This window comes from Xenopus tropicalis, chromosome 6, assembly GCF_000004195.4.
Source record: "Xenopus tropicalis strain Nigerian chromosome 6, UCB_Xtro_10.0, whole genome shotgun sequence".
In the NCBI taxonomy this organism is placed as follows: domain Eukaryota; kingdom Metazoa; phylum Chordata; class Amphibia; order Anura; family Pipidae; genus Xenopus; species Xenopus tropicalis.
Genome location: NC_030682.2, coordinates 109,144,337 through 109,695,826, shown reverse-complemented (window position 1 = coordinate 109,695,826; position 551,490 = coordinate 109,144,337). Strand labels below are relative to the sequence as shown.

Sequence of the window (551,490 nt, the reverse complement as noted above, 5' to 3'; positions counted from 1 at the left end):
GAGGTAGGAAGTTGTCAGGAATTTTATATAGCTGAGGACTGTACACATCCTCATCCTCGTAGGCTTCCTTGGGGCTGCCCTCACTAATTGCAGTAGGCGCACTGTTAACCCCTGGAGCTCCCTCTGAGGCCTTGCTCCTTTTCTTAAGGACCTCGATATACGGTGGCGGGGCTTTAACTTCAGGACTCTCCCCCATCTTAGGAGTAGCCATAGATGTAGCGGCTACCTCCTCTGTGCCCTGAGACACCTCGTGGGATTCTACTTCGGGTGCGGCCTGGGGGTTGGGGACACTGGAAGTAGTAGGCGACATGGGCGCCACCTCCCTCTCTGGCTCTACTGTCGTGCCCTGGGGCTCTGTACTCACCACCTCGGGCTGATCGACACTTTCACCCCCTGAGGGTACAGACTCTGGAGCCTCGGCTCTCTCTTGGGACACACCAGGCAGTCTCCAAGCGGTGGTGACGTCACTGCCACCCGTACCGCTACCCCTTATGGCTGGGTCCAGCTTGCCGGCATTTAGTTTGGCGATCAACGCCAGTGTGACACTGTGGCCCCGACTCATCCGCTCATCTTTCAGGGGGCCCATCCAGCATTGGTGCCCGCACTGCACACACCGACCCATCGCCTGGTTCAGGGCTAGGTAAGCTTCAGCCCCGCACTCGCCACACAAGGGCACCATTATAGAGTCCCCTGTGGATAGGGTCTTCTCTGCAAAACATCCCAGCCAGACATAACGGCAGCCGGCATCAAAGGCTAGGCCCCTCTCTGGCTTCTCAGGTAAGGAGTTTAGGCTGGCACCCGTGCTCCCGGATTTAGCAGACATATTGCCGATGTCTCTTATGGATACAGAAGTAGCGATGCTTCCTTAAAGCAGGCACACACTTTTCGCTCGTTTCCAAAATGGCCCCCGTGACGTCACTTGCGGAGCCGCACCCCTTTTCCTTGGCGCACTTTTTGCAGGCTCCCGATTGAAACAGGCAGTGTCACGGGGCGGTTACCAAGTACTCAGTCCAACACCTCCCCCTACACGCCTCAAGTCTCGCGTGCTTTCCTATACACTTGGCGCCAAAGCCCCTGCGTTCCACTGGCTGGGAGCCTGTGCCTAGCTCCTTTTCGCGCCAAATCCCCTGGCTGGGATGCGGTTCAGGGTGGCCCAAATTTAGTGCGGACGGAGGGGAGGGTTCACAGTCCACTAGGCCTCAGATGCTTTAGGGCCTTTTCTACTAAGCAGCTCCTGCTCACAAATCTCAGCAGTGCCTCCAAATGTAGCCCACTTTATAAACAGTTGTGGCACTACCTGCTGAATTAATCTGGTTTGGCGCTTCCAGGAGTCCTGAGCCCCGCTGACTATGGGGGAAGCAGGGATTTCTTGGATAATTGGCGTGCCTCCACCCAGGGCTCTGTTATGGGAGAACTACAACTCCCTCCCTGGGACTTGATACTTGGGTGTAGTGCTGCCTGAGACCTCACACAACCTCCTCTGGGTATCCCCTCCCTGGGGTATCCACTTACTGGTATGTAGGTGCTCCTTGAGGCAGACACGATGAACACACAGTTGTGATGAAACAGTTGGTTGTTTATTTAGGCAGGACTAGTGATGAGCGAATTTGTCCCGTTTCGCTTCGCCGAATTATTCGCGAAACGGCGAAAAAATTCGCGAAACGGCGAAAAATTCGCGAAACTAATTTGTCGCGCGGCGTAATTTTTCGCGCGGCGTAATTTTTCGCGCGGCGTAATAAATTTGGCGCCACCGTTTTCATTGCGCGGCGCAATTTTTCGTCGCGAGGCGTAATTTTTCGCGCGGCGTAATTTCTGCGCGCGCGGCGTAATAAATTTGGCGCCACCGTTTTCGTTTCGCGGCGGAATTTTCCGTCGCGCGAAAATAACTGTAAGCGCGCGGCGAAAATTTCGCGGCGCGACGAGCACACAAATTCTACAGGTGGTTTTGTTTGTGGGTTGCACCTTTTTCACTGAGAACAACATCCAAGGGGTTGGTGAGCAGCATGTTGCCCCCGAGCTGATGTAGAGAGAGATATTCTGAGACAATTTGCAATTGGTCTTCATTTTTTTTATTTATGAGGGCCGATTCACTTAAGTGCGTTGAAACGAGCGCTATTTCTAGCATGCGTTAAAAATTTTATCGAGATGCTGTGTGTGTTATTTAAGTCGTGAAGACTATTTTCATGCTATATTGGACGCATCACATCAACGCATCGCGCACAAATAGTCGCCATATGCAAAAAACGCACGCCAATATTAGCCAAACACGGCATTACTTTCGGAAAACTACTGTTCTGAAAATGCCCATTTCCCTGCAAACTGGCGGCTGCATCACTCTGGGGCCAACACAGACTTGAATAAATCCCACTGCAAAGTACATATTTTGTTGCCAAAAGCTCATTTACTGCACTTTTCTATAATTACCGCCTGCCCCAAGTAGGGGTTCATTTTTCGCATAGCCTAATGCGATATTTAGCGCGTCTAAGTGTGAATCATGCGTTAGTATTATTTCTATGTGCAAATTAACGCATGCGGTTCCTGTTATCTGGTTGCTAGTTTCCAAATTACCTTAGCAAACCATGGGCTTGCTAACATAGAGTTTGAATGCTGGGGATTTTGGCTGCCATGGTCAGTGACCCCTTTTTGAAAACTGCAAAGAGTTAAAAGAAGATGGCAAACAATTCAAAAACTGTGAACAAATAAATAATGAAGACCAATTGTAAAGTTGCTTAGTATCACTACAGGGTTATGGGAGATAGCTCTCAGTACAAGTGAGGGAATACAGGGGTAGGGGAGATAGCTCTCAGTACGAGTGAGGGAATACAGGGGTAGGGGAGATAGCTCTCAGTACAAGTGAGGGAATACAGGGTTATGGGAGATAGCTCTCAGTACAAGTGAGGGAATACAGGGGTAGGGGGATAGCTCTCAGTACAAGTGAGGGAATACAGGGGTAGGGGGGATAGCTCTCAGTACAAGTGAGGGAATACAGGGGTAGGGGGGATAGCTCTCAGTACAAGTGAGGGAATACAGGGTTATGGGAGATAGCTCTCCGTACAAGTGAGGGAATACAGGGGTAGGGGAGATAGCTCTCAGTACAAGTGAGGGAATACAGGGGTATGGGAGATAGCTCTCAGTATAAGTGAGGGAATACAGGGATAGGGGGGATAGCTCTCAGTACAAGTGAGGGAATACAGGGGTATGGGAGATAGCTCTCAGTACAAGTGAGGGAATACAGGGGTAGGGGGGATAGCTCTCAGTACAAGTGAGGGAATACAGGGGTAGGGGGGATAGCTCTCAGTACAAGTGAGGGAATACAGGGGTAGGGGGGATAGCTCTCAGTACAAGTGAGGGAATACAGGGGTATGGGAGACAGCTCTCAGTACAAGTGAGGGAATACAGGGGTAGGGGAGATAGCTCTCAGTACAAGTTGATACAGGGACTGGTCCGATTGCCATCTTGGAGTCAGGAAGGAATTGTTTCCCCTCTGCGGCAAATTAGAGAGGCTTCAGATCGGGTTTTTTGCCTTACTCTTAATTAACCAGTTAGGCAGGCTATATATAGGTATTAAGGTTGAACGTGATGGACGTATGTCTTTTTTCAACCTATCTTACTATGTTACTATGTTACTATGCTTATAATTGGCCATTCTACTACATGCTAATAATTAACTTAAATGTGAACCACCCTTTAAGTTAATCTGCCATGTTTTGCTTTGTGGCAAAATTCCCAAACAGGTTGCAAAATTCGCTGAATTGCATTGCAGTCAATGGGAAGACCAATTCCCATGCAGTTTGGCTGAGTATACTGCCTGCTACAACACATGCCCTACATTGTTAGAGAACCTCCTATCCGCTATGCTTCAAGTGTTTTCTCCAAGTGAAAAAAGGCTCCCATTTTGCCAGTTTCTTAAAAACATGTCTGTGATTTTTTACATTACTTCTGGTTGACAGTTAATGGTATCTACTACTGCACTAAAAAAGTACCTAAAAGTACAATCTATATTTTATATGTTACTACTAGCTTACAAACACAGCCACAACTAATAATAAATATGAACAGATACCATCTGGGTGCTTTGTATCCCACATTAACATGAATATACTGTATATTTTTGTGTAAATGTAATGAATCTACTAAAATACTATGTAATGTTACACAACTTCAAGTATCATCTGATCAGTAGTTAAATGAAATAAAATCCAAATGTGAAGTTTGAAAATAAACAAAATTTTTATTTAACAAAATTGCACAACGGTGCACTACATAAAAGCAGGAGGAGGAGGAGGAGGAGAAGGAGGAGGAGGAAGAGGAGGAGAATAGGACAGGATGGCCTCCTGAATCTCCCTCAAGTTCTGCCGCATAAGGGCCACATCCTGCCCCATAAGGGCCATATCCTGCCTCAGAAGGCCATAGTCCTCCCTCATAAGGGCCACCTCTTGGCGGACCTCTTGTAGGAGGTCCAAAAAAATATTTGCCCCCCCTGTTTGGGAGGCAGCATCCCGTGCTCCTGGGGGTGCTTCTGGCGCTGCTGGTGGTGCTGCTGGAGGTGCTGGCTCTGCCTGATCATTGGCAGGCTGGGGATCCTGTGCAGGAGCTGGTGGTGCCTCTGCCTCTGCCCCATTATCAGCCTGCTCCACCTGTAGCCATTCGTCTGTCAATGAAAGAATTACAGTTTGAGAAATACAGCACTTGCTTTTGTACCGAACAAATGATACAGGCTGAGATGTGTCATGTAACTACAGGAAAAACCATTATCTATAAGCATGGAAGGTATGGGGCAGGGCATCTATAAGCATGGCAGGTATGGGGCAGGGCATCTATAAGCATGGCAGGTATGGGGCAGGACATCTATAAGCATGGCAGGTATGGGGCAGGGCATCTATAAGCATGGCAGGTGTAGTGTTCAACAGCAACCCTGTTATAAGATGTTTGTTATGTTTGTTAATGTTTAGTGTATGCAACACTGCTGACATTAGAGGGCGCCCTTTCCCAGCAAACCAGATAGTATCATAGTCACTATGGGATGACAGTCATGTGACCCATTATGGTGTCATAGCCATGTGAGCAGAGCTGGCAGCCTAACAGCTTGTAAAATAAAGCCTATAGCAAAAGCCTCTGTGTATGTGTGGGTCCAAACCTTACAGAAGGTATGGGGCAGGGTATCTATAAGCATGGCAGGTATGGGGCAGGGCCTCTATAAGTATGGCAGGTATGGGGCAGGGTATCTATAAGCATGGCAGGTATGGGGCAGGGCCTCTATAAGTATGGCAGTTATGGGATGGGAAACACCCATTAAGAGATAATCTCTATTTAAATAATCTGCAATTATGGCTATTGTTCCAATCCTAATGTTAAAGTATTTTCACAAACACATTTTGCTCAAAAATAGCAAATTAAATAGAAAACAAGTGAGTGGTAATTTAGAAGAAAATCTTTATATTAATTTTTAAGAAAATCTACCTTCCACTTCTCCCCTCAGCTCTTCCACAAGCTCAGTGTGGCGCCGCTTGATGTCGCTCCACAGACGCTGCAAGACGCGGACACTCAGATTGACCTGGTGATCCCTCCTGAGGCGCCGCCGCAGTCTCCTAACAATGCCCCTGCGGAGGGATTGGATCCCGGGAGTCCCTGCTGGGATATTATCATATCCCTCCCGGTGCAGGAAGCATATAAAATACCGCAGCTGCGCCTCAGTCATGTTACCAGGTCCAGCCATGTCCACGTCTTGCAATGTTTTCCACTCCTACTGGTCACAGGGCAGGGCACCAGGTATTTATACTAGGGACACACCCTATTGACGCGCGCGCCGCGTAACGCGCATGCGCGCGCCGCGTAACGCGCATGCGCGCGCCGCGTAACGCGCATGCGCGCGCCGCGTAACGCGCATGCGCGCAAATTAGCGTGCGAGCGACGAATTCATCGCGCTCCGGGCTTGTCGCGCTCCCGGCTTGTCGCCGCGCACGAATATTTCGTCGCGAAACGTACATTTGTTCGCGCAAGCGTATATTTAGTCGTGTAGGTGTACTTTTGGTCGCGCGCACGAATATTTCGTCGCGAAACGTACATTTGTTCGCGCAAGCGTATATTTAGTCGTGTAGGTGTACTTTTGGTCGCGCGCACGAATATTTCGTCGCGAAACGTACATTTGTTCGCGCAAGCGTATTTTTAGTCGTGTAGGTGTACATTTGGTCGCGTAAGCGTATATTTGGTCGCGAAATTGTACATTTGGTCGCGCAAGCGCATATTTTGTCGCGAAAATGTACATTTGGTCGCGCAAGGTTATATTTTGACGTGCATATGTGAATTTTTACGCACAGGCCTCTAGTTTGACACTTAAGTGACAAATTTGACTATTCTGCTATTGTATTGAATGAGCCTCAGAACCATTATGCTTTTTTGGCTGCACCTCCATTAAATTAATTATAATGAAATGCAAGCCTTCAATACAAGTACATTACAAGTACAACGATGTTTACCTCAGCACAAGTTTAGAAATCAAATGGCAATTATCGCCAGCAGCTGATCTTGGTTCAAACCTTGTGCCTATATACCATCACTGTTTTACCTCAGCACAGGCTTTTGGGATCAGACGGCGCAAATTGCAGCACGGAAAATTCTTGTGCCTACAGACCAACGATGTTTACCTCAGCACAAGTTTAGAATTCAAATGGCAATTATCGCCAGCAGCTGATCTTGCTTCAAACCTTGTGCCTACATACCATCACTGTTTTACCTCAGGACAGGCTTTTGGGATCAGACAGCGCAAATTGCAGCACGGAAAATTCTTGTGCCTACAGACCAACGATGTTTACCTCAGCACAAGTTTAGAATTCAAATGGCAATTATCGCCAGCAGCTGATCTTGGTTCAAACCTTGTGCCTACATACCATCACTGTTTTACCTCAGCACAGGCTTTTGGGATCAGACGGCGCAAATTGCAGCACGGAAAATTCTTGTGCCTACAGACCAACGATGTTTACCTCAGCACAAGTTTAGAATTCAAATGGCAATTATCGCCAGCAGCTGATCTTGCTTCAAACCTTGTGCCTATATACCATCACTGTTTTACCTCAGCACAGGCTTTTGGGATCAGACGGCGCAAATTGCAGCACGGAAAATTCTTGTGCCTACAAACCAACGATGTTTACCTCAGCACAAGTTTAGAATTCAAATGGCAATTATCGCCAGCAGCTGATCTTGGTTCAAACCTTATGCCTATATACCATCACTGTTTAACCTCAGCACAGGCTTTTGGGATCAGACGGCGCAAATTGCAGCACGGAAAATTCTTGTGCCTACAGACCAACGATGTTTACCTCAGCACAAGTTTAGAATTCAAATGGCAATTATCGCCAGCAGCTGATCTTGCTTCAAACCTTGTGCCTACATACCATCACTGTTTTACCTCAGGACAGGCTTTTGGGATCAGACAGCGCAAATTGCAGCACGGAAAATTCTTGTGCCTACAGACCAACGATGTTTACCTCAGCACAAGTTTAGAATTCAAATGGCAATTATCGCCAGCAGCTAATCTTGCTTCAAACCTTGTGCCTACATACCATCACTGTTTTACCTCAGCACAGGCTTTTGGGATCAGACGGTGCAAATTGCAGCACGGAAAATTCTTGTGCCTACAGACCAACGATGTTTACCTCAGCACAAGTTTAGAAATCAAATGGCAATTATCGCCAGCAGCTGATCTTGGTTCAAACCAACCAAGCAGCAGCAGCAGCAGCAGGTTCTTAGAAAACAACAGACCACAAATTAGAAGACATTGGTCCATATTTTAGCAGAAGTCGCAACGGTATAATTAGGAGCCATTTCCGGCCCCATAGTAGATGATATTTGCCAAAGTAGCAACATTGCAAGTAGCCAGTATAGGCCATAATTAGAAGAAATTAGATGATACTGTGGCGGCAGAAGCAGCAGCAGGTTCTTAGAAAACAACAGACCACAAATTAGAAGACATTGGTCCATATTTTAGCAGAAGTCGCAACGGTATAATTAGGAGCCATTTCAGGCCCCATAGTAGATGATATTTTGCCGAAGTAGCAACATTGCAAGTAGCCAGTATAGGCCATAATTAGAAGAAATTAGACAATACTGTGGCAGCAGCAGCAGGTTCTTAGAAAACAACAGACCACAAATTAGAAGACATTGGTCCATATTTTAGCAGAAGTCGCAACGGTATAATTAGGAGCCATTTCAGGCCCCATAGTAGATGATACTTGCAGGCATAGCAACATTGCAAGTAGCCTTGATAGGCCATAATTAGAAGAAATTAGACGATACTGTGGCAGCAGCGGCAGCAGCAGCAGCAGGTTCTTAGAAAACAACAGACCACAAATTAGAAGACATTGGTCCATATTTTAGCAGAAGTCGCAACGGTATAATTAGGAGCCATTTCCGGCCCATAGTAGATGATATTTTGCCAAAGTAGCAACATTGCAAGTAGCCTTGATAGGCCATAATTAGAAGAAATTAGACAATACTGTGGCAGCAGCAGCAGGTTCTTAGAAAACAACAGACCACAAATTAGAAGACATTGGTCCATATTTTAGCAGAAGTCGCAACGGTATAATTAGGAGCCATTTCAGGCCCCATAGTAGATGATACTTGCAGGCATAGCAACATTGCAAGTAGCCTTGATAGGCCATTATTAGAAGAAATTAGATGATACTGTGGCAGCAGCAGCAGCAGCAGGTTATTAGAAAACAACAGACCACAAATTAGAAGACATTGGTCCATATTTTAGCAGAAGTCGCAACGGTATAATTAGGAGCCATTTCAGGCCCCATAGTAGATGATACTTGCAGGCATAGCAACATTGCAAGTAGCCTTGATAGGCCATAATTAGAAGAAATTAGATGATACTGTGCAGCAGCAGCAGCAGCAGGTTATTAGAAAACAACAGACCACAAATTAGAAGACATTGGTCCATATTTTAGCAGAAGTCGCAACGGTATAATTAGGAGCCATTTCCGGCCCCATAGTAGATGATATTTTGCCAAAGTAGCAACATTGCAAGTAGCCAGTATAGGCCATAATTAGAAGAAATTAGACGATACTGTGGCAGCAGCGGCAGCAGCAGGTTCTTAGAAAACAACAGACCACAAATTAGAAGACATTGGTCCATATTTTAGCAGAAGTCGCAACGGTATAATTAGGAGCCATTTCCGGCCCCATAGTAGATGATATTTTGCCAAAGTAGCAACATTGCAAGTAGCCTTGATAGGCCATAATTAGAAGAAATTAGATGATACTGTGGCAGCAGCAGCAGCAGCAGGTTATTAGAAAACAACAGACCACAAATTAGAAGACATTGGTCCATATTTTAGCAGAAGTCGCAACGGTATAATTAGGAGCCATTTCCGGCCCCATAGTAGATGATACTTGCAGGCATAGCAACATTGCAAGTAGCCTTGATAGGCCATAATTAGAAGAAATTAGACGATACTGTGGCAGCAGCGGCAGCAGCAGGTTCTTAGAAAACAACAGACCACAAATTAGAAGACATTGGTCCATATTTTAGCAGAAGTCGCAACGGTATAATTAGGAGCCATTTCTGGCCCCATAGTAGATGATATTTTGCCAAAGTAGCAACATTGCAAGTAGCCAGTATAGGCCATAATTAGAAGAAATTAGACGATACTGTGGCAGCAGCGGCAGCAGCAGGTTCTTAGAAAACAACAGACCACAAATTAGAAGACATTGGTCCATATTTAGCAGAAGTCGCAACGGTATAATTAGGAGCCATTTCCGGCCCCATAGTAGATGATATTTTGCCAAAGTAGCAACATTGCAAGTAGCCAGTATAGGCCATAATTAGAAGAAATTAGACGATACTGTGGCAGCAGCGGCAGCAGCAGGTTCTTAGAAAACAACAGACCACAAATTAGAAGACATTGGTCCATATTTTAGCAGAAGTCGCAACGGTATAATTAGGAGCCATTTCCGGCCCCATAGTAGATGATATTTTGCCAAAGTAGCAACATTGCAAGTAGCCAGTATAGGCCATAATTAGAAGAAATTAGATGATACTGTGGCAGCAGCAGCAGGTTATTAGAAAACAACAGACCACAAATTAGAAAGACATTGGTCCATATTTTAGCAGAAGTCGCAACGGTATAATTAGGAGCCATTTCAGGCCCCATAGTAGATGATACTTGCAGGCATAGCAACATTGCAAGTAGCCTTGATAGGCCATAATTAGAAGAAATTAGACAATACTGTGGCAGCAGCGGGCAGCAGCAGCAGGTTCTTAGAAAACAACAGACCACAAATTAGAAGACATTGGTCCATATTTTAGCAGAAGTCGCAACGGTATAATTAGGAGCCATTTCAGGCCCCATAGTAGATGATACTTGCAGGCATAGCAACATTGCAAGTAGCCTTGATAGGCCATAATTAGAAGAAATTAGACAATACTGTGGCAGCAGCGGCAGCAGCAGCAGGTTCTTAGAAAACAACAGACCACAAATTAGAAGACATTGGTCCATATTTTAGCAGAAGTCGCAACGGTATAATTAGGAGCCATTTCCGGCCCCATAGTAGATGATATTTTGCCAAAGTAGCAACATTGCAAGTAGCCAGTATAGGCCATAATTAGAAGAAATTAGACGATACTGTGGCAGCAGTGGCAGCAGCAGGTTCTTAGAAAACAACAGACCACAAATTAGAAGACATTGGTCCATATTTTAGCAGAAGTCGCAACGGTATAATTAGGAGCCATTTCAGGCCCCATAGTAGATGATATTTTGCCAAAGTAGCAACATTGCAAGTAGCCAGTATAGGCCATAATTAGAAGAAATTAGACAATACTGTGGCAGCAGCAGCAGGTTATTAGAAAACAACAGACCACAAATTAGAAGACATTGGTCCATATTTTAGCAGAAGTCGCAACGGTATAATTAGGAGCCATTTCCGGCCCCATAGTAGATGATATTTTGCCAAAGTAGCAACATTGCAAGTAGCCAGTATAGGCCATAATTAGAAGAAATTAGATGATACTGTGGCAGCAGCAGGTTATTAGAAAACAACAGACCACAAATTAGAAGACATTGGTCCATATTTTAGCAGAAGTCGCAACGGTATAATTAGGAGCCATTTCCAGCCCCAAAGTAGATGATATTTTGTAGGAGTAGCCACAATATAATTAGGAGCCATTTCCAGCCCCAAAGTAGATGATATTTGCAAGAGTAGCCACAATATAATTAGGAGCCGTTTCAGACCCCAAATTAGAAGAAATTAGAATTTAAGAAATAGTAGCAACATTGTAAGGACCCTTGATAGGCCACAAATTAGAATATGATATGAGATGATATAGTGGCAGCAGCAGCAGCAGCAGCAGCAGCAGCAGCAGCAGCTAGATTATTAGGGGAGTATAAGGCAGCAATTGAGAGAGGAGGGTACATCTGGGAGGAGAGGAGGAAGGAGAGGAGGCTAGTCCCTGATGTCAGCAATGGGCACATGGATATCCCCGCTTATCCATGCCTCATTCATTTTAATAAATGATAGCCTATCCACGCTGCCAGTGGATAGGCGTGTCCGCTTCTCCGTGACCACCCCACCTGCGGCACTGAAGACACGCTCTGACAGGACACTGGCAGGGGGGCAAGCCAGCACCTCCAGAGCGTATTGTGCCAGTTCTGGCCACTGGTCGAGCCTCGACACCCAAAAATTCATGGGGTCATCATCAGTGTGCATGGCGTCCTGCACACTCACAGACCCCATGTAGTCAGCCACCATATTCTCCAGCCGTTTTTGGTGGTGACTTTGGGTGCTAACCAGGCCTGCTGCTGCCTGGCGAGGCTCGAAGAAGCTTCTCCACACATCCATTAGATTCCCACCACCTCTAGCTGCGCTGCTGCTGCTGCTAGACTCCTGTCTCTGCTGGATGTGTGGAGTAGTGGAGGCCTGAGTGTCAGGCTGGGGGAAGGCCTCCATCAGCTTGGCGCACAGAGCCCTTTTCAATTGACCCACCCTCCTCTCTCTCTGGCTGGTACAAGGAACTGCGCCATCTTTTCCTTGTACCGTGGGTCAATCATTGTAGCCACCCAGTAATCCTCCCGGTCTTTAATGGCGCAGATCCGGGAATCACTCCGGAGGCATGTCTGCATATGGGCAGCCATGTAGAAGAGGTGTCCCCGACCAACCTCTTCTTGACTGCCCTGGAGATGCAGCAGGTCATCTCCTGCCTCCTCCCCCTGCTCTGTGTCTTCCCAGCCGCGGACAACAGCTGGGGTGGTAGGGTGGCGTGGGCCCTGCTCCCCCTGCTCAGCAGGCACCCAGTCCTCCTCTCCTTCATCCTCCTCATCAGGCATGTCCTCCTCATCATGCCTCGCAGCCCCTTCCACCTGCCTACGGGGCCTGCACTCCTCCTCCTCCTCCTCAGGCACGTCACCCTCCTCTAGCAGGCCATCCAACGTGCGCTTGAGGAGGAAAACCAGGGGTATGATGTCGCTCACACACGCACTGTCCCTGCTAACAAAGAGTGTGGCTTGCTCAAAGGGGGCAAGTACTCGGCAGAGCTGCCTCATCTGCTGCCACTGCTCTGCACTGAAATACCCCAAATTTGCCCCCTGAGTACCCCTGGCACTGTGCTCCAGCAGGTAGTTGCTGACCGCCCAGCGCTGCTCTACGAGGCGCTCCACCATGTGCAGGGTCGAATTCCAGCGCGTCGGCAGGTCACAGATCAGCCGGTGGGGTGGCAAGCTATGTTGCCGCTGCATCCGTGACAAAGACGCGCTGGCGGTGGGGACCTGCGGAAGTGGCCGCATACCCTACGTGCCTTCTCCAGCACAACTCCCAACCCTGTGTAGCTCTTCAGGAAGTGCTGAACCACAAGGTTGAGAACATGTGCGAAGCAAGGCACGTGGGTCAGACGGCCTAGGTGGAGGGCGGCCAGCAGGTTGCGACCATTGTCGCACACAACATTCCCTGCTTGGAGCTGGCGGGAGCGAACCACCGCTGCACCTGAGTCTGGAAGGCGGCATGGAGCTCAGGTGCAGTATGACTCCTCTCTCCAAGGCAGAGGAGTTGCAGCACAGCCTGGCAGCGCTTGTACTGCACTGAAGCGTAACTGCGGGGACGCTTCAGGGGTGGCTCATCCATAGTGGAGGAGGAGGAGGAGGAGGAAGTGGCCGTGTGGGGTTTGCCCTTTACCCCACGGGGAGGCACCTCTAGCCTGAGGGGAGTCCTGCTGCCTGCACCCTCCCCAGCACTCATGAGGGTGACCCAGTGGGCAGTGTATGAAATGTATCGCCCCTGCCCATGCCTGCTGGTCCAGGTGTCTGTGGTGCAGTGCACCCTGCCCCCAACAGCATAGTCGAGGGACAGGGACACATTATCCACCACCTGCTGGTGGAGGGCAGGGACGGCCTTCCTGGCAAAATAATGGCGGCTGGGGATCCGCCAGTTAGGGGCAGCGCAAGCCATCAGCTCTCGGAAGGGGGCTGCGTCAACCAGCTGATAGGGCAGCAGCTGCACTGCCAGAAGCTTTGCCAGGCAGGCATTGAGCCTCTGCACTTGGGGGTGGCTGGAGGAAAGAGGTGCCTTGCGGGCAAGGAACTGGGGGAGGGAGACCTGCCGGGTCAGGGGCTGTGCAGATGGCAATAAGGAGGAGGAGGAGACAGAGGGGGCTGCAGAAGAGGCAGAGCTGCACAGTGGCCGCCTCCTACTGTGAGCCTCAGAATCCTCTTCCCTTGCTACAGGGATTGGGGAGCTAGCACCTGTTCCCTGGGGAATGGGAGGAGGTGGACAGGAAGCACCGCTGCCGCCCGGTGCCCTGCCACTTTGGTGCTGCTCCCACGTCATCCTGTGATGACGTTTCATATGGGAACTTAATGCTGATGTTCCCATATGTGACCCTGTCTGCCCCCTACGTACTTTCTGTCGGCAAAGGTGACAGACTGCTACTGATGGGTCCTGACTCTGGCACGTAAAAAATGCCCACACTGCTGAAGTGCGGGCCACCACCTTGCCTGCTGTGGAGGGCTGGGGACCTGAAGGCTGAAGGTCCCTGCCCATACGCCCAGAACCTGTGGACCCAGGTGCAGTGCTGCCCTGTTGCCTACCCCCCCTAGCAGTGGTTGGTGGGGTCTTCTGCTTCTTTGGGGCCGGCTCTTCCTCAGCATCACTAACAACAACACACAGCTCCCCCTCTGAACTGCTGCTGTTATCCTCCTGAGCCGGCAACCACCTACCTAGACTCTTGGGTCCCTACACTCCAGCTGATGTAATGCTGGGGGAGCCTACTCCCTCTACCACTCCTGGAGGGGCTATTTCTGCCCATTCTAACTGTGCCCTAACTACATAGCACTCCTAGAGTGACCTGACACATGAAAACTCCTAATATACCTATGGGGAGAAACCTCTGCTCTCAGAGGCTCTCCCTTAACTCTGGCCTACAGCACATGGCTGCATTCCCCTTATATGGGCCTATGCACCATCCTGTGGCCATAACCCGAACTGCAGGGATCCTCCCTGTTAACTATCACTACACCAGCTCTACCCACTATCCCATGACCAGCACCACCCAGGGGTCTGCATAAAAAGGGTCTCTATCCTAAGGGCCCAGATTTGGTAAACCCCTACATAAGATTTCAAAGAGGTTGTTTACTGATTACATTTGTTAGTGAGGAGTTTACATGTCCTTGTAAAATTAATTTCCTGCTGTGGTCATTGCTCAAGTTGGCTCTTGTTATAAAGATTCTACTCATCCTTTGTTTATATCCAGGTTTGACCCTTGCCTGTTTGTCTACACTTTATTTACCCTGGTCCTAACTCCAAAGTATGCAGGTTCTCTGTCAGTTCTGCAGCACAGAGGCCTCAAACCAGGGCTAGGAGGGGGTTCCCTTGTTTCCCAGAAGGGTTAGACAACACCAGCTGCCACCCAGGTTTCCAAACAGACTGTAACTTTGCCATGTTTTTTTTAAACTTCTGGTGCTAAATGACGTTGGGGACATAGAACTGCTGGCAATTAAATCAGCCTTGGAAAAATAGAGGCATCGTAATTTTATGATATATTACGATCACAAGAATCTTGAATTCCTTTTATCAGGTAAAAGTCTCACAATACAAGCTCATTGGGCTTTTTATATTTTTAAGATTTAACTTTCTTATCAGCCAGTCATGATTAGCAAATTTGTCCCGTTTCACTTAGCTGAAAAATTCTTGAATCGTTGAAAAGATTCTTTGAGAAACAGGGAAAAATTACCCAAATAACCAAAATGGTGCGCGTCTATAAATAAATGTGTTGCACGTGTAATTTTTTTTACACCATTTTTTTACATGTTTGAGTATCCTAGAACAATCTGTTCTTCTGAAAGAGGAAAAAAAACACAACTTACGATTCATCTACCATGCCTGGATGATGATTTAAACCTGTTATATTTCCATCTACCCAATGCCATAGTTGATGATGGTTCCAACCAAGTAATGACAATAGTGTTGCTAAAAGAATGGGTTCCACAATCCATGGCTGCTAGGCCTGCTATTTTAGCAAAAAATTTGACCAGCACAGCAAGTGTAATGCAAGCGGGGGCTTAGCCCCTGCGTGTTTATTCACGTATATTTGCTGCTATACCTCGAATAAGCACACAGGGGCTAAGCCCCGCTTGCATTACATTCACTGTGCCGGTCAATTTTTTTGCTAGATTGTGTTGAGAGTGCCAACTCCCTAGGCTGTGCACCAAGCTATAAGGATTGGAGGAGGTAAGGATGTGCTGGTGGAACTTTTTTTGTCAACTGCTTCTTTAGCATCCAGATAATGAATAGTCAGCTTTGTATTAGTTAAATATGATACTACCCACTCCAAAAATGTACAAAACTCTGAAAATAACTACATGACAAAGAACAGCCCAAGGCAAGGCACTTAACATAATAAGAGTTACCTAGGAAATGGAAATCCAATCCTAACTGACTTGTATGCTAAATGAGCCTGTACATGACCCAGGCATCATCCACAGCAACCTTACGCTAAACTTACTAACCAATAAAATGCGTGACACAATAGCATCTTGGAATGATACCGGCCACAGCTTTATTAATTTTTAGCAATACAATTCCAAACATCACAATTTAATAGTATACAAGTCATCATTTACATCATTTATAACAAAACATATTAAACATTGTAAATATTACATAACATACAACATCATGATAACTTGAGCCCCTGTCAGTCTGCCCCTCCTTACCTGAAGCACTATCCTCCAGCCGTAAAGCCTCCTAGCCCAGAGGATAGGCCGCCAAACCGTACTTACAAAAGAGACTCCACCTTACCGGGAGCCCCCCGCCATCACCTTTTAGCATTTCCCCTGTAATACTTCTGCAATAATGGCCACCCACCTTAGGGGTTACACCATCCCACCAAGGTAAGCCTCTCTTACCGGCCCAAATATTTACCCGGCAGACTGACAAGGGCCCGCCTAATGCTGTGACAAATACCCTTCTAAAATTTCTTACCCCCAATTTGCCTGTTTACCCTACTAACTAACTATAACTTGTGTACCCCGGCCCTCATTGGCCACACTTGTGACAACTAGAAAAACAACAAACCCCAGACCAGATTACCACCCCCTTTTCTAGGGAGGGCGGGTGGGGAACTTTTCTTTCCTGCTTGCATCCACAAAATGGTTGCAAGTTCACCCTGCCTCACACTAAAGATGGCCACCTACTCCTCCCCCCAGCCTAACCCTTCCCACTCACTTAAACCCACCTATTGGGCTCCGGCATGGGATGGGCCTGGGTCATGCTGCCCCTCCTCCAAGCTGGGCTGTTATCCGTGGCTTACTGGACATTAACCTACATGATCAAAGGTCCCCAACCAAATAAAATTCCCTTTACCGACAGTGTCAGCTTTTGATCTCTCCAGAAGAATTCTCAGTTTATTTTGAATCAGGAAACAGATAGCCAAGATAAACCCCCTGAGTTTTTCTTTCTAGGTGAAACAATTTCACTTACCCTAACTGCTCCATAAAATGCTAAAATAAACAGCAATTTAAACATCAATAATTCATATGAAGAACTGCAAATAACCATTAACTGTTGTATAGGTTTGACTAAAATTGGAATAGTTATAGGCTTCCTCAAGTCTTGTGAAAGCTTCTTATTTGGGAATCCCTTTAGTACTTGTTTAACAATAGATATTTTTGTAACATCTTGTTAAACAGTCTGAAGAAAAATGGAATACCTGCTAAATGTTTTTTGATTGCTGCCACTGAATCATTTCATTTCATCAACACAATAATTCTGTCAAAGTCAGAATATAACTCAGGTAAACTGTGCAACAATGCATCAGCAATCATGTTAAATTGACCAGGAATATGCTTTGCTTTAAACCAGATATTATATTGTAATGATTTTAGCACTATTTGCCTCAGAATTTTTACCACTGGAATTGATTTTGAAGATAAACAATTTATTGCTTGCACTACACCCATATTGTTGCACCTTAATAGAATGCGCTTATTAGCTAGCTGTCTGCCTCAGATTTCTAAAAACTAGAAAGATTTCCAAAAACACCAAATTCTTTGTTAAACCTAGATGTGTCCAAGATTGAGGCCATGCATGTGTACACCAATTACCTGCATAATATATACCAAATCCTAGCGATGTGGCACATTAGTGTTAAATTAAATTGGCTCATTATCTTTAAACTTTCTTGCCAGCATGACCTCCCTTTAAATGACCACAAAAATTGATCTTCCTTTATTTCCAGTGGAACTCTGATGTGCAGATCTGGGGTTTTCAAAACCAGCTGTAAGGGCACTAAGCCTCCTATTAAATATTCTTTAGTGCTGAGCAAATTTTTTTGCCAGGCATTGATTCGCAGCAAATTTCTACATTTCGCCATTGGTGAATTGTTTTGTGAAACTTCAGTGAAAATCTGCAGTGGAAAAATTTGTCACACATCGAACAAAAGTTGTGGTCATGTCAACATACGCGCGGCCTCAGGACAAAAAAGATTTGCACGCCAAACGTGTTTCACTAATGCTCCTTTAATAGGTATTACTGTAGCAAAACTAAGGTAACCAATGAGTGACTGTCACTTTTTTGTCACTTTGGTAGACTCTATGAAAAGCTGCAGTTTATGAATTTTATCAACCGTATCTACCTCTATGCCAAGGTATTGTTTAACTGTTGTTAGCAATACTGTTAATATCTCTTGCTAAAGGTATTCCAAATTTATTAGCTATTAATATAAATGTTTCCAAAAATGTTTTCCACATATTTGTACGTAAGGTCCTATAAACAAAAAAAGATCCAGATAATGAATAGTCAGCTTTGTATTAGTTAAATATGATACTACCCACTCCAAAAATGTAGCAAAACTCTGAAAATAACTACATGGCAAAGAACAGCCCATGGCAAGGCACTTATCATAATAAAAGTTACCTAAGAAATGGAAACCCAGTAGTGATGGCATACCCTATGAATTAGTAAAATACAGAATGCTGACTATATCAGTCTTGGGATATATATAAAGGAATCTCGCACTACACAAGATTTTAGGGTGCACAGTATTTCAAAATTCATAATATAAAGTATAGTGTTAAGGACACGATAAGAGTCAGAAACTGGCACACCTAAAGAAATTAATTAAAATATAACTTTTACTTTAGAATATTTAAAAATTGTGATAAAATTGATAGAAAAGTCAAGAAAAAAAGAATTAAAATATATATCACACACTGTTCGGGTACTATGTCTGTTGATGGCACTCGTAACTTTTTTACAGAGTGTCTATACTATTATGTGCTACACTAGGAAGCGTTTCTGGTTCTAATAGACCTGAAAGGGTGTTTTAAGCTGATACCTTTAAGTGTATCGGTATTGATACATAAGTTTGGAACTTTCGTAACATATGTAGCAAAAACGAGAAGGGATTTTCTATAGTCTCTTATATCGTTTGTTAACAGTAGCAGTTCCCTTTATTAGCTGGAAGAGCTTCGAAAAGAAGTTTGCAATATACCAGTATGATAGACTATGATAGTACTCAGCCGATATGTTTTATATATGCTTATTACCTCCTTTTAATTTTTGGAAATCAGGTAAGTAATATCAAGCTTAGCAGGTAAGTGATGTCAAGACTTAATCAAAACACAGCAAACCAGTATAATAAACTTTATTACTTTCCCATTCATGTGTTGTATGAGTGTTTATTTTCGCATATTTATATTGAATCTGATCAGTTGTGCTTGTAGCTAAACTGATACGATCCCTGCTATCACCTACACGTCAATGCACCCCTGGCTTGATATGTCATAAAACACCCAACGGATTTGAGACTTTTAAAGGTTTTGCCACTGGTTCGAATTGTAGCCAGTTCCAAATAGTCGTATGCTGGGGCAATACTAAGGCTTTCTAAGGAGGCATATCAGCCGTTCTTTATGCAGTCTCACCCTAGAGGTTTATCAGATTGTACCGACTCTTAATTAATCCTTTAAGTTCTAGTATGAGATTTGGTATCAGGTACTTAGAGGCTTATTACCTCACCCCGTCAGAGGCCCAAAAGGGATTCTCACAGACCACACTCAGTGATTCATATTGTATTTCTATTGTAAGTTTTTCTAAACGGCGATTAATATTGTTATCGCTAATAGCTTAGTTACCAGCTTAAGTCACTCTGTTATTTTCTTGCACCTAACAATTTATGGTTGCATTTATATTACAAATTTTACTTGGACGGCAGTTATTATTCCCCAAGTAATTTGCTAATTAGCTGCTTAGATCACACAAGTGCTTATGCTACGAACGACAATTTTTGGCGGAATAACGGCGTTTTGATATTACCACTTAATCGGCGGGTCAAAATAGTACAGGTTACCACATACTTCACTTTTGGCAATATTGCCTTTACTAATTGAGGGATCCTGGGCCTGCCCCTTAAGTTTATTATACTGGTTTGCTGTGTTTTGATTAAGTCTTGACATCACTTACCTGCTAAGCTTGATATTACTTACCTGATTTCCAAAAATTAAAAGGAGGTAATAAGCATATATAAAACATATCGGCTGAGTACTATCATAGTCTTAAGGGGCAGGCCCAGGATCCCTCAATTAGTAAAGGCAATATTGCCAAAAGTGAAGTATGTGGTAACCTGTACTATTTTGACCCGCCGATTAAGTGGTAATATCAAAACGCCGTTATTCCGCCAAAAATTGTTGTTCGTAGCATAAGCACTTGTGTGATCTAAGCAGCTAATTAGCAAATTACTTGGGGAATAATAACTGCCGTCCAAGTAAAATTTGTAATATAAATGCAACCATAAATTGTTAGGTGCAAGAAAATAACAGAGTGACTTAAGCTGGTAACTAAGCTATTAGCGATAACAATATTAATCGCCGTTTAGAAAAACTTACAATAGAAATACAATATGAATCACTGAGTGTGGTCTGTGAGAATCCCTTTTGGGCCTCTGACGGGGTGAGGTAATAAGCCTCTAAGTACCTGATACCAAATCTCATACTAGAACTTAAAGGATTAATTAAGAGTCGGTACAATCTGATAAACCTCTAGGGTGAGACTGCATAAAGAACGGCTGATATGCCTCCTTAGAAAGCCTTAGTATTGCCCCAGCATACGACTATTTGGAACTGGCTACAATTCGAACCAGTGGCAAAACCTTTAAAAGTCTCAAATCCGTTGGGTGTTTTATGACATATCAAGCCAGGGGTGCATTGACGTGTAGGTGATAGCAGGGATCGTATCAGTTTAGCTACAAGCACAACTGATCAGATTCAATATAAATATGCGAAAATAAACACTCATACAACACATGAATGGGAAAGTAATAAAGTTTATTATACTGGTTTGCTGTGTTTTGATTAAGTCTTGACATCACTTACCTGCTAAGCTTGATATTACTTACCTGATTTCCAAAAATTAAAAGGAGGTAATAAGCATATATAAAACATATCGGCTGAGTACTATCATAGTCTATCATACTGGTATATTGCAAACTTCTTTTCGAAGCTCTTCCAGCTAATAAAGGGAACTGCTACTGTTAACAAACGATATAAGAGACTATAGAAAATCCCTTCTCGTTTTTGCTACATATGTTACGAAAGTTCCAAACTTATGTATCAATACCGATACACTTAAAGGTATCAGCTTAAAACACCCTTTCAGGTCTATTAGAACCAGAAACGCTTCCTAGTGTAGCACATAATAGTATAGACACTCTGTAAAAAAGTTACGAGTGCCATCAACAGACATAGTACCCGAACAGTGTGTGATATATATTTTAATTCTCTTTTTCTTGACTTTTCTATCAATTTTATCACAATTTTTAAATATTCTAAAGTAAAAGACTATATCAGTCTTTGCTAGCAAGGAACCTGGACCAATATGCCTCAAAAGGTCTAAGGCTTTATCAAAAGATGTGTAAGATACCGTACAGTCCTTTGGGTCAGTTCCATCGTTTACTGATTAACCTTTTGGATAAGATTAATGGTGAAATCCACCTAAATGACCCTGGCTCCTTTTTAGGAATTAATCTCAATGGTAAAATTCTCATGTTAGGAATTTGCAAAGGGTAATTCTTTATTCAACAATTCTATTCAAACTGATTTCTATATTAGATTTTAGGTATATCCGAAGATATTTTGAGATTATTGGATGGGATCCAGAATCCTATATTAAGGCTGATGCCACACGCGGTGTAGGGCTGATTTTTTCGGCAAGCAGAAAAACGCTTGCCGAAAATTCAGCCCTACGCCTGCTACTTGTGCCTGCACCCGTATGAATGGGGTACGCTTCCATTAATCCGGGTGCAGGCACAAGTAGCAGGCATAGGGCTGAATTTTCAGCAAGCGTTTTTCCGCTTGCCGAAAAAAATCAGCCCTACGCCGCCTGTGGCATCAGCCTAAAGCCCTCAAATATTAACCTGGCCTTCTGTTTGTATAGATTTTTAAGCATGATAGCATTTCTGCTACCTTATCTGATTTTGGAGGTTGTTCCTTAGAACCCAATTTTGTTGTGACTGGGAGAAATCTTTTAATGCAACAAAATGCTGGGTGTTGTCCTAAACACTCTATACATTCATGCTTACATCTGCCTTTGCTTTGAAAGTGACATGGGTTTTCATTATATTCCTAACAGTAGTTGGGCTTTGCCTCGCTGTTTCCCAACTTAGTATTCGGAAATTCGGAAAAGTGTTTTGGGCACTAGAATCCCATCCATAAGCCAATATCCTTTGTGCTCCATGTTAAACACTTAGTAACTGACATTTTCTGGCAGAATTTGTCTTATTAAACGTTGTTACACCACGATAACTCTTGTAAGCATCAAGGATAAGCCTAATATATATAAACAAACCTGGTGATAACTCCGGATATTTACCACATAAAATGTGCCAATTTGAAATGTCCGCACAATGGGTCTACACCTGACTTCTTCTGTATCCAATTTTTGTCTGACTTTATAAATTCCTTAGGATATTTTGCCTTAACATAGACTGTTAAATGCAAAACTAAAGGGGTTGTTTCACAGGAAAAAGCATCTTTGTAAGCAGATTCACCCACACCTGTGTTTTCTGCCTTATGGCGGCACTAGGCGTATCTAATGCTAGGTTAGAAGTAAGTAAATCTTTTAAGCCGTGTATAATAATGTCTGTAGTGCTTGTGACTCCCGGTGTCCCTGTCGCTCCCGTGATCCCAGGGCCGGATTTCTACTTGGGGCACCCCAAGGCCGCCCCCATTCGGCGCCCCCCCACCCCCGCCGCGTAAACGCGAATGCGCATGCGCCTAACTTGCGCATGCGCGAACAACCCCTATCGCTAATGCGCATGCGCAAGCGCCTAACTTAGAACTCCCATACGGAGTAGTGGGGAGATGTCCCCATTGCTCCGTATGGGAGCAAAATGTTAACATTTGCTTGCGGCGGGGCGGCATGCCGCCCCTGTGTATTTGCCGCCCTAGGCCCGGGCCTTTGTGGCCTCGCCACAAATCCGGGCCTGCGTGATCCACTGCCCCTGTCATTCCATCCAGGCCAGCTTGATAAGCAGTATGCTGGGGTTGTTGTGATTCAGCATTTCCTCGGTGGTGAGCTTACTGGATGCAGCTATGTCGGCCAATTTAGCGAACATCCTGAAGGAGGAAAACCTTGCAGCCTGTTCCTGAAAAAGGCAAGTGCCCCTCCATTTACCACTTTATATACACTCTTTGCTTTACCACCTGATGCTGTTTAGCCTATTGTAGCCTTCCTATATATAATGGCACATCTGTGGCTTAACTATTTGAAATTAACTAAAACTTATACTAACAGCTGTCCTTAATGAAACTTAATCCATTTGCTGCTAAGTATGCCTATACCTAGCTATCATGCCAGCTGCTGTTCCATGTTGAGCTAGGGCCCAATGTTGCCCTATTTGTCATTCATTCTGATCTTGGGCCTCAGTCTACCTCAAGATTATTTGCTCCAACGTAGGAGTCAAGCTCTGCCTCTGCCTTCCACCCACAAATAAATGTTCAAACTTAATGCAACAAACATACTTTAGAACAATATCTGTATTGTTTATCCTCCATTGTTCAAGAAAACTGGGCTACCTTACCACCAATCATCACATTGCATAACATTCTGTTACCAATCAAACAAAAAAGTTTTTGCCATCCTGCCTATCTTTCTGGTTTTTCTCTCTGATCTTCAATTACCAACTGATGAAAAGATTTTGAATTTCCTAACCAATAATTTACAAGTTTGTAAAGAATCCATTAAGAATGCACAGCTTAGAATTTAACATTCTAGTACATTTTAGAATAGACAGCCCTATATTTTTTAAAGGAGAAGGAGAGATAAAAGCTAAGTAGCTTTATCAGAAAGGTATATAGTTACATAGTTACATAGGGTTGAAAAAAGACCAGTGTCCATCAAGTTCAACCCATCCAAGTAAACCCAGCACACTTAACCCACACCTACCAATCTATACACTCACATACATAAACTATATATACAACCACTAGTACTAACTGTAGATATTAGTATCACAATAGCCTTGGATATTCTGATTGAGCAAGAACTCATCCAGGCCCCTCTTAAAGGCATTAACAGAATCTGCCATTACCACATCACTAGGAAGGGCATTCCATAACCTCACTGCCCTCACCGTGAAAAACCACCTACGCTGCTTCAAATGGAAGCTCCTTTCCTCTAATCTAAAGGGGTGACCTCTGGTGCGCTGATTGTTTTTATGGGAAAAAAGAACATCCCCCAACTGCCTATAATCCCCTCTAATGTACTTGTACAGAGTAATATGTAAATACAGCCACAAGCACTTACAGTAATGCTGCACTGAGTGCTCTATCAAAAGAAACACAGGATTTCTTGGCTTTATTTTTGTAAACATGATGTTCCAGTGTCTGACTTCCTCTCTCAGAAACAGCTTCCGGGGTCATAGTCTGCGCAGTTCTCTCCTCTCTCCTGCTAAGAACTCCCTCCCTTCTCCCTTAGGAATGTGTGATCTAAGCTATAATGGCTAGAGACTGCAGGCAGGAAGCTAACTAAAATGGCAGCTGCTATCTTAAGCAAACGGAGGAAGCTTCTAAAGCTGTTTACTCAGGCATGTTAATGGTTTCTGCAGAATAAATATATTGTTCTAGGTGGCACTAATGTGGCAAATCTATTGGCAGTAAAATGCCAAAATGACTTTCCTTCTCATTTAAGGGATATTCACAAATAGGCTCATTATTGAATGAAGAACAAAGTGCCAAGCACAAAATGTGGTTGCAAATGCAACATGAGCATAACCTTTTTAATATAAATACAAGTTAGTGACCAGTTTATAAATTGTGCACAAAATGTGTTGCACAATATTTCCCCTGTATTTGTGTTCAAATGCCATTACATCCTTTGTACTGACTTTCAAACATGTCTTAAAAATGTGCAATTCAATATCAGACTAACACACACATTGATTACATCCAGAACTGATAGGATGTGTAAACAGGCACCTCAATAGAAACCAACTGCCACTAACTCTATTTTACACTTGACGAGTCACCATTAGTAAGGGATACACTAATAAGTTACTACTTAAAGCCAATTGAAGGGCTTTACATACCAATAGGACTTGTCTGTTAGCTAAAAGGGATAAAAAAAAGCCATAACCAGAGGGATGTTAATCAGATTCAGTTATACCTTCTCTAATCAGAGCGCTGAGATTTAGAAAACCATTCTTGGCACTGACCCCACGTTGACAATAATATGTGGGTGAAATTATGTTTAGAAGAGCACCCAACCTTAAGGATAAATTGAATTGCAGTCATTTCTTCTCCAGGAACATTACTTACACTAAACTAGGCACATTTGCATGTGGTAAGTGCGAAATACACCCTCACGTTAGAGAATCACAGAATGTAAAGTATAGATTAATTAAACAAGTTTTTGACTGTAACACTAAGGCAGTTGTATATCTGATTATATGTGGCTGGAATAAACTATATGTGGGAGAAACATCTATTGTTCTGGATATTGCCCTTAGTGTCCACTTACTGCTACTGTGGAATTACCAGTAGGTCCAGGATGATAATAAGTCCTGGGTTTCATTCTATCAGTGTGTGCACTTGCAAGTAATTCATCAGAGCAGACAGAAGTGCTTAAGTGGCATTTGCTGTACGTTGCAAAGGCGTATTTAGGGACACAAGTATTTTGTACTTGTGTTTGTAAATGAGCCGTGAAAAGTAACCATAAGAGAGACCATAATTTGTTTTAAGTCCTTTGGCCCTCAACCAATTGTAAAATGACTGCAAATGCATTGGGGGAAAATAATTAGTTGCATGTTTATATTACAGATCCTTTTTTAAAACAACCTTTTGGGATTCTATCTGAATACTTATAAAAAAGGGTATAAAAGGGTTTTACTGTCATTATATTCCTTGGACTTATCGAAGTGATGTTAGACACTGGAACAATTCCCTGCAGCATCTGACTATATACAGTATATACTAGTGGCTAACACACAGAAGTCACTTCTTTGTATTCAGAAGTGTAGGAGGGCAGATACAGGTACAGGAGGCACATGCAAACAGAATACTAAATTTCAGACAAAAAAAATAACCGAGCCCTAATTCTATTCCCTAAATATGATACTTAGTTTATATTTTTCTCCTGAAATGCAAACACTTAGATTATATAAAGACAGCCCCATTAATTTCTCTACAACTAATGAGACCACTGGACTGGAAAAATATTTTGCGGAAGGTACCAATGTCTTGCTAATCATTCTGATAGCCTTGCTAATTATTCTTATAGTCCTAGGCAACAGTATTGTTATATTGGCTTTCATTGTGGACAAGAGACTGCGAAGCCAATCTAACTTCTTTCTTCTTAATCTGGCCATTTGTGATTTTTTAGTAGGTAAGTGATGGAAATAAGTGATGGCGTTAGCTCCATATGTCTGTGTTGCAATATTTGTACAAAATTAACGTTTGTTTCCTTCTTTTTAAATATAACTTAACTATGATTTATATATAATATTTTATATATATATATATATATATATATATATATATAGATTTATATAGATTTATATAAAGAATACTAATTTTATTTAACACTAAAACTACTACATTAAAACTGATTAGATCAAATATCCATTGCAATGTAAATCAATATCAAGTCAATTCAAGTTCTTACTTAATGATATATGCTATAGTTTTACTTCATGCTATACATCTTTTATGAATGGGGTTATTAATTTTTTTGGTCTACATGCTGAGATTTCTTTTGCTTTGTTGTTGTCGGTTGCTTGGGACCATTAAATCATTCTGCTAGGTGCTTTCTCCATCCCTTTGTATATACCATTTTTGTTCTCTGGGAAATGGATGCTTGGAAGATTTCTTTGCAAACTGTGGCTGATTCTTGACTTCACAACATCAGCTGCTTCTGCATTTGGAGTTGTTCTTATCAGCTATGACAGATTTCTATCTGTAACCAAGGCTGTGAGTATTTTTTTATTTTCTGCCTTCCAATACTGTAGGTTACTAAGAATGCCTCCTATTAACTGGGTGCAATGTAGGTTGCAGCTGATTCAAGAGAGGATAATATTGACCAGTTGATCTGACCAGTCTGATTTGGATTTAATACATAGGAAGGTCCCAAAATTACGCTCCGTGTATACAGTAGCTCAGTGCAAAAAGATTTATCCCAGAGCAGCTATACAGGCATACATGTGTACTGTACTTCATTGCTAAGATAGATTCTCCCAGTGCTCTGCACTCTGTCTCCTCCTCCCCTATGCAGGGGCTTTATCAGGCAGTTTGGTTGCCATATAACAAAGGATCCCAGAAAATAAATGTTCAATAAATTTTGAAACAAAAAGGAGGATACAGTGGTAATCTGAAAAAAGCACATCATAGAAAAAAATTATACTTAGAAGTCCACAGGCCCTTTTTCTTGTATTGTTCCAATACATTACTAAATAACATGATTTGAACCCTTTATGCTCTACATTTTGAAGAGGGTAATGTAATAAACAGTTTAAAGCTTGCTGCTTGTGTGATAACCCATTTCCAATCCAAATTGGATTTACTGGTAAGCCCTTTTATTGCATTACTTATTTATCCTATTTAGACACATTATTTATGCTCTATGTGCAGATGTCGCTGACACCAATACAAGGTAATTAATAAAAGGTGTAATTTAGTAACACAGAGCATCCAAACAGATGATTTCTTTTAAAGCAGTGACAGGTGGATTACAAGAGCAGTAGCAAACTATGTACCTTTTTTTTTACATTGCCCCTACATTAATCCACATGTTTCTTTGTACCTTGGGTTCATTGAGGCAATATACAGTATAGTCTGTTTTACTACCCCTTGGGGCTGATTTACTAAGACACGAATTCGAATCCGAATTGGAAAAATTCAGATTGGAAAACGAACATTTTGCGACTTTTTCATATTTTTTGCGATTTTTTCGGCGACTTTACGACTTTTCGGAAATTATCGCGACTTTTTCGTTACCAATACGATTTGCGTGAAAAAACGCAAGTTTTTCGTAGCCATTCCGAAAGTTTCGCAAAATCTGGCGATTTTTTTCGTAGCGTTAAAACTTGCTCGAAAAGTCGCGCTTTTTTCATAGCGTTAAAACTTGCGCGAAAAGTCATGCCTTTTTTCGTAGCGTTAACTTAAAAGGCGCGACGTTTCGCACAAGTTTTAACGCTACGAAAAAATCGCGATTTTGCGCAACTTTCGGATTGGCTACGAAAAACTCGCGTTTTTTCACGCAAACCGTATTGGTAATGAAAAAGTCGCGACAATTTTCCGAAAAAATCGCAAAATACCGATCATTACGAAAAAAACGCAATCGGACGCATTCGGCCAGTTCGTGGGTTAGTAAATGTGCCCCCTAGAGATTGTCAAAAATCTAACCAGGCATCCAATTTCTTTTAACTTGAGGCCCCTGGGCCAGATGTGACCCTCAAAGGATTTTTATTGCCCCCAGCCTGCTCAAAGGCTCCATAGACTTGACTATATGACATCATCAATTTAATTCAATATGACCCTCAAAATGTTTTATGAGAAATAATTGTCCCACTGCATGTAAGTTGGACAGCACTGCTTTAGAGTTTTGTTTTTTTTTATACCTGGCAACATATCCGGAGAACAGGGCAACCAATCAGCAATTAGATTTAAACAGAAAATCAAAGCAAAGCATCTGATTGGCTGCTATGAGCAACATAATGGCAAAACACTGGTAATGTTTTACTCCACTTTTTACACAGCATGATAAATATACCCCAAAATGTCCTAATCTTATCAGTAGCAACATGAATCTCTGGGACTTGCTGCCCACCACACACAACTACAATTGCCAGCCTACTTGATCAGTAATGTATTATTTTATGAACTATTTCTGCCTGCTGATTAGGATGCAATGAGCTTGTTACCTGGCACAGCCACTTCTACATGTATGCTTATGTAATGTTAAAATATAAAACATAATAGTGCATGAGATACATCTGGTGCATGCAGCACTGCATTCAGGCCAGTAGCATAGGGTTACAGATGTGTGTGTAACCCTTTCTTGGCTGTAACAAGCCAACAGCACGGCTAGATAGGCCTTGAGCATGGGGTACACGTGACTCAATCCTTCAGGATGGGCCTTCGCTATGTGGAAGTAACCAAACGGAGCTATGGTGTAGTGCAACTACAACCCACTGTAGCTGTGTGCAGTGCAGAATAACAAATGGGCGCCAGAAGGTTCTTGCAGTTTAACAGTAGAACTGGTTTATTGTCAGAGACAAGTAACTTGCAGGGTTATGCAATATACTCACACACATCAGTTAGCATAGCTTTCTCTGAGGACAGCACAGAGAGGGTGCACACCCGCTCCTCCCAACTCCCCTTGAGCCAGGCAGGATCAGTGCCACCGGTTCAGTTGCTCACTCTGTGGAACAGCCAGCTGGATACCACACTCCTCAGGCCCCACGGCAACTTTGGATCAGGGTTCAATCTACCTGCCTCCTAGGTCTAAACCGTGGCCCTACACTAAGGCAACAGTGCCTGTCTGGAAGGGTACTCCCACAGCTACTTTCCTCTGAGCCAAACTGCTCGTGCTCTCTTCCCTCACTATCTCACTTTCCTAGAAAGTGCTCCACAAAACTTGCTATCTAACTGGTCCTCATTCACGGGGTCCCTGTCCCCGACTTCACCAGAGTGGCTGACACACTCTGGGGCACATGGCTTTACTGGGGGCCTAGTTCCTGTGCCTCCAGCACAGTGCTCCTTCCCCTGTGAACACAGGCAGCCAAAGAGGCAGACCCACCCCCCTGCTAAACACTATATCAGAGTGCCAAGGGAGTGGTCTCCCTGTGAACCAATAATCACACATCTGAACTCAAAACTGATACATGGGTCTTTGCCCAGTAACAGCACAAAACCAGGAAGCTGCAGGGTTTAAAGCCATAGGGACTAGTTAACCCTATGGATCCCTACATGTGTGTCAGGTGGTAACAAATAAGATCCATGTGTTCAGGTAACAGGTCATTTTATAAATCGCCACATTGAAAATACTTTAACCTCATATGGATAGTGATGAGCAAATCTGTTACATTTCGCTTCAGCCGAAAATCTGCAAAACTGCGAAAATGTTGTGCATCAAAAAAAAATGACACGGGCAACAATTCCCCACAAAACCATGTCTGCCAAATGATTCCGCCCATCACTACTGATAGGGCAAAATGTATGGCTAAACACCGCACAGCCTGTCACTTTATTTTAAGAAAAAGTGAGATTTATGTTGCTCTGTGTAAAGCCAATTGCAATGTTAAAACATGGTCCATCTGTAATTTCATGTAGTCTGTAGTTTAACCCTTTTTTTTCTATGAGTAAAATTACTCTAAACCCCCCAGCCCCCAGAATTACTTACCTTTGTCCCAACATTCTCTCTGACCTGGTTCCTCAGTCAGAAGGTATTCTTTATCGTTGCTTCCTTGTGCAGAGTGAAGTCCCACCCCCACTTCCTGTTCAGGTCTCTCATCAAAAAAAAAAAAACAGCTAATGCACAGACTGTCTCCTGCTGCCTCCAGGCATGCACAGAAGGCTCTCCACTCCGACAACCTTGTCGAATTGAAGAGAGAACTGAACAGGAAGTGGGGGCGGGGCTTCACTCTGCACAAGGAAGCAACCAAAAAGAATACCTTCTGACTGAGGAAACAGGTCAGAGAGAATGCTGGGACAAAGGTAAGTAATTCTGGAGGCTGTTTAGAATAATTTTACTAATTGAAAAAAAAAAAGTTTACTTATTCTTTAAAGGGAAAATAGTGAACATTTTTTACCTTTTGAAATGCTCAGTTATTGGGGTCATAGATCTCTAAGGGAATCATAATTGTAAATCATTAACAAAAGCAGGCTGGATATTGGTATATCTAGTAACATATGCTTGTGTGGACATTTTGGTTAAGGGCATTCCTACTGTTTTGCCATTTGTCTTACGATTAACTATCCTGTTCCTGTTTCAAATTTCCTGTCTAAGCTGAGAGCCAGCATGGAGCAATCCAGTCTTGCCTGCCATGTTATAATAAATGTACCAGAAGTTACTGTTACTAAAACATCAGAATCATTTAACCCACTGCTATGCAAGCACTTTATCACAGTATGACTATTGTATATTGCATGAGTATTTAATGTGAGGTTTAGCACAGTTACTGAACACTAGCGATGGGCGAAAAAATTTGCCAGGCATGGATTCATGGTGACTTTTCATGTTTCGCCATTGGCAGATTTTTTGGGTGAAACAGGCGACAAAATTGAAATTTTTGACGTGCGTCATTTTCCCTGTTTTGAGAATCTTTTGAAGGATTCACAACTTTTTCGGCAAATCAAAACGATACAGATTCACTCATCACTACAGAACACTTTCAGGAACACTTTTTCATGAAAGTTTTTAAGAATTTAACACAGACCAGGGCAGATCAATAAGCTTAATTAATCAGGATGAGTTTGGGTGCTTTCATCAGTCAAATAACATTTAGTTCTCTGGGGTGCAGCAGTGTTGAGCTCTAACACCACCTAAATCCTTAATCCGTGAAAGTCAATGAATATTTGAATATTGACTTGAAATAAATGCAATAAATTATAATAATATAATAAATAATCTTAGTTTTTATATATATCCAACTCAATACCCTTATATTTGCTGCTCACCTGCAGCCTAATCAGGCAGCTACTTACAGCTGGCCAAATCAAAATACTAAACTGGGTACGGAATAGAGGACCTAACCAATTAACCCTCCATTCACTCCAGGACTAACTTATCCGGCTTTTCCTAGGCCGTTTCAATGATTAACAGTATTAGCTGCTGCACAACCAGGTATTTTAACCTGGTGCTACTTGTTTACCACCTTTAACACTGGTGGAAAATAAGCCAAACAGTGTTCTTACTGCTTGTATCTATCTATCTATCTATCTATCTATCTATATATATATATATATATATATATATATATATAAACTACTATGATGGAATTAAAAAAACATTCATTATTGGCATGGGTGAGTTAAAAATTATACAAAATATGCATTTGTCACTCTTTGCCCCACATAGCCAAGTAATTATGTACAATGTCATCCCTACTTGTAGTGCCAGTTCACTGACAGTGCTCTTCTTTCATCATTATTATTATTATTAATAACAATAAAACAATAATAATACTATCTTAGTGATATTTACAGTATGTGGAATTGTGCAAATAAACAGGCTGATGTTTCTCACGCAGGTTTTATATCGCACACAACAAAGAAGACACAGTCAGACTGCTCTTAAAATGGTGGTGGCCTGGATATTTTCATTTCTCATCTACGGGCCAGCAATTATTTTTTGGGAGATTCTAACTGGGACATATGAAACTAATGAGTACAGCTGCCGGGCAGGATTCTTTGATGCATGGTATTTTCTTCTCTGTGCATCTTCTTTGGATTTTGCTTTTCCAATGATCAGCATTTCTTTCTTTAATATGAGAATCTACTGGAACATTAAGAAACGAAGTAGGAAAAAAAGGAATTCTTGTCAAATGTCAGAGGAGCAGAAAACCGAAGCCTCCCCCTACATCATAGCAACCCATATTGTTCTATCATGTCCAAAAGGGAAAGAGAAGGTTGATTCTTCTCTAAATAAGACAGTCAATGACTTTGCCAAACAAAGCTTTGAGCCCAGCTCTCAGACAATGTCTGGGCCACCAAACCGAGTCAGTGTTATCAAACTATCTCGGGACAAGAAAGTTGCAAGATCTCTTACAATTTTGGTCTCTGTTTTTGCCCTTTGCTGGGCTCCTTATTCTTTTCTTGTGAGCATTCGTGCTGCCTGTCAAGGTTATTGCATTGACTTTTTCTGGTATAAAGTCACAGCCTGGTTGTTATGGACTAACTCCGCTATTAACCCTGTCCTATATCCAATGTGTCACAAAAGTTTTAGAAAGGCTTTCAACTTAATTTATCAAAAATGTTTCAAATATTAAATGTAAGTTTAAGGAAATGCTATGAACTGTCTAATCACTATCTTTTATATTAATGTTGTAAGGGGAATTAGTTAAAGCACACATAGGTCTGTCTGTGAGCCTTGTGTGTCAGTTATTACATACATCGTATTAGGGAAGACTGTAAGACCCTAAATCCCTATTTAGATCTGTCTGCACCATAATATGTATTAAAAATAGAAATTCTGCATATCTGAGGGAAGTTTCACCAATTTCAGCTTTACTTTTACATCTTGGCTGTTTGGACAGACCATAACACATTCCAAATGAATGAAGCATCAGCAGTTATAGAAGTACCCACCCATTTTTCATTCAGTTCCAGTGTTCAGGTCATTAGCTGAATTAGTGGATCATTACTATATGGATTTTCATATGGACGGTCAAACTGGACAAATATAGAAGCAGTTAGCCAAAGTTTACATTTGTACAATTTACAGTTTTGTCAGCCCTTTCTGTATTAAGCAACTGCAGCTGTTTTAATATACAGTAATTACTATTGCATTCAAAATTAATAATAATGATAAAAAATAATAAATAATAACATAATAACCTTGTACTTAATCTTAACTATGATATAACAAATCCTTATTGGAGGCAGACAATCCTATTGGATTTAAATTATGTTTAAATTATTTTTTAGTAGACTTAAGGCATGGAGATCCAAATTACAGAAAGATCCCTTATCTGGAAAGCCCTGGGTCCCGAGCATTCTGCATAACAGGTCCCATACCTGTACCAACAAAACTCCTATTTAACGTTTTAGGTTTGGCCTATTCTGTCCCTTAGAAAAACATGTGACAATTTGATTGACTGTGCAAGTAAAATTCCAATAAATGTTTTATTATAGACATGGATGAAGTATTGTGTTTTATTGTGTTTTTCATTCCCAAAAATACTTCCATTGGGTTAATTTATAATTGTGTACCAGGATTTGAGGGTACAGAGTGTATATAGTGGAAAGAGGACTAGGAGACCCATACAGGCATGGAGGAAAACTGCTTTTAGATGATTCCCAGATCAGAATTAAATCCAGAAGACAACCATATTGTCAGGAAAAGGAAAGTCATTTTGGCATTTTACTGCCAATAGATTTGCCACATTAGTGCCACCTAGAACACTATATTTATTCTGCGGAAAGCATTGCCATACCTGAGTATGGCCTAAAAGCTTTCTCTGTATATTAAGATTGCAGCTGCCATTTTAGCTTGGTCTTCATAGCTGTTATAGCTCAGATCACACATTCCTAAGGGAGGGGGGAGTGAGATTTATGAATTCTTATGGGAGGGGGGAGCAGGAGAGGGGAGAGAGGAGAGAACTGCGCAGACTCTGGCCCCGGGAATGAAGCATTTTTCTGAGAGAGGAAGTCAGATACCTTGAACATGTTTACAAAAAAGGAGACAAGAAATCCTGTGTTCCTATTGAAAGAGGACTCAGTGCTGTGTTTCTGTGAGTGCTTATGGCTGTATTTACCTTATCAGACCCCAGCTATGCTTGACGGTGGGGACGGTGTTTTGGGGTCATAGGCAGCATTTTTCTTCCTCCAAACACAGCGAGTTGAGTTAATGCCAAAGAGCTCTATTTTGGTCTCATCAGACCACAGCACCTTCTCCCAGTCACTCACAGAATCATTCAGGTGTTCATTGGCAAACTTCAGACGGGCCTGCACATGTGCCTTCTTGAGCAGGAGGGACCTTGCGAGCCCTGCAGGATTTTAATCCATTGCGGTGTAATGTGTTTCCAATGGTTTTCTTGGTGACTGTGGTCCCTGCTAATTTGAGGTCATTAACTAACTCCTCCCGTGTAGTTCTAGGATGCTTTTTCACCTTTCTCAGAATCATTGACACCCCACGAGGTGAGATCTTGCGTGGAACCCCAGAGCGAGGTCGATTGATGGTCATTTTGTGCTCCTTCCATTTTCAAACAATCGCACCAACAGTTGTCACCTTCTCTCCCAGCTTCTTGCTAATGGTTTTGTAGCCCATTCCAGCCTTGCGCAGGTCTACAATTTTGTCTCTGACATCCTTGGACAGCTCTTTGGTCTTTCCCATGTTAAAGAGTTTGGATTCTGCTTGATTGATTGATTCTGTGGACAGGTGTCTTTTATACAGGTGACTAGTTAAGACAGGTGTCCTTAATGAGGTTGACTAATTGAGTAGAAGTGTCTAACCACTCTGTGGGAGCCAGAACTCTTAATGGTTGGTAGGGGTTCAAAAACTTATTTCACTCAATGAAATGCAAATCAGTTGCTATCTTTTATTTAAAGTTATTTTTTCGATTTTCCTTTTGATGTGCTATCTGCCACTGTTAAAATAAACCTACTATTGAAATGATACTGTTCTGAGACTTTTCATTTCTTTGTCATTGGACAAACTTACAAAATCAGTGAGGGGTCAAATAATTATTTCCTCCACTGTAAAAGCCCCCTTAACTGGCCTGCCTCGACCCCTCCCTCACCTCTCCCTTATTGCATACTCTGTAATTTAAAAACTGCCCTTTGATCGCAAACCCCAACCTAAAAATGCAGAGCAGCGCTGCTGGGTATCTGGGCATCATATTCTGTTCAATTGTAGAAGCTTCGGGTCTCACCGCCAACACGGACCCTGCTTGAGCATGCTCAGTTGATGCTGATTTCTAATAGCCCCAACTGCGCATGCTCAAGCAGGGTCCATGTCCTTGTTGAACAGAAGATGGTGCCCATGTACGCAGCTGTGCTGCTCTGCACTTTTAGGTTGGGGTTTGAGACATGGGCAGTTTTTTAAGTTTTAGAGTATGTGATAAAGGAGAAGTGAGGGGTCGATGCAGGCCATTTAAGAGGGCTTTTATAGCTGGGGGTGTAGTTCTCCTTTAAATGCCACTCTACAATGATTTCAATTAATTAACAAAAAGTTTGGCATAATATGAAAGTAATCATGTCACATCTATTTGTCAATTGAGCTATATGTTTTTAAAAAAAATGTGCACTGAAGCCACAGTTTAAACAAATTGGGTTTTACCTTAATATAATAATATTCTTATAAATGACCCCTGTTTTATTTTCCATTTAATTTTTGAATTGAATAGCAATTATAATAGGGGTCATTTAAGAAGTAGAGGGCAAGGTAGGAAGTGAAACTTTGGCTTCAAGTAACCATGTTTTCTGTACTTTTGCACCCTGAGCAAAGGTTTTTGCACTCCAGAATTACATCTACTTTTGCTTACCCCTACCTTAAATGTCATACATGTTGACTCTGATTGTCCATGGTGCCATTACTGAGAGTCAGGACTTCTGTAGTTGCACAGGTTCTGAAAGCAATACATTGATGGCAGGCTAAGCTTCAATGGGAGCACTGCACATTAGCAACCAGTGTGTGAGGCCTCCTTTTGCAGTAAGGCTTGGTTCAAACAAATAGTAAGTAACTGATACAGGACCCAGTACTTAAGCAAACTAAAGGAGAACCCTAGGCTATACATTACTGCTTTTTCAGCAGTATTCACCATGAATAGGGCTTGTGCTGTTATATCATGAGATAAACAAAGCAAAGAGGAAAACGGAAATGCCCCCTGATGGTATCCCTGGGGCCATTCCTCTGGAAGATACTCTACTCTTTGATTCAATTTGTGAGCCATAGAATTCTTGTTTGTAGGTTTAGGGTATGTGATTAAGATCAATGCCTATATATATATATATATATATATGTATAAAATTAATTTAAAGGTAAACATTAGTGATGAGTGAATCTGTGTAAAAATTAGCAAAGCAGTGAAAACGAAACGCAGGTATCACACAACGTTTCTGAAGCAACGGTGCCTTTTTGGATGCAACTGTAAATTTTTCACGGCAAAATTCTGCAGAAGTTTCACTGATGGTGAAATGTGGAATTTCACTGGGAATCCATGCCTGACAAAAAAAATTGCTCATCACTAGTAAACATCTCCTTTAAAGATTGTGCAATTAAGAGTTGCATTTTTATCTGCTTTAATCAAAATTTTTCCAAACAACCAACCATCCATTTGGCCTCCTGCTTCCCTCTTTCCAGACTCTGCAGGAGAGCTAAAGGCACTTAGAACTCTGCAGTATAGGATGCCCACCAATCAGCAGCTAGAAGGACCTGACAGGGAACTGCAGATTATGTTTGCTTGTGTGAACAGAGGACTTTGATTTGCTACCCACTTTTTACTGTGCTTTTGGCTTATTTGAAACAGAGACCCATAAGGAACTATACAAAGCTGTAACAGAAGGGCATTTTTAATTTTAATGATAATTTTTTGCCCAGATAAAAACTTGCGCTAGATGTTATTCATTATTGCCCACAAGACTGGGGGGGGAGCTTGTGACCCCTTTAAAGGAATAGGAAAGTTACAAACACTGGGGGGGTATGGGGGTTGCCAAAGTGTTAGGCAACCCCCAGTGATTGTAATAGCTTACCTGAAATCCCTAAACACCTGAAAAGAGTATCGCTTCATCGCATACACACTGTTCTGTGCAGTTTTCTCCGGGGTGTATGTGACAAAGTGATCCGCTTCCTTCTTCAGTCTTCGTGCATGTGCAGTGGAGTGAAAATCTGAACTTTAACAAATAAGTTGCCTTTTTGCTAAACTGGGCATGCACAGGCTCCAGGACTGCATCAAATTGCATCGTTCACCTGCATTAACCCCTGGCTGGTGTAGTTTTCTCCTAACAGAAGCACCGGCCAGGGGTTTTAGGTAAGCAATTACAATCCCTAGGAGGTGCCTAACATTTGGCACTCCCCGCGCCCAGTGAATTAGCCTTTCTTTTTCCTTTAATCCAACTTACTATTCCGTGCACTTGGTTTTACAGTATTAAATACGTGTACACTAAATAAACTGTGTGCCATTTTATTTTCTGTTGGGTATTTTTAAACAATCTTTTCTGACTTTTTCACGCCATTCATTTCAGAAACATATAAGTTTTTTCCTCCTGTTTTATATGCCCCTTTATGAAAAAACTATTTTTATAGTTTAAATAAGAAAATATAGAATAATTCCACAAATATTCTGTTTCTTTGAAACTGTTATGTTCCCAGTACCTTATAATATAAGCTAACATTGCACCCCATTAATGATTCAAATAAACTTTAACTGAAACAGAAGTAGGCACAATTAATAAGAACAGAAATAAGCGCTATTTATAAGAAGGCTTTACATCAATATGTCTTTTTAATAAATATTTAAACATATATTTATTTTTTAAACATAATGACAGTTGTCATTAATATGATTGTCACTGGCTTCATTATATATATTTAAAAACACACTATGGGGCACATTCATCAAAATACGATTGTTTCTGAATACAAAAAATTCTTATTTTTTCTATGTTTTCATACTGTGCGTATTTTCTGCATTTTTTCCATTCATTTGCACGACTTTGGGACAAAATCTATTGTCGCAACGAGTACGAAAGTTTTGGATTCATTAAAGCTTCGTTATCGTGACTTCCCTTGGGCCAGGTTGGAGCTGCAGAGTGCCATTGAGCCCTATGGGAGACTTTCCTTGGGCCAGGTTGGAGCTGCAGAGTGCCATTGATTCCTATGGGAGGCTTTCCTTGGGCCAGGTTGGAGCTGCAGAGTGCCATTGAGCCCTATGGGAGACTTTCCTTGGGCCAGGTTGGAGCTGCAGAGTGCCATTGAGCCCTATGGGAGGCTCAATGGCAGTTGGCTGCAGAGTGCCATTGAGCCCTATGGGAGACTTTCCTTGGGCCGGGTTGGAGCTGCAGAGTGCCATTGAGCCCTATGGGAGACTTTCCTTGGGCCGGGTTGGAGCTGCAGAGTGCCATTGAGCCCTATGGGAGACTTTCCTTGGGTCGGGTTGGAGCTACAGAGTGCCATTGAGCCCTATGGGAGACTTTCCTTGGGCCAGGTTGGAGCTGCAGAGTGCCATTGAGCCCTATGGGAGACTTTCCTTGGGCCAGGTTGGAGCTGCAGAGTGCCATTGAGCCCTATGGGAGACTTTCCTTGGGCCGGGTTGGAGCTGCAGAGTGCCATTGAGCCCTATGGGAGACTTTCCTTGGGCCAGGTTGGAGCTGCAGAGTGCCATTGAGCCCTATGGGAGGTTTCCAAAATCATGTACAGAAGCATCAAAATCAGAAAGGTTTTCCCGCCGTTTACGATCATTCAGATACGACAATTTTGTGACTTTCGGATCGCCAATATGATATCGTGACTATTACGATTTTTTCGTTAGCATTTTTGTGACATTTCCGATCATCAGAAATTATCGGATCTAATCCGAATTTTACCCATTCGAACTCGTGATGAATCTGCCCCCAAGTATTAATATGTGTGGTAACTACTATAATAATTAAAGTAAGCCATTACATATCACAGACATCATTGAAATAGGTGCCTCCAGTAAACAAACCACAACTAAATTTACCACCTGGCCCACTCCAAGCCAAAACATCTTCTCCAGGGCCTGCTTAGCTGCACTCATACAGTGGAGTACCATTCTGTCCTAAGCAAGACAGTTGATATAAAACTGGAACTGATATTTTAATCCATAACTGATTATTTTTTTAAGACTGACTGCCACTCTTATTCATAACAAATTCCTTGATTTTTTTTACTACAAGAGAACAAGCTTTTCTATAATTTTTATGGCACAAAGGATAAAGGATAGGATTAATTGCTGAATTCATATATAGAATCCATATAGTTATTTCATACCAGTAGGATTTAACACCAAAACCACTGCAAGCAGCACGGATACTGGAAAGAAATGTGTAGGGAGCCCAGCAAATAACAAAGGCACCAACTAAGATTGACAGAGATCTGGCAATTTTTTCATCCCGCGATAGTTTAACTTGGGAAATGTTTCTGTGCTGCAATGTAGCCTCATTGTGGGTAAAGGAGGACGGCTTCCTATAAGGAAAGCAATGCCTGAGAGACACTGTGAGTCTTTTCTCTGTTCCAAGGTTCTCCGTTACATGTAGTTGTGCAGAAAACAGAACACTATTTGTTGAAATGATGTGTAGATTTCCATCATTTTCCTTTCCTTTGGAATTCTGTAACATTGATTTCTGCCTTTTCTTTCTGCCTCGTTTCTTTATACTGCAGTAAATGCTCAAATTAAAGAATGAAATGCTAATCAGGGGAAAAGCAAACTCTACACATGATGTTCCAAATTTAAAATACCAGATGTCATAAAATCCAGGAACACATGTGGTGACAGAAGAATTGCTGTCAATAACATCATTTTTCCAGGAAAGAATGGCAGGGCCATATAGCAGGAATGAAAAAATCCACACAGATGCAATGCTCACAACAGTATGGCTACGTTTGTTTCGCAGAGACCGGTACAAAACCTGCCAAGGATTTATTTCAAAAAGATCAGTTTTTCATTGATTACAGGGTAGGACTTAATGTACATGCATAGTTTAGAACCTTGAGCCCCATGCTTTTTAAAAATTCTGCCTTCTTTTCCTCTTCCAGCCCACCCTTTGGTCATTGCATGTCTCAAGGCTGCACTGTTTCTACTAATCCCTTATATTTGGCTGTAGGACAAGACTCCAAAAGTCTGGACTCAAAACAGTCAAAAAAGTCCCCATTTGACAAGTGGGGAAGGATTAAGCCTGTGGAACCAGTGCTGTGGTCTTGGCAATCTCTCTCCTATTAAAACGAATGTTGGGGAGGACTATGCTCTTTACTGAAGTCAATGCCAAGGTCAGGAGACACTTATCCCAAGAAATGCTACCATGCAGGGAGGTACCAGCCTTCAAAAATTAGACCAGAGGTAAATAGCTAGGATCACCAATGGGGTTTACCTTGATATGGTATAGTGGCTCCCCCTATTTGTTTATTTTAGATAGATGACAAATATCAAATCATTACTGTTTCAGTGGTTTATAAATATAGACGTTGGGCCAGATTCAATTTGATGAGAAAAACTTTTCTCCTAATTCAATTCCAGATATTCTCATAGACTGTAATGGAGTTTTCATGTGAAAAACCATGACATGAGTTTTTTTTCATTGAATTTAAGCTGGTCCATTGTATTGTGCATTTCTCACAGTAGCTATACCTTCTTCTATGAGCCAGATTCAGTTTGATGAGAAAAGCTTATATATCCCAATTCAATTCCAGATTTTCCCATAGAGCCGAATGCAATTGTTTATCACATGGAAATCTGGGCAGTAACCAATAGCTACCAGTGATTAGTTTTATTTTAGCCAACTGTAGATAGTGAAAGTAAAAATCATTGGTTGCCATAGATTACTGTTTAGGTGCAAATTTGCTGAGTATCAATAACTCAAGATGCCTAATTAGCAATCAAGGGGCAAAAAATGCACAAAGCAAAACAAATCTCGAGGCTATGTTTTAAATTATATTTTAATATATCACATCTAACATGTTTTCCCTTTAAGTTCTCCATAGTTGGAGATGTAGGCTTTAAGTTGAAAAACAGAGAATGTTTTCTCTGTTTAAAGGAAAAAGAAAGGTAAAGTCACTTGGGGGTGCCAAAATGTTAGGCACCCCCAAGTGACTTTAACCGCCTACCTTTTACCCCGGGCTGGTGCCGCTGTCAGGAGAAAACAGCACCAGCCCGGGGTAGCTGTCGGCACTTCCTCCTTCCGGCTTCGCTGCGCGCGCATGCGCAGTAGAGTGAAAAGCCGAACTTAAACATTTAAGTCGGCTTTTTCGCTCTACTGTGCATGCCCGGCCACCGGCAGTTTAGGAAGCTGAAGGCGGACGGAGGAAGCGCTGCGCTCCAGGTACCCCGGGCTGGTGCTATTTTCTCCGAACAGGGGCACCAGCCTGGGGTACAAGGTAAGCGATTAAAGTCACTTGGGGGTGCTTAACATTTTGGCACCCCCAAGTGACTTTGCCTTTCCTTCTCCTTTAAAGGGTTTTGCTGTCTGGCCCTGGAAGCTATAGAGTTCTGGAAGGAACAAGTGAACCATTCCAGTAGTCCAGCTTGCCTATTGGAGCTTACTTTTCACAGGAAGGCTGACCTGTGGAAAGGTATTTAATTGTATGGATAGGTGTGTAAAGCTCTCTCACAGCAGGGCACAGAGCAGGAAGGATACCTCTCTGCGTTTTAGGACTCCCAGAGGGGCTGGGGGTGCTTCCTGCCACTGCAAGGAGCAGCGGGAGCCCAAATTTGACTTGACAAGCTACCAAGAGACTGAGCATCTAAGGAGCTGAGAGAAAAGCCAGGAGGCTGAGCAAATCCCCCAGAAGTGTACAGGGGTGACCCCAACATTTGTGTTTTCTTACTGGGAGTCCACAAGGGGCCCAGGTTAGTGAGGGAACTAATCTAATGTGTGAAGGTAGCGCCCAGGCGGCAGGATTTACTTTTATGATTTGTGTTGTGTGCTGAAATGGGCACCCCTATGTAAATAAACTGCCTCAAAGCTAAGAAAGTGTCTGTTGTGGATCCCACTAGTTTACAATACATACAAAGTAAATGTTTTGATATATAAATAGAGAACAATATAGTCTACTTAGGAAATCAAATATACCCAAAATAGGCATACTTACAGCTTTAGTCACAGAAAGATATCTATCGTAGCTGATAAGAACAATATTAAATGATGATGCTGTGCAAACGGTATAATCTATAGTCATCCACAGTTTGCATAGAAATCTACCAGACATCCACTTCCCAGTCAAGAAATATGGTACGTACACGGGGGATGGGAATGCGCCTAAAAAATTAGAGAAGCACAATATAAGCAAACTAAAGGGCCATTTAAATTTGTAGAGTGCCCATAGTGATGAATACAACTTCTGAAAGCCTTGTTATTATGAGTTAAGTTTTCACTACAGCACTAATTTTGGTCAATTACATAAAGCAAAGTGTTTATTTACTTCTGGTTGGTAAAGCATCACTTAAGTTTACACCATTACACATAGTAAGTTGCAATTTTAACAGGACAGCTCACTCCTTACCTAACCTGTGTTGGACTCCGGTATGGCTTGAAGTTGGGCAGCTGGGGGGCAATGTTCCTATCACTTTCAAAAGTCCTGGCTACACTTTGAACTTTGTAATTTGGGTATTTGGCACAAAGAGTGTAGATTACTCCTGTATATATATATATATATATATACTATATACCATATAGTAAGTGACCCAAGTGTCATAGTGCCATTTTTTTATTTGTACATACTACTTTTATGTAAAATATATAATTGGACAGTATTTTTTTTTGTAATAAATTATTGCTTTCTCAGTGGGTTTTATAGAAAACCCAGATGGTCATTTACTATTTCCCCAAACAAGAGTGCTAAAGTGCTAAGGTGCTTCCGGCCTTTACTGCTCTTTCTGGCAGCATTTCTGCCTGGGGTAATGACATTGCACTCATCTTTTACACACTGCCCAGAGGCTCATAAATGACCCCTTACATATCTTTAGAATATAATATTACTATGACTTTCTAACATCTTTAGAATTGGACAGGCTTAAAATTAAAATGATAAAGCTAAAATTGAAATTAGGCAACCAAAAATATAATAAGACATAGACAAGTCATAGACAGACAGTTTCTTTCAAACATTCCCAGTACATAACACATAGCTCACAATCCTCGCTTTCACAGAGAAAGGAATCATATAAAACACTTACCTATTAAAAAATCACAAATGGCCATATTAAGAAGCACAAAGTCACTCTGATTTCTGAGCCGCTTGTCTACTATGAAAGCTAATATGACAAAAGTGTTGCCTAGAACTGTGAGTGAAATGAGACAGGATGTCAGTACAATTACTAAGATAACAATACCCTCTGAAAACTGCATTTCCAAACCGGTGTTTTGCCCAATAAGAGAAAAATCCTCAGCTGTTGAGTTATTAGAGTTCATTCTCTTATATTGATAAAGCCTTAGGCACAAAATCAGTGGGCTGCACAGTTTGTATCGCTCACATAAATCAAAAATCCAGTTCAGTCAGTATATTAAAGGTCTTTAGCATCATCAGTCCAAAGAAATAACACACATTCCACAGACATGAAATATATCCATATAAAATATAAGACACAAATGAAGAGTTCATCTCTAGGCAAGGAGTTTACAGGCAGTAAATAGTAATCCACATATTGTATCTGCTTTTATAAAGGTCAAATAGTCCTGCCCCTGATTATATTTGAGTGAAATTGTGCTTATTTGGAGCACAAGTCATGGCACTAACATGATAAACTGTATGCATTAAATATTCCCAAGGCATAGTAAAGATTTAATTTGATAAATTAGGGCAGAAATGGATCTCATGGGTATCATCCCCTCTGGAAAACAAGTTACAACATGTTTTTCAGAAGTTATAGATGAAGGAATAATCATTTGTTCTTCTCTTTTAAAGAAAATAAAAACCCCCAATATGAATGTTTGAAATTAGAGCTCACTACAGAAAAAAATCACCCACTCTCTGTTCACAGTGATCGTTGAACTCCCTGAATCCCATAGGAATGAATAGATAGTAGGCAAATTCTTCTGTGGTGAGCTCTAATGTCACACTTTTAAATCTGCCCCATAGAGGCTTATTTATTAAAATTCTTATTTGTGAAATGTTTGTATTTACTTCAAAATTGAATAAAATTGAAGTTTTAGAAAACACAAATGTTTGTTTATTTATTAAAAAATCTGAATATAAAAAAACCCAAGTGAGAAAACGAAAAAAAAATTAAATACCTTGTATTCATATTTTACTGATTATTTTTAATGGGTCTACAAGGTTGAAACAATTTGAAAAGCTCGAAAAACTCGAATTGATTAAATGGTTTCAGTTTTGTTTAGGACAGCTCCCATTGGCTTCTACATGGCCTTGCAAGCTTTAGATGACAAACTCTTACATTCGAGTTCTTCACGTTTCTTTCTCTTAGAAACCCCAACATTTAAGTTAAATTCAAGTTTTAAAATCATAATTCAAATTCATGATTTTTAGTGCAAAGAAATCAGTAACATTGATAAATAAGTGTAACATTAGAGATATAAATTACTTAGGGGGATGAATAAGTTTGGACACTCGTTCTTCAGTACTGTGCTCTGCTCCAATCCATGCCCAACTGTCCTGGTTACCTAAACAACACACCTTTTGATAAAAAAGTGTTTTTATTAAAAAAGTTGAAAAAACGGAAAAGCTTGAACACTGTGCAATCACACTCTACCGTTTATTTTTAATGAGTCAAATTACCAATTCATTCCAAAAACTCAAATTGGCAAATATCTTGAAATTTAAAAATTCAGCTCTCATTGACTTTTACATTAGCATGAAACAGTTTTAGATGACACATTTTTTAATTTGAGTTTTTTGACCTTAATAAATGTCAAAATATTGATTTGAATTTTTTCAGATTTGAATTGTGATTTTTATAACAAAAATCTTAAATTTCTGTAGTACAGGTATGGGACCTGTTATCCAGAATGCTCGGGACCTGGGGTTTTCCAGATAAGGGATCTTTCCATAATTTGGATCTCCATACTTAAGTCTGCTAAAAATCATTTAAATATTGAATAAACCCAATAGGATTGTTTTGCCTCCATTTAAGTATAAATTATATCTTAGTTGGGATCAAGTACAAGGTACTGTTTTATTATTAAAGAGAAAGAGGAAACCATTTAAAAATATCTGAATTATTTGCTTCTAATGGAGTCTACGCGAGATAGGCTTTCTGTAATTCGGAACTTTCTGGATAATAGGTTTCTGGATAAGGGATCCCATACATGCAACTTGAATTTGGATATTGATAAATCTGACCCTCAGTATATGCTAGGTCACCAGATAGGGCTAGCTATGCATGCACACCTGAACATGGTTGTGTTATCAATGATGTCAGTGGAACTAAAATGGCTGCAACAACTTGAAAAAACAGTGCAGTGTAAGCATCTGTTAGTATGGCAGTTCCCTAGGAGCAGTGGGCCCTATGAATTGTCAATATGTTGTTTCTGAGGCTTTCCATGTCCTTTAATAGGCCACAGATATCAATGTATAACATATGGATGTTATGATTTCAGGTAACACAGCTATTCTGTTGATAAACTGTCCATGACAAGTGTAACTTTTAAATTAATAAAAATTAGTTCAAAGGACATGTAAACCCCACACATAAAAATTTAATCAGTGAACAGCCTCTTTGAAATCTTTCAATACCTGCGATACTGATTGTCCAGAGGTTAATAGTAAGGCTGCAACATCTCCTTCATCACTTAGATTTCCTTCTCCTCAGGAATTTGCTTTGACTTCTGGCTTATGGACATGCTCAGTTGTTCTAAGCTCAGATTACTAAACCCGCCCTCCAGTCTAGCAGCCAGTGAAGAGATGGCACTGCTGGTTCCCATAAGAAACTCAGGACTAGCTGTCTGCTTCAATTTTTTTCTCCTGAGCTCAGCTTTACAATTACAGTGCTCAAACAAAGCGGAACTTTTATTAGAGACAGTTCTGCCTGTGTGAGCCTGTATTCTTGATGAAATGTATGCAGAATAAGGGTCTGTGTGTGTATGCTGTTTGCAGATTTAAATGTATCTGATTATGTATCAGAGGAAAAATGGCCACCAGGTGAAAGCTGCTATTTGCTTTAGGAACATGTGATGGTGCTGGCAAGCGGAGGGGATATATGCAGTACATATATGCCATTTAGGCGGGGGAGATGTGCCCAACTGATATACATTGTAGTCAAATGTAGGCTTTACATGTCCTTTAAAAACAAACCATGATCAACTGTTTAAATACAATATTTAAAACAATATAATTGTTTGCATATGTATACATAAGAACAATTACACTTTTATCCATTTCTATGTTAAACATGTCATGTTCCTTTAATGGAGAAGAAAAAGTTTCAGTCACTGGAAAGGTTCAACCACTTACCTGATACCCTGGGCTGGTGTTCATGTTAGTAGAAAACTGCACTGTCTACCATCACAAAATCACTAGGAAGGACATTCCCCAACCTCACTGCCCTCACCGTGAAAACCACCTACACTGCTTTAAATGAAAATGGCCTTTGGTGCACTGATCATTTTTATGGAAATAATTAACACCCCCTATCTGCCTATAATCCCCTCTAATGTACTTGTACAGAGTAATCATGTCCTCTTGCAAATGCCCTTTTTCCAGAGAAAACAACCCCAACCTCGACAGTCTCACCTCATAGCTTAAATCTTCCATCCCCTTTACCAATTTAGTTGCAGTCTCTGCACTCTCTCCAGTTGAACTGCAAACTCAAGGTGAGGTAAAATTATGTTCTCATCCCTTAGGTCAATGCCCTTTTTTATACAAGACAGCAATATATTTGCTTTAGTAGCCACAGAATGACACTGCCTGGCATTAGACAACTTGTTATCTACAAAAATCTCCAGATCCATTTCAATTAAGGATCCCCCAATACACTACCATTTAATGTATAACTTTAATTTCTAATATTTCTGCCAAAGTAAATAACTTTGCACTTTTCAACAATGAACCTTGCCATTTTGTTGCCCAGTTTTCCTGTTTAGTCAAATCGCTCTGCAAAATGGCAGCATCCTGCATGGAACTTTAGTTTAGTTTTGCACAATTTAGTGTCATCAGCAAACATAGAAACAATACTTTTAATGCCCACCAACAGGTCATTAATTTACAAGTTAAAAAGAAAAGGACCAAGGACAGACCCCTTCAGTACACCACTAACAACACTGGTCCAGTTAGAAAATGATTTATTTACTACCACATTTTATAATCTATCTTTCAGTCAGTTCTCTATCCAATTACAAATATTATGTTCCAGACCAATATCCCTCAATTTTATCTTTTATTTTTCGTGTGTAGATAACATCCACTGCCATCCCAGATTCAAGGTTCCTGCTCATGTCCTCATAAAAGGCAAGCACAAAATGCAACGTTCTTCTTCTATTTCCTGCCCTATGGCAGGCAGTAAGACATGACTTCATAGTGCTGCACTGTGCTGCAAGGTGCAAAACATAAATATATTGAAATGAGGCCCAATATTTATGATTAAACTTATTGCTGTTTGAAATGCACCTGAAAATAACAATGCACTGCAATCATTGTAGTCCAAAGGCTCAGTATACAGTACGTATACTGCACTATGATATCAAGCTAGAGCCTAGAGAGAACTTTGTATCCATAGAATGAGACTCTGTTTTCGTTTTGCTAATAGACTATAGAATTTGTTCTGCGTCTGATTGTCCATGGTAGGCAGGACTTCTGCACAGGTTCTGCAGAAGTTCTAAAAGCAATACATTGATGGCAGTCTAAGCACCAATAGGATCACAGCACAAAAAAAAAACAGTGTATAATGGCTCCCATTGGAGATTTGGTCCAAACACATTGTAAATACTTAAACTGGAGCCTGACAATATACCGCTAAGTACTCAGGGAACAGTTCAGGTTTTGCTGGGCCATTATTTCTTTTTTTCTCAGACTCTCTTTCATCTGGTATGGTGCCAGTGGCTTGAGGGAAAGCTGATGCTGTTTCAATATTTAAAAATAGTTTACGATTTCGAACTGGCAGTTATAGGGGCCTTGGTTTGACATTTGTAGCTGGGAAATTTAAGATCATGTCCTTGCAAATTGCACTGTAAGTAGTAATCAGCATGGTTTTCTGAAAGACAGATCATATCAAACAGTATGTAACCCTTTCTTGGCACAATTCTGCAGAAGTTGGATTACACTCGCTTCTCTGGCCTGTGCTTAGTTCAGAAGAACTTGAATTCTGTTTGCATTATATGTGAAAGATACTGGGGAACTGGGATTTTAGCACAGTGCCTCCACCTAGTGGACACTGAGGAGCACACCACAGGGGGATTCCACTTGGAAAATAATCACACACAGTTTTGTAGCAAAGATAAACTTTATATAACAGTTTCAAAAATTGCAATAACTGTAAAATGCAAACAATAATACCCTGCTCTAGGAAACCCGTGTGGTTTGAACCAACTTCTGGCTCAGTCTCTCCCAGGACACAGTTCCACACTCCACTCCTGGTGGAAATACTCTTACCCAGTTCAGTCTCAGGCAAAGTTCAGTCTCTGGCTACCTGCCCCAAAGTACCTCTCCCTTTGGATAGGCAGTTGCTCCCACATAGCAGGAACTTGAGGAACACCTGTCCTTACACAGGACAACCAGGAGACTCACACGGAGGTAAAGGCAGTCACCAGCAACTAAGCAGACCTCTCTCTTTATAGTCTGGCGCTCGATGCAAAGCAGAGCACAAGTGGCTGGTTACTCACTCCAGCTCTGATTCTCTCTGGCTGGCAGTACGGGAGGGGCTCACTTTATAACTTACTGGCCCCACCCCGGCTCCAAAGCCAGGCACTTCCTTTCTCCCAGAAGAGCCAATTGGGTTTCACTCCAGTCTGTAACTGGGCTGGATGATGTCACAGACAGAAAAGCAGGGGAAAGAATTCTCTGATCTTCTACAAGTACTTCCTTTTTATTATGAGGGATGATTACAGGAAGACACTGCCTTCCTGCTTTAAAGAATTGCTGCTGGTCTGTGCACTCCATTTCAAAGCACAGTGCAGTGCAAGGGCAAAACTTAAATACACCCAAGTCAGGACCCCCATTAGTCACTCCAACTAACTCTCAATCCTCACTACTTGCCACTACTGCAAGTTAAAGTAGCCCTGGGGCCACTTGTATAGCCCCTTTTATCTTTATATTCCTCTGGAAGATGCTCTTCTCTTCTAATCTTCTTTATAAGCTGTTGTACAGTGAGTCTGGTTTGCAGGTTTATGGGTTGTTATTAAAATAAGATAATTTCATTGGGTTCACTGGTTCTACGGGTCATTGTGTTTATTCTCTATTTTGGTGTCCAGCAGTGCACACACATTTTTATATGAGGCAAGCTCAGCTGTCATAGAGCACCAAGCTTTCTTCTTAATATCTTTAAATGTGCCTTTGTGCGCTCCGAGTTGGCCATTGGAGCCATAATGAGCTGGCACTGTTGGCACCTAGCCCACTCCAAGCCAAAACATCTTCTCCAAGGCCTGTTTAGCTGCACTCATACACTGGAGTACCATTCTGTCCTAAGCAAGTTAAATATATATGATTTGACCTGATTATTCAGTCCATAACTGGATGCCTTTAAGACAGACTGCCACTCTTATTCTACAGAAATGTCTTGATTTTTTTTACTACTAGAGTGAAAGCTTTTCTATAATTTTTATGGCACAAAGGATAAAGGATAGGATTAATTGCTGAATTCATATATAGCATCCATAAGGTGATCTCATACCAGTAGGATTCAATGTAATTACCACTGCAAGCAACACGGATACTGGCAAGAAATGTGTAGGGAGCCCAGCAAATGCCAAAGGTACAAACCAAGATTGAAAGAGATCTGGCAATTTTTTCATCCCGGGAAAGATTAACCTGGGAATTGTTTCTGTGCTGCAGTGTAGCCTCATTGTGGGTAAAGGAGGACGGCTTCCTATAGGGAAAGCAATGCCTGAGAGACACTGCAAGTCTTTTCTCTGTTCCAAAGTTTTCCATTACATGTAGTTGTGCAGAAAACAGAACACTATTTGTTGAAATGATGTGTAGATTTCCATCATTTTCCTTTCCTTTGGAATTCTGTAACATTGATTTCTGCCTTTTCTTTCTGCCTCGTTTCTTTATACTGCAGTAAATGCTCAAATTAAAGAATGAAATGCTAATCAGGGGGAGAGCAAAATCTATACATGATGTTCCAAATCTAATATACCAAATTCCAATAAATCCAGGAACACATGTGGTGACAGGATCGCTGCTGTCAATAACATCATTTTTCCAGGAAAGAATGACAGGGCCATATAGAAGGAATGAGAAAACCCACACAGATGCAATGCTCACGACAGTATGGCTACGTTTGTTTTGCAGCGACCGATACAAAACCTGCCAAGATTTATGTTAAAAAAGATCAGCTCTTCCATTAACAACAGGGTAAAACTTCAAGTATATGTAAAGTTTAAAACCCTGAGCCCTATGCTTTTTTAAAAAAAAATCTGCCTTTTTTTCCTCCTCCAGTCCACATTTCTACTGTGTTTGCCAGACAGCAGTTTACTTTCCTGTGTCAAGGCTCCATTGTAACTACTCTTTCCTTATATTTAACTGTGGGATGGGGTTTTAGTAGTTTTGTGAGAGGTTGAATAGACCTGCACTGCTTTGCAGCCATTGGGAGAGTTAAACAAAGAGTGCAGCCTTGGGACAGACAGGAGGCTAGGTCTGATACCCTAATGCAGAGGTCTTCAGCTGTGTGTTTTAAATTTAAATTCTCCCCTCTGGTCATGGTTCACTGGTCAGGGGAGAGTTGTGAGCACACTGGGGTGCAATTGGGTAGTCTTTAACCAAACAGGCTTTCCCTTTTCCTCTAAGCCTGCCGTGACATGTTTGGCACAATTCATATACATATGGTGATCACTAGAAGACATATAACACATTTTGATTTACTTCTATCTGTGAGGATATACCATGTGTAATATTTGGCTATGAATATTTTGTTGCCATGTGTACTCTCTGGTGATATCACTGTAGACATATACCTAGGCATAATTTTATTGAACACTAGTAAAAGTTAAGTTTTAACAGCATCCTGAACTGAGGCAGCTATTTTGACAGTGCAATATAAACTGATTTCTTGGAGGCTTTTTCCGCTTTTCTATATTTACTGTATATTTATAGATCTGTATTCAAATCTATCACAGCTTAACTTCTGACACAGCACATTTAAACTGATCCACATATCAATAACTGAGCAAAAGTCTCATGTCAGTCCCATTAAGGCTAATGCCAGATGAGGCGTAGGGCGCATATTTTCGGCAAGCGGAAAAGCACTTGCTGAAAATACCGCCCTACGCCTCCTATATGTACCTGCACCTGAATGAATGGAATACACTCGGGTGCAGGCACATGTAGCCAAAATATGCCTAAAAACGCAAGACTTTCCAACTCTCATGTTTTTATACGTATTTCCGCTACATGTGCCTGCACCTGAGCGTATTCCTTTCCACAAGTAGGAGGCCTCCACAAGTAGGAGGCCTCCACAAGTAGGAGGCGTAGGGCAGAATTTTCAGCAAGTGTTTTTCTGCTTGCCGAAAATATCCGCCCTACGCCTCGTCTGACATCAGCCTAATGCCCTTGAAGTCATCTGCAATCTAAAGCAAAAGAACCATGCAAATGAGCTCCATACAAAATATTTTATATATATATATATATACTGTATATATGAAAATATACCCTACCTAAAGAATCAAATACGCCAAAAATAGATGATATACTTACAGCTTTGGTCACAGAAAGAAATCTGTCATAGCTGATAAGAACAATATTAAATACTGATGCCGTGCAAACAGTATAATCTACAGTTAGCCACAGTTTGCATAGGAATCTCCCAAACATCCACTTCCCAGTCAAGAAATATTGTAAATACATGGGGGACGTGAAGGCACCTAAAGTATTAGAAAATCACAGATATTAGTAAATCTACTAAATGTGCCATTTAAATTTGTACTGTGCCCATAGTGATAAATACAACTCCTTGTTACTTTGACACTGAGTTTAGTTTTCACTAAAGCACAATTTTGCTTAATTTGGTATCATAAAGTAAAGTGTTTATTTATTTTTGGTTGGCAAAGCATCACTTATGGTTACATCAAGTAAAACGGTTGTGCAAACCCATCGGCAGCAATTATTTAATTCTGAAACAAAGCAAAATTAACAAACTTTAAAATAACAATGTCTGACAATGGTGACTACTGGTAAAAAGCACAATAAAAATGTATTGTTAGGAAGCTACAATGATATAAATATAGTAGTGACACTACTGTAATGTTTTCTATGATGTTTTTGTCTCTGCTTGACAAAGGTTGCAATTAATGACCAAAATGTTGGGGTACCATTACATAAAAATGTTTTTGCACCTTAAAGGAATACTAAACCCCCAGAATGACTACTTAACCAACAGATAATAGGGTTGATTTACTAAAGTGCGATAACGCATATCGCATGTTTTTTTGCGTTAAAAAAAGTATTATCGCATGCGTTGTCGCATATCGCGTGTGTTAATTAGTGTGCAACCACATTGCGTTAATTAGCCCACAGAAATAACACTAACGCATGATTCACAAACACTTTCACGCGCTAAATATCGCATTAGTCTGTGAGAAAATTAACACCTACTTGGGGCAGGCGGTAATTATAAAAAGGTACAGTTCATGAGCTTTTGGCAACACAATATGGACTTTGCAGTGGGATTTATTCAAGTATGTGTTGGCCCTAGAGTGATGCAGCCTCCAGTTTGCAGGGAAATGGTCATTTTCAAAAAAAGTAGTTTTACGAACGTAATGGTGCGTATGGCTAATATGGCGTGCGTGCGATAAGTAGCGTACGTGCGTTAATTAGCGCACACGACAAGTAGCGTTGCGTTAATTAGCGCACGTTACGTCAAATACTGCATGAAAATAGTCTTCGCGACTTAAATAACGCAAACAGCATCGCGTCTAAATTACCGCAAATATCCTTTTAGTGAATCGTGCATTAAGACGCAAAAAATAAGACGCAATAACATTTTTAACACATGCTATAAATAGCGCTCGTTTTATCGCACTTTAGTGAATCAACCCTAATGTATATTATGTTAAGTGACCTATTAAAGATTCTTTTCTTTAAATGACTAATTAACCTTAACATAGAAGACTTGGCTCACTTTTGTGGCAAGTGGGTGGGTAAGTTGAAGCAACAACGTGACTACAAAATAGGGTTTGTAAAATATATAATTGTGCAGTATTATTATTCTTCATCACATGTAACATTAGGGAAGCTAAAATATGAGACTCCGCTAACATAAAATTTCACAAACAAGTTCGAACATTCCCAGTGCATAATTGGCCAGCAAACCTATATTTTTACAAACCAAGGAATGAAATAAAACACTTACCTATTAAAAAATCACAAACAGCCAAATTGAGAAGCACAAACTCAGTCTGATTTCGGAGCCGCTTGTCTACTATAAAAGCTAATATGACAAAAATGTTGCCTAGAACTGTGAGTGAAATGAGACAAGATGTCAGTACAGTTATCAAGATAGCAATACCCTTGGAAAGCTGCATTTCCAAACCGGCGTTCACCCTAATAATAGAAAAATTCCCAGCAGTTGCGTTAAAGTTCATAGTTGATGAAGCCTTTGGCACAAATAAAGCTCCCAAATGCAGAATATTAATATCAGTGGGCTGTTCAGTTTGTATCTCCCACATAAAGCAAACATCCAGTTCAGTCAGTATATTATAGGTCTTTAGCATCATCAGTCCAAAGAGATAATATATATTCTATAGATATGCAGAATATCCATACAAAATATAAGGTACCAATGAAATGGTCATCTCTAGACAATGAGTTTACAGGCAATACATAATCAATATATCTGCTTTTATAAAGGTCAGCTATTATTTATAGAGATAGTTTTACCCCTGGTTATAACTGAGTGAAGTCATGGCACTAACATGATGCACTTTATACATTCAATAATCCCAAGGCATAGTTGAGATTTAATTTGATAAACTAAGGCAGAAATGCATCTCATGGGTATCATCCTTGATGAAAACAAGTTACAACATGTTTTTCATAAGTTATAGCTGAAGGAACAATCATTTGTTCTTATTGTTTTTAAGGACATGGAAACCCACAATGAGGAAGTTTTTTTTAAAATGTGAAATTAGAGCTCACCACAGAAAAATCCACCCACTCTATTCATTATTATGGGATTTTTTTAAGCACATTTATCAAATGGTGAACTCTAACTTTCAACCATTGATAAATATACTTTTAAAATCCCCTAAGAATAGAGAGTGTGCCAATTTTTCTGTGGTGAGCTCTAATTTCATGTTTTGATAAATCTGCCCCTTAGAGGCTCATTTATCAAAATTCGTATTTGTGAAATTTCATATTTTTTTCAAATGCAAATCAAGTCTTAATTTAATAAAGTTAGAATGTTTGTTTATTTGAAAAATTCAAATTGAAAAAAGTGAATACAACCATGGAAAATTCTTGAATATCTTGCATTCGTATTTTACTCATTATTTTTTAAGGGAAAAACTCAAAAAACCTGAACTGAATGAATCATTTTAATTTTGCCTTGGACAACACCCATTGACTTCTACAGTGTATGACATTGTAAGCTTTTAGATGCTAAAGTTTTACATTCAAGTTTTTTAGACCATAATTCATATTCATGATTTTAACACAAAAAAATTTAAATTGCAGTAAAAATCGAAATACAAATAATGGGGTAATAGTGATGAGCGAAATATTTCACCAGGCAGGCGAATTTCTGCATTTCGCCATTGGGTTAAGTATATGCTAGGTCACCAAGAAGCCATGCATGCACATTCCAAACATGGTTGTGTTCAGGGTCGGCCCTGCTTGTGTTATCGATGATGTCAGTGGAACTGAAATGGCTGCCACAACTGGAGAGAACAGCACAGTTTTTTCTAAAAACTTATTTTTGCTAGTGTAAGCATATGACTGGTAAATGTGGCAATTTAATGAGAAACTTGTGACCCATTATTTTTAAAATAATTGATTATATAACTGACTATAATTGATTAATTTACATTTACATTTTTTTATCATTGTCAGCCAATCAGAACAGATCACTATTTTAGTCAGTGAGATTATATATTGAATAAAGTACCCCCTACTGTAAAATATAAGTCATTTTCCATGACCATATAAAAACACGAGGACAAAGGCCTCATATTTTACAACAGGGGGTACTTTATTATAATATACAAGTTTTAGTGAGTCATGTGACAGAAATTACATCACTAAGCTACAATTATAACTGGTGACATCACTAAGCACCGTTTATAAGGATATAATTTACAATTTGGTCCAATAGGGAAATGACAAAACTGTCCATTATAACTGTATAACTTGTGAAACTCTTATAGCAAAATAGACATACAGACAGAGAGAGGAAGTGTGTAAAGATTTGGATGAAGGAAGGGCATAGGTGTAGGCACATTCTGAAAGAACTGTTTCTACCTGATGTCTCTGGGCCTGAAAATCTGAATAAAGTCCTTCATCTCTGGAAAAAAGCCATGGTTGTCTCCATTTACCTGGCTGTGGTAAATAGTAGAATCCATATTTTAGATACTATACATACTTAACAATTTGGACCTGATAATTTATTAACCTGACATCCTGCCAATTTTCCGCAAACCTGTTACCTACTTGTTAGGTTATCTTCTGTGGGAGGTGTAGGAAAGGTTGTTTCTTTATAGGCTTTTCAATCAAATTCTTTAAAAAGGTTATCTTCAAAAACCATACATTTTTTACATTAAAACACACGGGTGCAGATTTAAGAATGCTTGAATCTTCAGGCTCAAGCATTCAGGTATAAAACCATGCAAGAGTTTTAGTACCCAAGATTTTATTTTTTTGTCTGGGAAAAGAAAACTCCAATTGCATGCTATTTGGAACTCTCACATGGTTTTAATACCCAAAGCCTTAAGATTCTTAAATCTGCCCCTTAGATTAATACCATTTTTTAATGCTCTCAGCATGCACACATCACATTTTTAACCATTTTATTGCGCTTTGTGATGTCATGATGCTCTTAGTTCCATATTTCTATTGATTGTTTGTGCCCATAAAATGGTAGTTGCATTGCGAGATTGTTGAACACTGACTTGGCTGTGGTAAATAGTGGAATCCATACTATACATACTCAACAATTTTGACCTGATACTTTATTAACCTGGCATCTTGTGCGATTTTTGTGTTTTTTTTCTACCAGAAATTAACTCACAAATTAAAAAAGCACTAATGTTGATTTATTAATTAGAAAATCCTAATGTAAAAAGCTAAAAGCGAATAAAAATGAGGAAAAAAATATGTTAACCTTAAAATCCTAATTTGTAAAAATTTTTGTGCGGTTACAAATAAAAAAAATACCAAAAACCTTTAAAACCTCATATTAAAAAAGATTGTTACAATTTGGTAGGGACAGCTCCCATTGACTTTCACATAACCTTGCCAGCTTTTTAGATAGCAAAGCATTGTATTTGAATTTTTCATGGTTTTTACACTTTTACAAAAAATTGTGTTTTAGAATTATTAATTAACTGTACTTTGTATTTATTACTATTTTAATAACCCCCTGTTGTATTCATAAACTATTTTACTGTACAGCACTGCATACATAAGTAGCACTTTCTAAATTAAGATATACATACATACATACATTAGCCAATAAAAAGGTATAGGTTAAATAATTTTCTATGAAACATAACAAAGGTGGTTTAAATATATCTTTATTGGCTTTTTCAAAGCTGATTACCTTAATAGTTTGGAATAGAAAGATGTTTTTGCCCATGTTTAATTCTTTAAAAAATGTACTATCCAAAAATGTATGTTTCCTGGGATAAAGAAAATTCTTGATGCTTTTGCCATGCATTAACAGCAGGCAATGTGTTGATTTTGCAGACACTGAAGTTACCAGTTGGTAAAATCTTTGCATATTGGGCATAGAACTGTTTGTAAAACCAGTAGAATTCATATTTAGGATGTTTTATCTCAGTAACTAATGGCATGTTCCCGTTAATGTTATCGCGTCTTAATTTTCGCGACTTTTCGCGTGATTCACTATAAGCTTACTCGCGCTATTTTACGTGCGGTATTTCATGAGATAATCTTGTTGCGATAAATAGCGTGCGCGGTATTTTTCGCATGCACGCTATTTATCGCATGCGCTGATTGTCGCGACATTACGCATGCGACAATTGGCAGCATAAAACTGGCGACATTTTGCCCCAAAAAAACCCAAAAACCAATAAAAATATATATTGGCGTGTATGGCTAACATGGCGTGTGTTCATTTGCGCGACTATTTATATGCGGCTACAAGTGATGAAATGTTTCGCCAGGCATGGATTCGCAGCAAATTTTTGGACGTGCGACGAATTTTTCTGCGGCAAATTTTTTCATGCGTTTCGCAAAACAATCCACCAATGGCAAAACGCATAAAAAAATTTGCCACGCGAAAATTCCACGCACGTCCAAAAATTGACACAGGCTTCAAAAAGTCGCAAGATTACAAAGTCGCGACAAAGAAATCGCCAAAATATACCTAGTAATGTATTTTGTGCGACTAAATATTTAGCAAATTTAGCAAGATTTTAGCAAATCTTTGGAAATATCCCCGAAACGGCAAAAATGTTGCGTGGGCAAAAAAATTGTTTTTTGAAGCCTGTGTCAATTTTTGGACGTGCGTGGAATTTTCGCGTGGTGAATTTTTTTATGCGTTTTGCCATTGGCGGATTGTTTTGTGAAACGCATGAAAAAATTTGCAGTGGAAAATTTCGCCGCACGTCCAAAAATTCGCTGCGAATCCATGTCTGGCAAAACATTTCATCACTTGTAGCCGCATATAAATAGTCACGCAAATGAACGCACACCATGTTAGGCATACACGCCAATACTTTCGTAAAATGACTGTATTAAAAATGACCATTTCCCTGCAAACTGGCGGCTGCGTCACTCTAGGGGAAACACATACTTGAATAAATAACACTGCAAAGTCCATATTTTATTGGCAAAAGCTCATTTACTGTACTTTTCTATAATTATTATACCTAGTAATGTATTTTGTGCGACTAAAGATTTACCTCTATAGTACTGTATATTTTGGCAACAAAATATTCACCGCTATAGTACTGTATAATATCGCAACAAAATATTCACCGCTATAGTACTGTATATTTTGTCGACAACATATTCACCACTATAGTACTGTATAATATCGCGACAAAATATTCACCGCTATAGTACTGTATATTTTGGCGACAACATATTCACCGCTATAGTACTGTATATTTCGTCGACAACATATTCACCACTATAGTACTGTATAATATCGCGACAAAATATTCACCGCTATAGTACTGCATATTAGTAGCGAAATTCCATACATGCCAAGACTTTAGTGAAATTGAGTAAAAAGACACATACTTGAATAAATAACACTGTAAGTCCATATTTTATTGCCAAAAACTCATTTACTGTACTTTTCTATAATTTTTCGCCTGCCTGTAGTAGGTGTTAATTTTCGCATAGCCGAATGCGATATTTAGCGCGCCTAAGTGAAAGTGAATCATGCGATCGTATTCTTTTCAGCGCGGAAATTCCCAAAGCAGTGGCTAGTTTGTTACCCTTAAGGTCATTTAGGGTCACATTTGGGGGTGAATGCTTATTCGCTGTCTAATATGTTTCTAAATTCAAAGAGCCTCAAGTAAACACATGCAACAATTTTTATCCCACCAAGTCACAACATCTTCTCCGGGGCCTGGTTAGCTGCACTCATACATTTGAGTCCCAAATGACTATTCTGCCCCAAACAAAACATAGTTACATAGTCAAGCTGGGTTGAAAAAAGTACATTAAGTTTAAACTCTTCCAAGCGATTCCAAGCGCACATACATAGACCCATACTGACCATACTGATAGACGATTGATATAACATAAAGCTGTTTTTTTTAATCCATTACTGATTTTTTCCTTTGATAACTCCATTCCTATTTTTCTTTTTTGATACTGAACCTGACATTTATATTTTAAAGAAATTCTTGCTTTTTTTTACAATCAGAATGAAAGCTTTTCTATAATGTTTGTGGCACAAAGGATAAAGGATAGGATTAATTGCTGAATTCATATATAGCATCCACATTGTTATTTCATACCAGTAAGAATCAACACAATAACCACTGCAAGCAGCACGGATACTGGCAAGAAATGTGTAGGGAGCCCAGCAAATGACAAAGATACAAACCAAGATTGAAAGAGATCTGGCGATTTTTTTATCCCGGGAAAGATTAACCTGGGAAATGTTTCTGTGCTGCAGTGTAGCCTCATTGTGGGTAAAGGAGGACGGCTTCTTATAGGGAAAACAATGCCTGAGAGACACTGCGAGTCTTTTCTGTGTTCCAAGGTTCTCCGTTACATGAAGTTGTGCAGAAAACACAACACTATTAGTTGAAATGATGTTTAAATTTCCATCATTTTCCTTTCCTGTGGAATTCTGTAACATTGATTTCTGCCTTTTCTTTCTGCCTCGTTTCTTTATACTGCAGTAAATGCTCAAATTAAAAAAGGAAATGCTAATCAGGGGGAGAGCGAAATCTACACATGATGTTCCAAAATTAATGTACCAAACGTCATTAAATCCAACAACACATGTTGGAGCATCACTGCTGTCAATACCATTATTTTTCCAGGAAAGAATGACAGGGCCATATAGAAGGAATGAGAAAATCCACACAGATGCAATGCTCACAAAAGTATGGATGCGTTTGTTTTGCAGCGACCGATACAAAACCTGCCAATGATTTATTTTAAAAAGATCAGCTTTTTCATTGATCACAGGGTAGAACAGCATAATTTAGAACCCTGAGCTCCATGCTTTTCAAAAATTCTGCCTTCTTCTCCTCCTTTATCGGGCGTTTCTACTGAGGTTTCCAGACTGCCACCCTCATTCCTATCACAAGGCTGTACTGTGTCCATCCATGCTCCATATATGACTGTGGGATGGGGACACTGGCTGGCTGGTGAGAGGTCCAATAGACTATTAACTGTTAACAACCTAACAAAGACTTGCATTACTTTGAGTCCAGTGGGAGCATTGACATGGGACAGGCAGAAATCCAACTCTGATACAATAAGTATGTAAGTTTCTTTTTGGACTTAAAATTTCTACCTTTTCGGTCAATTTTACTATGGCCCACAGAGCTCATGACAAAGTCATGAAATACTCATTGAATAAATAAATAGATAGATAGAATGATAGATTTTCCACTTTATACATTAGAAGAGTTATGCCGTTTGAACTATTAAAACTATGCAAAAGATCAGTCGTATTGTCTAATTAAATAATCAATGCAGGGACAGATTTTGGCAGATATTCATAAAGTATGTTTGCAAACACTGGACAGAAATGTCTGCTGCTTCCCCTTCTTGTTATTTTACTAAATAAAAATGACAATTGATTGCTGTTTCACTAGTCTCTAAATATAGACAATGTATTGTAAGTTTGTTATAGCAGCTATAACTTCTACTATGTCTGATGTAGCTGGATTCCAGTTTCTAACACAGCAGAAATACCATATTTACATTTATTTGTTAACATGTAAGGCTAATTTACCAACCCTGGGCAAATTAACACCTGGGCAGTAACTAATAACAACCAGTGATTCATATTTTTAGGCAACTGCAGATAGAACAATAAAAGTCAAAATCAGATTGGTTGCCATAGGTTACTGCCCAGGTGCAAATTTGCCTAGCGTTGCTAAAGGTGGACATACAGGGGCAGATTTCAGCTGCCGAGTCCGGTCCTTCAGACCAATTCGACGGCTTATCTGCCCATGTATGGGCACCCCCGTAAGGCCTATCCGACCAACATCTGGCCTACAATTGACCAGATTCACCATCAGATCAGGGACCGCATCAGCTCATTGATGTGGTCCTCAGTCCGACAGTGCCTTCGCCCACCATTTTAATTTGAGCGGTTCGCTCAAGTGTATGGCTACCTTTACTCAAGATCCCTCATTAGCAATTAAGGGACTTAAAGAACACCCCACCCCTGTGAGCTGACAGAAAGTAAGGCCTGCACAGGAAGTGCTGGGAGAGCAGCATCAGAGGGAAAGGTGTCTGTAAGATCTCAGATATTACTGTGTGTGAAAAGTCAGTGGGGAACCACATTGGCAGAAAAGTGTACACTGTATAGGGTGCGGAAGGAAAGGGAGTCCTTGTCAGGGCTCTGAAGGACAAAGCGTGTTCTTTTCAGGGCACGGAAAGCCAAAGGGAGTCCTCCTCAGAAATAGCCATCTAAGTGGGGATCCGCAGCAGCGATCAATCAATCTGTTATTTTGTGACATTGTAAAGTTGCTCCTGGCTGACAGGCTGTATGTATGCTTATTTAAACTTATTTAAAGGCACAGTGTCCTGCAAATAAACATTTCAATCTTTACTCTGTGTGTGATTGTGAAACAGAGAAGTTCCCAACATGGAATTTTACAGCCCAGTCTGTCCTGACCCTGGGTGGAGGCAGCCAAATTTTAGCGTACCTGCATTCCCATATAGCAGAGACATGGGACTCCTCTAGTGCCAAAAAGATATATATATATATATATATATAAATGAAACCTACCTATGGAAATCAAATATACCAAAAATAGGTGTATACTTACAGCTTTGGTCACAGAAAGATATCTGTCGTAGCTGATAAGAACAATATTAAATACTGATGCCGTGCAAACAGTATAATCTACAGTTAGCCACAGTTTGCATAGAAATCGCCCAAACATCCACTTCCCAGTCAAGAAATATGGTACATACATGGGGGATGTAAATGTGCCTAAAGAATTAGTGAATCACATATATTAGTAGATATAGTAAACATGCCATATAAGTTTATAAATGGCCTATGGGGTGAATAAAATTCCAGAAAGCAGGTGACATAAAATCAGACAAAGGCATCCTTTAAAGCACTTACCAATTAGAAAATCACAAATGGCCAAATTCAGAAGCACAAAGTCACTCTGATTTCTGAGTCGCTTGTCTACTATAAAAGCCACAATGACAAAAGTGTTGCCTACAACTGTGAGCGAAATGAGACAAAATATCAGTACAATTATTAAGATAGCAATACCCTTGGAAAGCTGCATTTCCAAACCTGCGTTCTCTGCAATAAGAGAAAAATTCCCAGCAGTTATTAGAGTTCATCGTTCCCAAATGCAGAATAGTAACATCAGTGGGCTGCTCAATTGTTATCTCTCACATGAATCAAACATTCAGATTGGTCAAAATATTAAAGTCTTTAGCCTCTTTAATTAAAATGGTAATATCCCCCCCAAAAAATATATCTTGTGTTGACATGCAGTGTATCAATGTACAATATAAAATAAAAATGAAGAGTTCCTCTCTAGGTTAGGAGTTTACAGGCAGTAAATAATCGATATATCTGCTTTTATAAAGATCAGTGGCTAATTATAGAGGTAGCCCAGCACTTAATTATAATTAAAAGGAATTGTTCTTATTTGGCTCACATATCACAGCACTTGCATGATACATTGTATACACAAAATAATCCCAAGGCACGGTTAAGCTTTAATTTGATATACCAAGGCAGAAATGCATCTCATGGGTGTCGTCCCTGTTGAACACAAGTTACAACATGTTTTTTGGAAATTAAAACTGATGGGAAAAGAGTTTGTTCCTCTCTGGCAAGGCATGTGAAAATTTAGTGTGACTTTGAGCTTTGCAATGGTATAAATACCTATACGTTTGGGCACTCATTCTTCTGTTCTGTGCCTGCAGCGGTTACTCATGATTTATTAAACTAAATAATAACGTCACTTCCTCTCTCTCTCTATGCTGATAATACTTGGGCTTCGGTTTATTTGCATATGCAGATTGAAGGTTTTATAGCCAGCACATGTACATTATATTCAATAAATATTTCTAAACACCATGATGCACTTGGTCACATGTACCCAACTGTGCCATAAATGGACCCAGAAGGAAACTCCAGCTGCATCTTCTGCTCCAGTTCTTGTCCAGTGTCCATGAAGACATGTCTGTTACTAAAAACGCTTCGAGGCAGAGTTATTAAATTTAAGGTTTTCAAAATTTTTGCATTTGTCAAATTAAAAAGAAATAAAAAGATAAGTAAAATCTCAAGTGTGCTTATTCAAGAAAGAACTTGATCACTTAAAAATGGGAAAGAACAACTTGTATGCAGTGAAATCACATTCTGCCTTTTATTTTCAAAGAGCCTGCCAAATTTTGAATTAGTCACGAAAATTGAAAAAAAAAAAATGAAAATACAATTCCCATTGACTTCTTCATAAACTCAGCAGCTTTTAGATGACACATTTTTAATGCAAGTGTAAGCTTATAGTAAATTAGCCCTTTAATTACCACAAGCTACACCGTATTTTATCCCAGATGAGACTGTATCCTTCAGGGGTGAGCCCCCGCTTGATATGGAGGCCAGGTAAATGTGTGTTGTATTTCTCAATAAATGGGTGCCAGTGGTTGTTAACCTTGAAACCATGAACTGTTTATTTACACAGCCACTTAGGAGTAATTACAGCATAGAATAGGTAGGTAGTAGCATCTCACAGAATAGGCAGTACTTACAAGGAATAGTCACAATAACTCTTTAGCTGCAGGGCACAATGGGTTAACTCCCAGCTTTCCGGTATATGCTTCCAGTGGAACCTGGGTGATCACTATCTAACCCTAGGTCTGTACACTGTTAACCCTACTCTGGGCAGTATTATACCTAGGATTATAATCTCACTACAATTCCTGGTCGGAGCCAAAACGCCCTACAACCCTACAACAAGAGCTGCCTTTTCTTTCTGGACCTACCTATTACCAGATTTAGATTCTCTGCCTGCTGGCTCAGGCAGAGACTTCACAAAATGGCCTCCAGCCTCATGGCTGCTCAGCCTTTTATACCACAGTGCCACCTTATGGCCAAACTGTGGAACTGCACAAGGGGTCATGCTATGACCCAGGAACAAGGAACTTATTTCCCATTACATTAAGGACCCTTCATAGCTGTCCAAATACTAGGGGACCACAGAGTTAGAAAAAGTACAATTTACCAGTTCCCTACACAAGTTTTCAAGTTTTTCTCATATAAATCTCACTTTTTCTTAAGACACACTGGTTTTGCTGGGCAGGGAATATTGCACACTCATAGAACACACATGTTGCATTTTTAGCAATCATATCATCCTTTGTAATATCCAATAACCTTTGTAGTGTTATTGCATTCCTGTTTGCACATTGCTACTGATTAGTCAAAATTGGGATTATGTAATATAAGGCACTAAATTTGCCCAGCAGCAGTAACCTATAGCAACCTGAATTTACTGCCCACCTGTTTAAAAGCAAACATCTTATTGGTTGCTATCGGTTACTGTTCCTGGGCAAACTTAGTGCCTTTTATTACACATAGGGATTGTTTTTTAGTAATGTTATTACATTCTGCATTGATGGGCAATATTTGCAGGATACATAGTTTTGTAGAAAGACCCCTGGCGTTCATTTTAAGGAGGTTTTGGTTTTTTTTTTTAATTTTTCAAAAATTCCAAAAATATATTTTTTTCTGCTGTTGGCATACTCTCAAACTCTTACAGAACACAAAATGCATTCAGATGTAGATATGTTTTCTGGGGTTAGCTTATGGGGACTCTTATGTTTATGACACCTAAAATGCATATAGGGTGCAGGAGCCAAAATGTCATCCATAAAACTCTGCATGTATCATTTTCTAATACCACATACTTGCGTAAGTCTACATATTTTTGTTATGTAACTGTTCAGAAGTCCTGTGGCAGTCATATTTAGGATCTTTGTACATTTAGACATCTTTGTACATACAGATATCTGCAAAATAACATGCTGTAAAACAATACTTATATACTACTTTGCTAATTTTAGCAAAGCTTTACAGTTTGGTGGTTTAGAGTAGAAAGAAAAGTGTCCCCAATTTGTATATGTCTAAATGTGTAATATGTGGTTTGTGGTGAATGTTACTTTGGCTGCTGTTACTGCACATAAAATACGGGTTGGGTATGGGTTGATTCGCAGTAAATGAAAATGACAGCCATGACTATTGATGAGCATGAATTTCATTTATAGTCTTTAAATTCCATATACTCATAGTTAGGATGTTTGAGCTTTGAGGAAATTTTTAAAAATAATAACTATTTTTGTGCTATGTGTGTTATATTTTGGGAGTTTGAACTACCAAATAAAGGTGCTGTATTATATTATACAATCAAAAAGGTGTAGGGCAAAATATTTGCTATGAAACATAACGAAGGGGGTTTACTATATAGTTGTGGGCTTAAGTAGTAATAAATTGGGCCCTTATTGTCTACATTTTTATTTTGAGATGCAAGGAGAAAAGAAGACAATTAAAAGAGCAAGAATTGCATTGGATAATTTTCCACTGGGTAAGGCAATAAAGGCAATATATAGATCAGCACCTGAAGTTGTCATATGACATATTGTAGACCCCTGCATAACACTGCCAGCTTCTGTCATAGGCAGCATGTTTCCCATTCTACTGAGATGGAAAATTGCCACAGCTGTCAAATAGCCTGGTCTGCCATGATCTTACATTCCCAAATATTGATGTTATACTTGTTGACAAAGAGCTTCTCCATATAGATGCAGCCAGCAAGTTTTTACATTTTGTCTCACTATGTCCAGACACCATTTTTAAGTGTTAAATCCTGCCTCTAGATGGTGCTAAAGTGCAAAACACAATAGAAAATGCCATAGACGATGCACCACCTGTTGGCGAAATTTGGTATTTTTTATTTTCCCTTTGTTTACTGAAGAGACATAATGTAACAACAAGGTAAAGGAACTTGGCTGCATCTGCTATGCAGCTACCCCACACTCATATGAATGGATTGAATCAACTATAACACTAATGTTAACAAATATACAATACTTCTAGGTTTTAGATAAATTTTTCTTTTCCATAAATATTCATTCAAGCATATTGGTCCAAGTCAACATAAACTCATAACTTTTTCTTTATTTTAATTTTTATTGGCCAATATTTACAGTGCTAATAACACACAATTTAAGCCTTATGAAGTTATTAAAAAAAAGTCTTACAAAGTAATTACTATTAGTTGTACTCATACATAGTACAGGTATGGGATCTCTTATCCGGAAACCCGTTATCCAGAAAGTTCCATATTACGGAAAGCTCATCTCCCATAGACTCCATTATAAGCAAATAATTCTAGTTTTTAAAAATGATTTACTTTTTCTCTGTAATAATAAAACTGTACCTTGTACTTGATCCCAACTAAAATATAATTAATCCTTATTGGAAGCAAAACAAGCCTATTGGGTTTATTCAATATTTTAATGATTTTTAGCAGACTTAAGTTATGGAGATCCAAATTACGGAAAGATCCCTTATCCGGAAAACCCCAGGTCCTGAGCATTCTGGATAACAAGTCCCATACCTGTATTTTTCTGTAAAAAAGCAAGAAAGCCTATATAAAATTGGAATTGCTTTCAAAATCCATAAGTGAGTACTTCATTTAAAACAGAATGTTATTCTTATTCTTGATGTTGAAGAAATATGAAATATGTAGAGATTTAATCTGACATTTATATATTGAAGAACTTCTTGATTTTTTTTACAATCAGAATAAAAGCTTTTCTAAAGCTTCTATGGCACAAAGGATAAAGAATAGGATTAATTGCTGAATTCATATAAAGCATCCATGTAGTTATGTCATACCAGTAAGAATCAAAACAATAACCACTGCAAGCAGCACGGATACTGGCAAGAAATGTGTAGGGAGCCCAGCAAATAACAAAGGCACCAACTAAGATTGAAAGAGATCTGGCAATCTTTTCATCCCGGGAGAGTTTAACCTGGGAAATGTTTCTGTGCTGCAGTGTAGCCTCATTGTGGGTAAAGGAGGACGGCTTCCTATAGGGAAAGCAATGCATGAGAGACACTGCAAGTCTTTTCTCTGTTCCAAGGTTCTCCATTACATGTAGTTGTGCAGAAACTAGAACACTATTCGTTGCAATGATGTGTAGATTTCCATCATTTTCCTTTTCTTTGGAATTCTGTAACACTGATTTCTGCCTTTTCTTTCTGCCTCGTTTCTTTATACTGCAGTAAATGCTCAAATTAAAGAATGAAATACTAATCAGGGGGAGAGCAAAATCAACGCATGATGTTCCAAAATTAAAATACCAAATTCCAATAAATCCAGGAACACATGTGCTCTCAGCATCACTGCTGTCAATAACATCATTTTTCCAGGAAAGAATGGCAGGGCCATATAGAAGGAATGGGAAAATCCACACAGATGCAATGCTCACAACAATATTGATGCGTTTGTTTTGCAGCGACCGATACAAAACCTGCCAAGGATATATTTTAAAACAATCAGCTTGTACCTTTAATACAGGGTAGAATTTAATGTGTCAGCATAGTTTAGAACCCCCATGCTTTTTAAAAATTCTGCTTTCTTTCCCTCCTCCAGCCCATGTATCTACTGTGTTTTCTAGCCTACTGCCCTCTTTCCTGTCTCAAGGCTGCATTCTATACTTCATATTCGGCTGTGGGGTCGGTCTCCAATAGTTTGGTGAGAGGTTGAATAGGCTAAAGAAACTGTTTACACTAACCTCTCAAAGGCTTTAACAGCTTTGAGTCTAGTGTGAGAGTTAAACAGTCCAATACACTAATGCAGTGGTGTTCAGTAGCCTTTTTGGATTCAAATTTCCACTTTTTTGGCCAATTTGGCCATGGCTCACTTACTCATAACAACATCAGAGTCAATGAGTGTATAGATAATGATAGATAGATAGATAGATAGATAGATGATAGTTAGATAGATGATAGAAACAATAGAAGAATTATTACATTTCAACTATGCAAGAAATCAGTCACATGTATTATTTTGCAATTAAATCTCAATGCAGTAAAAAGCATTTAGCAGATATTCAAAAGTATGTTTACTAACACTGTATAGGAAATTCTGTTACAGGGTGACTATTCCCTTTCCTGTTATTTTACTAAATAAAAATATAAAATGATTACTGCTTCGATGGTCTGTAAATATAAACATTGGATTCTGCTGTGTCCAATATAGCTTGATTCCAGTGTCTAACACAACAGAAGGGCTTAAAAAACAAAGAAAATGAAGTTCCTAGATTATGTTTTATGGACCTATATTTCCATCACAAATGAACTTCAGACACAGCACAGTATTTAGGGGTCATTTAAACTGAGAACATCTCATTAGATGAGCATAAACCTCGTGCTAGTTCCATCTACAAGGAAGCAAAACAAACATGAAAATAAACTAAATACAAAATAAGTTGTATCTTAAATATATGCAGCCCATATTTCTTTTTTAATTACATTAAAGGAGAAGGAAAGTCATTTTGGCATTTTACTGCCAACAGATTTGCCACATAAGTGCCACCTAGAATGCTATATTTATTCTGCAGAAAGCTTTACTATACCTGAGTAAAGAGCCCTAGAATCTTTGCACAGACTCTGGCACCAGGAATTAAGGATTTTATTGAGAGAGGAAGTCAGATACCCTAAGAACATGTTTACAAAAAAGGAGACAAGAAATCATGTGTTTCTTTTAATAGAGGACTCAGAAGGACTGCAGAATTTCTGTGACGCTTTTGGCTGTATTTACATAGACCTTTCTGATAAAGCTTACTTAGTTTTTACCTTTCCTTCTCCTTTAAGGAAAATATAACCAACCTAGTGAAATCAAATATACCCAAAATAGACAGTTTACTTACAGCTTTGGTAACAGCGAGAAATCTGTCATAGCTGATAAGAACAACGTTAAAGGCTGATGCCGTGCAAACAGTATAATCAACAGTTAGCCACAGTCTACATAGAAATCGCCCAAACATCCACTTCCCTGTCAAGTAATATTGTACATACATGGGGTATGTCAATGCGCCTAAAGAATTAGAAAATCACAGATATTAGCAGATCTACTAAACAAGCCATTTACATTTGTAAAGTGCCTATAGTGATGAATTATACTCCTGAAAGCTTTGTTTCCATGACTGGGAGTTTAGTTTGTAATTAAAGAAAAACTAAAGCTTAACTAAAGACATAGGCTAGAAATGTTGTAAATTATGTTTTCTCCTTCTGTACCAGCCCAAGGCAACCACAGCCCTTTATCAGGAAAGATCTGTGCCTCCAAAGATGCCCCAGTAGCTCCCCATCTTCTTTTCTGCTGATTCCCTGCACATGCTCTGTGCTGCTGTCACTTACTGAGTTTAGGGACCGATGCACAATATACTGTATATATAGAATATAAATGTCATAATATATGATATATAATATATATATTAACATAGATGATTACTGCATGGCAGCTCTGAAACCAGTGCTATTAGCATCAGATTTTAATCATCAGCCCGTTAGGATCAGCTTATATGACAGACAAACATCATTTTCTTTGCTAGATAATTTCCGACGACGCCTAAGCTTAGCTTCTCAACAGCTGCTCAGAGCGCACTGAGCATGTGAGTGTCACAGACACTTCTAACAGAAGTGTCCAGTATATCCAGTATGGTCACCCCTGTGACAACTTTAAAGGACTGGATTATTACTACAATAGAGATTGAATTTTTACGCTTGTTCAATAAGTTAATTATATAAGATATGGCATGTCTAGCCATATTAATTTTTAGACTTTAGTTCTTCTTTAAGAACTGGAATAAAACAACGGTACAGGTATGGGACCCATTATCCTGAAACCCATTATCTGGAACGATTCAAATTGCAGGAAGGCCGTCTCTGTAGACTCCATTTTAATCATATAATTCAAATTTTTAAAAATGATTTCTCTTTTCTCTATAATAATTAAACAGTACCTCGTACTGCCAACTAAGATAAACTGTAATTAATCCTTATTGGTGGCAAAACAATCATATCTGGTTTAAGGTATGGAGATCCGAAATACAGTACATTATCTTCTAGCATCTTTACAATTAGGCAAGCTTAAAATTTAAATGAAAAATTTAAATTGAGAAACTAAAATATAAAAGAGACACAGCTGGCATGGAATCTGTCACAGACAAAAAAGTTAATTCCCAACATTCCCAGCACATAATCAGCTCCCAATCCTCTCTTTCACAGACAAAGGAATCATATAAAACACTTACCTATTACAAAATCACAAATGGCCAAATTAAGAAGCACAAAGTCAGTCTGATTTCTGAGTCGCTTGTCTACTATAAAAGCTAATATGACAAAAGTGTTGCCTAGAACTGTGAGTGAAATGAGACAAGATGCCACTGCAGTAATTAAGATAACAATACCCTCGGAAAACTGCATTTCCAAACTTGTGTGTTGCCCAATAAGAGAAAAATCCTCAGCTGTTGTGTTATTAGAGTTCATTGTTTCTTGTATATTGTGATAAAGCCTTAGGCACAAATAAATCTTCCAAATGCAGAATATTTACTTCAGTGGGCTTCTCAACTGATATCCTTGGTATGATCAGCTGAATTGGAAGTATCCAAAGAAATAATATATTTTGCCAAATATAGTTCAAATGAACAGTTCCTCCCTAAACAAGGAGGTTACATGCAGTAAATAATCAGCACATGCCCTTTTATACAGATCAGCTATTATTTATGGTGGTAGCCCTGCCCCTAATTATAACTGAGTGTGGCACTAGCATGATCTACTGTATACACTAAATATTCCCAAGGCATAGTTAATATTTAATTTTATAAATAAAGGCAATAGTGCATCTCATGGGTGTTATTCCTGACAAAAACAAATTATAAGATGTTTTTCAGATATTACAGCTGAAGGAACTATCATTTGTTCCACTCTTGAACTTGAATAACCCAAATATGAAAATAGTGTAAAACTTTGGCAGATGTGGATGATTTTATATTCAGCCAAATCAAAAAATGACATGTATGTATTATGTGCATTAAGATGGTGAAATAACTAGATTGTATCAAAATGCGTAGGAACACACAATCTGAGATGAGAGATTGTTGTGTTTTTGAGTTTGTTGAAACATGGCTACAAAAAACTATTCCAGATTCTGCTATTCAGATAAATGTGTTGTCTACTTTTTGCAGACAGACTGAGTTATGTGGCAAAAGTCGTGGAGCAGGTCTGTGTGTCTTTATTAATCAGCGCTGGTGCACAAATGCTGCCGTTTGCAGTCATTGCTCAGAGATGGTGGAAGTCTTATCAGTAAAATGTAGACTTTTTTATTTGCCAAGGGAAATCTCAGTATTGATTTTACTGCTGTGTATGTGCCCCCCAGTGCAATTGCTGCCCAAACACTAGCTGAACTATATGAGGCTATAAACAATATTCAAACTGTATATCGTGAAGGAGTTCTCATTGTTGCCGATGAGTTTAATCATGTAAATTTAAAGTTGATATTCCGAAGATTTTAACGGTATGTAATTTGCAATGTGAGACTAAAATGCTCTCGATCTCGTTTAATCAAATAAAAAATTATGAAATTAAAGTGTGGCCAGAGGCGTCTACATTGGACTGTTTTGAGTGTACAGACTGGAATATGATTAAGGAAGCTGCTACTAGAATGGTATAATAAATCTAGAGGAATATGCAGTGTCTTTAATGGGTTACATCACTAAATGTATAGATGATGTTACTGTTTCTAAGCTTGTGACTATAACAGCAAATCAGAAGCCGTGGTTAACTGGTGAATAGTGATGAGCGAGTTTTTTTGGCAGGCATGGATTTGCAGAAAATTTCCGCATGTCACCATTAGCGAATTGTTTTGCACAGCTTTTGCGAAAATCCGGTGCCTGGAGCCTGCATTCCTCATCTCTTGTTAGCAAAGCACAGCAAAGGCTCTACTTTCTGCGAAGGCTGAGAAAAGCAAGCCTTCCCCCCTCTATACTTGCTACATTGTAGAGAGTGCACTGACAAATTCTATTATTGTTTGGTGTGAAAATTGTTGTGCTGTAGATCACAAGATGTTGCAAAAGATTGTAAGAATTTAATATAATTTAATTTAATATATTTTTAAATTACCTTGTTTAAGAAAGATATCAAGCAATCTGATCTGAACACATCTGAAGCTATCTCCAATCTGCCAGTTTAATCTCTTTGGTGAGAGAATTCCACACCTTTGCATTTCTTCCTCTGAAGAACCTTTTTCTCATCTGATGATGATGATGATGATGATGATGATGATGATGATGATGATGATGAAACCTAATTTCTCCAAATCCCTATGGATGGCCTTGTGTCTTGTGGTGAATAAGCATCAGAGAGTTTATTTTGTTTCCCTTACATACTTATACAAAGTTATATACAGTATATATATTGCCACTTTAGCACCTCTTTGCTAGTGTAAATGACTCGACCTGACAAGACCAAAAATGTACTGCATAGTCCAGACCAGTCCATGGAGCCAGACCAGTGACTTGTAAATGAGAAGAATTACCCTCTACTCCCATTAATCTTCACCCTTTTAATACATGGCAATACCTTGCTGGCTTTCCTGCTTCTGACTTTCTTACTGCAACTAAGTTTATTATTCCCAAGGCCCCTAGGTCATTCTCTGTAAAGGAATTGCTTTAATCCTATTAAGCATTTAAATGGCTTGCATATTTTTAAACCCCAAATGCATAACCATTGAGTTTTATCTGGCAGATTGGCAGTTTGTCTTGCTCTCCATTCAAGGATGACATATACTGGATGGATTGAAGTGGTCTGCATAGTTTTGTGGCATTGGTTAACACAGATGCATTGCTTCCATTGCACTCCCTATAAAACCTTGTGGCACCTCACTAAAAACCCTACATTGTTTTATTTTCTGATTCTGGTTACTCCCTTCTTCTTAGAATCTTAATGTTTTGGTTCCTCCAAATGTACATCCCCCATTATATGAAAAATATTAACACAGAATTTTTTGGAACACAGGCATTTCTATTATTTCAAAAAGTGAAATCAATAAAAGTTACCAGGACAATTGTACAAAAAAAATGAGCCACGTTGTTTCTTTAATTTCTTTAATTTATTTACATGCTTCACCATACCTGTAATAGTTTCAGCTCCATGAGCTAACCCTGCACCCCTATCAATGAATTTAATTCCACCATAACTCTACTGTAAACAAAAATACAATATTTATAGTGTTCATTTTCCTTTTCAATAAATATTTAGCAGAGCACAAGGTCAATATAATCTCATATTAGTTGTGCAATTACATTTTTCATAAAATTGCCAAAATATTAACCAATTCATTTAGAAAAATAGAAGGTTTTTATCAGCAAATATTTCAAGTGCTAATGCATTATTTAAGCATTATGACAATCATAAAATCCATGCTAAGTCTTACAAAGTAATCACAATAGTTAGTTGTAACATTGGAGTATTTTTCTGTACTGAGCAAGAAAGCCTATATACAATTCATATCCTTTAAGACAGACTGCTGTTCTTATTCTTGAAGTATGCATATAAATATAAATGATTTACATAGTAACATAAATTATAATATAGTAAGTTGCCTTGAAAAAACACACCTGTCCATCAAGTTTAACCTTTTATGCCTATATATAACCTGACTAACTGTTAGTTGATCCATATGAAGGCAAAAAACTTCTGAATCCTCTCTAATTTGTCACAGAGGGGGAAAAATGTCCTTCCTGACTCCAAGATGGCAATCGGACCAGTCCCTGGATCAACTTGTACTAATAGCTATCTCCCATACCCCTGTATTCCCTCACTTGTACTAAGAGCTATCTCCCATAACCCTGTATTCCCTCACTTGCTAAAAAGCCATCCAACTCCTTCTTAAAGCTATATAATGTATCAGCCAGTACAACTGATTCAGGGATAGAATTCCACCAGCTCTCACTGTAAAAAACCCTTTCCAAATATTCAGAAGGAACCTCCTTCTAATCGCAGTGGGTGCCCTTGTGTCCGTTGGAAGGACCTACTGGTAAATAAACATTAGAGAGATTGTTATATGATCCCCTTATATATTTATACATAGTTAGCATATCACCCCTTAAGCGCTCCAGCGTAAACAATCCCAACTTGGCCAGACTTTGAGACTTTCCATACCCTTTACCAGCTTAGTTGCCCTTCTCTGGACCCTCTCTAATTCAATAATGTCTCGTTTGAGCACTGGAGACCAAAACTGAACAGCATATTCTAGATGGGGCCTTACCAGCGCTCTGTAAAGGGGAAGAATAACACCCTCCTCCCGTGAATCTATACCCCTTTTAATACAGCTCCAAACCTTGTTTGCCCTTGCAGATGCTGCCTGGCATTGCTTGCTACAGCCAAGTTTATTATCTACAAGGACTCCAAGGTCCTTCTCCATTATGGATTTGCCTAGTGCAGTCCCATTAAGGGTATAAGTGGCTGCATATTATCTACATTTATCTACATTAAATCTCATCTGCCACTTAGCTGCCCAGATTGCCAGCTTGTCAAGATCCTGCTGCAAAGATGTCACATCCTGGATGGAATTAATTGGGCTGCAGAGTTTTGTGTCATCTGCAAACACTGATACATTACTCATAATACCTTCCCCTAAGTCATTAATGAGCAAGTTAAATAAAAATGGACCCAGTACAGAACCCTGAGGGACCCCACTAAGAACTTTCTAAGCAGAGCATGTACCATTAACAACCACAGTCTGTACCCGATCCAGTAACGAGTTTCCTATTCATGTGCAAACTTCACAACCAACAGACCTTAGTTTACAAAGCAGCCATTTATGTCTGACACGACCTGTCCTTCATAAAACCATGCTGATTACTGCTCATAATGCCTTTCTCCAGAACATAATTTTGAATGTAATCTCTTAACAAGCCTTCAAATAACTTGCCCACCACGGATGTCAAACTTACTGGCCTATAATTGCCAGGCTAAGATTGTAAATATAGGAATTACATCAGCTTTCCTCCTGGTTCATACCAGATGAAAGCAAGTCTGAGAATATCAGAAATAGAGGTCTGGCAAGCATAGCATTGAACTAAGCTCTCTCAGTACCCCATGTGTATTCCATCTGGCCCTGGTGCCTTGTCCACATTAATATTGAGTAACCCTTTAAGTATCCTGCATTAGCCACTGACTAAAATGAGCTGAGCCAACAGTGCAGCTATTGGGCGGGTCTTGGAACTCTAGATGCTCTGTTGTATATTGATTTAGCACATTTGTCTTTTCTGTATCAGTAATAACCATATTGTTACCATAATTCAAAGGAGCCACACTCTCAACCAACATCTTTTTACTATTAATATACTGAAAAAACATTTTAGGGTTAGTCTTACACTCTTCCTCAACGAGCTCCCCATCTTTGCCTAAATTGAGAACAGTAATGATTTAATATCATTTTATATGACAACCATTTCTGTTCTGTGTTTTTAGCAGAAAACCTAATGCCCCCTGTGTATATTTGTTTTTTGCACCAAACATTAAATAAAATAACATTATGGTCGCTATTATCCAGAGGTTCAACCACTTGCACTTTTGCTATTCCTTCTGGGTTGTTAGAGAACACTAAATCCCTTAAATGATGGTTTCTGGTTGGCTCAACAACCTGTGACAAAGTTGTCATGCAACAAGTTTTTAAATTTGTTCCCATTTACTGTCCTGACAGTACTATTGCTCCTGTTAATATCTGGGTAATAAAAATTCCCCGGGAAAGTTTAACCTGGGAGATGTTTCTGTGCTGCAGTGTAGCCTCATTGTGGGTAAAGGAGGACGGCTTCCTATAGGGAAAGCAATGCCCGAGAGACACTGCAAGTCTTTTCTCTGTTCCAAGGTTCTCCATTACATGTAGTTGTGCAGAAACTATAACACTATTTGTTGCAATGATGTTTAGATTTCCATAATTTTCCTTTGCTTTGGAGTTTTCTAAAATTGATTTTTGCCTTTTCTTTTTGTCTTGTTTCCTTATCCTGCAGTAAATGCTCAAATTAAAGAATGAAATGCTAATCAGGGGCAGAGCAAAATCGACACATGATATTCAACTTGAGGTGTCATCATAGCTTAGAACCTTGTACCCTGTAATCTACCTTCTTCCCCATCCCAGCCCATTTTTTCACACTGGTTACCACCCTCTTTCTTGTCACAAGGCCTCATTATGTCTTCTCATACTTCATATTTGGCTGTGGAATAGGGCAGTAATAAACTGAGTTTAGTCGGCGTTGCTCTCAGTTGAGAGTGTAGGATGAATGTAGATTGCGTAGAGATAGATGATAGATAGAAAGATAGATGGATAGATAGATAGATAGATGATAGATAGATAGATAGATAGATAGATTGATAGATAGATAGATAGATGATAGATACAGTAGATAGATGATAGATAGATGATAGATAGAAAGATAGATGGATAGATAGATAGATGATAGATAGATAGAAAGATAGATGGATAGATAGATATATTTATAGATAGATTATAGATAGATAGATAGATAGATGACAGCTACATTTCCACCTCATAAAGCAGAAAATGTATTACTTTTTGAATATGCAAGAGGTCAGTTCCACTGCTCTACTTTACAATTAAATTCCCAATGTACTGTAGAGTAAAGAAAAATAATTAAAGTGTATTTTTACAAAAAAAATATTTCAAAAGATGATTATTTCATCTCTCAAACTAAGCAGTAAAATATTCACAAACAGAGGGTTTACTTACAACTTTGGTCACAGAAGAAATCTGTCGTAGCTGATGAGAACAACATTAAATGATTGACGCGGTGCTAACAGTATACAGGACAGCTAGCAAAGAAATCTGCCAAGTATCCACTTCCCAGTCAAGATATATGGTAGATATAAGGGGGGTGTGAATGCACCTGAAGAATTAGAACATCATAGACATTAGTAAATCTACCAAACATTCTCCTTATATTAGTACCCTTAGTGGTGTATTACCATCCTGAGACAATGTTTGCTGAAAGCCTTGTTTATGTGACTGAGAATAGAACTGGACTGAAACTATGGACCCAAAACTTTGGTTGGATTGGTAGAAAAACAGATCTTTCCATTAGTTTAAAGTAGTGTTTCTTAATATCTATCTAGAAAAACATCTATATTTAAAATAAAATAAACAAATGCAAATATGCTGAGTAACTATAGTTTTAAAAGAATACAGTGTGTATTATTATTTATGCATGTTGCAATACTTAATTTAACAACCAATAAGATGTCACTAGCTCTAGGGACCCTATAACAAGTTCCCCCAGTATCAGGACAGTCAGAGTGCCCTTTGATTTGTCAATACTGCTTTAAAGCATTGTACACATTGAGTGATCTAGAACCTACTTTGCTTTAACCTTATATGGGGTAACCACATTGTTTCATTTTTGCCACAAGACTGCAGATACTACTGTACCATAGGTCCAGCATTAGATAGTGGGAACATACTGTATAATATTAAGGATTTCTAGTTTCTAGTCTGGATAGATTAATATGGAGGGTTCTACACTTAAGGAAGTAGTGAAAGCAAATACCTTCCATTCTATCTAGAAAAACATCTATATTTAAAATAAAATAAACAAATGCAAATATGCTGAGTAACTATAGTTTTAAAAGAATAAAGTGTGTATTATTATTTATGCATGTTGCAATACTTAATTTAACAACCAATAAGATGTCACTAGCTCTAGGGACCCTATAACAAGTTCCCCCAGTATCAGGACAGTCAGAGTGCCCTTTGATTTGTCAATACTGCTTTAAAGCATTGTACACATTGAGTGATCTAGAACCTACTTTGCTTTAACCTTATATGGGGTAACCACATTGTTTCATTTTTGCCACAAGACTGCAGATACTACTGTACCATAGGTCCAGCATTAGATAGTGGGAACATACTGTATAATATTAAGGATTTCTAGTTTCTAGTCTGGATAGATTAATATGGAGGGTTCTACACTTAAGGAAGTAGTGAAAGCAAATACCTTCCATTCTTCATTAAAGGCAAAGGTGTGACATTTTCCAGCCTGAAGATCGCTTAGGGGTGAATAATTATTTGCTGTCTTATATATTCCCATGTGTAAGTATAGTAGCATGATAATACTATGTTTAATATACCTGTAGCTTTCTTATAAGTAATGTTAGGTAGCAAATATACACTGCAGCAGACTGTAGGGAGACATTCGAACGTCCCCTGTTAGTGTATTCATAATCAGCTGATGTGAAGGATTCGTAAAACTTTTTGAAAGCCAAACTAATATATAAGTATCGGACCTGTTTATCAGAATGCTTGGGACCTGGGATTTTCTGGATAAGGGATCATTACATAATGTGGACCTTCATACCATACCTCCAGTCTACTAAAAATCATTTAAACATTAATTAAACCCAATAGGATTGTTTTACCACCAATAAGAATTATTATATTATTATATAGCTTTGTTTGATAAATGGCCTTCCCATAATTTTGAACTTTCTGGATAAAGGATTTCCAGATAACTAATGCCATACCTGTATTAGGGAACTGATTATCCACCATTCGAGAAAAAAATGTCACAAGAAACTACAAACACAAATACACAGTACTTGAATATATTTATTAAAGAAACAAATCAAAAGATTTGCAAGAGAAAGACTGCCAAGTCCCTTCAAATCAATACAGTTAATAATAAGGACCCTGCCTGCAAGAGCTTGCAATCTGTTGAGACAGATTGAAACCCAGCCTATGAAAGTATGTAACAGTGTGCATATGTTTCTGCTGGAAAAATATTTGCTTTAGTTACATAAAGTCCCTGTGTACTGTATTATCTAAATATTTTACACCTTATGAAAAAGATGAATTTATACTTTGCTCCTGTAACACAGTAAGAGTCGTTTATAAACATAATGCAGTGGGCAAAGTGCAATTTTTCAACGTGTGCGTCCATGTTTTTTACCCACAATGTAGGTTTATTTCCCAGAATTGTAGTGTAATTGTAGGTGCATGAGGAGTATAAGCCATCTGACAGTACATGTAAATTATTGGAGCAAAGTCGCTTTTGATAAAGCCTGTTGTCTATATAATGCGGTGTAATCACAAACATTCTTATTTCCCAATAATTACAAAAATTAAACATAAACATGATTGCAATTTTTAGTTAACCAACAAGCGATTTAACCAACATCATTGCAAGAAAAATCATCATCTCACACTATCCTGTTGTGAAGCATATGTTGGGCTGCCATGCTGGGTGCAGTAGCAGCAGGTAGCATTGCAAATCTAAGAAACCTTTTTCTTTTAAAGGATAGACATTGTATTACATAGACTGATTATGCAGAGTCATTTGTTTTCTTCATGCATACGTATTTAACAATATTGAGGAATGCCTTTTGAAAACCTTTGTGGCATAAAGGATAGATAATAGGGTTTATTGCAGAATTAGTCCACAGCAACCAGAATGTTATATCATACCAGTAAATGTGAATGCAGTAACCATGGCAGGCAGCACGTATACTCATTAGGAAAGAGTAAGGAGCCCAACAAATGGCAAAAATACACACCAAAACTGAAAGAGATTTTGCTACTTTTTTGTCCCTGGAAAGATCAGAGACTTGATTGTTTTCCCTATCAGATCTCTTATTATTATGGGAAGATGATTTGATACCAAAGCATTGATTACAGGAAATATTAATTCTCCTCCTGAATGATTTCTTTTGGATGTCTATCTGAGGGGACTGAAGAGTAATATTTGTGGCTATCGTGCACAGTTTTGCCTCTTTTCTACTCTTCTGTGGAGGAAGTGAAATTGAGTTTTGCATTTTCCTTCGACTGCGTTTTTTAATGTTACAATAAATGCTCAGATTGAAAAAGGAAATGCTTATTAGTGGAAGAACAAAATCGAATGCTGATGCTGTAAGAAGATAATACCATGTGTAATAAAATCCAGCTACACAAATGTTTTCTGGAATTTCCTCTGTACTGGGAACAAAATCCCAAAAAATTATTGCTGGTCCATAGAGAAGAAATGACAGTATCCAGACTGCAGCCATCTTTATAACTGTCCGACAGGGCCTGTTCTGTTGTGATCGGTATAATACCTGGTAAAAAAAAGGGAAACAATTGTTTTGTTAATGTTACATAAGGTTAGCACTTAAATTTCTTACTATCTTTTTACCTATTTTAGGTAAGGCACAAGAGTATCCATGGTTAATATGGCATCACACAATGATCTCTGCCACCACCTTAGACAGGACATAACTCAGATATTACTAATAATTGAATTAAAGTCTAGAAAAACAAGTTTTTCTCTGAAGAAAAAAAAAACATCAATGGCATTATAAAATGGGGAAAAAATGTCAATGGCATTATAGAATGGAAAAAAATATCAAAGGCATAATAGAATGGAAAAAAATGTCAATGGCATTATAGAATGAAAAAAAAAATGTCAATGGCAGTATAGAATTTCAAAACACCAGTGGCATTTTTACAATTTTCTTCAAATGTTTACCAGATAAATAAACCCCAGAAAAATGCTCACTGACTAAATTTTACACCATTACATGGGGGTGCAATGCATCCCTGCTTAATTGTTTAAAATTTAGTGGTGAGCACAACTTTCCATTTGTTGTTGTGGTTTATACAGGAGCAATGGCCAGCTCCATGTTGAAGCTCCCACCCTTTCCAGCTACTGCCAGGTGATCCCAATGGGCCAATAAAAGGGCAACCATTTCAGAATTTTAACCTTGAAAGGAAGCAAGTTGCAGGTAAATGTCAGTCCCTTTTTTGAATGTATAATGAAGCCATAGAATTCTTAATGAATCAGATGAAAGTGTGTATAGGACTGGCCAGACTGGGGATGACTTTGACATAGTTGGCCATATATATAAACCAAAAAAGGTACCACACTCATTGCTGATACATGTTTTCTGTCCAGTCAGCGTTGGGGGCAAAGATCACCCTCTTGTGTCCAATGACCAAGTCAGCAACGCATTGTTCCATGTGGGGGTCCCTCCCAATAGCCTGCTTGACCAATATCTAACCAAATATCTGGCACATATCTATCTATCTTCCAGACAGACATTACTTTGGTGTGTTGATGCAGCCACACTATAGGAATTTTCTATACTTCCCCAATGTTTGGCACCCATTCAAAGCAATACTATCCATATATATCTGTAATGTAAAGCTAGGCATACATACATTACCAAAAAAGTGTCTGTGTTTTTTTTCACAAGGTTCTATATCTTACAAATATGTGGTATAATCATATTATTTTATATTATAAACAAAGCATTTAACCAATAAGAAGTAGTTAAAAAGGAGGATCTGATACATACAGCCTGAGTGACAGAGAGAAATCGATCCCAGCTGATAAGGGCAACATTAAATGCTGACGCTGTGCACATGGTGTAATCAACAATCAGCCACAGTTTGCAGAGGAATTTCCCAAGCAGCCACTTTCCTGTCAGCAAGTATGGTACATACAAAGGAATGGCAAATGTGCCTGAAAAAATATCAGAAAGGATTATGAAATCAATCATTATTTATTTTCTAATTCCTTAAGTAATGTAACCTCTATTTCAGCTCAATAGCTGCCTTCCCAGACTAGTAGCAGTAGAACATGGGTTACACTGTACTCTCTTACCCAGAATGGGCCTTCGCTAAGTGGAAGAGGAAGGTGAGGGTGTTGTGCAACTACACCTCACTTGCTGCTATGCATAAAAATGAAAACAGAGGGCGCCAGAGGTTCTTGCAAATAACAAAATGATAAGTGTTTATTGAACATCCACAGGGTTTACTCACAATACAGCTTCAGAGGCCAGTGGTACATGCAACACATACAGAGTGTATATTCAGACTAGCACTCTCCTGCGGACAGACTGGCAGGAATCTCCCTTCACCTCTGCGACACACCCTGTAGTGGATCCCTCAGGGAATTCTCTGTCCTGATTCCCTATTCACTTGGATCTCTACACTACAGGCAATATGGCCTGGGAGAGATATCTCCAGAAAAACTGCAAATCCTATGCAGGAGCTCAGTGCTGTTCATTCTAGCTCAGCCCTAACTGCCTTACACTCCTAGAGTGTACTATAAAGGGAGCTACACCTGCCACTATCTAATGCCTCATTCACGGGGCCCTGTTCCCAGACTTCACTGGGCCTGGGGCCCATGGCCTGGACTCTCAGCACACATCCACCCTGTCCCTAAGGTGGAAGCAAACAAACAGGAAGGTGCCACTCCTCTCCCAACACTATACCAAAGTCAGGCAGGATGTGGTCACCATACCTTCTAACCAATAGCACACATATGTTAATGAACTCACTTAGATCCATTCCCTTCTGCCCAGCAACTAAGGGAACTGAACCTGTAGGGATTTAAAGCCATAGGGACCATTTAACCCTATGGGTCCCTACAGTAATATGAATTATTTTTTGTTTGTTTGTTTGTTTAATTGTATTTTGTCCACCATGCACACTGCCTTTCCCTCACTGCACTCAGAACACAGAGAGATACAGCTGCCCCAAAGACTTCAACACTGCCTTCTTCCCCACCCACCCCTGTCCACTAAATTCCTCATTCAGACAAGCAGATTGGGAGCGGCAGAGGCTGCAATGTGGTAGTAAGGACAGAGGTGGCCTGCGCTCCTTGACATTGTGCTGTGCATCTTGCATCAGATTTTTTTATCCACCATTAGGTACACAGTGCAGTAATTACCCATAGAAGACGTGCCCTGTGGATGAGCACTAATGGGCATGCTCTTACACTTCTGTATGGAGGAATTGTTGTGGTCCAAAGGAAAATGATATCAGTGTCTGTCCCTAGTGCAAGAGAAATAGCTCTGGTTGATCGTTTGCTAATGATGATACTTGAAAGAGAAAAGCATAGCCAAAATATCTGTGATATCTGTTTGATTGGCCAGCACTTTTATATTCAATCTTGCTCCTGGTTGGTAGAAATGCCTTACCAGGACATTGGATTCAATTAGAATAAGAATGGCATTGGACCAAGACCATTTAAAGTAGTAGGTAGCAGAAGCGCCATAGGCAATGAAGACAAAAGTAGACAAAACTAAAGCAATAGAAGACAGGCATCAGTGCTAGCCAAGTTCCACATAGTTGGGCCAAAAGCTACAGGCTGAGGCCAGCACAAATAGCAGGATAAAGGCAATACATATATAGACAGAGGTCAGAAAAGGCAATACACAACAATCAAAGTCCAATATTTAGGTAAGATGGGCAGATGGCAAGCAAGAGACAAAGTCCATTATTCAGGTAATGGTCAGGCCAGTCAGCAAGCAAGGAGCAGGTCAAGGCAGAAAACAGGAAAACAGTGTTAAAGTGGAAAGGTTGCCCCCCACATTTTGAAATGAGCTCATTCAGTTGGGCTTGAGTAGAAAGAGCACATAAACACTATCTGAACTTCTAAAAATTAATTTAAATGTATTTTATGTTTACACAAACATATCTGATTCCACAGAGAGAGAGACTTTAAATTACAGAATGTATCACTTTACAACAGAACAAAGTGAGGGAGGGGGTTGTTTTACATGCTCTGCATAAGGTATCTTGACAAAGATCCAGTCAAAAACCTAATACTATAAGCTGAAAGCTTATAGCTTATAAAGGCTCCTAATTGCCAAATTTTTGCCACATGGTCTTAAGACCAATGCAAGGATATAGGCAATAGCAGAGCAAGGGCTACTAATACAAGCAGTTCACACAGCTTAGAACTAAACTACAAGAGAAATTTGGTAAGAAGGTGTTGGATCAACAGATTGCATCCTACAAAAAACATATAGCTGTATGGGTCAGAATATAATGGGACCAATAGGAAAACCTGATGTGTAAATAATATGGAAGCTCTGCCATTGAAGTGACATGGCTGTTGAAAGAGGAGGCTGCACAATGCATCTGCATCCAACAAGGTAAAATCAGGTGCAAAATGATTTAGGCCAAAAATGAAGAAGAAATGTAAAAATGGTGTATTAATCAGGTTCTATTGTCCATCCACATGAAACAATGCCATCACAGAAAAAAAATCCATTATAGAAGAGATAATTTCACTATTTGATGTCTATTTTTTATGCCAGAATAATGTAATTAATTTACACCACCCCAGACCTGGCATAAACTATGACAAATACAGGCAGCAAAAAAATGTGAAAAGTGGTTTAAAAACTATAAAAATTGGAGGTCAAGCATTTGTTTTTACACTTACCACCTTGCCCCTCCCTCCACATGCGTGCGTGCTAATGTCGCAGTGGGGAGGAAAAAACGAGAACAAGAGGCACACTGGAACAAGCAAGCCCAGATTAGGGGGAGGCAGGAGAGGTACTCCCCCCCATAGTTGCACCCTAGTCAATTGCCTCTTCATCTACCCTTAGTTCTGACCCTGCCCACACATATGTATAATATCATTACACAGCTTTATAAATATGCAGTATTATGCACAGTGTACTGTGGTGTTAATGTTGGGAAATATGATGTGTTTTAGCACTATTTGTTGCACAGCTTTATAAATAAGCCTGTAAATGTTTGCCTATTACTGCTATTGTTTAGATCAAAAGGAAATGAACAATTAAAATCTTGAACTCAATGAATTTAAGGTATCTTTCTGTAAGTGATACATGCCAAATACAGCATTTTAAAATTAACTTACTTTTTTAAATGATCAGTATTTGATGTCAGTGAACATCTTACCTAGAATAAAATCAGCTATGGACAAATTTAGGAGAAAGAAATTGCTCTGGTTTCTGAGTCTCTTTTCCACAAAGAAAGCCAATATAACAAGCGTGTTGCCTCCCACAGTGAGTAAAATAAGTAAAGATATAAGCGCAATGATCAAGATGTTAACGGCATCTGAAAACTGAGTTGTTGAACCTGCAGTATCAAGAGTCAGATTGATCCCACTGTCATTACCCAGTCTGTATATTTGCATTTTTTTAAATATAAACACAGTTTCGCGATTATATTTTTAATGTGATTTAAGGATCCACATATAAAAATAACTCCAAAAATAGATGATTATTAGCAATAAAACTGTGAAATATTTGTTATAACCTGTCTGTACTAACTTCAGTACACTGGTTCTTAGATGGCAGGCTGAGCAATCAGTTCAATACTATATTTAAGTCAAAATTTATAATCCAGTTTTTCTAATTTTAGACAAGTAGTGATGTTTTTTTCTTTCCCCATTGCCTTGTTTTGTCCCTATGTCTCACAAGGACAATTAGTCCAGATTAAAATGATAATTCCCATTGTGCAGTGACACAGCGAGTTCCTTAAGTATCCATGAATAACTTTTATATCATGTATTTGTTTATGTGTAGGGCAGATTCATGTTTAAAAAGTGCAGTTTTTTGTTAAAGAGACACTGACTCACACATGAGCTTTATCATTTTTCTATAAAACTACTTCCTGATGCTTTTACATTACCTATCTGACCACCGATTTTCCCCTATGAGGGGGCTGCCATATTTGTACAGCAGGAGTCCATTAGCATTAGAAGTTATAACAGTCAGGTTTAGGAACTTCTAAGAAAAATTACTTACATAAAATTATGAAAATGGTAAAAATGATCTCCATGACCTATAGATAACTTTAAAGAAGACATATTGGATAAATGGGAAAAACCCTAACCCTGTAGGCAATTATGAATAATATACGGTGCTGGTTTCACTTTGGGCTAAAAATTAATCCTGTCTGTAAAAATGGCCCCTTTATTGGAGCTCCCTATAGATCCTGTCACTTCTCTGTCTGTGTTTGAAATGAGGGGTGGGCATGTCCTAACGGTCCCAGCCAAAAGCACAGTAGGAGGGGGGAGAGCCAATCACAGCCTTGCACTCACACAAGCAAAGACAGGCTTCAGTTCCCTATCAGGTCAGCCTAGCTGCTGATTGGTTCCATGGCGGTGCAAGTGCGTGCCCCTTAGTGCTCATTTGGGAAGGCCCCTCTGCTCCTTGCGTTCTGCACTAAGCTCCAAATAAAGTGCAGCATCAGGATACGCAGCTAGAATTTTGTTCTTTCTTATTAAAATAATCTGCCATATACCTTTATCACCTTGGTCTTTTGGTTATTCACTTTATAGACAGAGACTTTGCAGGTACCAATAACAATGTATCTTTCAAGCCCTCTATTGAATTCCTTTCATAAAGTTTCATACTTACGTCATACCTTGGGTGAGATCCCCTCGACAGTCAATATAGTCTTTGGCATGAGCTTTAGTCAGAAAGTTACATTTTGTTTTAAATTATCCAGGATATCTGTCAATGTGTCGCAAGGTGTGAATGGGGTCACCAGTATGTAGTTGTTTCTAGTTGTTTCCCTCATATGTAATAAAAGGCACTAAGTTTGCCCAGGAGTAGTAACCCATAGCAACCAATACAATGTTTGTTATTAAACAGGTAACCAGTAAATTCTAACTGCTGATTGGTTGCTATGGGTTACTGATCCTGGGCAAATTTAACACCTTATATTACATAACTCTATATACTGTATGTACTAAAGTGAGGCAGTGTAGTAGTGTAATCAACTTAGATGTTTATTCAGAACACATCCCTCCCAATACTCAGTAGTATTGTCTAATACCCACAAATTGGCTATATTTAGGTCCGCCTTGCAGTATGATTTATTTAATATAAAACTCTCAGTCGCCAGAATACTTTCTAGGGGGAGTTGCGACTGAAGCAATTGCAGCCAATGTGAAAAAATTACAGCATGCACACTTCACCATAAACTAGACATAATTAATGTTGCCGTTTTTAAAGTCCAGTCAGCTTAATTTCCAGTGTTTGGCATGAGAGTGACGTGCCTCATATTCTTCTGATGCAAGTGCTCTGCGCCTATTGGCACAGGGCGATGAGGGAAACCCGGAGCAAACGCCTGGTCCGCAAGGTGTTAGTAGCTCCAAGGATTAGGGATGTAGCGAACCTCAAAAAAAAATGTTCGCGAACCCGTTCGCGAACTTTCACCGAAAAGTGCGAACGTTCGCGAACTTTGCGAACCCCATAGACTTCAATGGGAAGGCGAACTTTAAAACCTAGAAAAGCCATTTCTGGCCAGAAAACTGATTTTAAAGTTGATTAAAGAGTGCCACGACCTGGACAGTGGCATGCCGGAGGGGGATCAAGGGTAAAAATGTCTCTCAAAAATACGTTGTTGACACAGCATTGCATTTTGTGCTGTAAAGGGCACAAATCACACTACATTCCTAAACTAGTGTAATAAACTGCTTTAAAACGTCCGGCGTCTACATGCCAATCAAGTCGTGTAAAGGTTACGGCCGGTTTACATGCAAAGACAAAACGCTGCGTTTACTGCAACGAAAAAAACGCAAAAAGCTTTAATGATACCGTCAAGTAAGCGAATAATAGTTTTTACTAGTTGCTTGTCACCTCCAGGTGGGAATATTTCTGTAGTGGTGTGTTTAGCAGTCACCGTGCTTGTGCGCACGTGCATGGTCAGGCAGAGGTAATTCAATGTACAGTGACGTGAACCAAAAACCACTGATTCTGCAGTGTGGGCCCAGTTTTGTCCTACTTTATTGATCACCTGTGGTGACCATAAAAGATACGATTTTGCCGCTGTTGCAGAACCCTGAAAAATCAGGAATGTGTACATTCCTGAAAAATTATGTTTTTTTTTGTCGCAGCCACTGAAGCACAGAGGAGAGGACAGAAAAAATATGTTAGATAAATGTTGAAAAAGTTTGTATTTTTGTTGTCGCAGCCACTGAAGCCCAGAGGACAGAAAAAATATGTTAGATAAATGGTATCACAACAATTCCCATGGCAGAACCTTTAAAAAAATGAAGATAGCGTGCCAAGCACAGAAGACAGAAAAAATATGTTAGATAAATGGTATCACAACCATGCCCCAGACAGAACCTTTAAAAAAACGAAGATTGCGTACCAAGCACAGAAGACAGAAAAAATATGTTAGATAAATGGTATCACAACCATGCCCCAGGCAAAACCTTTCAAAAAACTAAGATAGCATAACAAGCACAGAAGACAGAAAAAATATGTTAGATAAATGGTATCATAACCATGCCCCAGGCAAAACCTTTAAAAAAACTAAGATAGTGTAACAAGCACAGAAGACAGAAAAAATATGTTAGATAAATGGTATCATAACCATGCCCCAGGCAAAACCTTTAAAAAAACTAAGATAGCGTAACAAGCACAGAAGACAGAAAAATTCATGATTTACCTGTCCAAAAAGTTTGGCTTAAAATGAAACCAGTAGGATTTGCACCCTAGTTTGTACGGTGGTGGAGGAGGACGCTAAAGGACAGCTGTGTGTGGTGTCAAGTGGCATGCAGAGGACAGCTGCATGGGCAGTCAGAACAAGTCTTCCGGCGTGCAGTAACCCTCCGAGATCCATGCCTCATTCATTTTAATAAAGGTCAGGTAATCAACACTTTTGTGACCTAGGCGAGTTCTCTTCTCAGTTACAATCCCTCCTGCTGCACTGAAGGTCCTTTCTGAGAGGACACTTGAGGCGGGGCAAGACAACAGGTTTATGGCAAATTGTGACAGCTCTGGCCACAGATCAAGACTGCGCACCCAGTAGTCCAGGGGTTCATCGCTCCTCAGAGTGTAAATATCTGCAGTTAATGCCAGGTAGTCCGCTACCTGCCGGTCGAGGCGTTCTCTGAGGGTGGATCCAGAAGGGTCCTGGCGCTGCCTTGGACTGAAAAAACTTTGCATGTCTGATGTTACAGAGTGGCCAAAGTGCATTGTCCTTGCAGGTGTGCTCGTGGGAGGATTACCGGCACCTCTGCCCCTGGAATGTGGAGTGACATCACCCTTAAAAGCATTGTACAACATGTTTTGCAGGCTGGTTTGGAAATGCAGCATCCTTTCGGACTTATGGTACGTTGGTAACATTTCTGCCACTTTATGCTTGTAACGAGGGTCTAGTAGCATTGCCACCCAGTACAGGTCCTTCTCCTTAAGCCTCTTGATACGGGGGTCCTTCAACAGGCATGACAGCATGAAAGACCCCATTCTCACAAGGTTGGATGCAGAGGTATCCATCTCCCCTTCCTCGTTATCAAGGACTACGTCCTCATCCACCACCGTCTCCTCCCCCCAGCCACGTACAAGACCAGGGCTCCCCAAAAGGTGACCACAAGCCCCCCGGGAAGCCTGCTCCTGTTGGTCTTCCGCCTCCACAAAGCCACCTTCCTCCTCTGACTCCACTTCTGACATCTCTCCCTGCGTTGCAGCAGGTGCCTGGGAACGTTCTTGGGATTCGCCCAGAAATCATGCTCTTGGTCACGCTGGTCTACAGCGTCATCTGTCACTCGTCGCACGGCACGCTCAAGAAAAAAAGCAAAGGGTATTAGGTCGCTGATGGTGCCTTCGGTGTGACTAACCATATTTGTGACCTCGTCAAAAGGGCGCATCAGCCTGCAGGCGTCGCGCATAAGCACCCAGTAACGGGGGAAAAAAATCCCCAGCTCTGCAGATCCAGTCCTACCACCCAGTTCAAATAGGTATTCATTGATGGCTCTTTGTTGTTGCAGCAGACGTTCAAACATCATTAGCATGGAATTCCAGTGAGTCTGGCTGTTGCAAATTAAACACCTGACTGGCAACTTGTGCCACCGCTGAATGTCAGCAAGGCGTGCCATGGCTGTGTAGGAATGTCTGAAATGGCCAGACACCTTCCTGGACTGCCTGAGAATGTCCTGCAATCCTGGGTACTTCGAGACAAACCGTTGGACTATCAAATTTAAAACATGTGCCATGCAGGGCACATGTGTTAAATTGCCCAGTCTCAGTGCTGCCAACAGATTGCTTCCGTTGTCACACACCACTTTTCCGATTTTCAGTTGGTGTGGTGTCAGCCACCGATCGGCCTGTGAGTGCAGAGATGACAGGAGTGCAGATCCGGTATGGTTTCTGCTTTCCAGGCACGTCATGCCCAAGACAGCATGACAACGTCGAATAGCCTATGTGAAGCTGGGGGTGCACAGGTGTGGAGGAGGACACAGCAGCAGAGGAGGAAGAAGCCGAGGAAGAAGCCAAGTTAGAAGACGAGTTAGAAGACAACTTAGAAGACGAGTTAGAGAGCAAAGGGGGAGTAGAGGTGGTGGCAGACCCGCATGCAACCCGTGGCGGTGACACCAAATCCACTGTTGTTGAACCACGCATTCCTTGCTTCCCAGCCATCACCAGGTTCACCCAGTGGGCAGTGTAGGTGACATACCTGCCCTGACCATGCTTGGAGGACCATGTGTCAGTAGTCATATGGACCTTTGCCCCAACACTAAATGACAGAGATGCGGTGACTTGGCTCTGCACATGCTGGTACAGGTGTGGTATTCCCTTCTGTGAAAAAAAATTGCGGCTGGGTACCTTCCACTGCGGTGTCCCAATTGCTACAAATTGGTGGAAAGCCTCAGAGTCCACCAGCTGGTATGGTAAAAGCTGGCGGGCTAAGAGTGCAGACAATCCAGCTGTCAGACGCTGGGCAAGGGGATGACTCGGAGGCATTGGTTTCTTACGCTCAAACATGGCCCTCACAGAAACTTGGCTGGGGGCAGATGAGCAGGAACTGGTGGTCAAGGTGGAAGGCGGAGTGGAGGGTGGTTGAGATGGGTCAAGGACAGCAGAGGTAGAGCAGTAAGATGCTGGAGCAGAAGGAGGGTGGCTTAGAGTTTGGCTGCTGCCTTTGAGGTGTTGCTCCCATAGTGCTTTGTGTTTGGCGTTCATGTGCCTTCGCATAGCAGTTGTACCTAAGTGGGTGTTGGGCTTCCCAAGACTCAGTTTCTGACTGCACTCATTGCAAATTACAGCGCTTTTGTCAGAGGCACACACATTAAAAAAATGCCACACTGCTGAGCCTTTTGATGTGGGCTTTCTAGCAGTAACAGTAGAAGCTGGCGGGTGCGTTGGCTGGCTGCCCACAGGTGCCAATTCATGTTGTTGCCCTACTGTGCCCTGGGAGCTGTCCCTGATTCTTCTAAGTCTTATTCTCCTCCTGCCTCTCTGACTCTCCGTCTCTCCATCTGAACTATCCTCCTCATGCTCTCTTCTTGTGGGCACCCACAAAATATCAATCTCCTCATCATCATTCTCCTCAGATGCATCAATTTCTTCTGACAGCTCACAGAAGACAGCAGCAGCGGGGACCTCATCACACCTTATGTCCATCTCTGTTGTGTTGCCTGCCTGAATTATGATATCTGGTGTAACGTCCTCATCTCCTTCATCTTCTTCTGGCAATAATGGTTGCGCATCACTCAGTTCAACAAACTCATGTGAAAACAACTCCTCTGACAGTGAAGAAGGGGCGACGGTGGTGGAGGAAGTGGTACGTGGGGTGCCCATAGCAGAAGAGGATGAGGATGTTGTGGCAAAGTTAGAAACGGTAGAGGATGGGGTGTGCTGTGTAAGCCAGTCAACTACCTCTTCAGCATTTTTGGAGTTCAGGGTAAGTGCCTTCGGAACACTGGTCGATTTCCTAGGGCCACAGGATATCATAGCAGCACGGCCCCTAGTGCCTCTGCGTGGCGGCCTGCCTTTGCCTGGCATTTTTTTTATTTTTACAAAACAACAACAACTTGGGTGATGTTTCTGGACACGGAACTATTATTGTTATTTTTAGACAGAATGTGCAAAAGCTCACACAGCTAGGTGGCACTTGGTTGAAAAAGACAGTGGCAACAACAAGGCCTGCAATGGCAAAGTATACAGTAGTGGATGTAGTATTGCTGGTGGAAAAATGTCACTCGGGTGATGTTTCTGGACACAGAATTACTATTGTTATTTTTAGACAGAATGTGAAAAAGCTCACACAGCTAGGTGGCACTTGGTTGAAAAAGACAGTGGCAACAACAAGGCCTGCAATGGCAAAGTATACAGTAGTGGATGTAGTATTGCCGGTGGAAAAACGTCACTCGGGTGATGTTTCTGGACACGGAATTACTACCGTTATTTTTAGACAGAATGTGCAAAAGCTCACACAGCTAGGTGGCACTTGGTTGAAAAAGACAGTGGCAACAACAAGGCCTGCAATGGCAAAGTATACAGTAGTAGAATGTCTAAATAAATATCTATATCTAATATCTAATAAGATAAATGGAAAAAAAAATAATAATAAAACAAAAGTGATCTCTGGTTGGTGCTGGGGGTTAACTACTAGGAGCAGCACACCAGTCCCCAACACAGCTAGACTAATAGCACTGGGCTCTATAAATTACAGTAGCAAAGTAAAAAAAGACAAATTTAAAAAAATTATGTTTTTAACGGTGGTTATTGCTTAGTGCACTACTCGGAGCAGCACACCTGTCTCCAACACACACAGACGGAGCTGCAGTACACAATGAAAAGAACAGAAAATAAAAGCAGTCCTTACAAGGACTATTGGGTTACAGCAGATGATCAGCACAGGACAGCTGCCCACAGCAGCTACATACAGAGCAGTAGAAAGTAGATCACTAGTCAGACTCAGCAAAGCTACCTAAACTCTCCCTCAAATCCCTGCACAAATCTCTCCCTATGTGCTGCTAATACAGAGCAGTAGAAAGCAGATCACATTCACTAGTCAGACCCAGCAAAGCTACCTAAATTCTCCCTCAAATCCATGCACAAATCTCTCCCTATGTGCTGCTAATACAGAGCAGTAGAAAGCAGATCACATTCACTAGTCAGACCCAGCAAAGCTACCTAAACTCTCCCTCAAATCCCTGCACAGCTTCTCTCCCTACACTATCTCTTCAAACACACACAGGCAGAATGTAAAATGGCTGCTGGGCTTCGGTTTATATATGGAAGGGAGTGGTCCAGGGGGGGGTTGGTCCAGGAGGGAGAGCTGCCTGATTGGCTGCCATGTATCTGCTGACTCTGGGGTGAGAGGTCAAAATTTGGCACCAGCTAAGGTGAACCCAAATTGCGAACATACGCCGAAAGTTCGCGAACTTCCGCGTTCGCGAACACCCGATGTTCACGCGAATTAGTTCGCCGGCGAACAGTTCGCTACATCTCTACCAAGGATCCTCTTGCAACTGCTCCTTGCACAACTATACAGAAGTGCAAGGAGCACATTGTGACATAGGTCTCTTTAATGAATGTAGTTTTACACAAAACTCACTGTGGGAAAATCAAATACAACTGCTCTTGCGGACATAAATGAGCCCTGCAGAGTATAAAAACAGTGAAAAGAAAAATATTGTGTAGCTCACAAAAAACTTTGTATGCTCACATATTGTCCTGCTCAATTCCACTGACCCTACTGCACAGAAAAGGTGTGCACATAGAAAGCTTGTACAAATAGCCTTCAGATAATTACAGATAATATTCTCTCTTTCATAAATATGCCCCAAATCATGCAAAGTTATTGTTATAGTTGGTATAAATGACTTTCTGTAAAGACTTTTTTACTTCAAATTCTCACCTTAGTGATGAGGACGAATGCTAACTTTTAAGAGCAGTTTTGTTTGTTTTATTCCATTCTCTCTGGGTTGTAAAATTCTTCTTATTTATTTCTTTAATTGCATATCATAAAAGTAATTTACTTACGTTATATACTACCTAAATTGTATTACTTTCTGTTGAATAATATCATTACTAATCAACACAAACTCTTTCTGATTCCAGTCACTACCTTGTTTTCAGAATCTCAAGTATTCTTAGCTATTGATTCCTCCAATATTTCATCTTCCCTTTATGTGAAAAATATTTCTATAGAAATTTAGGGACACAGCCATTTTTCCCATGGAAGCAAAAAAATAATATTTGTTCAGAGCAAGCAGGACAAAGGCACACCAGAATAAAGAAAATTACCACAAACACATTGTTTCTTTAATTTACTATATTCTGAAAAAATGCTTTCCATCTGCAATATTCTCAGTTCATTAACAGTTATATTCCCGTGAATTTATGCTGTAAGCACCCACTGTGAATGAATTCGTGTCTCTTCAAAAGGCATTTAAACATTAATTAAACCCAATAGGATTGTTTTGCCTCCAATAAGTATTAATTCTATCATGGTTAGGACCAAGTATAAGGTACTATTTTATTACTGCAAATAAAAAGGAAACCATTTATAAAAATTACAATTACAGGTATGGGATCCCTTATCCGGAAACCCGTTATCCAGAAAGTTCCGAATTACAGAAAGGTCATCTCCCATAGACTCCAATATAAGCAAATAATTCTGATTTTTAAAAGTGATTCCCTTTTCTCTGTAATAATAAAACAGTACCTTGTACTTGATCCCAACTAAGATATAATTAATCCTTATCAGAGTCAAAACAAGCCTATTGGATTTATTCAATATTTAAATGATATTTAGCAGACTTAAGCATACCCCCCAACTGTCCCGCTTTTCGCGGGACAGTCCCACTTTTTATGGCGCATCCCGCTGTCCCGGATAGTTCCACGAATGTCCCGCATTGCGGGACATTCTTTGAACTATCCAGCACAGCAAGATGCGCTGGCTTCTCCTGCGGCGGCTTCTCCTGCTCGATATGCGGCTCCTTATACAGCGCGACAGGCCCTTTTATAAGAGTGCGCCTCTGGGTACGTGTGACGTCATTACGCACGGGGCGCAACCTTATAAAAGGGCCTGGCACCGCCGCATAAGGAGAGAAGTCATAGACGAAGGCAGAGCACCTATGGGGGTACTGTGTATGGGGGGGCTACTATGTATAGGGGCACTGTTTATGGGGGGGTACTGTGTATGGAGGGGCTACTATGTATAGGGGGGGCTACTATGTATAGGGGCACTGTTTATGGGGGGGCTACTGTGTATAGGGGGCACTGTGTATGGGGGGCTACTGTGTATAGGGGGCACTGTTTATGGGGGGATACTGTGTATGGGGGGCTACTGTGTATAGGGGCACTGTGTATGGGGGGCTACTGTGTATAGGGGGCACTGTTTATGGGGGGTACTGTGTATGGGGGGCTACTGTGTATAGGGGCACTGTTTATGGGGGACTACTGTGTATAGGGGGCACTGTTTATGGGGGGCTACGGTGTATAGGGGGCACTGTGTATGGGGGGCTACTGTGTATAGGGAGCACTGTTTATGGGGGGCTACTGTGTATGGGGGCTACTGTGTATGGGGGTACTGTGTATGGGGGGCTACTGTGTATGAGGACTAAACTGGTACATAGTTATAACTCACTTATAACTGACTGCCTTCTCTCTATATTTGTATTTTAATGTAGGAGTTGTTATATTGTTTTCCTTAGGTAGTACAGTATGAGGGTATAGCACATTTGCGTCTGATCCCGCCATTTTATCTATATAAAAGGAGTATTTGTTTTAAAAATGGGGTGTGGTAATTGGGGCGTGGCCACAAAAGTGGGTGTGGTCGAAAAAATTTGCCGCGCTGCGCGCACCAAGTCTTTTTGTCCCTCTTTTCATTTTTCAAATGTTGGGAGGTATGCTTAAGTTACAGAGATCCAAACTACAGAAAGATCCCTTTCCCGAGCATTCTGGATAACAGGTCCAATACCTGTATTTGCTTATGATGGAGTCTATGGGAGATGGCCTTCCTATAATTCGTAACTGGATGGATAACGGTTTTCTGGATAATGGATCCCATACCTGTACTATTCTGTACTGAGCAAGACAGCGGCTATAAAATTGTAATTGCTTTTATAAACAAAGTGATTATGCAAAGTTTTCACAAAAAAATTACCAACAAATAAAGGGGCAGCCACTGGAACAGATGTCAACCAGCTGTATCATATCCAACATGTCAACAGTAAGGGCCTTGTAAACTCTGAAATTACTGCAAATGTTTTTATACATGGCCATCGGTGTGAAATGGAGATTGACTCAGGAGCTGCATTTACCATAATAAGCTCTGAATTATTTGATAAACTGTTCCCTCACAATCCTCCCACATTATCAAAGCCAGGGTGCACACTCCGTGACTATAACGGGCAGTCTGTTGAGCTTCTTGGAAGTTGTGATGTGAGTGTTCAGTACAACACATTCAGCCTTTTGGGAAGGAACTGGTTCTCTCCATTAAAAATCAGCATCCAAGGCATCCATGTTGTCACTGGGGGATCAGTATTATATGGACATACACCAGGTAAGGAGCAAAAGAGAAACGTTTAAGGTGGTTGAAGTGGATAGACCAGGTGGGGCTCTGAAAGGAACAAAGGAGTCAATCAGGAATGTATGGAGACACATGCAGTCAGGGCAGAAATAGAGTTCTGCAATGCCATAATGTAGTGGTGTAGTTAGGTAAATGTTGGAGAGGCAACATATACCTTTCTCAACACTACACAATTATTGTATGGCTGAGCCAGTGCCGTTTGCTCTGAGAATAAGTAGTAACATAGGGCATAGGTTGTATCTGCTTCTGCTAGCCAAACAATTTAGTTTCTCCATTCTTGCTTAATACAAAACATGCTCTAGAATATCAATACATATAATGAACTATTTCAGGCACGTATGGACTCCTATCCTGTGGTGGATAAAAGTAACATAAACAGAAGAAAATACAAGACAAAAAACAAATGTGTATGGTACAACAGTTAAGCTGTGTGTTGCGTGGTATCTGTTCTTCCATGGTGCATATGGTTGTGGGCTTGTTCCCTGTGCTCACCAACTTATTAACATCCCAGCAGTTGTGTTATTAGAGTTTTCTATATATATATATCTTTCTGGATTAAGTGTAAGGAGACTATGGGGCCCACTTGCTAAACAATTTTGAGGTAATTTCGTATTCTTTTTAACTTTATTTTAACTTATAGAACATTTCGGAATGTATGGGAAAAGTTCTTTAAAATTCCACAAGTTTTTCATGGTTTTCGATAAATTTCCACTCCAGTTTTCCAATTCCAAGACTAAGGGGCTGATTTACTAAGACACGATTTCGAATCCGAATTGGAAAAATTCCGATTGGAAACGAACATTTTGCGACTTTTTCGTATTTTTTGAGATTTTTTCGGCGTCTTTACAATTTTTGCGTAAAAACGCGAGTTTTTCGGCGTCTTTACGAAAGTTGCGCAAAGTCACGATTTTTTCGTAGCGTTAACACTTGCGCGCAAAGTTGCGCCTTTTTCGTAGCGTTAAAACGTAAAAGGCGCGACGTTTCGCGCAAGTTTTAACGCTACGAAAAAATCGCGACTTTGCGCAACTTTCGTAAAGACGCCGAAAAACTCGCGTTTTTACGCAAAAATCGTAAAGACACCGAAAAAAATCGCAAAATTACCGATCATTACGAAAAAAACGCAATCGGACGCATTCGGCCCGTTCGTGGGTTAGTAAATGTGCCCCTAAGGGGCTGATTTACTAAGACACGATTTCGAATCCGAATTGGAAAAATTCCGATTGGAAACGAACATTTTGCGACTTTTTCGTATTTTTTGCGATTTTTTCGGCGTCTTTACGATTTTTGCGTAAAAACGCGACTTTTTCGGCGTCTTTACGAAAGTTGCGCAAAGTCGCGATTTTTCCGTAGCGTTAACACTTGCGCGCAAAGTCGCGCCTTTTTCGTAGCATTAAAACGTAAAAGGCGCGACATTTCGCGCAAGTTTTAACGCTACGAAAAAAATCGCGACTGCGCAACTTTCGTAAAGACGCCGAAAAACTCGCGTTTTTACGCAAAAATCGTAAAGACGCCGAAAAAATCACAAAATTACCGATCGTTATGAAAAAAACGCAATCGGACGCATTCGGCCCGTTCGTGGGTTAGTAAATGTGCCCCTAGGAATTCTTTGAAGGTTTGGTTAAACTTTCCTCTGGACTATCTTTTCTCCAGGTTTGATCTTTCGAGTACCATTGAGTTCTATGGAAGGCTTCCAGAGCCAGACATGGAAGGCATCAAAGCCAGAAAGGTTTTCGTGGCTTAACGAACTTTTTGCCACGAAAATGTTGTGACTTTCGGAACGCAATTGCGATATTTTCGTACGACCGATAAGACATCTTAGAACATCAGCAATTATCATGGTTACTCTGAATTTTTACCATATTGTGATTTCAGCCCAGAAAAACATTGGATTTTAGTAAATGTGCCCCTATGTATCCCCAGGAATTGATATTACTATCAATATTTACAGTCTTAAAAAGTAGGCAATCTTAAAGGGCAACTATCATGAAAATGTAATATAAGCTTCCTCTCATTGAAATAAGAGACTTTCTATATTGCCTGTAAGATGTGTTAGAGCTAACTCACACAACCACTTCCAACACAAACGAAAACACCCCCCCCCAAAAAAATATGAATAAGACCTAACTTCATTCAAAATCTGACTCCAACTCCTGCAAGAAGAGAGAATATAGAAAGACAAACTGCTGAGAGAAGGATACTAAAGAGGAGCTTAATTATTTTAAAAACAGTGCAGAATTTTTTAATTAATTACTTAGAAACTTTCTTATTTCTATGAGATGAAGCTTATATTGAATTTACATTTTATTGTGATATTACCCATTAAAGTAAAACTTAAAATATAAAGAGGTGCAGAAATCTGTCACAGGCAAATACGTTTTGATAATTTTTTTCCTTCCAAACATTCCCACAGTATGCTGATATAGGGCATAAAGCTCACAATCCTTTCTTTCACAGACAAAGGAACCATATAAAACACTTACCTATTAAAAAATCACAAATGGCCAAATTAAGAAGCACAAAGTCAGTCTGATTTCTGAGCCGTTTGTCTACTATAAAAGCTAATATGACAAAAGTGTTGCCTAGAACTGTGAGTGAAATGAGACAAGATGTCAGTGTAGTTATCAAGATAACAAAACCCTTGGAAAGCTGCAATTCCAAACCTGTGTTCTGCACATAAAGAGAAACGTTCCCAGCAGTTGTGTTATTAGAGTTCATAATTTCTTTGTACTAATAAAATATTAACAAATAAAGCTCACAAATGCAGAATATTAACCTCAGTGGCTGCTCAATTGATATCTCTCACATAAATCACACTTCCCGTTCAGTCATCATATTATTGTATTAGACATACAATATATTGATATACATTCTGTAATGCAAATAAACAGTTCATCCCTAGGATGGAAGCTTTAAAGGCAGTTTCATATAAACAATTACTACATCTGCTTTTATAAACGGACATAGAGGAAAATAAGTGGAATTGTGCTTATTTAATGCACTAACAAGACTTATTCCATAAACAAGATAATCCCAAGACAAAGTTGCAATTTAATTTTATTAGCTAATGCAAAAGTGCCTCTCATGAGTGTTTTTCAATAAAAACAAGTTACAATGTGTAATACAGCAGTTGAAGGAACAATAAGTTGTACTATTACATTGTAATATGACACAAGCATCAGTGGATGAAGTAAGGATGTGAGTGTTAATAAATGAACTCATTTACAAGAACAAAATATTGTTAGTAAATCTTACAACATTTTGTTTTATTACTACGCTCAAAATTGAGGGAAGTATATGTAGGGACCCATAGGGTTAAGCTCCCTATGGCTTTACTTCCCTACTTTTCCTTATCTGTACTGTTATAGGACAGAACCCTCTATACTCAGGTTACAGTTTCTTAAGCTATCCTTCTAGAGTTGACCTTTCCCGGAAAACTGTAGGATGCATCACTCTAGGACGATCACAACAAAAATCCGACTGCAAAGTCCATGTTGTCTTGCCAAACGCTCACGAACCACAATGTTTTTTGAGTATCGCCTACTCCAAGTGTTAATATTAGCACAGGTTATCGCAATATTTCACGTGTTTAACGCTTCATATATGTTTGTAAATTATGCGTTAGTATTATTTCTATTAGATAAGTACCGCAATGCGATGGAAATAACGCTTTGCCATAATTGTAATTTTAGCACATGCGATATGAGCAGTAACGCATGAGAAATGACTGATGAATCGGTACTTAATTAAAAAAAATAAAAATATGCGTTAAGCGTTAACGACCTAGTGAATCGGCCCCTTAGAATGCTATTAGCAGTGTAGGAAAATGTACAATGAGGGGCTTGATGTGGCACATGAGCTTACACATTTTGGCCAAAGCATGTTAGGAATATCTTCTTTTTAAATCCAAATCTTAATTTTATAATCAGGTTTAGAAAAATCTCACAAATACTCACCAAAAAAAAATCATCTTTTGCTGTACGGCACTTTGAACTCAGTGCCCCTCCACCCATTACACATAAACTTTTTTTAAATCTTTTTTGATTGCTGTAGTTGAAATTTCTTTTAAAACTTTAAAAAGATTCACAAAACGGCGAAAAATTAGCAAAAGGCATAAAATGACACCCGGCAAAAAATATTGTTTTGCATATTTTTTTACGTGTGCAACTTTTTTTGTCGCAAACCCATACCTGCTGAAAATTTCACTCATCACTATTTATAATTCCATTCCCTAGAATATTTTTTAGATCTTAAGATCACAACTGCAACAGGTACTTTAAAATTTGGGAATCTTAATCCTTTCTAATTTATCAAGATTATATTCTGTTGGGACCCATAGAGTTAATCTGCCCCTATGGCTTTAAACCCTACCACTTCATTATTTCTGCTGTTACTGGGCAAAGACCCATGTATCTAGTTCACCCTTTATCCATGCCTTATTGGTTCATTTGGTTGACCACACCTCTTGCAAACTCATATAGTGTTTAGCAAGGAGGTTTGGCTTCCTCTTTGGCTGCCTCTGTGTGTCAGGAACAGGTCACTGAGCCTGGGATCAGAATAGGTCCCAGTAAAGCCTTATTGCCCTAGAGTCATTACCATTTGCTCTAGAGAAGTCGGGGACAGGGACCCCGTGAATGAGGACCAGTTAGATAGTTACTGTTGTAGAGCACTCTCTAGGAGAGTGAGATAGAGAGGGAAGGAAGCAAGAGAAGTTTTAGCTCCACCAAGGAAAGTAGCTGGAAGTACCCTTCCATACAGGCAATGTTGCCTCAGCAAAGGGCCACGGTTAAGACACAGGAGACAGGCAGTATCTCAACCCTGATTCATGGTAAGCTGTAGGGCTCTTAAAGCTAGAGGTTATCAACCTGAGGTATCTATCCTAACTGCTTCCAAACGGGTGCCAAGCTGACCAGGTGCATTTACCCTGCCCAGACTCCCAAAAGAGGTGGGATAAACCGGTGTGCATCCACTCTTTGCTGTCCTCAGAGTGTGCTATCATTTCACATCTGTATCTGCATTGTGAGTATAACCCTGCTTATCAATTTGTCTCTGACAAAAAAACCTGTGCTGTAGTTCAACTTCAAGAACCTTCTGGCATCCATCTTTGCTAATCTGCACTACCCAGCTACAGTGACAAAAAAACCTGTGCTGTAGTTCAACTACAAGAACCTTCTGGCATCCATCTTTGCTAATCTGCACTACCCAGCTACAGTGAGTTGTAGTCCCACTACACCCCAGCTCTGCAGGTCACTTCCATTTAGCGAAGGCCTATCCTGAAGGATTGAGTCGCATGTAACCCATGCTCTAATAACTATACTAGCCTGGGTTTTACTATTTTATAGCCAAATAGGGGTTACAATTCCTTGAATTTTCCTCCATTAAATTTACTGTATGTAATAAATCGATCAATAGTCCACTTAACATTTTATATCCATTATATCCTCTTTTAAATCTTCCTGTTATACTAAAGCATGTTGATGTGATTAAATTGGGCAACACGAAATTGAGAAATTTAAAAATGTTGGGTGGTATTAATATTGCAGATTTTAGGAGATTTAAACTGGCCTCAATATGAAGATACTTTGCCCGATTTGGCCTAAAATTGGCCAGATCTCGATTGTGCAGGTTTGATTTTCCCTTGTTGATCCCTGATCTGATGGCACTTATGCCCGTCTTTGTAATTCAATCTCTTGGCCCTAGGCCTTCGATACAGGAGACTCTCTTCGTTGGGAATTCATTGCAGACCAATATTTTTTAGTTAAATTCTATATACATCTGTATGTTTATTTTAAAACCTTAATAAAACAACTGAAAAAATATAAAAAAGACTGTGGGACTTTTTTCACTTTTATTGGTTTAAGAAATATACAGTAGACATACTTCCCTCAATTTTCAGTGTAATAATAAACCAAAACGTAGTAAGATTTACTAACAATAATTTTGGTTTGTGTAAATAAGTTCATTTATTTACACTCACATCCATACTTATTCATTGATGCTTGTGTCATATCACAATGTAAAGGTACAACTTATTGTTATTGTACCCATGAGAGGCACTTTTGCATTAGCTGATAAAATTAAATTGCAGCTTTGCCTTGGGATTATCTTGTTTATGCATTAGGTCTTGTTAGTGAATTAAATAAGCACAAGTCCACTTATTTATTTTCAGGGGATGTACTGTATCATAATCAGGGGCAGCACTATGTCGGTTTATAAAAGCAGATGTAGTAATTCTTTATATGAAACTACCTTTAGAGCTTCCATCCTGGGGATGAACTGTTTATTTGCATTACAGAATGTATCAATATATTGTATGTCTAATACAATAATATGATGACTGAACTGGAAGTGTGATTTATGTGAGAGATATCAATTGAGCAGCCACTGAGGTTAAAATTCTGCATTTGTGAGCTTCATTTGTTAATATTTTATTAGTACAAAGAAATTATGAACTCTAATAACACAACTGCTGGGAACGTTTCTCTTTATGTGGAGAACGCCGGTTTGGAAATGCAGGTTTCCGAGGGTTTTGTTATCTTGATAACCGCACTGACATCTTGTCTCATATCACTCACAGTTCTAGGTAACATTTTTGTCATATTTGCTTTTATAGTAGACAAACGGCTCAGAAATCAGACTGACTTTGTGCTTCTTAATTTGGCCATTTGTGATTTTGTAATAGGTAAGTGTTTTATATGATTCCTTTGTTTGTGAAAAATGACTGTAAGCTATTGATGTTCTATAGCAAAATGTAGGAATGTTTGGAAGAAAATTATGAATCAAAATGTACAACTTCTTTGTCTGTGACAGATTAAATGTCAGCTGCATCGCTTTATAGGTTCAATTTGGCTTTACTCATTTTAAATTTTTTTTATAATCTCTTTATTTATTGATTTTTTTCTTTCTTTTGCATTAATCAATAACATTTTCAGTTTCAGTGACATGGGTTACAATATTTTTTGACATAAGGTATTAGTTAGCTTCAGAGTCCATAGATAACAGTCTTTATCCTGAAAGAGAATGGGGTGTCTTGAAGATTATCCAGGGTTCCCAGATTTCGTGATGTTGTTCCAGCGAGTCCGATAGGGTAGCTGCAAGGTAATGCATAGTTTGTATGTATTCTATACGGGATTTTAATTGGGAGATGGATAAGTGTGGGGATAGCCAATTCAAAGCCTCATTTTAAATTTTAAGCTTGCTTAATTCCTAAGATGGTAAATACTCACAGTAATAATAAATTCTGAAGATACATAAGGGATCATATATGGTCACAAGCGCAGTGAGCAAAGTGCAATTTTTTTAACTTGTTTTTCTTATATAATGCAGTGTTTTTCTCAGAATTCCAGTGTCATTGTGGTTGTTACCTTTTGCACGTGTTACCTTTTGTCATAATTTTGTATCAGTTACTAAGCCTAACATACAATAAAGTTAAATAAAGACATATTGAAAAAAAGGTGTTTGATATATACAGTGGCTTGCAAAAGTATTCGGCCCCCTTGAACTTTTCCACATTTTGTCACATTGCAGCCACAAACATGAATCCATTTTATTGGAATTCCACGTGAAAGACCAATACAAAGTGGTGTATACGTGAGAAGTGGAACGAAAATCATACATGATTCCAAATATTTTTTACAAATAAAAAACTGCAAAGTGGGGTGTGCGTAATTATTCAGCCCCATTTGGTCTGAGTGCAGTCAGTTGCCCATAGACATTGCCTGATGAGTGCTAATGACTAAATAGAGTACACCTGTGTGTAATCTAATGTCAGTACAAATACAGCTGCTCTGTGACAGGCTCAGAGGTTGTCTAAGAGAATATTGGGAGCAACAACACCATGAAGTCCAAAGAACACACCAGACAGGTCAGGGATAAAGTTATTGAGAAATTTAAAGCAGGCTTAGGCTACAAAAAGATTTCCAAAGCCTTGAACATCCCACGGAGCACAGTTCAAGCGATCATTCAGAAATGGAAGGAGTATGGCACAACTGTAAACCTACCAAGACAAGGCCGTCCCCCTAAACTCACAGGCCGAACAAGGAGAGCGCTGATCAGAAATGCAGCCAAGAGGCCCTTGGTGACTCTGGACAAGCTGCAGAGATCTACAGCTCAGGTGGGGGAATCTGTCCATAGGACAACTATTAGTCGTGCACTGCACAAAGTTGGCCTTTATGGAAGAGTGGTAAGAAGAAAGCCATTGTTAACAGAAAACCATAAGAAGTCCCGTTTGCAGTTTGCCACAAGCCATGTGGGGGACACAGCAAACATGTGGAAGAAGGTGCTCTGGTCAGATGAGACCAAAATGGAACTATTTGGACAAAATGCAAAACGCTATGTGTGGCGGAAAACTAACACTGCACATCACTCTGAACACACCATCCCCACTGTCACATATGGTGGAGGCAGCATCATGCTCTGGGGGTGCTTCTCTTCAGCAGGGACAGGGAAGCTGGTCAGAGTTGAAGGGAAGATGGATGGAGCCAAATACAGGGCAATCTTGGAAGAAAACCTCTTGGAGTCTGCAAAAGACTTGAGACTGGGGCGGAGGTTCACCTTCCAGCAGGACAACGACCCTAAACATAAAGCTAGGGCAACAATGGAATGGTTTAAAACAAAACATATCCATGTGTTAGAATGGCCCAGTCAAAGTCCAGATCTAAATCCAATGGAGAATCTGTGGCAAGATCTGAAAACTGCTGTTCACAAACGCTGTCCATCTAATCTGACTGAGCTGGAGCTGTTTTGCAAAGAAGAATGGGCAAAGATCTCTAGATGTGCAAAGCTGGTAGAGACATACCCTAAAAGCCTGGCAGCTGTAATTGCAGCAAAAGGTGGTTCTACAAAGTATTGACTCAGGGGGCTGAATAATTACGCACACCCCACTTTGCAGTTATTTATTTGTAAAAAATGTTTGGAATCATGTATGATTTTCGTTCCACTTCTCACGTGTACACCACTTTGTATTGGTCTTTCATGTGGAATTCCAATAAAATTGATTCATGTTTGTGGCTGTAATGTGACAAAATGTGGAAACGTTCAAGGGGGCCGAATACTTTTGCAAGCCACTGTATATATAGTATAAAAAAGACCAGCAACTCCGGGATTTCTTGTGAAAAATCAAAACATATATTCAAAGTAGCACAAACAGCCGACGTAACGTTTCGGTCCCCAATGGGACCTTTCTCAGGGCATCCATGCCTTGTAACACACATCTTTAAATCACCAAAAACTTTATTATGTTAATGCTGCTTAACACTTTATTAGGCTGATGTTACCTAGCACTGAACACTTTACAGCACTTTTCAGCACTTTCACTTTATGGCTTTATGGCTTCAGCCACTTTATGGCAGTACACTGTGAGGTCACTTCCTATTGGTAAACTGGTTTTTGGTGATTTAAAATGTGTGTTACAAGGCATGGATGCCCTGAGAAAGGTTCTGATGGGGACCGAAACGTTACGTCGGCTGTTTATGGCCTTTTTTATACTATTGGAACCCTTTACCGAGCACCCGAGGTATGTTATGTAACAGTGTGCCATCCTTTGTGTATATATATATATATACTATACAATTTTATATTTTACACATGCTATCTTTGTGTTAATGGATATATTAAATTATAGATGATCTTCTATCCATATGATATTAAATAATTTTTTGATGAAACCATACACCCCATGATGGAACAGATGTACATAGTAACATAGTAAGTTAAGCTAAATCTAAAACCTGCCAGTTGATCCAGAGGAAGGTAAAAAAGACCCCATCTGACACCTCTCTAATTTGCCTCAGAGGGGAAAAAAATTCCTTCCTGACTCCAAGATGGCAGACGGACCAGTCCTTGGATCAACTTGTACTAAGAGCTATCTCCCATAACCCTGGGAGCTACCAAATTGTAACCAAATTGGCCAGCAGGTGCATTTACATCTTGTCCTCTATGTTACTACTTATTCTTAGAGCAGAAGACACTGACTTGGCCATATGAGTGTGTAGGCTCGAGGAAGGTTCATGTTGGATCTCCAGCTTTTAATCTAAGAGCGCCACTCCTGCATTTTATATTAAAGTGAGTTTCAGGACTCATTTACTATTGCCCTAGATTCATGGGCAAATATGCTCCCTTTGTTGTTCATTCACAGAGCACTTGTTCTGTTCTGTTACTTTTGCTGGATTAAAAATCTGGCACATGGTGCAGCCCTGTATTTTCAACATCTTTCATTTCTCTGCACCTAACTACATGGTTGTCTCCGTACATTTCTGGTCTTTTTAAAACATTGCATTTGAGTGCAATAGTATTTTGTATTTATTTATATTTTATTATTGTATTGACCACTGTGTGTTCTGTTAATGTATTGTTTTAACGTATAGTGCTGCATATACAAATAGCTCTATCAAAAGAAAAACATACATACATACTTATCTCCCACCATAATAACTTGTATTAATAACAATACAACAATTAAATTGCATTAAAAAAACTATATTTAATAAGTGTTACAATATATTGGACCAAATAGTTTTGGCCGAGTGCTTTAGTGAAACCTATATTCCCAGAAGTATAAACCGGGCTTTCAGTAAACTAAGTCTGAGAAGGTCAGTGGCATAACTACAGAGGAAGCAGACCCCACAGCCATGGGCAAGGGACCATAGTCTTTTTCCTCTGTGGGGGGGGGGGGTTAGGGGGTAGAGGCCTGGGGAATAAAAATTGTTGAAGGGCCTGGGCCCCATAGTTGATGCCACTGAAGAAGATTCATGTATTACAATGGGCACTTAAATAAAAAGTGTGTTTACTAGATTTATTTAACAATTGTCATTCTTTATCTCTTCAGGTGCCTTCATAGGCCCCATAGATGTAACATATTCGTTGATGGGAAAGTGGATGTTTGGGACAGCTGTTTGTAAACTGTGGCTAACTGTAGATTATACTGTTGGCATAGCATCAGTATTTAATGTTGTTCTTATCAGCTATGACAGATATCTTTCTGTGACCAAAGTTGTAAGTATATCATCTGTTTTGCATATAAGTTGTTTCAAGAGCTCATTCAGTTGGGATTATATAGGAAAGGTGCAAAAACACAATGTGAACTTCAGCAATAAATATTTGTTGTTTTTATACTCAAACATACCTGATTCCACAGATAGAAGGAGAACCATGATAACTTGTACAAGCAATTTCACAATATTTCTTAGAGACATAATGCTATGTAACCCCACCCTCACTTGTTTTATTGCAAAGTGATTGATTCTGGCACTTAAAGTCCCTCTAATCAGCAGAGAATATATGCACTACCTTCTGTGTAAAGCAGAGGGACCTCAAGTCCCAGAATCCATCACTTAACAATGGAACAAGGTAAGGGAGGGGTTGCAACAGGAATACACTTAATAGTGTATAATAATAAAAGTGTATTCCTGTTGCAACCCCTCCCTCACCTTGGTTTCCTTTCAATCTGTGAAATCAGGTATGTTTGTGTAGAAAAAAATACATTTATATTTATTTATTGAAGTTCAGATAATGTTTTTACACCTTTTATACATAAGCCCAACTGAATGAGCTTGTTTCCAAAGAGTGGTCTATTTTGCTTTAAGACATGCTTTGCAAACACAGGCAACTCAACATCCAATGGTACAAAAACAGATTGCGCTAGTGCACACTGAGTTCAATAAATTGTCAGGAAAAAAAGTAAATTTCAATGCAATTAACTGTGCAGGGAACATTATTAAATCTTGAAATGCAATTCCTATTCTTATTTGTCCAAATCAAATTTTTGCTCTGCCTAGGAATTTTCTTACACATTGCCATTAGTGTATTGGAGCCCCAGCCAAGTATGAAGGATGAATGGATACAATACAGGGCTGCAGTCTGGCAACCACAGTCTAATGTTGTTTCATCCATCCCATATGGTTGGCTGGGGTAGGGGAAGAAGGCAGATTTTTTTGTTAAAGACTACAGGGCTAGGGGTTTTAAATGATGCTGATACAACAAGTTCTATCCTGTAATCAATGAAACAGCTAATATTGTAAATCCTTGACAGGTTTTGTATCGGTCGCTGCAAAACAAACGTAGCCATACTTTCATATGTATTGCATCTGTCTGGATTTTCTCATTCCTTCTATATGGCCCTGCCATTCTTTCCTGGAAAAATAATGTTATTGACAGCAGTGATGCTGAGAGCACATGTATCGCTGGATTTGATGACGTTTGGTACATTAATTTTGGATCATCGTGTGTAGGTTTTGCTTTTCCCCTGATTAGCATTTCCTTTTTTAATTTGAGCATTTACTGCAGTATAAAGAAACGAGGCAGAAAGAAAAGGCAGAAATCAATGTTACAGAATTCCAAAGAAAAGGAAAATGATGGAAATCTACACATCATTGCAACAAATAGAGTTTTGGTTTCTGCACAACTACATGTAATGGAGAACCTTGGAACACAGAAAAGACTTGCAGTGTCTCTCAGGCATTGCTTTCCCTATAGGAAGCCGTCCTCCTTTACCCACAATGATGCTACACTGCAGCACAGAAACATCTCCCAGGTTAATCTTTCCCGGGATGAAAAAATTGCCAGATCTCTTTCAATCTTAGTTGGTGTTTTTGTTATTTGCTGGGCTCCCTACACATTTCTTTCCAGTATCCGTGCTGCTTGCAGTGGTTATTGTGTTGATTCCTACTGGTATGACATAACTGTATGGATGCTTTATATACATTCTGCAATTAATCCTATCCTTTATCCTTTGTGCCATAAAAGTTTTAGAAAAGCTTTTATTTTGGTTGTAAAAAAAGCAAGTCATGTCTGAAAATATACATTTCAGATTAAAGGAAATTATCACTTATGGATTATGAAAACAAATCCAGTTTCAAATCACCTTTCATATTCAGTACAAAATAGTACCCAGTGTATAATTCCAGCTAACAGAAGTGTTGATTGCTTGGAAAAGTTTAGCGAGAATTATATTACTTGTTTAGTAGGGATACAGATTATTGAATTCATTCATAGGGGTCCAATGTTAGCTTATAGTATAAATACACAGGAAAGTATGGTGAGGCATGTACTAAGAATATTGTAAATGAAAGAACCAATATCTTTTTGTTATCTTTGTTGTGGCTTTGTCCTGTTCATTCTAAATACATTTAGATCGTTGCTGCTGTGGGAAAGATGGCTGTGTTCCTAAATTTCTGTAGAAATATTTTTCATATTAAGGGGGATGTAAAATTGGAGGAACCAATACTTTTAATTATGAAAAGGGGTGAGTGAGTGGAAGCAGAAAGGTTTGTTTGAAAATTATAAAAACAAAACAATTTATGTAGTAAATTGCTTTTATTATTTTTACTAAATTAAATAGTAAGACTTTTATATGGAATAAAACAAATAACAGCACTCTGAGAAGTTAGCAGTCTCCTGTGATAGCAATTCACTGAAGTGATAATGTAAAGAAGTCCCTAAACAGAAAGTCATTCTTGCCAAGTAATAACTTTGCTTGCGCGACAAATTATTTGACGGCTGTTTGTTCAAGCACTTATTCACTTGTTCGCACATTTTAAAGGGTAAGTGGAATTAAGCAAGACAATTAATTATGTATGTATTCTGTGAGCTACGCAATATACAGTATTTGTTTTCATTGTTTTGTGTCTGCAAACATAGCCCCCAGCTTAGAGCAGTGGTCCCCAACCAGTGGCTCGGGGCAACATGTTGCTCCCCAACCCCTTGGATGTTGCTCTCAGTGCCCCCAAACCAGGTAGTTATTTTTGAATTCCTGACCTGGGGGCAAGTTTTGGTTGAATAAAAACAAGATTTACTACCAAATAAAGCCCCCTGTAAGCTGATAGTGTGCATAGAGGCCCCTAATAGCCAATCTTAGCCCTTATTTGGCACCTACATGAACTTTTATGATGTTTGTGTTGCTCTCCAAGTCTTTTTAGATTTGACTGTGGCTCACGAGTAACAAAGGTCGGGGACCCCTGGCTTAGATCATTAAAGGGGTTGGTTGCCTTCAAACAACAGTCTGAATTTTAACAGTCCATGCCAAAAAAAAACATTTTTTGTCAAGAATTATGTAAAGCAAAAAATGACCGATCGGCCACCAGTTTGTTCCAGTAGAGAAAAGAAAGGATTAATGATTTGGCCGGGTCATTAGAACTCAGTTCGGTATCTGTGCAGCACTGAGCCCTAACACCACCTTAAAATAGTAACATTTGAACTATCTGACACATTTATCTGCTGTTAGAAATATGGCAATTCATTAAAACTCTTTTGTGACTGTCAGTTAACGTTTCCTAGTCAATACCATATCAAACTGCTGGGAATTGAAAGCTTTATAATAAAAAAAAATCTTATTGCAAGGGGGAACCTACAGATGCAGCCAGCAAGTTTTCACATTTTTTCTCACCATGTTCAGAGACCATTTTTTAATTGTTAAAGAAAATGCCATAGACCATGTGCCACCATGGCAAATTATGGCTTTTTTTCCCCTGTATTAACTGGAAGAGACATAACGCAACAACATGGTAAAGGAACTTTGATGCATCTAAAATATAGCTCACTTGTGGGAATTAGACAATACTACTGTAAACTGGGATGGAAGTGTTCTAAATAAAAAAAAAGTTAAATGGGCTAGAGTCTACTTTATTAGCTGACATATGGAGGATAAATAATTCTCCTTTAACTAGAAATGACGACATACTGGTGATACTTGACACACATTAGTGCACCTTGAAAGATATCTTGGATAATTCCAAATAATAGTATTGTCAGTAGTGGTAACCCCATCACATGCTACTTTATGGGAGGAATTTAACAGAAGGCTTAAAAGGTATGAGGGCTCATTTACAAACCCAAGCACGGTCTGTAATGTTTAGAAAAAGAAGCCGCAACTGGGGTTTGTGTTACTCAGTGCTGTATTAATGAAGGGAGAGAGGAGGGAGGCACTTAGATGTCCCATTCCCACCTAGCACATTGCATGTCTGCAGCAGCAGGAGGCTCAGTCCGCATAAGGGCGCTGTCCTATCCACCTGCTCTAAGGCAGTCTATTTGAAATTTGTAAATGTTTAAGCTGTATCTGAGTCTAACTCCGATTTTCATCTTTTTTTTCAATCGTTTTAAAAAGACATTTGAGGGTTGATTCACTAAGGTGCGTTAAAACGAGCGCTATTTACAGCATGCGTTAAAAATTTTATTGTGTCTTAATTTTCGCGACTTAACGCACGATTCACTAAAAGGATACTTGCGTTAATTTAGACGCGATGCTGTTTGCGTTATTTAAGTCGCGAAGACTATTTTTGTGAGGTATTCGAGGCAACGCGTGCTAATTCACGCAGCGCGCACAAATTGTCGCCGCGTGCAAAAAACGCACGCCATTTTAGCCATACACGCCATTACTTTCGGAAAATGACCATTTCCCTGCAAACTGGCGGCTGCATGACTCTAGGGCCAACACAGACTTGAATAAATCCCACTGCAAAGTCCATATTGTGTTGCCAAAAGCTCATGAACTGTACTTTTCTATAATTACCGCCTGCCCCAAGTAGGTGTTAATTTTCGCACAGACTAATGCGATATTTAGCGCATCTAAATCATGCGTTAGTATTATTTCTGCACGAGAATTAACGCAATACGTTAAAATTAATGCCTTGCGATCATGCGTTATTTAGCGCATGCAATATGCAACTTAACGCACGCGATAATACTTAAGCAAATCACGTGGTTTTTTTCGCATCAATTTTAAAGCTAAAAAGCATGTGATAGCGATTATCGCACTTTAGTGAATCAACCCTATGATCTTTAAAATGGCAATATTCTCAAAAAGAACCTACACTCTTCCCAACCTATTAGTCTTACTAAGGCAAAATGATATTGAAAATATGGTGCTTTAAAATATGACATATTATTCATGTAAATGTAAAAAACATAAACAAAGATGTTCTAAAAAGGGTTATATGGTAGTTAAATATTGATCACCCAATGTCTAATAAGTCTATGTAATAAAATGTCTGTTCTTAAAAAAGAAAAGTTTCTTGACTTTACAGTGCAAAAAATTTGTCCGTGGAGGTTAATTTGTGATATATTAGTTATTGTTGTTACTTATTCCAGTCACTAGCCTGGCTCCCTGGGTTAGAGAATATACTTACTACTTACTTTGATAAGAGAGAGAAGTAGTTAGATGAGCAGTGGAGGCACCTCTGATAAGAATGAAAGAGGCACTTGCCAGGTAGTAAAACTGTTTCAGGAACTAAGGCTTGGTTGGCTCCTAATCCCTTATAGAGCTGTAACCTCTATTTCAGCTCAATAGCTGCTTTCCCGGACTAGTACCAGTAGAACATGGGTTACACTGTACTCTCTTACCCAGAATGGGCCTTCGCTAAGTGGAAGAGGAAGGTGAGGGTGTTGTGCAACTACACCTCTCTTGCTGCTATGCAGAAAAATGAAAACAGAGGGCACCAGAGGTTCTTGCAAATAACAAAATAATAAGTGTTTATTGAACATCCACAGGGTTTACTCACAATACAGCTTCAGAAGCCAGTGGTACAGGCAACACATACAAAGTGTAATACAGACTGACACTCCCCTGCGGGCAGACTGGCAGGAATCTCACTTCACCTCTGTGACACCCTGTAGTGGATCCCTCAGGGAATTCTCTGTCCTGATTCCCTATTCACTTGGATCCCTACACTACAGGCAATATGGCCTGGGAGAGATATCTCCAAAAAAACTGCAAATCCTATGTAGGAGCTCAGTGCTGCTCATTCTAGCTCAACCCTAACTGCCTTACACTCCTAGGGGCTGATTTACTAAGACACGAATTCGAATCCGAATTGGAAAAATTCCGATTGGAAAACGAACATTTTGCGACTTTTTTGTATTTTTTGCGATTTTTTCGGCGTCTTTACGATTTGCGCGAAAAAACGCGAGTTTTTCGTAGCCATTACGACTTGCGCGAAAAAACGCGAGTTTTTCGTAGCCATTCCGAAAGTTGCGCAAAGTCGCGATTTTTTCGTAGCGTTAAAACTTGCGCGAAAAGTCGCGCCTTTTTCGTAGCGTTAAAACTTAAAAGGCGCGACGTTTCGCGCAAGTTTTAACTCTACGAAAAAATCGTGACTTTTCGCGCAAGTTTTAACGCTACGAAAAAATCGCGACTTTGCGCAACTTTTCTGAATGACTACGAAAAACTCGCGTTTTTTTCGTAAACATCGTATTGGTAACGAAAAAGTCGCAAAATACCGATCATTACGAAAAAAACGCAATCGGACGCATTCGGCCCGTTCGGTGGTTAGTAAATGTGCCCCCTAGAGTGTACTATACAGGGAGCTACACCTGCCACTATCTAATGCCTCATTCCCGGGGCCCTGTTCCCCGACTTCACTCACTGTGCCTGGGCTCTCAGCACACATCCACCCTGTCCCTGAGGTGGAAGCAAACAGGAAGGTGCCACTCCTTTCCCAGCACTATACCAAAGTCAGGCAGGAAGTGGTCCCCCTGCCTTATAACCAATAACATACATGTAAATGAACTCACTTAGATACATTCCCTTCTGCCCAGCAACTAAGGGAACTGAACCTGTAGGGATTTAAATCCATAGGGGCCATTTAACCTTATGGGTCCCTACAGAACAATACCTCTTTGATGTGTGCTTCAAAAGTAAACTGTTCATTTGGTCTTAATTTCTAATTTTGCCTTCCTCCTCTGTCGTCTTCCAGCAATCAAAAACCCATTGCTCTGTGAGGCTACAATTTTATTGTTATTTATTATTTATCTTGCCATTTTGCCCTTTATTATATGACTGCCCTATGGTTACACAGCAGCTTATTTAGATAAACTGCTACTTACTGTTAATTAAGTAGTAATTAATTGAAAACAATATCTGTATTGTATGTATGTATATGTATGTATATCTTTATTTATAAAGCGCTACTTATGTACGCAGCACTGTACAGTAGAATACATTAATACAAACAGGGCGTTAATAAGATAATAATAGATAAATACAAAGTATAACAATAAATACAAGATAAATACAGGTGCAATAAGTTAAGAGTCGAGGACACAAGAGGACCCTGCCCCATAGAGCTTACAATCTATATATCTATTGTACAATGTTGATCCAGCAACTTCGTTGTTACCATATGTCTAGTAAAAATTAGAATCAATTGGACTTGCTTGAAGACGTTTCGCCAGTCATCCAACTGGCTTTCCCAATTCTGAATTCAGAAAGCCAGTGGGATGACTGGTGAAACGTCTTAAAAAAAAAAAAACAAGTCCAGTTGATTTGACTTATTACTACAGATATACTGTGACCTGTATGAATACGAATCTTCACAAACTCTTTGTTACCATGTATGGCTACAGCTCTGCATATCTAGTGTCCATCATACTTTCCTCAATGCCCAATGTTTTTTACTCAACACACAAAATGAATGCGTTAGTTACTACTCCAGAACTCATTCACACCAATGAGCTTAAGAAAGAAGATTCAGAATACGCTCACAGGGAACAATGGAATTTTTCAGCACATATTAGGTGACTCCCTTCATCTTTACTGTCCTTTAGTTCTGTAATGGAGAGATTTTGAATCACTTTGAATTTGAGTTTCCCCATTCTGCTGTCGTATTTATTTAGTAGCACTCTTTACTAATAATAAACTTACAGATATGTTAAAACATTCCTTGGGACTATCTAATGACATAATGTTACACTTTGTGCAATTCTGTCATATGCGAATTATGGAAAGTATTTCTTTTTACTACTTCCTTTGAGGACTGCAGAACTCTCTGTATAAATGAGTCTATATAGATATAGACTCCACTTAATACCAAACTGAATCTAAAACTGAGTGCTGAATTGTGTTAAGTGCAAGTAAGAAGTCTCATTACTCAGTCACACTGTGACTAATGATTTTACATACATAGAGACTAAGAATGCTATTAGGCAGTGTAGGACTCATGTACAATGAGGGGCCTTAATGTGGCACGTGAGCTTACATATTTTGGACAAAGCGTGTTAGTAATATATACATTTTGTAACAATTATTTCTAAAGGCAAACTGTGCATTGACAATAATTGTTTCTTCTTTTTAAATCCAAACCTTTATTTTTATTGTAACCCTTTCTTGACCTGTATATATGCTTAAAACAGGAAACTGGCCCTCCTTTGCAGATATAAGATACTGGGAACTGGGATTTTAGTGCAGTGCCCCCACCTAGTGGACACTGAGGAGCACACCTCAGGGGGATTTCCACTAGGAAAAAATCACACACAGTTTGCAGCAAATATCAACTTTATATAATAATGTGAAAATAAAGTAGCATTAACATGCAAACAGTAATAACCCTGGAGGAAATACCCTTTCCCAGTTCAGTCCTGGCAAAGTCCCTTCCCAAGAGCTCTTTCAGTTTCCCCAGATAGCGCTACCTGCCCCAAAGTACCTCTCCCTTTGGAATAGGCAGTTGCTTCCACGTAGCAGGCCACAAAATACACCTGTCCTCACAAAGGGGGCACACACAGGAGACACAATACCTTCCCCCAGTTGGATCACTCCTTGGAATCCGCAGGGTTAAGGCATCTGACCACAGTGTAGCAGATTTCTCTTTACAGGGATCCTTGCTGCTAAGGGACACCCTGAGGATACAGATATTGGGCCAGGCTACTCTCCACAGGGAGGCCGTGCTGGTTGGTGGTCCTTACCTTCCCCACCCTCGACTGAGGTGGGCTATACAGGAGGAGGAGGGTAAGGATAACCTCTATTACATCTACTTTTTAATACTTCAATGGACCCCCTTGTCTGAAATACATTTCAAGGCATCAACATTCAGGGTAAATCATTAAAAACCTGTTTGCAGATGATTTGCTTCTTACAGTTCAAAATTCCACACATCGAATCAAGAAAATATTTATTTGCATTATTATTAGAATAATATTTCAGGATATATTGTCAATTAAAATACAATGGAAGTTTTAGATATTTATGATTAGTGATGAGCGAATCTGTCCCATTTCGTTTTGCTGGAAAATTTGAGAAACTTTAAAAAGATGCATGAAACGGCGAAAAATTGGCGGACTGCATAAAATGACACAAGTTCAAAAATTTTGTTGCGTGCATCAAAAAAATGCCCCACGCAACAATTTTTTGATGCACCTTTTTTTACCCACAAATCCATGCCTGCCAAAAATTTTGCTTTTTATGATTCCATTCCCTAGAATATTTTTTTAGATCTTAAGATCACACCTGCAACAGGTACTTTAAAATTTGGGAATCTTAATCCTTTCTAATTTTTCAAGATCAAATTCCATGAATTTTACCCCATAAAATTTACAGAGACTGTATGGAATAAATAAATCAATAGTCCACTTTTCCCGGGATCTTCCTAAAGTTTTCTTTATTGAAGTTGAGAAATTTAAAAATGTTGGGTGGTCTTATATTGCAGATTTTAGGAGATTTAGGGGCGTGTTTAGTAAGATTGGAGATAAATATCTCTGGTGATGTTGCCCATAGCAACCTATCAGCAATAAGATTTGGATAGTCACCTACAAGTTAGAAATCAAAGCAAAGACCTAATTGGTTGCTACAGGCAACATCACCAGTGATATTTATCTCCATTCTTAGTAAACATACCCCTTAATCTGGCCTCAGTATGCAGATACTTTAGGTGGCCATATGCAGGCAGATTTTAGCTGCCTATTCAGACCTTTTGCTGGCACATAAGGGTGCCAGTTGAGGTTAAAAATGATTTAAGGATATGGGACCAATTTCTTTTAGATTTTAATGGTCGTACCTACTGGCAAGGTGACTTTCGGGACAGCACAGCGCTGCAATTGTATACAGATGCAGCAGCCTCTGCTGGTTTTGGTGCAGTTTTGAATAATCAGTGGTGTGCGGATTGTTGGCCCGCTAGTTGGGTTGAGCAAGGTCTTACAAAAAATTTAGTTCTTCTTGAGTTTTTTCCATACTGGTTATCTTTGAGATTTGGGGTGAACAATTGGCCAATCAAAGAATATTGTGGAATTGTGATAATTTGGGAGTGGTCAGGGTCATTAATAACCTTTCCTCTGACTCTCCGCCAGTTTTGTGCTTACTGAGGCAAGTTGTTTTTAGAGCACTAAAGTGGAACATATGGGTTAAAGCTAAGCATATCCCTGGTAAATTGAACTTTGTCGCCGATGCACTGTCTCGGTTCCAGTTTCACAGGCTTTGGGAACTGAACAGCAACCTGGACCATCAGGGGACTGCCTGTCCTGGTTATTTATGGGACCTTGCGCTGCCAGAGTTCAGCAATGGTTGAGTTGTTCAATAGCGGAAAAAAATTGGCAGTCCTATATACGCAGTTGGAGTGACTGGATGGCATTCAGGGATTACATTCATCAGGAATTTGGATTGGAGGATGATCAAATCATTTTATGGTATGTGCTTGAACAAGGACAGGCTCAGCAATCGGCTGGAGCCATACAAAAACGGTTGTCAGGAATTTCATTTTGGTTGAAATTGTTTAATAAGAGGGATGTTACAAAATCCTTTCTGGTAAAACAAATTGTTAAGGGTATTGGCAGGGTCAGAAGACCTGCTGATGGCAGAAAACCAATTACTCTTTTGATACTAAGTCAGTTAGTCGCCGCATTGCCACAAGTATGTTATTCTGTATATGAGCAAGTTCTTTTTAGGGCAGTGTTTGTTTTCTCCTTTTTTGCAGCATTGAGAGTAAACGAGGTTGTTTCTAGTAGCAAAAGGGTGCCAGGTGGTCTGTTTTTAGATGATGTTAAGGTTGTTAAGGAAAAACTTAGGCTCTTGATTAGAAAGTCAAAAACCGACCAGTCAGGTAAGGGCACAATTATTTGGTTAGGTAAGAGCATGGTGGATATTATATGCCCATTACAAGCTTTTGAAGCCTTTTTAGCAGTTAGGTCATCTTGTCAAGGTCCGCTTTTTATACATGCTGATGACACTTATCTTACCAAGTATCAGTTTTCCAAAGTCTTGTATGATTGCATTAGTTTTATTGGTTTATCTCCTGCTGAGTTTAAAACTCATTCATTTCGGATTGGTGCGGCTACCCAAGCATCCATTCTTGGATTTAGCGATGTTTCTATTCAGAAACTGGGTAGGTGGACTTCTAAGTGTTTTCAGCGTTATGTAAGGCCAACGTTAGTTGATCTATAATTTCTATTCTTTTTCAGTCTCTCCACCACTCATTTGGTTGATCGGTCATTCTTTTCTTCACTGGGCAAAGAACAGCGCACAGTTTCGTAACTACTCCGTTAATTTGGGTTTGAATAATGTTAAAATCATTTGGATGGGTATTCGGGGTTTGAAGTGGGTTGATTTGGTTCCTATTACTTTACAGATGAAAGCTAGGTGGGGTTTCCCAGCAGTTATTGTTATCCACTTGGGCGGTAACGACATAGGTAAGTGCCGAACTATTGACCTAATAAGGGTTATGAGACGGGATTTAGCACAAATTCATTTTATGTTTCCTCATACTGTCTTAGTTTGGTCTGAGGTTATACCAAGATTGCTATGGTTGCAGGAAGGATACCTACGGCCACTTGAGAAGTGCCGCAGGAAGGTAAATTTTGCCTTGGCAAAGTTTGCGAAGACACTTAATTTTTTGGTTTATAGGCACCACGAGTTGGAGAATGGTGGGGAAGGCCTGTATGAAGAGGACAGGATACATTTGTCTGATATTGGTTTGGACATATTTAACATGGGTATTCAGGATGCGCTTGAGAAGGCATTGTTTTTGTGGAGTAGGGCCAAGGCCAATGTAATGGTTTAATTGGCCTTGACGTGGAGGGAATTTTGCATGGTTACAAGGCGGCCTGCTGTGTGTATTGGTTATCAGGGGCTGGCTGTTTCAATGGATGGTTAAATACGGTAACAATTGAATAGTTATATTAATTGTTGCGATACATTTAAATCAGTAAAGCTGCTGCGGCCTTTTATCCCCACCATATAAGTTTGTGTGGTCTCCATTAATTGTGTGGTCTCCATTTATTGTTTATTATAAGGTTCTGTCTACGCTTCCCATGGAACCTGTAGGCTATAAGCAGGCAGGGTCATGGGAAAGTGACAGACAACAGTGGGTTAACATTAAAGTTCAGTACAGTGTCATGTGGGGGAGGGTGAGCTTAGTGTAAGGGCACGCTATTTACAGTATTTTTATTGGTTGTTAAGTTGGGTCAGGTGGTAGCAACGGGAAAAGCCCGGGAAAGGAAGGGGTATAAAAAGAGAATTCCTGTGGGATACCTGGCATTCTGCGTGGGACAGCCTTGTGAAGAGCTGGAGAGGTGTCCTGCCCACCCACCCACCCTATCCTATCATTGTTAATTTTGCTTAAATGTTTAATATATAAAAAAAAAAAAAAAAAAAAGGGTATTGTCGCAGCTATGGTTATTTTATTTGAAATTTGAGTGTGGAGGGAATTTTGCATGGTTACAAGGCGGCCTGCTGTGTGTATTGGTTATCAGGGGCTGGCTGTTTCAATGGATGGTTTAATACGGTAACAATTGAATAGTTATATTAATTGTTGCGATACATTTAAATCAATAAAGCTGCTGCGGCCTTTTATCCCCACCATATAAGTTTGTGTGGTCTCCATTAATTGTGTGGTCTCTATTTATTGTTTATTATAAGGTTCTGTCTACGCTTCCCATGGCCCTAGGCCTCCGATACAAGAGACTCTCTTCCTTGGGAATTCATTGCAGACCAATATTTTTTAGTTAGATTCGATATACATCTGTATGTTTATTTTAAAACCTTAATAAAACAACTGAAAAAATATAAAAAAGACTGTGGGACTTATGAATAATTTGTTTTATTTGTTTAAGAAATATACAGTAGACATACTTCCCTCAATTTTCAGTGTAATAATAATCCAAAATGTAGTAAAATTTACTAATAATAGTTTTGTTTAAATGTACAACTTATTGTAACACGTTGTAACTTGTTTTCATTGGAAAACACCCATGAGAGGCACTTTGCTTAGCTGATAAAATTAAATTGCAGCTTTGCCTTGGGATTATCTTGTTTATGCATTAGGTCTTGTTAGTGCATTAAATAAGCACAAGTCCACTTATTCATTTTGAGGGGATGTACTTTATTATAAACAGGGGCAGCACTATGTCCGTTTATAAAAGCAGATGTAGTAATATCAAACGTTTAAAGCTTCTATCCTAGGGATGAACTGTTTATTTGCATTACAGAATGTATATCAATATATTGTATGTCTAATACAATAATACAATAATATGATGACTGAACTGGAAGTGTGATTTATGTGAGAGATATTAATTGAGCAGCCACTGAGGTTAAGATTCTCCATTTGTGAGTTTTATTTGTTTATATCTTATAAGTAGAAAGAAATTATGAACTCTAATAACACAACTGCTGGGAACATTTCTGTTTATGTGGAGAATGCAGGTTTGGAAATGCAGTTTTCCGAGGGTTTTGTTATCTTGATAACCGCACTGACATCTTGTCTCATATCACTCACAGTTCTAGGCAACATTTTTGTCATATTAGCTTTTATAATAGACAAGCGGCTCAGAAATCAGACTGACTTTGTGCTTCTTAATTTGGCCATTTGTGATTTTGTAATAGGTAAGTGTTTTCCTTTGTTTGTGAAAAAAGATTATGAGCACTTGATGTTCTATAGCAAAATGTAGGAATGTTTGGAAGAAAATTATGAATCAAAATGTACAACTTCTTTGTCTGTGACAGATTAAATATCAGCTGCATCAATTTCTAGGTTTAATTTGGCTTTACTCATTTTACATTTTAAGCTTGCCTAATTCCTAAGATTGTAAATATTCACAGTAATAATAAATATGGTCACAAGCGCAGTGAGCAAAGTGCAATTTTTTACCTTGTTTTTCTTACATAATGCAGTGTTTCTCTCAGAATTCCAGCATCGTTGTGGTTGTTACTTTTTGTCATAATTTTGTATCAATTGCTAAGCCAAACCATATGATAAAGTTAAATAAAGAGATATTGAAACTTGCACTGGCATAAATCAGACGCAACTGGGGTAAAGGTTTTCCAAGTAATTTCTGGTATTTGGGATGAGAGTGATGCATGCACTGATTCTTTCGATGCAAGTGCGCTGCATTTATTGACTGGGCAAGAGGGGAACCCTGAAGGTACTGCCTGGTCTGGAGATGGTAGTAGCTCTGGGGTTCTCCTGCATCAATAGGCACAGCAGTTAACAGCAAGGCAGGCTCTAAGCGCAACTGTACAGAAGTGCAAAGAGCACATTTTGACATATGAATGGGGTTTTATGCCAAACTGACTGTGTGGAAAATTGTAGGGATACAGCTGCGGTGGTGGTCATAATGACCCTGTACTCTAGTCTCGTTACACCTAACCCAAAAAAACAAAATTGCATTAAAAATCCTGTAGTTAATTAGTGTTACAATAAGCAAAATACTGGATCAAATAGTTTTGGCTGAGTGCTTTAGTGAAACCTATATTCCCAGAAGTGGAAACCGGGCTTTCAGTAAACTAAATCTGGGAAGGTCAATGGCATAACTAGAGAGGAAGCAGACCCCACAGCCATGGGCAAGGGGCCATTGTCTGCTTTCTCTGTGGGGGGGGGTTAGGGCATAGAGGCTTGGGGAAAAAATGTGTTGAAGGGCCTGGGCCCCATTGTTGATGCCACTGAAGAAAATAAATGGATTACAATGGGCACTTAAATAAAAAGTGTGTTTACTATATTTATTAATAATTGTCATTCTCTGTCTCTTCAGGTGCCTTCATAGGCCCCATAGATGTAACATATTTGTTTACTGGAAAGTGGATGTTTGGGGCAACTGTTTGCAAACTGTGGATGACTGTAGATTATACTGTTTGCACGGCATCAGCATTTAATGTTGTTCTTATCAGCTATGACAGATATCTTTCTGTGACCAAAGCTGTAAGTATATAATCAGTTTTGCATATATGTTGTTTGATTTTCATGGGTGGGTTATATATATGTATATTGGGTTTTATATATTAAAAAAGGTTACTTCTCTATTAGGTAAAAATATATATTTAGTATGTAAGTATTTTGCACAGTACAGGTATGGAATCTGTATAGAATGCTTGGGACCTGGGGTCTTCCGGATATGGGATCTTTCCATAGTTTGGATAACCATGCTTTAAGTTAACTTAAAATCATTTAAACATTAAATAAACCCAATAGGATTGTTTTCCATCCAATAAAGATTAATTATATCTTAGTTATTATATATTAGTTATTACAGAGAAATAGGGAATAATTTCTAAAAATTAGAATCATTTGTTTAAAATGGAGTCTATGGGAGATGGACTTTCTGTCATTTGGAACTTTCTGGATAACGGGTTTCCGGATAACTATATACCTATACCTGTATTTCTCTGTTGCTTCTGTTTAGATCACCTATTGAAGCACTGTCCAGCCCAAGGAATCAAGGGCATTATCAGGACATTAGGTTTACATTCAGTTTAAATGAAAGAAACCCATACTTTGAAGTAAAGCTATGATAGATTTAGATACAGGTCTGGAAAACCAGTGGTAGATGGGATGGTTTTAGCCCTTAGGCCATTAGTAGTTTTTCTTGTGTTTATGGCAATTTGTTTGTGGCAAAGTTTTGCTGCAGTTTTGCTTATTGGTCATTTACCTTGGCCCCCAGATAGAAGTGCTTACTGCTCATTCAAAAGTTACTTCTATTCAAGCTCTGGCTGGGAAAAAATAACTGATACAAGAGGTGAAGAGAGCCCTGCCTAAAAGAGCTTACAATCATCTAACATAATGGCCAGAACTTTATTTCCTGCTTTCAGCAAAACATTTTCTATTTTGCACAGGCTATCCATTTTACCCAGTTTCATTTTTACACTGAAATGTTTTTTTTAAAGTGGGATGGGAAACTGTTGCCTATAAACAGGAATACACTATCATGGTTTCCTTTTAATCTGTTAATCTGTCTGTCAATCACTCTGTCGGGTATATTTGTGTAGAAAAATAATACATTTATGTTTATTTATTGAAGTTCAGATAGTGTTTTTACACCTTTTATACATAAATAATATGAATGAGCTTGTGTCCAAAGAGTGTTCTATTTTGCTTTAAGATATGCTTTGCAAACACAGGCAACTCAACATCCAATGGTACAAAAACAGACTGCACAGTTTGTCATTTGCGCTAGCGCACACTGAGTTTAATAAATTGTCAGTTATTTTGTGCCAACAAAATGACCAATTTTCAGGAAGGTATTAAAAATGTGCAAAGCTGAGGTAAATTTCTATGCAATTAACTGTGTAGGGGACATTATTACATCTTGAAATGCAATTCCTATTCTTATTTGTACATATTTTTGCTCTGTTTAGGAATTTTCTTACATATTGCAATTAGTTTATTGAAACCCCAGTCAAGTATGAATGGATACAATACAGGGCTGCAGTCTGGCAACCACAGTCTAATGTTGGTCCATCTATCCCATAAGGTTGGCTGGGGTAGGGGAAGACGACAGATTTTTTTGTTAAAGACTACAGGGCTAGGGGTTCTAAATGATGCTGATACAACAAGTTCTATCCTGTAATCAATGAAACAGCTAATATTGTAAATCCTTGACAGGTTTTGTATCGGTCGCTGCAAAACAAACGTAGCCATACTTTCATATGTATTGCATCTGTCTGGATTTTCTCATTCCTTCTATATGGCCCTGCCATTCTTTCCTGGAAAAATGATGTTATTGACAGCAGTGATGCTGAGAGCACATGTATCACTGGATTTAATGACGTTTGGTACATTAATCTTGGAATATCATGTGTAGGTTTTGCTTTTCCCCTGATTAGCATTTCCTTTTTTAATTTGAGCATTTACTGCAGTATAAAGAAACGAGGCAGAAAGAAGAGGCAGAAATCAATGTTACAGAATTCCAAAGAAAAGGAAAATGATGGAAATCTACACATCATTGCAACAAATAGTGTTCTGGTTTCTGCACAACTGCATGTAACAGAGAACCTTGGAACAGAGAAAAGACTTGCAGTGTCTCTCAGGCATTGCTTTCCCTATAGGAAGCCGTCCTCCTTTACCCACAATGATGCTACACTGCAGCACAGAAACATTTCCCAGGTTAATCTTTCCCGGGATGAAAAAATTGCCAGATCTCTTTCAGTCTTAGTTGGTATCTTTGTCATTTGCTGGGCTCCCTACACATTTCTTTCCAGTATCCGTGCTGCTTGCAGTGGTTATTGTATTGATTCCTACTGGTATGAAATAACTATACGGATGCTTTATATGAATTCAGCAATTAATCCTATTCTTTATCCTTTGTGCCATAAAAGTTTTAGAAAAGCTTTCATTCTGGTTGTAAAAAAAAGCAAGTCATGCCTGAAAATATACATTTCAGATTAAAGGAAATGATCACTTATGGATTATGAAAACAAATCCAATTATAATGCATGTATGTATATCTTTATTTATAAAGCGCTACTTATGTACGCAGCACTTTACAGTAGAATACATTAATACAAACGGGGTTATTAAAATAATGATAGATAAATACAAAGTACAGTATAACAATAAATACAAATATATACAAGGTACAGTTGCAATAAGAGTCAAAGAGGCAAGAGGATGGAGGTCCCTGGCCCATAGAGCTTACAATCTAGATGGGAGAGTAACTTACAGACACAAATAGGCAAATGTGTAGGTTACAGTGGGTGACACTGCTATTTAAGTGCTAGTGGGCAGATCAGGTGCAAAATATTACAGGTATGGGACCCATTATCCAGAATGCTCGGGACCTGGGGTTTTCCGGATAAGATTTCTTTCCATAATTTGGATCTCCTACCTTAAGTTTACTAAAAAATTATTCAAACATTAATTAAACCCAATAAGGATTAATTATATTAATAATATAATAATTAATCCAATAAGGATTAGTTATATCTTAGATGGGAACAATTACAAGGTACTGTTTTATTATTACATAGAAAAATTAAACCATTTTTTTAAAATGTGAATTATTTGATTAAAATGGAGTCTATGGGAGATGACCTTTCTGTAATTGTGAACTTTCTGGATAATGGGTTTCCAAATAAGGGGTCCAATACCTGTACTCCGGTGTATAAATCCATCTTATAGAAGTGCTGATTACTTGTTTAGTAGGGATACAGATTATTGAATTCATTCATAGGGGTCCAATGTTAGCTTATAGCATAAATACACAGGAAAATAAGAAACTGAGAATTTCAGGTATGGTGAGGCATGTACAATAGTCAATTAAAGAGCCAATGTGTTTGTGGTATCTTTCCTTAAAGGAACAGTAACACCAAAAAATGAAAGTGTATAAAAGTAACTAAAATATAATGTGCTGCTGCCCTGCACTGGTAAAAGTTGTGTGTTTACTTCAAAAAGTCTACTATAATTTATATAAATAAGCTGCTGTGTAGCCATGGGGGCAGCCATTCAAAGGAGAAAAGGCACAGGCACATAGCAGATAACAGATAAAACACTATTGTATTCTACAGAGCTTATCTGTTATCTGCTATGTAACCTGTGCCTTTTCTCCTTTTTTCCAGCTTGAATGGCTGCCCCCGTGGCTACACAGCAGCTTATTATATAAATTATAGTAGTGTTACTGTAGCAAACACACCAGTTTTACCAGTGCAGGGCAACAGTGCATTATATTTTTATTACTTTAAAGCTCTTTCATTTTTTGGTGTTACTGTTCCTTTAATTTGTTGTGGCTTTGGCCTGTTCGTCCTGAATACATTTAGGTCTTTGCTGCTGTGGAAAACATGGAAAAGTGTCCAATGTTAGTTTATAGCATAAATACACAGGAAAGTATGGTAAGGCATGTACTAAGAATATTGTAAATTAAAGAACCATTTTCTTTTTTTTATGTGGCTTTGTCTTGTTTGTTCTAAATACAGATAGATCTTTGCTGCTATACAATATATTTGTTTTCATTGTTTTGTGCGTTAAGATATCTTTGCATTAAGGAAGCTATTAGATGTCAATTTAAATTTGAGAAAACACTATATATTATATGTAGATGATATATTTAAAGATAATGGGGCCGATTCACTAAAGTGCGATAAAACGTGCGCTATTTATAGCGTGCGTTAAAAATTTTATCGCTATTAGCACACTTGCGCTATTTTACGCGCGATACTGCATGTGATATTTTTGTCGCGCTAAATAACGTGCGCAATATTTTTCGTATGCACGCTATTTATCGCAAGCGCTAATTGTCACGACATTATGCACGCGGCAATCGGCAGCATAAAACTGGCGACATTTTGCCCGGGGAGAGCACAGAGTGCTAGAGAGGTGCTGTATAAATGTTTATTTGCAAAAAAAAACCCAAAAACCAATAAAGATATAAGTAAGAAAAAAAAAGAAGTGTTAGAGATAATAAAATAGGGGGGGGGGCATTTAAGAATATTTAGCCAAATACTTAGGGGTCCGTTTGCTAAAGTGGCTTAAATTAAGTGGGAGATTTTAGACACAGAATAAATGGCAAATATGTTATGGGCACTTTATTAAACGGAAACAAATATAATATTGCAATTATTCTGGCAACAAAACATTGGATTGGCAGTTATCCCACTCGCCAGAAAATACGCTACGTACTAATTAACGCAAGTTTTACTATTCAGCAAAATGGGCTAAAGACAAAATTGTTGGCAGAATATTTGCAAAAATTTAACCCATATAGCATATTGATGCTGTTACTGATAAATGTAAGAGTGTAGGGGAAACTACATGAAAGTATAGAATACCATATCAATGAAGGATATATAATTAGACATTACTCAGTTCAAAAGTAGAAAAATAAAAACTTTTATTTTAACAATTAAAGGGAAAAAATTGGGAAAGATAAAACTTAGGGCTTGCTGCCCTTGAGTTCTCGTATGTCTCTCCTCATCTCGTCCATTTCCCCCCGGAGCTGGGCCAGCTCGGCCTTGATGTTATCCAGGTCCTCCTGCATTGATCGGCGTGATGGTCCATCGTCTGCTGGAGAACTTGGTGCCCAGTGCTTGGCCTGGGGGGAGTCCGGGGCCTGGGGGGAAACTGGAGGAGGAATGAAGGGGGGGAGTGTCCGGGGCCTCGGGGGCCATTCATAAACCATCATAAATAACGGGGCCCCTGACAACAACATTTTTTGGGCCCCCCTCCTCCCACGCCCCCAATGGCCCCACCCCCTCTGAACCCTCACATCAATACAAAGGACACACAGACATTGTTAGCCAGGGCCCCCTAAAACATTCGTGGCCCTTCCCCAAATGACTCACACTATGGGCCGCTCCCTGCTGCTTCCCCCCTGCTTTAAACTCATTTATGCATATGTATTTGAAAATAGATGTGTATATATATATATATATATACAATAGGAAGTGCTGGGAAGCTGCACACCATAAGGAACAATAATACCTGGGTGCCTGTGGCAAATCAAAATCTAGACAGGCATGGGGTGACGGCACACACAGGATTTTCACAAGGAGTCACGAAGATGTGAAATAATAGGTTTATTGTGACCAACATTTCAGTTCCTCACTGGCTTGGTTGAACGTGATGGACGTATGTCTTTTTTCAACCCAACTTACTATGTTACTTTCGTCATCCCTGACATTTCTTACATTTGTATTTTTAGTTCAAATTACATGCTAAATCTTTTACTGAACGTATACTGTAAAAGCATAATAAAGTACAATAATTACCTTCCGCTATTTCAGCGATCAGATCTGAATTCCTGTGCTTCAGGTCAGACCATATGCGCTGGAGCAGGCGGAGGTCCTCATCAAGGGCAAACCCGGCGAGCAAACCAGCTTGGAGCTCGCGCAGGATTGCCCTCTTCCTCTTGCGGACCCCTAAGGGCCCCAGCGGTGGGTTGTCATATCCTGAGCGCAGGAAAAATGACACAATATAGCGCCTCTCCCCTGGTAGCAGATCAGAAACCCCAGGCATGATGCTCCTCTCAGTGTGACTGCAGGCTCAATGACACAAAATGGCCCCAAGTCGCACATGTCACGAGATTACAAAATCGCTACAAAATGTCCGCAAGTCGCGAGATTACAAAGTCGCGACAAAGAAATTGCCAATATATACCTAGTAATGTATTTTGTGCGACTAAATATTTACCGCTATAGTACTGCATATTATGGCGACTAAATATTTACCGCTATAGTACTGTATATTATGGCGACTAAATATTTACCGCTATAGTACTTTATATTATGGCGACTAAATATTTACCGCTAAAGTAGCGAAATTCCATACATGCCAAGACTTTAGTAAAATTTGGTAAAAAGACACATACTTGAATAAATAACACTGTAAGTCCATATTTTATTGCCAAAAACTCATTTACTGTACTTTTCTATAATTTATCGCCTGCCTGAAGTGTTAATTTTGGCATAGACCAATGCGATATTAAGCGCGCCTAAGTGTTTGTGAATCATGCGATCGTATTCTTTTCAGCGCGAAAATGAATGCATGTGTTAAAACTAGCGCATGCGGTCGCGCGAAAATTAACGCATGCAATAATACTATGGTGAATCGCGCTAATTTTCGCGTCTATTTTAACGCAAAAAAGCATGCGATAAATTTTATCGCACTTTAGTGAATCAGCCCCAATGAGTTTATTTATGTTCCATGTGTTGAAGTCCCACATAATTTACTACTACTATTATTTATATATTATTATTTATTTCTAACTACTTTTCCCATTCATTGTTCTTCTACTGATATATTATTATGTTGGGTTGAAAACCCCAACATACTGTTCTTCGACTTCTTCCACTTTTTCTTATTCTTCTTCAGCTTCTTCTTATTCTTAGCGCCCCCCATTTTCTAAACGCTACTCCTCCTACAGTTGTAGGGGTACAACACACAAACTCTCCACACTTCTTCGCCCTGTAGCGGAGCAGGTTGCTTGTTCTTTTCTAAGCGATCCCTCCCCCTGTCTTTTTGTGGCGCCGCTCCGAACACCCCAATTGTTCCATTGACTTTGACAGGGAAGTGTTTTAAACTGCTGCCACACTTACAGCTTTGAAGCTACATCCCCCAAACTTGAATACCATAATAATGGGGTCTCCCCAAATGAAACAGCAATATTTGTTGGATGACCCCAAATTGGGAGGGGCCAACAACAGCCAATCAAATTTCACCCCTTGACTTTTATGGGGAAATTGAAACTGCTGCCAATCTTACACTTTTGAGGCTTCAGTCACCAAACTTGAATCACATAGTCATGGGGTCAGCTTGAATGAAAATATGATGATTGTTGGATGCCCAAAAGTGGGCAGAGCTGTGAACAGCCAATTAGATTTTACCTATTGACTTGGCGGAAATTCAACCTGCTGCCATTCTCACAGTAATAACATCAGGTTCCCCAAACTTTGCACAGTTGGTCAATAGGGGACTGCAGTTTTAGTTTTGAAAAGTGGGCAGAGCCACCAACAGCCAATCATATTTCACCTATAGAATTTTATTGGTTTGATGCCAGGGTGAGTCTGGAGTGCAAAGTAAAGTGAATGGTACAGTCCGATCTTTAGTTTCAGGAGGTTATGATACATCATTATCACCCCCCGTCCCCCTTAAAGTGGTACGGTCCAACCCACCCTCAAACAAAATGGTACGGTCCAACCCCCCCAACAAAATGGTACGGTCAGATCCCCCCCACTCCAAAAAATGGTATGGTCTGACCCCCCCTCTCCAACAAAATGGTACGGTCCAACCCCCCTCCAACAAAATGGTATGGTCCACCCCCCCCACTCCAAAAAATGGTATGGTCCAACCCCCCCCTCCAACAAAATGGTACGGTCCAATCCCCCCTCCAACAAAATGGTATGGTACAACTCCCCCTGCAACAAAATGGTATGGCCCGACCCCCCCTCCAACAAAATAGTATGGTCCGACCCCCCCAACAAAAATTAGTATGGTCCAGCCTCCCCTACAAAAAAATGGAATGGTCTGACTCCCCCCTCCAACAAAATGGTATGGTCCGACCCCCGCTTCAAAAAATGGTATGGTCCGAACCCCCCTCCAACAAAATGGTATGGTCCAACTCCCCCATTTCCGAAAAATGGTATGGTCCGACCCCCCTCTCCAACAAAATGGTACGGTCAAATCTTTCCTCCAACAAAATGGTACGGTTCAATCCCCCCTCCAACAAAATGGTATGGTCTGACCCCCCCCCAACAAAATGGTACAGTCCAACCCCCCTACAAAATTTGTTATGGTCCGACCCCCCCGCCTCCAAAATATGTTATGGTCCGACCCCCCTCCAACAAAATGGTATGGCCCAACCCCCCCCTCGCAAAAAAAATGGTATGGTCCGACCCCCCCATCCTACAAAATGGTATGGTCCAACCCCCCCATTTCCAAAAAAATGGCATGGTCCGACCCCCCCTCCAAAAAAATCTTATGGTCCGACCCCCCCAAGAAAATGGTACAGTCCAACCCCCCCTCCAACAAAATGGTACGGTCCGCCCCCCAACTCCAAAAATGGTATGGTCCGACCCCCCCCCTCTCCAACAAATTGGTACGGTCCAATTCCCCCTCCAACAAAATGGTACAGTCCGACCCCCCCTCCAACAAAATGGTATGGTCCGACCCCCCCCAACAAAATGGTACGGTCCACCCCCCCACTCCAAAAAAATGGTATGGTCCGACACTCCTCTCCAACAAAATGGTACGGTCCAATCCCCCCTCCAACAAAATGGTACGGTCTGACCCCCCCCCCTCCGACAAAATGGTACGGTCCGCCCCCCCCCTCCAAAAAAATGGTATGTTCCGACCCCCCCTCCAATAAAGTGGTACGTCCATACCCCCCCGTCCGCCAAAATGGTACGTCCAATCTTTAGTTACAGGGGCTTTCATGAAATCGTATCATTATGTTAGGTTAAAAAAACCAACCTACTGTTCTTCGACTTCAGCTTATTCTTCCGCTTCTTCTTCTTCTTAGCACCCCCCATTTTCTAAACGCTACTCCTCCTACAGTTTTAGGGGTACAACACCCAAACTCTCCACACTTCTTCGCCCTATAGCGGAGCAGGTTGCTTGTGCTTTTCTAAGCGATCCCGCCCCCCATCTTTTTGTGGCGCCGCTCTGAACTCCCCAATTTTCCCATTGACTTTGACAGGGAAGATTTTCAAACTGCTGCCACACTTACAGCTTTATATCTACATCCCCCCAAACTTGAATAACATAATCATGGGGTTACCCCGAATGAAACAGTGATTTTTGTTGGATGACCCCAAAGTGGGAGGGGCCAACAACAGCCAATCAAATTTCACCCATTGACTGAAATTGAAACTGCTGCCAATCTTACAGTTTGAAGCTACACTCCCCAAACTTGAATCAAATACCGTATATACTCGAGTATAAGCCGATCCGAATATAAGCCGAGGTACCTAATTTTACCTAAGAAAACTGGAAAAACTTATTGACTTGAGTATAAGCCTAGGGTGGGAAATGCAGCCGCTACTGCTAAGTTTCAATAATCAAATTATTTAAAAAAAGGACACTCACAAGTGCTTACATGACTACCATATTAATAAACACAAGGTATGGGCTGGAAAATAAGGCGCATCCAACATAAGATAACCACATGCAAGGTTGTACAGGTTAATATCTCAATTTAATTGCTACATTGTTGCACACAGGCACCCGGCACCACACACAACTACACACAGGCACCCGGCACCACACACACAACTACATGCACCCGGTATAACCCACAGTATAGCCACATACCATGCCGGGCACTGCAGGACTACTCGTCACTGCAAAAATATTCCCAGCTTTAATAATTGCACTAAGACACTAATAAGACATAAATGTTACAGGCACAATGGGAAAATGTTTCTCGGATCCTGTTAACAAAGAACAATTATGGCAATGTTTGTTTAGATAAGGAGACCTCAACACACACAAACACCTACTGTATGCTCACTTTTACCTCCATTTATGTTGGAAAAGTTTCTTACACCCTACAGGGTATCATTTAGCTTTCTCTGTTTTGCCATTGTGTCATGGAATGATGAACTAACAAAATTCATTAACCAGAAATGATAAACTTTTGTACTGTCAACTTAGAGAGCAATGTACTACCTCAGGGAAGGTATGGAACCTGATCCATATGAATATACCTGGTAACTTGATCCTGCAAATCTGTGCAGCTGTACAGTGGGCTGGGTCTCATTTACCCAGACTTACATGCCCTTAAAGTTGACAGTTGGTGTAGCCTAGTGATTTTAAGCGCACGTATGCATCCCCGCTCCCCATGTAACAGGCAGGTAAACACATTACATGCATGCTGTCGCACCCCCGCCGCACCGCCTCACCTTCCACGGCCGCAGAACTACTCGTCGCAGTGGCGAATTCGGCGCTTAAGCGCACCGCGAGCACCCCCGTGCATCCTACGAACGAGACACCATGCACACATGGCCTGAGCAGGCATTTCCTCGCTGTCTCGCTGTCAGACAGCGTATGTGCAGAAAGTATGGTTTATTTGAACTTACTTGCGCTCTGAGGAAAGGTGCAGGAACCGGTGTAATACGGTACGTGTGGCTGACAGGCGCACAAACAAGCGAACTAACATACGCGCGTTACAGCGCGCCGGCAGGGTGGACACAAGTGGAGGTAGGTAGGTAGGAGGGAAGGTATACTCGAGTATAAGCCGAGACTTACTTTTTGAGCACATTTTTTGTGCCGAAAAACTCGGCTTATACTCGAGTATATACGGTAGTCATGGGGTCAGCCTGAATGAAAATATGATGATTGTTGGATGCCCAAAAGTGGGCAGAGCTGTGAACAGCCAATCAGATTTTACCTATTGACTTGCTGCCATTCTCACAGTAATAACACCAGGGTCCCCAAACTTTGCAGGGTTAGGCACCAGGTAACAGCAGTTCAAGGTTAGAAAAAGTGGGCAGAGCCACCAACAGCCAATCAAAATGTACGTATTTACTTTTATTGGTTTAATGCCAGAATTCCAAAACTATGTACAGTCAGTCACAGGGTGATTACGTATTCAAGTATGTTTTTTTTAAGTGGGCGGAGCCACAAACAGCCAATCAGATGTAACTATTGACTTTCAATTGGGAAATTCAACCTGCTGCCATTCTCACAGTATTAACCCCAGGGTCCCCAAACTTTTCACATTTGGTCACTAGGGGACTGCAGGTTTAGTTTTGGAAAAGTGGGCGGAGCCACCAACAGCCAATCAGATTTCATCTATTGAATTTTATTGGTTGGATGCCAGGGTTCCCAAACTTTGCACTGGATGACTTCGTAGTCAAGGTTAGAAAATGTGGGCGGGGCCCCAAAAGCCAATCACATTTCTTTCATTGTTTTCAGTGGGGAAATTTTAACTGCAGCCATTCTCACATGTTTAATGTCAGGGTCCCCAAACTTTGCACAGTTTGTCACTGGGTGACTATGTTCCAAGTTTAGAAAAGTGGGTGGGGCCAACAACAGCCAATCAGATTTCACCTATAGACTTCAGATGTTTAAATTTAAACTGCTACCATTCTTTAAATATTAATACTAAGGTCCCCAAACTTTGCAGGGTTAGTCACCAGGTAACTGTGGTTCCGAGTTAGAAAAAGTGGGTGGAGCCACCAATAGCCAATCAGATTTTAACTATTGATTTTCAATGGGGAAATTTAACCTGCTGCCATTCTCACAGTATTAACACCAGGGCCACTAGGGGACTAGATTTTTAGGTTTTAAAAAGTGGGTGGAGCCACCAACAGCCAATCAAACTTCACCTATTGAATTTTTTTTTGTTAAATTTAAAATGCTGCCTTTCTCACACTATTGACGCCAGGGTGCCCACTGTTTGTCACTGGGTGACTTCAACTCAAAGTTAGAAAAAGTGGGCACACTCACCAACCACCAATCACAATTTACCTATTGACTTTTACTGGTTTAAATTTAAACTGCTGCCATTCTTTAACTATTAATCCTAGGGTCCCTAAACTTTGCAGAGTTAGTCCCTGGGTAACTGCATTTCCAGGTTAGAAAAAGGGGGCGGAGCCACCCACCTCCCATCAGATGTCACTCGTTGACTTTCAGTGGGGAAATTTAAATTGCTGCCATTCAGACACTATTAAAACCAGGGACCCCAAACTTTGCACATTGGTTTTTACTATATAACTGTGGTCCAAGGTTAGAAAAAGTGGACGGAGATCAGATCAGATTTCATTCGGTGACTTCACGTTTTTCAACCCAACATGAAGTTTGTTCTCAAACTTCCCTTTCTAGTTACAACTGATCCTTGTTTCAAGCAGGGAAGCAAATAGATATGTTTATTTTTGTTAATTCCTAATATATATTTCTTTATATCTGCAACTAATTTGCTTATATTATTTGTTTTGTTTTGTTTCATCCTGCTATATTTTTTAGTTAAATTCGATATATCTGTATGTTTATTTTAAAACCTTAATAAAAACAATTGGAAAAAAAACAACTGTGGGACTTATAAATGATTTGTTTTAAAACTCATTTTTATTGGTTAAAGAAATATAGAGTAGATATATGTAACACCTATTTGGCTATAATATGGCCAACCCAGGCTAGTAGCGTGCTGTAGAGCATGTGTTACATGCGACCTTAATGCACAGGAGTGGGCCTCCGCTACGTGGGAGGTATATAATGGAGCTGAGGGGTTGTTGAACTACAACTATCTGAAGTAGTGTGGTGTAATAGATGGAAATGGACGCCAGAGGATTCTTATGAATGAACTGGATAATACTTTATTTGTTCAAGACAATGGTATGCAGGGTTATTAATACTCACTCAATAGATGTTACCAGTATGCAGTTATACAATTGATGTAAAATGGATCAATAGCAGAAGTATGATGCTCCCCTGGATATCCCTTCTCATCAAGAGGTTGGGCAGGTAGAACACCAACAGAGTGATAGGTAGGAAAGCTCACCGGCATAGTCCCATGCTCTTTTGGAGGTTAGGGCAAGGCATATTTGCTAACCTATTTCCCTAGCACTTCTGTGTCCCTAATCTAAGGCCAGTAATGCCTGTTAGGAAAACTACTCCTTTGCTATTATCCTTGATGGAGCAAATGGCTGCTCTTTCTATATAATTCTGTCTGTACTCACCACTTCTAGAGGGTGCTATTAAATATGCTGCTATACTGTCTTCTCCTCATTCACAGGGCCCTGTCCCCGACTTAATTTGGATGGAAGTGGCTACTGGGCCGGATCTGTACCCAGGCTCGATGGAGCTCTGCTTCAGGTAGCAGACCAGCAGCCAAAGAGGAAAACACTTCCTTGTGCAAGACACTATATAGTCTGCCAAGGGGAGTGGTTAAATCGGCTAAACCTGTAAGGGATTAACAGAGGAGGAAATAGTGAGGCGTTACAGGTTAAATAGAGCAGCAAACTATGGCTTGTATGAGTTACTGAAGCCTGGGGTTGTGAAAATCCGCTTCAGATGCCTGGACAAGCCGGGTAGAAGCCTGATGTACAGCCCCAGTAAAGTGCCACAAATTGTGTTAGGCTGCACTGTACTGCACAATATTGCCAATCATCATGGATTGCCTGGGTTTGTGGCTGATGACCTAGATGACCCAATTCATCCCATATATTGTGTACAAAATGCAGATGACAGAGGCAATCGAGTACGGGGAGAAATCCGTAGCGTAAGCGTAAGTACCTACAATCTTTACTAGAATAAAAAACAAACACCAAACAACATCTCAAACAATACTCTTTTTATTTCCAGTGAAAATAGTTGCACACTTTTAAAAAAATGCTCATTTATTTTATTGAGCTCAGCAGTAGTGAGTGGCAATATGCAACATTTCTGCATTCACAGTAACTAGGCTTCACTAAGCACTTAAGGTTCATGTCCCTTGGAGCGGGTAACCCCCCTCACAACAAATAGTACAAAGAGAAATGGTTATTTACATAGCTCTAGAATCACATAGGACTAATGTTTGCATCGGTCTTGCATTATCATCAACAATAAACCTCTTTTCCATTTCAGGAGATTGTTGTGGTTCTCTGCGGAGCTGTCTTGCTGACTTAACAACCCACTGACCTCTTGGACGTTGATTGAAAAAAATTATATATTTTTTGCAATCTTCTTAATGATGATCATCATGACATGAAACATACAACTTAATGGTCAACAATGTAATTCTGTTATTTTTGGACATGACAAAGTTCACATGAAGAACCACCCCCAGTTCCAGACCTAAACAAAATATATGAATGCTTTTATTGTGTTGGCTACAATAAGCAATCCCATCACAACCTAGTGACTTTTTGCTACTCATTGTTGCCCAAATGAATCCCTTTCTTCCCATTGTTATCAATAGAATAGTAACGCATGCTCTGACACTAACCCTACTATACTACTGCAACTTGCTACTAACTGGCCTCACTAACTCCCATCCCTCTCCCTTATATTCTGTATTAAACAATGCTTCCACAATGAACCTCCTTCATAAAGGGGCATTAACCATTAACAGGGCATTAAAAATTTTTGGGAATGTTATGGTACTGACCCCCCTATTTGCTGTATAAATTTGTTGTTGTACTCAACAGCCTTGGCTACATAAGTAGCGCAGATAAAGATAGGCGTGTGTGCGTACATACAGAACAGAAAAGTAAAGAAGCAGTAAAGAAGGAAAAAAAAGGAAGGAAAGGCAGTAAGCAAAAAGTAAAAGCAGACTGATGAGAAAAGCAGATGAGCAAGTGTTAAATAGAAATATCTATGTATGATGTGTACCTATATTTGGATTAATCAGAAAGTTTTTTCTTCAGGACACTTTTTATATGTTGGTATCTTTTCTTGCAATGCTGCACGCTTCTTACACATACACCAACACTGTTGACATGGTCAGCTATGTCCTTCTAGTACTTAGTTTTGATGGCAGTAGCAGTTTAGCAGAATATTTGCCAATTATTCTATGGCAAACAATGGCACTAATTTCTCAATACGAGCTTCATTTTGAAATTGCCTGAGTTTCTGATTTCTCAGTCTGTTCTCATGCTCTTTTTTCTTGCTTTGTTTGGGTCAGGAGATCAGAGAATTGTGAGTTCTGGAGTAGTAACTAACACATTCATTTTGTGTGTTGTTAAAAAACATGCATTGAGGAAAGTATGATGGAAGGACACAGACTAGATATGCAGAGCTGTAGCCATACATGGTAACAAAGAGTTTGTGAAGATTATCATTCATCCAGGTCATGGTATATCTGTAGTAATAAATCAAATCAACTGGACTTGCTGTTTTTTTCTTGAAGACATTTCGCCAGTCATCCAACTGGCTTTCTCAGTTCAGAGTTGGGAAAGCCAGCAATTTGCTATATAATACATAAATTGTTTTGTTTTTATAATTTTCAAACAAACCTTTCTGCTTCCACTCACTCACCCCTTTTCAGAATTTCAGATCTAAATGTATTTAGAATGAACAGGACAAAGCCACAACAAAGAAAAGAAAAAGATATTGGTTCTTTAATTTACAATATTCTTAGTACAGGTATAGGATCCCTTATCCGGAAACCCATTATCCAGAAAGCTCCGAATTACGGAAAGCCTGTCTCCCATAGACTCCATTTTAATCAAATAATTCAGAATTTTAAAACTAATTTCCTTTTTCTCTGTAGTAATAAACCAGTATATTGTAATTGATCCTAACTAAGATATAATTAATCCTTATTGGATGCAAAACAATCCTATTGGGTTTATTTAATGGTTTATTGCTTTTTTGGTAGACTTAAGGTATGGAGATCCAAATTACGGAAAGACCCCTTATCCGGAATACCCTTGGTCCTGAGCATTCAGGATAATGGGTCCTATACCTGTACATGCCTCACCATACTTTCCTGTGTATTTATACTATAAGCTAACATTGGACCCCTATGAATGAATTCAATAATCTGTATCCCTACTAAACAAGTATTATAATTCTCGCTAAACTTTTCCAGAAAGGTGATTTGAAACTGGATTTGTTTTCATAATCCATCAGTGATCATTTTCTTTAAGACAGAGTGCCATTCTTGAAAAATATAAAAATGATATATAAATCCTTTTATGGGATTTAATCTGAAATGTATATTTTCAGGCATGACTTGCTTTTTTTTAAAACCATAATGAAAGCTTTTCTAAAACTTTTATGGCACAAAGGATAAAGAATAGGATTAATTGCAGAATGTATATATAGCATTTGTATAGTTATGTCATACCAGTATGATTGAATGCAATAACCACTGCAAGCAGCACGGATACTGGAAAGAAATGTGTAGGGAGCCCAGCAAATAAGAAAGACACCAACTAAGATTGAAAGAGATCTGGCAATTTTTTCATCCCGGGAAAGATTAACCTGGGAGATGTTTCTGTGCTGCAGTGTAGCATCATTGTGGGTAAAGGAGGACGGTTTCCTATAGGGAAAGCAATGCCTGAGAGACACTGCAAGTCTTTTCTCTGTTCCAGGGTTCTCCGTTACATGTAGTTGTGCAGAAACCAAAACACTATTTGTTGCAATGATGTGTAGATTTCCATCATTTTCCTTTCCTTTGGAATTCTGTAACACCGATTTCTGCCTTTTCTTTCTGCTTCGTTTCTTAATACTGCAGTAAATGCTCAAATTAAAAAAGGAAATGCTAATCAGGGGGAGAGCAAAACCTACACATGATGATCCAAAATTAATGTACCAAACGTCCTTAAATCCAGCGATACATGTGCTCTCAGCATCACTGCTGTCAATAACATCATTTTTCCAGGAAAGAATGGCAGGGCCACATAGAAGGAATGAGAAAATCCAGACAGATGCAATACATATGAAAGTATGGCTACGTTTGTTTTGCAGTGACCGATACAAAACCTGCCAAGGATTTAAAATATTAATCTTTTTCTTTGAATGATTACAGGGTACAACTTATTGTATCAGCATCATTTAGAACCCCGGAGTCCTGTAGTTTTTTAAAAAAAAATCTGTCTTCTTCCCCTACCCCAGCCAACCTTATGGAATGGATGGAACAACATTAAACTGTGGTTGCCAGACTGCAGCCCTGTATTGTATCCATTCATCCTTCATACTTGGCTGGGGCTCCAATAAACTAATGGCAATATGTATGAAAATTTCTAAACAGAGCAAAAATTTGCAGAGATAAGAATAAAAATTGCATTTTAAAATTTAACTAGAATGGGAACAAACTTCATGTTGGTTTAAAAAACGTGAAGTCACTGAAATAAATCTGATTGGCGGTTTTTCTAACCTGGAACTGCAGTTACCCAGTGACTAACTCTGCAAAGTTTAGGGACCCTAGGATTAATAGTTAAAGAACGGCAGCAGTTTCAATTTAAACCAATAAAAGTCAATAGGTGAATTGTAATTGGTGGTTGGTGGGTGTGCCCACTTTTTCTAACCTTGAGTCAAAGTCTGTTAGTATCCCAACCAACTTTTCCTATTTTTAAACTGCAGTCCCCCAGTGACCAACTTAGCAAAACTCTGGCGTAAAAATTGTGGGACTGACAGCATTTTACACTTCACCATTGAAAGTAAATAGGTGAAATGTGATTGGCAAATGCCCAGTGACACTAGAATTAATACTTAAATAATGGTATCAGCTTAAATATAAACCAGTTAAATATAATGGGTGGAAACAGATTGGCTGTTGGTGGCTCCGCCCACTTTTTCTAACCTTTAACCTTAGTCCCCCAGTGACCAACTGTGAAAAGACGCTAAACGTGTCAGAATGGCAGCAGTTAAAATTTCCCCACTGAAATCAATTAAAGAAATGTGATTAGCTGCTGGTGGCTCCGCCCTCTTATTCTTACCTTGAATACCTAGTCACCCAGTGACTGACTGAGCAAAGCTTGGGAACCCTGGCATCAATAGTGTGAGAAAGGCAGCAGCTTATATATAAACCAATGAAATTCAATTGGTGAAATCTGGTTGGCTGTTGGTGGCTCCGCCTACTTTTTCTAACCTGTAACCGTAGTCCCACAGTGGCCAACTGTGAAAAGTTCTGGGACACTGGCATTAAACGTGTGAGAATGTCAGCACTTCCCCAGATTTCCCCAGTAAAATCAATTAAATAAAGCTGATTGGTTGTCTGTGGCTCCACTCACTTTTTTCACACTTTGAATTATTGTCACTAAGTGACAAATGACAAACTGCGCAATCTGCTGTTTTTACCACTGGATGTTGAGTTGCCAGTGTTTGCAAAGCAAATCTTCTAGAGAAATAGAAACAAGGTCATTCAGTTGGGCTTATGTATAAAAGGTAGATAAACAATGAACATCTGAATGTCCATAAATAAATATAAATGTATATTTTCTACACAAACATACCCGATTTAACAGATTGAAAGGAAACCATGATAGTTTATTCCTGTTCATAATGAAGAAAAGAGAAAACCAACTCTCTGCACTTAAAAGAAGTAGTTAAAAGAAGTAGATATTCACCTTCACCTAAAGCTGTTCCAATAAAGATCTACTTCTTTTAACGTGTCTGTATCTAAACCTATCATAGCTGTACATCAAAGTACCTTAATTATGGATTCATTTATTTAAACTGATCCACATATCATTAGCTGAATGTAAACCTTATGTCCTATTAATGCCCTTAACCTTTTTACTGCCAACGACATATGGGATACGTCGTGGCAGTAAAAGGGCTTAAATGCCAACGACGTGTCCCATACGTTGTTGCCATTTAAAGGCTGCTCTCTGCAGCGGCGGCATGTGCCCTCCAGGAAGCAGCAGACGCGATCGCATCGCGTCTGCTGCTTCCTGCTTCCCCCCCTAGCGCCGGCCCACTGCAGACTGGAGGAGGCGATAGGGTCTTCAGGACAGGTAAGGTGTTTGGTTTTTTTTTTTTGCATTTACACACTTACACCCACTTACATACATTTATACACACTTACATACATTTACACACACTTAAAACACACAATTTAGCAGTTTTTTTTGTTTTTTGTTTTTTTTCATTTTTCACACTTTTATACACTTATTTACACTCATATACACACTTACACACTGTCACACAACTTTTACACATGTACACACATGTATACACAAACACTTTTTTTTTTGTTTGTTTTTTTTTCATTTTACCACTTTGGTTTTTGTTTCTTTTACCTAAAAACTGTTTATTTTGACAGCGTGACTATTGGATCAGATATTCTGACCACTAATTACACTGTCATGTGACTTATTTTGTTGTTTCACTGGTTTGCACAATTTTTGTGGTTTTATTGCATTTTATCCCTGTATAAGTGTTCCTAATCTGTTTTTAGCGTAGCTTTGCCAGGTGTAACTTTGGTGTACAAAAATAACTTTACCTATTTTGAATTCATCAGAATGTGTACTTTCCAAAAATATATGGTTTTCTGGGGGTCTTTGTATAGTTAGGGGGGTTACTGCACATAATACCCTGACAGGGGGCTCTGTGTGCAAAAGCTGAGCTGGCAGGCGAGAAATCCTTATGCGCTATTTTCGTTTTGGGGTCAGTACATACCGCAGACTTTGGTATATCTATGCATATTGGGCATCAAACTGTTCAGTAGGCCTCAGGTGTTCCTTTTTGGGGTGATTTGCCTTTATCTGATCTTTATCAAGAAATTGTGAGAGATAAATGCGGCAAATTGCAACATTTTTATGCGATTTTCTAAATGTCATATAAATCTGCAAACTTAGGAAAGCTTTACAGCTTGGTACTTTGGAGCAAAAAGAAATGTTTACCCATTATAGATTCGGGGGAATGTGTACTTTCCAAAAATATATGGCTTTCTGGGGTGAGCGTACTTTTTTTGTAGCATTATCCCACATAAAGGATGTAAATGTGTTGATTTTGCAGGAGCTGAAATGATAGATCATATGGGGGTATGTTCCCATTGGGGCCCCTACATGCCACATACTTAGGTAAACCTATACATATTGGGCATCAAACTGTTCAGTGGACCCCTGGCGTTCATATTTAGGGTGTTTTATCTTGGTACCTAACACTATGTGGGAGATAAGATGCTGCAAAGTGGAAGCTTTGAGTGGATTTTTGGAAATGTCATCAAAATTGCTAACTTTATAAAAGCTTGGTACTTTGGAGTAGAAAGACATGGGTACCCATTTTAGATTCGGGGGAATGTGTACTTTCCAAAAATATATGACTTTCTGGGGTGAGCGTACTTTTTACTAGCTTTATCCCACATAAATGATGTAAATGTGTTGATTTTGCTGGAGCTGAAATAACAGAAATGATTAATCATATGGGGGTATGTTCACATTGGGGCCCCTACATGCCACATACTTAGGTAAACCTATACATATTGGGCATCAAACTGTTCAGTGGACCCCTGGCGTTCATATTTAGGGTGTTTTATCTTGGTACCTAATGCTATGTGGGAGATAAGATGCTGCAAAGTGGAAGCTTTGAGTGGATTTTTGGAAATGTCATCAAAATTGCTAACTTTATAAAAGCTTGGTACTTTGGAGTAGAAAGACATGGGTACCCATTTTAGATTCGGGGGAATGTGTACTTTCCAAAAATATATGACTTTCTGGGGTGAGCATACTTTTTACTAGCTTTATCCCACATAAATGATGTAAATGTGTTGATTTTGCTGGAGCTGAAATAACAGAAATGATTAATCATATGGGGGTATGTTCACATTGGGGCCCCTACATGCCACATACTTAGGTAAACCTATACATATTGGGCATCAAACTGTTCAGTGGACCCCTGGCGTTCATATTTAGGGTGTTTTATCTTGGTACCTAACACTATGTGGGAGATAAGATGCTGCAAAGTGGAAGTTTTGAGGGGATTTTTGGAAATGTCATCAAAGTTGCTAACTTAAGAAAAGCTGTGCGGCTTGGTACTTTGGAGTAGAAAGACATGGGTACCCATTTTAGATTTGGGGGGATGTGTAGTTTCCAAAAATATATGACTTTCTGGGGAGAGCATACTTTTTACTAGCTTTATCCCACATATAATGATGTAAATGTGTTGATTTTGCAGGAGCTGAAATGACAGAAATGATAGATCATGAAGCGATTTTTTAAAAAAATAAAAAATTTTGATAAAAACCAATAACTTTAGGAAAGCATTGCGACTTGATAGTTTGGAGTAGACAGACAGTTGTGCCTATTCTGTATTCCCCAGAACCTGTTCTTTCCAAAAATGTACAATTTTCTGGGATAAACCTTCTGTTAGTGGAATTTTTGGCCTTGAAATCTAAAGTATGCAGCTTTCTGGAGCAGTGCTTTGGAAATTTGGTAATGTACTGCTGGGAGTTTTTGACCTATACAAGTGAGAAATCTCCAAAAAAAACTATATATATTTGGTATTGGCACGTACAGGAGACATGGGACTTTCCAAATCAGTTGTATATATTCGTGCATAAAATATTTTTTGTTTCTAGTATGTGTGATTATATTATGGAAAATTTGATTTTTTTGCATTTTTAGACATTTAGAAGCCTATATCTTGTTACAGAATTGGAGTTACACAAAAATTCTACCATATTTTGAAAGCTTAGGTTGTTCTGAAAAAAATGATATATTGTTTTCCTGGGTAAACTAAAAGTCCCCCCGAGGAAAGGCCTTTAAAGTGAAACAGTGCAAATGTTAAAAAACTGTCTGGCAATACAAGTTCCGCTTTGATCAAAACGGCTGGCAGTAAAAGGGTTAATTCCTTGGGCTGGACAGTGTTTCAATAGGTGATCTAAACAGAAGCAACAGAGAAGCACTGTGCAAAATACTTACATACTAAATTTATATTTTTACCTAATAGAGAAGTAGCCTTTTTAATATATAAAACCCAATATACATATACAGTGGAGGAAATAATTACTTGACCCCTCACTGATTTTGTAAGTTTGTCCAATGACAAAGAAATGAAAAGTCTCAGAACAGTATCATTTCAATGGTAGGTTTATTTTAACAGTGGCAGATAGCACATCAAAAGGAAAATCGAAAAAATAACTTTAAATAAAAGATAGCAACTGATTTGCATTTCATTGAGTGAAATAAGTTTTTGAACCCTCTAACAAAAAAAGACTTAATACTTAGTGGAAAACCCCTTGTTTGCAAGCACAGAGGTCAAACGTTTCTTGTAATTGATGACCAAGTTTGCGCACATTTTAGGAGGAATGTTGGTCCACTCCTCTTTGCAGATCATCTCTAAATCCCTAAGGTTTCGAGGCTGTCTCTGTGCAACTCTGAGCTTGAGCTCCCTCCATAGGTTTTCTATTGGATTAAGGTCCGGAGACTGACTAGGCCACTCCATGACCTTAATGTGCTTCTTCTTGAGCCACTCCTTTGTTGCCTTTGCTGTATGTTTTGGGTCATTGTCGTGCTGGAACACCCATCCACGACCCATTTTCAGTTTCCTGGCAGAGGGAAGGAGGTTGTCGTTCAGGATTTCACGATACATGGCTCCGTCCATTTTCCCGTTAATGCGAATAAGTTGTCCTGTGCCCTTAGCAGAAAAACACCCCCAAAGCAAAATGTTTCCACCCCCATGCTTGACGGTGGGGACGGTGTTTTGGGGGTCATAGGCAGCATTTTTCTTCCTCCAAACACAGCGAGTTGAGTTAATGCCAAAGAGCTCTATTTTGGTCCCATCAGACCACAGCACCTTCTCCCAGTCACTCACAGAATCATTCAGGTGTTCATTGGCAAACTTCAGACGGGCCTGCACATGTGCCTTCTTGAGCAGGGGGACCTTGCGAGCCCTGCAGGATTTTAATCCATTGCGGTGTAATGTGTTTCCAATGGTTTTCTTGGTGACTGTGGTCCCTGCTAATTTGAGGTCATCAACTAACTCCTCCCGTGTAGTTCTAGGATGCTTTTTCACCTTTCTCAGAATCATTGACACCCCACGAGGTGAGATCTTGCGTGGAGCCCCAGAGTGAGGTCGATTGATGGTCATTTTGTGCTCCTTCCATTTTCGAACAATCGCACCAACAGTTGTCACCTTCTCTCCCAGCTTCTTGCTAATAGTTTTGTAGCCCATTCCAGCCTTGTGCAGGTCTACAATTTTGTCTCTGACATCCTTGGACAGCTCTTTGGTCTTTCCCATGTTGGAGAGTTTGGAGTCTGCTTGATTGATTGATTCTGTGGACAGGTGTCTTTTATACAGGTGACTAGTTAAGACAGGTGTCCTTAATGAGGTTGACTAATTGAGTAGAAGTGTCTAACCACTCTGTGGGAGCCAGAACTCTTAATGGTTGGTAGGGGTTCAAAAACTTATTTCACTCAATGAAATGCAAATCAGTTGCTATCTTTTATTTAAAGTTATTTTTTCGATTTTCCTTTTGATGTGCTATCTGCCACTGTTAAAATAAACCTACCATTGAAATGATACTGTTCTGAGACTTTTCATTTCTTTGTCATTGGACAAACTTACAAAATCAGTGAGGGGTCAAATAATTATTTCCTCCACTGTATATAACCCACCAATGAAAATCAAACAACATATATGCAAAACTGATTATATACTTACAACTTTGGTCACAGAAAGATATCTGTCATAGCTGATAAGAACAACATTAAATGCAGACGCCGTGTAAACAGTATAATCTACAGTCATCCACAGTTTACAAACAGTTGCCCCAAACATCCACTTTCCAGTCAACAAATACGTTACATCTATGGGACATATGAAGGCACCTGAAGAGATAGAGAATAACAAATATTAATAACCCTAGTAAACACACTTTTTATTTTACTGCCCATTGTAATACATTAATCTTCTTTAGTGACATCATCTATGGGGCCCAGGCCCTTCCACAAAAAGTTTTTCCCAGGTCTCTCCCCTCCAACTGAAATCACAGATGGTCTGCGATGTGAAAAAAATTATGGGTGACTCGCAATTTCACATGTGGCAGGTCACCTATGCCCCCTACAGAGGAAGCAGACTATGTCCCCCTGCCCAGGGCTGTGGGGTCTCCTTCCTCTGTAGTTATGCCACTGACCTTTCACTAAAGCACTCGGTCAAAACAAAATGGTCCAATATTTTGGTTATTGTAATGACAGTTAACTACAGTTTTTTTTAATGCAATTTAATTGTTGTATTATTATCACTACAAGTTATTAGGGCAGGAGATAAGTATGTATGTATATTTTTCTTTAGATGGAGCTATTTGTATATGCAGCACTATGCATTAAAACAATATATTAACAGAACACCCAGTGGTTAATACAATAATAAAATATAAATAAATACAAAATCTTATTGCACACAAATGCAATATGTTAAAGAGACAAAAACGGAGTTTCCTTCCCTATAGAGCTTACTATCTAAGTGTGTGGGTGAATTATAGACACAAAAAGGACAATAATAAGTTCTGCAATTTCAGATATACAGATGGCATTTAACAAGATAGGGGAAGTGGATTTTAGACCAGGTGGGGCTCTGAAAGGAAAAAGAGCGACAGCCAGAACTGTATGGGACCCAGGCACAGTCATATACAGTAGTTAGGTGCAGAGAAATGAAAAGCTTTGAAAAAACAGGGCTGTACCATGTGCCAGAATTTTATCCAGCAAAAGTAACAGAACAGAACCTTTCCACCAGACACAAGTGCTCTGTGAATGAACAGCAAAGGGAGCACATTTGCCCCTGAATCCAGGGAAATAGTAAATGAGCCCTGCAACTCACTTTAATATTCAACACAGTAGTGGTGCTGCTAGATCCAACATGAACCTTCCTTCAGCCTACACACTCATATGGCCAAGTCAGTGTCTTCTGCTCTGAGAATAAATAGTAACATAGAGCACAAAGATGTAAATGCACCTGCTAGCCACATTGTACAATTTGGTTGCTCCATTCTTGTTTGAGACAAAGCATGCTTCCAAGTACAGAATGACTTTAATTAACATCAGTAGGTATCTATGCTTTTCTCCTGAATTATAGTATGCACCAGTGTTAAGGGGGTAGATATGTTGCTGAGAAAAGCAGAGTAGTTAAAGAGGAAAGCAGGAGCAAGCAAGGGAGAACAAAAAGGATAAATGGCATTGTTCAAAAGAATAATAATTAAATAAGGTAATTAGGAAAGTGCATAAGCTGAAATAGAAAAATAATAAAATAGAAGGAAAAAGTGGAGACAGTAAAAGCAGACAAGAAACAGAAAAAAATGGCAAAACAGAAGGGTAAGAGCAAGAGAATGGTGATAAAGATAACTGTGGAGATTAAAAAAAATTGAAGTGAAGGTGGAGAATGAAAGATGCAAAAAAGGGGAAGACACACGAAGGGGAAGAAGATATAGACAGGTTAAGAGAGTAAGGGGCTGAATGTGTTTTTTTCTGGCCTTCAAAGTCATATAATTTTAACATGGTATAAATTCAAATTAAACTTGCTCATTTTTGTAGTTATAAAATGTCACAATAATGCTGTTATAGGTCGTACCAAATTTTGAGTTTCACTTAAACTGGGTAAAATAGAAAACAATGACGGGATTAACTTCCCCTTGAAAATGTGTGATACAGAAAACAATAAGTGCATTAACATAAATCAACAAATCATAAAAAGGTGTGCATGGTTAAAATGATAGAAAACTATTAATCAAAAAAAAAAGAAAGTGCCCCAATTAAAATATAACCTTTATTAATAAGCCAAGGCTAAAAAATCCAAAATTAGAGTGCTGTGACGAACAAAAGAAAATAAAAGCACTTTAAACTTCCGGTAAGCAGAGCTAACTTATTACAATTGCTTGTACCCTGAGGTATCAATAAAAGGTTAATGAAATCACTGGTTGTCTATTTGAATGGTGGAATAATGTGAGTGGTAAATAAAGTGGCCCTAAAGCAAAAATACACTCACCGATAGTGAGTCTGTATACCACTAGTGAACTGAAGCACCTAGTATATATACACTGGTGTGTCTGGGTGGTCATAGGTGGTATTAATAACCAGCACATCACCCACCAGAAGTGAGTCTGTGTATCAGAGGTAAAATAACACCTATTACCAGTTGGCTTTAAATAACCAACAACACATTCACCAGTAGTGAGTCTGTGTAGTAAAGCACCAACTTGCTCACCAGTAGTGAGTCTCTGTATTACAGGTAAATTGAACCCACCTATTAAACAAAATGTCTCCAGCTGGTTTCCCCCAATTCCACCCAAGCTGCAGATAATACTGCACAAATTCCACCCAAACCACCCAATTGGATCTCAGAAATCTACCCCCTCACACAGGTAGTGTCAATGAAGTCCTGCCTAACTGTTTCTGGTTTATTCATAAAGGTTATATTTTATTTGGGGGACTGTATCTCGGATATTTAGGAAGGGGAGTTGCAATATATTTGGTCATACCTTTCTTTCTTTCTTTTTGAAATAGAAAACAATGATGGAATTAACTTCCCCTTGAAACAAACAAAGGAATCATATAAAACACTTACCTATTACAAAATCACAAATGGCCAAATTAAGAAGCACAAAGTCAGTCTGATTTCTGAGCCGCTTGTCTACTATAAAAGCTAATATGACAAAAATGTTGCCTAGAACTGTGAGTGAAATGAGACAAGATGTCAGTGCAGTTGTTAAGATAACAAAACCCTCGGAAAACTGCATTTCCAAACCTGCATTCTCCACGTAAAGAGAAACGTTCCCAGCAGTTGTGTTATTAGAGCTCATAATTTCTTTGTACTAATAAAATATTAACAAATGAAGCTCACAAATGCAGAATATTAACCTCAATTGCTGCTCAATTGATATCTCTCACATAAATCACACTTCCCGTTCAGTCATCATATTATTGTATTATTGTATTAGACATACAATATATTGATACATTCTGTAATGCAAATAAACAGTTCATCCCTAGGATGGAAGCTCTAAAGGTAGTTTCATATAAACAATTACTACATCTGCTTTTATAAACGGACATAGTGCTGCCCCTGATTATAATAAAGTACATCCCCTCAAAATGAATAAGTGGACTTGTGCTTATTTAATTCACTAACAAGACCTAATGCATAAACAAGATAATCCCAAGGCAAAGCTGCAATTTAATTTTATCAGCTAAGCAAAAGTGCCTCTCATGGGTGTTTTCCAATGAAAACAAGTTACAACGTGTTATAACAATATAATCACTTAGATTGTAAGCTCTACGGGGCAGGGACCTCCTTCCTACTGTGTCTCATACCACATGGCACTTTTTCCCTGTGCATTTATATATATATATTTATTGTATTTATTATATCACTTGTCCTCCCTGTGTGTAATTTTGTATTTTGTAAGATTGTACAGCGCTGCGTACCCTTGTGGCGCTTTAAAAATAAAGTTATACATACAATAAGTTGTACCTTTACATTGTGATATGACACAAGCATCAATGGATAAGTATGGATGTGAGTGTAAATAAAGGAACTTATTTACACAAACTAAAATTATTGTTAGTAAATCTTACTACATTTTTTGTTTATTATTACACTGAAAATTGAGGGAAGTATGTCTATTGTATATTTCTTAAACCAATAAAAAAAGAAAAAAAGTCCCACAGTCTTTTTTTTATTTTTTCAGTTGTTTTATTCAGGTTTTAAAATAAACATACAGATGTATATCGAATTTAACTAAAAAATATTGGTCTACAATGAATTCCCAAGGAAGAGAGTCTCCTGTATCGGAGGCCACGGGCCAAGAGATTGAATTACAAAGACGGGCATAAGTGCCATCGGATCAGGGATCAACAAGGGAAAATCAAACCTGCACAATCGAGATCTGGCCAATTTTAGGCCAAATCTCTGTTGGGTAGGCCCATCAAAAAAGCAATCAAAAAAGATTTTAAAAAAGGTTATGTGTAATGGGTAGAGGGGCACTGAATTCAAAGTGCCATACTGCAAAAGATGAATTTCTTTTTGGTGAATATTTGTGAGATTTTTTAAGCCTGATTATAAAATTAAGATTTGGATTTAAAAAGAAGAAACAATTATTGCCAATGCACAGTTTGCCTTTAGAAATAATTGTTACAAAAATTAGATATTCCTAACATGCTTTGGCCAAAATATGTAAGCTCACGTGCCCCATCAAGCCCCTCATTGTACATTGTCCTATTCTGCCTAATAGCATTCTTAGTCTCTATGTTTGTAAAATCATCATTAGTCACAGTGTGACTGAGTAATGAGACCATCTTGCACTTAACACTTAACTCAGCACTCAGTTTTAGATTCAGTTTGGTATTCAGTGCAATCTTTTATGGGTGAAATTTAGATAAATCCAAAAATGATGTATTCTGTACATTCCTAAAAATAGGAGCAGTACTATGAGACCCTGGGTTGCTGCAGGTAGCTGGATTTGGGTAATTATCAGTCAGATACACCACAGGTCTGGCATTAGATAGTGGTTAGGATTGGACCATATACTGTTGGGAACTCCAAGTTAGTTTATATAGACTCATTTATACGGAGAGTTCTGCACTCCTCAAAGGAAGTAGTAAACACAAATACTTTCCATAATTTGCTTACAACAAATGTTACACAAAGTGTAATGTTATGTCATTAGATAGTCCCAAGGAATGTTTCAACATATCTGTAAGTTTATTATTAGTAAAGAGTGCTACTAAATAAATACGGCAGCAGAATGGGGAAGCTCAAATTCAAAGTGAATTAAAATCTCTCCATTACAGAACTAAAGGACAGTAAAGATGAAGGGAGTCACCTAATATGTGCTGAGAAATCCCATTGTTCCCTGTGAGCGTATTCTGAATCTTCTTTCTTAATCTTCATTAGTGTGAATGAGTTCTGGAGTAGTAACTAACGCATTCATTTTGTGTGTTGATTTAAAAACATCGGGCATTGAGGAAAGTATGATGGAAGGACACAGACTATATATGCAGAGCTGTAGCCATACATGGTAACAAAGAGTTTGTGAAGATTCTTATTCATCCAGGTCACAGTATATCTGTATTGGCCCCTTCATCGGGCCTTAGAGCTCCGAAAGCTTGCAATGTATTTTTATTGTTAGCCAATATAGGTATCATTTCCACAATACTCTTGTATTTGTGTTTTTTTTTATTATTTTTGACACTGGCTAACACGGTACTACAGTTTTTGTTTTGCTATATAATACATAAATTGTTTTGTTTTTATAATTTTCAAACAAACCTTTCTGCTTCCACTCACTCACCCCTTTTCATAATTAAAAGTATTGGTTCCTCCAATTTTACATCCCCCTTAATATGAAAAATATTTCTACAGAAATTTAGGAACACAGCCATCTTTCCCACAGCAGCAAAGATCTAAATGTATTTAGAACGAACAGGACTAAGCCACAACAAAGATAACAAAAAGAAATTGGTTCTTTAATTAACAATATTCTTAGTACATGCCTCACCATACTTTACCGTGTATTTTTACTATAAGCTAACATTGGACCCCTATGAATGAATTCTTGCTTTTTTTACAACCATAATGAAAGCTTTTCTAAAACTTTTATGGCACAAAGGATAAAGGATAGGATTAATTGCTGAATTCATATATAGCATCCATACAGTTATGTCATACCAGTATGATTGAATGCAATAACCACTGCAAGCAGCACGGATACTGGCAAGAAATGTGTAGGGAGCCCAGCAAATGACAAAGACACCAACTAAGATTGAAAGAGATCTGGCAATTTTTTCATCCCGGGAAAGATTAACCTGGGAGATGTTTCTGTGCTGCAGTGTAGCCTCATTGTGGGTAAGGGAGGACGGCTTCCTATAGGGAAAGCAATGCCTGAGAGACACTGCGAGTCTTTTCTCTGTTCCAAGGTTCTCCGTTACATGTAGTTGTGCAGAAACCAAAACACTATTTGTTGCAATGATGTGTAGATTTCCATCATTTTCCTTTCCTTTGGAATTCTGTAACATTGATTTCTGCCTTTTATTTCTGCCTCGTTTCTTTATACTGCAGTAAATGCTCAAATTAAAAAAGGAAATGCTAATCAGGGGTAGAGCGAAATCTACACATGATGTTCCAAAATTAATGTACCAAACGTCATTAAATCCAACGATACATGTGCTCTCAGCATCACTGCTGTCAATAACATCATTTTTCCAGGAAAGAATGGCAGGGCCATATAGAAGGAATGAGAAAATCCACACAGATGCAATATATATGAAAGTATGGCTACGTTTGTTTTGCAGCGACCGATACAAAACCTGCCAAGGATTTAAAATATTAATCTGTTTCTTTGAATGATTACAGGGTACTCACCCCTAAGAGTTGGCACTCACAAACTACCACTTGTGATAAAATCCATCAGTTTATTTAAAATCAAAATCAATAGTTAAAAAACAGTGACAAATAATTCATCCAATAGATAAAGTGCATTCACTAATTTACGTAATAAATAGGAGAAGGAATTTACAACATTATTAGCAATAAATAATCAGACAGAAAATCTTTACTAAAAATGGACAAGATACTACTAATAAATTACTCAATTAATTACAATAAGGGTCTAAGTTCATTCTAAATGATTAATTGCAGTTGATAGGTCTCTGAATTAGTTATAATCAAATTCCAAGTGCATTCCGGAGAAGTAAGAGGGGATATACCCAAACGATAGATACTGTATAATGTAAAATACAATGATATTTGTATTTTATTAATGTCCCACCATGTGTGACTATAGCATTCAGTCAAATAGGTAAAGTTTAGAGTACGATCTAGTAAATGTAACTATTAATACAATTGTTAAGTGGTATATAAAGTAAAGAAGAAAAAAAAATGTCTAAACAAAACAAAAATGTGCAGAGATAAGAATATAAATTGCATTTTAAAATTTAACTAGAATGGGAAGTTTGTGAACAAACTTCATGTTGGTTGAAAAACGTGAATTAAATCTGATTGGCTGTTGTTGGCTCCACCCAGTTTTTCTAACCTTGCACCACAGTTAAATAGTAAAAACCACTGTGCAAAGTTTGTGGACCCTGGTTTATTAGTGTCTGAATGGCAGCAATTTAAATTTCCCTGCTGAAAGTCAACGAGTGACATCTGATTGGCCGTTGGTGGCTCCACCCACTTTTTCTAACCTGAAACTGCAGTGACTAACTGCAAAGTTTAGGGACCCTGGGATTAATAGTTAAAGAATGGCAGCAGTTTAAATTTAAACCAGTAAAAGTCAATAGGTGAATTGTAATTGGTGGTGGTGGGTGTGCCCACTTTTTCTAACCCCAAACTGATGACTCAAGGTGACAAACTGTGCAAAGTTTAGGCACCCTGGCATAAATAGTGTGAGAATGACAGCATTTTATATTTAAGACAATGAAATTCAATGGATGAAATCTGATTGGCTGTTAGTGGCCCAATACACCTTTGCTATTTTTTAACTGCAGTCCCCCAGTGACCAACTTTGCAAAACTCAGGCGTAAAAATTGTGGGACTGACAGCATTTTACACTTCACCATTGAAAGCAAATAGGTGAAATGTAATTGGCAAATACCCAGTGACACTAGAATTAATACTTAAATAATGGTATCAGTTTAAATATAAACCAGTAAAATGTAATGTATGGAAACAGATTGGCTGTTGGTGGCTCCGCCCACTTTTTCTAACCTTTAAAGGAAAAGTAACACTTACATTTTTTAAGTAAAAAATCTATTCTACCCTGCTCCAATAATTGCCCTATCCTGCAAACCATTTAGTATTTTGAATGCTTTATTAGAAAATACCTGTTAAAACTTGGCTTCTGGTCATTTGAAATACAGCGATACAGCAAAGGAAGGAGCAGCATTGACTATGCGACGATTGGTTGATCGAGTCTAGCCTTTCTTCTGTATAAGAAGGAGTCAGGCTAGGCTCGATCAATCAATTGTCACATAGTGGATGCTGCTCCTGCGCTGTATCACCTTATTTCAAATGACCGGAAGCCAAGTTTTAGCAGGTATTTTCTAATAAATCATTCAAAATACTAAGTGGTTTGCAGGATAGGGCAATTATTGGTGCAGGGTAGAATAGATTTTTTACTTAAAAATTTTTAGTGTTACTTTTTCTTTAACCGTAGTCCCACAGTGGCCAACTGTGAATAGTTCTGGGACACTTGCATTAAACGTGTGAGAATGGCAGCACTTCCCCAGATTTCCCCAGTAAAATCAATTAAATGAAGCTGATTGGTTGTCTGTGGCTCCACTCACTTTTTTCAGACTTGGAATTATTGTCACTAAGTGACAAATGACAAACTGCGCAATCTGCCATTTTTACCACTGGATGTTGAGTTGCCTGTGTTTGCAAAGCAAATCTTCTAGAGAAATAGACCCCGCTTTTGACACAAGCCCTTTTTAAAGGTCTCTGCACTTAAAAGAAGTAGTTAAAAGAAGTAGATATTCACCTTCACCTAAAGCTGTTCCATTAAAGATCTACTTCTTTTAACGTGTCTGTATCTAAACCTATCATAGCTGTACATCAAAGTACCTTAATTATGGATTCATTTATTTAAACTGACCCTCATATCATTAGCTGAATGTAAACCTTATGTCCTATTAATGCCCTTGATCCCTTGGGCTGGACAGTGTTTCAATAGGTGATCTAAACAGAAGGAACAGAGAAGCACTGTGCAAAATACTTACATACTAAATATATATTTTTACCTAATAGAGAAGTAGCCTTTTTTAATATATAAAACCCAATATACATATATATAACCCACCCATGAAAATCAAACAACATATATGCAAAACTGATTATATACTTACAGCTTTGGTCACAGAAAGATATCTGTCATAGCTGATAAGAACAATATTAAATGCCGATGCCGTGCTAATAGTATAATCTACAGTCATCCACAGTTTACAAACAGCTGCCCCAAACATCCACTTTCCAGCCAACAAATATGTTACATCTATGGGACATATGAAGGCACCTGAAGAGATAGAGAATGACAAATATTATTAAACCTAGTAAACACACATTTTTTTTACTTTGTTTTTATTTTTTTATTTTTATTTATTGTCAGACATATCTGTTAAGACATTCGTTGTGATATATTTGTTTTACATTCATGTCTCGTGAATGACAAAATATTTGAAATATAGAACATTCATAACTTGGTTATAAACTTTTAGCTCATACCTGTTTTCTTTGGGTATTACGAGAGGTAGCTTTTACTGCGAGTAGTTAGCCAACATTCTATTTATTTGTTGGCTCCTGGGGGGTCTGTAGTTTTGTTGTTCGGTTTCTTGGTTTTTTTTTGGTTTTGGAAGTACTGAGATGCTTCAGTTAATAGTGGATGCTCTCTGAGTGTTTCCATATCGTGCCATGTGGTTTGCCTGAACGTATAGACTGTAAGGTATCTGATTGTGGGAGAGGAGATATGTATGCTAGCCATGTGTTGCAGAATTTTGCAGTGTTTTGTTCTTTCCTGGTTGTTGCCTCCAGCCAGTCCATGTAAAAGATATGTTGTTGTTTTTGTTTTACTAATGTTATGGATGTGGTGTCTGGGGTTAACCATTAATGTAATATTGTTTTCCGAGCTGCTGCCGACTGTCTCCCAGCTAGTTGTTTTTCAGGTTTAGTTAGTTGTGTGTAGGGTGTAGTTTTACTAAATAGTGCCCACTCTAAGTTTATTTGAAGGAGTTTTTCCGGTTATCTGTGTCCAATACAAGGACACCTCTTTCCAAAAGACTTGTATTTTAGGGCACGACCATACGTTATGTATTAGTTTTACGTTTGGAGAGCGGCATCTGGTTTGATATATAGTTGATGTAGTTTGTTTTGTATGTTTGTCTTTCCATATTCTGTTGATTGGACTATTTTTGTCCTTGTCAGTCAGTTGTTTCATGATGTATGTCGCATAGTATATTATATGTATACGTAGGTATATGTGTGAGGTTGTGAATGGGTATTTTTTAACCAGGTCAGTTTGGGATATATTTGTGAGGTCCTTTCCTGATAAGTCGTAGATGTTGTGGAGTCCTTCTCTGATCCATTGGAGTAGGATAGGGTTATTTAGGCCTGTAGGGAAGTTTTAATTTCCTAGCCATGTTAAGTATGGAGATATGTTAAGTGATAGTTCATGTTTTCACCTCACTAAATGCCATGCTTTGTGGGTGTCTATGAATAGAGAGTTGTTTTGCTCAGTTTCTGGAGTAAACACACTTTTTATTTTAGTGCCCATTGTAATACATTAATCTTCTTCAGTGACATCAACATCAGGGCCAAGGCCCTTTCACAAAAAGTTTTTCCCAGGTCTCTCCCCTCCAACCGAAACCACAGTTGGTCTGTGATGTAAAAAAAATCATGGGTTACCCACAATTTCACATGACCCCCTGCCCAGGGCTGCGGGGTCTGCTTCCACAGTAGTTATGCCACTGACCTTTCACTAAAGCACTCGGCCAAAACAGTATGGTCAAATATTTTGGTTATTGTAATGACAGTTAACTACAGTTTTTTTAAAGCAATTTAATTGTTGTATTATTATCACTACAAGTTATTAGGGCAGGAGATAAGTATGTATGTATATTTTTCTTTAGATGGAGCTATTTGTATATGCAGCACTATGCATTAAAATAATATATTAACAGAACACCCAGTGGTTTCCTTCCCTATAGAGCTTACAATCAAGGGGGCTGATTTACTAACCCACGAATCCGACCCGAATTGGAAAAGTTCCGACTTGAAAACGAACATTTTTGCGACTTACGCGAAAAATGCGCAACTTTTCGCGTAAGTTTTAACTTTTTACGCAAAAATCGTATTGGTAACGAAAAATTCGTAAAGAATCCGAAAAAATCGCAAAACATACGAAAAAATCGCAAAATACCGATCATTACGAAAAAAACGCAATCGGACTCCATTCGACCCGTTCGTGGGTAAGTAAATCAGCCCCTAAGTGTGTGGGTGAATTATAGACACAAAAAGGACAATAATAAGTGCTGCCTTAGGAGGGCCTTAGGAGGTAGCCTTTAAATTATTTAAACCTGGATTTTAGACCAGGTGGGGCTCTGAAAGGAAAAAGAGCGACAGCCAGAACTGTATGGGACCCAGGCACAGTCATATACAGTAGTTAGGTGCAGAGAAATGAAAAGCTTTGAAAAAACAGGGCTGTACCATGTCCCAGATTTTTATCCAGCAAAAGTAACAGAACAGAACCTTTCCACCAGACATAAGTGCTCTGTGAATGAACAGCAAAGGGTGCAAATTTGCCCATGAATCCAGGGAAATAGTAAATGAGCCCTGCAACTCACTTTAATATTCAACACAGTATTGGTGCTGCTAGATCCAACATGAACCTTCATTGAGCCTACACACTCATATGGCCAAGTCAGTGTCTTCTGCTCTGAGAATAAATAGTAACATAGAGCACAAAGATGTAAATGCACCTGCTAGCCAAATTGTACAATTTGGTTGCTCCATTCTTGTTTGAGACAAAGCATGCTTCAAAGTACAGAATGACTTTAATTAACTTCAGTAGGTATCTATGCTTTTCTCCTGAATTATAGTGCACCAGTGTTAAGGGGGTAGATATGTTGCTGAGAAAAGCAGAGTAGTTAAAGAGGAAAGCAGGAGTAAGCAAGGGAGAACAAAAAGGATAAATGGCATTGTTTAAAAGAATAATAATTAAATAAGGTAATTAGGAAAGTGCATAAGCTGAAATAGAAAAATAATAAAATAGAAGGAAAAAGTGGAGACAGTAAAAGCAGACAAGAAACAGAAAAAAATGGCAAAACAGAAGGGTAAGAGCAAGAGAATGGTGATAAAGATAACTGTGGAGATTAACAAAATTGAAGTGAAGGTGGAGAATGAAAGATGCAAAAAAGGGGAAGACACACGAAGGGGAAGAAGATATAGACAGGTTAAGAGAGTAAGGGGCTGAATGTGTTTTGTATGGCCTTCAAAGTCATATAATTTCAACATGGTATAAATTCAAATTAAACTTGCTCATTGTTGTAGTTATAAAATGTCACAATAATGCTGTTATAGGTCGTATTTAGAGTTTCACGTGAAACTGGGTGAAATAGAAAACAATGATGGGATTAACTTCCCCTTGAAAATGTGTGAAATAGAAAACAATAAGTGCATCAACATAAATCAACAAATCATAAAAAGGTTTGCATGGTCAAAATGATAGAAAACTATTAATCAAAAAGACAGAAAGAAAAGTATGACCAAATATATTGCACCTCCCGTTCCTAAATATCCAAGATACAGTCCCCCAATTAAAATATAACCTTTATTAATAAGCCAAGGCTAAAAAATCCAAAATTAGAGTGCTGTGACGAACAAAAGAAAACAAAAGCACTTTAAACTGCCAGTAAGCAGGGCTAATTTATTACAATTGCTTGTACCCTGAGGTATCACTAAAAGCCTTAATTAAATCGCTGGTTGTCTATTTGAATGGTGGAATAATGTGAGTGGTAAATAAAGTGGCCCTAAAGCAAAAATACATGATGGGTCTGTATACCACTAGTGAAAGGAAGCACCTAGTATATATACACTGGTGTGTCTGGGTGGTCATAGGTGGTATTAATAACCAGCACATCACCCACCAGAAGTGAGTCTGTGTATCAGAGGTAAAATAACATCTATTACCAGAATGTCACTAGTTGGCTTTAAGTAACCAACAACACATTCACCAGTAGTGAGTCTGTGTATTACAGGTAAATTGAACCACCTATTAAACAAAATGTCTTCAGATGGTTTCCCTAAATTCCACCCAAGCTGCAGATAATACTGCACAAATTCCACCCAATTCCACTGGATCTCACAAATCTACCCCCTCACATAGGTTTCACATAGGTGTCAATGAAGTCCTGCCTAACTGTTTCTGTTCTTTTTATAAAGGTTATGTTTTAATTGGGGGACTGTATCTCGGATATTTAGGAAGGGGAGTTGCAATATATTTGGTCATACCTTTCTTTCTTTCTTTTTGAAATAGAAAACAATGATGGAATTAACTTCCCCTTGAAATTGTGTGAAATAGAAAACAATGATGGGATTAACTTCCCCTTATACTGGGTGAAACAGAAAACAATAAGGTGGTTAACTTCCCCTTGAAAATGTGTCAACAACAGGCTGTCATTGACTATTCTATTCCTCTACTATTATAAGCCTCCATAGGACTCAATGGTACTCCTATGAGGCAAAATTTAGAGTCTTTAGAAGAGTTTTTTTTTATCTTCCTCTGGATCAACTCGCAGGTTTTATAAAGATATAAAAGTTCAAACTTGATGGGACTTGATGTGCTTTTTTCAACTTAATTTACAATGTTACTATGTAAGTAATCTGTTCCTTCATGGGGTACTGTATATGGTTGTGGGACTGTGCTTTGTGCCTATGTGTTTATTGTCACCCCTGCTATACAGAATTTGTCAAATTTCACCGGATTGTTACTGATATTAAAAAAGGAAGCATTGCAAAAGCAGAAGGAGCAGAATTCATCAAATATTTATTTAATATCATATGGATAGAAGATCATTTATAATTTAATATATCCATTAGCACAAAGATAGCATTTGTAAAATATGCAAAATGTATATATATATATCACCTTCTATTACCTTCTTTACGGTGTCATTATGACCACTAGCGCAGCTGCATTCCTACAATTTTCCCCACAGTCACTTGTGCATAAAACCCCATTCATGTGTCAACACACGCCCTTTGCACTTCTGTATAGTTGTGCTTAGAGCCTGCCTTCCTGTTACCTGCTGTGCCTATTGATGCAGGAGAACCCCAGAGCTACTACCATCTCCAGACCAGGCAGTACCTTCAGGGGTCCCTTCTTGCCCATGGTCAATAGGTTCAGCGCACTTGCATCAAAAGAATCAATGCATGCATCACTCTCACACCAAATACTAGAAATTAAGCCAATAGGACTTGGAAAACTTTCTCCCTAGTTGCATCTTATGCCAAAGTGCAAACACAATTGTGTTAGTTTTTTTTAATATCTCTTAATTTAACTTTATCATATGTATGGCTTATTAGTTGTTACAAAATTATGACCAAAGGTGACAAGTGACTAGTGTGTTTAATAAGTTGAGTTATACTGAACAAAACTAAACAGTATTAACCACAGCAATGCTGGAATTCTGGGATAAATACTGCATTATGTAAGAAAAACAAAATTGCACTTTGCTCACGGCACTTGTGACCATACAGTATATGATGTCTTATGTCTCTTAAGAATGTATTATTACTGTGCATATTTACCATCTTAGAAATTAGGCAAGCTTAAAATGTAAAATGAGTAAAGCCAAATTAAACCTATAAAGTGATGCAGCTGACATTTAATCTGTCACAGATAAAGAAGTTGTACATTTTGATTCATAATTCTTCCAAACATTCCTACATTTTGCTATAGAACATCAAGAGCTCACAATCTTTTTTTTACAAACAAAGGAAAACACTTACCTATTACAAAATCACAAATGGCCAAATTAAGAAGCACAAAGTCAGTCTGATTTCGGAGCCGCTTGTCTACTATAAAAGCTAATATGACAAAAGTGTTGCCTAGAACTGTGAGTGAAATGAGACAAGATGTCAGTGCAGTTGTTAAGATAACAAAACCCTCCGAAAACTGCATTTGTAAACCTGCATTTTGCCCAATAAGAGAAAAATCCTCAGCAGTTGTGTTATTAGAGTTCATAGTTTCTCTTATACTGATGAAATATCAAAAAACAAATATTAACTGATATTCCACACTTGAATCACACTTCCAGTTCAGTCATAATATTATATTTTTGTACTTAGACATACAATATATTGATATACATTCTGTAATGCAAATATAGAGTTTATCTCTAGGATGGAAGCGTTACAAGCCGATCCCAATAAATTATTATCATTTCTGCTTTTATAAAGATCAGTTATTATTTATGGACATAGTCCTGCCCCTGATAATAATACAGTACATCCCCTCAAAATGAATAGGTGGAATTGTGCTTATGTAATGCACACAGTTGTGGCACTTTTACAAACAAAACTGCATAAACAAGATAACCCCAAGGCATAGGTACAAATAAATAAAAAAAATGGATGTAAAAATGCATCTCATGGGTGTTTTCCCATTCAAACAAGTTACAACATGTTATACAACTACATTTATTGTTACTAAGTCGTTGTACATTTCTGTTTATTTTTGCCCTCAAAAGGGTTATAATTGGCATACGCTGCTTATTACATACAAAAGATTTGCAATAAGCAGTGTATGCCTATAGTAACTCTTACACAAATAAAAATCAATTTTTAAACAAATCCCGCATTGTAAGACAACATTTTCATTAACTTTCGGCCTACTTGGTAATGTATTTCTTCTTTGTGTGGGAAAAGAATAAGCTATAGCAAAAAAGGGAAAGTTGTGCTCACAACTAAATTTTAAACTATTAGGCAGGGGTGCAATGAGGCTGTGACCACAAAATTCAACAACAAGAGGTCCTCTGCACTCACCCATTATCAATATACAGAATATACAGTAGGACATTAAGACATTCTGTGCTTTAAGCTACCAAGGAGGCCCTCCCCTCTAAACAGAGATGACTTTGCCATAGTTGGTCAGCTTAAAGTATATTGGGATATATGGACAAACAATCCCTGCTTTAATGTCTTAATGTCCAATGTATACTGATAATCAGCAAGTGCAGAGGACCTCTTGTTTCTGTCTATGTGAAAAGAATAAGCAGAGCAGATTGCAGGTAAGACCAGGCTCGGACTGGGTGGCCCAGACCCGACCCTTGCGGTGCTCCCCCTGCCCGACCGCTCCTGCCCCGACGCGTTAAGTTTACGCGCTCGGGGAAGGACGTCGGGTGGGGGGGCCCTGCGAGGGGGGTTGGTGGGAGGCTATGGGCGCGGGCCCCGGTGGGCCCTCCACACCCCAGTCCGACCCTGGGAAAGACTGTCTAGGTTAGGGGGCTGTTCAGCTTTAACTTTTAGTATGATGATTAGCTGATGATTAGTAGATATTCTGAGACAAGTTGCAAGTGCTTGTTATTTTCTATTATTTAAGGGTTTTTGAATTCTTTAGCTCTCCAGTCGTAATTTCTGCAGCTATCTGGTTGCTAGGGTCCAAAGTATCTTAACAACTAGGCAGTGAAATAAATGAAAGACTGGAAGGTGAAGAAAGTGAGCCTGAATAGAATGGAAAGTATTAAAATGTAACAATACATTTGTAGCCTCACAGAACAGTTTTAGGTATTGAGGTTAGTGACCTATTTAAAAGCGGAAAGGAAAGAAAAAGAAGAAGGCAAAAAGTCACAACTATAAAAAATGACACCTAATTGAAAAGTTGCTAAGAGCTGGCCATTCTATAACATACTAAGTCAACTTAAAGGTTAACTAACCCTTTATTTATTCTTTGCAAGAATCCATATTTACAGCAATATTATATGGGTATAAAGTTGCACAGTTCCTGGAATGATACTAAATGGAAGCTATCCCTCTCTTAGGGACAGAGTGAAATTAGAGCTCACAGAAGTAAAATTCACCCTCTCCCAAGTCATTCCTGTTGGATTTTCATGAATTTGTGAACTGTTTTTTACCCATTGATAATTATGCATCTAAAAATCCATTGGGAATGAATACAGAGTGGGAGAATTTTACTGTGGTGAGCTCTAATTTTACACTTTTACTGATAAATCTGCCCCTTAGAATTCTCTATTAGACAGAGCAAAGCTGGAGAATAACAGGGGGCTGTGTTCACTGAGTTTAGAAAAGCCACTACAGATATTGGGATTGGCAAGTTACCTGTGAGTGATCTCTGTCCGGGAGGGATAAACTTATGCAGTTTGGGATGAGTAAAGAAAAAAACACTTAAAAACTAGTTAAATATATTTAATTTTCATAAATACCACGTTGATACCCTGCTGTGAATACCTGCTTGAAAGTAAACCTGGTTTTTCTGTCTCTTCTTCTAAAAAGATATTGGCACTTCTGCCATTTGAGTAAATTTCCACAAGCTATGTGTAAGTACAGTTTTATCAATTTACAAACTGTTAGAACCATCTATATAAAGTATATCTTTATTATGTATTATGTGTTAGCACAGCAGGGGTTATGTGAAATGGGGGCAGTGCACCAATCCCCCATGTATAATAAAAGGCACAAATTTGCCCTGCTGCAGTAACCCTAGCGACCAAGATGTTTGCTTTTAAACAGGTGAGCATTAAATGTACCTTCTGATTGGTTGCTATAGGTGACTAGACCTTTGGCAAACTTTTACCTTTTTGTACCTTTTATTACACTTTTATTTAACACCACTTGAGTTCAGGAAATGCTGCAGGAGTTATGTGTAATGGGGGCACTGAATTGAAAGCGTCGGACTGCAAACGATTAATTTCTGAGATTTTTCTAATCTGAATATGAAAATTAGGGTTTGATATTCAGTGGAATCATTTATGGATGATTCGATATTTAGCTAAACTAAAACATTAGTGTCAGCCTGTGTTTGCCATTAGGAAGTCCCAAGGAATGTTTTAATATACCTGTAAGTTTCTTCAGTAATCAGTAATGTATAGCTTTAAATAAATACTGCAGCAGAATGGGGGATCCCAAATCCACTGGAAATGTCTGCATTGCAGCACTAAAGGACAGTAAAGATGTGGGGAGTCTCCTGACATATGCTAAGAAACTCCTCTGTTCCCTGTAAGTGAATTCTTAATCTTCTTAATCTCATTGATTTGAATGAGTTCCGGAGCGGCATAACATCTAAACAAACGCATTCATTTTGTCTATTTCTGTGCTAAAATAGTTATGATAAAACATAGGGCCCAGTTACACTGAGGTAAGTGTCGTACATGGTAACTAAGAAGTTATGATTTAAAAACCACATTTCCATCAAATTCAACCTTTCACTAAAACAAGTCCTACTTAGCTTCTAGCTAATCCGGAAGACAAGGTAAGAAACCATCTGAAGCTGCCTGCAGTTTTCTGATTCCAGTATGGCCATCAGAGCAACTGTACACTGCATTAATACAGTTATTTTACAAAATTCATTGACAACAACTTTGTACTTTTTCATTTACTAAGCAATCTCTTGTAAATGAATTTTTGCTGAAATACCATTTCTGTTCCTTTAGATGAATCTTCATTTCTTCATATGTCAGTGCTGTGGTGACTGGTGAATAAGCCTCGAGAAATGTTATAGTGTCTAGTTATGTGTTTGGGACACATTTGTGGCTGAACAAGGGGCTCAGGTCTCCTGGGTGTGGGAAACTGGAAGCTAAAAGAAACTAATAGAAGCAATGTTATTTTAGAGCTTTCATTACTCTTTCCCCGCATTTCCACAGAATACAAACGTGAAGTCTCCTAGCTGCCCAAATGGCTACTTAAGTTAACTTTTAGTATGTTATAGAAAGGCTAGGTCTGAGCAACTTTTCAACTGGGCTTTATTTTTTCTTTTTTTTATAGTTTTTGAATTATTTGCCTTCTGCTGACACCGGCTTTCAAATGGGGTCACTGACCCCAACATCTAAGAAAAACATTTGCTCTGTGATGCTACTGTGCTATTGTTATTGTCACTTTGTATTACTCATCTTTCTATTCTGACCCTTTCCTGTTCATATTCCAGTCTCTCATTCAAATCAATGCCTGGTAAGTTTGACCCTTGTAACCAGATAGCTGCTGAAATTCAAAACTGGTGAGCTGTTGAATAAAACGCTAAATACCTCAAAAACCACAAATAATAAAAAATGAAAACCAATTGCAAATTGTCTTAGAATATCACTCTCTATATCACGCCAAAATATCATTTAAAGGAGAATGCAAGTCACAATTTAAAAAGCATACTGCCCAATAGTCCTCCTAGTAAAAACGCCACACTTTTGGCTCACCTAATCAAATATTTACTCAGTCACACTTACTTCACATTTTCTAGAACAGGCAGCCATCTCTAAAAATGTATTCTCCCTTCCTTTCCCTCCTTGCTTCATACTGCACATGTTTCATTCCCTCCCCCCCTCCCCTCTGCCAGATCCACTTCTGATTGGCTGGTGGGCATGTGTAGATCAGAATAGGAGACAGGATCAAGTTACACACATGCTCAGAGAATAGGAAGGCTGCCGCTGGCACCTACAGGAAGGGGAGAGAGATTTCAGTGATGTCACTGTAGCCTTCACACTGCTGTAGGCTGCCAGCACCATATCTCAGAGAAGCAAGCAGGGATCTGGGAATTTAGATATGCAGTAAGTACTTAAAAAGAATGCCTTTAGACTTACTTTTAATTTATATTAACCTTTCATTGTCCTTTAAAGGTAAACAACCCATTTAAAAATAGACACATTATTGCACAGGCTTATTAAACCTTGGGCTTCTTTGTGCATACATGTATAACAATATTGAGGAATGCCTTTCGAAAACCTTTGTGGCATAAAGGATAGATAATAGGGTTTATTGCAGAATTAGTCCACAGCAACCAGAATGTTATATCATACCAGTAAATGTGAATGCAGTAACCATGGCAGGCAGCACGTATACTCATTAGGAAAGAGTAAGGAGCCCAACAAATGGCAAAAATACACACCAAAACCGAAAGAGATTTTGCTACTTTTTTGTCCCTGGAAAGATCAGAGACTTGATTGTTTTCAGATCTCTTATTATTATGGGAAGATGATTTGATACCAAAGCATTGATTACAGGAAATCTTAATTCTCCTCCTGAATGATTTCTTTTGGATTTCTATCTGAGGGGACTGAAGAGTAATATTTGTGGCTATCGTGCACAGTTTTGCCTTTTTTCTACTCTTCTGTGGAGGAAGTGAAATTGAGTTTTGTATTTTCCTTCGACTGCGTTTTTTAATGTTACAATAAATGCTCAGATTGAAAAAGGAAATGCTTATTAGAGGGAGGAGGAACCCAAATGCAGATGCTGTAAGAAGATAATACCATGTGTAATAAAATCCAGCTACACAAATGTTTTCTGGAATTTCCTCTGTACTGGGAACAAAATCCCAAAAAATTATTGCTGGTCCATAGAGAAGAAATGACAGTATCCAGACTGCAGCCATCTTTATAACTGTCTGACAGGGCCTGTTCTGTTGCGATCGGTATAACACCTGGTAAAAAAATAAGGGAAACAATTGATTTGTTGCTGTTAGATAAGGATTACACTTAAAGGCCTTGCTTGACCCAAGTACTTTGTGTGAGGCAACTTCGGGCAACTTTGTAAAACGATTTACATTCTCACCAGTAGGAAAGCATTCGAGGAGATTAGTCGCCACTTTTACAAGAGATTAATTGAAGGATGACTAATCTCCTTGTTAACTCATATTACAGGGTGATTAGTGTGAAACAAAATATTTCTCTGTTATTGCTTTATAATAAAAACAAACAAAACAACATCAATAAAACATGCATTTTTTTTTTTTTTAAATGAAAACAAGAAAAATGTATTTTCAGCACAAGTTCTATTATTTTGCTCATGCTGTATAGTGTAAGTGTAAGTGCCCTTTTAAATTGCTTTATTTGTAGTTGTTTTTATCTTTGTTTTATCTTTGTCACCTATTTTTTTTCCTACAGAATGTTCATTTCATTACATACAGTATAATGGTTCAGAAAGTTCAATATTGTTTATTTAAATAAGTTACAATGCAGCCATTTAAGTTTCAGTAGGGCTGTAGCACCCACACTGGCACGAAATATTTTATTTGCAGGTGCTAGCAAAAAAACTAGGGATGCACTGAATCCAGGATTCGGTTTGGGATTCAGCCAAGTTTCAGCCTTTTTGGCAGGATTCAGATACAACCACATCCAAGTGCCTGGCCAAACCAAAGTGCCCATGATTTATCTCCAGCATCTTTAAAATTTTAGTTTTCTTTTTCTTTCTTTGGGATCTTAAAGATACTGTAAATTTTGACCCCTACAGATCTCTAAATTTGATTTTGTTTTTTAGTTATTTTACAAGTGAATTTTACGTAATAATAACCTCTAGCATTTATTGTCTGCTACATTTTATCCTGATACTTATGACCCAACAGGAGGCAGTGACTTGCCCAAGGTAAGTACCAGTCACTGTTCAGCTTTTAGTGGTTGACAATTAGAATGCTGAAAGAAACTGCCATCCGGGATTCTAAAGCAAGGAATACACTTTCTTTATTTATTTTGTATTCTTATTGTATATGTCTCAGTTGCAGGTATTGAAATTGGGGCAGATTATCCTGGAGTTTTCTGGCTTCCACCATAGACTCCATTTTAATCAAATAATTCTGCTTGATCCCAACTAAGATGTAATTAACCTTTATTGGAAGCAGAACAATCCTATTGGGTTTGTTTAATGTTTAAATGATTTTTTAGTAGACAAAGTATGGATATCCAAATTCCCCTATCTGAAAAACTCCAGATGCCGAGCATTCTGATTAACAGGTCCTATACCTGTATATTATATTATATACTGTACATGGTATTTAACCAATAAGAAGAAGGAAAATGGAAGCTGATACCTACAGCCTGAGTAACAGAGAGAAATCGATCCCAGCTGATAAGAGCAACATTAAATGCTGACCAGTGGCGTAGCGTGGGCTTTCGTCGCCTGGGGCCGACCGGAAATTTGCCGCCCCTCTATTTAGTTATTCTTAAAAAAAATAGACAAAATAAAAAAAGCAGCATTAAATTTTTTATTTTTTTTTTATTGAATTTGAAATGCGGTGCGCATGTCATAATTGTCAAAAGTGGATTCAGCTGTGCGTCCGTGGCTGCCCATGGTGGCAGGGCCGCCATCAGAAATCACGGGGCCCCTCCCATCAGTACAGGACACACAGACATAAAAAGTATTAGGGTCACCCTACCACAGTGCCCCCTAACACTATGCTGGCCAGGCCCCCCTAACGCTATTCTGGCCACGGTCCCCCCATACAACTGCCCCATAGACAGTACCCCCATACACAGTGCCCCCAATTGCCCCATACACAGTGCCCCCCACACACATTGCCTCCAATTGCCCATAGAAAGTGCCCCAATTTCCCCATAGACAGTGCCTCCAATTGCCCCATACACAGTGTCCCCATAGACAGCCCCCTCCACACAGTGCCCCCAATTGCCCTTAGACAGTGCCCCCAATAGGAAGTGCCCCCATACACAGTGCCCCAATTTCCCCATACACAGTTCCCCCATAGACAGTACCCCCCAAAGACCTTGCCCCCCCCACAGAAAGTGCCCCCATACACAGTGCCCCAATTGCCCCATACACAGTTCCCCCAATAGAAAGTGCCCCCATAAACAGTGCCCCCAATTGCCCCATACAAAGTGCCCCCAATAGGAAGTGCCCCCATACACAGTGCCCCAATTGCCCCATACACAGTGTCCCCATAGACAATACCCCCCAAAGACCTTGCCCCCCAATAGAAAGTGCCCTCATACACAGAGCCCCAATTGCCCCATACACAGTGCCCCCAATAGGAAGTGCCCCCATACACAATACCCCACAAAGACCTGGCCCCCCCCCATGGAAAGTGCCCCAATTTCCCCATAGACAGTAGCCCCCACACAGTGCCCCCAATTTCCCCCATAGTACATACCCCCAACAGACCATCGGCGGCGGCTCCTTCTCTCTTACAGGCAACAGGCGCTTCTATAAGGTTGCGCCTCGTCGCTGACGTGTGACGTCATACGCACGGGCGCAACCTTATAAAAGCGCCTGTTGCCTGTAAGAGAGAAGGAGCCGCCACCGCCCCTTCTGAGACGCCGCCCGGGGCCATGGCCCCCTCGGCACCCCCCTCGCTACGCCACTGATGCTGACACTGTGCACATGGTGTAATCAACAATCAGCCACAGTTTGCAGAGGAATTTCCCAAGCAGCCACTTTCCTGTCAGCATGTATGGTACATACAAAGGAATGGCAAATGTGCCTGGAAGAGTATCAGAACAGATTATGAAATCAGTTGTCATTTCTTTTATATCAATTGTAGATACAGGAAAACGTCTGCAATGATGAAGTTTTTATTTGACTGTTTATTATATATCAATAGAACCATTGTTTTCTTACAAATATGAAGAGTTTTGAATCCATACCAAGTATACTTTGGTTTCATTAAAGGAAAGGGGATTGTGGTCCAAAAGAAAGTGCCACCATGATCTGTCCCTAGTGCAAGAGCAAGAGCTCAGATTTATAGAGCAATTGCTGCCTAACCATTTAAAGAGGGAAGCATAGTCACAATCTCTTTGACATATCTTTCATTGCCAGCACTTTTACAGTAAAGATTGTACTCATTGTCAAAAATACCTTACTGGGACATTAGATTTAATAGGAAAGTGTTCTGCATATCATACCTGAGATACCCAAGATTGGAACAGGACTATGTGAAGTAGTATGTGGCCATGGGAAACAAAGCTAGAAGTAGAGAACAACTGGTGCCATGGAAAACAGGAATCACTGCTAGTAGAGTTCAGGTGGTTATTGCAAAACCAGAATGGACATAGACAGGATTCGGAAAATAGGTTGGGGTCAGGGATGGCAACAGGCTTATAACAATATAAATATGGACAGGCAGCAAGTAAGAGGCAATAGTTAGTGCAGAAAGGATGAAGTAGCAGGTACCAGAGAACAGGTCAAGAGTGGAAACGGAAAATCATAAATCAGCAGCAGAATTAAAATAATCATTAGAAATACCAGGCTGAACCCAAGCACTAAGAGTAGGAAGAGGCTGGATTATAAAGACTTCTAATTGCTGAATTTCTGCAACCTAGTGTTAACAAGGCTGAGGGAGAAACAGGCAGCTACCAGGGCCATCTCCCAAAACCTCCTGTGGTTCAGTGGGAAAATGCACAGCTAGTTTAGTACAAAGAACAGGGTTCAAGCCCCCTCTATTTACACCAGGATTAACACTCCCTGCACATATGTATAATATCCTTACAGGGCTTTAGAAATATGCAGCATTTTACACTGTTAATGTGGGAATATCTGGTATATTTCAGCGTGGCTTTATAAATATGCCTCTTAAACATTTGCTAACAAAGAACACTTATTATGACCTAAAACAATACACCTTAAATTCATTTTATAAAATCAGCTATGGACAAATTTAGGAGAAAGAAATTGCTCTGGTTTCTGAGTCTCTTTTCCACAAAGAAAGCCAATATAACAAGCGTGTTGCCTCCCACGGTGAGTAAAATAAGTAAAGATATAAGCGCAATGATCAAGATGTTAACGGCATCTGAAAACTGAGTTGTTGAACCTGCAGTATCAAGAGTCAGATTGATCCCACTGGCATTACCCAGTCTGTAAAGCTGCATTTTTTTTTTGTTAAATATAGATAACGTTTTGCAGTTAATATTTTTTAAAAAATGCTTTATGATGTTTTTCACATCGGAAAATAAATAAATGTATCAATAAATTAGTAAATATTATAGATAATATTGTGTGAATTATTTTATCTGGGCTAAACTAAAGGAGCCCTAAGTACACTGATTCTTAAAGGGCTCTGAGCAGTCTGCTTAGCCTATTACATACTATTTTATAGTCTAATTTACAATCTGCTGATGAACTAATTTTAGATCGTAGTTTTTTCCAAGCCTGTTATCTTTTCCCCATTGCCTTATTTATCCTGTGTTTCATATTCAATCTCACATGGTTATTTAGTCCAGGTTAATTTGATAATTTGTGTTGTGTGTTGAGACAGTTGGGCATTTATTAAAATTTGTATATTAAAATTTGTATTTGCGTCATTTTGTTTTTTTTCTACCACAACTAAACTCACTTTTTATAAAATTTATACTCATTTATAAAAAAATTATTAAAAAATCTGAATATAAAAACTCTGAATAAAAATACGAAATGAATACAAATAAGAACACAAAAACCTTGATATGTTTTGGCAATAATTTTTGTGCGATTACAAACAAAGAAATCTGGTAAAAATGTGTTAACCTTTCAAAAAATATTTACACTGCCAAAAAAGTCCAACAAACATTTAAAGGCTTATTTATTAATTTTCAAATTTGTAATTTTTTTTCAATCAGAATAAACTGGAAATTTTACCAAACTTTTGAATATAGGGCGCATGGGCGTCATGGACTAAGCAAGATGCACATGAGCTCCGGCTTGTGTTTGCCTACAACCTGCCCATACGCAACCAGTTTGCAAACTCCGAGAAGCAGGTTCAAAAGATAACCCGCAACCACGTGAAAAAAAAAACCAGAGAAATAGCGGGGACAATGTCGCCTTTTCTCAACAAATACTCGTCCACAGACAAACATGCGGCCTCCCAAGATGGCGGCGAACAAGAAGACGCGCCAATGCAATCTCCAAGACCCCAGCCACCACTTCAGACGGCGACAGTAACAGCCCAATCTACCCAGCGAGGCAAGTAAAAGAACCGGAGAAACAACATATACCAGACACTGCTGACCCAGTTACTGAAGCAGTCCTAACCCAGCATTTAGCCACTTTACGCAACGCACTGACCACTACCATTGCAGATACAGTCCACACTGGTTCCCGAGCTGCCGCCAGAAGCATAGCGCTTAGATAGATCTCATAGAGCCCTAGGAACCCCACAAACCCTATACAAGTATAACTTTACCCCAATGTGGAAACGTTTAACAACGGGGCTTAATACTTGGCATAATTACATCCTTTTGTGGTTTGGTAAAGTAGCAGCAATAAAAATGAACTTGTTGCCTAGGTTACTGTACCTTTTTGAAACTTTGCCAATATCAGAACCAAAAATAGCACTTAAACACTTTCAAAGCAAGTGCCCTAGATTTATGTGGTGGAGGAAGCGACATAGAATATGAATACAAATATTACAAGCAAAACATTCACAAGGAGGTATAGGATTCCCCAATTTTTATAAATACTACCTAGCCTCACACCTTAGACCAGGGGTAGGGAACCTATGGCTCGGGAGCCAGATGTGGCTCTTTTGATGGCTGCATCTGGCTCACTGCCAAATCTTTAATAAAAAAATAACGGGGGCGTGGCCTGCGCTCGCCGGATAGAAGACGTGTTCTAAGCCTTAACACGTCTTATATCTGCCAAGCGCAAACCACGCCCTCCTCAGCATCGCATCCGGCATCCTTGGCACCCACCCTACCCTGCCCCTGCGCTCGGCGGATAGAAGATGTGTTCTAAGCCTTTGAACACGTCTTCTATCCGCCAAGCGCAGGCTACGCCCTCTTCTGCATCGCATCCGCATCCTCGGGACCTACCCTACCTTGCCCCGCAGCATCCGCGGCCAAACATATTGTATGGCTCTCACGGAATTACATTTTAAAATATGTGGTGTTTATGGCTCTCTCAGCCAAAAAGGTTCCTGACCCCTGCCTTAGACAAATAATTTACTGGAACCAAAAAACAGCACATACTAAATGGGCAGAAATTGAGATGCTGCAGTTAGATCCAACACACCCTGCAGCCTTACTATGGACTGAGGTTACGAAATGGGACATAGGACCCTTTTGAGGTCCATAACCTACCTTACCTAACATAACCTAACCCCATTGACACCCTTTCTAAATAACCCAAGGTTTATCTTAGGAATGGAAAAACACTTTATTAAAAATTAGGAACATACTAATGCAGTGCTGTCCAACTTCTGTGGTACCAAGGGACGGAATTTTTCCGGCCTACATGGTGGAGGGACGATAATGGAAGCCAGTTTTTACCACTCCCCTTTTTTAAACCACACCGATGTTATCACATGACCATACCCTTATTAATGGTGGTAGTACAAAACTTGCCATATTCTGCCTATCCTACCCTACCTGTGTGTGCCATTCTCTGCCTGCCTATGCTGCCTGTGTGTGTCATTCTCTGCCTGCCCTATGCTGCCTGTGTGTGCCATACTCTGTCTGCCCTAACCTGCCTGTGTGTGCCGTACTCTGCCTTCCCTACCCTGCCTGTGTGCCATACTCTGCCTGCCTTACCCTGCCTGTGCATGCCATACTCTACCTGCCCTACCCTGCTTGTGTGTGCCATACTCTGTCTGCCCTACCCTGACTGTGTGTGGCATACTCTGCCTGTCCTATACTGTTGTGTGTGCCATACTCTACCTGACCTATGCTGCCAGTCTGTGCCATACTCTGCCTGCCCTACCCTGCCTGTGTGTGCCATACTCTGCCTGCCCTATGCTGCCTGTGTGTGCCATACTCTGCCTGCCCTACCCTGCCTGTGTGTGCCATACTCTGCCTTCCCTACCCTGCCTGTGTGTGGCATACTCTGCCTTCCCTACCCTGCTGTGTGTGCCATACTCTACTTGCCCTATGCTGCCTGTGTGTGCCATACTCTACCTGCCCTACCCTGCCTGTGTGTGCCATACTCTACCTGCACTATGCTGTCTGTGTGTATGGCACACACAGGCAACATAGGGCAGGCATAGTATGGCATACACAGGCAGCATACAGTGGCACAATGCTGGCACTGCTACAGTCTGCACAATAAGTATATATTAAAAAACTTTTTAATTGCAGTACCACCTCAGTATATGTTCTTTTTATAGTGTTATAGGTTTATTTGTGGGTTTCTACTGCTCCTGCAGTCTGTCTGAGGTGTGAACATTGTAGGTGCTTACAGTCTGAGCCTGAGGTGTGAACAATGGAGGGATTAAAAAGTGTGAACAGTACAGGGGATTACATTTTTAAACAATGCAGGGGAATTACAGCCTGTATGTGAGGTGTAAACCACGCAGGAGGGCAGTTAATCTCAGTACTGATACCATTCAAAGCTTACACAAAGGTAAGCCATCAAAGCAGCCAGACAGGTGGGGGGCCACACAAAGGGGGGTCACCAGTTGGACAGCACTGTACTAAGGTATTCCAGATCCAACAATTATTTGATGGGAAAACGCGTAAGTTTATGGATAAGATAGATTTAACACTACCAACTTCAATATGTACTATATGTACTACCAATTACGAAAATATTTTGGCTTCCTGTGTTCGAAGCTGCAAAAATGAGACCTGACAAACTTTGAATACATACAGTATGCTTACGGTCAACAACACAAAAGGGTATGATCTCTACATTATATAACATTCTCATTGATCAGTGCATAGATGACTCACCACACCCCAATATGCAACACTGGGACACAAAACTTGGCACCCATATAACACTAGAACAATGGGAGAAGATTTGGACTTCTAAAACCTCCATATGTACTACCTTAAAGGAGAATGCAAATCAAAATTTAAAAAGCATACTGCCCAATAGTCCTCCTATTGTTTAGTAAAAACGCCACACTTTTGGCTCACCTAATCACATATTTACTCAGTCACACTTACTTCACATTTTCTATCTGTTTTCTTGAACAGGCAGCCATCTTTAAAAAGGTATTCTCCCTTCCTTTCCCTCCTTGCTTCATACTGCACATGTGTTTCATTCCCTCCCCCCCCCCTCCCCTCTGCCAGATCCACTTCTGATTGGCTGGTGGGCATGTGTAGCTCAAAACAGGAGACAGGATCAAGTTACACACATGCTCAGAGAATAGGAAGGCTGCCGCTGGCACCTACAGGAAGGGGAGAGAGATTTCAGTGATGTCACTGGAGTCTTCACACTGCTGTAGGCTGCCAGCACCATATCTCAGAGAAGCAAGCAGGGATCTGGGAATTTAGATATGCAGTAAGTACTTAAAAAGAATACCTTTAGACTTACTTTTAATTTATATTAACCTTTCTGTGTCCTTAAAAGGAAATAGATACTGTACCTTTACATTGATTTTGTAATGTCTTAACCTGTGTTTTGAAAATAAATAAAAACATAGTTTAAAAAAATGTAATATAAAAAACTCGGATGCATCAAATTTGTATTCTACCCATCATTTTTAATGGGTCTTCAAAAGAATTTGAGAAACTCAAATTTGAAAAACCACATAAATTTTGCCTAGAGCAACTTGGATTTGTACATGAAGTTGCAAACTTGTAGATGCCCATGCTTTACATCTGAATTTTTCACATTTTTTTGTGCTAAATAAATATTGAACATTGAAGTTTCTGAAAACCATAGTTTGAATTTGGGAGTTTTTGCACAAAAAATGAAAATGTTGATAAATCACCCCCTTACTGTAGACAATATAAGATTATCTTGCACATCTCACATTTAGTGGGGCATTTACTAAAGCTCAAGAAAATAAATATACTTGCTAAAGATATAGTAATTGTAGTTTATTATACTAAGCTGTGTCATTGTGATTACATTTTAGAAGAAAATGTAAGTTCTTGCAACGTATTGATTCAATAAGAGGAAAGCATTTTTGTTTGTGACATTAGGCCAACAAGGGATTCCAAACAATTGGTCACAGGGGAGACTCTCAGCAAAGACGTTAATGATAACTGGTATATTCATTTTTGTGACATTTTTATTCCTTGTGCGGCAAGCAGTGCTGTGTCTCCCAGGCTTCCAACGCCTATTAGCCAATTTTCTCCCTGTATAAATAGATTGTCTAATGCTAAACTATTGGGGAATTAACAATTTGTAATCCCAGTGAAATCATTTTTCCTCTCAGTCAAAGGGTCCAATAGTTAAATGCAATAGGTCCCCAAGAGAAACATTGTGTTTAAGTGTGGAGTACAGGGAGCAATTCAGAGTATGTCTTATTTCAATGCTGTTGTGACCTTTAATTGCATCATAAACAAATTAACTATAATTACCTCGAGTAAATGACTGTTGTGAGAATACGTATCTTGGGGTTTACAGGAACAATTTTGGAAAAACAATTGGATCATCTCTAAATACATGGTTTATTCCCTGCACGTAAGCCTGTTTGTGGACAATTTGTAATGCTGTGTATCTGTATCAGTCTGTCACCCAGACATGAAACAAAAATGCAGTAATTAATCACCCCATACAAGGTACATGGTTGGGTACCCCTGAAAAAAAACTAGTAATATTACAGTGCATTTCTATCTTGATGTTTATTTTAGGGCCAATCAGTAATTTAGTTTATTGCCATTTATATGTAAGTGAAAAAGAAACTGTAAAATGTTGGCTTATATATGCCAGATAAAGACTTCTGTTTCTGAAATTGTTTTTACTTTCACAAAACTTCAAATTCAAATACCAGTTTCATTATTGATGACAAATATAGCTTTGACTGCAATGGGAACCTGAGCATTTTTTCATCAAGAATACCATTAATGTCTACCAGTTACATAAGATTATGGAAAGTGTGTCTCACCACAGCAAATATCCCAAGATACCTTACAGATCAGTCTACTGATACACACAATATAAACATTGCCATGTGATAAGCAGTGTGTTTCCCTGTCAGGGAAGTGGTAGGGGGCACTAAGAAGGGTGGGCAGAGACTAGGAAAGGACAGGACTGGAGCAAGGAATACAGATGGATCAAGTACAGAACAGGAGCAGTTCAAGAGGCATAGCAAGAGCAGGAACCAAGCTAAAAACAAGCCAAATTGCTTAGTAGAAGGCCAAGAAAAGCAACAGGACCGAGGGGGCAAGCATCAGTGCTCATGTGCATAGTCCAATGCTCAGGCACAGTATGTGACGAGGGTTGGGCTTATATAAGGCAAGGTCATCCCTGACTGACTGATGCAACCCACCAATAAGGATGCTTGGTTGCAATACCTTGGCCTGGGATCCAGGTAAAAAGAAGCATGAGTGGGAAAAGAACACTTTCTGGCTGCTCTCCTGGACTGGAGGTTAGGAAGAGCAGCCTGCAACACACCAAGCTGATTTCTCTGTGTGTCTGCACCCAGGCTGGCACATAACCATTCAGTGCAGACCCAGTGTAGGCCAGCAGATTCTTGGCTTGTGTGTATCTGCAGTCTGAGAATCAGCCCCGCCTGGCATTAGCCTGGCATTAGCCTTACAGTTATAAATATCCTTAATTAATGGGTAGCTGAATTGTGCAGGCAAACATCAGCATACCACAGTCTTCTCCAGAGGCCAAGACCCAATCTTAATGAAAACAAGTTTGTATTCACTTCTCTTCTTCTGTGCCTAACCCCAAATGACCATCATATGTTCTTAATTGTTTCTTAAAGGGCCCACTTATTTTGTTTTTCCTGGTCTGGATGTGCTTTGAACCAGATAAAAAAAACAGTGTACGGTGCACATCACAGAATCAAGGGTGCAGGCCAGCTCTGGCATTACAACCTGCCATAATCCTAAACTTTCTGTGGCTTCCTGACTTGTTTGTCTGAATGAGAAAGGATGGGTAGGGGGGCAAGAGAGGGCATGTCTAATTGCGTCCCCTACCTGCCCCTCATAATTATAGAGCGGAAGAACTTCTAGATTAGTTCTTAATATATGGTTCTTGGTGGACATTAATACTTGAGCACTCAACCTCTGAAAATGACTGAATGAAAAGAAATGGAAGTTTTCTCAGTACTCCTAATTGTATTATGAGACTTAAACTCAAGTTTGGTAAGAGTAGTCACATAAAAGTTTGGAGACCAACTAGTAATTAGCTAACCTTTGTACTGAGTTTGTTCTATGATAAAAGTCTAAATGTTTTTTTATTAATGAAGAAGCAGTTGAAGGGGTCTAGATTTTCAAACCAAGCAATAAGAAACTAATGGAATAGATCAATGAGCCAACTAGAAGAGTAGCATCTACAATGCTAAAACTATCTTTTTATGTGGGCACCCTAGATTTTATGGGCTGGGAATTAAACCTGAGACCTTGCTCCCTGAAGCATCTCTCAACTTGGAAATAATTCCAGTCCCTGCAAAAGCTTTGTTTGAGTTTGACTCTACATGTATCAACCTTGCCCTGTAATTCAAGTTAGATCCTGTTCTGCCTTCTCTGAACTCTACCTGGAATACAAACTACACTGATTTGTTGCTTGCCCTGACCTTGATCTGTTTGATGTTAGGGTGCTGTTACATCTTTAGTCTCTGTATCAAATTCCTGTCTTAAAAATGAAGGAAAGTTATAATGACTAAGGAGTGCCAAATGTTAGGCACCCCCCAGGGATTATGATCACTTAGCTTTTATCCCGGGCTGGTGCTTCTGATAGCAGAAAACTGCCCAGGGTACTTCTGTGCAAGCACCACAGAGCAATATTTGCCTTGTGGGGCCATATCCTAATTCTTTTTTCCCCCAGGATGGTGCACTTGTTTGGGGGAAAAAAAAGCCTTGGTTTAGGGATCTTTCTAAACACCATGTTGACATATTAATAGTATTTTCCAAGGTTCACTTCATCTTCTTAAAAATGTAAATGTATATAAATAAATGAAAGTAGGTTTAAAGGAGACTTGGGAAATAGAAAGCCTTTCTTTGTCCTTTGGGGTGTCTTTGGTTATTAGGATCAAAAGCTTAAGGAAAAAGGCCTTTTGTTCATAGCATAGGTGGTTTTTCACAGTGAGGGCAGTGAGGTTGGGGAATGCCCTTCCTAGTGATGTTGTGATGGCAGATTCTGTTAATGCCTATAAGAGGGGCCTGGATGAGTTCTTGAACAAGCATAGTATCCAAGGCTATTGTGATACTAATATCTACAGTTAGTATTGATATTGGTATATATGGTTTATGTATGTGAGTGTACCTAAGTATGTAACTAAGGACTGGCTGCAGGGAGTAGTGATGAGCGAATCTGTCCTGTTACTCTTTGCTGAATAATTCGCAAAACGGCGAAAAATCCACATAACGTGTTTGTTTGCGTTTTTTTGTCGCAAGGCAAGTAAAAGTGCACTTGGAAGCTTTTGTTTACCGGGTCTAAACCTACTTACCTTGCAATTACAGAAACTTTATGTTTTCCCAGCAGCAAGCTGCTGAGCTGCAACTTTCCTGAAGTGCCAAGAACATAGACACTACTTTCTTTGTCTTTGGCCCTTTAATTGACAATAGACCACTTTTATCAACAACTAGAAGAGTTAGATGCTCTCTATTTGCCCTTGATTACCTATCAATTTTACAAGAAGCCAATATGAGTTACTATATGAAACAGAAGCGCTTGATAGGGGACCGTGCAGTCCTTCACTTCCAGCTTCCCTCATACATGAAGTTTTCTCATTCATGAAAGTAGTGACTGGGACAGACTATAGGAAGTCCAGGACAGCTGAGGAACTAGTCTGACTAATGCTCCAAAGTCAATATCCACAAATTTTGTAAAAACCTCTTCATTTATAAAGATCACTGTGTGTTTCTGCAAAGAAAATTGTGATTTATTTTGATATTTCTAAGTCTGTAATAGTCATCTGTTTGGGCAACCTATATGTGGTACAAGAATGGAATCTATTATGCAGAATGTTTGTGACATTTTGGATATGGGGTCTTTCTGTAATTTGAAGGACTGTGTCTTAAGCCTACTATAAACATTTAATTATTAAAAAAAACAATGTTTTGCCATTAATAAAGGTTTGTTATTGCTTATTTATCAGGTACGAGGATCTGACTACTGTTTATTAGAGAAAAAGCAAATCAGTAAGAATTTCTTTAAATAAACTGTCGAAAGGGCTGTGCCTGCATAGCGGGTTTCCAGATAATATTCCCAATTTCTGTATAAAATTGTTCAGGTGATGTCAGACATTCATACTTAGATTAAACTGTCTTTGTGCACAGAGCTAAATGGGATAACAATTGCTGTAAACTTCAACTTTTGGGCCTATCACTGGAAATTTCGTACAAATTGTGTAGTTTTGTGCTTAAAGACATATTTACTTTCAAAATATATGTGACATTTAGCAGTTATCTTATTGTTAGGCACCTCTGATTGGGCCAAAGAGCCAACCATAAAAATGCTAATGCCCTTTTTAATTTTAGTCTCTACATTTCAGATAGTTGGGTAATCATATACTGTATATATATGGCATATTTAATTACTTAGAAAAACCTATGGCCTTTATGACTTTATGTCTTTGTACTCTAGGGCTAGTAAAAAAATAAATGTTGCAAAGTTCAAATTAATCAAATATTTGCAGATTGGCAGCTTAAAATAATGAAAAAAACATAGTTGCTTTATTTACACCACATAAAATAGCAGTCAGTGGTAGGGATGGGCAAAATAATTCGCCACGCAACAGTAAAATTCAGCGTTTCCTTTGATGCGGGTGTCACTTTCTGTGATGCGCGCATTGGCTTTTGATGCATGTGTAGTGTTCCTTTGACACGCGCGTTAAGAAGCCGATGCACGTGTCATAGAAAGCGACGCCCACATCGAATTTTACTGTCATGCTGTGAATTTTTTCGCTGCACAAATCATTTCGCCCATCTTTCACTGTATCTTTAAATAATATATGATTTTGTGTGATTATCCTACTGTTGTGGGGTCTTTTGTTAAAAACACAGTGAGTTTTGCTAGCAGGGGCCAAAGTGTCAGCCATGAAAATTAGAATGCACTATTCATATTTTGGGGTCTTTAGAAGCCATACTATATAAATACGTGATATCAATTTACTCAGAAGTTATGTGGCTCTTATACTACTTAATTTTCTTTGTGTGCCCAAATCCATGCGGGTTATGAGCTTTTGTGTTTATTTCTGCTGTAAGGAACCTTCATAAATCTATACACTTTTTTATTTTGTGATTGGGGTTTTCCAAATCAGTTGTGTTTTTAAACATAAAATGTCCATGTCTTGTATGGGGTGAAGTCAGATACAATTCAAACAATAAATGTGTTCCATATTTTATTATGTAAATCTAGGAAGGATGGTAAAAATGTATACAGTTAATACACAGCCTATGTTAGTAAGTAAGAAGCATTCATATTTACAGCTGATATAGCACAAACAATATCATTACATTTCATGTGGCGCTGCTGAACATACCCTTTGCCTACAGGTAAGCAGTCCATTATGCAGGGGGGGGGGTTATCTGTGCACTTCTAATTATCTACCCTGCAAGGGCCAAAGATGGAGTAGCTTCAGTTTCCATATTTACCTTTTTTAGCTCAAGAAATAACAAAAAACACAGATTTTTTGTGATTAAAACAATAGACAAAAGGTATGCTCAGCACAAGCCCTATTCTTTGAACTTGTTTTGAAAGGGGGTTACACTGACCCTTTAAGGTTTCTGTGACTTTGACTCTTTGCTTTCATAAGAACTAATCTCATGAAACAGAAAATACTATTCAATATATTAAAGGCACAATAAAGACTTTTATTAAGCATGAGCCCAAATAAATGAGCATAGGTTGAAAATTCACTGTGCATATTTCATTAAAAATGAAACGCTTTTATTTTACTCTTTGCTGATCCTCCACAATTGCTCCTTCAGAGTAAATGTAAGAGGGGAGAAGATTGTGAATCAAATTACTCTTCCCATCTAAACTCCTCCTTATCTGTAAAACAGAGAAACAGACAACACCTTGGAAAAGGGGGGTTTTCATTTACACAGAGCTCATTATTTATCTGTAAATAAGGTCCCCTAGATTCTGTGGGGGGGAGGGAGGTAGCAAGGGTAAAAAGAAAACCTGATTCTTCAGTACACAGTAATTCAGAATGAAAATAAAAAATAGTTTTTTTTTATTAAACATGTTGGCAAAAACATTTTCATAACCAGCCATATTTTCCAGCTCATGTTGAAAATGAAAAAAAGTATTTATTGCTTCTAACAGTAAGTACATTTTGTTTAAGTTGATGTTATTACTCCCAGTTTGGCCCTTCCATGTTTTAGAAGGCATTGTAAAAGTTGCATCAGAAATCTATTTCCATTTTCATAACCTAAGTTAGTCCTCATGTGTAAGAATCTTAGAATTAAGTCTTCATGGCTTTAAGTTTTTATTCTTTATGTATTTATAAAATACTTTGGCAAATGCTTTCCTAAAGCTTTCGTGGCACAAAGGATATAGAAATGGGTTTACTGAGGAATTAATCCAGAGCAGCCAAAATGTGATATCATACCAATAGGAATCAATACAATTATCATGGCAAGCTGCACGGATTGTCATGAGAAGTGAGTAAGGAGCCCAACACATGCCAAAAACACAAACAAGAACTGAGAGGGATTTGGCAATTTTCTTGTCCCGGGAGAGTTTAATAACATGAACATTATACCTCACTGTCTGCTGATCCCTATGCAAAGGCAAAACATTACTGAAAAAACAGCACAAAGATCTCTTGCCCTTTTTATACTGGGGTGTGTTTAAGTCTTTTACTGCTCCATTATGAAAATCATTGCCTGATATGATGTATGGCCTAGCTGGATTTCCATCTAAGTTTGAGTCAATGGGAGATGTGACAATGTGTTGCTTTTTTCTGCTCCGTGACCTAATGTTACAGTAGAGGCTCAAGTTGAAAAAGGAAATGCTTAACAAAGGCAGAAGAAAATCAAATGTCGATGCCCCTAGAAGAAAGTACCAAGCATAAAAGTATCCAGGAAGACAGAGGTCTGTGGGAATGGATTTATCACCATCAACATATTCCCAGAAAATGATAGCTGGGCTGTACAAGAGGGAAGCCAGAATCCAAACTAAAGCCATGTTCAGCACAGTTCGGCCATGCTCCTTTTCAATTGATCGGTGCAAAACCTTGGGGAAAGAAGGACACAAAATATAAGCATCTGTATTACAGGATGTAACATAATATGTGTTTCAAAATTTTGAATCTACTTTATGACAAAATATTTTCTTTATGCATTCAAATAAAATGTTAAAAATATGTAAAGAACCAACACACAGTAACTTTTGTTTAACTGTAACTAAACTACCTTTGCTGAGTCAGTTGCCTGTAATGAATAGTACTTAACATACTGAATTTTCCTGTGATAGAATAGAATACTAAAACATCAAAAGTTTGAATAGAATACTAAAATATCAAAGTCTGAATCATGCACGAATTTAAACTTTGCTCAAATTGTTAGAAATGTATCCAACTAGCTGATAAAATTGGTCATCTTGATTGATTCACACTATACCAATATTGAGCATTGTCCAAGCTTTTATTTTTTATTGTACTTCAGATTATACCAAATAAGAAGTGGTTTGAAATGCAGAAACAGGTTACAGGTAATAATACATTTTCTTTTTTCTAGTTAATGCAATACATTTTGGTACAGGTATAGGACCCATTATCCAGAATGCTCGGGTCCAAGGGTATTCCGCATAAGGGGTCTTTCCGTAATTGGATCTCCATACCTTAAGTCTACTAAAAAATCAATAAAGCATTATTTAAACCCAATAGGATTGTTTTGCATCCAATAAGGATTAATTATATCTTAGTTGGGATCAAGTACAAGGTACTGTTTTATTACTACAGAGAAAAAAGAAATCAGTTTTAAAATTCTGAATTATTTCATTAAAATAGAGTCTATGGGAGACGGGCTTTCTGTAATTTGGAGCTTTCTGGATAACGGGTTTCTGGATAAGGGATCCCATACCTGTACTGATTTTCATGGATTTTCTGAAGATAGATTAACAGTATCTGATGCAACTGAAAACAATAATTGATGAATGATTGAAGGGGTTAAAGGAAATTCTCACAGTAGAGCAATGTGTTAATGTATGTGCTGTATGCTTGCATTATTTTTAAACAGGCATACATTTTAGTGAGAAATACATTAAAAATATTAAATGAAGGATTTACAAACATACTTTCAATAATGGACACTTAATAAAGGAAGAAAGCACAATGGAAAGAAAATGAAAAGAGAATACTCACAGCCATAGTGACAGAGAGAAATCGGTCGTAACTGATCAGGACTACATTGAATGCTGACGCAGTGCACATGAGATTATCAACAATTAGCCACAATTTACAGAGAAATTTCCCAAGTAACCACTTCCCAGTGAACACATATGGAACATAGAAAGGAATACAGAATGCACCTAGGAAAAAATAAAACAAATCTATGAGTCAAAAATGAATAATGAAAAGTTTAGACCTGATGCTCAATTATTATAATTCAGTACGATCATTCTGGAGATACACTAATGGGTTTATTTATCAATTTTCGAGTTTGTGAATTCAAGTTTGTTTGTCAAATGCTTGCTAATTTATTAATAAGGAAAACTGGTTTGAATAAGAAAAAAAACTCCTTTACAGTTTTTTCTACTAATATAATATTTATCTGCTTTATATGATGCAAGCTGTATGGAAAATGTTCTCTAGACACAGGCAGATTCTTACTGCGTTTGCATGAGACAAACAAATTTATAAACATTTATTGATAAAATAATAAATCTTTTTTCTACTGTGGTGCTGCTCATGTTTGAACTGTGCACATTCTAGTGCTCTGACTGGCTACAGTTAACTATGGCATAGCTTTAGCTATGCCTACTACAAAATTGTATGTACACAGAGGCTACAGCAGGTGATTACAGCAGGTGACCATACCCCAATAAATGGACATTATAGCTATCTTTTTATGCACAGCTATGAGACCTGTTATCCAGAATGCTCTGGACCTGGGGTTTTCCAGATATGGGATCTTTCTATTTGGATCAACACATTAATTATATCTTAGGTGTGATTAAATACAATATATTTTTTTATTTTTACATAGAAAAAGGAAACTACCTTTTAAAATCTAAATTATTTAATTAAACTAAGGCCTAAGGGAGATGGCCTTCCTGCAATTTGAAGCTTTCTACATAACGGGTTTCCAGATATCATATCCCATACCTGTTTTTGCGGACTTTTACATTTTCAATACTTGCAAATATGTGTAAGACTAAATTAAATTGCATCATTGTGGATTTCATCTATATCACTACTCATGCAGGTATGTCTCTATAAAAATAATAGATTGACTAATTGACTAGGAATATTAATTGACCAGAAAATGCTACATTAGAATATTTGGTGGGAAAAAACTTATTAGTGAACATTTAGCAGTCCCTAGCTGACCACTATTTAGTTAAATGCTTTTTATATATACAGGTATGGGATCCCTTATCTGGAAACCCGTTATCCAGAAAGTTCCATATTACAGAAAGGCCATCTCCTATAGACTCCATTATAAGCAAAAAAATCTAATATTTAAAAATGATTCCTTTTTTTCTTTGTAATAATAAAACAGTACCTTGTACTTGATCCCAACTAAGATACATGAAGATCCAAATTACAGAAAGATCCCTTATCTGGAAAACCCCAGGTCCGAGCATACTGGATAACAGGTCCCATACCTGTATATATACAGTATATATATATGAGTGTGTGTGTGTGTGTGTGTGTATATATATACATATATATATATATATATATATATATATATATATATATATATACACATATATATATATATATATATATATATAAATAGTATATATGAGGCTGGGATATGTTATTTCAATTTATAAAGTTTTGAGATACTTACCAATAAAGAAGTCACAAATTGCCAGATTAAGAAGAAAGAAATTACTCCGGTTTCTAAGCCTTCTGTCTTCAATGAAAGCTAAAATTACAAGAGTGTTCCCCAGAACTGTGACCAAAATAAGACATGAAATAACAGTCACTAAAATGATCATTGTAATTTGTGGACTCTGTGTGCCCATGACATCGACAAGAGATGTGTTTGTCTGGTTAATGTTTGTGACATTTCCTGAAAGGGAAAATACCAGCTTCATATTTACTTGAACTGTATAGTGAAACATTTTTCTGTGCAAGAAATTTTAGCAATTGAGAAGCATTCACTCTATGTCTACCAAACAGGAATTCAGAAAAATAGTTTACAAAATAGCCCACTGTTCAAAGACTTGCTGAGTGGCCCTTTAAAAAGCCAAAGAAAGCAGTAGGTGAATTGCAGTCTGGGATTGTAACAGGTATGCTAGTGTGTTACATTGCTTAGCTAAATCAATTTATAGGAAAAGCAGAACTGGAGGTGGAGCCAATTCTAGTACTTAATTATTGTTATTATTATAATGCTACAAAATGGATCGCTACATTCAACTGTAAAACAGAAAACCTATGACCATAACCAGCTAAATGTTACTATTTATATACTGTAAATTCTATGTTTTTTGGATTTAGTGTGTGTATATATATCTATATATATCTATATATATATATATATATATATATATATATATATATATATATATATATAAAACATTGCTGGTACAGTAAGAAATCCCAGAGCAATTTCCCAAAAGACATGCTATTCTATTTTAGAAACAGATAGGAAATTGGCAATTCTCATTTCCCTGTACACTTTATAATCTCGTTTAATCAGTTTGAATGCTACAGTTGCACTCATATAAGTATTTAATTGCCTTGTGACTTTAGAGAAGCAATTACAGTATTTTCTATGCAAAGTAATACATTTGACTGTAAGCTAGGTGCACTGTTGGTACTTTTCCACTTCTCCTGACTCTTGTTGGACCATGATAATCACTGGGGGGTAGCAAAATATTAAGCCCCCCCCAGTGATTGTAATCACTTACCTGATACCCTGGGTCGGTGCTCCAGTTAGCAGAAACCTGCCCCAATACCTGTGAGCGAGTGATCCTCTCCCTGCTTGTGTCTTTGCGCCGCTTGTGTAGTAGAGTGAAAGCTGAACTTTAACAAAAAAAACGGCTTTTTTCACTGTACTGCACATGTGTTGGCCCCCGGGATCAAGAAAAAAGGAGGAAGAGGATAATTTATATGCAGGTACCCTGAGGTGGTGCTGTTTTCTGCTGACAGGGGCACCCGGGGTATCAGGTAAGTGATTACAATAACTAGGAGGAGCCTAACAATTTAGCACTCCCCAGTGATTACACCTTTCCTTCTACTATAAGTAAGGGCTGCTTGAAAAAAAAAAAACCCAGATTGCTAAAAACACCTAGTCCTAATAGTGATAGATGTGTCACTGCCCTTACAGGCATGGGACCCCTTATCTAGAAACCAAATTATGGCAAGGCCTTCTCAATTTTAAACAAATATCTAATTTTTAAAAATTATTTTTCTCTGTAGTAATAAAACAGTGCCTTGTACTTGAAAGTAACTAAACTGCATGAATCCACACTGGTGGCAAAACAATCCTATTGGGTTTATTTAATGTTGTATGATAGTATAATCATATATCATATCATTGTATAATGATTTTAAGGTATGGTGATCCAAATTGGGGAATGATCCCTTATCCAGAAAACCCCAGGTCCCAAGCATTCCTGATAATAGAGCCTGTACCTGGAATTTGAAATTAACATGTGTCCTATTTCCAGCCAACATTTTTGATGTCACTGTCATGGTGGTACAGTGGTTACCATAGCATGGCGCGCTGAGGTTCCAGCTTTGATTCAGGACACTGTATGAAAGTTTTCATTGATCCCTTCACTAGACAACTTATAACCCTACAACCTATAAACATAATTGGTCATCTCATATTGTTGTGTATTACTGTAATGTAAAACTTCCCATTCAATGGACATATATGCACTTATCAAGTGGTGCATAATTCCAGTATACTCTTCTCCTTTCTAGAAGGGTTGATTACTTTATAAATATGCTTTTTACATTTGAATGTAGAGCAATACAAATCTGTATAAAAATAAAAAAAATAGGTTTGTGCCAGTCAAATAGGTAGATGGCTAGAGATCTCACAATAAAAAGAAAATACCTTACAGGTTACGAGAATTTGAGCCCTTGAAATACCAGTATGGTAAACATATAGGCACTGGAAGCTTGTGGGTGTACCAATATAGTTACATAGTTACATAGGGTTGAAAAGGGTTGAAAAAAGACCAGTGTCCATCAAGTTCAACCCATCCAAGTAAAACCAGCACACCTAACCCACACCTACCAATCTATACACTCACATACATAAACTATAAATACAACCACTAGTACTAACTGTAGATATTAGTATCACAATAGCCTTGGATATTCTGATTGTTCAAGAACTCATCTAGGCCCCTCTTAAAGGCATTAACAGAATCTGCCATTACCACATCACTAGGAAGGGCATTCCCCAACCTCACTGCCCTCACTGTGAAAAACCACCTACGCTGCTTCAAATGGAAGCTCTGTTCCTCTAATCTATAGGGGTGACCTCTGTTGCGCTGATTGTTTTTATGGGAAAAAAGAACATCCCCCATCTGCCTATAATCCCCTCTAATGTACTTGTACAGAGTAATCATGTCCCCTCGCAAGCGCCTCTTTTCCAGAGAAAACAACCTCGACAGTCTCACCTCATAGTTTAAATCTTCCATCCCCTTAACCAGTTTAGTTGCACGTCTCTGCACTTTCTCCAGCTCATTAATATCCTTCTTAAGGACTGGAGCCCAAAACTGCACTGCATACTCAAGGTGAGGCCTTACCAGGGACCTATAAAGGGGCAAAATTATGTTCTCATCCCTTGAGTCAATATGGCAGACTTCTCTGGTGTATGTAGTGCACAACTACTCTAAAACTATATAAGATTGATTGTAAGTCAAACTGCTCGAAATGACTATGTGCTATTCTACTCTAGGACTTCTAAAACTTCCTCAAATAAGGCTTGAGCTTCAGATCTGGGTTCACAACCACCAGAACCTATTATAGCTTTACAAACAACCAACAGTTGTATATACATATACTCTATTCCCTTTTTTCATATTGTTTGTACTTTTTGGGGATTAAATGGATCTAATTTTTTTTAACTACCTATGGGAAACAATATAACAGAGCTAACAAATGGCTGTTTATCTTGTCTCTAGTTCAGTTTCACACTTTACCCATAAGACTGTATGTCTGCTTGTGGCGGCCAAACAGATTGCATTTCCATTGAAGTCAGTTCCATTGTTCCAATAAAGTCATTAAGGCATAAAGTTTGTACATAGTGCTTTACATTTACTTGCATCTATCAGGCAAGATACTTTAAAGTATAACTCATTTTAAAACCAGCTTGTGGTACAATGTAAGTAGTGGAATTCTAAAATATTTTATTTATTATTATTATTATTAACATTTATTTATAAAGCGCCAACATATTCTGCATCGCTGTACAATAAGTGGGTTACATACACTGGACATGCAGAATAACATATAAAGCAACCAATAACCGATACAAGAGGTGAAGAGGGCCCTGCCCAAAAGAGCTTACAATCTACAAGGAGAAAGGGTTGAGACACAAGGTGTGGGAGTGGGCATGACCAGAGTTGTGAGAGGTGTGGCACAGGGTATTGCTAAACTAGATTAGGGTAAGCTTCTCTGAATAAATGTGTTTTTAGAGATCTCTTGAAGGCAGAGAGATTGGGAGAAAGTCTGACAGTTTGTGGGAGCGAATTCAAGAGAAGGGGGGCAGCCCTTGCAAAGCCTTGAATGCGAGCATGTGAGGAGGGAATGAGAGAGGAGTAGAGGAGCAGGTCAGTAGAGGAGCGTAACAAGCGGGTTGGATGGTACCTAGAGATGAGTTCAGAGATGTAGGGTGGGGCAGTTATGAACTGCTTTAAATGTGAGAGTCATTAGTTTGAATTTTATCCTGGATGGTAGGGGAAGCCAGTGCAGGGATTGGCAGAGTGGCACGGCAGAGGAGGAGCGGTTGGAGAGGTGTATGAGCCTGGCAGCAGTATTCATTATGGACTGGAGAGGGGACAGTCTTTGGAGGGGAAGGCCAATTTATAGGGAGTTACAGTAGTCCAGGCGAGATATTATAAGAGAGTGAATAAGAATTTTGGCAGCATCTTGGGTGATAAATGATCATATTTTGGAGATATTTCTTAGGTGAAAGTGACATGATTTGATAAGTGATTGGATATGAGGAGTGAAGGACAGGGCAGAATCAAGGATAACCCCAAGGCACCGGGCCTGGGAAGATGGGGTGATGGTAGAATTGTTAACCGTTATAGATACCTTGGAAACAATGTGGGCATTGGATGGGGGAAAGAGAACCAGTTCAGTCTTAGAGAGGTTTAGTTTAAGGTAACGTTGGGACATCCAAGTGGAGATAGCGGACAGGCAGGAAGAGACGCGAGTTAGAAGCTCTGGGTTGAGATCAGGAGAGGAAAGATAGATCTGAGTTTGTCAGCATAGAGGTGGTACTGAAAGCCGAAAGAATTGATTAATTTGCCAAGTGAGGAGGTATAGAGAGACAATAGTAAGGGGCCCAGGACAGAGCCTTGAGGAACCACGACAGAAAGAGGCAGGGGAGAAGATGATTCCCCATTGTAAGAGACACTGAAGGATCGATCTGAGAGATAAGATGAAAACCAGGATAAGGCAGTGTCACGAAGGCCAAGAGAGCGGAGAGTCTGGAGGAGAAGAGGGTGATCCACAGTATCAAAAGCAGCAGAGAGATCAAGAAGTATTAGTAGCGAGTAGTGTTTTTTGGCTTTAGTTGGGTTAGAGCAGTTTCGGTGGAGTGTTGTTGTCTAAAACCAGATTGTAGGGGATCCAGGAGGTTATTGTCAGAGAGGAATAGCGTCAGTCGGTTGTATACTAGGCGCTCAAGCAGTTTGGAGATGAATGGGAGCAGAGAGATAGGTCGGAGGTTAGTAGGATTGGAGGGATCAAGGGAGGGTTTTTTCAGAATAGGGGTTACAAGTCCATGTTTCAGTTGGGAGGGAAAGATTCCAGTAGAGAGCGAGAGATTGAATAGATGAGTTAAGATAAGACAGGGGTTGGCATTACGTGGAAGTTTGGTAGGAATGGGATCAAGTGGGCAGGTAGTAAGGTGAGAGAAAGACAACAGTTTTGAGACTTCCTCTTCAGTCACTGGGGAGAAGGAGCCAAGAAGAGACTGGGTAGCATGTAGGGAGGGGGGGGAATGGTTATGGGGATTAAGTTGTGCAATGTCACTTCGGATGGTGTCAATTTTATTTTTAAAGTGCTCTGCAATAGCTTGAGCAGTGACTGAAGCACACGGAGGGGGTGGAGGAGGGGACAGCAGAGAGTTAAAGGTAGAGAAGAGTTGTGCAGGTTTTTTTAGAGAGGGAGTTAATAAGTGCAGTGAAATAGGTTTGTTTAGCTTGGCAGAGGGTGGTGTTGTAGGAGAGCAGAGCAGATTTGTAGCTGCAGAAATCTGACTCTGACCTTGATTTGCGCCAGCGGCGCTCAAGTGTACGTTTTTGGAGGGATTTGGTATGAGCAGTGTGCCAGGGTTGGAGTGCGTTTTGTCTTGGCAGGAGCAAGCTCATTAAGGGCAGTGGCGAGTGTGCTGTAGTAGACAGAGGTAGCCTGATTAGGACAAGAGACAGTTAGGATGTTAGAATGAAGAGAGTCAAAGGAAGAAGAGAGCTGTGACGTGTTTAGGGATTGCAGGTCTCGGTATGTGCATGTTTGGGGGACAGCAGATGGTGTAGAGGGAGTTAGCGAGAGTTGAAATGTGAGCAGATTGTGATCAGAGAGGGGGAAAGGGGAGTTAGTGAAGTTGGAGGTAGAACAACATTTTGTTTCTATTAGAGTGAGAGGGGGAGTCAGAGCAAAGAGATAACCCAAAGGAGGATGTTAGTGAAACTGGGGAGTCCATGGCACTATCATGAATGGGAACCGCTTAACTTGGCTCAGTTCTGACAGGTGGTTCTGTGTTCTGACCAGAGAGGAGTGGGAGCGGTCCAACCATTATTGACTGACATCTAAAGTTCAACCCCCACCTGTTCATCTTTTCTATCTGATAGAAAACCTGGAAAAGACTTTGAAGGTCTAAAAATTCAAACCAATTTACCCTTACATTGCCTGACACCTGTCTCACTCACTAACAATCACCTATAACTTTATAAAAAGTTACAAGTGAGAAAAAAACAAGCACCTGACCAGAATGTAAATACTGACATATATGAACATCTCATAGAATGGAAAATTCTATTAGAAATATGAAGGCACATTTTTTGTCAGTTACATAATATTTTAAATATAATGCCAACTCATTTTTTTAATTCATAAAGTATCTGTATTTTTGTTATCAGCAATGCTAGACTTATAATGGTTGAAGGACATAGTAACGTAGTAAGTTGGGTTGAAAAAAGACATACGTCCATCACGGTTAACCATAATGCCTATAGAGCCTATGATTAAGTACCTCATGGTACGAAACGCGTAAGGCTTCTTGTTTTTACATATGGATCAAATAAAATTTATACTTTTTTTAATGTAAACTTCTTTTTGGCTGCTTTTCTCTATGCTTTGAAAAAATCCGGATTTTCTATTTTTGATATTCCCATAATGCCTATATATCTAAACTGCCTAACTACTAGTTTATCCAGAGGAAGGCAAAAAACCCCATCTGAAACCTCTCTAATTTGCCGCAGAGGGGAAAAAATTCCTTCCTGACTCCAAGATGGCAATCGGACCAGTCCCTGGATCAACTTGTACTAAGAGCTATCTCCCATAACCCTGTATTCCCTCACTTGCTAAGAATCCATCCAGCCCCTTCTTAAAGTTATATAATGATCAGCCAGTACAACTGATTCGGGGAGGGAATTCCACAACTTCACAGCTCTCACAGTAAAAAAATCCTTTCGAATATTTAAATGGAACCTCCCTTCTTCTAAACGGCGTGGGTGCCCTCGTGTCCGTTGGAAGGACCCACTGGTAAATAAAACATTAGAAAGGTTATTATATGATCCCTTATATATTTATACATAGTTATCATGTCACCTCTTAAGCGCCTCTTCTCCAGTGTAAACAGACCCAACTTGGGCAGTCTTTCTTCATAACTGAGACTTTCCATACCCTTTACCAGCTTAGTTGCCCTTCTCTGGACCCTCTCTAACTCAATAATGTCCCGTTTGAGCACTGGAGACCAAAACTGAACAGCATATTCTAGATGGGGCCTTACCAGTGCTCTGTAAAGAGAAAGAATAACCCCCTCCTCCCGTGAATCTATACCCCTTTTAATACAGCTCAAAACCTTGTTTGCCCTTGCAGCTGCTGCCTGGCATTGCTTGCTACAGCCAAGTTTATTATCTACAAGGACTCCAAGGTCCTTCTCCATTATGGATTTGCCTAGTGCAGTCCCATTAAGGGTATACGGGGCTTGCATATTTTTACATCCCAGGTGCATGACCTTACATTTATCCACATTAAATCTCATCTGCCACTTAGCTGCCCAGATTGCCAGTTGGTCAAGATCCTGCTGCAAGGATGTCACATCCTGGATAGAATTGACTGGTCTGCAGAGTTTTGTGTCATCTGCAAACACTGATACATTACTCATAATACCCTCCCCCAAGTCATTTATGAACAAATTAAACAAAAGTGGACCCAGTACAGAACCCTGAGGGACCCCACTGAGGACCTTATTCCAAGTAGAGAATGTACCATTAACAACCACCCTCTGTACCCGATCCTGTAGCCAGTTTTCAATCCATGTGCAAATGACTTTACTAAGACCAATAGACCTTAGCTTAGAAAGCAGTCGTGTGGGGAACGGTATCAAATGCTTTGGCAAAATCCAGATAGATTATATCTACTGCATCCCCACTGTCCAGCTTCTTACTTACCTCATCATAAAAAGCAATTAAATTGGTCTGACATGACCTGTCCTTCATAAAGCCATGCTGATTACTGCTCATAATGGCATTCTCCAGTACATAATTTTGTATGTGATCCCTTAACAAGCTTTCAAATAATTTACTGGCCTATAATTCCCAGGCTGAGATCTTACTCCCTTTTTAAATATAGGAATGACATTCGCCTTCTTCCAATCCCTAGGTACCATACCTGATGAAAGCGAGTCTGAGAATATCAGAAACAAGGGCCACTGCAATTCTGCCCCTAGCTCTCTCAGTACCCGAGGGTGTATTCCATCTGGCCCAGGTGCCTTGTTTACATTTATCGTGTGTAACCCTTTAAGCACCATATCCTGTGCCAACCACTGTGTAGTTGGAGCTGAGGCAACAGTGCAGCTATTGGGTGGGACTTGGCACTCTGGCTCCTCTACTGTATACACAGAAGAAAAGAACTGGTTAAGCACAGGATGTCCTGCTCATTTCACTGAAAAACACACCATGCAAATGGACAATTATTATTAGCTTGGTTAGGTTACCTGTCACCTTTGTCTGTCCTTTAGCCTAAACCTTTTAAATAAAAAGCCAGTCTTTAAAAAAAATCCAGTAATTTTTTTATTTGCATAAAGCAATCCATCTTTCAGTAGCATCTATTAATCAAAAATTAAACAAAATGGCTTAATTTTGTAAGTATAGCCTGTAATGACCATTGCTGATATGAAGGCTTTCCTATATATTCCCACCAAAAATCTTCCACCTTAAAATCAATGTCTGCCTATAAAGAGAGTCTGTTCCTCTAATACACATAACAAAAGAATAGGAGAAACTTTGATAGTGGGTTGACTGTAGACAAAGGGTGTTGGGTTGGTAAATGTAATTAAATAACACTAAGAATAATTAGGTGATACCCAACATATCAATGGTCTGCCTTCTTTTTGCATTCTTTGCCAACTTTTTTGCTCTTTGCAGTTTGCTTAGAAGACTCTTCCTGGAACACAAAAATTAAGATCTGAGAATAAGACATAGATATAGAAAAAAATAGAGAAAGATGCATTTATAAAACGTATGCCGATGTGCTACCTCACCCCAGCACTACAGTACTTGTGTTCCATTAATATGTTTCTTGCACAGTTGTTGATATGTTTGAAGCGATCAGGTCCAAGGAGGATACCTCCATACCAGCGTGAAACCACTACCATGACATCACGTGCATCCAATATCTTGGGTTACAAAAATAAAAAAGTGTGTTATAAAAAATTTTTTTAACATCCTTGTATTCATTTTTTTAATACATGTGAATTACTGTATTTGAATCACACTGAGACTATGGAAGATGGCCTTCCTGTACTTTGGAGCTTTCTGGATTCTAAGTTTTCGGATAACACATCCCATAACTTTAGTATGGGTTTACTTCATCAATGGCTTACATTTTATTTTACCTTAGAAAAGGAAACAGCATGGTATCCCCTGTCCATATTAATATATATATATTAATATAGACAGGGGATATTTATATATGTATATAAACAAGGTTTTCTGTACAGAATAAGCTACACCACTGAACCTTGCTATGGAGAGGGTATTATTTTCTTTCCAATGAGGACGGTAACATTGTAAGGTAACATTGTATAGACATTATAATATCACTAGAGCAGGTAATTTAAGGAAAATGCAGGCATGTGCCACTTGTTCTGTCATTAGAATAATACCTGCATAAGGTGGAGCATTCGTTTTCCTGCTGCTGTTTCACCATCATCCTCACAATCTTGTATAAAAGAATTCTGCTCTTTGATATATATCCTGTGAAAGTGTACCAGGACAATAACGATATAATCACACAGTACAAAAGCAGCAGGACAGTTACAAAGTTCCATATATACTCAGTCAGGCAAGGGAAGGCAAACTACAAATATTAGCAAATAATTTTCTTTTGGATTAAAGGAAGGTTATCCTATACAGTTTTTTAGCGGTGAAAACATAAGAAATGTTCTGTTCAAACCATACATTAATTTTTTGTTTCATTGTAGCCAGTGTGTGGGGAGATAGGGTTATTTTATCTGAAACTATGGAAATAGTGACTATTAGCTCAGAAGATCGAACAGTATGATAACTACCCCAATACCGTTTATATTTTATTGCATGCTTACAGAGAAAGTAATAGCAAACCCTTAATATGCATATGGTATACAGGTATCTGTCATCCACAAAGCTCCGAATAACAGCAAGGGCATCTCCCACAAACTCAATTTTAATTATATAAGTCAAATTTTTTAAAAAGATTTTTTTTTCTGTACTAATACAACAGTATCTTGTATATGATCCCAACTAAGATATAATTAATCCTAATTGGAGGCAAAACAATCCTATTGGGTTTAATTAATTATTTTTCTAGTAGACTTACAATTACTTTATATAAATAGATTGTAGACGGAGCACAGGAACATCCTTCCATTAAAATATCACCTTTATACAGTCCATTAAAACCATTACAGAGTTAAGCGCCTACAGCTTAACACATTTCATGGCTTCTCGTCGCTTCATCAGAAGCTACACAGGTGCCATCACACAGTTGCATTTAAATACACACACCCCCAGCCTGAACATACATGTATTTTAACCCCATAAGTGTCAATTAAGTACTTAAAAAGGATTAAAAACATCACACAAAATATATAATAATAAATGTATATCCATTTTGCAAAAGAAGCCCGAACAGTATGTTGGGTTTTTCAACCCAACATAATAAAACCCCTGGTATTGAACACAAAGCAATCAATAAGATGACAATTGGCTAAATGACAGGGACACTCAGTGGTGTGTAGCAAACGTTCCCTCTGCAGTTGTGTAAGGTGTAATCAGGTTGTGTCATTAGTCCCTGATGGTCAAAGATACAGCAATGCACCTAAGCTAGGGCTCATCAGCTGAATAGGATCTCAAAACTTTTTTTAATTTTCGTTCATTACCTTACATATATATACCAGTCTCTCATTCAAGCCACTGCCTGGTTGCTAGGGTAAATAAGACCCTAGCAACTGGTTAGCTGTTGAAAACCAAACTGTAGGAGTGCAAAACAGAAACCTAAATAAATGAAAAAATGAAATAAATGAAGACCAATTGCAAATTGTCTCAGAATATCTATGTCTACACCAAACAGGCAGATTCAGTACAATAAGTACAACATGACACAGGCAGATGGAAGCAGGAAAACATTGAGGGGGCCTATTTATTATGCTGTGGAACAAACGGTGACAAACTGCATCACTTTGAAAAATAAGGTGCACTTATGCAGCAGTACAATGCTTTTCACTGCTCTAACCAAATCCCCAAAACAACCTACCTTCCTCCCTGCTCCTGACTATGAAGACTTTAAAGAGGTGCCTGCTGGGCAAGCTGACTGCCTCTGCTGCAATTAAAATCAAATCAGTAGGCACCTCTTTGAGGTCATCATAGTTGGAAAGAAAAGGAGTGCTCAAAAAGCAAAAGGGGCGGAGCTTCATGTCACATACCTGTAGTTTAATTTCACTGCAATTAAAGCAGGACATTCTATGTGTATGTGCAACAGACTGCTTTACATACTGATGGTTGTTTCATGTAGAAATGCATAATATTGGTACAGTACTCCCCCACTATTAAAAATACAGTTTCGATAAATGACTGACCTATATGCATAAATATTGTGAGTAGCTGTGGCTATTTTCTTGTTCTCATAAAGCTTATTCAGTATCAGCTTGACCTAAAAAAGTAACAAAAAAACTTCAGTGAGTAATTCAAAGCACTTTTCTGGACACTTTTTCTTATTTAAAAACTACAAGGAATCCTGGATTCATTGGGGGTGGCAATATTAACACTACTGTACAACCCACCCCCTGCAGTGATTCCAGTCAATATGTTTTCCCCCCCAGCTGGTGCTCCTCTTAGGTAAAAATTGCAAAAAATTGATTCAATGGTCAGTGACTAACATATTGGCACCCCCTAGTGATTTCTGGTTTGCTTGTTTTTAAAAAGAACAATAATACACAATACAGTAGTTTTTATGGGCTTAGCATTCAGGTTTTACAGCAAAACATGGGCATAAAGACATAAAAAAACACCAATATTCTTGATGAATATGGATATATAATATCCATATTTAGCTGTGTGATTAACATACATTATACATCTTTGAAGTTGTTAATACTGATTTGTTAACACAGGCTTTTGACATTCAAATTCTCAATCTGTCCTGGGACAGGCATACAATTTGTACAAAAACAGCCCTGCAATGTTAAATGTATTCATTTGCCCAATAGGCAAAGTGAATGACGCCAATAAAAGGATGGGCAAAAATATGTTTACTAAGTAAGTAACCACACTACTTCTCTTGCACTATATATTGTATACTGAAGCTGTAAATACAGTGGCTTGCAAAAGTATTCGGCCCCCTTGAACTTTTCCACATTTTGTCAAATTACACAGCCACAAACATGAATCAATTTTATTGGAATTCCACGTGAAAGACCAATACAAAGTGGTGTACACGTGAGAAGTGGAAGGAAAATCATACCTGATTCCAAACATTTTTTACAAATAAATAACTGCAAAGTGGGGTGTGCGTAATTATTCAGCCCCCTTTGGTCTGAGTGCAGTCAGTTGCCCATAGACACTGCCTGATGAGTGCTAATGACTAAATAGAGTGCCCCTGTGTGTAATCTAATGTCAGTACAAATACAGCTGCTCTGTGACGGCCTCAGAGTTTGTCTAAGAGAATATTGGGAGCAACAACACCATGAAGTCCAAAGAACACACCAGACAGGTCAGGGATAAAGTTATTGAGAAATTTAAAGCAGGCTTAGGCTACAGAAAGATTTCCAAAGCCTTGAACTTCCCACCGAGCACTGTTCAAGCGATCATTCAGAAATAGGAGTATGGCACAACTGTAAACCTACCAAGACAAGGCCGTCCCCCTAAACTCACAGGCCGAACAAGGAGAGCGCTGATCAGAAATGCAGCCAAGAGGCCCATGGTGACTCTGGGGGAGCTGCAGAGATCTACAGCTAAGGTGGGGGAATCTGTCCATAGGACAACTATTAGTCGTGCACTGCACAAAGTTGGCCTTTATGGAAGAGTGGCAAGAAGAAAGCCATTGTTAACAGAAAACCATAAGAAGTCCCGTTTGCAGTTTGCCACAAGCCATGTGGGGGACACAGCAAACATGTGGAAGAAGGTGCTCTGGTCAGATGAGACCAAAATGGAACTTTTTGGCCAAAATGCAAAACACTATGTGTGGCGGAAAACTAACACTGCACATCACTCTGAACACACCATCCCCACTGTCACATATGGTGGTGGCAGCATCATGCTCTGGGGGTGCTTCTCTTCAGCAGGGACAGGGAAGCTGGTCAGAGTTGATGGGAAGATGGATGGAGCCAAATACAGGGCAATCTTGGAAGAAAACCTCTTGGAGTCTGCAAAAGACTTGAGACTGGGGCGGAGGTTCACCTTCCAGCAGGACAACGACCCTAAACATAAAGCCAGGGCAACAATGGAATGGTTTAAAACAAAACATATCCATGTGTTAGAATGGCCCAGTCAAAGTCCAGATCTAAATTCAATGGAGAATCTGTGGCAAGATCTGAAAACTGCTGTTCACAAACGCTGTCCATCTAATCTGACTGAGCTGGAGCTGTTTTGCAAAGAAGAATGGGCAAGGATTTCAGTCTGTAGATGTGCAAAGCTGGTAGAGACATACCCTAAAAGCCTGGTAGCTGTAATTGCAGCAAAAGGGGGTTCTACACAGTATTGACTCAGGGGGCTGAATAATTACGCACACCCCACTTTGCAGTTATTTATTTGTAAAAAATGTTTGGAATCATGTATGATTTTCCTTCCACTTCTCACGTGTACACCACTTTGTATTGGCCTTTCATGTGGAATTCCAATAAAATTGATTCATGTTTGTGGCTGTAATGTGACAAAATGTGGAAAAGTTCAAGGGGGCCAAATACTTTTGCAAGCCACTGTATCCCTATAACAATACTGGAAGCTGCCAATCAACAACAACAGAAGGCATGGCAGATATAGGAAGCAGATACTACTATCATACCTTTATGACTAGACAAACCTGATAAGGGCTGACCACAGGTGCCAAATGGGCCTGAAATGTACTTCTTCTGTCGGTTATTGTTTCTCCATGTATTATTGGAGGTATTTCTTCAACTAGCAAACAAAAAGGAAAATTAAATGTAATTAATGGTACTGCAGCCACAATGCCTTTCTGTTGCAGTGTATTCCTGAAGTCTTGTAGAGTTTTTCTGGCAGTTACTTACAGATGTTAATATAGCATGCTAGTTTCTGAAAAGAAATGTAAGGAGCTAGATGGCCTTGCCTCTATGTCACAAAGGGGAATCAATCAGAAGCAGCTTCTGTTAAGTCACACCATAAACAGTAAATGTGTCAGAATTTTTTCCTAAATTAGAAGGAATAAAGGGAGAAGTTATTATTTCAATTGGAGATATACTGTATATTTAAAGGACAAGGAAAGGCAAAGTCTCTTGGGGGTGCCAAAATTTTAGGCACCCCCAAGTGACTTTAATCGCTTACCTTGTACCCCGGGCTGGTGTTCCTGTTAGGAGAAAACGGCACCAGCCTTCTGCCTTCGTTTTACAACGAATAAATGACTGGCGCATGCGCAGTAGAGTGAAAAGCCGACTTCTCTGTTAAAGTTCAGCTTTTCACTCTACTGCACATGCGCGCGCTAGCAAAGCAGGAAACGCTGCAGGTACCCCGGGCTGGTGATGTTCTCTCTGAGCAGGGGCACCAGCCCGGGGTAAAAGGTAGGTGATTAAAGTCAAGTGCCAAAATGTTAGGCACCCGCAAGTGAATTTGCCTTTCCTTCTCCTTTAATGGATAGCAAATATGTTCAGAAATTGTGAGGCTGGCCCAATAGGAGCATTCCTGCCATGAACAGTTACTTGGATTTACATAAACTTTGACATTTATTTTTCAGAGGTTCAGCTCTGTCAGTGTAGGAGAGTGCAGGAGTACATGCAGAATAGCATGAATCATTCCTGCATCGGGAAGGGCCAGACATTTGAGTGGGGGTGCCTAGCCAAAAGGCCAATTCTAGTAAGATTTAGGGTTTTTAGCTGTCCTGGGTACTCTTGAAGTAATAGTATTATAACTACAAGAGATTATTATATAATATAGTATGGTACTAAACAAGGGTTGGACCAAATAAAGGGACAAGAATCGAGAAACTAAACATCCTGTTATACTGTATTTACTGAGGCACGGCAATACACAGGTTTAACTGTCACATACAGAAATTAGTATAATCATGTACCTCCTGATGAATCATTAAGTCCAAAAAGCATTGAGTTTTTAAATGACTCATTTAGTTCCTCAGCTGGGATTTCACAATCATCATCCACATCGGTTTCCTCTGATGTACTTTTTAAACAGGGTCCTGCTTTCAGAACAGAGTTAAGAAAGTTTTAGAACTATACCTTTAAGAACTCTCACGAGCCGACTTCTGTCCCAAACCCCTAACAGGTGCTGCCAGGTTGGGGTGAAGCACAGAATTAATGACATGGTGTAACCTAACCAGGCCCCCATGCAAAAACATGTTCAATGCCCCCAGCCACTACTGCTATGGAGTACCAACCCTAACCAACCCTCATGTAAATTCATCGTCAGCATTTCAAAAGACTATATTTATGAGAGATATGTGCTCAAAGCATTTTTGCAGGCAGGGCAGATGGTGTGTGCAGAGTGGGAATGTAGTTAGTAACTAGCCTGAAAACCCCTCTTCTTGGGGGGTCCCCCTTGGTTGTGAAGTCAGCTGTATAATAGTTATGGCAATGATGACAATATACAGACAATATAAGAGTAGAATGTGAACATTTACCGAATAAACTCTGCCTTACTATTCCCCCACTTTGCCTTCACTCTCACACCACCATTACACTCACTGCTTCTTTACTTAGCTACACCCTTATGGCTAGATTTCACTTGTGCCCTAAACCAGACTATCCCTTCCTTTCAAAAATGTTTACTGGAGCAATGTATTACTCAGGTTCCAAACAACATAAAAAACATATTTTTGACAAAAAGTATTGTTAGGTAATATGTTTCAATGCGCAGTCCTGTAATAATCAGTCACCTATACCAGCAGTATGAGGGCCCCCTAAACAAAAATCCTGCTTTGAAAGAAATAATTGCACCTCTGCACCCACTTTCTGGCATTTTCCAGTCTGGGCCTGAGGCACTGCATTCACCAGTTAGTGCTCACATGGGCAAACTTCACGTGTGGGTTTCATGTGGACATGTGTGGTTTATCTGCCAGCAGAGGAAGCACCATGTGTGACATTAACCTAGCTGTCTAGTGGGAGATAGTCTCATGTGACAGTATATGGATACACCACATACATGCTCAAAAAGTACCAAACACTTCTCCAGAAGTAATCACTGGAAGGGTGGATTTTCCATTTCATGATCTATAGGCTCTGTCCATCTATAACCAAATGTGTCCCTTCTGTATGGGCTGGCATAGATAGACTGATGGTGGGAATTAATATCTAATGGAACATGAGGATTGCTACAAATGGACAGTGCCTACAGATCATGAAATAGGAAAATGTCAAATACACATTTTTCAAACAGAGATCTTCAGGACAAATATGGACCATTTCATTCCTTTAATTTTGCCTTATATATAATTTGAGGAGAGACCTAACCCCCATTCCTATATGTATGTATTTTTAATGACATTGTGCTCCATCTATTCTCGCTAAAAGGTGAATTTCATGTGGGGGTGTTACTAAAAGCCTCCTTTTTATCATGTGACAGTATTCTTTAAAGGTGAATTAAAATTTAACTAAAGAAATAGAGCAGAAATGTTTCACATTATGTTTTGAGCTTGTGTACCAGCCCAAGGCAACCACAGCCCTTTAGCAGGGAAGATCTGTGGCCCCAAGATGCCCCAGTAGCTCCCCATCTTCTTTTCTGCTGATTCACTGCACATGCTCTGTGCTGCCGTCACTTACCGAGCATGTACTGTACTGTATATATGTACTGTACTGTATTTATGTATATATATATTATATACACACAGTATGTTGACCCCACCCATCCTTTGAAGTACTGGATCATAACTACGATAGAGATGCTGAACCATTAGGCTGGTGCAATAAGTATATATATATATATATATATATATATATATATATATATATATATAAAATATGGCCTTTAAATATCAACACTCTGATAATTGAAATCAAAGGCATATTCAGTGATTATAAAACTATAAGCCTATGATAAGTTCAGTATATAAGACAAACTGTAGAAGGAACTTCAAGCACACCGGACGATGGAGTCTGCTAAAAGACGGTCTTTATTTTTCCATTTAAAATCAAGGTGCCTGACGCGTTTCCTGCATGTGTGCACTTATAGGCATGATCAAGGTGCGTCAGGCACCTTGATTTTAAATGGAAAAATAAAGACCGTCTTTTAGCAGACTCCATCGTCCGGTGTGCTTGAAGTTCCTTCTACAGTTTGTAATCTCCCTTTCAGCTACGGGTTCAGGGCCTTGAGCACCCGGAGCACTTCTGGACCTGGGTGAGCTATTTAAATTTTGACTTGCTGATTCCTTTCTATTGGTTTGGGATTGAATATTTTAGCGACAGGCTCGGGGTTTATGCACCCGAGCCTCTACGATTGACTGGTATGCTTTGTATCATCATCCCAATTTATACTTTATAATTTATTATCCTACTTTGGATTTGATTTATTCTTTGGGCTTATATTCTTTTGGACACATTCAGTATAGAAGACAACCTGGATCCGAAGTCTGTGATTTCCCCAGCAGAAATTCCCTTATTTTTTCCACCCATTGATAAAGGATGTTCTCCCCAAGGTTCTGTCTGCAAGAAACAGCAAAGTATGTTATGACAGCTAGCTACACAAATATGACACAAAAATACTATAAAAACTTCACATAATTCAAATGATCTGATTGTTCAGACTGAAAACAAGTTCCCTTGTGTTTTAATAAAGAGCAATATAAAAGACTTGCATTTTTTCCTTTATTTTTAAAGGGTCAGTATATAGAAGAATGTTTAATTTTAAGTGCACCGCTCTGAAGCAGCAGGATCAGATGTCGGGCATTCCATATGATCTTGCAGGAGCTTCGAACAGAGAGTTATGGTTAGATAACTGGGGCGAACCAGAGACCTTCCTCGCACACCCTTAGCTCTCCAACTCAAATTATGCGCCCGGTGCACACTGCTCCAAAAATCCAAAGTAAAGCATGCTTGATAAAGAGGTAATTTTCGACCCAAAATGTTGCACTACCGCAATAAAGTTTGAATTAAAGGGCTTGTCCCTATTGCAGCTCTGAGTGCCATTGCATTAGTGTTTACTTTAGATAACTGGGGCAACAGAAACAGGCAACTGTATTACACCACATGTATCCAACAACGCAGATGGTAACTATAACAACCTATAGTATCCCTCATTGCATTCTCATGAGATCTCTGAGCATAATACTGCAATGGAACAAGCAAGTGCTTTATAAATACTTGTTATTAAAGGGGACCTGTCACCCAGACATAAAAAGCTGCCTAATAAAAGTCCTTTTCAAATTAAACAAGAAACCCAAATTTGTTTGTGAAGATTCCCCATTCATCCAGGTCATGGTATTTCTGTAGTAATAAATCAGATCACCTGGACTTCCTGTGTTTTTTCTTGAAGACGTTTCACCAATCATCCGACTGGCTTTCTCAATTCAGAATTACTTGTACAAAGATCTTCCTGGAATAAATACCCTGGAATGTTGCTCCAATCAGCATAATCTGTATAATAACCTGCATGGGGTCAGGGATCTCATTTAGATTGGAGCAACATTCCAGGGTATTTATTCCAGGAAGATCTATGTATAAGTCATTCTGAATTGAGAAAGCCGGTTGGATGACTGACAAAACGTCTTCAAAAAATAAACACAGAAAGTCCAGTTGATTTGACTTATTACTACAGAATTACCTGGATGCTTCATGGTTGGTAAAGGGCTCTTAGTCATTACAAAAACAAAAGCATGTTACGTAGTTAAAGTTGGGTTAAATAAAGACCAAAGCCCATCAAGTTCAGCACTTCCAAGCAAACCCCAACATACATACACCCAATCTCAACATCAATACTAACTGATGATTTCAGTATCACAATAGCCTTGAATATTATGCTTGGAAATTATAGTTTTGCAAAATTTACTCGCTAATTACCTGTTTGGTTTATAGCTGGTAAAGGGCTTCTAGTCATTACAAAAACAAAAGCATAGGGCAAGCTATGATCAGATTCATGGAGTAGAAATAACCAAGATACAGGTCTGGGGAAAAAGTGAATTCAGTGATACTATGGGGCTGATTTACTAATCCACGAATCCGAATCCCGAATGGGAAAAAATCAGATTGGAAACGAACATTTTGCGATTTTTTTTTATTTTTTGTGATTTTTTTCGTCGCCGTTACGACTTGCGCGAATTGTCGCGACTTTTTCATAGCCGTTACGACTTGTGCGAATTGTCTCAACTTTTTCGTATTCAGCGCTATTAAACGGCGGGCAAACCTTTGCGATTTTTTCGCGACGGCTACGAAAAAGTCGCGACAATTCGCGCAAGTCGTAACAGCTACGAAAAAGTTGCGTCAATTTACGAAAAAGTCGCGATGGCGACGAAAAAAATCGCAAAATACCGATCATTACAAAAAAATTGCATTCGGACACTTTCGATCCGTTCATGGATTAAAATCGGCCCCTAGGAGACATGACATCCGTCACAGATGGCTTGGTCAAAACCAGATGCAGGTGGAAATAGCAGCTGACTAAGCCTATATATATATTCAAAGGTAAGTCATTAAGCAAATTCTTAAATCCCAAAAGCTAACAAGAAACAAAAATAAACATCATCCAGGAGCGATAAATGAAAAGCGCCAGCTTTATAAATGCCGAATGAATATTACTGCCGACACAAGGGCTTCACAATGTGGGTATGAATAACATAATACTTACAAATAGATTTCTTCCAAGTTGTTGGCCAATGTCAAACGATCTTCTCCCCTAAGCCAAGGGGCACTGAAAGAAAAGTTCAGTGTATTATGTCAAAAATGAAAGTTTCCAGAAAACCTTCCTCCATTACTGATTTTAAGGGAAATATCTTGTTAGTGCAATGTGCTAGTGTTTAGCTGGATATATTTTTTCCACATCCATATAAAAGAAATATTGTACATTTGGAGGAAAACATGAGATTTACTTAAAAATGAGAGAACAAGTCATACAAAACCCTAACTATGTGTTCCAAGCTGCTGATTTACTGGAAGTTCCTGACAAATGGAACATTGTGTGATATGGATCTGCTTGAAAAATGAAGTTAGTGAGCACATTACAAGACATTTTTTTTTTTTTAGAAAATGTCTTTTTCAATCAACTGCAGCAGGTTGGTCATAATAACCTGTAAGAATAAATTCATTATATCAGCAGACTAAAATTATAAAAAAAAAAAGGTAGGGAGGCCAGACCACTTGATAATTCAGGGACACATCTAATAAATGCATGTTGCAGGGCTGATTCCATTTACATTTAACTGCAATCAGCTGGATTTTCTAGACATGCTCCTGAATTTTCAAATGATCCGGTCACCCTACCTTATGGGTCATTTGCAAATGGTAAGTCAGTGTGCAAAGTACAAAAAATGAGCTCAATCTAATTTTAGTTTTCCTTTCTTATTTAAAGAACTGCTATAGATCTCTGCTCCGAGCACATAAATCTGCTTCTGACCCCATGAATGCAGCACTAAATTAGGCAAACAAAAAGTTATATATTAATTTAACTATTACTACATCCTAGTGGAAAAAATCTTAGGAAAGAACTCTGTGGCAGATAAAGTAAAAAAAAAAAAAAAAAGGTATGGCTACAAACACAATACCTAAGTGATATATTAGCCCGGGTGTCCAGACCCCGGGCTCGTCGCTACATGTGTCCACAAGTGATCTGCAACAGTAAGGGACTCACCGCAGTCGATGTGTGGTTCGGGTGCTCCAAGCCCCGGACCCGTAGCCCAAGGGAACTGATCCAATTCCAATCGTATACAGCTTAAAGCACACACCGGATCGCCGTGAGATGTTTAAAAGCTTACAATCTTTATTTGTATCTTTAAAAGCAGAATGCCTTTAAATGCCTAGGCCTAATGCCTAGGCATTCTGCTTTTAAAGATACAAATAAAGATTGTAAGCTTTTAAACATCTCATGGCAATCCGGTGTGTGCTTTAAGCTGTATACGATTGGACATGAATGCAGCACTGCCTGTTTTTGGTAATGTGCAGGGGGAGACAGGTAGACAGTCATTTCACTTCATAAAAGTGCTCTGTGAATCAGCACTAAGGGGCACAATTTTGCACCCCTCAGCGCAATATATAACTAAGTAGCTGGCATTTCCACTTACACCAGCACTATTTCAAAGCTGTTTCCTAGCATGGAAATATCAGAATCCCGCCAGCAATCTGACATAGATCCTATGTGCACAGCCCATGACAAATTTTGATTATAGTTTTACTTAACACCATCACTAAATTTATTTTTGTACCACATGTTATTGTCTGGTCATTTCAAAACTTACTTTAATTGATAAAGAGGAGGAGAGGAAGCTGGATATTCTGCTGGAAGAATAACCTGCAGCAACAACATAACATAAAAGATGAAATGTACATAAAACAGTAAGTTTAAGCCTATAATACATGTATTTCTATGTAAGAATAAAGATTTGGGACACTGCACATAAGAAAAAATAAGAATATAAGAAGTGTGCAATGAAACAGCAGACAAATTGCCTTTATCCAACCAGCACTGTGGTGGTGTTTCATATATTAATCCAATATTTATTTGCAGCAAGATTCTGCATGAGGAATTAGGTGCCCTTTGCCTTGTCTCAAGGGACTCAGTGGCAACTTCAACTATATAATTGCTAGTTTTGGAAAAACAAAGTAGTGGCACCGCCATTGGTAAAGTAGCACCGGGGCCCCAATAATAAGAGGCCCCTTTGAGTACCCTGGCTCAGTCAACTCTATAGACTTCTTTTTTTTACATTTATCTGAGGTGTGTCTGGACCAGAACCTTAAAGAGCAATAAAGGGGTAAGTGCTCCCCACACTTCAAGAACTGTCAATATACTGTACCACTTATGAAAATGTGAGCAACATACAAATAAACATTGGCTGTTTAACAGCGCTGTACCTGTAAGCACAGAGTCCATGTGGGTTTATTTGAAGAGTCAGAGACCGTAATACAAAAAATCCTTTCCGCTTCATCAATTACACACCACTCATCTCCATAGATTGAAGTAAGAGCTTCAACTTCATCGATCTCACAGAAACAAAAAATACAAAATATACTGTTACAATTTGCTGATGTGAGAACAGACAGGCTGCTATCTTTTATGGCCTCAAGAAAGAGTGAAGATGGTTGCTGCCCTATTATTAAAGGTAATTTAAAGTCAGAAATAAAATTAATGTAAAATTGCTGGAAATTAAAGTACATTTTCTGAACAGTTTCTATTCTAAGGCTTTTTAAATATATTAATATTTTTTATACTAGTTTGGGCTTTCCAGTGTTTCCTATAAGATACCACTCTGCATATTAGCAGGGAAGATCTGTGCCCCCAGTAGCTCCCCATCTCCTTTTCTGCTGATTCCCTGCACATGCTCTGTGCTGCTGTCACTTACTGAGCTTAGGGGCCTAATTACTATACAATATTCTGTATACAGAACATTAACTTAACAATACAAGACTGATTGGCAACTATTTTATAGGACAGTCCTATTATTTTGTAGTAAATACTTTCCCAAATCTTAGAGTGAACGTTAAAGCAAAAAAAAGGAAATGGCAGGCCAAGTCTCATGGGAATTTTGATTAGATCTAGGGTGAATGGATCTTTGAATTCTCCATCATGCCAGGGCAGTCACTCAATGTAATTGATTTACCCAAATTGGTGCCTTGCCCAATGCCCATTCCTCCCCTTCTGCAATTCCCTGTCCTCAAAACCTAAATCCTGTCCTGTTCTGATGTTGCTAAAAGTCTTCTGATTGGATGTCAACATCTGCATTTGGTTACAATACAAACCCTACAGGGCAGATTATTTTCCCAGGGTTACTGTTCCTTTAAATCACTCCTTTATGCGCTCTTACTGCATCTTCATGACAAGGGGACTCAATTTGCCCTTCGCCTTCAGCCATCCCTCTGAACCCCATTGTTACATACATTAATAAAACACCAGGAGCCGGAAATGGGTAAAAAGAGGCCACAGCATTTATTTACATTTTATCAAATAAATAGGACCCTGCCAGCCTCACCCCAAGGCAATATTCAAAGCCAGAATTCCATAAGAGATCGCTACTATGCTCTGCTGTTCCTTACTGAAGACTTGAGATCAGCACTATGTCATTATATCCACCACTGAGTATTAGGCTGCCTCTACCTACAGAGAGGATGGCCCCAAACTCTGCTACCAGCAGGAGCTGCATCTCCCACCATGAGAGAAGTTCAGCAGCCCTGCTGCCGGTCCTGAACCTGCAGTGCCTCGATGATAGGAAATCCAAGCAGGCTGTCACCTAGCACAAGCAGTAGTAGCGTCTGTATCAATCAACCCACCGTGCAATCAAAGGAGAGAAGCTCCTTTCTCCCTCTTCTAAAATTTCCTGTGCAGTACTCTGGCATGGTCCTACTGCCACAACGAGCCCAACTGAAAACCTTCAGTTGGGTTCGTCCCCACCATAAATTTATAACTATGTTATAAAACATTTCTTTTTGTATCACACATACTGTACCACAGGATAGAATAAAATTGGCCATTAGCTCTATGGTATAAATATATATAATTTTTTTTTTAAATATCTTATGTATGCAAAATATAAATAAATACTTTCCTTTATTGAAATACCTTTAAATCTATGACCGTGTGCAATTACCAACTTGGCCAGCTATGGATGTATATTTTTGGACACGTTACAGCAAGGCAAAACTTCCCACTAGGATGCCTGGCATATCAGCCCAAATAGTTCTCAGCTAGAGGACTTGATGAGCACAAAAAACAAAACCACTGGAGCATTCTATTGGCCAAGAGACTAAAAATTTGTAGCATTATTTTGCTGCAAATTACCATGTATTCTGCCCATGTGGTAGACTAGGATGCAAACACAGCTTTTCAAAGGCAATCTGATTCCATCCTGGATACCAAACTTGCACTTCTATTAATAACAATGGAGCACAAGTCAACCAACCACTTACCATGCCCTCCAGCTGTACACGCCTAGCTCAGAGATTAAGATCAACCAACCACTTACCAGGCTGCTCCCATAGCTGCCTGTCCTCTCTGTGGAGATCTCCCTCCGGCTGTACTTGCCTAGCTCAGAGGGTAAGGTCATCCAACCACTTTGCCATACTGGTCCAGTAGCTGCCCATCCATACTGTAAAGACCCAGCTCAGAGACCCCAGCTCTGAGGGTAAGGCCAACCAACCACTCTACCATGCTGCTTCCATAGCAGCTCTTCAACACATGTGGAGACCCAGCTCAGAGACCCCAGCTCTGAGGGTAAGGCCAACCCCCACTCCCCCATGCTGCTTCCATAGCAGCCCTTCCACACATGTGGAGACCCAGCTCAGAGACCCAAGCTCTGAGGGTAAGGCCAACCAACCACTCCACCATGCTGCTTCCATAGAAGCCCTTCCACGTTGTGGATGCCCAGCTTCGAGGAAAAGGTCAAACTGCTCCTGTTGCTGCTCCCGTACACTTGCTGTTTCCGTAACTCTACCCCAGCTCTGAGGGTAAGGCCAACCAACCACTCCACCATGCTGCTTCCGTAGCACCTGTTCCACACATGTGGAGACCCAGCTCAGAGATCCCAGCTCCGAGGGTAAGGCCAAACTGCTCCTGTTGCTGCTCCTGTACACTCGCTGCTCCTGTACATACTACCGCAGCTCTGAGGGTAAGGCCAACCAACCACTCCACCATGCTGCTTCCATAGCAGCCCTTCCACGTTGTGGATGCCCAGCTTTGAGGGTAAGGCCAAACTGCTCCTGTTGCTGCTCCCGTACACACTACTGTGCTTTTTTCCACAGCCCATCCCTTTGTGCAGAGACCTCCATCCAACCTTGCAAGCCTAGCTCATAAGGGCCCAGCTCAGGGAAAAGGCTAACCAACCACTTTTTCTTAGGCTTTGATATTATAGTCACTGTAGTGACAACTAGCCACAGAAAGAAATAATAACCTTGTCGAGAATGGGGGCTATTAGTTTCTTGCCTGCTTGTATGCTTACTCCTTGATCGCCCTCCCCCCCAGGTGATCAAATCATATACTGACAATGGGGAACTGATTTCTGCCCAGAAAATTTAAAAAAAATAAGTTCTATGAATTAAAGGCTAGCATTGTGCCAGGAAGCTAAGTGATCAGCTTAAAAATACATATATATATATATATATATATATATATATATATATATATATATATATATATATATATATATATAGAAACAAACAGTTCAAAAAGCAGCACACCAAGAGTTAGGAACGCTACCTGGGTGCCTGAACAGAGAAATAAGTGTATAATAAAGCAGAGAGGAACGGCACTCACAGGCAATTTTTCACACTGGAATCATCACAAGGCATCATAGTCAGTGAGGTTCTTTATTAGTCCAACGTTTCAGTTCCTACAGGAACTTTCATCAGGGACAACAAAATTGCATTGCACATTTGAACGCTATTTAAACTAAAAATGGCGCCAAAAGCAGGTTGCTAAGCAACCACAACCAACAAATAAACGAACAACTTGGTGTGGGAGTAAAACACATATAACATAAAAGAGACAAAACAGTGTAGGGTCTCATGTGCGAGGTACAAACAGCGAGGGAACACAGGAATACATTAGTAAAAATCGGAGCGATCTCCTGAGCGCTATAGTAGTAGCGCTAAAACTTACCCAACACTATGCCAGCGCCAGACCCAGGTACCCCTTGCGAGCCACACACTTTTTGCCGTTGGACCGGGATGTCACTGTGGGAGAGGGGAGCGCTCCCCTTGCCTTACCCAAGTATGCCGCTACCTGTCACAACATGCGATCAGCTTGCAAATAGGTTGCTAGGCAACCCGCCAGTGGTGAGCGGACCCAGGCGGTCCCTATGTTGCGGCGGTACACCAGTTCCAAGGTTCTCGGGGGACAGCAATAGTCGCTTTTATATTCTAGCCCAGGGCAGAACTGAGAAGGCGGTCCCTGTCAGGGGATCAGCCGTCTCTGTATGCCCTATCAAAGGCTGTAAGGATCTCCCCTGGTTCGGACCCCCAAAGGGGGGTGTGTTCAATGGTGTCGCCATTTACATAACTCACATGGGGGTTGGAGCTAGTAACAGAGGCATTACCCTGCGCAGGGTAGTAAGAGACAAAAACAGACAGACAGGCAGGTTGCGGATCCAGGGGTGTAGTAAAATATCCCCACGCGGGGTACCTTAGTTGCTCAGTGATTTGTCCAATAATATAGGGGGCACGCCTGCTACCCACCTAGTGTGTGCTCAGAGGACCACATATATGGCAAAAGTGCGAGAGGAGAAAGGAAGAGCTGTTAATGTACCCATTCCAATATACCCAGCAGGGCTGGAAAAATGTGTGAAACATTGTAACAGATATACGGATAATATGTATATAAGAAATGTAACAGTAAACCATTAGTCTGACAGTGCTGGGAACAGCACCAGCCGCTATAGTGGGAATGCAAAAGATCCAGCAGCAAAACCAACGACTTATGTAGTTCAAATAAAGCATCCCAGGGGTAGTGTCTCATTAAGGCCCCGTGGGGCCACGCAATCAAGTTTATGGATCCAGCGGGATTCACGACGGAGTAGGGCCAAATCTCTGTTACCCCCTCTAGATAGAGGAGGTTGGTAGTCTATGGCCATGCATTTAAAGGTTGGGAGAGTATGTCGCATGAGGAGGAAATGCCGTGCCACGGGTTGGTTAGATTCCCCTTCTTTAATGGCTTTACTGATGGCCGAACGATGGTTTCCAATTCTTTCTCTAAGGGTGGTCACCGTCTTACCCACATAGTATAAGCCACATGGACACGTAATGATATATATTACAAAAGTTGACAGGCAACCAAGTCTTGAGCGTATTTTTAGTCTCTTGCCCGTGTGGGGATGTGGGAAGTCAGCCCCAGTTAATAAGCATCTACAAGTTACACAGTCAGGACATTTATAACATCCAAGTTTCTGCAAAGAAGATAACCAGTTTTTTTGTTTGTTACCTGTACCTTTGAAGTCAGTTTTAACTAACAGGTCCCTTAGGCTGTTATTTCTTCTGTATCCCATCAACGGTTTAGGGGCCTGGTACAGCGACAGGGACTCATCTTGGTTAACCATGGGCCAGTTCCTACGGATGCTGTTGGATAAACTCTGTGAGTTGGAAGAAAAGGTAGTGGTAAAAATCAGTGGAGACGATTCCACATTTTGCTTCTGGGGTTTGTTGAGTAAGGTTTCCTGGTTATGTTCAAGGGCTCTTTCCAGCTGGGTTAGTAGGAGTTTTTCTGCGTACCCACGGTCCAGGAATCTATTAAACATTTCCTGGAGTTGTGTTTTGGCAGTATCCGTCGAGCTGTTATTCCTGATTACACGTAGAAATTGTGAGTATGGGATACCCCTGATGGTAGTAGGAGGATGGTCACTGGATGCATGAAGGATGGAATTGCGGTCAGTGGGTTTCCGAAATAATCTTGTGCCAAGTTTCAATTGGTCTTTAAAAATATTCAGATCTAGGAAATCAATGTTCTCCTTATGGGTATTCATAGTCAGTTTGATTGGACAATCAAGATTATTCAAATATTGGTGAAAAGCCAATAGTGATTCTTCACCTCCGGTCCAGATGAGAAACAAATCGTCTATGTAGCGAAAATACGCTAGAATGGACTTATGTAGGAGCGGAAGTAAGTAGGTAGACTCAAATTGTGCCATATATAGGTTGGCATATGATGGTGCCAAGGCACTGCCCATGGCGGTGCCTGAGATCTGGAGATAGAACTGATCCTCAAAACGAAAAAAATTTCTTGTTAGGGTAAGCTCAAGTAACTGAAACGTTGGACTAATAAAGAACCTCACTGACTATGATGCCTTGTGATGATTCCAGTGTGAAAAATTGCCTGTGAGTGCCGTTCCTCTCTGCTTTATATATATATATACATATATACACACAATAAACCTATGTCTACCCCCCCGCGCAAATGGAAGCTACAGTAAGCAGGCCTCTATGATATAATCTTGGGGTTGCTAATTTTATATAACTGCACAGATATGGTGAAATTGTATCTACCCCCCAATTGCAAGCTGAGTGCCCTGAAACTGCAAGCGACATTGTGCTAAGTGTATGGTATTTTCACAGGCGCTGTGGCTTTCTTATACAAACCTTTTTTAAGAGGGAATGCTTGCCAGTAATTTCCCACCATCCACCTTCATGGCATACCTGGCATGCCAGCCACCAAACCGCTAGGGGTTGGGTGGGCAAGTGTAACCAGGCAGCCAATTGTCAACACTCCTGCGGGACCCATGCCCATCAAGCAACTGCCTCGCTAACAGTCGGCTGCATCCCAGCTAAGCTACAATAGGCAGGCTCAGTTTTTTTATACTTACCATCGGTTTCTGGACTCCTACTAGACATACTAATAGAGGATTATACTACAGTATATGTAGGTTCTGTCTGCAGTAGCAGCAGATTGTCCGCATGACCTGAAATCTGTGACTCAATAAATTAGAGGTAAGGATCCTACTAAAGGCTGCTAAATCGAGAACTATCTATAGAAATACCATGCAATGTACAGACTTCTTAACTCTTTTACTGCCAACGACGTATGGGATACGTCGTGGCAGTAAAAGGGCTTAACTGCCAACGACGTGTCCCATACGTCGTTGGCATTTAAGCGCTACTCTCTGCAGCGAGAGCTTCTATCCATGACAGCCCCCCTGGGCAATGTGCCAGGGGGGCTGTCATGAGGGTCCTGTGAGCCGATGCTCGCAGGACCCTCCAGGAAGTAGCAGACGCGATCGCATCGTGTCTGCTGCTTCCTGCTTCCTCCTTCCCCCCCAGCGCCGGCCCAACTGAAGAGGAGCGATCGGGTCTTCAGGACAGGTAAGGACTTTTTTTTTTATTTTTGCATTTACACACTTATACATACACTTACATACATTTACACACACTTACAGCACACATTTTAGCATTTTTTTTTTAATTTTTCACACTTTTATACACTTATTTACACTCATATACACACTTACACACTATCACACAACTTTTACACATGTACACACATGTATAAACACTTTGGGTTTTTTTTTTGTTTTTTTTTTTTCTTTGTTTTTAGTTTCTTTTACCTAAAAACTGTTTATTTTGACAGCGTGACTATTGGATCAGATATTCTGACCACAAATTACACTGTCATGTGACTTATTTTATTGTTTCACTGATTTGCACAATTTTTGTGGTTTTATCACATTTTATCCCTGTATAAGTGTTCCTGATCTGTTTTTAGCGTAGCTTTGCCAGGTGTAACTTTGGTGTACAAAAATAACTTTACCTATTTTGAATTCATCAGAATGTGTACTTTCCAAAAATATATGGTTTTCTGGGGGTCTCTGTATAGTTAGGGGGGTTACTGCACATAATACACTGTCAGGGGGCTCTGTGTGCAAAAGCTGAGTTGGCAGGCGAGAAATCCTTCTGCCCTATTTTTGTTTTGGGTTCATTACATACCGCAGACTTTGGTATATCTATGCATATTGGGCATCAAACTGTTCAGTAGACCTCTGGTGTTCCTATTTGGGGTGACTTGCCTTTGTACGTGTAGCCCACTTTAGAGAATGTGCTGCTACCTGCTGAGATCTAGTGGCGCTTACAGGGATCCTGAGCCCCGCTTACTATGGGGAACAGATGTTGCTGTACTATTTGGCGTGCCTCCACCCAGGATAGGGATAGCTTGAACTATAACTCCCCTCCTGAGAACTTGATATTGTACTTCTGCTTTGGGGACTCCCAGCACTCCTGGCACCTTGCCCCCTCCCTGGGGTAGTTGCTTACCCGGCAGTGTGGATCCTCCAGATAGTAAGACAATGCACTCTGGTATTATGCCAAACCAAGTGATTTCTTTATTTGCAGAATGAATGACAGATAGGCTTTGCAGGAGTTACAGAACACGTCAGGGAACACTCTTTTCCTTAGGGGACCCTCTCTCCTGGGATACCGTCAATACTCCAGCCAGATGACCCTCTTTTGGGATTCCCTCCGGTACTACACGCCAGAAGCCCCTCTCTAGGGCACTTCCCGGTACTCCCGCCAAGCGGACACCCCCTTGAGACCTCACCCCGGAATATCACCCGGCTATCCCCTGGATTAGGCAAATCACCTATTACTACCACTTGGTTCCCTGACTCCAGCAATCAGTGCTGGGAGATCTTAATCTCATTAAATCTCCTGTAGGGGCCAAGCTGCCCAGCTAAATAGCCTATCTACCACTCCTAGAGCGGTCTATAACCTTTAGCTCACTAACTACTCCTGGCCTGTAGCTGGCCTCTTGCCAGAGGGTCCCAGGCAGGAAGACCTGGCTGCACAGCCTTATATACTGTGTGCACCACCCTGTGGCCATAACCCTGAACTGCAGGGATACTCCCTTTCTTAACACAAAAAACAACTAGGACCACCCTTAGGTGTCCAATTCCCTAAGGCCACCCTCTAGTGCCTGTCAAAGGAGAACCCATCCTAGGGGCCCAATCTTGGAGATCCCTACATTCTCCCCCTTGACGAAAAATGTCACCTCCTGGCTGACATACCATATACCAACATTATACCTTTAACATCCACTTCAACAGCCCCTCCCAGGGTCTGCACAGGTACATTGGGTGACCTAGGAGAAAAAGTTAAACACAATAAACATTTCCCACAGTCTTTGTGTAAGTCCCCAAAAAGAGTCTCTGTCCCTTTAAGAAACTTCACACATACTCAAAAAACTGAAAAGATCAAAGTCTCCACCTCTCCTTGAGGGAGTCCATGTCCCAAGGCAATCAGTGCCCTGGGATACCTTCAACCAACAGGTTGGGCACTTGAATCAGTCCTCAGCTTGACTGACGGACCCTCCTGGGTCAACTTTGGGCCTGGCATCCTCCATGGCCAACACAAAAGAATTCCCCTCTGGGAATTTAAACAGGAGCAGTCCTTGCCTCCCAACCAGCCGGTTGGCTGTGGTGCAGGTAACCCTCACCCACCCCCACAGTCCCTTCTTGGGAAAGCACAAGTCCCTCCTGAGGGGTACACCAAAACGGTAGGTGCTACTTCCCCTTTAAACTCAGTCCCCAACAGGGATTAAGCATGCCCCTTGGGCCCTCACACCATGTAGGTGAATCTCACCTTGACATCCTCATATGATGCATAGTACTTGGGGTGAGGCTTTTCCACTCTGTCTCCATTTGGCAGGGTGACTTCTGTGCTGCAGTACCTGGGCTCAGGATTCTTTCTGTCGCAGCTGTGCATAGTGTGGCGCAAGATAGTGCACCCCCACAACCACTCTTTCTCCAGGGCCCTGACAAACCGCCAGGCTGCCATCCTTTTTGCTTGGGCAGGCTCCAAAATCTGCATACACTCTTTTACACAATACTTCTCTGTGGCTGACTCACGCTGCTCTAAGATGGCCACCGTGATGTCACACTCTCATTCGTGGCTCACAACGCTCTGCGCTGTTCCCAAGATGGCCGCGGTGATGTCACCGGCCGTAGTCACGCCCACTCACTTTGGCGCACTTTTCCAAGGATTCTGTAGGCTGCTCGCTCAAGGGGGCGGCACCCACCAATCACTAAGCACAGCCTCCCCCTCACAAACGTGGGCTTACACATGTGGTCCTGGCTCTGTTTGGCGCCCTTCCCTGCAATCCAATTGGCCCAGAGCCTCTCCTGCTCTATTTGGCGCCAAATATCCCTCGTGGACACGGATCAGGGGGCCCAAAATTTAACCCAGACGGAGGGCAGGCTTCTGTGATCACTCTAGGCCTCACCTCAGTTATTGGCCCTTCCTTCTTTACTGTTTCAGATCTCAGCAGTGCCTCCAAATGTAGCCCACTTTAGAGAATGTGCTGCTACCTGCTGAGATCTAGTGGCGCTTACAGGGATCCTGAGCCCCGCTTACTATGGGGAACAGATGTTGCTGTACTATTTGGCGTGCCTCCACCCAGGATAGGGATAGCTTGAACTATAACTCCCCTCCTGAGAACTTGATATTGTACTTCTGCTTTGGGGACTCCCAGCACTCCTGGCACCTTGCCCCCTCCCTGGGGTAGTTGCTTACCCGGCAGTGTGGATCCTCCAGATAGTAAGACAATGCACTCTGGTATTATGCCAAACCAAGTGATTTCTTTATTTGCAGAATGAATGACAGATAGGCTTTGCAGGAGTTACAGAACACGTCAGGGAACACTCTTTTCCTTAGGGGACCCTCTCTCCTGGGATACCGTCAATACTCCAGCCAGATGACCCTCTTTTGGGATTCCCTCCGGTACTACACGCCAGAAGCCCCTCTCTAGGGCACTTCCCGGTACTCCCGCCAAGCGGACACCCCCTTGAGACCTCACCCCGGAATATCACCCGGCTATCCCCTGGATTAGGCAAATCACCTATTACTACCACTTGGTTCCCTGACTCCAGCAATCAGTGCTGGGAGATCTTAATCTCATTAAATCTCCTGTAGGGGCCAAGCTGCCCAGCTAAATAGCCTATCTACCACTCCTAGAGCGGTCTATAACCTTTAGCTCACTAACTACTCCTGGCCTGTAGCTGGCCTCTTGCCAGAGGGTCCCAGGCAGGAAGACCTGGCTGCACAAGGCTGCACAGCCTTATATACTGTGTGCACCACCCTGTGGCCATAACCCTGAACTGCAGGGATACTCCCTTTCTTAACACAAAAAACAACTAGGACCACCCTTAGGTGTCCAATTCCCTAAGGCCACCCTCTAGTGCCTGTCAAAGGAGAACCCATCCTAGGGGCCCAATCTTGGAGATCCCTACATACGCAAGAAATTGTGTGAGATAAATGCGGCAAATTGCAACATTTTTAGGCGATTTTCTGAAATGTCATAAAAACCAATAACTTTAGGAAAGCTCTGCAGATGGGTACTTTGGTGTAGAAAGGACTCTTTACCCTTGTTGGATTTGTCAGAATGTGTACTTTCCAAAAATATATGGTTTTGTGGGGGTCACTGTATAGTTAGGGGAAGTTTTGGCACATAATACACTGACAGGGGGCTCTGTGTGCAAAAGCTGAGCTGGCAGACGAGAAATCCTTATGCGGTATTTTCATTTTGGGTTCAGTACATACCGCAGACTTTGGTATATCTATGCATATTGGGCATCAAACTGTTCAGTAGACCATAGGTGTTCCTATTTGGGGTGATTTGTCTTTATCTGATCTTTATCAAGAAATTGTGAGAGATAAATGCGGCAAATTGCAACATTTTTATGCGATTTTCGAAATGTCATATAAATCTGCAAACTTAGGAAAGCTTTACAGCTTGGTACTTTGAAGCAAGAAGAAATGTTTACCCATCACAGATTCGGGGGGATGTCTACTTTCCAAAAATATATGGCTTTCTGGGGTGAGCATACTTTTTTTGTAGCATTATCCCACATAAAGGATGTATATGTGTTGATTTTGCAGGAGCTGAAATGATAGATCATATGGGGGTATGTTCCCATTGGGGCCCCTACATGCCACATACTTAGGTAAACCTATACATATTGGGCATCAAACTGTTCAGTGGACCCCTGGTGTTCAAATTCAGGGTGTTTTATCTTGGTACCTAATGCTATGTGGGATATAAGATGCTGCAAAGTGGAAGCTTTGAGGGGATTTTTGGAAATGTCATCAAAATTGCTAACTTTAGAAAAGCTGTGCGGCTTGGTACTTTGGAGTAGAAAGACATAGGTACCCATTTTAGATTCGGGGGAATGTGTACTTTCCAAAAATATATGACTTTCTGGGGTGAGCGTACTTTTTACTAGCTTTATCCCACATATAATGACGTAAATGTGTTGATTTTGCAGGAGCTGAAATGACAGTACATATGGGGGTATGTTCACATTGGGGCCCCTACATGCCACATACTTAAGTAAACCTATACATATTGGGCATCAAACTGTTCAGTGGACCCCTGGCATTCATATTTAGGGTGTTTTATTTGGTTACTTTATGACCTGTAGGAGATAAGATACTATAGACTGGAAGCTTTGAAGCGATTTTTAAAAAAAAAAATCACAAATTTTGATAAAAACCAATAACTTTAGGAAAGCATTGCGACTTGATAGTTTGGAGTAGACAGACAGTTGTGCCTATTCTGTATTCCCCAGAATCTGTTACAATTTTCTGGGATAAACCTTCTGTTAGTGGAATTTTTGGCCTTGAAATCTAAAGTATGCAGCTTTCTGGAGCAGTGCTTTGGAAATTTGGTAGTGTACTGCTGGGAGTTTTTGACCTATACAAGTGAGAAATCTCCATAAAACTATATATATTTGGTATTGGCACGTTCAGGAGACATGGGACTTTCCAAATCAGTTGTATATTCGTGCATAAAATAATTTTTGTTTCTAGTATGTGTGATTATATTATGGAAAATTTGATTTTTTTTTTGCATTTTTAGACATTTAGAAGCCTATATCTTGTTACAGAATTGGAATTACACAAAAATTCTACCATATTTTGAAAGCTTAGGTTGTTCTGAAAAAAACGATATATTGTTTTCCTGGGTAAACTAGGAAAGGCCCCTAAAGTGAAACAGTGCAAAATGTTCAAAACCTGTCTGGCAATACAAGTTCCGCTTTGACCAAAACAGCTGGCAGTAAAAGGGTTAAACCAAAGCCTGGGAAAGTTACTGTATTTAGGCTTTGCCCTATTCTTGACTAAGCTACTCTCTGTAAACTCAAACTACTGCTCTCTGTGTACTCTGATGAGTTGTAGTAGCAGCAGCAGCTCAGTGTCACAGCCTGAATTTCTATATTTAATAGAGAGGATGCCTTTTTTTGGGCCCAGGCTGACTCCCCTGCTGCCCAAGTGACTACAGTGCAATTAACTGCTGTAACCACAACAAGGAAACGACTATTGAGCAGCCTGCCCAAATAGTTCTACCCCCAATGCTAGTAGTATAATGTGGAGTAAATTTGTATAAACTGCAACTAATAACATTATATAAAAGAGAAAGGTCTGCACATGGTCCATGATACACTCACAGGGGCAATTGTACTGTAATCCCCTTCTCTCTCTCTCTCTCTCTCTCTCTCTCTCTGTATATATATATATATATATATATATATATATATACATACAATCAGGCACTCACGTCTCTCTGATGGGTCACAGATGCCTGGGTGCAGAATGTCAAATGCATAAAGGATCTGAGAAAATATCCCGCACTCACAGGGCTTATGAAAATAAAAAACTTTTATTTACAAGTGACTAACGTTTCGGCTGACACAGCAGCCTTTCTCAAAGTGAATGTGTGGCAAACAAATCCCCCAATTAAACCTAACAATGGCGCCAAAACCAGTATGACATCATACACAGGGAGTGTATTTGCATAAATGATTCAGTGAACAACAAACAGAGAAGAAATAGGAAAGAAAAATAGGAGAGTGAGCAAAAGTAACTGCGAAAGACAAAGTGAGTGTTAATACGCTTAGAGAGGACACCCAGTGTAAGAGAAAGTGAAAACAAAAGAAATATAATTAGATGCGCTGCTACAAACATGTACTGAACTGCAACTCACACCTTACGTACAATGTGTATTGCCATACAAAGGCAGAATGCAAATAGTTAGGGGCGGGGACCTAGGTAGTGATACATGTCAGGAGGGATGTCTGATACGTACGGCTCTTCGTGAGGAAGGATCAATATCTGTGCGAGTAGCGCTTATAGGCACATAACAGTATAGAGGCGGTACCTGCATAAGCCGCACTCGTAGGCGCATATCAGGCAGAGCACGGACCCAAGGGGGGCATCGCAATTCAGTCACCGGGCGGACGGCTAGTAACGCATATGATCATGGAATCCACATCCTCAGGGGGACCCAATACGTCAACACGGTACAGCAAATGTACCGTCCGGGGTGTAGGTATGGCAGCACACAGCAGTGCTTGATAATGCAATGGTAATAAAGGAAATTTCTAAGAGCGCATTGTTCGTCATTTATTAGGGTATAGTTGGGGCAAACCCAGCGTGGTGATGGACTAGTTAAGTGTTGGTGTCCGTACCCAGCAAAGGGGGGACCGCCAAGCACTAGGTATAAGTCCATAAGGGTAATTACGTGTTGGTGTCCGTTCCCAACAAAGGGGGGACCGCCAGACACTAGGTATAAGTCCATAAGGGTAATTACGTGTTGGTGTCCGTACCCAACAAAGAGGGGACCGCCAGACACTAGGTATAGGTACATAAAATTAGAGGTGCCCTGGGTAAGGAGTATATGGATGAAAGTATGAGTAAAAGAAATAAGGATTGTAAGGGTACTGAATGTAATAGATAAATAAGGTTAGGCAATATGGTGGAGTATAAGTATACAGATACATGGTACAGCGTGTAATATGAGAGACCCAATGTGAAGTAAAAACAAAGTAGAAAGAAATGTAGAGACTGCTGAAAGAAAGAAGAGGTAACATAGTATTCAATGATCAACCAAGGAGACTCAGAATATTCAAGTAAATAGCAGAACACATAAGTAGCAATCTGGCAGTACTGAGTCACACAAACTATTTTAACAGTTGCCAGTGAGGGGATACAGAATCTGCAACATTGTATCAGTATGAAAAGGCGCAGAACAGTCAATGAAAGCATACTGAAAAGCAATAAGCAAAAAAGTTCTTTTCAAGTCCCAGCAACATAGTCATTTCAAGTAGAACGAGGAATATGAGACCATTTCGTTCAGACCATGTGGGTTAATTGTGTTAAGTCGGTGCATCCATTTTAGTTCAGTACGTAGGACAGGGGGCTCAAACTCAATTTACCTGGGGGCCGCAGGAGGCAAAGTCAGGATGAGGCTGGGCCGCATAAAGGATTTCACAAAAAATTGGCTTTCAAGGGATAATGCAAGGCACGGCGGGCGGGAGCTGCTGATTGCAGAAATTACGTTATGCCATCATAACAGTTATTATGGGAAGACGTTCTGTGTGCACAATTAGCTCCTTAGCAGCTAATTGTGCACACAGAACGTCTTCCCATAATAACTGTTATGATGGCATAACGTAATTTCCGCAATCAGCAGCTCCCGCCCGCCTTGCCTTGCATTATCCCTTGAATCGCAATAAAAATCGCAATCCATTCATTGCTTTTGAGAAGGCATTGGTGAGGGCCACAAAATATTGTACCGAGGGCCGCAAATGGCCCGCGGGCCGCGAGTTTGAGACCCCTGACGTAGGAGGAGTTTCTCACGGTCACCACCTCTCACTGGAGGGGGAATAAAGTTAATCAACATACTGCGTAAGCTGGCTAGCGAGTGCTTTTTTAACATAAAATGTGCCGCCACCGGAGTATCGGCCTCCCCAGAGGCGAGAGCTGAACGTATCGCAGACCTGTGGTTCGCCATCCGGTCTCTGAAAGAAGTGATGGTTTTGCTGATGTACATTAGGCCACAAGGACACTTAATAAAATAAACAACATATTTGGAAGTGCACGTCAGTCTATGTTTGATCCGTAAGAGGTTTTTTATCTGGAGTAAATGTGGTAATAAAAGTCAGTCTTTCACTCTGGCCTTTAGAATGTGAAGGCTTGTTGGTATCCAGGGTATGTGCGCGGGGCAACTGGAGTGCTCTTTCTTTGCTGTGAAGTAAGTCCTGAAGTCTGTAGCCTCTCTGCAGGAATCTTTGCACCAAGTCATCAAGTTGTTCGTGTAGAAGATGTTGGTCAGAATTATTGCGCACCATCCTGACCATCTGTGAGTAAGGGATGCTCCTGAGTAGGTGTGGGGGGTGGCAGGAGGAGTGGTGGTGCAACAAGGTATTACGGTCCGTGGCTTTCCTGTAGGTGGTGGTAGTGAACTTGGAGCCGGAGAGGGTGATTTTTAGGTCAAGGAAGGCAACTGATGATGGATCAATATGGGCCGTGAACTTAATGGTTGAGGGAAGATCATTCAGTTCCTGAACCATTGTCAAAAACTGTTACTTTGAGCCAGACCAGAGAACCAGCAGGTCGTTGATGTAGCGGAACAGCCTAAAGATATGTACACCATATTTGGGAAAAATGTGAGTATTCTCATAGTTAGCCATGTATAGGTTCGCGAATGCAGGGGCGACATTGGACCCCATGCTGGTGCCGCTGGTCTGCAAGTAATATGAGAATTCAAATTTGAAATAGTTCAAAGTCAAACAGTGGTTAAGCAGAATCAATAGGAATTCGGTGGGCGGTCTATCCTTTACGGGGTAATCTTGTAAGAATTTTTGAACCACGGCTAGCCCTTCCTCAATAGGGATAACAGTGTACAATGAGGAAACATCCATTGTGTCAAGGAGGAGTTTGCGTGGTAGAGAATAAAGATCTTGTAGCTTCACTAGCAAGTCCCCAGTGTCCCTGATGTATGTATTCATTTTCTGCACTATAGGCTGTAAGTAATAGTCAACGTAAATGGAGAGAGGTTGTAGAAGTGAATCACAGGCGCTTACAATTGGTCGGCCAGGTGGTGTGGTTAAATTCTTATGTATTTTCGGTAGCGTGTAAAATATGGGACATTTAGGGAATTCTTTCGTCAAAAAGTTAAATATATCAGTAGTGATAAAGCCGCCCTTGAGACCTAGTTGTAGTGTATTGTCTACCATTTTTTTAAAGGTAAAGACTGGGTCCCGGTCCAGTTTACGGTACACGGTATTGTCTGCCAGTTGCTGCATAATCTCCTGTCTGTAGTCCGAATAGTCTTGGACTACCACAGAGCCCCCTTTGTCCGCAGGGCGAATGGTGATGTTGGGGTTTTGTGCAAGGGTAGTAATGGCATCCCTCTCACGCTTTGTGAGGTTGGGATTTGTACGTATAGAATTTATGTGTTTATCATATATATATATATATATATATATATAGTCCAAATATCGGCACTCACCAAAATAGTAGCCACTGTCCGGGTGCTAACCCTATGTTCATGCACCTTCTCCAAGAAAGCACTCACGGACCAATATAAAAATAAAATAATTTATTAAACAAAAAAGTCTACGCGTTTCAATCCATATAGGATCGTCATCAGGACCGGGACCCAGTCTTTACCTTTAAAAAAAATTCATTTTGTCCTGATGACGATCCTATATGGATTGAAACGCGTAGACTTTTTTGTTTAATAAATTATTTTATTTTTATATTGGTCCGTGAGTGCTTTCTTGGAGAAGGTATATATATATATATATATATATATATATATATATATATATATATATATATATATATATATAGAAAGTCAAAATGCAATACTGGCACTCACGTATAAATCTCAAATCCGCCTGGGTGCAGTCTTCACAGTGAAACCGAGATAAGAAGAAAAAGAAGCCGCTCTCTCAGGACTTAGGTGCAAAAATAAAAAGTAATTTATTGAGTAGACGAACTGACGTTTCGGCTGAACACCTCAGCCTTTCTCAAAGTCAAAAACACATTGTGAATGCTAACATTAAATACAGTGACTGGCGGGAAAATACAAACAGAAACTGGGTGTGACGTCACAGTTTCACGTAGTCCAATACACATCAAGCGTGAAATACTCATTAGCATAATAAACAAATGCGTGTCTCATTGTTTATGTATAAACAAATGCTTTGTACATCCGCAATAAACATAATACCTAAAGAAAGAACCGATACCAGTGGATAGAAAGAGTGAAACTAAAAGTATCACGTATAAACAAACAATGTATCAGATATTGAGTTGAAAGGAAATTATCCAACATGTAACAAGTAGTGAGAGACAAAGTGACACAGGGGTGAGGTTACAGTTAACACGACCAGAGGGAAGCAGTATATGTAAGGAGCAGAGAGTATAAGTAGCCACAAGAGTATATATACCTGCTTGTTAAGGTAGCGGGAGCTGTTAGCTATGAGTGAGAGACAAAGTGACACAGGGGTGAGGTTACAGTTAGCACGACAAGGGGGGAGCAGTATATGTAAAGAACAAAGAGTATAAGTGGCCGAAAGGGTATATATACCTGCTTGTTAAGGTAGTGGGAGCCGTTAGTAAAGAGGCAAAATGTCAGAGGCCCCAATGGGACCACATAGTGCCCTGAACAAATGCTATCTTAGAGTGCAGCAGTCCTTGGGCCAACATTAGGTAGTAAAATGGGTTCAGGGTTACCACTCACTTTGCCAGTTGTAGGCATAATCATAGAAGGCTTGTCTTTCAAAGTAGAACCATCCCGGATAAACTGTGCTGATGGTTTGTCCCTGAGGAAGAGCACAGTTGGTGCTCGAAACGTTGGATCGTTTTCATTAAAAAAAAATTTTGTTTTCTAACAAAGTCCCTGCGTGTGCGGCTCATTGTCTTGCTATATACATGGTTTTTGCAAGCACCTGGGGCATTTGATTACTATTAGGGTGTGCTCTGTTCTTTTCTGTATATATATATATATATATACAGTCTCCCTGATGAAAGTTCCTGTTTGGAACTGAAACGTCGGATAAATAAAAAACCATGCTTTATTTTTTGCCTTAAATACCTTTATTTTTCTTTTTTGATTTACTATAAGCCCTGTGAGTGCTGGCCTTTTCTTACAATTTCTATATATATATATATATATATATATATATATATATATATATATATATATATATATATATATGTTTGTGTGCCGAAACACAGTAGAACTACTTCTGCCCTAGGTACACAGCCTGAGTGACAAAGTGTAGCCTCTACAGGAATGTTGTCCAAATAACTAGATGGCTATCTGGCAGGTTCTGCATGGGTTAATAATATATAGATAGATGACATCCGCAACTGGATAAGGCCCAGTAAATTTAGAGGTCAAACTTTGACAGCAGACTGCTGAATCAAATCACTATAGCTATAGAACTACTGTATAATACGTAGTGTTAGTAAAGCAAAGCCCAGGAAAGTTACTGAATTCAGGCTTTGCCTTATTACCAACTGAGCCCCACCTCCAACTACAGCTCTCTCTGTATTCTCCAACTGTCGCTCTCTGTATTCTCCAACTACAGCTCTCTGTATACTCCAACTACAGCTCTCTGTATACTCCAACTACAGCTCTGTGTACTCCAACTATAGCTCTCTGTATACTCCAACTATAGCTCTCTGTATACTCCAACTACAGCTCTCTCTGTATACTCCATCTACAGCTCTCTGTATACTGTAATGAGTTGCAGTAGCTGCAGCTCAATGTCACAGCCTGGATTCCTATTTAATAGAGAGGGTACATTTTTGGGCCCAGGCTGACTTCCATGCTGCCCGAGTGACTACAGTGAGATTAACTGCTGTAAAACTGCAAACAAACAGCAAGAGCCTAACAAACAGCCTGCCCAAATAGTTCTACCCCCAAAGCCAGCAGTATAGTGACATACCCCTCAACTGTCCCGCTTTAAGCGGGACAGTCCCGCTTTCTATAGCGCATCCTGCTGTCCCGGATAGTTCCCTGAATGTCCTGCATTTTCGTAATAGATTACAAATGAGAAGGTTTAAGATGAGTGCTCCGACTCCTTGCGCTGCTTCTCTCCTGTGGCTCCTTCTCCGGCGGTCCCTGGCCCTTTTATAAGGTTGTGCCTGTGCGTAATGACGTCACACGTAATGAAGCGCAACCTTATAAAAGGGCCAGGGACCGCCGGAGAAGGAGCCACATAAGGAAAGAAGCGGTGCAAGGAGTAGGAGCGAGTATGGGGGGCTCTGTGTATGGGGGGCACTGTGTATGGGGGGCTCTGTGTTTGGGGGGCACTATGTATGGGGGGGCACTGTGTTTGGGGGGTACTGTCTCCCCTGTGTGGGGGGGCAAAACTGGTAGATAGTTATAACTCACTTATATTTATTATAACATTTGTCCTCCCTGTGTGTAATTCTGTATATTGTAAGATTGTACAGCACTGCGTACCCTTGTGGCGCTTTATAAATAAAGTTTATGTATACATACATAACTCACTGCCTTCTCTCTATATTTGTATTTTATATGTAGGAGTTGCTATTTTGTTTTTCTTAGGTAGTACAGTATGAGGGTATAGCACATTTGCATCTGATCCCACCATTTCAACTATATAAAAGGAGTATTTTTAGAAAAAAAATGGGGTGTGTTAATTGGGGCGTGGTCACAAAAGTGGGCGTGGTCAAAAATTGTCCCTCTTTTTGTTTTTCAAATGTTGGAATGTATGTAGTGAGGAGTTAGTGTGTGTATATACTACAGCTAATAACATTATATTACAGAGAGAGCTCTGCCTCATGTTTCTACCTGTTCAGAAGATAGGAAGTGAACGCCTTCTCTTGTGACATCACATCCCTATCCTTCTCCACCCCCAGCCCAGCTTCTTAACTTACTGCTTCTCACCCAATCATAGCTGCATCTGATTCTGCCAATCTCTAAACATAAACCAGTGTAATCTGGCTGCTGGTCATTCGGATCCCTTGTCATGCAGCCCCTGCTTCAGGACTTTCTGTTTCAGCTACCCGTAAAGGCAATTTAACACTAGCTCATAATAGTAAATACCAGTATTATACAAATCCCGTTTACTGCTCTCTTGCAATGGAAAAGGTGTGCAACGATCACTGATTTGTTTTTCTTTTTAATTGTCAATTGAGACGCCACATATCCACATTCTGTCCTTTTAGCCAAAATTCATACAACTGTGGACCAAGCAGTCATCTTTGCTTCTTTGCTGGAGCTCCAGCATGGCACCACACAGTGCACTTACTTGGCTCTGCAGGTTTTCCTCTTCCGTGTCAGCCATAGATCGCTCCGAACAGCAGCTTCCTGTCAGTGTAATGAAGTGTAAAAAGCATGTCCACAGACTTCTAGCTACAAATACCCCCACACTCCATTGAAAAAGAAGTAGCTTTAACTCCCCCCTCTCTCCCTCCCTTCCACCCGCACGGACACCAACACCAGAGGAGACCTCCTTCCCAGGGGGCTGTGCTGCAATGCGATTGGACACAGGGCATGACATTTGAACCTCTGCGCTCACTGTGCAACTGCAAAGGCAGACAGACACACACAGCCCCCTGGGAAGGAGTTCTCTGGTGTTGATGCGATCAGGTACATGTAACTAGAAGTCCGTGCGGGTGGAAGGGAGGGAGAGAGGGGGGAGTTAAAGCTACTTCTTTTTCAATGGAGTGCGGGGGTATTTGTAGCTAGAAGTCTGTGGACATGCTTTTTTTTTTTTTTTAAATAACTGAGTGGGGGATAAATGAGCCCTGGAGCAGCTGCAGGTAATGATTCAAGCTGTTACTAAGATTATTTTGTATATAAACCAGCAGTCACGCTGCTTGTAATGTATTAAGTCCAAATGGCTGACATCTTTGCCTGAGAGCATCTGCTATATGTCTCGCCTTTACCATTTAATTATATTCCCCAGCCGCACATTCATTATATAACTGCAATAAACTGGGAGACACAATGGGACCCCGGACACTTTATGGCCGCAACAAATATTGTATGTGAAAACTATGGCAGCATAAAGATTACCCTGTACTAAGCACAATTCAGCAGGAACAGCCCCTTAAGTTTGCTCATAGCCTGTACAGAGAGATACCATAAAACTATGGCAGCATAGGGATTCCCCAGTACTAAGCACAATTCAGCAGGAACAGCCCCTTAAGTTTGCTCATAGCCTGTACAGAGAGATACCATAAAACTATGGCAGCATACAGATTACCCTGTACTAAGCACAATTCAGCAGGAACAGCCCCTTAAGTTTGCTCATAGCCTGTACAGAGAGATACCATAAAACTATGGCAGCATAGGGATTCCCCAGTACTAAGCACAATTCAGCAGGAACAGCCCCCTAAGTTTGCTCATAGCCTGTACAGAGAGATCCCATAAAACTATGGCAGCATAGGGATTCCCCAGTACTAAGCACAATTCAGCAGGAACAGCCCCCTAAGTTTGCTCATAGCCTGTACAGAGCGATACCATAAAACTATGGCAGCATAGGGATTCCCCTGTACTAAGCACAATTCAGCAGGAACAGCCCCCTAAGTTTGCTCCATATGATAGCCACATGAACGCTACTCAGTGCTACTCTGTTCTGCTAGTGTTGGGTGAGTCTGGGAATGGGAGTACACTGAAGGGCAAATTGCATTCTTTCCATGGGCATGGCAAATGTCCCTATTTACATTTTTAAAATATTGGGAGTTGTGCCTGTATTAAGCACAATTCCGCAGGAACAGCCTAAAAAACTATAAAACTATGGCAACATAGGGAATCCTCTGCACTAAGCATAATTCACAATGTACTAAGGGGGCCCCACAAAAATAGTTCCAATTGGGCCCCGCAGTTGGTAAGACCGGCCCTGCCCAGTACCGGCGCTATTTATATGCAGAGTGCGCAGTCTGCGCACCAACAGACCAAGTCATCATCGGCGGCTCCTTCTCTCTTATGCTGCAGCGACGGGCCCTTTTATAAGGTTGCGCCCGTGCGTATGACGTCACACGTCAGCGACGAGGCGCAACCTTATAGAAGTGCCTGTGGCCGCGGCATAAGAGAGAAGGAGCCACCGAGGGGGCACATGTGTAGATATGATGCACAGTCTGGGGATGTAAGAAAATGTCTGGGTTTTCTGGCATCTGCTGATGAGTTCTAAGACTTGAACTATAATTAATGAATTACACTCCAACAGGGTTTGCAGAGTGCAACAGACGCAGCCTGTCGCAAGGCTTGCTACTTAGAAGTTGCTGTACATAAGGGTGCACAGCAGCCGCTGTATTTTATGTTGATTGCTATAAAGACACTGTAACAGGCTGAATTCCTGTGACTCTGCCAATACAGCAGTGATTCCTCTCGCCTGTCTCTCCGCTCCCAGTGAGTAGGGAGAAAAACAGGAAGTGCTCGCACTTATAATTGCCATGTGGGATGGGCGGGGCCAGGACTCTCAGTGAGGAGCCGTGCTGTTACCTGCTTGTGGGGAGGGAAGGCTGAGCCGCGCTGTTACCTGCTTGTGGGGAGGGAAGGCTGAGCCGCGCTGTTACCTGCTTGTGGGGAGGGAAGGCAGAGCCGCGCTGTTACCTGCTTGTGGGGAGGGAAGGCAGAGCCGCGCTGTTACCTGCTTGTGGGGAGGGTAGGTGGTGCTGCCGCTTGGTGTAACTGTGCGGTAAGTAGCCCAGTAAGGGCACCAAGACTCTTACAAGACATTGGTCAGTCACACAAGGGGCATTTAGAGTTTAAGGTTTATGCCGGTGGGTCAAGCGAGATTTGCTCTTGTGATACCCGGCTGTTTATTGACAATCAGCTGTGGATGGGTAATTCAGTAGCTGTGAGTAAGTGATGGAGCCTGTTTGTGAGAGGCGGGTGCGCAGGGCCGCTGCTGGCCAAATGGGTGCCCTAAGCAGAAATTTACTTTTGTGCCGCCTCCCCCAAATATTACGAAAGTGCCCCCATAGACAGTAGCCCCCACACACAGTGCCCCCAATTGCCCTTAGACAGTGCCCCAAATAGAAAGTGCCCCCATACACAGTGCCCCAATTTCCCCATAGACAGTACCCCCCATAGACAGTAGCCCCCACACACAGTGCCCCCAATTGCCCCCATAGAAAGTACCCTCAACAGACCAAGTCATTGTCGGCGGCTCCTTATCTCTTATGCCGCGGCAACAGGCACTTCTATAAGGTTGCACCGCGTCGCTGACGTGTGACGTCATATGCCGGGGTGCAACCTTATAAAAGGGCCCGTCGCTGCAGCATAAGAGAGAAGGAGCTGCCGATGATGACTTGGTCTGTTGGTGTGCAGACTGCGCACTCTGCATATAAATAGCGCCGGTAGTGGGCAGGGCCGGTCTTACCAACTGCGGGGCCCAATTGGAACTATTTTTGCAGGGCCCCCTTAGTACATTGTGAATTATGCTTAGTGCAGAGGATTCCCTATGTTGCCATAGTTTTATAGTTTTTTAGGCTGTTCCTGCTGAATTGTGCTTAATACAGGCACAACTCCCAATATTTTAAAAATGTAAATAGGGACATTTGCCATGCCCATGGAAAGAATGCAATTTGCCCTTCAGTGTACTCCCATTCCCAGACTCACCCAACACTAGCAGAACAGAGTAGCACTGAGCAGCATTCATGTGGCTATCATATGGAGCAAACTTAGGGGGCTGTTCCTGCTGAATTGTGCTTAGTACAGGGGAATCCCTATGCTGCCATAGTTTTATGGTATCTCTCTGTAGAGGCTATGAGCAAACTTAGGGGGCTGTTCCTGCTGAATTGTGCTTAGTACAAGGGAATCCCTATGTGCCATAGTTTTATGGTATCGCTCTGTACAGGCTATGAGCAAATTTAGGGGGCTGTTCCTGCTGAATTGTGCTTAGTACAGGGTAATCTTTATGCTGCCACAGTTTTCACATACAATATTTGTTGTGGCCATAAAGTGTCCGGGTCCCATTGTGTCTCCCAATTTATTGCAGTTATATAACGAATGTGCGGCTGGGGAACATAATTAAATGGTAAAGGCGAGAAGCCTACATATAGCAGATGCTCTCAGGCAAAGATGTCAGCCATTTGGACTTAATACATTACAAGCAGCGTGACTGCTGGTTTATATACAAAATAATCTTAGCAACAGCTTGAATCATTACCTGCAGGTGCTCCAGGGCTCATTTATCCCCCACTCAGTTATTTAAAAAAAAAAAAAAAAGCATGTCCACAGACTTCTAGCTACAAATACCCCCACACTCCATTGAAAAAGAAATAGCTTTAACTCCCCCCTCTCTCCCTCCCTTCCACCCGCACGGACTTCTAGTTACATGTACCTGATCGCATCAACACCAGAGAACTCCTTCACAGGGGGCTGTGTGTGCCTGTCTGCCTTTGCAGTTGCACAGTGAGCGCAGAGGTTCAAAGGGCATGCCCTGTGTCCAATCGCATTGCAGCACAGCCCCCTGTGAAGGAGTTCTCTGGTGTTGATGCGATCAGAGGTACCTGTAACTCCGTGCGGGTGGAAGGGAGGGAGAGAGGGGGGAGTTAAAGCTACTTCTTTTTCAATGGCGTGCGGGGCCCGATTGGGAGCAATAGGTGCAATCGGCCTAGGGCCGGCCCTGGTATTGGGTGCCCCCCTGGGAGTTGGTGCCCTACGCAGACTGCGTAGTCTGGGTATAGGGAGCGGCGGTACTGCGGTGCGCAACAGGCAGACATGAGCCATGGCGCTCAGCTGGGCAGGTTCATGTTGCTGGGGTACAGACTTACGTGAGAGAGAATGGTTGGTAGCCTTACTATATGTACCCGGGGTGCCCACCCTGTGCTCTGCGACCTCCTGTCCCCATAACAACAGTCACATCTGGAAGCTGGCATTCAGCGGCAGCAGCTGGACATTGCTGCTAACTGGAAGGTATTGGGCCCCACAGCAAAATTATTTTAGAGGTCTTCTTATGGGAATACAGTAGAACCCCTATATTACATTTTTCGTGGGACCAGACAACAATGTGTAAAATTCTGGAAAAACATTTTACATAATCTTCTGTAGGGACCACAAAAATTTGTAAAATGCCGGAAAACTTAAAATTAGTGGATGAATAATTGTCATTTTACTGTAATACACTATTTATAAACAAATAATAAAACTGCTTATCAAGCACTTACTGAGTCCCTATATCTCCATTGTCATGGGGCTGTTTCCTCTTTAGTTAGGCAGCTGTTCATTACATAACTATTCTTATTTAGAGTGACAAAATTACTTCTTTAAAATGGTGTCAAATCCCTTTTTATTCTGAAGCATATTATAATACTAAAGCTTATTAACCTAGTCTTCAACAGTTTTGTGGTTCTATAGCCTAGCAGCCACAAATATACATGGTTATCAGTAACAGATTATTCTAAAATATTTTCATAATGTGGTACATACACATTCCCATGCACGTGTAACCTTATATTGAGGTGTGGATGCTCTCGGTACTTATAAATAGGAGAAAAGCCCGTTAACCTCCGGTTTCTGATCACTTCGATGCTTCCCACAGCATCCAAGTCAGATTCATGTGTCTGTTTTGGATACATGCTAGTCACAGTCTTTTTAGTTTTAGTTTAGGCGCTAGTATGTTATGTGTATGTGTTATGTTTAGTATGTTCACACTGCAATATAATATATACTTGTTTTCTGCTAAACTACTTTGTATGCAGTTTTTGGATAGTTTCTCAAAGCATTTCAGAAAGGAATATATTTTAAATTGCTGTTGTTGGTGTTCTTTACCTTTGTTTAGCTTTCCTTTCTTACAACTTCAGTAATGAGGGAAAGGTAAAGTCACTGGGGATGCCAATTTGCATGGCACACACCTAGTGACTTTACTTGCTTTACCCCATACCCTGGTGCTCCACTTACTTGAAAATCACACCAGACATTTGTAATTTATGACAGGGCAACCACCATCTTTCTCCTTATTCCCAGCCAACGTCCATGGCAGGTCAGCTTTTCCAGAGCCTTCAGGTCTGCACTTTAGCCAAGCCTGACCTGCTTTAGAGGATTGCTGGGAGCAAGGAGGAAGATGACTGGAAATAAAAGTGAAATATGATTTTTCAGTACTGCCTCTATACTGGGGGAGGGCAGCATCATGTATGTTTGGGAAGGCTTCTAATAGCAACCAGTAGGAGAGATTATAATCTTATACATGGCGTATAAACCTTTATTATACCCTGTGTATGTTCCTTAATATATTAAGGAGCATTACACAAGGTAATGAAGTAATTGGCATCTGCCCCAGCCCATCCCTCACCCTCACAGAGTGTTGCCTAACACTGGAAGAAAGGTGCAGGTATTTGCACTTTGTGCAAAGAAAAATAGTAAATGATGCCCCTTTTTAGCACCTTGTTCTCTTGCCTGCCTTAAGAGAATGAGCCATTAGAGTTTTGCTTTGCAGATGCCATAGATTGGAGCATAATGAAAATGTTCTTGACAGTGGATTAGTTTCATAGAGAAGCATGTGATCCATACCAACTCTGCTTCCACGCACTTATCATACAGTGCTGTCTTTATGACTTAACATAAATTATTTCTGTTCATGGTTTAAACATCTTCTGTTTTAGTAGCTAAATGCCATGAGACCTCTATTACTTATTCATAATGTGTCTAAATTAATAAAACAAGCTGGAATTATATTTATATTCTTTGATCAGTAAGCATTACTTTTTGTGTTTATTCATGTAATAGTAGGGTCTTGAGAAATCGCACAAGTATTAGCAGATAATGTTGTGTAATTAATGCCATATTTTAGCATTAGTGTTTTAATGCTATACTTTGTCAGTGGCTAGCAAATCACTCTCTTTCAAATAATCTATCTTGTTTTTGTGTTTAACTTGACCCTGAATGTGGCATGCATCTTCCTGCTGCTTTTTTGGTGGAGTTTCTTTATACAAATTCTTTGAACCCTTAGATGCAGAGAATTTGTTCCACTGCTGTTTAAGTCAGCCCCAGGCTTCTGGTGGCACTTATTGGAATGGAGTGCTAACTAAAACAGCTAAAAATCCACACAGGTAAGTGCTACTGAGACTAAGGGGCAGATTTATCAAAGTATGATTTTCGTATGTTTAAAAAGCATGATACAAAAAAATTGTATCAAATACGATTTTTTTGGATTGTGCTTTTTAAAGTACAAAAAATTTGTATTTCAAAATACGAAAACATCTGATCATATAATGGCCGCAAAGTACGATTTTTTTCGTATCTGAACGATCGTAAAATGCAGGAAAACCTTTCTGACTTTGATCCTTCTGTGCATGATTTTGGAAGCCTCCCATAGGACTCAATGGCACTCTGCAGGTCCAATTTGGCCCAAGGAAAGTCACGATACCAAAGCTTGAATGAATCCGAAACTTTCGCACTCGGCACGACAATACGGTTTTGCTGTGCTTTTTTGTTGCAAAATATGATAAAGTCGCGCAAATGTACGAAAAGGTTGCAGAAAATACGCAAAAAAAATGAGATTTTTTTTTTGTATTCTGACCAGTTGTACTTTGATGAATGTGCCCTTTGTGTACTTTGATGAATGTTCAATAAGCTGTAAAACTTTTTCTCACACTGTAAGGCAAGCCTGATTTGTGAGGCTTAAGTGGACTTTCTTTCTCTGTATTTTATGTTTACATTAGAATGTTGATTTTATTGTTGGTTTCTATGACAAAGCCCTCTATTTCCAGTATTATGTATATACATTTTTTGAGTAAATGTAAAAAATTGCAGATGCCTGTTATGCATGCAGAATGCGGTTATTTTGTTAAGACTTGATGATGCCTTCCCATACAGTGGATATAAAAAGTCTACACACCCCTGGTAAAATATCAGGTTCCTGTGCTGTACAAAAATGAGACAAAGATAAATCATTTCAGAACTTTTTCCACCTTCAATGTGACCTATAAAATGTACCACTCAATTGAAAAACAAAACAAAATGTGGTTGCATAAGTGTGCACACTCTCTTCTAACTAGGGATGTAGCTGTGTTCAAAATTAAGCAATCACATTTAAAATCATGTTAAATAGGAGTCAGCATACACCTTCCATCATTTAAATGCCTCTGATTAACCCCAAATAAAGTTCAGCTGCTCTAGTTGGTCTTTCCTGACATTTTTTTAGTCACATCCCACAGCAAAAGCCATGGTCCCCAGAGAGCTTCCAAAGCATCAGAGGGATCTCATTGTTAAGATATCAGTCAGGAGAAGGGTACAAAAGAGTTTCCAAGGCATTAGATATACCATGGAACACAGTGAAGATATCAAGTGGAAAAATATGGCACAACAGTGACATTACCAAGAACTGGGCGTCCCTCCAAAATTGATGAAAACACGAGAAGAAAACTGGTCAGGGAGGCTACCAAGAGGCCTACAGCAACATTAAAGGAGCTGCAGGAATATCTGGCAAGTACTGGCTGTGTGGTACATGTGACAACAATCTCCCGTATTCTTTATATGTCTGGGCTATGGGCTAGAGTGGCAAGATGAAAGCCTTTTCTTACAAAGAAAAACATCCAAGCCAGGCTACAATTTGCAAAAACACATCTAATGTCTCCCAAAAGCATGTGGGAAAAGGTGTTATTGTCTGATGAAACCAAGGTTGAACTTTTTGGCCATAATTCCAAAAAATATGTTTGGCGCAAAAACAATACTGCACATCACCAACAGAACACCATACCCACAGTGAAGCATGGTGGTGGCAGCATCATGCTTTGGGGCTTTTTTTCTTCAGCTGGAACTCGGGCCTTAGTTAAGATAGAGGGAATTATGAACAGTTCCAAATACCAGTCAATATTGGCACAAAACCTTCAGGCATTCAGGCTTCTGCTAGAAAACTGAACATAAGGAGGAACTTCATCTTTCAGCATGACAATGACCCAAAGCATACATCCAAATCAACAACGGAATGGCTTCACTGCCACAGCCCAGACCTGAATCCGATTGAAAATCTGTGGGGTGATCTGAATAGGGCTGTGCACAGGAGATGCCCTCGCAATCTGACTGTTTTGGAGTGTTTCTGCAAAGAAGAGTGGGCAAATCTTGCAAAGTCAAAATGTGCCATGCTGATAGACTCATACCCAAAAAGACTGAGTGCTGTAATAAAATCAAAAGGTGCTTTAACAAAGTATTAGTTTAAGGGTGTGCACACTTATGCAACCACATTATTTTAGTTTTTTGGTTTTCTTCCCTCCACCTAAAAGATTTCAGCTTGTTTCTCAATTGAGTGGTACAGTTTATAGGTCACATTAATGGTGGAAAAAGTTCTGAAATGATTTATCTTTGTCTTATTTTTGTACAGCACAGGAACCTGATATTTTACCAGGGGTGTGTAGACTTTTTATATCCTCTGTATGTGCCAGCACCCCATGCACTAATTCACCCCCATGCAATCAGGATACTGGCTTTTGTAGTATGTGCTGATTACAAGGCAGATAGTCCTTCTCCCAGAGAATTTGCTGTCCATGAAAAAAAAAAAAAAGAATTTCAGTTTTAGATCAACAGGGCAGTTTTCCACTTTTGCCTCAGTCTTGAGGCCCAGATAAGTCAACAGTGCTTCTGGATCATGTTAATACATGGTTTCTTTGCTTGGTAGATCTTTAACTTGCATTGTGGATGCAGTAACGAACTGCCCCGTTCCAGCTATATAAATATATAGAATATATTTTTATAGAAACATAACACAAAATAACATTTCAATAGTTTATATGTTGTCTTTGTATTATATGCAATTAAACATAGGGTTTAAATGATTTGCAAATCATCCCATTTTCTTTTTATTTACATTTTATACAGTGTCCCAAAAAGAGATTTGTAGTTTAATTGTGTAATTTTATGCTTTACAATTGGACAGATTGTATAAAATTCTGTGGTTTTTCTGTAAGCTTTCTGATCTGTTGCAACATACCACAGGAAGTGTGTAGATACAGAACACATGATTGCAGTTATAAAACGGCCATCACGTGTCCATAAATTGACTGCTAAAAAGTAATCATGTAAAATATGTACTACCAGCTCTCCACTTACCACAAAACTAAGTTGTGTTGGCAGTATGTGGATTTGCGAAATTATGACATTCCTATTAATTTTCAGTGCACAAGCCAATTTATTTAAACTGTAGTAGCTTTTCTGAAGCAAATACAATAATACAATATTGTTGTCAGTGAAGGATAACGGTTTGTTTTTTTTTATGTTACACTTCAACTACATTATTTTAAGACGGGTATCATAAAGACGTAATTGAAGAGGTGATTTTGGAGTGCAGCATGTTTCCTGTGGGGGCACTAGATGTGACCAGGCCAAAAGTGATGGCTGCTAACTCTACTTCGCTGCTTTATATTTGCAGAAGTGGTAGAGGGGAAAAAGACAGATTCTGGGGTGGGGTGCAGGGAGAATATTGGTTAGAAATGAGAAGCCTTTTTTTCCCACTTTATTCATTTTGTAGTAAATAGACCGATTATATAATTTCATGTTGTTTTCAATTTCGTTTTTAATTAAAGTCAATTTATTTTTTGCAATTTACTTTTTTAACATGTTAGCAATGAACAGTGAAGCAGATGAGCAACTTTTACATGATGCTAGAAATGGGAACCTTGAAGAAGTTCGGGAACTATTGGAAAGCAACAGGAAAGGACAAACTGTGGTTAATATTGATTGCAAAGGTAAGTACTTTTTAACCTTTGTGTGCAATCAAAGTTATTTTAGCAGTTCGACTGATAAGTTTTAAGGATGTGAACAGTAATTTTCTGTAATATTTGTGTTTCTTAAAATTAGCCAGGCTTTAAAGAGATAGTATGCAGCAGTGCAACCCCCTGAACCTAATATTATTTGAATAGCCCCCAAGTTTTTGCTAAGCTCTGTATTTTCATATCTACTGCACCAAGCCTATGCCTATGGAGCAGATTAGGCTGTTTGGTTGCTGTATGCTAGGAAAGAACTAGCAGCAACGTTACTTTGGTGTGCATTTCAGTCTGCAGTAGCTTTAATAATTGAGTGCCACCCCCTGGAAATTGGGTGCTGTGGTTTTTTTTAAAATATATATTATTGTTTGATATATAAAACTTCATTTAATCACTGTGCATTCAGAACTTTATGGGGTATGAATAAGCCACTCAGACTTTGCAGAAAGGAAATAATAAAAGTTTGTGCATAAAGTAACTGTTTGTTTTTGTTCCAAAAAGGTTATGGGAATGGCTTTTCTTTTGACTGGTAGTCACTTATGATGTTTCTTCTAGGTAAAAGTAAATCAAATTTGGGATGGACACCCCTTCATCTGACATGCTATTTTGGACATGGACAAGTGGTTAAAGACTTGCTGATGGTAAACTTACTACTTTTTCTAATTTCTATGCTTCTCGGTCAATGCTCTTGCAGATTTTTCTGTATATTTTCAGTGTATAAAACTATATAAAAATATGAATATATGAATAGAAAGAGAGGCATGTTACTTGTTACTCATTAGTACAGATGTTTTTTTAAATGGTCAAGGCATGACTGTTAACTCTGATTAAGATGTAAGGTCTTCATGAGTAGGGGATGTCCTGTGTAAAGTGGGAGATACTTACAGTGGCTTGCAAAAGTATTCGGCCCCCTGGAACTTTTCCACATTTTGTCACATTTCAGCCACAAACATGAATCACTTTTATTGGAATTCCACGTGAAAGACCAATACAAAGTGGTGTACACGTGAGAAGTGGAAGGAAAATCATACATGATTCCAAACATTTTTTACAAATAAATAACTGCAAGGTGGGGTGTGCATAATTATTCAGCCCCCTTTGGTCTGAGTGCAGTCAGTTGCCCATAGACATTTCCTGATGAGTGCTAATGGCCAAATAGAGTGCACCTGTGTGTAATCTAATGTCAGTACAAATACAGCTGCTCTGTGACGGCCTCAGAGGGTGTCTAAGAGAATAATGGGAGCAACAACACCATGAAGTCCAAAGAACACACCAGACAGGTCAGGGATAAAGTTATTGAGAAATTTAAAGCAGGCTTAGGCTACAAAAAGATTTCCAAAGCCTTGAACATCCCACGGAGCACTGTTCAAGCGATCATTCAGAAATGGAAGGAGTATGGCACAACTGTAAACCTACCAAGACAAGGCCGTCCACCTAAACTCACAGGCCGAACAAGGAGAGCGCTGATCATAAATGCAGCCAAGAGGCCCATGGTGACTCTGGGGGAGCTGCAGAGATCTACAGCTCAGGTGGGGGAATCTGTCCATAGGACAACTATTAGTCGTGCACTGCACAAAGTTGGCCTTTATGGAAGAGTGGCAAGAAGAAAGCCATTGTTAACAGAAAACCATAAGAAGTCCCGTTTGCAGTTTGCCACAAGCCATGTGGGGGACACAGCAAACATGTGGAAGAAGGTACTCTGGTCAGATGAGACCAAAATGGAACTTTTTGGCCAAAATGCAAAACGCTATGTGTGGCGGAAAACTAACACTGCACATCACTCTGAACACACCATCCCCACTGTCAAATATGGTGGAGGCAGCATCATGCTCTTGGAGTCTGCAAAAGACTTGAGACTGGGGCAGAGGTTCACCTTCCAGCAGGACAACGACCCTAAACATAAAGCCAGGGCAACAATGGAATGGTTTAAAACAAAACATATCCATGTGTTAGAATGGCCCAGTCAAAGTCCAGATCTAAATCCAATGGAGAATCTGTGGCAAGATCTGAAAACTGCTGTTCACAAACGCTGTCCATCTAATCTGACTGAGCTGGAGCTGTTTTGCAAAGAAGAATGGGCAAGGATTTCAGTCTGTAGATGTGCAAAGCTGGTAGAGACATACCCTAAAAGACTGGCAGCTGTAATTGCAGCAAAAGGTGGTTCTACAAAGTATTGACTCAGGGGGCTGAATAATTACGCACACCCCACTTTGCACTTATTTATTTGTAAAAAATGTTTGGAATCATGTATGATTTTCGTTCCACTTCTCACGTGTACCCCACTTTGTATTGGTCTTTCACGTGGAATTCCAATAAAATTGATTCATGTTTGTGGCTGTAATGTGACAAAATGTGGAAAAGTTCAAGGGGGCCAAATACTTTTGCAAGCCACTGTATCTAAGGCGACCATAACACTTGTAGCATTCCAGCTTCTGACAATATTTATGAGCATCCTCAGCCAGTCATTTAAACATGCTGAAAGTTTTACTAAACATTGGTGGTCTGTATCTTTGATATCTGTTGTCTAAAGCTTGGCATTACATTCAAAGATCCACTTGTTTAATGAGGTTTCCCAATGAGGAGGTGTTTGCCTGATTTGACCATCTAATTGTGTGGCTAGATTCAGCTGATCCAAAATTATAGCCAGCAAAGATTCTTTTTATACAAATGGTCTAAAAGGAATGCCTGAAGGCACTGGCAAGGCAATGCAATACTTGCCCGATGGTATTTTCAAATCTGCCCGATAGATATTTGGCCCATTTACAACTAGATATTGGTCAAACAGGCCCTAAGGGTTCCATAATCAGGCTAATAAGCTACTGGCTTAGTCTGGAGTGGCAGCGCTAGCAGCCTTTATCAGTCCATGAACGGCCACATTAAGAAATGTCCTTGTTGGTTATTAATTTTTGGAATCATATTTATTTTCTTTTATGGTTTCATGTAGGCATTTTTCACCCAGCAGAAGAATATACTATATACAACAGCAGTTACATTCCTCACATAGCTACACTGACAGGGAAAAGCATGCTTAAATATGTACTCCTTCCAGGCCACCTTTATTATTAAGGATACTATATATACAGTGAGGAACATAATTATTTGAACACCCTGCGATTTTGCTCCCAGTTCTCCCACTTAGAAATCATGGAGGGGTCTGAAATTCACATTGTAGGTGCATTCCCACTGTGAGAGACAGCATTTAAAAAAAAAAAAAGCAGGAAATCATATTGTATGATTTTTAAAGAATGTAAATACAATTCATACAATGTGATTTCCTGATTTTTTTTGTATTGCACTGCTGTGCATAAGTATTTGAGCACCTGAGAAAATCAGTGTTAATATTTGGTACAGAAGCCTCACAATACATGGCCCCATTCATCCTCTCCTTAATACAGTATAGTGGACATTGGACATGTGATGAGCAGGGGAACCTTCCGTGCAATGCATGATTTGAAACCATGATGGCGTAGTGTTCTACCGACAGTGACCTTTGAAACTGTGGTCTCAGCTCTCTTCATGTCATTGACCAGCTCCTCCCTTGTAGTTCTGGGCTGATTACTCACCTTTCTTATCATCAGTGGTACCCCACGAGGTGAGATCTTGCATGGAGCCCCAGTCCTAGGGAGACTGACAGTCGTCTTTAGCCTCTTCCATTTTCTAACAATTGCTCCAACAGTTGATCTATTTTCACCAAGTTGCTTGGCAGTTGCCCCGTAGGCCTTTCCAGCCTTGTGGAGGTCCACAATTTTGTCTCAGGTGTCTTATGACAGCTCTTTGGTCTTGCCCATGGTAGTAATTGGAGTCTGACTGACTGTGGGGTGGACAGGTGTCTTTATAGAGCTCAGACAGGTGCTACTAATTTAGATTAATGAGTGGAGTAGAGGTGGACTATTTAAAGGCAGAGAAACAGGTCTCTGAGAGACAGAATTCTTGCTGATTGCCAGGTGTTCAAATACTTACAGTGGAGGAAATAATTATTTGACCCCTTACTGATTTTGTAAGTTTGTCCAATGACAAAGAAATGAAAAGTCTCAGAACAGTATCATTTCAATGGTAGGTTTATTTTAACAGTGGCAGATAGCACATCAAAAGGAAAATCGAAAAAATAACTTTAAATAAAAGATAGCAACTGATTTGCATTTCATTGAGTGAAATAAGTTTTTGAACCCCTACCAACCATTAAGAGTTCTGGCTCCCACAGAGTGGTTAGACACTTCTACTCAATTAGTCAACCTCATTAAGGACACCTGTCTTAACTAGTCACCTGTATAAAAGACACCTGTCCACAGAATCAATCAATCAAGCAGACTCCAAACTCTCCAACATGGGAAAGACCAAAGAGCTGTCCAAGGATGTCAGAGACAAAATTGTAGACCTGCACAAGGCTGGAATGGGCTACAAAACCATTAGCAAGAAGCTGGGAGAGAAGGTGACAACTGTTGGTGCGATTGTTCGAAAATGGAAGGAGCACAAAATGACCATCAAAGCATCCTAGAACTACACGGGAGGAGTTAGTTAATGACCTCAAATTAGCAGGGACCACAGTCACCAAGAAAACCATTGGAAACACATTACACCGCAATGGATTAAAATCCTGCAGGGCTCGCAAGGTCCCCCTGCTCAAGAAGGCACATGTGCAGGCCCGTCTGAAGTTTGCCAATGAACTCCTGAATGATTCTGTGAGTGACTGGGAGAAGGTGCTGTGGTCTGATGAGACCAAAATAGAGCTCTTTGGCATTAACTCAACTCGCTGTGTTTGGAGGAAGAAAAATGCTGCCTATGACCCCCAAAACACCGTCCCCACCGTCAAGCATGGGGGTGGAAACATTTTGCTTTGGGGGTGTTTTTCTGCTAAGGGCACAGGACAACTTATTCACATTAACGGGAAAATGGACGGAGCCATGTATCGTGAAATCCTGAACGACAACCTCCTTCCCTCTGCCAGGAAACTGAAAATGGGTCGTGGATGGGTGTTCCAGCACGACAATGACCCAAAACATACAGCAAAGGCAACAAAGGAGTGGCTCAAGAAGAAGCACATTAAGGTCATGGAGTGGCCTAGTCAGTCTCCGGACCTTAATCCAATAGAAAACCTATGGAGGGAGCTCAAGCTCAGAGTTGCACAGAGACAGCCTCGAAACCTTAGGGATTTAGAGATGATCTGCAAAGAGGAGTGGACCAACATTCCTCCTAAAATGTGCGCAAACTTGGTCATCAATTACAAGAAACATTTGACCTCTGTGCTTGCAAACAAGGGTTTTTCCACTAAGTATTAAGTCTTTTTTTGTTAGAGGGTTCAAAAACTTATTTCACTCAATGAAATGCAAATCAGTTGCTATCTTTTATTTAAAGTTATTTTTTCGATTTTCCTTTTGATGTGCTATCTGCCACTGTTAAAATAAACCTACCATTGAAATGATACTGTTCTGAGACTTTTCATTTCTTTGTCATTGGACAAACTTACAAAATCAGTGAGGGGTCAAATAATTATTTCCTCCACTGTATGTGCAGCAGTGCAATACAAATATATTCTTTAAAAATCATACAATGTGATTTCCTGTTTTTTGGGGTTTTTTTAAATGCTTTCTCTCACAGTGGGAATGCACCTACAATGTGAATTTCAGACCCCTCCATTATTTCTAAGTGGGCGAATTTGCAAAATCGCAGGGTGTTCAAATACTTACAGTCATGGCCAAAATTGTTGGCACCCCAGAAATTTTTCCAGAAAATCAAGTATTTCTCACAGTAAAGTATTGCAGTAGTCTTTGCATTGTGTGTCTGTGTGTGCCACACTAAGCATGGACAACAAAAAGAGGAGAAGAGAACTGTCTGAGGACTTGAGAACCAAAATTGTGGAAAAATATCAACAGTCTCAAGGTTACAAGTCCATCTCCAGAGATCTAGATTTGCCTTTGTCCACATGGCACTGTAGCTAATCTTCCTGGGCATGGACGGAAGAGAAAACTTGAGGAAAGGTTGCAACGCAGGATAGTCCGGATGGTGGATAAGCAGCCCCAAACAAGTTCCAAAGAAATTTAAGCTGTCCTGCAGGCTCAGGGAGCATCAGTGTCAGCGCGAACTATCCTTCAACATTTAAATGAAATGAAACGCTATGGCAGGAGACCCAGGAGGACCCCACTGCTGACACAGAGACATAAAAAAAGCAAGACTACAGTTTGCCAAAATGTACTTGAGTAAGCCACAATCCTTCTGGGAAAACTTCTTGTGGACAGATGAGACCAAGATAGAGCTTTTTGGTAAAGCACATCGTTCTACTGTTTACCAAAAATGTAATGAGGCCTACAAAGAAAAGAACACAGTACCTACAGTGAAATATGGTGGAGGTTCAATTATGTTTTGGGGTTGTTTTGCTGCCTCTGGCACTGGGTGTCTTGAACGTGTGCAAGGCATCATGAAATCAGAGGATTACCTAAGGATTTTGGGTCGCACTGTAGAGCCCAGTGTCAGAAAGCTGGGTTTGCGTCCGAGATCTTGGGTCTTCCAGAAGGACAATGACCCCAAACATACGTCAAAAAGCACCCATAAATGAATGGCAACAAAGCGCTGGAGAGTTCTGAAGTGACCAGCAATGAGTCCATATCTAAATCCCATTGAACATCTGTGGAGAGATCTTAAAATTGCTGTTTGGAAAAGGCGCCTTCCAATTAGAGAGACCTGGAGCATTTTGCAAAGGAAGAGTGGTCCAAAATTCCTGGTGAGAGGTGTAAGACGCTTATTGATGGTTATAGGAAGCGACTGATTTCAGTTATTTTTTCCAAAGGGTGTGCAACCAAATATTAAGTTAAGGGTGCCAATAATTTTGTCCAGCCCATTTTTGGAGTTTTGTGTGACATTATGTCCAGTTTGCTTTTTTTTGTCCCTTTTTTTGTTCTATTCCAATACACACAAAGGGAATAAACATGTGTATAGCAAAACATGTGTTACTACAATACTTTTCTGTGAGAAATACTTGATTTCTGGGGTGCCAACAATTTTGGCCATCACTGTATGTTCCTCACTGTATATATAATATATTAATTCACATTAAAGTACAGGTATGGGACCCATTATCCAGAATTATTGGGACCTGGGGTTTTCCGGATAAGGGGTCTTTCTGTAATTTGGATCTCGTACCTTAAGTCTTGTAATAAAATTATTTAAACAGTAATTAAAACCAATAGGATTGTTATGGCTCCAATAAGGATTAATTATATCTTAGTTAGGATAAAGTACAAGGTACTGTTTTATTATTAGAGAGAAAAAGTAAATAGTTTTTTTAAAAAGGTGAATTATGGAGTCTATGGGAGTTGGCCTTTCCGTAATTTGGAATTTTCTGGATAATGGGTTTCCGTATAAGGGGTCCGATACCTGTACCTCTAACTATGTACTGTTCTTGAATTAAATGGCCAATCAGAATTTATTTGGAGATCACTCTTTTAGCTTTTTATGAAGGAATGAACTAAAGGTGTATAGTTATTGTTTGGGATTATCTGGGTATATATTAATGTTTTAGCTATTTTTCACTTGTGGTTTGGCAGGCTGGAGCTGCTGTCAATGTTCAGAATGATATGGGAGATACACCTCTGCATCGTGCTGCATTTACTGGTCGTAAGGTAAAAAACATGATTTCTTGCAATTTTATACCTTAGAGTTTTTAGCAGCTGTGGGACAAGTGTGATCTGGCAAAGGGTTTTGTGATTAAGCCAAGACAGATTTTGGCCTAAGTGAAAGCTATATGTGTGATGCTAATCTAACACTGCCTAAAGCTCAAAAACTCCATGCCCACAGTGATGTGATGGTAGCATCATTTTGTGGAGCTGCTTTTCATCAGCCGTACTAGGTTTCTGTTTAAAATGATGCAAATTATCCTATTCCAACTCAAAACTGATGCTTGGGTGAAAAATGAATCTTTCAGTGAGACAGTGATCCCAGGCACAAGGCAAAAGTAACAATGGAGGGTTTAAAACAAAATGGTGAGTCAAAGCGCTGCTCTTAATGAAGCTGTGAATCTGTTGGATAATCTGAAAAGTGATGTGCACAAGTGTCATTGAACTTTCTTGAACAACCTGGAGCAAATCTGGTGGGAAGAATAAGCCAAAATCATTCCAAAGCAGTTTTGCAAAAGGTTTTATAAATTTAAGAACATAAGCACATTTTGTCTCAAAATATTACGTTAAAAAACATGCAATAAAAATACAACAAACAAAATGTTTTACCTAACATATCTATTTGTCTAAAGTTTGAAACAGCACCCCCAAAAAAATGAGTAGATGCTTGAAATAAAAAAAAAATATAGTTATATATACAACGTTGTTTCCATGTATTATTTGTGTTAGTCCTCTTGTTATTTTATGATTGATCTCGTGCAATAAAGTGTACATTTTACTTGCGTTAAATTTGTCTTTTTTTTTTTTTATAAACACATTTAAATTCATTTTCATATACATTCTTTTATTTAGCATGTTCACAACTGTATGTATACCTCATCACTCAAATGTATACAATACCTTTTGCCTTACTTACTGTAGCACCGTCCTTCAGTCCCTCATATTTTACTGCTATTTACTTTATTACTTCAATGCATTTTACAGTTGTGCATGTATAATGCCATTTAATAAAAATGCCTTGCCATTTATTCCAGTTTAAAGCCATTTATGCTTGATTACTTTGCAAGAATATGCCCATTCACTTAATTTGGTTCAATCATAATTGATTAGGACATTGTCATGCTGCTGCTGGAGTACGGTGCTGACACTACTGTAATTAATGGAGAGGGGCAAACTGCTAAAGATATGACCCACGACAAGGAGATCAAGACCATGTTAGAAGGCAAGAAACAATTTATGATGTTTATTATTAAACCTATTAGCAGTTTCAAATGTTAAACCATGGAAAGGCTGAGTTATCTGATTACTAAGAGAGAAAATAGAGCTTGTCAGGATTCTCCAGAGGGTCTTAATGCTTTAGGAAAAATTACTTCAAATGTTAAAAATACTATCAAAATTTGAAGTTGCTTTTTCTTAGTGATTTCCACACATAAAATTTTGCAGATTGTTCCTCCCCTCAACATCCAAGAAAACTTTTCATGAATTACAAAAGTTTTAGAGTTCTACCAAGTTAGGGGATGAAGGTTCACCTACATGCTCTCGCCATCCCTCATGTTGCCAAACTCAAGGGGTAGCCGCAGTGTTTGAGAGCACAGGGACCTTCAGCAATATAGCAGCAGAGAAGGTTGTATTGTACAAAGTGCAAAACTGGCTAATTTCTGCAATTTTTTTTCATTATGCACACTGCCCTTGCTGTAAATTACCCCTACAGAATACATACCAATAAGGACAGATACAGTATGAGGAGGTAATTCATTCCCTGCCAGCCTTTTTGCTTGTGTTTCCACTTGTGTTTACAGCAGCCTAGTGTAAAGTATTTCAAAGAAATAATTTGGTCCTCTATATCGGTTAAATGATGGATTTTGTCAGGATCAATAGCATTCCATTTGACTACATAATGTCTGTCTGTAAAACCAAACGTTTTGTGTGTTAGGTACTGTGCTCAGTGTTTCATAGTTTGAAAATTAAGATGTATGTGTGCATATAATGTGCACCCTATATGGTAAGCTCTGGGGTAGGCACAGATATAATGAATAGTCTTTGTAAATCGCTTGCATTAGAGGCAGTGTAGTCCAGATAGCGAGGCAACAATTGTTTGACCTATTTTGCTGTCGAGGTATACACAGAAAACTTGATGTATTGTTGCCTGCTACCCTGTGTATTTCATATATTAAGGAGATTTAAGGAAAAATGCAGGATTTTGTCTGATGTACCAACTTTCTTGTTAGCTGCACAACGGACACAAGAAATAAAGCTTGAAGAAATGCTTTTGGCAGCTGCACGTGAAGGAAATATTTTAAGACTGTCAGAGTTGGTAAGCTTACAGAATTATTCAGATGCCAGCAATCAATATTTTGCCTTCTCTGTATTCTGTAAAATAAACCTTTGCCAGCAGTATTTTCCTTGTTGCTAGCAAATCATGAGAAAATTGCAAAATCTTGCAAACTTGCATGCTGTAGAGAGTGTGTACAGGATCCTGATTGGAAGGTCATAGTGGGTGTATAAAGAAAAAAACACATTTATAGTCCGAAAACCTATTATGCTTATTTGTAGCAAGCACTATTGGCACCAAAACACCTATCTTAAAAAAAAAAAAATCGAATTATTGGCCCTAGCAGTACTTTAGGCATACAATGGGTGAACGCCAGCTTTTAGGGTACAGATATGGGATCCCTTATATGGAAACCAGTTATCTAGAAAGCTCCAAATTTTGGGGTGGTCATCCGTAGAGTTCATTTGAAGAAAATAATTTCAATTTTTAAAAACAATTAAATTTTTCTCTGTAAAAACAAAATAGTACATTGTGCTTAATCTAAACTAAAGGTGACCATACACTGGAAGATCCACTCAGGGTCATGGATGGGGCTAAACAGTCTGAACATAATTGTTGATGGGAGAATGGGTTCAACAATTCTTTTAGGTAATAATGAATGGCACATACAATTGTTGTTTTACTAAAAAATTAAGAGGCTTAACCCTGGCAATAATCCTGAAATAATTGGGAATAGCATGTGAATTGCCTTAAAGGAACAGTAACACCAAAAAATGAAAGTGTATAAAAATAACTAATATATTATGTACTATTGCCCTGCACTGGTAAAAGTTGTGTGTTTGCTTCATAAACATTACTACAGTTTATATAAATACCCTGCTGTGTAGCCATGGGGGCAGCCATTTAAATTGAAAAAAGGAGAAAAGGCACAGGTTACTAAGCAGATAACAGATAAGTAGCATAGATTCCCATTGTATTCTACACAGTTATCTGTTATCTTCTTATGTAACCTGTGCCTTTTCTCCTTTTTTCAATTTAAATGGCTGCCCCCATGGCTACACAACAGCTATTTCTATTAACTACAGTAGTCTTTCTGAAGCAAACACACAACTTTTACCAGTGCAGGGCAACAGTACATTACATTTTAATTATTTTAAAACATTTTTATTTTTTAGTGTTACTGTTCCTTTAAAACATGCAGCACATAACCTAAAGTGACAATTGTATTTGTATTGCAGCTCAACAAACCCAAGCCACCTAATATCAACTGTACTGACCAAATGGGAAATACCCCACTGCACTGTGCTGCATATCGTGGTCTTAAGCATTGTGCTTTAAAACTTCTAAAATGTGGAGCTGATGTAAATGCAAGGAACAAAACAAGTAAGGATGTTGGCATGAAATCTTCAACCAATGCAATTTTTTTTTATTAATATGTTCTGTTGTATGCTGTATAGAGTTTTGACTAGGTGTTTATTCTAAAAATGAGCAGTATTTCCTACTTGAAAGGCTTTCCTGCTTTCAATAATCATTTACAACTTGGTATTGAAGATTTGCTTTGGGATTTTGCTGAATTCAAACTTACGGGCAGATATATTAAAGTGTGTGATTAGAGCTCACTACAATAAAATTCTCCCAATTTATGTTATTTTTAGGTGTATATATCAATAGGTGACATATGCAGTTCTCCATTTGATGTATATGCTTCTAAAAATTCCAAAGCAATGAATAGAAAGTGGGTGAATTTTTCTGTGGTGAGCTCTAATCTTACCCTTTGATAAATCTACCCCTTAATGTCACGTGACTTTGAAGTATTGGAGAACTGAAGGTGACAACATTTTGTCAACAGAGATGCAGTTATGTCAAATGTGCTTAAATCTAAATATAATATAACTCTTACTGCTCATAAAGTCAAACCCATGTGATGATGTTTGAGTGTCATTTTGTTATTCACCAGTATTTCATTTATATTTAGTTTCTTGTTTTATGTTTATTATTACAGATCAAAGACCCATAGATCTTGCACAGCAACTGGAAATCAAGCAGGTTCTTCAATCCAGAGTTGTCAAGGTGACAAATATACACCCAGGAATGAAGATGTTTGCTTGGCTTCAGATGATTGCTAATAAATATTTTATTTTCTCTAGCATGTGCTAAGAAACCTCCAGCGATTTGATGGAGCACTATGTAAGGTATTTTTTGTAATATGTAAGCTATTTGTTTCTTTCATTGCCTTAAAATTGCTTTCTGATTTATTTGTGTGACCCTAAATAATCATATGACATCATGCAGTATATGTGTAGGTGTTTTTTACCTTGCAAACCATGTTTAAGATATTTTTAACTATTATTACATTTTTATTTTAAAGTGAAGCAAATATTCAGTGGAACTCCTCATTGCAGTTCAACAGCTCCCCAACAGCCCTAGCTTAATTACTGATACTTTTTTTTCGGTGAAAATCCTGTCTGTCAATGATTAGTCATCTTGCTGTTATCAAACATAGGAAGATTACTTTTCAATTTAAGCTTATGTGCCCAGTATCGCTCCATTTCTGGGGTGGTTTTTCATTGTCATTTATGTTATTTATTTATAGTAAACAGGCATCCCATTCTAATGCTTGTATTTTTGCTTTCTAGAGCTCACGATTCTTTGGGTGGAGGGTCTTTTGGGTAGTATTGGAGCATGGAGTTATTTCTTGGTATCAAAAACAGTGAGTAATATGTTCTTTACATGATTTTTATTATATTGTTTTTGTTGAAGATACAAAAGAAAAATATCAAATTCAATCCTTTGTCCACATTGTTGCAATTGTCCTTCTAGGCCCACTACTTAAAAATTTGGGTATTGCTTTCTAGATGATCCAGAGAAAAAGCAAATAAAACACTAATAAATAACTAGCTTAAGATTTTAAAACTCTTTCACACACTGCATTGGAGCAGCATCTTATCTACTAGGAGAATGCCTGAAACATTTTCTGTTTACCATCTATCTGTGCTGTTATTATAAGGGGACATATTTTCTTTGGTGCAGTTTAACAAATCTGTAATGATCTATAAAATAAAGGCTGGATTCTTGGTCTGAGGATAAATGCCGTCTGAGAATCCACCCCAATTCTTGAAGCATCTGGATATTGTGCCTGCACCCAAAAGCATTGCTTCAGCCAGGGCACAGGCACATACAGCATATTTCATCCGGAAACTGCTCAAGTATGCATTTTTGGGCTGAAATACTGCTTTTGGGTGCAAGCACAACTAACAGAATTTTAAAGCAGAGGGACAGATTCTCTGCCTGTGCGGCACTAGCCTAACAAGTGATTATGCGGTGGAAAGTTAATACAAATTGGTTGTATCCAAGTAGCTCGTAAACCAGAGGTTTTTCATTTTTTTTCTTTTTGAGGAATTTTTATGTGATATGTGAGTTTGCCCAGAAATGTCTTTCTTTTTAAAACTTTACTTATAATAGCAATGCGGTAAATCTATGATTTTTTTTAACACAAAACAATTGGCCAAATTTCATGCTAAAGCTGAATCCTAATTTGCATATTCAGATTTTTAAAAAAAATGCATCACTGTGAACAAAAAATGTTTCACTTTGTGCTGCTGCCATTTATCCCTTGCTCTAGTTGTGAATGGGAGCATGCACAATACTGACATCTCTGCAATAGATTCTGTACCAGGGCAAGGTGATTCTTGAGCAAAATGGTGTGTATATTTGGTAAAATAATTGTTTTAAATCTGTTCCAAATCATCATGTATTATCTTACAGAGCTGATGCCATAAATAATACTTATCGCCAAGGTTGCAAGCATTTAACTCAAGCTGTCTGCACAGTAAGTACATTGTAGTGTACAAGATGATTCTGAATTTGAATTATACTTAAATAGTATTTAAACTGTATGCTTTAAGGGAATATTTGCAGTGTAAATCTCAAAAAGACCAGCAACACCGAGTTATATTCCGAGTTATATTCTCAAGGCCACTTACGAGGCATATGCCGGGTGCTCACCAAATCAAATTCATATACTGTCCATTGAAAGCACTCACGGCTCCAAGTAGTTAAAAAAATTGCGTATTTTATTGCTCCACACTCACATCGACGCGTTTTGGTCCACTAGGGACCATAGCTCCTCGTGGACTTAATGAGATGCAATCTTTATCTTATTTTTTATGAATTTGAATGGGTTCCCTATGAATTTGTTTGTTACTAAACAAGTTTGAATATGAGTTACATATTAATGATGGGCTGGGCAAGATGGTTGGCCACGTGCATATGTGATAATCATTGGATACAATAACGATTATAACCGGATTATTGCTATGTAGTTTTTTGTGGTTGTGGCTATACCTAATATTAATAACAGTAAAGTTATTTATATTTATGATCCTGTACTAAAAGGGGTTGTGTATTTGGCTTTTTATAATTATGATTTTGGATAAGAACAAATATCGAGTCCAATTTAAATTTTGGATTATATAATATCTCCTTATGAGATCAAATATCATAACTTTCTCTCATTTAGTGAATAGTTTTCAGATACCAGTAAAGATCCCTTTAAAAATAAAAAGAATAAAAGAAAAGAAAAGAAAGCAGCCCTTTAATAGATGGGGTAACTCATATATGCTTTTTAGATTTTGACTATAGAATTTTTAACTCACAATTAATTATCACTATTCATTCACTTTTTTAAAATTTTTTATCACTATTTATTATATAGATGTTTGTACTCTGAAATAAGTTTAGTTACCCTTCAATTGGGACGGTATTTACTTGGACACATTAGCATATTTAATTGATTCTGTGTAATGATTGGTTGTGCTCACTATTTGAACACTATAGACGCTTCTGTGAATCATCCTGACGACGGTCCCTACTGGACTGAAACGCGTCGATATGAGTGTGGAGCAATAAAATACGCTATTTTTGTAACTATTTGGAGCCGTGAGTGCTTTCGATGGACAGTATATATATATATATATATATATATATATATATATATATATATATATATATAATGACCTTATTTAACTGCAGAGAAGTTTTGATAGCCATTGTTCTACACTAGAGGGCAGCAGTAGAAGGGGAAATATCAGCAAGACAAAGAAAAACTCTGTGGAGCAGTTTTAAAATATGCTGTATTGCTTATCTCAGTAACAGACCATTACTGAACTGTCACTAGTTCTCTCATAGATTTGAATAGCTTTCTGCCAAATCACTCTTCTAGATTGTTCATTACACACTACAATCAAATGTTGCTAGCTCTAAGCCCAAATATTTTTTTTTAAATTTGAGTTATATATGTGTTCTAATTTATTCAATGTTTCCTTCATATTAAATAATGTTAATTAATGCTCTTGATTTGGGGTATAGCTGCATTATTTTGTTTTCATAGCATGTGTATCTGTTGTTATATAACAGAGATGTACTGACCATTTTCTCAAATGACCTATCAAGAATTTGTATTGTCATTATTATTCCCTTTTTCTATATAGTTAAAATCCACAGACAGATACTCTTTCTCTGTTAAATGTTTTGATGACAGCATCCATTACTTTAAAATCTTGCCTAAAAATCTGAAGCATACAAGGGAGGTAAGTCCCTCTGTGGCCACATTATCTAATAGCCATCACCATTCTTTATTAATAGAGCAGTTCATGTTACAATTAACTTGGTATGACATGCATTTTGATAATCTGAGATAATTTGCTGAAGTAGATGTATATTTAGTAATGCCATAATGGAAGTTTCACTACCTCTTTCCTTATGTGAATCCTCTATAGTACTACTAGGTAAGCCAAGCAAAGACCCTACACAGATGGATGCTTACCACCAAATTTCCCATTTATCTGCAGATAGAAACATTTTGCCAAAAATTCTGTCTCTGAAAATGGCCAAGGCCCTCCCAATTATAATAGCAGACAACCAAACCAGCTTTATGCCAGGCAAAGCCACAGTTTAAACATTAGAAGGTTCAACTTAAACCTAGCCACTGAAATTGACAACTGAGGTCAAAGAGCTGTGGCTCCTTTAGGTATCATCAAATAGTTTATGGTGCACTTTGAACCATTTTAACTTTAGTCCTGGCTTCTGCAAATGGCTGCACCATTCACCCAAGGCCTCTATAGTGGTCAATGGCTCTTACAGTGAAAAATTCCCACTTAAAAGGGGCACAGGGAGTTCCCCCCTGCTTCCTTTGCTCTTTTCCCTAGCTATGGAGCCATTTGCACAAGCAATTAGACAACACCCACTGGTGGGTGGGTGAAATGGAAGAGTGTATACAACTATATGCAGATGATACCTTTATATACTTGGGTGACCTAGGACGCTTCCTGACAAGACTTTTAGATTTAACTGTCATGTTTACCCAAATCTCAGGCCTGGTCACAAACCGGCACTTGCCCAACCAACCCTCTTCAATATTTGATTAATTTACTTACTTGAAGGTAGTGGTTTAAGCTACCTATCTCTGAATACTACAGTTTAAATATACTTCCACTAAAAGTCTTCATAATCAAGACAAACAAAAGCAACCTTTCAGGGCTCTGGTACACGGGGAGATTAGTCACCCGCGACAAATCTCCCTTGTTGTGGGCGACTAATCTCCCCGATATGACATCCCACCGGCGAAAATGTAAATCACCGGTGGGATGGCATACGTGGTGGCGCAATCTCCAAAGTTGCCTCTTGAGGCAACTTCGGCGATTTTCCGCAAATCGCGCCACTGCGTATGCCATCCCACAGTTAAAATTTAAAATTGTGCGACGTCTATCATAATAAGCAAGAAAAAGTATCAATCGATGTTTAGCAAATACACATAGCAATATATAAATGCAATGTCAAATTCATATTTAATGCCCACAAAACATTATTCAAGTGCCAACTTCAAGTTTAACCTGAAAGGATTGTAGTAGTTTTTACTTCCGTTCTTCATGGCCCATTTTGTAGTCTGCACATATATAAGGTATATACATATATAAAGTAGGAACAAATATATACAGCGGCCCGGTGGGGACAATCTTCTATACTGGGATGAAACTACAAAAACGGATGGTTTGAGCAGCCACACTCAAAAGCTCCAGTATACCGGGGGGGGGGGGGGGGGAAATGAAGTGGCGGGATTTCATGCCACTGCATTCCATCTCGAGGTCTACCAGAAACTAAAGTGATTTACTGGTAGACCGCTATCTACCTTTTGGGCACCCCTACTCTAGGTTAGTATAACTGTCCCAAGAAGGAGATAATCCTAATGTGTCTCAGTTTCAGATGAAAGCCCCCTTAAAGGCCAGAAGTGGGCACCTTTATATTATGACAAGGTGTTAGATTTATAAAGTGTACAGTCACTTACCATAGTTCCATAAGTATCCAGAATATCCAGAACATTGATTTTATGGTTCCTAAAAAGGAAGGAAGCATTGCTGCGTGCTAACTTTTTTTTCTAAGAGCGGAGAAGGGAGTGAAGTATCTGGTGTATAGTTCCCACTGCGTGTCAGGCAGTGTGTGTCCCACAGGACTTCCCAGAGAAGAATAAGAAGTTTAAAGGAACCATTAACTTTACAAAGTTGCACTGTTTTTTTTTTTTTTTTGCCAGTATGATGCACAGCAGCAAAGCAGTTTCACCACTAAGCATTGTGTGAGTAAATTCAGGATAGTATGTTTGCCCAAACACAAGCGTTCATTCTTCTTCCTTTCAACTGATAGTTTAGTCATTGCCTTATTAATAACAGTACCATTTGTACGCTTGAATGCTTCCTGACAAGACTAAAATGATAGTTTACTGGAAAATGTAATCTTTTACTCCTGGAGTTTTAGTGTTTGGAGATCATGTTTCGATATGAAGTTGATGATAATTTTAATTTTTAACAGGACTGGTTGACTGCAATTGAAGAACATTCTGCATACAGCACTCACTATTGCTCCCAAGATCAGTTGAGTGATGATGAAGATGAGGAGTTAGTACTTGTGGGAGATTTAAAGCAATCCCTTGAGGTACCGGCTTATTGCCAAGCCTTTAAGTAGTTCTAATACAACACTGGTTTGTCAGATGTCCTCTCAGAACAGGTGGGCAATTATTGGGGTTTGGTTCATACAGAAATGGGAAAGGTGTTTTCCTTTAGTGAGACACTGGTACAGCAAAAGTTAGGTGTTGTGCATAAAAATATGTATCAATTCCTGTATAAACATCTGAATATTTGAATTTGTTACAGACCTATAAATACACAATGCATCTTCTCCCTCTGTAGTTGTATGTGATTAATGCACAGATAGGCTTGTAAATGCCTCATATCTGGAGTTCCTACTTACAGGATAGTCTTAATATCTTCACTCCACTAGCAACTCTTACAAAATTACATTTCTGAATAACTTTTCAGGGTACTCACATAGGGGGTAACTGACACTTGACCATCAAAGCCTTCTTGCCTCTGTAGTGGCTCTAGATGGATGTTCCATAGGATCCCTCCTCGACTGGACTTCCAGGCTCTCTACCTCACCTCCAACTGGTGCACCTTCCTTAGGGGGAGTTATTATCCACAAGTGCACCAAGATAAAATGTTAATGGTAATAATAATGATAATAAGCATAAAGCTGGAAGCTTACAATCTGTGAATTTGTTCAGCTGGTCTGGATGGCCTATAATTCATGTATGTAAAAAATACACACTATAATAGCCATCCTCAGGTCCTCGCTCGAAGCAACAGAAGTCCAAGCACTGGATACATGGCATATGTTATCTAAGTATACATGTATACACTTATATAATTCATCTTTAATACAAGTCTGTATGATAAGCCCATTTAAACGTTGCTTCTGACTCAAGCTTATAGGTGTTCCCTCAGTGGGCATTATTGCTGCTAGTATGCTGTACTATTGCCAGTTTATATATGATCTGTGTTGATGTAAGTATATAAACGCATTTGTATCTACACTTCATAATCTGAGGCAATGTAGACTAAGACTATTTTGTGAGATGTTTGAAAAAACTGCAAAGGTTGTCAATATTTTTGCCTTCAATTGTATACATGTGCCCAGTACTTTCAGCTTAATTTGAACAATTTTAGTTTTACCTGATTTTAAAAATGTTGAATGTGGTATGAGCTCAATGGAAATCTGCTAGTTTATAGGGAAGAAAAAGAAAAAAGCTTCAAGGTTCTCTTAAAGCTTAGAATCTCAGTAAAGCGTATTGAAAATTTACATCTGGATGCATTTAATGGGCAGTAGATTTTGTAATCATGCTCCTATAATCCTCCAGGCAAATAAGATTCTTGGCCACAATGCCGAAAGGTGGCCATACACATACCTATATTCGACGCTCTTGAGATATGTTGTTTCGTCTATCCGCCATACTTGCACCAAATATTGTACAAAACAAGGTTTTGTACCAAAATATCTGTGTGTATAGCCACTTTAAGTCTCTCTTGGATTTGAAAAAATACTTAATCAAATCGAGCCTTGCCCTAAAATTCCCCCTGGGCCTGACTTGAACCATTCAGATTCACTCAGGATATTAACCAGACAGCTTTATTTGAGGTATACATTAATACAGAGTGTTAAATAATAGCTCATAGGTCCTGAAAGCTTGTGAGGACGTGGGGGGCCTCTAGCAGTACAGCATGTTACCATTTAACCATTCCTTCTTCCATGGGGCAAATCCCGTGGCATGCAATCTTAATCCTTGTTTTAACATTACTGTCTCTCTGCCCATCTTAATAGAAACTGTTCCTAGCATCAGCACAGTAGCCCAAACAAAGTATATCTGTTATGTGAACGCAGTGTCCAGAATGGTATCTGTGCAGTGGGTGTGTTTTTAGGACTGTTTGCAATTTACATGTTGACACTAAGAATGCTGTAACTGAAGACAGCAGCTGCATGTTCCTTTCTGAACCTTGATCCTGGCCTTTGACCCTCTTGTCAATTGTTTTGTCAGCTATTCTATGCCAATGTCCAGTTCTAATCTTCATTATTTGTTATTTAATTATTGATATTGCTTAAATCTAAAATTTTGATATCTAGAGTAGAGACATTCTTTTTCAGTATAGAAAATGAGTGTTGCCCATAACATTTGCAGTTGTTTGAGGCTTGTTTGGAGGGTCACTCTGCACATTATTTCAATTGGTGATATCTCTGTTGGCAGACATAGTGTCATCAGATTTAGCACTGCAGCAATAATAGAAACATTCAAATCCCTATTTCTGACAGCTTGACTGACCACAGTGTTTGGCTTTGACAATAATCGAATTGTGTGTAATGTACTTTGAGCTTACACGATGTTCTTGCAGGCAGACAGGCACTCGCTGGCATAGAATCACTACCAGATGGACAACTTTCTTTTCTGTGTTATCCAAATTCAAGCAGTATTATTTTCTGTTTGATTTTGAAGCCTGGGTGTCAGTGATGTACAAAACAGCACACTGTTTGTTAGCTTCATTTACTCTCAGTGCTAAAAAAAAAAAAAAAAATGAATACACTAAAACAAAAGAAAAGTATCATGGTTAAATTTTCTAGAAGCATATAAAGTATACCAACTGTAGCAAATGTGTTTTGGATACAGTTTTCTTATTGGTTTATTATGCATTTATAGTTACCCAAGATTCACTGTATACGTGGCAGAGATTACTCACAAATGTACAGTATACAGTTATATCAGATTTTATCTAGGAATCTACTTTATGACAAAGAAAATCATGTTTACCTTAATTGACACTGCACTGTAATGGTTCACTAACATTGACTTTGGTGCTTATTTAAAAGTAATCCCCCAACCAGACAGCTTTGTACGTTTCAAGGTGGAAAGAAGTATTTATTTTTAGTTGTAACATGTCTTTATAAAACGTTAGTGTATTCCACAGCCCATTACAACATGATACTGATTTACACAAAAGAGTAAGAGGGCCCTGCTCAGTAGAGATTACAACTGTCTTGGAGAATTCAAGACAGTATTAGAGTGTGACAGGATTGCTTAAAAAATAGTGAACTTCCTCTTCAAGGACAGCAGATTTCTTACAGGAAATGGGGCAAATTGAAGGTGATATTGGCTTGTTTAGATGTTGCTGGCATGTACAGTATACATCCAGAGGGCAAGCATTGTTGTGTCATCAGGTTTGTTTTTTCCCTAGGACAATAGTTTTAGATTTGATAGAGATTATAAACTGAAAGGGACAAATTAGGTTCTTATGTTGCCTCATCATATGTACTGTAAGTATACATGTGTTTGTTTGAGGACATGCAGGTATATTTTAATGATTGTTTGAATGGGTGGCAATACAGTTGCATGGTGCCATGGAATTCTTGGAGTTATATATCAATGCACATTATCATTAAAATTAACTTTTTGCAAGCAAGTGCTAAGGAGGCTTCTTTTCTTGATGATATGGTGGTGAAGCTGGTTAGCGTGTTGGGAAGTTAGGAGCATGAACTCTGGACTGGCATGTCTAGAAGGGACTAAGCTCTGGGTGACCAGTTTCTCTATTAGTGGTAGGGAGGACAGCAGAGTTAGGCCTAAACAGATTGTGGTTATAGGTGATTCAGTTATTAGGAAAGTGGACAGGGTAATCTGTTGTCCTGATTGCTACAACTGAACAGTTTGCCATCTTCCTGGTGCCTGGGTTCAGTATGTGGTTGATCAGATAGACAAATTATGGGGTGGGGCTGAAAACCCAACTGTCTTGGTACATATTGGTACTAATGACAAAATTAATTGTGGGTGGATGACCTTAAAGAATGAGTTCATGGATCTAGGCTCTAAGATTAAGGAAAGCTCCTACAGTGTAATTGTTTCTGAAGTTTTGGCTGTGCCACGTTCAAGTTTAGGGAGACAGCGGGAGCTTAGGGGGCTAAATACGTGGCTAAAGTTTTGGTGTAGAAAGGAATGGTTTGGGTTCCTAGAGCACTGGGCTACCATTTCCTTGGGTTACAATCTTTATAGCCGTGACGGATTTTACATCAGTGGAAGGGGGTCCCCTGTGCTAGGGGAAAGAATGGTTAAGAGACTGGAGGAGTGTTTAAACTAGGCATAGGGTGGGTGAACTAGAGTTTTATGGGAAAATTAGTGTAGACCTGGCAGTAGGGTTAGTTAGGGTTGATGGGGAGGACTGAGGGGGGGCATACATCTTACCAGCTAAGGAGATCCCTCTGGCGCAAAGAGAACAGGCTAATTGTAACCTTAGCGCTAATTCTCCATTATGTAATATTGTCAGAGGGAAAATTATTACTTCTACTGTATGGCAAATGCACAGAGCTTGTCAGGTAAACTAGGAGTTTATTGCATGTGCTGGAAATGTATAATATAATCATTGAGACCTGATTGGATGAAACCTGTGACTGAGCTGTGAATTTAAATGGTTACACCCTTTTTAGGAGGGTCAGAGGGATTATGAAGGGTGGATAAATACAGTATGTCTGTATATAAAGCCAGAATTAAAGCCATGCGCTAAATAAATCACCAGGGACAGCAACAGGATGGGGATGGTGTGGTATCCCCTTGGGTAGAGACCGTGATGGGGAGGGTGTGGAATCCCTTTGGGTAGAGACCACAACTGGGAGGGTGTGGAATCCCTTTGGGTAGAGACCGCAACTGGGAGGGTGTGGAATCCCTTTGGGTAGAGACCGCAACTGGGAGGGTGTGGAATCCCTTTGGGTAGAGACCGCAATGGGGAGAGTGTGGAATCCCTTTGGGTAGAGACCGCAACTGGGAGGGTGTGGAATTTTTTTGGGTAGAGATTTCAGCTAAAGGTTACAAAGAAAATTATCATTGGTGTATGCTACAAACCACCCCATGTAAGTGAGGAAAATGAAGTCCAGCTACTATTACAAATGGAGGAGGCATTACTACTAAGTTAAGTTGTTATTATGGGGGATTTTAATTATTCAGACATTGACTGGAGTCATTACTCCAGTGGGGTGGTCAGGTTTGTAAATATGCTAAATGACAACTTTTTATTTCATGCAGTTCAAGAACCTACTAGGAATGATTCTATTTTGGACCTGGTAATAACTAATAATACTGAACTCATCTCTAACATTTGTGTGGGTGAGCATTTAGGGAATAGGGATCATAACATGGTCTCCTTTGAGATTATGTGGCAGAGTGAGTAACTAAAGCACTGCATTTTAGATGTACAAACTTTGCCAGTAGAATGGCATCTCTGCAATAAATTAAATGGGAAAGGCTTTTCAAAGAGTTAAACACAGAAGGTAAATGGAATATCTTTAAAATACTGCTTAAAGGAACAGTAACGCCAAAAAATGAAAGTCTATAAAGTAATTACAATATAATGTACTGTTGCCCTGCAGTGGTACAACTGGTGTGTTTGCCTCAAAAAGGCTTCTAAAGTTTATATAAACAAAGCTGCTGTGTAGCAGTGGGGCAGCCATTCAAAGGAGAAAAGGCACAGGTTACTCGGCAGATAAAATTGAATTATAGTACACAAAGCTTAACTGTTATCTGCTATGTAACCTGTGCCTTTTCTCCTTTGAATGACTGTCCCCATTGCTACACAGCAGCTTTGTTTATATAAACTATAGTAGTGTTTCTCTAGCAAACACACCAGTTTTACCAGTACAGGGAAGCATTTCATTATATTTTAATTACTTTAAAACTCTCGTTTTTTTAGTGTTACTGTTCCTTTAACAAGTATACAGGTCAGTGTTTTCTTTTGTAAGCAAAGAAAAACCTTTATGGTTTGATTAAAGTGTTAGTGTGGGGGGTTGGTAAGGTAAAACTTGTTTAACTCTTTTACTGCCAAGCACGTATGGCATACGTGCTGGCAGTAAAAGGGCTTAAACGCCAACGACGTGTCTCATACGTCGTTGGCGTTTAAGCGCTGCCCTCTGCAGCGGCGGCATGTGCCGCCGCTGCAGAGGGCTTCTAACAATGACAGCCCCCCTGGGCAATGTGCCAGGGGGGCTGTCATCAGGGTCCTGCGAGCCGATCGCTCGCAGGACCCTCCAGGAAGCAGCAGACGCGATTGCATCGCATCTGCTGCTTCCTCCCTCTCCCCCAGCGCCGGCCCAACTGAGCCAGGAGCGATCGGGTCTTCAGGAACAGGTAAGGAGTTTTTTTTTATTGCTTTTACACACTTTTACACACTTATACACACATTTACATACATTTATACACACTTACATACATTTACACACACTTACAGCACACATTTTAGCATTTTTTTATTTTTTTTTTTTTCATTTTTCACACTTTTATACACTTATTTACACTCATATACACACTTACACACTATCACACAACTTTTACACATGTACACACAGGTATACACAAACACTTTGGTTTTTTTTTGTTTTGCTTTTTTTTTTTTTTTTTTTTTTCATTTTACCACTTTGTTTTTATTTTCTTTTACCTAAAAACTGTTTATTTTGACAGCGTAACTATTGGATCAGATATTCTGGCCACTACTTACACTGTCATGTGACTTATTTTGTTGTTTCACTGATTTGCACAATTTTTGTGGTTTTATCACATTTTATCCCTATATAAGTATTCCTGATCTGTTTTTAGCGTAGCTTTGCCAGGTGTAACTTTGGTGTACAAAAATAACTTTACCTATTTTGAATTCATCAGAATGTGTACTTTCCAAAAATATATGGTTTTCTGGGGGTCACTGTATAGTTAGGGGAAGTTTTGGCACATAATACACTGACAGGGGGCTCTGTGTGCAAAAGCTGAGCTGGCAGGCGAGAAATCCTTATGCGCTATTTTCATTTAGGGTTCAGTACATACCGCAGACTTTGGTATATCTATGCATATTGGGCATCAAACTGTTCAGTAGGCCTCTGGTGTTCCTATTTGGGGTGACTTGCCTTTGTACGCAAGAAATTGTGTGAGATAAATGCGGCAAATTGCAACATTTTTAGGCGATTTTCTGAAATGTCATAAAAACCGATAACTTTAGGAAAGCTCTGCAGATTGGTACTTTGGTGTAGAAAGGACTCTTTACCCTTGTTGGATTTGTCAGAATGTGTACTTTCCAAAAATATATGGTTTTGTGGGGGATCTGTATAGTTAGGGGAAGTTTTGGCACATAATACACTGACAGGGGGCTCTGTGTGCAAAAGCTGAGCTGGCAGGCGAAAAATCCTTATGCGCTATTTTCATTTAGGGTTCAGTACATACCGCAGACTTTGGTATATCTATGCATATTGGGCATCAAACTGTTCAGTAGGCCTCTGGTGTTCCTATTTGGGGTGACTTGCCTTTGTACGCAAGAAATTGTGTGAGATAAATGCGGCAAATTGCAACATTTTTAGGCGATTTTCTGAAATGTCATAAAAACCAATAACTTTAGGAAAGCTCTGCAGATTGGTACTTTGGTGTAGAAAGGACTCTTTACCCTTGTTGGATTTGTCAGAATGTGTACTTTCCAAAAATATATGGTTTTGTGGGGGATCTGTATAGTTAGGGGAAGTTTTGGCACATAATACACTGACAGGGGGCTCTGTGTGCAAAAGCTGAGCTGGCAGGCGAGAAATCCTTATGCGCTATTTTCATTTAGGGTTCAGTACATACCGCAGACTTTGGTATATCTATGCATATTGGGCATCAAACTGTTCAGTAGACCTCTGGTGTTCCTTTTTGGGGTGATTTGTCTTTATCTGATCTTTATCAAGAAATTGTGAGAGATAAATGCGGCAAATTGCAACATTTTTATGCGATTTTCGAAAATGTCATATAAATCTGCAAACTTAGGAAAGCTTTACAGCTTGGTACTTTGTAGCAATAAGAAATATTTACCCATTATAGATTCGGGGGGATGTGTATTTTCCAAAAATATATGGCTTTCTGGGGTGAATGTACTTTTTTTGTAGCATTATCCCACATAAAGGATGTAAATGTGTTGATTTTGCAGGAGCTGAAATGATAGATCATATGGGGGTATGTTCCCATTGGGGCCCCTACATGCCACATACTTAGGTAAACCTATACATATTGGGCATCAAACTGTTCAGTGGACCCCTGGCGTTCAAATTTAGGGTGTTTTATCTTGGTACCTAACACTATGTGGGAGATAAGATGCTGCAAAGTGGAAGCTTTGAGGGGATTTTTGGAAATGTCATCAAAATTGCTAACTTTAGAAAAGCTGTGCGGCTTGGTACTTTGGAGTAGAAAGACATAGGTACCCATTTTAGATTCGGGGAAATGTGTACTTTCCAAAAATATATGACTTTCTGGGCTGAGCATACTTTTTACTAGCTTTATCCCACATATAATGATGTAAATGTGTTGATTTTGCAGAAGCTGAAATGACAGAAATGACAGTATATATGGGGGTATGTTCACATTCGGGCCCCTACATGCCACATACTTGGGTAAACCTATACATATTGGGCATCAAACTGTTCAGTGGACCCCTGGCGTTCAAATTCAGGGTGTTTTATCTTGGTACCTAATGCTATGTGGGAGATAAGATGCTTCAAAGTGGAAGCTTTGAGGGGATTTTTGGAAATGTCATCAAAATTGCTAACTTTAGAAAAGCTGTGCGGCTTGGTACTTTGGAGTAGAAAGACATGGGTACCCATTTTAGATTCGGGGGAATGTGTACTTTCCAAAAATATATGACTTTCTGGGGTGAGCATACTTTTTACTAGCTTTATCCCACATATAATGATGTAAATGTGTTGATTTTGCAGAAGCTGAAATGACAGAAATGACAGTTCATATGGGGTATGTTCACATTCGGGCCCCTACATGCCACATACTTAGGTAAACCTATACATATTGGGCATCAAACTGTTCAGTTGACCCCACTGGCATTCATATTTAGGGTGTTTTATTTGGTTACTTTATGACCTGTAGGAGATAAGATACTATAGACTAGAAGCTTTGAAGCGATTTTTAAAAAAAATTACAAATTTTGATAAAAACCAATAACTTTAGGAAAGCATTGCGACTTGATAGTTTGGAGTAGACAGACAGTTGTGCCTATTCTGTATTCCCCAGAATCTGTTCTTTCCAAAAATGTACAATTTTCTGGGATAAACCTTCTGTTAGTGGAATTTTGGCCTTGAAATCCAAAGTATGCAGTTTTTTTGGAGCAGTGCTTTGGGAATTTGGTAGTGTACTGCTGGGAGTTTTTGACCTATACAAGTGAGAAATCTCCATAAAACTATATATATTTGGTATTGGCACGTTCAGGAGACATGGGACTTTCCAAATCAGTTGTATATTCATGCATAAAATAATTTTTGTTTCTAGTATGTGTGATTATATTATGGAAAATTTGATTTTTTTTGCATTTTTAGACATTTAGAAGCCTATATCTTGTTACAGAATTGGAATTACACAAAAATTCTACCATATTTTGAAAGCTTAGGTTGTTCTGAAAAAAACGATATATTGTTTTCCTTGGTAAACTAAAAGTCCCCCCGAGGAAAGGCCCCTAAAGTGAAACAGTGCAAAATGTTCAAAAACTGTCTGGCAATACAAGTTCCGCTTTGACCAAAATGGCTGGCAGTAAAAGGGTTAAAGGCTAATGCCACAAGTTGCGTATTCTCTGCAAGCCAAAAAATGCTTGCTGAGAATATGCCCCTAGGCTTGAAAATAACTTCTACTTCTGCCTGCACCAGGAAGCATTGAATACATTTGCTGGTGCAGGCAGAAAATGCAAGACTTTGCATTTTTGACAGATATTGGCTACATGTGCCTGCACCCGAGCATATTCAATACTTCCCAGTGCAGGCACAACTAGGAGGATTTTCATGTAGCACTGCGTATTCTCTGCAAACGTTTTCTGGCTTGCTGAGAATACCCAACGTTTGATATTAGCCTTAGCACATTCAAGTTAGCTGGGACAGCATGAACTTTCATCAGGTACAAGAAAGCCAATAAAGCATGCAAAAAAAGCTATCAAGCAAGCTAAAATAGAGATGGAAAGGGATATTGCAGCTAGGAGTAAAAGTTATTATAGACAGAGGATGTTCTTTTTTTCCCATAAAAAGGATCAATTCACCAAGGGCCACCCCTTTAGATTAGATTAGAAACTGAACTTTAATTTGAAGCAGTGTAGGTGGTTTTTCACAGTGAGGGCAGTGAGGTTGGGGAATGACTTTCCTAGTGATGTGGTAATGGAAGATTCTGTTAATGCCTATAAGAGGGGCCTGGATGAGATCTTGAACAAGCATAATATCCAAAGCTATTGTGATACTAAAATCTACAAATAGTATTGCTATTGGTATGTAGAGTTTAAGCATGGAAGTGCATAGATAGGTCAGTATGGGTGTATGTTTGTGCTGGGGTTCACTATGAAAAGTCCATATCTGAATATTGTTGAATTAAATATTGTTGTTCTTAGTATAGGCATGGAGGTTGAAAGTTAGTAACCGCGTGCTGTGTGCGCAGTTCTCTTTAAGCTTTCTATACCCTGACTTGCATATGCAAATTAGGATTCAGATTCGGTTCACTATTTGGCTGAACAAAGTGTTCGGGGTTTGGCCAAAATAGTGGATTTGGTGCATCTAATAACAGATGTTTTAATTTTTCTTTTTTTTTTTTTAAATATTGATTTCAAAGTAAAAATATATTTCTGTTTTGGAAATGGCAAAACAATTTTCAGTTATATGTTTTCCCTGTTTAAGTTGTTTGTGCAAATGTAGGGTGCAGAAAGCTTTCAAGAATGACTTTTTTTTAACATATAAAACTTGATTCTCTGTTAACAGAATGCACAGACATCTCTGCAGAGATTGAACAAAGAAGTGTCCCAGTTCGCTGGTGGTCTCACAAAATGGGAGGGTGCAAAAGGTAGGGTGCTCCAAACACAATGTCGTGAGATAACACTCTTAGACAGTGCTGTCCAACTGGCGGCCCGCGACCCCCCTCTGTGTGGCCCCCCACCTGTCTGGCTGCTTTGATGGCTTACCTTTGTGTAAGCTTTAAATAGTATCAGTACTGAGATTAACTGCCCCCCTGCATGGTTCTCACCTCAGATTCAGCCTGTAATCCCTCTGTACATGTAATCAATTTAAATCAACACATAAGTTTTTTAGTGAAAAGAACAAACATTTATTGGCTCAGAAGATTTAACACAAATTCAAAAAAACATAAGCCATACTATACCACAGTGGAAAGGAAAACCCAGTGCCTCATGGTACCCACTCTCCTTCCTAACGCGTTTCGCACCATTAGGTGCTTCATCAGAGGAAGTGTGGTGTGAACATGTCACTTCCTTTTTATACCCTAAAGGTATTAATTTTATACATTTTCCAGGGCCACTATTAAAGCCCTGCAACAAGCACATACTATATCCAACCTTTAAAAATACATCACACAGGGTTCACAAAGTGGCCCCATATTCAGCACAAATAATAACAAATGACCAAAAAAAATCAAAATATGTCGAAAATTATTTGTTAACAAAGAAAATTTGTAAATGCATGAATAAACTGAAATAAACATACATATACATATGCATCTAAGCAGTTCTAAGCCCATAAACGTGTGTATAAATCACACAATTGGATTATATAACATATATAAATACCCAATCACTATCAAAAAACCTTTTTATTCACATTATTTCATTGCGCATCAGAAATATCCAAATTGTGATAAGATTAGATATCCTCATGACATTCTTTATATATCTCTATCCAATTACTACTCAAAAACACATTCAGATACTGCTGAGGTGCAACGAATTCCCATACATTTAAAATGCAACAATGCACAAACTTTATCTATTACAAAATTAAAATCATAAACAAGACCTTCTTTAATTTAAATCAATTAAAACTAAGGTATATAATACCTTATAACATAAGCGACCCAGACCAGTAAGATACTATATAATCAATGCAGATCTATTCAGTACGACATATTAAAAGAATTTATTTATAGCCTATTTCCAAGATGAAACCAGGAATGGTTTCAATTCAAATTTTGTGTTCATTCCCCTTGGTATAACAGTGTCTAGTGTAAATATCCATTTGGACTCTAATCTCAGAAGTTTAGTGACAGGATTCCCCTCACCTTTCTCATCAATTTTATCTATTCCGAACATATTCATCAATTGCCCATTGTGCACACATTCAAAATGCTTAAAAAGGGGGTTATCGCTTTCCTTACTTTCTAACCCTCGCAAATGTTCTCCCAATCTTGTTCTCAGCTGTCTTATAGTTCGTCCTATATACAAAGAGCCACATTCACATTGCAAACAGTAAATGACAAATTGTGTTTGGCACGAAATATAAGTCTCAATTTTATATTGTTTATCAGTATTTTTACTTGAAAAAGTTTTAACATTACCACTATATTTGCAGGATTTGCATCGTTTGCAGGGAAAAAAACCTTTTACATCCCCCAACCAAGACACACTATTTTTCTTTTTCCTTTTTATTGTTAATTTATTAGGGGCAACAATACCCGCTATTGACTTAGCCTTCCTACTCACTACTCCAGGCTTGATGTTTAAATTCCTTAGCACAGGATCTACCTGCAAAATATTCCAGTGTCTTTTTACTACTTTGGAAACTTGATCATACTGAACACCAAAATCGAGAATGCATCTTATTTCATCTTTCTTTTCAATTTTAACAAATTTATTTTTATCTCCCTTAGAACTCCTACTCTTTTCTCTTAAATCATTTATTCTCTGCAATGCCATCTGCAAATCACTGTTTTTATAGCCTCTTTCCCCAAGCCTTTCACACTCCTGTTTCGCCTGTTCTCTAAAGGTGTCATAGCTAGAACAATTTCTATATAGTCTGACTAATTGTGCATACGGTATTGATTTAACTGTATGTTCTGGATGAAAAGAATCCCGCCTCAAAATAGTATTTCCTGCAACCGGTTTTCTGAAAAGTTTCGTATTAATCTGCCCATTTTCCAAATAGAAAGTTAAATCTAGAAAATTGATTGCACACATATCAAATTCCAAGGTGAAGTTGATGTCATAGATGTTATCATTGACATAATTTAAAAAGCCAGATAACTCCTCCTTTCCACCATCCCACACCATGATGACATCATCTATGTAGCGATACCATCTGACAATGCCATCATGGTATGGATTATTGATGCCGTAAATGTATTCCTCCTCCCACATTGCCATGAATTTTTTTGAATTTGTGTTAAATCTTCTGAGCCAATAAATGTTTGTTCTTTTCACTAAAAAACTTATGTGTTGATTTAAATTGTTTAACATTCAGGACCTTTTAGTGAATTTAACTTAAGTTTTTCTGCTCAATTTATTTTTTCTTGATTATTAAACATGTAATCCCCTGTGTTTTTCACACCTTTTAGTTTCTGCATTGTTCACCCCCTGCAGTGTTCACACCTCAGGCTCAGGCTGTAATCACCCACATTGTTCAACTGTTCACACCTCAGACATTGTATGTAGTGCCTGGACTATGCTGCCTGTGTATATAGCACACACAGACAGCATAGGGGAGGCAAAGTATGGCACATGGGCAGTGTAGGGCAGGGAAAGTATGGAACACACAGGCAGCATACGGCAGGCAGAGTATGGCATACATGGGCAGCATAGGGCAGATAGAGTATGGCACACACAGGCAGCATAGGAGAGGCAACGTATGGCACATAGGCAGTATAGAGCAGGTAAGGTATGGAACACACAGTCAGCATAGGGCAGGTAGAGTATGGCACACACAGGCAGCATAGGGCAGGTAGAGTATGGCACACATAGGCAGCATAAGGGAGGCAGAGTGCTGCCTGTATGTGCCATACTCTACCTGCCCTATGCTGACTGTGAGAGGTGAACCTGGCAGGGGTTTGTTCTGGGAGTTTGTTAGTAGTTGGAAACAGCCATTAAATGGTCCCTAAGGTGTGTAGTTATGTTGCTGGGGGTTGCTGTGCTATCCACAGGGGAGGAGGAGGCATATGGATTTAAGGGTGTGTCTTAATATGACATAATATAATTATTTCATATATGAATAACTGTTGATATCTCCGCAGTGAGGACCAAGCATTTGGGTTTTTGCTGCACTACCACCATTGTGATAAAATGGGTGTGGTTTGAAGTGGGTGTGGTTAAAAAGGGGAGTGTCCCAAACTGGCTTCCATTAGCGGCCCTCCACCATTTATGCTAGAGAAATTCCAGCCCTCGGCACCACAGACGTTGGACAGCACTGCTCTTAGAAATATATTATGTGCATGTTCAGGGAAACATGCAGTTATTCATAGTCCCGTTATGTTCTCTTACAATAACCCTTTCTGTCCTGACTCAAGTCTCAAAAAGTAAAATTTATGGCACTGGCACACTGGTACTTTTTTGCCAGATCTTGAAATTGTGAGTTGCTTGATGCATAAAGGATTAGATCCCTAACATGATATTTATATTAATAGGGTTTAATATCACATTCTTGATATTTATATTAATAGGGTTTAATATCATTTGTTGTGCCTTTGCTGGCATGTTCACATATCCAGTAAATAAGATATCAAATCCTCATATACTGCACATGTAAATGGCCTTGGACCATTGGTCCCTGCCCACTTCCTGAAGATGGTGGTATGGCATTGAGGAAAAGTACTGGAGCATGGTGAGTTTTTCAGCAAAGCACCATCCCAAGGTCCAAGTTTAGCAGTTATATTCATTGGGGGCTGCTTTGTCCACCTAGTGAGATCTGTATACTTGTGTTTATCCATTGGAGGTGGTGCATCAAAATTAATTCTTTGACAGCTACATATTTCATTATGTCAGTAGATCATGTTACGAGTGGCCTCTACTGACCTTACTGTAAAAGTAAATTCTGATCACATGGCTTAATGTTTGGGTGAAACGTATCTTCTACTTATATTTACATTCATGCAAGGGTGGGAGCTACTATTTACTTTTTATCTTAGAGAGACATTCTCTGCTATAGCACAAGAAGACTATTAATTGAGAATGTGTGTTTTGCTCTTAATGATTACTTTTTCATAACAAAAAGGAATAGAAAGTTAATACCTATTAATGGTTTTCTCACTGTCATAGTTAAACACTGTGGCCCGATGGCTAAGGCGTAACTTTCATTAGCAACTAGGAATCCATGTATACTGGTTTAACAATTCTGATAGCTACACATGGACCTGCAAAATTATTTCAAGACTACTGTAAGATTTACAGTGTGAATTTAGATTAATGAAATAGATCTTGAAATTCATACAGACAAAATCAGTCATTCAAAAACAGATTTAATCCTATTATTAGTCCCTGTATGGCCTGTCTATATTATAGTATTTGTGGACAGAGGCTGTGACGAGTTTGTACAGCTTGGCTGAAAAGTAGCTTTGCCAGGTTGTGAATTGATGACCTCAATCTCTGTGAAGAGAAATCTATCCTAATCCTCTGAGGATAAACCTTTTATTTGATTAACTTACAAAAGTACTTGGCTTCATGAAGCTGTTTTAGCAGTATGCTGGTGAGGTAAAGTGGGAACTGTTGAATTATAATATTGCAGTACTCAATTCCAGCAGCACATTGCCATAAAGGCATGTATTCAATGGATGCGTAATGGATGTGTATATTTTTTAAATTAAGTAAGGGCATTTTGTTCAACATTTTCTGATGAAGATAAAGTTGAAAGATAAAAAACAATAGGTAGAAGTTTATGTGGTTATTGTCTGTATCTAAAAATGATGCAGATAAATGCACATATACATTTTCTTTTCCATCAAACAGCTAATTTCATTTTTCTAGATCTTGTACCTTTTTTGTATTGGTTTTTGTTTGTTTAACAAATGAAGGCAGTACGTTTAACACAATCAATCTAAGCTACAGTAAATTTACATACAAGGTTGCCACTCAGCTCAGATTTGTAGGGTATCTTTATATGACCATACATTTGGTAGTGGGCAGATAATTCATTATATAACAATGGAACAACCTTATCTTAGCTCACACTGGCAATCTGCTATGAAGTCAGACTAGAGCCCATATATTGAAGTAACACAGGCAAATGGGACTGCTTTAAAAATGTATTGCAGAACTCAGTCAGGGCAATCAAAAAAGCAAGTCCATTAAACCAGCCAAGGTCCAATGTAGGCCTCGGGCAAATAGCAGGGTCCAGTAAAGCACAAAAAGGGCTGGAACTCAAATGCAGAAAAATCATAGCCCATGAGTTTGAAGATTAGATACAGAGGAGAGTAAAATATGGGCTTTTATGACCAAAAGTTGTGCATCTTGTTATAGTTGTAATTTTTGGGTCTTTACACACAGTAACCATGTTATATGGAAGGAACCATCTCTAAAGGTCCCAATACACACTGAGATCCGCTCGCTTGGCGAGATCGCCAAGCGAGCGGATCGGCACCCGATATCCCCACCTACGGGTGGGCGATATTGGGGAGCGTTTAGGTAGAAAAAAAAATAATTCAATTGTTTGGCCCTGGGGCCAAACGATCGGATTATGTGGGCGGCAATGGGGCAGTCGGTTCGGGGACTGCATCAACGAGCCGATGTGGTCCCCGCTCCGACTGGATTTTCTAACCTGGCCGATCGATATCTGGCCAATTTCAGGCCAGATATCGGTCGGCCAGGCCCCTCGGTTCTGCCCCTACATGGGCAGCTATAATCGCCCCGTGTGTGGGGACCTTTAGAGTATGTAATTCCTACTTCACCGCCAGCCCCCTTTCCAGTAATGTAGGTCCTGTGTATTCTCTGTGTTAGGTAGATGTGATTGCAAAGATGGCCTGAAATGATTTAAGTAGAAAGCAGCCTGCTAGGAAAAGAACTTCTGCTCAATACTATCCTTTTTGTTGAGGGCTAGGTAACAAAGTTTGTATCTTGCTGTAATGTTGTAGTTACCAGGAAGCTTGAGCATACAAACTTGCTTTCCCAAACCTGCTAAAACCAACAATATCTTCCCCTTTTGGATTTTTCATATATCTATTCCAAAGTTCTTTTTCTATGTTACATTTTGTAATGGATTTTCTTATTACGAAAATGGTCAACAATATCTATACTTGCTGGTCACAGAGACAACCCTTTATACTCGTCCAGTATTCTTCCCTAAGTGTTAACTTTCTTCATCCTTCCTAATATTAGTTTTTTCCCCCCAAACATCTACTAAATCATTCAAACATGTAAGATACATACGGGTGATCAGTTTACTGCTGAGCAGTTAAACAAAAAGACAGTATTTAGGAAAATATAGGAGTATCCAGGTTAGCCAGCCAGTGCAAAAGATTGCATTGACAGAGGTAGGGATATGAAAAAAATAATCTTTTCTGTGTATGTGACCCCTTTGAAATGTACCTTGAACTTTATTTTAGATATTGATCCAATTATTCTTCAACAACTGACAGAAGTTTCTGAGGCGTCACAGGATACCTACAAAGCCTTGAACAATTGCCTTCTTCTGTTCACAAAGCAAGAAGCGGTGAGGAAGTATTCTAACATTTTGTTTTGCTGTTGTGCTTTCTAGGTTGCATTTACACTGACATTTGGGCATTGCAGTTCATTTATGTGGCTCACATGTAGACATGTAGTTATTCCTTGCTGGATGTAGGCTTATAATGGTTACTGGAATTACTGTATATTTTGTTACCATCCACTGATGAACACAAAAAGATCAATATGACTTTTTGCATCTAAAGCAGATGGTGCTGTAAATGTACCTATTACACAAAATATGTAGTCCGTTTAAAAAGCTTTGAATTTCACAAAAACTGTGTTAGTTTAAAACCCTGTATTTATATATTCTTAAACCTAAGAGAAGTAAGATAGCTATTTCATTGAAAACCATTATGTGATGCTTAATCTTTCTCTACTCATTCTCTGAATTAGTACCTTTTATATGCTGAGAAGAGTGGAAGGGGTAAGGAGTTTTATGTTTGGGAATGCTAGAGAGAATACACATCTCTGAGGAGTTCAATAGTTAGTTTTATTTTGTTTTGGGGGTTTTTTTGTTAAAGAGAGTTTAGACTACACCTGTAAAACTGTTATGTACATAGTAGAACTCCATTTCCAAATAAGTTGTGTCACTATGTAAAATGTAAATAAAGAATGGGATGATTTGATTTAAAATACTACAACAACAACATATGAAGAAATGTTGTTGCTTACTAAAAAATATTGTTTTTTATATTTGATGCCAGCAATGCCTTTCAAAAAAGTTGAAACAGGGGCACGTTTCCCACTATGTTGCATTAAAACCTGTATATAGCATTCGGAATTAATGGTACTGTACCTTTCCAGATGTTCAAGCTTCCCATCACATACCATGCTCTAATGCACCCCCCATACCCTCATGGCTGATAACAAGCCAGATGGTTCTTCTCCCCTCAAATTATGATATGTGAGACCGCAGGACAGTTTTCCACTTCACCTCCACTAAAATTTTTCTTAAATGAGCTTGTGCCCAGAGAAGGCAGCAGTGATGTCCACTACATAATTGTGTCTGTTTTTAAAGGTGATGTAAAGAAAAAAAAAAATTAAAATTCCTATGATTAGGTCCACTGTTTAAAAAGTATATTGTAATTTAAAAATCTTAAATCTTATAAGAGGAAATACATTGACCTTAATGGGGTTTTTAAAGGGTATAATACAGGTATGGGATTCATTATCCGGAAGCCTGTTGTCTAGGAAGCTCCAAATGAGAGGAGGCTAACTCCCATGGACTCCATTTTAATCAAATAAAATAATCAAATAATTTTAAAAATGATTTTCTATTTTCACTGTAATGATACCAAATCTTGTACTTGACCCTAACCAAAATGTAATCAATCCTTTCTGGAGGCAAAACAATCTTAGTGGGTGTATGTAATATTTAAATTATTTTTTATTAGGCTTAATGTATGTAGATCCAGAAAACCCCAGGTTCTAAGCATTCTGGATTACAGGGCCCATACCTTTCTGGCCAGACTGTGGAGATTTGGGAAGCAAAATAAATACAGGTATGGGACCTGTTATCCAGAATGCTCGGGACCTGGGGTTTTCCGGATAAGGGATCTTTCTATAATTTGGATCTCCATAATTGCTAAAAATCATTTAAATATTAAGTAAACCCAATAGGACTGTTTTGCTTCCAATAAGCATTAATTATATCTTAGTTGGAATCAAGTACAAGGTACTGTTTTATTATTACAGAGAAAAAGGAAATCATTTTTAAAAATTAGACTCCATTATAAGCAAATAATTCTATGGGAGATGGCCTTTCTGTAATTTGGAACTTTCATATAATGGGTTTCCGGATAAGGGATCCCATACCTGTACTAGCAAACAGTGCATACACTGGTGCATACAAGGAAACATATAGGGGTCTATTCATTAAAGTACGAGTTTGAATCCCGAAATGGGAAACATTCGGATTAAATACGATAATTTCTTATGATCGCAAATATCACGAAAATGCTTACGAAAAAAACGCATTAGTCACGATAATATTGTATTGGCGATCCGAAAGTCACAAAATTTTCGTATCTGAACGATCATAAACACTGGGAAAAACTTTCTGACTTTGATCCTTCTGTGCACGTTTTTGGAAGCCTCCCATAGGAATCAATGGCACTCTGCAGCTCCAACCTGGCCAAAGGAAAGTCACGATACCGAAGCTTGAATGAATTCGAAACTTTTGTACTCGTTACAACAATACTATTTTGTGGCATAATTGTTGACGCACAGTACGAAAAAGTTGTGCAAAATAACGAAAACATCCGCAAAATATGCACAGTATGTCCAAATACGATTTTTTTGTATTTCATACCTATCGTACTTTCAGGAATAGGCCCCATAGTGTAGCTTCCTCAGGTGTCACATCACTGGCAGGTAATAACGTTACTTTTCTGCAGGGCAGCTATTCTGTATCCCTTGCCCACTCGAAAGATACACCAACATAATATTGTCCAACCTGCAGGCCTCCAGCTTTTAACAGTAGAAAGGGGATTGAGAGTTGTAGTTGCATCATGAGCTATAGTGTCACCAGTTAGTTACACCTTTATTTTAAACCCCCACTTCAGGCTGGAGCAGTTTTGAAAGTGTCCAAGATGTATTGCTGGTGTGTCAAGCACAACAATACAACTCATAAGAACACATTATACACATAATAACAAGCTGAATAGCTTCTGCAAGTGTTAGCACTGCCCAGAGCAGGATGTGAGAGTTTGCGAAAGAATAATGTAATTTATTCTGATGTAAGGATGCCAGAATCAGTAGGCGTAGCAATGAGAACAAGGAAGGTCTTTATAAGGTCTAAATACAATGCCCAATTACAGAGAACTGTGGGGGCCAAGTGAACTTGTGCCTTGCATCCAGTGTTAGGCTGGCTTGCATGCTGGGATTGTCTAGCCATAAAGAATGCTGTGGTACCTTTAAGTGCCGGTGCTTGCGTTCTGTGGAAGGGATTTTGCTGAGGTGAAGAATTAGAGGAGGAACAGGGGGAGGGAGGGCTAGCCATGGGAGACGTGTACTGCCGAAGCTGCTTCATACATTATTGCCTGTGGAAACATGATGCACAGCTGGCCGGAGGAGACATCACCAACAAATTAAAGTAACATCACTTCCCAGGAGAAAGGTACCATCTGTGTGCTTGCCTTCTAGCCTTAGCCTGTGCATGTAAATAGCTGCAAGTGCCAGTGTTCTGTGCAAATATGTTCAGCTTGCCAGGCTAAGCTTTTACCGTCCTATTCAGTCGTATTCTCTTGCAGTGTTTACAATGGAGAGAAATGCATTGCTATAATGCAAATTCAGTTGAAGCAAGGCTAAACTTATTTAATGCTGCACACCAAGGGATTTGTTATGTTTGGCAAAGGGTTGCTGGGATTTTTTTAATTTATGTATTTTGTGCTATAGCATTTGCATACATAATGGGCTTATTTAACTTGATGTAGATGCTGTGTGATAAAAACACCATCTTGGAACCTGGAATATTTTATGTAGGCCCAGGGCTGTCTTCTGTTTTCTTGCCTTGCTAATATGAAGGATTTTAGCCAAGATCAGCAATAATAAAATTTCTTCAGATCAGCTTTGGGTTGCACACACGTGCCCACAGTGCCCTCCTGATGGCCTTGGGATGTCCCTAACACTGGGCACAAAGGAAGGCTTGCTGTCTTGTAATGTAAACTTTGTAGTGCTGGAATTCACACATCTTTTGTTATTCCCACATCCCTGAGAATGGCATAGTGCCCTCCATAGGACTACAAGGTGATTGGCTTAAGGTTTATTTTGCTCTCCTTTATATTGAATTAATAATACTTGTTTCCACACCATGGTGGGTGCAGCCAGCAGAATGACATCATCCTTCTACATTTTGTTTTCATTTAGCATAAATAATTTCATTTAGCAAAAAATAATAATTTTTTGTACAAAGGTGAGTAGCAGCCATTTCTCTTCAGTTGGTAATATATTATTATATTATTACCTATGTTTTGAAAAAAACCTGCATATGGTTTGAAATGGTCTCCAACAAATAATATTCACCAAATGTTCAGGGATCTAAACACTCGGCAGTAGTTACAGCTTCTATGTGGCATACTATGCAGTGCACCTTGATAACTATATTTTTTTACTTTTAAAAATGCCATAGCAATAAATGGAGAGCAGCACAATATAACTGTCATGAGGTCTAAGTTCATTCTTTGATAAATGTGTCTCAATGCCTCCATTTGAAGTCCTAAAAATGCTCTGTATGTCACACACATTGCACCTAGTTAATGTTTTGCTTAGCATCTGATTGTAGCGGTTAGAAAAGGTTTCATACATAAAACTTTAATTTGGCAAGGTTTTTTTTTTTTTGGTTTTTTTTTTACTTGCACTTTCTAACTTAAATAAAAGTGGTGTTGGAAGAATGCCTTATTAGGTCTACCCACAGGGATATGGAGGTGCAAACAAGTCTCACTTTTATAACTCCAAGGGTTTTAGACAAACTACTGCAACTTAAAAAAAATCCTTGGGATGTTGAGTGTGACTATGGTATTTATGGCTGAAAAAAATGTTTGTAAATATGTCTGCCTATTAATGCAGTAGAATCATCTAGAAATTATAACAACATTTTCTTTCCTGGAAGTATGTTAATTTGTTTTCATTTGTCTCGCATAAAGTAGCAACTCTGGGTGATGTTCTATCTCATAGAGAATTCACACTACTGTTGTTCAGTATCTTCTATTCTTTACATTAATTTAGGATTTTGAGCCCTTAAGAGGATTATTTAGCAGTGATTAAGAGAAATGAGCTAAGCAAGTTGATAGAAATTACTTGTATATAATTGTATTTAAATGATATATTTAGGAACCATTGGGGCTGATTGTTAGCATGAAGCAGCATTTTTCATGACCTTAAAAAAGACATTAAGCCATAGTCAGAGTGTATTTTTACAGCTCATGGAACTCTGAGCTGACTTCTAGTATACTTATATTTTACAACAAGGGGTAAATTACTGACCACCAATCATAATGTTATATCTTGCTTTTTTGTGGATACGCAGACTACTTGGGCCTTTTACTGTACTTGAACTGACAGCTTGGTTCTGAATTTCATCAGACGCACAGTTAAGGCAATTAGATTCAAGACTTTTGTTGACTGGCATTGCAGCTGGATGTGTGGTTAGACTGCTTTAACCACTAGACTACCATTATGAGATGCTGCAACAGATTCAAATCTGTGTCTGAACTCTTAACCAGTAGGATTGAATCCATTATTCAACATTCAACCTTATTGGAACTGAGTTTCAGTAACCATATATCCTACTTTCCAAAAATGTTAAAGTGATACTGACACTAAAAAACTACTCTTCAAAATATTAATGTACATAAAAAGTTACCTATAGGTCATGTTGATCATTTTTGGGCTGTTTTTGTAATTAATTGTTACTTGAAGTTCCTATAATAATTACAATAAATAAGTATAAATACACAGGAAGTAAGTGCCATGTGGTATGAGACACAGTAGGAAGGAGGTCCCTGCCCCATAGAGCTTACAATCTAAGTGGTTGGGTACCATACAGGCACACATTGGAAGGTAAGAGTGCATTTGCCCTTAGGCACAAAGGACTAGGCAAAATAATGTTTTAGTGCTCCAGAAGGTAACATCTGAGTTTTATTTTAAAGAAAGTGGGTGAGTGTTCCCTACGGAGGGTTTCAGGGATAGAGTTCCAGAGTTAAGGAGCAGCAAGATAGAAAGTTTTAAGACGTGAGCGCGCAGTGGGTGTGCATGGTGTCAAAAAGACGGAGGCTCTGAGAGTAGCGGAGGAGACGACCAGGAACGTGCAGAGAGACCAGTGAAGAAATGTTAGCTGAAGGATTTTGTTAGCTATCCTTTGCTTAACAGGCAGCCATGCTAGAGAGCTTAAGTGAGGCTGAGCAGAGTTTAAGAATGATTGCAGGGGAGAGATGTGGGAATCTGGGAGGCTGCTTAGTAGGAGATTGCAGTAATCTAAACGGGAAAGAATAAGGGCACAGATTAGTGTTTTAGCTGTTACTTGTGAAAGAAAGGGGCGTATCTTGGCAATATTGCGGAGGAAAAACCAGCAGTTTTTGGCAGTGTTATTAATATGGTTAGAGAAGGAGAGGGACTGGTCAATGACGACCCCAAGGCAGTGTGCTGAATTAACAGGGTTAATGGTCATGCCGTCAATAGTGATGGTGAAAGGAGGAGGAAGACCATGAGCTCTATTTTAGCTAGGTTAGGTTTGAGGTAGTATATAAATTTATAAATCTATATATAAACATATTTGTTGACAAACATATATGCTATTGTATGTACATTTTCTAAAATCTTTCATACTTATAGACTCAAAAAAATGACTAGTAGGAACTGTGGCTGAGCACCATCACTGTTTACCCAATTTTTGGGAGCTATTTTGCATTAGTGCCACGCTAGGTGGCAATACAAACTGGTGACAGTTATGGCATTGCAAGGCAGTTTTTGGCACTTGACTTGTTATATTACTGACACAGCATGGATGTGATAATAGGTGAGAATATATTTTTACACCAAAGCTATCCTAATTTGAGTTGCATGAACTGTTCTCTTTGGGTTTCTTTAGTTTGTTCAAGGTCTCCCATATCACAACAAAACCAAGAAAGAAAACAGAAAGAAAAAGGAGAATATTCTGCCACATATCTTAACAAGAATTTTCACATGTTAATATCACAGGATACATTGTTTGAGATTCTGCTTTATATAAATCTCAAAATACTAAACTATGTACAATAATACAGGTTTACATATCAGCGACAATATAGTAGAAACCAGTAGTAAGGTTACACTTTACTCAGTGTTTGTGATGATTGATCATATTTGTACTTAGTAATAAAAGGATTTTTATAAAACACTAGTGTCACCTTTGGTTTGCAGGTATCCATAATGTGAATTAATTACTTTGTTTTAACCCTTGATGTCAATGTGGTAATAGATCAATTGCCATAAATCTCCAACACTTAAAAGAAAGCTATACCCCCATAATGAATTCTTTAAAAACATTTTATATTATGTTAAGTGACCTATTAAAGAATCTTGCCAAACTGGAATATATATATATATATAATAATGCTGCTCTAACTGTAACAGGAAGTAGTGTGGAAGCAAAAGGCAGAACTCTCTCCATTAATTGGCTGATGGAGTCTAGCATGTATGCGTGCCTTAGCTTGTTTGTGTGCACCGTAAATCCTACGATCCCAGGAGGGGAGCCTTAGGGCTCTGGCACACGGGGAGATTAGTCGCCCGCAACAAATCTCCCTGTTCGCGGGCGACTAACCTCCCCGAAATGCCATCCCACCGGCGCAAATGTAAATCCCCAGTGGGATGGCATACACGGCGGCACGTTTTCAGTGAAATCGCAGAAGTTGCCTTGAGAGTAATCTTCTGCGATTTCACTGAATGGCCATTTTCTATTTATGATTGCCCAATAGCACATACTACTAGAAAAGTAGATTTTTTTGAAAATGGTTTATTTAGATAAAGCAGGGTAGTATATATGGGCTTGTTTATGCAATATATTTTTATAGAGACCTACATTGTTTGGGGGTATAGATTACATTTAAGGATACTTTTGGTGTTAGTGTTACAACTGCACAGCTCTCTTTAATCCTTCTGGCACACGCTAATACAGTTCTAGCCATTATCATGTGTCTAAATGTGTTACTAGATCTACTGCAGTTTCGTTGGATAATCTTTCAATGCAGCATAGCAAGTAGTTATATATAGTTTCAGTAGCATATGTATAGTTTTTGCCACAGGATTTGTCATTGTACTATATACTGTAGCCATTAAAGGGTTAATCTTCTAGGTCCTTAATTTAAAAATTACATTTGTGCATGTATATACCAGAATCTTTTTCAACTAACTTGCCATTTTAGTTGGGCTGTATGGTATGCATAAGTAGCTATAGAATAAGTTAGTGGTGCAACGATCTGTGCTATAATCCCACTGTTTTTTTGAGTAGTAACTGGTAATTATAAGTTTCACAATTAAGAATATTTAAATTAATGATATTAATTAAAGCTAGTGAAAGAACATGACTGTTTAAAAGTTGATATAAAGCTTAAATAAAGAATTAGGGTAGAAATGCTACACAGCCCTTTAGCAGGGAAGATCTGTGCCCCCAAAGATGCCCCAGTAGCTCCCCGTCTTCTGTTTTGCTGATTCACTGCACATGCTCTGTGCTGCTGTCACTCTATGAGCTTAGGGGCCGACTCCACAATGTACTGTGTATTACTATAAATATCACAATATTAGGCTGATTATTAATTAATTCAGATTATTAGCACATGGCAGCTCTGAAACCAGTAATTAGATTCAGAATTTAATAATCAGTCCTGTAGCATCTGCCTAAATGGCAAATGAACCTCATATAGCTTGATAATTTATAAAAAGGCAAAATGGTAGTCACATAACCCTGCTTTATACCTGTTTAATATAAAACTGTCCAGTCTTTGCTTAGTCTGTTCTAGATGTATGTAGAGTATGCTTAGTATTATGTATAGCTCTACCATTTTACTTCTGTAAATAATACCTTAAATATAGCTTGACTTTTATTTACCAGCCTTTACCCAAATTCCTATAAAAAAGTAAACTAAAAATCAGGGGTCTGTACTGAACCTTGTGTACTACAAATGGAACTACTCTTGCCATACCCTTTCTGTGCCCTAAAGCCAGCTCTGTATACATGTAGAGGTTTAGTAACCAATACAGGTATGGGACCCATTATCCAGAATGCTCGGGACCTGGGGTTTTTCAGATAAGGGGTCTTTCTGTAATTTGGATCTCCTACCTAAAGTCTGCTAAAAACATTTTATAAACAATAATTAAACCCAATAGGATTGTTTTGGCTCTAATAAGGATTAATTATATCCTAGTTGGGATCAAGTACAAGGTACTGTTTTATTATTACAGAAAAAAAGGAAATCATTTTTAAAAATGTGAATTATTTGATTAAAATGGAGTCTATGGGAGATGGCCTTTCCGTAATTCGGAACTTTCTGGATAATGGGTTTCCGAATAAGGGGACCGATACCTGTACCATATTTAAGTATATATCTATGTGGGAATAGTGTCAAATGCTTCCTGTACATTGCCTTATTCTAAATCTCCATCTCTATTCATGATATACATAACTGACTTTCCATGTGTTTTATGAAGCTATGCTGACTCTGTTTCCAGGATTACCCATTAGTTTAGGCAGTCTTTTAATGTACCTTCAAAGCGCTGATGTACTATAGCAGTGCAATATTATATATATTAATTTACAATTTCCCTGCCAGTTCCTTTTAGAACACACATGCCTCCTCTGCTTTATGGCTGTCACTCGTTACTGAACTTTTTGGATGTTTCATTGATAAGCATTAAAAAGGGTGGTCTAGCTGAAACTGAACTTAAATGAAAACTACATTTTTTTCTCACTTCCCTATAGGTAAGGAACTTAAAACTAGAACACGAGCAAGAGAAAAATAAGATCTTATCCGAGGCCTTGCAAACATTGGCTACAGAGCACCACGAGTTGGAAAAGTCACTGGTTAAAGGAACTCCTCCCCTTCATACAATTCTTAGTGAGGATGAGTTCTATGACGCTGTTTCAGGTAAGAATACAGGATCTACCACAAAGGCAATTGGATTTTTTTTTGTTATGCTGAACATATTTCGGACATTCTCTTGACAGTCCACTAGTTAATCTGGGTTGAAAAAAGACAACAGTTGTTCTAACCTAGTGCCCTAGCACTATACATATACAGTATATTCCCTGTCTGTTCCTACAAAGTTGTCTGTGGATTCAACTGCCATATACAGGTTACATGCACAGTGGTCATTAGGTTAAAGTCATAGAATGGTTTTGTGTATAAAAGACTGAAACAAGACAGACCTGCTTTTAGGGTATTCAAAAGTACATAGAATATCTTACAAAAGGGCCTGTTTTTAAAAGCCAAACTTCATCAGATCAGCAGAATAGTTTAAAGAATTTTTAAAATCTGTATGCATCTTGTCATTATACAGGCAATAGTAAAGTTAGCTTTAGTCCTACTTTCCCCATATTTATAGAAAAACTGTTAAACTACTTGTTTTGGCAAAGGCATGTTTTCTGTATCTGCATGTTAGTAGGTGAGTTTAATTTTTTTTTATTTTTTAGTTATTAATTTAGCTTTCAAAGACCCCCACCCCCAACATATTAATTTCTATATGTTTAATAAAGAAAATACCACTGGAATGAATCTGTCTATCTATGTTATACATAGATTGTATGGTGTTTAGTTTGGATAGTGCTGTAGCAGGCAAATTCTACCCTAGACATTGCTACTTAAAGGAATATAGAGAAAAATTCAAGCATTCATAAAACTTGGTAGTTAAGAAATACCCAAAACACAGAACAAATGTGCATAGTTGGTTGGCATCCCTGCAAACTTACCTCACCTGCAAACTTACCTCACCTGCAAAGATGAAAAGCAAAAAACATGCCTGAAAGTATATCCTCATACTTAATCTTTTAATTGCTCTGTCACATGGGAACTCATTTATATATACAGATTGCAAGCTCCACTGGCCTGGGAATGATAAGAATAATGCATAATGTATGTAAAGATTATGTTGCTTCTCTATAAATAAAAAATAACAATTAGCACATAACTGCATACACATGATAGTTATATTTGACAGAGAACAAGACAACCATGCATTTTTGGTGTCTTATGTGTAGAATTTATACAGCAGTATGCAGAAAAATTGTTCACAATCTTATAAATACCAATATGTAGAAGCCTTTGGGTATGTCAAAATATATACTGATTTAAAGCTATGTCTGAGACCTATTTTTTGGTTTGTTTTTACATTTACCATCACAGTATAAACTTAGCAAACATACTGTTGTGAATATAATTTTTCTTGTTACAGGATGAGCAAACTAAATTTTGATCCATGTTGTGACAAACTCCCTTGAGACACTGTGACTTCTCTATATTAAGGGCATCAAGCCAAACTGGTGCTGCTGTTGCGGTTTTATTGTTCTTTGTACTGTGGGAAAAAAAGAACCCCAAGCCAAATTGATGATATTCATTAAACATAATTAAATACCTCCAGTGAGCTACCTTTGGTGTCATCATTGCAAGAAATATTTGGGATATAGAAAGTTCACTTGACTTTTTGCAAAATAAACATGGATTATTAATAGGGGCCTTCTGCTATTATTAAAAAAAAACAAAAAAAATAATAAATGAGTTTAACAAATAGTCTTTATTTTTTCCTTACAGTTGCTTATATGTTTACAATTTGTGAGTTACTCAAACTAACATTTAAATTCTTACTTTCTAAAGAGAGTCAAAGAAGTATTCTCTTGTCTTACCCTAAGCAAAAGGAAAGAGTAGTGACCATGGATCTTTTCTGCTTAAATTTATGTGGACTAGTGATGGGCGAAATGTTTCGCTAGGCATGGATTCGCAGCGAATTTCCGCGTTTCACCATTGGTGGATTGTTTCGCGAAACGGATGAAAAAATTTGCCGCGGGCAACAAAAGAATAGCCGCCCAACAAAAGAATAGGCACAACATTTTTGCCGTTTCACGCATCTTTTGAACGATTCACTAATTTTTTGGCGAAGGGAAACGGGACATATTCACTCATCAATAATGTGGACTGGTTTATATTCAAATAACATTTTCATTATTGCTTAAGTTTTGTATTGCATTTAAATACTATATTTTATGCTATTGGACTTATTTCTGAATAGTATCAGCAATGGCACAAAGGCATTTAATTCTTCTTAGACTCAGTACCGAAACACCTTTTAATCAGTAGAGAGCAATGGTGTAAACTTTCAAGCATTTGTGACCAGTGTCTTTGGGCTACTGGGAGGACCAAATTCCCAAAATTTGCCCACATGCAGTTGCCCTTAGACATCAAATTTATACAGATTATACAATATAATGTGTCATTTATTATATGACCCCAGATTCAAGTGGGAGAGCACTAAAGAGCACAGTGGATTAGAATGACATTCTCTTGTCAAGCTTTTTTAATTTTCAAGTTTACATCCTCTTTAACAAACCTTAAACCTAATATTTCAGAATGTATGGTCTGTAATATTAATGGCAATTCCATCACTCACATCCTTTAACTGAGCAGCAGACATTAGTCTTTTTTTGCAAAGCAGGAAGAGCTGCCAGAGGGAGAGGATAAAATTAAATGTAGTGTTGAAAACAATACATCCATACAGTCCTATAACTCAAAACTAAATATTATTTATTTTTAAAACGTTTCTGCTTTTTAACTTGTACGTAGCTGAAAAAGGCTCATCTGTTACTGGATAGAGCCTGGCAGCAGAACAAAATAACCAGCTCGGGTTTCAGAGCTCAGTAAATGTGAGAAGATTGCAGTTTGTTGGTGGTGAAGGTTAGAATTTGCCGTCCGTCTCATTAACACATTTGTGCTTCCTGTAGATTCCGACTCTGATCATTCCTTAAGCGGATTTGAAACTGTTACAAGTTCATCTCCAGACGGGAGTTTAAATTTGAGCTACAATCAGCAAGTCAGCATGTCTGAAGAAAAGAAACATGGGGGAGGAGGAGGTGGCTCCACATCTAATGGCATTAAAAAGCACAGGTGAGCCATGGATATCCCAAGCCGGCTACCAAGAAGCTCTAAGGGAGTTCTTAAGGGGTTAAGTTGCAAAGTATTCAGAGCTATTATCCTGAGTGATTTGCTTTATAGTTTTTATTTTAATTTTACCCTTCAGTTTATGGGATGTAAAGGTTTGTGCGTTTGCATGCATAATGAGGAGTTTTCCCAAGGCATTTTTTAAAGTCCAGTCACTATTTGTCCCACACATGCAGCAGGTAATGTCTTTTATAAAGAAATCAGAGGGAATAAGTTCTGTCAGGGAAACTGTAATTGCTGCCAGTGGATTTCCTTTTCTTCAGTACATGTGTCTAAGCTTTACTAGCACTTTGTGCCTGGGGAACGCCACTTATTACAAGTGACATAAACTGTCAGATAAGTTTATTAGTTAAGCGAGATTTGAAATAGGTGCCCTGAGCACTGTGCCACTCTCCTGTGCCGACACTCCCTCAGGATACTTCTGACTGAACAAACCTATCTTCCCTGTAATGGAACACAGCTTTTTCAGTGTATGTGTGCAAACTGAAAGTATGTCTAAAAATCTAGTTTAATTGTTGTATCATTAACCTGCTAAGCTTTCAAAGAATTCTGGGACCTTCTTAATAATGTAAAATATGTTCAGTCTGAGACACCAATAAAGGCTCCTGTCTCTACTCATAGACTGCTTATAATGTTATTGTTGTCAGGACAGTTCTTCATAAATGTTGGGCATTAAGGGTAATTGAACTTGTTGCCCTAAACGACCGCCTTGGACGGGCAAGAAACATTAAATTTAAATTCCTTTTTTGGGTTTTGTGGTTCTTAGATTTACTTTTGGTGGAGTGTCATGTTGAGTTTTGTCTTGTTCTTAATTGTGAATTTGTGAGCATTTCAGTGTTACTGTATTGTGCCTGCTTATTCTGAATTTAATCCATTTAATAGGATTTGTTGTCATAAATCCAAAGACACTCGTAGATCAGTTGGTTTTAGCAAATCTAATTAAGGAATTGCTGATTTGTAATTATTTTTTGTTTATTTACAGTTCATACAGTATGGCACTTTAAATATATGGCATCCCTCATCCAGAAACCCAATATACAAAACATCTAAATTATGGAAAGGCATCTCCCATAGAGTCCATTTTATGAAAATAACTAACGTTTTTGTTTACATGGTTTCCTTTTTCTCTATAGTAATATAACAGTACTTTCTACTTGATGGTAACTAAGCTGCATGAATCCATATTGGGTTTATTTAATGTTTAACACTTTTTATAGTATGTATATTATTTTTTTTACCTATTTGATTTTAGAACAGATAAGTCTATGATGTCTGGCTTCTACATATATTCACTTCAACTACTAGTATTCACCGACAGGTAAAATCTCTCAGGGGGGGCTAGGAGTTGAAGTTCCAACCTAAGCTAACATCATTTTGGTGTTACTGCTTTCTGCCAGATCATATAGTGATTCTCTGCAAAATTTGTTCAGAAAATATTATAATGGGTTTTTTTTCCGACAAGAAAATTATTCAAAGTAAAATAAACTTCTGCATTGCTTGTACACAATATTTTGTTTTATTTTGGCTGAGGCTTTAATTGAACCCTCCTTTCTTTTAATTAAACATTATTTATTTATGTAGCTCCTATTGCTTTTTAGTTTCCAGTCACCTGATCCCTGATCGGTTCTGTAGATGGAATAACAACTTCCACAGCCAGTTCAGAGAATACCTTTCACATGTGTATTAAGGGCCAGTCCTTAACTTGGGCATTTTGTGTTAGATCAAAATATTGAGAAGTCTTGTGTGCAGCTGGTACATTCTCTTGGATTGATTAACTCCTACATACCTGAGAGCAACTAGAGAAAAGTGTGGCATTAACTATGACCTGCTGACATGAAATGTATACCTTCAAGGTTAAAATTGAGATAGCTCATGTTCAGCCTGTAGGAATTGTGTCATTGAGGGGTTCTCTGTACTAGGGTTACTTTAAGCACACATCTCTGTTTATCCATGTTCGCTGTTTGGTGGAACTCTTTAAACCCTTATTCTAGTTTAGAAGGTCACAATGCTAACTACACCACAAAAGAACTAGTACATTTCAGTCAATGCCACATTTTAAACTTTAGATTGTATTAAGAAGACCCTGTAGCATGCCACTATAGGTAAGACAGCCAATGCAGTGTTAGTGTCCATCCTTGCTGAGAAGGATAGGGGATGACACCTGTCTCTGTATGTGTATCGGATATCTTTACTTGCTGAACAAAATATACTGTGGATTATTGAATGAGTATCCTTAACTTCACTGTGTTAATCTTAATAGATCTAGCAATATCTTGTACCCTTGATTGAATAGGTTATATTATGAAAGCACATTGGCACAGTGAATAGTGTTACGTTAAAACCAAGGCACTGCAAGAATTTTCTATGTTCTCCCTTTGTTTTCACAGGCTTCTTCCAGGTATTCCGTTTCCTCCCATATTTTCCAATATAAAGGAAGATTAACTGATGCCTATTAAAACTGACCTTACAGTGTGAGACAATTTAATGCAAGCTCTCTTGGGTCAGGGATGCAAATAAAAAACAATATTTATGTAAGGGCTGGGTAAAAGCTTTGTTGCTCTACAAAGGATAAACCTTTGTGTTAGAAATTTTAGGTTAGGTTTAGAAACTTCAGGTAACAATTCCTTGCAAAAGCAGACCTATCAGAAAAAAGACCTGTGACCTTTATTATACGTGAGTATTTTGAAGAGTAGTTTTTTAGTGCCAGTATCACCTTAAGTAATTTTTTACTATGGAGTGCTATTCTGATATCTACTGGGAGCTGCTGTCTTCCCTTTGTTCTGTTGATCAGCTGCTGGGAGGGGGATGATATCACTCCAACTTGCAGCGCAGCAGTAAAGTGTGACTGAAGTTTTTCAGAGCACAGGTCACATGGCTGTGGCACCCTGGGAAATGAAGAATATGGCTAGCCCCATGTGAAATGTCAAAATTAAATATTGTTTTTGAAAAACAAATTTCAATGCAGGATTCTACTGGAGAAGCTCTGTTAACTGATGTGTTTTAAAAAAAAAAAAAAATGTTTTCCCATGACAGTATTCCTTTAGGTCTACTAGAAAATAATGTAAACATAAAATAAACACAATATGATTGTTTTGCCTTTAATAAGGATTAATTATATGTTAGTTTTGATCAAGTGCAAGGCACTCTTTTATTAGGAAAAAAGGAAATATGTTTTAAAATTTTGAATTATTTGGTTAAAATGGGGACATGGCCTTTTATACAGGTCATGGATCTCTGAGGTGACTTCTATATCCTCTTTTTTTTACAACAGGGGGTACATTATTATCATGCACAAGTCTCAGTGAGTCATGTGAAAAAAATGCATGCACACAAATTACACAACAAATTGTTGTGAGCATTTATTCTATTCCACCCACTGCTTTGCACGCACACACTTTTTACAATTACTTTTCAAAAAGTAAGCACACAAGTTGGTCCTGTTACCTCTAGAAAGCTGCAAGTTACCAAATATGTCCATGCAGTTTCACTTAATGCCCTTTATAAACAATAAACAACCATTTCTTTCCCAGTGCTATATCACTGTACTGTAATTAAAGCATATTATGAAAATCAAAAGTTAATGCGTTTTAGTATATGCTACCCAGGTTTTCGGGTTAACGTCACAACTTCTAATTATGCATTTCAACTTGCTGTTTATCAACCTTTTAATTTGCTCATTTTTATCCAGGAATTTTATTGTTATTGTGCTGTAGTTTTGTAGTACTGTATGTCTGACTAAGTTATTTGCATCCCTTGCAATGGGATTGGCTACATGGTCCCGTATTAGTGATTAGAGGTGGAGGAGTTGTAATGGCTTTGCACATTAGACTGTAAGAGGCTTAAATCAAAAAACAGTTAACTTGGCAGTTAGACCAGGATTATCTTTTGCCTGGCCCAAATGTTGCAAAAGTAAGGCTTGCCATGCAAGAGGCAATATTAAGGGGCCAAAAACAATAGCCTACACAACTGATGCATTAATGCAACTGACATGCATTATTCCTACTCGCCCACCCATACAGTATGTGTTACAGTTTATGTATGTAAACCTTATGCTGATCTTTAAAGGGACAGTTCAGTGTAAAAATGAAACTGTGTAAAATAGACTGTGCAAAATAAAAAATATTTGTAATTTAGTTAATTAGGCAAAAATGTAATCTATAAAGGCTGGAGTCGTCAGATGTATAACAAAATAGCCAGAACTCTACTTCCTGCTTTTAGCTTTCTAACCTCTTAGTCAGTGACTTTAGAGGAAGCCACATGGAACATAACTGTTCTGTTAGTTTGTTCATTCAAATGCAAATTAACTGAACAGTTATGTCCTATATAGCCGCCCCTCAAGTCACTGATTGGCTACTGACTGCTAACAGCTTAGAGGGCTGGAAAGAAGGAAGTAGTGTTCTGGCTATTATGTTTGAAACCTTTTTTATTTTGTTCAGTCTATCTATTTTACCTAGTTTTATGTTTACACTGAACTGCTCCTTTAAGGGCTCTGGCACACGGGGAGATTAGTCGCCCGCAACAAATCTCCTGGGCGACTAATCTCCCCGTGTGCCAGAGCCCTGTCACCACTATTTAAGAAAAAAAGGCTGTGGGAAAATGTTTGGATTTGTTCTGTTAAATGTATAGTGGATTAAGACACAAACATTGTTTATAAATGTACCCCTAACACACCACAGTCTATGCAGCAGCAGCCAGTTTCTGGCCATGATGTCACTCCCAACATCCTATACATGATTATCTTATTGCTGCATCACAAATTGTGTATTATTGGAAATACTTTTTAAGCCTTTCAACCCCTTAACTGGAAACATCAATCACTTCTAAAGCAGAATATCCACCGTACCACCTCCCAGCTTTTGTGATGTGCAGACCCCAGCATTCTCTTTTAGAAAGCAACTAGCCTAAGTGTTTTGGGAGTTTTAGTTCCTTTAAGTAAGGCTTCATGAGCGCCGCTATTTGTTGGTTTGTTTCTAGTCTAGTCAAAATACATTATGCTGTACTGGCTAAGAGAGGACAGGATTTAGGGGAATATAAAATGCAGATGGAAAAGCTTTTGACAAGGAGCCAAGAAGGAAGGGTAAAAGTGAAAATAGGAACCATTTTGGTTAAATAGTTCAGTATGAGCCTGTTCCTATCGGTTACATATTATGGTGGATATCCTTTGCTATTTTTAGTGCTGTGATACAACAAAAGATCCCCATAGCTGTTCCTGAGGTGCTGATGAGGGAGTTGTAATGGTGAGCATACATAATTCATCTGTACTTACAGGTTGTGTGTGTTTCTTACTGTGATCTGACACATTCTCACGTGCTAAAGTATTCCTGAGGGGAGTGCATAGCTTTTTGCACAGTATGAGATATTGCACCTATAAAGGCTGCTTTAGTTGCATCTATTGCAGTAAGTATGACTGAAAGGTGTACAGCACTGCGCAATATGTTGGTGCTTTATAAATAAATTTTAATAATAATAATAATAATAAAGGTGGTTGTTGTTGCCACCCATAAATGTGCTAATATGTTGCCCATACTGTCTTGTGTTTCTTGTGATTTAAGATCTGTCTACCGTTACACATTCTGATTGTGCATATGGGAAGCTATGATAGCTGTGATCCCTCTTTTCTGTTCCCTGCATGTTGCATGCATCAGATGTATTACTAAATTCTGTTTTAGCTCTCTAAGGGCAGGATCAGAGGCTTTTGCCAGGGGGGCAGTATATAAAGAAGTGCTTATATGGTGAATGCATCACAATGATCAAAGAGGTCTGCTTCATCTTCTCCATCCTTCATTTGCTTGCATGTCTGTAGCCATAATGTACTGCAAGCTTTACTTGCAAGTGATGACTACAGGATTTGGAAATAGATTGAATGGATTACCTCTGAATCTAGCTGTTTTGGTTGCAGAGCATATATGCTAATGCTGACACTCTACCCAGAATAACACCTGTCAGAGTGAGAGCGTTTACGTGCACATGTCACATCACCTTTCCTTCTAGCGAAATGCTTTACCAAATGATGCACTGTCTAATTAAGGAGCGTTAACAAATTACTAATGAGGATAATAAGCCTGTGTTGTTAGTATCATAGAAGGAAAAATGAGCTCCCAAGAGCTTTATGGAGCTATTGCTTAGCAATATTCTGTACTGAAGAGAACACTATATCATGACATTCAGTTTAGCTATCTTCTCGTTTTGGCCATCAGTAACTCAGCATGTTCTCAGTATGTGAAAGTCCAATTTGGTCACAAAGGCATTGAGGATTCTAATGGCTAAGTTCAGAGCATATCATGCCCATGTTTTGGACTTTATTGAGGAAATCATGTAATGTTGTTGGTCTTTTTTATTCCCTCAGGGCCTTATTGTGCTTAGTTAGCTTGAGCCACCACCCAGGGGGGCTACGTCTATGCTAGTAACTAGGGCCCCCTCCAGGGAGGACACTGCTAATTAGGCAATATGGTGCCACGTGAATTTTCATGGCAGCCCTTCAGTACAATAATAGGGACAGGGACAATTAAAGTGAAGTAAATATACACCATTCCAAAGATTCTGATACAAGAATGGAGGTACCTGTCCTTTAGGGTTTCCAGTCTATGTGAAAGGGTAGCTTACAGGCACAAATAGGAGTGTTATTCTGTCCGTGTTAAAGGGGATCCAAATTAAAAAATGAACTAATATAAACCTGGTTAGGGTGCATATCTGAGCTCATCTAACCGTTTTAGAGCAATTAGCATTTTTAGACTGCTTATACCAGGCTTTTGGCTTAACTGGGAGTCAACAACCCTAGGGTTATCTGAATCCAGAAAGTGCATAGAACATTAGTCCCTGACACTTTAGGCCTTCAAAGAGGGCTGTTAAGTAAACTGTAAAAGTGCTCAGAGGACCACTCTGAATAAGTTTATGATACATGGTGCAATGTGGTGTACAGGAACACTATTGACTTTGATAAAAATTGTGTTTCATTTTATGCCATATGCCATATGCCATTGATTAGATATGCCAATTACACATGCCAATTACACATCAGTTTGTATGGCTTTCAGTAAAAAAAAGCACACTTAAATCTTTGTTGTAATAGCACTAATTAGTGTGTTGTGCAGCTTGTGCACTTTGTTAGTTGCGTTCAAGTTCTGGTTCTGCTTGCTTGTATCAACAAGGGGGTGCAAAACACAATTTCAAACATGTCAATGTGGGCGGTCCTGAAAATGGCATTAGAGTACAAGTCAAAGAGAGCCTTGAAATTAAATCCTCCACAAGTTTGGTGTTAATTCAACAACTGGGGTCCATACATTCTATACTTTGCACATTTATTAGGTAAAGTCAGTTGATGTAACATACTCTGTGGGTAACCTTGAGTGCTCTTTCACATATTGTGCTTGTGCTACTCAATGAACCTTTTTATCTCAGCTATTTCTAGGATCTATATATACTTCTTAGGGCCGTGGTAGATGGGGAGTTTAGTCGCCCACGACAAATCTCCCTTGTCGCGGGTGACTAATGTTCCCAATATGCCATCCCACCGGCTTCAATGTAAATCGCCAGTGGGATGGCATATGCTGGGATTTCTCAAGGCAACTTCCACGATTTCGGGAAATCGCGGCGCAGCATATGCCATCCCACTGGCGATTTACATTGAAGCCGGTGGGATGGCATATCGGGGAGATTAGTCGCCCATGACAAGGGAGATTTGTCGTGGGTGACTAATCTTCCCGTCTGCCACCGCCCTTAAGGGTGAAGACATACAGAGCTACTAGTAACAGCTCTTTGTCATGGCTACTAAAATAGACAATGATGATCATTTGCTGATAATTTTCTCTACGTGTGTTTTAGCAGAGGTAACTCTCAGTATTGTCTCTGGAAAGGTATTTTCTGGCGTTTAGTAGCTGCTGCTAGTAGCCCAGTGTGTCTTCACCCTTAAACAGAAATTTGCAATAAACAGAAAAACAACATTAAATAGCCGAACTCTAAGGAGAAACTGTTGAAACTTAGGGATGTGTTAAGCATTACACTGTTAAAACCTTAATTGGTTATCTGCAAACAGGACTGATTTTCTCTTCAGTGGCTGCTAAGATAGATTTAGGGCTCTGGCACACGGGGAAATTAGTCGCCCGCGACAAAACTCCCTGTTCGCGGGCGACTAATCTCCCCGAGTTGCCATGACCCGCCATCCCACCGGCGAACATGTAAGTCGCCGGCGGGATGGCACATGCGGCGGCGCGATTTCCCAAAATCGCCGAAAAAGACTCGCAAGGCTTTTTGTCGCGGGTGACTAATTTCCCCGTGTGCCAGAGCCCTTAGGTTCAAGAACAGGTGACAGGGATACTGAAGCACAAATCCAAAGGCTGGTAGATGGATCTATCAAACAATAGTAACGTGTTTGTTTGTCATTGATCTAGAAACTTAGGGAAAAGAAACACTGTATATTGTTCCTTATTCAATGAGTGATAATATTTTTAGCAATAAAGGATCAGGCATGGCATCCTCAACAGCACCTTTGTTATTTGAAGCCATTGTTTGGCTCACCAGAAGTGAGCATTCCTAACTGACACTGCCAGTGTCTGCTATACACTGGGCATCTCTCATTCACTGTAATGAAAAGCTGTGTCAGAAAGGAAAGGCAGTTGCGATGGCTGCAGCTCTCCCAAGAGAACATTGGCTCAAGTGCCCAAACTTTAAATCACAGGAGCAGAAAGCAAGCTTAAAACAGTAATAAATATATTAAAATATAACAATAGACAAAAAACATTTTAACAAATATATTTGTTGGCCAACTGTTTTAGTATGCTATAGAAACTTTTTCATCCTATTATTATGTTAAACCTATCACTTACTAACTCTTTGTGCTTTCTATGCATTTTCACAAAACAGAAAAAGCAAATGGTGAAATGAGGTGGGGGCACTCAGCATATTATAGAGTCTTGTTAAGCCTGCATTACTGTCAGACTGCTAATCCTGACTGATACTAATATCCATAGACACGCTGAAAATGATTCTGATGTAATCTTCCTCTAATGTTTGCACAAATTTGCACAAAAACATTATTTCCTGTTTGATGGGCAGATGTACAATATCAACCTCTGGTTGGTGGGATGCAGTGTCGCTGCAATTTACAATACCGCTTTACAGAGAAATCTCTGCTACAACAGTAGTGTCGTTTCCCTGCAGAGCTTTGCACCTGAGCGCTATGACAGTTAGTGCAGTTTTAGGCACATTAAAGGAACAGTAACACCAAAAAATGAAAGAGCTTTAAAGTAATAAAAATATAATGCACTGTTGCCCTGCACTGGTAAAACTGGTGTGTTTGCTACAGTAACACTACTATAATTTATATAATAAGCTGCTGTGTAGCCACGGGGGCAGCCATTCAAGCTGGAAAAAAGGAGAAAAGGCACAGGTTACATAGCAGATAACAGATAAGTGTTTTATCTGTTATCTGCTATGTGCCTGTGCCTTTCTCCTTTGAATGGCTGCCTCCATGGCTACATAGCAGCTTATTTATATAAATTATAGTAGACTTTCTAAAGTAAACACACAACTTTAACCAGTGCAGGGCAGCAGCACATTATAGTTTAGTTACTTTTATACACTTTCCTTTTTTGGTGTTACTGTTCCTTTAAGGTCAGCTTTGATCAGTTTGTTGGCTGCCAGCTATAATACTCCCATGTGGATTTTTTTCTTGTTAGTAAATAGCGCACATGGAAAGCCAAGTGAAGTGTAAGTCATAAAAATAATTTGTATTCTTAATTCAAAACCTCAAGCTTGCCATGTTTCGTTTCATGTTGTCTGGGCCTCTGGTGAATATAGTTGCACTTCATTTATTTTTGCCTTTAAAATTTAGATATTGTTTAGGACTGTTCTCTATATACATTTTGTGTATAATGATCATTGTGATTAAGCCTGACAATGTTTATTTCTTTTTGTAGAACAAGCTTGCCCTCCCCAATGTTTTCCCGAAATGATTTCAGTATTTGGAGTATTTTAAGAAAATGCATTGGAATGGTAAGCACAAATGGCTTTATATACATTTTTCTTTGTTTCATTGGAGAAAGTTTTCTACAGGATACAGTCTGACAGGAGAAGTCAAAAGTGTAGGGTTTGAATTTAGGGCAAACTCCACCAATCCCCCCCCCCCCAAGGAAATGACTGACTGACTTAGTTATTAGCTTTTTAATTAATGGGAATTCATTATTATCTATTTACTGTGAGCTGTTGCCTACATTAATTCTTTCTTATTACTAAATGTTCCATGGTGCCACTTATAGTTCCTGGGCCCCACAACAGTTGCAGGGTCTGATCCTCTGTGGTTACACCCCTGCTTATCAGTAATGTGGTATGTGAATTTGTATTATAGTAGTTGATGTTACAAAAATACTCATCCATCAAGTTCAAACTTTTGTCCTAGAAAAACCTACCTACCTACTAGTTGATCATTTGTGTGTTGTGCACACAATGGGCATGTCCAAAAATACTGGTACTACATGCTTGTCTTCAGGGGGGAAGAGGGGAAAGATAAATAACAGGGTCTCAATGTTTCTGATGTCAGCCCTGGTTAGTCATATACGTAAATCAGCCTTGGCTATGACATTGTTCATGGAGAACTAGAGAAAGACACCTAGTTAGTGATCCTCTGAATTGTCAGTCCAGCCCACACAACAGAAATTGTGGTACACACAAAGTGCTTAGACAGTTATACAGAGAAAGTGGATAAAACATGGCAGCTCCCACTATTTTGAATAAATGCCCAAATGCAAACATTTTTTTTCAATAAAATACACAATTAATTTCTTTTCAGGACAGGGATTCAGTGAAAGATAATTCCTGCTAATTTAAACTAAATATTTTACATTTAAAATTCTTGCCATCAAGTTTATTTATCTACCTGTAATGTGTTTTTTTTCCCCATGTCATTAATTATCTTTTTCAAAACAGGAATTGTCGAAAATCACAATGCCTGTTATTTTTAATGAGCCACTAAGCTTTCTACAACGCCTCTCTGAATATATGGAACATACGTATCTCATCCACAAGGCAAACCAGTGCTCTGATACAGTGGAGCGAATGCAGGTGATGTATCCAGGCAGCACCCACAAGTGATGTGAATTATAATTCTAAAGCTCTCTGTTCACATAGAGCAGGAGATATTTCTACTGACAATCAGTGCACTGTTATGAATGCCTATATGCTATTACCTTGTTTTGTAAATATGTGTACAAAGTAATAACACTCAGGCAGGAAGTTACATCACACCAAGCTAATATGGCAGCTGCTTCCTTAAACAGAGGGAACTTCTAGGGCTGTTTACTCAGGCATGGAAAAGCATTCTACAGATTAAATATAGCGTTCTAGCTTGTACTATTGTGGCTAGTCTGTTGGGAATAAACTGCCCCAGTAGCTTTCCTTCTCCTTAAATAATAGTACAGGTATAGGACCCATTATCCAGAATGCTCGGGACCAAGGGTATTCCGGATAAGGGGTCTTTCCGTAATTTGGATCTCCATACCTTAAGTCTACTAAAAAATCAATAAAACATTAATTAAACCCAATAGGATTGTTTTGCATCCAATAAGGATTAATTATATCTTAGTTGGAATCAATTACAAGGTACTGTTTTATTTCTACGTAGAAAAAGGAAATCAGTTTTAAAATTCTGAATTATTTGATTAAAATGGAGTCTATGGGAGACGGGCATTCCGTAATTCGGAGCTTTCTGGATAACGGGTTTCCGGATAAGGGGTCCGATACCTGAGAAATATATTAATTAGTGACTGGTCAGACTATATCTAAAATTTAAGACCATTTGAATTGTCCTTTTAAGTTTCAATTTAAATATTGATTGTAGTAGACTGGCCAGTCACTAATTAATTTCCCTTTAACTGAGTGTTATTAATAAAACTGTCTGATTACCCTTTAATTGTTGGTATAAAGCAACCCTATTAGGTTCGTTTAAATGTTTTTTAGTAGACTTCAGTTGTGGTGGAGGTAAGATACAGAAAACCAAACTTTTCATGTCCTCATTTTGCTCTAAATATGAAGGCATCTCAAGTTTCTCAGTTTCATCACTTGGAATTATTTGCTTCTATTAGGCAAAAAATTATTTTTTGCATTGATTTGTCCTTTAAGTCTACTGAAAAATAATTTAAACAAGAATTAAACCCACCAGGAATGCCATGCCTCCAATAAGCATAAATTATATCTTAGTTGGGACCAAATACTGTTTTATTATTGCAGAGAGGAAATCATTGTTAAAAATTAGAATTATTTGCTAATAATAGAGCCTATGGGAGATGGCCTTCCCATAATTCAGAACTCTCTGGATAACAGGTTTTCAGATAATGTATTCCATATCTGTATTAAAAGCAATAGAATCATGTACATTTACGTATATATGCTTCATGGGGGTTATAGCTGGAAATTAGACCTTCCACTGAGCCAAACCAGTACCAGCAGTGGCAGAGTTTCAAGTGATACATTGGACTTGCTGTAGGCATTCTGTTCAATACAGAGTCATAACTGTTTGCTTTCTGTTTGTCTTGCAGTGCGTAGCTGCTTTTGCAGTGTCAGCGGTTGCTTCACAGTGGGAGCGAACTGGCAAACCATTCAATCCACTTCTTGGCGAAACATATGAATTAGTTCGGTAGGACATTGAAGCCAGAAGTACAATGTAACAATGTGCATTTTATGTATAGTGATAATATGTTACTTTTCTAAAGTTATTATGTGATATATTTGGTAATAGTGAGCCCCAGTAAGGAGTTCAGTTTTTATCCATGAGCAAGTTCTTCTCTCATTGTAAGTTTAAATTGAAGAGTTTGTGTATCTTTAGTTTCTCATAATTTTACATTTAAATCATTTCTTCTATCCATACAATTGGTACAGAATAAGGGCTTCATTCACTCCAGTGGCCACAATTGTTCAGAAAAATGCTTGAGATATGCATAATCTTACATACTGACTTTTGGATAATGCTTGCTATAATTCTTTCCTTTAGGGAGGATCTTGGATTCAGATTAATATCAGAACAAGTTAGCCACCACCCTCCTGTCAGTGCGTTCCATGCAGAGGGAATAAACAATGACTTTGTGTTTCACGGGTCCATTTACCCTAAACTCAAGTTCTGGGGTAAGAGTGTGGAAGCTGAACCAAAAGGAATTATTACTCTGGAGCTTCTCAAGTGAGTCATAATGTATTTCAGTGTTTTGAGTTGCAAACCCAGTCACTTTTAAGGGTGAGGGCATTGTTAGGGGACTGTATACCTTATGGGCTTTTTGGTCTAAAGTGATTGGGTCCTAGTAAGGATCAGTACTATTTTAGCCATTCGGCCGGAAAACTTCTTCAGCCTTAGCCGGTTCCACAGACCCTGATCTGTACTTTAGCATTTACTCGCAGGTAAAAAAAAGTAAAGACTTCAATTTGAAAGCCCTAAAATAATTATAATGAAGAGGTACCGTATATACTCGAGTATAAGCCGAGTTTTCCAGCACTCAAAATGTGCTAAAAAAAGAAATCCTCGGCTTATACTCAAGTCAACTAGTAAGGGCACTGCAGGACTACTCTTCCTCCGGCGCCCGAGCAACAATGATGTCAGAATCAGCTTACACAGTAGCGTCGTCCTACCAGACTCCGTTTTATGGCTTGCAGACAAGCAGCACCTTTAGGGCCAGTCTGACAGCAGTAGTGGAGGAGGTGGGGGAACAGGTAACAGCACAACTCCCTCTGTGAAAGGCAATAATCTGTAACTGCACTTGGGGGGGTGCGAGGCGCAACGTGTGCCGTGTGTGAATGCTTGGGGTGCGAGGTGCGACGTGTGCCTTGCATGCTTGGCTGATGCACGGGGGGGGGGGGGGGGGTTGCGCGGCGCACTCAAGCCGGTAGGACAACGTTACAGGTTATTGCCTTTCACAGAGGGAGTTGTGCTGTTACCTGATCCCCCACCTCCTCCGCTACTGCTGTCAGACTGGCCCTAAAGGTGCTGCTTGTCTGCAAGCCATAAAATGGAGTTTTTAGAGTTAATGATCCAGACTAAGAGGCCCGCAGTTAAAAAATATTGGTCATACAAGTTACAGGTAACAATACTTTGCACTGCTACACCAGTTAGGCATATTCTCGGAGCCAATCCAAGGAGCTTTAGCACCCAAGGCAAAGGTTATTTGCACCCCAGCACAACCCCCCTCTCTCCTGATACCAAAGTGGCAGCTTTCACTGTATCAAATAGGTTTTTTTGTAATATATAATAATGTAAAATGTACTATGTAAATGGCACACAGGGTAATTTTAAGTGTTTTGCCCTCTGGAATCAGCACATGACAAATCTCCTTGTGTGTCATTACTCTAAACCCCTGCTCTAGTCCTGCAGTGCCCGGGCAGGGACGTGCGGCAGTGCTTTGGCAGTGCACTGGGGGTGCATGCTCGAAATGTGGTGTGTGGGCCTAAACTGGAACAGGTGAATGACAAACGAACTTGGGGGAAGCAAGGTGCTGGGGAGCCCCAAGTTGGATGTTACAGGGTTCCCTTGCATTTGAAAGTGCCGAACTCTGTATCTTATGCTGCATTATCTGGGACATGGTGCAGAGTGCAGCCCATTATTTTCCGCATTGGCCTGGGGAAAAACTAACAAAGCACCATACTGCTTACCTCTCACCAGACATCACTTGACAGAACTAGGATTTTACGCTACTGTAAATATGCAAGCTTAAATTTGGGCCAGGGAAAGGTAAGATGGCAACATAGAGCAATGTTAGTTTTTTCCTCAGGCTCATGCAATTTTTTCCTAAAAAGAAAAAAATTATAGGATTAAAAAAATGTAGCAATTAGATTGAGATATTAACCTGTACAACCTTGCATGTGGTTATCTTATGTTGAATGCGCCTCATTTTCCAACCCATGCCTTGTGTTTATTAATATGGTAGTCATGTGAGCACTTCTGAGTGTCCTTTTATTAAATAATTTGATTATTGAAACTTAGCAGTAGCAGCTGCATTTCCCACCCTAGGCTTATACTCGAGTTAATACGTTTTTCCAGTTTCCTTAGGTAAAATTAGGTACCTCAGCTTATATTCGTATCGGCTTTTACTTGAGTATATACGGTATATGTAGGTTTAATTTTAAGCAATATATTACAGTGCTTTATATTGTTTATTTGTATTTTGCAGACATAAGGAAGCCTACACATGGACAAATCCTACTTGCTGTGTACATAATATAATAGTGGGCAAACTCTGGATAGAGCAGTATGGCAATATGGAGATAACCAATCACAAGTAAGTGCTAGGGGATGGATTCTTATGGGGCTTTAGGCTGAAATTCCTTCAGAAGTAAAATTATTATATATTTTTTTTTCCAGAACTGGGGAAAAGTGCATTTTAAACTTTAAGCCATCAAGGCTTTTCGATAAAGAACTGCACAAAGTGGAAGGATACATTCAAGATAAAAGGTAACAATTATATATGTGTAAATAGAGTGGAATTAACCCCTTGAAGGGTGCACATATGTTAAAGGTGCTTGGTACATCCAAAAAATAAACTGCAGACTAGAAGAACATATTGGTACTTGCTCCAGTAAACTGAAGAGAAAGAAATGTTACTTGGAAGCCCAGCATTTAATGCATTTCCTCTTGTTACTGCTGTGTCTGGAAACCATATGTTTGAGGATATATGGAGGCTTTGACCAGTAACCTAGGGTGCTGTATTACATGGCTTTCTGCATACTCTACCAGCCAGTAGTTGTGAGATTTGCAAAAGCTGATCTGCCACACATTGGGCATCCTTGAGTTAGACACTTCTTAAGTGGATAGTATTACTGAAGAAAAATGGCAATATTCAATAGATATTCAAGAGCTTTAAAGCAATCGTTCAGTGTAAATATAATACTGGGTAAATGGATAGGCTGTGCAAAGTTTTAAAAAAAGTTTCTGATATACAGTAGTTAGCCAAAAATGGCATCTAAAAAGCCTGGAGTGAGTGGATGTCTATCATTTTCTGACTGTTATGTTAGGCATGTGTTCACACTAGCCTTTATAAATTGCATTTTTTGCTAAATACCTATATTGAAAACAATTTCTATTTTGCACAGGCTCTATACCCAGTTTCATTTTTACGCTGAACTGTTCCGATAATAAGTACATGTAGGATCATGATTTCAAGCACCCATTTTCCTGGCCAGCCCCTCTAGTCTTCAATTCTCTTATACTGCAGTGAAACATGAGATGGAATATACACTTTATCATTGTCATTTGTGCTTTCAATTATTTTGTACAGCAAAAAGAAGCTGTGTTCCCTGTATGGGAAGTGGACAGAATGCTTGTATACCACAGATCCAGCTACATTTGATGCATTTAAAAAGAATGACAAGAAAGAGGTAGAAGAAAAACAGGTAAAGGTAAAACAGGTAACTATTTATCTATGCCCACAGCAGATTTAAAAAAAAGTTGCTTACCATTGCATCACTGCATGTATAAATTTATAAATGCTATTTATGCTAAACTGCTGACTTCCTGAACATTTATTATGTAGTCTGCAGTAGTAGATCACCTTTAAGGCATGTAAATAGCCTCTTTAAAATCTTTCAATACCTGCAACACTGGTTAATAATAAGGCTGCAACATCTCCTTAATCACTTAGATCACCTTCTCCTCCTGGAACCCACTCAGACCCCACCCTCAGGAATTTGCTTTGGGTGTTGGCTTGTGGGCATGCTCAGTTGTTCTAAACTCAGATTACTCGCTCTCCAGTCTAGCAGCCAGTGAAAAGATGGCATTGCTGGTTCCTATAGAAGCTCAGCTCTAGCTGTCTACTTCAGTTTTTTTCTACTAACCTCCTCTCCTGAGCTCAGCTCAAACAAAGCAGAACTTTTATCAAAGACAGTTCTGCCTGTGTAAGCCTGCATTCTTGATGAAATGTATGCTGAAAACAGCATTTATGCTGTTTGCAAATTTAAATGTATATCATTATGTATCAGAGGAAAAATATGGCCACCAGGTGAAAGCTGCTATTTGCCTTAGAAAAATATGATGGTGCTGGCAAGCGGAGGGGATATATGTAGTACAAATGATGCCATTTGGAGACATGTCCAACTGATATACATTGTAGGCAAATGTAGGCTTTACATGTCCTTTAAAATGAACTTTAGAAAAAAAACTTGATCTGTGAGATCATTTTATTGCTGTTACTTATTACTTCTCTTTCTATTCACCCCCTCCCCTATTCATCTCGGTCATTCAAGCTTGGTTGCTTGTGTACCTGTGAGCTATACCTTTTAGAATATTTCCATAAAATGATGGAGTTTAATATGCGGTGTGTGGGTAAAAAAAGATTCAGGAGCAGTCTGGGCTATTAGCCCACCACATTAGGTAGTAGAGTTCAACTACTCTGTGACACACACAATCTGGTTGCCTAGAGTTCATTGTTGCTTTTTTGATAGACTTAACACAAGGGGCATATTTATTATAGTATGTAAGCCGGTTCATTTCTTTGCTTTTGTTTTCTAACTTGTAGATGACGGTTCATTTCTAATTGCTGATTTGTGGCTATGGGCAGCATCACCGTTGATGTAAGAAATATACCCCTTGTGTTAAAACTAGAAAAATTACTGAACGCAAATGAAATAAGCCTGCTTCCAGACATGTAAATATGTATGATAAGGATAATAAAGGTGTACTCTAGCTTTCTGGCAGTAATGTTGAGTAATTTTATTAGGAAAAGAGGATCTGGGTGTAAGGTACTTCACAGGACTGATTTAATTGAACCATACATTGAATACATAGTCTCCAAGAGGATACTGTTAAATATATAGCCTTTGTTCATTCCTATAAATTATTAAGTGAATTGGCTGGTACAATACCATGAACCTGATACTATATGTGACATTGAGAGGCTCTCCTTGAAATCCTTGAAAGGGTATTCAAATAAGTATTGAGTATATGATAATATCGGAGGCTGGAACCAGAGTATTTTTTATAATTAACTATAAGAGAATCATAAAACACAAATAGGCTGCCAGATCCTGATTGCACAGTAAAAAGAATACCGAAGCAGTGTTTTTCTTGAGCTTTAATCATGCTTTCAGGGCTTCTGAAATAAAAAAATAACCTTAGAAATAAGTGTTATTCACATGGTTATGCTATAGTGAACTGTTTACAAATAAACCTTATAGAGATTGTCATTTTTTTGTGTACTTTTCACACAGCAAATAATTCACTTTGAAATTTCAAATGTTATTCTTGGACCAACAAATCTATTTTCTAGTTGCAATATTGGTGTGTAGGCGCCATCCCAGTGCATTGTGCCCGATTCTGAGCTTTCAGAAGGAGCCAGCGCTACACAATATAAATGCTTTTAGATAAACTATTGTTTCTCCTACTCAGTGTACTGTAAATACCACCAAAATCCCATAGATCCCATAGGAGCTAAACAGGGTTTCTTCTGCTTGGGTGCTATTCTTATGCCTGCCATTAGCTGGGGCTTGTGAGCACCTTTAGTGCAAACAATTTCTGAAATTATTCTGGACTCTACAATGCTAAAAAATCTTCTCCAGCCTTCAGAAAACCTGCTTTTTAGAAGGATAAGGGGATCTGGAGTGTCATTGTCTTTCATTGTATTTGGGACTAAAAAAAGAAAGGTTGGGGATCCCTGATATTATTATTATTATTATTAACATTTATTTATAAAGCGCCAACATATTCTGCAGCGCTGTACAATAAGTGGGTTCCATACATTGGACAGATATAAGTTATTGTACCATTATAATACATAATATACATGCATACTGTGTGTATATATCTATCTATCCTTTACTGTACTAGCTAATTGAGTTTAATGGCACATGGGGCCATTATGAGACAGTATATTTTGCTGGAAAGAAACACCTGAAGTCACTCTAAATTATTGGGAGGCTGTATTGACAGTTTTGCCTGGCTACCACTCACTAAAATTCAGGACAGTACCAGCAGTGCTATTTGCCCATGGAGGCACTATCAGTTTAGGGCTCTGGCACACGGGGGAGATTAGTCGCCCGCGAACAGGGAGTTAATCGCGGGCGACTAATCTCCCCCGTGTGCCAGAGCCCTTAGGCAGCTGAATCCTTGAGCAGAGGTGAACCTGTTATCTTGTACCTTCCCATTGTTCTGCTGATTGGCTGCTGGGGGGAAGGGAGGGGGCCAACCAGTGGTCGCACAAAAGATCGGAATTGCTACGTGTATGGCCACCTTATGTTTTGTCACCCTTTCAGTCAGAATCAGCCTCAACTACTATGAAACTCAGTTGAGTAATTGAAGCTTAACCGCTTACCTGTTGCAGATTCTACAGCACTGGCTGTCAGAGATCTAACTGCTGATACCATAGAATTTACATTTCTGGGTCCTTCTTTGATCTATGACGTGTCGTGTTTACTGACAACAGATGGTGCTACAAGATCAATGTAATCCAGCAGGGAAAGTGTTAAACCATGAAAATATGGGTTGCAAATTCTCAGAAACTTGGACACTTGGTCATTTGTTTTTGTTTTTTAATAATGTCAGTTCTACATTTGGATGTTGTGTTTTTTTGTTATGTGACTGAACTTACATGTAAACCTATTTTACAGGCTGGAAATGCAGAGGAACCTGATGAAATGCCATTACCTGATTCAGAAAGTGTACAGGTTATTCCAGGGAGCACACAGTTGTGGAGAATAGCACCTAGACCTCCTAATTCTGCACAGGTCAGCCATATTCTTCTGTAGTGAATACCATCAATGTAATATATGTTTATGGGTTTATCTCCTACTCACCATGCACCCTTACAGCAGCAGTGTTGAATCCACATAATAAATAAGGTATTGGGAAATCGTCGCCAATATATGACATTTAAAAGGTAGACTCTCTGCCTCTTTATTGCTTTAAAGGACATTGCAACCCAAGAAAATAAATGAACACCTAGTTCTAAACAGCCTTGCAATATACATTAATTACAAATTTGTTATGTTTTTTTGTTATTAAGTTTTTTGTATATATAATTGCTATTAAAAGTAGTGTTTTGGATACTAGTGTTTGGATCCCCACTATTTTATTCCTCTGTATAATATCTTTTTCTCCTTGCTGGCTCATTCACACAGGCATATGCACAATTATGCTTGGGTTTAGGAATTGACCATTCTGGGTGGCACAGTGCCTTGCTTAAATTCACTTCCCCACCCACCCTTTGGATGTTTCCACATTTTGCTGGAATTGAAATAGATTTCATTTCAGATTGTTTGATTTACACAACCCTTTTGAAGGTGCAAAATAATTTGTACAGTGATCAAAAAGTTAATTAAAGCAGATATTTGTTTGCTGCGTAACTGTTCACAGCTTGTCCGTACTCAGTAGAACTACCTTGTCTTCCCTAACCTGGGTTTTTTTTGTAGATTGGTTACAGTAACAAAAACAAGTGTTGTGGAGTCATTCAGGGCTACCCTTGAAAAGTGCCTGGTTTGTATGTTGTGTTTGTGTTTAATCCAACTATAATAGTTTGTAACTGTCTTTATTTTTTAACTCTTTCAGATGTACAATTTTACCAACTTTGCACTAGCCTTAAACGAGTTTGATAAGGATATGGAAGGTACAATTCCTAAAACAGACTGTCGACTACGTCCAGATATAAGAGCTATGGAAAATGGAGAAATTGGTAATATGCAGAGCCCTGTTTTTAAATTCTTTGCCAATCTTTTCTGCTGTTAGCTTAGTTTCCAGGGTCTTCGACGCCCAGTATGCAGATAGCAGATTAATGCTTGATTTAATATTTTTTTTTATAACCTTATCTTTCCATTTACACTCTTTGCAGTCTGCCAGTGTTCAAGCCACTGCTGCGTTTGTCGGGGTCAGTAGGACCCTTCATGATAAATGTCACTTGACATGACTATGCTTGCAGTGCTGTTCTGCTCTAAGGATTTGTTTAGTTGTAGCAGCCCCCCAACCCTCCCACTGGAGCACAGATTGCCCTTGGCATGAATCAATTGGCGAGTGGAGGTCCAGTGCCTGGGGCAACAAAGGGCTTAAATGCAGCATTAAATGCCAGTTTCTTATGTATAGAACAATAAACAGAGGGAAAACCTTTATGTATCTCTCTATTTAATTTGGATTAATTACCTTTGTTATTGTTTCTAGACTCAGCCAGTGAGGAAAAGAAAAGATTAGAAGAGAAGCAAAGAGCTGCACGGAAGAGTCGTTCCAAAACTGATGAGGAATGGAAAACCAGGTTTGTGCAGGTTCAGGGCCTTTAAAATATTGTGCAACTCTCCTGAAGTTTTGGTTGCATAAAAACCAGATGTACTGCCAACCATAGCCTCGTGTAGGCTTGCAAGTCCATATAGGGGCTACCAAATCGCCAATCAGAACCCCTCTTTTTAACCCCAGGAACAGTTTTCATGCTTGTGTTGCTCCCCAACTCTTTTTTTTATATTTGAATCTTGCTCACAGGTAAAAAAAAGGTTGGGGACCCTTGCTGGGGTCCCCAACCTTTCTTACTCATGAGCAACAGTCAAATATAAAAAGACTTGGAGAGCAACACAAGCATCATAAAAGTTAATGGAGGTGTCAAATAAGGGCTAAGATTGGCTATTAGGCAGCCTCTATGCACACTATCAGGCTCAGTATTAGTAGGAAATCTTGTTTTTATTCAACCAAAACTTGCCACCAAGTCAGGAATTCAAAAATAACTACCTGGTTTGGGGGCACTGAGAGCAACACCCAAGGGGTTGGGGAGCAACATGTTGCCCCTGAGCCACTGGTTGGGGATCACTGGTGTATACTGACATTAATTCAAACCAGACATCTGCAGGAAAAAAATACTCCCTAATTGTCATATGTCATTCCGCATTCGTCAGCCCTGACACTGCAGTGAGCACTGGGAACCATGTTGCTTCCACTGAGAATTATGATTTGTGGTTCTCAGTGAAGTATAGGGCCAGTACCACTGCTGCCAGTATTGCTTTAAGCAGACTCATTTGTAAATTAACTGAGTTTACCAAGAATGATCTTGTAATACCATTACATTTACAGACAATGTACCAATTTGCAAAATGCCAGTTATTTTAAGTACTTAAATGGATACTACCCACAGTTAAGCAACAGCTCAACACAAAACTGCTCATTGATACAGAATGTCTCAATACACAATACACAATACTCAATAACAATACTGTCCGTTCATTGTTACTGATAATCTCATATGTGTTCGTCATTTTATTCAACAGATGGTTCCGACAAGGTCCCAACCCCTACAATGGTTCACAGGATTGGCTTTACTCTGGAAACTACTGGGACAGAAACTACTCCAACCTGCCAGATATTTATTGAAACTGGCTCATATGAGTGACAGACATATTTCCAACTGTATCCAATGTAGATTTGTGTGTTTGACTCTTCAAGAAATAAAAACAAAATGCACCTTTTATAGCACTCTAATGCTAGCACTTAATTTAAGCATTCCAACTGGATTAGTGGACATTTTTGTAAGAAAGAGACAGCCAAGCAATATTTCAGGGAGCAGTGTTCAACATTAAAGTCACGGTGGGAGTTTAAGCTTGAACTTGCTGGCAGCTATCTATTTAAAGCAGTTATCTGAAATTGTATGATCGAGAGAAGGGGCTCCACCCTTTGAAATATTGGGTGCTTTTCTCTCTGGTTATACTGAAGGCTTGATATACTAAGCACAAATAAGCACTGAATGTATTAGACTTAATATGCAGGATGTGGGTTTGTTTCATTGTTACTCATTATCCAGTTGCTTTCAGTAGTCCTATGGCTGCTTATGGTATAACTGGCATGAGGGGCAGCACTTTCTTTGCATTCTTTATGAAGATCATTGCTTATGAAAGAAAGGAAGCAGAATCCATTGTTTTATCAGGTCAGCCTTGTTTTTAATCCTTTAATTATGGGGTTTACATTTCTATTTTGTCTTAGAATTCTATTTATCATATCAAAGTGTATTTCTAGAGATAAAATCTTCTATATATTATATTAAACAGTAGATGTTATTAATATGTAGGACAAAGTTGGCAAAACTTGCTGACAGAAACACATATTCCGAAAGATATGTACTCTGTGTTGTCACTTTCCATGTAGTAGCTAATAATCTAATATGTGGTGCTCACGTGTAATAAGATAAAGCTGTTGGATTGGAATCCTCTGCTTAAATCTATATCACAAGAATTCATTATTTAAGGACCACAGAGAAGCCATATAGTGACAACAAACTATGTGCAGCGCTGCAGGGATACCATACTAACTCCCCTCCCTGTGGGATGTTCCGCTTGTAGCAAAACTCAATGACGGTGCAGCAGCATAGACTGTGAGCATCCGACTCCTGCACATCTCTCTGCCAGGCACACACAGTATCTTGTAACGGATATACATATGCACTTGTGTATATTCTTGTATCCCTCTTACTCGAGGTGCCTGTTTTGGAAGAATTTGTAGAGTCCATTGGCACAAAGCACTGTGGGAAGAGCAGTAGAATTAGGAACTCTAATAATTGTTTAGCATATAATAAATAAAATAACCTTAATTTATCAAGTGCTGCGAAATAAAAGCATTTAAAAGCGCTGAAAATGTGTTTTGTGTGTTTGTTTAATTTCTTTTTTTTCAGCGAATATTTCTAACCCTGTTTTGTTAAAATAACAAAGATCAGAAATGCCAATATATATATATATATATATATATATATATATATATATATATATATATATACAGTATATATATATATATATATATATATATATATATACACACAAAGGATGGCACACCGCTACATAACATACCTCAGGTGCTCAGTAAAGGGTTCCAATAGTATAAAAAAGACCAGCAACTCCGGGATTTCTTGTGAAAAATCAAAACATATATTCAAAGTAGCATAAACAGCCGACGTAACATTTCGGCCCCCAACGGGACCTTTCTCAGGGTATCCATGCCTTGTAACACACATCTTTAAATCACCAAAAACCAGTAAATCAATAGGAAGTGACATCACAGTGTGCTGCCATAAAGTGGCTGAAGCCATAAAGCAAGTGAAAGTGCTGAAAAGTGCTGTAAAGTGTTCAGTGCTAGGCAACATCAGCCTAATGAAGTGTTAAGCAGCATTAACATAATAAAGTGACTTAGTGAAGATTGTTAGTCCAAAAATTACAGGTATGCATAATATCATATAAAAATTCATATAAAATTCCATACAGTAAACATTTACAGCGATAGGTTAATGTGCAACATAAAGTACTTTTTCAACCATACATCGACATATATACAGAAAGTGCACGTGCAAACCCTGTTACATTAAAATCCAAAGTTAAATACATCCTTTATTACGCTGCGCAAGCTGATCAACTAACCTCACTATCCTGGCAATTGGGGGCCCCCAATTTTACATAGTTCAACTACTTAGTCTTATAGTTCAACTACTTAGTCTACACTAGTTGACACATATCTTAATATGCCAGGTATTAAATGACACTTATAAAGCAAGAAAATATTAATACGAAAAAACATACAATGCAAGTAGTTTAAAACAATCAGACCTAAAATCCATGGTCATCTTAGACGTTCGTAGGACAAATTGGTTCACAAAAAACAGCTTAAAGATAATGAGCAATTTAAACCTTTAGGGGCCACACAGTTCAGTTCATATGTCCAAAAGGATTCCTTTTGTAGTAAAATCCCATCTATGTCCCCACCTCTCGGTAGATCTGCAACACAGTCAATAGGCATACACTTAAATGCGGAGGCCGGATGTTTGGCTTGAAGCCAATGTTGTGCAACTGGTTTTGGTGATTTAAAGATGTGTGTTACAAGGCATGGATACCCTGAGAAAGGTCCCGATGGGAACCGAAACGTTACGTCGGCTGTTTATGCTACTTTGAATATATGTTTTGATTTTTCACAAGAAATCCCGGAGTTGCTGGTCTTTTTTATACTATATATATATATATATATATATATATATATATGTATATATATATATGTATATATATATATATATATATAGTGATGAGCGAATCTGTTCCGTTTCGCTTCGCCGAAAAATTTGCGAATCTTTAAAAAGATCCGCGAAACGGCGAAAAATTCGCGAAACGGCGAAAATGTCGTGCAACAAAAAAAATTGTTTCGCCGCACGGCAATCGTTTTGTCGCACGCGGCTATTGTTTCGTCGCACGGCGATTGTTTCGTCGCACGCGGCTATTGTTTCGTCGCACGGCGATTGTTTCGTCGCACGCGGCTATTATTTTGTCGCGCCGCTATTATTTTGTCACCCGCGACTATTCTTTTTTGACGCCGGCGACAATTTTTGGACGTGCGGCGAATTTTTCCGCGAATCCATGCCTGGCGAAACTTTTCGCCCATCACTATATATATATATATATATATATGTGGGCAGTGGTCTGTGGGAGGCTAATCTTTATCCATAGATTATGCCACATGAACATTTGCATTGACATCTAAGGCTGACCTTGTGTGATAGAACCTGCTATAAGCGCTTTTATCTGCGCCTTCCTGTCTGTATGTCACCATTAGAGAAAGAAGCAGCAGGACTATGGTGTCCGTTCCTCAGCTCCATATGGAAATTCATATTTATAGATCTAAACCTGGGCACAAACAGGAAATTCTTCAGACTGTCCAATCTATAGCCACTATAGGTCACGCTTCTTACGAAATCACACTTCACTGCACTGGTGGTGCAGATCTCCTTTCACGACAACAGTAGAAACGATCTTAAAGGAGGCACACAGCAGCAGCTCCTACACATGTATAGCCAACTCATCTAGCTGTCTGGCATATTACAATACTGCGGCTCTGTGCTGGTTCTTTTTGGTGGATAACTTTGTATCTAGAGATGAAGTTAATGAGCTAATCTTGTTTCTGTTTTGAGCCTCTGGTGCGTACATTTGAAATGCCTGCTTAAGGGCCACGCAACCTTTTATAGACAGTTGTTACACCGTTTTAAGAAGGACAGAGGGATTAAAAAGGCTGGAGGGGTTTGGTTTTTATAAAACCAGATTTAAAGCCAATGCTAAAGAGATTACCGCAATAGAGAGGGTGTGGAATCCCTTTGGGTAGAAATTTTAGCAGGGCTTAAGGTTACAAAGAAAATTATGATTGGTGTATGCTATAAACCACAGAGAAATAGTATAAAAAAAAAAATATATATATAAAATATAAAAAAATAGTATAGGAAGATACATAGGAGAGGCAATTAAGCCAGGCACCCCAATTCTATCCATTAATCAAAACTATGAACTTTGCACTTGTCCAGTATGCTCTGATTTTGGTTTAATATTTGTCTTTGTAATATTTGTTACACAAATATCACACAAGGCATTTAGCCTTCTTAAAGGACATGTGAAGCCTGTATTTTCCTACCATGTATATAAGTTGGCCACATCTCTCCCACTCAAACCACATCATTTGTACTGCATATATCCCCTCGGCATCCATTTTCCCTTTGGCACATCATCCGTGACATTAACATCTACAAACAGCACATGTGCGCTGTAAAGTTCATGCAATGAAAAATGCAGGCTTACACAGGCAGAACTTACTTTGATAAAAAAAAAAAAGTCCTGCTTGGACTGAGCACTGTAATGGTTAAGGTAAGCTCAGGGCAGGAGGTTTGGAGAAAAAATTGAAGCAGACAGCTGGAGGAGAGATTTTATGGGAACCAGCAATGACATCTATTCACTTGTTGCTAGACGGGGGGCGGGGTGTTTGGTAACCTGAGCTGAAAAGAACTGAGCATGCTCAGTAGCCAAGCGCCAAAGAAAATTCCTTGAGAGGGTTTAGAGGAGGAGAAGAATACTAAGTGATTAAGGGGATGCTGCAGTCTTATCCCTTTGAACAACCAGAGTGGCAGTTATTGAAAGATTGCAAAGAGGCTATTCACTGATTACATTTTTGTGGGGGGTTTACATGTCCTTTAAAATTGCAAACGGTGACAGAACCATGGGATGCAAGCCGTGGGCATCATGAGATTTGTGCCTGCATATTTTTCCAGTAAAAACTAACAAAAAAACCTATATCCCACAGGCATGCTTACTGGTGTCTCCTGTATCAGTTCTGCCACTGACGGACACTGTGAAAGCAGTAATAACAATGCCAAGGCTTTACATTGCTGGCTAGGGGAGCAAGAAATTCATTCTCTGTGGCTCAGGTATAAGGTTCCCTTTGCAACACCCTATCCTTAACCTTAGGTGTTCAGCTATAGCTAAAGTCTGGCAGGTTTGTTTGACTTGTATGATTTACATAGCGTTTCCCTTAGAGCTGTGTGATCCAGGCTTTGTGCATTGCCCTGGGCCCTGGCTCTGCATCTGACTTGCACCTGTTTAAAAAGAAGAAAAATGCTATGTAGGTACATTTTGGAATGATTTTTTCTGTGCTAAAGCTATTTTCTACATTCCCCTTATGTTATGTTACTAATGATATATGTATATGTTTCTACACATTGCATTAGGTTTTGCTGTGTGTGCATTTTCCTTCTTTAGGTCCTGTCGTTGGATAGCAGACCTTTCATCTAGTTTACTGATCAGATTTTGATATCAGCATGGAAAGCTATAGGGAGGTGAGAGCATCGCTTTAATGTGGAGCTTAGCAGCTGAGGGAATCTTATAGAAAAAAGAGCTGGTTAAAACTGTCGGGATTGGAATTTTAGGGATTTGTTGCTGCTCAGTGAAAAACACAAAATGAGTAAAATTTGTTTTGTTTGTGCTTCATTTTCTCACTTGTCACAGCAAATCCAGTTTACTTGTTTTTCTTTTTCTCTTTATTTGCATTTAACTTTTTTCACAATACAGAAGTCATTCGGGCTATAATGGGATGCAATTATTTACCTTTTATCTTAGGGGCAAGGTTACATAGTTACATAGGGTTGAAAAAAGACCATTGTCCATCAAGTTCAACCCATCCGAGTAAACCCAGCACACAACCTATACTAACCAATCTATACACTCACATACATAAACTGTATATACAACCACTAATATGAAATGTAGATATTAGTATCACAATAGCCTTGGATATTCTGCTTGTTCAAAAACTCATCCAGGCCCCTCTTAAAGGCATTAACAGAATCTGCCATTACCACATCACTAGGAAGGGCATTCCACAACCTCACTGCCCTCACCGTGAAAAACCCCCTACGCTGCTTCAAATGGAAGCTCCTTTCCTCTAATCTATAGGGGTGACCCCTGGTGCGCTGATTGTTTTTATGGGAAAAAAGAACATCCCCCATCTGCCTATAATCCCCTCTAATGTACTTGTACAGAGTAATCATGTCCCCTCGCAAGCGCCTCTTTTCCAGAGAAAACAACCCCAACCTCGACAGTCTAACCTCATAGCTTAAATCTTCCATCCCCTTTACCAGTTTAGTTGCACGTCTCTGCACTCTCTCCAGCTCATTAATATCCTTCTTAAGGACTGGAGCCCAAAACTGCACTGCATACTCAAGGTGAGGCCTTACCAGGGACCTATAAAGAGGCAAAATTATGTTCTCATCCCTTGAGTCAATGCCCTTTTTTATACAAGACAGCACTTTATTTGCTTTAGTAGCCACAGAATGACACTGCCTGGAATTAGACAACTTGTTATCAACAAAAACCCCCAGATCCTTCTCCATTAAGGATACCCCCAACACACTACCATTCAGGAGATAGTTTGCGTTTATATTATTCCTACCAAAGTGCATAACTTTGCACTTGTCAACATTGAACCTCATTTTCCAGTTTGCTGCCCAGTTTTCCAATTTTGTCAAATCGCTCTGCAAAGCGGCAGCATCCTGCATGGAACATGGAAGGTACAAAACCCCATGATATTTTGGCCCCAATGTACCTGATATGCCAGGAGTTGTCCCTGCCTCTTTGGATTTTTAGAATGGGGCACTGTAGCAATGCATACAGGGACAGGGACGACATATGGGAACCATGTGGGCATCTCCGGCTAGAACAGGCATTAGGTACAGCTTTCCTAGTGCTGTGTCTTTTGCCACCTGTGACTTTAAAGAACAAAAATCATTTTGGCATTTTACTGCCAATAGATTTGCCACATTAGTGCCACCTAGAACACTATATCTATGCTGCAGAAAGCATTACCATACCTGAGTAAACAGCCCTAGAAGCTCCCTCTATTTAAGATTGCAGCTGCCATTTTAGCTTGGTCTTAATAGCTTTCTGCTGCAGCTCTAGAGGCTGTTGGTAGCTCAGATTACACTTTCCTAAGGGAGGGGGAGTGAGTTTTATGAATTCTTATGGGAGGAGGAAGTTTCATACCAAAGAATGTTTACAAAAAAGGAGACAAGAAATCCTGTTTCTTTTGATAGAGGACTCAATGCAGCGTTTCTGTGAGTGCTTATGGATGTATTTACATAGACCTTTCTGATAAAGCTTACTTAGTTTTTACCTTTCCTTCTCCTTTAAAGGTTCTCTGAAGTTTAATGCATACAGCAGGGACCTTTATCTTTTATAATGGGACTGATATTGTGCTAATCATGTACCAATAATAATCTCCAGACATTCCATGGGGAGATTTCTTTCTTTATTAATTGTATATACAGTGCAACATTTGTCATTCCTGGGTTATTTGCTAGCGTTTAGTCTTTATACCTCTTTCCAGTTACCTGTACCTGGTACCTCACTACGTGACCCATCTACCTGGAGACAAGGGGAGATGCAGCTTAGGCACTAATCTTGAGTAAAAATGACATCCTACTTATATCTACAGGGATCTTCCCTACTTATCTTTATATATGTCCAGGCAAATCAGTGAGAGATGTTTTATACAGGTAAAGGATCTATTATCTGGAATGCTTTGGACCTTCTGTCCTCTTGACAAATGTGGATCACCTTAATTCTGCTATAAACCATTTAAGCATTATATAAACCCAATAGGATTGCCACTAATATAGATTTATGCAGCTCAGTTACGAGAAAAATGAAATCATTTTTTAAAATTAGAATTATTTGCTTAAAATGGAGTCTATGGGAGATGGGCTTTCTATAATTCATAGCTTTCTGGATAATGGCTTTCCAGATCAGGGATCTCATATTCCAGTTGAAATTGCCAACAAAATTACGCTGAAGTCCAGGGCTCTGTATACAGTGTTATTATTACATGGCATAGAGAAATAATTTCAGGACACAATAAAACATCTTTCCTTTTATTGTCTGTAAGGAAATACAAAAGTGTAAGTTCTCAAACATTACACTACAATAAATATTCTACTCTAGGCTTTTGGTAACATCTATGTACCATTATTTTCTACTCTGCAAATAACAGAAACAAACAAACTACAGCAAATGATGGACAGCCCACAGATACACACACACACAGTGCCTTTATTGCTCTTAGATAATGCCTCCGAGTATAAACCCTCAGCCAGTGCCACTACCATCCTCATTGTTCTCATCACAGGCAAAATCCAATGGAAACAATACTCATGCCACATTTCTAGCAGACCTATAGGTATGAAGGAAACACATGGATAGGTTAACCTGTTTCAGACCAGCAGCTTTGGCCAGTGGTGATGAGATTGAGTTGAAGAGAGCCAGCGGGTTCCATATTGGCACCTAGTGGGAGACAGAAGTGCGAGTGTGTGGCAGCTGCTTCCATCTGCCCAGTATGCAGGGGGTAGAAAGGTTTGAATTATAGGCATGATTGTGGCTCAGTTCAGCAAAATCACATCATGTGACCCACAGTCTATTAAAATTCTGTCTGCAATTCATGTTTTCCATGTATTAATTATTGAAAACGTACTGTCTAAAATCACTGTAATGTAGGGTGCAGCACTCAACAGTTGTGCCTAATGCTGCAGTCATCCCTGCAGTTTCTCTGTATGTTGTACAATAAAAAAAAGTTGAAAATAAAAGGAAAATTTGCTTTGTTCTATTCACTGTCAACAAAATTGCAGGTTCCATCTCCTTTGACTGCTAAAGAAATGCTGCAGCTTTTAGTTGCTAGACTTTTTCACTTTTCATCTGATAAGTCCTGCAAATTCCGGTTTGGTCAAATATATTTACACTCTGGTCATTCCTCTTATACAGAACCAAACTAATAAATCTTTTGAAGCATAAATTCCATTTTCTGTCCAGGGTCCCATTCTAAAGAGCTTCTGTCTGACTGTCAGGCTTGTTGCCCAACATAAAGAGGGTATATATATATATATTACCCCCTTTATAAAAACAGTGACATTTCCTTATATATATATATATATTTGAGAAAGTCTCACTTTGAGAAAGGCTGTGGACACGGCCGAAACATTAGACAGACGTTTTTCACAATAAACTTCATTGTATTTTTTCACTAAGTCCTGTGAGTGCGGTATTCTGTTTCAATGGTTACATTTGCACTTGTGTATACTGCACCCAGGCATTTTGATTATCAACTATACATGGAAGGCAGTTACCATTCCAATAGCTGGAGGCCAGCTCGTCAGGCAACCACTGGCATCAGAAACCCTGGTTTAGTGAGTGGCATGTTCCCCTCTGGCATTTTATTACATACATACACTTGTATAACAACCTCAGAAATTATGGACTGCTAGAAACTGCCTTTTTTTTCTTTGAAAGGCAGGCAGTCAGACCAGTTGTTCATGGTGGATTTGTATAGCCAGAGATGTTACTGCACTTAAGAGGCTACATCTGTAGGTCTAATAGAAATATTAGCACAGGGCTGCACAAAGAATGTTTCCATATGATTTCATCCATTAAAGGGAAAGTCCTACCTACCTACCTAACAACTGCATCCCAGCAGCCTTTCTACTTACTGCTCATTGTACGGACAAGCTCACTACACACACACAATACACATTTAGTGATTTGTCTGCTACAAACAACATTGAAAAGTCCCTGAAGTTGAACATAAAGAATGTTTTCAAGTACTATGCAGAAGCACAAGTGCTACAGCTTCTTTACTGTATTGCCTTTCACTGATTTCAAGTCCTTGAAAAAAAATAATTGAAAATTTGGTATTAAGTTTTTACTAGATCAATAAAAAAAGATTTCATGCAGGCCCCTTGTTGTAGCACAGTTCAACACCTGTATCCACTGTAACAAAGTCTGTAACTATATCAGTCCAATTCGTGTTTATAACCTCTATCCATATCAGAGCAAATTAGCTATGAATGGGGAGGGAGGCATCAAAGTGGTACAACCCACTGCCTGCCCAACTATAAGTGGATAAAAGTCTGCAATGCAGTAGGGTGTGCTATTTCCCCTATAGTTGGACGTTTCTGTATAATTGATCTGTATTAATAAGGCATTGCGAGGATGGTAGTGATTCATTATCGGCCAGGTTTTCACCAAGGGTGGTTTGGGAACCAGTGGTTGCATTCCCACCAGATTTAAAGCCCCTATTGCAGCATTTATTAGCAGCACCCTGTACAAGTACAGCACAGCCGCATCACAATTCACGCAAATCAACCATTTTTATACTTATAAGTTAATGACGCTTGTGTATTTTCTTCGGTGTTGCAACTGATGTACAACAGCATATTCTGTGCAGTTTGGGGTAGAGTTCTACCCCTGGTTCTGTTTTAAATTGATCCAATAAAACACTGCCTTTCAGGTCTCTTAAAATCAAATATACCTAGAGGCCTGTGCAAAAAATGCCGATTATTAAAGGTTTTTTTTAAAGAATTTAAAAAACAAAACCTTAACTGCGGCATATGAGTAATCTCCCAATAAGATAGATGAACTTCAGTTACAGAATGGGAAAATTATCCAAAAACAAAATCCACAAATAACATTGGATAACTGACCCCCAGATAAGCTAGGTAACAAAAACTTCCAGTGCTCCCATCTACATGTTAGTGAGACCTGACAATACAAGATGGTAGCATGGGTTGTGCTGAAATTAAAGGACACTGTGGCATTGTGTGTGTATCCTAAGTCCTAGCTGCATAACCAGTGCCCCTTTCTACTGGGAATTTCCTAGCAGCAATTCAGTGTATGCGACTGCATTAAGCACTTCTTGCCAATATCATTTTGGTACAGTGTTCCTTGGCGGAATCACATCCAGCAAATGTAAGCAGAGCAGCAATATCTACTAAGGTGAACATTATCCCCTTACATTTAATGGTGTCTGTCAGTAAGGTTACATAAAAGGAGTGCTTATACAGTTCTATAGTGTGTCCAGTAGGTGGAACTACTGATCAGCACTAATGTGCCCCTGAATAGCACAGCAGCTGCCAAACTACATGTCTGCCAACCCAGAAGAGGGAATATAATATATTACATGGTTCCCTCCCCAGGGTTTGTTTGTTTGTATTTTTAAATAAAAAAACTGAATTCCATTTCAGGCAAATGGTGCCAGTTCTGTGCATTTTGTCTGGCACAGGTCGTTTTTTGGAACAATGCAGAATCCACCATTTTGCCCAGTGTTTTTGATCCTCTGCTTCTGATTAAAGTGCAGAAACCAGTGTAGAAACCAGTGTCAGACACACACTGCATCACTGCGGGACCACTTCTCTGAGAGAGGCTAAGGCTGCATGGATCCGCACGTGCAATCTGTTCTCAAAATCATAGCCGGTATATTCTTCCTAGAAGGGCAAAGAGGAAAAGAGATTTGCTTAGCTAGAAATTACAACTTGCCTGAGAAGGACTGGGGCAGGTGAATGGATATGCTACACTGCTTGTTTAAAAACACTGTCGTTCAAAATATTCCCCTAGATCTTCTCCTTCAATGTTTAGAGAGGAAACCATTTCAGTCAGTTAAAAATAGGTTTGAATAGGGCTGGACTGGCCTGCCAGAGTACAAAAGGGTCCTTGTGGGCCCAGTCCCTATTGAGCCCAAGCCTAGGGATATTCCCACTGGCCCTGCCTTGATTACAGCACAGGGCTATTTATATGTTGTGAAAGTGGATTTTACATTAACTTGTGGGCCCAAGGAGGGCCAGTCCAACAGCATGTCTTTGTGGGTGTTGCCTTAGCCAATTAGGAAAGATTTAACCTGCACTTGAACCACCAAATACATTCATGCCATCTGGGGGAAAAAATACCATTTCATGAAGATGAAGGAAAAATACAAAATGAAGGAATAATGGGTGTTTACTACTCTTTTCCTCAGCTGAGGAATATAACTACTAGTATTGTTTCATGTAAAGAACTGTTTCTGAAGCCTCACAGGGCTGCTCTATATCACTATATTCAACAATGTTTTTAAAGGAAAAGCTCAGCTTTCTCTTGGCAATAAACCCAACATGTGCACAGTGTATCTTGCATTATAACTTGCTTTGAATCCCAACTTCGCTTGTACTTACCTTTGCCTGAAAAAGCAATGTTTTCCCCTTCACCACAGTCTACAAAAGATAGGAACACACAGTTAAGAGTTAATCCAAATCATTACCCATTAAACCTTGCCACAGTGTGTGTACTGTTCCTTCAGTAACCATACTAAGAATACATAGGAATGTATTTTTTCTTTTTTACGTTGAGGAAAACATTCTGGAATTTTCTGATGGCCTGAAGAATATTCCAAATTAATGTTTATTGGGTATTATTTCCTATACAGTAGCACCTGAAGTCCTACAGAGGGTTGCAAATGTCAGTACTAATGCACAGTGCTGTGTACTGTTTCCAAGTGCAGCATCCCTAGGCAGAATGACCTGACAATCTCTGCCTGTATCTGCATGCTGGGGTCCCCTGCCTGTATGGTTCATGCTGATCATGGACTTTATGGATACTGGTACTGGGGCATGTGGGCATGTAAGCAGCAGCTCATCTCTGCCAATGATACCCTCATGTCCACCAGAGGAAAGAAATGCTGGAAGTTGGATGGAATTGATGCCAGTGAGTTGGACTGGTTTCACAAAATAATCAAAATGTTAACTATACATTTCCACATCTCTACCTTACAAATTCTCTTTGATCGAATACAGATTTGGGCATTAGGAGAACCAGCATGTGATAAAGCCTCTATAACCAGAACATATTGAGTGGCTGACCTCTACGTAAATGTGACAGTGCTATGGAGAGGCAAAACAAAGGAAAGGTACACATGGGCAGATGTTTTCTAATTTTTGACATAACTGGCCTGCATGTGCCCATATGTTATGGTCCAAATGACCCATTCCCAATTTGAATTTGCTCAAAATTGAGAAGAGCATATTGGTAAGTCCATTCAACCAAAAACTATACCTGTCGGTGTATGTGAAGAATGGACCCAGTACTATCTAATGGCAAACAATGGGTGCAGCCAAGTTGGTTAATCTGCCAAGTCACAAGGGCAAATATTCCTGTCTGAATTCCAACTTCCACATGAGATCCACAATGAATCAATCAGCTTTTGGCTAGAATGAGTTCTCAGGTAAGAGTTGCAGCTTACTTTGAATTATTCCAGATTTTTGTATTCAATTTGGCTCGTGACTGTTTTGTTAAACAGAGTTAAGAGCAAGTCCTGGGCATGACAGGATCAGCAAGGGCACTTGGCCTAAAAATGTTAGGTCATTTATTTAATATTTACATTATTGTTTTCCTGGGTTGGTGAAGACCAGGGAAATTGTGATACTGATCCAGTTAGTAGCACAAATATTATGTATATAGTTCTATATTACTGAACATATCTATATCCTCTTACCTCTGGATTGTCCAATAATAGGCAGCCCAGTTCATAACAAGCATATGGCTGCACATACAGGTTCTGCTGACGACCTATTTCATCTTTAACTGCGCGCTGGAAAAACTGAAATGAACCACAAGGTTTTTGTTTTGTTATTATACACTTCAAAAACAATTATTACTTTATTATAAGAAATACAGAAAAAGAAAAACGTTAGAGAAAAGTTAATAGAATGTTGTAAAAAAACCTTGTTATGGCAATTATACTTCTAATACAGAAAATCAGTCACATCCACATGGGTTTATTTCTTGATCATCCATGAAGCATAAAGCAGCCCTGCACAGTTAAATCTTGGCAAGTGGTGGCCCAAAGCTGGCTGATCTGCTCATTTGGCTCTGACCAACTAATAGCCAAGACAGAAACCAGTATCAGCCATATGGGCAGCTCAAGTTTAAGGATCCTGTATAATTAATAATCAGTTCTTTCCTATACATACAAAAGAGGCCAGTGTATAAGAGATTGGGTCCTCTATGGATTATATCAGATCATCTCATTTTTCTATGGCCAACAGGTAACAAAGAGCCACCAGAGGGGTCAAGCCGCAAAGGAAGGGAGTCAGCCGAATCATCTGATTGTGAGCCATGCTATCTCTAACGTCCCAGCCACATGCTAGGAAATAAAATATTTACCTCACCTGAGCAGGTAGCATGCAATATCATGCCTCCTTGCTCCAGCTAGTGATAAGGGGATCCAGCGACTTGAACAAAAAATCTTTATTTTATTAAAACAGCCATTCCTGATATAAATGCATTTAAAAATCTGAGCTGTCAATCACATATTGCCTGCTCCACACCTCTATGCCTCAGGAATAGCAATTACTTTTACTTTCCATTCAGCACTTCCTAGATGTCACTGGGCTTCTCTCATTCCCCCTCCCTCCTCACAGTCTATAACTGTGTAGCCTGTAAATTGACATCAGGTGCCCCATTCGGGCCAACTGAGATTTTTGCAAAGGTCTGAGGTGCTTGAAATATTTTCCCCCACACAATGTCTTCCCTCCAGTTGGGATGTTTTACAAATATGACATTGGAGAAGAAAAATATTTTACTGCTTTTTGCCCTCATACAAATATCTCAGCTGGACAGGAAGAAAACCTTCCATATTTCATATAGCTAATCACTTACTGGTTTTGTTGCGGTGTTATTAAAAGAGCATTTTGTACCTGAACGGCATCTTCAGTGTTCCCGAGGCATTTATGTATAGCACCAAGGAGCAAACTCCTCAGACCCACAACAGCTGGATCCAGCACTTCATGGCAAGCTTTAGGGGTGAGAAAATGACACAGGGGTTATTCAATGCTAAGGCACAGAGCTTCTAATTCCTGTGAGGATTATTGAGCAGTCCTGCTGCGTACATGTGGATCTGATGCACTCAGCCCACCCATAGTCACTTCTGTATATCAATATCAAGTGTTTCTAGTTTAGAGACATATACTGGTGTGGGATCCATTATCCAGATTAATCCTTATGGGAGGCAAAATAATATTATAGGGTTTATTTAAAGGAGAAGATTAGATTAGTCACAATAGTATAAGATAGAACACTATATTTATTCTGCAGAAAGCTTTACCATATCTGAGTAAACAGCCCTAGAAGCTCCCTCTGTTTGTTTAAGATAGCAGCTGCCATTTTAGCTTGGTCTCAGTAGCTTCCGTGCTGCTCAGATTACACAGCACAGTTAGCGGGGGGGGGGGGGGGAAGAGAAGGGAGAGAGGAACAAACTAAGCAGACTTGTGCCGTTCCCTGAAGGATATTTCTGAGAACAGGAAGTCTGACACTCAGTGCAGCATTTCTGTGAGTGCTTATGGCTCTATTTACATAGACCTTTCTGATAAAGCTTACTTAGTTTTCACCTTTTCATCTCCTTGTTTAAGTCATTTTTTTTAGAAGACTTAAGATATGGAAATCCAAATTACAGAAAGATCCTTTATCTAGAAACCCCAAGGTCCCAAGCATTCTGGGTAACAGGTCCCATACCTGTATTAAATTCCCCCTATCCATTGTCCATCTTTGTATGCTGTACCATTATTACCTTGGCTCATGCGCTGGAGGTTAGAGAGAGAACAGTTGGGAAGAGCCTTCCACAGATACAGCACCTCAATAGCAGCCAGAACACACAGCTCTTTGGTTGGGCTTTGTTTTTTAAATCGTTCACTCTGGAGGAAAAAAAACAACTGTTTTTAGTGCACTAAGTATCCCCAATATCTTAAATCATTACAGGGCTCCCTTGTCTCCCAGTGTTCCCCTGAAATGATATTAAAGAATTCCTCTTGTCACCAGAATACAGAGCCAGAAAATTCTCTGTAAGCAGTTCCTCAGGGGATTTCACCTACATGTTCTGCTGATCAATCTATAATTTTTAATAAAAACTTTGAACAGACTTTTGGCTTATATATAACTGCTGAACTGCAAAGTCATTGCCTAAAGATCTAACCATGTACCTAGCTGGGAGCAATATATTAGTTACAAGGAGTTCTTCGCTCATCATCTCTCAATTCAAAAATACTGAAATGCGATTTGTGGGATGTACAGTTTTACACTGTTGGAGTCTTGCATGTGGCAATATTAATTAAGCCTTCTAGACCTTACCAATTATTTAATATTTGAATTTCTAATGTGGATGAATAATAATTGTCTAGCGTCTAAAAACCCTGGAATTAATGGTTCCCAAAATGCTTCTCATTTGTACATTCCACCACTAGAGTGCGATGTTGGGATTCAGCGTGGTTCACTGAAAATTTTAGAAAAATGTAAATTTACCACTCTTAAAATTGAAACTGAAGGAAGCTATTAACACCTTAAGGGCCTGAGCTAACTGTTGGTTGTTATCTTGCTATCTTGTAAGAGTATTATATTTCTGATTTAGAAGATGCTCAATTGTTACCTTTTTGCATGACATGCATTCCCATGCAGTACCCTTGTACAGATTCAGGGAGATGCACACTACTACACATATCATCACCTACTTGTAAGAATGCTATAAAGCTTTATTTCCTATTCCATTTGACAGTGCCAGACTTGGGCACAGGCAATGCAGTAAGCCTAGAGGCCCCAAAGTGAGAAAAGAATCATGGCTGCCGATTCTCCTTGTCGCTGCTCTGGTATAATATTAAGCATAATTACACTTCAGGGACAGGGATCTCATTACATTTGTCTCCCTCCCTTATCTGTATTATACATATAGGAATGCTCAGTGCTATGTATTTTTGCTTGGTCGAATAAATGCCAATATACACACAGAGTAAAAACTGCTTAATTGAAATACTAATGCCAGCATGTCTACATGCCAGTTATAGCAAGACAAAGGCCATTTAATTCTGTACATTTGTAACTTGGTTATAACCTGAACCAAGGCCAGACTTGCATTAGCTACGATGCCCCAGGGTGATTGCTCTAACAAAAACCCATTTTGTTGCTTGTCAAAATGTTTCCCCCGGCTCATACAAACCTTCTTAACAGAGAATTGCTCAATCTGGTTGTTCTTCCGTTTGAAAAGTTTCTGGACGTCTTTAAATACATCATGTGCTCCATCCACATCCCCGGTGGCCCCCTGACACACTGCAAACAGCACACACATCATACTATTATATATATATGTTTTAATAACATTTTCAGGCTGCCTATATTATAACACTGGTAGTAAACTATTCCATTATCAAAATAAAATGTCTCCTTGTCATATTCTTGGAAATATCTTCTGCCTGATACTAACCTGCGGTCAGATAAGCATAGTAGCACTGGGACCATCGCGATTCGTTCTTCAGTCTCTCAAAGGATTGGAAGGCATCCTTATAGTTCATTTCTATCATGCTGCACCAACCTAAAGTAGCAACAAAACAACAAGGCACACAGATTCAGATTAATGGCTGTATGGAAGGCTATTTCCTGAATACTGTGATCCAGCCTACCTGACTATACAACTATTGTTTTTGGGGCTGTGAGTAGTGCAACAAATGATAAGCAAATTAGTGTCATTTCTGCAATTGCTGGCCAACCGTGCTTTCACGGAAGGAAAGAATGAATCTTGGTTTCAGCAACAGCCAAAGATTCTTGAGAGAAAAGCCCATTGCCTTTCAGAAGCCCAGGTACCAGATGCTGGCTCGCCAGAGCACCATAGAGAAGCTAAGGGATTACTTTCTCTTATGGAGTGAAGCAAAAGGCTGATGCTTGTGCCCAAGTTGAAACCTACCTATTTCATATAGACAAACATGCTGGATCTCCCTCTGGTCTGTTGCCAGTTCCAGAGCGGTGTGAAAAGAAGTCAAGGCACTGTTTATTTGACACTGTAGGAAAGAGAGCAGGAAAAAAAATTAAAGCCAGAGAAGTAAAACTGAGCCACGAAATCTATTACCTTTGCCTCCCCATATAAAAGTGGAATAAATTAGGTAATGTCCTGCTATGGCCAGGTGCCTGCAATCTACCCCAAACCCCTACCTGGCCAGGTGTATCTATACCTTTTTAAATTGCACTCCTTTTAAATGGCAAATAGCATAGAATGAATTGTAAGCTCAAGTGGACAGGGATCTTTCCACCATTTGGATCACACTGTGTATTAGAATGTATCGTTTGTTTGGCTCCTTGCAATGACCGTAGGCGCGAGGCCAGTAGAGTGCTCATTTTGGCTGCCACTCCATATAGGAGATATGAAATAGCCAATCACAGCCCTTATTTGGCACCCTCATGAACATTTTTTATGCTTGTGTTGCTTCCCAGCTCTTTTTACATTTTATTGTGGCTCACAGGGAAAAAAGGTTGGGGATCCCTGATCTAGTAAGTCAGGAACTCACAGTTTCCTAACACTTATACATGCACAGCACTGTAGATGTTGGAGAATTAGTAATGCTGGATAATTACATGATAGTGAGAAGTACATGGCAGTTTAATCATTGACAGCACCATTGTAATTGTATGGGGTACAAGCACCGGCGGGACCAGAGGCACATGAGCAATTAGACTGTAGGGACAAAGCAGGAAAAGGGCTCCAGTAAATTATTTACCAATTACAGTGACCTTTATGAAGCATTGTTGTGGTCAGACTGCTTGTGTGTGTATCTATAGGTTACTCACGGGATGGCTGGTTAGTCCTGTTTGTAGTTAGCTGACTCACCGCAATGTGATGAATGTTGCATTATGGGACAGAGGCATGCAGTACATGCAGGTTAAAGGCAATTACCAGATAAGATAATGACACACACGCAAGTAGTAATATAGTGCGCTACATGGTGTGCATGGGCTCCACTAAATTGAGGAGTTTTCATTGTTAAAGGAAAAAAGCCTAAACTATTGCATATTCATAGATATAAACAAACACTTGCCATAGGAAGAAGAAAGGTGAAATGTTTGTATCGCCACAGCTGTCCCCAAACTGCAAACCCCAACCCCCCTTTACAGTGATAGGGGATGCTGGAAATTGCAGTTTAAGAACTAGGGGAGCAACAGGCAGGACATTGCTGATTTGCATTAATAATGGCATGAATCATGCACAAAGGAATGTACATGCTGCGCTCAGGCAGCTACACAGTAACATAGTATTTGAGGTTGATAAAAGACTCATGTCCATCAAGTTCAACCTTTTTGTCTAGGTAAAAACCACCTGTTAGTGGGAAAAAAAAAGTACACCTATAAAACCCATATGATTTGCGTCATAGGGGAAAAATTCCTTCCGGTGCCTCTGCTTCATGAAGTCATGAAAAAATTGTGTCTTTTCTACCTTGGAGGTGCTGCCTATGGTGCACTGTATATAAAGTTCCTTTAGCCCTGAGCTCTAATAATGGATAAACAGAATAGGCATACAATAAACATCAACTATCATTGCAATTGGATCCACGATGGATATTAGCATGGATTAGTTTCTAATGCTCCCAAGCAGCTAGAATGAATTTGATACTTTCTGGCCATAAGGATATAGATAGTATAGTCACAATGTGTGTGTAAAGTTCTAAATAAACCTAGGCTGGGGCTGCATGAAACATCAGACCTGCTCTGCTAAATGGTACCTTTAAAACCCGTACAAGCTGCTCTAGGTGACTAAAAGTGGGCCCAACAGGCAAGCCCCAGGGATGGCAAAAAAGGTGTCTCAGCAATGTGATAGGATGCTTTCCAACTGCCATGCTATTGCTTGTTACACCAATCTCCAGCACTGGCACATGGAAGGCAATGCATAATAGAGCGCATGAAGTGTCTCAAATGGCACTTGCTTTGCCTTCCCCCATAAAGGACAGTAGAAAAGCACCTAACCTTGCTCCTCTCTCCTCTAATTTACTTGAGTCATGGTAAGACATAGGTTAGCAAACAGCAAATGAAAATTGGTCTTCTTAATAGCAGTGCAATTGCTCTAAAAGGGTGCTAGAATCTCTTGTTAACAGAGCTTAGCAACACAAGGGAATTGAAAAAAAAACATTTGGTGAAGAGTATTTAAATATGAATGTACAAGTGACTGTACAAGTGTACAAGTGCTTTGGGGAAGGAGGGACCTTTTCTTTGCATTTCTGGTTCAGCCACTGATAAATGATCAGCTACCAAAATACCACAGACATGAACTAAAATGCCACGAAAAACACTTCATTCTTCCATGCTAGAATATATGGCTTTCTGCTAAAATACCAGGCATTTATAAATGGGGGGAGGGGGTGTATATGGGAGTGTGTGTATATGGGAGGAGTGTATAGACACCTGTATAACTGTACATGGTCACATTAAGCTAGTATTTGCTATAAATAATTGCTTAATATCTGAACACAAGTATGTCTCCCTAGATAGAAAGATGTAAGTGGTATCTTGCATTCCTATGTGGAGCAGGTGTTAATATGTGGGTATAGCTTATTGCACATGTTTCAAACACAAGGTCCGTGGGCCGAATATGGCCCTTCTGGCTGTTTATGTGGCCCCTGGTGACTGTGCAGCACCAACTGCCTGACTGCACTGTGACTGTGCCTGACCGTAAAGTACATCTTAATAAAAATTTGCCTGGTGACTTAGCTTGTGTTTTATGTGATTGAGTATGACACCCCTGGCTTATTGTGTGCCTAAGGCTATTTCCGCTTAGAGTTTGAGACTGTATGCATAAAACATATGAAGTGAAGCCACCGAATTGATTCCTTCTCTTGATCTATCAAGGTACCTACTAATCAGTCTTTGCAATTGTTGTGTATGGAAATGTCTTAGCTACATCATTTGGGCAATGTGCAAAGAATGATTATTCTGTGTACATAATAAGTATAACTATTTCCTATCCAACAGTCTATGTAATTACAACTAGGTGAAAGATAAAATATTACTAATGAGGGCACACAAGCAGTAACATACACGTTCATCTCAATACTGTTCTGTACAGATGTTTTTCCATTGTATAGAGGTAAAGCAGTGCAGCTACCTCTAATCGCTGTATTCTTCCCTTAAAGAACATAAATAAAGAAGAGTTGGGATAGGCTGATTCCTTCTTGTTAAGAATCTCTTTGGCCTCTTTCAGTCCACCTTGGTTATCACTGCCATCCAGTGCAAAGAATGGGCGTACTACAGTATGGTACCATAGCAATGCCAACCTGGGGGAAAATATAATATAAGCACATTGTAATTATCTGTAAATTCAATTAAAAAAATATCTGACAAAGCCATACACATAAAGAATGAATATGTGCAAACAGGAACATTATGATACCTGCTGCAGCACTGATGTTACTGGCATGATACATTATGCCCTTTGATTAATAACGATAATGATTTGGTTAAACTGTATGAATGTGATGAAGCAGTAAATATTCCCTATACCTGGTACAGCTGCAGAAAGTATACAGACCAAATATGCTGAATGACATTTTTTAAAGCCTTCTGAAGTTCTACCTCTAGGGGGCAAAGTTCCCACAGGAACAAGACACCACTGTATTCTGATATATAAAATGTATTAGATCAGTGATCCCCAACCAGTGGTTTAGGAGCAACATGTTGTTCACCAACCCCTTGAATGTTGCTCCCAGTGGTCTCAAAACAGGTACTAATGTTTGAGATCCTGGCTTCAGGGCAAGTTTTGGTTGTATATAAACCATAAGTACTGCCAATCAGACCCTCCTGTAGGTTGACAGTTGACATAGGGGCTACCAAATAGCCAATAACAGCCATTATTTGGCACCCCAGGAACTTATTTTATGCTTTTGTTGCTCCCCAACTCTTTTTACATTTGAATGTGGCTCAACGGTAAAAAAGGTTGGGGACCTCTGTATTAGATTCATGTCCCACCCAGGGCCCCCAAGCAGTGTAGTAGGCCCAGTTGTCATACCCAGTGCCAGTCACTCTCCAGGGCAAGGAACAGCAAACAGATCAGGTTCAGCCAGGGTAAGCCAGGTGCTTGTTTTATAGAGTTTTTTTTAAAGAACTAAAATCAGCACACAATTAATATTTAATGGGAAGCAGAAATCTCTCTTGTGAGTGTGTTAGTAGTAGTGAGGGTACCATGCCTGTGGCAGAGCCATGCAAGCTGTGTTTATGTGATTCATGCCCCCTTATGGAAACACCTAGCAAGCACAGAGAGGTCTATGTATAGGAAGCGTGGCTTACAAAGTGCTGTGCCCACCCATATAGCCTAAACCTGTCCTTGTCATACAAATACAATCATATGTTTTTAAGTTCTCTTGCCCTAATATAACTGTATTACATAGCTATTTGGCACTATGACAAGTGCATTTAACAGGCAAATTTATCAAATATACAGACATTATTACAATATTTATGCTGACATACCATGTTATTAATACACATAGCCTATGGGTTTTTAGAAAAATGTTTTTATTAAAGGTTTATCTGGTCACATATGAAAGCACTGAACTATTCAATTAAAAGCACTCTGTACTTGTCAATATTCATGGGACAGAGGGAAGAAATAATAAGACATTACTGTCCCTGCTGCTATAGTCACACAATAATGCCAATGGGGCTAAGCAGCGTAGGTGGTTTTTCACGGTGAGGGCAGTGAGGTTATGGAATGCCCTTCCTAGTGATGTGGTAATGGCAGATTCTGTTAATGCCTTTAAGAGGGGCCTGGATGAGTTCTTGATCAATCAGAATATCCAAGGCTATTGTGATACTAATATCTACAGTTAGTACTAGTGGTTGTATTTATAGTTTATGTATGTGAGTGTATAGATTGGTAGGTGTGGGTTAGGTGTGCTGGGTTTACTTGGATGGGTTGAACTTGATGGACACAGGTCTTTTTTCAACCCTATGTAACTATGTAACTAACTATGTAGGAGTGAATGTCAGCTTACATAATCCAACCAACACTTGCCAGAGACAACAAAATCCCAGAGAAGCAAAATGTGCTACTTTCTATTACACAGACAAAAGTATAATTTGCTGGTGTGCCTTCTTTTAAAGCAAACCCCTCATTGCTAGTTATGGGTATTAGACCCATTATGATGAGAGGGCTTAATCTACCTTCTTGGCAGCTGACTGCCAGGTGAGTGACTGTTTAGGCACTTGATCACTCACAATAAAATCTCTGAGGCTCCAGACCAGCCCTTGCTTATAAAGGAGCATGCATGTAATCTGCCAGTTGAAAATAATGCACACACTATAGGGGCTTAGTACCTGTAGCTGTTTCCAGGTCACCATGTTTGTATTGGCTTTGCCTTTGAATACCACTTACTGTCAAATCTACATTATCTACTAAAGCATTGGAATACAGCTACTCACGTAGCTAAAGGGGCCTTCATGTCCTTACTTTCACTTGCATACATCAGTGAAGAAAGCCCCTGCAGACGGTCTCCCGGAAAACCCAGCAAGTTGATGATTTTGAGCAGGTTTGGGGGCACCATGGATATGCAAAGGTGAAAAAGTCCGTAGCCAAAGCTCACAGCACCTTTCAGCCTGTTAAGAGAATCCTCCGTGACACCTTCAGCGTCAATGTGATTATCGTTTGCAGCATCAGACTCCTGAGATGTCTTCTTCTGATACATTTCCTGAAGGGCATTTATATCCACATAGCACTTGTTGTATATTTTCCAGGCTTTTCGCAGGATCCACCCACCTTTTATATAAGCTTAAAAAGGGGAAGAAAAGTTGACCACCTTTATATAACATAACATGTTCCCTATACACTAATGATCCTTCAATATTACTTTATTCTCTCCGCACTGCTCACTCTGCTAGCCAAGCACCTATATCCTCTGCTCTTCCAGCTCACTTACCAATATAAAACATGGATTCTGCCATACATACATTTTACTTATTTCATTTGCACATCGCAGGGACTATTTCATGTGGAATTGAAAGCCAAGATCTTGACATAAAGGTAGGAACCACTTATGACCAAGTATGCTTGGATCTTGGACTAAAGAATACCCTATAAGATAGTTCCTTTGACCCAATTTCCCACACTAAGCTATAGCTTAGTGCAAAACAGAGCAAATAGAACTAACAGTTCTTACAGAGTTCCCATGTAATTTTCATTTAAGAAAAATTGGCTTACACATGCACACGTTGGCTCTCCTCCTTACATACCCATTCAATTACTCTCAGGTTAGACCAGCTATGGCTCTCTATGTCCTTCAACTAGGTCATTTATAGAGGGCACCCTCCAGCTGCTACCAAACTCGTACTTTCTGCAGCCCCAGAAAGGGGCTAAAAGCTTAAACACAGCTGGAGGGTGTTGGTTGGACTAACCATTGTAAAGTGGCCCATTATAGCTCCTTTGCTTCTTTTGGATCATGGCACGTTGGGCATTTAAAAGCAAGAAAGAGCAGTTTGAATTACCTATGCTATGCAAGTTTAGCATTGTGTTAGCAACCTACCTGACAGTTCTTGCTTAACAAAGGACAGTACCGCAATGTAAACCTGGCAGTCTGCCACAATTATCTGTCTCTGCAGCCGATCAACCATGGACTGAGAAGACTTTCTAATGTCAACCTGTTTAAAATGAGAAAGACAAGTTATATCAAAAGCATATAGAGTAATAAATGAGTAATGGGCAAATCTACTAAGTTCTTACATCCCGAAGCAACCAATTAGTAGTCATGACTTGCAACTTGCCAGCAAATTCTGCAGAAACTGGGAAAATTTAATAAAAGGGGCAATGTTTTTCTAGGGCTAAAAAAATCCATTCCCACGAACCAACAACAGAGCCCATTACTTTGTGATTATTTTTTATGGCTTTTTGGCAGTGTTCATCACGTAAGCATTTTTATTTGTATTATGTATGCTACATATGGATTCCCAGAAATCATGTAAGAAGGATCTTAGTAGCATACTGATGATTCTTCTGTGTACTAAGGCCTAAAGGTTTTGTGCTAGGGCTTAATGGGAACCACACCAAGCAAACTTTGTCCATGTTTACATGATGGGAGTGTCAGAGTGTGAATGTACCAAGCATACAGTACATTACTCTCGGAGACTAAGGCACCTTAAAGACAAATACATGCTTTCTAAAATATCCAAACACATATATTTTAATGCTTCCAGTATTCATAGAAGGTTTATGACAATGAGTGCAAACAATTTATCTCTTATTATTTATCTTATTGTTGTCCTGTTAGCACCTATATTCAGCTGCCTTAAAATGTGGGTGGGGAGCTTCACTGAGACTCCCAGAGTGACACTCTGTTCTGTCGCTTCCGTTCTGTTGGGCATAATGGAGTGTCTATGAGCTGTGTATGAATCCTGCTCTGCTCTAACAAAGGAAAGACATGGTACTTCTTAGCACAGGGCGTGTTCAGATGTGTGTTTAGCAAACCAGAGACTTTTCAGAGATTTAAAAAATTTCCTGCAAGGTCCATTTATAGCCCCAGCCAGACAAGCAGGTACCATTGCATGCACTCACAACAGACACCGCAGGCTGTGTTTCTCTAAATACACTCATTTCCCTCTTAGCAATGCCCAACTGGCATTTTGCCTATCTTTGAACTATAAAAAGGCACACAGCAGGGTAAGGATTAACACTATTTGTTGCTGTGATTCATTAATTGGTAACTCAGACAAAAAGCAATGCATCACTGCTGCTTTTTGCCAAGAATAAGTAAGATACAGGCAGGACAAGTACCAATATATACATTCCATAATATACACTACATGTATTATAAGCCATTTGCATACACCTCCACACACACATACATTCAGTTTGTAGAACATTTGTAATACCAAGTGTGTATATGGCTTTTTGCCAAACCCAGCTGGTTATAAAATGAGGACTTGCCCAAGGTCACAGACAGCTGACCCTCCCCAGGAACAGCCCCCAGGTTGGTTTATCCACACTTTGCTCACTTACATTTTTCTTGATTTTATTCTTTATGGTTTCTATGACGCCTTCGTCACTTTCACACAGTTTTTCAGTCATTTTTAAATCATCGCATGCCAACTGCATTTTTTCTTCTTCGAAAGTCATCATAGCATTCTAGGGACAGACAGACAGAATGTAAATATAAACACATTCTTTGCCCAAAAAGCTCTGTGTGTTTCTATTAAACCCAGAGAGGCTTGTATACAGTAAATGAGATGGGCTCTGTACTTACCCATGATGGGGGGGCAGTATATCACACAAGGAGTGATTAACCCTAGGGATCATTCAGTGTGAGATTTGCTCAGTACCTTATATAATAAACCCAAAACAGGACAGATGCAATAAATGAGATCAACCTGTATATTGCACAGAAAAAGCTACAAACAATGCAGGAGACAGGCTATTTTTTGTACAGTACTTTATATTAACCCAGCCAAACAAGCAGAGAGGGCAGGACATGAGTGTAATGCATTATATACCTGATCACAGACTACAGTGTAGTGAAAACAAACCTCCTTTATATTATAACTATCCCAGGCAGGCCAGTATACAATGCAGGAGATGCATTCTGGGAATTACATTGCCCAGACAAACCAGCATGCAGTGATGCCAGTGGAAAAGGCACCAGCAGATAAAGTGTTAATATACTGTGGGGTGTATTCCTGCACAACCAGCAGAACTGCATCCTAAATATACAGAATGGATTTAAAAGCATTTGCCATCCAGATGTTGGGAAGGAGCTGCCAGTAGGTATTTTCATCTCCTTGGTACTCCTTGAAAGAGAAGTTTGCGTAGAAGTCACATCCATATTGCTATGATACTCAGGTTGGTAACGAGAGGAAATAATAATTATCTATGGTTCCTATGTGAGAGAGCAAGCCTAGCAAGGGTTTTATCCTTATCTCTGCAGCTATTAAACTACTGAAGTCAGATAAGTGCAATGGCAGGGCACATGAGCCAGCGCCCTCGTTCATAAAATACTCGCTGTGAGCGCAGCCAGCAGCAACAGGGAAGATACAATTATCTGCTTCTGTATCTGCCAGCTAATCCCTGCACCCACATAGCAGATAAAGCGTGTGGATAAGCGGCAGTCTCAATGTAGTGATGGAAACCATTCCCACCGGATGTCTCTCTATGGCTGCCTATACACAAGGTGACTTCTGGGAACAGCCAGCCAATCAGCTCTGTGGTTAAACTGCACCTACCTAACTGATTATTACCTAAGAACTTTTATGGGTACAGCTGATCCCCAAACCCAACCTAATGGATTCTGCTGAATCCTGAACCAAATTCGGTTCGACTGGGACTGTGGATTTGCCGAAACTGAATCCATCAAAAAAAGGCTGGATTCGGCCCGAATCAGGGATTCAATGAATCCCTACTAGGGTTCAGGTGTGATTGTTTTCTTACCGAGAACATTAACAGTAACATAGTCATGGAGTGATCAAGGCCACCATAATGGCTCACTAAGATAGCACAGCAATCTCCTGCTGCAGGCAGAGAGGGAGAAGCGATGAATACAGAAAGTGTTGGGCAGACCCAGTGGCTGGCAGCTGTAATGTACAGTATTGAATTGTTTATAGCAGCTCTTGTGAGGCCATCGTTCAGGTGTCAGCGGCCCTGCACATGCTCTGTGTGCTCTGGGATGCTGCGGAGAAGCTAAATTAGGGGTCATCACAATTAATCAAAGTAGAGTAGAAACTCTATTTTACATTTTTAAGGGGACCAGGAAGAATTGTGTAAAATCTGGTAAAAATTAAAATCAGGAAAATGTGTTAAAATAACTAATTCTTCATGTACTCAAACAATATAAGTACAGGAGTCAGTTTGACAATATTTGTCAGTCATTTGACTGACAATATTTTCATTGTTAACAACAAGGTTTGCACAGCACAGCATTAATGTTACACTATGGGGGGGAATGTGCAAAGCTTTTCTGTCACATGCAGAACATATAGCAATAAGTGATTTGTACATGGCTGTACTAATTGGAACCATGGCAAAGTATGCATCTGGATAGTATTTTAAACCTTTTCATTTCACTAATAACATTCATAGAGGCCATTTTCGGGAACATTAGGACAAAATGTTTTATGTAAAATCTGGAAAAACATAATGTAAAATCAAGGAAAAGCACCCAGTGAAATGCAATATATTGTGGGACCACAAAAAACAATGTAAAATGCTGGAAAACTTAAAATTAGGGTATATAAAAATGACATTACACTGTATTAGCAGAAAGTGAGGCTGCTCCTGCCACAGATGCTGATGCTGCAGGGGCTTATAAGTAATTCTGATGCCAAATGCACTGGTTTCCAGATATTTCCTTTAAAATATGAATCTATATTGTTGCTAACCAGCCTTGCATTGTGAATGTTACACAGACTGTACATACGAGCCATGCACAACTCTACATTTATGAAGTGCTTTGGTGGCCTTGGGCCAAAACATAATGTTCAGCATTTTTTAATTCTTTGTTGAGCTTTAGTTCTCCTTTAATCAGAGATATAAAACAGACAAAGCAAACACACAACTGTGATTGTAAAGAGAGTGTATTTCCATGACAAGGAAGTATAAGCTGCTTCCAATCACTAGTGCAGTGCTGTTCCTAGGCATGATTCACTGCAGCTGGCATTTAGTAAGATGCTGAGTCCTCCAGCTATCTTTAGCTGTGCCAATAAGTAGAGCAACTCAAGGTCAGGGTTGAAGTCTGAAGATAAACCAGGCGAGCAGGGACTTTGCTTTGATTCAGCGGCACATAACTGAACCAGTTCTCTCACTATACAAGCACTATACTCTGACTATACAAGCACTTGGGCATATTTGCTGCTTTCTTTTATATACAAAATTAATTGAGCAAAAATGTCATGAGAAGATTGGGAACATTGGCCATTATGTGACAGAGCTGCCTGCTGAATAATGAGACTAAGGCATAGTGGGCTGTATGGGGTCACACAGTGTCAGACAATGTGATATAAGGTGAACTTACAGTCTCACTACTGGTGCTGATCCACTTAGTGAGGAGATACAGCCACTGATATCTATTTACTTTGCAGAAAAATAACCAGGTCTGTCTGACATGAAGATGAGTTTGCATAGGGTTTGCATAGGTTTGATCTATAGTAGCTGCAAGGCCCCATAGCTGCTTTATTACTTATTGAGCAATTCTGTACACAAGTCGCCTTGTTCTTTACCCAGAGTGAGGGTTTTTTCTCCATAATTCCAATGTAATTGTGGACATAAAGGGGACTTGGGTTCAATGCAGTTGTGGGAGATGCATTAAAACAAACACAACTGCACATTTTGACGAGTCCCATGCGACTGCCCTGCATGATTTTTGATTCAGTCTTGTGTTATTTCTGGTGCTAGCTATCAAAATTACACTGATGTGTCATTTTGTGGGCAAAATGATGCTGTGTTTTTTGATGCCATCTGCTTTGGGAACCTTGGAGCTACCGCCACCTACCTAGCTCAAAGTTCTGAACAGGAGACAGAACAGACACACTGACCCTTAGCCCAACTCTGCGGAAGTGCAAGGGGGGCAAGTTTTGGAGGCAAGTACCTTTAATGAAAGAAATTCACACAACGACTGCATCCACTTTTGCATAAACACAACCGTGGTTACAGCTATAAATGAATTCTTAAATGTCAAATCTCTTTGGTTGCTTAGATTAGACTACAGAGAATATATTGAGCTGCTGTGCTGCCTAAGATGCAAAGGGTGGGCTGGGGAAAGTGGGCAGTTTCCTGGGAATATCACAGCGGTGCCATCTATCACTTAGTCCTGCCAGCCTTGGCCTAGTGCTAGCAATGGGGTTAGCTATTCTATTTTTTCAAGAAATCATATTGGTAACATTCACTAGTGTTGCCTCCGGCTTGCAAACTATGGAGCACTTCAGTAACGGGAGGCACTACAGAAACTTGCCCATATGAATGGCCGAACTGCACCGTGCCAGTTGGTTGCATCACTTTACTATTAAGGTTACTAGGGATATCACCAAACATGTACAAACAGGGCTGTCTGCTGGCCTGATTCTTCTCTTTTGGCTTGGTCACTGTTGGATCTGCTGTACCAGAGTTTGATTGTCAGAATGCTTATGGGTCTGCTAAGCACAGAGGCCTGTACTCACACAAATCAGCCAGAAATTAACGAATAGTATCAAGCTGAACAGACTCTTGCTAGTCCCCAAAACCTTGGAAAACTTTGGAATACACAACTTGTTTGCAAACCACTTAGGATCCCCAATGGGCCCACTATACTGGTTATGTACTTATCCAATTATTCTCATATTAATCTGTAGATTTGATTTGCAAAATTATCATCCAAACTATTTTCTATCCTAAACTTGCTTTGCATATGTATATTACCCTGTCTAGCTTTCCAGGGACTTATTTCCCTACGCTCAGCATGGATACGCATCGAGGCACGGTGGCACATCAGTATAAGTGACAGCAAGCAAATCATATGCAGCCCGTGTGTCAGTGATACTGTCATATCTCCTCTCCGTGCACATCATGGATAATGAATGCAAATACAATAAGTCCCATGAAATAAAAAGCTTAGCAGGTATTCAGCTTGATTGGTTGGTACCAGTCATTTGCCTTTATTTACTCCACATCCTACACAACTATAATCTGGTAGAGCGGGAATCCTTGCCTGCATGGTTAGTACCCTAGTAAGTACTAAAAAATGTACACAAAGGACCTTTGCTACCAACCAAATATTTGTTGAACTAATCTTATTTTTAGTCAGGAATGCTACTTAAGTAACTAAAGTGACTTAAGTGACCACTTCGGTACATAATTCACTACCTCCGGGTAGTTTCCAACAGGTCACTGTGCTGCCATCTTCCTTCTTATATGTCTGTCTGTGCTAATAAAGTCTATAGTGCTTTACATTATATGGGGCAGGGTATAGATTTAAAACAAAAAGATGTGTATAAGGGCACAGTTACATGTATAAGATATACCTGTTATCATTCAGACTAATTATCCCAAGAAGAGCACCCCCAATGCACCGCATTGTGTTCCAGCAAGGAAGCCCCATGCATGATTACAGTTACAAATAAGACTTAATGTATTTTCAGGCACTTACCAAAAAGCTGACAAAACTGGCACCAAAGCTCATCAGTGGACTGTTATTCCTGTAAATAAAAAAAATAATTCCTTGATTATTGAATTTTATATTAAGGAAACAAGTGTTCCTACTTGTTGAATACTAAGGCATGTTCCTTATAACAAGTACAGGGAAATGTTGCCACTGACTAGACTGCTAACAGCATTATGCAAAAATTACAATATTTTGGGCTCTATCCAATTAAAAAAATCCAGCCTAGCAGCTCTCTCAGGTGCTTGTGAGGGGACATGATTACTCTGTACAAGTACATTAGAGGGGATTATAGGCAGATAGGGGGCATTCTTTTTTCACATAAAAATGATCAACGCACCAGAGGCCACCACTTTAGATTAAAGAAACTGAGCTTCCATTTGAAGCAGCGTAGGTGGTTTTTCACGGTGAGGGCAGTGAGGTTGTGGAATGCCCTTCCTAGTGATGTTGTAATGGCAGATTCTGTTAATGCCATAAGAGGGGCCTGGATGAGTTCTTGAACAAACATAATATCCGAGGCTATTGTGATACTAATATCTACAGTAAGTATTAATGTTTGTATATATAGTTTATGTATGTGAGTGTATAGATGGGTCAGTATAGGTTTTTCGGGGTCTGGGTTTACGTGGAAGGGTTGAACTTGATGGACTCTTGTCTTTTTTAACCCTATGTAACTATGTATTACACCTGCCATAGGCAGACTGTAAGTACAGAGCTCTCCTGTGCCCTGAGTGACTGAATGGCGTGCAAGCTAGGAGCCATTTCAGTGGATGCCCATATATTACCCACCCCCTTTGAATGCAGCACTACCAAATGCAACTTGTGGGACAAGGTGCTTTGTGCCCCATTTTGCACCTTTACCCTTACCCTTAGTAAATGAGGCCTGTGGTTTCTAAAGCCATTGACACTCCAGCTGCTGATAAATACAACTTACAATATCCAGTGAAAGGTTATCTGAGCAATAGGAGATGTAATTTAATAGCACTGAATGGTGACAGGTCACTGCGTTATAGTATAGGTCCCCAAAACCAGTTCTTATTTTACAGAGAAGACACACAGAGCTACTAGTAGCAGCTACTTGTCATGGCTATTTGCTAAGCTTATGATTCAAATATCATAACACTTGTTATTTCACAAACGGGAACAGTTTTGCACTGCTTGGGTTTTCTTTGTAAATCACTAATTACATTGGCCTATCAGACTCACAGCAACGATGTAATAGTGGCCTTCCCTTTAGCCTTTATCCAGAATAAGTGTTGCACATTGCAGGTCACTTAAGGTCTGGCTTATGTTCATTTTGACCTGCTCAGCACTAATAAGGGACTGTCACAAGATAAAACCACTGTCTGTCCTGAGACACCAACTGACTTGTCAGCAGTGACATGTTCCCAAAGTGCAACACCACTGCTGAGCAGGCCACATTGGCCTAAATAATACATATATATATATATATTATTATTATTATTATTAAGGTCATGCCACAAAGATGACTCAGTACTCTGACCCAGTGTTGTTGCAGGAGAAGAATTTGAGATATATATATATATATATATATATATATATAGTACTGTATCAGGAATCTGAAGGCCAGTCAGAAAAGGCATGTTAACAAAAACGTAACATTTCATGTCCTTGGTTAATATCTAACATGGTGCAGCTTTAGCTCAAGCCTCATGTACACCTCTGTACACCTGCTGGTCACGCTGAGAAGCAAACACTTACCCACTATATACCCCATAATATGGGCAATGTGCTAAAAGCTGCCAGTGTAATCCTTGTGTACCAGCTTCCAACACGTTTTTCTGCCATACACCACCCTATGGGAGATGAACTGAAGGCTGCTTGCAAATGTCCTGGGCAAAATAAATCCTTAGCAGCAATTTTATGTTTGAAACTCACGTCTCTTATTTAGTAGAGAATTATTCAGTCTTCTTAGCTGTGCATTATTGTCAGAAAAGTCACCTACTGCCTATACTGGCTAACAAAGCAGCCAGTTCATTTCCAATAGCATCGCTATGCACAAAACATCTTAGAAACATGGAGATTCAACACTGTCTGTGCTGGGTTTTATTGCAGTATTTTCACACACCGTTTATTCCACTCTGTATAATGCACCCAATAATGCGGCGTTGGCAATTATTTTATTGCTCTATAAATGAATTGCCTTGCCTTTTTATCTAGTAATAGAAACAGCACACCAGCGAGTACAAACAGCAGCATCCTGCACGCCCAGGATACATTGGATTCCAGCTAACAGTACACACATGTATTAGACACAATAGGCTCAAGGTTACAATGAAGAACAAAGATTTCAGTAAAATGCTGTTTCCAGTGATGCAAATGACAAGCAAACTCACCATTTTTTTCAGCACTAGCACCATTGTGTCATACTGATTCATGGGATTTGTTTTCCTAATTTACATCATAAATGGGTAAAAAATAAGAGAGCAAGTAGTGACACACAAGTGAACTTGCCCTTGAAAGTTATCTTGGTCCCTATACCTGTAATTTAAATCTACTAAAAAAACAATTTAAAATATCAATTAAAGCCAATGGGATTGTTCTGCACAAGAAGCTTTGTTCATGGGATATCCTTCCCCCGCATGCAACAAAGCTTTTGAAAACACCACCCCATACCATCCCTACAGGGTTCTGCTGCATGTAAAGGCACAAAGGCTTATGGGTCTGAGGTCTCTAGAACCTACCTAGAACCACAGCCAATTGGGCTCAGGTCACCATCCACCTATGGAAAGTTTCTAATTTCTTTGGAATACATAAGAAGGTTGCGCATATTGATCCATTTCCTGAAGTCATTATGGGACAGGCGCAAGAGGCTTCGGAATAATGCATGAGTCAGTACCTGCTCTGGGCCAGCAGCCCACAAATTGCCCTGAAATGATCTATATTTACCAACCATGTGTTTATTTCTTCAAAATAGAATCTTTCACCCAAAGAAAATGTAGTTTGTGGTGCCTTTAAATATGCATTGAAAGAAACGCTATTATGCCCCTTCATTAATAACCCATTAGCGTGGCATTTCAATTGGCTTCAGTTACCATTCAGACTAATAAAAGAGAAAACTGAAATCAATATGGATAGCTTTATTACATGTACTAAATAAGACCTGAAAAATTTGGATCTTGTGGTTCTGAATCACAGGTTAGTGGGTTTGTTTAACTGGGGAACCCTGTGATGTTTCCCAAAAAGCACTGCTCAAAGTTTCCCATTTAGTGCAGAACATCCTGCTAGCACCCGTGCATTCGTCACAGACCCACGCACACTAATCCTCACTCATATCATGTCTAATCTTGTACGACCTTGTTCCTATAAACCATAACACCACTTGGAGACACTCAAGGTTTCTTTTCCCAGTGCTGCCAAAGGCCTCTCATAGCCAGTGTCAACTTGCACTTCTGGGATGGATATAAAGGCTGCATATTCCAAACTGGACAAGTGACATTCCCAGAGCAGATAAGTTAGAAAACATAAATTCGCTCTTTTGAAGAAACGTTTGGGTACTGTATATTCCAACGCATTTTGGTTACAAAACAGGCTATGCCACAGGACTACAGAAATATCCCAAAATATATTCCTTTCTGAACAGATTATACTAATTTATTTAATTTACATTTGCCCATAGAAATTTAATGAAAGAAGTTTTTAAACACAGAACATACCCATCCACTTCCCCCCGGGGTCCACAAACCAGAACCCCCACCTAGCATTATGCATTATGGCACTATGGTTGAACGTTATGGACGTACGTATTTTTTCAACCTAACTTACTATGTTACTATGTCCGCATTGCAGAATGTATGACAACAAATCAGTGTTGACTCACCGTAACTTATTTTTAAGCACGGCTGCCCAGACTACTTAGGATAGAAAACATTCTACCCAAAAATTGTATTAATATTATTTTATAGCACTGCACTGTAAATTTTACTCTTGGGGAGACAAACCCACAGTATAAAGCCCACTGGTTTATAAAATAGTAGTTGTTTTCCAAGCCCCATGCTAATCATTGTCTATGCTTCACAAAGTCCCCCTAATGCATCTCTGCTTTGGAGCACCATTTGCAATCCTACCCCTGTCATTAGCCTAGAGGGTCTTAATCTCAAGTTTACCAACTCATCACAGTCAACCAGCGAGCCAGTTCTCAGCACTACCAAAAAAATTAGAATTAGGGACAGATTTAATTTACATTAGAAACAAACATTACCGGTGATGTTGCCCATAACAACTAATCAGCAATTAGATTTGAATGGTCATCTACAAATTAGAAAACAAAAGCAAAGATCTGATTGGCTGCTATGAGCAACATCAGCAGTGATGTTTGTCTCCAACGTTAATAGATACACCCCTAGGGTTAAAGATGCATGTGTTATTTTTAGATTGCTTCCACGTAACCAAGAAAAAACGAAATGCATTGATTGGTTCTATTTAATTTTCTATTTCAGTGTAAGCCTCATAGTTAGAGAAACACTGCTTTTTAATTCTGGTGGCCTTTGCTGGCATCTGCCTGGTCAAGGCTGGCCAAGTCTGGGCTGCTGCCCTTTGCATGACCACTTAGCTATGCCAAGTATATATCTCAACCCACTACTGACCAACTGCTGGAAGGTTTGGTCTGTACCATGTAGTAGATATGTTGAGCCACCCTATACTATTATGGTGGAATAGTACATATCTCAGGCTGCATATCCTATAAATTAGTGATATTCCTACTGCTGTAGACTGTTTCTGTTGTGCTTACACATATTACCCATCCACCAGAAATGTGGGGGTTCCAGAAATGTAACAGTGTTCATACCCACCTCGTGATTGCCTTCAGATTCAAATGAGTTATGATGGAAGCAGATAGGTTTCTCCTTTAACAATCGCAGTACATTATATAAACCAGTACTAAGAAGTAAGACTTTGAAATAAATATGCCCTAGATAAAACATTTTTTCACCTAATCTAATCTGATTGCTTGAACTAAAAATACAATGACCTCTAGGAATGCATGGGGAAGCTGAGCGGCAGATCAGGAAAAGCAAGACGCACATCTCCATTCGCTTAGCCCTAGGGCTGAAGTACTTGATTGCTGGAACTGGCTGCCCAACAGCCTGGACTGGATACAATCCCTCAGGCTATAGAAGATGACAGAGGAACTATTTATTGATAAGAAGATAATGACGTATAGATCAATGCTGCAGTTACATCCTCCTCAGCAATAACCTCTGATTAAATAAACCAGTTGTACTTGGAATTGTAAATCAATATTACTATCAACGTTGAACTATTTAAACCCTGACTCAGTACAAGCCTTACTGTACTATTTAGGAACATCCTACTTCATCTGCTATGTTTCAACAAAAACTAAAATGTGTTTTGCTTTTATTGAGGATATGTAACAATTATGGATGCACTGAATCCAGGATTCAGCCAAGATTCAGCCTTTATCATCAGGATTCGGATTTGGCTGAATCCATGCTCCTGGCCGAACTGAATCCGAATCCTTAAAATCACATGACTTTTTGTCATGTAAACACGGAAGTTGAAAAATGTTGTTTTATGTTTAACCCTTTCATAGCTTAATTTGCATACACAAATTAGGGTCCAGATTTGGTTCGGTATTCGGCCGAATTCGGGGTTCACCAGATCCAAAAAAGTGGATTTGGAGCATCCATAGCAACGATACACATACAGTTTATATGATGGAAATATCACCTTATAATCATTGCAATGAACTGAGTATAAGGACACAGCCACGCACTGCTAGAGATACATCAGGAGTAAGATACGACTTTCAGAACATTTGTAATTAGCTCTAATGAGCTTAAAATAAGAGGTTCAGAAATCTGAAAATACCATCTGACCTTTCTGCCAGCGCTGCCCATACGGCTGCTCTCAGCGGGGAGTTGGCACACACATCACTGTGCAGGTGTTTAACTGCCGGATAAGGGACCATGATGCAATGTTAAGCTATAAAAAGGCTCCCTGCCGCTCCGCTTGCTTGCGCGACTCACTAATCAATGTTAATTACTGCTATTCTTATGTTTCAAATACAATTTTCAGGAGACTAAGGCAATTCTTCCTATACAAGTCTTCTATCATCTTAAATAACATGAGCCCATTTCAGCGTAATTTCTAACAAGCGTAGTCACTATCATCACACACAGCAGTGTGTCAAAGGTAAAAATAGACTTCAAATTGGCCCACACCCGTAATATTCTGAAGAATGGCTAAAACAAGTGGAACCGGTACTTGTGGGTGAACTTTATTATGTAGGCGTATTAAAAGGGATTTGTAAGTTTTATTGTAGTATTGTTCTGCCCCATCCAGATGAGAAATTGTTCTTTTAAAAAGCAAAAAAACAGGTGCTACTATTCTTGATTCTTCTGAACCAGTGTCTCTGTGTCTACTTTGTGCCATCAGCTATAATTATGGATGCAAGAGGGCAGAGGAGTTCTGAAGCATAGTGAACTGGGCTTTTTTCTGTGTAAATGTAAAAAGAATGGCTGCAAGCTCCTCAGTCTTGCAGCCAATCAGAATATGGGTCTCAAACCCACCAATTTGCCATTATTTGCTCTGCTTGTGATGTGCCAAGTTGGAAGGGCTACAATGGAGTGCTGAGCATGTGCAGAACTTCCGTCTGATCACAATTACAGCTCAGCCAAATTACTGTAAGGCAGAAAGCACCTGCTCTCCTGTAAGTTGTACCCTGTCGGCTGTTTGTATGAATTGTACACATACATTAATTGATAGGATATTCCTAAAAAAGGATATTAAAAGAGAAAGAGATTGCACAACTACACATACTGTATATACTTTTGGAATTTTGAATCAAACCTATTCCATTACCTATAATATATTCTATTTAGTTATCTTATTTTCTGCTTATTGTCTTGTTACTTTTCCACTGTGAGCACATCTGGAGCCCAACAGAGATCCCAACCCCCTGGATCAGTGGCCGACCTCCAGAAGAACTGTCCTAGTGCTTACTCTTACTATGAACCCTGATTATGTCCTTTAAATGAAACATTCCCCTGAGATACAAGAAAAAAAATCTTAGGGTTTTATTTCTATCTTTTCCTCGCTTATATTGCCCACAAGATGTTATTATGTACAACTGAGTCATTTTATAGTTGAAATTAAAGGGGTACTTCAGCTTGAAAGTAACATTTAGTATTAACATTTTGTTGCTCGACAGTCAAAACACCCACAATCACCTATACCTCAATAGGAAGCCAGTAAAAGTGCCAGCTCTTGCCCACATTAGCACCTTCACGTTATTTGCACAGGAAGGGAGCATGGGAAGATTTGTGCTTTTGAAAATGAATTATCAGGTGCTGACAAACGCACCACCCAAAACAGCTGATCTTTTCTCTATATGCCGCAGGCAGAATCACACCTGGCTGTGCAAAGACATATTGTGTAGCAGGTGGTGCTACAAAAGGGGCAAAAACATTATCTCCATGTGGTTATTATACAGAATGTTATCAGTATTAGGGTGTGTTCACTTCACCTTTGTGTACCTTTTATAAATATGTATAAGAGAACATACTGCCCAGTGCATATTTAGCCATGGCATAACAAAAGAATGCATCCTGAGCACTATTTTTAGTGGCCTTGAGCTATAATGATCTTAGTTTAGTTGATGCTACTCTGGAACATTATCTATATGTGTTGTTTAATGTGTTTATCAATAAGCACATAGAGTGGTTTTAAAAAAAAATATACTACATTTAAACTCTACCTGTTCTCTTACATGAGCTAAGAAATCATTACAAAAGATATTTACATGTGATAGCCTCATTTAGCTGGTTTGCTGAAAGGGCAAAATATCTAATAAATAATACTAGCCACGCTACAGGATCCCTTTTGGGGGTGGCTTGACCGTGCTATTTTAAAAGTATGAGGGCTCAATTACCAACAAACTGCAAATTGGAAAATCTGGACATCCAGATTTCAACTGCGTTTTTTGGTGCAGAGGTCCACTTTTCAATGCTCCTTGTGCATCGGCCAGGGTGCTTATTATTAAAGAACACTAGGCGAAGTGACAGGGGAAAGGGGCATTTTTTCCAGCGGCAGACAAAACGACCTGTGTGCCATTACCCTAAAGGTACCATAGAAATAGAAAGAGAGACCATTTGCAATTAACACCATGAACGTTTCAGATTGGATCAATTTTATATTGCCCACCTCAAGGTGGTGGAGGTCACCGAATGAGGGGATCTTTCAGTGTATGGCAACCTGTTAAGGATGAATTATTATTGGCTGGTGACATTTTTCTTGTGTGACATTACCCTTATATAATATGACTAGATCTACCATACTCTTCTCCTCAGGCTGAGGCTCAAGAAAGGATGAGTTGCTCTTTGCTTATATTGTTGCTAGTGGGCAGTTTTGTTTTTAGTAGCCAATGACAATTGTTCCTGAATCAAAAAGGCTTGTAATTAAAGTTATTGAAATAACCTTTCACAGTGTTTTAAAATATGAAAAAAACCATAAAGATAACAAGCATTTTGTTTGATCAAAGAATACTCAGAATATATTTTAGAGCCGAAAGTGCTTTTGCAATGAAATGCATGAACTGAACTGAGGAATTGTTTTTGATATAAAAGCTGTCAGGAAGAATCGGATGTATAGTAGGAGAGAAAACATCATGTCAGTTCTTCGCTTTTTTTAGGAATTACTTTTCAGTGTATAATGTTTTAAAAAGACTTATAAATATAAAATGTACTTTCTTCCATCTTTTGGCTTCATTAAAACACAGCTAAAGATAGCAACCGTATCCAGCCTGCTTCAGTTCTGCAAAAAGCTCATTATCCCATCATAAAACGTTTAACATATCAGCACACTTTCCTTAGGTACAAAGAGAGAAAAGAAGTGGGCAAGAGCCTGCCAGGCAAGTCATTACCACACACCCTGGAGCTCATTATAAGGCAAAGGTTATGGCACTTCAGCATATCTGTCAGTGCCATTCCACTCATAATGCCCAAACCTGATACGTTATGAGCCATGACTGGCAGTTCGTTTTTTTATAGCAGTATTTTCCACTCACGACGACCATAAAACCGTTAGCAGCATTTTAGTTGATCAAAAAAGCTGACAGCAGTGCCTGTGCTAAAGGCTCTTCTGAATTATTCACTTTCTGAATACTAAAGAGATCAATACATGAATAAAAAGTGTGCTTCCCATAAGAGGCAGCAGCAGTTGCAGCCGAGCCTTTCGGGCGCTTACAGACATTTAGCTGAATACTGCCGTGCAGTATTCAGCTAAATGTCTCCAGCCGCAAACTCATGGGCATTCCCAGACAAACGGCGGCCAAGGAGTATGTGGCACCTGCAATATATACATTTAATAATAATAATAATGCACAAGTAAAGCACCAGTGACGTAACTAGATGGTACTGGGCCCCACAGCAAATTTAATTTAGGACCCCAAAGCATTGTAAGTTGACCAATTCTACCAAGATATATTAAAACTGTTCATTAATTAGGGCCTAACTGGCCCCCTACACTCCTGGGCTACCCGCAGGGTCTGCTTCCATTGTAGTTAAACCCCTGTAAAACGCATACTATTGTTTACAACACAGTTAATCCTATGAATGAACTGTCTCTTTAGGGCTCTGGCACACGGGGAGATTAGTCGCCTGCGAACTAATCGCATGGTGAATGGTAGAAAACTTTCTAAATGTCTCCAGTGTTAATAAATACACCCCCATATGAATACTCATAGACCAGCAGGTTGTACATGAAAATGGCAGACCTTATCAGTAGGTGCTGTATAAAACCATACAGGTCAGAAGGCCCAGAACCATGCAGAAACAAGGATCCGTCAGTAAAACAAGGAAAAGCAGCAAACATGCCCCATAGTTGGTAAGGATCTATATTATTCCCCTAAAGCTTTTCCTTTTTAGATATAACATGGTAGCTCTTAATGAAAGCAGTCAATGGCAATTACATTTAGTTCATATTTACTGTCAAGATGAGCTATATATTGTCATTCATTATAAACAGTTAAAGGAGCAGGCTTAATACAAGATTTTCCCAGGTTCCTCACAATATCTATGAGCCTATTATGAGCGGCTTGGAAGGCTAGCTATTCTATGCCACTACATCCTCTAAACTAATATACAAGGTACAGGCAATGGTGCATAACTCTGTGCAGTCTGTAGCATCAGCAATTCCAGCCTTGCAGAGGATGTACTGGGGGCAGGGACTGAAAACCAGAAAGAGATTTTGCAACTGAAATGAGGTCATGGTTGGACGGAAACTAGCAGCCCGTTTCTCTGTGGTCTCTGCATTGCTGTATGGAACACAGAACCCTCCCTTAACAGGGCACTGGCAAATGCACTTCTGTGGCATTTCAAGGACCCATTTACAAAGCAGCTTGTTGAAGGCATAACTTATCTAACATTCTAAAACAAGCTGAGGTCTATTGATCTATCAAGGTTTATTGAGGTCTATCTATAGTGGTGTGTAGGTTCAGCCTTAGGTAAACCAGACCAGTGTGGGTTCAGGTTGGGTGCGGAACAGGCTGGGAAAGTACACTCTTCCTCTGCTCCTGAACTTTCCCTGTCTTGGAAGTAGTGTATAGAGCATGAAGACAAGGGTACGGGTTGGGTGCGGGCCTTACAATGGCAAAATTTTGCAGGTCAGGGTTGGGTGCAGGTTAATGTTCTGCAGGTTAGGGTTGGGTGCAGGTTAAGGTTTTGCAGGTTAGGATTGGGTGCAGGTTAAGGTTTTGCAGGTTAGGATTGGGTGCAGGTTAAGGTTCTGCAGGTTAGGATTGGGTGCAGGTTAAGGTTCTGCAGGTTAGGGTCAGGTGCTGGTTAAGGTTTTGCAGGTTAGGGACAGAGCTGTGGAGTCAGAAGTCAAGGAGTCGAAGGCAATTTTGGGTACCTGGAGTCGGAGTCGGCAAAAAATGGACCGACTCCGACTCCTACTAAATTTAAATGGGAATAAAAAATAAAGCAAGTTTAAATGTCCCAATTCACAAACAGTCATAATTAATTACTTCTCTGCTATAAGAATAAAGCCCAATGCACACACAGTGCATAAACGAACACGTTGAGTGACCATGAAGCATGCTTTTCATTGACTGTATGAATGTATATAATACATTAGCATATTAAAAACAGAGGAGTCGGAAGTATCAGAAATTGAGGAGTCGGAGAATTTATCTACCGACTCCACAGCCCTGGTTAGGGATGGGTGTGGGTTAAGGTTCTGCAGGTTAGGATCGGGTGCCGGTTAAGGTTTTGCGGGTTAGGGATGGGTGTGGGTTAAGGTTTTGCAGGTTAGGATCGGGTGCTGGTTAAGGTTTTGTGGATTAGAGAAGGGTGCGGGTTAAGGTTTTGCGGGTTAGGGTCAGGTGCTGGTTAAGGTTTTGCGGGTTAAGATTTTGTGGGTTAGAGATGGGTGAGGGTTAAGGTTTTGCAGTTAAGGATGGGTGCGGGTTAAGGTTTTGCAGGTTATGGTCGGATTCGGGTTAAAACCTTACAGTTAAAGTTGCGTGCAGGTTCAGGTTGGGTGCAGGTTAAGGTTTTGTGGGTTAAGGTTTTGCAGGTTAGGGTTGGGTGTGGGTTAGGTTCAGGTGCGGGTTAACAGTACACAATTAAATTCTTTTTGTTTGTATAATCCCACTAATCAAGCCTAATCCTACTTCTATACAGGCATGGCTGCTCTCCCCACATGTGCAGAGGGAAATGATGATTTATTACATCTGGCAGCAACCTTGTCTCTGCTAATTTGCTCCTCTACAATAAATTAATCAAATTAACGTGGCCATACATGCTAAAATCCACTCTTTTAGCGGGTGAGCGATATCGCGCTAATTCGGTCTTTGGCCCTGGGGCCAAACAATCTAATTAGAATGGTGAGTATAGGCACCGTCAGTTCAGGTCCCTGATCTTACGGAAAAATCAAATTTGCCTGATTGAGATCTGGGGGATCCATACACAGGCCGATAAGCTTCCAAATTGGTCAAAAGGACCGTCAGCGGCAGCTAGATTTGGCCCGTGTATGGCCACCTTCAGGCCTTTGTCACCTTACATGACAGCGACTCTTATCTTCAGTGGATACTTGGAATGATAGAGGCAGCCATGGCAGCACATAGACAGTTTATAGGCTAGCTATAAACCAGGGACAGTATTACTGCCTGTATCTAATGCATGATGTGTATCACCTAACAGGAGCGTTGAACTAAGGGCACTTCGATATAATATGTATTTTACATATCAATGAAGAGTAAGTGATGTTACAAGCCCTTTCAGGGAAAGTTTTCCATATAGTAACTTAATTATTTTGGACTTCTTAGTGGGGTTAATGCAAGGGCTCTGTCTGTCTGAGAAAACAAACAATGTTTAGCAGTTTGGTAAAAATAAAAAAAGATAAATAGCCAAAGGCTGACTACATTGGCTCATGTGTACTCAGCTTTATGTAAGCACAGACGTGACTCGATCTTTTTCTAGCAAAGGAGTTTTCCCAGCACTACATTGTACCTTAATACACAGCACACATTGTTTTCAGGGCCAGATGCAAACGTTATTTATTGGTCATTGTGTCCCTTTAATCACTTTGCTTACTAATGTGTATATTTGTTATACAGGCTGACAAGCAGTCAGTTGCTTTACTAATGGTGTATATACAGTATATATTTCATTACATGCTTTATAATACTGATCACAACTAAACTCACAGTAGCTGAGGCTGTTCAATCATCAGTTGGGCACTGTTTGGCTTTAAAAAATGGATTAAAAAAAATCTAAATTAAAAGGAAGCTGTGCTTTTATTACTGCATCTCAACAGCAAGTAATGAAAATAATGGGATTTGCCATTTTACCCTTAAGTACCACCCGCATTAAGGGTTTCCTCCTGGCCAGTAAAAAATTATACTTGATACCAACGTAATTAATAAGGTTGAAATCTCCAATGATATGAACCTGACAGATAAGCTTCTCTCACTCATATAACTTGAAAGTGGAAATGACAATATCACGAAATGAAAAAGGGCGGTGCATTCCTATAAAACACCCATGTGGGTGTGGCAGAGGCGGGGCAACCCAGTTAGGCACTTTGCCATCCCGCATGTGTTCATGTACTAACGAGCCATGACATCGCGGGGAGAGTGCGTGGTGACACCTGGTGTCAGATGCAAGAGGGCCTGGACTAGGGGTAGACAGAAGAGGTATGTGCCTAGGGTTCCCCCCATCACTACCATCACCCTTGTGCCCTAGACAAGTGCCTCTTCTGCCTACCCCTGGTTCTAGCCCTGGGGTTTTGGATGAAATCCTTGAAAAGTAAAATAAATACATGGGATCACAGTTAAATCCTGCATTGGAGGACTGTCACACTGTGCAGCTATAAGTGCTATCTCTCTGATCCTCTGCTTAGTCACATAAACTGCAAAAGGCAGAGCTGTAATGTGTGCTATACAGTGGGAACTCTAAATATATTTGTCAATAAACAATAGGGCTGATTTAGGGTGAGATTAGTTGCCCATGGTAAATCTGCAATTCTGAAAATGCTTTCCCACGGGCAATAATGCAAATCGCTGGCGGGGAAACATATGTGTCACTTTGCCTTTCCTAAGTCTCATCTAACTTCAGAAAGCTGAAGCGACTCATACGTTTCCCCACTGGCAATTTACATTATTGGCTATTGTAACAGTGCTACGCTGCAGCAGTGCAGTTACCCATGCCCACCTAACTACCAACCTAATTGGGTTTTCTGGGTATCTGCACTAGTGCAATTTACCACCTATATTAGTAAATTAGCTAATAGCCAGACATTGAGCAGGGACTTGTAGAATTTCAGGTGCACAGGCATGATCTATTCATATTTTTGCAGAAAATGTGACTAAACAATTCTGTTTTCACTGTGCCTTCCCCTGTGTGATTCAATAAATGCCTCCTTGACATCTAGTTATTGGTTAACTACCATTTCATGAAGGTCTGGAGCATGTACTCCTGGACCCCGCATTACACTTGGTGAGCCTTGAAATACTCTGACCAGCATAGCCAGTGGCTTAACTATGTATACGACAGACCCTTTGGTCAAGGAGGGGCCCAGGCCGCACGGTCTGCTGTACCATAGTCCCCCTCTCCCAGGCCCTTCTCCTACCTTTAAATACAGCAGCGCATAGCACTATCATTTCAGTTTTTATTTCACTAGCTCAAATGAATCCATCAGGCAGCAAACAGCAATTTAGGGAAGCAATGTAGCGCATGAGATTCCAAGTATGTGTGCAGGGAAGGCAGGATTAGCCACATAAACAGAAACATACTGCGTGACTGGGCAATAGCGTCATTACTAGCTATCATTACACATGAAAGTAGCAATGAGCAGTCACTACAGATGAATACAATTGGCCGGTTAGTAATCACCAGGGGTCATTTATGACAGAAGTGCCCCAGCCCCCTTCTCTTCAGTGAGCTGCACATTAAACCCTATTAATTTAAGGTATTTGTGTCAAAATGCGCTCCTTGCACTTCCATATAGTTGAGCTTGGCACCGCTCAGTCCTCTCCATTCCAAACCTATTGACACAGGGTAACCCTGAAGCTACAGCCGCCTCCTGACACAATGCATTAGCACCAAAGCAATCAGTTGCAGATTTCAGCTGCACCATAAACGATGCCAGGCAGATTTCCATGCAACTTTGTCTCATTTGTTGCATTTATTTTGAGGCAAATAAATCAGGCGCAGCACAACTGAATTAAGCATATCACCCTACTTTGCAACTGCAATGATGGTGGAACACATTGCATTGTGGGAAAAAATATGGCGACTACACTAAAAATTGCATGTTGCTCGCTGCACTTCTGGACATACATCACCCCTTCATTAAAGGAATGTGTCATTACAAATGCAAGCAGCATGCATACCTTCAGTTGTCTCAATAGTGCCCTTAAGTCTCCCCAAATTTCTCCCATTCAGAAGATCTGAAGCCAAACAGTTAGAAAAAACACCGAGCTGGGTAGAGAAGATTCCCATAATGCCTCACTCCTGCACAGACTTGGCGACTTGGGACTGTAGGCGGTGCATGCGCACCCCCCCTAGTGTCCACTTGCCATGGCGTGTATGCAGCCAAGTGTATGCATGTGTGTATGCAGTGACAGCGGCACAGAAGAAAAACAGACAGCCGGCAAGCAGGTGCTGGTGGGGGGAGAGGCAGGGGGGAGAGGCAAGCGGCGAGGGGGGTGCTGACAAAACGAAGCGAGCGGGTGGTGTGTGGCAGCCGGCAAGCAGGTGCTGGTGGGGGGAGAGGCAAAGGGGGAGCGGCCCGGGAGAGCGATCGGGCGGGGGGTAGGGTGCTGACAAAACAAAGTGAGCGGGTGCTGGTGGAGAGAGAGGCAAGGAGGGAGCGGCCCGGAGAGAGAGATCGAGGGGCTGATCAGTAATCATTCTAGCTACAATCAGTATAGCTGATCATTTAGCATTCTAGATGCAAGCAGCTTGGTGGATTAGTAATCATTCTAGCTACAAGCAGCATGGCTGATCAGTAATCATTCTAGCTACAAGCAGCTTGGTAGATCAATAATCATTCTAGCTACAAGCACCTTGGCGGTTCAATAATCATTCCAGCTAGGAGCAGCTTGGTGGATCAATAATCATTCTAGCTACAAGCAGCATGGCTGATCAGTAATCATTCTAGCTACAAGCAGCATGGCTAATCAGTAATCATTCTAGCTACAAGCAGCATGGCTAATCAGTTATACACTGCATGGGTGGTTAGCGATCACTACAAGGGTGAGATGTGTGGCAAGTTAGTAGTCACTACAGATTAACATTGCATGTGTACAAAAGATCTGAGATGACAGAATCCTGCAGTCTGATTAGTTCTTCTCACTTTAGAAGCAAAATGTTAGTAATACCTGCTGGTGCATGTGTGGTTTTTTTAATGTCACATGAAGCATTCTCTGCCACAGGAAACGCCAATGTTTCCCACAGCTCATTCATTTTAATGGCAATTCTGCAAAATTAGAGGTGTGAGTTTTTCCATCTGAAAACCAGTGTATTTTGGGGCAAAAAAAATTCACACTTCTCCGAGGCTGCCACTGAAGTTAACTGAAGCTGTGGGAAGCAGTTGGGGAGGGAATTCTGCACAACTCATGTAGGAGCAATCTGCTTGGTTGGCTAGTAATAACTGGTGAAGCAATCTGCATGGTTGTGTAGCAACAGCTGTAAGGGCATCTGCAATTCTTCATGGCTGGGTAGCAACAGCTGTAAGGGCATCTGCAATTCTGCATGGCTGGGTAGCAACAGCTGTAAGGGCATCTGCAATTCTGCATGGCTGGGTAGCAACAGCTGTAAGGGCATCTGCAATTCTGCATGGTTGTGTAGCAACAGCTGTAAGGGCATCTGCAATTCTGCATGGTTGTGTAGCAACAGCTGTAAGGGCATCTGCAATTCTGCATGGCTGGGTAGCAACAGCTGTAAGGGCATCTGCAATTCTGCATGGTTGTGTAGCAACAGCTGTAAGGGCATCTGCAATTCTGCATGGCTGGGTAGTAACAGCTGTAAGGGCATCTGCAATTCTGCATGGCTGGGTAGTAACAGCTGTAAGAGCATCTGCAATTCTGCATGGCTGGGTAGCAAGAGCTGTAAGGGCATCTGCAATTCTGCATGGCTGGGTAGTAACAGCTGTAAGAGCATCTGCAATTCTGCATGGTTGTGTAACAACAGCTGTAAGGGCATCTGCAATTCTGCATGGCTGGGTAGTAACAGCTGTAAGGGCATCTGCAATTCTGCATGGTTGTGTAGCAACAGCTGTAAGGGCATCTGCAATTCTGCATGGCTGGGTAGCAACAGCTGTAGGGGCATCTGGATGGTTGGGTAACAACAGCTGTAGGGGCATCTGGATGGTTGGGTAACAACAACTGTAGGGGCATCTGGATGGTTGGGTAAAACAACTGTAGGGGCATATGGATGGTTGGGTAACAACAACTGTAGGGGCATATGGATGGTTGGGTAACAACAACTGTAGGGGCATCTGGATGGTTGGGTAACAACAACTGTAGGGGCATCTGGATGGTTGGGTAACAACAACTGTAGGGGCATCTGGATGGTTGGGTAACAACAACTGTAGGGGCATATGGATGGTTGGGTAACAACAGCTGTAGGGGCATCTGGATGGTTGTGTAGCAACAGCTGTAGGGGCATCTGGATGGTTGTGTAGCAACAGCTGTAGGGGCATCTGGATGGTTCGGTAACAACAGCTGTAGGGGCATATGGATGGTTGGGTAGCAACAGCTGTAGGGGCATCTGGATGGTTGTGTAGCAACAGCTGTAGGGGCATCTGGATGGCTGTGTAGCAACAGCTATAGGGGCATATGGATGGTTGGGTAGCAACAGCTGTAGGGGCATATGGATGGTTGGGTAGCAACAGCTGTAGGGGCATATGGATGGTTGGGTAGCAACAGCTGTAGAGGCATCTGGATGGTTGTGTAGCAACAGCTGTAGGGGCATCTGGATGGCTGTGTAGCAACAGCTGTAGGGGCATATGGATGGTTGGGTAGCAACAGCTGTAGGGGCATCTGGATGGTTGTGTAGAAACAGCTGTAGGGGCATCTGGATGGTTGTGTAGTAAGAGATGTAGGGGCAATATTTATAGCTGTTATAACTGAAGATGTTAGCTGCTTGGCTTACTAGTAACCAAAGAAAATGGTGGCATGACTGTTAAGTAATAACTACAGATGCTGTTTGGCTAGTTAGTACTAACTACACATACAGACTGCATGGCTGGTTAGTAATAACTACAGGAACAGACTGCATGGCTGGTTAGTAATAACTACAGGAAGAGACTGCATGGCTGGTTAGTAATAACTACAGGAAGAGACTGCATGGCTGGTTAGTAATAACTACAGGAGCAGACTGCATGGCTGGTTAGTAATAACTACAGGAGCAGACTGCATGGCTGGTTAGTAATAACTACAGGAGCAGACTGCATGGCTGGTTAGTAATAACTACAGGAGCAGACTGCATGGCTGGTTAGTAATAACTACAGGAGCAGACTGCATGGCTGGTTAGTAATAACTACAGGAAGAGACTGCATGGCTGGTTAGTAATAACTACAGGAGCAGACTGCATGGCTGGTTAGTAATAACTACAGGAGCAGACTGCATGGCTGGTTAGTAATAACTACAGGAAGAGACTGCATGGCTGGTTAGTAATAACTACAGGAGCAGACTGCATGGCTGGTTAGTAATAACTACAGGAGCAGACTGCATGGCTGGTTAGTAATAACTACAGTAGCAGACTGCATGGCTGGTAATAAGAGGAATAACGTGCATGTATGGTGAGTAGTAACTATAGAATCCATAGGGGGGATACAAGGGGCATTTCTGGACTTGCTGCTCATCAGTATAATACCGGGCACATACTGGTTAGTTATAGATAGTAGATAGTATTGGGAGCCTGCCCCGCTGCATGGCTGGTTAGTAGCAGCTAGTAATGAGCCCAGAGACGCAGTGCTGCAGAGCAGCCAACATAAAGGCTAGGAGGGGTCGGGCCGCGCTCAGTAGTAGCAATACAAGCGGTGAGTAATGGCACACAGACAGTATATACACACTGCGGCCGGGGAGCAATCAGTGCACATGTTACGGGAGCCTCGCTGCGGCCACTCTCTCACCTGTATTTCCTGAACAGCTGGTCGGACTCTTTGAAGCCATTATTCAAGAGCATATTGATCCCCACCAGCGCCAGTTCCGCATCCTCTGAGGGATCCAGCGGTTCTGCTTTGCCCTGCGTGTGGAGGTGCTGCTCGGCCATGGTGCAGGGGCTGGCACAGGCTCTCGGTGGATGCGCTCGTTGTGCCGGTACGTGTGAGCCAGTGACAGCCCCCGCTATAGGAGGAGCCCCCTGCGCCCTTTGTTATCTCCCCGCCGGCTGACAGCACTCGGGCTGGATGTGACACCCTGACAGCTTGAGCGCAGCCCCTGAGTGAGCCGAGTGGGCGGGGGGAGGGGCAGGAAAGGGCGGGGCCGCTTGGAGTTTTTATTCTCTTTGTCATTGCTCTTGTTATGTCAGACTGTTACCTCATCTAGTCTCTGGCTTCATGGTGGGGGCTGACTGATAAGGCTGATTGCAGGGGGCCTTATCCCACCTGTTCCAGTCATGGGCAGCCGGACTTACTTACCTGCGCCTCCCGTTACGCACTTGCCTGCTGCCCAATGGCGCTCATGTAATCCCCGATATTTCCCGCTGCGGCTGCTTTCTAACATTCTGCCTTTGTCTTGTAACAGCTTGTGTGGCGCTGCCCAGCTTGCTTATAGCAGCTCTCCCCAGCCTCCCAGGGGCCATTTGGAGCCAAGACCGTAGGTATGAAGGACATATATTGTGTTAGATATTTGCAATACATATCAGGGCTGTTCAACCTGAAGCTCCTCAGTTGTAGATCTGCACCTTAGGGAATGCCGCCAACAGTGGAAGTAGTGCAGCAGCTGGGATGATGGAAGGTTTTTCAAATTTTTGTGAATCTATCCCTTTATATGGGGGGGGGGGTGCTTTATCTTCTCTAAATCTTGCTTTGGCCACAAATGCCACCTTTTCTAGAAACCATTCCACATTCCTGCCTATTAGCCACTTTATTCTGTGACAAGTGAAAAAACACCATATTTTGAAGACATTATTCCCCCCATGTCATCAGAAGGAGCCACTGACTACTTTGCCAATGAAATCTACAACACATATTTCTGCTGTTGAAAGTGGGCGCAAGTTCCCATTATGATAGACAGTTGGAGTTGCAATAACTGCTTTAGCTTTAGGATTGCATAGCGGGAACTGTCATCTGACTTGCAGTCCAAGCATTTGGATCAAATTGACTGTACATGTAGCTGCTACAATTGCAATTCTTGCAAACAAGGTTTTAGTGACAATGGCTGGCAATTTTGGCTTAAATCTCTCACCTTTTATCCTGGGCTGTTGTGCTTTTAGTTAAAGGGGTTGTTCAGCTTCAAATGAACTGTTAGAATGATTATAGACAATACAATTGTAAGACAGTTTGCATACCTCCCAACATTTGAAAAAGGAAAAGAGGGACAAAAAGTGTTGGCGTGCACAGCGCGGCAATTTTTTGACCACACCCACTTTTGTGGCCACACCCAGATTACCACACCCCACGCAAGGAAAACAATACAGCAACTCCTACATATAAAATACAAATATAGAGAGAAGGCAGTCAGTTATAAGTGAGTTATAACTATGTACCAGTTTTGCCCCCCAATAGACAGTACCCCCATACACAATAATGCCCATACACAGTACCCCCCATAGAAAGTGCCCCCATACACAGTACCCACCATAGACAGTAACCCCCATACACAGTAGCCCCCATACACAGTAGCCCCCATACACAGTAGCCCCCATACACAGTAGCCCCCATACACAGTAGCCCCCATACACAGTAGCCCCCATACACAGTGCCCCCCATACACAGTACCCCCCATAGGAGCTCCGCCTTCGTCTGCTGCTTTACCTCTTATGCGGCTCCTTGTGCAGCAGTGACAGGCCCTTTTATAAGGTTGCGCCCCGTGCGTAATGACGTCACACATACCCACGGGCGCACTCTTATAAAAGGGCCTGTCGCGTTGTATAAGGAGAGGCATAACAAGCAAAGCAGCAGAAGAAGCCGGACGTCCGGCTCCAGCCAGCGCATCCCGCTGTGCTGGATAGTTCTATGAATGGCCCGCGTTTCCGTAATCTATTACGGAAATGCGGGACATTCATGGAACTATCCAGGACAGCGGGATGCGCTATAAAAACCGGGACTGTCCCGTGAAAAGCGGGACAGTTGGGGGGTATGAGTTTGCAGTTGGTTTTGATTTTCTATTATGTGTATTTTTTTTATTTATGTAGCTTTTTGCTTAGGAATTTATTAACTCCTATCTGGTTGCTAGGGTCTCATTTACCTTAGCAACCAGGCAGTGGTTTCAACAAGAGGCTGGAGTATGAATAGGAGGGGTCTGAATAGAAAGTTAAGACATAGTAACAATAATAGTGAAATTGTAAGCTCACAGAGCAATAGTTTTTTAGCTGCTGGGATCAGCAACCCCCATTTTAAAGCTGGAAAACATAAAGAAAACATCTATGGGTACTTTCCTGCCACTTCTGCTCTCCCAGACTGTTCAGAAGAGCCGGCAATGGCAGCCAATTCCCATGTGGTAGGTGGGCAGCTAGTGTTTACGTGGCCTGACAGGGATCTGTTTTCCTGTATGAGGGCAGAAATGTGATTGGATGCCCACATCCTATTGTGCTTCTTAGAAAACAATGTTGGGGCCAATCCACCACTCACAGACACAGTAGCGGGGGTTTGTTAATAGCTAAAATAGCAGTGTATTTTGAAAGACCACCATTTTACTTACCTCCCATGCATCCATGCTCTACAAATGCACAGTAAAGTGAAAATGTTCTCTTTTACTCTACTGCGCGTGAGCAAGTGTCAGTCAGTGCTCGGGGTGCCTGGGAAAGGAAGGCAAAATGGCACCGCACTCCCCTGGATGGTGCAGGTTTCTTTGAAAAGGAGCATTGGCACTGACACCCTCTGTGAATCCGGCTTTTGATGGTTTCTGCTCTTTCTGGCTGATGCCTCAAGGCATTTGTATAACCAGTTATGGGCAGTCTTACCTGGAGGCATACTAGCCATTTCATTGCAGACGTGTAATTCTAGTACCTAACATTCTTGCTACTATGCCATAAATCTGTCTATCTGACCCAGTTTATCATACAAATGTTTTACTTTTGTGCTGAAGATTTTATGCCACATGTTCCACCTCCATTTACCTATCTGCAATATCATAACACCCCGCTGTAGACAGTAATGCTCATACCTTTCCTAAGGGGGTAACTCACCTCCCTAATTTCAGTTGTTTTCAAATGATGTTCCAAAAATAATGACATTTTCGGTTGCTTTTTATTTTTCAGATTTTAGGTGCTTCCCATGTCTCCCATTAGCAGCCTATTATTGGGGGCACCAACTTGGTTTAGTTTAATCAGTCAAAACATATCTTAACTAGGACTGATACCTTCTCCTGAGAATGTTGAAAATTAGCAGTAATTTATTTCCATTAATTCTGATGCTATTAGCACTCAAGCACAGCTAATAACATGACTTGGTATTACATGCGACCCCTGCTGGTCTACCTAAGCACAGCCAGGCATAAGAAAGCTTCTGAAGTCTGCAGAGAACCATATTGGAGACACTTCCACATGTGTATGGCTCATGTCAGTGTGTGACTGCTAATATCATGGAAACATAAGGAAAACAAATAATGATATAAAGTGCAAATGTGCTCAATAATGGGATGCATACCAGCAGCCACTTAATAGTACTTGGTGCCTGCAGGTGGGAAATTCCAAATATTTTGACTCCTCTCACTCATAAAATTGCCCTGAGTGCCATTTCCTTTAGCTGGGTATGGAACAGCTGCTGGAGATACTGGCAGGCCCAGACTGTCTGTAATTCCAGGGTTCCCTTGTGTCAGTATGTGCTTAATTCGTCCAAACATACTGTAATGGGTGCATTGGTGCTTGGTGTAAGTTGCAATAGAGCATGTATGGATGGTTACCTTTATGATTAACCTTAATGCTTTCTCAATTTTGCATCCAAAATAGCATCCTGTCCTTGTACTTGGGTTTATATATAAGCCCTAGCAGCCGACTGAGGTAAAATTTTAAAAATACATAACTACATGAAATTTGAACCATTAATTCTATGATTACCAACCAGTGGCTCACAAGCAACATGTTGCTCACCAAGCCCTTTCATGTTGCTCCCAGTGGCCTCAGAACAGGTTCTCATTTTTTTTTTTTTGCAAGGCAGAAAGACCATGTGTAGTACCATACAGAGCCTCCTGTGGCCTGCCAGTCAAAATTGGGCTATCAAAGAACTAATTGGTCACCCTCTTAGAACTTTTTTAATGCTTGCATTGCTCCCCAACTCTTTTTTGTATTGAAATTTTGCTCACAGATAAAAACGGTTGAGTGCCCCTGCACTAGTGTAAAATAAAGTAGCCCAGTAGTATTATAGCATGCATGAAATAATAAATGAAATTATTTTTGTTTTTAAAAAAAGTGAAATAATGCAATAACAATGTCTCTTTATGTTATCATGTAAAATGCTGCACATATTCACTTGCACAGAGATGTTTGCACTGAATCTGGAGTGTTTTTCTCCTTCCTTTGTTGTTCCGCTTGTTCTCTGCCTAAAGCACTAAGTACATGAATCACCCAATAAATTGTCAAGTTGAGTGGGAAGGTTTATATCCTGAATAGAAAACTGAGTGGTTATTACGTACTGGATCTGCTAACACTTGTGTTTAGAAAATTATAGTGCTTCTATAAATGCAAAGGGCATTATTCCATATATGTATGCTATGATCACGCGGGCATTCAATGCCAAAATCTCTCTCCCTGGAAACAGCCCACTCATTTAACCCTATAAAGTAAAACAAGCATTGTTTGTAGGAAGTGTTTATCTATATATATATATATATATATATATATACAGTATATACTGTATTTATGCTATTTTGGACCCAGGGTAAATGAGTTGCATTAACTCTCAGGAAAAAGGAGGCAATATCTATTCCACTTACATGGGGGTTGAGCTCTCATTAGGGACAAGGAACTTTAATATTGTGCCCAGGAGGCCATGCTCAGCTCTAATCTCTCTTCACCTCTTGTATCGGTTATTTATTGCTTTATATGTTACTCTGTATGTCCAATGTATGAAACCCACTTATTGTACAGCGCTGCGGAATATGTTGGCGCTTTATAAATAAATGTTAATAATAATAATAAAGGAGTGTTATAGGGCAGTGTGCCTCAGTACTTGTACCATGCTTACATATGCTGCTTTTGTCTGCTTTGCAGGAGGTTAGCACAGGGCTCTGTTTGGTTAAAAACAAGGTTATTGATCCTCATGTTGGTGCTGATGCAGCTTCATTTGTAAAACGGGTGCAGCTTTTGCTCCAGGACTGATACAAGTTGTGGCTTGTGCTATTACATTAGAATTTCGCAGATTTCACAGAAATGAGGCAGAATAGAAGCAAAGATGAAATGGTAATTTTTTCAGCGGGGCAAGAATCAATGACACGGTTTGCTTAGTTTGTAACCTGTCTCTTGTATTATCAGCAGGCGGTTAAGCAATACCTAGGCCCTTACAACTAAGCAATACCTGAGGTTTCTATGATCTAAACACTCACATTGTGGTACTGTAGCTCACTATGCCCTAATGCTTTCCTCATTATTACAAACAATCTAGTAGGGATATGAGGATCACACCCAGGTATGGGAATTAGACATGGCTGATTTTATTCAGAGGAAAAGTGGGCTGAGCCACCAACAGCCAATCAGATTTCACCCATTGAATTTTATTGGTTTGATGCCAGGGTTCCCAACACATTTCACCTATAGACTTCATACGTTTAAATTTAAACTGCTGCCATTTTTTAAATATTGATACTAAGGCCCCAAACTTTGCAGAGTTAGTCACTGGGTAACTGCAGTTCCAGGTTAGAAAAAGTGGGGGAGCCACCAACCGCCAATCAGATGTCACTCGTTGACTGGTTGGGGAAATTTAAATTGCTGCCATTTTGAACACTATTAAAACCAGGGTCCCCAAACTTTGCACAGTGGTTTTTACTATATAACTGTGCTCCAAAGTTAGAAAACAGTGGGTGGAGCCAAAAACAGATCAGATTTCATTCAGTCACTTCATGTTTTTCAAATCAACATGAAGTTTGTTCTCAAACTTCCCTTTCTAGTTTATTGTTACATATGTGATTAAGAAATAAAGTTTCCCAACCTGTCTTGGCCATATACATGTGTTTGAGTTTATTCATGGTTTCAAAAACTCTAAAACCGCAAAAATTCGAATGTAATGGCCACCCCATCAGACATAAAGTGGTAATATCCACCAGGATCTTTCCAGCACATGGCAATGCTGCTGGAGATGGAACAACAGGCACCATACTATGGGGTATATTTATCCTGCTGGGTAAAACGTGGTGGGACACATTACATTTAGATTTCAACAATTAAGAAACCAAAGCAAAGCATCTGATTGGCTGCTACGAGCAACATCACTGGTAATGTTTCACTTCACTTTTTACACAGCATGATAAATATACCCCTAATTATGTGTATTGGCAAATGTGCTTTAACGGTGAGATAACTAATGACCATGGGGATGTACTGCTATTCTTATAACAATAAACCATCCACAATACAATACAATTAAATGCTGCAAAACTAAGTGCCTGGCTACTGTGGTTCTGTCGCCATTTCTACAATACAGTCTATAGGAAGAGTAAAATCTCTTTGCTTTGTTGACTCATAGCTAATTTCTCACTCTCATCATCTCCATTCCCAATCCAATAGCCTTCCTCCCTCCCAATATCTGGAATTTAATATCGTATTTTTGCACATTACTAATTGTCTTTATATAATATTATACGGTTCTATTTTAAATTCAGTGCAGAAGAAGGATAATGTATCAAATCCCAGATGTTTGGTTAACAGCATGTCATCTATTAATTGCATTTATTGATTTCAATAGAAATCAGTTGGAAGCACATGGCTTCCCAATAAGCCTGCAGGATGCACAGGATACATTTGTACCTTGCCACGATTCCCTCTTTATACAAAATACCAATATACAGTGCTACTTACAGAAACCCAGTTTGTGCATATTGTTTGCATTTATGGTGTATGTATCAATTTGTGACTGATTAAGATAACTAACAAAGCAACTGATTAGCAGGCATCATCCTCTCTACTCTATGGGGCCCATACATTAAACCACGATTTTTTTGAGAAAAATTTGTACTTTTTCTAACTTATAGAACTTTTCGTAAAGTCCACAATAATTTTGTTAAAATTCCACTACTTTTTCGAGGTTTTCATTAACTTCCATGAAAAAGTCGTATTTTTCGCAAAGACTACGACCATTCCGGAATTCATTCAAGCTTTGGTATTGTGACTATCTTTTGGCCAGGTTGGATCTGCAGAGTGCCACTGAGTCCTATGGAAGGCTTCCAAAATCATACATTAAAGGTTACAAAGCCAGAAAGATTTTCGCACCATTTATGAACGTTCGGATTCAAAAAATTTGTGACTTTCGGAACGCAACCACAATATTTTCATATGACCAATAAAAGAAGACATTTTTAAACACTGAATGGGCCCCTATGTATCATTTCTATATTACGGCACAAAATAGTAGTACTGTTTATGTAGTAAGGCGGTATAATCGTAATAAAGTGATCTTTATTTCTTGAATTTGCCTTTATATAATACTTCAGTCCAGATGGTTTGATAGTATAAGACAGAGATGAACTGTTATACTGTATATACATATAAGTCTATAAAAACAAGCACCATTTCTGTGTCAAATGACAATTCTATAATTGCTGCGGTAGGTGCACTGTCCATGCACAAACCACATATATCTAACAACATTTTAATTCCAACATGACTTTCCACAGAATTTACAACAATGTGATTGTCAAGTCTTATACAATATTAGCGCCACGCAGCAGGAAGCCATGTTTCTGTATCGATGTATACAACCTAGGGATTAATACGTGACTCGAGACATGTTGGCTAAACAGCAGGACATCTGCTGAAACTGACAGCACCAGAAAACGTAGACATTTTACTGAAGTTAATGATTTTGTTATTGACTTTCACGTTTTTCATGCAGCCAACAAACAAAATCTTCGCAGGGAGCCGGGGGACTTCCAAAGCATCTGCAACAGACAGACAACTGTTAATACTCTGGAAATATTGTTCCTTTATTCAACCACCACCAACATTAAAACTGCAATAATGACATTCTAACATTGATTGGTGATGTCCTCAAAAGACATCCATCTATCTTCACTAAGCACCAATCCAAAGCTACACTGACTGGTGCATCTGAACTTGAAAACCAAAAAATTAAAGAAAATAATATAGCAGGTTCCACAGTGCATTACAGAGGTTATAGGGTTTACCTAATGCTAATTACTTGTGCCCTACTCTGCAATGCCCTATTGCAATGCAGCAAAATAGAGCACTGATCCCTGCATGTGCCCCATGGGTGGAGCAGGCTGTAATGGAGCCCTGAATTTATCATCTGCCCTATGACAAGGGTTAAGAACAAAGTAGTATTGTGCCCATTGGCACTGCACTCTGCACCTAATGCTGAATTTCCATTGCAGTGAAAGGTGCACAATGCAGACTGACTAGGGCAAATAAATATCAACAGTTTTTGCCAGTCACTAACAGAATCCCATGAACAGACAATGTAAAATAACTATAGATCTTTATTTATCAGGTTATTATGAATAATATATCAGATGTGTATTTATTTATGCCTATTGTTTATGCTTATATGTAAGTAAATATGGATTTTTCCTGACAAAAACTGTAGATAGTATTCTCTCTCCTTAAGCTCCAGATCTGGGGCATTTGCACCAAGTTCCCTTGTCACGACTGGTAAGCTTTACTGATTGATGAACACAAAAATGTATTATTATTTATATATTTGCACGCACACTATGGCTAGTTAACCTATCTGTCTGCTTTTGGGGTTTGAAAGGAAACCGGAGCAAACCAATGCAGACGGGCAAGTGATGAACATTTAAACTTCTTGCCCTCGTGGAATATAAACTGGGACCCCAGCACTGCAATGATTAATAGTTAGAGGCACTGAATACTGGTTTTGGTAAAGTTTTAAACTTTCCTTGTAAATAGTAATATGGGTGACATATGCCCATGAAGCAAATTAGCAGATTTTTACTGGTGCATGTGTGGGATATATTATCCAGAATACCAGGGGTTTTTTCTCAATATGCATCACCCTAACTTAATTCTACTAAAAACCATTGAAATATTAAACAAGCCCAGATGGAAAGATTCTCATATCTATCGCAATTAGACAATAAACAATATCACAATGAGCTTAGGCCCATGGCACCCAGAGAGATGTCACCCCAGATAAATTTGCACCACAGCAGTGGCAATTTACATTATCACTGGTGAGAAAGCATATTGGGGAGATTAGTCGCTCAAAGTAGTGCAGATTTATTGTGGGCAACTAATCTCCCCATGCCCCATTGCAATAAAACACACATAGAAATAAATTACCTGGGAGGCCACCAAGAAATAATGGAGCATCAGGGTTGTTCAGAGTTAAAGAGCTTGGCACGACAAATTGCTTTAACTGCTTGTCTACTTCCAGCTTCACAACATTGTGCTTCAGGCTTACTATTAAAAAAAAAAAAACATAAATCCAGTTAGAATCCGCTGTGGAAAAGAAAATGAAGTATTATAAAAATTGTGGTTGTTAAAGTCATGGTTCACTTCACAAAACATACTGATACCAAATAGTACAGCACATGTAATGGCAAATAACACACAATTCTACGCAACATCCCAGTATATGTTCATGAAACATTTAAAGTTCTTTTTAAAGATATTTAAGCATGTCTATGCAATTGAATGTAGTCAATATCTGCACTGCTGGTTCTTGTCTACAATGACCTCTCACTGAGAAAATGACTGTGGTGAAGGTGCAATCAAGATGACTAGGAATAAAGCTGATGTTGGAAGCACAGTCCACCCAACTGCAGGTCACTTTGTCACATTATCACATTATCTTAGAACGGAATTCCAGTGCTCCTGATGCAGTGATATAAATGACACCCGGGAATGCCATGCCAACACTGGAAACATTTTCATACAGGCTAGTTGATACTCATGGCAAAGGGAAAACATGATCTGTTTGTTTTGTTAATGGCTCACACAGTTCATCATTTTATATGAGAGCATCACAAATGAATTTGACACAGATATAAAAATACTGTAGAAATAGGAAAGCTTAGGAGCCATCTGGATATTTTATCAATGACTACCAAGAACGATATAAGTGATACCTTTTATTATGTGCCACTTCCCATCACACAGAGCTCTTTGTGGTGTAAGCGAGACCAGAACCTCTCCAGTATCACCATCTGCAGAAAGAATCAGCTGAAAACAAAAACCAGGCAAAGTTAAGTTACATGCAAAACATGGTAAAAACAGGAGCAAACTGCTTTTAGGACTCAGGTACCTCTGATAAATAATGCAAGGTGCCTTTATAGTATGTTCCTTACCTATGTAACAATTAAAAAAAATAATTGATTTGTGTGAGGGATTATGGAAGGTGCAGTATAACATTTATTCATTCAAAATATTGGATAAATTAGTCATGTACAGCCCTAGGCATGGGAGTTGTAGCTAACATTTCTCATTTACTGCTAACGTGCAACTGGAATTTATTTTTCATTATTTGCATTTCTTTAATTATTAAGCTTTTCTTTCAGCAGCTTTCAGGTTTGGAAATGTAACTGCTATCTTGTTGCTAGGGTCCAATTTAATATTGCAACCAGCCAGTGATTTGAAAGATAGGCAGATATATAAATAGAAGAAGACCTAAATAAAAAGCAAAAATATTAATAAAACTGTAGCCTCACTGAGCAATAGGTTTTTGGTTGCTGGGGTCAGTGACCCCCATTTGAAAGCTGGAAAGAGTCAGAACATGAAGGCAAATAATTCAAAAACGATGGAGACAAACTGAAATTCTCAGTCAGATGTGGCTTCATGTAAATTAAGTATTTCTGAACCACTTACCTCTCCAGCTTCCATATAGAGGCTTAATTGTTGCCCTTTACTGCCGGTATGAAACAGAACTCCAGACTGGCTTTGTGGACGGATATTTAAAGCAATTTCAAAATCCATATTCCAATTGAAAGAATTATCTGCAAATGAAAAAGAAGGAAAGTGGTTAAAATAAATGGAAATAAGTAACATTTAATGGCAGCCCAAGAAGCTACTCACCAATAACTACATGTCCCCCATCAGGTGCAAAGAATATTCCTTTTTCAAAAGACCCATCATAACATGGTGTGACAGCAAAGGTGTGGGATGGTCCTTCCAATGCTAATCCATTCAGCTTCAAGTTCTTCAGGCAGCCAGAAAAGCTTTTCTTGGGTACAGACTGAAAAAATGGTGTGTGAAGAAGTGTAACTCCAGAGAAATCATGTTACTGAACCAACCAGTGGCTGAATATCTAATGCAAAATCATATAGCCACCCCTGACCTGGAGGTGCTAATAACAGATGGAACAGTTTGTCACCTTGTGGTGTCCATGTCCACCTATGTCTCAGCTGTCCTTTAACATTGGTATAAACAAACTGAGAATAACAAAGACAGACAAGATGGGACTTGAATTCATATACTGCTAATAAAGTTACTCTCCTTACATTTATTGGGAGGGACAGTGTGGAAAGGCCTCCTTATGAAATACTGTCTATACATGTGGCTTGCTGCTTCTTAGAGACATTAGTAAATAACCCTGACCTTGTAGGCTCTAGTTCCAGTAGATTAGTAGTTCTGCCTGGAGCCATAATAGTTTCTTTGCTGCCTATTGAACAACTGCTACATTTTCCAGTGTGCTTTTTGTTTAACTTGCTTTGAATCAAAGGAAAACTTTAGAACATAATTCTCTTTACCTTAATTTTAAGTGAGGGGACACCACCTAGGCGAACAGATGTCAATTTTTCAAGGCCAAAATATTTCATCAATGTTCCTTTGCGTGCTTTTAGCCCATCAACAACCAGGCGGCCACTGAGACCATCCCAGCTAAATATCACCTTTTAAAAAAAAAAAAGAGAGAAATATAGTGAAACAGCATAAGGCATGAGAAACCACATAAGGCATGAGAAGTTCTAATGCACTAAGGCTAACTACCCCGCACTTCACTCAAGTTTAGTAATTATGATTGTTTTACATGGCAGTGGGCTATTTAAGTATAGCACTAAATATGCATTTGACACAGATGTATGATTATGCCCCTTATATGCACACAGGCCTGCGCTGGCAATCTGTGGGTTCTGCTGTAAGATGCCATAGGCAGTCACTATTTTTTGTGCTGCTGGGGTAATGCTTGAGCCTCTGTGTACATGCCAGAACCTATTTTGAATCCCAGTCCAGACCTATATGGACACTATATGGAAGCTACATAATCTGTGCATGACAGAGGGCAAATGTTTACTAAGATGCTTACTGTGTGCCACTTTCCATCATTGTATTTATCTTGACTTCTTATTTTCAGTTTGTTTCCTTTGGTGCTTAATGAAAAAACATAGCGTCCTTTGGAAATATGAAGGGAAAGGTGACTGGTCTCCTCTTTATCAGTCATCAAGAAAATAAGCCCAGATGATTCTGTGGTGCGCACATCCAGAGAGAAGTGTGACCTGTAATAAACATAAAGTCAGACTGGTACATGGAGAGAGGGAACGCATCACACAAAATAGTATGCACAACTTATTCTGAATATCTTTATTTGATGTCTTGTTGAGTGACCAGGATTAGCAGTTCAGATTACAAATGAGACATATATTTAATATTTGAAAGAGTTACCATAATAAAGATTTATGTTTAGACAACTATAAATTTACTAACAGGGACTACAAGTACAACACAGGTTATATATGACTTCTAATATCCTTATCTCTCTCACTCTTCTGTTTCTTTATGCTGTACTACTGGCAGCCCATTGATTGGAGGAGATTTTCCATTAACTATTAAATACCTGGAACATGGTACGGAATGCAAAAAAACATGAAGGCAAGACAGGCCTTAGGTTGTTCTTTTAAATGTGTTTTCACATTAGGTATGATTTACAAGTCTACTATGCCTAGACCAACTCATGTGACTATATTGTACCTAACATAATATTGGCATCTGCTGGTACAATATAGGTACAATATAGTCACAAAAGTTAGTCTAGGCATTAGTACTACAAACTATCAGGCTAATTAATGCTACCCACTGATGCTGGTACAGCTTATGATCCAATGGCAGTACTGCATGCCATCCAGTTCTGTAGCTAGTATATAAGTGTGGCCCACATTATTTCATTTAACGCATACTTATTTCTGAGATGCTAATTTTTAACTTTTAGTACAATGCAGAGAGTGATATTCTGAGATACTTTGCAATTGGTCTTCATTTTTTTTATTATTTGTGGTTTTAAAATTATTTCGTTTTTTGTTTAGTACCTCTCCTGTTTGAAATTTCAGCAGCTAAGACACAACATACTGGAAGACAATAATGCCACCCTACGGGAGGAACTGTCTGCTCTCAGAGCGCACACAGAAGACCTAGAGAATAGGTCACAACGCCAGAATCTGAGAATCAGGGGCATCTCGGAAGAGGTGAGCCCCCAGGATATCAGAGCATTCTTACACTCGCTCTTTTCTACAATTAACCCAGACCTTCCTGCAGAAGCCTGGCGCTTTGATCGTGCACACCGGACACTCGCACAGCGACTATCAGGAGCTACTAGGCCAAGAGATGTGGTAGTATGCCTACACTATTACGAAAGTAAGGAAAGCATTCTGAATAAGACTCGCAATACATAGTATATTGAACACCAAGGCCACAAGCTTCAGATATTCAATGACATTTCTCCCATCACACTGAAAAAACGAAGGGATATGCGACTGGTCACTCAAGCTCTATGCACCCATAACATCCCGTACAGATGGGGCTTTCCCCTCAAACTGACCGTTACAAAAGGAAACAGACAATACATACTACAGGACCCTGAGGACGGTTCGCGGTTCCTTAAGGACATGGGAATCCCAGATCAACCACAAGAACCTCAACCAGGAGCTTCCAGACAACAAGATAGACTCTCACCAGCATGGACCAAAGTTGGGAGCCCATCTCCTAAAAGCACCCAGCCTGCCAATACCTGAAAGAGGAACCCCATCTCCGAGATGGAACCCACGACTCAGCTCACAATTTGTCCCAATGACCCAGAAGCTTTGTGAGTATTGCTTGCTATATACCCTTAGACTCTCTGCACCAAAAACCACCGGGATGTTCCCCAAATAGGCTGCGGCTAGCCTACCTCGACCTTGTCGCATACACCTACTGTCTATATGCGAGATTTCAGGTTGTTTTTCGTACTAATTAACCTAGCACGATGTTTACAAGTTTTTATAATGACTTTTACTACTGTTATTGTTATTGTGTTACTGTTTAGACAAATCGTTATACCCAGGACAGCACTCAGATATTACGCTCTATCTAATTATACATATCACTATAACAATATATTGGGACTAAACAAGGGAAATAAGGAACAAAATGCCCTATACAAAAGCTAAACAATGATATCCACCTACAATGGTTAAACTACTAACATTGAAGGTCAATGGTCTGAATAGTGTCTTCAAAAGGTATCTAGCTATACGGGAAATACACCGGCTTAAACCCGATATAGCCCTCCTTCAGGAAACGCACTTCAGACGATCAGATAATTCTACCCTAAAATCTAATCTGTATCCCAAAGTATTCCAAGCATCAGCAGAAACTAAGAAAGCGGGGGTCTTAATAATGATACACAAAGACTGCCCATATCAAGTCTCTAAAGTTACTGTAGACCAGGGGGGACGATACCTGATCCTTGATGGATCTCTAAGAGACAAGCCCTTAACAATCATGAACATCTATGCTCCAAATAAAGGGCAACAAAAATTCCTTCACTCTAAATTAACCAAGGGAAGAGGTAACTGTCAAACACCCATTATCATAGGGGGAGATTTTAATCTGGTATTTTCTGATCTTAAGGATCAATCTCTACCCCCCTTAAACAAAGAGATCTCAGAGCAATCAAAAAAATTCAGCCAAATGGTGCGCAAACTAGATCTTAGGGATATCTAGAGAATCCATCACCCCAATGATAGAATTTACACCTTTTTTTCAGCTAGACATAATCTGTACACCAGATTAGATTACTTCTTTACTTCTCTTGACCTACTTCATTTTACAGCTACCTCCTCCATTTTCCCTATTACGTGGACAGATCATGATGCAGTGACACTCGGACATTGAAATCACACATCAATCTAAGAGAATGCCACATTGGCGATTAAATGAAACACTGCTGAATGACCTAACCGCTAATAAAAAAAACTCTGGAAACTCCATAGGAGTAAAATGAGAGTAAAACAGATACTGCGGCTAGAACGTGACCTTACACGCGGGGGAAATTATACCATCGCTCACCCTCCCAACAACTCAAACAACAATTAACTCAAGCCCGCAGAGATCTCAAAAAACTATTACTTGCAGATACTGAAAAGGCATTACACTGGCTTAAACAGAAGTACTATGAGAGTGGAGACAAGCCACACACTCTATTGGCCAAAAAATTAAGGGAACAATTAGCCCAATCGGCCATGTTGTCTATAGATACAGGTAATGGGCAGCTGGTATACGCACCAGAGGAAATTGCGGAAGTATTTCGTCACTATTATACTGCACTCTATAACCTACATACCCAGCAAAGACCCGATGAACAGCAGAGGTTAACATTCCTTAGAGACAATATAAAGGTTAGACTTACCCAATCAGAACTGAATACCCTGAACACACCAATAACTGAGGAGGAGATTGCCACAACAATTAAATCTTTTCCTACAATGAAGGTTCCTGGCCCTGATGGCTTTCCCTATGCCTACTATAAAGCATTCTCCGCTACCCTTACCCCATATCTATCAACACTCTTTAACTCTTTCCTGGAGGGTTCCCCTATACCCCCAACCATGCTAACATCTTATATAACCCTACTACATAAAGAGGGCAAAGACCCAAACCAATGTGCCAACTATCGCCCCATAGCCCTATTAAACTCAGACCTTAAACTATTTACAAAGATTCTGGCCAACAGGCTAGCACCTATAATGCCCCAACTTATCAATCTAGACCAGGTGGGATTCATACACAGTAGACAGGCCGGGGATAACACCCGACGGGCCATTGACATAATAGATATCTTAAATAAAGCCCAAACCCCCGCAGTTATACACAGCCTTGACGCCAAAAATGCGTTCGATCGATTAGACTGGCGCTTCCTGTTTGACCTTCTACAATTAATGGGATTCAAGGGCCAATTCTTAAATGCCATAAAGGCACTATACTCAAGCCCAACGGCAGTCCTTAAGATTCCAGGCGCCACAAACCTACCTATACCAATCTTGAATGGCACTAGACAGGGGTGCCCACTCTCCCCTTTGCTTTACGCGCTTAGCATTGAGCCCCTAGCCACAGCTATTAGGGAACATAAAGACATCACGGGACCCAGAGTAGGAAACCATGAATTCCTAATCTCTTTATTTGCTGATGGCGTTCTTTTAACAGTCACCAACCTCATGATATCTCTACCAAATCTACACAACCTTCTTGCTCAGTATGGAAAATACTCTGGGTACAAACTGAATATCCAAAAAACTGAAGCGTTGGCTATAAACATGCCCTCCCATACACGGGAACTGTTAAAATCAAACTATAAATATAAATGGAAAGATATCTCCCTGAAATATCTAGGGGTCCACCTCACTAAATCATACTTGCAGCTTTATAAATGTAATTATACACCGCTTCTGCAAACTATTCATAACCTAATAAACAAATGGAGCAGCCCTGAAAATGATGATACTCCCTAAACTGCTCTACCTGTTTGAAACCCTCCCAGTACTGGTACCGAATACAATCTTACGAAACATCCAAAGGATGTTCTTTAAGTTCATATGGGGTAAATCAAGACACAGAGTACCTAAATCGGTAATGATGGCAGGCAGATCCCAAGGCGGACTGGCGGTACCAAATATTATTGGATATTACGAAGCGGCACACTTACGCCAGGTCTTGGGTTGGACCAAGTTCACACCAACTTCAAAATGGGCCCTCATTGAGTCCCTCACTTTGACCCTGGCACACCCAAACTCATTTCTCTGGCAAGCACAAAAATCAGCCAAACCCCCGCCAGACACCCTCCAGGCAATCAGGTTTACTCTCCAGGTATGGAACCGGTGTTGTAAAAAGGCACCTTTGAGGGGATCCCTAGGTATACTAAGACCAGTCTTGGCAAATCCCCAATTCCCGCCAGGTCTTTCCCAAACTTTCCAAAAACGTTGGAGTTCCAAAAACCTCTTTAGAGCCTATGACTTTATTAATCCCCGTACTAACAAACCATACTCTTTCATAGAGCTCCAAGGGAAACACCAAATCCCACAAAACTGGCTCTTCGAATATATGCAGATCATTCACTTTACCCCCCCTACCCCCTTGACTTTGTTTGAAAGATTGAGTGTTCGTGGATTGCCCCAGAAAGCTCTAATATCTAACATCTACTCAATCCTAAACACAATAACAGGGGACCCATTTCCCAAGCATAAATATATGGTCCACTGGGAGACAGAACTATCCACCACCCTAACCAATGGGAAGACATATGGGAAAATGCCAGAAAGAATGTAACATGTGTTACAGAGACAGAAGGAGAGTGTATACAAAATGATATTAAACTGGTATCATACCCCAGTAAAACTCAGTAAAATATTCCCAGATACCTCAAAAATGTGCTGGAGGGCATGTGGGCAGGAGGGTACCCTCCTTCACATTATGTGGCACTGCCCAAAATTGGCTGAGTTCTGGAAAAACATTAAAAGTTCAGTGGCCAAGATCTTCTTCTGGGAGATCCCCATCGATGCTACCAATGCCCTACTAGGCCTACCCCACCCAGATATACCACATTCGGAGCAGAAACTCCTAAACTATATATATACAGCAGCCAGACTAACAATCACTTCTAAGTGGAAATACCTAGAACCCCCCAGCACAAGAGAGGTCATCTCCCGCTTAAGGGTCATGAAAGACCTGGAAGAGATGACAGCTAAACTCAGGGGAACAATCCCACAACATGACAAAATATGGTCAAAATGGGATTACTTTATCTCTCAAAACCAAACACCCCAAAGGTACAGACCTATGCAATAAATGCCACCACCCCACCCACATTAACTTAAGAGCGAAAATAGAAACAAAAGATAGAAACCAATGCACTCTCCTGGGAACCATACTTGAAATGTTATTGTTTTGACTTTATTTTATCTGTTAATTTCTTTGCCATTTTACCACTATGTATAAAACTTGATCGGAATCTATGCTTGACTGATTATAAAAATCACAGCATTACATTCGGAAGAAACAAACAATGTGTGTTGAATAATGCTGTCAAAACCAAATAAAAATTTAAGTTACAAAAAAAGAAATTTCAGCAGCTATCTAGTTACTAGTGTGTTGTTTACCTTTGCAACCAGGCAGTGGTTTAAATGAGAGACTGGAAGATGTATAGGAGAGGGCTTAAATAGAAAGATAGGTAATAAAATGTAACAATAGCAATAACATTTTAGACTCACGGAGGAATAGGTGTCTGGTTGCCGGGGTCAGTAAACCCCATTTGAAAGCTGGAAAGAGTTAACATAAAGGCAAACCAATCCTTTAATAATGATAGATTCAGTTTAAAACGTATGAAAGAGTAAAAATGGTCTTTCCTAGCTTATAGGTATCCTAGTGCAGCAGGAAGCTCTTTCCATATATTACCTTTCTTTCAGAACTGCCTTATTGAGTTCATATACCAAATGACTTGCTGGTGAGTCTCCAAACTGGTAAGATCCCACAGGTGATGTAAGGTTGGCGTAAGCACCGCAGCCACGTAAGCTTTTCTGACTTTTCTTTAACACTTTGTTCATGCTGTTTATCAAGTTCTGCAAAAAGAACAGATCAAATCAGGTCACTCGAATATTACAACTCTGCCATTAAACAACTCTGCCATTAAACAACATTATTGGTTGTATAGTAAAAGGTGATCTTAGCTAGGAAGGTTCTTACAACAATAGGGTCATAGTGTTAAAGGGACTCTTCACCTATTTACATCTCTTTTAAATATAGCAAACAAGCCTTCGGCCAATGCACAGCCATGCCAGACATACTGGTTTTGCCGAACACAGAAAAATGTCTATAAGCAATGAATTACCATGTCATCCTCGTTCAGAGTTAAACTGTAACTTCTAAAGTCATTCAGTATCAAGGGTATAGGAGGCTCCTCAACGCTGCAGGTTCCAAGGGAGACCTGTCTCTTCCCAGTGTTATCAATCAAATTTTGCACAGTAGGGCTTTTAGACACCCTGAAAAAAATGATGGAATTTTAGTACATAAATACATTTCTAGAATAATTTTAATTATTTACCTCAAAATAAACAGTACTATGTAGTTTAAAGGCTGAATTGAATTATTTTAAAGAGAAAATATACCTCCTTTTTTACATGAGCTGATTCAGTTAAGGTTATTAAGTATAAAAGGTGCATACACACTATCCAAAAATAAACATTTTACATAGACATACCTGATTCCACAGACACAGAAAACCATGGTAGTTTGTGTTCTCCTTGGCACCAGCTCCCCACCCCCTTAGGCTCACAGTGTAATGCAACCCCTCACTCACCATTATGAAGTAATGGATTTAGGAACTTGAAAACCAAGCCTAAAGCCTAAAGCTCAATTATGGTTAGATTAGGGATGAACATTTATTTATGGGGCTAGATATTCTTGGAACTACGGCTGAATGCCTGTAACACCAATGTTTTCCTATCTTTGTAAGGTCCCAATCAAGGTTTAAACCTCTAAGAGGCGCATGAACCAAAAAGTCCTTCAACATCTGGCTTGGTGCTTTATTTCCTATTACTCTAAATGAGAAAAACCAGTGTATGCCTTGTATTTTGTATTAAAGCATAATTCAGTGTCCTACACTGTGTATCATTTAATGCATGCATAATCACATTAAGCAATATTATTTAATATGAAGGTGTAATGCTATGCAACTGAAACATCTATTGATTCCTATACAAATTCACCTATCCATAGATCCTATTGATACTGAAAAGAAAACCAATCTCCAGTGTATATTTTGTATCTATTAGGATGGGAGTATTATTGTATATATTTGAATGGGTGGCATAATACTGGGGCTGTGGGTTGTGTTGCAATGGGCCACCTCTGATCCTGGAAGTTGTTATACAGTGGGCCATGGAAGACACGCATAATGGCACGTATGATGTGACGACACGCATAACACTGTGTATGACACACACAACGCTGCAATGGCGCGTCATACTGTGATTGTCTGTGTGGTACTGCCCCCTGGTAATTGAAATGCCCCCCTCTGGTCTGTGGAAACTTTTTCTTAATTAAAAACCTGTCCATGGTGCAAAAAAGGACCACTGGCATAATAAACATAAAAGTACATAAGAAAATTTGGTTATCCTATACGTAAAGAAATATAACAGTCAACATAACTTACCTATCTATGAAAACATTGGAGATACATCCCTCAAAATTGCTTCCACCAAAGTTTATATCACCAGTGGAAGTTCCTTGTGCCCCTGGGGATCCAATAATCTCAGTTACTTGTTCCTCATCTACCAACAGTCTGAGTCTGAAAGCAAATGAATCACATGTTTTTTTCAAGCATCTGAATAATCCTTTAATATTGAGCACCCCACCCTGACATACTTAGATATTATATAGTTATAGTTCAGTGTTGGCAGTGAAAAATATCCTTTGCCAACAATTTACTCACTGCAAGCTCTAGATGGCTAGATCAGGCTATATATATACAGGTATAGGATCTGTTATCCAGAATGCTTGGGACCAAGGGTATTCTGGATAAGGGGTCTTTCTGTAATTTGGATCTCCATACCTTAAGGGGCTGATTTACTTACCCACGAACGGGTCGAATGGAGTCCGATTGCGTTTTTTTCGTAATGATCGGTACTTTGCGATTTTTTCATATGTTTTGCGATTTTTTCGGATTCTGTACGAATTTTTCGGATCCAATACGATTTTTGCGTAAAAACGCGAGTTTTCCTATCCATTACGAAAGTTGCGTAAAAAGTTGCGCATTTTGCGTAGCGGTAAAACTTACGCGAAAAGTTGCGCATTTTTCGTAGCGTTAAGTTTTAACGCTACGAAAAATGCGCAACTTTTCGCGTAAGTTTTAACGCTACGCAAAATGCGCAACTTTTTACGCAACTTTCGTAATGGATACGAAAAACTCGCGTTTTTACGCAAAAATCGTATTGGATCCGAAAAATTCGTACAGAATCCGAAAAAATCGCAAAACATACGAAAAAGTCGCAAAATATTCGTTTTCAAGTCGGAACTTTTCCAATTCGGGTCGGATTCGTGGGTTAGTAAATCAGCCCCTAAGTGTACTAAAAAATTAATAAAACATTAATTAAACCCAACAGGATTGTTTTGCATTCAATAAGGATTATTTATATATTAGTTGGGATCAATTACAAGGTACTGTTTTATTGCTACAGAGAAAAAGGAAATCATTTTTAAAATTCTGAATTATTTGATTAAAATGGAGTCTATGGGAGACAGGATTTCCATAATTCGGAGCTTTCTGGATAATGGGTTTCCAGATTTTGGATAGGTGTCAAGGTCACTTATCTCCATATGGATGTTGTAACCATTGCCATATACAGTGGCTGAGAGACCCTATTGATAATCACTGTGTATTAGGTGTGACAAGTGTTGTACTTGAATTTAACCAATAATTTTCAAGCCAACACTAAATTTTAATGAAAACATCTCTATTGGAATGGATTTTCAGAATATACACATTAATTATGAGTATGAATCAATATTCTGAACCACAGTACTTGAGAACTGTGTCCACAGCTGTAAAAAAAAAAACCTGTTGTACAATATGTTTATACTGGTAAAAAATCCCACAGTTAAACATTGGTCTGTTTTATGTGAAGAATTCTATGGTAGAGGATAATGCATATTTTGGTAGATTTGAATTACACATGTACATTTTGCACACTCTATTATAGTTCATGCAATTCCAAGGGAATGGATCTGAACCTATACATCACTTCTTGAGAAACAATCATGGAATTCTCTGTTTTTTTCAATACTTACTCATCATTTTCCTTTATTACAGAAACATAGTGAGTGTTTCCATCCAGATACTTTTCCGTGGATTGCAGCTGATTAGTTCTTGTATTTACATTCACAGTCCCTTCATCTAGAGAGATCCACAACTCATCGAACTGTTGGTAGGAAAATACTAAGGATATTTAGTGGAAGCATCTGGGTGGCTTTACTTTAGAAACATGATAAAGTGCACATTAAACTGTCTGACAGAACAGATCCCTGCAGATATATAGGTCTTTTTGAGAATTATCAGAACCCATCAAAAGATCAGTCTGCAGGGTTTCTGCTCATATGATTACAGAATCAGCACCAACAACTTAAAGGATTTCTACACAACCGTAATGTCAGTGCTGCAATTTGAAGGGGCCTTAGGAAGGTTTCTAGTGGAGGATTCTGCTTTTCTAGTAGGAAAGAATTCCAACTTTAAAAAGAGAGATTGCTGAACTTGAAGACTTGTGAACAGAAGTGCAGCCATAAGAAGGACTTATAAACATAAGGTTCCTGGAGAGTCATAAAATGACCTTCTGGGAAGAGTGTGGGGGGGGGCCAATCCCCCCCCAACCCCCCGGTGGTAGGGTCAGGAAACAGTTGGTTCCACAAAGATCCAAGTAATTTGCAGGAATTAAAGTTTGCCCATATAATACAGAACTCTAAGCAAGTTTCCAATTTACATTATTAAAAACATCTGACTAACAGAAACAATGTAGAATAGACTTCCAGCCACAACACCAGGTCCCACAATGCATTGCATATTTCTTTTTTTGTCCTTTTGGTCATATTCTGTCAATGACAAAATGTGCAGAGCACCAGGGGGAAGCGTTGGGACCATCAATACAATACAATGATACTAGTAATCATGGAAGCCAGAGGAAAGAATACTAAGGGCCCGATTCAGTCCGAAATAAGGGGCCTGATTCACTAAAGTCCGAAATAAGGAGTGCTATTTATAGCATGCGTTAAAAATCTTATCACTTCTTATTTTTCGCTCGATTCACTAAAAGGACACTTGTCATAATTAAGAAGCGATGTTCTTGGCGTTATTTATCTTGCGACGACATATTTTCAAGCAATATATTATGCAGCGCACAACATATTACGCAGCACGTTGCTTGAAAATATGTCGTCGCAAGATAAATAACGCCAAGAACATCGCTTCTTAATTATGACAAGTGTCCTTTTAGTGAATCGAGCGAAAAATAAAAAGTGATAAGATTTTTAACGCATGCTATAAATAGCACTCCTTATTTCGGACTTTAGTGAATCGGGCCCTAAGAGTGAGAAACTAAATTCAGTACCAATTACATTTACAAATCACTGTAAAATCATTGAAAATTAAATGTAAGAGTAAGAATATGAACTATAGGGATGCACCAAATCCACTATTTTGGAATTTAGAAGAACCCTGAATCCTTTGTTAAAGATATGGCTGAATCGTGAACTGAATCCAGACGGAAAGGACAGATCAAAGAGAACCGCACAGAAAGATTTTCAACTTCCTTATTCATTTCACAAAAAGTCACATGATTTTAAGGATTTGGAGTTGGTTTGGCCAGGCACTTGGATGCAGCCGAATCCTGAACCAAATCCTGAATTTATATGACTATACAGTCACTCCTGTGTGCTGTGTTATTCATCGCACGGCACTAATAGTATTTTCACAATGTTGCCAACAGCCAGTCTTAACCCTTTTTATAATATGGTTAATGTTTTCAGTAACGTGCTGTTTTGAGGAATTTACAAATATAAAATGCCTATACCTGTGTTGTATAGCTAAGCAGTGTGGCACTGGGCTGAGATGTCTGAAATCCAAATGATGTTTGGAAGTTCTGGGGGAATGTAAATCCATCTGATTTCAGGCCAAGAGTTCCACCACGAGCAAATTCTGCTGAACGGACAATCTAAAGAAAAAACATGACTTGTAGTAACAGTATTGTGCATACTTTGGTTTCCATACATTGCAATACATTGGTTTTATGAAGTGCTGCTTACATTCCAGTCATCAGAGCACCTCCGGCTGACACCATACGTTTCTTTAAATGTAGCCGAGCTTAATGGCGTCTTCACATTTTTTACACAGCCACGGAATGGAGCTGTTTGGATGTTATACCTTTTTGGGAGAAAGGAAAGTTCTATTAAATTTGTGGCTCGCAAACAAAAGTCTGAAGTTTTCTATACATTTGTTTCTGCTCTACTCATTTATTTTATTTCCTATCTGCTGCCAGGGTCATTACCCTAATTATTATTTGTAAGCATTTTCTATGCATGGCCTAACTAATCCTTACTTCCATATTCCTATAACTCTATTGCAATAGTGATGTTATTAGGAGGTTTGATGGTTCTCTGTCTTCACTCTTCCTTACAGAATACCACTTCCACTTTCCGAGCACCTCATAAAAATCTTGTCTGGTCTCCACATATATACACACATATATTGCTTTAAATATATATATATATAATATATATAAAGCAATACGAAACAGTGATGCTCAGGTCATGGGCAGGAACTGTTACATGTAATCTCAAATAGGGAAAATGCTTTGTCCTAGTTTAAAAAACAGAAGAAATGCCATCTTCAGTTGTCTATAACTTTAAAGTAACATATAGTAAGGGTCTTGTTTTGCTTTAGTCGAGTACTTAAAGTGATACTGATACCAGAAAGTAAATCTTTTTTTACATCTATCATAACATTGTCTTTGCAAGAACTTTATAATTTTCCCATAAAAATATTTGCCTGAGGCATTTACATAACCTGTCTGATACCCCATGTTCCTCTATGAGGGGGCAGTCAGTGTCACTTTAAGATGTAGTCAAATCCAAATTTCACAAAAAGTTCTGGATTTTGCCCAGATCCAAAATTCAGTTTTGGATTCTTGTCATTTCTGTAATAATTTGCACTTGACTAATGGAAACTAATTGATGACTTGTTGGTATTGGTTGCTGCTATGGTGCTAATTTTCAGTTGTTAATAATAATAATAATAATAATAATAATAGTCAATGAAAATGTCATTTCTTCCTGTCTGTTCTAGTTTTTAAAATCCTGGCTACTCTTTCCACCCCGCTGTTCCTCTACTTTCCTAAAACACACCTCAAATAATTACAACAGAAAGGACAGTTACACTGAAACTAAGTATATAATAAAGTACATAATGTAGCATCAACTTACTGCTCTCTAAGGACTGCTGGGATTCCGCCCAGGTAGTAAGTGCTGAATATAAAGGCATCCACATTAGAGGCATTTATTGCAATTGAAGACTGCTCAAGAACAAATATTGTCTTATCTCTTGGTGTAATACGCAGTGCAACCTGTATAAGAACATAAATTATTATAGTAATATGAAATGACTAACTATGGTTCCATAGTTACAGCATGATGGTTAGTTATGGACCAGTAGACATGATCATAAATATTTACAAACTTAACAAAATAATATGTTTTTGACTGTGCTGCCCTAAAATTTGCTGGGTTAAGTATATATTTGCTGGCTATCAACTGAAATAGCTGCAGGGATTTACTATAAGGAACAATGACATACACCAGGAAGATATATTAAGATTAGTAATTATAGACACACACTGATGCCTTGTATGATTTTCAATTGCTATTTAATCAGGTTAGGATAACAGCAATTCAAACCTAGGCTTGGAGTTTATTCTAAAATATTGTCCTGGATATGTAATATTGTAAGTGTTAGTTAGTTTTTAGGTATGGCAGGACTTTGAGTCCAACTTACAACTGTTATTGTGCCCCAGCACAGGGACCATATTTAACTTTAGATCCATTTTCCTTTTAAGCAGAGGATATCCATTCTAGCTCTTCAAAGGAAGGGCAACTATAGAAAATGCACTAAGAAAGAAACCAATACATACCACATGTTCATTTCCATCACTAACAAGGCCATTTGTACTCTTGATCTTCTGGACAGTACCAGATTCTATTCTGTATTGCAGCACAAGGATACCATTTTCAATGATTAAGCTGATGTAGCTGGTCTGCATAGAAATATAAAAACACATGCCAAATGTTTATTACACATCATCTATATGCCTGTATATACCCCCCGCAAAATGGAGGCCAAAGTGTGTTTGCAAGTAAGCATACCTTTTGTTTATCCAGCAAACAGTAAGATTCTAGTTACTGAGTGGGTATACCTATACTAATGAGCTGAATCTGCTTGGTTCTGATGGGGTGATGTAATGAAAAGCACAAAGTTTGGTCTAGTAACCCACAGCAAGCAATCAGCAAGTAGTATTTACTGTTTATGTGCTTGAAAAGCAAACATTTGACTGGTTATTAAGGTTCCAGATGTGGTTTAACTTTTGTAACATTATTCTAGATAATCAGGTATCACTGACCCCAGAATGTCTGAGGCACAAGGAGGACCATAATGGCCTTAAAATTAGGGGTGCACCAAACCCACTTTTTTGGGTTCAGCTGAACCCCCAAACCCATCCCGACGGAGTCTGCCAAAACCCTTTCCGATCCTAATTAGCATATGCTAATTAGGATTCGGTTCAGGATAAGAATTGAAAAAAAAATCCCCCTACCATTTAACCCTTCCAAATACTAATTATCATATGCTAATTTATGCTAATTATGATTCGAATTCGGTTTAGCCGAACCGAATCCTTCAAAAAAAGGCTGGATTTGGCCCAAATCTCGAACCAAATCCGGTATTCGGGGCATGCCTACTTAAAATGCACCAAACTGATCTTTCAGCAGAAGGGGGAGATTATTGGGAGGCCCAGGAAGGCCAAATAGATGTTCCAACAAGATTATTCAAAATATGTCCATTCCCAAACTGATCCTGTTTGGAATATTGGGAAATATTGCTTCCACCAATATGGTTTTTTCAGTTTGGTCAGAAAATATGAAGATGCTGAAAATGTTAGCATATGGTTTAGAATTTGATAATTAGGGGATTCTAGGAAGAACCAAATTATGTTTCCAGCTTCCTGTGCATAATTTTAGTTGTATCACAATGGTAGACTGATGGTTTCAGACAGAATATATATCATTGGTAAACAGCATTTAGGGGACGGCAAGCACCCATCTAAATAAACTATTTTCATAAAAATATGAATATACTTTTTTAGTAGTATGTGCCATTGGGTTATACTAAATTGAAAATTGTCATCTTGGGCTCATAGGATTCACAGTGCATACAAACAAACCAAGGGCACACATACATGTTAGGTCACATCAGCAATAACAGGACACAGTTCTGTCTTTAATTCCAACACTTCTTGCTGTTACAGTTAGAGCTGCAATATTTCCTGTCAGGTGAGGGAGCACACAGCCCATCACAAAATGGTGGCTAAAGGGAAAGGGCAATATTTACTAATATACAGATGCAGCCAAGTTCCTTTACCATGTTGTTGCGTTATGTCTCTTCCAGTAAAAAAAAATACCAAAATTTGCCAGCGGGTGGCGCATGGTCTATGGCATTTTTTTATTATGTTTTGCTGGCAAGTATTTGCACTCTAGCACCATCTAGAGGCAAGATTTAACACTCGAATGGTGTCTGAGCATGGTGAGGCAAAATGTGAAAACTTGCCGGTTGCATCTGTATATTCCAAATTGGTAAGATATTTTAATAAGTCATTAATATGATATAAACTGTCTGTTGGTTACGTATTCATTCTGGGGGTATAGTTTTTCTTTAAATCGGTCACTAAGCTGTGTGCCTATGCATGGGATTAGTTATCCAGAAAGCCAGCATACCCCATTTTCTGCAAAGAACACCACGCCTTCATCTGTGGTAGTTTGGATGGTCTGTTCATAGCGGAGATTTCTGCCTGTGGGTAAGGTTGATGAAATACTTGCATATCCAGTACCCTCAAAGAAACTTCTTTCAGACTCTTCTTTGTACCTAAATAAAATGAGATCATTCCTCTTAAACCATGGAGTTGCACAAGTAAAAAGACAAAACTCAAATCATTTTATACAGTTCCAAGTGGCTTTTAAAGCCATTTAATTTTAATAGCTATGGCAGTCTAGCTCTACTTCATTTTTGTTAAACTGCAAGTCTCGCTAGGTAAAGAACAATCCAACACTGTATACATTAGTTTAGACACAGCCATTGAATGGAATGTTCAGCTTTTGCTTAGGAAGGTTCAATAAGAAGAGCGTAGATATCCCTGTTCTATATTAAATTAAGATTCCAGAAACCTTGTAAAACATACAGATTCTTGTCCCTGTATAAATATTTTTTGTAAAACATACAAATTCTTGTCACTGTATATATATATTTCATGTATATCATACAGATTCTTGTCATTGTATATATATTTCTTTTAAAACATACAGATTCTTGTAACTGTATATATTTCTTATTGATAGAAACAAAACTCCGGGATTTGCAATGAAAAGGAAGGGTTGTGGGTACCTTTTGCATGGCTGCACTAAGGTGGTGTTGAGGTTGAAAGTTCTCTTGAAATTGTACAGGCTGATTCCATTTTGGTTGAGGGAATCTAATTCAATGCAGCCTATGTAATTCCGGAAATTCATTTTTGATGGAGGCTGTTAAAGTGGACAAGCACAATATTTATTCTACTATAAGATATTAGAATAAAACTAAAAAGCAGTGGGACAATGATTTGTACTCTGCATCACACTATCAAAGGAAAAGTGGATTACTTATATTTTATGTTATGTATTTGTTTTCTTGCATGATCTTCTACAAAGTTCAGGATACATACATAATAGAGCTAATATACTATGGGGCTGATTTACTAATCCACGAATTCGAATCCGAATGGGAAAAATTCGGATTGGAAAAGTCGCGACTTTTTCGTAGCCGTTACGATTTGCTCGTATATTGTCTTTTTTTACTTTTTCGTATTGAGAGCTCGTAAACGGCAGGCAAAACTTTCAGACTTTGCATGATTTTGGAAGCCTCCCATAGGACTTAATGGCACTCTGCAGCTCCAACCTGGCCCAAGGGAAGTCTCCCATAGGGCTCAATGGCACTCTGCAGCTCCAACCTGGCCCAAGGAAAGTCTCCCATAGGGCTCAATGGCACTCTGCAGCTCCAACCTGGCCCAAGGAAAGTCTCCCATAGGGCTCAATGGCACTCTGCAGCTCCAACCCGGCCCAAGGAAAGTCTCCCATAGGACTCAATGGCACTCTGCAGCTCCAACCCGGCCCAAGGAAAGTCTCCCATAGGGCTCAATGGCACTCTGCAGCTCCAACCTGGCCCAAGAAAAGTCTCCCATAGGAATCAATGGCACTCTGCAGCTCCAACCTGGCCCAAGAAAAGTCACGATACTGAAGCTTGAATGAATCCGAACCTTTCATACTCGGCGTGAAGGCTACGAAAAAGTTGCGACAATTCGCGCAAGTTATAACGCTACGAAAAAGTCGCGACAATTTGCGAAACAGTTGTAACGGCTACGAAAAAGTCACAACAATTTACGAAAAAATCGCAAAATACCGATCATTATGAAAAAAACGCATTCGGACGCCTTCGGACCATTCGTGGATTAGTAAATCAGCCCCTAAATACATAGGCAGTACACCATATACACCAAGGGGCTGATTTATGAACATAGATGCTAAAGTGGTTCAAACAAAAAATTTTAACAAGAAGTTAGGAATGACAGAAAATCCCTGATTAGTTGGCAAGATAGTACCTATATAAATGAGCCTACAGGTCCAGGAAAACCAACAATACCAATTTTATCATTTAGTGACATTTTTCTGATTGTCAGGTCCTATGAATGTGCTACTTCCTCAGAATGTGTTCACTTACTTACAGTAGGCAAACTTACTTTTGTTTGATGGGTGTTAGTGCTCAGAGGCAGCACTGAGCTCTAACAGCCCTCCAAATTATTAATCTCCAATATACGGGTATAATTGCAGTGTGAAAAAAGCGATCAGTATTTTTCATAGAGCAGTAACCATTGCTATCACTTATTAAAGACTTGTGATTGCTTGTAAATCTCTCCCTAAATACTAACCAAAGAAAATACATGAAAGTATGCTGAGGGAATCATGGGTGTCATGCATGAAGGTTTTTGTTATGTTGCTCCTTACCCACCATGCATGGCATAATGTCCTGTACGTACCTCCTGCCCAAGATTTAAGTAAAGGGCTTTTCTGCCTCTCCTGGCATTTTACCTTTTTTTAATCAGGCCCCTTAGTAACTAAGCAGCAAATACTGTACTCACAAAGAGTGCTACTGCTTAACCTGGCCCCTGCTTGCACAATACAATGGCATTGTTCCTGGCACTTGTAACATGCCAGTTTTCCAGAGTATTGCACTCACTCTGAAATCAGATGGATACCCGCCAACATAAAAGACAACATCCTCTGGATCGAGGCTGAGAAGCATGTTCCTTCTGACATCAGTTGTGTACTTAGCAACAGGATCTGGTCGTGTCGATGTGAATGATTTAGTATAATTCAGAGAAAGGTATTGATAGATTCTGCAAATATGAAAAAGTAAAAATGAATGTCAGCAGCTGTGGAATTCTGAATTAATTTATCCAGTAATAAAACAGGTCTGATTTATTGGACTAGACAGTGGCACACAGAAACACAATCATGATATATCTGATCCTGCAACCCACAGCAACCAATCAATTTACTAGCCGTTTGTGGGCTAGTAAAAGTGAGAATAATGGAAGCAAACATTGGATTTTGGTCATGCAATTACTGTATTTTTGCATCAGGACATCTACAGACAGTGATCTGTTCTACATCCTGGATGTGGTGTGCTTAAACATGTATTTCACATGATAAAGACATAGTACCTATATAATATATTGTGGCCATAGGAAACTGTACCTGTGTCTGGTAGGTAGCAATCTACCCCACAAAGCAATATATAGGCCATTATGTGGGCTTAGCACATGCTCTATTTCTTTGAGGGCAAGATGGATGGATTCTATTTTCCACCCCTAATACTATGATAATTCCAGCCTCTACTACAGACCACTATATGTACAAGGTTCTTCATGTATAGGACAGCGTTTTTCAACCACTGTGCCGTAGGTGAAGACAAGACTCCCCCGGTCCCCTCTGGGACACCTTCCACTTCCTGGCTCCCTGATGCCCGGAAATCGTCACTGCCTGTGACGTCATCCGGCATCGGATCCAGGATGGCGGAGCAACCAGAGAGGAGAGGCAGCACTATCCTGCCCTGGCACAACCCGACCGGGGGGAGCAACTGCCCAGGCCCTGCCCCGACAGACCAGATCCACCAGGGGCCAGGCCCATGCACAGCCGCCCTACTCCCCACCGGAGGACAATCCCAGGACACCCCTGGATGCCGCAGCCTGACATGTAAGAAAACAATTAATAATAATATATATATAATATAAAATTTTTGTGTGTATAAAAAAAATAAAAAAAATCAGTGGGGGGGTGGGTTTGTGGAGAAAATGTGCCGGAAAATACTTTCTTTGTGTTTATTTGATTCCTATTCAAGAGAATTACTTTATATATAGTCAATATAGGCACAGAGTTACATTTTTTAACATTTTCTAATGGTGGTGTGCCTCGTGATTTTTTTCATGAAACAAGTGTGCCTTTGCCCAAAAAAGGTTGAAAAACACTGGTATAGGAGATACTAATTACAGCAGCATAAAAAGAGCCCCAGTGATGTGAAGGAGCCACTTTACCTTTCTAACACAACATGATCCATAATTGCTTCATCTGGATTATTTTGTGATACATAGGGATCCACATTTATTTCAGCCTCATTCCCTCCCAGGTTATAGACACACATGAGTTTGTCATCTTTCACTGCAAGGCCAATGAAATCCTTGGAAGCCTTTTAAGAGACACAGTTTTGCTTAGGACATTTTGCCAGGTCACATCCAACAACAGATTAAATGAAAACTATGTCATTTAAACATTATTTCAGTTGGTTAGGTATTCAGTTCTCTTTCCTAAAGCTTCAGTGCTCACTTCTCAGAATGATCAGTATGCAGCTGATGTTCCTGGTTACACACTCAGACACTGCCCTCTGTCTGGCTAATTATGCTCATTCTGGCAGAACAGAACCTTTGTTGGGACTCATTAGTCCGCCAGATTATAAGGATAAAGGATAAAGTTACTTATGACTTGTTGCAGATTGTTGATTTACCAAATTATGGGGCACAATCATTGCTGTATTTTGTAATGCCATGTGACATGCTGTGGGACATGTGAGTGAACACAAGCTTACATAGTTAGAGGGTGGTGTGTGGGTCTGGCTAAATCACGCATTATTCTAAAGCCCATTCAGAGCAGATCTGATGTATAAAGCCTACATTTATATTCTACCACTTGTAACTACATGCTGGACCTAAATCTTATATTATAGATTGCCATTACCATCAAACACAAACTGTAATCTAATTCTTTCTACATTTGAAGCTTATTATCACTTACATCCTTTCTTCCTAGATACATGACAAACATATCTGGAGTTAGCTGGCGCTTCCGTCGATCTGTCCGGGACGCCGGCCTTTGAAGGAAGAATGAAAGATGCGTATAGGCCTTTAAATCTTCGAGATTGCTTGGAGGGCGCACTTCAACCCCAGTTGTGCCATTAAACCTCATTGGCACTACAACCTGACAAGCAAGTATTCAAGATTCAAAAACTTATGAATTAAATGGTCAGACAGAATATGCAAAAAAAAAAAACTTTGTGTGAGAGCAAATACATGAATGAGCAGTGGGTTATTAGCACTGCAGAGTGCAGGCCTTTATTGATGACTATGTAAATTAGCTTTAACGTTACTCATAATGCCACTGACTATATCTATTTCCTTGGTGATCAGCTGTTACACTATGCACACAGGATTATAAGAGCAAATGTAATAAAAGTCTCAGTAGACGCAGGTAGCATATTTGCTTGAAAACTAACATCTTATTGGTTGTAAGAAACAAGCACTTCTGTGACTAGCGAACACAACAAACTGTGGTACTCATAATGGGCTTTGTGGAAAAAAAGGGATTTTGTAAAACTTACCGTAAAATCCTTTTCTCTCTGAAGTCTGTGGGACACAGGGACCATGGGGACATACCAAAGCTGTCCCCCATATGATTAGGGAGGGAAGAAGCGAGGCTTAGATATGATCAACTGCAGCCTGATCGCACCACTCCTTGTAGCGTTTCCATACCCTATGGTAGTTATGTGCCGAAACTGGTTTCCGTGCTGCAATCATGGTGTGAATGACCTCGGTGGAAGTACTCCCGGGTTGGGATGGTGAATGGGTCCCTGAGAGAGAAGGTCCTGCGTTAGCGGCAGGGGCCAAGGCTCTGCCCAGCTCAGGTTGACTAGGTCTGAGAACCAGGCCCTTCTGGGCCAGTGTGGAGCTATGAGTATCACTCTGCAGTGTTCTCTTTTGATCTTTTTGATGACCCTGGGCAGCAGTGGAAGTGGGGGGAACACGTAGGATAGAGGGAAGTCCCAGGGTGTTGTCATGGCGTCTGCTGCCATGGCCAGTGGGTCCCTGCAGCGTGCCATGAAGGTCTCCACCTTGCGGTTGTGCCTGGACGCCATGAGGTCCACTTTCCTGGGTCGAGTGTTTGGCGGCTGAGGTAGTCGGCCTGCCAGTTGTCTAGTCCCGGAATGTATACCGCCGATAGTGTGACGTTGTGGGCTTCGGCCCAGGATAGTATGAGGCCCGCCTCCTTGAGTGCTGTGCGGCTTCTGGTGCCTCCCTGATGGTTCAGGTATGCTACCGTGGTAGCGTTGTCGGACTGTACTCGGATTGCCAGTCCGGAGAGCTGGTTTTGCCAGTGGAGAAGTGCCCGACGAACTGCTCGGAGCTCTAGGATGTTTATTGGAAGCTGTGTCTCCTGGGGGGACCAGAGTCCTTGTGCTGTCTGTGTTTGGAGAACTGCACCCCACCCCTGGAGGCTGGCGTCTGTAGTCAGTACTATCCAGTGGGGATCCTTCAGGGACTTGCCCACTGAAAGATGTGTCTGGTGAAGCCACCAGCGAAGCGATGCTTTGGTTCTGGAGTGTAGGAGAATGGGCTGTGTCAGGGACGTGCGTGTCCACTGATCCAGAATATTCCATTGGAGTTCCCTGAGGTGGAATTGTGAGAACGGAACTGCCTCTATGGAGGCGACCATTGACCCCAAGGTCCTCATGGCGAATCTGACAGACGGTTGCGGTGTGGTCAGAAGATTTCTTACCAGCGATTGGATCTTGGAGATCTTGTCTGGTGGTAGAAACACTCTTTGGATCTTTGTGTCGAAGGTTAGTCCCAGGAATGTTATTCTCTGACTGGGAGTAAGGGTGGACTTGGAATAATTTATAGTCCAGCCGAGATGCTCGAGGGTGCGCAGCACAGTGTCTCGACTGAGTTGTGCCTTTGCGTACGAGGGCGCCTTGATAAGGATGTCGTCTATGTAAGGTGTTACTGATATAGCTTGTTTCCGCAGTTCCGCTGTGGCCACCGCCATCACCTTGGTGAAGATGCGTGGTGCTGTAGTCAGGCCGAATGGTAGGGCCTGAAACTGGTAATGTTGCCCCTTGAAGGCAAAGCGTAAGAATTTCTGATGCGGTGGGAAGATGGGAATGTGTAAGTACGCATCTTTGATGTCTACTGCTGTCATGTACTCCTGCGGGTTCATGGCCGCTATGACTGACCGTAGTGACTCCATCTTGAACCGGGTGAAGCGAATGAAAGTATTGAGTTGCTTCAGATCCAGTACTGGGCGGAAGGACCCGTCCTTCTTGGGGACGATAAAGAGGTTTGAGTAAAACCCCCGGAACCTTTGCCCAGGAGGGACCGGTGTAATGACTTGGTCGGAAAACATGTGTTTCACAAGAGTGAGAAAGGCGTTTCGTTTGGAGGTCCCTTGAGGGACTCGAGACATAAAGAATCGGGGCGGAGGGATGTTTTCGAACTCTAGGTGGTAGCCTGAGGACACGATTTCGCGTATCCATGGGTCTGTGGAGAGTTGAAACCAGGCCTCCCTGAAAAGATGCAGTCGACCGCCCACGGGATGAGTGGGGCATGGCTGCGGAATGTAGTCATGTGGATGTGGGTTTGTCGGATGGCTTGGATTGTGTGCGTCGGTTCTGCCAGTTGGTTTTGAAACAGTTCTGGTGGCGGTATTTGGGACCTGAGTTTTGCGGAGCGAAGTCTCTGCTGGAAATAGAGGCTTTGGATGTCTTGGGGGAACGAAAAAAGCGGCCACGTCGGAAGGACGTGCGGGCCCTAGGTTGGGGAAGGAGTGTACTCTTCCCGCCTGTGGCCTGACTGATGATTTTGTCTAGTTCAGGACCAAAGAGAAGTTTTCCTTTGAAAGGGAGAGTGGTGAGGGACTTTTTTGAGGATAGGTCTGCCGACCAAAGTTTTAGCCACAAGGTGCGGCGAGCTGCCACGGAGAGGGCCGACGTGCGGCTAATTACTTGAGTGGAATCAAGGGAGGCCTCGCATATGTAATCATTGGCTTCCTTGATTTGTAGGGCTAAGTTGAGGAGATCCTGTCTGTGCATGCCGGAATTGATCCCTTCAATCAGAGAAGATGACCATGATTGAACAGCCCTACTAACCCAGGCTGATGCTAAGACTGGCCGTAAGGACTCTCCTGACGCCGCGAAAATGGCTCTCAGGAAGCCTTCCATTTTCTTATCCATTGAGTCCTTAAAGGACGAGGCGTCAGGAACTGGTAGTGCTGTGTGTTTCGACAAGCGAGAGACTGGTGCGTCGACAGAGGGTGGAGAAGACCACTTGTCCAGTACTTCCTGTGGGAAGGGATACAGACGCTGAAAACGGCGGTTGGCCTGAAACTTCTTATCCGGATGTTCCCATTCGGATTGTATAAGATTATCTAGTTGTTGGTGTGAGGGGAAGGTTAAAGCAGATTTCTTTTGCCTTTTAAAGAGGGAGAGCGAGGAATCGGAGGAAGATTCCTGTTCCTTAAGATCAAGGCAACGAAATACGGCAGAGATAAGGCTATCGAGAGCCTCTGAGGATGATTTGTTGAGGTCATCCCCTCCTTCCGCCTGGTCCGAGGAGATTTCCCCCTCGCTGAGGGATCGCTCTTCCCAGGCCTGAGAGGCAGATAGTGACTCTTCTTCACTATCCTCCTCCATTGGTAGGGGAGCAGGTCTTTTATTGGTCTTTGAGCGGGGGTCCCCTGAACCCTGGTCTAATTTGTCTAATAATTTGTCAAGGCATGCCGCTAACTTGGGTATGCCGGTGGATAGCTGTAGGGCCCATGCAGGAGGGTCCTGGTTGGGAATGGGTGGCTGAGTGGAAGCATCAGCAACAGCCATAGGAGGGGGGCCCCCCTCTTGTGCGGCTATAGTAGTGGTAGCAGGTTCTGGTGCCTGTGGAGGTGCCTCAGCAGGTTGGCTGGTGCAAGAGGAGCATAAGGGTTCTTTGCGGCCTGATGGTAGGCGTTTACGGCATTTAGCGCAAGCTAAGTATTTAACCTTAGAATCGGTAGCCCTGGAAAAAGGACCTTCTGAATTGCCCTCATCCATGTTGTTAGTAAACAAGGAGAGTGGGATTGATATAGAAATACAAGCACAGTATGCACAGCAATATGAACAATAGCTCCCAACACCTCCCTATCCCATGCAGCAAGTGCTGCGATTACCAGGTCCTGCCTCCCAGAGGTTTCTGCTCAGCTGGTGGTAGCGCTGAACACCAGTTCTGCCTGTGTGTGCCGTGTAGAATGGCGCTCCCGGTTTAGAAATCGCTCCGTGTGAAGAGGAGAGTGCGCGCCTTGTCTAACTATATGCGCAGCTTGGCGCGAAGTGAGCTGCGGAAGCGGAAGCGCTGCTACGCGGAAGTGCCGTGTGAAGGTACCGCCCCCGTGTGTGCGCGCTTTGGCGCGGTTGTTAGAGTTTGGCAGAATGAGTCGGGGGGAGGCAGGCCTGATAGGGATTGAGGGCTTTGGTGTAACTCACCGTTCAGGAGCGCTGGGTATGTCTGCTATATCAAGCAGTCAGCGCGCGTGTGCAGGACAGCAGATTGTTCCTTAGGTAGGAATGGGGATTTGCTGTATGGCTTGCTCCAAGAGTCTCATGAGCCCCTGCACCGCAAATCCCACGTAGGGGGAAGCCACACAAGAGTCACTCTTTATGTGAGTGCTCTGGGTCAGCCCCTGGTGCCAGTAAGTTACTGGCCGAAGTAATCATGTCACTAATGTGAGAGGTGATCCTGTCTCCTTGAGGACACTGAAAAAACTGAGCCTTAGACAGCCAGGCAAGGGGTATAGCATAGGAGGGAGGAGTTTTTTCTTACAGTGTCCTGCCTCCTAGTGGTGGATGCTATACCCATGGTCCCTGTGTCCCACAGACAAAACAGAGAAAAAAGTAATTTAATACAGGCGCATTTATATGTAGGATCCTTGCTGAAAGTCATATTTCAGCTCAGCTTTTAGAAACACTAGTGACAGTTTTTCTTGTCTGGCATGGCATGTACAGTCAGTATGGAGAGAAGAAGAAGGTCATGCTCAAAAACAAAACTTCACTAAGCATTATTAAGAAACTAAAGTGACTAATACTAAAGGCACAATTATGTTGGCAGGGTACAGTATTTCTGACACAGTTCTACATAATAGAGGGTTTGGGACAATATCAGTAGTGTTGCACTGACTCACAAGCCAAGCAGGGTATGCCAAAGCTCAGATCCAAGCACCCCCTCCCTTTGTGGGGATAAGGAGCATGTGCTGAGCTAACTGAACACACAACCAACCTTATTTGCAGCATCTCGTGCCTGCTGAATGAGCTCCCTTATTCGACTCACACTCTCTGAGATGTTTGCTAATGGCATCAAGCTGTTAATGTGATTCATTGCATCAAACAAATCTGGGAGACTTCCTGTTAGGTTCTTTACTGAGAGTTAAAAAGAAACAAGATAAAATAAAAAATAAAGTTAGAATCCATTGCTGTTCACGAACAGCAGTGATAGAGTTTGTACTTATATTAACCATTTCATAGGTGCAGCATTATACCTTAAACATATTTAAAGCTGAAAACATTAGCCACCATAAGCTACCTATATGTACAGAAGAAAAATAGGTATGACCACCACTTAGCCAAATCACTAATAATTGTATTACAGCTTGAGGTAAAGGAATCATTTTGTTTTAAACCTATTTTTATATTCATTTTTTGTGTGAACAAGTCATAAGCAGGAAATGCATATTCCCTCTGCTGCAGCAGTAAAACATTTCAAAAAGGAAGGACAAAAAGTACTGAGCTGGAAAGATGCATCTGTCCCCTTTTTAAGGCACTGCTTACCAGAATTGCTTGCCTCTTCCAGCTTCTCATTATAATCTGCACTCTGTGTGGTTCCAATGGTTAGATTTAGTTTCTCCAAATCGCCTTTAATGGGAACTAATTCATCCTCAACATCTTCAGTGATAGCATTTGCATTTTTGACCAACTCATTGGCACTGGTGATCAGGTTGTCAATATCATCTAAAAAAACACATAATTATAGTGTGGGATACTGGGGCTCAGCAAAGCTAAGGTTTATTCTAGCAAAAGCTAGGTAATTAGAGGTTACAGGTCCTTGGCACTGGCCAACCTCTATCTTACCTCTCTTTATGCCATCAATGCTGTTTTGGACAGAAGCAAGTTCTCCAGGCAGTTTGTCCTTCTTTTCCTTTGCTTCCACTAATCTGTCTTTTATGTCTTCAAGTTCTGGATTGAGATCTAACAAAAAAAAACAGATATGTAATGAACTCTTATTGTAAAGGATATGAACAATTGTGGGTGGACTTGTGGTCTGTCCTACACTTTTTCTCTGCTTCCTTAGCTTTCACCCCCTATACCTAAGCCTTAATGCTTAGGAACTAAGTGATGAGGGGTTTAAGAGAAGAAAGCTTTAGAAGCACCTTTATAAAAAAAGGGAAACCCAGCAACAGTACTGAGAGTAAAGGGAAACCAAATTCTTAAATTCTGCCACTCATGCCCTTTCCCCCTGGTCTTGTTAATTGCATATTCACTACCCTTTGGGCTATACAAAGTTCTCAATCCTTGATGAAAAGGAGGAGGCAAGATGCATTGGTGTAACTACCATACAGTAAATCACACTTTTACCCTTATTTCTATATTCTTGCTGCAAGCAGTACAATTGTTTTATGACAAGTGATATCAATGTCTATCATAATGTTTCAATGTTATAGGATTACATAACAATAATCATTATTAGCACATCTTTGTGAAATTTACCAGATATATTTTTGGCAGCTATAGTATATAATAAATATTAGCTGTAAAAGCATTTAAAATTATGTTTTATTGAAAAATAACAACACAAGGCACATGTATATCCCAATACCTTGTAATGATTTTTGAGCATTCTTGGCTTGAGCCAACAGGGCTTCTGAGTCAGCCTTTGATTGCTTGGCTTTTCCAGGTAAATCTTCTTTTTCCACTTTCTAAGAAAGACAACATTGTTAGATTACACACATCATTAACTAAGCTAAGCACACACTGGCTGACCAATCACACCCATAAGCCAAACTACAGTGGAAGTGCAGAACCATCTTGTCCAGGGTTGGGTGAGACAACACACATGCTAAGTGTGTGGGGACCCTCTAACTTGAGAACAATGCAGACATAAGGATTCTCAAATGTTTTACTATGCCCTCCACAAAAATTGTAGATATTTATAGGGGCCTATGAACCCTGTTGGGACCAGTACATAGCCATGCATTGCACATTCACCTTTGTGACACAATTACTGACACAAGGATTGGTGAAGCAGCTTCAGCAAACACTGTAGTGCTGGGATTGTTCTGAAGGTGCAGAGCAAATAAAGTAGCACTAATATAAATGACCCTATATGGATCAATAGCATTCATACTGGCCTACAACTGACTCTCTAATTTATATACCAAACTGAATCCTCTTAGTCCTGTGGAATGTTATTTTCCATTTACCTTGTTGGGGCTCCCCAAATAGTGTGTTAATCTATGTGCATTTAAACTTACTCCCAAGGCAGAATCTGCAGCATCTTTTGCTTTGTTTGCAGCCACTTCAGCCTCTTTCACTGCATTGATGATGCTATCATAAGCACTGGCAGCATCCATAGCGCAGCGCACCAGATCCTCACTGCTAACATTCCTCTTGATTCTGCACAAGGAAATGGCGCATGTGTTAAAAAAAAACATTGCTATGATGTTTAAGGGCATTGCCATAGAACTTGCAGCAGGGGGTTATGTCGGTGCTGCCAAATGATAAATATCATTAAACCTATAAAAGCAGTAGTAGCAACTTCTGGCTTCCTAGAAACTAGTTTAATTTTTACATGCTGGTGCAAAATATATAATCTTCCCAGAAACAAGCAGCAGCTACTGGAAGTCTAATGTTTAGGGGCACATTTATGCAGTAGGTGCCTAGCAATTTTAATTTTTCAGAGTCCTGGGAAGTGCTGGAATCATTGCCTAATCTTGATGTAAATAGTGACCCCTGCAGGATACATTTTTATTAACTAGCTGTCTGTTACAGTACTCGAATTTGCAGCAGAACAGATCACAAGGTTATTATTAACAAGCAGATAAAAGTTACCATTTCTATCATTATATTAAGTTTAGTGACAGTTTATTCTTTATCTGCTAAGCTTAAAAATGTTTGACTTCTCTTGTAACTATAACACCATGTTCACATGGACTGTGTACATATGTGTGCAATTTTGAACAGAAATGTGTGTATAAGTGCATATAAATATCCTTGAAAAGGGTGCTGTTGAGGACTGGAACGTTGGACTACTTCTGTGCAATGTGTTCACAATAAAGTAAAATTATTTTTAACATAGGGTGTGCCAGTCATGAAATAATTTTTTAGTGCATATAAATATATACAGTATATATATATTTCTCCTTGAGAAAGGTCCTAACAAGGACCGAAACGTTGGTTTTAACAATATATCTACAATAAAAATTTTTTTGATGAAACATTGAAGGGTGTGCTGGCCACAGATGATTATTTTCTATATATATATAGATAGATAGATGCAGCAACGAAGAGATCCGCAGTCACAGGGCTTATAAAATAAATGTGGTGTTTATTGAGTAGACTAACAAATCGGCTATATCACTAGCCTTTTTCAAAGTGACTCACACAACAAAATCAGTGTCTAATAAACATTCAGTGGCGGGAAAAAGTGGGAATGGCGTCATCTACACACATCTATCATTAGGGAGAATTCCAATATTGTGGATAAACAAAAATTTCACAAAAGGGTATATATACACAGGGGATACAGCAAATTACAACTATCTACAAGAGATTATAGAGCAATTGGAATGATAGAAAAGCACAACATTGTATACTGATACAGCAAAAAAATGATAACCCAACTTGTTAAAGGAACAGTAACACCAAAAAATGAAAGTGTATAAAAGTAATAACAATATAATGTACTGTTGCCCTGCATTGCTACAACTGGTGTGTTTGCCATGGGGGCAGCCATTCAAAGGAGAAAAGGCACAGGTTACATAGCAGATAACAGATAAACCCCCATTATATGGGGCTTATCTACTAGTTATCTGCTATGTAACCTGTGCCTTTTCTCCTTTTTTCCAGCTTGAATGGCTGCCCCCATGGCTACACAGCAGCTTATTTATATAGTAGCTTTTCTGTAGCAAAAACACCAGTTTTTTGCAGAGCAACAGCACATTATATTTTAATTACTTTAAAGCACTTTAATTTTTTGATGTTACTGTTCCTTTAAACAGTATTAGCAACATTATCATGTATTTGTTATATAGTTTATCAGGGTGCCTTAGATTCAGTGCATGAATAAATCATTTACTCTAGGCATATATCACAATAATTGAGAGCAGCTAGCATTGTAGCTAAAATCTGTCAGGGACTCTATTGGTAGTGAACATACTGGCATCAGACCATCCTTCGGATCAATTAATAAAACCAAATCATGTTGGTGAGCAATGGAAGCAGCTTGTCCTGCTGCATCCATTGCGCACCAATATGAATGTTTATTAGACACGGATTTTGTTGTGTGAGTCACTTTGAAAAAGGCTAGTAATATAGTCGAAACATCTTCTCAATAAACACCGCATTTATTTTATAAGCCTTTATTTTATAAGCCTTGTACAGATCTCTTCGTTTCTGAATCTAGTTCTTCACTTGGACCTGCACCCAGGCTACTGTAACCTATGTGATCTATATATATATATATATATATAGACTGTACATCATATACGCCAAGGGGCTGATTTAACGAACATAGATGCTGAAGTGCAGCAGTAATAAAAACAGGAAATATCAACAAGAAGACAGGAATGACAGAATATATATATATATATATATATATATATATATATGATCTTGTATAAAGCATTTTTATGCACCAGAATATTTCAGAGCCCCATGTGTTTAACACAACAGTAGAATTTCATACATGCTACGTTAAGAGCCATAAAAGGCTTTACTTTCTTGAAAAATTACACTAAAGTGAAGTTAGTACTCACTCAGTCAGCTGATTGGCCAGATCCTGCAATGACTGTGCATGTTTTTCAGCCATAATGACCAGCGGTTCCTTACTGGCTGCCTTTGACAGAGTGTTCACTTTCTCACTGAGCTCCTGTTTGGCACCATCCAGTTGAGCAGCAAGCTTCTCATATTCCTGTCAAGAAAAATAGCTTCATACCTTCTGCTATGGGCTTACCATTATATATACAGATACAGGACCTAATATACAGAAGGCTCGAGGCCTGGGGTTTTCCAGATAAGGGGTCTCTCTAATATGGAACACCATACCATAAGTTTGCTAAAAAATCATTTAAACATTAAATAAACCCAAGGATTGTGTTGCCATCAATATGGATATGATTGTTCAACCTCTGGAACATTTTTATAAACACATAGGGGCAGATTTACTAAGACACGAACGCTCCGAGCATATTTTCGTCTAATTTTTCTTCGCATGCTCGACTTTTTCGACGCCTGCATGACTTTTTCGTATGCTTGCATGACTTTTTCCTACGCTTGCGCAAAAAAATCGGAAAGGTTCGGTACGAAAATTTTGTGACTTTCACATCGCCAATACGATATTATTGTGACTAATACGATTTTTCGTAAGCATTTTCGTGATATTTGCAATCTTCAGAAATTTTTGTATCCAATCCGAATTTATCCCATTCGGGTTTCGAACTCATGATTTCATGAATCTGCCCCATAGGGTTGATAAAAATTAGGGTTTTCGGCAATGGCTTTTTCACTATTCCCATTCAATATCTGAATAGGCCCCAGTTACATATTTACTGGAGAGGCCAACATTTTGGGCCCATGTATGGCAGAGACATTGCTAAACGTTTTCTAGAGGAAATACCAGCCAAAAAAATGACTTATTTCAAGCTTTACAAGGTAGGCAGCACAAAATCCTAACATCACCATTTGCAATAAAGTCTAGCAACCAATCAGCAGGTAGCATTCACCAATCTGCAATTTGCACACAAATCTGACTAATTTCTATGGGTTACCAAGTCTGGAGCAAACAAGTTTACTCAAGAATCCAATTTACCTAGAATCCAATGAAAACACTATGAAAAACTACTTTACATTAGAAAAAGAACCATTCAAGTTTTACATTATTCTCAAGTATTCTCAATTATCAATAATTAGGAAATCTTTTATGAAACCCTGCAAACATACCTCTTTACTCTTCTGCAGCAGCCTTAACATACTGTCAGTCTGTCCCAAGCTGGTCTCCGCTGCATTGAGATGACTTGTTGCCTCTTTCTGCTGCCTGGTAAGATCTTTAACCTTGTTCTAGAACCAAAATGAAAAGCTTTTTAGGTTTCATACAATATCAAGTGTTTCTTTTAGTAAATTATCCAAATACCCAAAAAGAGTTCCCTGTTCTTCTTTTGACATTTTCTCCTGATTGTATTCTGATGGCAGAATTGATCAACAGGTGGGGCTGTTGTTTCAATTTCATTATATTAGCAGTCTAAATATTGCTACAGTACTAGCTTGAAATACAGAAAAAACATAATGAATGTAAATAGCAATCATGCTTTGAAGAACGCTCTGTAATTTTCCATCAATTTGTTTTGAGAGTTTACAGCTCTGGACAACCAAACATGGCAATTTTTTGGTTCACAAATAGCGCACTTTTTTTAACATATGAATTGGGGTTCAGACTGGCTCTGTATTCAACTAAATCTTTTTCAGTATTTTGCCAAATCCAGAAATTATGGATTTGATGCACCCCTAATTCATATACCATGGTCGTTGGCAGAAGGCCAAAATTCACAAGACTGCTCTCATATTATTACCTTTATGTCTTGTAACACTGCCGCATTGTCTGTATTTATGTTATTTGCCTGCTTGATTTGCCCATTGGCCTCGTTTAATACAGCGCGAAGGTCATTCAGTTTGGCTTCATAGTCATTAATAGATTTGGTGATATCTCTGATCAGGTTCTTATTCTGATCTTGGTGCTTCTGAAACTGATTCTTTACACGATTCAGTACTAGAGTGGAAAAATATATATTAGTGCAGTAGAGAAGAAGAACTGAACTCAACTTCTCAATTCAAATCTTTATCCTGATGCTGAAAGAAGTGTACTACACCTTCACCTCAATCCACCCTAGCTAACTAGACACTAAGACCAAACTACCTCATGAGCACAATGGCAACACCTTAGTCTAGCAAAAACCTGGCTCATACCTCCTCAGCTTAAGGGCTGTGCATCCTAATTTTGTAGCCATAAGTGAACAATATGCTCAGCACTGCTGGTTGCTTTCATGGCAAATTGTACATTGCTCACAAAAGGCATCTACTTGTGCTCATCCCTTTGAGCATAATAATAATATTTAATAAAGAAGGACCAAAGGGGGTGCCTATATCCTTCCCATGTGCTGCTCCTATTGAATGCAGCAATGCAAGGGACATACAGGTTAAATACAAAGACTGGCACAACTCTTTGGATTTTATTCCAAGAATGTATTTTGTGCAATACAGCAGATGGAGCTAAAGCATATTGGAATTATATGTTACTAATTCAAAGGCGCACATATAGTGATAGCCAGCTAAAATGATTCATCCACTTACAGGCTTTAGCTTCTTCTTTTTCAATGGTCGCTTCTCTTTTCTGGGAGCTGAAGTTTCGTTTTCGCATTTCACTTAACATTCGCTGAGCTTCTGCCATATTTTTGCCGAGATCACCAGAACCTGTGCCCCCCTCTGCACTTGCAATCTGTCTAATAAGGACTTAATAGAAAAAAAAAAAAAAAATAATCAGCACCATACATGAAAAATGCAAATGCCTTTAGTTTTTGCCATCTGCAGGCAGAGTATCTAAATTTATATGGCAAGTATACAAACGTAATATGTGTAATATGCAACTGCTGAATAATTAAGGTGTAAATAGATGCTGGGCAGTGTAAGCCAGTGACAGTAGCAGAATTGATAGGTAATATTACTTATGCAGAAAAAGGGCGTGGAACCAGATTTACACATTTGTAAATCGAGTCGAGAATGAAGATGAATAAAACACAATAAAAATATGTTAACTGCTAAAACTATACATTGTTATAGACCTATAGGACCTTTATATAAATCATAAACATTCTAGATGTTAAATGTCTACATAAACATACTGTTGATGTTCTTGAGCAGAAGATCTATTGTGAGGAGCAGCTGACTACCACTGCGGAAGGTTTCCTCTGCATTCAGAGCTATTGTTTCATACTTCTTAGCATTCATTTTTGCCTAAGGAAACCACAGAGGGGATGTGTTATGAACAGTTCTTTAGTCAATGAAATTGTTCCCAGCTCTTTCCCAGTGGCTCACCTTTTCAAGCAGGGCAGTTATCTCTTGTTCCAGGGTATTGGTTTCTGTCCCCATTTTGTCAACTTTGAGACGCTGACTTGCAAGTTTACTAATGTAGCTGTCATGTTGAAGCTATAATTCAAATAAGAAATGGGCACAGAAAGATGGTTATCCAGTCCATAGCACTACCTTAAACTTGTAGGATAGATGTATATTTTGTTGTTGGACCTACTAAAGGTGGCTTTATTATGGTGTGGATTAAACTACAAACTTTTTTGCATTTCTAAATTAACTACAGCCTGATGGATGAGTGTTAGCTGAAACACTCCCTATGGAGTCTGGTTTAGGGTTTCCCAAGATACACACACCAGTGATACTTCCTTGATACTTGGAGGTGCTTGACTTTCATTATATAGGTGGAACTGCTGCATGGTGTTAAAATAGTAAACAGTGCTTTCCTATGGAAGAAAGGTGGGGTAAATGTATGAGGTCCCAAGATGGGGTTGAACTACAAATTGTAGGGCTTTGGATAGTATATCTGTAGACTTAAGATGCAGCTGCAGTGGAGAACCAAAGGATTGCCATCCCTAAGGTATGTGATTGGGTACTTTTGTATTCACAGATTTATGTATGTACAGCATATAGATACCAAGATTCCTAGCTCCCCATCTCCCCACACAATATATTTGATAAAATTCTGGATCCAGCTATACAATTGTGCTTCCAGTGTACCAGTACAAATAGGAGACTATAAGTAATTCAGTACCGTGTATACTCGAGTATAAGCCGAGTTTTTCACCACCAAAAATGTGCTGAAAAAGTCACCCTCGGCTTATATTCAAGTATATACAGTAACTGTATCCATCTTATAAGCATCTATGGGATAAATCCCTGTTGTGCTGGGAGACATGCTGCATTGCAATGGGAACACACACAGCAGGATGGCAAGTACTTGATACTTAGTATGGCAGCTTCCTTAGCCTTCCCAAACTTGCCTGACAGTTAAAAAAAAAACTTAGCAGTAGCTGCTGCATTTCCAACCCTAGGCTTATACTCGGGTCAATACGTTTTTCTAGTTTCCCTATTTAAAATTACTGTAGGTACCTCGGCTTATATTCGGATCGACTTATACTCGGGTATATACGGTACTGACAATATCTTTTATATGCCCTGCCTTTGGTTAAAATATGAGCAGTTTAACAAGTTTTAACTTTTATGCTATAAGCCTTGCACACTTTTGCCACAGGAAAAGGATCCCTCTCAACTTAAACCATTGGCTCAAATTACCTTTACTTCCCTGATTCGTGCTTCCAAAGCTCCAATCTGCTGTAAAGCCTGGGTGTTTGCCTTTACGTTCTGGAGCTGCAACTTAACAAGGTTGAGTTCATCAACCATTCTGGCCAGATCCACCAGAAGAGAACTAACACAACCATCACATGCTGAAAGGAAAGATATTAATGCAGTAGTTTAATGGCAGTAAGTAGACCAATGAAGTTACAAAGCCCAAACAATAATTTCAGACAATGTAACAAAACATGCACTCTACCCCTATGTTTAACAGAATAGGAATGACTATGTTCAGAGGTTGCCTTGAATTCCTTCTGTCACTAATGAAGACCATTTCTGGGTATCAGTATATTTCATCTATTCATGATTGTTCCCTAATCTAATGGGGGAAGATTTATCAAATATCAGCAAAAAATTACTTTCTTTTCACATTTTATCACCAGTGAAAAAGATCATTAATCAATTTTCTAGCAATTTTTTTTGCAGGACTTCCCACAGACTTGCATAATGATAAATTCCGCACAACACGAAAAACGTTTCACATATTTTTTTTTTGGTGAGCTAATCATTTTGTTGCCTTTAGGGTAAAAATGGTTTTTAACTCAAAGGGTATGTTTTGATAAATAAGCCACATTGGTACATTGTTTTTTTTAATTCTGGAGAAAAGTACTGAAAGGATTCAGAATTAAATGTTCTTACCAGGAAAAAAATACAAAATGTAATAAATTTGGGAAGGTCCAGGAGCTTATTAAAACTTTACATCTTTGACCCCCCCCCCAAAAAAACTAGGAAATCATGATAAATACTGGAAAATTTTCAGACAATTAAACTTTTTCAGTGTTGATAAAATGTGAAAAGAAAGGATATTTTCCCAACCTTTGATACACCTCTAATTAGTTTTTAATCACATGGACTGCCCGAGTCTCACTATGACTGGCTTACAATATAGCTTCTTTTCCATGAGTTAAAATGATTTACCTAACATGATTTTACTTTATCCCCTTCACTGCATCAAATTATATCAACATGGTCATTTGCCTTTTTAAAATGTGCAATGCTAAAAACGACTATATGACTTCATGACCAGGGGTCCCTTCTTTCGCAAAGCCAGACCTGTGAGTAATATTGATAAATATATGCAATACTTACAATCATCATTCTCATCAATATCTGTATCTTTAGGTTCCTCATTAAAGCATTCTGTGCAAAAAAAATAAGCATGAAAGGTAAATCAATAAAGTTCTTTTCTATGACTTTTAGGTTGTAAGATGAACCGTGCCATAAGGAGGAAGCCATGAAAAGGAAAAATGATAAGTCAAGTAGGGATGCACTGAATCTAGGATTCGGCCAAGATTCTGCCTTTTTCAGCAGGATTCGGCCCAATCCATGGTCCTGGCTGAACCAAATCCGAATTCTTTTTCAACCTTTGGTAGCTTGACTTGCAAAGGCAAATTAGGATTCGGTTTGGTATTCATCTGAATCTTTCACGCAGGATTCAAAGGATCCAAAATAGTGGATTTGGTGCATCCCAAAAGTCAAGCCTACCATGTCCATAAATCTGTTGGAATGATTGCTCAGCAATGACACCTAACTTTTGGTTAACATTGGTGACACAATTAAGAGTTTGCAATTACTAATTATTTAGAATGAAGGTATATGAAGGTGTAAGTACATGAAGGATAAAGGACATGAAGCCACAACCTGTTTTTCTTTTACTTTTTTGAGGTCCTACTTGCTGCTTCACAGATGGCTCCTTCCAATTTATTTATTTTTTTCAATAAATAATGAGTGTTAGTAAATCACAGATTTGAGCACTCATTTCAGTTCTGGAAATCATCCATAAGAAAGGACATAAAATATAAAAGCCATATCCATTACACGTGCTTAAAAAAAGCCATATTTAGATGAATAATAGGGTTGATTCACTAAAGTGCGATAAAACCAGCGCTATTTATAGCATGCGTTAAAAATTTTATTGCGTCTTATTATTCGTGTCAATGCACAATTCACTAAAAGGATATTTGCGTTAATTTAGACGCGATGCTGTTTGCGTTATTTAAGTCGCGAAGACTATTTTCGTCCGGTATTTGATGCAACACACACTAATTAACCCAGCGCTCTACTTGTAAAACTACTTTTTTTGAAAATGACCATTTCCCTGCAAACTGGAGGCTGCATCACTCTAGGGCCAACACAGACTTGAATAAATCCCACTGCAAAGTCCATATTGTGTTGCCAAAAGCTCATGAACTGTACTTTTCTATAATTACCGCCTGCCCCAAGTAGGTGTTAATTTTTGCATAGACAAATGCGTTATTTAGAGCGTCTAAGTGTTTGTGAATCATGCGTTAGTATTATTTCTGCGTGAGAATTAACGCTATGCGGTAAAATTAACGCATTCGGTTGCACGCTATTTAACGCACGCGATATGCGACTTAACGCATGCAATAATACTTTAGCGAATCGCACTTTTTTCGCGTCAATTTTAACACAAAAAAGCATGCGATAAGCGTTATCGCACTTTAGTGAATCAACCCTAATATCTCTTACCTCCAGTCAAAGGGTCGCAGCTCCTCAGCTGGCCATTATTCCCACAATTGCAGGGCTGACAGCTACTTCCAAACTTCAATGGATTTCCATAATACCCTGGTGCACATCTGCAATACAATAGCAATAACATGAGGGCTTGTGTACGGCTTCAAGTGCAATGAATGTAATTTTGAGCAAAATCACCTTGTTTTTCCCAAAATGTGGCTTTTTTTCCCCAGAATTCCAGTGTCAGTGTGGTTGCAAAGGTACTAAAGCTTACTGAAAAGGACAGGTGATCATCTCCTGCAACTCCCAATTAGCTGAATGGAAAATGCCAAGCAAAGGGACTACAGGCTCTCTGTTTTGTGCCGGTGAGCACTTTCAAGCCAAAGAGCACTTAAACATTTAGCACTTGGCATTACCCAGTGCTTATCATGCCATAGACAGCAATCAATATTTACAGGGAAGAAGCAAACTTGCTTCCCTGAGAATACTGCTTAACAAATATAATTTCAAATATCCTAAGTTTATTTATTTTATACTAAATATTCCTTCAGCTCCTGGTTCTCACCTTTCGCAGCTCACCCCAGCATAGCCTGGCTTGCACATACATCTCATGTTCCTGCCAGTTCCAACACATCCTGTTGCAAAGCTGTAAAATAAGAATAGTGCAAGACTGAGCAAAGCACATAGGGGCAACCTGCCTATACACAACTTAAAATCATCCGCAAATAATTTTAATGGCAATGGCCTGCAAACTTCAGCGAACACAAGCAACTCAAGCCCAAAAACACTAACAGCCATGTTTCTGAGCTAAAACTACATGACTAGTAAGTGCGCCCCAACATGAAGGTGACTGCCATACATTTCATGCACTTTGTGATTCCATCCACAGAGCTACTAGTAGGATGCTTGGATTCCAATGCTTTGACCAAAATTTGAAACAGCTGCAGTTGAACCCATGAGGTAGGGAAATGGACAGGTCAGTTGCCTTCACACTGCACTCTCATATTGAGATAAAAAAGGTCTTTGTTCTGCACTGTTAGAATATAAGCTACAAGCACTGCACTGAAATGGTGAATTGCACTAACCTCGATTAGCTATTTACCCATGCTGTCACTGCCAGTTGATGGAAGCAGTAGAGTAACAACTGGCATCTTAGGCCCCTTCAGATATTGTTGATCAACAGTTCCCAGTACCCTTTATCAGCCCTCGGCTGCTCTTGATGATCATAAGATCATCTTATTATGGAAACTATATGTCAACAACATCAATAAAGGGCTTCAAATTTCCCATACCTACAATCCAGTATCATACCCTGCAACCATGCACGGAAAGGGCATATAATACCTGTTTGATGGTACTGAAAGAGGGCATGGACAGAGGCGGCAGTTTCCTAGAGTTGCATTTCCAGTATAGCCTTCTTTACAAAATTCACAGTAGTCACCTGTTGTGTCATGAAGACAGTTCTGCAACAAAAAGCATACACATTACTTACGACAGGGATGAGCCTTTCTGACTCTATGCATGTCATGGTTTTTTACTAATTTTACATGGAACCCACACTAAAGCTGGTCACACATATAAACATGTGCTTAATTGGGCAGATTGCTTTAGTGGATATTAGTGGAATTTTATTTTTGCATAAACATGAACAATAAGGCTTTCAAATATTTCAATGTGTTTTATACAGTATACAACCCCTTATTAAGCAAAGGTCATATCTCACCACTATTACATGCTTACATCAAATGAAATAATGATTATTTTTTTGCCTGCATGTCTGTTATGGGATAATTTCATGCAGATAACAGTGGTTATTTTCCAGACCACGACTGATTATAAAGGGCACATACTTTCAAGGGAGACATGATGAAATCTGGAGTTGCTGATTGTACATGATGGGTCTCTATGTTGAGCCTCTGATAAACTATACATGTGTTCTCTTTCCACAGCACAGAAATCCTGTAATAGCTTGTCCTGTCTGCGCAATGAACCACATTCTGAGGCACTCCCTAAAAGGTGCTGAATTGCTAACATTACATTATAGCTGCTCCTTAAAGGGGCAGGGTACTTGTACGGGGTATGTTTAATAGTTTAAAACATTTCAAGTAGCGGTGGGTGATGACTTTTCTAATGACACAACTATTTACAATGAATATCAGCAAAAAAGCGTTAGTGGTTCTTTCATCATTCAGCATTAGTGCTGTCATTTAGCATTATTACAGGTGTGTTAGTCCTGAAACCCTTTCACTGTTTTGCATGAAAACTCCCAATATCATTGGTCACAGGGTTGATGATACTGCAAGGTGTGGCTTACACCAGGGCTCACAGATCAAGTTTGGCATCCCAGAGTTATTAGTGTCCACCTACAGGGTCCATTATTAAAAGGGGAGACATGCAATTCCTAACTCTGTAAAGATTTGTTTAATTTGTTATATATGTTATATGTGATACATGCCACAGGGCACTTCTTATATTGTATACATAGGCACTTAGTTTGCATTTCATTGTGTGCACTAAATATATTCACAGAATATTATGGGTTAAATGGAGGTGAATATGGACTGATCCTCCTCTTCCTGTGGGTATTTAAACACTTGTTTGTATTTGTACTAATAGGCTTGATAAAGGGCTGGAGTGAAGCCCGAAACGTTGCCTTTGGCACTTAGTAAAGATTCACATTTTTCAAAACAACCGGAGTGCTGCTGTTTTCTTCATTCTTAACTCTGTAAAGCTGTAATTTTAGAGATATGTGAATAATCTCAATAGAAAGATTTTAGAAAGTGACAAGCTTGCTACAAAAACAAAGGCAGTAGAAATGTTCCCTCCTGAAACACCTGAGCCTTTTGTGCATCATATTATAACCATCAATAAGCAATACAGTTATGGGACCTGTTATGCAGAATGCTTGGGTCCCGGGGTTTTCCAGTTAAGGGGTCTTTTCATAATTTGGATCTGCATACAGTACTTTATGTTTACTAAAAAATTATTTAGACATTAAATAACCCCAATAGGATTGTTTTGCCTGCAATAAGGATTCATTATCTTTTCATTGGGATCAAGAATTGTTAGGTACTGTTTTATTACTACAGGGAAAAAGAAAATATGTTTTAAATTTTTAAATTAACTGATTAAAATGAACTCTGTGGGAGATGGCCTTTCTGTAATTTGGAGCTTTCTGGAAAACAGGTTTCGGATCCAATACCTGTGCAATTCTAAGGGGCTGATTTACTAATCCACGAACGGATCGAAAGCATCCGAATGCGTTTTTTCCGTAATGATCGGTATTTTGCGACTTTTGCGTAGCCATCGCAACTTTTTTGTAAATTGTCGTAACGGCTACGAAAAAGTCGCGACAATTCACGCAAGTCGTAACAGCTACGAAAAAGACGCAAAAATTCACGAAACAGTCGCGACAACGACGAAAAAATCTCAAAAAATACGAAAAAGTCACAAAATGCTCATTTCCAATCCGATTTTTTCCCATTCGGGATTCGGATTCATGGATTAGTAAATGTGCCCCTAAGTGTACTTGTTTTTTCATCTGCATTAGGGATGTACCAAATTCAGGATCTGGATCAAAATCCAAGCACCTTTTACTTGAATAGGATTTAGCCAAATACTAAGGGGCCTATTTATAGAAATGTGTTGTTTAATAGAATTGCAGCAAAACAATACAATCTCAAATATTCTGCAAATAATAAAATGATTAAAAGCCCACCAACATGGCATTTCTGCTAATACATTTACATATCTGGAAGGCAAATGTTAATATCAGAATTTTTGCATATTCCTGCTGTGTGCTACTGCTTTTTATTTTCATGTACATTTTTTTGTGTATTAAAGGGGCTGTTCATCTTCCAAACACTTTTTTAAGTTCAGGTTCTTTCATATAGTACACAGATTTAAAAACTTAAATAGCCTGCATGTTTGGGTGCTACCATGGAGTGACATTATGGGGGCATCTCACTAATATGTACTGTAACTAGTGGTTTGGTTATAAGCAAGTAAATGGTTACAGAACATTCAGTATAAAAGTAATTTTCATAGATGCCCAACAGAAAAATTTATGTGCAATGAGTCAGACTGTGACATGCTATTTATTATTAACCTTTGGAGCAAAATTTTGTTTTCATAATTGCTTTTCATTGCTTGTGTTTTGCCAAGTGTTACCTGCTAACCTGGCATTCCAGCCTTGGGAACAGCAATTTTCTTGTGTTTGATCTAAGGCTAGGGGTAAAGTCCATCACTTTCCTTTACAATACTGTTTCACTCTTGGGCCCCTAAAAGCTTATAAAGCATTGTATTGCCAAGATAGCTAAGATTGATGTATTTGTTGAGCAGTACTAGTACTAGAACTAATATGTGGCTAGTTAGCACTGTCAAACTTGAAATTAAATTATACTTTCAAGCCAAGCAAAGGCTAAGGGACAAGAAATTACCAGCTTTTAACTCCCTTTTCTTGAGAATGTGTTATTTTTCAAACAGTGTCAGTGTCTCACCAATACCTCAGTGTCTCACCAAATTAAAAGGGACCTTTTCCCAACAATATTTTTTTGCATAAAAGAAAATGTAATTCTAATCAACCAGTATACATAAATGACAGTGGTTTGTAAATGTAACTGTAATTGTTTATATTCTCTGCACTGCTGGTTCTGTCTCCTAAAATAATATAGCAGAAGTTAGCTAACAGACCTGAACGAGAACTGACTTCTGCTACACTGTTTCAAGAATCAGAGCTAGAGAACTGAATGGGATACACAAACACTGCATCCAATAACAATTATAACTTTTTTAATTCAGCTAGACATCCCTTTAATCTATCATATTTCCTAAAAATGTGCTAAAGCAGAGCTAATTATTTGACCAAACCTGCACTGATCAGCATGTGCATTGGTTATTGGCATGTGATTTTCTGTGCATAGGGCCATAATAAGGAGCAAGACCATCTTAGTGTTCTCAAATCCCAATAATTATCAAATCCTTAATCCCTTTTCCTCTAACCACCGATATCAATTAAACCCTGTGGCATGGTGAATAGGGCCCCTAATTATAACCAATGTGGTGAAAATGTAGTTATTTCTGACCATGGCATCCCCTTTGACCCCCAGGCCTTGGTTAGGTCACACAACCCCTGCATCACTGGACTGCTAATTCATATCTACAGGGATCAGACTTCTTGGGTTGAAGACTGCATTTGCGCTACATTTGCTCATTCTTGTGATCTCTTAATTAGGCGAAAATTCACTAAACTGAGCAATTTAGTTACTCCCTATATAGTGTGGGTTTGTTGATTACTCTGCAGTCAAGGTGGAATTGTGCTTTATACAAAATTTGCAGATGGATCTTTAGTATACATGCCTTACAGTCATTTGTTTTCCACATTAATATATGTGGGAATACAGTATCTTTTGGGAATACAAAGCCGTATTCTGAGGTAGAGGTTCTGCTCTAAAGTCCACAAATGCAAATTTTTAGAAAACCAGTGTGCCCTGCATGTGCATCATATGCTTTGTTTATTAAACTAATACAAAGCATGCAATTTAATTGATCAATATATTTACAGAAACCCACAGACATTTAACATACAGATATCATGACAGAAACAGAAATGAAAAAACTGTTAGTCAAAGCCAAAGCTCACAAATGTAAAACATTTGTTTGAATCAGCATTTTTTGCTCACAAAGCACTTTTTGGTACCACCATCTAATCATGATGGTGTCGACAATTATAGCTTATTCTAACGTTGCTATTCAGTGCATATTTTTGCACCAAATTCTGGAGATGCAAAGGCAGTAAATGGAACACAGTTGAGTATCAGCCATGCATTGAATTAATGCAAGATAAAGAAAAATGTGTAGCGGAGGCCCTGTAATTGTTGGTTGTACAAACCAAGTATTAAGTACAAGTCAGTCTTGTGCTAATTTTTGGAAGAAACGGAAAGCTGCATTAGGTGAATCACATTTTAATGGGGCAGTCTAGCACCAGTTCACAAGCTATGTCCCAAGCTTGTTCCTGCACCCCCTTATGATTCAGACTTCCTGTGTTCCATTGCAGGGGGGGGGGGGGCAGGAACAAATGCCTGTGTGTAAGGGTCCTTACTGTGCTTTACAGAAAAGTGTCTACTTACAATACATATTCCAGAACCATCTTGACATCGGTTGGAATGGCCATTACACATGCATGGGACACACTTTCCCAAGAACAATCCACTATTATCCCGATAGTGTCCAGGGGCACAGTTCTATAGAAAAGAAGTTCATTTTAGTGAACACATTTTGCAAACACTTCAATAAAAAGACATTTGAATTGCCAATTAAAATACAGTTATACCAGTTAGCCATTAACTGCTGCAAAGCAATCATGACTAGGGCAATATACTTCTGCAGCTTAATTACTTTCCAAACAGGCCTTTTAAAAACATGCGGAAAAAAAGGAGGACACATTTGTAAATATACAAATGCAATAACTGTAAGGTCTATGTGGATTATTTCTTCCATGAAGATTTGATTTGCTCCATTTTAGAATAATTATTTAGCATTTTAGGTTATGTATTGCTGAGCAACGAGCCCTGGGGTGAATACAAAACTTGGCCAAGGGAAAAAATTAAATATGTAGAGATATAGAAGTTATTTTAGCTGTTGTGCTGCTGGAGAGTTGCTGGGTAAGCATAACTGCAAACTGACACACAAATAAGAAATCCCAAAACCACTGGAACACAACATTTCTAATTTGCCAAATCTAATCTAGGGTGTGGAGCAGAAGTTTAGTCCTACAAACCAATATCCAGAGCTGACTTTGATGTAGGCTAAAGAAAGGTAGTCAGTTAAAATATAGAATGTATTGTAATGTAACAAATGGATCCGGTCAATGTTTTGTGCATTCACCTGATGGAATGAATCATATGTGCTTTAACCTCTCTCTCTTTCAGGATTTCTTTTTCCCTCTGGTACTCAGAATGGTTTACCAATTGCTGCAGATCACATTTGAGCAAAACTTGTAATCTGAGTAAAAAGACTAAGGGGCTGATTTACTAATCCACGAATCCGAATGAGAAAAATTCGGATTGGAAAACGAACATTTTCGTATTTTTGCGATTTTTTCGTCGCCGTTATGACTTTCCCGTAAATTGTCGCGACTTTTTCGTAACCGGTACGACTTTTTTCATAGTAAGTACAAATTCCGTGAATTGTCGCGACTTTTTCATTGCCATTATAACTTTCGAGAATTGTCGTGACTTTTCATTGCCATTATAACTTTCGTGAATTGTCGCGACTTTTCCATAGCCATTACGACTTTCGCTAATTGTCGCAACTTTTGTATTAAGAGCTCGAAAAAGTCGCGACAATTTACGAAAAATCGCAAAATACCGATCATTACGAAAAAAATGCATTTGGGCGCTTTTCGGACGTTCGTGGATTAGTAAATGTGCCCCTAAGGCTGTCACTTCACTCTGGTGTGCGCTAATATAGCTCATGTACATTGGCATATTACAGCTATTCCTATTTGACATTTCTATGTCACTTTAGCTCAAATCAATTTATGAAAAAGTCAGTTCTGCTGTGAAAGGTATACAATGTATGTAAGGTATAATGTCTGGGAAGGTAAAAGGACTTCAGTAACCAAATGCCTCTTACTATAGCTTAAATGCTTTGAGAATCATTCTCTATTTGTGATAGTTTTAATTTTCTCCCAATCTTAGGTTATAATAATATTACATACTGTTAAAAAAGAATCCACCTTATATTACTTAGCACTAAATGGAATCAAAGGGCCACAGTGACACTGAGGGCCCAGGCAAAGGCCCTCTCTACCATAAGCAGATTCTTCCTTAGGGTCTCCCCTTCTATTTTTACATGAATGTAATTCAGAGTGACAATCCTATAGAATAACTGCCAGTAACACCAGTACCCACATGGTTAACCAGACTTGGGCTTTCAGTGTCAGCAGTGAGATGAGAAATTGGCACGTAAGTGCCCAGACATATTTGCAGTAACCAAACACAAAGTCTGATGAATCAGTTGATTCTATACTGTAGTTCATACATAAAGCAGAAGTTTCATGTTTTTACAGAATAAAGTGCATGAAATGATGTTGTACATTGGTTCAGAGTATAATAATGGGCAAAACATGTAGTTAAAAATACATTACTAGTCCCCATACTTAGAATGCTGATGGTAAAAGCCATGGTGTGACTATTAAGGGAAACTTATTAATAAATTAAGGGTCATTTATGAGTTACAATCACATGGAAAAATGGCACACATTTAAACATATTTTTTTTATTATATGTTTATTATATGTTTTTGCAACGTACAGGGCACACAGGCACGAGGAAGATCTTTAATTAACACTTGCCTCAAGGAGAATTTACTTTTAAGGCATCCTTTGCATGTGGTGCCTACACAAAGCTTTACTTTGGCAGTGCTAAATATATACATACACTTAATGAGTCCATTGCGCTTAGGTATGCTTATTATATCTTAGCCTGTTGTGAACTAGAGATTGGATCATCGCTGTCATGTACAATAAGAGGGAGTATACGGTGGTGTCTGCACATTTAATAAGAAGTGATTGACCAACATATTCATCTTTGCACTGCTTTTCGGGCTATCCATGTAATTTATGATCCTTACAACCCCAACAAGATACAATAACATTTACATTATAAATTTTGACTCTATGGATTTCAGTATGTTAGGAATAGATGGAAAAGGGAGAATTCCCATTTTGCACAGCCTTATATACTGAAGTGAATAGAAAGTTGTGCTTACCTTGTTAGAGGGAATGTCCAGGTCATGTTGCTGCTGATTAATCCTGCTGGGTATCTGGAGGAACTCTGCCCTCCTCTGTGTGCCATACGCCTCAGACATCCCCAAACCCACAAAGAAGAATACCAAGCAGAGCATGTTTTTGGATAGTGCTTAAATGCTGGCTCTTTGGGTGCTGATTAAATGCTTGCTCCACAATGTATTTCCTTTTATAGATGTATTCTATTGTGCCGATCTGTACAATTCCCCAAATCACTCAGTCTGCACCCATTCTTCTTCGTACTCCATGCAAGCTACTAAAACTGTCATCCACCATACATTTAAGACTTTTTATACTGCACTTGAACTGACTCATAAAAGCAGAGCTAGTGCAAGCCACACATGGTGCTGCACATTACGCTCCACCTTCAGTGAATGAGTCACGTTGTGTAATAATTCTCGGTGGCTGGAGGGCTGATATACAGTTCTACAGAATGCAGTGTATTTAAGGTGTGTCCGATAAGACAAGGCCTCCACCCTTTGACAGGCAAACCTTTCTAGTCCATAGTCTTTATAAATCATAGCTTGAGTAATGCTACAGACAAATATGATGTGTTTGTAATGGATCAGTCACTGGTGCAACTGCTTCCTCTGGGCTACATATTTTCAGCACAGCAGATGCCTGCAAAATCTACAGCATTTTTCAATGCAAGCCCTTACATGCTGGAAACTTGGATCTTACCCTTTTTGTTGCTTGAATTTTTAAGGCTTGTGACTGCAATTTTTATTTCTCCACCTTAGAAGGTTTACGATTATTATCTATTAATTCTTAAACATAGTGGGTATTATCAATTTCAGGTTTTCAGTACAAATCTTCACCATGATTGCAAGCAAATAATCGAGAGAACTAGTAGTTGAAAGGAAATGTTCTTATTTACTCAGGATGACGATACATTATATTTATATTACTCTGCTACCTGCAAGGGTGTCTGTTTATATGTTGATTTAGAGATCTGGTTATTACAGTATCAACAGATAAGAAATCAGACAAGGAAAGTGTTTACCTGACATGAGTCACCACTATATTCCGATGGGCAGGAGCAGATCTCAACTTGGGATGCAATCTCCCCACTTCCTGAGGTTGTGATATCATCAAGCCCCACTTCCCCAAGGGTGAGGCGCTGAGTCTCACTGAAGTAAAGGCCTCGAATATGCAGGCTTTCCAGATTGGACAGGATTATCATGAGCTCCTCTCTAGACACCATGTTGTTACTGCTTGCATGTCTAAAGTTTCGCTATGTAAAATAATAACCAGCTCTAACTTTCTGTCCACACATAATTACAAAGACAACATACAGAATAAAGAAATGTCTTTTATTTAAATTAGAGCTTGACTGGATTGGTTGCATCAGGTTTACCTGATGTGCATTATGGGGGGCGATCAAATTTTACTTGTTTTGAATTAATATTTACTTTAATACATTTAGTGAATGTTCTCGACCTTTCCATAATGATCATTTATAAAATGAATCCTCAGTGATTTCAAAGACACTGAGCTATTTGGGACTATATCTATTTGGTCTGTAATGTTTCCTGTCCTGCCAAAGAAACTGTGCTCTAGGCCAGGAGCCCAATAGAAAACCTTAGATCATGTATTTTTCCCACTTCTCTTCATTCACTCTAATTTGCTAGCCTCTTCTCTATATGTACTCTCATGTATCCTTCTCTCTCTATAGCCTCTTTTTTCTCACACAGAAATGGGGAAGGGATATTAAATAGGCATACATGATCAAATAGTTACGTGAACAGGGCCGGGAGATTTCCTGGTAAGCTGCAGAGCCAGCAATTTTACTTTTCCAAATAACCCAGTGGTATTATAGTACAGACTATCCCAGTCTCCCTGCATGTAGAGATGTTCTGTTCAGTTACAGGTAAAACTGTGATCATAATGTATGTGAATATTACTTGGCAACACCAATACTTCTATCTTGCTTAATAACAAAATTATATACTCTTCAGACCCACTGACCCCCAAGAGCACAATAAGTATAATTATGGGTAAATTCCAGTTATCCTTGTGCTCCATTTCAAAGCAAGAAATTAAATACTTGGTGTCAGCTGGCAGGCAAAGAGTCCAATGCTTTATAAATATACTGTAATGCATTACTAGTTCTTCTTTAAATTATCTGTATATTTTTGTAGTTTTCATACAATGATTTAAGGTCAATGCATGTAAATATGTGGCGTTGGTTCATTTATAAATGCAGTTAATCACTAAAGAGCACTGTTACTAATGGTGTTTCCAGAATATGATTCCCTCTATGTTTCCTATGATTACCTATCTGACCGGATAAAGGAGTGGCACTGTTATTAGTCATATAAATCTCCTTGATACAACTCACTAACTGTAGTAAGTTAGAGACTTATCATCTTGATCAAACTGGTAAAATCTATGTATCTTAAATAGAACTATAGTAAAACTTAATGCAAAGTTAAGCAGCAACTACACTGCCACTGGAGGTTGAGCTTAATTTTTATATAACAAAAAATTTCACTTTCTATGACTATCTGCAATATGTCGCAGTCACTGATCCCAGCAGCTCAGGCAGTTTTACTTAGACATAACATAATAACTGTCTGGGTTTCATGTTTCATTTATTTCTGGATAACAGGTCCCCTTTAAAAGATGAGTTATAGATTAGTATGTAGTAGTTGTAATTTGGGTAAGAATGCTACCCAAAATAGGCTAACTTTGACTACCATTAGGAAGTACATTTATGGATTTGGAATATTTTTATAATATTAGCCTGTTGATAACTAATTAAATAATAATGTGTATTTAGCCATCCTTCCCATTACAAAAGATAATTAATTAAAATTTTCAAGTATATCTGACCTTACCTCTATGAGCTGAACACGTCCATAATATAGTCTGTCAGGTAATGGATTGTTTGGACCCACATAAACGATAGACATTTGTCTTCCCTGTTAAGGAAATCAAGTGTAAAACAGCTTTCTTACTCAGGGCAGACATAAAAAAGTGCTTGATTTTCAGTTATGCCCAGTCCGTTTCCAGTAGACATTTAGAAATATGGCATAATGAGATTTACCATTGGCCCTTTGCAGTAGCTAAAATCGATATGCCAGGAATATCAGGTCACTCTGGATCACAAGGAACACACTCTGGAGCACAAGGCCCCCTAATTTTTAAACATAAAGAAAATATAAGTCATTTACAAAACTGCCTTTGAGCAGGTGATAAGGACAGGGCCCCAGTGCCAACTGCACCTCCTACTGCCGTACCTTGTGTCTCTAAATGGATAGGGGGGCGAAGCCTTAAATCAAGCACTGCCAAACGCAGGCAGCACTCGATTCAAGGCACATTCTGCACAATGATGACCCAGCTTTAATGCTGCAAAATGCAGAAAAAGGCAAATGGGGTACAGACACGCTAACCACTGTATATTGACTTATAGAAGAACTGCTTGGTATGTTGATATTATTTAGTCAAATTAAAAAAAAATATCAAATACTTCACAAAGGTGTCTGTTCAGTTCTATATTTGGCAGTGAGAGAATTTCATCTTTATTGAACACATGCTCATCTTCTTTTCAGCAGATATTACTAGGTGCCATTGTGTAAACAATAACTCTGGTATAACAAACCTTACACCCTCATCTCATTGCCTGTGTTTTATAAGCTGTAGGAGGCAAAAGAGACTGCTACTAGTGTTACTGTATATGTTTGGGAATATACGGTATCAGCTGTTGCACCCGCTGTGCAGGAGTGCATGATAATGACCTATGGTGGTACCCACCATTCTTGCAACATACACCTTGGCCACTAGAGGTACAAGGATTCCTTTTAAGACTTGAAGTCAGCTGGCCAACCCTGGACTAAGCTTAAGCAAAAATAGGAATGCAGAAAATTATCAAAAAGCAAAAGCAAAAGATCATAGCTTGGAACATATGGACCACATGCTTTTCGGCCTCTCTCTGCAGTCCAATATGGGGTCAGGCCAGTTTAGCTATAAAAAAAGCTAACACAGTTATACAAACTAATCATAATAGTGACCCAACTTTAGTTTTAGGGGTATTTAATCAGAAAAAAGACAGGAGGAAGAGCACAAGCAGTGTGAAGATAGAAGAAGGAAGAGAATCGCCCTTTTGCAGATAGGTAAGCAATTACCATCACTGGGGGGGTGCCTAACATTGATTGATTGTACCTTTCCTTCTCCTTTAAGAATGCTTTAACAGCATTACAGAATAGCTAACTCATTAGTTCCCTGTTCAAAAAAGTTGCAGAGCTTTACAAGCCCACCCTGCTGACTGCAGGTAAGTGGTAGGGTGTTCCTTATTCAACTTGAGTGCTTACTAAAGAAAAAATAGGCACAAGAAGGGTTCAAAACATTTCAGATAATAGGTCCCACACATATTGATGAAAAATACAGTATTCCACTCTCTCACACTCACTGACATGCCAGAAAATAGAACTTGCTGTTATACAGGTTACAACTGAGGGCAGGAAAACATGGGAAGGCTTAAAAGAAAACAGGACATTTTAGTAAAAAGATGAGGGTGAACAGATATAGGTATGGGACCTGTTATTCATAATGCTCAGGGTTTTCCAGGTAAGGGTTCTTTACGTAATTTGGATCTTCATACTACTTGTAGACTCCAGTCTAATGAAAAAATCATTTAAGTAGGACTGTTTTGCATCCAATAAAGATTAATTATATCTTAGTTGGGATTAAGTACGATCAAGTACAATGTACTGGTTTACAGGGAAAAAGGAAAATATTTTTTAAAATTTTAACTATTTGTTTAAATGGACTCTATGGCAGATGGTCTTCCCGTAATTCAGAGCTTTCTGGATAACAGATTTCAGATAATGGATCCTATACCTGTAATAACAATTAAAGCGCAAGAGGCGAGAGTGACAAGCTTTACAAAATATGTATGAGTTGGTCAGTACTTGTTTAAGTAGAAATGTTTAATCGGACAACAAAAATAAGTTAGCCCAAGAGAGTGCCTTGGAGTTGAGTTGGAAGATACCTGAACTGCATTTAAACATGGTGCTTTTTAAGTTTCCTTTTTGTAATAAAGAAGAAACAGCTATCTGCTTACTGTTAACTGGACATCTGGGCGTTTGTCTAAAAGAACCATGCCTTCATTTGGTAAGCCAAAAGACTTTAACTGGTAGGTCAGATATCCACCATAAGACGAAATCTTGTTCAAATAAAAAAGAAAAACATTAGGCGTTACCACGAAAATACAGATTTTGACAAAAATATGTCATAGTTATGTGATAACATAAGCTGTAGCCCTGTGTCTTAGGCCTTGAAGCAACTACTAACATAAAATCAGATCAAATACTGTAGCTCACACCTTCTGCTAAACTGCTGTGAGAGTGTGATATCTTGTGTTCCAACTGACACGGTTGTATAATCCAACCTATTTACATTATTTCAGCTAAACTCCACAATGGGACGGGCCCACCTAGTATCAGAAGACCGGAGAAAACACTGAATATCAAGGTTTAAAATGAATTATTATTAATTAATTATGTTAATTAAATATTTTAAATTATATATAAAACGAAATACGTTAAACCTATGAAGGGGATAATTTTCAATAATTTTAAAGTGACAAACAGGTTTTTAAAGAAAGTTTTAAAATCAGCAATTATGCATTTAGTTACTTCCTTTGATTCATTTAAACACTTACTACAATCGTGTATTGTATAAAAAACAGAAGGTAAAGAAGAGGCCATAGTTTGTTTAACATTCAGCCCCTCTAGCTGTTTGATGAACTACTGTGATGTCTTTTACTGTTGGTGGAGTTTGAGAGTTTTAGTTCAGCATTTTTAGATGAACAACCCGAATGTACATATAATCTGTAAATTGTCTATTATAATTTGAATTTTTAGCAATATTTCCCCCAAGTTGACCCTGTAAAGCTGAGGCTTCAATGTCAAATACCCTTTCTGACCTAAAGTTTTCCTAAGTATAAAAATGTATTGAGTATAACAAATGTCAAAAGGGGCATGAAACAAACAAATCTGCTCTTATTCATATAAAGCCATGCCAGGAGGCCATGCAAATTATACCTTCTACTTTAGGTTTGGAACCATCTAGTACTTGGATTATCATCTCTGATTCTTTTTATGGTATTTATTATAAAGGAACCTTAATTTCACATAGGTTGATTTTATTTGGAGGAACAAAGAATGTTACAAATTGTCCTCAGTAGTCACAGCCGGGTGGTGGAACTGTAAATGGGGACACATTGCCATCCTTGCCTTGGGTGCAAATCTTCTTGGCTTGGCACTTAAGGGTATTAATACCTGCTATGGTGAGTTCTGCTGAAGCTCTTATATCACTGCGCTGGGTTTCGAGATGCTGCCCTGTCCCTTCAAAGCCCAGTGCTGTGACATGACTAAAAGAAGCTGCATGTATTTTAACTATGGACCACCAGCTTTGTTAGAGAAATAGTGTGTTAGGGCAATGGCACATAGTGTGCTTTATCGCCCACAATAAATCACTCTTCTTGAGGTGCTTTCAGACATTTTCTGTCCCATAGGGAGAATGATTTTATAAGGGCAATATTATGTTGCCTTTGCCCTTATAAACTTTTTCATTAAATTTGCACAATAAAAAATAAATGAATAGCAAAAGTGCTCATGTAGGCATTATTTTGTAAAGATTTTCAGAGGCCTTCTATGAAAACACAGAATAAAACAGAATTAAACTGTTAAACATGCACAGAATAAAGTAAAAGAAAATATGCACTATTTGAATCAGATTACCTTTTCCCCTAAATAGGACTCTGGTGCCACCCAGTATAAATTGTGCACAGATGGCGGGAGTTCTTGGACATCTGCTACAACACTGTTGCTTCCAGGATTGTAAGTTACAGCTACTCTGGCTTGCTCTGATGTCTCCAGGCTCCAAGATCTCATATCTACAAACTAAGGTGAAGACAGAAGCAGGAAGATGAGACACTCAGTTTTAGGTACCCCGGGCTGGTGTGGTTTTCTTCTCACAGGAGCACCAGCCTGGGGTAAATGGTAAGCTATTATAGTCACTGGGGGGTGCCTAACATTTTGGTCAGTATCCCCATTAGCATTGTTGATGTGGATTTCAAATTTAAACCTCTAAAAAGTACAGTTTATTCAGCACCAGCTGCTGCCCCCTGCTGACAATTTATATTAAGTATTAAAAAGGATGTGTGTAAAATGTTTATATTATTCAAAATATTCTGCCCCTCCCCTCCATAAGGAGCTGGAAATCCTTGTTTGCCCCACTACACATACTGAGAGCTAGCTGAGTAACTGGCTGTATGCAGGCCCATCAAACCCATGGTTACATTTAACATGGCAAGCTAACCTCTGCCTGGGGAGTATAAAACATGAACAGCAGGTAAGATGCTGACTGGGCCCCTACTTTACCTTCTTTCTGTATTTATTTGATGACTGGCAAATATCTGTTGCTCCAAAGCAGAAACAGGTTGTGCATCCGCTTGGGTTACTAGAATCTAAATGAAAGGACCCCCTGCGGCAAACATCACACTTCTTGCCAATAACATTTTCCTGTATGAAAAGAAATACATACATATTATATATAAATATATTTGGATGAGTGTATGTTAAAGGGAAACAATAACCCCTAAACATTGCAGGAATCCATAAAAATATAGAGCATAAAACAACCCATATGTAAAACACTGCTTCATCTAAAACTAAATGTAATACTAAATGTAATATTCTAGTAGTAAATGCCGTTGCATAATCCTGAATAGATAATTGACATTTTAAGTACTAAAAGCCTCCCTGGCTTCTACAATTCACTGTGCTCACACACAAACCAACATACATGCTAGGTCGCATCAGCCAATGATATATATATATATATAAGATTCTTTAATGGCTCACTTATTAAGATATAAATTATCTCTTGTTTAAGGGTATATGCAGGGTTTATGTTATTGCACGGGCAACCACCTAGACCTTAACATTTGTACTTAGTATTTCTCTGCTTCCTATATTTGCTGCCAAAAAATTAATTTCAATATTGAAAACTAATGAAAGTAATTTAACTTGCACATTTGCATTATAAGTGCAGACATTACTATGACCAAAAGAGTACCTTGCAGAGACAAGTCCCTGTATGAGGATTGCATATATGTGGCTCAGTCCCTTTAGGGTTACAGTCACAGGGAAAGCAGTCAGGAAAATGAAAGTGGCCTGGAGAACAGCGGTCACACTGCCTCCCCACGATCCTTGGCTTACACCTGTAAGGCAAGTTGAATGAATTTCTAGAAGTGTGTTTCACAGTATGAGGTCCCAACAAAAGCCATCTCCCCAGCTGGTGGGAAGTTCTACTACATATATGTATAGGCCTATGGTAAAACTAAACAAAGCAATAATTTTCATTTCACTGTACATCTTGAATAAAAATGGTATAAAAAAGACAATGTATTCCATGTGTTAACTACAACACCTTTTCCAAATTTGTTCAGATCTAGAAGTAAAAACTGACCCTACACACTGAATATTATTATAATACACAAGAGCCTTGATTATCCTGTAAATTATATCCTTATAAATGGTACTTAGTTATGTCATCACATGATATCATCACAGGAGTGCCAATCCACACTCACCAGCACACCCTGGCCTTTCCACTCTGTTCCGCCTGGTGCACAGTATTTAGAGAGACTTCGGGACTCTCCACCACGTTCCAAATAGCACAAAAATACCGGCACAACAGGACTTGTTTAAGCGGGATAAACCCTGCTAAACTTTAATAGTAGAAAACTATATATAAAAAAACATATATTAAAAAACTACATTTAGTATATATATATATATATATATATATATATATATATATATATATATATATATATATATATATATATATATATATATATTTAACACACTTATAAAAAGCACTCACGGCCTCCAAATGTAGAAAAAAGGCTTTGGTTTATTCAATCATGCGATGATTGAATAAACCAAAGCCTTTTTTCTACATTTGGAGGCCGTGAGTGCTTTTTATAAGTGTGTTTTCTATTTTTGAGATTAGCACCCGGCGAGTGATTTTGAAGCGGTGAGTGCCGATTCTGTTTTGGATTATATATATATTTATATATATATATATATATGTATACTAAATTGTCATGCTAAATAATACTTTGCACAAGCAAGTATTTAGGATAACAACTGAATACATCCGGCAGTGGTTTCATCCTTAGGCACCATATGTACTGATTTCTGACAGGCTCCAGCTATAAATTCACATCAGGAATACACTGGCTATTACAACAGGTGCAAAGTATTGTATATTCTGTTTGACCTACTTGCATTGTCCACTTGTTCCATCACAGTGGGATAGGCTTGGCTGGACAACTCCTACTGTAGAACAGTTGCACCCTTCACAGCCAACTAAAGGATGGTAGCTAAATGATTGCTGGTCGCAAATTTCACATTTGGGCTTAAGAGTCTGAGGTGGGCATATGCATTTTCCTGTGACTTCATCACACAGGCGGCTTCCACAATTGCACGCTATATTTAAAACAATTAAATATATATATTATGAATGAAGATACATTTACAGAATATGCACTGCAAACTTTAGTATATGACTTTCTTATAACCTGTACACTTTCATTAAAAATATTTTTTTCAATATCATTGGCAAACCATGGTATTGGAAAAACACTCAGTTTTAGCAAATACTTGATACTGGATAGATTATAAAAATCTATAAAAAGTCAAAACACTATACAGAATAGAATGTACTGCTATACAGATTAGCTGCTTTTGGGATTTTGATTTACACAGACCAGATGGGAATGATATGGGTTACTCACATCTACAATGTGGAAATCCATAGTAGCCTGTGGCACAACGGCTACACCGGCGTCCAATTATATTAGCTCTGCAAGAACACTGACCCCCATAAGGACTGCACGTTGGGTTTGTTGCACCTTCCAAATTGCAGTTGCAAGGTAATGCTCCATCATTGTAAAATACTACAAGAGATCTTGCTGAATCTTTACAGAATCCAGGTGAATTAACTGGGCTAAATAACAATGTAAAACAAGAATAGGTATTAATAATTGAAATGTATACATATTGCACTAAATAATTATATTTAGCATTATTGTTTTTTTATATATTGTACAACCTAATTATAGTATTATGATTTCAGGCACAGTGAGCCCATACTCCAAAATCTGTTGGGGAGCAGAAAGAAGGAGCTAACAACGGAATCAAACTCTTTTTTAATAAATTCATTAGCTAATCTTTTATTTATTAATCATATTTAGAACAACATCACTTAAAGAGTAAATTAACCCCAATATCGTGAAGTGTTGGAGTCTAGGACTGGAAGTCGATCTTTCCATAATGGGTGGTACACAATTTGTCTCAACAGAAGGAACTTCAAGTCAAGGATTTCATCACTTCCCAATGAAACAAGGTGAGGGAGAAGTTGTAATACATTGTAAGCCACAAGTGAGCCTAAGAGGGGTGGGGAACTGGTTCCAGTGAACACAGACATATTATCATGGTTTCCTTTCTATCTAAGAAATCAGATATGTCTATGTAAAACAATTACATTTATATTTATTTAAGTTCAGATAGTAACCTAGATAATACCAACTGAATGAGCTCATGTCAAAACAAAGGGTGTGGCAAAAATATAAGGAGGTCCAATGCTCCTTTAATTCAGGACTGTCCAAAATTGCAGACTATGAACTTTAAGAAAGTTTTATGCTCCTCAGCCTAGGTACTTCATTGTATGACACCATCTTTTCATTATTATGTAATAATAGACATGAGGAATATTGAACAATCTACCTACAACTTGCAAAGCAGATGGACCCTGTGTGCCCAAGCTCTATAACATTTAGCACTGCCTACATCTAACTGTTGCTGCAGTAAACCTTTGAAGTTAAACTCTATAGGCTCTAGGAGGCTCAGTCTGAGAGTATTTAAAAGCACTTGCTTTTTAACCAATGCTACCATAAATCACATTGTATCATTACACCTTTATATACAGTATGCTGTATCACAGACTTATCGTTCTTACTCAATATAAAAGCTGTTTAAACCACAAATGTTGATAAAATCATATGATTTGTCCACTGGTTTCTCCTGTAGTAACTCATGGGAGTAGCTGTCAGCTGGGACCAACAGTACATATTCCTAAAGAAAAAAGTTTTCAATAATTACTTGTGTTTTTAATATGCAAAACATCTATTGAATTATATCATCTTTTGCTTATATACTGTAAACACTTAATAAATCAATACATAGAAAATTAAAACAAAGCATGCCCTTTCTGTTAAATATTTTAAAAATAGAAAAATAAGACCCAGATACAAGTGATTATTTCAGTACAGGTATATGTGTTTTATATCCAAATGTTTAGAAATACAGAGTTGTAAAAATATATTTTTTTTAAACAGGTATGGGATCTGTCATCCAGAATCACCTTATTCACAAAGTTCCAAATTACAGGAAGGCTATCTCCTATAGACTTCATTATAAGCAAGTAATTCACATTTTCTCTGTAATAAGCAGTGCCTGAGATACAATTGATCCTTAATGGAGGCAAAACAATCCTATTGGGTTTAATTAGCATTCAGACCTAAGGTATGGAGATCCAAATTACAGAAAACACCTTATCTGGAAAACCCCAGTACCAAGCATGCTGGATAACAGGTCCTATACCTGTAATATTATATATCCCTCACTCAATTAAATATTGAATGGTCTCTCTAGGTGACAGTGCTGCATAGGTAAAAAATACAAAATAATTATTAGGGTTATTGTAAATATATATTTTGAGTAATAGACATAAATCATGACAGGATCATCATTTCATAAAAGCCAAAAGCAAGGTAGGAGACTAAAGCCATAGTACACTAATGAAAGCCACAATGCCTATATTTACAGTTAGTTATTAAGAGGGATGTTTATCATCAAAATACATTTAAGCATCATTTTGACAAAAGTATTCTAAGAGAACATGCAATTGTTTCTTGTTTTTTAATTTCCCCCTGACCCCAACGATCAGATACCATTTACAAATTCTAAGTACAGAAATACATATACAAAAGCTATATTTAAACAAAAGGATATAAAATAATTTTTGATTGTAGAATTTAGACTGGCATTCCAGAAGCTATTTCTTTGAGGACCACCACCATTTAAAAATAGGCACAATTTAATAGCAGATGCTTTTTGCTCTAGATTTAATAATCTTTCTAATTGCAAATCAGTAAATGCTACCTGCTGATGCTACTTAGGGTTACTAGACCTGGTGCTACACTATAAGGAGAGGCTAAGCCTTTCTTTTAACTCACCAAAATTAATGACTTTTCTAGAGGAACCTCCACAATCACTGCAAGGTCAGGATTAGTGACGTCAAGTGCAATACGATTACCAGCCACAACAAGATCTCGACAACCAAACAAATGGGGGCAAAATGAGGCATTAAAAGAACCTGTGAATTGAATAGATTATTTTATATTTTAAGATATTATTACATAAATAATTGTGCTGTAACATTAGCAAAATACATTTTTTAAAGGTTAAGGGTTTTAATATCACAGATTTTGAAAACCCAACAAAAAATATATACATTGTAAGCAAAATACATTTTTATATACATTATATGGTCAGTTGTATCCAGACACCTTTTTAACTAGAAGTATGTAGACACTGTTTAACATGTCCTCGGTCCACTGTCCACTGAGCTTTTCGTTAAATGTCAGCCCAGGAACTGTTTTGAGGGGTCATGGTGTGTTTTTGGGTGATCAGAGGCAAACAAACTTAACATTACAACATATAATCCAAAGTATACACTGGTGGGGTGTGTATAGTCCACCACCAATAGCCTGGCATCATAAACTGCTGGCATAGTGATGGAAAAGTGTGTGTTTGGAAGACACCAACTAAACAATACCTGTCTGAATGTATAATGAAACAGTAATGTTTGCTGGAGAAGGAATCAGTCTCAGACTGGGTAAGAGGGCCCACAAAGCTATGAGTCCAGTCACTGGTGCATTTTAAACTACCTTGTGCTTTTTTGTACAGCCTGTCTATGTGCCTGGGCCAGTAGGGCCCAGCAGGACTGGGGCCCACTGGGTGTTCTCCTGGTTCATGGGTGGTTAGTCTAAGTCTGGGAGTAATAATGGTATGGAATTGTTTCTACGGTTTGGACAGGGGGCCCTTGTTCCATTAAAAGCAACATTTAATCAATGATACATCATTAATACAATGATTATCTTGACAATTTTCTGCTTTCTACATTGCAGCAATTGTTTAGAGATGGCCCTTTCCATTTTCAGCACAATTATGGAGCCTGCACAAAGCAAGACGGAAATGAAAAACCTTACTGCACTGGACTGCACTGAACTATGCTCAACCTAACGGCAACTGAGAACCAGGCTTGATTTCCACCCGGCTTAAAAGAAGCAAATCCCACCAGCACTGTCCAAAATCTAGTGGAAAGCCTTCCTAGAAGAGCAGAGGCTGTTATAATAGCAAAGGTAGGACCAACTTCATATTAATATCATTGATTGGGGAATAAAAATGGGCAGTGTGGGCAATTGCCCCTAAGACCAGATTTTTTGGACCCCAGCAAATATTGCAGTGGACATTTTAAAACCAGACAGAAAGGATGGTATGCAAGGGAGATAGGAAGGATTTGCTCTGGGATCCACAAAGGAAGGCTCCAGTAATTAATGCTTTCTACCAGCTAGAAAAAGCCACATCTGCTGTATCAAATATTCCACAATATCATGATTTTACCATCTTGTATATTACTCATACCCTTACCTGACCAGCGTGCACCTCCATTCACATGCACTAAGACAGGAAACATAGGGCTTAAAGTTTGGTAATACTGGGCAATAAACACATATCTTCCAGCATGTGGTATTCTCCAGCTCAGAGTAACTTGATTCTGTTTAATAAACAAAAACAATTCAATGTTAGTGTTTTTTTATCATCTCTTGTATATTAGCATATTACCATGCTATAAAATATAGAACATAAGGCAGAACTGTAATATGAACAAACCACTGTCCAGAACCATAATATAACCAAACTTAGATGCCTAGCTAATAGCAGAATTAGTTAATATAGTTTTATGTGACATAAACTGATGCTGAAAATGAAATAAAATGGTTAGTATATGTAACCTCTATTTCAGCTCAATAGCTGCTTTCCCGGACTAGTACCAGTAGAACATGGGTTACACTGTACTCTCTTACCCAGAATGGGCCTTCGCTAAGTGGAAGAGGAAGGTGAGGGTGTTGTGCAACTACACCTCTCTTGCTGCTATGCAGAAAAATGAAAACAGAGGGCGCCAGAGGTTCTTGCAATATAACAAAGTAATAAGTGTTTATTTAACATCCACAGGGTTTACTCACAATACAGCTTCAGAGGCCATTGGTACATGCAACACATACCGAGTGTATATTCAGACTGACACTCTCCTGCGGGCAGACTGGCAGGAATCTCCCTTCACCTCTGCGACACACCCTGTAGTGGATCCCTCAGGGAATTCTCTATCCTGATTCCCTATTCACTTGGATCCCTACACTACAGGCAATGTGGCCTGGGAGAACTATCTCCAGAAAAACTGCAAATCCTATGCAGGAGCTCATGCTGCTCATTCTATCTCAGCCCTAACTGCCTTACACTCCTAGAGTGTACTATAAAGGGAGCTACACCTGCCACTATCTAATGCCTCATTCACGGGGCCCTGTTCCCCGACTTCACTGGGCCTGGGCCCATGCCCTGGGCTCTCAGCACACATCCACCTTGTCCCTAAGGTGGAAGCAAACAACAGGAAGGTGCCACTCCTCTCCCAACACTATACCAAAGTCAGGCAGGATGTGGTCACTATACCTTCTAACCAATAGCACACATGTTAATGAACTCACTTAGATACATTCCCTTCTGCCCAGCAACTAAGGGAACTGAACCTGTAGGGATTTAAAGCCATAGGGACCATTTAACCCTATGGGTCCCTACATTCACCCCTGGGAAAAAAACCATTTCGTCCCGACAATGGGGTACAATATCAAACATATCACATTACCCACAGAATACCATAGTACCATATGACATCCTCTTCTGGTAGTCTCTCCAGAGCACTACCGGGTAACAATGGTCACTGAAAAACAAGCAAAGCATTTCAAACATTGCAACATATCAACAGTGCAATCAATAACATTGGAGCAGAATGGGGTACCAGGCATCCCCCCTATTCCAGTTCCTTTATCACCACTGACAGTCCTTCCAGAGCAGAAATCAGGGCAGACCTCAGTTCAGAGTCTTTGCTTTTCCCAATGGCTTGGAAGGGTCTCGCCCAGCAGGGCATTTGGCATTGAGGGCATTTAGCAGTAAAATCACGCAGCTCCCTCGTGACCTCCGCATTGCACTTCCCACAGCAAGGAACCATGACCCTCCTGCCTTCACTGTCAGACTTCTGTATAAATGTGCCTCGCCAGACATACCGCTTGCCACTATCAGGCTTTGTTCCAAACGTGCCACGCCAGATGTATCTCTGGCCATTTTCAGTCACTGGCACTTCCCCTGTGGCACCACCAGAAACTCCAGCCGGAGTGTACTTTTCCTCCCAGCCATCCCAGCGGGCATCTGCCATTCTGCGCAGGTATGGGCTTACAGCCTTCCAATGCACACAGAGTCACTGGAAAGATACTCTCACAGTCCCACAGCTTTTGTGGGTACAGAAACAGAATGCAGCAGTCTCCCCTCAGCAAGGATTAGAGATAATGCGCACACCCAGGTACAGAGCAATACCAGACATCCGTCTTCCTCTTTTGCTTTTCTCAAAATGGCGGCGATGACCTCACATCAGGGATCCTCCCTGGTCAACTCGCGCCAAAACTATTCACTCGCGCCAAAACATATGCACGCGAGACTTAAATGACAGGCAGTAACTGCAGCCAATGGGAGTAACGGGCAAGAACCTCAGAACCCGAACCCACGGCCAATTACTTTGCGCCTTTCACGAAGTGACCAAGCACCTTTCTCTCCTGCATCCAGCAGTGCCTGCGCTTGTCACAAAAATTTAAAGAAACATGCACCAGCAGCTTAACCTTCGAGCCCCACGTTGGGCGCCAAATGTAACCTCTATTTCAGCTCAATAGCTGCTTTCCCGGACTAGTACCAGTAGAACATGGGTTACACTGTACTCTCTTACCCAGAATGGGCCTTCGCTAAGTGGAAGAGGAAGAGGAAGGTGAGGGTGTTGTGCAACTACACCTCTCTTGCTGCTATGCATAAAAATGAAAACAGAGGGCGCCAGAGGTTCTTGCAATATAACAAAGTAATAAGTGTTTATTTAACATCCACAGGGTTTACTCACAATACAGCTTCAGAGGCCATTGGTACATGCAACACATACCGAGTGTATATTCAGACTGACACTCTCCTGCGGGCAGACTGGCAGGAATCTCCCTTCACCTCTGCGACACACCCTGTAGTGGATCCCTCAGGGAATTCTCTATCCTGATTCCCTATTCACTTGGATCCCTACACTACAGGCAATGTGGCCTGGGAGAACTATCTCCAGAAAAACTGCAAATCCTATGCAGGAGCTCATGCTGCTCATTCTATCTCAGCCCTAACTGCCTTACACTCCTAGAGTGTACTATAAAGGGAGCTACACCTGCCACTATCTAATGCCTCATTCACGGGGCCCAGTTCCCCGACTTCACTGGGCCTGGGCCCATGCCCTGGGCTCTCAGCACACATCCACCTTGTCCCTAAGGTGGAAGCAAACAACAGGAAGGTGCCACTCCTCTCCCAACACTATACCAAAGTCAGGCAGGATGTGGTCACTATACCTTCTAACCAATAGCACACATGTTAATGAACTCACTTAGATACATTCCCTTCTGCCCAGCAACTAAGGGAACTTAACCTGTAGGGATTTAAAGCCATAGGGACCATTTAACCCTATGGGTCCCTACATATATGTTAAGAGGACTGGGCCTAGGCTCCTACAATGCACTGTCAGGCACAAATCTCCTTGTCTGATTTCTGAGGAGTTGCATTATGGGAAAAAAACACATATTCACATTTTAGCAAAATGAGCACCAGGGACCCAACTCAAGGCTCTGTACATTAAAAGCTGAGTTACTGAATGCAGTATCTCAGCTTTAATGTTCTGTCACATTAAAAACTGTCAGAGCTAGGGTCAGATGGAATGCCAGAAGCAGACTTTTATTAAACTGAATTGATTCTTTTAAGGCAGTCATACAAGGGCCAATACGGCCACCTTTCTATTGTTTAGTTTGTTTGGGCAGATATGTCAATTGACTGGAAAAATATGAAGTGAAAAGGAGCCGCTTCTCTTCAATTCCTCATCTGCTGAAGAACCATATACTGAAAACCCACCCAAACACAAAATGTCTGATATCAATAGTACATAGATCATAGCAGATAATTTGGAATCATCTGGCCAGCATACACTTACCATAAATAGTTATGTATGATTTCTGAGTATAGCCAACCTAAGCCTGTAAAGCATGTTTAACAAAGTACCATACTATACCAAATTATTAGCACCAGTTGGACTAAAAAATGTACTATTTTTCAAGTATCAAATAAATACTTTTTAGACATTAATTCTAAAAATGGGGCCTTTGGTATAGAAAATAAAAACAAATACCTGAGGTGATTTAAGCAATACGCCATTTCCCCAGTGAGCAGAAGGTCCAGGTTCTTTCACAGAATTATGTATTATGTTGATTTGCCCACTGTCACCCTTTGCATTCTTAACAGGATCCAGTAGTAAGGACAATGGTGGGTTTTCATAAAACGAGGACTGAACACAGGAAGGGCTGTCAAAAGCATAGAACATAAATCCCCAAAATGTTTCAATGGTATTATATTAAACAATATTAAATCTCTTTGTAGAATTATCTTTGCTAAAGTAAATTATATTTGTAGGGAGCGCTGAAATACACCATGAAAGCGCGCAGGGACTGTGGAGCTCAATTACCTCCGGGAGCATAAGGGGTTAATGCGCTCATCCATTCAGCAGAAAGGAACAGCCTTCTCGCTCACCCCCTCCCCCTTTTGCCTGTCAGCTCCTGCGCAGCATCTCACCCCCACTTCCTGCAGTTGCACAGAGCCTAGGTCTATTTTTTTTTTTCATACCTTTGACTGGGGTTTCGTCCATATACAGCAACACAACGTACTTTAGGTTCTGCATACTCAATAAAGAACTCCTCAGCAGGGACAATGCACATCTTGTGCTGAAATGGAAGGTCAAAAGCTCAGCTAAAACTAAATTCCATCTTCCAAAATGAAAACTGGGACATTTATCACATAAAGCATTATAATAGTTTAAATGTCTGTATATACATTACATGCAATATAATATAATGAAAAACCCTGAGTATGTCCCTCTGAATACATTTTTTAACCTCAATTCCACATATGTTGGTGGCTCATAGCTCATGCTTTTACTGGTTGTTAAAAGTCTAGGGACTAGGGTTAAGGAACAGGTCTTTTACCTTAGAAATAATATATTAATGTATGTTTAGAAAATGCAGCATATGTCCAATTATAGCCATTTTCAATAGACAATGCTAAGAAAAACTTACCAGTAGAAAGTGGACCGATGAAGCTGATAGGTGTATTTCTACATCAGAGATAAGTTCAAATACCGCAATTCGATTCATGTTATCCACCACTATACTACGGCAAAGGAAGCTGTGATAGGAAAATTAAGTTTACATTTTTGACCATTAAAATATATATCGACCTTCAAAAAGATTTTGAAAATCAGTGTTCAAAAATGGATGTAGAAGAATTACTGCTAGAGCTGTGATGGGACCCATATTCCTGCAAACACAAATCATCTTCCCTGGTACTGAAGTTTTATCTCATAATTTAATGAAAACATGTAAGCACAAATAATGACTGATAAAATATGATGCTTGGTAATATTCATTAAGTAGCATTTTAAGTTTGCAGTCATTTTGGTCTGGTCAGTAACCATTTTATGTACTGAAATTTACCTTGCTGCGCTCCTACAATCTCTTTGTAACCAAAACTGCATAAAATGATTTTTATCTTTTTAAACTAACTGAACAACTTAAATGAGTATGTTTGTCAGGAATGAAATGCTGCCTTTAGTTTAGGTGTCAACATTCTGTTTAATTTATTTGAAAACTACCTGGCACATTGCAGAGAATGAGTACCCCACTGTATAATTCATTTTCATTCTCACGGCAATACATGTTAAAGCACATATATAATACATTATAAGGCACTACGTTTGCTTAGCAGCAGTAACCCATATCAACAAATTAGATGTTTGCTTTTAAACAGGTGACCAGTGAATCCTACTTGCTGATTCTTGTGGGTTATGATACACAGATGCTGGCACAACAAGAAAATTGTACGCAGGGAGAAACAATAGTGGTTCACCCAGAAACGTTCTCCCTGCTTACAATTGCCTTGTTGTGCCAGCATCTGTGTATCATAATTCAGACTGGAGAGTGCCGATCCCTTGTGATACTGTGCAACAGGCGGAATACATTTCAAGGAGCCAGGGTGTGTTGGTGAGTTCTTCTTTATCCATGGTTCTTGTGGGTTCCTACTCCTGGGCAAACTTAGTGCCTTTTATTACATAACCCCCTTAAACCCAAGGAGCTGATGCAAGGAGAGTATGTACATTGGCATTAGTATTGTATTGCTTATATCAGATGATTTTGCTATAATTTACACTACAAGACATACCTGTAGTTACAACTGTACAGGTTCACCCTAGCTTCAGAAAGAGGGTTATTGCCAATTCTCACATTAGCAACATGGTGATGATCGTCTTCATTGGCATATTCGAAAAGAAGTACATAGGAGCCAACACGAGGCACATTCATCCACAAGTATAAATCTACCTAGAGACATCAATTACAAAAACAAAATTTAACCCATAGCAAGGATTGGCTAGCAAAAGATCAGCTGATTACACAACACATTTTGAGTGCTAAATAGTTTCAGATTCAGTGGAATGAAATGATGATCCCTTTTCTAGTTTCCCCAAAAGGCAAAGACAATTCGTTAGTTTAACATACCATAGAACTAAACCATGCCTAAGCCAATCAACTGTGAAGCAACTTCAATGATAAATCAGTTAAAAAAACCTACCTGCCTGCCTGAAATATCTGCCATTGTTGGAAGTCCATGTTTTGCCTGGCGAATGGTTATTGGTTGGGTCACTCCTTCTCGTCTCATATATTTCAGTTCAGTGCCAAGAACGCATTTAAATGCATCCACTGTTAAGTGTTGGTAAATTAAACAACTGTGAACAGGAAAACAAGATGTTTTCTGGAATAATATCAAATCATGTAACAGCAGCTTATGTGAATAGTCGTAATACATAGAAAGAAAACAATTATTACTTCTGACAAGAGCTACTCCATGATATAGTGTCACAACCAGTCTCTAAGGAAATTAACTAATGGGCTTCCAAACTTTTTGTTTTATGTTTACTCACTTATCTCCAACATGTCCAGTATTAGTGCATGGTTCTGTGACTCTCATCTGCAATATGGGTGCTTCATAGAAATCACTAGGCAACAGCACTAGGTAATCCTAGTAAGGTAAAACACTCAAAATATAAACACCAATACAAATGTAGAATAGAATTAAAATAGATATAGATATCTATATATTTATATATCTAGATAGATTAGATATAGAATTAAGATTGTAGGATTTAATTATGCAAGAAACATTTTTAAGACAAGAAGGCAAACATTCAGTAAATTTGCACAAAAGCTTCTAAGTGTGCAGGAAGTTTCACACACAGCAGTATATACAGTGGTGTGAAAAACTATTTGCCCCCTTCCTGATTTCTTATTCTTTTGCATGTTTGTCACACAAAATGTTTCTGATCATCAAACACATTTAACTATTAGTCAAAGATAACACAAGTAAACACAAAATGCAGTTTTTAAATGAGGGTTTTTATTATTTAGGGAGAAAAAAAATCCAAACCTACATGGCCCTGTGTGAAAAAGTAACCTAATAACTGGTTGGGCCACCCTTAGCAGCAATAACTGCAATCAAGCGTTTGCGATAACTTGCAACGAGTCTTTTACAGCGCTCTGGAGGAATTTTGGCCCACTCATCTTTGCAGAATTGTTGTAATTCAGCTTTATTTGAGGGTTTTCTAGCATGAACCGCCTTTTTAAGGTCATGCCACAACATCTCAATAGGATTCAGGTCAGGACTTTGACTAGGCCACTCCAAAGTCTTCATTTTGTTTTTCTTCAGCCATTCAGAGGTGGATTTGCTGGTGTGTTTTGGATCATTGTCCTGCTGCAGCACCCAAGATCGCTTCAGCTTGAGTTGACGAACAGATGGCAGGACATTCTCCTTCAGGATTTTTTGATAGACAGTAGAATTCATGGTTCCATCTATCACAGCAAGCCTTCCAGGTCCTGAAGCAGCAAAACAACCCCAGACCATCACACTACCGCCACCATATTTTACTGTTGGTATGATGTTCTTTTTCTGAAATGCTGTGTTACTTTTACGCCAGATGTAACGGGACACGCACCTTCCAAAAAGTTCAACTTTTGTCTCGTCGGTCCACAAGATATTTTCCCAAAAGTCTTGGCAATCATTGAGATGTTTTTTAGCAAAATTGAGACGAGCCATAATGTTCTTTTTGCTTAAAAGTGGTTTGCGCCTTGGAAATCTGCCATGCAGGCCGTTTTTGCCCAGTCTCTTTCTTATGGTGGAGTCGTGAACACTGACCTTAATTGAGGCAAGTGAGGCCTGCAGTTCTTTAGATGTTGTCCTGGGGTCTTTTGTGGCCTCTCGGATGAGTTGTCTCTGCGCTCTTGGGGTAATTTTGGTCGGCCGGCCACTCCTTGGAAGGTTCACCACTGTTCCATGTTTTTGCCATTTGTGGATAATGGCTCTCACTGTGGTTCGCTGGAGTCTCAAAGCTTTAGAAATGGCTTTATAACCTGATAGATCTCAATTACTTTTGTTCTTATTTGTTCCTGAATTTCTTTGGATCTTGGCATGATGTCTAGCTTTTGAGGTGCTTTTGGTCTACTTCTCTGTGTCAGGTAGCTCCTATTTAAGTGATTTCTTGATTGAAACAGGTGTGGGAGTAATCAGGCCTGGGGGTGACTACAGAAATTGATATTGAAATTGAAAATTGAAATTGATAAACCATAGTTAAGTTATTTTTAACAAGGGGGGCAATCACTTTTTCACACAGGGCCATGTAGATTTGGAGTTTTTTTTCTCCCTTAATAACATAAACCTTCATTTAAAAACTGCATTTTGTGTTCAATTATGTTATCTTTCACTAATAGTTAACGGTTTTTGATGAGCAGAAACATTTAAGTGTGACAAACATGCAAAAGAATAAGAAATCAGGAAGGGGGCAAATAGTTTTTCACACCACTGTAGGTATTGGCTTAATAAGAAAAGCCTGAATATTTTCTTTGAATGAAAAGCATGTGGCTTAGAAATTATGAATGCTTTCTAAACTGAATACCTTTTAATTATTGCTAGTAGACATTAACAATTATTGACTCAAGCAATCCATACATCCTTAGGCTAGTTTAAACAGCTCAAACAGTAAAAAGAAAGGAGTGGGAATGTGCCTTTATCTTGGTAAGGGCATCAGTTTCACTTAATCCTGGGATAAGGTTCAGGTAGCACAAATAAAACCAGGGCTTTTTTATGAATTACTAAACCACCATTTTTGTTTTCCCTTAATATTTTTCAGAAATACTAGGAAAGGAATGTAAAATGATTCCTCTTTTGTGTGGTATTTGAAAGCTTCTGTGAAAGTGTCACTGGTTCCTGGTTATTTTAGTCTTGCCTATGGCTCCACGATACCCAAATACTTTATGTATTTGCATAGCCCATCTGTAAAGGGTCATATAATAAAAGGTGCACATATACAAAGTTTAGTAACCCATACCAACAAATCAGATGTTTGCATTCAAACCAGTATAGGCTACAATCTAATTGGTTGCAATGGGTTACTAGGTGCAGCTTTTATTTTATTACTGCAGTAGTGTCAAAATGCTATTAGATGTGAAGCCAACAGGATGTGCTGCCTATCTTACAAAGGGATGTTACTTGAAACACTGATAGAAATGGAAAATAATATATCCCTTATATCTTGTTTAAGAGATATCATTAAAATGACATTATAGGTATTCATCTGCAGTCAAAACTCAGAAATGCTCAGTTTGTGGCTTCTGAGCATTGCCATCGGCCAATGCTTGCATACTTTACAGGCAGATCATATTCTATATTTAGCTATTAGACAGTCAATTTGACAGTCAATTTTGGGTGTTTTAACAGTCACTGTTCTCCACAAAAGCACAGTGTGGCTAAAAGTCCCATGTGCTAAAGGCCTAAGCACAATTCTGCAGGAGTATCACTTGCCTTTAAATAGAGAATCTTATCTGATTTATGTTTTAAAGTAAAATAAAGTCAACTGTTTGTAACTTGCAGGAATATGGGTGGGTTCTTACCAAGAGCACACTTTCTACTGTGAGGTTAATGTTCCAATTTCCAGGAGCCAAGGAAAATGGTTCAGCAAAGCTTTTCCCAGGCACAGTAAGAAATGCTGGCTGTTGGCTTGGAGGAAATACAATCTCCTTGCTTTGAAATGTACCTATGGATAAATGTTTTTTTTAATTAGTGTGAGTTTTGAGTTGTAAGCATAATAACTTTTTTTCTATAGAAATACAAGAAACATGATGTACTTTTTATTTAAGATCCCAGGATCTCCTACTCTTAATTATTATAGGAGCCTACGATTAAGGGCAGGAGGGCCCAAAATGCATCTAGAATGATTGAAAAAGCAATGTTTTAAAAAAAATGTTAAGAACATTTTTCATTAATCACTGGAGTTGCTGCTAGATACTTTGATTACTGATGGTGAGGAACACCTGGGAGCCTGCACTAGCAAGTTAAAAACATTGTGGGTAGTTAATAATATGACAACATGTATCTAAATATTTGCACAAAATAGCTTTAGAGCTTTGTAGTGTAGTGATTTGCATGAGTTTACAAATGCATGCTAAACATACATTTTTAAACACACATACATGCATTTCTGTCAGTTCTAAACGTAGCAACACAGCCTTCTATTCTATTGTCCTTTGAACACATGTCAGATACAAGAAAATGGAAAATGCTGAATTTTATGTCTAAAATACACTCATGACTACAGCCAGGCAGAATATAAATCCTGCAAACATCCATGAAAAGGACTTAAGACAGGGCTGCTGTAATCCGATAATTTGATCCAAAACCGCGACAATTCTGAATGATAAAATACACCACTTAAAACCTGTCGCGATCATGATGAAGTCAATGGCAGATGTCCATTTTACAACTGGAAGCTGACAAGTTGACAAGGTTGTGGTTTTCCCCAATTTTTTTTTTTTCGTTCTTGCTTTTTTGATTCCGATTTTTTAGTAAATGACTGCCTTTGTGGTTGTGGTTATAAAAAAAAATTTAAGGCTGATGCTACACAACGCGTATGGCATATATTTTCGACAAGCCTCAAAACACTTGTCGAAAATACGCGCCATACGCTCCTACCCGTGCCTGCACCCAAATAAATTGAATACACTTGGGTGCAGGCACATGTAGCCGATATCTGCCAAAAAACGCATTTGCATTCTCATGCTTTTATGCGGATTATGGCTACATGTGCCTGCACCGGAGTGTATTCCATTCAATCGGGTACACGCACAGGTAGGAGCAAACGGGGCATATGGTGCATATTTTCGGCTAGCATTTTTCGGCATTAGCCTAAAACCACAAAAATCTGAATGTTAATAAATCCCCCTCTTAGTTTCCTTACCTTTGCTTGAGCGGGACTGATAGGCAGTTATACGTCCGGTTATTGGATGTAATTCAAAGTTAATATACCTTAGAATAATACGAAACACATTCAGATTTGATCTTTCCACGTTTACTGACAGCTTTACTTCATTCTGTAGAAAAAAAAGAAAAGGCTTTATCATACACGTAAACATCACAATTCAGAGTTAATAACTCTAACCTTAGAATAATATAAATTACATTAAGATTTGATCTTTCCACATTTAATTACAGATTTACTTTCTTCTATAGAAAAAAAAATGACACTGGCAATAATTTACCTATGGAACTAAAAAAAGTCAAATAATGCATGTACAGAAGGGTTATTAATCACAGTACTGAAAACTACATAGGATATTTTAGTTAGGTACATTAGTCAATTAATTTAAAAACAATGACTTTAATGGTTTGTCCAGTCTGAACATTTACTCTATCAACAACTGTGTGTAACCAGTGTGTAACCAAGCCATTGGCATAAACTGCCAGATCAGATTCCTCTTTAGCCTGAATTCATGGCTATCTTTATGGCTGCAAAAATTTTGCTTCATCTCCCATTTGGTGCTGATGGAGCCAATATAGCAGTCACTCACACCACCTTGGATCAATACTCTATGGGTACTTATAAATACTTATATTTATTAATGTTCATATTTTTTCCCCAAATTGTACTTTTTGTGAGCTTTTTCGTTGTAGAAAAATCCTTGAAAATATCACAAATTCGAATATTGATAAATGTATCTCTATGTGTTTACACTGTAGCACCAGGGAACTGTAGCTGGATACTAAAAACATTCTACAATGTTTGACTTGCTGCACCAGGATGGTGTTGTATGAACATAAACTTTATTACTTTATCTTTTACTAAATTATATCATATAGTATATAAAAGATGATAAATGTTTAATTTTTAGTTTAGTTTTGTTGTGGGAATAAACTCACTTGGATGGAAGTCATCTGTGCGTAGCCTCTCCAGCTAAATCCAGGAAACTCTGTGGAATCATATCCAAAGCGAACATCTCTTCCTAATGGTGTTGTACCATCCTCAATTTCAAATTTAATTTGATAGAGGTCAGGGAAGTAGTAGTTTGATTTGGGCCTGAAAGAATGCATTGGTATAAGCAAACAAGTTCCTGTATCTATATTTCCCAGAAGCAAAGCCTGCTGTATCTGTGTCTATTTACTAAAACAGGCATGGCCACCTAGTGATGAACAAAAGTATTAAGAACTGCAACTTCTGGATGGCCACTTGCTGCCTATCCCCTGTTCCATACTAAAAATATCTGCTGATTTTAATAGGTGTGTATAAATTCCTGAATGGACTGAACAAAAATGAAAATAAATCAAACTATACTGCTGCATTTTAAAGGAAGAGACAATGGCTTGGAGTCAATATATTCCACTTGTATGTTCTTTCTACATTCAGGATATCAAACAAGAGATAAGTAAATAAGAATAGAGCACAATTTAAAACTAAAAATACAGCTTACTGGTTGCACTTCATGCCCTCAACGTTATCTCTACAGGAACAGGTCCCTGAAGACTCAGAACACAGATGACTGATAGCTCCTCCCAAATCACACTGACAACCTGTCAATCAATTACAAGATTCACAAAGACAGAAGTAGATAAGAACAGTCAAAAATAAAGGAGACACCAGCACTATACCCCACAGCAGACCAAACATTACAGTGTCACTGACTGACTATGCTGGCCTACACTGATCAAACAATTTAGAATTGCCCAATGTTTACCTTTCATTTGGATCCAAAGTGTATACATTAAAGATAATGACTTTGATTTGATTTGATTGTGTTAAAACCCTAATTAAAATGTTTGTTTCCAACATCCTATGAGAGTGGTAGAATGTGTAAACTGGTGCTGTGGGATTCATCTTATTTGGGCCTCTAGGCTTATGGAGGATTGTTTAGTACATATTCACTGAAGTTGAGCATCAGGACCCCATTGTGGCATACAGTCTCTGTTGATAAACTATTGATGGCAGCATCTGGGTGCAGTAGTTCAGAAATAGTTTCTGAGGCCAGATGTCTGAGATCCCTGTGTTGAAATTCCTTTTAGGTCTATCCTATCAAACTCAAAAAACTACATTCTGTATCTCTGTGAATTAAATGCTACCCAATTTATAACGAGTCAAAAAAGTCTGATGCTTTGCAGAAACCCACGTTTGCCTAGGTGCAATCAGACCTGGTCCGCATCTCTCTGCTTGTATTTTGTAGGCAGGGGGAGACAAGTGGATCCGTTCTGACAGTCATAGCTTCAGCCTGAGTGCCACTGCATGGAGCGGAGATCAGTGGTTGCTTCATGTAACTACACTCAGACTGAAGCAGTGCAGATACATAGAACTGTGGAAAAGAGCAGATTCACTTCTCTCCACCTGCCTACAAACCACTGGTGGAGAAGAGCAAACCATTCACCAGGTCTGACTTTGTTCTTAAACAGGTGACTCATAAATGGTACATGCTGATTGCTTGGTGTAGAGGTGATTAGATCAGTAACAAATGCTGCACCTTTTATTGCATAACCCCCAATATTATTATATATTGTTATATTATTGTTACCTTTACAGCCAAAATAATTTCGGGCTTCCAGCAAATAATACCCATCCTTGCATGTGTCACAAGATGCACTGCACACATTGGGTTTGCAATAACAATCTCCCTCTGTCTGAAAACGACAAATCAGATCAAGAGAAATTTGTATTGCAGAATGGCCATACATTTCCCAGAACTGGAGATCAGACCTTAAATGTACTATACAGTGTCTGGAAAGGCATATATATTGATGAATGTTATTGGCAGTAACAAAGTGTTACCTTTTTACATTGTTACCATGCCTAAAATTAATTTATGTGATACAGTGGTTAACTACAATAAAAAAACTTCTTGAATATTATTGCTAAAAAGGTCAGTATATTACCATTTTGCCCCCAACACCTTATAGTAAGTTAGGCAAATTAGAATAATAAGCATCCAACGATGTGTGCATGAGCTAAAGAATACATACACAACCTATATGAACATATATAGCATTCCTGTAGCTGGTGAGAGAGAGCAGCAGGAGGAGGGGGTGCCACTTGGCAAGCCTCAGCTATAACCTTTGTGATGTCTTGGGAAAGTTTTATGCACTAAGCTAAACCACAAACATATTGGTGAAGACTTTTATTAGTTTACCTTGTGACACTCTCCAATCCCACTGATCGTTCCTTGGACTTCACACATACAGTCTGAAAGAAAGATTCAGACAAGATTTTAACTGTGTGTGGCTAAAGGCACCCTCCAATGTAATGATCAAAAATATATTTAAAGTGTTCTGGATATGGACACGTGCCGTATTTACCAGTCATCAACGAGATTGTTCTTAAATCATAGAACAAAAAACTTTCTCCATTGTTAGGAACTGACATCTCTCAATTAATTTGGTTGCTGAACTTTTTTATTCCTACTTATATAAACATCTCTTTTGAAGCAGTGACTACGTATTATTGCAATGAAATAAAATATGTTTTAGACATTAGATACGTATCTTACCAGCACAACCATTGGGATTTTCTCTAGCTAAATTCCAATATAAAGGTTTGCATCGATTACAAGTCAATCCTTCCACACGTGGTAGACATCGACAATAGCCCTAAAGAAAATGGATTAAGCCACCATTATCTGTCAATAAAAACAAGTTTTGAACTAAAACTTTACAGATTTCATATGGAATCTATTGCTTAAAAGAGAAGGAAAGGTAAAAACTAAGTAAGCTTTATCAGAAAGTTGTATGTAAATACAGCCATAAGCACTCACAGAAATGCTGCACTGATTTCTCTGTCAAAAGAAACAGGATTTGTTGTCTCTTTGTTTTCCAACGTTTTTTTTTTCCTATGAGGCTTCTAATCATCTGAACGGGAGAAATATGGGGAGAACTAAGGGCACTATTGAGACAACTGAAGGTATGCCTGCAGCTTGAGATTAACTCTTTATTAGCCTTTCCTTCTCCTTTAAAGTCACATGTGCTTGAGTACCACTAGACAGTAGGGATGCCAAGCAAAGCGCCTTCAGCCAGGGGTACTAGCTGCATAATGAGTCAAAACAGTCGCAGGCTGAGATGAATAACTAAAAGGGTTGTTCTCCTTTGAGTTAACTTTTAGGGGCATATTTATTATGCTGTGTATAAAATGGCGAGAAAATTCACCACATATCACCAGGCTTCTCTGTGTAAAAAATGGCGTAATATCTGTGTAATTTTTTTACACGTTTTTTCTTCTGCCGGAACTTACATAAAATAACGGTGTAAAATCTGGCATTCGGACGACGATCTTTTACGTTTATTTTACACAGCTTATTTACGCCCTTTTTTAAGCAAATTCGTTTTACACAGATTAATAAATACTGTATGCTTCTTAGTATGATGTTGCGAAACAATTTATAATTGGTCTTAATTTTGTATTATTTTGTATAATGTTGACCAATTGAAAAGTTGATTAGAATTGGCCATTCTATAACATACTAAAAGTTAACTTAAAGGTGAACCACCCCTTTAATTGTCCAGCCAAGTTATAAAGCCACTTATGTTGCTAAACTGTATTCCTTTACTCTAGTCCCAAGAACTCTGCATGGGCTTCTTGAAACATGCTCATTTTCTCAAAACATCACAAGACAGTAAAACTAGAGGTATATTGTAAGAACAGCATAGTGGGGTGGTACATACATCTTGTATATGCAGTGTGCCAGTTGGATCACATTCACCACTAAAGCCTATAACAAAATAGAAAAAAAATTAAATTGTTTATAACAATTCACACTCAATTGAGAATAATTAAATATTTGATTGTTTTATGTTTAGTATTGGAAATGTTCAATTAGACAGAGTTACAGAATGATATCTGAGTGCTAATGGCACATGAAGCATCTTCTAATCTAAGGATAGGTGGATACACCACCTGGAGGCATGAACTACTCATGGACTAATTAGAAAATATGAACAAAGTCCTATATTTTGCTAAAATTCTAATATATTAAAACCGGGCTGATGACAACACGCATGTGCAATATCTCTCTATGGAGGATGCAACATCAATGCAACGTTCTATATCCACAATTCAACCTGGGAGGAAGCAAGCGTTGGCTGGGATGGGGGAAACAAGTCCTTACCAGCCCCCTCTGGCAGCGTGCCTGCTTGTTATACCACTGGCTGTATGGTTTTCTCTATTTGTTACTGTACATAATGTGTAAGTATTTCAAAATTAAACGTATCCAATAGATGTCAGAGCTAGGTAGCACAAAATAAGACCAGTCACTTTGTACCAGTATCTTAAAAAAAAGGCCAATATCAGCCTGAAACTTCAAGACAGCTGGGAGTCATAGCCCTTTTTAATAATGGTATTTTGGATGTGAGGGGGGGGGAATCTATCATGTCTTTAATAATAACAAGACTAAATGAAGTGGCTACTGAGAGACAGGATGACTTGCTTTGAGATAAATAATAAATGGGAAACCTGTGCTCACCCCAACATTTTTATATTATTGTGGGGGTGTAGTGAGATATAATTCTTACAGAAAAATGGCTAATGAACACTACATTAACTCCACACATGCCAGTCTGATATACAGTATATAATAATTTTTAAAAGATAGATTAATATGGGTGGGTGCATATGATCCATTTTTTGCACCCACTGTTACTGCCTGGTTTGCTCATTTGAATGAAGCTCAACAAGGGGACATCTAAAGGTACACCTACATGCTGTCCCCAGCAGGAAGCACTTTATTTACTGGAGTGCAAAAAACATGGTGAATTGTGCCCAGTTTTTGCACTTTGCACCCTACCCTGTAAATGAAGCCCCTAATCCAGTGATCCCCAACAAGTGGCTTGTGAGCAACGTGCTGCTCACCACCCCCTTTGATGTTGCTCCCAGTGGCCTCAAAGTAGGTGCCCATTTTTCAATCTCTGGCTTGGAGGCAAGTTTTGGAAACATAGAGACACAGTTTTACTCCAAGCAGAGCCTCCTGCAGTCTAGCATCCCAGCCAATCACAGCCCTTATTTATTTTTCATATTTTTGTGTGGCTCCCCCAAGTTTTTACATCTGAGTGTGGCTCACGAGTAAAAACCGTTGGGGATCCCTGACCTAATCTATGCAACACACCTTAAGCAGGGGCTCAGCCCTTATACATGTATCAGATGTGTAGAAGTTCTATATTTTGAAGATAAAACAAACCATTTAATAAAATCTTTACAACTGAAATGTGAGACATCTGCAAAATATTTAATGCTAGTGTCCCACAGGACACACTTCCAAAATGTGACAAAATTCAGCAAGGCACAAGAGTGTTGGTGGTGTTAGCTGCGCATGAACACAAAGGTTGTTTTAGGAATGTGGCAGTTAAATAAAATACCAGGGATTTTTTCCTGACAATTCTACTAAAAAAAGACGTAAATGTCATTGTTTTGCAGAGAAGCTATTGGATGTAAGCCCAGAACTCTGTACCAGTGGGGAAAATATGCCAAAGAAACTTTCCAGCAATGCTGTGCCTAGAAAAACTAATGACCGAAAAAGGCACTTGTTTTTCAGATCCAGTTCAATAGATGGTGGGTAAAGTTGCCAAGTAAGTGAGAAATGTGTAAAATAAATTGTAACTCATTGTGTTTCTGCATTCTACAGACACTTGGAGACATATAAACTGATCCCACTGCATATATTTACTTACTACCAGGAACATTCTATAAGACTTTAGTGCTAGAATTCTCGTTTTTTTACCTGTAAAAATAAGTAAAATATGCATCCCCTCCCTTTACAAGAAATAAAAAAATTGAGGCCAATGTCAAAGAATACAACATTTTAAATGTTAATTTAAAGGTGAACAACCCCTTTAAATACATGTATGGGATTTGTTATGAAAATTGTTCGAGACAAGGAGTTTTCTAGCAAAAGGGACTTTCAGTACTAGTTTCTGGCTAATGGATCGCATACCTGTACATATTTTATAACATCCTTCCACTAGATGGCCATACAACCCACTGCATGGTACACATGAACACAAATCAGTTGAAAATGAACAAGTTGGATTATTAACAGATCAATAGTCATTTTCAAAAAGAATAGAAATGAACAGAAATTAAATGAATCTGACATTTATTTTTTTGAGTGAGTCCTTCTAGCAGAATTTCCTGATGCAAAAACAGTTAATATTTCTGCTGCACTCTTTATTTACAAAAACTGTACATTCTGCACTTACCTGTCTTGGCTTCAGTGCTCTGGGCGGTTGGGGCATCTGCTCAGGGCCTACTGATTTGGATCTTACTGGCAAGTCTGGAGTTAATAGAGTGCTTACTGGCCATTTCCAGTCTTCTTACTGACATGTGTGGAGTTAATGAGGTGCTTATTGGCCATTTTTCAGTGATCTTGCTGGCATGTGTAGATTAATGTGCTCATTGGCTGTTTTCCAGTGATATTACTGCTATGTGTAGAGTAAATGTAGTGCTCATTGGCCATTTTTCCATGATCTTACTGGGTTGTCTAGGATTAATGGAGTGCTCACTGGCCATTTCTACAGTGATTATACTGGCACAGCTGGGATCAATATGCTGATTATCCATTTTCTGTAGCAATTATACTGGCATGTGATGTCTGGGGTTAATATGCTGATTATCTATTTTCTCTAGTAATTATACTAGCATGTCTATGGTTTATATGCCCATTATCCATTTAAATGAGGGATTATACTGGCATGTATGGTGTTAATTTGTTTATTATTTATTTTATGTAGAAATCATACCGGGTTATGTTTTTGTCAAATGGACATGGTATTTAAGATGTGTCACCACTAAGTGGGCATGGTCAAAAAATATTTTTCTGCGTGTATTTAACTGCTTTAAACTAAACAGTTAGCATACATTGCTTATTAATTATTAGCCTTGTAATTCAGGCAGAATTGCAAGCTGCAATTCTAAAGGACCAGGTGATGTAGACTACACAGCACTCATAAAGAGACCAATGTCCTGTTCTTCTCTGATAACATACAGGCAATCTAGTGATATGAAAACAACATAAACAAAGCATACCTTCGCAACGGGGGAAATCATGTGATCCAGATGTGCATTTGTCACATCTCTGTCCAGTTGCATCTGGTCGGCAATAGCACTGCCCTGTAACAAGATCACATGTGCTCTGGTAGGACCCCTGGGAAGAACACTGGCACGCTAAAAAAAAAAACATATTTAGTTACTGTAGTTCTGGTTCCAAAATTGTAAAAATTATATACAAATAGCAGTACAATTTCTAATAAAAAAAAAGCCTATAAAAATAACTACAAGTATGGAACCTGTTATCCAGAGAGGGGTTTTCCAGATAAGGGGTAACTTGGATCTTCATATCTTAAGTCTACTGAAAAATCATTTAAAAATTAATTAAACCAAATAGGATTGTTTTGCCTCCCATAAAGATTAATCTTGATCAAGGATCAAGTTTTTTCAGAATTATTTTCTTTTACTTGAATGGGAGATATATTATTTGATTAAAATAGAGTTTCTGGGAATGGCCTTCTCATAATTCAGAGCTTTCCGGATAACAGATTTTCAGATAATGGATCCTATACCTGTAATGAGATCAATGCATTTGAGTGAACTCAAAGCAGATGTGACATTTACTGCTATCAACCAGTTGAAGCTCAAAAAAGATCAATGCAGTCACCTTCTAGCTTCCTAGCACAAATTGAATTGCAGAGGTGAAATAGTATTATCGATGATGTAAGCCTTTCATTTAGAACTTTCCTTGCAAGAGAACTACGGTGACACTGGATAGCCGAAGTGACGCATATAAGGTATTTGGAGGAGATTAGTTGCCTGCGATAGAGGAGTCTTGTCGCGGACAACTAATCTCCTTGCATGTCATATCCCATAATGCACATATGCATGAATCTTATTATTGCTTGTTTATATACAGGAGTCTGGACATTTGTAACAAATGCTGTTAATATAAATTAGATCCTTTTATTCTAGTATTTGTGACCCCTGGAAAACTGTTAATAAGCTTCAGCATAATCTAGTCTTAACAAGACTAGGGATCCTAGCAGACAGATACAGAACACTATAACAGGCAGAGAGGGTCACTCAACTATCAATACTAAGGAACTTTACTCTCCATCTGTGTTACCTGCCTGGGTATATACAGTGGAGGAAATAATTATTTGACCCCTCACTGATTTTGTAAGTTTGTCCAATGACAAAGAAATGAAAAGTCTCAGAACAGTATCATTTCAATGGTAGGTTTATTTTAACAGTGGCAGATAGCACATCAAAAGGAAAATCGAAAAAATAACTTTAAAGGAACAGTAACACTAAAAAATAAAAATGTTTTAAAATAATTAAAATATAATGTACTGTTGCCCTGCACTAGTAAAAGTTGCGTGTTTGCTTCAGAAAGACTACTGTAGTTAATAGAAATAGCTGCTGTGTAGCCATGGGGGCAGCCATTTAAATTGAAAAAGGGAGAAAAGGCACAGGTTACATAAGAAGATACCAGATAAACTGTGTAGAATACAAGGGGAATCTGCTACTTATCTGTTATCTGCTTAGTAACCTGTGCCTTTTCTCCTTTTTTCAATTTAAATGGCTGCCCCCATGGCTACACAGCAGGGTATTTATATTAACTGCAGTAGTGTTTATGAAGAAAACACACAACTTTTACCAGTGCAGAGCAATAGTATATAATATATTAATTACTTTTATACACTTTTATACACTCATTTTTTGGTGTTACTGTTCCTTTAAATAAAAGATAGCAACTGATTTGCATTTCATTGAGTGAAATAAGTTTTTGAACCCTCTAACAAAAAAAGACTTAATACTTAGTGGAAAAACCCTTGTTTGCAAGCACAGAGGTCAAACGTTTCTTGTAATTGATGAGCAAGTTTGCGCACATTTTAGGAGGAATGTTGGTCCACTCCTCTTTGCAGATCATCTCTAAATCCCTAAGGTTTCGAGGCTGTCTCTGTGCAACTCTGAGCTTGAGCTCCCTCCATAGGTTTTCTATTGGATTAAGGTCCGGAGACTGACTAGGCCACTCCATGACCTTAATGTGCTTCTTCTTGAGCCACTCCTTTGTTGCCTTTGCTGTATGTTTTGGGTCATTGTCGTGCTGGAACACCCATCCACGACCCATTTTCAGTTTCCTGGCAGAGGGAAGGAGGTTGTCGTTCAGGATTTCACGATACATGGCTCCGTCCATTTTCCCGTTAATGCGAATAAGTTGTCCTGTGCCCTTAGCAGAAAAACACCCCCAAAGCAAAATGTTTCCACCCCCATGCTTGACGGTGGGGACGGTGTTTTGGGGTCATAGGCAGCATTTTTCTTCCTCCAAACACAGCGAGTTGAGTTAATGCCAAAGAGCTCTATTTTGGTCTCATCAGACCACAGCACCTTCTCCCAGTCACTCACAGAATCATTCAGGTGTTCATTGGCAAACTTCAGACGGGCCTGCACATGTGCCTTCTTGAGCAGGGGGACCTTGCGAGCCCTGCAGGATTTTAATCCATTGCGGTATAATGTGTTTCCAATGGTTTTCTTGGTGACTGTGGTCCCTGCTAATTTGAGGTCATTAACTAACTCCTCCCGTGTAGTTCTAGGATGCTTTTTCACCTTTCTCAGAATCATTGACACCCCACGAGGTGAGATCTTGCGTGGAGCCCCAGAGCGAGGTCGATTGATGGTCATTTTGTGCTCCTTCCATTTTCGAACAATCGCACCAACAGTTGTCACCTTCTCTCCCAGCTTCTTGCTAATGGTTTTGTAGCCCATTCCAGCCTTGTGCAGGTCTACAATTTTGTCTCTGACATCCTTGGACAGCTCTTTGGTCTTTCCCATGTTGGAGAGTTTGGAGTCTGCTTGATTGATTGATTCTGTGGACAGGTGTCTTTTATACAGGTGACTAGTTAAGACAGGTGTCCTTAATGAGGTTGACTAATTGAGTAGCAGTGTCTAACCACTCTGTGGGAGCCAGAACTCTTAATGGTTGGTAGGGGTTCAAAAACTTATTTCACTCAATGAAATGCAAATCAGTTGCTATCTTTTATTTAAAGTTATTTTTTCGATTTTCCTTTTGATGTGCTATCTGCCACTGTTAAAATAAACCTACCATTGAAATGATACTGTTCTGAGACTTTTCATTTCTTTGTCATTGGACAAACTTACAAAATCAGTGAGGGGTCAAATAATTATTTCCTCCACTGTATTTCTCTCGGAATGCTTTTAAAAGAAGCTGTTGGTGCAGGGGGACATTAACTGATATGTACCTGAGACACAACAAGGGATTGGCTGATCCTGCGGCATGTGAGTTAGCAATTTATTTTCTTTTTTTTATTTGTTTGCAAGCAGCCAAGCACTCTGGTTATTTATGGATCTAAAACTGAATTTTATTGCTGCTGTGCAAACCCTCACTGTTGCATAATGGTACATAAAGCTGACAAAGATGATGAAAATAATTCAATATATAATGCATTTTTTTCAAAACTGTATGTGACTTACGTGTGCAGCTGGGGTAGTTGTAAAAACCAGGAGCGCACTGACTACAAGTTAGTCCAGCAAAGTTTGTCCGACAGCGGCATTGTCCATTGAAACCACATGAGGGATCAGCAGCACCAAACATGTCACAATTACATTCTAGAGTAAAGAACAGAAATAGTTGCTTTAAATGTAATCATTTTTATATGGCCTGTTTAAAGGGGTCACTTTGCCCCGAAACGTTGCATCACCGCAATAAACGTTTTAAGGGTTATTCCCTTATTTGCAGCTCTGAGTGCCATTTGCTATTTCTTTCTATTGTTTAAAGGGGCAAATAAACATTAATTCAATGAATAGGGCTTGTGTTGAACATACTTGTTGCCTGTTATTTTAACCAAGAATGTGTATTTCCTTGTTATTTCTAACAGTACTGTACTAAACTGGGGCAAAAACTCAAACTGAAAATAAAGTCACAGTCTACTTTCTGGTTCATATGAGGTCAATTAAAACAACTGCGCAGTCCTAGTAAACAAATCTCTCCTCCAAACTGCACTCTCTAGACGGTGAGACAAAGAGCAGTTCAAACCAGGAAGTCTACTATAGTTTCCATGTTTTTGTCCTATTCAGCACAGGAAATAACAAAATCCATAGATTTATCTTAATTAACATTAGGGAAAAATAATGTTCAGCAGAGACCCTACTAATTGAACTAATATAAAAAAAGGGCTGAGTTATAGTTCTCCTTTAAGTGTAGGATTTGTCTGCAAATGTCTACAAACTGCTTATGCAGTGGGATGGTAGGGACCTCATGATTTACAAGAAGAAGGTCTAGTGTGGCCAATAAACTACGAGGGCAGTGGAGGGAATACCAATAAATTACTCCTACTATAAAAACAAATGTTTGCTTATGTTCCCTACCACAATAAGAGGGAAAAGGAGGAAAAGGAGTGGGAAAATGCACCCAGGTCATGTTTCACATTACCCACAGTCTTGTAAAAGTCTAAGGGCAATTGCAATATGCAAAATGTTTTGCAAAGAAAGCGGTCATATACTGTAACAATTGGTACTGCTAAAACTAACCTGTATAGTGACACTGGAAGTTATTCAAAGAATTAAGAGTTCCAAAATCTGTATATTCAGCCCTTACCTTCACACTTTGGAAAGGAGTGATAGCCTGGGCGGCACTGGTCACACTGTGCCCCTTCAGCCCTAAAGTGGCACAGACATTTGCCAGTAGGGTCACACACCTCAGGGACCACCCCTGTAGGGTGGCAGTTGCATTCTAAACAATAGAAGGAAATTGCTAATTGTAAGAGCAAAATAAAATGTTTTCCACATTAGTTACTAAAACAATGATAGATGTATTGGAGAGTGCATCAATATAACAATAACGAGAAAGTGTTTTAAAGGAGAAGGAAAGGCTAAGTCACTTGGGGGTGCCAAAATGTTAGGCACCCCCAAGTGACTTTAATCGCTTACCTTTTACCCCGGGCTGGTACCCCTGTTAGGAGAAAACAGCACCAGCCCGGGGTAGCTGTAGCGAGAGCTTCCTTCTTCCGGCTTCGTTTTGCCGGGACCCCACGACAGACGCATGCGCAGTAGAGTGAAAAGCCGACTTCTCTGTTCGGCTTTTTCACTCTACTGCGCATGCTCGCACAGGTTTAGCAGGAAGGAGGAAGCCCTGCAGTTACCCCGGGCTGGTGCTGTTCTCTCCCAACAGAGGCACCAGTCAGGGGTAAAAGGTAGGCGATTTAAGTCACTTGGGGGTGCCTAACATTTTGGCACCCCCAAGTGACTTTGCCTTTCCTTCTCCTTTAAGAGGCCAATAAAACATTTATATACACACTGTGATAAATAGCAATCATAGATTTTAAAAACAGTTAGTAGTAAAAGATATGCATGCAAAAGTTCTATAATCTTTTCCAAAGTAGCTAAAAATGTTGTATTTGAAATAGGGACGCACCAAATCTTGAATTCAGTACGGGGTTTGTCCAAATCCAAGTGCCTGACTGAACTGAATCTAAACTCTTATAATAATGTGTCATTTGGTCACACAATCAAGGAAATCTACATGGTTTTTAGCCCTCCAGGATTCAGCTGAATCCTTCATGAAAGATTCAGGTTTCGTCTGAATTCCAAATAATGCACTACATGAATCCCTAACTTAAACCAGATATATAATATTTAACAGAATAGTTCTGAAAGCATTTTGTGTAAATAAGTAATCAAATAATTAAAGAAGTGTTGTGCAACTGGCGGCCCATGGCCCCCTCTGTGTGCCCTCCTCCCCCCCCCCCACATCTGGCTGGCTGCTGTGACTGCTTTGTGTAAGGTTTCAATAGTATCAGTATTGAGATTAACTGACCCCCCCTGCATTGTGCACACCTCAGATTCAGGCTGTAAGCACCCTGCATTGTTTACACCTCTAAGCCCCTTCCTTGTCATACTCTGCCTGCCCAATGCTGCCTGTGTGTGCCATACTCTGTTGGCCTTTGCTGCCTGTGTGTGCCATACTCTGTCTGCCCTACGCTGCCTATGTGTGTAGTACTCTGCCTGCCCTATGCCCCCTGTGTGTGCCATACTCTGCCTGCCTTGCCCTGCCTGTGTGTGCCATTCTCTGCCTGCCCAACCCTGCCTGTGTGCCGTACTCTGCCTGCCCTTCCCTGTCTGTGTGCCATACACTTCCTGCCCTATGCTGCCTGTGTGTGCCATACTCTGCCTGCCCTACCCTGCCTGTGTGTGCCATTCTCTGCCTGCCCAACCCTGCCTGTGTGCCATACTCTGCCTGCCCTGCACTGCCTGTGTGTGCCATACTGTTCCTGCCCTATGCTCCATGTGTGTGCCATATTCTGCCTGCCCTATGCAGCCTGTGTATCCTATACTCTGGCTGCCCTATGCTGCCTGTGGGAAGTAAACCTGGTTGGGATTTGTTCTGGGAGTTTGTTAGCATTTGGAAATAGTTATTTTATGGTCCCTAAGGTGCGTAAGTATGTGTTGAGGGTTGCTGTGCTACCCACAGGGAAGGATGAGCCATATGGATTTAAGGGTATGGTTTAATATGACTTAATGAACTTTTCACATATGAGTGATGGGTGATATCCCCGCACTAAGCACCAACCATTTGTCTTTTTGGCGTGCTTTGTGTTAATATGGGTGTGGTTTAAAATGGGAGTGGCCAAAATGGGCTCCCTTGATCAGACTTCTACTACATAGGCCAGAAAATACCGGCCCACGTTACCACATAAGCTGGACAGCACTGAGTTAAAGGAATACTGTCATGGAAAAACATGTTTTTCAAAATGCATCAGTCTGCTTCAGCAGAATTCTGCACTGAAATCCCTTTTTTCCTACATGCTCATAGCAATGTGACTTGTGCTCTGATAAACTTTAATCTTTCTTTACTGCTGCACTGCAAGTTGGAGTGATGTCGCCCCCTTTCTTTCCCCCAGGAGACGATCAGCAGAACAATGAGCAGGTAACAAAATAGCAGCTCCCTGACACCTCTGTTGAAAGATTAAGCAGCATAAACTGATAGTGCCTCCATGGGCTAACAGCACTGCTGGTACTGTCCTGAATTTTAGAGAGTGGGTAAACAGGCAAAACTGTCTATAACTCTTAATATTTTAGTATGGCAACAAGCATTTCTTTGCCAGCTAAAATACAATGTGGAAAAACAGCCCCATGTGCCATTAGCCTAAAGTAGCTTGTACAGTAGAGGAGATATAGATACAGTATATATACACAGTATGCACTTCGGCTAATTTGGAAAACCGAAGCGATGGCTATGCCATCCCAACGGAGATTTACTTTCTTACTGGTGCGATGGCATTTTGGGGAGATTAGTAGCCTGCGGTAGCGAAGATTTATCTCGGGCAACTAATCTCCCTGTGTGCCATTGCCCTAATGGTACACTGATTTCTAGAAACAATAACTCCATATTCCAAATGCATTATACAGTGAAGGGCAGAAGTAGTCAAACCCAAAATACATTAAACTGAGCAATATTAGGTAGTGGCACCACAAATACATTAAATATGTTCTGATAAGTAATGAGAACTTTAGCCCCTAAATACATTAAATACAATGAAAGACAATGATTTCTAACCCCTTACCCTTCCAAAAAACAGGTTTCCTGAAGGCTCGAGAAGGTCAACATGCTCACACCATCTACCGGTAGAAGTGAGCATGACACCCAAGCAGGAAAAATCCAGTTTTGTTTAGGCAGTGTTGGACTGGGGTTTCCAGGGCCCACTGGGGATGCCACTTTAAGGGCCCACCACCCTCACGCCCATCACAACCTGCCCCCTAATACTTCCACCCCACTAGTAACTCCTCTCTCCTCCATGCCTCTGTCAGCAGGGGAATGTTGGGGACGGCAGATTCCAGCCAGCAGAGGGGTGCTGGGACCCGTATATCCTGAGAAGAAGGCAGCAGTCCTGGGTCACAAATTCCCACCCCATCACATAATTCCTCTCTTTGCCTGAAAGAGCTGATCTCAGTAACTAGGAGGGGTAGGCAAGCAGATCCTGGCCAGCAAGGGGAACTGAGGCCCATTGCTAGGGGAGGAAGGCAGCGGGTTAGCAGTGTTAGCGGGTTCCAAAAGGGCTGGGGCCCACCGGGTATTCTCCCGGTGGCCTGCCAGCCCAGTCCAACCCTGGACTGGACCCTAATTCGACTGGATTTAGAGTACACTGATCACTGACTCCCCCTACTGACTACTAACTGACAGTAGGAGAAACAATAGCTTATCTGAAAACAGTTCTATTGTGCAGTGCTCAGACCCAAACACAATGCACTAAGATGGCTGTGTACATGACATATCAATATTACAACTAATAAAAAGAATATTTTTGTTGGTTCAAGATTATACTTTTAAATGGTGAAGAGTGAATTATTTGCATTGTAATTTGCAAATAAAAAGTAAACCATACAAATCAAGACAGCGTAGCAGGTCAAGTAACCTATAGCAACAACAGATAACATTTACAGGCCACATTTATTAAAGGAAGCATCTCTTTAGTTACTGTGAGGGACTACACTTTCAACTTTGTAACTTTTCCAACACCCCAAAGATAATTCAAAGTCTAGTTACCTATGGCAGTCTATCAACATGCAGCATTTACAGGTCATCTGTTAGAAAGAAAACAGCTGAATAGCAAAATAAGTTTTTTTGTGAAAATATGGATTGCTAACACCAGAGGAATTCAAGAAACTATAGCCAATATTTTATTTTTGTGTATGAGGCATTTGGCTGGCAGAAACATTATATAAAAAAGACATACAGTATCTCTTGTTGTTATCAAAGAGCAAACACTTTGTTTTCCAAAGGTGGCAAAGGATACAAAGACTCTAAGTTATCTCCATGGTGGAAAATATATGAGGCTATTCCATTACCTGTGACTTACCAACAAGCAATCACTATAAGTCAACATTAAACATAATAAATCATACTGGCATGAAAGGCTAAAATGTCAAGAATCAAAGGGGAGTCTATTATGTATTGCTGAGGTACTACTGTGCAGAGACAACATTTCAGTAAGCAATCAAAAATGGAAATTGGATGCAAAAAGAAGAGATACTTATCCGGGGTATCTCGGACCACTCGCCAGTTTTACCCACATTAATAACCTCACAATCACCAGCAGATCATTTAAGGAGACTAAAGGTGCCCATACACTATAAGATCCGCTCGCTTGGTGATGTCGCCAAGCGAGCAGATCTTCACCCGATATCCCCACCTACGGGTGGGCGATATCGGGTAGCAAGAAACTTAAAAAAAAATAATCCGATCGTTTGGCCCTGGGGCCAAACGATCGGATTACATTTGCGGCCATGGGGCAGTCGGTTCGGGGACCGCATCAACGAGCCGATGCGTACCCCGATCCGACTGGATTTTCTAACCTGGCCGATCGAGATCTGGCCAATTTCAGGCCAGATATCAGTCGGCCAGGCCGCTCTGTTCTGTCCATACATGGGCCGATTAGCTGCTGAATCGGTCCAAGGGACCAATATTGGCAGCTATAGTCGGCCCGTGTATAGGGGCCTTTAAGGTGGCCATACACCTTCAGATCCGCTCACTTGGCGACATCACCTACGAGTGGGCGATATTGGGTGAATCCAGTGCCAAACGATCAAATTACAACTACGGGTATAGGAGAAGTCGGATCGGGGACCATATCAACGCGCCGATGCGGTCCCTGATCCGACTAAATTTTTTAACCAGCCCAATCGATATCTGGATGATTTCAGGCCAGATATCGGTCAGGCAGGCCCATCGTTTGTGCCCCTACACGGGCCAATTAGCTGCCGAATCGGCAGCTACTATCGGCCTGTGTATGGCCACCTTTAGTCAATACTGGGCCAACCATACACATGTTACCCCTATTTGGCTGATAAAGTCAAATGTCTCCAGCTAGTTATAGAGCATGGGGTACATGCGACTCGGATTCAGCATGATGGGCCTTCACTAAATGGAAGGTGCTTATGGAGGGTGTTGTAGTACTACACCTCCCACTGCCACTGTGTAGTACAAAGCTTAATTAAAACCAACTGATAACTGTTTATTTGTCCAAGACAAAGCATATAAGCGTAGGGTTAAGATACTCACACTCCTATGACAGGCATTCAGCAGTACAATGATGGTAATGCAGATTAAGCAGATGAAGTATGGTGTCCACCGGTTTATCCCTTCTCATAAAGAGGTTGGGCAGGATAAGACAACCAACAGAGTGACAGGAGGCAAGTCCACCGGTTTATCCCTTCTCATCAAGAGGTTGGGCAGGGTTAATTTCTGGCCTATGTCTCTGGCACTTCTGTGTCTAAGGCAAGTAAGCCTGTTAGGAGACTACTCCTTTACTCTCTTCTCCTGGGTGGAGCAAGGAAGCTGCTCTTTCTATATAAGTTCTGACTTTCTCACTTTCCTAGAAAGTGCTATAAGTTGATCTAACCTGTTCTAGCTTTACCTCGTTCACGGGATCCCTGTCCACGACTTCACTAATGGTACTTCGGGCCTAACACTTCTGGGCCGGTGTGGATCCCACTCTTCAAGGAACATCCACAAAGATCAAATGCTGCAGGGCAAGAAGGAAGATCCACCCCTTCCCTAACACTATATTAAAGTGTGGTAGGGTGTGGTCTAGCCTTGGGCCAATAATAAGGTATATGTAAATACCAAAAAGATACATTCAGCCTTGCCTAGTGACAAGGAGAAAAGGAAAGGTAGGGTTTAAAGCAGCGTTTTTCAACCGCTGTTCCGAGATGTTGCCTGGTGTGCCGTAGGCAGGGCCGCAATTTTTACTTTAAAAAAAAAATCCGGGCCCTGTCATTGGTTGCGCCCCGTGTGTACGGGTGACGTCAGTACACACGGGGCGCAACGTTATAAAAGGGCCTGTGTGCGGTCGCGTGTAGGCAGAAGTGCAGAGGCGGCGCGCGCGAGGGGAAGATGCTGCTGAAGCCGCCGAAGAGTAAAATGCTGCTGGGCACCAATGTATTTGGGGGGGCCACGGGGCACACTGACTTATGGGGGCACTGCTGCTGGGCACCAATGTACTAGGGGGGCACTGCTCTTGGCACCAATGTACTAGGGGGGCACTGCTGCTGGGCACCAATGTACTAGGGGGGCACTGCTCTTGGCACCAATGTACTAGGGGGGCACTGCTGCTGGGCACCAATGTACTAGGGGGGCACTGCTCTTGGCACCAATGTACTAGGGGGGCACTGCTGCTGGGCACCAGTGTACTAGGGGGGCACTGCTCTTGGCACCAATGTACTAGGGGGGCACTGCTGCTGGGCACCAATGTACTAGGGGGGCACTGTTCTTGGCACCAATGTACTAGAGGGGCACTGCTGCTGGGCACCAGTGTACTAGGGGGGCACTGCTGCTGGGCACAGAGTTAAATTTTTTAAAATTTTCTAATGGTGGTGTGCCTCGTGATTTTTTTCATGAAACAAGTGTGCCTTTGCCCAAAAAAGGTTGAAAAACACTGGTTTAAAGCCATAGGGGTACATTAACCCTATGGGTCCCTACACACATTTAAACAAAAGCATTCAAAATAGCATAGAAGCATTCTTGGCTACTAATAAAACAATATATATAAACAATTATATATAAACAATATAAACCTGACAAATATGCTAAATACTTACTTTGGCAAAAGGGATAATGAAAGTGTCCAGCGGAACATCTATCACAAGCTGTACCCTGAAATCCAGCACGACAATGGCACTGTCCTGTCTGCATGTCACAATTCCCATTTACAGTTCCAGGACCCTTGCACTTGCAGTCTGCCAAAAAAGAAATTGGTACAAATAGTGATGAGCGAATCTGTCCCGTTCCACTTCGCCATAAAATTTGCGAAACAGTGAAAAATTTGTGAAACACATTTGTTGTGCGATTTTTTTTTTTTGTCACCCGTGTCTATTTTTAGTTGCCCATGCTTTTCTGATGGGACCGCGCCCAATTTGACGCGTGACAAAAAAAATCCACACGGCGAATTTTCACTGAAGTTTTGCAAAACAATTCGGCAATGGCGGAAATTCGTTGTGAATCATAAATATTATATATATAAAATATGTAGCAGTTTGACATTTTAAGTGAAAAGTTGGCTAATACACATTGAAACTAGCTGCATTCGCAAAAATAAGTGTGGCAGAGAAAACTTGAAACCACTCTGCTGCAAGGACTTTGCATTCAGCATGAATACTTAACGGACAGATCATTTATTTCTTATTACATATAAAAGCATCTTACCAAACTGCATATACATATCAGTTGGACAGTAGTACTTCATATCACATTTTTTCTATATGGGATTATTCAATGACAATTTAATCTTTATTATAAAGCTTTATCTATATGAAACATTTTTTAAATATTGTCTGTTTACTGTTATATATTGGTATGGCCTGGAGGAAATAATAGAACTAAATATGTTTTGCTGCTTAACCAAAAGTCCTCTTATAAGGCTTTTTCTGCCTTGCACTTGATTCTTAAGTTCTTGGAGTACCTTGTGTTAAGGCCTGATCACTATCCCAAATTAAAATGTCAATTGGTACTCTACATACTGTCCACATACACTCATCACCAATCAGCAAGCATGGGCACAGGATATGTTAACCATTAATCATGTCAGGAAGAATTTTAACGAGATACTGTTTTCATTTTTACAATATCTTGCCTTTAATATGTCCAGCTGAAGGATCCTCAGTTGGAGATTCAGTCACACCGGGATAGAAAGGAATTCCTAAAAAATAAATTAATTAATTAAAACATGAGACAGTAGCCATTTCTGAATAATCTAAACAGAATTTCTTACCCTAGGAAAAATTCACAAAACTGCAGTAATTTTACTAGGAGCTGTAATCCATAGCAACCAGCAATTAGCTCTGGTCAACTGCAGAAAGACTAATAAAAACAACATTCTGATCGGTAGCTAATGGTTATTTTCATGGGGTAAAATGTACTCTATGTTACCACTTAAATGTTCAACCAGGATGATCAGTGGCCCAATCTTATGGGGCCATCAAACAATCTATGGCTTATTTTAATTATTTATCTGTTATTTATATAATGCTCTTGTTCATCAGTTAATTGATTAATACCCAAAAAGTCATCCCATGTGTATTCAGCTTTAGGTGCTCATTTTATAAACGTGGCTCCAGATAAGTTGAACTCCTAATTTTAAAACATCTTTTCATTCACTCTGTATTATTTCTGACAGCAATTCTGTTCAGCCATGGTTATCTTCATTATCTGTCCAGTCCACCCTACAGGTTTTATTGGGCTTAACCACCTCTTTCTCAAAACCCAGGATGAAATACTCAATAAAGATTTCCAGTGTGTATGTGACGTCACTGGCAGAAGAGAACAAGATGAAAAAGCATGCAGAAAGTCATTTGAGAGGCAGTTTGGGAAATACACGACACAGGGTTGCAATACAATGGTCCAGTGCATTAATGCATCCTGCATTAATAATCCTATTGGTCTGGGGCTTTAGTTGCATTTAAAAATGGCTATAGAATATATATTATACCACTGTGATATACACCCTTAAAAACATCAGTTTATAACCAAAAAGAGGCAGAAGATAATTATTTGCAAAAATGCAAATAAATAGAAAAGGCTATTCTGTAGATTCAGCATAATATATAGAATATCCAGGTTACCCCTCTGTTTAGTTCACATGGCGATTTCCATATGCTTATTTGGGGAAATGTAATAAAAGGTGTAAAGTTTGCTACCTGTCTAATTACCTATAGCAACCAATCTGCAGGTAGCATCTACCTCTCACCTGTTTAAAAGTGAATGTCTTATTGGTTGCTATTGTTTACTAAACATGGGCATATTTTGTGCCTTTTATTACATTAGGGTATATGTCCATCCATCTGTTATATTATCATAAGGGACAATAAATAGAAATAGCAACTCTTCTCAAAATCAGTTGTGAATAGGCAAATTGCCTAAATTTTATGATTAAGTGCTGGGTAAGTATTAAATGCGTACATGGGGTTTATTTTAATGGAATGTAATAAAGTTTATATTTTTTAACTTTTTGGTTTTGGTGCAGATTTAAATTTAGCAATTGTTTCCCTGTTTGGCCACTAGAGGGTTTGATTTTTTTTTAAGTACTTTGGATCTATACATATAGAAACAACTGTCCCACATTTTGGCTTTCGTGGTGAATTTAATTTAGTTGTCTGATATGACTTGGAATGAAATGAAAACACTGAAAACACAAGTTTCAGACATTAGTTGTTTGCCCTAAAGCAACATCTTAAAGCTTAATATGTGCCCTCCACCCATGAAATGCGTACTAAAATCTATGCTGTTTCATCCTGTCTGAATGTGTGGAAGTCATTAACTAATTCCAGATTTGCACTAGTGCATAGAGCTGCCTATGTTTGAGCACACTGGTTATTTCAATAATAATTATGGCCTCAAAAGCACCAATGTCAGACTTGCACTCATCCAGCTGCTAAGCATGGGCTGATTTCAAGCATTTTATAAGTAAATCTGTAGTGATTTATTGATGTTTTCAGTGAGCTTGTCTGAGACAGTTTTACTTAGTTTCATCTATGTCGTCCCATACAGGGGCAGGAAACCTTAGCCTCAGGAAATCTAAGGAATGTAATTTAGCCTGGATCTTGATGCACTTTGGGTACAAGTAAGGGTTTTGAGATAAATAATTAGGGATGCACCGAATCCACTTTTTTGGATTCTGCCGAACCCCCGAATCACCCCTGAAGGATTCTGCCAAATCCCGAACCGAATCCGAATCCTATTGAATCCTATTGAGTAGATAATAAACCATTTACTAAAGCTACAGAAAACATTGGAAACATATGAAGAGCAGGGCTAGGGTATTACAGAAAGCAAGCCTTTGCCTACAGCTTGTTTAATTATTGTAATATATGGTAAACACTTTTTAGTTGACAAAAAAATAAAAATGTATGTGACTAACTGTAACTGAAATTGATTGTAATTTTTTATTGTGCTATACTTTAAAAAGTAAAATAAAAAAGAGAGATGTTTGACGTGTTACTGCTATTGACTGAGGAGTTGTAGAAGGCATATTGAATTGAAAAAGTCCAAAATTCACATGCCATACTGAGTTGAAGACTAGACTGTTGAAGACAGAGATGCCTCTAATAAAGGCATCAAGCATAATGAAATACCAGTAATACTATACTAGTAGTAGTCACTTAGTATAAGAAAAGCTTTGCCATTATGTGCACATCAACATCATCATCATTTATACATTAAAAGCAGTAAAACTGTCAAAAGGGTTAATTGCATTGCATTTTTGCATAGCTTGAATATGTGGAATTCCTCCTGGTAGAGGCAAGTTGGCAAGTTGGCAACTTGAACTAATGATAACTAACTTAGTGACACTCATCAGAAAGAGACAGATAACATGCAGCAGTCGCTTTTGCACAGTCACATAGTAGTAGTCTATGTCATAAACTTAAACTTAAACATAATCATGTTCACCATCACTAATACCAATTAACAATTCACCAGTGTAACAATTCACATATATACAAGTACAGCAACCAATAAATAAATATAAATTAGATCATAAAGCATTAAAGTTTGGTTTCAGCAACAACTTTGAGGCACTGATTAAGTTAAAAGAAAGTAAAAAAATTAAATGCATACTTGCAGAGATTATACTGTACTATATTGTACTGACCTATCCTATACACTCACATACATAAACTTTATATGCAAAAATTAATACTAACTGTAGATATTAGTATCACAATAGCTTTGGATACTATGCTTGTTCAAAAACTTATCCAGGCCCCTCTTATAGGCATTAACAGAATCTGCCAATGTTGCTGCAAATAAAAGTTAATGGTGATGGTGGCGCGGCGGGAAAAATCCGTATATGTATTTATTTGGCACCAAGGCAATTCCACATAAAGTAAATAATTCAAATAACATTAGCAAATAGCACATCTCCTGTCCCCTTACTGAGTAAATCTACCAGCTAGCACCTATCACTGCAGCCCAGCATAAAAGAGGGAATAACACTGGTAGGAATAAGATTTACACTAGTAGTAACAATGGGAATGTACAAGCTAAAGGTACAAGGTTACGTTTGCTTTGTATCTATAGGTTTTCATCTCTGCAGAAGTTGCCATGTAACCTCCAGTATAAGACCCCTCTGTTCAGCTATACCAGCAGAATGGAAACCTGACTTCATTTACTTTAACCTTCTCATCTGTGCAGTTGGCACTTTAACTGTGTTTGGTACAGATTGTAAAACCTCCATGTGATTGATTGAATTTGAAATGCGGTGCGTATGTCATAATTGTCAAAAGTGGCTTCAGCTGTGCATCCGTGGCTGCCCATGGTGGCAGGGCCGCCATCAGAAATCACAGGGCCCCTCACAACAAAATTTTCCCCAGGGCCCCTCCCATCAGTACAGGACACACACAGACATAAAAAGTATTAGGGCCCCCCTACCACAGTGCCCCCTAACACTATGCTGGCCAGGCCCCCCTAACACTATGCTGGCCATGGCCCCCCCATACAATTGTCCATAGACAGTACCCCCATACACAGTGCCCCCATAGACAGTACCCCCCATAGAAAGTGCCCCCATACACAGTGCCCCAATTGCCCCCATACACAGTGCCCCATACACAGTGCCCCCACACGCAGTGCCCCCAATTGCCCTTAGACAGTGCCCCAATAGAAAGTGCCCCCATACACAGTGCCCCAATTGCCCCCATAGACAGTGCCCCCAAATGCCCCATACACAGTGCCCCCATAGACAGTACCCCCCAAAGACCTTGCCCCCCATAGAAAGTGCCCCCATACACAGTGCTCCGATTGTCCCATACACAGTGCCATACACAGTGCCCCCATATAAAGACCCCCAAAGACCTTGCCCCCCATAGAAATTGCCCCCATACGCAGTGCCTAAATTGCCCCCATAGACTGTGCCCCCATAGACAATCCCCCCACACACAGTGCCCTTAATTTCCCTTAGACAGTGCCCCAAAAAGTGCCCCATACACAGTGTCCTAATTGCCCCCATACACAGTGCCCCCAATTGCCCCATACACAGTACCCTCATAGACAGTACCCCCCAAAGACCTTGCCCCATAGAAAGTGCCCCCATACACAGTGCCCCAATTGTCCCCATAGACAGTGCCGCCAATTGCCCCATACACAGTGCCCCCATAGACAGTCCCCCCCACACACAGTGCCCCAATTGCCCTAAGACAGTGCCCCCAATAGAAAGTTCCCCCATACACAGTGCCCCAATTACCCCCATAGAAAGTACCCCCAACAGACCAAGTCAATGTCGACGTCTCCTTCTCTCTTACGCGGTGGCAAAAGGCCCTTCTATAAGGTTGCGCCTCGTCCGTACGTGTGACGTCATACGCACGGGTGCAACCTTATAAAAGGGCCTGTAGCTGCCGCGTAAGAGAGAAGGAGCCGCCGACGATGACTTGGTCTGTTACGGGTACTTTCTATGGGGGGGTACTCTCTATGGAGGCAATTGGGGGGGCAGGGCGCGGTCTATTGGGGGTACTTTCTATGGGGGGGTAAAAGATACAAATTTAATTAAAAGTAGCTTTTGGCAGAGCTCAGAAATTTTAACGAGCGTCTCCTGCACTTAGAAACATTGTTTCTCACATTTAATTAAATAAGTGGGCTTTTGGCAGAGACCCCAGAAAGGTAAAAAGCACCCCCTGCACTGAGATACAATTGTAACTAATAAGCTAAACAGGTCTCTTAGGGCAGGGGTGTCAAACTCAATCACATAAGGGGGCCAAAATCTAAAACACAGGCTATACAGGGTATATTTATTACAATGTGTAAAAAGTGGAGTAAGACATTACCGGTGATGTTGCTCATAGCAGCCAATAGATGCTTTGCTACTATTGAAATCTGATTACTTATTGGATGCCTTAGGCAACACTACTGGGAATGCTTCACTCCACTTTTTACACAGCATGATAAATATACCCCTTAGTCTTAGTTACTATGTGAGGAAAATGAAAATTAATCAGGCTGGATGGTCAGACACACTCACCAAGGGCCACATAAAACAGCCAGGGGCCTTGTGTTTGACATATATGTCTTAGGGGAACTGAAACTTGCAGCTTAAATGGCAATTTCAGCTTTTTTAACAAAACTGTAATAACACAAAAAACAAGACCCCAAAATTCCCAGAAATATGTTCTAACTTTAAATAACCTGCCAAATGTAGTCAAATGGGAGTGGTATTTAGGGGGTGTGGTTGCAAAAATGGGCCGTGGTTAAAAAAATTTTGCCGCAATTTGCACGCCATTTCCTTTAGTCCCTCTTTCTATTTTCAAAATGTTGGGAGGTATGGGCTTAGACCTGAAGGAAGAGAACTAAAGACACATGGAGGTGGGCTGAGCTTAGTATTTAATAGAGAACTGATGGTAAATGACAGGGCTGAGAGTGTAAGGTCTAAGGGACTATGGGTGGATGGAGACTAAAGTAGGGCTAAGGGTGGATGGATGATAGAAAAGGATTGATGGTCAATGGAGCAGGTAGAATTGTGCAATCATGGGATGTCTATAATATCTAGAAGTAGGCAACGCAATTAAGCTAACTCCCATGTGTCTCAGAGGAGTTTGTATGCCTCAGAATCCTTGTATCAGTGCCTCCGGATCCTTGTTTCTGCCAGTACAACAGATACATTTCAGATTTTCTCAGTTCTTAATGTAACAAAAACATCTTTACATCTTATGATGGAACCCCTTCTTTTATTCCCAAGGGATGTTCTACTGTAAATAAAGCATTAGAGAGTTTATTGTATGTTTATTGTATGGTCTCCTTATATATTTACAGAGTTATCCAGTTTTTCAACTATTTCTCTTCATAACTAAGACCTTCCCTTAATCAGCTTAATAACTTGCTCTTCTCTGGATTCTCTAGGTTTTAATAATGGGCCTTTTAAATATTATCAATCAATGCAGCATAGCATATGTTAGATGTGGTCTTGCCTGTGCTTTGTAAAAGTGAAGAAATACCTTTTATTGCTATGAATCCATGCCACTGGCTGAAACTAAGAAGAAGTGTGCTAGGAAAGTTCACTAAAAACATGACAGAAGCCCAAACACAAAAACAGAAAATCTTCTGGGAACCTTGCATAGTGGTATGATGTTTACAGAAAGACCCTTATCCGGAATACCCTTGTCCCGAGCATTCTGGATAATGGGTCCTATACCTGTATATGATGTTGCAAAAGGTGTTACCTTCACTTTACAAAAAGAGCAAGAAGAATGAGGACGTTTCCTATTATATCTGCCTTTTATTCTATAAACCTGCAGACGCTCATTTTTACAGCACAATGTGTTTACAATCCTAAATGTTGCAAAGCTGTATTACTGGATGTCATTCCACAGTGAATTGTAATACAAAAAAAGATTTCCTCCCTAAGATCAAACAGCATGTTGCCAAGCTTATCAATATTTACATCAGGTTGCGGTTACATTTATAGCACAACAGAGCAGAATCTTAGCAACATAAAACGTGCCCTTTATTTTAACTTTGCCACCCAGCAGGATTTTCTCTTATGTAATAACCCACACACTGAGCAAAGCACCAGTTAAAGTAAACTCACATTCATCTGTATAAAAGCAAATATACCTAAAATTAGCATTATATGTTTTTTGAGGAAGATAATTACAATGTGTAACTTGTAAATACGCTAGCCCACAGATCATACCACATATGCCCAGTTCTGCAGGTAAATTTTTCCCCTTTTAGATTACAAAAATGTTCTGTATTTGACCCTTCCTCACACATGAGATAGGCAAAATACTAGACAAGCTTCCATCATATTCCTCATACTACAACATACTGCTATATGGACCCGCCCAAAAAAACCTCCAGTCTGAACATGGTGTTCATCTCTCCTCATCAGTTGCCTTATGAGCAGGCTCCCTGCCTATTGTCTTTAATGCTGTGCAAATTATTGTGTTTGTATTCTCCTTACTTTGTAAAGCACTGCACTATACAAATAATACAAATAACAGATTACTACTTGTTACAAAATAAAAGCAAAATCTGGCTGGATGCTATAGGTTAGCAGTGATGCAAATTTGCATCTTTGTCATTAACTAACCCCCATTTATCAAGGTGTATCATTCACATTTAAGGTCCTTATGACATTTACCCAGAGCATACCATAAAAATATAGAAATGGAGAGCTGTATGTAAGAATTATATGTAGACTGACTTCATCTCTCCCTGGCTCCTCCATTCTGGGGGAGCCTCTTCCAGTGCAGCTGCCCTTTTTACTTCTGTTTTTCGTGCACTAATGGAGCCTTGATTTAAGCATCACCTAAGGCTTGCAGGATGTTTGGCTTTTAGATGTTTGGATTACTTTTTTGGAAAAATACAGTATAAACACCATGAAACAAACTGCCTTGCTCTATTTCAATTACATTAAAGAGACTTTGATATTTTCAGTGGTGTGCCTGCTGGAATTAAGATTCCTATACATTATGCACTGTGGTTACATTAAAATTTCTTAAGTACTGACTGCACTTTTTATTGGACTACAACAAAAAGCATAAAAATGAAAACAGAAAAATATTTTATTACTACTGTACTGGACTATTTATGAAATTAAACAGCAGTAGAATACAATGCATTATGGCCTGCTCCTGTGCAATGCAGTTTGAGTGCCTTGTGGACAGTCATTAGATACCTATTCACAGACCATCTTTAGCTTGCTTTTGAATTTGAACTAATATTTCTATGGAAATTGTGTCCCCAAGTGATTGACAACTGACTAGATAAAAGAATGCTGTACAGCTGTGTTCCCCAACAAGTGGCTTGTGTGCAACATGTTGCTCACCACCCCCTTTGATGTTGCTCTCAGTGGCTTCAAAGGAGGTCTTCATTCTTGAATTTCTAACTTGGAGTCAAGTTTTGGAGACATAAAGACCATGGGTACTACCAAACAGGAACTCCTGTAGTCTGCCTCTCTACATAGGGGCTACAACTAACCAATTACATCCTTTTTTGGTCATACCCAGGAACTTTTTTCATGCTTGTGTTGCTTCCCAACATTTTTTTTATTTAAATGACCCCTGCTGTACAGGTACACAGCCCCCAGCATGTAAGGAATTCAGGTTACAAACAGTTTTAAGAGGTTCCCTTGGTCAACACGCTAGATCAGTAATCATGGGAATCATTTGGGCTCATACTTCTTCAAGAAAGACTGTGTTGGAAAACAATGTCTGACTATCTAGGGACTACTTAAAGCTTTAAGAGGACATGCAATACATTTTCTTTATGCAAGACAGTGTTGAAAACAACTCTGTAAATTCATTGGACAGGAACAGGAACACAGTTCTGCATTCTTCTCTTAAAGGGGATCTCCACCCAAACACAACTTAAGAAATCAACTGTTCTCAGTCAGTCTTCAGCCTGCATCCTCCAAATGCCACAATTCCCTTTGTAACTTCAATGTGTTAGTCCCTTTTCCCCTGCCAGGATTTCAAATTATGCAAAAAGAGAAGAACTGTTTTGCAGTTGGATTTCAGCATAGAAATAGAAGGTATTTTTTTTATACTTTTTGGAGGAACAGATTGCAGTGAAAGGTAAAGTAGGGGTTTCTGTGTTGTATGTGGCTCTTTCAAAAATTCGGAAGCCACAGTTCCTCTGTAACATACCGAACCACTGGAAGTTCTTAAAATGGTTTATAATTAGAGATTGTGACTGTATGTGTATGTGTTGGGGCATGGCAACAAATTAAATTAAACCCCCAGGGATTTGGCGGTCTATATGATATTACAGGTACTCCAAAAATGTCAGTAAAACTTTTTAATGCATGTTATGTACCGTAAAAAGTACTGATGTACTTAAGGGTTTTAAGTAGAGAATTTCTTACCAATTAAAACACAAATTCACCATTATCCCATCTATGTTGCATTTAAATTTCTTTCGGGCCATATATAATTTATATATTATAATATAATACAGAAAATTAACTGATAATAAAGGCAATACACCTTAACACTATTGCAGGATTCCAAATATATATTAATGTAAACCTTTATCTGCAGTACAATGTAGGCTATATAAAAAGTCTTGAAATATATTCAACTTATTAAGTATCCTTTTAGATTCTAAAATGTGGGCCAAAGACTAATCAATTTGGCAGACAAGGAATCCTCAGATGGCAACAGTCAATAAAAAGAGTGACAAATAAGACTACATAATTCACTGTGCATTTAAAACTCTTATGTAAAATAAAATGACTCTACATGCAAGCAAATTGCTCCCATTCATACTTACTAGTGCAGACAGGAAAATTATAGAAGCCCTCAGCACATCGTTCGCAGTTGTTTCCACTGAAATTGGGCTTGCAGTAGCACCGACCTGATCCTTCCTCACATCCATCTGCCTTGTCTGGACTACAGCTGCATGCTGAAAAAGTTTAGCATGGAACTAATATAATCCATTCTTAGCTGAGCAGATATTATTGCTTTAAATATGTTTTACTTTACACCAGTGCACTGACATAATAATAATATATTGTTATTACTTACATTGCAGAATCCAAAATTCTAGAGAATGTTCCCCTAATTTGATGTATAACATGGAGTATAAAATGTGTATTATACACCCCACAGGGTGTATAAAGCACCAAACATTTACATGGCATTATACAAAATACATTATTTACATCCGTCCCTGTGCCACTGGAGCAATCTAAGGACCCTATTGCAGTCATTCACAATTCAGTTTCATCAGGAGGCAATAAACCTGCCCGCAGACACAGGGAGAACATACAAACCTCCATAAAGAGTTGTGAAGTGAACCTCTCTGTATCTAGTGTCCTCTCTGTGTCTAGAAAAATAAACTGTTAGTGGCACTGAGCACTATCCTGCAAGGGTGTACAGAAGTGTCTGATAATTATGGCCACAGTAACAGTTGTACTGATACAATAAAAGGCAACAAAATCGGTCTCCTGAAAAAAGTTGTTGGAACATCACATTTTAGCTTTTAATTCTGGAGTTTTCTTATTCACATTTTGTCAGAGAAGGTTTTAGGTTTAAGTCTGCATAAAATAACAGTAGATACTTACGTACGCAACCATGACTTGCTTCTTTGGGAACCCCATATGGGCGATAATATCCCTTTGCACATCTCTCACAATTAACACCAGCTGTATTGTGCTTTAATACAAAGCAAAAAAAATTATTATTTGGAAGGTGTAAGTATCTACATAAAGCTTGTATAGTAGGGAAGATGCGTGACCTTAAAGGAGAAGGAAAGGTAAAAACTAAGTAAGTTTTATCAGAAAGGTCTATGTAAATACAGCCATAAGCACTCACAGAAACGCTGCACTGAGTTCCCTGTCAAAAGATTAGTTGTGTCTGTTTTCCTCTGCCAGAGACACACAGCTCTTTGCTTTCTGCTCTTTCCTGCTCCCCCCTCCCTCAAGAATGCTAAGAATTCACCCCCCCCCTTAGGAATGTGGATCTGAGCCAATCAGCAGGAAGCTGATTCATAGTCTTACTGAGCATGGTTACTTGGTCTGGTGGTCTGTGCAGGAGTGAGGCATTATGGGAACTTTCTTTATACAGCTCACCATTTTTTCCTATGAGGCTTCTGATCATCTGAACGGGAGAAATATGGGGAGACTTAAGGGCACTATTGAGACAACTGAAGGTATGCCTGCAGCTTGAGATTAACTCTTTATTAGCCTTTCCTTCTCCTTTAACATATGCTACGATCTGCTTTATTCTGAGTCCTATTGTGTGTTGTTGCATCACTACACTTTGAGGCAGATTTATTAAAAGTATTTTCTGTTAAAACTCTTTCTCTGTTTTTTGTAAACTTTATTTCCACAAGTGTTAAAAAATCTGAACTGAAAAAGCATGTGCGGGAAAAAGACACCGCAACAAATTCTCTTGAAAACTCAAATTTTAAAATAGTGTGACTATTCTATATAGTGTGAATATTTTATATTGACTTCTATATGAATTCACCAGTATTTAGATGACTCATTTTACATTCTCAAATTAAAATTTGCTATTTTTGCTGCAAAAAAATTGTGGTAGAAACTCTAATTTGAATACATATTCCATAGAATAAAGATAAATAAGATATAATTATGAATATTCCATAGACTCCCATTGTACTTCATATACCATTGGCAATAAAGACATAAGAGTGACATTTACCTTTACTTTTCCTTTACAGGCAAAGATTTTATGTCTAATGCTTTGCCTAACAGGGCATGTTATTTCATGCCCAGAGTACAAAGTAATATCAATCAAGGCAAGTAACATAATATATACCATAGATCCTGTGTGCTTAAGACTAACAGCAAATTGGTGTGTAAGGAAAGTAGAGATACTGGAGGGAGTTATCAGCCACGGACAATGTTTCAATGGCAATCTCCCAATTGCTGAGAAAAAAGGGACATGAAACTGACTCCCGCTGTTTGATAATTTGTCTTTCAAATCAAGATCTTTCAGATATGGACAAGAAACTGAACTTTATCAGACTTGGCAGCAAGTGAGAAACTGTAGTCTCAATGAAAGTAAACATCCTTGGGCAAATGATTACATCGTATGAAACACAATCTTGAGCCTGAGCTATCTTGCCTTGAATCTACAGTAAAAAACAAAATTTGTATTTGGCCAAGCAGAAATTACCTAAAATGGGATCTCAACTGAAACAAAGGAATTTATGTAAAGTTACCCATAACTATCCTCTAAATATGTGTGCAATTTACATTAATATTCTATTTTAAGTGGTTTCCTAGATATAAGCAGTTTTAGACCAGGCTTCTGACTCAACAGACCTCTATGAATATCAGAGAGTTTGCAACTCTAGGGTTAACTTAAAATACAGCAAGTTAGGGTCACTGACTCTCTGAACTTCAAGGATAGTGTCACAGATTTTCTGTCATCTGAATCTTGATATCATTCAGTATTTTTTCCATGGTGATTATATGGTGTTATGTTTACACATGTTTTGGAACACATCCCAATTCCTACACCATAAAGTGCAAGAGAATATAGAGGTGCAAGGTGCAGAGCACAGAGCTGTTGGGTTGCAATAGGCAGGTAATAAATACAGGGCTCTCCTGCTCCTTGTTGCCCCTGGCCCTCCCTAGCCTATGCGTTAGTGATCCCTAAATTTGAGATCCCCAGATTTAAAGCAGATCATGTGAGAATATAAAACTTGTACATAAAAATAGTCCAGCCATTAATAATATGCAGACCCCTTCATTAAATAATAATGTCATACCTGGCAATTGATGCACACTCCTCCACCACGGTACTGTCCATAGATGTCTAGACTTCCTTTGCGGGTATCAATATCAGCATCATAGTAACAGTCAGAAGCATGCCCATGACAATTACAAGCTATGAAAAAAAGCATTATAATATAAGACATATCAGTGAGAATGAACACAACATTCAATGCAAATAAACCAGAACAATAAACAGCACATATATATTTCTTTATTTTGTACTTCTTAAAGGGGTGGTTTAATTTTTAGTGTGTTATAGAATGGCCAATTCTAAGAACTTTCAGTTGTTATTATTATTATTTGCACTCTTCTTCTATCTCTTTGCAGCTTTCAAATAGGGGCACTGACCGCAGCAGCCAAAAATGATTGCTCTGTGAGATTACAGTTTTATTGTTATTGTTACTTTATATAAATATTCAGTCCCACTCCTATTCATATATCTGTCTCTTATTCAAACCACTCCCTGGTTACTAAGATAATTTGGTCCCTAGCAACCACATAGCGGCTGAAACTCCAAACAGGAGAGCTGCTGAACAAAAACTGAAATAATTAAAAAACTACAAATAATAAAACATGAAGACCAATTGTAAATTGGCTCAGAATATTACTCTCTGCATCATACTAAAGGATAACTCAAAGGTGAACAACCCCTTTAAATTCACTAATACACAGGATGCCTACTGGGATTAACCACATGCCAAGCATGTGGCTGTTAAACTTAAACCAGAGTCAAGTTTTAAAATCCAAGTTTTACAATGCCTAGTAACGTATATCAAACTGTACCAGATAGCACTCCAATGCAGCAACTGTGCTAATAAGTTTCTTGTTTATTAAGATCTTTGCACACAACCTTTCGGGGGACACTCTCCCTTGTTCAGGTGTAGTAGGGCCCAAAAAAAGTAACATTCCATTTTCATGGAAAATCATATATTTTGGGATGGAGGTTGTCATTCACTAAAGGTACATTTATTTTAATAAAACCTGTTGAACATGTGCAGTGATTTGCCACAGCCTGCGTTGGGGCCAGTAGACTGATCCTCCTACCCACCATCCATACCCTCCACTCCATTATAAGGCTCTTCCAAAAGTTGTAAAGACCTATGTACTGCATTTAAATCTAGTATTCAGAACAGCTTTATATAACAGTGATATTGGATTGAAAACTGTAAAGGGCAAATATAAATAAATACTACCATTTATAGGAAAATTACCCAATTAGTGACACCTTCATGTCACCTTATTATGCCTTGGTTTTTACCCTGTCGTGACCCCACTAGATATCAGTAACCAAAAAGCCGCTACTACAGATAAATAGAGGAAGCTTTACATTTATGGTTGCTACCTTTACCAGTGACCAACCAAAACAAAGGGAGCAGGGCAGATGGCATCAGGGATGGGGCAGTGATGCTGAGGGTAAACATGACATCAGAGGTGGGCACAATGATGTCACACAGAGGTTATGATGCTGGGGTTATTGCATCATTTGCAATTGGCTGGATTTATGTGTAGTTTTCTCAATGTTTTAAACCGGACAGAAATGCCTTTGAGAAACTGGGATATTCGCTTCAAAAACACTCAGGTGGCAACCCTATCTCAATCTATATTTTGCCTGATCCAATCCTTTAATTAAAGGTATGGGATCTGTTAAACAGAAATCAGTTATCCAGAAAGCTCTGAAATACAGCAATGCTAATTTAGAAACAGAATTCCTAATTTTTGACTGACCTGTTGCTGCACCAGAATGGATGGAGTATGCTCGGGTGCAAGCACATGCAGCCGATATCCACATAAAAACTCTAGAAAATGCAAAGTCTCACATTTTTATGCGGATTTCAGCTACATGCGCCTGCATCCAAGCGTTTTCCATTCATTTGGGTGCAGGCACAGGTGGGAGCGTATAGCGTGTATTCAGCTATTCAGCATTTTTCAGCTTGTCAAAAATATATGCCATACGCAGCGCGTGGCATGCGCCCTTTGCAAATGCCAAATATGGGGTTTGGCGTATATTTTCGACAATCACTTGCCAAAAATAGCGTCATACGCCTCCTACCTGTGCCTGTACCTGAATGAAGGGAATATACTCAGGTGCAGCCAGGTAGCAGATATCCGCCGGAGATATGAAGTCTTGTGTTTTTTGGCAGATATCAGCTACATGTGCCTGCACCCGAGCGGATTGATATTTAAGTATTGTAAATAGGGTTACCACCTGCCTTTCATTACATTAAAATATACGCCAAACACCACGGCTGACATTAGCCTTCAGGTTGAAACCAAACAGGTGGTAACCCTATTTACAATACTTAAATTAATGGCGATATGGAATGGAATTCTTTGACAGGTCAGACAGGCTTCAGCTACACTTACTTATGAGCCACTACTTATTTTAATTATGTCAAGCAGCTACAAGCTCAAAAGAATAACAAGCTACTTTACAGCAAGAGGCCCCTCTTTGTACTGCCACTACTTTCCTCGTCAAAGATGTTTAGTGCTAATTATCCACAACTGGAATGTCAAGAGATGACAAGAAAGCATTCTGAGTTGCATGTCTGCTATGCTAAACACACAATGATCACAATACCTACAAAAAACATGAAACATGTTAGCAACGACAGGCAGCTGTTTCAATTATAGAAATATACTGTCATTTATTAAATATTCAGAAATGTGAGTTGGTTTTTAAACCCTTTATTTGTTGTATTACCCACTCTGGACTGGAATGCCATATTAATGGCAAAACCATCTCACATTGCTTACAAGGAGTGTCACATTTTTTCTTCCAAGTGATCCCTCCCTTAGAAAGATTTTTTTCCACCCTACACACCCCAGCTGCACATCATTCTTTTATAAGTGCTTCAATTGTATTGCACTTTACTTTCTCTTCTACATTTGCCAATGAATCTGTATAAATCAGTATAAATGTAATATTCAATATAAAGGCTAAAATTGTAAGAACAAATGGTAGGCCATAAAGGACCAATATTATTTTTTGTGTTCGAATAACAGACAAGCCAAATTGCCAACAAACAAATTGACCATTTTGCTGTATGTGCCAAAGCATAATGTATATAACAACATTTCTTACTTAAAATCTTAAAATCATTGGGTGTTATGTAATAAAAGGCACTAAGTTTGCCCAGGTGCCCAAACATCATATTGGTTGCTATGGGTTACTGCTCCTGGGCAAACTTAGTGCCTTTCATTACATATGGGGAATTATTTTTGCACCAGAAATAAGGTCTTAAAAATGTGCTATTTGCAAATATATTCACAAGGTAATTATGGTAGAATATTGATTAGCAAAATTCAATTTTTAGTTCTTTTTCTAATGGTTTATTCCCTTTACAACTTTTATTAGCTCCACCAAAAATTATTTTAGGAAAACAACATCATTGGCAAAGTCAGTTAAAATGGTAGAGAACAGACATAATGAATTTAAGCATGTTAAGAAGTTAAGAATCTTGTACAATCTTAGGCTTTGGTTAGTTGTGTGAATAAACCAATGGAGGGGGAAATGATAGTCATACATAAAAACTCACGTTCACACTCATTTGTACTGTCAATGGTTGCAGGCTGCCAGCTCTTCTGATTAAATCCTGGGCAGCATCGGTCACAAATTTCTCCACATGTATTGTGCTGACATCTACACTCATAACTTTAGAATAAAATAACACAATAATAATAATTAGAATGAGATAGTCAGGAGAAATTCAACAAAAGCACAGTGAACAAAATACACTAAGACGAAACACATATTTATCAAGCTTCCCCACTTTCCAGATACAGTCCCTACTTGTGTCCATGTTTTAAAGTATGTAACTGTGCAGTGCTGATTTGGTTCTGTGTTCAAAGAGCAGTTTTTTTGGGAGGGTGGGAGCAGTTGAAGAGGCTGTGTTTTTTAGCAAACAGACTAAAATATACTACATTGGCTTACAGAATAGCGCTGTAAGTTGGGACTTATGGCTCCAAGTGCACAGGCAAAGCAGCCAGTGCATGCAGGGGGTAGCCCTCCACTTATTTTATTTATTGTAGCATATATTCTTTTACACTTAGGGGCTGATTTACTAAGACACGATTTCGAATCCGAATTGGAAAAATTCCGATTGGAAACAAACATTTTGCGACTTTTTCGTATTTTTTGCGATTTTTTCAGCGTCTTTACGATTTTTGTGTAAAAACGCGAGTTTTTCGGCATCTTTACGATTTTTGCGTAAAAACGCGAGTTTTTCGTAGCCATTACGAAAGTTGTGCAAAGTCGCAATTTTTTCGTAGCGTTAACACTTGCGCGCAAAGTCGCGCCTTTTTCATAGCGTTAAAACTTAAAAAGCGCCGTTTCCCGCAAGTTTTAACGCTACGAAAAAATTGCGACTTTGCGCAACTTTCGTAATGGTTACGAAAAACTCGCGTTTTTACGCAAAAATCGTAAAGACACCGAAAAACTCGCGTTTTTACTCAAAAATCGTAAAGACGCCGAAAAAAATCGCAAAATTACCGATCATTGCGAAAAAAACACAATTGGACGCATTCGGCCCGTTCGTGGGTTAGTAAATGTGCCCCTTAAAGTCTTTAGCTTATCAAATGCCCAAGTAAGCCTTGAAATAATTATTTTACTTATGTGGTGCTTTTATGTATTTTTTGGGGTGACAATGGCAGCCTAACAATGCTTCATGGCCACAGAAAATTATAAATTATTTTCTTACACAGAACAGTAAATTGTGTGAATTTGAACTTGAAAAGGACATGATACATTTATATTTAATCCCTTTATTGCCACTCACTAGTACATCTACTTTTATTATCCTCTTAGACACCAGCAGAAATATTTAAGATTTAAAGCAGATGAGTAGGATGGACAAATACATTTATTAGTACCACAGAGGCCAGGTTACATGGTTAGGCTTATTTCAAGCAGATGGATGCAATCAGTGGTTAACCAATTGCTATGCACGTGAATTGGGAAAAAAAGACTAGTTAGAAGAAGGTCAAACATTAGTTATGTATATTAGGAGTCTTGCTGCCCTCTGCACCTTACACCAAATAATTACCTAATTTAAAGAGTGCTGGGCAGAGTGCAAAGTGCACAAAAGAGGATTAAAATGCCTTGTTTCTTGCACATTTGGACCTTGCTCTGAACTTTTTACAATAGCCACAGTTCTGCTTCAAAATCCTGTTTCTGGGTGGAAGGAATGTAAGCACCCCTCTCACACTCCATACCTGTTGTCTAAACTGTACAATACATTTATGAGGCCTAATCTCCTCCCCCACTCACCCCCATTTTCGAACCCAAAGACCTATGGATATTATGTGCAAAAAAAAAACACAAGCCCATATTTTCCACTTTGCACCCTGCTCTGCACTTTAAAAAAGTGGCATTTAGCATAGAATACCTATACCTTTTTTCCAGGTAACTACTTTTCAACTAATCTGCCTTCAGAAATGGTAGAGAAGATATAATCCATACTGAGAGCTTAAGGTATTCCTTTATTACTTACAGGTTCTGATTACCACTATTCCTCACAGTGCAAGTATCAGCATGGCCATGACAAACACAGCGCCCTCCAATACTGATGTCTTTAATACTGTAGTAGTACTGTTGATAAACAAACATCCCCAGAATTAATCCTATGTCTCATTTTAGCATCATGCGTACTGAAAAAGAACCTGATTTAAAACTAAACATTTAGATATACATATTCACACTCATAAACACAGAACTTTACAACTAAGTGAACACTTTAGAAGATGCAGAATGGAATAGAGCAGTGATCCCCAACCAGTGGCTCATGAGCAACATGTTGCTCACCAATCCCTTGGATGTTGCTCTCAGTGCCCCCAAACCAGGTAGTTATTTTTGAATTCCTTACTTGGTGGCAAGTTTTGGTTGAATAAAAACAAGATTTCCTACCAAATAAAGTCTCCTGTAAGCTGACAATGTTCATAGAGGTTTGCTAATAGCCAATCATACCCTTATTTGGCACCTCCATGAACTTTTATGATGTTTGTGTAGCTCTCAACGTCTTTTTTACTTTTGACTGTGGCTCACGAGTAACAAGGTTGGGAATCCCTAGAATGGAGGGTTAGTTCTAAAGGACATATTTACATATTTTACATCTATCATTGCCTCATCAGTCACAAACTGACTGAAAACTTCTATAAAATATATTTTGCAAGACAGGACGGCTATCTCATCCATTCAGTTTAGGCATGGGATTAAGGCTAGTGCCACACTAGGCAGATTTTTTTTCCAGCCTATGATTAAGTGCCAAGCGCGCGAAACGCGTAAGGCTATTATGTGGTCTAATTGTCTACAATAAAGCTTTTTTGTTTTTATCTAGTACTGCCTGCTCATGGGATCTGTGAGTGCCTGCCTTATGTATTGAAGTATATCTTCTCAATCTGTAGGTCTGGGGGATGTGCACCTGGACCCCCCGTATATACTGGTAAGCTCTTCTACTTATAACTGTGAACATACACCAAAACTCCCTCCTCCTTTTTTTTTTTCTTCCCTTTCCCTTATTTGTGGGCGGATTCTTGGCCTGTGGATACATGCAGGCTGAAAATCCACTGATACGCTTAAAAAATCTAATTATGGCTGCACCCAGAGTGTGAAGGCACACTAAGCGGAATTTAGCATGAAACTGCTTGCGTACGTTGTTTCGCACCAAATTCTGCTTAGTGTGGCTACACCTGGGCTGACACAATGGCTCCAGATGAAGCTGTAACTAGCAGAGTGTAGGGGCATACTCTATGGGCATGGCCTTCCCATAATTCTGAGCTTTCTGGATAATGGGTTTCCGACTTACAGATCCCATACATGTATAATGTTTTGGATTTGACTGTTTTGAAAATTCTCTTGTTTCACCCTGTACTGTACTGCATGTACTGTGCCTGTGGTCTGTTTAATTGTAGTGCCTACTAGCTTATAAGAGCAGCATCCTTGAGGTTACCTGATGCAGTATGACCAAGTAGGAGCCAAAAGTTTCCTCACAGTGAAAATGTTAATTGGTAGCAGAAGACACTGGGCCTGGGCTCCATGAGCACTACCTAGGATTGGATTGCCCAGGTTACAGTATATTATATTTTAAATGAATAAGCCCTTACTATGGGTGTATGTAGTGTTCATTGTGTCCATACAGCATCACACATACTGTATAATACTACAAGGAGAAGTATAAATAACGTATGCAAGCCACCTAGTATGCAACACTGTGCCATATATAAAATAAACAAAACATTACAACAAAACTGCTTGTTTTGGCATATCCATAGCAGTTCTTTCTCCCCAAAAATTTCAAGGGTTCTACTAATATATTTCAAAGTTGGTTAGCTCTTAAAATTTTAATAGGGCAATGTAATAAAGGTTGCAAAGTTTACACCAAATATAGTAGCTGATAACAATCAAATGTTTGCTTTTACACAGATGACCAGTATATGCTATTTACTGATTGGCTGTTATGGGTTATGGGACCTGGTGCAAACTCTGATGCTTTTATAACAATCCCCCCCAAGGATATAATCAGTACTGCGACAATGTAATGTACAGCTAAAGGTACAGTCTGGAAATTAAATAAGTAACATACACTTAGACAGTGAAAAGTGATATTTGATGAATAAACATTGCACATTAGAGACATTTTAGCCAAACAGGATATAATCGCAAAAAGGAAATAAGGGAACTGTTATTTAAAATATTAAATAGAAAAACAAATCATCATTCTAAAGAGGAAGGCATACATAACAATTAAAGGAAATGGCCATAAAATCAATCACATGGTCCTCATTTTCATTGTGCCTGGAATATGTGGCATGAAGCAATGATTATTCTGCTACTAGGAGAAGCTACATTGTACAGTTTGTACTCATTTCTTATATGCAATATAAGGACGTGCAGAAATCTGCCTTGGTTCTCTCCATTGTTAAAAGAGGAGTGTGAATATTTCATTTAGGATACAATATATTACTTTTGGGAGATGCTGGAAGTTAAAGTTCTCAAGAGGGCCAAGGTTTCGACAATATGTCCAATGAAAATATTATTTTATACTATATAATCCCTAAGTAGCTGCACTTATAATAACTAACTGTCTCTCCTTTCAGTTAATTTTTTAGAAGCTGGGAATAATAATCTATAATAACTATATATTTCATTAGCATTTTACATAGAGTGTAAACATTTACTGCACTATTTGCAATCACACCAAGAGAAATGATGCTATATATCATATAGAAACCCAAAAAATGACAGAATGGAATGGTCAGGTCGATCTCTGTGTACCCAGCTATAGAGAATGTTCAGCTGCGGCATAATATAGATCAGGGCTGTCCAACTAGAGGGCCCTGGGCGGGATGTCACCACAGATATCATCATTTTAATTTAATGCCCCCCTCAAACATGCTACTGAGAAATAATTAGCCCATTCATCCATCTCTATTTAATTTTAAATGCATCCCAAAAATCCAGTCTCTGTATGAGTTACTTCATATTATGAGTGCTGACCTTAATATTTAGAATATATTTCTTTGTTGCACTGCCCTTTAAATCATTGCAGCCACTGTGTACATTATTTGCATTACCCATAGGGTGTCTAATTAGAATCCATCTGGCACTCTATAAAGTGTAATGAAGTAAGTTTTTGTATAAGAAGTCACTTACTCTTCTTGTTACAGTAGGGTCTCTTTGCGCCTTGGAAATAAGATGTCCAAGAAGAGTGTTTGTTCTGAGGAAACGCAGGCGTATGTTTGTTGCTTTAGTGAAGTCTCTTAGAACAGGAGAATCCATAAAATATTTAGCCCCAGGTCGTCCATTTATTAATGACACTACAATCTAACAAACACAAGAACCATTAAAATATAAGGTTAGATAGCGCATTGGTCAACATGTTCTACATTGCTAAATTGGTCACAGACTTGAAAGATTACAAAAAATTTCTAGTTGTCATAAGGAAAAAGTCCCACATACTATTTCTTCTTGTTTTAATTGTATTTGTAATAGTACTGATTGGTTGAAATTTATTTTAAAAATTGCATACAAAAATCTCAAAATTATAGGAGAAGCTTCACATCTCATATTAGGTGAAAAAAAGGAATTTGTATATGAGTCTGATGGGAGCTTATTTTTATTGATATGTGTATGGTGACACACTGATCCTTACTAAAATCTAATTCCTGTGAATATTTGCTATTTCTGGCAAAAAATTTCTGAAAATTTCATCAGCCAGTGAAAAATTTCAAGCACAGTCTCATTAAAATATGTGAGAACTTGACTTGTTATTGTTTCATCTAATTACTATTGAATTTATTTTAGTTTATCATGGTAAACTGACACATAAGAAAAACATGCAGTTATATATTAAACTCTGCAAAGAACAAGCCTCCATGCTTATACATTATTTCATAGCACTGTAAACTATATTGATTCCCTGTAAAAATTACCTTGGTTGTTTAATTTATGTAAACAGTGGTAATGACAAGAAAATTCCTTAGCCAAGAAGACATACAATAGAGGTCCAAGGGCACACATAATTCTCCTAGCAACCAAAAACAAAAAAAACTAAGGCATAGCCTTAATAACTACATAACAGTTTTCCTTGTACAATTTCCTTCAGCAAGTTTGCCGACACTGAGCTTTCTGGAGCATGAGCAGACAGAGCTAGTCCAGATTAGCTCCAAATGCCCAAAAAGCTCTGTTCATCGGCAAAGGAAAAAAGATGATCCAAAGATCCAGTGCTTACTTTACTTTGTGGGGGGCAGCAGGGAAGGGGGCAATTAAGAGCTGTCTATGAGGGCTTTTGTCTGTGGGGGGGTTTATTTCTCCTTTGATGTCTTTAAGGGCGCTGGCACATAAGGTAATTTGACGCCTATGGTAAATCTGCCCTATCGTAGGTAACAGTACTACTGAAAACATCTTCCCCTTGCCACAATTAAAACTTTCAACAATCTCACCTTGGGAAAATGTGATGGAAGAAGACGTTTCCCTGCTCTTAAGCCTGATTCCCCCTGAGTAATGTGTTTTATTTGTGACAATTCAAAACTTTCTAAAGGGGAAGGCATTTTCAGTAACTTTAATGCCCCTGGTAGCGAAAATTTACCATGGGCAACAAATCTCCTCATATGCTGTTGCCTTAATACTGCAGTATGGTCATCACTGATCTGTTCAGATACTATGCATTTTTGGATTTAACAGTAAGCTGTGCTTATACAGTACCACTTACCTCTCCATTTTCAAGAGGAACAATACGAGAATATTCTGTTGTACAAATGACATCATCATCTCTTGTAATGGGCTGTTTGGCCTCCTTTTTAAAATGATTTATGCAGTCAATTTTAGAATCTACAATGTAAATAAAAAGAATCAACATTTATAGCCCCTTTTTACCCAACGTGACAAACAACAATAATTATAGCACTTAACAGGCATGTGGATATAAGCCTAATACTGAAGAAAGCTGACTTCAGGCCTTTTAATAGTGATTTATACTTTGTATGGCGCAACAAAGTAACAATATATTGGTAGTAAAATAAAGGGACAAGAAAGACTAATATAACCATCTTTTGGTGTCTGTTGTCTATCAGCTGCATGATCTTCATCACACAGAAAAAAAATTACTGGGCAAACTGACTACTATTTGTGCAATATTTGCTTTGGTATTACAGATTAAAGATAGATTATAGATTAGATTTTAGAGATAGGTTAGAAAAATACAAATGTATAAAGAACTTACTAGCAAAATATTGCCAAGGTGAGTAGGTTCTTCCAAAGTCAACAGATCTTTCTAGGACCCAAAGATCAGGCCGAGGAGAATTGGCAAATTTTATAAGAACATATGCAACATGGAAAAGCTAGAGACAAAAACAAATAACCAAGAGATTCTTCATTGCAAACACAACATCATTAAACTTACAACAATACAAAACCATTTTTCATTCACTACAAAGAAAAAATATTAGTAGTAAACTGTACTAATTATTTTGCAGTTAAAGGAGAAGGAAAGGCTACTAAAGAGTTAATCTCAAGCTGCAGGCATACATTCAGTTGTCTCAATAGTGTCCTTAAGTCTCCCCATATTTCTCCTGTTCAGATGATCAGAAGCCAAACAGGAAGAAAAAACGCTGAGCTGTGTAAAGAAAGTTCCCATAATGCCTCACTCCTGCACAGACATGCAGACCAAACTGAACATGCTCAGTTAGTTAGACTATGACTCAGCTTCCTGCTGATTGGCTCAGATCCACATTCCTAAGGGGGGGAGTGAGCACTTAGCATTCTTGAGAGAGGGAGGAGCAGGAAAAAGCAGAGAACAGAAAGCTGTGTGTCTCTGGCACAGGAATTACAGACACAACTAATCTTTATTCAGAGAAGTCAGTGCAGCGTTTCTGTGAGTGCTTATGGCTGTATTTACATAGACCTTTCTGATAAAGCTTACTTAGTTTTTACCTTTCTTTCTCCTTTAAGGAAACTTAAAGGGGTTGTTAACCTTCAAATTAACTTTTAGTATGTTATAGAATGTCCTATTCTTAGCAACTTTGCAACTGGTCTTCATTATTTATTTGTTATAGTTTTTGAAATATTTGCCTTACTCTTCTACATCTTTTCAGCTTTGAAATGGGGGTCACTGACCCTGGTAGTCAAAAAAACTATTGTTCTGTGAGGCTTTAGTTTTATTGTTATTAATACTGTTTTTTCCTTATCTTTATATTCAGTTTCTCTTCTAGTCATATTACAATCTCTCAATCTAACCACTTATAGGTTACTAAGGTGCATAAGACCCTAGCAACTAAATTGCCAAACTGAAGAGCTGCTGAAGAAAAAGTGAAATAACTGAAAAACCAAAAGAAATAAAAAATGAAAGCCAATTGCATATTGTCTCAGAATACAAATGTCTAAGTCATACTAAAAGTTAATACAAAAGTAAACAACCCTTTTAATGTTATTATTTAATTGTCATAATTCTATCCAGTTTCACAGGTTAAGAGTCTGGAATTCAATGGCAAATTGGCTGGTGATTATCTTGCAGATGTGAATTATTCATGAAGAACCAAAGCCACTTCTCCAGGTGAACCAAAGAATGTCCAAAAAGTCTATAGAAAGACCCTTGCATCTTGGGATTTTTTCCCCTGAGTTGGGAAACCAACTCTAGTGCCTTGCCTTCTATCAGTAAAAAATAAGGTAGCCCACCTTGGATCATTCTGATACAACATGGATTTGCTGGAATTTACTGATTTAGGCATTAACATTAGTCCCTGCAAGCCTGCAAGAAGGCAGCAGGACAGAAGAAGAAGAAGAAGCAGCAGCAGCCCATGATATAAGAATGGAGGGAGGCAGATAGATAACTAGCACCTCTAGAACTTGCCCATTGTGCTCCTCCGCACAGTATTGTCACCCATTGTTTTTCTGCATAAGTGGTTCATTGGGTAGCTATGCAGCCTTGCAGTGCTGGGGTCCTGAGTTCAGAGAGACAGGTTTATTGGCTCCTGATAAAATTGGCCCTACTGTGTGTGAATGTGATGGGGACCTTAATTTATAAGCGCCACTAGGGCAGGGACTAAAGGGAATAATATATAATCAGTGCTACGGACTATGTTGGCACTTGTTCATGTTAATAACAGGGCTGTGGAGTCGGAGTCGAGGAGTCGGAGGCAATTTTGGGTACCTGGAGTCGGAGTCGGCAAAAAATTAACCGACTCCGACTCCTACTAAATTTAAATGGGAATAAAAAAATAAAATAAAGCAAGTTTAAATGTCCCAATTCACAAACAGTCATAATTAATTACTTCTCTGCTATAAGAATAAAGCCCAATGCACGCAGTGCATAAACGAACACGTTGAGTGACCATGAAGCATGCTTTTCATTGACCGTATGAATGTATAAAATACATTAGCATATTAAAAACAGAGGAGTCGGAGTCGGAAGTATCAGAAACTGAGGAGTCGGTGTCAGAGAATTTATCTACCGACTCCACAGCCCTGGTTAATAATAATAATAATAATCTCCGTAAAGTGCTTTGGATATGTGTTGGCACACTTTAAATACAAGAAAATAAATTAAGTAGCAAATTTTATGCTGGTGAAGATTTAGGTTAAGCAATATAAAAAGCTATAAACCTTTGCTAGTTCAGTACTTGTACTATAAGTGTTTTTATTCAGTTTAAATTAAATAACAATATCTTTAGATGAAACAGCTGTCCATTCAACAAGAGAGTACAAGCATACATATAAAAAATGGGGGTTCTACATATTACCACAATGCAAGAGGTTCTTTGTGAGCTAATTCAACTGGCCTCACAGGATAAGTTTGGTTTGCTATGATATTATGTAAGTTCTGGAAGAAGAAAAAATGCGTAAAAAAATAATGACGTTTTTCATGCAGCTAAGCCTGTTGATGTGTGGCGAATTTTGTCACCATTTTTTACAGAGCATAATAAATAGGCCCCATAGTTTAGCTTCTGTTTTTTAAGCGTGATGGATGGAGATTCTGAGGAAAGCCATTAATGTAATATGGTCTTTTAGGCCGCTGCTGCCAATCTCCATGTTTTTCTGATTTATTCAATTGTGGTTACATTGCTAAGTAAAGCCCAGTCTATGAAAAGGTTTTACAACCATCTGTAACCAATAGGTGGTCACTTCCAGCCAAAAAGATTGGATTTTAGGGAAGCCAAAAAAATTTAAAGATTAGCCTTGGGAGCATGGCAACTACTTGTGTTATATGTTATTTTAAAAAAAAGGTACTCTTAAATGCAAAACTGTTCATAATTGTATTTAATTGAACAGAGATCACTTGCCTAACTGCACAATGAATAAAAGATTGCTAACAAAGGTTAACAACACCTTAGACATGCAGATTTCAAGCCAAAAAAACCACATCAACTGTATTAAATGTGGTTGTATCCATGTACTTACTCTATTGGCCCTTGTACATTCCCTTGATCACTGTGTGACTAACTTGCCACTGAACCTCTTTCTTCAATGTAAGAAAACAGTGAAGAGATTAAATTTATTGCAAACTAGGCTAACCACTAATCACACATTGTATGTGATCTAGATAGATAGATGATAGATAGATAGATAGATAGAGATCTCTAAAACGCATTTGATAGTTCATATAGATAAACAAAGAAGCTGTTATGAAAAGATGTGGGTCTTTCTCATAAAAATATCTCTACACCACAGTTTGCATCTTGCTTCTGTATCAAAAAGGCAGTAAGAAAGGTATTGAAAGTTTTTTTTATAATAAATCTCCTAAAGAATGGTCTAAATGAAAATGTAGGGTGTAGAGTATTTTTGGTAAAGAAGGAGAGATAATTGGAAGGAGTTTTATTATCCTTTGATACCTCTTTATAAAAAAAGGGTAATCTGAGCCTGAGTTTGTCTGGAGATACATAAAAAAACAGGTAAGTCTCACACTCCCAGTACCATACCCCTCTACTCTAGTCTATGGGGCAGATACAGGGTCGGACTGGCCTCTGCAGGGCCCACCAGGGCTATCGACCCAGGGACCCCCAACCCCCCAAAGAGGCCCCCACCACGCCTCACACCATCCCCTCCTAGAGGCCCCTGCTGAATGCCCAATCCCCTCCTCCAAACACACGTACCTTTTTACTTATCTTTGGTGTGTGGGGGTAAAGAGATTAGACAGTGGGGGATCAGGTCTGGGTCGGCGGGCCCACAAGGGCCTGGACCGATCAGGTTTTTTTCTGACCCATGGGCAGATGCACAACATTTGAAATTGAGTTTTTACTGCAAAAACAACATAACTGTACTTATTTTAGAACTTCAGCTTTCTGAACTCGAATGTTCGAGGATTATTAAACTGAAAAAAACTAAGAACGGTAGATAAAAAAATCTAAAAGCCAGCAGGTTTCTGTCCAAATCAGTTGAGGTGTATTTTTCAATTTCACGCTATTTGACATTTGAGTTCTTGAGAAAAATGTAAGATTTTGCAGACTCAATGAAAATGAATAGTAGACTGCGATATTAGCATGATCAAGGTTTTTTAGTTTTTGAGATTCAAGTTCTTTCATAAATAAGCTTGCAATTGAGATTTTGAAAATAGAAATTCATTCGCCTTATTTCAAAATGAAAAAACACAAACATACTCAAATTTGTCCCTCTCAGTGAGACCAGGGAATTTTACTTGTCATGTGTCAAATAGGGCTAAGGGAAGAGTCCATAACGCCTGGTTTTACTGATTAAATAGTCTGAAGCTAAAACGCAGTTGTCTAAACTCTAAGAATTTTCTCTCAAGGCCGATGTCCCATCAGCTTCCAACAGTGTAAGCTTTCAAGGACTCCCATGAACAGTGTAGGATCATATTATATAAGTGTCCAGATTGTAGGATATTTTGAGTTTCATTAGCATTATTACCACTTGTACCAAAAAAAAGCTGCTTCGGCATTCTGACCATACCTCTATGTTAAATCCAGTTTCTAACAGACTCATATCACCAAGATGATACATCAGGCCATTCATTTTGCCTCCCATGCTTCATCTATTCTTGCTGTATAATGTTTCTCTTCTCTATGTGATAAGATTAGAAGTTCCTTTAATGGCAAATAAGGTTTTGGCAACATTCCATTTGAATCATTCTTTTAAAGTTTTTTTTTTAAACTGTGACCTGCATAGTTTATTATACAATTATTCAATCTTTCAACAAAAGAATTCCCCATTTACCAGTATTATTTTGGTACTAGCATTGGCAAGGATGCCTTTTAGCGTTCCAAGTGTTCTAAATTTAGGTCAGATTTTGGTTGTGTGGTTAACTATCTGAAACAACATATAGGTATAATTATGTTCTATGAAAATGACAATGTGTACAGAATAACAAACTTTCATTCTTGCTAATGTGTTCTGCCAGCTTAACCACTTGTCCACATGTGACCACTCTGAGAATCATGCAAACAACCAACTGAATTGTTTATATCCAGAATTACAGTATGGTTACTGGAACAATCTTCATGTTTTCCTTAAAATTCCATGCATATATTGTACACTCAGATAGATGGGAGATGGTCCAGAGGTGATGCTCCCATACTCAACAGTACATTAAGGCAATGGCCTCCCCCTCCACTTTAATTCTTTTCTTTTACTAATTATAGCAATAATGAACTTCTAAAAAGTATAAACTTGAAGCATATTATATATCAATATTACTTTAGTATTACTTTAGTTCCTTTTGCACTTTCTGTTTATTTGTAATTGTTAATCTACACACCATCCTCTTTAATCTTGTAATCAAGTAAATCTTGAATTTAGATTCAACTTTTGACCTAATTTGGTTATTACATATATTTACTTCTCTGTGCTACTATGTGAAATAGGTTGATGCATTATTGAATTCTTGTTTTTTGTATTGGGAAATCCTGTTAAAAAAAAACTTTTTTTTTTTAAATGTATACTATATATATTTGAATACACGAGTGTTCATATAATAGCAATAACCTAGAAATGTTCATGTTGTTGATAGAATATAATACTTTTATTCACCAAGGTAAAAACAGAAAATACAGTCAATATGTTAACTGTGTCATAATATCCTTTTTATTTAATCTAACATGTATTTATCATATTTTACATTCATCAAAATTCTTCTATCTGCAGCACTTGCATCTTTGCAGAACTATGGAATTCAAGCTGTCAGTTTTAAAGATATTCGGTGGAAATGTCAACCATTTCACACCTTCTGTTTCTCTTTCCAGATGTGTGACTGGCTTGCAGGACAATTTTCTCTGACCTTATGGTGAAGTTCTTCCAACAAAAGCTTGATAATTTTGAAGGCTGGCAAATGAGCCAACAGTAATGCAAGTACTCCAGCTCTGGAGCACTGCCCTGCTGCATGATTATAATTGCACAAATCAAGTACTGACCACAGGGGATGACATAATGTTGTAAAAACAAAAGCTCAAGATCCAGATAGATTTTCAGAATAAGGTCTTCCTGTCCACTTATTTCCAAGCCATATGGCATGTTAAGCAGCAGATTTATGAAAATGTGAGATTAGAAAAAAAAAATCACCCACTTTCTATTAATTCCTATGGGATTTTAAGTAGCGTATTTAGCAAATGGTGAACTCTGATTTTCACCCATTGATAAATACACTGTTGATAAATTGGTTATTCCAGCAGATCTGTGCAATTTTACGTATTTAATGCCCAAATGCACCTGTACCACACTGTTGGTTTGCAACTTAATTCAGTCCAAATATTGCAATTAATGTAGTGCTCTTACCAGTAATACAGTGCAAACCGGAAATGTACAAACTAGAATTGAGATTTTATGTATTAAATTGCTCCTTGTATCATTTCGGGGTTGGTTGTATTTAGTAAAGACCAATATCAGTTTAGGGCAGGGGTCCTCAAACTACAGCCCGCGGGCCAGATACAGCCCCCCATGGTCATATACCCGGCCCCCAATGCATCCTCACCCCTGGTTAGTACCTGTCGGCCTCAGCATGGTTCTTGGCCACGCCACCCACTTTTTCTAACTTGGAACTGCAGTTACCCAGTGACTAACTCTGCAAAGTTTAGGGACCCTAGGATTATTAGTTGAAGAACGGCAAACCAATAAACCAATTTAACCAATCAAAGTCAATAGGTAAATTGTGATTGGCTGTTAGAAGCCCAACCCACTTTTCCTATTTTCCCAGTTACCCAGTGACTAGCTCTGCAAAGTTTGGGGCCTTAGTATTTACTGTATATATAAAAATTGCAGCAGTTTAAGTTTAAACGTATGAAGTCTATAGTTGAAATCTGATTGGCTGTTGTTGTCCCCACCCACTTTTCTAAACTTGGAATGTAGTCACCCAGTGACAAACTGTGCAAAGTTTGGGGACCCTGACATTACACATGTGAGAATGGCAGCAGTTAAAATTTGATAACAATGGAAGAAATGAGATTGGCTTTTGGTGGCCCAGTGACTGACTGTGGCATCAAACCAATAAAATTCAATAGGTGAAATCTGATTGGCTGTTGATGGCTCCACTCACTTTTCAAAACTAAACCTGCAGTCCCCTAGTGACCAACTGTGAAATGTTTGGGGACCCTGGTGTTAATACTGTAAGAGTGGTAGCAGGTTGAATTTCCCCATTGACAGTCAATAGGTAAAATCTGATTGGCTGTTGGTGGTTCTGCCCACTTTTTCTAACCCGGTGCCTAACTCTGCAAAGTTCGGGGACCCTGGTGTTATTACTGTGAGGATGGCAGCAGGCTGAATTTCCGCCAAATCAATAGGTAAAATCTGATTGGCTGTTAACAGCTCAGCCCACTTTTGGGCATCCAATAATCATCAAATTTTCATTCAGGCTGACCCCATGACTATGTGATTCAAGTTTGAGGAGTGTAGCCTCAAAGCTGTAAGATTGGCAGCAGTTTCAATTTCCCATTAAAGTCAATGAGTGAAATTTCATTGGCTGTTGTTGGCCCCTCCCACTTTGGGTAATCTAACAAATGACACTGTTTCATTCGGGTGACCCAATTATTATCTTATTCATGTTTGGGGGGTGTAGCTTCAAAGCTGTAAGCGTAGCAGCAGTTTGAAAATCTTCCCTGTCAAAGTCAATGGGAAATTTGGGGTGTTCAGAGCGGCGCCACAAAAAGACGGGCGGGATCACTTAGAAAAGCACAAGCAACCTGCTCCGCTATAGGGTGAAGAAGTGTGGAGAGTTTGGGTGTTGTACCCCTAAAACTGTAGGAGAAGTAGTGTTTAGAAAACGGGGGCGCTAAGAAGAAAAAGAAGAAGAAGAAAAAGCGGAAGAATAAGATGAAGTCGAAGAACAGTATGTGGGGGTTTTTCAATCCAACATAATAAAACCCCTGGTATTGAACACAAAGCAATAAATAAGATGACAACTGGCTAAATGACAGGGACACTCAGTGGTGTGTAGCAAACGTTCCCTCTGCAGTTGTGTAAGGTGTAATCAGGTTGTGTCATTAGTCCCTGATGGTCAGTGATAGAGCAATGCACCTAAGCTAGGGCTCATCAGCTGAATAGAATCTCAAAACATTCAATATAGTTAAACCTGCAGCCAGTAGTGATTCTGTGCCCCCCCCAAAAAAACTCACCATGCTCGTGGCTTAAATGGGTGCTTCACCTTTTGCTATGTTACAGAATGTCCTATTCCTTGCAACTTTGCAATTGTGCTTTATTGCTATATTTTTTCTTTTTTAATAGTTTCTGAACAAAGTCTTTTTCTTTGGACTATTTTTAGCTTTTAAATGGGAGTCACTCACTGACCCCCAACATCCAAAATACGATTGTTCTGCGTGGCTACAATTTTACTGTTATTGTTAATTTTTGTTACATAACTTTTAATTTTTGTTCATTACCTCACCTACAGTATATATATATATATATATACCAGTCTCTCATTCAAGCCACTGCCTGGTTGCTAGTGTAAATAAGAACCTAGCAACAGGATAGCTGTTGAAAACCAAACTGTAGAAGTGCAAAACGGAAACCTAAATAAATGAAAAAATAAAATAAATGAAGACCAATTGCAAATTGTCTCAGAATATCTATGTCTACACCAAACAGGCAGATTCAGTACATTCAGTACAACATGACACAGCCAGGTGGAAGCAGGAAAACATTAAGGGGGCCTATTTATTACCCAGTGTAAAAAAACGGTGACAAAGTGCATCACTTTGAAAAATAAGGTGCACTTATAAAGCAGTACAATGATTTTCAGTGACCGTGATGGGTGGTATAAAGGTGGTATAAAGGTAGAGGAGTAGCTAGAGAAAGTGACAAGAAGGGATAGATAGAGAATAAAAGTGGAAAGCTAAACCATTACACCTGCCATCCTCCAGCTGCTGAATTGTGTGCCTGTGCGTGTACTTGTGAACCAGAGCCGTGTAATAATTGTGGAAAAATGAAGTAGCTGGCTTATAGGCCCTTCACATCAGCTTGTCTGGATGGACTACACTACCCTAGTCTGTCACTGACCCCTGTGTTTGAAAGGCACAGGAAGGGGGATGCAGGAATAGAGCGGGGTTGGATGTGACATAGTAAATCATATTACAGGGGAGGCTACTACTGCTGCTGAGTATTACTCCTTATAGAGGAAACTCTTCTATTTCTTTCTCTTTCGCATTATTGGTGCTTATTGGTCATTTTTCAGTGGTCTTATCGGCATGTCTGGACTTATTGGAGTGATCATTGGCCATTTTTTGGTAATTGGCCATTTGTACAGTCATTACAATGGCACAGCTGGGGTTAACATATTAATTATACTGGCACGGCTAGGTAAATTTTCTGAGTATCCATCTTCTGTGGTAATTATTCTGGCACATCTGCGTTATGTTTTGGTGAAACGAGTGTGGTGTTTAGGGGTGTGGCCAAAAAGTTGGCATAGTTAAAAAAAAAAAAAGTTGCCATGCTGCATGGAGCAGGATAATAGGGCCCCACTATTTGGATATTTGCCCAGGGCCCACCAAGGCCTTAAAACAGCCCTGCAGCTTGCTTTCATTGTAGGACTTGTTGGCCCTTTACCTGCCCAGGAGTCAGTGTCCCATAATGTGCAGCGTGTTTGCCCGCTAAGTCTTTGTGACTTGGTTGCATTTAGCCTTTATTAATGTACAATCAAATATAAAGCCAGCTTTGTCCTTAATGAAGTTCTTGCCCACTGTTGTTCTAATTATGTCAAGATCACTAAGGTGTTGGTTTCAGATGGTGCCGTCTAAAGTCTTTGGTTATTGGTTTTCATTCCTGCTCGCTGGGAGGATTAGATGCGTACTGGCGTTTTACAATATTTGATAGACGACTTAACATTACTGTAAAGCAAGGGTCCTCAAACTATGGCCCCCCATGATCATTTACCTGGCCCCCAATGCGTCCTCACCCCTGGTTACTACCTGTCTGCCTCAGCATGGTTCTTGGCCACGCCACCGCGTTCCACTGGGCGACGCTAATGACGTGGTGGGGCTCAGAATCACACTGAGGCAGACAGGCAGTAGCCAGGGGTGAGGTCGCAGCAGGGGCCGTAGTTTGAGGACTAACTATAGTCTGGCCCCCCAACAGTCTGAGGGACCATGAACTGGCCCCCTGTTTAAAAAGTTTGAGGACCCCTGATTTAAGGGATTATGACTACACATCATTTGTGAATCTCTGAAAGAGATTATGTAAAACTGAACACCACTTACATATCAGCAGAGTTCAGTCTTTGCTTATCCCATGTACTATACTAGAAGATTTCATCAGAACCTTATCTGCATTACTAGACATTACTAAGCATTACTAAGCAGGATAAAGTGCTAAGGTCAATAGGACCTAACCATGATATTTTTACATCACAGAACACAAGTGTTCAGCCTAGCAACGAATTACTGCTTGACTAATTCCCCAGAAATATCCAAACATTGTGAACTCTAAACACTTTTTCATGGAACACCAAAGAGAAAAAAATTAAAAGTTCAGCTGATGAGAGAAAAAGCAGCAGGTTGATATTTATAGGTACCAACTTCCTACTAATGTATTTTGTCATTACTTTTTTAGGGGACTGAGAAAAAAAAATCAACGTGTATATCCAATTAGCTCTTGTGACTAGAATAGCAGATGCCTAGGCACTAGAAAACCCTAGAGCTACTGCCAGCCTGCAAATGGCGGTATTTACAGGGTTTCTTTAACAGACTGCATGATTAGTTGCTCAGTTACACTGAGTTGTGTAACTTGTATCTGATACAAATGGAATTGATGCCTTTTTAACACAAATACAGGGGAAACAGCATGCTCCGCAACTTGTGTGCAATTTACCAAAATAGACACTACGTCATACAGACTAGGGTTGCCACCTGGCTGGTATGTCACTGGCCTGGCTGGATGAAAAATGAAGCTGGATGTCAATGTTATACAACCCACATACTCACCTGACCGAGGTCTATGGTGACGTTCACTTTATTGTACTCTAAGCCTAAAGATAATGGAGGACTCTGCCACCAGCGTTCTGTCCCATCAATGGCATTGGAAATAGGGTGAGCTTTACCGGGGTCTGCCGAGTTGCAAAAATCACAAAACTGTCCCTAAAAGAAAATATGAGAGATTTAAAAATGTAACAGCATACATGCAAAGAAAGTCTGCTCAGCCATCTTCCTACAAAATATTAGTTCTGCTAAATAATGGCGAGAGGCAATAAGCTGGAGTAGGAAATATGTACTTCTGCTTTTTTAAATAAATATCATGGAGTTTTGTCCACAGTGCTCCCTATCTCCCTTCTTTTCTCTCACAACTGTTAAGGTCCCCATACATGGGCCGATTATAGCTGCCGATATCGGTCCTTTGGACCGATTTGGCAGCTTATCGGCCCGTGTAGGGGCAGAACCGAGGGGCCTGGCCGACTGATATCTGACCTGAAATTGGCCAGATATCGATTGGCCAGGTTAGAAAATCCAGTCAGATCGGGGACCGCATCGGCTTGTTGATGCGGTCCCCGAACCAACTGCCCCATTGCCGCGTGTAGAATTCAATCCTTTGGCCCCAGGGCCAAACGATCGAATTCGCCTACATGCCTCCCCGATATCGCCCACCCGTAGGTGGGGATATCGGGTGAAGATCCGCTCGCTTGGCAAAGCAAATGGTACCTGGCAAAAAATGACACTTGGGGACAGGAGTAACACTTGAACAGGACATGGTTGCCCCTTTGGCAGGCATTCTGTATACTGCTCTTTTGATCACAAAGCACTGTGCTCTGTGCCTTCTGCTGGTTGGGATATTAACCACAGGCACAACCAGCTGAAGGTGCAGAAAGCAGGAGCTGTAGCAGGAGCAAAAGCTTATTTACTGCATATATATATATCTGTGTGTGTGTGTGTATTGCTCCAAGACCTCCGTGCTTTTATGCAGTTAGTTATTTATGCTACATTATTTTAATGACTTGTTTTGTAAAAAGTATTTCCTACACATATGTAGGGTGAAAATCTGTGCAAATGTCAAAGTAGGAAGGAAGTAGTAGGATCTGACAGGGCCACGGATAATTATTAACGCTATATCACAGGATCATGTACAAAATGTTAGAACAAGTTTTAATTTGTTGCTGGTGTTTTCACTCTACATGTGCAAACATACTTTAGAGAAATCTGGCTCCCACAGTCATTTAGTTCTTGTTCACAGTTATTATATCTCTGTGTCTAGGGAAATTCCAAGAATATCATTTTTAAAATCATTTCAAAACTGTGGGAAACTGTATCTTTCCTTTAAAATATGGCCACCGCCTTGCAGCCAAAAGCAGTGGGAGGGTTGTGATCCTTACATAGGCTGCAGTACAAATGTATACAGCAATCTAGCCTACTGAAGGATCATGTCACCCTAAGCTAAATAGCTAACAGAACCAGTTTTTTATTCTCAGGCACTTAAGCTGGAAAGTGTAAAGCACTAGGTTAAGGTGGCATAGTGTAAAGCACAAGGCTAGGGTGGCTTAGGGGCAGCTTTGTAAAAAAAAGAGATTGTGCTGCTTCATTTCTAGAAATACTGGCTCATACCCATTGAGAGGCTTCTACTCTGCACCTGGCAGATGATAGTGGTACTGCTTTGAAGAAAGGTTAATTCTTTCTTCCATGTGTGTTATCATTATAAAGGAAAAAGCTGAACACAGATACATACAGGAAAAGCCACAGGGCTACTAAAAATACATTAAAGGCAATCTGTCCTGATTTTAATGGTGTATTTTTTATTTCTAAATTACACTGTTTACATAGCAAATAAGTTATTCTTGAACCAACAGATGTATTTTTATAGTGGGAGCTGCTATCTTGCTACCTTCCCATTGTTCTGCTGATCGGCTGCTGGGAGAGAAAGGGAGGATGATATCACTCCAACTTGCAGCTCAGCAGTAAAGTGCAACTGAAGTTTATCAAAGCACAAGTCACATGGCTGTGGCACCCTGGGAAATGAAGAATATGGCTAGCCCCATGTGAAATTATAAAAAAAAAAAATGTTTTCCCATGACAGAATTCCTTTAAAATCATGTATTTATTTTCCCATGAATGGTTTAATTAGCAAAACAGCTCAGAATCCAAACATAGTCATGATAGTCATTATAAGACAAAAAATAATGTTTGAGACATTGTGAGACATTGTTATAAACAGGTAAAACTTGCTCCCCCCCATGCATTCTACCTAGGCAACAACAGTAAAAAAACATCTATGAAGTATCACTAAGAGGTGCGAATTATATTACTACAGAAATCTGCAATCAAGGCAAGAAGCAGAATTGGGCCAAATACTACTAGCACCGAAGGCACTGATGGAAAAGACAAGGGTTGATGAAAAAGTGGACTCAAACAGTGTGTGGAAGAACTTGTGCATCATTTACTAAAACCAATGGCCCAAATGAGCAGAAGCTGGCTGTGCATGTGTATAGTATCTGTCCATCGGGCTCGCTGGACTGTTAATCAGATACTGTCAAGGATTGGCCAGTATATAGTCACCTTTAGACGTTAGACCTACTACTATGGTGTAGTGATTTTTTTTGAACAACTGAAGTGCCCCTGTGTTTGTGCCCTCTGCATGCCCCTGTGAATGTAATTGTTACTGGAAACATATTTTGTTTCAGCTCCTTTCCTTTGCTCACACTATTGCAAAACTGTATCAGTATGCAGCTCTTTCCCAGCAAAGACTCCAAAGCCCACAGTGCCTTGCAAGTTCAGTGATAAACAGACTAACAAAAGGGTGGAAAACAGTGGGGCCTATTTATCATACTGTGTAAAATGATTAATGCCAGAAAATTTTTTGAAAAGCTGTGAAAAATATTTTTTTCTTTATTAATCTTAATGTAATTAAATTTATTAAGATGCAAATCTAATATCAGACTCTGCTGGGACAAAATAAATTCTGGCCACAGCCAGTATACACTAGATAAACAATGGTGTATGCTGAGATATTTTGGAGGTTCATCTGCATAAGGTATTTTCCAGTGCTGGAAGGGATCCTCCTCTATAAATTAGAATATATGGGCTCATAAATCAGTTTGAAATAAAACCCTTCTACTAAGTTTCCAGGTTTCAAGTCTTGGCATGAAATCATTATCAAATAGAGTAGGAGAGGTTTTATGAAGAAAGGAGTACATTGTAGATTTTCCAGTTGTTGCCGTGGTGCCAAGTAACCTTTAGTCGAGCTCTAGTATTAAGTGTTTTGCTACAGGTTACTTTACTGTAACTTAAATTTTTGTTAATTTGTCAGCAAACACACTACATCCTCTCTCAACACTTGGCAGTGCCGAGCTAATCCCTAACCCATGTAAACAGGAAAGTCAAGCTATATACAGTATAAGCTGTGGCCCCTCCTGAGCTGGTAACTGCAGGGAGAATTTGCATGCAACTGAACAGTTCATACCAATTCATGTTTTCTCTTGCAAATACGACATGCCTCAACTTACAAAGTAACATTGCCCATATCTTTATTCCCTATTTATTAAACTCAAATCATATCATGGGGAAGTTTACACAAGTGCATTTATCCTAAATTAAGGAGAAATGTTGTCTAAACATCAAAATGGTTTGCAAACCAAACATTTTCAGTTGTTTCCTCAACAATGGGTTTAAGGGGGACCTGTTACCCTATGAAATAATTCCAAATTCTTTTCTATCAGGTTAGTCAAAACTTGACTTACACTATAATTTATATATAAATTATATAAATCTTGTTTCCTTTAGTCTCTGAATTACACAACTACAGCAAGCAGGGAGGAGCCATTTTTTTAGTAAGGAAAGCTTTGATCATGCCAAAATCTTGTTTATATGCTCGTATTGAGCAATTGTAAACGGCGGAAAAACCAATCCGATTTTTTTCGCGCCGGCGACGAAAAAGTCGCGGAAAATATACGATAAAGTCGAAACAGCGACGGAAAAAACGCGGGACATATGAAAGATTCACAACGCCAACGAAAAAGTCGCAAAAATACCGATCATTATGAAAAAACACGTTCGTACGCTTTCGTTCAGTTCGTGGATTAGTAAATGTGCCCCATAGAGTATAAATATCACAATATAAGGCTTCATTAAGGAAAACAAAAATGTTGCATTTGGCACATCCCTAAAAAATACACAGTCAGTGATCGAACCCACTAAACTCTTTGGAAGTTGGGAGCGATGGAATTGCATTGTCTTCCCACTGCCACTCTTATTGCACCTCTAGCTTTGCACATGCACTCACACTGTTAGCCAAGTGGTTAATTTCCAGCTAATTTAGATGTATACTGTATGGCTGCAGAAAAAAAACCCATGCAGTATGCAGCTTATCTACATTTACTGTGAGGTCTACATTAACTGTGAGGTAGCCATGCAGGATATAGATTAAATAATTGCCACCTTCGGTGATGCCAACCATGTGGTGTTCCATTACATTTCTGTGTACAATCAGCCTATAATAAATCTGCCCTTCCTTCGTTTTTAACAACCTTGTTTTCCTTTAGTACCAAAGCAATGATGAGCTGTATTTCTGGTATGATGAGAGGTACAATACAAACACAGAAAAAGAACTGAATGAATGACTCACAGAACACTGCTGCACTGTATCAGTAAAAAAAAAAAAAAAGTTCATAAATCACTTGCTTATCACATAAACCAGAAAGGCTTTCCTGTAGTGAATACATCTACCATGGATATTCTCCAAAATTCTGCCCTTAAGCTGTATTTGAACTACAATTCACAGAACCACCTCCCATATTCAGCTGCAATTATTATGACAGGTGGAGAGCCCAGACAGACTGCCCTACAGCTATCTTTGGCTTAGACAGCCAATGGTAAATGCAGGATGCTGGAAGTTGTAGTACAGGTATAGGATGCTGGGACCTGGGTTTTATGTAATTTGGATCTCTATACCATAAGTTTACTAAAAAATGTGAAAGTTAAATAAATCCAATAGGATTGTTTTGTCACCAATATGGAGTCGTGCAGCTTAGTTACCATCAAGTACAATGTATTCTTTTATTATTACAGAAAAAACATAAATAAGTTATTATTTTTTAATAAGGATTTGTAATTCAATTTTCTGGATAACGGTTTCCAGATAAGGGATCCCATATCTGTATAATAATAATTATTGTCAGAATCACCACTAATAAGATCTATAGGCTAGAGCCTTCTCTCCATTACTCTATAACAGAGACTGAGAAATGGGCTCAGCTCTCAATAACGCCTCTATTTCCCATTCAAGTGACAAATACAGCAGTTGAAAACTGCAATCTAATTAATCCATATTGGAGGCAATACATCTTAGTTGGGATCAAGTACAAAGTACTGTTTAATTGTTAGAAAGAAAAAGAAATCATTTTTTAAAATTAGAATTATTTGCTTATATTGGAGTCTATAGGAGATGGCCTTTGCGTAATTTGGAACTTTCTGGATAACGGGTTTATGGATATACCTGTACTGGTTTTCAAAGACTTGCAGCATATTTAAAGGTATAGTACACTGTACGTGTGTGAGCTTTGCACACTATACCTATAAATACACCACTTGACTGATATCAGGACAAGCCTATGTTTGTGAATGGGAAATGACATGGCAAACACTCCCCTTATACAGAAACAGTCAGATCAACAGAAATTGTATCTAAAATTGGTTGGTAAGATGCCCCTGTGCCAAGGGGTTTTATTTACTGAGATGAACAGTGAGCCATGTGAGCAAAGATGTCAAAAATCAGTAATTGCTAAGCACAGCTGTATGTAAGAGGCAGAGTGTAAGTGAGCAGGGCATGGGGGCATCCCATTGCTGTGTGTAGTACTCTGCGCCACTAACCAGTCTCTGCGCACAGAACAAAGTTAGTGCAAGGAGCCAAGTGACCCATTTATAGCAGGAAAGAAGAGCTTAGTACCTGGATAGTGTGCCCCGGGGTGGCAGCGGGTCCCCCCACCAGCTTACAATATAAGTCCATCCTGGGCACTGTGCCCACTCCTCCCCCGGGGCTGGGGCCGCTCTCCTCCTCCCCGCAGGTGGCTGTTGCTCTGATCTTGGCTCCCTGTGCCAGGTTGAAGGAGGCAGGGTGAAGGCTGAAGCCCACGGACTGTTGGCTGCTGGTCCTGCCCGTCATGCAAAACAAAAGTAAAAGTGCCCAAGAAAAGTGTTGCGCGCAGCCAGCGGCGCCCCTGCAGGCTCCAGACCCCCCAATAATCCTCTCCGGGCTCCTCACCCACAGCCCCATCATTAGTGCCTAGACGGCAGCAGCTCTGCCTCGGATAATGAGACCCATGAACAGTAAGCCCTCCCCACTCAGCTTCCTTCACTGGCTCCTGCAGCTACTCCTGTCAGAGAGCTGGGAAACAAAAGCAGCAGCAGCGGCAGCGGGCAGAACCCTGGCTCCCTGCCCCCGGGAGCGAACAGCCCTGCTACATGCGACACACCCACAGGGCAGCAACCTGACCGGGTCACTACTGCCAAACACCTCAGGGCCCCATGGGGGTAACACACTGACTCCACCGGCAGGGGCGCATTCTGGCCTAACTAGTCTGTCACGAACATGAGATTTAGTGCTGTTACCTGGGTTTGAGCAGGCAGCTGTCATTTTTGTGTTCTCATACTACCAAGTTATCAGAGCCCTGCCCCCACAGGCTGTAGTCATTGGACCACTGGTTAGCTGGGCCTGGAGAGTCCCCAAGTAGCAGGGGTGTAACTATAGAGCAGTGGTTCTCAACCTTCCTAATGCCGTGACCCTTTAATACAGTTCCTCACGTTGTGGTGACCCCCAACCATAAAATTATTCCTAAAACCATTGGAAATATGTGTTTTCCGATGGTCTTAGGCGACCCCTGTGAAAGGGCCGTTCGACCCCCAAAGGGGTCCCAACCCACAGGTTGAGAACCGCTGCTATAGAGGAAGCAGACCCTGCAGCTGCAGGGGGGGGGGGGGGGGCTGGAGTGTAAGGGCCCAAAAGGGTCCTAAACAAGTGAGCAATTTCAATATGTCTCAGTTCAATTTACTAATGTTTTGGGGACCCTACATTGAATTTGCTGTGGGGCCCAGTAACAGCTAGTTACACCACTGACAAGTTGGTGTGAAAAAGGGTTCCACCCAAGCACCCCTTGACCACCCACCATTTTGACTAACCAACACACATTATGTTTCATTCCCCCCCCACACACAAGTCCTGCTCTTTTTGTGAGCTGTGCCTCTTTGGTTCTCCCTCTGCCATTGGGTGCCCCCACTGGAACAGGGCCACATCTCCCCAGGGCCCACCAGAACAGGGTGCCCACCACCAGACCTATATCTGCAATAATTTTTGACTGAAGCATCCCCCTGAAATGGTAGACTCTCATTTTAATCCACTTGAAGAGAATTATAACACAGAAATTAAAATAAATTTTGACTTCTCGCTTTAATTTTGTTTTCCCATTTTGTAGTTTTGTTTCATTCGCTAACAAGACTGCTGGTCAAGGACGGAGCATACTTCTTTTATAGTAAGCGCAGACCATTTCTTTATTGCTTGCCTTAATGTATTAAATTCTATCTGCTTATGTAACCATAAGCAGATAGAATTGAATATATTAATGCAAGCAATAAAGAAATGGTCTTATTACTAATTTATTTTGGCAGTCGCTGGGGCCCCACAAATGAGATCTTTGCCCTAGGTCTGCTGGCTCCTTAAATTAGCCTTGGACTGGAGTAACCCACTAAAAGCAGCACTGCCTAAATATGTGACAGAAATGGTACAGTACAAAAAAAGATGGTATTGACAAAAGTGTAAATTTGGATATACAGTGGCTGACCTGCTGTGTATGTGACTGATACAAAATATATTTATTATATGATATGGGCATCTATTCCTAATGGCTTTGTGTATGTGTAATAGGACTGTATCTCCTGTCACTACTGCACCTGCTGATGCCACATCCGCGTACTGGGAAGGTAGATCATTGCATGCAGAAGTCAAACATGCACACATTGCCAGCCATGAACCCCTCTTTTGGAAGTGAAATTATATGCAACTGCAAAGCATAACTAATGGAGAAAATACAGAATATACAGTATAGAATTTCCATTATTTTAGGAATTGCTCCTTACTTACAAATGGCATGTGTGAAGTATTGCATGTGAAATAACCTGCCTGTGTGTCTAGGTGCAAAGGTTCTGTACAAGGTGCATCCATCAGGAATGGAGGAGAATGGTACAGTGCGTACTACATTGCTTCCCATGCACCATATTCTGGCTGCTATAAACAATAGATGTGACATTTAAAGGCACGGTAATGCTACACTAGAAGTTGCTCATACAGAGAATGAAGAATTAAAAGTATTATCTACGTAGAAACTGTGCCAAATTGAATGGTACAGGTGTTAAGGCGCCAACTTTTTTCTTTTTAAATAAAACAAAGCACGACTGGTGTGAAAGTTTGTATGGAGAGGGAATGACACAAGATCTGATCACCAACCCTGTCAAAACACAAACTGAAAGGGGTTTTTACACTCTTTAACTTCAACACCCCACTCAGTACAGGGCAATTATACGGTATCATCTATTGAATGCTGTCTTGACTGAATCCGTATCAACACTTTAATTTAAAGAAGAGTCCAGTAACTTAACACACACACAGAGAAAATATAAAGTCAGTTGTAACTGACCTAAAATATTAAGATTGTTTTCATCTAAAGATTAGATTTATTTATAGTTTTGTGATATCATAATAGTTTTTATTACAATGTTATTTTTTGGGGTTTTATAATGGTGTTGGGAAGGTATAATGTGTTCTTTCATGATGATAATATTGTGATATGATTAAAGGATCATTATGCCATAATGGTGTAGTAACTGATATGATAGCAAGAATTCAAGGAAAGATAATACTTGTGATATCTATACCCTATTGCATTTGGGTAAAAAACAGATGATTTTCCTTACTGAACAAAACCCCCTATATATGTATGGACTTCCCAAAACTGTATACGAATTTGAGTATTGTGAGCACAGGGAACCTGCAGCATGCTGGCTAAACCTGCTCCATAACGTACTTGTAATTTATCAATGTGAACACAATTTAGAGGCAGATTTACCAAAATGGGAAATTAGAGTTCACCACAGAAAAATTCACCCACTTTCTCTTCATTTCTATGGGATTTAGTAAAATAGTAAGTTAGGTTGAAAAAAGATGCACTTCCATCACATTCAACCATAATGCCTATATATAACCTGCCTATTCTAGTTGATCCAGAGGAAGGCAAAAAACCCCATCTAAAGCCTCTCTAATTTGCCGCAGAGGGGAAAAAAATTCCTTCCTGACTCCAAGATGGCAATCGGACCAGTCCCTGGATCAACTTGTACTAAGAGCTATCTCCTATAACCCTGTATTCCCTCACTTGTACTGAGAGCTGTCTCCCATAACCCTGTATTCCCTCACTTGTACTAAGAGCTATCTCCCATACCCCTGTATTCCCTCACTTGTACTGAGAGCTATCTCCCGTACCCCTGTATTCCCTCACTTGTACTGAGAGCTATCTCCCCTACCCCTGTATTCCCTCACTTGTACTGAGAGCTATCTCCCATAACCCTGTATTCCCTCACTTGTACTAAGAGCTATCTCCCCTACCCCTGTATTCCCTCACTTGTACTGAGAGCTATCTCCCGTACCCCTGTATTCCCTCACTTGTACTAAGAGCTATCTCCCATAACCCTGTATTCCCTCACTTGTACTAAGAGCTATCTCCCATACCCCTGTATTCCCTCACTTGTACTAAGAGCTATCTCCTATAACCCTGTATTCCCTCACTTGCTAAAAAGCCATCCAACCCCTTCTTAAAGCTATATAATGTATCAGCCAGTATGACTGATTCAGGGAGGAAATTCCACAACTTCACAGCTCTCACAGTAAAAAAATCCTTTCCGAATATTTAAATGGAACCTCCCTTCTTCTAAACGGAGTGGGTGCCCTCATGTCCGTTGGAAGGACCTACTGGTAAATAAAGCATTAGAGAGATTATTATATGATCCCCTTATATATTTATACATAGTTATCATGTCACTCCTTCTCTCTTCTCCAGTGTAAACAAACCCAACTTGGCCAGTCTTTCTTCATAACTGAGACTTTCCATACCCTTTACCAACTTAGTTGCCCTTCTCTGGACCCTCTCTAACTCAATAATGTCCCGTTTGAGCACTGGAGACCAAAACTGAACAGCATATTCTAGATGGGGCCTTACCAGTGCTCTGTAAAGGGGAACAATAACCCCCTCCTCCCGTGAATCTATACCCCTTTTAATACAGCTCAAAACCTTGTTTGCCCTTGCAGCTGCTGCCTGGCATTGCTTGCTACAGCCAAGTTTATTATCTACAAGGACTCCAAGGTCCTTCTCCATTATGGATTTGCCTAGTGCAGTCCCATTAAGGGTATAAGTGGCTTGCATATTTTTACATCCCAGGTGCATGACCTTACATTTATCCAAATTAAATCTCATCTGCCACTTAGCCTCCCAGATTGCCAGTTGGTCAAGATCCTGCTGCAAGGATGCCACAGTTTTGTGTCATCTGCAAACACTGATACATTGCTTATAATACCCTCCTCTAAGTCATTTATGAACAAGTTAAACAAGCTTATTAGAAGCTTATTTAAAAAATAGATGAAAGTTAGCACACGTCATTTGATAAATACACTTTTATAGAAAGTAGGTAAATTTTTTTGTGGTGAACTAATCTCAATAATAAAAACCATTTTCACCAAAACCATGAATACCAAGTAATTTATTAAAACAGCCTAATAAAAAAAGCATGAACGAAAAAACAGAGAAAATGAATCTGAATAAGATACAAAAAATATTTTCGTAAGAAATTTAGTGCACTTACAAAGAAAAAAATTATGAAAACCTCTAAAACCACATATTAAATAATGATTATTAAAATTTCCTTAGTGACTTTTACATGACCTCAAAAGCTATTAGATGGCAAAGTTTTGTATTAGTGTTTTTTCATGGTTTCTACGCTAAATAAATTGCGAAATGTTTGTGTTTTCGAGTAAATACACAAATTTTAGCACTAAAAAATACAATTTGTGAAAGTGAACAAAAGAAAAACATTAGTAAATGGGCCCCATTGTGTCTGCTTTGGAACCATGTCCCAGTGCTACAAGTTTTTCTTATTGAATTTGTGTGCAAATTATATCACTTCCAGTGTGGCAAAAGTGTTTTATTCACTAGGTGCATGTCAGTTGTGTGTTAGTAGGCAGAATACATAAGGAATAAATGAACAATACAGATAATAAGACTCTCTTAAGATGGAAGAAGTAATTTATTGGACACCAATGAACTAAAGGAACTGTGTTCCAGCCTCCCTTGCACCTATGTTCCCTGTACTTTTCACTTGCAAATGATTGTGTCTAAACAGGCGCCTTAGCACTACGTGCAAATTGAAAGGAGTGTATATGGGAGCAAAGTTCCTTTTTGAAAAGCTCATAAGAACATAATTATGTATATGTTTTAATGCTTTGGTCAGGATCATAAAGAAAAACATACCTTTATGTGTCTATAAACTAGGGAGAGTCACATTGGTACAAGCTGAGCAGGTGAATAAATATAATTAAATGCACAGAGGTTCTCTTAGATCAGTATTTTTTCTCTTATAATAATTGCATCATTTGTCATTAAATGACAGGGGATATATTCAGTCATCTCTAAGGTGGTTTAAAATTCCAGAGTACTGTGCTTGAATACAGTACCTGAATGCTGAAGTGCCCTTATGCAGGAGTATAATGGCACCACTGAGGGTGAGGAAGCATGAGGCACCAATTGCACATTCTGTACATAAAAAACATTCTGGGGTTGATTTATAAATAGTGCAGTTAACAATATCAACCAATCAGCGAATAGTTTAAAGTTAGAAACTGAAAGAAAATACTTGATTGGTTGCTATTGACAACTGCACTTGCACAATTTAGCACCTATGTTAGTAAATATGCACTTCAATGGTGTTACAGTATTTTTCATAAGGCCTTAGTACTTAATTAGCTTATTGGACCTTAATCTAAATAAAGTTGTCATTTCTGTAGTTTGATAAATTCTCTGACCCTTGCTACTTTATAGGGTTTTGTGCTTACACTCAACAGCTATAAGTTCAGTGGCGTAACTAGGGATGTGGGGGGCCCAGTGGTACAGGGGGCACGGTGATCCACAAACACACAAAAAAAGGAGCAGGCGCCATGGGCGAGCTGGGAGTTTCTGCAGGCACCTTTTCAAGCATGATTTTCTGCCGGTGGGCTCTTTAAGCTCTTGTTAAAGGGGTAGATCGCCTTTCACTTAACTTTAAATATGATGCAGACATTGATATTCTACAACAATTTGCAAATGGTATTAATTTTTTATTCATAAAGGTTTTTCAGTGATTTGATAGCAGCTCTCATATATGGTTTTTCAGCAGCTAACTGGTTTCTAAGGTCTTATTTACCCTAGCAACCAGGCAGTGGTTTAATGAGAGACTGGACGATGAATAGGAGAGGGGCTGAAAAGGATCATACATAATAAAAAGTAACAATTACATTGTAGCAATGGTCATTGGGGTCATTTGCCACCATTTGAAAGCTGGAAAAAGTTGCTAGGAATAGGAGATTCCGAGAGAACTACTGAATTCAAGATCAGATCTGGAAAACATGAAATATCTTAGATAGGGCTGAGAGCCGACTGGGCATGTACACAATGCAACGCCCCCCCACCTGACCCATGGTACTGCAACAAACCTGCAGTGGGAACAGGGCTGATCCTCTGTGGAGTGTTGCTTTTCCAAACATGATCTACATTAAAGAGTCATCACAAGGAAACCTCACCTGAGATCTCATCACATAAGTCAAAGTCTGAAGTATACAGTAAAACACAGAGATATGCCAAGGCATTTTGGAAACAAAAGCAACAAAGATGCCAGTGCATAACAATAAGGCGCTGTGATGTCGGCCCACTCACATGCCCGCTTCCCCCACTCGTGGTCAGGTAGGAGAGTGGCTGGGGAGTGCGATTTTCTCCCCATAATTGATGCCTCCCACTACCAAGGGGTTTGCTTCCTCTGTAGTTAAGCCACTGAAGTGGCTGAAGTGTGTTTGAAGAAAACAAATGCAGAACCATCTAAAGAAAAGAAAATTTTCCAACAGATAAGCATGGGGAAGAATGTACTATGCTTTGAGAGTTGTGTGGCAGCCAGTGGAACAATATTGTGCTGCTAGAGAGAAGAATGGATTCTCATAAAAAGCAACATATTTTGGCAGACCACAATTAAATTCACTTTTAAAAAAAGCACGAATGTCTACTCATTTATTAAAAAATCCAAATATAAAAAGCTCGAAAGAAAAAAAAACTTTTTGTGTGCTTACAAACTAAAAAAACCTCTACAAATTCTTACAGTTTGCCTAGGACAGTTCCCATTGACTTTTACAGGACTTCAACATGGTTTTTATGCTTAATAAATTACAATTTTATTGTTTTTAAGTATAGTAAAATACACGATTTTTAGCACTTACAAATTCGATTGGTGAAATGGCCTTAACAGTACCCAGCCTTGAATTTCACCGAAAATCTGTGGGTAGATATAGCGCATGCCAGATGGGCCTGATATTTCAAACCAGGGTCGCTGCTGCCATGAGGTGAGTTGGGAATCCTGCCTCAGGTGACAGTGCCCCTGAAGTTACCAGGAGTGTCATAAAAAGCCACTCCTGGTATCTTCCAGAGCTGAAATTCCAATTGTTGAATTGGAATTTCGGCTCTTTTAGTGCAGAGAGTGCTATTGCAGTAGTGACACAGCCCGTCCTCTGCCCCCTCTGATTCAAAAAACGTGGAGGGTTGAGGGTTAAGCGATCCCCCAGGCTGCCTCAGGGTGGCACTTGGGACCGAAACGTCATTGTTTCAAACAAAGTGCAGATATTGCAAATTCTTCTTATAATCCTTATGGTGTCTGGCATTGGTTTTAAGCGACTTGCTGTGTAAGCTCAAGGAACATTTACAGAAAGAAGGTGGACGATGGTGTCTATAATTCATCACTTCTTTGATTTTTTCTATCTGCAAGATGGGTGTGGCAGCCTCTCCTAAACCTGTATTTTACATTTACCGGTGGCGCTCATTAAGGGAACTGACTTGCCATATAATTGGCTTGCAATTTCATTGTTTTGCTGAGTAAGAAGCATTAACAGTCTCAATGGGTTGCTTTAGTGAGAAGATGAAATCATTGCATGATACACATTAAAGTCATCTGCACAATTTCCTAAAACTGTGCCAAAGGTAACAGTAGGATGTAATGGCACTGGGATAGCTGTTTTGGGGGTATATCTATATGGATTGTGAGGTCTCTCTTTTGGATGTGTTGGTTTGGTTTCCTGTGACCCTGTGTGTTGTTATCTTTGCAAATACAGTGGAGATGCCACAAAATTCCACTAGTTTGGCCCAGTGCAAGAGTTACAACAGTGATACCCAACCATTGGCTCGTGAGCAACATGTTGCTCGCCAACCCCTTGGATGTTGCTCCCAGTGGCCACAAATCAGGAGCTTATTTTTGAATTTCTGGTTAGGAGGCAAGCTTTGATTGCACAAAAACTCAGTGTAATTGCCAAACAGAACCTTCTGTAGGCTGCCAGTCAACATAGGGCTGCCAAAAAGCAAATTGTAACTCTCACTGGCATCTCCAGGAACATTTTTCATGCTTGTGTTGCTCTCCAAAACTTTTTCCATTTGAATGTGGTTCACGGGTATAAAAGGTTGGGGATTCCTAATTTACATGAACATGAAATAGCTTCATTCCACCATCTAATGGTGAAAAATGGCATTGCAGCCGATATGTTCTTTACTGCCCATGCCCAGCCTGATTGATTTCTGCAAAGTGCAATTTGCAATTTCATCGGCAAAGAAAACCAAAATCAAAACAACTTATTTATAAACAACACAAAAGTGTACAAGGCAGAGCAGAGGTGTCAAAACATTAAAAAACAGGATTTTTAAACAGAAGGCCTTTTAGTGCAATAGAGTTTGCTGAGCCAGCAGGAAACTGATCAAACATTTCTGCAAAGAAATGGGATGTTCCATCAATTGTACATAAATCATATATCAGGTGTTGGCTCTCCTAACAGCTAAAAAAACACTAAAGACAAACCAAAGAACATGATATTATCTATCCACAACTGTAATTTGACTGTAAATAAATAGTGAAACATATTAATTAACTCCCTATTCAATATTATACAGTTATATATTGAGAAACGAGATACCCTTACAAAATCTTCTCTTAGTCCTTACTAAAATATTTACCTTTTTTCATACTGTTATATTCAAGGTTTTCAAGGGTTTGATTCCTGCAAACTCTTTATGGGTAATTAACAAGGACCCAGGGTAAAAGTGCAAAAGAGCACTTCTGATATAGGCTGGCTGCACTAGGCACCTCACACCAGCTACCTAACTTGCACACAAATTAAGAGGCTGGAGGAGGCACCTACATGCCTCCCACCTCTCAAAATGCAGCACTACCAAACGCAGGCAGCACTCCTGCAATGACCCCCCCTAGTGCTTGGCTTCCTGCACCTGAGGTGCACTAGCATAGCTAGCACAGAGAGTGCTATTGAAGCTTTCTGCACAAATTTACTGTTATATAACTTGAAATTAGGCTCTTAAAGTTACAAGGAATAGGTCCGCCAGCTGTATATAAGGGACAGCTGGGGGAGGACTGCAGGCGTCCTCTTGTCCTTACCTTGTGCATTATTCAAATACAGTGAGATTTGTGGTGAATAATTATTAATTCTTGAACTAAGCTTGGGGAGGGGGCTGTGCTTGCCAAGAAGACTGGAAGATTTTAGACCCAAGGTAATCTTCCCTGACCTCTCCCAGTTATAACAATCTCTACCCATGTTTTAATAAGTCCCTCCTTTTGTGGGACTGGAAAAAGGGGCAGCCTTACTCAAACAGCAATTTAGCAGGTAAGCAGCCAAAATGTCAAAAGGTGGGCAATGATAATGAGGCAGACCCAGATTTATTAAAGGGTCGCATAGGTCTAGACCTAGAGTGGCAGAAGTGTGAGTGTGTAAGAATTAAACTGATCTTATGTAAAATCTTTCTTTATGTAAACATTTTTCAGCAATTATGCCAGGGAAAAGATTCACCTTATTATGTCACATGACAATCACATTTGTTTTGTGTATACTATATTTTCAGATAGAAGTTCAAGAAGTGATAACTGAGAGAGTGCTGCAGGCTGCCCTTGGCACAGCACCATTGTTTGTAGCTAGGACTGCAGCTCCAAGCTGGGGAGCTCTGCTGTTTCCTCCGGATTGTGCTGAGTGCACAGACACGCCTGCCGTCTGCAGCTACAAGATCTCAGCAAGAAGGAGAAGAGCAACCTGATCCATCAGTCTCTTTCCACTGCTCTCAGGAAAGAGCCCGTGCAGCTGCTGAAATGTGCAAGATGTCTTTCAAGGTAACATTATGATTTTTTTATCTGTTTTCCGTATCAGCAATCCACTTGTCAGTATTGGTATTTGCCCATGAAACACAGTCTATGCTTTAAGCAGCCACAGCTCATACAGTACTCAAAGGCCTGTGCCTCTCCCTTTTTGTCAGCTGCCCTAGAATTGCCCAGCCCAGAGGGAGAGAACATCTAACTGCATGGTTACAGGGCTGCTCTTTCTCCACTGGGTGGATACTGCTTCCTACTAATGAAACACAGGGATAAGCACACAATCTCAGTGATATTCTTGCAGGGGTATATCCCCAAAGTTATATGCTATGTGAGTTGGGGTGGGATAATATCTTCATTAGTTCATCAGCTATTAATTTCTCTGCAGTAAAATGTTAGTCAAACCCTGAAATCCAAAACTACAGAAATGCTAAATCCTTAGAGAACAAAGGGGATTGTGTTATTGACTAGAAAAGGCTTTAGAGGACATGATCTCTGTGACCCACTAAAGGACAAATGGAAAAAAGATGATCAGATTTTGTTCATCTAGAAGAGGCAGTGTGTGTTATTTATTGTGCATTGCCTGTACTTCACTGCAATCTTCTTAGAATTCTATAATAGTTAAAAAGATATAATTATAAGCTGATGCATGGAATTAATGATGTTCTTTGTTTAAAATGGATGTATGTATTTTTGTATATTTTTATTTATATAGTGCAGCACTGTACAGCAGATCAAAAAGTCAATAGAACAAACAGGGGTCATTTCAATAATAAATACAGATAAATGCAAAGTACAGTTATATTGTTATATTAAAAATTAAGAGCTAAGTGTCAAAAAGCCAAGGGAAAGGAGGACCCTGCCCTGTAAAGCTTACAATCTAAGGAGGATAACTAACAGACACAAATAGGATGATATAAAGTGCTGCAGATTACAGTGGGTAACACTGAAATATAAGTGCCAGTTCCCAGTTCAGGTGCGATGTGAGTGCCCAAGGAGGCAGTGTTTGAGTTTAGTTCTGAAGAGACTGAGGAAGGATTCTCTGTGGTGGACAGAGATGGCATTCCAAATGTAAGGCACAGAGAAGAGGTGTTGGCCAGGAACATTTGAGACACAAGCAATTTTTTTATTTTATGGGAAGCCATGATAAGGACTTCAGCAGTGGACAGGCCCCTCCAGTCATTATCATGGCTTCCCATAAAACAAAAAATTTGTTTGTGTCTCATACGTTCCGAGACTGTACTCTCTTGGATGACAGGAGGGGAATTCTGAATTCTGCGTTTAATACAGATTGTAGTAAGGCAAGATGGGAGTAAGGGAGGCCAGTAAGTAGAAGGCTACAGTTGTCTGGATAGAATGAGAGCATGCATGAGAATCCTAGCTGTTACTTGTGAAAGAAAGGGAGACATTTTGGCAATATAGCATAAGAAAAAGTGGCAGGTTTTGACAGTGGTGTTAATACAGTCAGAGAAGGAGAGAGGTGTCAAATCTTATCCCCAGACAACATGCAGAGTTGGCAAGGTTAATGAGTGTGACATCAATAGATGTACTTAAAAGGGGAGTTGGACCAGGTCTAGGTGCAAAGATGACAAGGCAGAATTAAGGCATGACATTAGAAATGGATAATGGATATAGTCTGCTAGAGGACAGGATTCCCTCCACATAATTTTCAGACCTTGAATTGGAGTGTAAGAATCGGGTTTGTGAATTCAGATGGGGGCATAGGTTTTGAGCATGAGTATGCTTAGCCTGTAAGGGTGCAAGTAAGCCAATGGTAGAGGATAGAATGTTGTTATACTCACTGTCCATGGTATTAGGATCAGGCATATCCTTATCAGCTAAATGCCTATTCACCTGCACTAAAGTGAATTGCCAGTCACGCGAAAGTCACACGAAATTTCCTGGAGGAGTAAACTTCACCCGTGTCTAATTTCCTCATGGGCCATCAGCCTAAAGGAAGAGAGGCTGAACCAGAAAGTGTGAGCTAAGGCATGTTACATGCATCACAAATTAGGACAGTATGGAAAGGAGCAGGTGAGCAGGGAGAGTTTAGACAGAAAATGTAACCACACAATGATCAGAAAAGGGGAAGGGTTCACTTCTAAAATCAGAAAGAGATTAGCCCATGAGTTGGGGCTGTTAGTACAGAGGAAGAAAGAAAGCCAGGTTTCAAAATCAGAAAGAAGGCAGCAGAGGAGGTGGCCGAAGGAGGTCTGTAATTAACAGCTACCCGCACAGAGAGTGGATGGTAGATCTGAAGGGCATTAACCTGGATAGAGATGAATAAGAAGGCTGGAGGAATAGGAATAGGTCTGAGCCAACAGCAAGAGAAGAGGAGAATTCCCACTGTGTCCCCCAGATTAAGGGGTGTAAAAGAGACCATCGTGGGAATGTGCAGTCTAAATGGCAGGATCCTTCTGGGAAACCCCGTTTTTCTTTTGGCAAGGAGATTAAACAATTTAGAGCAAAACAGATCATAGATTAATGTGGATTTGTTTGTTAAAGAGCAAATGTTAAGAAGGGCACAAGAAAACACAAGGCAGGAGGAAAGAAGAGCTGGAATCCAAATAAGGTTAGAAACATCAGAGCAATGAAAGGCTTTGGGCAAAGGGACTGAAAAACAAGACTGAATAGACTGAAAGTAAGGCAAAGTGCAAAAAACTGCAGAAAGCCAGCCTGTTTTTTACCCTCAACACTACATTCTTTTTTAGAATGCTAGTGTTATTGTGCCCATTGAAAGTTTCATATAAGTCACAAAGTACATAGATTTTAATGTGGGCATTTTGGGGCATGCCATGTAATGCCACCTACTGCATGCTACTCAGTAGTCACAATGATTAGCTTGCACAACCACAAGGTGCAAATTGCAAGCAAATAATTGTGTTTTGCACTGTGATTAACAATGTGTACACAGATTTGAACACAAAGTAATTTTGTCTTTAACAAAGATTGTTTTTTTATACTTCCTGAAGAAAATGTAAGAGCTTATCAGATGTTGGGCTCTGCATTCATTGCCCAATAGGATTTTCTAAACTCAACCTACAAGTCTGAATTATGATCTGTTGTTAGCATATATATCTTGGGCATGCCGGGCCCCCTCCAAAAGAAAAAAATTCTGATGGGAACTGGCATGAACAGTCCCTCTGCCCTCCCTCCTGACCCATTTGCATTGCACCTCCTGGGCTACACCACACTACAAGACTATAATACAGCAGGCCACCCCCCCCCCCTTTGGGTGTATGCTTATAAGTAGTTACTCCACCAGCCAGGAGGGCCACATGATCAAATCAGCCCTCACATGGGTAGATTATTTTTCCATTGCACCATGCACACATCAGCAGGGTACAGATGGAATTTTCAGCTATGATATATAATCTACAAAAACGCAGTATGGTCTGTAAAATCAGTCAAAGTGCCTGACCAAATCTGGGCATGATTAGGCCAACTTAAGCATATTTCTTGCAAGCAACCTTCCTACAGTATATTTTTAAAAAAAATGTCATCTTATAAGATTATAGAGAGCCATAAATGACATTTACAATGGCTTTACATTGTAAAGCCATTGTATTCTGAATAGCTTTGTGAAAGTTATATTAATGTAACTTTACAAAGAATAAAACAAAGCTTCTCGTTTACAAGGTTGGCTTTTCATTGCTTGCTTGGTATTAATTACCAAGGTTCAGCCCTTACTGATAGATGTTTTAGGTGGAAATCACTGCTTTGGGTGGACTTTACTAAGCCCAAACAAAATCCAATATAGCCTACAGTACATTGATCTGAACAGCTATTTATTTCATATTTTTTGTAATACTTTTTAAATAATAACTTGGAAATAATATGATACTATTATCTTTACACAGAAGGAAACGCCGCTTGCCAATGCTGCTTTCTGGGCTGCGAGGAAAGGAAACTTGGCACTGCTTCAGTTGCTGTTAAACAGTGGAAGGGTAGACGTGGACTGCAGAGACAGTGTATGCTCTTTGTTAATGAATGCCAAGAATTTTTGATATCTGTCTGTTTCATTGATATTGCTCTGGGGTTGGGAATATAGATATAATATTATACTACTCAATATTTCATGGCAGTGAAACAAGGCACTTTGTAAATGTGGTGGCTTAATTATTAAAAGCTACCTATGAACTAAACAGATAAAGGAGCCAAGAGCTATTTTAGTGGCTAAAAGGTTGCCCTTTAGAGCAATCAATAATGACAGTGCTCATGTAAGCAGTAACTTAAAATGTCTAAAACAAACATCACTACTGTTGAAGAAAATAAAATGGTCCTTACTGTGCGTACTTCTGCTATGACCCTAAAACATGATATTGTAAAAATAACTTTTATTTTTGGGGCAAATGTTCAATGAGATTCTCAAGCCTTTACCTTTAAAGAGCTACTATACCCTGTTTTCTGTTATAAAATAATTTTGTTGTTGTTTTTCTATGTCATTTATAGGACAAGTAATGTAAAAATTACTGGGGGATGCCAATTTGTTAGGGACCCCCCCCCCCAAATGAATATAATCTTTAGCCTTTGGTTCCCTGGCTTTTGCTTCCCTTGCAGAAAAAAATCACCAGCCTATGGTAGTAGGCAGTGAGCACCATTCTGCCATTGTTAATGAGCTCCCAGGAATGCCTTGCCAGTCCTTTCCTTATATTCAATATAGTAAAAAGTTCCATCTTACTGTACTGCACATGTGCCTATTACCAGCACTGCTATGCTGTGCATGTGAATGGTAACTAGGGATGTACCAAATCCAGGCTTTGGTTTGGGATTCAACCTTTTTCAGCAGGATTGGCATTCATCTGAATCCATGCCGAACTGAATCCAAATCCTTAAAATCATGTGACTTTTTGTCACATAAACACAGAAGTTTGCTTTTCTTAATTTGCATAAAACAAATTAGGATTTGGTTCGGTATTCTGCCAACGCTTTCACTAAGTATTCAGGGTTTGGCCGAATACTGAAGTGGTGGATTTGGTGCAACCATAATGGTAACTACCTGACACAGTAGATACACCTGCAGTCAGTATTGATATAATTTTAGTACACAAACACAGCTTGCACCCAGGCTAGGGTTGCCCCCTGATTTACCAGCCTAACTGGTAAAATACAAGCCACAGATGGGACCAGTGTTACAAATTTAATTGAACTGCATTTGCCAGAAATGTTATAACAAGTGTTTTCTCTCCTCTTGTATGCATGCCTCTGATCTGCCCTAATCCCCTCTCCCAGCTCCTCCACTATCTCACAAACATAACTCTGTACAATTTTACAATAACTCTGCCCCTTTATGTCACAGCCCTGCCCCTTAGAGACCCAGTCCTGCCTCAGTCAGTATGGTCTCTAACAAAAGGTGGCAAAACTAACAGGGTCAGAAGCTTGCCTGCTTGCCTGAGGAAGAATGCATCTGCCAGGGAAATGAAAAGCCCAACTGCAAATTTACACAGAATAGCACATCCTACGTAGCATGACATTTTCTTTTGGTTTGAAGAATGGGTCACTTAATTGTTGCAATAATAAAGCAAAGTTAACACAGACATAAAGGTTTCAGTAGAGAGAAAAATTTTGTATTTAACCATTTACATTTCGAGCACCTGGGATCTATTCAGTGGCAAAAAAAACTCAAACTGCCAGCAAGACAAACCTAAGATTTTTTGGCAGCTGGCCTTTCCACAGCTGTTCTTGAGCACTCCTGTTGCCCCTGATCCCATGGTGACTTTGTTTGAAATAAAAATGTATATATGGAGTAAAGTGCTGTTAAATGTAACCAATCGTATTTGTAAAATTATAGGCTGTGGGGATGTATTTTGGAGTTTATTGTGTGTTACTGTCACAGTGCTTTGAAAATCTTTTTTTGTACTCCAATTGGTTTCCAGTTGATACAAGTCAAGAATCTAAATTAAACTATACAGTATATATTTTGTATTGTATATTAGCCTACTCCTACAATAACACCTGCTGTAAGACTGCATTAACCAACCATTCTAAACAACAAGATAAGAACAGATGGAGTGCAATGCAGGTGCAGCACTCAAGTGTGTTACATATTACTGGAGAAAACACTTGCGCCACACTACTGTACTTTCTTGTGTCCTGACACAAGTTCCAATTTAAATTGCCAGTGGTCATTTGTGGGGCCCCCTATGACCACCCAGTAAAATGTGTTTGTACTGCCCTCTAACATGTAAACTAGAATACAATAAGAATAAATAGTGTCCAGGAACACTGTCCTGGACTAACAGCAATTTAAGTGGATAAACCATAAGAGTGCCTATTGGCACAGGAGCTGCTGCCCCCTCCAAACCAGTTGGTAGCACCAGGATTCCCAAGGGGGTCTGCATCAATCTCCACATTACAGCTGTGCCAAGGGCGCTGCTGCCACAAGGCAAGTTGAGAAAGCAAGCAGCCGCTGAACTTGCACACTGTAGTGCATTAAGTAAATGACCCTGCGTTAGTTCACCAGGCAATATAAATTATGAGGATTTGTGATTGCTGCAGGATTTAGAAACACCTTTAGTAGTGTAGGGAACTGGTAAATTATGCCTTTTTCCACTCTGTGGTCCCCTAGTTCTCTAGACAGCTATAATGGTCCTTAATGTAATGTGAAGTAAGTTCCTTGTTCCTGGGTCATAGCATGACCACTTGTGCATTTCCACAGTTTGGCCATAAGGTGGCACTGTGGATATAAAAGGCTGAGCAGCCATGAGGCAAGAGTCCATTTTGTGGAGCTCTCTCCACAAGAAGAGAGCTCTAGTCTGAATAGGTAGCTTTAGAAAGAATAGGCAGTTCCTGTTATAGATCACACTAGGTGTGATAGACAGGCAGGGCTATTTAGTGAGCCGCATTTGCTCCAACCAGGATTGTAGAGGCATTATAAGCCGGGTATAATACTACCCAGAGTAGGGTTAACAGTGTACAGACCTAGGGTTAGATAGTGATCACCCAGGTTCCACTGGAAGCATATACCTGAAAGCTGGGAGTTAACCCATTGTGCCCTGCAGCTAAAGGGTTATTGTGACTATTCCTTGTAAGTACTGCCTATGCTGTGAAATGCTACTACCTACCTATTCTGTGCTGTAATTACTCCTAAGTGGCTGTGTAAATAAACAGTTCATGGTTTCAAGGTTAAGAACCACTGGCACCCATTTATTGAGAAATACAACACATATCCACCTGGCCTCCATACAAAGCAAGGGCTCACCCCTGAAGGATACAGTCTCATCCTGGGTAAAATACGGTGTAGTTTGTGGTAATTAAAGGGCTAATTTACTATAAGCTTACAGTAGGAAAAAGAGAAAGTAAAATGTTAGCTCAGGAAATGTTGGTGTGAGTCACAAAAATGTTGTCTGCCATGGAAACTTCTCCCCACCCATCTAATCTCACATTTTCTGCTTATCATATTTATGGGCCCTCTCCTTGTCAGCAGGTCCCTTCACAATTAAAGAGTTTACTTTTTGTTGGATGTATCAGTAAAGGTACAATTGGCACAAGAGGGCAGAGTGTAGCTCTGCACTGGATGAATGTATGTATATATTTATATAGTGCTATTTACATGTGTATTTTAAGCTGATACGCAAAATGTTGTGTCCTTTAGCCTGCATAGCATTTGAAACCAGGTTTTTGTAAGCAAGCACTAAATATAAATCATCATATAAATAATAATCATCATCAAAATGTTAAGCAATTATTGAAATACTATATAACCCTTTTCTGATTCTTCAGACTGGTGCTACAGCGCTGATGGTGGCATCCTATGCTGGGCATTTTGACTGTGTACGGGAGCTGGTGTTGCAGGGAGCTGATATTAACATTCAGCGAGAGGTAGATAATGTAATTTTAGCAGAAGTTGGTGATTTAGTTATAAAAACCAGGGTAATCCTATACATTTTACACGATAATTAATGTTGTTAATTCTGCTACTGAGCACCATTGCAGGTCATTTTCACATATGTTCTGTGTTTCCCTTTCAGTCTGGATCTACTGCTCTGTTTTTTGCAGCTCAACAAGGTCACAATGATATTGTGAAATTGCTTTTTGAGTTTGGAGCATCAACTGAATTTACAACTAAAGTAAGAAAGCTTTATCCTATGTATTTCTCCACACTATTTATTTGATTTGAGATTTTATCATAATAATTAATTTGACTTATTATCTAAACACATGCATTTGAAGCAGGCCCGGATTTGTGGAGAGGCCTCAAAGGCCCGGGCCTAGGCCGGCAGAAACCTGGGGGCGGCATGCCGCCCAGCCGCACAATAATCTCTAAATTTCTGCTCCCATACAGAGCAATGGGGACTTCTCCCCACTGCTCCGTATGCACTTTGGCCCACGGCGCATGCGCACTTGCTTGCCCCCCCACACCCCGCGGGGGGGGGGGCTGGGTGGCGTGGGACCGGGGGCGGCCTGGGGGCGGTGAGTTTTGAAATCCGGCCCTGATTTGAAGTGCACATCAGTCTGTTGTTTTTCTTATTTTTTGAGAAAAGTCAAAGATTCTTTTATGCAACTGATCAGCTACAGTTTGGAAATGATTCAGACTTCCTTCCCCCCTCCAAAGCTGCTATCAATGTGTTCTAGCCCAGTCCTCTGCTTCTTACATCATAGAATGTGATCTAAAATAACACATAAGTCTTGTTTATGATGGCAGGGCAAGGTACAAATTTCAGAGACAAGGAGCCCTGTAATTAAGTTATGACAGATTTGCACCCCTTTGCACTATAGCTAGGGTGGCCACCTTGCCAGTATTTTTTTTTTAGAAATGGTGGCAACCCTAACTACAGCACTTGCTCCTGCTTATCATAAATGAGAATTCTAAAGTAAAAATAATTTCCCATGAACATGCAAGTGATCTGACTCAATCAGCACAGAACTATATTTCTGTTGTGTTTCATCCGTGCATCAGCAGCAACTAATAGTGCCTCGTGTCCGTTCATTTATATCAGATACCATGATGTCAGAGAGCTGGGCAGTAAGCCAGCCTACATCATACAAGTACCATAGGAACCAACACATCAGGTGGATGAACCCTTATGATCCCACCTAACACAGGACCCTTGTATATCTGACAGTATTTCTTGCAAACAGAAACACAACATGGATACATTAAGCAAGGCACTATGAAATGAATGTTCCCCTACTACAGTACATTTGCAAACCTGGTCTCATTTCATGTTGTTTATACACGCAGGGCTCTGTTTGAAACTTTTGTTTGGGTTAAAAACATTGCACGGTAAGGAAGCATTTGCGCAAATTGAGCTTTCAGTTGTTTTATTCATTTTTATTCACTGGATAAAGTTTCCCTTAATCCCAGAACAACACAAAATATCTTTCATTGCCGTACTTTCCACCCATATCCTTCCTCTTCCTTTCATGAAATTCATACTGTATGAACAACACAGGAAGAATTTAGGAGGTGGAAAGAGGTGGAAAAAGCATGACAGTGAAGTGAATAAGCAAAATTAGTTACTTTGTGTTTGCACATATATTATTATTATTATTATTATTATTGTCAAATAGAAATATTTGCCATTTGTACTACAGTACACAGGAATTAGGGCAGTAAAACACATTTAAAATTTAAAATATATAAAACAATAGATAAAAGACAATGGGTGCAATGGGTTCATAAGCAGATGAATCTAACTGGGTCACTAGTTATGGTTATGATAATTAGTTCTTCTACATTTCTGACCAATCTAGAGTTCCTTTTGAGTGATACTACCATACCACGCCAATAGGTTGCTGGTTAAAAAGCTTTTGATCATAGCTCTACAAAGATAGTTAAAATCATCTTATTGACTCCACAATGCTTAAGTCATTTGGGGAAATGAAAGAGCTTTTTGGGTTATGGTCTTAGTATTGTCGGTCCATCTGCTCAGTTTTGTTACCTTCGATTTGTTCATATCGACACAGGTGCTTCCTTTAATTTATAGTCATCACTTTTGTATTTCCTACAGTATGTAAGAACCAGGTCATGGCTTCTGCTGTACAGAATAATGGCAGAGACTAGTTGTCTGTATCTTGTTTCATCATTGTTCTGGGTGACACTTAGCACTGTAGTGTGATCTGCAAAGCTGAAAACTTTGCACTTCTCTGCAGGAAATGAGCAGTCAGAGGTGCATAAGGAACAAAAACTTGGTACATCCTTGTGGTGTGCCTGTGCTGTTTATGATTTTAGGAAACAGACGGTTGCCCCTCCTTAAAAATTGTGGTTTGTTAGTAAGAACAATCCACAAACAAAACTACAATCCAGTTACAGAGTGAAAGTTGCTAATTTGTTGATGAGATTTGCTGATGATCTTGGTTGGATTTATAGTACTGAATGCAGAACTGTAGTCTACAAACACTATTCAGACATATGTGTTAGGTTTCTCACAATGCAGTAATGTAGCATCCAGTACTAGGGCAACTGCATGTTCTGTGGATCTATTTGGACAATACAACTGAGAGTCAAAGACTTCATAGCAATTGGTGTTAGGACAGTGGGTCTGTAGTCATTTATTCAATCAATTTAAGCTTCTTTGATAACAGTAATATTATTAGCAGTAGTAGTATCAATATTAACAAGTATTAACAAAGTGCCAGTAGATTCTACAGTGCTGTACAATAGAAATGTGTTACACAGAACTTCTCCAGTAAAATTAGAAAACAACATAGCCAGTCTTATTGTCTTTACTACTTTATCATAAAATGCCACCATCTTTACTAAAACCCTTTTTTTACCATTGGTAATGGTTATTTGCATTTCTTACATGTTCTTAATAGGGACTGTTATATACATAACTGACCAAGCATTAATGGATGCTGAAATCTGTAAATAAATAACCCTTACTACTAATGCACAGGCTATGTATGCAGGCCATGCAAAGTGAATAGTTTTTAACATAATGTGCTTCCCTATGTGGCTTAAAGAGATAATTGGGCTCAATTATCAACACTAGGCACTTGGCTTTTTTTAGTCGATCTGCACTGGAGACTGGGGGCATATATTATATAATATTATAATATATAGGCAGCCGAGGGCCGCCCATCAAAAACCGCCACCCTAAGCACAGGCCCTTGATCTAGGTGCAAAGGTATTTTCAGGTGATTTGTCACCCATGGATAGCGTATATTTGTGCCACAAGCCTTGCACAAAAAAGCTTTAGTTTGAAGAAAAATCACGAAAGCAGGGAACAAAATGTACATAATGAATAGATTAATCATGATTGTAGGATGTCAAGCCAAAAAAGTGAATCACATTTTCCATTACAAGCATACTGAGAAATCACAACTAAAATATAATTGTGGGGAAAAAACTTAAACGCTAAAGATACACTTCTCATGTGGCATGTCAACAGGTTTTAGGCAGTATAATTTTGATTTTTTTTTATTTTTAATTTTAAAGGTCCATTTTAAATAAATCTTTTTTTTGCTGCACTTTTGTTGCAAATGTTAAACAAATCTCTCCCTAGTTTTTATTAACCATGTGTGTCAATAGTCACACAAATATGTCACAATCAGTTATTATCGTGCATAGAAATGAGTAGGTAATTGGAGAATAAAGCCATTGCTCCTCCTCTGAGCCTGTATAAAGAAACAAGCATGGCATCCATTCAGAAAAATGCTGACTTGGCTTATACACTCTGCACTTAAATGAATTAGTTTCACTCTAAAAAGTGTAAGGGCATCTAAGGATGTTTAAAAAACACTTGCTTGTTTAACTGCCTAGATCTTCCCAGTGTTGTAAGCTTGGCATTAACCGTTGAATCTAGTGCCATTGTATTGCGGATAAATATAGAATAGAGAATGCTGGCAGGGGGTTTATTCATAGCCAGGGTATTCAAACATTGATACTGAACCCTACCCTTGTATTATGGATTGACTTTTCCCATTTGTCATTGCTAAAACAAACATCAAGCTACTTTATAACCATGCCTGTGGCAAAGGGAGGAAGTCCGGCTTTCTTCTTCCCTCAAGAGAATCCATTGTAACCATTTCCAAAAGTTCTTTTTATAAATAAGAACTGCCCTTCTTTGAATAGCTGCAGTGCAAATCATACAAAAAGAGTTGATTTATGAACTGCATAGTCACAAAACTATTAGGGGCATATTATCCTATCTTTGCAAGCACAGTAAGGGGTGTTCTGCCATGAAGCAGGATGAGAACCATGTCTCAGGCGTCGCTTTACTACAGGCATCAAAATGTTGTCAGTAGAGGTTAGACAGGCGGTGGGGGCCCCTGGAGTGGCATGGGAGCCAGAGAGGGGGCCCCTGGAGGCGTGGGGAGAACACTTTTGAGATTTTAAATAACAGGGCTACAGACACAAACCCACTAGGGCTAGGATAGTACTGAGCTCCAAATAATACATGGCTTTACATGTGCTTGCATTCCCCTTGCAGGATGGAGGTACAGCTTTACTCGCAGCCAGTCAGTATGGTCATACCCGAGTAGTTGAAACCCTTCTGAAGAATGGAGCCAACATTCATGACCAGCTTTATGTATGTACATTGCAAAAGACAATATGCAATAGTGCCTCTAGTCATAAACATAAACTAACCCAGTTCTTTGTTATGCTTTATTGTGCTTGGTGACCTGAAATAACCAGAATAATTACACAGAAATATTATTAAAGAAGAAAAACTTTGGGTGAGGTGATAAAATCTTGCCAACACAAGAAAACAGCCAATTCAATTGCATTATGATGTGTAACTCACAAACACATATAATAATTCACCTTAGATAACTCCCCACAAGAATGTGTAAGGAAACAAAAGTGTTTGATGTTACAGCGTACATTCCCTGCCTATAAGACAATGCCTATTCAAACCACAGCTGAAGTGAATGCATTATATAGCTGCATGCAATTAAATCACCCTGCAGTTGACACATATATCTAGACTTACTGCCACAAAGGTTGCAGGAGCTGAGCGATATGAATGGAGGTTTCTTGTATTGCAAAAGGTAAACCTGCCTTTTTTAAACTGTGTTAATTTTTGAGGCCTGAATCCTGAAGGTATACTTTATATTTTAATAATACACAATACAATGATATCTTTATTAACAGGGCTTAGTAATGTGATCAGTTATAACTGATGCTCAGTGATGTAGTTTCTGTCACACAAGTCACTGAAGTATTTATAATAAATAATAATAATAATGTTAAAGGACATGTGAAACCTACATTTACCTGCAATGTATATCAGTTGGGCACGTCTCCCCCACCCAAACGCATCATTTGTACTGCATATATCCCCTCCGTATACCAGCACCATCACATGTTCCTAAAGAAAATAGCATCTTTTACCCAGTGGCCATTTTTCCTCTGTGACTGGAGGGTGTGTTTAGTAATCTGAGCTTAGAACAACTGAGCATGCCCACAAGCCAGAAGTCAGAACAAATTCCTGAGGGAGCGGGCCGAGTGGGTTAGAGGAGGAGAATGAAATCTAAGTGATTAAGGGGATGCTGCAGCCTTACTATTAACCTCTGAACAACCAGTGTGGCAGGTACTGAAAGATTTCAAAGAGGCTGTTCACTGATATAATAATAAATAATGTACCCCCTGTTGTAAAATATCACAATATTAGAAGTTACCTAGGAAGTACAGGACCTGTATGAAAGCCTTTGGCCTTATGCTTTTATATAGTCTTGGAACTCTTCCGTGACTTTTGATATCCTTATATTTTACAATAGGGGGTGCATTATTCACTTTATAAAGTAGAGCAGCTTGTGCGCATGGAGTCCTGGAATCTAGAGCTGTCAAAACTTTGCAGGCTGTGTATAAAATGCTTGATAAGACTACAAGAGTTACACATTTTCAGTACATCACTCTTAGGCTAAGGGCACATAAGGCTTATGGACCACTTCTCTCTGCCTGCGTTTTGTACCCAGGTGGAGAGAAATGGATCTGCTTCTGTGTGAGCTCCACTAACGTGCATACCATGAATCTGAGTGCGGCTGCATGGAGTGGATATCAGCACAAAAAGTAAAATCACTTATTTTTGCATTCACTTTGCATAACTGCACTCAGGCCTCCACCATGTCAGTGTGGATAAAGGCAGATCTACTTCTCTCAACCTCTGTACAAAATTCAGGCAAGAGAAGCTGACAGTACACACTGTGTGCCTTTAGCCTTAGTGCTGATGAAGATATATTAAAGTACACATAAAAGGGATTTTTTGTAACCTTAAAAATCATTTGGTTTGGTTTTTTAATCTGCTGCTTTAGGATGGGGCAACCGCACTGTTTTTGGCTGCACAAGGAGGTTACATAAATGTCGTTCGACTGTTACTCACCTCTGGAGCAAAAGTGAATCAGCCCAGGCAGGTAATATTGTAACCCCGTATATAACTGTTTTAACTTTTACTGTACAGCAAAAAAAAACAAAACAGTGGTCACTTATAAATGCAAGCACATTTGAGAAGCACAAGAATTGCATGCATTTTGAGGTTATCTGCTAATTAAAGTGAAATGTAAATATTGAACATGGCCATATGGCAATAGAAGTGTATATGTGAGCTGTATGTCTGGAGAAAATGAATATCATTGCAAGCAAATTCTCAGTGTGTAGAGATCATCTTAAAACACATGGCTTTACAGGGACTCACCAGTCCCTGTCCCAGTAGAGTTTACAATTGAAAGTCCCTACCGCACACATTCTGATCACCATACTCACCAGTCCCTGTCCCAGTGGAGCCTACAATTGAAAGTCCCTACACTTACTGTAGTTAATTTTAGCAGGAGCCAGTTAGCCAGAATGTATGTTTTTGGAGTTGCAGAGGAAACTATTGCATGTGGAGGAAACCCACACGGATTTAAATTCAAGAACTTACAAATTGGCCTCCCCATGTTTATACACCTATATAACCTTGCATATTTTACTCTAATTCACATTGGATGGCCTAATCGGTGGCACTCAATGCCAAACTTAGCAATACAGGGTGTACAGGTGCACATATAATAGCTTTGCTTAATATGTTTAGTGAAAAACTAATTTTTATTGTGTTGACATTACCAGAAACAAATTGAGATCTGTGTATAAGAATTATACAGGTTTCAAATACAGGTATCGGACCCCTTATCCGGAAACCCGTTATCCAGAAAGCTCCGAATTACGGAATGCCCGTCTCCCATAGACTCCATTTTAATGAAATAATTCAGAATTTTAAAACTGATTTCCTTTTTCTATGTAGAAATAAAACAGTACCTTGTAATTGATCCCAACTAAGATATAAATAATCCTTATTGGATGCAAAACAATCATATTGGGTTTAATTAATGTTTTATTGATTTTTTAGTAGACTTAAGGTATTGAGATCCAAATTACGGAAAGACCCCTTATCCGGAATACCCTTGGTCCCGAGCATTCTGGATAATGGGTCCTATACCTGTATTTGTAAACATGCATCCTTAACATGTATGGTAAAACTGTCACAGCTCCCTCTGCTGGTATAGGGAGTATATTTTGAAGTCTTATGGCATTTTGGTTGAGTTAATTTATAAATGACTTTAATCTTTGGCTGACATAAATAGGAGTAAAATAGGTCAAGTATGTTATTAACTATAACTATAACTATATATGCTAAGCTAATATTGACAATGAGCCCCAGAAAGAACAATGATGTGATCTGGTAAAACGGGGACTGTTAAATTGTTCTCTCTTGCATTGGGTTCTGATACTAGGAATTATCTTTTTGAGATAAAAGGGAACAAAATGAATACATTAGTGGTGGGACTTAAAAATGTTAATGCCTTTTTAGAAATATAATTTTACTATTAAATTAGATTAATATTAATTTATCCAGAGAGTTATCTGTTTTTTAGTTTGTCGACAAGGTGGAATCATATGATAGGCCCCGTTCACAAAGTGCAGGGCAGATTGCTAAATGCGAAAAAGGGTGCACGCTGCCATTTTTTTTCAGACTTTTGCACCCTGCCCTGCATTTTTATGAATAGCTCAAGGCCTTTGCACTGCAATATAAAAAACAAAGACCTGCATCTGCCCCATGAATACAGTGCTGTATGTCATTGTGCAGGTCAGAAAGTGGCAGGGAGCAAAGGGTGCTGTACTAACTGCTTTCCTATGGCAGATGGTAAGGACAGGGTACTTAGCGACCAACTCTGTGCTCAGCACCTCATACGGAATTTTGTTTCCAATGTGAGATGCACAGTAATACCATTATCCTGTTAAATGAGGGCCTATGTCTTTAGAGCTAAATAATAAGTCATAGCTGGGATATTGGGACCATATGATCTGCTGTATTGTATTCCCCATTACCAAAGCAATAGCAGCATGCATGAGGCTAAAAGTAATTCTCGGCTCCCTTATAAAATGTCAGGGGGCCTAGTTGGTCCTAGTTATGCCACTGGTGCCTGCATATCTATATTATAAAATAAATCATAATAATAATTAACACAGTAGATGTAGAACATACAGACAGAATAAAGTAATACAAAACACCACAGCACAGCATTTCATAGCAATCATTTTAATAGAAAAAGACCTTTGTTGGGATGTTGTGAGACATTTAAGCCAAAGGTCTAGATATATTTTGCTCCTTTCTGTCAGTTTTTCAGTGATAGAAGCCTAAGAGGGTTATCACAGCTGTTTAAAGCAATTCCTTTCAACACACTGACACACAAAGTTAACAGTGTTACATGTCATTAAAGGATGGAACAACACCTTTGTGGATAGCATCCCAGATGGGGCACAATGAATTAGTGAGGGTCCTGTTACTAAGAGGAGCTGATCGTGATGCTGCACGGAACGTAAGTATTACATATTGGCTTTTTATTGCCTCTTTAGGTCATCAGGAATATATATTTTTACAGTTTTATTTGCCTTAATTTTAATTTTATTAAAACCCTTTGCCCATCAAATCAGATGATTGAGTCAAGTGAGTTAAGAACTGGCCATGCCAGAGGTGTCTTTGATTTAATTCATGCTTAAATATATTGCAGTGTAAGGGCAAACAATCCTTGTTTTGTTTGCGTTAGTTGTTAGTACAGGCAAGGGATCCCTTTTCCGGAAACCAGTTATCCAGAAAGTTCCAAATTATGGGAAGGCCATCTCCCATAGACTCCATTATAACTAAATAATTCTAATTCCCTTTTTCTCTGTAATAATAAAACAGTACCTTGTACTTGATCCCAACTAAGATATAATTAATCCTTATTGGAGGCAAAACAAGCCTATTGGGTTTTTTCCAATATTTAAATTATTTTTAGCAGATTTAAGTTATGGAGATCCAAATTACGGAAAGACCCCTTATCCGGAAAACCCCAGGTCCCGAGCATTCTGGATAACAGGTCCTATACCTGTTCAGGTTGATTTATACATTATACATTTATTATCTGTAATGACTGGGACCTGCTGTGTTCCTATAATTTTAAATCACCATACCTTAAGTTTACTTAAAGATTTAAAAATTAAACGAACATAATAAGTTTGTTTTTTCTTCAAATTCATTTCACAATCACTTGTAATAAATGTGACCATAACATATTCTCATTCCTCACCGTGGGGCTCACCATAATTTCACACTAAGGGGTATATTTATCTTGCTGTGTAAAAAGTGGAGTAAAACATTTCTGGAGCGTTCCACTCATAGCAGCCAATCAAATGATTTGCTTTGCTAACTGTTGAAATCTAATTGCTGATTGGTTGCCCTGGGCAACATCACCGGTAATGCTTTATTCCATTTTTTTACACAGCATGATAAATATACCCCTAAATCTGCCCTTTTACCATCTTTAAGATCTTCCCGTCAGGCAAATTGAGGTCTACAAAAGTGATTGCTGCATCTGAATGCAATAAGGACTAGTCTTCTCATGGAACTAAACAGAAAAATAGTCTAACATTGCATCAAACAACTTTAGGGGTATATTTATCATGCTGTGTAAAAAGTGGAGTGAAGCATTACTGGTGATGTTGCTAAGGGCAACCAATAAGCAATTAGATTTCAACAGTTTGAAAATCAAAGCAAAGCAACTGATTGGCTGCTATGAGCAACATCACCAGTAATGTTTTACTTCACTTTTTACACAGCATGATAAATATACCCCCTAGTCACTGATCCTCTGTGACTTGGCTATCATCACCCAACTGTTCCATCCTTACTGACCTATGATTTTCCATACTAACCGTGCCAGGTTTTCAGAAACCTAATTGTGAGTATAAAACGTGAAGAATTCAGTATTATATGCATATGTGTTGTGGATTAAAACAATAGGTCTGTCATTTTAGGGGGATGCTTCAGTCAAAAGTTATAGCAGATGAAATGTGTGATAGTGGGCCCACCATCCTGGTGGTCCTTGGGCAAATGCCCCTTTTGTTGATTTAGTGAAACTGCCCTGAGCACATTTATTCATGGGTGAATGTTACTATACACTTCTGAAAATCCTGAAATAAAAGTAGTGAATTTTTCTGTATTTGAGCTCTAATTTCACATTTAAATCTGCCCCTTAGGGGCTGATTTACTAACCCACGAATCCGACCCGAATTGGAAAAGTTCCGACTTGAAAACGAACATTTTGCGACTTTTTCGTATTTGTTGCGATTTTTTCGGCTTCTTTACGAATTTTTCGTTACCAATACGATTTTTGCGTAAAAACGTGAGTTTTTCGTAGCCAACTTACGCGAAAAGTTGCGCCTTTTTCGTAGCGTTAAAACTTAAAAGGTGCAAAGTTTCGCGTAAGTTTTAACGCTACGAAAAAAGCGCAACTTTTTGCGCAAGTTTTAACGCTACGAAAAATCGCCAGATTTTACGCAACTTTCGTAATGGCTACGAAAAACTCGCGTTTTTACGCAAAAATCGTATTGGTAACGAAAAATTTGTAAAGAAGCCGAAAAAATCGCAAAATACCGATCATTACGAAAAAAACGCAATCGGACTCATTTCGACCCGTTCGTGGGTAAGTAAATCAGCCCCTTAGTGTTAGTAAAATTTTCCAGTAACAGTAACTCAAAAATACTGAAACTAAGATATATGTGAATGTCATTTGTCATAGTGTCCTATTTAAATAAAATGTTTGAACTGGTTTACTTTTCTCTGTCATAATAAGACAGTACCTTCTATTAATGATAAGTAAACTAGCATAATTGCCTATATACCTTAACCTGCACCGACCCTAACAAAGAAAATGTTGCAATGGTAAGACCCATACCAAACTCTAGCCCATGTCTCTGTGTACATTACTTCTGTGTTCTCCCTTAGGTTCCAAGACAGGGAAACATCAGAAGCAGAGATTGTCCTTACCAATGTGACCCACACTCAAACCAAACCTGCAATGGTCGGCCAAATTTTAATTGTAACTTACCTGACCTAAGGGTAAACCCATGGGTCCTGCAGGTTGCGGATCAACCCGCACATTAATAGTTGTTAACATTTCAAGAACTACTCATCACATAGAACATAGTAGGGCTCATTTATAAACACTGGGCAGATTTGCACCTGGGCAGTAACCCATAGCAACCAATCATTGATTAGACATTTCCAGCCAGTGGCTGGTTAAATACTGAAAGCAGTCATCTGATTGGTTGCCATGAGTTACAGCCCAGGTGCAAATTTGCCCAATGTTTATAAATGACCCCCAGTGTATATATACTGTGTGTATATATATATATATATATATATATATATATATATATATATATATATATATACTAAGTAGATTTAAGCACTAAATTTGTTCTCTTACATGTATCTATTAGGATGGCACCACGCCACTATTTAAGGCTGCATCTAAAGGGTTCTGTGAAGTTATAGAAGAATTACTTAAATTCTCTCCAGCGCTTGGCATCTTAAAAGTAAGAACATTTATCTATCAAAATAATTATTCTGTATGTGACACCAGGAATCTAAATTAACAAGAAAATTATGGATCATATACCAGATAAAGTTTACATAATGATCATGAATTTATTAGTCTTTTATATAAAAGATAGCTGGGTTCCTTCCTTTAAGGAAAACTATACCCCCAGAATGAATACATAACCAGCAGATTTATATTAGGTTAAGTGACCTATTAAAAAAATCTTGTCAAACTAGAATATATATTTTCTATTTAGGAGTTCCCAATAGCACATACTACTAAAAAAAAGTATATTTTTATAAAAATTGTTTTGTTAGATGACGCAGGGTTTTACATATGAGCTTGTGTATGCTTGTATATTTTTATACAGACCTACATTGTTTGGGGGGTATAGTTTTCCTTTAATAAAGGCTAATTGATCCAGGGTTCCATGAAACTCCATAAAGCTCCATAAGACTGCATGAAATAGAAATTGGCAAAGGTCCTAATTATAGGGTGGGACAATTGATTTATTCTGGATCAAGCCAAGCAGCTTGGCAACATTTCAGTTTTTCAAAATCAACTACCATGTAACTAATATAATACAGAAACATCAGACTGAAGAAACCTTAAAGGAGAACTAAAGCTTAACTAAAGAAGTAGGCTAGAAATGTACATTATGTTTTGGGGTTCTGCAACCACAGCCCTTTATCAGGGAAGATCTGTGCTTCCAAAGATGCCCCAGTAGCTCCCCATCTTCTGTTCTGCTGATTCACTGCACATGCTCTGTGCTGCTGTCACTCACTGAGCTTAGGGACCAACTCACAATATACTGTATATATAAAACATAAATGTCACAATATAAGGCTGATTTGTAAATAATACAGATTATTAGTACATGGCAGGTCTAAAACGATAAGGATTAGAAATTGATAATCAGCCCTGTAGCATCAGCCTCTATGAGAGATGAAATTTCTGATTAATAATTTGCTACAACCCTTAAGCTTAGCTTTTTCTGGTATGGTGACCCCCCTTTGAAGTACTGGACCATTACTGCTACAGAGATACTGAACCTTTAGGCTGGTTCAATAAATTCAATATATAAAATATGGCATTTCTAGCCATATTCTTTTTTAGGGTTTATTTCTCCTTTAAGTCCTCAGTCAGTATGCTGAAATAACACCTTGCAATGGTCACACATGCGTATACTGTAACATCATAGAAACGGTGACTGTGTCTTGAGAAATTAGTTCCCAGAGCCACTGCCCAGTTTCCCTTGAAAACACCTTCTCACATTGGGAGCAGGACCAGAACTAAGGGTAGGCTAAGCAGGCGACTGCCTAGGGTGCAATCATTGGGGGGTGCACTTTTTATGGGAAAATATTGTTTTTGTTTTTTTACCCTTGGTTTGCTTGGCCTTTAATAGTCTTTTGCTTTAATAAACTGCTTGCCCAAATTCCCTGGCTTGTTTTCTGTACTGCAGTAGCGATCCCTACCTCTCTCTTGCCGGCATGTATGTTTATATTTAACGCTCCTTTTAACACACTGTGGCACATGCACTGTAAGTAGCGGCATGTCCATACATCAACATCATTAGATAAGCTCGGCAGCAGAGAGAAAGCTGGCACGTTTGTATGGTTAATGCCGAAAACAATTGGAAAATCTTTCTCTGGCTTATTTTTTGATGCTTCCTGCTGCTGGCTCAGGTACAGATTGGTGGCAATATGGTTGGCTGCTTCTGGCACAGGTACAGATTGGGGGCAATATGGTTGGCTGCTTCTGGCACAGGTACAGATTGGGGGCAATATGGTTGGCTGCTTCTGGCACAGGTACAGATTGGGGGCAATATGGTTGGCTGCTTCTGGCATAGGTACAGATTGGGGGCAATACGGTTGGCTGCTTCTGGCATAGGTACAGATTGGGGGCAATATGGTTGGCTGCTTCTTGCATAGGTACAGATTGGGGGCAATATTGTTGGCCTGTATTAAGCTCTTGCCTAGAGTGCCAGAATACCTTGTCCCAGTCCTGAATGCCCGCATTACCTCCATCCCCCCGTATTCAAGGAGGCTGGCTGGGTTGCCTAGGGTGCCCAGCCGATTGGCTTGGCCCAACACTAATAGGGAGACTGGAATACTGAAAAGGCATGTGAAGTTTTAGATCAACTTACCCTTCTAACTAGAAATTGAATTAAGTGTTAACTGCATGACTTACCTATTGCTTTAAATATTTACAATGTTTCTGAAATTACTGTATATTTTATGTAGGGCGACTATAGCAGATTTAGAACATCGTCTGCTTTCTTTGAAGCCCTCTGTATTTCTTAGTTTTTCTTCAATAAATCTACTTTGACATTAAACAGAATGGATCAACTGCTCTCCATGCTGCTGTCCTCTGTGGAAATGTCAAATCAGTGGCCCTTCTTTTAGAAGCAGGGGCAAACCCTATGATAAAAAATAAGGTAAGTAGTCCTTTCCAACCTAACACACAGAATCACTTCCTGTGGAAGGGGACTTATAAGTTGGGATATATTAGGGGTCATTTATGAAAGTTTTCCAAGTCCAGTTTATGACATTTGGTGTTAGAGTAACATGTACGTCTGATTCTTTAGTCGCAAGAGCGCTTGTCTATTCTACCACCTGGAGGTGGTGATTCCCAACTTCAGTTGGTGCACTCAATTTGGAACTGGAGGCAGGGGTAGGCAGCGGTTGAGAGGGCAACTATAGGGAAGTGCAGGGAGCGCATTTTGATGCAGTACTTTTAATGAATGGGGTTTTAACACAACTGACTGCAGGGTAAATTGGCATGAATGCAGCTGCACTTGTGGTCGTAAATGACCCCTATTGTATATGCTTAGGCTTGGACTTTGCTTAACTGATTTAGGGACTCAATTTCCGAAGACTGCCCTTATTGTAGAATATTCTTTTTTTTTTTTTTTAAGGCTAATGAAATACCAACTGATCTTTCAAAAAATGACAGAATATTGCGTCTTCTGAGGCCAACAGAATCAATGAAGAAAAGTTAACAAATTTTCATTTTGCTGATTGATGCCATGGTGTTTGTTTCCTCTGGGATATATATTTTGCCCTGCTACAATGCTGCAAATCTGGCATTCAGCTGGCTCGGCATATTGGGTTTCATGCTAAATAATCAGTTGCAAAATCTTCAGCTGAATTAAATAAAACTGAAGTGCGGATATGAGTTGTTTTGCCAAGGCATACCCAAATTACATTTATTGTAATGTCCAGCCTCGTGGTTAGCATGGCACTGCTCCCCTCATGGAAATATGAGGCAATATTTCAGTCTTCCAAGAATTTGAAAGAGGGTAACTATATTCAGGAAAAATCACAGGAAGGTCACTGTGCCTGTTCCTGTGCCTCCTGTGATTCCAGACAGCCAAGTAAACCTGTTTGGTGAGGCAGATATCGTACCCAAGAGTTCTGTGATGGTGACTGTGGAACTTGAAATCCCTCTGCTTTCCATGGTGGACGGTGCATTCTCTCTTCAAGAACAAGAATTCATCACTTCAACATGGCACAAGGCAAGGGGGGTTATTTTTTCCTGCAACTCCACCTCAACTCTTGTGTTGAGGCAAACCTGAGATCTAACATATTCCTCAGTGAGGCAGGCTCCATCTGTTAGTGTTACACTGGGTGGCAGAACTTGTGAGTATTGTATAAAGTAGGCATCCATTTAATACTGAATGGGAGAATAGCAGCTTTTAAATATAATGAATTTGTTATTATCAAGTATGGTCACCAATATCCTTTAGGTATCTTCTTTTATTGGTTTGTGGCTTCCTAGCATGTGGTATTAATAAGCAATTCAGGTTCACTCTATGCAAGAATTATAATAACTATGGCTTTACACACAATACAGCAGGACTCAGAATGTATATTTAGTCACTGCTTGCATTAAAACTGGTGCTGTACAATAGGTGCTGTATATTAGGAATATTTCCTATTCTCCTGTGGTGTCTCATCACTATTTTAATATAAAGTATTTTTTGCTTGTTGGGTTTCAGTGCACTTTAAAGATCTATTTGTGTACCTACGGTCGACACATGTCCTAAAATTCTAATACTCATATTCTGTTTAATAAAATAGATAGAATAACGATTTTAAACTTTGTTGCTTCCTTTATTTACAATGATTCCTCATGATGTCAGATGTGAGACAGCAATAAGCTTGATTAGGCTGGACATTTCCAATTTGCCAACCTGAAAAGTGTCAGCACTTACTCAGAAGTGGGTGAGGAGCAGGGTAGAATGGGTGAAGATGTCTGGCAGGACAAAAACTAGGACTAGGCATATGTATATAATACACAACTATTTTGAGAAAAGGGGAGTAGGAACAATCCTGAAAAATAGGGGAATTATTGCTGTTAAAATTCTATTATTTCTCATTCATTTAAATCACACCTTCATAAATCATCATGCATGGCTTTTGAACTGGCTTACATTGTGTTCCATATGGGCCTAAATCTGTGGATATACCCTGACCTAGACACCCCTCTCGTAATACTAAAGTTCTGATTAGATAACAGTGGTGCATAATGTCAGTCACATGACAGCATGTGGGACATATAGGTGCCATGTATTCACAAAGTGCACTCAATGCAGGCAGCCAGATGGGTACAGTGGTCATGCCAGTGTGCACAGCAGCACACTCCTAAATAGAGAGTATCATAGTCAACTAACTGTAGATTGGTACTTATTTTCACTACATATTGGCGACCACATTGGCTTTTTATTGTTAGTAACATAGTCGTTTGTAAGCCAGGCTGGGTTGCATTAAAGGAACTGTAACTAACAACTAAGCAATAAAAATGTTTCAAAATAATTAAAATATAATATACTGTTACCCTGTACTGGTAAAAGTTGTGTGTTCACTTCAGAAAAATTACTATAGTTAATAGAAATAGCTGCTGTGTAGCCATGGGGGCGGCCATTTGAATTGAAAAAAGGAGAAAAGGCACAGGTTACATAAGCAGATAAACTGTGCAGAATACTGTGGGAATCTATGCAACATATGTTATCTGCTTAGTAACATGTGCCTTTTCTCCTTTTTTTCAATTTCAATGGCTGCCCCCAGGGCTACACAGCAGCTTATTTATATAAACTATAGTAAGGTTTCTGAAGAACACATACAACTTTTACCAGTGCAGAGCAATATATTAACTACTTTGATACACTTTCATTTTTTGATTTAACTGTTCCTTTAAGTCTAAAATATCTTAAGGAGTGAGTTCAGGGATCTAGGCTCTAAGATTAAGTGAAGGTCCTCCAATGTTGTTTATTCCGAAATTTTGCCGGTGCCACATGCAAGTTTAGGGAGACAGCGGGAGCTTAGGGAGCTAAATGCGTGGCTAAAGTCTTGGTGTAAGAAGGAAGGGTTTGGGTTCCTAGAGCACTGGGCTCACTTTTCTTTGGGGTACAAGCTATACAGCCGTGACGGATTGCACCTCAATGGAAGGGGGTCTGCTGTGTTAGGGGATAGAATGGTTAAGAAGCTGGAGGAGTGTTTAAACTAGACAAGGGGGGGTGGGTGAGCTAGAGTTTTATGGGAAAGCTAGTGTAGACGGGGCAGTGGGACTAGTAAAGGGTTGTGGGGGAGGAGTGAGGGGGGCATATAGTTTATCAGATAAGGAGCTTCCGTTACAAGGAAAACAGTCTCATATTTGCCTTAGCTCTAATTCTCCCTTAGCTAATGTAAACATCAGAGGGAGACGTAATAATCTCCGCTGCATGCTGGCTAATGCGCAAAGCTTGTCGGGTAAATTAGGGGAGCTGCAGGCTATTGCATGTATTGAAAATTATGATTTAATTTGTATCACTGAGACCTGGTGGGATGATAAATGCGACTGGCCCGTGAATTTAAATGGTTATACACTTTTTAGGAGGGACAGAGAGTTAAAAAAGGGTGGAGGGGTTTGTCTTTATGTAAAGTCAGATTTAAAGCCATGTAATAAAGACATTACCAATTAAAAACGTTGAATCTGTTTGGGCAGAAATTTCAGTAGGGCTGAAGGTCACAAAGAAAATGATCATTGGTGTATGCTATAAACCATCCCGTATAGATGAGGGGGATGAGGCCCAGCTACTGTTGCAAATGGACGAGGCTTCACAACTGGGTCAAGTTGTTATTATGGGGGACTTTAATTATCGGGATATTGACTGGAGTAATGGGGGGGCTAAGTCAGAAAAAGCTAGTAGGTTTGTAAATATGCTAAATGACAACTTTTTATTTCAGGCGGTTCAAGAACCTACTAGGAATGATTCTATTTTAGACCTGGTAATAACTAATAATAATGAACTTATCTCTAACATTTGAGTGGGTGAGCATCTGGGGAACAGTGATCACAACATGGTCTCCTTTGAGATAATGCTGCAGAGACAGCTCTATAAGGGAGTAACTAAAACGCTTGATTTTAGCCGTGCAGACTTTGCCAGTATAAGGGCATCTCTGCAATGTGTCAACTGGGAAAGGCTTTTCATGGGGTTAGACACAGAAGGAAAATGGAACATCTTTAAAACATTGCTTTGCAGGTATACACAACAGTATATCCCCCTTGTAAGCAAGGAGAGGCATCGCAAAGCAAAACCTTTATGGCTGAATAAAAGTGTTGGTGAAAAAATACATGCTTTTAAAGCATTCAAGTTAGCTGGGACAGCAGAAACTTCAAGGAAGTAAATAAAGCATGCAAAAAAGCTATCAGGCAAGCTAAAATAGAGATGGAAAGGGATATTGCAGCTAGGAGTAAAAATAATCCAAAATTATATTTTAATTATGTGAATAGTAAAAAAATGAAGCAAGAAAGGGTGGGAAATTTATTATCACGGGGGGGTAAGTTGGTTGATGAGAACGGGGAAAAAACAGAAATTTTGAACTCTTATTTCTCATCTGTCTATACATCTGAGGAGCCAGCTAATGAAGGCTTTCCTTTTAATATGCCCAGTTCTAGTAATTTAGCTACTGACGCATGGGTCACTCGGGAGGACAAAGGTCCAGGACCGGATGGGATTCATCCCAGGGTATTAAATGAGCTGAGCGCTGTGATTGCAAAACCTCTTCACTTGATTTTTCAGGATTCGTTGAGGTCTGGCATGGTGCCCGAGAGACTGGCGGATTGCTAATGTGGTGCCGTTATTTAAAAAGGGATCCCGTTCTCAGCCTGAAAACTATAGGCCTGTTAGTCTCACGTCAGTAGTAGGAAAACTTTTGGAAGGGGTAATAAGGGATAGGGTACTTGAATACATTGCAGTTCACAATACTATAAGTTTGTGCCAGCATGTTTTTATGCGTAACAGATCTTGCCAGACTAATTTAGTCGCCTTTTATGAGGAGGTGAGTAGGAACCTCGATGCTGGAATGGCAGTTGATGTCATCTACTTGGACTTTGCTAAAGCATTTGATACAGTACCTCACAGAAGGGTAATGATCAATTTGAGGAATATTGGCCTAGAACATAATATTTGTAATTGGATAGAGAACTGGCTGAAGGATAGATTACAAAGAGTGGTGGTAAATGGAACATTTTCTAATTGGACCAGTGTGGTAAGTGGAGTACCGCAGGGGTCAGTCCTTGGTACTGTTTCTATTTTTGCTGATGACACTAAATTGTGCAAAACTATAAGTTCCATGCAGGATGCTGCCGCTTTGCAGAGTGATTTGACAAAATTGGAAAACTGGGCAGCAAACTGGAAAATGAGGTTCAATGTTGATAAGTGCAAAGTTATGCATTTTGGTAGAAATAATATAAATGCAAACTATCTACTAAATGGTAGTTTGTCGGGGGTTTCCTTAATGGAGTAGGATCTAGGGGTTTTTGTAGATAACAAGTTGTCTAATTCCAGGCAGTGTCATTCTGTGGCTACTAAATCAAATAAAGTGCTGTCTTGTATAAAAAAGGGCATTGACTTAAGGGATGAAAACATAATTTTGCCTCTTTATAGGTCCCTGGTAAGGCCTCACCTTGAGTATGCGGTGCAGTTTTGGGCTCCAGTCCTTAAGAAGGATATTAATGAGCTGGAGAGAGTGCAGAGACGTGCAACTAAACTGGTAAAGGGGATGGAAGATTTAAGCTATGAGGTTAGACTGTCGAGGTTGGGGTTGTTTTCTCTGGAAAAGAGGCGCTTGCGAGGGGACATGATTACTCTGTACAAGTACATTAGAGGGGATTATAGGCAGATGGGGGATGTTCTTTTTTCCCATAAAAACGATCAACGCACCAGAGGCCCCCCTTTAGATTAGAGGAACGGAGCTTCCATTTGAAGCAATGTTGGTGGTTTTTCACAGTGAGGGCAGTGAGGTTGGGGAATGCCCTTCCTAGTGATGTGGTAATGGCAGATTCTGTTAATGCCTTTAAGAGGGGCCTAGATGAGTTCTTGAACAAGCAGAATATCCAAGGCTATTGTGATACTAATATCTACAGTTAGTATTAGTGGTTGTGTATATAGTTTATGTATGTGAGTGTATAGATTGGGAAGTATAGGTTGTGTGTGCTGGGTTTACTCGGATGGGTTGAACTTGATGGACTCTGGGTATCTGGCACAAGGTGTGTGGCAATAACTGATGATGAAGTTATTGAAATGTTTTGGAAATGTGTGAAAAACACAACTTTCTGTCATTTCAATAAGCAAAGCTACATATGCTACTAAAGTGAATATTCATTTGTTAATTTGCAGCATTCCATATTTCAGCCAGATCTGCAGCATAAAGGCTGTCACACATGAATAATCATTATCACTCTTTCCCAACATATTGTTCCCTACAAGCGGATAACAATTCAACAATTCAACTTATATTTTAGTAATTTAATTGAACCTAACACATATTTAAACAGAGACCTGTAAAAAGCAAAGACTGTTATCATTACAGATAGGTAGATAGATGCACATGGAACAAGGCAGCTGGCCATAGTGTTAGATATGTCTGTTTAGGTATCGCAACTAAGGACTTAATGGTGACAAGTGGCAGCAACCTGTCACATGCTGCTTCCGAGATAAAGGAGGAAGCTGTGAGGAACACAGCTGTACGAAGAGAAGCAGGCAGCTGGAGCAGTCGGACACCACTGCATGGTAGTCTACGTCAATTCTGCATTAAATGACAGGGGGTGCCAGTGCCGCACTGAGCATGTTGGCCCAAGCTAATTAGCGCAGGTTTAAGGTGACCGGCACACCAGCACCAATGGAACCCGCTGCTTCCACATCCTCACAGTTCCCTCATGTTTATTGCTGGTTTAAAGTAATAGCAGTATTGGGGAGCTCAACTCTCTCAAACAGGTATCAGGTGCAAATACTGGAAGAACCTCACCTTGCATGGGGGTCAATATCCAACAGCAAAAAAATCCAGTAGCACACTGAAGATGCAAGCCGTGAAAAAAGTGATTTATTTGCCCAAGTACATACAAAAAACAAGAGCTACTGGATTTTTTCGCTATTCCTGGTTTAAAGCCATCCAACTACACCTGGTGCAGCAATAAGACAAAGAAGCTGAATCATTGTATAGAGATGTATTTTCATGTGATACAACTGCAGTAGGTTTACATTTACCAAGTTCTGTTAAGAAAAAATTCTAAAAGATGATTATATTGATATACTTTTTTTACTTCCTTCAGCTAAGACATTTCTTAAATTTGTCAAGAAATTTATATATGTGGTATGAGACATGTGGTATGAGACACAGTAGGAAGGAGGTCCCTGCCCCGTAGAGCTTACAATCTAAGTAGTTATATATAACTAAGTAGTTAGATATAGTTACATACTGTAGGGCTGAAAAAAGACCAGAGTCCATCAAGTTCAACCCTTCCAAGTAAACCGAGCACACACAACCTATACTTACCATTCTATACACTCAATACATACACTATACATACAAACATTAGATATTAGTATCACAATAGCCTTGGGTATTATGCTTGTTCAAGAACTCACCCAGGCCCCTCTTATAGGCATTAACAGAATCTGCCATTACAACATCACTAGGAAGGGCATTTCCCAACCTCACTGCCCGTGAAAAACCTCCTACACTGTTTCAAATGGAACCTTCGTTCCTCTAATCTAAAGGGGCGATGATAGATTCCACTAAAAGATGTCAATCACTAAGGGCCTAAAATGGGGAACCAAGGATATAGTTTTTGAGATGGGGATGCTAGTCCCAAAATCGCAAAATACTTTTTAAAACCCTAAATCTGCAAACAGTCCATCATAGCCCAATTGCTGTTGGACATAAACTACCTGTACCATTTGTTCAGGGCAACACACATGTTGCTATGGATACAATAGATAAGGAAGTCAGTTTGAATAAAATTGCAGGCCCGTTTGACAGTCCTCCATTTCCTAATATGAGACTTTCACCTTTGGGGTTAGTACAAAGAGCCAGGTAAATTCAGACTGATTCATCATTTATTTTATCCAAAAGGCCTGTCGGTCAATGATGGAACTGAATAGTCATGCTGACTAATCGCACTGTATGTCTGTGCCCTTACATACTGTGGTCAGGGCTCCTCACTAGCTAAAACAGATATAAAATCAGCATTTTGTACATAAGGTAAACATAAGGTTTGGCATCACCTTTTTGGTTTTCATTTTTAGGCCAATTTTATAATGACAAGTGTCTGCCTATGGGTTGTGCCTAATTGGAAAAGCCCCTGTCAGAAAAAAAACATTTTTGTTTATCATATTTATTATTTAAAATGTTTGGTTTTGAAGCTACAGACCAGGTAGACTGGAGCCATATGGAAAGACTCTGAAAGAGAAAAGGAGGGTTCTGAAGCACACTATCAGCATACAGGAGGCTTTATTTAGCAGTAAATCTTGTTTTTATTCAACCAAAACTTGCCTCCAAGTCAGGAATTCAAAAATAACTACCTGGTTTGGGGACACTGAGAGCAACATCAAGGAGGTGGTGAGCAACATGTTGCTCACGAGCCCCGCGTCGGGTTTGTAATCCAGACGCCCCAAGGCCGTCCCCATTCTGCGCCCCTCTAACCAACCCCCCCCGAGCGTGCATGCTCAAACACCCCTCCGAGCATGCGTGTGCAAACACCCCCAAGATCTGTAGAATGTAACGGGCTTTATCTGTTATCTGCTTAATTACCTGTGCCTTTTCTCCTTTGAATGGCTGCCCCCATGGCTACATAGCAGATTTGTTTATATAAACTATAGTAGTCCTTCTATGGCAAACACACCAGGGGGCACATTTACTAAGACACGAATCTGAACCGAATTGGAAAAATTCAGATTTGAAAATGAACATTTTGCGACTTTCGTAGCTTTAAAACTTATAAAAGTGCGACGTTTCGCGCAAGTTTTAACGCTACGAAAAATCGCCAGATTTTGCGCAACTTTCGGAATGGCTACGAAAAACTCGCGTTTTTTCGCAAAAATCGTATTAGTAACGAAAAAGTCACAACATTTTTCCGAAAAAAACGCAAAATACCGATCATTACGAAAAAAACGCAATCGGACGCATTCGGCCCGTTCGTGGGTTAGTAAATGTGCCCCCAGGTGTACCAGAGTAGGGCAACAGTAAATTATACTGTAATTACTTTTATACACTTTTATATTTTGGTGTTACTATTCCTTTAAGTTGAACATTTTTAGCAATTTGTATAAATCCATAAATTGCACAGATACAAAAAGTGATAAGTGATGGTTTTTTTTGCCAGGCATGGATTTGCAGGGAATTTCCGACATTGGCAAAAGTCCCTTTGGGTAAGAACTTGGTGCAATGATTTCTGGGAATGTTTGCCCCAGGCTTACATGCTAGCTAATATTTAACAGAAATGTTCTGCAATCTGTGCCTTTGTTACTGGTTGTGTATGATACAACATTATAAGGGATCTGGCACACGGGGAGAGGAAACTTTACAAGATTTACATTTTCGCCGATGGGATGGCATTTCGGGGAGATTAGTCGCCCGCGAACAGGGAGGTTTGTCGCGGGCGACTAATCTCCCAGTGTGCCAGAGCCCTAAAGCAAACAGCAAAGCAAACATTTATTAGGGACAACTTTTTCCAGCAATAAAATCATTTTGTACGCTCAGATATTTTAATAACATTTTACATGTTACCTAGTGGTAATGGAAGTGCCTGCAAAAGACAGAATTTTTCGTGTTCAAGAGAATTTGAGGCAGCTTCTCACTAGGAAAATTCATTTTATCACTGTGGTTCTCTCTGAAGCAATAAAAACTCCAATTTGGGGAATGCTAACCTAGTCAAATAGGTATATGGAAAATTATTATAGATCATTTCCCAAAACCTTCTCAGTTTTATTAGTCAAGGATAAAACCTGCAACTCTTACCTATCAAAACATATTAGTAATATGAACCAAATACCCCATCTTGCTATTTATTTACATGTTTGTGCCCTTTTTGCTTCTTCTGGCCACCCTGACAGGGACCACAATTATTCATCCCTGCGTCAACATCAGGCCCCTTATTCGGGGTCAGGATGAGGGAACCAAGACACTTATTCCATTACATCAGACCTAGCCTTCTCTTTGCACCAAGGCTTTAAATAATGAGAAACTCCTTTCCCCCCTCATGTTCCACACTGTCTCCCCTTCCCCTGACTTTTGTCCCTATGCTAACTTCTTTTTCTGCACCCCTTTTCCTTTCTTGTGACATGGAAAGCCCTAAGGTAAATTTTCAATCCAAAACTAACCAAAATCAAATCACATAGCCAGGATTAATGCTAATGGGTTTTATCCCCCAAGAAACAAATTCTCTTCTGAGCTCCAAATGAGAAAAGCCAGTGTATCATTTATACAAGAAACAAATTTTAAAGAGGGGAATACACCCACATGGAATAATAAACATTACCCAGATCTATATTATAGTAGACCCAAGCCAACGAAAGTCTGTAGAGGGGCAATAGTGATATCATCTTGTGTGCATGTACACATTGGCCAACCTGTACCTACCGTATTTTTCGGACCATAAGACGCACCGGACCATAAGACGCACCAGTTTTTAGAGAAGGGAAATGAAGAAAAAAAGATTCTGAAACAAATAGTGTCCTAAAATATTTTATGTGCATTAAAACCCAACCTGTACCAGCAGCACCCAACATATTGCCCCCCACCTGTACCAGCAGCACCCAACATATTGCCCCATCTGTACCAGCATATAGCCTACAGATATACTTTAAGAAAAGGTTTTTTACTTGCCCGTGTGGTCTCCGTGCAGGGCCCTCCTCTGCGTATGGGCATGCGCGTCATTGTGCATGCGCACAGCGCCAGAGCTAAGCGCCGGTAAATAGAGGAGGGCCCTGCACGGAGACCACACGGGCAAGTAAAAACATTTTTTTAAAGTATATCTGTAGGCTATATTCGGACCATAAGATGCAGGGACTTTTTCCCCCCACTTCTGGGGGAAAAAAAGTGCGTCTTATGGTCCGAAAAATACGGTACCTATTAATGAACCAATTGTGGAACTCCCATGCATTATTAATCAACTGATCTCCTTAACAGAGGGCACTTTAATTATAAGAGGGAACATTCATTTTCCACTAGATCCAGTTATAGATTGCTCTATGGGCTAATCTAGCATCCCTAGTTCTCACATTGCTGTGAAGGGCCTTTAAAATGTCTTCTCGATTACTTTCTTGTCTGACACAGATTTCCATCATTGTTTTTAATGAAAGGGAGGAAATTTCTAGCATTTACTACACTATCTACTACAACTCATCAACCCATGGCATATCCTCTTTCCCGCAGAAAAAGATGATATTTTCTACTCTCTCAGACAACAATCTTACTCTAATATAGATAATATTTTTATGTCCTACCATTCTATGATTACACTTACCATATGTACACCCTACGCCAGACCTAAAACCAACTCTTGGCAACTTAATGAATCATTACTTAAAGATGATTCAATAATTAAAGACCTATCATATAAAATCACTACATATTTCACTGAAAATAATTTACTAGTTATATGCTGGAGTAGGGGTTTATTTATTGAGATAGGGGCTTAAAGGAAAATTCCTCCTGTAGAACTTACTGAGACCAGAAAACTTTTGGCTGATCACTGCAATTTTTTTACAGAATGCACCATCACCATGCCAAAAATCTACTCACTCTAGAAATTTCCTCCCTTCCATTAAACAATAATGGAAATCTGTTTCAGACAAGAAAGAAATTCAGACAAAATTAAAAAGGACAAGGAAAGGCTAAGTCACTTGGGGGTGCCAAAATGTTAGGCACCTTGTACCCCGGGCTGGTACCCCTGTTAGGAGAAAACAGCACCAGCCCCGGGTACCTGTCGAGAGCGCTTCCTCCTTCCTATTCGCGCTGCAGCCAATTGTCCCGGACAAACGCATGCGCAGTAGAGTGAAAAGCCGACTTCTCTGTTCAAAGTTCGGCTTTTCACTCTACTGCGCATGCGCGCTCGATCTTTCAGGAAGGAGGAAGCGCTGGCAGCTACCCCGGGCTGGTGCTGTTCTCTCTGTACAGGGGCACCAGCCCGGGGTAGAAGGTAAGCGATTAAAGTCACCTAACATTTTGGCACCCCCAAGTGACTTTGCCTTTCCCTCTCCTTTAAAAACACCCTACAGGCAAAATTCCTAGTTTCCTGTCTCCTATTACATCAGTTTTCAAGCTACTTCCACACACATGCAAAACATTTTAATAGCCTCCTGTTAAATGGGGCTCCCTGTGCCCCTTCTTCCTATCCTCCCACTTTTTTCTTTTTCTGACTTACCCCGCCTTTCTCTCTACCTACCAACTTACCCTTCCCCGCCACCCCCCATTCCAACATTCAACCGACATGCATATCTTATTGGTATTTATCTGAAGCGGGTTGAGAAAAGAGAACAGGCCACCAAGCAGTTCAGAAAATAGAATTGTATGTATAGAATTGCAATGTACCTTTTTTTCACTAATCAATAATCACAACCTACTTCAGCAAAAGGTTTAACGTTTGCACCTAAACTACTACTCCTAACAGGAGCTGGTGCCCCTGTTAGGAGAAAACTGCACCAGCCCGGGTACCTGTAAGCTTCTCCTCTTCTTTTTTCTGTTTTTTGCGCGGCTTGCGCATGTGCAGTAGAGTGAAAAGCCAAATTTTAACAAAAAAGTTGGCTTTTTCACACTACTGCGCATTCGCTAGCCCTGGGATTCCGAAGACAGAAGGAAGAGGAAACTCCCGTTTGCAGGTTCCCGGCTGGTGTGGTTTTCTCCTAACAGGTAGCAACAAAAAAGCAACAAAAAAGCAGATGGCACTCAGGACTACAAACAAGGGTAAAACCCTTTTTAAAGTTTATTGCGGAGGTGCAACGTTTCGGGGCAATGTGACCCCTTTATCCTAACAGGAGCATCAGCCTGGGGTAAAAAGTAAGCAATTAAAGTCACTGAGGCGTGCCTAACATTTGGCACCCCCAGTGATTTTTACTCTTCCTTCTCCATTAAGGACATGATTTAAAAACATGATTTAAAAATTAAGAAATAATAACATTTTTGGTTAATTGCCCTTATATTTTTCTTCAATCCTAATTCACCCAGACTATGCAATTTACTCTGCTCCCATCAGGGTATAAATATTGGTGAATCACAAAAAATCAGGGAGGGTTGACAAATCTGATATAAACACATATTTGTTATTTATAACTCAAAAGTTTAAAAAAATGGCTAAGAACAATGAAAAATTCTGAAATTTGCTTTATTTCCAGATGAAGAGTCATCTGAATTAAAGGGACATATTTATCAAAGAGTGAAAGCAAAATTCTTTACAATATTTTCTGTTACATAATCCTCCACTAATTCTGTTAATTGATAAATATGTCCAAGAATGTTCCATAATATTCAGTAAGTAGCCGCTACTGACGTACTTAAGAGTCATCTGAATTAAAGGGACATATTTATCAAAGAGTGAAAGCAAAATTCTTTACAATATTTTCTGTTACATAATCCTCCACTAATTCTGTTAATTGATAAATATGTCCAAGAATGTTCCATAATATTCAGTAAGTAGCCGCTACTGACGTACTCCAAGCGATTCAGATGATAATGCTGATAATAATGTTGCATGCTTTGAAATCTTCAAAACGTTGTCAAACAAAGTCAGGGCTGCCATCAGAAACCAAATTTTGGCTTTCCCCAATCCCACCCTCTGATGGCTGCCCTGGTTGAAAGAAAACCAGTCCGTAGTATTCTAAGAATAAAATAATATAAATCATTAGTAAACAAGCAAAATAAATCACAAAGACAGTTTCTAACACTGATGTAAGATTGGTTTGGTGCAGTGGAAACCGATCCCCAGTAACCAGACTAAAGGTGGCCATACACGGGCAGATTTAAGCTGCTGATTGCTGGATTTGATGCCATTATTTTACACTACTACAGACCTCGCATAATTACACTAAAGTAAAAAATTCAAGTGGCAAGAGCACGCGATGGATGAACAACATATTTTCACATAGCATTTTCAGGGGTTTGCTTCCATTTACCGCTGATTTTTTCAAGGAAAATATGTGAGCACTGAAAATCAATACAGGTATGGGATTCCTTATGCAGAAACCTGTTATCCAGAAAGTTCCGAATTACGGAAAGGCCATCTCCCATAGACTCCATTATAAGCAAATAATTCTAATGATTTCCTTTTTCTCTGTAAACACAGAAAAGTACCTTGTACTTGATCCTAACTAAGATATAATTAATTCTTATTGGAGGCAAAACAAGCCTGTTGGGTTTATTCAACATTTAAATGATTTTTAGCAGACTTTGTGGAGATCCAAATTACGGAAAGATCCCTTATCCGGAAAACCCCAGGTCCCAAGCATTCTGGATAACAGGTCCCATACCCGTACAAAACTTTTTTAAGGCTGTGCTGTCTGGTTATGGGGGGTGTATTTAGTCACTGCTGTTTTACACAGCATGATAAATATGCCTCTTAATGTATTTAGCTCTGCTCAGAATTACAAGGAAGGAAAATTTGAATGAATATTTATCAAACTCACCTTCTAATGATCCATTCATTATCTTGGTTTTCAAAAGGTTTGGAAAAATATGTCAACATTTTCACAAGCATTTTCATATCTTGGTAGAAAAGCTGTAAAATTTGCACTTTTTTTTCGGCTCTGGCCTATATATTCTGCAAACTTTTGTAAACAGTACTGTTTTTTTCTTGTGCTTTTTTGGCAAGGAAAATGTACAAACTTTCCTGCTAACAATTTTTTTGGGACTGTTCCAATAAAATTTACAAACATCTGGGCCATAAAAGAATTTGTGATCCTTCCAATAATATTTACAAAGTGTTGGGCCATAATAGAGTCTGTCATCCTTCCAATAAAAGTTACAGACTTTTTTGCGGTCTTGTGATAGTTTTTCCCCTGATTCTTCATGATGAACCCTATAAAAAAATGTTATAATGTTATAATTTTGTTATTTTGACAATATTATAATAAATCTCAGACATATACTTCCAAAAGTATTGGTAACTACCATAGACTTGTTTTATGTATATTACCAGAAATGTACCCAACAGTTAAAAGGAACATATCTGTATGGTGGAGGTTTAGGTGATGTAGAAGTAGTAGAGGGGCTTTGGGTGGCCAAACAACAGATGTATGACCTGTGTGGAATGTCTAGCATCACATGTCAGGACCATATGACTTCCCCCCAAACAAAGAAGTTTTATAAAATCTTAATTTTCCTAGAAGCCAATAAGCCTTCATTTCTATTGAGGATTGTTAGTTGGGTTAGCATATTGGAAGAATTAAGTCCTCACAAATGTTTTATAGGTATGCCAAAGACTAATGCAACTATCTGCTCAATGAGAACTTTAATACTGACTGATATATTATTACATGACAGTCAGTATAACATGTCTTAATAGTCAAATAAGACACTATGTTCTCTTATTATTGTGATTGCTACCTTGGGGTAACCTACTATCTAGCTATGGCTGGTCGCAAAGAGCATTGTAAGCCAACTGTTAATGGCAGTATATAGAGTCTTGTGTTGAATTATCATATTACTGTATTAAACTAGTGTTTTGCACTGGATCACATTTACAGTATATTGAAGACTGAAGCTCCCTGACATATGCCCACTGTCAACTCACATGAAGTAAAGGAGCCTGACCTCCTTTAGATGATCATTTTATCATTAGTTTAAATAATGTATTTAGAGATTAAAAATGGTTATCTAAAGCCAAATATAAACTGCTGATCCAGCCCCCTCTAGACAGAGTTGACATTTTTATATGTATGTCCAGTTTTATTTAGTGAGAGACTAGAGGAATCTTGTGGCAGCTTAATAGGGAGGGATCATTAATAGTTATGAACATTATAAACATAAATGGTGTATGTCTATGAAGATTCTCATTCACCCAGGTCATGATATACAGTATCTA

The 551,490-nt window shown here is 39.5% G+C and overlaps 12 protein-coding genes and 1 long non-coding RNA gene across 28 annotated transcripts in view; 4 read left to right on the top strand and 9 right to left on the bottom strand.

Moving 5' to 3' along the window:
- The first annotated feature begins 26,114 nt into the window (after positions 1–26,114).
- Positions 26,115–32,959, top strand: hrh4.d1 (histamine receptor H4 gene d1). The gene is made up of 3 exons (XM_004915657.2): positions 26,115–26,358; positions 26,776–26,942; positions 32,222–32,959. The coding sequence occupies exons 1-3, from the start codon at positions 26,115–26,117 to the stop codon at positions 32,957–32,959; spliced, it is 1,149 nt and encodes a 382-aa protein (XP_004915714.2).
- A 188-nt stretch (positions 32,960–33,147) lies between these two features.
- Positions 33,148–43,775, bottom strand: LOC116411748 (histamine H3 receptor-like). Its single transcript, XM_031904590.1, has 5 exons — positions 43,541–43,775; positions 42,457–42,623; positions 39,643–40,280; positions 37,383–37,523; positions 33,148–33,214 (listed from the first exon to the last, which is right to left on the bottom strand). The coding sequence occupies exons 1-5, from the start codon at positions 43,773–43,775 to the stop codon at positions 33,148–33,150; spliced, it is 1,248 nt and encodes a 415-aa protein (XP_031760450.1).
- A 4,469-nt stretch (positions 43,776–48,244) lies between these two features.
- On the bottom strand, positions 48,245–54,053 carry LOC116411747 (histamine H3 receptor-like). Its single transcript, XM_031904589.1, has 4 exons — positions 53,822–54,053; positions 52,168–52,334; positions 50,166–50,781; positions 48,245–48,375 (listed from the first exon to the last, which is right to left on the bottom strand). The coding sequence occupies exons 1-4, from the start codon at positions 54,051–54,053 to the stop codon at positions 48,245–48,247; spliced, it is 1,146 nt and encodes a 381-aa protein (XP_031760449.1).
- Positions 54,054–59,488: 5,435 nt separating this feature from the next.
- Positions 59,489–76,585, bottom strand: LOC116411746 (histamine H3 receptor-like). The gene is made up of 5 exons (XM_031904588.1): positions 76,519–76,585; positions 75,772–75,801; positions 62,429–62,533; positions 62,124–62,290; positions 59,489–60,256 (listed from the first exon to the last, which is right to left on the bottom strand). Exons 1-5 carry the CDS (start codon positions 76,583–76,585, stop codon positions 59,489–59,491), a joined length of 1,137 nt encoding a protein of 378 aa, XP_031760448.1.
- Positions 76,586–79,536: 2,951 nt separating this feature from the next.
- On the bottom strand, positions 79,537–85,338 carry hrh4.b2 (histamine receptor H4 gene b2). The gene is made up of 3 exons (XM_031904587.1): positions 85,101–85,338; positions 81,737–81,903; positions 79,537–80,497 (listed from the first exon to the last, which is right to left on the bottom strand). The coding sequence occupies exons 1-3, from the start codon at positions 85,336–85,338 to the stop codon at positions 79,730–79,732; spliced, it is 1,173 nt and encodes a 390-aa protein (XP_031760447.1). The 3' UTR covers positions 79,537–79,729.
- A 93,345-nt stretch (positions 85,339–178,683) lies between these two features.
- Positions 178,684–182,985, top strand: LOC116411707. Its single transcript, XR_004223301.1, has 2 exons — positions 178,684–181,758; positions 182,424–182,985. It is a non-coding gene; the product is annotated as an uncharacterized LOC116411707 (long non-coding RNA).
- On the bottom strand, positions 181,735–186,050 carry LOC116411706 (histamine H3 receptor-like). The gene is made up of 3 exons (XM_031904501.1): positions 185,458–186,050; positions 183,801–183,967; positions 181,735–182,671 (listed from the first exon to the last, which is right to left on the bottom strand). Exons 1-3 carry the CDS (start codon positions 185,732–185,734, stop codon positions 181,907–181,909), a joined length of 1,209 nt encoding a protein of 402 aa, XP_031760361.1. The 5' UTR covers positions 185,735–186,050; the 3' UTR covers positions 181,735–181,906.
- An 8,027-nt stretch (positions 186,051–194,077) lies between these two features.
- On the bottom strand, positions 194,078–228,708 carry impact (impact RWD domain protein). Of its 4 annotated transcripts, none has more exons than XM_031903342.1 (11): positions 228,423–228,708; positions 207,742–207,870; positions 207,129–207,181; positions 205,526–205,588; positions 203,303–203,388; positions 200,808–200,933; positions 199,587–199,681; positions 197,146–197,219; positions 195,196–195,286; positions 194,572–194,706; positions 194,078–194,495 (listed from the first exon to the last, which is right to left on the bottom strand). In XM_031903342.1, exons 1-11 carry the CDS (start codon positions 228,672–228,674, stop codon positions 194,403–194,405), a joined length of 1,197 nt encoding a protein of 398 aa, XP_031759202.1. In that variant the 5' UTR covers positions 228,675–228,708; the 3' UTR covers positions 194,078–194,402.
- On the top strand, positions 228,674–310,259 carry osbpl1a (oxysterol binding protein like 1A). 13 transcript variants are annotated; one of them, XM_018095055.2, is made up of 30 exons: positions 228,674–228,763; positions 235,074–235,173; positions 238,681–238,803; positions 239,377–239,462; positions 246,360–246,434; positions 247,539–247,650; positions 248,657–248,742; positions 249,939–250,083; positions 250,703–250,770; positions 250,848–250,892; positions 251,337–251,410; positions 252,466–252,529; positions 254,190–254,288; positions 256,286–256,327; positions 256,561–256,683; positions 267,358–267,439; positions 273,911–274,017; positions 283,483–283,648; positions 286,492–286,654; positions 296,623–296,698; positions 297,629–297,763; positions 299,236–299,333; positions 299,688–299,870; positions 301,849–301,956; positions 302,040–302,129; positions 302,953–303,082; positions 306,275–306,391; positions 307,212–307,335; positions 307,815–307,905; positions 308,903–310,259. In XM_018095055.2, the coding sequence occupies exons 3-30, from the start codon at positions 238,683–238,685 to the stop codon at positions 309,003–309,005; spliced, it is 2,913 nt and encodes a 970-aa protein (XP_017950544.1). In that variant the 5' UTR covers positions 228,674–228,763; positions 235,074–235,173; positions 238,681–238,682; the 3' UTR covers positions 309,006–310,259. The 13 variants fall into 13 exon arrangements, with proteins under 13 accessions (XP_017950544.1, XP_017950546.1, XP_017950540.1 ...); XM_031904642.1 differs by lacking the exon at positions 228,674–228,763 and adding an exon at positions 230,731–230,816; XM_018095053.2 differs by lacking the exon at positions 228,674–228,763 and adding an exon at positions 232,476–232,631.
- Positions 310,260–316,826: 6,567 nt separating this feature from the next.
- Positions 316,827–358,564, bottom strand: ttc39c (tetratricopeptide repeat domain 39C). The gene is given in 14 exon segments (NM_001113821.1): positions 316,827–320,220; positions 320,941–320,979; positions 322,257–322,361; positions 323,461–323,558; positions 324,330–324,453; positions 325,746–325,855; positions 326,010–326,117; positions 326,487–326,580; positions 329,670–329,838; positions 331,982–332,327; positions 333,079–333,193; positions 334,548–334,673; positions 339,655–339,703; positions 358,291–358,564. Coding segments are annotated over 14 exon segments (1,713 nt in total). The 5' UTR covers positions 358,431–358,564; the 3' UTR covers positions 316,827–320,130.
- A 7,343-nt stretch (positions 358,565–365,907) lies between these two features.
- On the bottom strand, positions 365,908–503,333 carry lama3 (laminin subunit alpha 3). The gene is made up of 77 exons (XM_031903840.1): positions 502,847–503,333; positions 496,906–497,058; positions 485,775–485,892; positions 485,265–485,383; positions 483,707–483,877; positions 480,549–480,646; positions 478,596–478,711; positions 475,053–475,171; positions 472,876–472,966; positions 472,083–472,214; positions 462,457–462,522; positions 461,426–461,563; positions 454,428–454,562; positions 453,305–453,439; positions 449,846–449,983; positions 446,494–446,540; positions 445,326–445,425; positions 444,969–445,021; positions 444,357–444,462; positions 443,268–443,367; positions 442,720–442,876; positions 441,761–441,893; positions 440,418–440,560; positions 437,399–437,496; positions 437,050–437,203; positions 436,642–436,799; positions 435,501–435,609; positions 435,052–435,149; positions 434,561–434,732; positions 430,690–430,816; positions 429,213–429,352; positions 427,934–428,049; positions 426,711–426,922; positions 426,198–426,402; positions 424,982–425,126; positions 424,285–424,425; positions 423,643–423,804; positions 421,962–422,063; positions 419,737–419,820; positions 417,900–418,130; positions 414,216–414,329; positions 409,432–409,550; positions 408,653–408,733; positions 408,103–408,209; positions 406,702–406,752; positions 405,553–405,704; positions 404,287–404,397; positions 404,094–404,205; positions 403,546–403,704; positions 402,768–402,964; positions 402,142–402,258; positions 400,959–401,113; positions 398,457–398,598; positions 397,802–397,901; positions 397,057–397,173; positions 396,757–396,936; positions 396,209–396,348; positions 390,927–391,109; positions 390,173–390,324; positions 388,816–388,975; positions 386,935–387,068; positions 386,271–386,418; positions 384,416–384,538; positions 383,712–383,851; positions 382,536–382,653; positions 382,304–382,444; positions 380,532–380,662; positions 378,898–379,032; positions 377,575–377,725; positions 377,142–377,305; positions 370,750–370,939; positions 370,196–370,336; positions 369,522–369,681; positions 369,315–369,442; positions 368,579–368,672; positions 367,791–367,910; positions 365,908–366,409 (listed from the first exon to the last, which is right to left on the bottom strand). The coding sequence occupies exons 1-77, from the start codon at positions 503,174–503,176 to the stop codon at positions 366,264–366,266; spliced, it is 10,365 nt and encodes a 3,454-aa protein (XP_031759700.1). The 5' UTR covers positions 503,177–503,333; the 3' UTR covers positions 365,908–366,263.
- A 9,127-nt stretch (positions 503,334–512,460) lies between these two features.
- ankrd29 (ankyrin repeat domain 29) lies at positions 512,461–537,252 on the top strand. Its single transcript, XM_002934137.5, has 11 exons — positions 512,461–512,887; positions 513,123–513,384; positions 517,224–517,334; positions 521,086–521,184; positions 521,334–521,432; positions 525,741–525,839; positions 527,566–527,664; positions 530,008–530,106; positions 533,051–533,146; positions 535,490–535,588; positions 536,069–537,252. Exons 2-11 carry the CDS (start codon positions 513,364–513,366, stop codon positions 536,150–536,152), a joined length of 906 nt encoding a protein of 301 aa, XP_002934183.1. The 5' UTR covers positions 512,461–512,887; positions 513,123–513,363; the 3' UTR covers positions 536,153–537,252.
- A 12,645-nt stretch (positions 537,253–549,897) lies between these two features.
- The window catches only part of LOC100494805, a 3,230-nt gene continuing 1,637 nt past the window's right edge, over positions 549,898–551,490 (bottom strand). The window contains exon 3 of the mRNA XM_031904027.1: positions 549,898–550,485. Within this exon, the coding sequence (XP_031759887.1) occupies positions 550,167–550,485 (319 nt within the window). The 3' untranslated portion in view covers positions 549,898–550,166. The remainder of the gene's footprint in view (positions 550,486–551,490) is intronic.

What these genes read in the sequence shown, in the direction of transcription:
- hrh4.d1 (XM_004915657.2), top strand. Translation starts at nt 26,115, where the DNA reads ATGCAAACACTTAGATTATATAAAGACAGCCCCATTAATTTCTCTACA. An exon ending in CATTTGTGATTTTTTAGTAG is followed by an intron (nt 26,359 to 26,775) that starts GTAAGTGATGGA and finishes TCATTCTGCTAG; the next exon opens with GTGCTTTCTCCATCCCTTTG. An exon ending in TTCTATCTGTAACCAAGGCT is followed by an intron (nt 26,943 to 32,221) that starts GTGAGTATTTTT and finishes TTTCTCACGCAG; the next exon opens with GTTTTATATCGCACACAACA.
- LOC116411748 (XM_031904590.1), bottom strand. Translation starts at nt 43,775, where the DNA reads ATGAACTCTAATAACTCAACAGCTGAGGATTTTTCTCTTATTGGGCAA. An exon ending in CATTTGTGATTTTTTAATAG is followed by an intron (nt 42,624 to 43,540) that starts GTAAGTGTTTTA and finishes CTAATTTTTTAG; the next exon opens with GCGCATTCCCATCCCCCGTG. An exon ending in CAGGTGTTTAGGGATTTCAG is followed by an intron (nt 33,215 to 37,382) that starts GTAAGCTATTAC and finishes CTGTCCAAACAG; the next exon opens with CCAAGATGTAAAAGTAAAGC.
- LOC116411747 (XM_031904589.1), bottom strand. Translation starts at nt 54,053, where the DNA reads ATGAACTTTAACGCAACTGCTGGGAATTTTTCTATTATTAGGGTGAAC. An exon ending in TGTTTGTGATTTTTTAATAG is followed by an intron (nt 52,335 to 53,821) that starts GTAAGTGTTTTA and finishes CTAATACTTTAG; the next exon opens with GTGCCTTCACGTCCCCCATG. An exon ending in TATCCGTGTTGCTTGCAGTG is followed by an intron (nt 48,376 to 50,165) that starts GTAATTACATTG and finishes ATATTGAAACAG; the next exon opens with CATCAGCTTTCCCTCAAGCC.
- LOC116411746 (XM_031904588.1), bottom strand. Translation starts at nt 76,585, where the DNA reads ATGAGGCCTTGTGACAAGAAAGAGGGTGGTAACCAGTGTGAAAAAATG. An exon ending in GGGCTGGGATGGGGAAGAAG is followed by an intron (nt 75,802 to 76,518) that starts GTAGATTACAGG and finishes TTCTCAATTTAG; the next exon opens with GCAAAGATGGGGAGCTCGTT. An exon ending in CATTTGTGATTTTCTAATTG is followed by an intron (nt 62,291 to 62,428) that starts GTAAGTGCTTTA and finishes CTAATTCTTTAG; the next exon opens with GCACATTTACATCCCCCATG.
- hrh4.b2 (XM_031904587.1), bottom strand. Translation starts at nt 85,338, where the DNA reads ATGCAAATATACAGACTGGGTAATGACAGTGGGATCAATCTGACTCTT. An exon ending in CATAGCTGATTTTATTCTAG is followed by an intron (nt 81,904 to 85,100) that starts GTAAGATGTTCA and finishes ATATTTTTTCAG; the next exon opens with GCACATTTGCCATTCCTTTG. An exon ending in TTCTCTCTGTCACTCAGGCT is followed by an intron (nt 80,498 to 81,736) that starts GTATGTATCAGA and finishes TTTTTTTACCAG; the next exon opens with GTATTATACCGATCACAACA.
- LOC116411706 (XM_031904501.1), bottom strand. Translation starts at nt 185,734, where the DNA reads ATGTTTCACTATACAGTTCAAGTAAATATGAAGCTGGTATTTTCCCTT. An exon ending in AATTTGTGACTTCTTTATTG is followed by an intron (nt 183,968 to 185,457) that starts GTAAGTATCTCA and finishes ATTTTTTCCTAG; the next exon opens with GTGCATTCTGTATTCCTTTC. An exon ending in TTCTCTCTGTCACTATGGCT is followed by an intron (nt 182,672 to 183,800) that starts GTGAGTATTCTC and finishes TCTTTCCCCAAG; the next exon opens with GTTTTGCACCGATCAATTGA.
- impact (XM_031903342.1), bottom strand. Translation starts at nt 228,674, where the DNA reads ATGTCATGCCCTGTGTCCAATCGCATTGCAGCACAGCCCCCTGGGAAG. An exon ending in CATGGACTCTGTGCTTACAG is followed by an intron (nt 207,182 to 207,741) that starts GTACAGCGCTGT and finishes TTGTTGCTGCAG; the next exon opens with GTTATTCTTCCAGCAGAATA. An exon ending in CCTCCTCTTTATCAATTAAA is followed by an intron (nt 205,589 to 207,128) that starts GTAAGTTTTGAA and finishes CTTTTCTTTCAG; the next exon opens with TGCCCCTTGGCTTAGGGGAG.
- osbpl1a (XM_018095051.2), top strand. An exon ending in TAACTCAAGCTGTCTGCACA is followed by an intron (nt 252,530 to 254,189) that starts GTAAGTACATTG and finishes TTTTCTATATAG; the next exon opens with TTAAAATCCACAGACAGATA. An exon ending in GTTTCACCACTAAGCATTGT is followed by an intron (nt 256,328 to 256,560) that starts GTGAGTAAATTC and finishes AATTTTTAACAG; the next exon opens with GACTGGTTGACTGCAATTGA.
- lama3 (XM_031903840.1), bottom strand. Translation starts at nt 503,176, where the DNA reads ATGATGGGGCTGTGGGTGAGGAGCCCGGAGAGGATTATTGGGGGGTCT. An exon ending in GGATTGGAGAGTGTCACAAG is followed by an intron (nt 444,463 to 444,968) that starts GTAAACTAATAA and finishes TGTCGTTTTCAG; the next exon opens with ACAGAGGGAGATTGTTATTG. An exon ending in GGAAGAGGCAAGCAATTCTG is followed by an intron (nt 396,349 to 396,756) that starts GTAAGCAGTGCC and finishes TTTAACTCTCAG; the next exon opens with TAAAGAACCTAACAGGAAGT.
- ankrd29 (XM_002934137.5), top strand. Translation starts at nt 513,364, where the DNA reads ATGTGCAAGATGTCTTTCAAG. An exon ending in ATATTAACATTCAGCGAGAG is followed by an intron (nt 521,185 to 521,333) that starts GTAGATAATGTA and finishes TTTCCCTTTCAG; the next exon opens with TCTGGATCTACTGCTCTGTT. An exon ending in AAGTGAATCAGCCCAGGCAG is followed by an intron (nt 527,665 to 530,007) that starts GTAATATTGTAA and finishes ATGTCATTAAAG; the next exon opens with GATGGAACAACACCTTTGTG.